At 43.3% G+C, this 569537-nt stretch overlaps 15 protein-coding genes and 7 long non-coding RNA genes across 44 annotated transcripts in view; 7 read left to right on the top strand and 15 right to left on the bottom strand.

Moving 5' to 3' along the window:
* LOC310831362 overlaps positions 1–886 on the bottom strand; it is a 1038-nt gene extending 152 nt beyond the window's left edge. Inside the window, exons 1-2 of the long non-coding RNA XR_014557807.1 lie at positions 761–886; positions 1–361 (exon numbers count right to left, since the gene is read on the bottom strand). The exon at positions 1–361 is cut by the window's left edge and continues 152 nt beyond it. This is a non-coding gene — a long non-coding RNA (uncharacterized lncRNA). The remainder of the gene's footprint in view (positions 362–760) is intronic.
* Positions 887–4981: 4095 nt separating this feature from the next.
* Positions 4982–70904, bottom strand: CYTH3 (cytohesin 3). The gene is made up of 13 exons (XM_083711705.1): positions 70110–70904; positions 32196–32278; positions 31068–31132; positions 29495–29561; positions 25125–25243; positions 18928–19008; positions 17636–17748; positions 16969–17117; positions 15661–15772; positions 6848–6924; positions 6685–6756; positions 5804–5958; positions 4982–5060 (listed from the first exon to the last, which is right to left on the bottom strand). Exons 1-13 carry the CDS (start codon positions 70138–70140, stop codon positions 4988–4990), a joined length of 1197 nt encoding a protein of 398 aa, XP_083567831.1. The 5' UTR covers positions 70141–70904; the 3' UTR covers positions 4982–4987.
* Positions 70905–77472: 6568 nt separating this feature from the next.
* LOC310831210 (small integral membrane protein 10-like protein 3) lies at positions 77473–106740 on the bottom strand. 5 transcript variants are annotated; one of them, XR_014557785.1, is made up of 6 exons: positions 106304–106725; positions 100043–100944; positions 93688–93788; positions 85147–85306; positions 80562–80742; positions 77473–77729 (listed from the first exon to the last, which is right to left on the bottom strand). XR_014557785.1 is itself a non-coding variant. In XM_083711642.1 (6 exons), the coding sequence occupies exons 2-6, from the start codon at positions 100865–100867 to the stop codon at positions 77560–77562; spliced, it is 1437 nt and encodes a 478-aa protein (XP_083567768.1). In that variant the 5' UTR covers positions 100868–100944; positions 102806–102926; the 3' UTR covers positions 77473–77559. The 5 variants fall into 5 exon arrangements, 3 of the variants coding, with proteins under 3 accessions (XP_083567768.1, XP_083567767.1, XP_083567769.1); XM_083711642.1 differs by lacking the exon at positions 106304–106725 and adding an exon at positions 102806–102926; XM_083711641.1 differs by lacking the exon at positions 106304–106725 and adding an exon at positions 102806–102926 and having other exon boundaries at positions 80562–80796.
* LOC310831405 lies at positions 93811–97231 on the bottom strand. The gene is made up of 2 exons (XR_014557858.1): positions 97150–97231; positions 93811–96860 (listed from the first exon to the last, which is right to left on the bottom strand). It is a non-coding gene; the product is annotated as an uncharacterized lncRNA (long non-coding RNA).
* A 3322-nt stretch (positions 106741–110062) lies between the features above and the next one.
* Positions 110063–112820, bottom strand: LOC310831368. Its single transcript, XR_014557816.1, has 2 exons — positions 112088–112820; positions 110063–110822 (listed from the first exon to the last, which is right to left on the bottom strand). It is a non-coding gene; the product is annotated as an uncharacterized lncRNA (long non-coding RNA).
* A 122-nt stretch (positions 112821–112942) lies between these two features.
* RAC1 (Rac family small GTPase 1) lies at positions 112943–131943 on the top strand. 2 transcript variants are annotated; one of them, XM_083711863.1, is made up of 7 exons: positions 113204–113489; positions 122102–122173; positions 123042–123159; positions 126696–126752; positions 128582–128644; positions 129971–130130; positions 130319–131943. In XM_083711863.1, exons 1-7 carry the CDS (start codon positions 113455–113457, stop codon positions 130447–130449), a joined length of 636 nt encoding a protein of 211 aa, XP_083567989.1. In that variant the 5' UTR covers positions 113204–113454; the 3' UTR covers positions 130450–131943. The 2 variants fall into 2 exon arrangements, with proteins under 2 accessions (XP_083567990.1, XP_083567989.1); XM_083711864.1 differs by lacking the exon at positions 126696–126752 and having other exon boundaries at positions 112943–113489.
* A 1374-nt stretch (positions 131944–133317) lies between these two features.
* Positions 133318–162376, bottom strand: DAGLB (diacylglycerol lipase beta). Of its 3 annotated transcripts, XM_083711541.1 has the most exons (18): positions 161972–162100; positions 159637–159761; positions 152317–152468; positions 149003–149177; positions 147162–147423; positions 146493–146618; positions 146174–146301; positions 144069–144195; positions 142624–142707; positions 140932–141009; positions 140648–140728; positions 140372–140499; positions 139201–139269; positions 139023–139095; positions 137371–137446; positions 137193–137286; positions 134405–134870; positions 133318–133903 (listed from the first exon to the last, which is right to left on the bottom strand). In XM_083711541.1, the coding sequence occupies exons 2-17, from the start codon at positions 159729–159731 to the stop codon at positions 134675–134677; spliced, it is 1944 nt and encodes a 647-aa protein (XP_083567667.1). In that variant the 5' UTR covers positions 159732–159761; positions 161972–162100; the 3' UTR covers positions 133318–133903; positions 134405–134674. The 3 variants fall into 3 exon arrangements, with proteins under 3 accessions (XP_083567667.1, XP_083567666.1, XP_083567665.1); XM_083711540.1 differs by having other exon boundaries at positions 137193–137446; positions 162024–162376; XM_083711539.1 differs by having other exon boundaries at positions 137193–137446; positions 161972–162119.
* A 2990-nt stretch (positions 162377–165366) lies between these two features.
* On the bottom strand, positions 165367–184298 carry KDELR2 (KDEL endoplasmic reticulum protein retention receptor 2). The gene is made up of 5 exons (XM_083711794.1): positions 184008–184298; positions 177733–177833; positions 170681–170839; positions 168288–168540; positions 165367–166506 (listed from the first exon to the last, which is right to left on the bottom strand). The coding sequence occupies exons 1-5, from the start codon at positions 184096–184098 to the stop codon at positions 166472–166474; spliced, it is 639 nt and encodes a 212-aa protein (XP_083567920.1). The 5' UTR covers positions 184099–184298; the 3' UTR covers positions 165367–166471.
* Positions 184299–192699: 8401 nt separating this feature from the next.
* OTOA (otoancorin) lies at positions 192700–234405 on the bottom strand. Its single transcript, XM_083711922.1, has 29 exons — positions 233351–234405; positions 231675–231703; positions 231552–231582; positions 231430–231457; positions 230848–230935; positions 228807–228938; positions 227195–227430; positions 226468–226571; positions 223957–224063; positions 223204–223343; positions 221330–221453; positions 220232–220447; positions 219817–219984; positions 219423–219563; positions 218320–218375; positions 217586–217703; positions 216764–216837; positions 215265–215400; positions 214482–214672; positions 213608–213701; positions 212644–212776; positions 209645–209832; positions 205489–205644; positions 203047–203189; positions 201104–201240; positions 199893–199990; positions 197370–197562; positions 193234–193329; positions 192700–192790 (listed from the first exon to the last, which is right to left on the bottom strand). The coding sequence occupies exons 1-28, from the start codon at positions 233532–233534 to the stop codon at positions 193262–193264; spliced, it is 3513 nt and encodes a 1170-aa protein (XP_083568048.1). The 5' UTR covers positions 233535–234405; the 3' UTR covers positions 192700–192790; positions 193234–193261.
* LOC310831404 lies at positions 194333–196531 on the top strand. Its single transcript, XR_014557857.1, has 2 exons — positions 194333–194575; positions 196455–196531. It is a non-coding gene; the product is annotated as an uncharacterized lncRNA (long non-coding RNA).
* Positions 223915–254682, top strand: IGSF6 (immunoglobulin superfamily member 6). 3 transcript variants are annotated; one of them, XM_083711846.1, is made up of 7 exons: positions 223915–223933; positions 247896–248022; positions 248413–248766; positions 250172–250278; positions 251634–251699; positions 253440–253520; positions 254221–254303. In XM_083711846.1, the coding sequence occupies exons 2-7, from the start codon at positions 247956–247958 to the stop codon at positions 254260–254262; spliced, it is 717 nt and encodes a 238-aa protein (XP_083567972.1). In that variant the 5' UTR covers positions 223915–223933; positions 247896–247955; the 3' UTR covers positions 254263–254303. The 3 variants fall into 3 exon arrangements, with proteins under 3 accessions (XP_083567972.1, XP_083567971.1, XP_083567973.1); XM_083711845.1 differs by lacking the exon at positions 223915–223933 and having other exon boundaries at positions 246606–248022; XM_083711847.1 differs by lacking the exon at positions 223915–223933 and having other exon boundaries at positions 247789–248022; positions 251634–251672; positions 254221–254682.
* METTL9 (methyltransferase 9, His-X-His N1(pi)-histidine) lies at positions 244151–270930 on the bottom strand. Its single transcript, XM_083711822.1, has 5 exons — positions 270378–270930; positions 265693–265883; positions 260757–260966; positions 257540–257724; positions 244151–244895 (listed from the first exon to the last, which is right to left on the bottom strand). Exons 1-5 carry the CDS (start codon positions 270741–270743, stop codon positions 244690–244692), a joined length of 1158 nt encoding a protein of 385 aa, XP_083567948.1. The 5' UTR covers positions 270744–270930; the 3' UTR covers positions 244151–244689.
* A 1773-nt stretch (positions 270931–272703) lies between these two features.
* Positions 272704–287315, bottom strand: LOC310831217 (transmembrane protein 180-like). The gene is made up of 7 exons (XM_083711652.1): positions 287094–287315; positions 282803–282982; positions 278598–279329; positions 277042–277196; positions 275947–276030; positions 275217–275360; positions 272704–273913 (listed from the first exon to the last, which is right to left on the bottom strand). Exons 2-7 carry the CDS (start codon positions 282953–282955, stop codon positions 273790–273792), a joined length of 1392 nt encoding a protein of 463 aa, XP_083567778.1. The 5' UTR covers positions 282956–282982; positions 287094–287315; the 3' UTR covers positions 272704–273789.
* Positions 287316–287421: 106 nt separating this feature from the next.
* CDR2 (cerebellar degeneration related protein 2) lies at positions 287422–302353 on the top strand. Its single transcript, XM_083711651.1, has 5 exons — positions 287422–287681; positions 293861–293973; positions 297580–297728; positions 298301–298465; positions 299326–302353. The coding sequence occupies exons 1-5, from the start codon at positions 287603–287605 to the stop codon at positions 300218–300220; spliced, it is 1401 nt and encodes a 466-aa protein (XP_083567777.1). The 5' UTR covers positions 287422–287602; the 3' UTR covers positions 300221–302353.
* An 867-nt stretch (positions 302354–303220) lies between these two features.
* Positions 303221–340296, bottom strand: POLR3E (RNA polymerase III subunit E). Of its 2 annotated transcripts, XM_083711532.1 has the most exons (21): positions 340133–340296; positions 337534–337616; positions 337200–337250; positions 336328–336405; positions 334871–334986; positions 333026–333108; positions 331355–331462; positions 329808–329857; positions 327042–327161; positions 325464–325549; positions 324796–324840; positions 324100–324191; positions 323167–323287; positions 322272–322353; positions 321396–321455; positions 319874–320031; positions 317841–317905; positions 315907–316397; positions 308839–308916; positions 307255–307380; positions 303221–303644 (listed from the first exon to the last, which is right to left on the bottom strand). In XM_083711532.1, the coding sequence occupies exons 2-21, from the start codon at positions 337567–337569 to the stop codon at positions 303579–303581; spliced, it is 2112 nt and encodes a 703-aa protein (XP_083567658.1). In that variant the 5' UTR covers positions 337570–337616; positions 340133–340296; the 3' UTR covers positions 303221–303578. The 2 variants fall into 2 exon arrangements, with proteins under 2 accessions (XP_083567658.1, XP_083567659.1); XM_083711533.1 differs by lacking the exons at positions 336328–336405; positions 337200–337250; positions 337534–337616; positions 340133–340296 and having other exon boundaries at positions 333026–333104; positions 334867–334988.
* Positions 340297–344232: 3936 nt separating this feature from the next.
* LOC310831355 lies at positions 344233–395394 on the bottom strand. The gene is made up of 3 exons (XR_014557798.1): positions 395218–395394; positions 345758–349132; positions 344233–344581 (listed from the first exon to the last, which is right to left on the bottom strand). It is a non-coding gene; the product is annotated as an uncharacterized lncRNA (long non-coding RNA).
* EEF2K (eukaryotic elongation factor 2 kinase) lies at positions 347080–394409 on the bottom strand. Of its 8 annotated transcripts, none has more exons than XR_014557774.1 (20): positions 394053–394409; positions 385540–385653; positions 378650–378959; positions 375650–375750; positions 370356–370416; positions 368800–368837; positions 368324–368495; positions 366993–367142; positions 365436–365568; positions 364927–365054; positions 363844–364045; positions 362309–362367; positions 360043–360120; positions 359198–359260; positions 356685–356819; positions 355106–355294; positions 353078–353202; positions 352343–352521; positions 348012–351300; positions 347080–347935 (listed from the first exon to the last, which is right to left on the bottom strand). XR_014557774.1 is itself a non-coding variant. In XM_083711513.1 (19 exons), the coding sequence occupies exons 3-19, from the start codon at positions 378893–378895 to the stop codon at positions 351191–351193; spliced, it is 2169 nt and encodes a 722-aa protein (XP_083567639.1). In that variant the 5' UTR covers positions 378896–378959; positions 385540–385653; positions 394053–394409; the 3' UTR covers positions 347080–351190. The 8 variants fall into 8 exon arrangements, 6 of the variants coding, with proteins under 6 accessions (XP_083567639.1, XP_083567641.1, XP_083567640.1 ...); XR_014557775.1 differs by lacking the exon at positions 394053–394409 and adding an exon at positions 393524–393732; XM_083711513.1 differs by having other exon boundaries at positions 347080–351300.
* Positions 395395–400303: 4909 nt separating the features above from the next.
* SDR42E2 (short chain dehydrogenase/reductase family 42E, member 2) lies at positions 400304–418040 on the bottom strand. Of its 3 annotated transcripts, none has more exons than XM_083711673.1 (12): positions 417915–418040; positions 414179–414519; positions 413229–413324; positions 411562–411619; positions 409852–409970; positions 407562–407637; positions 406943–407025; positions 405787–405924; positions 404348–404413; positions 403484–403547; positions 402409–402482; positions 400304–401054 (listed from the first exon to the last, which is right to left on the bottom strand). In XM_083711673.1, exons 2-12 carry the CDS (start codon positions 414428–414430, stop codon positions 400791–400793), a joined length of 1290 nt encoding a protein of 429 aa, XP_083567799.1. In that variant the 5' UTR covers positions 414431–414519; positions 417915–418040; the 3' UTR covers positions 400304–400790. The 3 variants fall into 3 exon arrangements, with proteins under 3 accessions (XP_083567799.1, XP_083567798.1, XP_083567800.1); XM_083711672.1 differs by having other exon boundaries at positions 417758–418007; XM_083711674.1 differs by lacking the exon at positions 417915–418040 and adding an exon at positions 416021–416112.
* A 17421-nt stretch (positions 418041–435461) lies between these two features.
* TNFRSF13B (TNF receptor superfamily member 13B) lies at positions 435462–443556 on the top strand. 2 transcript variants are annotated; one of them, XM_083710769.1, is made up of 5 exons: positions 435462–435520; positions 435890–436010; positions 438022–438138; positions 438822–439049; positions 442396–443556. In XM_083710769.1, exons 2-5 carry the CDS (start codon positions 435905–435907, stop codon positions 442665–442667), a joined length of 723 nt encoding a protein of 240 aa, XP_083566895.1. In that variant the 5' UTR covers positions 435462–435520; positions 435890–435904; the 3' UTR covers positions 442668–443556. The 2 variants fall into 2 exon arrangements, with proteins under 2 accessions (XP_083566895.1, XP_083566894.1); XM_083710768.1 differs by lacking the exon at positions 435462–435520 and having other exon boundaries at positions 435748–436010.
* A 6711-nt stretch (positions 443557–450267) lies between these two features.
* On the bottom strand, positions 450268–556288 carry USP22 (ubiquitin specific peptidase 22). 3 transcript variants are annotated; one of them, XM_083711613.1, is made up of 15 exons: positions 554992–556217; positions 527659–527791; positions 525760–525832; positions 515027–515140; positions 514487–514531; positions 510005–510106; positions 478003–478172; positions 472302–472449; positions 469430–469535; positions 468479–468637; positions 461346–461472; positions 457436–457527; positions 454527–454589; positions 452370–452519; positions 450268–450901 (listed from the first exon to the last, which is right to left on the bottom strand). In XM_083711613.1, exons 4-15 carry the CDS (start codon positions 515103–515105, stop codon positions 450859–450861), a joined length of 1284 nt encoding a protein of 427 aa, XP_083567739.1. In that variant the 5' UTR covers positions 515106–515140; positions 525760–525832; positions 527659–527791; positions 554992–556217; the 3' UTR covers positions 450268–450858. The 3 variants fall into 3 exon arrangements, with proteins under 3 accessions (XP_083567739.1, XP_083567737.1, XP_083567738.1); XM_083711611.1 differs by lacking the exon at positions 525760–525832 and having other exon boundaries at positions 554992–556288; XM_083711612.1 differs by lacking the exons at positions 514487–514531; positions 525760–525832.
* LOC310831411 lies at positions 496594–506430 on the top strand. The gene is made up of 3 exons (XR_014557863.1): positions 496594–499268; positions 499493–500439; positions 500802–506430. It is a non-coding gene; the product is annotated as an uncharacterized lncRNA (long non-coding RNA).
* On the top strand, positions 555868–557086 carry LOC310831398. The gene is made up of 2 exons (XR_014557851.1): positions 555868–555967; positions 556743–557086. It is a non-coding gene; the product is annotated as an uncharacterized lncRNA (long non-coding RNA).
* The last annotated feature ends 12451 nt before the right edge of the window (positions 557087–569537 follow it).

Raw genomic sequence — 569537 nt, forward strand, 5'->3', positions numbered from 1 at the left:
CGTACACACATCTGCAACCATTCTATAGCTGGAGAAAGGATGCTGCGCTGCACTTTAGCAGGATGCTTATAGAGCGTCATGGTTACTCGGTTTACATGTTCTTTGCTGACAGAGGACTCTTAATCAGACAAAAATAAACCAGAGAAGAATTACCAGCATTGCCAACCCATTTAAATTCAATTCCCTAAATGCACGGGCTAGAAAAAGCAGGGCTGTGGAAAGCCAAAAGGGATCGGAGCGCATGATTTTTAAAAGGTCAAAAATTTTACAATGATTTCTGCAGAACTTTTGGGGTGATCTAGTGAAATTTGACAATGAAATTCTGGGCAAATTGATCAGGCACTTCTAGCATCAGTCTCCACTAGATCTGCCCAGTTAAAACTGTGGATAGATTCAGAACTTACAGGGTTAAGAAGTTCTGAGTGACGTCTCACATTCCTGAGGCGTGGCCAGTTTACACAGAGGGGAGTGTTTTCTCTGTGTCTTTGTTCCTTTCGCTTTCTCGGTGAGGAAGCAAGATGTGTGCTCGCTCACCGGGTGTAACTTCTGTCTGATTTATGTTTGTTTTTCTACACGATTAATGAGAAGAGCTAAGCCAGAACGCCCGTCTGGAGTCTTGATTTATCACACACGCACCGCATCAGTTTCTACGCTGCGGAAACTCTGCTACAGGGAGTCCACGGAGAGCTGTTCCCTGGAGGTCCAGTGTGGAGCAGAGTGCCAGGGAAGCGTCTGGACTCCATCCAAAAGCCATAAAAACTAGGATCTAGAGGCAAGAGTATTTCCTCAGAAAAGGAAAGAACACCTGATAGGTCTGGTCAGAGGAACCCTACGTCCAGTCTGCTAAGAACAAAGAATTCCCTCGAGAAGGTAATATAGAGAAAAGACAGAAAAGACAAGCAAAAGAAGGTTCACCCAAGCAATAGGATGGCAAACCACACTGGCCCTCCTACAAATACTTTTTCAGGATTATAAAGAGATGGCAGACAACTGAAAGATATTAATTATCTGGGGCGGAAAAACCCTAGAATTTATTTACACCTATGTTTTACACCTATGGGACGGATGGTGCTGTGGGTTAAACCACAGAGCCTAGGGCTTGCCAATCAGAAGGTCGGCAGTTCGAATCCCCGCCACGGGGTGAGCTCCCGTTGCTCGGTTCCTGCTCCTGCCAACCTAGCAGTTCGAAAGCACGTCAAAGTGCAAGTAGATAAATAGGTACCGCTCCGGCGGGAAGGTAAATGGCGTTTCCGTGCGCTGCTCTGGCCACATGACCCGGAAGCTGTACGCTGGCTCCCTCGGCCAATAAAGCGAGATGAGTGCCGCAACCCCAGAGTCGGTCACGACTGGACCTAATGATCAGGGGTCCCTTTACCTTTACCTATGTTTAACTAAGAAGAAGAGGGATCTTCACAAGCAGATCTTTGCGAATATTACTAGGTTGTTTGTTACAGATGGTAAAGAGCAATCAAAATTTTCTTCGTTTGCTAGAACAAAACTTGCTAGGAGGCCAACTACTCTAATTAAGAAATTACATGATGGGAGTAGCTGCACCATTACAGTACTGCAAAAACAGCAGGATGCTTGAGATAAATAATCTCTACCCTCAGATATCTTTTGGTATCTGCATACTTAGACCTATGAATTAGTTCTCTCTCCCTCTCTAGTGTGTCGGGGCATCCTGGGGTACCTTGAATGATGGTCAGGGGTGCCACGGGCAACACTGGCCTGTCCTTTCCTTCCCTCCCTTCTCTGATGCCCTCTCACGTCTCTGCCTCCCAAAGGCTTGCACAGCTATTTGTTGCCACATCCCTAGCTATAAGCTCCCCAGGTGAACAGTGCCTCTGAGAGGCACCTCTCTTTGGGCTGGGGTGGGGGGAGCTCAGAGACCAGCGGTGGTAGCAGCGGCTGCCCAGAGGCCTCCCAAGTAGAGGAGACAGGAGAGGAGGCTGAGGGAACACTCCACAAGGGAGGGTGTTCAAAAAAGGGTGAGAGGCTGCCAGCTCTGCAGGTTAGGGGTGACATAACTGGGCTCCTGAGCCCCACGTATGTCACACAAAAAATGTAGTTGGTCAAGGGAGCCGTGGACTAAAAAGGTTGAAAAGCTTTGAAATAAGGCATCGTTTAAATATCTGGTAAAGAAACTCAAGCAGTTTGAGGAACAGAATTGAGGCAAGTTACACAATCTGAGAGATTAGCCTTGGAAGAACTCAAAAGACTTATCCAAAGTATGCTGGATAATAGCAGAAGTAAAGGCTCGGATATGTTCAGGAATGGGAAAGGGTCTTTGGAACAAATCCGCCTAAGGAGATTTGGAACAAAATTAGTATTTACAATCTCTCGGTAAAGGATAAAAAAATATTTGCGCAATCTCCCCAAAGAATTTCCCAAAGATAAAAAGGCCTTCCAGTAATCTGTCCAAAATACAGGCAGAAAAGAATTTTTTTCCATTGTTGCTTAAATCGCCATTCAGCAAATGTTTTTTGGCAAGGTAGGGTACCAATGACTATAACTATATTAAAATAAGACATTTTCATAACTTGCCCTGCCCCCAGCATTCTACTAACAAATTTGAGGGAATTAATAGATAAAAATAAAACTTCATTTTGAAAGTGATTCCAGTATTTGAAAAATACTGGAAAATTACACCTATATGGAAAGCTGTACCTGCAAATTAGGTAATTTCTTTCGCTGGCCTCATGGGCAAGCAAAAAGGTTTGGCCCAATTTCAATCCCTAATCATTCAGTTACATAAGAACATCTGGAGCCATGCAAACATTCTCTACCCCTAAGAAGTGTGTTATTTTCCACTTGGACAAAAAGCTCATGGAACACTGCAATTACTCCATTTACACAGTATTTGCAAACAGGGTTGCTAATTAGATGGGTTAGAAATGTCAGTAATTTCAACACATTCACTAAGGCATTACATGTGACAAACTGAAACCAGGGAAGCATAAAGCCAGACCAGACTATGGATCAGAGTTCTGTAAAATATTTAAAAAATAATAATTGCCCACAATCTTAGGGTGAAATGCTGCAAAGCTATGGGTCCTCCAGGTGGTGTTGAACTCCAACCTCCCATCAGTCCCAGCTAGCATGGCCGCTGGTCATGATTCTGCAAAGCCACATCTAATTTCAGAGTTCAGCAAACAGAAACATCTAAATAAATATGTCTTAATTCACCCTATACAAAGCTGCCTCCATTATCTTTCAGAGCCACTGTGCTATTTATATTCAGATTCTCCTCATGAGGCTGCAGTGCTGATCCTGTAACAATCCTTCCCCATCAAGTTTTTACACCTCCCATAATATCTACAGCTCTAACCATAAGCAATGCTGCCACCTGAGAGGACAGCAGTGACTGCTTGCACAGGCCAATGCTTTCCTCCTATGAATATTGCAGATATTAATTACATACATACAATAAAACAACAGTATCATACAGTATACAAACAGTATCTTAAGGCTTTTGCTTTATGCGTTCTAAAACACAAATATGCAATCCCTGACTGACAGGTGATTTCAAAGCTCCAAGGTATCACTGCAGACAAATTTCCTATTCCTGTTATTTATTGGTTGTACTTGGAAGTACAATGGAATCAAATCTGGGTCTTCTTATCCTAAGACCATAAAGAGCAGTCATTTTGGCATGTCATGGTTACCTGTGCTTTAGCACAAATCTTGAACATGCCTCAGGCTAGCAGGACCCACCATCCCCTGTTCTCCTGCACACCCAGCAGAGGAGCTGATCCTGGCTTATTGTCCTGGTTTGTTAACCAACGTTAAGCCAGAGTTCAGATGCAACAGGGGACTCTGGTTTAACAGAAACCAGAATCTTCACAGGAAGCTGGCACACAACAGGAGAATGTGAAAAGTGGGGAGGGCTTGGAGCCAGGTTCATAAACTATGGCTTATGAAAACTTGAATGATCATCCAAACTGTATCATTTTCAGTTGGCTATCCCAACCAGCTATATGCACACATCTTCATTAAGAAAGATGCAAAGCCCAGCAAGGATTCAGGCAATTCTGTACACTCTACTAACAATGAATAACCAATATTACGCATACACACATATACTCTCTCTTTTTTGGCTTGCTCCCATTTAAAAAACAAAACAAAAATCTTGCTCGATTTTCCTGTGTGGCAATAAATAAAGAGAACAATTAAAGCTGGTGTTTTTGAATAACGTTGGAGCCCTGCAAACCATTATTAGTACATCCTTACACAAATATAAGATGATGCTGAATGTTACCAGACGGAACTGAGACCTGGGAAAGGCTTTTCAGGCTAACACTTGGAGAGGCAATGTCACACATCTCCAAAGCATCCAAAAATCTAAGATGAGCTACACGGATACTGCCAGAACTCATGTTTGTAACCTTTTCATCTTCGAGAACTTCATGTTTTCAGTGCACGACCATCTGTTTATGAGAGGGAGGCCTCTTAATCATATAGCTGCCAGGCTTGTGGCGGTTGTTTCTTTTTCAGTGTAACCTTCCTATCTATCCATAAGCTGGAGGATGGGGGTTCTAAATGAAAGCACCAGAGACTGGATGTGAGCTGAATCAGGGCTCAAACTCCTCTGCATTGCGAAGGGAAGGGAAGGCTTAAACAAGGAGAGAAAAGTACTTTTGCATACCCAGAAAGAAGAGTAATCTGCTAGCTGTGAATACTAGATTCAGCAGCGGGTCACAATCCAGAACACAGGCTCCCCAAAACAGGAGAGGGACAGATTACATACCATCACCTCCTGGTTCAATGACACACATTGCCACACACAAAACGGCACATAAGGTTTCCAAATTTTCAGTTCACATAGATCGATGTGCTTGAAACGTCTTCCAGCATCTCATGGAAGGTAGATGCTGCAGGAAAGTGACTACATTTCCAATACAAGTCTTGTTTTCTTGGAACTTTACCTTGGCTTTATAATGTACTAGCAATTTGGCTAAGGCAGATCCACAAGAGTCCCCTGTTAGTGCTATTTTTTATTAGCAATTCTTCTTTTTCTCGTTGCCAGCATATCATAAAACGGATCCTTGCTGATACTTGCCCTAAGAGAACAGGAGATGTGAATTAGTTTTTAGATATGCACATTTGCTAGCCACACTGACAAATTTCCAAAGAGATTTGTTTTAGACATCATGGTTTGTGCTAACCATAGTTTAGAACCCAAATCATGTATACAGGCAAACCATGGTTTAGATTAAAGCTACTTACTTGTCTGCTTTCACATTCTATCTGCTCACCATATCTATGGTGCAGCAGCCTCCAGAAACAGCTGTAACTAGGATCTATCAAAGCAGGCCTCTCACCAAATCAAAGTGAGCACAAACCATCATCCACAAAACTATGTAAGGCAATGGTCTCTTATTCTGGCTTTCCAGTTAAACACAAGCCATTGCTGTTTCAGAGGCTAAGCTAAATCATATTTTATTTTATTTTTATTCTGCTTAATATAAAAAAAAATCCCTAAGCTGAGGAATCCCATTTTGAGAATATTGCAGTTCCTTGCAAAAGAGAAAAGAGGCTGAGAAAAATTAAAACATGCCTTTTGGGGGCATCGTGTTTTCGTGCAGGTCATGTGACTCGCACAGCAGCGTGGCCCAGTTTTGCTCTGGGACATCTTGGAGGGCACAGTGGCACTATTCATGTAACTACCCCAAAGATATCAACATTTGCAATAGTAGGGCTCCACGGCTTGGCTTTTGAGAAAGAGGTAGTTTGCAGTACTTAGCTAATTGGGAACCATTGCTTTAGGTGAAAGTTGCACTTCTGTATTAGAGAGAGAACTCACTTGATTGACTTGATCCATTCTTCTTTTTCTTCAGGGGTGGGGGCAGATATCCTGTAAACCACATGGTTGCCTTCTACCACTCTGCCATCTGCTTCCGTCTTACAAGCTTTAATGACTTGTCCTTTATGGCTGGGATTATACAACTCAAAGCAATTCTAGGGAAACAGAAACACATATGGGGTAGTCTTGCAGTAAGGTTAAAAGCTTACTGCGAAATGATATATAATGAATTGAAAAAGACGTAAGATCAGCCCCAGTCTTTGAAACTGAGTTTGAAAACAAACTGCAAAATGGGTATTAAAAGCAGTGTCTGGAAGTTTGGCACATCCCAAACACGGGAAAAGTATCACTAATTAAGAGTAAGGAAGAATCAGACTAGCCTAGGGATTTTTTTGTTGCTGTTGCTAATCTGGGGATACGGTTTCTTCACTTTACTGAGACACCAAATAAGGCTTTCCCCCAGCAAATATTCTATGCTTTATTTATATTAGACCAACCCTGGTTTTTTTGTTATCTTTATGTCATTTCTCTTGTCCTATGCAGCCTGTTCTGGTCAAGGGCTTCTTACGGCGTATGTGCAATTCTCTCTCTCTCTAATTTAGTGTTTTTCCAAATCTTTAAACAGAAAGGGAGAGTTGCACAGAATTATAAATTTGCTATAAGGTTGGATTATAGTACAAAATAATGAGTTTCATTTAAGAGGACATCATATTAGAGAAGCAGTCCGCCAAGGACGCCTCCAGTACTATCACTATTGAAACGAACAGGAGCTGATTAAGATCAAAGCTGTGCTCTTATGCAGCTCATCTGGATTTTTCCTGTGTTTACAAAGCAGAGGTTCCTGACAGAATGGCATCTCATGAAGAAGGAGAAGGCCTTACCGGTTTTCTCGGATCCTCAACTTCTCTTATGCTGAGATTTTCCAAAGGGATAATTCCTCTGGGTTCTTTGTCCTACAAGTCCAGGAAAGACACTGCTCAGTAAACAGCCCCGAGCTTGCGCTTGGAAGAAGTGACATTATGATTTGCAACCCAGCATACTCACTGTTGTGTATTCAAAATAATATAGGCAATTATCTGTCAGTATAAACCATCTCCTTTTCCATGTTTTCACTCTTCCGCCTGTAAAGACATAAAGCACCTTCAAGTTACACCAGATCATGCCAAGCTTCTGTGCGGCAGACAAACAGGAATTGGGTTAACTTGTTACTTCATTAAATGGTTAGGCTTGTCAAAAGACAGGCTTCGGTGAAAGCAAACATATGAGTCAAGGTTGAATGAATGTAAGGGGTTATTGGGAATATCCTTTTGATATTACAGGGTGATGGTGTTGGAATGCCATCTTCCCCACTGCATCTGAAATGGAAATTCTTGTCCCTTTCCCCCCTCCTCCCCCAATCAAAACCCTTTCTTACCAAAAGGGGGGGGGGACAAGTACAGTGGTACCTCTGGTTATGAACTTAATTCGTTCTGGAGGTCCGTTCTTATCCTGAAACTGTTCTTAACATGAGGCACCATTAGCAAAAGCGCATCTTCCGCTATGCGTGCGTGCCTCTGGTCCATGATTTCCGCTTGCATCCCGGGGCAAAGTTCACATCCGGGAGCAATTACTTCTGGGTTAGCACAGCTCGTAACCCAATGTGTGCGCAACCATAAGCGTTCGTATCCAGAGGTACCACTGTACACATTCTCTACATTTCTAATTCATTCTCAATGTAGAATCAGCAGAACAGAACAGATAACAGAATCATAGAACTGAAGAGCTGGAACAGACCCTAAGGGCCATCTAGTTCAATCCCTTACAGCTCAAGAATTCCTGACAGATAAGTCATCCAACCTATGTTTAAAAACCTCCAATGAAAGGAGACTCCACCCACTTCCAAAGTAGTCCATTCCATGATCAAACAGCTCTTATGTCAAAAAGTTCTTCCTAATATTTAGTCAGAATCTCCTGTCTTGTGATTTGTATCCACGGGTTCAGATTCTACTCTCTGGAGCAGCAGGAAAAAAGCTTCCTCCATCTTCCATGTGAATATATTTGAAGATGGCTATCCTATCACCTCTCAGGGATATGATCTTCAAACAGAACAGTTTCCACTTCAGCAAATGGTGCCAGCTCAGACATTCAGCCTGGCAGTAAAATATGCTGTTCTGTGAGTACACCTGATGGCCATGTGAATGATAATATGTGTGATCCAGGCACCTGTGCAAGGGTGGAGGGATGGGGAAGAGGAATTAGAGACAGTTTTTCATATTCCTCTTTAAGAAACAGAGGAATTCATCCCATTCAGATCAGCTTCTGAAGATATATGAAAGAGTAATTAGTTTAAAGTCCATATGAGGAATCACTGTATGCCCAAACATTTGAAGTGGCTCAAAAAAATTATGTATGTGTTCCTTTTCAGGATGTATAAGCTGCTTCACAAAATGCTCAAAACAATACACCCAATAGACAACTTTAAAAAACACCCCTTAAATTTATTTATTTATCAAATTTATATTTTTTCATCCAAAAAAAGCCCAGTACAGTGGTACCTTGGGTTAAGTACTTAATTCATTCCCGAGGTCCGTTCTTAACCTGAAACTTCTTAACCTGAAGCACCACTTTAGCTAATGGGTCCTCCTGCTGCCGCTGCGCTGCTGGAGCACGATTTCTGTTCTCATCCTGAAGCAAAGTTCTTAACCCGAGGTACTATTTCTGGGTTAGTGGAGTCTGTAACCTGAAGCGTATGTAACCCAAGCTACCACTGTATTTTTACTACAATATATTACAGCCTGATACTACAACAAAGCTACAACCCTACACATGCTTGTCTCTGAAGATGCCTCACTGAACGCTAAGACTTACTTTTTTGCAGGTGTGCCAACTCCTAGGGGCAGAGGGGTTTTCGGCCACCTCAGTATTTGCTGGCAGGAAGCTGAGCCTCCTTGATGTTGAGGGGGCAGAGGAGGCCGAGCGCGGCACAGTTCAATGGTTGGCTCCTCCTGAGCATGAGAGAGGAAGCCGCACTGTGTTGTGTTCCCTGATCAGCCGCCTGCTGACAATGCGTGTTGCGCTTGTGTGACATCATACTGTACATGCAACACTTGAATGACATTGCAGGAGGAGGCTGATAGGGGAGTCCAGTGTGGTGCAGCTTTCTCTCTTGCACTCAGGAGAAGCCAGCCATTGAACTACGCTGCCCTGTGCTCTGTGCTCGGCCTCCTCCTGATGATGCGACGTTGTGCATAATGACATCACAAGCACCGCCCCCCCAATCTTGGGCACAAGACGGCACCTCTTCTTCTTTGCAAACAAGAATACGATTCCACTGTTAGTCTCTTACAGCGAACAGACTATACAACATTACTTGGGTAAGACCTAGTGACCAAAGTACTTTCATGTAGGATCAGGCTGCACACACACACACACACACACACCCCCCCCAATAAGCAAGGGCAGTTCTTGCTTAATATGCAAAAGTCCTCTTGAATGGGCGCTGATCAGAGAGCACCACCTTTTCCATTTTTCTGCATACACACACATGTAACGTGCAATAATTTAGCCATGTCTTTGAAAAGGAACACAAGACATACTCAAACCGCAAAATATATCTTACTCAGCATGAAGTGGTGAACCACCAAGACCCCAACTTCCCTTTCCAGCTTATGTTAAAAGTAGTAGAGCTCTTCTCCGGAAGCTCATCGTCAGATAGGAGCTAACACTAAATCACAACATTGTCACAGCATCAAAACTAGTTTGCTCAGATAATCAAAGGAGCAGCTAAACTTGCTTTATCAGGCTAGTCCAGTTCACATACAAAGCCACCAATTTTCTTATTGTGCTTGACTATTTTAAAATAGGATGCACTACAAAACTGCCAGCTATATATCTGTTTGATGGATACAGTCTCTATGCTCTCACTGAAGGCAGAGGAAACCTGCTTGTACAAAATCTATATCAAAGCATGCCAACAGTTGTCTATATTACAGTATTGCTGGTTTTATTTCGAAACACTACCTTACAACTTAACAAGTGTGTCTGTGATATTTAAACTGTGAACATTTTAATATTTTTGAGGGTTATATGTGGGTAATACAAATGTATAAAATTTGGGTTGCCTAAAATGTGAGAAGTGGGCTCTCTAGACAGTAAGTCAATATGCACTTTTATTCTTAATGGCAAGCTATCAGACCAGACCCCATGAAAGCACCTTGCTTGGACAACAGTTTTGCACTCAAATATCAAAGAACAAAATTAATCTTTGCAGAGTGGCTTTTCCTCACCACTAATTAAACCCCAACCCAACTGGATTTTGGTGGACTGACAGTCAGCTTGAGGGTGGAGGTGGGATATGCATTTTCCCCTACATTGGACCACAAGCAGCCACTATACCTTGCTCATAATGTCAGTACTTTCTGCACTTAAGAACACACACATCAGAAAGAGATAGAGAGAAGGTGGCATTGTCTGATAGATTTCTTATTCATCTTGTGTGCCCCACTTTCCAAAAGCACAAGTTGCTCACTGGAGAGTGCCATGAAAGGAAGAGAGACTGACTGATTTTTGGATTTGCAAGTTACTTACACGAGTTTCTTAATCTGAAGGAAGTAAATTATTTTCCTCCTAAAAAGGGGAACATGTAATGGCTAGGAAAATTTGGCATTTTATATTTATGTTGTAGTTTGTTTGACTCAGAGTTAACTTCTATTGATGTTGCTTTCATTACTTTCATGCTGTTAAAACTTTTGTTTCATGAGGGTCGAGTGACTAGGTACAAATAAACTAACCTAATCAGTAAATCGATAGAATTAGGAGTAAATTCACAAGATTATATGCTTCTAATTAGAGATTGGTTCACTGATAATAGGACTGCAAACTCAAATCTGTTTTATCACTAACCAATTATCACAGAAACACCACTCAGCACACAAACATGGAGAGGAAGGCTGGGAAAACACTCTCTCTCTCTCTCTCTCTCTCACACACACACACACACCATTCACATTTTAGCACCCCTATTTTGTGGTCAACAGGTGATACAAATATAAGGAGAGAAAAACCTCAGAAATGTGTTATAACAAAGTCCATAATATTGGTACTTTTGTGTTCTAAACATCAACAGACCTCAGACAAGAAATCATATGCAGATATGAATTTGATGCTCTCACTCTGAAGGTTTCGTATCTCTGCAGTTAAGAGATTTTAGGAGTTGCATCACCTCCTGTGCCTCATCCATTTACCCGCTATTTAATCCCATTAGCCTTCACTCTCAGCACAGCTGATCTTATTACTGAACACCATGAACATCAGGCTCTCATTAAACAGTATAGTTCACCCAAGGATTAATCATTTTAAGTGACTCAGGCTGCTCAATCCACGGCACAGCTATAAAAGCATCTGCAGCTCTTCCTTGGTCAACAATGCTTTGTCTCTCTGAGCTTGTTGTTGCACAATACATTGTAAAAATAAACAAACAAGATCTTGAACTGCAGAACAATCACAGGAATATGCTGGATATCCTGCAGTTTTCTCAAACTGCTCTGCAATGTAAGCTCTTAAAGTTAGAGGTTATGTTATGTCCAATATGACTTTAAAAGCAAAAGCAATAATAATAATAATTTTATTATTTATACCCCACCCATCTGGCTGGGTTTCCCCAGCACTCTGGGTGGCTTATAGCACATAAAGAGATTACAGGGCTCTCAGACGTGGCCCAGTGCTGCTCTTACATTCCATTCATGTGTATTTCTAGTTTCCTACCACATGCAAGCCTATGTTTCATAGTCCTAACAAGTCAAAACAACATTTTTCTGTTGGGTGTGGTCAAGGAGCAGAAACAGAGGAAGGCTAAGATGCAGAACCTGATGAAGTCTAGTTGGTGGTGCGCTGCATGTTGACTCAACGTAAGAGCCTCTACAAGTTAAACCACATCTTGATCCTTATGTCTTAACTCTGTAAGTTTGATCAAACTCCTCTTCAAAATTAATGCCAAAGACTACTGACTTGAACTAGTGCCAAGAGGTGGTGGCATGCAGATAACAAACAGGAAAAAGCCAACATTCGCAAATGTTTATCTCGGTTTGGAATCAGAGAACAGTCAAGTCAATGGAATCCATGAACAGTCAAGTCAATGGATGCCAGGGCTGAATCAGCCAATATACAAAAATCAAAATGCTGGAGAAGAACTTGGCATTCTTGGGGTTCACCAGGACATGAAAAATGTAGCATTTCCTTATTGTGCTCTTGTTATCCGGCAGAAGGCACTCAAGTTGTGAGCCCAGTCTACTCCATTTGATCCACTGCCCGACACCTTAGCCAGTCTGTTTCAACGTTCATAATACTCTACTTAGATAAATCGCTCTGTTTCTCTAATGTCTCTCTACATAGAGAGTCCAGACTTCTTTTTCAGAAGAAGGAAACCTGAGCATAACTCACTGTACAGCCATTAATAAAAAATAACAGGGGAGGAGATGAAGCAGGTAAACGACAAAATGAAGCCAAATTTTGTGTTCATGTACAGAGCAGAGCAGACCTAAGCAGTTAAACTGGAGCCCAAGAGAAGTCCTGCTTTTCAGGGACTATTCTGGCGTAAGGTGTTGCTCTCCCTTCCTATCATCCTCACTCTGACAGCTGAAAAGAAGGAGCATCTCCCAAAGCAAAGAGGCAAACATTTAAAGCAAACCAAGTGACAGGTCATCTGGAAATCATATATAGTAGTAGTACCCCATTCATAGCATAAGGTCAGTTAATAATGGAAAGGGAAAGAAGAGTCAACAGGAAGGATAAAACATCACACACACAAACATACACACCTTGCAGATTAGAGAAGTCACATTACTGTATAAGAAAATCAATAAAAGCAGCTAAGTGAAACTTTAGAACACAGAAAAAAATGAACAATGTCCTTCATTCGTAGGTGTTAAATTAAAAAGAAAGGTATATTGTATCAAGGAGACCTAAAAGCTTCACAAAGAATTATGATGAAAGAAGATGGTAAATGAGGTAGGATTTAACAGCTACCATATCTGTGTAAAAGCATATCCTGAACAGTGGACCTTTCCACAAAATGTTGGTAAAAAGCTTGCTGGTAAAAAGGACACCCATTTGGACAAGTACAGTAGTTGACTCATTCCCTTACAAGAAAAATAAAAGGCTTTGGGAATCATTACTGACACATCACAACCATCGTCAACCTAGTGCCCTCCATCAGGTCCAGGCAAGCCAAGGCCCAAACATCTGGAAGGCACCAGTTTGTGCGGAAATTGGCACAGCAGAAAGAAGGCAGACGATGCCCCACCCTTCCACATTCTAATTCCCACTGCAAAATAGTTCATCTTCAGTAAAAGCCTCAGAGTGGCCAAAAATAAACCCAAGAAACTAACATATTTGCCTCTTGAGCACAAGAGGAAAATATTAAAGCCAGACCTCAGCTAAGTACAACAAATGCTTTAGTACTAGACAGTTTAGCTGAGCTATTGCCAGCAGACAGTGTTATTAGAAGAAAAAACAATTCTGGTACAGAAGAATTGCATCCCGGGATCTGTCGCCTGTGAGATCTTTGTCCAGCTGGAATGTCTACTAGAAAGGGCAGAAGGAGGGATTTTACTACAGCCACCGCCCCCTCATTTGGCCCACAATTAATCCTTATGCAATGCCTGCAAACTAACCCAAAATAAACTAGAGTCTGATGCTGCTAGGAAAATCTTTGGCTAGCTTTTCCAGTCTGCTGTCTCCTTCCAAACACACATACACACATACACACACACACACACACACACACACACACACACACTCTCCAATACAATCACAGTCATGCTTTATAGAAGGCGATTGATCTATGTAAAGAAAGATAAGAAGAAGTAGGATTAAACAATTATAAAGCGATTAAACTTCTTAAAATAAGCATGGTGTATTCTTTGACCAGGACCTATAACAGCTGGGGGCTGGGGGCCCCCAAAGTGGATGGGCACTGCATTTCAAATAGTGTGTGCACACTACATCTTGTGTTCAATTATGCAGGGCAGGGCTTACCCACCCCTCCCAATATTGTATTCAAGTTGGCCCCCCTGATTACAAGGCAACTTTACACTAAGAGAATACAAACATCAGACTTCTGGCCAGTCTTTATGGGAAAAGTGCCAAGGGGGTCTCAATGCACCTTATTTTCAACAACAACCCAAAGCTGCCTCTGAACCTGGTTGGGATTAGGCCTTTATATCAGCATTTTAAAACAAACAATGCAGAAGCAAGGTCTAAATTCACTGGTGACCAAACAAAACCTGATATTTGGCAAGACTGTCTCGTTAAGACCAAGTTTGTAACTAAGCTACCTCACATTTCAAAAGAGCCTGAATGGACTCCGCACACTTTGGCCCTCAAACACCAACCAGCTGCCAAAAGTTTCAGGTTCCTACTGACTCAGGAGGTCTCCAGCTTTGTTCAAATAAACTCTTTAACATACACATAAAAATGTGCACAGAACAAATAGGCTCCTGGACTTACGATACAGTTCAGATGGAAATACTTATTTAAAAAAAGAAGGAGTGCTGACATCTTAACATACTGTTTCCTTACAAGAACAATTCTATTTCTGAAGCACGTGAAGGTTGTGTGTGATACTGTCTAAAGAATCCTTCCTCTCATATTTATTTCCTGCAAAATGATTCTAGAGCTTCTCTTCAGAACCGACACTGCTTTTCCCATTCATGTAGACATCTCTGTGTCTGAACAAGCAGCCACAAACGTTTCAACTTACTAACCCAAAATCTCTAATTTAGAGTCTTGTAGTAAGTCCATGACACTTAATGTCTTTGCATGATTATTTTTAGGGTTACAGTAGCTCTCTGTAACTGTCCAAGCCTGTCACAGAGGCATCAAGGGTAGAGGGGAAAGTTACAATAAACTTTGTTGGGAAAACGGGTATGTTTGTTTGTTTATACATACATGAATAAATTGGGGGCACTTAGCTCACCAATCCCATATGGATCAAGCTGCACAGAACTGGTACTGAATATCGAGGTTGTCAACTGCTAAGTGTTGAGCATTTCAAACGTGAGCTAGCAGCTAACATTTGTGCTCTTAAGCATGAGCAGAATCCCATTGGCGTCGCCAGACTAAAGTTAGTGGTATTAAGTGACAAGCATGGTAACTCCACAAATGCTGTAATAATGGAAACTGAGCAACGAGGAAGACAAGGAGGAAGGCGGGGAGGGTAAAATCAAAGAGAGAATGAGCAACAGAACAAGAGAAAGGGGATAGAAAGCCATCAGTTACGTACCTCCTAATGCAGAATAAGCAGAGACAGCCAGTCACAGAACAGAAAGGTGATAGGTCATAGGCCATAAGGAAAACAAGAAGGCACATTTAAACCACTCATTAAAAAATCATAGCCAAAAATCAAACCAACAGAAATAAACAAGTACCAGGGTTTGCGGGGGGACTAAAGACATACAGGAATAACCTTTGGAAGAGAGAGGTGTGTTCTTTTGTGTGACCGCACAGAAAACCTAATTGTGAATCAACACAACAGCATTATTGGAAAAAGTTTAAAGTTTTTTTTAAAACAACAACAACCCTGTAATCTATCAGATTCTGCTACCTTTACAAAAGAAAGAGCCGGGACTCGGTTTCGGCTGAGGTTTTCAACCCCAAGAAGCTGGAAATCAAACTTCACTCAAAGTTGTGAAGTAGGAGGATAATAAAGTAGTAATAAGACAAAAGAATTATGTAAAGTGGTTGGCAATATTTGAGCAGAAACTAATACTGATTCCATTGCATTAAATTTTCAACGTAATAGTGGGGCGCGGGGGGGAATACAGAAGCAGCACATGCTAATACACAAAATAAAGTATCAGGGAAATTATCCACTTACTGACCTAATTTCAGCAGCCAACCTTCTCGGTCTGGGTTAAAAAACGTATGAGTTAAATCATTCCCATCATCTTCTGGGATTTTAAAGGGCTCATTTTTAATGCTTTCGTATAAATTCTGGAAGAAAACAGGAGAGGAAAAGTTTAACACCACTGCCAGGGCTGCAAGGTGCAGCCAGCAGGTTCTGTCAAAGCACCTCAAAGAAAAACTAAAACCAATTATTTTCAGAGAAACTATTTGCATGGTCATATTTGCAAATAATTTTGCACTTTTCATGGGCAAGGTAAGCATGTATTGTGCTAGTTATGTTAACTGTTCAACAGTAGGTCACAAAAAAGGCAAAAATGGAAGCACTGGAAATTAAATAATCTGTAAACATGTTCAACCATTCAAAACACAGCAGGAAACACCTGAATCAGGCAAAATGGGTTTGCATGAATCTCTCACTTTGAGAATCACCCACTTTAGAGAAAGCAAAAAGGCTACTGAGATTTTTCCTTGGAAAATAGTTCTACTTTGGAAATCTGCAGGAAGAAGCATCTACCTGCAAGATACACACTCTTATATATTATGATATATAAATCATAAACATCTTTCCCTATTCAGCAGGACATAGAGGTACTATGGTAGTTGAATGTGAGGGAAGAAGCAGAGGTCAGCTTGGTCAACACATAACAACCATGATAGGTGAATGTACAGTTAACCATTTGTGTTGGAAGCATTTGTTCATCTTCAGAGATGGAGCTCCTATCCAGGAAAGGTTCTGTAGTAGAGCACATCTTGCATGCAAAAAGGCCCCAGATTCAATCCCTGGCATTTCCACTTTAGGACTGCCAGAAACTCTGGAGAGCCACTTGCACACAGCACAGGCAGTTCTGAGCTAGATGGACTAGAGGTCTCACTCAGCTTCTTATGTACCGGTGTCAGTTATGTAGATGTGTGGAGGACATTACAGTTAATGGCCCCTTGCTCACACAAGAGAGTTAGTTCAAAATGCTGCATAAAGTATAAACACAACTGAACAAAAGCAAGTGTAAAGTAGTGGCTGGCGTGGTGGACCTGGAGACTGGGGAAACCCCAGTTCAGTTCCCAGCACAGTCCCTAAAGACTGATTGCTGTCCTTGGGGGCAAGCCAGCTATTCTCAAGCTAGCATTACTGAGAGAATTCTTTCTCCAGAGATCCAATGTTACATGATAATAAATCCTACTGTGTTGGTTCCCAAAGAGATCAGTGCCAAAATTGATGCACTTGTTTCTTGGCCCCACATCAAAAGCAGAAAGTCGGCACACTTGCCGTTGTAAAAGCAGCTTACCCGCAGCAGTTCCTCGGGGAGGTCCCCGCCCTCGTTAATACCTCGATTCATAGATATAAACCGCTCCACTGTTGGTTTGTCTCTGACATTGTGGTTGTGTAGACTAGTGTTTAACATAATGATTGCAAAGGATAGCACATAGCATGTATCTGAAATGCAACATCAAAGTGGAATGATTACTCTTCGTAAAACCAGCCCATGGCTAGTTATTAATAAGAAAGCAAGGGCATGAGAAGCCCCTTCTCTTCTCCCAAAACCCCAATGGTGACAAGTCACACTTTGCAACCAGAGCTTTGAACCCACCCAAAGTTCTTATGTATGCCAGAAAAGAGGTAGCTAAAGTGATGAAGATTTACTGCTTTTAGAAAAGAGCATGCCTGAACCACTCACAAATTAGTCTCAATTTCCCATAACTTAATTACCATTAAACAACATTCCAAAGCAGGCTAGACTAAAGAGATGAATAGTTCACCTCTCCCACTTGGGTCTCTTGAGAGGAACCATGGGTCTCAGTGGAGACACTGAGCCAGAGAAATGAGCTTGGACTCTTGTGCTCTCTCCAGTCAAGATTGTTACAGGTTTCTAGCTTACTTCTTGTCATCCAATTTTTACCCAATATTAGTGACACAATAAACACAATCAGGCTAGGAAAGCCATCACCACTAACCTGTAGACTGAAAGACTCCAGGGTTACAAAGGCAATAACGTGAAGCAAAAGCTTCCATCATGCGATCTATTTTTTGAGCCTCTCCCGGAAGCCTGAAACTCCACAGGAACTGCCTGCAAAGATATACATTAACTTGCATGTCAGATATCACCCACCACAGTATCTCTTGCTACAACACTATCAAACACTATGTCTCTGTAGATCAGTGCTGATTTCAAGTTTTTTCCAAAATAAAATTGGTAGCCTAGCAGCTTACGTTAATCAGATGCCCCAGTCATGTGTTACAATGAGCCACAGTTAATGGTTTACTACGACTGTGCCCAAGAGGGCTCTCCACTTGTGTATTGTGGGAGAAAACCGTGCTTCCTGGCTTAATATTACACCCAACCCAGCATCATGGTATGTGTTCCTCCCTTCCCTCTTGTCCGTGTGGCCACATGGACAGTTCTAGGACCTTTCACTTCTGTTTTAGACTAATCATATCTTGTCATGACTCATAACATCTGAATCAAACAAACCACAGTTAGTACTAACTAGGACTTACTAAACTAAACAATATCATACCATGCTTTTATGAAACTGGCTTGCATTAGTAAACTAAGATTGACCATGGTTTAGGATTTGGCTACAACACAAAAGTACAGTTAATTGGAAAAAGAAGCTTGCAATTTCCTCACTGCACAACCATTCCTGTAATGCTATGGGTTAACATTAAGTCCAAAGGCAACTAGAGTAATCACTCATCTCCACCTGGGTGAGTTCTGACAGAGTTCATTAACACTATTGCCAGCAATGCTGCTCTGCTTATAACACTCCTTTGACCCTTCAAAATACATTATTGAAATGCACCATGAAACAAATTATTTGATTTATTATTTGAACTATTTAGGCAACAAAACCTATATGCTTCATTTAACAGCATGCAAAACGTGAAAGAGGAGTTATTTACTGTTTTGGGTAACATTGTGTTATCAGTGGTGAAGGTTCAAACCATAATAGGTCAAGGTAGTCTCTAACACTGTTTGCTGTGACTTATCAACATGGCCTGGAATTCTTATTTTCTTTAGCTATATGATTCATAACCTTACATTTCAGTCTCTTTCTCTCTCTCTCTCTCTCTCTCTCTCTCTCTCACACACACACACACACACACACACACACACTGTTACTTGTGTTGCTCACCAAATTGAGGCATTGGGGGAGCAGATTCTGTTATTTTTGTGGCCTCTGCTTAAAAATTGCAAATATATTTAGGAAAAAGTTGTAAGAGAGGGTTTTTTTAGTGTGCTCACCTTAAGGCTTGTACAAGATTGAGATCAGCAAACTCATGGAGTTCAACAAAAGCCTGAAGTACTTTAATATTAAAGTCATCCCTGTGAAATAAAGCACACAGAGTAAAATGTCAGCAGCAATTCATTTTAATATTCTGACTTCTTTTTTACCCAGCCTGCCTATCCACAAGGTTTGGCTGCTCACATGACCAAAGGGAATCTGGGCTTCATCAATAACAGGTGTCCCAATGGTCCTTTGTCCCTTCTCTTGCTTAGCCTCTGCTACTTAGGTGGCATTGGTGTGCATAGATACATACATGTGTGACTTGAACTAGGGCTTCCCAGCACTCAGGTTCCACTGCCTTATCTCTTATGGCACCAGCACTCAAATGTCCACTGCAGAACTTAACTCTGGAACTGCCTTGTAGGTTGCTGCACCCACCTGTCCCAGGTCCTATAAAGCCCCAGCCTCAGAGCTGGCTACTTAAGCCTACAGCACTCATCTTTTGCACAGTGAGACTCCCTGCTGACCCAAGACACTTTGCTGCCTAAAGGGGAGCAGCAAATCCTCCCCTCCACAATCAGGCTGCATGATTTTCAAGGCCAGTTGAGTTATTTTTGCACCTGCGGCAGAAAATCTCACAAGTGCCTCTTGCTATCCCCTGGCAATAAAAACACAATAATAATAAATTAAATAACCAACTATTTGTTGCCCCCACATTCAACTGCCTAAAATGGTAGGGATGGCTGTCTACGCTCCTGCTCCCTTTGATCCTTTCACTGCTACCTGACCTCTGCCTGTTTCAGACCACACTCACTTTTAGCCCGTGAGGGCTGACTGACACCCAACTCCTGGTCTCAGGACCCCATTGCCTAGAACTTGAATCTTGACTGAGGCCCAACAATATTCCCACATCCAGTTCCCCAACCACAGTGAAATACTGGATGCACACCAAGCTGACCCAGTTAAGAGGCGTGGCACTGGTGTGTCATATACCAACATTGTTCTTCAGATGATCCTGCACAATAACCACATGTACACAAGAAGGGGAAGCAGGGATCCAGAATATGATGATACTTAAAGCAGGGCTAAAGTTGTGGAGTAACCACTCACTCAACAAGGACATCCATGCTTAGCATAGGCCAGACAACATCCAATTTGAGGTAGTCCAACGCAATGCCCTCCTTAACAAATAACCATGCTGTTAGCTGCCCTGAGAGAAGGATTTTTTGTTGAAAACTGCAGGATACATATTTAACAACGGCAATAAATGCATCAAGTATCCAGCCAGCGCAGAACTCAACTTCTTCTGGCTTGCTTTCAAACAAGGTGCAAATAAGTTCAATTTGCAAGTAGTCACCTGCAGGACCCAAGAACCCTCTGTATCTGAACTGGCAGTCAAGTTGAACCGAATATGAGCCATGTTTGTTCTCAGTTGCCTGTAGTGGGAGTAAAAAGCTATACAAGCAACTTGTTTGTACATGCAGTTTCCCATCTCAAAGGCAATGGAACAAACATGCAATTCCCAGAATTACAGGCTTCCCAGAATTCCCAGAAGTTAGGAAGAAAGAATGAGCTTGGGCTTCAGTTTGCCATTACATTTTCAAACTTGGCATTACAGTCATGAGGACTAGAAACCTTTTCCCCCTTTAAATCAAACCTGGAAATCTCAGGACTCTAATAAAATCAGTGCCATTATGAACTATTAAATTGACCGATGGGTCAATTTAATATTTTAATAAGCAACATAAATTTTATTTTCCTATACACTGTACAAAATGTAAAATCATATAAGGGCATGAATTATGAACTATGCATATTTTATTCTTTTTTTAAAAAAAGAGAAAAATGGTAATACAACTAAGGTAGTTATTCTTTGACTCAGCACCATTCTGAATTTCAATACTATTGGACTCAGATGCCCTGTAATCCTTAGGGTGTGTTTGAGTCACATCATTAAATGAAAATGTTGCAGATCAGCTTCTAACTCAACAACAAGTAGGCGGGTTTCTAAAGCAAACAGGTGCCTGAATCGCCTCCTTAAGTGTACATAACAAACCTTTTCAAGTATTTTAATTAATATGTTGAAAACTCCACTCATTAAATAGGATGTGAGCAAGTTGTTGCTGTTATAAATACAATAGAAGCTCTTGCCAAGGGGAAATTAGTAGATCAACGCATCAAAAGGAATGTTTTTATCCTCAATGGGAATGGAATAAAGAAAGTAATTAACGTTATTTAGAAAATACACTCAAGAAGAATCCTTTGGAGAAATACCTCTAGGTTTCCCTCTTGGTTATACAGCACACAACTTCAACCTTATCTGGACATGGTACAGCCATTTCTAGTCTGTATTTTCCAGCAGGGTGGAAGCTGGTAGAGGAGGGGTAGAAAATTCTGTCCCTTGTCCAGAGGTCCACTGCAATCCTATGCTGGGTTCAAAAGAGGGGATTTCCCTCTCCTGGCAGACTACGTGCTTTCTATGTTGGACACAGAGGGAGGTTGAACTGCTGTCCTGGTCTCCCTGCCCTTGCCAATGACAGTCCACTGACTCACTTCCACAGGGCCAGCTTGCTTCAGGCAAAACAGAAAATGCTGCTCCCACCCTGACCCCTCTCCCCCACCCTCCACTGCTGCTGCCTCCGAAGTGGCAGGTAGTGCAAAGGGGGTGGCTGGGCATGGAGGAGGAGGTAGGAGGCAGCAGAGGAGTCTGGATCTGCCACCTGAGACTACCACCTCACCTTGCTAATGGGTGGACCAGCTAGTGCCTGCATGCAATGCCTTGCCATCTATGGCAACCGGGCACTATTTGTTATCCATTTCTAAGCTCTTATTAAAGCTTTTTTCATGATACAATAAAAGAAACTATTCTAAAACGAAACACAAAAACAGAGAAAGAGAAAAGAAAACACAGTCCTCTCTCAAAGGTAGCCATTAAGCCCCGTCTCATACAAAGTGGTGGGCCCTCCCAGCTCTTGCCTGAGAGCTTTCCTTTCTTCTCCCAGCCTTTCAACCTGGGAAGTCTTCCCTTCTCTGACTTCTTACTCAGAGTCCTTCCATCCACCCACCCATGTGTTTGTAATCCTTGGACCCCAATAACGGCCCAGAGCAGAGGACACCAAAGGAAAACGAAAGAAAAAAGAGAGAAGAAAGAAGATAAAAAGAACGAAATTATAGAAGAAAAGACAGAGAGAAAAGAGAAGAGAGAAGAATAGAAAGGACTTCCGATTTTCCGTCTGTCAGTTACATAAAAAATTATTCAAAACTATTTGTTATCCTGCATGCAAATCTGGTTCACTATAAGAAGCAAGTGGTAAATGCAGAAGGTTTAAGACTAGTTCAGAGTAAAAAAAAAAATGCAGTATTTTCAGCTGAGTGCAAGAACTTTGCCTGTGCACACTAGTAGTAGTAGTAGTATTTCTATCCCACCTTTCTCCCAAGCACACACACAGACACTTAAAGACATTCACAAGATTTCAGACTTTCTTTTTGTTGTTTAATGATTTTTTAAAAGAAGGTAGTGGTGGTACCACTAGGGTAACCCATATTAGGTCCTGGTATCATCCTTTTGTGGGTCCTGACCCACCAATAAAGAACAGTGCTCTGGAACTGAAATTTAGATGTTGGTGTGAAGACCAATTGTAGCTTAGCCATAGGCTCTTTGGGTGGCTTTTGACAAGGAACTCTGCCTAAGGCTCAGTTCATGTATAAAACAGAAATAGTGACAACACAGTTGTCATCCATCTGTAAAATAGAAAAAATAATGACCACATGATTTTTGGGAGGATAAATGAAAGAAAAAAAGATAGTTTTGCCTGCCCAGAACCTTAAAGCTATAAAATTCCTCAGTTTGAACTTCCCATCTCAAACATTCAAATTATTGCATACATTGTACATTTCTGCACTGCAAGCTGATCCTCCCCAAAGACAGATGGGCACGTGAGGATGTCTTTTAAATATATTTTTAGTATACATATAGACATTTAACCATCGGAAGAAATGTCGAGAAAGTGTTTGGAAAATTCTCAGACACTAAATAACTTGCTAAAGATAATACGCACTTGGCTAAAACTTATCTCCCCTGAACTGACATGCCATTCACAAGTGGTACAGCACAATCCTAAGCTTGTTACTCAGACATAAATCTTACCAAATTCAGTGAGACTTACTTTCAAGTAAACATGGCTAGGACTGCAGTTCTAAACACTTCCTAGTTCCACCGTGCCTCTAAGTATTAAGCTACAAAACTTACATACAGTCCACACAACTGCCTCATTGGGGCAAGATCTACTGGGAAGAGTTGCTGTGTTCACTAGGCCTGGCCTCCTGAGCTATTTGTCAGGTATAGGCCAGGGGGACGCAGCTTGGCCAGAATGGCCTCACAGGGCAAATACGATGGCCTAGCAGGTTTAATTAGACCCATAGTACAGAAGTTTCCCACTCCAGATGTACATAGTTAGCTACACTTTCTTTTAAAAAAAGGATATTTTATATTAGCTACAATTTAATGACATGAATTAGGAACAACACAAAAAAGCAGCTCTGTTGCAGAACAATGTTCTTTAACTTTCAACTGCCTACATTAGAAACACAAGAAAGCCTTACTCCTAAGAAACTCTGAAATACCATGTTAGATATTCACACCCAAAGAGACTGAGAGTATCTAGTCCTCCAGTATGAATTACTACTTTTGTTCATGCCATTTTGCGACTGCAACGGAGCTTGTGAACGATGCCCCATATTTTCGTCTCCAAGAAGCATTACATCACAATAAGGCATCTGGTATCTATTAAGATACTCTCTGCCAGAGTCTGTACTATTTTCAGTCACGTATAAGGGGGGGGGGGACACCTGAAGCTGTTTGCAGACCAGGAAATCCAGGTTAAATTGGATAAAGAAGCTCTCAAGATGATTTAAGTTTGCAGTCTTTGCTATACATTGATTGCAGTTTTGGTTCTACATTTTAAAGGTCAAATTTGCAGCCAGAATGGCCTTTATGTTTAATATTTGTTCACATTAAAAGCTAGGGGATGCTGCTATCCCTCTGAAGTGCCTGCTTAAACTATATATTACCACCAATAAGATGTTCACAGAAGACAACATTAAACAGACGAAAATAACTATTATTAGGACAGGCAGTAGCCTTGCTGATAGCTAATAATTATGTAGCCAGCTGTCTCCTAAGATTAGCAGGCTCTTCTTCTCTGGTCTCAACATTAAATGCCACACATGATTGTCAAAATCTAACTCTGAAACCTCCCGAGATTTGCATCACAAAAACCCAAGCATTTAATTATCATTAATCCTATACACTTATTTTTATAAGTGTTTCCTCTACTCAGGAAAGCATGTGTGAAGAAGATACACCTGTGCAATGTGTCATTTTGCTTCCAGTTAGAAGAAACAGTCCCTGCCCAACCACATGCATTCCTATCTAGATTTTTATTTTTAAGAACTCTGATTTCAGAAGAAAAGGAATGCAATGGAGAAAATGCCCCTTGGAATTCGCAAACCTATATGAGCTGCTTCGAACTGTGGTAGAGCACACACTTTGAACACAGAAGGTTCCACATTCAATCCATGGCTTTTCCAGTAAGAAGGATCAGGAAGCACATTATGAGAAAGGCTATGAGTCAATGTTGGAGATCCCTTACAAGGATAGGGAAGGGCCCACAGCTAAATCACAGAATATATACATCATATGCAGAAGGCCCCAGGTCTAATCCACAGCAATTAAAAGGATCAGGCAGCAGGTGAGGTGAACACCTGAGACCCTGGAGAACTACTGCCCAAACAAAGTTGACAATACTGGGATGGTTTGGACAAACATTTGGTGTCATGTATAGCCGCTTCCTATGTTCCTATCAAAGGAATAAATAATAAATGTGCTTATATAAGGAGGTAAGTTGAATACTGCAAATTACTTAGTAGGGAGGCCACAGGTGATAGGATAAAGTCTGTGCCTACAGACTCTCTGCTTTCTATAGCTGCCCATTAAGATGCACTGCTGGTTTGCTGGACTGTGGTCACCATATGCTTTCAACATAAATATTTAACCATTTTAAAACAAAAACAAAAACCTCAAAGTACATTTTCATATATATTCTTACAGATGCGCATGATATATAGCCATGGTCAAAGAGAACAAAAAGAATCAAAGAATGGCTCCCCATGTCAAGCTTAACATAAAAAGACACACAGGTTGTTCTCTACTTACCTTTCACCGAGATAATCTCCAATGACGGTTTTATTTAGCCCTTCCCCTTTATAAAGGAACTGTGCAATGTCCTCAGGAGTATTCTGCAAGAGGTCATTTTCTATGAGGAACTGGATTCCCTAAAAAGCAGCAGGAGGAAATGAATTCAGTTGCTTTCGTCTTCACAAGATTATATGTTCTGGAAATATTAAGCTGTGGAGTTATTATTTCAATTTCATTGATAAGTAGGAGTTTGCCTATGGTTGATAAATGCAGCCTCATCTGTGCACACCCTCCTCAAAGCTCACCTTTTCTGGCAAGCCTTTGGATCATCCCCCTTACCTTACTGAAACTAAATCAAAATACGTATAATCAAAATAATCAGCTATTATGAACATCCCTGCTGAATTACACAACGAAGTCCTGCATTCTGTTCTCACAGCGGCCTATCAGGTGCTTAGCGGAAGTCCACAAACAAGACATGAACACAATAGCACTCTTCCTTGCCTAATCATGTCTCCATAGCATCCCAATATAAATTCCTTGTATCACTAGTTAAAAGATTATAAGTATATAAGGTGGAAAATAACTCTGCCCAAGGCTTTGGACAGCTGCTTTGTATATTGATTAAGGACTTTTTAGCCCGACTAAAGGGCAGTTAAAGCAGTTTACAAGATATAAACATAAAATGTACAATCACAATTCACCTTAAACCCTCTGAAAAGATAGCAGTGGAAATAGGCAACAATATTGTTCACCCCAGGATAATATCATTAAAAACAAATAAAGCAATTCAGCACCAGATGAAGCATCAGCAGCAGACTAATATGCTTTTAAGGAAAATAAACTGGAAATAAATAGATCTTCAATACACATTTGAAGACTCATAAAGACATGCATGACCCTAAACTGAAACAGATAATACCAAGCTAGATGCACCAGTTGTCTGAGTCAATACAAGAGACTTACGTATGTTTATAAACAGATTAAGGAATTTTAATCTGCCGCATCTTTAATCCCTGCTTCTTTTCTCTATTTTTTCTTTTTCAATATTTATTAAATGCAGGTATATTGTTGACAAGCAACTGATGCTTGTTGTTTGCAAGTCTTTTATTATTACATTAAATCATTTTAGAAGATCTACTAAACAAATAGTAATGATATAAATTATTATCTATTCCATGTTAGCCCTCAGGATGCAAATTACAATCTTCTTATAACTGAATATTTGTCTGTTCATCATGCTAATGACTTGACACACAGCATGATCTGGGAAACTTCAATGTGAGTAGATAGAAAAATAGATAACACCATGTAATTACAACTGTATCATCAGATAAACTAGTTAGTTATAGTAATCTGAGCCATGGAGCTAACTGTGACATTAGCATTCAGTGCATTTGTATCTATAAAATTATATATAGCCTTATATATTATGCACCGTATTTTAATCTAAACTTGTGTCTTTATTTCAGCTAAGGCTGAAACCTGTAATCTGACCAGAATGGGGTTTACCTCTAAGTAAACATACATAGGATTGAAAAAGAGCTACATATAATGGTATGTCCCGAAGTCAATAAAATAATCTCCAATTCTGTCAAATGACTTTGAAATAGAGCACAGACATGTGAGCCGGTTCAGACATAACAGACAGTTATGATTTGGTAGTACATGAATTAAATCTTTTAAAAGATACATGGACTCACACAATGCTATTCCCTCCCTCACTGGCTTGTGGCACATCCTATTTTGCTATTTCATCAAAACTGTCAAACTGGGGGGGGGGGGTGTTTGCCCTGCAAACCAGGATTAGTAACCAGGATCAAACCATCATTTCCAATGGCGGTTTGCAGGGCAAACACAAACTCTGGTTTACCGGGTTGGAAAAAGGCAAATGGATACCGTATTTTTCGCCCTATAGGACGCACTGTCCCATAAGGCGCACCTAGTTTTTTTTTGGGGGGGGGGAATAAAGGGAAAAAAATTATTTCCCCCCAGGCGCGGAGCTGGGGAAGCCCGAGCTTCCCCCGACCCCAGCCCCCAGAACGCCCCCAGTGCGCACCGACCCCTCTTGCTCTCCAGGCTTCAGCGAATGCCTGCATTCGCCCCATAGGACGCACACACATTTCCCCTTCATTTTTGGAGGGGGAAAAGTGCGTCCTATGGGGCGAAAAATACGGTAGTTTGCCAAACACTAAGGAGGAAGGATGGGAGGAAATCATGATGCATGAGAAGAAGTCAGCAGATGAGCCCAATGGTCCTTAAAAGAAAGGCTTGTTAATATTGCACCAAATTATGGCTTGATGTTCTCTCTAATCATGACCGCATTAGGGTATGTCCTCCCCTATTTTATTTTCTGTTGGGAAGCAAGTTTGCACCTTTTTATTCAGGTTGGCGTGTGTGCATTTTAACAGGATTTAAATGAGTTTTTATTACTGGTTTTATTGCTATTATCTTAAGCAGCAATGGCACTTGCAACAATGCAACAGAAATGGCAATGGTTCATTTTTAAAATCAGCAAGCTCAAATGTAGTTTTTAAAAATAAACTGGAGATAATGAAAAACAAAATTTGTGAACAAATGGAACGAGCATTTGGATGCAAGCAGACAGGTTGCAGAAACAACAGCAGTAAAATATTTTGCGGCTGGACAATTCAGTCAACAACTGCAACCTACTTTATCAGGGCAAACCCAATGCCATTTTATCAGTCTGAGAAGCTATTTTTAGTATAGGAAACTGTATGCTCTCTCTTTCCCCTACCCCACCTTTCCTCTCCTCTACCCAGTCTCCCTCTGAATTGCTTTACTATCTAGAAAACTTCCCTGAACACCCAGCTGGAACATGAATACCAACAATCAACTTCATTTTTAAAAATCGCAAAGAAAGATGCACATTTCACAGCAAAGGGGAACATGTCTGCCAACCATGTTTCCACTCATGCTGGAAACCACTGAAAGCTAAGAAATTAGTCACAATTCAAAATCTCATCAATAGACTCCATTTTTAAAATCTGTATGCTTCTGAAATTACTTTGCTTTAATAAAGCCTGCTTTCTGGAAATTCAGATGCCCCAAGCAAGTATTTTGTCATCTTCCGAAACAAACCACTTAGGAAAACAAGACTCCAGACCTATTCAAGCTTTTAGAGCAGGAAAAAAAGAAAAAGAAAAAGGCAAAGAACTGAAAGAAGAGGCAAATATGTGCTGGTTAAGCTGTCTCTCAAAGATATGAGATAAGGAGAATAAAGTGCTTTATATTATTAAATATAGTAGATGTAAACATTGAGCATCAACATCTGCTGTGCTCTTTCAGAGGAACGATAACATGGAGAAATACAGAGCAGGAACTAGTCCTGGTTGCAGGGCTGTATCTGCTTTCTGTGCAGGATCAACCCCTTGCATCTCCAGGTAGGGATGAGAACATTCCCTGCTTGAGAATCTGGATAGCTAGGCTACTGGCCAGCAGCAACAATACTGAGCAATAGGTCAATGGTGTGACTCAGTATATGCCAAACACGCTAAGGCAGTTGCCTAGCGCAGCACTTTGCATGTGACACAGGGAAAGGTGAGCAGTCCTCCTAGAACAATGGCATCAGCTTTGAAGCTCCATCTTGGGATCATCCTTGTGGTCAGCCTTGATTCCCTGGCAGCGGCTGTCTGTTAGCGCTTATGCCAGCACAGGTCTCTATAAAATCCCAACCAAGGAAGAATACATGTGCCTTATGTGTGCTGATGAAGCAAACAGAACTAGGCTTTGGGTAGGAGACAGGAGGACTCTAGGACTCTGTCAGAGCTCTCAGGTCTCCTTCCCTGTGCTGCAGCTCCCTGCCTTGCCTGGGGCTGCCCCAAAAGGCCTGGCAAGCCATATGTTGGATCACCCTGCCTTAGGTGAATGGCTGAGACAGTCTTATTTTGCCAGTCTTTGGAGTCATTTTTTATTTGTACCGACTGCTACAAATGGTTTGATGTTGCTCTGGCTTTTTAACTCTCCATTCTTCTGTACAGTTGCACCTTGGATCCCAAACTCCTTGGTGCTCGGACGTTTTGGCTCCTGAACACCTCAAACCTGGAAGTGGGTGTTCCAGTTTGTGAACGTTCTTTGGAACCCAAATGTCCAATGGGGCTTCCGCAGCTTCCGATTGGCTGCAGGAAATTCCTGCAGCCAATCAGAAGCCGCACTTTGGTTTCCGAACATTTTGGAAGTCGGACAGACTTCCAGAACCGATTCTGTTTGACTTCCAAGGTACGACTGTACTTCATTGTGATTTTATTGTATATATGTTTTTAATCTACTTTGCAAGCTGCCTTGGGATCTCTCGTAACTGAAAAGTGGGATATAAAACTTCATAAATAAATAAGAAGCATACATTCTCAAGAACACAAAAGTCCTACCTTCTTGGGATCCATATTGAACTTTTTTCTTCCCATAGCTATTTGTTTATTTCTCTGTGTAGTTTTGCTGCATATTTGTAAGGGGGAAAATAAAAGGAAAAGAAGATTACACAGATGTATTTGGTTAAACATCTTTGATGTATACATTTTAAATGTTATTTACACGTTAATCTTATACAGCTAGTATGAATAGGATGGAATGGTTGAACTTTTACTCCCAAAGTGAAAGGGAAATATTTACCCTCAAAAATAATTCAAAGTAGCTTTGACTTCATTATAGATTTTTAATACATTGTGTTTAAACCCTCCTGACATACATTAGAGGAAGGGCATTAAAGAGGATAATGTGCATGGCTTAAACTCACAAACCAGTTAAACTGGATTATTTCAATCCAAGCCAATTGGCGGTGCAATCTTTGGAGTCTCTGTACTGGCAAATAAGCCTTTAGGTCTGCTGCAGCGCTAGCACAAAACAGCAGCCTATGATGTTGCAGTGGCTGAACATGCCAGCTGAGGACATTGTGCCAGAGAAACTATGGGAGTCTGCACTATGTTAGCTGCATCACACAAAGACAGAAAAAAGTGTTGCAGAAACGAGGACACACTGCATTCTAATGGCATTCCAGTCAACACAAACCCAAATGCACCCAGAGCGACACACTGAGTATTAACTTTAACAAAAGTACTGAAAGTGGCAGACAGCACAGCAGGCTAGATACACCCTATTTGCTAAGATCAGGATGCTACTTAATTACTTTGGTGTATAAGTAAATTGCACAGCCCTCTTGGTGGCTGCTTCCCAGACTTCAGAACTCCCTCCCTGGAGAAGCTAGACAGGCTGCCTATTTGCTGTCCTTCTCCCAGCAGGTGAAGACTGCTTTTAACTAAAGGGCGTGTGCCATTCCATTACAATTATTTTTATTACAATTATTTGTATGTTTTAAATATACAGTATTTTATAGATTTATATAGCTTTAATTCTATCAATGTTTTTAATCATGATTTTTCCTATATTTTTAGCAGTTTGAAGGGAGAAAGGTGGGGTATAAATAAATTAACAACAACATTTTGTGTCCTATAGGTTCCAGACACATGCTCCATTGATTTTAATGGACCAAATAGCAAGAATCATCTTAGCCAAGTTTAATACTAAATGTGCAGAACCTACACAGATGCACAGCCATCAAGGGGAAGCTTACAATGACGCAGGGACAGTGGTGTTATGTGCAAGGTAAAAGGGAGAGACACATCCCAAAACAGTGCACTCAGTTGCCATTTCTCAACTTTGTAGTGCCCGCGGTGCTGAATATCATAATCATGGGGCTAACTAGTTGCTGTACCCCATCCTACATTTGCTAAACTAGCTCTTTGTGGGAATAAGCAGTAAATTTCAATAATAGAACTACTACTAATTATATTTTTTTCCCCCCTTGAAGACAGGCAGTACATAGGGGCCAAGAAGATGATCAAGGTCTCTGCTGGAAGTTAGGCTATTTCTGCAAGGCCCTCAAAAAAGTTGAAGCAACAGAATGCTGCTTTTCCATAAAGCACATATGTGACAAAGTCAGCTTACCTTTCCTCTACACTTGTCAAGTTATCAATTTCAGTCATAACCTCTGCTATTTCAAATTTTAACCGCTGCAAAAATGAGAGAAGAATAAAAGCGAACATTAAACAGCTTTTCCAAAAATAGGTGGATTCCACTGGCTTCTTTTTGAATTTAGAAATGGAGCAACAATCCTATCACAAAAGTCTGCTCTGGTGTATTTACCTGCAATATCATACTATTCACACACCACTATGACATTTGGGTGTATGAGGTGTTAGGGGAGGGGTAGTACCTCTGGTGGGGGACACCTTGTGCTCCTTCTGGGGTAGTTTGTCCACCTTTGGTCCTCACCCTGCACTCAGTTCTCACATGTGGCTCCTAGAAGCTGTCAGCACGCAACAACAGCCACACCTGGCAAATGGTTTTCACTGGCTGGTAGCCAATGGGTCTCAAACCCTCAGTGAGTTAGGACTTCCCCTGCATGAGAAGACAGGCTCCGCCGGATTGAGCACATAAGACCAATTGTGGGTCCAATGCAATGGTCAAGAAGGCAGTTTCTGCACATGTAGAGGGAAGTAAGGGGCAGATGGGGCCTGTCAAGCTGGGAAGATAGCCCATGTAGGAGAAGGAAAACTCTGATCCTAAACCTCTGCTGTCTTGTGGGATATCTTCAAGAAAAGAAAAGAGCAAGGAGTAAACCCTACACAAATCTGGAGTGGAATCCCAAAAAAGTTGGATGGGGCCTTGTATGCCTCCTTCCAGCAACTACTGCAGCCAAACGCATCACTCTGCTTTCCTTTGGACCACATCAGTCAGACCAAAAGGGAGGTCTTATCGTGTGGGCAGCCCAGGACCCCCATGCACACTGCCCAGGCTTGCGCGCCGGGAAGGTCACTATGTGCTATAATGCATTGGTTTGACTTCACCCCCGGAGGTGCACTCCATTGTCTCTTGAGACAGATGGATGCCAACAACTATGACATCAATTTCTGCAGAGGTACAGCACTTGGGACATCTAATTCTAATAGGAATTATTGGAAATTAACCCCTTCAGACTGTGGTAAAAAGCTACCATAGTGTTTTACAACTCAATAACAGTTTGTATCATTAATTTCAGAGCAACCAACATTTTGATTTAAGGAAAATGTTTACCTCAATATCATCGATTAATTCTTTTTTTCTACGGCGAATATTGAAAAGCTCCTCTCTCTCTTCTACAGAAAGATCATCAGGCACTGGAGGGGAAAACACACACAATTATGTATAATTGCTTTATACTCTGGTACTTCATGTTTCACAAGTAAAAGCCTCATTCACATCAACAGAGTTTGTGCCAAGAAAGCACAGACAACATTCTTAATGACCAACTTTGGAGAAAATAGTGGTGCCAGTATACAGAACTTGGTATTACGGTAACTAACAAATGCAATTGTCTCAGGGTTTCAATATGAATGACAGATAGTTTTCACATTATGAAAAGTAAACTGCTTTCCATTCTATTGTGTATTACATTCATATTACAAGCATCATTCCAGTAATCAAAGGGCATTAAAGTCTTCCTTCATCTTGGTTCTCTTTTAAATCTGTTTTATCCTCAGTTGTGCCTCAAGTCAAGTACAGACAGCAAAGGGATTGCAATAGCACTTCATGAACCAGTAGGAACCAGCAAATTTGTTCAGCAATTACATTAAGCCATAGTTTTTTGTTGCATGCATAAGCCTGCTTCCCACTCCCCCCACCCCACTGTCTTCATATATATTAGGCGGTAAAGAGCATATGCTGTTGAGTTGCATCCAAGCATACCCACTGAAATTAATGGAGACAATAAAAATTGGTTAGATACAGCCCCCCTATTTTTAATTAATTGTTATTTGCCATTATGTCTGAACTGGAAACTGTAATTAGTTTTCACTATACAACCCAGGATTTTAAAATCTTAATGTGAAGATGGCTCGTCTGAACAAACCATCATTAAAGCTAACCACAGTTTGTGCTAGTTCTGACAAAACAAAGCATATTTATAATATGTTTTCTTGTGAAGAGAAGCTCTTGTCATTTAGGGGAAGTATTAGTCTAACAGTAAACACCTTCAGGCTGCCACATTTTCCCATACATAATTCAACACTGTCAGCTTAACAACTGGACTAACACATCTTTTCAATGAGGAGGTACAGCACAGGGTAATTTGGAAACTGTTTGCTTTAAAAAAAAGATAAAAGGAGTTCGTGCCTCAGACTTCATGATAGACAAATATTGAAATAATTAGCAACTTTACTTTTTCCACATTATCAGTAAAGTGTAATAAATGAAGTCATTTTAAACAGCAAATGCTTTTTGCTTATCTAAAAACACAAACATTTAGAAAACTGGATAAAAAGAAGCAGCAAATGTTACTTTAAAAAAATATATATTTTTGTCTCTTCTTCAATGTATTTGACCACTACTGAAGTTACTCTCAATGCCAAATAAGCACCAGTTGGAAGCATTCATGATACTTGGTATTCTGAATATAAATAACAAAAGAATTAGGAATATCAACCATAAAACATAATGAAGTATTGCCAACTAATCAAATTTACTCTTCCATATATATATTCTAAACTGCAAGGAAATACCATGACGGAACAATATGCAGTTTAGTTATCCACAACCTTTAAAAAAAAGTCAACTCACAGCAATGACTGGAAAATCTTGAGTACAAAAGTCCTCCATTTTAAATAGGTTTGCAAACATGGATGCTTCTTCCTTCTCATGTGATGATATTTAAATTGTTCATTCATTTATTCATTGAATCTATATACCACTCTATACCCAGAGGTGTCTCAGAGCGGTTCACAGATCAAACTATAAAAACACTATATATATATATATATAGTGAAGATGACGAGTGAGACCTCGTCGAAACGTCGCCTAGACACCCCAACTTTTACACGGGAAGACACCCGAGGACACCAAAACCTGCATATATATATATATATATATATATATATATATATATTCAAAACAACAACAACCCAATAAACCCCCCCCAAAAAAGAATGACAATTTAAAAGGGCATACAATGTCAATCAAATCAACCAAAGGCTTGGTTAAAAAGGAATGTTTTTGCCTGGTGCCTAAAGGTGTATAATGAAGGCGTCAGGCGAACTTCCCTGGGGAGAGCATTCCACAGATGAGACAGGGGAATTTAAAGCTACTATTTTCTGTTGGGGGAATTTAAAGCTACTATTTTCTGTTACGTTTCATTGAATTGGGGAACGTGTCTGTCACTGTCAGCTCCAATATAATTATGGGTAACATTTCCAGATCATGTAGGTACTTCTCAACCCATCACTGCACCACCATCAAGATCACTGACTCTGGTGTGGGGAAAACCCATACGAAGGAGAGCATTTACACGTCATAGGATTTGGAAACTATAGCCAAAGCAACAAAGAAACTAGGCCAAAGAGCTGAAATTATGAGAAGACATTATGGTATGAGGCCCAAATTAGGCAACTAAGCTGTAAGTGACAAAGCTTCCAGTGCAACACAAGGGTTTGCTGCTGAGTTTTGGTGCAGTGTAACAAGACAATCCTAAACAAAACCTTAACTCTATTGGTGGTCTGCTCTAGAATTCAGTGTTCTGTGGAACAGCACAGCTAAACACACACACACACACACACACACACACACACAATCAGGTGCAATGAGAAGAGGAAATAAAACATGCTAGTGTAGGCATATTTCCTCTGAAATCAGGAAGAGGAAAGGTAACCTCCACCCAAATGGGTCACTGTTTTATTTTGATTCACATTGCCACCCATTATTCTAAAAATACCGCTACCCAAAATGCCACTAAACCATGCAGTGGCGTCACAACAGGGGGCCCCGGTATGCCCTGGGTTCCATGTCTGTGGGGGTAACAAGAAGTCACCCATCCATCTCTGCTGTCATATGTCATTTCTACATACCTTAAATCATCCACAGACTTTTTGTGACATGGTACTGAGGATGTGTTCTAAAGAGAACTGCCTCAAGACACCAGAAGGCTACAGCACGGACAGCTTCTTAAAACAATACTGAAATATACACCAGTAAAGATTTCCATAGATGAACGAAGCCTCTGATATTAAGCATTTTTAATAATAATAATAATAATAATAATAAAGCTAAAAACTGTTTTATAACTATCAAATTCCTAACATTTTTGTAGTCCACTGCTTTGTGTAGGAAGTGCATGGATGGAAAGGTCACTTTTTTAAAGAAAAAAGAAAGAAAACAAAAGATTTCCTGCACAGGGCAACAGTTTCAGCACAACTGAGCAAGCAGCTGAAGCATACCTTGATGCCATCATGATACAATTACAAAAGAAGTTTCCATTTTTTTAGTGCCAGAGCATACAAAAAGTCACTTACCAGGGCACATGAAACAATTTGTTTCAACTTTGTTCTACGCAAGAAAATGCAAAATCTATTGGTTAATTCACATTTCGTAAATGATAACCAGAACCATCCACAGTAAGGGCTATTTTTAAGATGGGTTTCAAAGAGTAGTGAGGAAAGGCTAACCTCAATAAGATGGTTTTAGAAGAAAATTGCTTGAAGACTCTTTAAAAGCTCCCAATCAGCTCTTCCTGAAATGCTGACCTTTACTCCTCTTTCCTTAAGTGAATTTTTGCCAGCAGAACAAGCAAAACAGATAGCATGGCCCATGATGTATATGCAAATTATATGACTAACAGAACAATGCTTTCCTTTTTAAAAAACATAGTACGTTAGTTGGCAGTTTTATTTTCAACCCCTTTCCTAAGTATCCCTCATTAGTAATACACCTTTTTATAGCCACCACACACTGGGTCAACATCATCATTACAACCCCAAGTTATCATTCCTAGCCAGTCACTGTCAGACCTGCTTAGCATATAAGTGAAATTAGTGAAATTAGGATCTTTTGTCCCAAAGTGAACTACTTTACACTGAATTGCATTTGCCATTTTACTGTCTATTCACTCAGTCTGAAGATAACCTTTGGAGCACCTCGCAATCCCTTTCTAACAACCCTGAACAATTTGGTATCATCAGCAAATTTTGTCACCTCCCCCATTACCCCTAACTCTAAATCATTTATGAGCAAGATAAAACAACACAGGTTCCAATATTTGAGGGACTCTACTTTCTACATTGAGAGAACTGCCTTCTACTTTTTACTTCCTGTAAAGAATAGAGAGAGAGAGTACAGCTAGGCAGAAAAAACGTCAGATTATCAGTGTCCTCAACCTTCCGTCAGACTTTGGACCTCGCACTATCCTAGACAGAGGGCTGGCCACCACACTGCACAGATACCTGAATTGAACCAAGCCAACAGCCTCCCTATAGGTCACTTCAGGGTCTCTTCCTCCATGCAAAGTCTGGGTAATTTACTTGCAGGCCATGCCAGGGTTTTTTTAAAGTTAATGTGTAAAGCTAAACTGAGGATTGAAAGTTATGGAACTAAATTTCCATTAAGTCTTTATTAGCAGTCAGTGTACTTCTTTAGCAGACTAAGTTCCAGTCACAGAATTTTGTTTGGAACAGTTTCAAAGATGATACCCATTTGCAAGCCCCAAAGCCCAGCTTTGTGAAAAATTTAGACTAGTACTTTCACCTCAGAAGAGATGTAAAAAAGGGGTGCTGTCAACAAGTTTGCTTCCTGTCAAGAGACAGACCAGTAGCATTAACATGGTATCATGTGACAATTAAGCACACAATCCCAGTAATAAAGACACTTTAAAAGGTTTCAGAGTGTGGTCAGTCATTTTCAGTAAAATACAGAATGATATTCTGGTTTTTGTTAAGACACATGTTGTCATTACAAAAATGCCTGCTCTATATTCCAGTAAAGCTTGTATGATATTTGGGGGGCCAGTGGATTGAATTGCATGGTAATTTTCAAGTCAATACCTATTACAAACACAACTGCAAAAACTAAACTGACGAGCCTAGTCTATTATTCCGAACAGCTTTTCTTGTGTCCACTGTTCTACACACACACACACATACACACAACTTTTCTACTTAATCACTAGAATCTTTCCCAACTTCCATATAACATTTATAAATAAAGAGTTCATCACTTGTAAGCTACTTAGGATCTCACAAAATTTTCCTACAATGATAGATTCGTGGTCAGATTTCATTGTGGGACAAACAATCCCAGCAGAATATTTGTCAAGATTCACCCCTGTCCAGAACTGAAACCTGTGGACTCCTTGGAAGGAGAGCAGGCAGCAAGACCATCACCACCCCAACAGATCTCTGTATCTCCCACAATGTTGAGCAGTTATCAGATCTAGACATTTCCACCCTGGGACCTGAAGTCTCCACACCAATTGCCTTGCCTAGGTTCCTTTTCAGCTCTCAGACCTTATCCTTTACCTCCAGGCTCACAAGAGAAAAGCTAGTGAGTCAGGCATTCAGGAAGAGGAGTTAGCAGGTGTCTAGATCAATGACTAGCTGAGAGCAACCAACAGGTAAACCTTCAACTCCTATATGAGACTGAAGTCTGAGATGCTTCCCTGCTGAAGCAGCAGCTCCCTTGGAGCTTCAAGTTCAAGGTGTTCCTGATCAGGATTAATGAGACCTATTTAAGCAAATATTCAAGCCTTTTTACTCCCCCGACTCAAATATCCCATGGTGGAAGAAATACAGGATATAAATGTAATAAAATAAAGGTTATGCTGTTCTAAAAATCAGTGGCTCAGTTCCAGAAATCTTTCTCACACAAAGCCCGTCTACTGCAGTTTACAGCAGATCACAAGTTCATCTTCAGCCACCTACTTTTCTAACTACTACAGGGTTTTAAGCAAACTGTGTATTTATAATTCTTAGCAGAATCAGCAATCCTCTGCACAGTTTCCCTTCTCACAGAGGAGAGCAGGAAGTCATCTGTGTAAAAGGTCCACAGACCCTTTGGATGACTGCCATAGTATACAGATGCTGCTAGTTACAGAGGGCCTGACATACACAGTCTAATTTTGTAAAGTCCTCTGGAATCCCCTTCCAGCAGGCATTCTCGTATTTTATTTTCCATCTTTTAGAAGCACGGTTTTGGTCTGGGGATGTAAACACACCATGTTGCACTACCAGAAACTATTCAAGTTTTCTACCTTCCAATTTCTGTTTGTTTCAGTTGCCCACACATTCACATCCTTACAGGCTGAATCACAGTATTACATAAGATTGATGCAATTTCCTCCACGTTTTTCCCACACTCTTCATGTCCCATTCAGGGATAGTATGGTAATTATTAGATGGGAAGATCTTTAGCAGGTAAAACACACACACACACACACACACACACACACACACTATTCACTCACTATGTCTTAAGCCTTCTCTCAGATGTTTCTACAGTAAAGGCAGAGCAAATTTCACAGATAGGACATTCTTGGTGGTGACATTCTTTCTTATGTTACTGCCCTCCTAATCTCTGCTGTGGAAGGAACAAAGAGCAGGGTCTCCTTCATCATTAGCTACCCTTCCCAGTTTGGTGTCATCTGCAAACTTGATGAGCATCCCCTCAACTTCTTCATCCAGATTGTTTAGAAAGACGTTGAACAACAACAGGCTCAGGACAAAACCCTGCAGCAAGCACTCCACTTGTCACTTTTTTCCAGGATAATGAGGAACTGAGCACTCTTTGAGTTCGGTCAGTCAACCAACTACAAATCCACCTAACAGTTACCTTGTCTAGCCCACATTTTACCAGCTTCTCTGCAGGAAGATCATGGGGGCTTTGCCAAAGCCTTACTGAAATCAATATCCACAGCATCCCCCTGATCACCAAGTTTGTAACTATTGGGGGGAAATGAGATTCATCTGGCACGACTTGCTCACAGATTAACTGTTTATCCTAGTACCTTTCCAGGTATCGACATCAAAGTTGATGGGCTAGACACCCTGTCCCCAAGCAAACCCTGTCAAGCTGCTGCCAATATAACCAATTTAACCACAACGTTATTCAGAAGATCTACATGCCTGATTGCTACAGTTCTGCCTCAACTGCAAAAACTGTCCAACAGGTACATTCCTTTTAATATGTATTGGATAACTGCTCTCACAATGCAATATTGAATTCCTGTAAGCGAGTTTCGTGTATCTACAGACAGCAAGTGAATCCAATTTGAAATACACAATTGTATCCAAGAATGGTTTGGAAAAAGGATCAAAATGACAAGATAGCAACATGCACATTCATGGGATTATTTTATTTCCATTATTAATCAAATTTCTTTGCCACCCTGCATCCAAGGATCACAGGGCAGTTGATAACACAGTAACAAAATAAAAATAAAAATCTCTCCCCCTTCTAAGTTTCAGAATTGTGGGTACCTGGGCAACATTTTACACAGGGACAGTCTATGCAAATAATTCACTTCATGTCTCTGCAAATCTCCCTCACATTTTTCATTTAACATTCCAATTAATTCCCTTATTGGTTTCCTGTTTCTTAAGTATTTAAAGAAACTTTGTTTTAAATCTGAGCTTCTTAAGGGTGAGATATAAATGCAATAAATTTATTTATAAAAACATGTATATACTACTATATTATATAAAAATTCAGTGGTTTAAAACAGCAAAATCTATATACAATAAAAACCACAAAAAATAAAAGTAGAGATTTTACATTTATCTTTCTTCCTAAATCTAGCTTCCCACTCACTTTTTATTTCTCATTCCTTCATCATGGGGAGTCCCTTCTTACATGACATTACAAATTTCCATGCCAATTCCTAAAGCACAAAATATAGAGGTTTCATGGCAAATATGAAGAGTGCATTAAGGCCACTTTCCCGCTGAAAATACATCTGCCCCATGCTTCCATTCAAAGCTTCCCAAACCAGGGGCATTGTTAGGAGTGGCCCAATGGGCCAGATCTCCTGTCCTTTAACTCCTTTTTAAAAAAAAAACAAAAAAAAAACTTTTTAAAATGTTTAATTTGCTTACAGGGCAGCTGTGCATGCTGCAAGGTGCAGTGTTAGTGAGATTGCCTAAAAATGTATCTATACCCATGGAACAGTGCGCAATGGGCCCGTCTTTTATGTACTGTGGTACCTCGGGTTACAGATGCTTCAGGTTACAGACTCTGCTAACCCAGAAATAGTACCTCAGGTTAAGAACTTTGCTTCAGGATGAGAACAGTGATGGCAGTGCTGCGACAGTGGGAGGCCCCATTAGCTAAAGTGGTACCTCAGGTTAAGAACGGTTTCAGGTTAAGAACAGACCTCCGGAACGAATTAAGTACTTAACCTGAGGTACCACTGTACTTACCAACCCCCCTGTCCCAAACTCAGCCTGTAAAGTTGGCATGCAGGACCTTTTTCAGTCCAAGGGCCACATTCCATCATGGGGAACTTTCTGAGGGCCACATACCAGTGGATGGCAAGGTAAGGTGCAAAACTGGACAGACGAATGTATGGAACTGTTAAGTCTTGTATGTTAGGCTACATACCAGTCATGCAAAAGTCATGTTTCTGCGCACGCGCAGATCTTTTCATCCAAGCAGGTAAGCAAGAGACATTGCCACTGTTTAAGGAGACATTACAGCCATGTAAAATCACTAAGTGGGGAAGCTGAGTAGGGCTAGTGAAGGGTGTGTGACCTGTGATGGAGGCATGGTCCAGGGAGTGCCAGAGGACTAGACAGACAGGCCTGGAGGGTCACATTGGGCTGAGATTCCTCACCCCTACTCTGAAATGTGACACTGCAAGGGGCCACTGTATGAAATCTGGCTGAAAGGAGAAGTATAGGACCTCTTTCTCAGTCAGAGCGAGCACTTGTCCTACAAATAAAACAGACAAACCAGAAGATATCAAGCAAAGTATCATGCTGAAAAAGTAAATGCTTATAAGCACTTCATGCCATCATGTTGCTATACAGTGGTGTGCAGGGGCCAAAAAATATTCTGTAGCTTTTAGTGAGATTCTATTGCTATGGTAGTGACAAAATTAACCCAAATACGAAATATAGGTAGATTTTTAAAATCATAGTTCAGATATTATTTCTCTTGAGACCTTATTAGGCATGTATAATATTTATAATTGGATTCAAGGGATTAGCTGAATGAGGGCATGCTAAGGGCTTTCTAATAAAATGAGTTTTGTGGTGGAAAGTTTTCAAATAATCATTTAAGCTAGAACAACCATTAATCCTGCATATGGCAGGATTACTTCCACCAATGAGGCATGAGTGTGCAGGCACCAAAAGCGGTATTACATTAAATTAAAATCTACTTGTTTGTGAAGATTTTTTGCTTATCTGGCACAGTAACTCATTATGCTGCCTCTGTAAACTTACTCAAAAGCAATTTTAAGAGTAATGCCTTCCATGCTGCTTTCCAGAGCAATTGTCATAACTAGATAGAAGCAAAACATACTGAATAGATAGACAGATAATTTATTACGGTCAAAGACCAGCTCACACTGTGCACTGCAAACCGATCTACAATTATTCCATCAGCTGAAAGACAGATTTTGGAATATTAGAGAACTTACTCTAGAATGGTGTGATTTGGCATAAGGCAACTTCATATGTACCACATCTGTGTCTCCACACCCCCTCCACTGACATGCACCGGCAACACCAATGCACTATGTTTCTACACCTGCCCAACAAGACTGCAGGTGGTAGCAAGAGCACAGTCAACATGTCAGGCAATCCAGTGGTGGCTGGTGCCCATTGGGTAAGACTGGTACAGCCAAAGGATATAAAAGATGAGCTACTACAACTGCTACCCACCTCATTTATGTATTTAGATAATCCACAGATTATTATTTCCCTGACAAATATGAAATCCATTTATTTAGCACCAAGCAGAGGTGTAGGGAGGTTTTATTCCTATTTCACAGCCAGCTCCTCCCTGGCCCAGATGCATCCATTCAAACATCTATTGAGGTATTCACGTTTATAAGTGCATGCACAGAGAGCTACGCTATTAAGTCAGGACAGAGTTTGCCCCCACCTTCTTGTTTTGTATCCATAAATACTGATTGCTTCATACTTTGGGACGCATTGCCTGTTTCAGGCAATCTGTAGGTGTACAGTTGCTAACATGATCAACCCAGATTTATCATTCAACCCAGTTTGTGCATGTCTTCCAGCTCCTTTATTTGTAAACTTTAAGCGAAAGATACATTAGTTCAAACACAGCCCTGTTTCATCAGTGCTACTCTTTTGCATTTTAACTTTGCCTTTCCTTTCCTATCCTTGAAGAAGCTTAAACATTATAGTTCTAAGCCAGTGTTAGAAGCCGAGATATGAAAGCTTGGAGTTAAATGGCACCTTAAACCTAGGTTGCGGGTGCAACAACAGAATGTCTAGGCAAACTTTTTAATAATAAGAATACAAAACTGAAAATGAATGAACTGCAGCTAAAATCTTATGTTGATTTTGCACATGTTCTAGTCCTCATCTGAAGACTAAAAAAAACCCAAAAAAAACCCCAAAGCCATGCTTCCCCTGCCCACTCCCATAATATTCTTATAAGGGTCCCTTCTCCAGCCTTCAGAGAGTGGCTAGAAGTGGGGAGGCGGAAAAGGGTCCTCCTTTCCTTCCAGCAGTGGCAGTTTTATCTGAAATCTTAGGCGCAGTACTGCACCCAGAGCTCAGAAATTGCTCACATTAATGAAATTTCCTGCCACAAAATGCACCTAGAACAATGGGAGTTTTGAATGCTGCGCTAAGCTCAGGACGAACAGTCCAGACGAAGCTCCTCTTTAGTGTTAAGTCTTTCTAATCAGATTCAAACCAATAACCACACGCAAAGTCTTGCACTATCCATCCATCCATACATGTATGTGTGTGTGTGTGTGTGTGTGTGTGCGCGCGCACACACACACACACACTCTTGTACATTAAAACTCACACTTCTGCTTTTAGGCAAAGCTGGAGAAATCCAGGCCCCATCAAGGTCTACAGAAAAGTAATGAACATTGTTCATTCAAGACATATTTTTCCTCAGCCAACTTTTCATCTCTTTCATTTTCAAACACAAAAGCAGCACTTCTCATAGTCTTCTGATGAAACATAAAAAGAAAATATGCCTTTATCTGCATCTGAGGGTTTGTAGCATTAAGGCAACATTCCAGAATTTTTAAAAATGCCCTTTAGCTACTCATGAATTATCAGATCACCAAGGTATTATATGTAAAAATAAAGTTATGAGGATTTTGATTTGCAAACTGTGTGACTAGAGCATCCAGAAGTCAACAAATTTGGGAAATATAATGGGTTGTGTATCCAACTTTAGTCATACTGAGAGCAGAGCCAGTGAAATGAAAGGATATAGTTAGCATCATTCAATTCACTGGATCTATTCCTAGAATTTAGTTGGATACAACGGGGGGGGGGGCGTGGGTCCTTGAAAAAGTGGGTGCTGTATCGGGGAAAATTACTGAGAAGTTTATAATGCACACAACCTTTTCCTTTCCCAAAATGAACTTATGATTTCCTGGGTTGCTTTTCTTAAGCTGCATTAAACATTGCTTGTCAAGTTTGTTGTGTCATGGGTATAACAGGGATGTAAAAGAAAAGAAAATTTTGGATTTGCCAGAAATTGGAAGAAAGAATTTGTGAATGACAGGATAAATTATTAGATTATACTGAACTGGCCAGATTAACAGAGACAATTAGAGGATAACCCAGAAAGAATTACAAAAATAATGGGGAAAATGCAGAGAATACTTTACCAAACAGTGCCCCAAAATATATACCTGGACTTGTTTCGATTAATTTCTGCAGGAGACTTTGCATTTTTTTAAGTCATAATTGTAATAATCACATATAAACGAAACAGTATACAATAAGGAGGCCATTTACAGGATAAAGGAAGTCTTTTATTTTTATGTTTTCTTTATGTAAGGGGATAGGAGTTTAATTTTGATAATTAAATTGTCAATGGTTGTGGATTTGTTTGCACGTATAAGTTGTTGTGGACTATGTTATAAATATTATTTTTTTAAAAAGAAAAAAGATAGAAAGGAAATTTTGGCTTTATTGAACTACCAAACTAAGAACAAAAACTACAGAGAACAGAAGCAAACAATGAACTTTGCCCTGCAAAGCAATACAACTCATTTCAAGAAGGCATTTGACAGTATGCTGTGTAATACAGAGTGCTAGAAAGTTTCATTCAATATAAGATGATTTTTTAAGTAAGAAGAAGGAATATGGCTTCCATGCTGTACTGCAAAGGTAATAATGGGTATAGTCATGCTTCTGTTTGCAGAAGATGCAATATAAGGCAGCTTCCCATGTTTCTACTTCAGATATACTACATGAAGAGTAAAAGACACTAAAGCCATTAGTTGCAATTCTGAGCAAAGTCCATTAGTTAAATTGTCATCTGCTGACTTCAGCATGTTAGGCTGCCTGAGATAAAGGCATCACATTGTAAATGATCTTACAAAGCATCTAATTCAGAGCCATAACAACCCAAATCTTCCAAAATGAAACATTAATTATATTGCTACAACAATACAAACTCTATATGGAAAAGAAAATGAAAAATGAAAATAGTCTGGTCCTCTGCCAAGCTTCTCCTCCTGAGGACAAATAAAATTCAAATGTATTTGAGCATATAAGATATGATCACCCCAACTGAATTTTACAGTCTGAATAAGGAATGGGAAGATAAGCAATAAAACCTTTTTCATCCAGTTCCAACATAAAGCACCTTTGAGAGATTCCTAGCTGAGCTTCTTTTCTTCAGAAAAGCAAAGAATAAAATAAAAGTAATGTTTCAGCCATGAAAAAGGGGAAATGCCTTGCAATAATATAAACAGAGGCCAATAAGATATTAGTACCACATGTTACAAAAGTGGGTGGGACGTGCCTCATACCAAAAAATATATATTTCAAAACAAAAATTGACACACAAGGGGGGAAATCTTCTGGTATGTTAAACAAAACAAAAAAAAAATTAAGCTCAGTCAAAAACAGAGACTGGCTATAGGAAATCCAGTCCTGCTTAAGATAGTGATTGATATTTATAATGCATCTCAGAGGGAGAAAGGAATGTAAATTTTTGTAGCAAAATTAAAAGGACTGTGTGTTGCCATTGGCACATGTTATTTTTCATCTCCCTAAGATGCCTGTAATCTGCTTCCCCCAGGACTTCGCTGTTTTTCCATGACATCGTGTTTCATTCTTGTTCTGTATACTCTAATCCCCAGATGGTTTTCCCCCTCAGCAGCACAGAACTTTCACAATAGTCACACATACCACTGGAATATCCCTGTTACCAAATGGAAGCTCCATTTTCTTTATACAGGAAAACACTCTTCACTGTTAAAAAAAACCACACCTGGCACTAAAAAAGGAAGCATAATCACTATCACTAACAACCTCTGTATTGCCCGATAGATGAGAGGTATTTCTCTTAAAATTAATTATCACGTTATAATAACACTTCCTTGATGCTTTTTGGGGGGGGGGGGCATCAAGGCATTTGTTGACACCTCTCTTTCTAATAATATAAACTTCCCAGAGTGAAGCCATTCCAAAGAAAGACCTCTTAAGATCAGAGTTGTCAAATTCACACAAACAAAAACGTTACTTCCAAATGAATTTGACACCAAATCGCCTATTTCTTCTCCCAGCACTGTGGAATGTCTCACTCGTGGAATAGCTGGGAGGGAGTACCATTTTAATCAAGAAGGCACCAACAGACCTGAGACTCAAAGCTAATATATCAATGCTGGAGTGTGCAGCAACATCTAATTGCTATTTAGATGTGTTAATGGATGTGCTAGCACAGCCTAAAACAAACATGACATTATATAACAACATAATTACGCTTGAACTTCAAAAGCAGATATAATGGTGCAATGGCTTAGTATCAGGGTGTTGGACTGTGATCTTAAGCATATTCTGATGCCGACTTGGGGCGGAGTGCTCAGTCCAGCCAACACAACACTTTCAGTAGTTGGGGGATGGGAGGACACAGATCAGTGGCATTCCGACACTTTTTAGCACAAATCAAAGCTGCAGGTGGTGGTAGCGGCCAGGAAGAATATTGATGACAGAAATTTCAACACATAATCCACAGCTGCAACAGCCTCTGGCCATGATGCTACTTATAAAGGAACCTTTGTTATATCTAGAAAGTTAAAAAAAAATCTTAACAATTTAAAATTAATATGAACTCCTAAAAGATCAGATTTAGACTCCAGGGGCTTTTTGGGGGGGTAACATAAGGGAACCCAATAACATAGCTATTAGAACATGATCTAAAGAAAATTGAAGCTAATTTATGTTTTTGGTGGGTAGTGTAAACAAGAAGTGTACTTTTAAAAATAAAATAACATTATTCTGAGTTTGAATAAATTTTCTAGCACAACACTTTAAAGAGTTAGTGTTTGTACCAAATGCTCTGGCAGGGTGTTGTAGCAGTTCCATATAATTTCCCATGCTACAGTGAATGGGTTCATATAAAACAGCTCGCACTGTTTCCATAGCAATTAATGGAAATTCAAAGTGACAATTTACAGAGACCCACACAAAACAATCACTTCACTCCCATTAATGCATGCTATCCCTATTATTTCTATAAGCCAGAAGATCTCAGCAGCCAGCAATGGCAAAAGAGCCCAATGATCTGTTGACTGAGAAGAGTGAAGAGCTTCAGTAGTCAAGTAGACATCGCATCCATTACTTACTTCAAGCTATAAAACTGCAGTTTCCTATATGGGGGTCCAGGAAGTTTCTCCCAAGGGCAGCGTTTGAAACTCCCATTGTTCTAGGCATGTTTCGTAACAGGGAATTTCATAAACGTGAGCAGTTTCTGAGCTCTGGGCGCAGTACTGCGCCTAATATTTCATATTAAAATTGCCGCTGTTGCTCGGAAGTAAATCTTAACCAAGTTCAATGGGGCTTCCTCCCAAGTAAAATGTGCATGGATTGGGGACCTGAAAACTCTTTTCTCTTCTCTTCTCCTCTCTTCTCTTTTAAACCTAATATGTTTTGCTTAGGTCTTAGTTGCCTTGTTTAATGTACTTTTAATGTATGATGTGCTTTTAATTTGAAATATACTAGCCAGTTAGTTATGATGATTTAATAAAAAAATTCCTTCCAGCAGCACCTTAGAGGCCAACTAAGTTTGTTATTGGTATGAGCTTTCGAGCTTTCATGGAAGGAATTTTTTTATTTTGTTTTGACTATGACAGACCAACACGGCTACTTACCTGTATGATGATTTAAGTTGTGCATGTTAAGGCGTTATCTACCTCAGACTCTTTGTTGGTAAGGTCCGTATAGTTAAAGCCATGGTTTTCCCAGTAGTGATGTATGGAAGTGAGAGCTGGACCATAAAGAAGGCTGATCGCCGAAGAATTGATGCTTTTGAAGATCAAACGTATCAATTCTTAAGGAAATCAGCCCTGAGTGCTCACTGGAAGAACAGATCGTGAAGCTGAAGCTCCAATACTTTGGCCACCTCATGAGAAGAGAAGACTCCCTGGGAAAGACCCTGATGCTGGGAAAGATGGAGGGCACAAGGAGAAGGGGACGACAGAGAATGAGATAGTTGGACAATGTTCTCGAAACATGAGTCTGACCAAACTGCAGGAGGCAGTGGAAGACAGGAGTGCCTGGAGTGCTCTGGTCCATGGGGTCACGAAGAGTCAGACACGACTAAACGACTAAACAACAACACCTCAGACTTTCACAGTGATGCTTAAAATCGAAACAAATTTTGGAGTGGAATCACTGAAGGACCCTTAAGTCTTAGGTTTGCAAACTGGACTCTCAAGGTAGGTATCTCTGCCATCAGTTGTGGGCCTTTAATATGTGTTGATTGTGGTGCCAAAAAGATATATTTATATGAAGGAAAGGGGGTGTAGGGAGAATCCAGGGCTTGTCTGCAAAGAGGAAGGAAAGGAGGACCTTTTTCTACCTCCCCACTTCCAGCCACTCTCTGAAGACTGAAGAAGGGACCCTCTTAAAAAAATTAGGGGGGTGGACAGGGGAAGCATTGCTTAGGGGTTTTTTTTTTAAGTCTTCAGATGAGGACTATCCCATGTGAAAAATGAACATAAGATTTTAGCTGCAGTCCATTCATTTTCAGCTTTGTATTCTTGTTATTAAAAAGTTTGCCTAGACATTCTGTTGTTGCACTCATAAGCTAGGTTTAAGATGCCATTTAGCTCCTACCTTTCATATCTCAGTTTCTAACACTGTCCAAGGACTGAGAAAGACAACCCCATTTATTTGTTCTGTTAAAACTTCCTAGAGAAATGGAGAGCAGAGGCATATCCCCATGGCTACATAAAGGGCACCTTTAAGTCTGGAGAAAGAAGATACCTTTTCCCAATCAATGGGGAATGTATTATTACAGTAAAAGACAGTAAACCCCTTTGAGGGGTTTTTGTTTTTTGTTTTTACTATCAAGCAGTGTATAAATTTTATGAAATACAGTGGTACCTCAGGTTACATACGCTTCAGGTTACAGACTCCACTAACCCAGAAATAGTGCTTCAGGTTAAGAACTTTGCTTCAGGATGAGAACAGAAATCGTGCTCCGGCGGCGCAGCAGCAGCAGGAGGCCCCATTACCTAAAGTGGTGCTTCAGGTTAAGAACAGTTTCAGGTTAAGAATGGACCTCCGGAACGAATTAAGTACTTAACCCGAGGTACCACTGTAACTAGATAAAATATTTATCACCTTTCCCTGAGAATCAGTGTAGTGTGGTAAGTCTGGACCCAGGAAGCTCAGACTGGAATACTTCTGGGATAAAGGAAATAAATTCCAATCAGAGCTAGAAAGGGATTGTGGCTAGGTGGAAGAGAGGAAGCTGTTCCTGCTCCCTGAACAGCCTACTCAGGGCCCTGGAGCAACTCTTCCTCACTTACTGGTACACAGAAGCTGGTATTCTGTATCTCACCTATCTGGGGGTATGGGCTCCAAGGATCCTGGGGAACCCAGAACTTTTTCACCTCCAAATATGAGAGATAAAGAAAATTCCTTACAAGTGTAAGGAAGGGGCTGCCTTACCATGTTATGTTACCTTATAACATGAATAAGGTAACATAACGTGGTAAGGCAGCCCCTTCCTTACACTTGTAAGGAATTTTCTTTATCTCTCATATTTGGAGGCGAATTTATCTCTCATATTTGGAGGGAATTCGGGACTTCTTGCACATTATTCCTATGATTACCCTAATCTGGTATAGGTAGAGATAATCCCTTACACCAGTGATTTTCAACCAGTACGCCATGGCACCCTGGGGTGCCTTGAATAATGGTCAGGATGCCGTGGGTAACACTGGCCTCTGTCCCTCTTTCCTTCCTTCCCTCCTCTGATGACCTCTTGCATCTCTGTCTCTCAAAGGCTTGTGTGGCTGTGACTCCCAAGGAGAGGGGAGAGGAGAGGAGGCTGAGGGAACACTCCATAAGGGAGGGTGTTTGAAAAAGAGTGAGAGGCTGCCAACTCTCCAGGCAAGGGCTGACACAACTGGGCTCCTGAGCCCCACAGGGGTGCTGAAGAATGTAGTTGGTCAAGGGATCCATGGACTCAAAAAGGTTGAAAACCTCTGCTTTATATCATCAAGGATAGATTGAGTTCTTTCATGCTCATTGACAGAAGGAGGGCTGCTTTCACGGCACATAGCAAAAGGAAAGCCTCACATTCTGTTTCCCACAGTTTTCAAGAGGTGTAGGAATAATTTTCTTCTTCTTCCCTAGCTGGCAAAGCAGCAAGTTATCACAATTTGCAAAACTGCAAAAGGCAGACACTCAACACATTTTCAAATCTATTTAAAATAATTATATCTACTGTCATGTTAACAGTTGTTCAGAAGTTAAATTCCAACAGGTGCAGAGTAACAAACTTGAGACTTAACATAATAATAATTATTGCTGGGAACAAGCCCCCACTTCTAAACTGTATAAATGTCTCCTCAAACTATCATGAGCACAAGTATCCACAAAGAAGATACACAAAATATAATTGCAGTTATCATCATCACCACCATTTTCTGTCCACTCTAAACCTCATTAAGCTTCCCACATTTTTTCTTCTTCCTTCTCCCTTTGTTCAAAAAAGTAAAATGTTCATGCATCTTGGAGACTGGGAAACATTTCCATCAAAACACTCAACTTTTAAAAACCCTGCTATTTACTGGTATCTGATGGCAAAGAAAGCAATGGATCACATGGACTTCAGAATGAGAAAGGCTGGGACAGGAAATGTATCAATTTTTTATTATCTAAACATGATTTCATTTTGAAGGAAAACATGAAAATTCACAGTCGCCTATTCTTAATCTCATCTAAACTTGAAAGCTTTGGCATCTAATTATTTCAACATGGGGTTTGAAGAACAAGCCTGAAATGGAGGCACCAACTTCCTGTTGCTATTCCTTGAATATTTTTACACAGCGTCATTTTTTTCCCACCCTGCCTTTTTCCTGTAGTGAATTTTTACACCATGACTTAGACTTGACCACCACTGAACCATACACATACACACACACAACCACCCATACAGCTGGATCCTGCATTATTCCCAGATGCACAGTGATCTTGAGCTACATTTATAATGCAAAGAGCCAAGAAAAGCGTGAGAGAAATTTCCCTACATTTTAATCAATTTATTTCTCCATCATGTAATCCAACATTTTCCTGTTTTGTCACATATAAAGGCATGTGCATATTTTCTGAATTTGAGCTTTAAAATACTAGAAGAGCCTTATTTAAAATAAAAGCAAAATAATTACTACAGAAAGCTGAGGAAATAATCAGCTCCATATGGACTTTTAAATATAACACCATGAATGAATGCATGTGCCAAGTCCACCCACCCACCAAATTAGAGTTCTGAGAATTATGCATAATTCATTTAGATAACTAGTTTCATCCAGCCTCCAACAACAGTAAAAAGCAATTTAGTGTATCAAGCAATTTAACACAGATTTTTTTTAAAGGTTAGTTATCCCCCCAAACTAGATAAACCTGGTCACAAATTACAATGATATGTGGCAAGCTGTTTTTCCATGGGGATAGGGCTTCTGTGTCAGGCAGGAGAAAAGTTCTGTAGTTGTTGCCATATGCCAGTTGCTGAGCTGGGGTTGCTTTCCAGCATTAAGTGTGAGAGGTTGTATCATTCCCATTGAGTCAGTACCGTATGTTTCAACTTATGAACTACTGTCTCAGCATGCTAGTTTCCATGATCGGGCTGTAAATCCTTTGTGACTTTATTTGACCTACACTTGGGGATGTTCAGGTCCCAAGGCTTGGCGTAAGAGAGAGGTATGGTAAGTCAGAATGGGACATCTCTGCACCACTTGCAACAACTGGAATGCCGCTTGATCTGTCACAATGCAACCTACAGACCAGAGATTATCACATGCCATCATGCAATTCCTTGCAAAGTACAGTGGTACCTCAGGTTAAGAACTTACTGTAATACGTTCTGGAGGTCTGTTCTTAAATTGAAACTGTTCTTAACCTGTTCTTAACTGTTCTTAACTTTAGCTAATGGGGCCTCCCGCTGCCGCCGCTGCACAATTTCTGTTCTCATCCTATGCCCCACAAATAACCCAGAGATGCATTTTAAATAAAAGGACACATTCTACTCTTGTAAAAGCTTGCTGATTCCTGGACCATCCGCAGGCCGAATTTAGAAGGCGATTGGGCCGGATCTGGCCCCCGGGCCTTAGTTTGCCTACCCATGAACTAGCACATCCCAAACACAAGCTTTATTGATCTGCTTCACCAATAAAGGGGTGGACACTGCAACATAATGTTGCTGTGTAATCCCACCTGCTAGGAGCACCCTATTCCAAGCAGCCTGGAACAGTAACCTTTTAGGCCTGTCAAGATTTAGGAGACTGAGAAGAAGGAATTAGAAAAAGACCAATTTTTCCTCCCCTTCAAAGGCCTTCCCCTCTTGTACTAAAGTAATACTAGGATGCTTGGGTTCAGACGTGGTTGCTATAAAGTGGGTGGATAGCTCTGGGAAGTGGGAAAGGATGTTCCTTTTCCTTTTTTCCTGAAACATTCCCATTTGGTACAGGGTTGGGAGGAGTTTGTTTTTGTTTTGCTTTGCTTCAAGGCATTCATCCCTCCAACCTAATCCTCCTTCTACTCACAATATGTAGGGGCTTGAGCAGAACTATTTCCTCTTTGGGCTTCCCCTTCATTTCCCTTATTTTTTCCTTCTCTGGCCACCACCATAGCAATGCTCTCACCCATATACTAAACTGATAAGCTTCTCAGAGTTTGCCAAACTTCTAGAGTCTTTAGGTCAGGTGTCAGCAATCTCTTTCAGCCATGGGCCGGTCCACTGTCCCTCAGACCATGTGGTAAAGGTAAAGGTACCCCTGCCCGTACGGGCCAGTCGTGACCGACTCTGGGGTTGCGCGCCCATCTCGCTTAAGAGGCCGGGGCCAGCGCTGTATCCGACGACACTTCCAGGTCACGTGGCCAGCGTGATGAAGCTTCTCTGGCGAGCCTGCACCAGCGCAGCACACAGAAACGCCGCTTACCTTCACACTATAAAGCGGTACCTATTTATCTACTTGCACTTAAGGGTGCTTTCAAACTGCTAGGTGGGCAGGAGCTGGGACCGAACGACGGGAGCTCACCCCGCCGCGGGGATTCAAACCGCCGACCATACGATTGGCAAGTCCTAGGCGCTGAGGTTTTACCCACAGCGCCACCCGCGTCCCATAGACCATGTGGTAGACTGGACTATATTTTGAAGGGGGGGAGAATAAATTCCTATGCCCCACAAATAACCCAGAGATGCATTTTAAATAAAAGGACACATTCTACTCATGTAAAAACACGCTGATGTCAGCGGGCCAGATTGACAAGACGATCGGGTCACATCTGGTCCCCAGGCCTTAGGTTGCCTACCCCTGCTTTAGGTCCTTTTTCACCTCCATAGGTAGATGTGTAAGCAGAAGGTAGCCATAGAAAACCAACAATGGGAAGATCTGAGATTTTAGCATGGCTGTTACCTTCCATTTGGGCAGGGACAGACTTTGGTAACCTTTTGTAATATGGCACCCTGTGTAGGGCCAAAATTTGGTAGCCCTCAGTGGATCTTCTCAATTTTGCACCTCTTCAACTCAGCACTCTCTGCACAGGAACCACCCACACCACCCTAAATCTGGTGCTGATTTTGGGGAGCAAAGCCAGGAATTGAATGTGAACCCAGATGTTAACTCTTCACTCATTTTCTTATCCCTATGTCCTCACCATGAAAACTCTCAGGTCCTTGTCAGACCTTTTATGGTGATGGTGGGTTTTGTTTGAATCTCTTCTCCAATCTACAATCTTCTGTAATGCTAAGGGAGGGAGGGCCCCCGTGTATCATTTTTGGGTGGCCCAGTTTCCCTTCCAAACTGACTGGCACCCAATCACCTGAATTGGCAATTAGAGGGAAAGATGATAATAAGGTGCTCAAAGTTTTAAAAATATCTAGATTTTCTTTTCCCTCCAATACATGCACAAACATTTCTGCTGGAAGAATGAAAACATACTATTCAAACTGTTCAACATACTCTATTTTCTCATCGCCAGCATCTGCTAGTGTCTCAACCTCCATGTATGTTGCTATGGAACAGTCAAGCAGCAGCAAGAACTTCCTCTGAGGCAAAGCTATATCACATGCAACTTATTATACACATAGAGACACAAATCTTTTCCCAGCTACTATCCCACAATAAGATTATTGCTTTAACCCTGAAATCGCGCTTCACTTTAGGAAACTTTAACTAAATAGCTTTACCCCAAAGCAAGGACAAGCTCATGAAAATGATGTGACAGCTACAATGTCTACAATGACTACAGTGAATAATTATAAACTTGTGAAATTTAAGAAGATGCTCCCTGGCCCTGCCTGCTTCGGCCTAGCCAATTCTTTCCCTGTACCTCTTTGACCCACCAAACCACTGAGATCCTTACTCCATCTGAAATGCATCCTGATTCTGTTAGCAGATCCTTCCTTCACTCCTAGGATAATTGCCACAGCTATAATGTAAACTGTCAGGCTTCTTTCAATGGGCTTATATCCTGTGCTTTCATCAAAGATTCTCAGTGTTGGCACAATGTGTTTTTCAATAAACACCAAAAAAAACCACCAGAAAAAAGCAGTAATAGTTTAGGGTCCAACACTCCTTTCCATGACGAGAAAGAGCTAATGTATTGTCCTTTTGTTAGCATAAATTGAGGTGACTGCAAGAGCCCTCTGAGTGCCAGAATAACAACTGAAAGACCTTCCAGCAAACATAATGGACAAATAAATTTTTAAGTAGATACATACTCCATCATAATAGGAAATCTACCTGCATGATTTAGTAGGCTGTTTAGGGCTAGGCATATTAAAGCTTTCAACCGTCATATACTTCATTTCTTCTCTAGCCATGGTTAGACAAAACAAAGAACCTTCAAAAAGTCACAGCTAGGGCTGGGAAGACTTAGGCTGCATACATACTATATCTTTAGAGTACATTCCCTCCCCCTCCTCACACAAAAAGAACCTTGGGCATTGTAGTTTGTTAAGGGTGCTAGGAATTCATAGAACCATAATTGTAAAGTTGGAAGGGATTGCAAGGCTCATCTAGTCCAACCGCCTGCAATGCAGGAATCTCAACTAAAGCATCCATGACAGATGGCCATCCAACCACTGCTTAAAAGTCTCCAATGAAGAAGAGCCCACCTCCTGAGGGAGCCCATTCCACTGTCAAATAGCTCTTGCTCTCAGAAAGTTATTCCTGATGTTTAGTTAGAATCTCCTTTCTTGTAACTTGAATCCACCGGTTCGAGTCCTGCCCTCTGGAGCCAGAGAAAAAGAAGAAGAAGAAGAAGAAGAAGAAGAAGAAGAAGAAGAAGAAGAAGAAGAAGAAGAAAAGAAGAAGAGTTTGGATTTGATATCCCACTTTATCACTACCCAAAGGAGTCTCAAAGCGGCTAACATTCTCCTTTCCCTTCCTCCCCCACAACAAACACTCTGTGAGGTGAGTGGGACTGAGAGACTTCAAAGAAGCGTGACTAGCCCAAAGTCACCCAGCAGCTGCATGTGGAGGAGCGGAGACGCAAACCCGGTTCACCAGATTACGAGTGTACCACTCTTAACCACTACACCACACTGGCTCTCCATCTTCACAAGCTTGCTCCATCTTCCATTTGACAGCCTTTTCGACATATCTCCTCTGAGTGTCCTCTTTTTCAGGCTAAACATTCCCAGCTTCCTCAACTGTTCTTCATAAGGTTAGGTTTCCAGACCCTTGATCATCTTGGTTGTCCTCCTCCTTAAAGTGTGACGCCCAGAACTGGACACTGTATTCCAGGTGTGGTCTGACCAAGGCAGAATAGTGTGGTACTATTACTTCCCTTGAACTGGACACTATATATCTTGTTGCTCTGTTTAGGGTAAGCTACAGTTTTCAGGAATATTTGCGGGGGGAGGGGGGATGTGCTTAAAAGGTATGGTGCAGACACAGCCTTAAATGGTCAGGCAGAACAAGGTCTCTTCTCCATGGAGCCAACTCCCTTCCAAATGTCTCATGCACATTTCTGTTCCACAGCTGTAGCCTAGATCTCATTCTCTTCCAGGTGCCTTGGCTTCTTTTTCTGTAAGAGGATATTACAAAACAATTTGCGCAAGTACATCATTAGTGCTTTCAAGACAGGACAAAATACACAATCCTGCTAGGAAAGTTTCATTTCAAGGGTCTGTTGGAGTCAGGAAGCAGACTGGTGGGTCTTATGAGAAAAGTATTCAAAGACTGGCTGAAGAACACACAAGACTTAATACCTCCAATACTTTGTAATTCCCACAATACTTTGTAATTCCCCCATACTCAATCTGTTCTGCAATGTTAATTCCACAAACAATCCTTCTGGAGCTATTTCAAGACATACCATTGCTCTAAATGCAGAGGTCATATTTAGGTCGCCTGGTGGTATGCAGTGTCCAAAATTTTAAAAGTTTTAAAACAGGGATGATTAATTGTGTTGGCCTATGAAGTCTTATTTTTTAACCAAACTAACTCTTACAGGGGTCATTCACCAACTGCGGTCCATCCAACACCCCAATTTTAGGTTTACCTCAGAAACACTAAGACCACAATACAGATTCATCTGCTGGCAGGCCATGTCCTAAGAAATTAGTTGACCTAATTCAGTGCATGGTGGTAAAACTGTCCAATTCCAACCTAGCTAGCTAGAGTCCCAAATACATATGTTCATATGTGGTCACACATTCAACAAATAACAATTTGTTGATCGAAAGGTATTTCAACAGCCACTTGGCTGACTAACATTCTATTGCCTTTTTAATGTGTCTGAGGGGGCATTATTGTTTTTTATTTTGCTTTTGTTTTATTATATATATTTTGCTTTCATTTTGTATTTGTATGTTGTGAGCCACCCTGTGATCTTCAGATGAAGGCCAATACAAAATTTCATTAATTAATAACTGTATCAGGTTGTACAATGCTACTTCATATGTTTGTTTCTGATATCACACCCACACTGTTAGGTGGGAATATATTTTTCAAAAGGAGAATTGAGATTGAGGATCCTTCCACATGGCAATGGACTTGATGCTTCTCATGTGTGCAAGTTTTTGGTTGTTGTTTTTCAGCATCCACGCAGTTGCCCTTATCAAAATCCCATCCCATGTTCCACTACCACCTTTCCCCCCGGATATACCATTTCTGCAGGGTTTTCTACAGAAACAGTAAATCTGGAGTAAATAGGGAATGTAGTATAGCTTGGTATTTTGATAAGGGGCGATGCTGTGTGGATGCTGTACAAAGCTTTCCTGCATAAGTAGTGCTGAGTCCACAATAAACTGCAATGTGGAAGCGCCATGAGAAAGACTGTGTTTGTGGCAGTCGCTGCCTGGCTCTAAGCTGGATTCCTAGAGCAGACAGGGATGTGGCAGGTCCAAAGAGTCTTGGAGAAGGCTGTGATTCAGTGGTAGAGCATCTGCTTTGCAAGCAGAAGGTCCCAGGTTCAATCCCTGATATCTCCAGGTAGAGCTGGAAATGTTCCCTACCTGAAATCCTGGAGAGCTGCTACCAGTCAACATGGGCAATACTGAACAAAATAGAACAATAGAATGACACAGTATAAGGGAGCTTTCTACATTCCCAAGTATCACATATATGATACCAGATGCAGCAGTGGCCAGCAGGGTGGCACAGGTAGGCCTGTGTTGCTTTCCTAGCTTCCCAACACCATGTGTCACTCTCGCTTACCAGGACAGGAGGAATGAGGCTGGGGAGCTCGATATGGTGCAGTGCATCAAATCCAACATTATTGCATCCACACACAGCACCAGGCCACATGCACCACACACCTCGCACGCTTAGTAAGTGGCAGCAACACACAGTGTTTGGAAGGCAAGAGAGCAATGCAGCTCTACTGTACTGCCACACCGGCTACTACTAACCAGACTGAAAACCAGCTTGACATTGTTTCCTATACAGCTTTTTAAACCTCCAAGATTCTTTTTGCAGAACTGGCATACTAGGAATTTTTAAAAAGCAAACCCGTAAAAAATACTGTCCTTGTTTCCTAGACTTATGATCCATTACCAAGTAACAAAAATCTTTGAAAGAAAGTACCTGGAGGGTACAACAGGTCATGAATAAATTAGCAGGAAATACTCGGCTTCATGCTAAAACGTATTCAGAGAATTAATGATGTGCTGTGTAATGAATCAACTCTATAAATTACAGGTGCTCTCATACAGGGCACAGGAGAGATTTATCTTTACAACTGTGCATTCCAAATGTTTTCAAAGCCCCCACATTTCCATCACACATTAAAATTAATAAAGACTAATTTTACATTCAGGGTTCAGGATTACAAAACTTATCCTACCCTGCTACACTTTTCAGCCTACACTCCTAAAACTGCCCAAGTAAGTTTCTGATTCATAGTTAAACAACATCAAAAGGTGCTGATGTAATTAGTTATGGAAAAAGTTCACAACATATAGCCTGCAGGAGACTACTGAGGCATCCATGTTAAAAACATACAATCATTAGTTTTCATTGAGAAAGTAGTCCTGGCTTTCATTAAGAATTAAGTCTCTAGTCCTGAGAGCTAAGGATAGGAAAGGGAGTAAGAAGAAAACACTAAACAATAAGAGGTTGCATCCAACTCAGAGAAGATCCACTGAAATCAATGGGCATGACTAACTTAGGTCTATTAATTGCAAAGGGTCTATCCTGGGCAAAGCATAATTGGATATATAACCCAAGGAAACGAACACAGAAGAAAAAGCTTTGATGGTGATTTAAATCTCCAAAGTCTTTCAACTGCTTAGATGGCAGGATGCTTTAGGAACCACCTTCAAATGGTGCAAGACCTGCTCAGGGATGGATAAAGTGTCATAAAAATATGATGCTGGCACCAAAACAACCAGCAGTGATTGCACACAGTTTGACTGTGGAATCAGTGCTGCTCATACCCACAAGTTTGTTAACATCATCCACATGATGATGTCGCCATCAAAATGCGAGTATGTATTTTTTTTAAAAATTAATCCGTTTTCCTGTTACTAAGGAAAATCCATTCTGTAAAAATAATCTGCAATGCATAACATGTTACAATGAAGAACATCTGCTTTGTGTACAGAAGGTGCCAATACTCAGCAGCTCCAGGTTGGGCTGGGAATGCCCCCTGACTGAACCTCTGGAGAACTACTGCCAGTCAGTGTAGACCAGGGTGGTCCAACTTTTCGCACCACGTGGGCCGCAAGAGTACTTCAACAAAGAACCCGCGGGCCTCACACTGCTTTGTTGCATGGTGGGGAGAGGCCAAAATTTGATGCCCCCCCCAACCCTCACATGGTCTTCCCTAAGTGAGGCACCAGACTTTTGAAAGGAGGTACAAGGCTCTGGCAGGGCCCTAGAGCCCTCCCACTTCCTTCTCAAAGCTGGGAAAGTGCTGGGGGGCACACCTTAGTAGTCTTGTTTCCACACACACACTTTGAACAGTACACCCTCTCTACTTGGCCTGCCTGTGTAATAATACAGTCACATCCTGCAGGTTTTTTTTTTTTATGAAGGCATGTATCATCAGGGCTACACCCCTGCCCTATCATCTTCCCCTTTTATGAGTATTGTATACCCCTTTGGGGACATGGCTGGGACAGGCAGTTTCAACATCTGGTTAAGCACCACTTAAGACCTGTCTACAAGTAGACATTAGAACTGACTATAGCTGCACCAATGTATTTTTAATGAAACCTTATAACATCATGCTACAGGGTTTTAAGAATCTCTGAAAGGGAATTAAATAAATGCAACACAGATGTTCACAAAAATACAAACAAGAGTGTTTTTACTTCATAGCAACCAAACAGGTCAAACCATTTCCTTCTTCAGACAAATCTCAGGGGCCCACAAAAACACATGGCTTTCTAGCAGATTGTGTGTGTCTGTGCCAAGAAAAAGGAAATGCTGCTGTCCAAAGCAACAGTTTGCAGGGCCAGTATTTTATGAAGCATCTGCTGGATTTAAGCTTACAGTCAAAATCCGAATGAGGTAACAATCATGCAAAATATCCAAGTAACTTTATAGAGATTAAACCACTGCAGCAGAAAATAAATAAAAAAAAAAGCATGTCCAAACTGCAAGGTGAATCACTCAGACACGGGACATGCCAAAATTGAAGCAGCAGGCACAAACTTTTTCTTGATCCAAGGTACGTGTGTGTGTGTTTTACATTAGACTCCAGTTACACAATCAGACTATTCCTACAAAGTCCATAGTTGGGCAATACCTTTATTAAGAGCAACAAAAAAGGGGCAAAAAGGTGGCAAGCTTTTGAGTTCTCCAGAACTCTTTGTTGGGCAAGTTGTTGCACAGAGCAGGAGGTGGCTGGACAAGGGATGAGGGAGTACAAAATTAAGTTCAATGTTGTAGCCATGAGATCATCTGGTAGACTCAATTCCACAATGGAGATTGCAGACTGCACAAGTTCCTCCCAGGTGCTACAGATATCAGGTTACACACCTAGGATTCTGGAATGAAGCAGCAATGACCGTTTTCCCCATAGTTTTGAGAAAATAAAGCCTAGTTTGTAATCCAGATCTGTCCAATACCTTAAGCATAGCGTACAGGTTGCTGGGTACACAGAGAGAAGAACTAAAGAGAAACATGGCAGTTTTTACCTTGGCAAAGCCAGGGCTTAATTTTGGATCTTGTATAACGTAAAAGAGTCAATGGAAGCCAAACAGTGCAGCATTACCTAACATTTAGAGGATATGAAAAAGCAGAGTCCATCTTCAGATGGTAGAGAATTATCCACCTCTGGTTGCAGATTCTGCCCTGAATGGATAGATTATGTATACTGTACTGTACTTCAGGCATATAAAAAGCAAAGGTAGTCTTGTGGGCCCATAGGGTAAAATTCCAAGTCTACAGTTGGTAATAGTATTATTAGGACTGTCATGAAGTCATAACAAAATCCATTTGTTAACATTACACATGGTTTTTCTCTGAGTGAATGGCAGCTATTTGCATTTTTGTAAAAGACACAAAACTGTGGGTGGGGGCTAAATTATGCCACTTGCCATTTGCCTCAATTTTTCTCCAGCATTCATTCATCTTTCCTGATGAGAACAAAGATAAGCCACAGCTGTAAGACATTCAAATTATTTTAAAATGTTTAATTTTATTTTCTTCAAAAGCAACCTTGGTTTATAACCTAAACATAAGTAATTTGCACATAGTACTAAATACAGTATGCATTCTCTCCCCACTCCTCACATTCTCAGTGGAATAGCTTCAGTCCAGTTCTGGAGGAACAGGTGCCTTGTGCCAAAAAAATAAAATACCAGACTAGGAACTCTTAGAAAGACATTTGCCACAGAGAGACCAAGAACAGGACGAGCAAGCAACTATTTCTCCCACTCCAAGAAGGCACTCGCAAAATTCAGGGTTAATGTGTAGACATATCGCAGGCAAATGTTTCTGCCATTTTCAGCTTTCCATCACTGCATTTAAATGTTTTCTTTTTTAAACAAAAAAGCATGTCATCATTCACAACAGTGCAAAAAACCAGCAACAAACTTATACATAAGTGGAATTCTTATTTTAAAAAAGAAAATTTATAAAGCAGCTGCAGCTTAGACTTTATTTCAAAGGGATGGGAAGCAATAAATCAAGTATGAGCAGTACACAAGATACAGTAACTGAAGCCATACTGTACTATGAATTTGTATTCAAGAAGAGTCCTTACTTAATTTCAGGATAGTATTCTATCCTCAAAACAAACACTCACAATTTTAACAGAACATAAAGCTTGCTATCAAATGCCATACTGGATGCCAGGATTTCAATTACTCAAAGACACCAACACGAAAGAGCTATGATTAATGGGAAGCCTCTTCCATTTGAAGCTACATAAAAAGATGAGAATTCAAGCAATCAATGGAGAAGGCAGTATCATCTCAAAAATTCAGTTAAATACAGAGATCTTTGTAATTAGAACATAATAGGTGATTAGCACCAATTGTCATATCAACCCTAAGACCACAATGGGAAAGGAAGTTCCAGTGAAACTAGTAGGATATATTTCCAAATATTTTACTTTAGGACCTCAATAGAAATAATTGTCTGTCATAACCTAGCATTATTTAATCTCTACTTAAGTAAAAGGATATTTTAGGTCAAATGATAAATTGTATAAAACGGGATCATATTGTCTTGCAAATTAGCTGACATACAACTAACTATGAGGGACGTTCATGAAAGATTTTCCCTGACGTACTTCCCGTGGACTGAGACAAATGAAACTGGGCACAGTTATTAGTTCTTCTCTACATAGCTACCAGCAAGAGTCAAACACTTCGCCCATCGCTTTATGCAGCTGTGGAGACCTCGTCTTTAGATGTCAGCAGGTTGCGTCGGAAGCCACAACTCAGAAATCAGTATTTCATTGTCTGGAGAAAGCTTGCCCTTCAAAAATAACTTCATGGTTGGAAAGAGGTGAAAGTCCGATGGTGCGAGGTCAGGAGAATAAGGGGGGTGAGGAAGGATTTCATAGCCACAGGACCATGCTTCCATCTGAGCAACATGCGATTTGTGAACTGGGGTGTTATCCTGCAGGAGGTGGATACCTTTGGTCAGCATACCATGCCTCTCAATTTTGATGACCTTTCGCAATTTCTGTAGCAGTGAAGCATAGTATGTCCCAGTAATTACGGTACCCTTTGCCAGGAAATCCATCGCTACTCCGCACTGGTCCCAAAAGACTGTGAGCATGACCTTGCCCACTGGCAGTTAGACACGTGCCTACTTTGAAGGTGGTAAGGCAGAGTGCGTCCATTGTTTGGATGGACCCATGTTTCTTCCTGAGTAATAAGTCTGGCGAAGAAGTCATCAAGGTTTTGTGACACATGACCAAAAGAGCCCGTGAGCATGTGACTCATTCCTGCTTTTGGAAAGGCATCAGCAGCCAGGGAACCCACTGTGCAGACACCTTTCCCATGTGCAAATGGCCGTGGATGTTTTTTTTCTACAGAGCCCACACTGCTTTTGACATATGCAGCTAGTTGGCGAACGGTTATGCAGCAATCCTCCAAAATTGTGGCCTTCATTTGCCGGATGGTGTCTTCATCAATGGGAGCCGTTCCACCAAAGTCTGACCACACTTGAACTGACGATGCCAGTGCTTGACTACGTCATACGATGGGACATCCTCCCCATAAGTCCCTTTTATCTCATTGAACGTCTCCCATGATATGCTCCCTTTCAAGTATAGGAACCCGATGACCGCTCTGCATTCAATTGGTTCCATTATCAGACATTACTCCACGTTAGCACCCATAACAGAGAAACTGTTAGGAGTTCAGAGCTACAAATTACCACATTGCCTATTGAGAGATGTATTATTATACATGTTCAATTTCATCCTCCTACAATAAATGGAAATGGCTCAGGGGAAATCTTTAATGAGCAACCCTCATATATTAGTAATTGTGGCCTAGAAGGAGAAAGAACTAGCTTTTGTAAAGTTCTGCATACCAAGGAAACCAAAGAAATCAGTTTACAAGATGAGACCCTTATATTTTGCCAATACTGTACAGAGAATTACCACAAGTACAAGTGATGCAATTTTCTTGTGTAAGGACTCCCATCTACTTTTACTGCATGTGTTTGTGTGTGCACACCAATATCAAAGACTCACATTCATCTTGAATAGCTTAGACCAGAGCCATTAAACTCCAACTAGAGTCAGATCTTCTTAAGGAGAAAGAAGATATTGCCAGAAAAACTGATTTTGCTCTGCACTGTAGAGATGAGACACAAATATCTCCACGATGTCACAAAGAATTTTGAAGAAAATAAATCTGTTAGTATTGAGATAAAGCTAACAGATACTGATTCAGAGGGACAAGCACAAGGCACAACTAAAATTCAGCTTTGTCAATAGTCTTCAGCATCTTCAGCCACTGCTAACTCCAGTATGCAACAGGAGACCCCCAGTAAGTGGCTTCACATGGCACAACACTATTATAGGCTAAATATGTAAAAGTTAATACAGTTTTAGGTGTTCTAGCTACACATTCCCAAACAGCATAGTGAGTCCTAGTTCAGGACACAAACTGGAAACAACCCTCCACGTTCTCTAAAATGAGATCATCACCAACTGTAATGCATTGACCAATCAGAATTACCTAAAAGCAGGGAGAATCATTTGGGATATGCCCCGTTACACAAAAAATAACTGCTAATGTGAGCATGCAGCTGTAAATACTTTCAACCAATAGCAATGTATTCCAACAGCACCAAATGTTCAATTAAAATCCAGTGAGTTGTATAGAAAGCAGCACTAGAATCCTTCTCTAGGATTAGCATCTCTGAAGATATTAGTTTTTCATGTCAAGAGGACTGCAAAAACCAAGAAATATACATTCCACCTGCTGAGTTAACAAGAAAGAGGACATGAACAAAATTAACCCTAGGTTAGCAGTGCTGACAGTCCAATGGCAACCATCAATAAGAGTAATGCTTAAAATTTCATATCCTCTATTTTCATACTGTAAATAAATACATTAAAAATAAGTATCTGGATTTCCATTTCTTCTGAACACAGGAAAAGTGATAGAAAATCTCCTTCCCATCTGCCGGCTCAGATTACCTACAGTTCAAATAATCTCTCTGCATGAAAAAGATCACTGCAAGGAAGCTTGACGCAGCCACTACTCTACCCAATGAAAACACAATACACTTAAAAATACAAAGATGGAAACATGGTGTCAACACAGGAGAGGTTTTTTAAAAAGCCAAAATAAATTTGGACTAAAAAAGAGAGAACAGATTTCCTGCTATGCATGCACAGTCTCAGAAAGTCTAATTTGAACAAGCTGTGAATATTAAAAGGAAACCACATTAAAATGTTGATACTTGCTACTTTAGAGGTGTAATGAGACAAAACATCCTTGGGTTTCGTTTTAAATGTTACTTGGCATTTTTAGTTCCATAAACCAACAAGAAGAATGTTGTCCAACAAACATCTTTGGACATTACAAGCGCTGCTGCCAACCAGAGCCAAATGAGTGACTGTGTGAATATTCAGCTGGCAGGGCATGTTTTTAATATGTGAAGGAAAAGGTGTCTGGGGCCATTCACAAGCTGTGCCTGTATTTGGAGTATGTGCTTGTTGTTATTTCCTTACAGATTTGCATATGTTACTGGATATGCAACTTTAGAGTTCAAATGTTGTAGAAGTCAAGCCAACTAATTCCCCATCCAAATCGCTCCAGATAAATTTAATTCATTTGCAATCCACCATTTGCAATCCTTCCATTTGGGGTAATTGCCCAACACATTAATTGCCCAATAGATCCTGCTCCAAATCAATTCAACTCCTCTTCAGTTAACCCCTTACCTCCAAATCTCTATATTGTTTTCAGTTAATTTATTTCCCCAAATTAATTTTACAGCACAATGCTAGCCTGCTTGGAAAAATAATACGGGGCTCAAACTCACTGTATGCAATGCCCATCCTTTCAGACATTACAAGGAAGCACCACCAGCTGGATTGCCAGTTTTGGACCCATCATCAGGGCCTGATGAACTACATAAAAAGGTAAAGGTAAAGGTACCCCTGCCCGTACGGGCCAGTCGTGTCCGACTCTAGGGTTGTGTGCCCATCTCACTTAAGAGGCCGGGGGCCAGCGCTGTCCGGAGACACTTCCGGGTCACGTGGCCAGCATGACAAAGCTGCATCTGGCGAGCCAACACAGCACACGGAAACGCCGTTTACCTTCCCGCCAGTAAGCGGTCCCTATTTATCTACTTGCACCCGGGGGTGCTTTCGAACTGCTAGGTTGGCAGGCGCTGGGACCGAGCAACGGGAGCACACCCCTCCGCGGGGATTCGAACTGCCGACCTTTCGATCTGCAAGTCCTAGGCACTGAGGCTTTTACCCACAGCACCACCCGCGTCCCAATGAACTACATATCCTTGATTAAATTTGCAAGAGATCTTCCAGCAACAGTATAGTTATGAGCAGTAAATATAAAAGAACCAATAAAGTGCAAAACCTTAGTAAAGTTCAACACAATAATTAATGTTATTTTGAAGAGTTTCCACTATATTTGTTCAATATATTGTTGTTGTAGCTTTAACACTTTTGTGATTGTTTTTATGCATTCATATCAAACTGGAACACATTAAGGTTCAAGTTTTGGAGAACCTCCAAAGGGAAGTGCTTTAAAGATGGGCGACAATTACCAACAGGGTTCTTCTAAGTCCCCTTATCATTCAAAACTGACACAAAAAGGCAATTTTCATCTGAGGCTGAGATAAAGGAGGAGACAGTCTCAAAAGTTTTTTGTTTAGATACCTGCATGTGGAGCCCATTATTCTTTATAAACACATACTACAACCTACACAAAAGTGTCTTAAATATGGAAAGTCTAACTTTGCTCATTTTGGCAGCTTATTTAACATTTTACCCCCTACCTAGTTTGTAGAAAACAGGACTGCCCAAAACACATCTTTGCTTTTGAAGGAACAGTCTCAAATACCTACTAAACAGCTCAGGAAACAACTGCTGAGAAATGTTAATGGCAGCATTGCTTGTTTATAGGATGCCTTCCTGCAACATGTCACTGATTAATCCTAGCATTTTTTCCTTACGTCAAGATAAACACACCACACCCACTTGGTTTCAGAATTCTAGCTTCTTAGTCTTAGTGCAAGAGATCATAATGCAACTATTACTCATGCCACATAACTAGCTCTTCATATATTTGCACAACAAATATAAATAAAGGAACACAGAACAAATTCAGCTTCCTTATTCTAAAGCAGGGATGAGAACCTGTGACCCTCCAGATTTTGTTGGGCGCCAATTAACATCAGCCCTGGTCAGCATACCCAAAAGTCAAAGATGATCAGAGCTGCAGTCTAGCATATACCTGGAGGGAAACAGGGTCCCATGGTTGTTCTAAGGACTTCTTGATAAAATGCCTTGGTCATGAAATTACATAAATTACTTTTACAATTTTATTACCACTGTCCTTTGTGTGCTGTTTGATTAGGCAAAGCTTAACTCAAATGGCTTAACCCAATCCCTTTTGTTGAAAATCCTATATGATGTTCAAACTATGGGCGCATCCATTATAATTCAACAGCCTGAAGGAGTACCCAAGGACACTATGAAATGCACGTCCTAGATTTTAAAGGTATGTGTTTACAAACATTTGAGTAAATGTCTATGGAAACTGTATGCCTGTTCAAACTGGATAAACCGCTTAGCAATTACTGCTGCACCTAGAGTGAGGCAGCAACAGTCCCCATGTCAAACTATAAGAAACAATTAACCTTTCTATCACACATTGTTTTCAGCAAAGTGTATACACAATTTCAGGCAGGCTAAAGAACACACAAGGATTTCACTGTGAAAGAACGAACAATTTGTCATCGACCTTAACACTACTGGTGGCACAAATCAACCATTTGAAACTGTTCATTGCATCTCCATGTGGCTTCTAATGTCCCTTAGTCTTCTCCCCTTTCTATAGGATCTTTTATACCCAGGCCTCATCTTGCATCACTAACTTGCCTTTTGCAACCATTGACACAACCCCTAAACACTATGCATTCATTTTTCCTCCTCCAGAAACAGATGACCTTTCAAGGGGGAAAATGGGAAGGGGACATTAATAAGTTAGGGTATGCCATGACACAGAGTTCGCTATTGTCCTCCATGCTGAATGGAACAGTCCCAGTCAGAACAGCATCCCTACATTAGAATTAGTAAAACAGGCAGTGCTTGCTTTGCCTTGCCAGAAAGATTAACCCAGCTCCTCCTTCAACAACACTCCTCTTTATATAGCAGGCAGCAGCCTGAGAACTACTCACTACTCCTTATTATATTCATGTCTCTCAATCCTCTACCCCATCCCGAGAGGCACTGATAAATATGTGAAAAAGCAATCCGTGGGCGACAGTGTGGGGGCAGAGAAAAATATACATGAATGGGAGTTGTGTGCAGTTAGGAGATAGGAACAAACCATGTCAAGAGGTACGCATGAGGAGGGCTTTTTTATTTTATTTTATTAGAGTGGAAGTGGTTATAGAGAATGGGAGACATGAGCATGGTGGACCAGAGAGTGCTTAAGAAAGATAGAACTTTTTTTATGTACGCCACTACAGCAGCAAGGATCCTGATTGCAAAGCATTGGAAGACACAAGATCTACCCACACTGGAGGAATGGCACACGCAGTTGATGGACTATATGGAACTGGCCGAAATGACTGGCAGAATCCGAGACTTGGGAGAAGAAACAATTGAGGAGGACTGGAAAAAATTTAAGGACTATTTGAAAAAACATTAAGTTGTATGAATGTTAAAAAATGCACCTTTTAGGAAATTCTAGCTTCAGCAATGTTAAACTAAAGAAATGGAAATTAAGGTACAAGAAGTCAGAGATAGAATAATGAAACAACTTTATTGTGTTTAAATGAAAATGTACATGATTTGGGTTATAACACATTTGAAATTGGGTAACATGATAAAATGAAGGATACAACAAGTATTGAAACAAGTTAACAAATTGCTGATGTTCTGTATTACAGAGAATGCAGGGTTGGGAGGATGCGGGGAAGTCCAGTAGATTTGGAAAAAAGAACATGAAAATTTGTAACCTTTCTATTTTATTCTTATAATCTGTTCTCTATTCTTTTTTCTGCACTTTATAAACTTAATAAAAAATATTATAAAAAAAAGAGAATGGGAGACATGATATGAGTAGCTATTGGGAGGGGGTCAAACTGCAACAGGATGAAAAAATAGGAGAAGAGGTTATGTTGCCAAAATAAAACTGCAAAGGACAGAAACACTGTGAAACTATGTATAGCTTCACAAATGTAAAAAAGGGATGTCCCATTTTGTCTGTGAATCAATGGAATTTAGAACAAGGGACTAAGCATACATAGGAACACATGGGGATTGGAACTGTAGGGGAAATAGTAATATTTGCGATGGTAAAATGAAAGGAAAAATTGCTGTATAGTGGTACCTCAGGTTACATACACTTCAGGTTACATACGCTTCAGGTTACACACCCAGAAATAGTGCTCCAGGTTAAGAACTTTGCTTCAGGATGAGAACAGAAATTGGGCTCCGGCGGCGCAGCAGCAGCAGGAGGCCCCATTACCTAAAGTGGTGCTTCAGGTTAAGAACAGTTTCAGGTTAAGTACGGACCTCCAGAACGAATTAAGTACTTAACCCGAGGTACCACTGTATAGGGATCAGAGTCACCACAGAGGACAGCCACTGCAAGAGGTTGCTAGCTAGCCCCACAAACTGACAGCAGCTGCCAGCTCACAGAGTTCCTCCCTGCCCTGCAAAAAAGTAGAAAGCAACACAGTTTTGAGCTGTCAGGATCAAACTACCCAACTCAATCTCTGACATATCGCAAAACTAAATTTGGAAACTGAGAAGTGGGGCAACAAAAGAAGCAAGGGACATGGTGACTGGCGTCATTCAGGAGAACAAGGATCACTCATCACTCAAATCATTTAAATGGTTAGCTTAATGCCAATCAGCCTGTCCCTCAAAACTGTGATTACAATTGGGCTGGTCAAAAGCATAGTAAAAGGAGTCAGCTGTTTCCAAAATTCAGTGCATGCTTACAGGTGTTGCAAGGAGGACTTTAATCTTCATTGGTGATTACAAGTACTGTATAGAAACAGGCCAGTACATGGAAGGCAAGGGTGTGATCTTTGTGCTTGGGGTACGTGTCAGGAACAGGAGCAGAAGTCCACCGGAGACCAAAAAAATCCTCAAGCTGTGTGGAGACTATTCTGAGAGGGTGGAATATATCTGCATACTTGACCCTGTCAATTCAATTCTTCTCTGAATCAAAATGCACTTCACTGACATGACAATGTAATCATGTGTTGTTGGAAAGGATTTTAAACTCCCTCAAGTGCAGAACTGGGAGAGCGAGAAATTGGTACTTGGTTTCATTCCCCACACAAGAATTACAAACAAAACAGAGTACAACAAGAAGTACAACAAAACACAGAGAGAGAGACTCTTCTTTTTTTTAAAGTATCAAACTGCACTTCAGGCAAGTTTGCTCTGGATCTCGACAGGAAGGATGCAGCTGATCGCCCAAATCATATATGTTCACTATGGGAACTAACCAAACAAGAAGCATTAAAATTCGCAGAGCCAAAAACATAAACAAAAAAGTGCTGGTATACGAAGCTCTCCAGTTTGTCAGACTCTTGGGACCGACACCGCCCAACTTGCAAACCGACCTCACAGGGTTGTTGCAAGGATGAAATAGGGCGACCCAAACCACACACACACACACACACACACACACACACACACACACATCTCTCCCCTGATCCTCCTTGGATGAAGCTGACAGACTGTTCCTGAAATTGTCTGAGAATCCCTGCGTTAAAGGGGGAAACTCTGCACACGCTCAGAGGCACTCTGGTCTCTCTGCGTGTGAGGGCGATGCTGGAGTCCCCCTTATCCATCGCCGTCGCCGCCGCCGCCTCATAAAGCTCCCAAACCAAACTCCTCTGCCGCCACTACTCACCGTTTCCTCCTCCTCCTCCGTCTTCGTCCATGTTGGGGCTGCTGGCCGAGCACTGGGCGATGTTAGAGGCGTCGCGAGGAGCCCGCGAGGACTCCTGAGGGGGGCGCTTGGCGGCCGGCGGCTCCGGCTCCCCTCAGCTCCGAGGCGGCTGCCGATGTCCTCGTTCGCCTCGTTTCTCCTCAGCGGAGCTTCCCCGACTGTCGCTGCCGCCCGTCGCTGCTGCTGCTGCTGCTGCTAAGCGAGGCTCGCCCGCCCCTTCTCATGTGACCCACGCAGGGGAAGGGAGAAAGAAATATTATGTGGGAGGGAGGAGGAGGAGAGGCCGCCTCAAGCTCAGGCCCTCCTTCGACGCCGCGCTCCGCCACAAGGCAGCAGCGCCGCCGCCGCTCCGAAAGGCCGGGTTTCCGTGAGGGGAAATGAGGGGCTGTTGCAGCTTCCCTCAGGCGACCCTCGAGGAAGGGACGTCGCCGCTGCAGAGGCGAGCGCTGCCCTTTTCCCAAGGCTGCCCAGTCGCTCGGGAAACCGCCGTTAAAAATAAAGCGCATCGTTTCTCTGGGAAGAAGCGAAGCAACCCAAAAACCTTTCCCCTCAACTGCCCGAGGAACTCAAAAGAGCGCCCACCTCCGCGAGCGGGTCGTTTGAACAACGGCAGCTATTCAGGGCGGGTCAGAGGAGCCAGCTCCTTGGGGCTAAGGAGGGGGCTTCGGCCCTCCAATAAAATATTTGAGGCTGCAGGGTTCCCCCAAAGTCGGTCGGCATCGCCATTCAAATAGTGCACCGCGTCATGTGATCGATTATGCATATTTTATTCAAGTTGGCACCCCTGGGTCGCCTCACGGCAGTTTTAAATTCAAGGTTAAAAACACTTTTCGCCCCGCCTGGGTGTTAACTGGCCAAACTAGACGCGAGGTTACTTGCATGGATGTATATGCAAACATTCAGGTGAATAGGAGCAGTCTGGAAGCTGTGGGGATCCAGTTGCCTGGCACCCCAATCTCGGAGCAGTGCGAGATTGTAGGGGATCCCGGAGCTTACTCTGGGTTTATGTTTCCTTTTGGAACGAGACACAGCAGAGACTGGTGTCTTTAGTTTAGGGGCTATATCGTTTGTGAACACATATATACTCACCCTGAGCCTGCAGTGGAGGGGTTCACAGCATTAGCACCCCAAAAGAGTCTTGGTTTACCCTATAACTGCAGCCAGTGCCAAACTCGGGGCGGTGGAGGCAGTTCCACTGCATAGGGTGCCAAGACAAAGGGGGCACTAAATTAATAAATTAATAATAATGAAAAGAATAAAAAGAATAACAACAACAATACAGGTACCTACAGAGAAGAAAGCAACTGTATGGAAATGAATTACTGTGATAATAAGAAATATTATGGGATTGTGCCAAAAAAATTCCTCACTCAGGGTGCAGGGCAGCCAGTACATACTACTGTAGACCTCTAAAGAACACTCAACACACACTCTTTCTGTGAGTTTACCCCTCACGGATACAAATCGCAGCAACCCTTAACAAAGGACAGAGTCTACAATTTATTTTTTTAGGGGGGAGGTGTCCTTAAAATGTGCTTTAAAGGTATTGTGTGTACACAGTAGGGCTGACAAGCCAATCCTATAATTATTATTTTCCCTATATTGAGCTCCTTACATTGAGAGATTAGCAAATGATGGCTGGAAATGGGATGGGGACTGTTAGTAACCAAGGTAGGATTGTTGCTGTAGCATTAATCTGAAGTGTTTTAGAATATTTCCACATTTTGTGCTATGTCCAGGATTTCTTTTGTGCCATAGAAGGATGATATGAAAGGTGGGAAAAAATCTCTCTCTCTCTCCCTCCCTCTCTCTCTCTCTCTCTCTCTCTCTCTCGCTCTCTCTCTCTCCCTTTCTCTGTCTATATATATTTCCTTGTTCATAGTTCAGAAACTGCTGGGTCTGACCTTCCTCAGAATACCTTTCAAGTTCTCTACTGTCATTTTATTAATCCCTAGAGAGAACTATTCTTTGGTTTTTTTATATTGCTCCTTCACAAATATTAGTGCTGTGTTGACACTCTTGTTTAAGTTCAAAGTGTTCCTCAAATATCACAGTTCAGATTTCGTCTCTGAGGGGCTCAAATATTTCCTATCCTTTCTGTTAGGCCCTAGCTTATTTTTTCCCCCAAACAGATCATATTCCCTACATTCACTATGTTGCTTTAATTGCAGTTTGGGAATATTTGTTCCAGTTAATTTTTTGTTCAGGGGAAAGCTAATAAAGGTTGAGTAAATGGTTTATTACACATGTGAGGAAATTTAACATGCCATTCAGATTATATTGAGGAATTTCACATGCAATAAGATTACTACTGTACTCTAATTTTGTGTTGCTTACCTAATAGCTGGTGGCTAAAAACTTGTCATTTAAGAGTGGACAGAATCAGAGGCTGAAACTGAAGCAGGAGAGTAGGAAGAGGGAGGCCAAGAGGCAAAGATGAGTCAGGCTGGTGAAGAGTCCTCCCCTCCCCACTTGTCTCCCAGAACCAGAAGAGGCATGCAAAGGGTGGAGGAGAGGTTGGCTGCATGCAGGTACAGTCTCCGATTACTTGGAAAAAAACCCTGAGAAGGAGGGCACTTAGACGGCTGTGAGGAGGCAGGGACTTTCAGCCTCAGCAACTGATTTTCATAGAATACCATATTTTTCGCGCTATAAGACGCACCTAGTTTTTGGAGGAAAACAAGAAAAATAATAATCTGAATCTCAGAAGCCAGAAGGATCGCTGCGCAGTGAAAGCAGCAATCCCTCTTGCTGTTTTGGCTTCTGGGATAGCTGTGCAGCCTGCATTCGCTCCATAAGACGCACACACATTTCCCCTTACTTTTTAGGAGGGAAAAATGAGTCTTATAGAGCAAAAAATACGGTAAATCCACCAGGAATGAGCTGCTCTGCTCTTTAGGCCTGACACTCAACCAAGATTGTAGAGATTGTGCTTTGGCTAATAATAAGTTAAATCCAATTTTGAATTGTGTGACTACTGAATTGCACACTCCTGTGACACAAATAAACTTATATCCGCTGATGGCTACAAGCCACTTTCATACTGGATCATATCAGATACTCAGAATTTCCACAGAGTAAATGTGGGGGGTTACCTGGCTGCGAGACTGCAGTCACAGTGCATCATCAGGCTCTAATAATAATAATGATGATGACGATGATGAAAAAAGTAGTTGAGGTGTGCGGGAGTACTTGAGGGAAAGGAGAGGAAAGGACTTGGGGTTGAGTGAGCTCCAACCACTGGTATGGTTGGCAAGTGGCTGCACACCAGTGAGTATTATGACTGAAAAATGCAAATGTGTAGGTGCTAACCTACCAGATGTGCACAAAGAAAAATCAGAGCTGAATGACCAGTTTGTGATATAAGGTAACTGTTAAGTTGTGGGTGAACATATCAGACGACACAGCAATTCTTCAAACAGCTCTTGTTTATTCACAGGCCAGAACAGAACTAAACTGAAGGATTCAGTCAGCCTGCTTATATAGAACTCCAGTACAACGTAACTGTAACAATTTTCTAAAACTATCCAGTCACTGAAGGTCACTTTTGATCCCTTATTTGCATAACTATCTACATTATCCCCCTGCTGGCCCAGGGTGAGAACTTCAGTACATAACACCAAACTTCTGGGAGTACCCTGAGAGGTTGTTACACTTGGCAAGTCAAACCATCACAAATCCAGCTTTTCCTTTATGGATCCTACAGGTAGGACCGGCCTTACCATTAGGTAGAATGAGGCTGCTTCAGATTCTACAAAGCAACAAACCAATCTGCTCCGAGGCTAGCTGACTTGAGCTACACATTTTATATAGCTGTCTTTTCCCAAATCCAAACTTGTTTCTAACTTTCTGTTCTGCACCCCCCACCCCACCCCAAACTCTTTCAGGTGTGTCAAAACCCATAGCCTGGATAGACATTACAATCCAGGCAACATTAAGGATCACTGAAGCCCCTTTCTCTTATCCCCAAATCACCCATCAAGTTTGTCAGGCAAAACCCCAGCAAATTGTCTCATTACTGCTAACTGAGTCAGTCAAACGCATAACACCATAAAAGAACTAGATTTCATTAATTAGCCAGATGTCTCACAGTTGGAGGAAGGTTATTGACAATTTAACAAGCCTTCCTTCCTACATTGTTATAAAGAGTAAATACAACTTTTTAGGGTGGATTTTCCAAACGAATATTAAAATATATATATATATTATGCTTATATGTTTATATGTTATTGAGCAGCTGCTTTGTAATGGCTGAGCTTCCAGGAAAACATTTAAAATAATCTTGAAAGATCATTAAGCATTCATAGAGAGAATAATGAAACATTAATTCGCAGCATAGAATAACTGCACAACAAAGATTTGTGTAGAAGCAAGGATTGGTTACCATTTTTAAAATCTGTATTTTACGGTAATTAAGAAAATGGGACGCAGTCTATATTTTCTGTTAATTTTGCATAAGGAGGAGAAAATCAGCCCAGCATTTCAGAAGGCAAAGAAGGAATTTTGGAGTGGAAAAAACCACTAAATAGAGGAATTTTTCCAAGGAAGCTGCAAGTATACAGGAGTCAAATAAATACCTGATGAAATCCCACTGTGGTTTATGGTGCTGGAACTGAGATAGATTTGGCACTTTACATTCCCTTTGTGGCCAGAATAGGATTTACACCATCATCGGTGTAGGAAAACAATTCACTATGTAGCCCAGAATCTGATATATTTAGCATGTGGGTTTCTAACTGCTCCATGGATGTTACCCTAAGAAGACAAGAGTCCCAACCAAGATTTAAAAACTAGGTTGACCATCTCATTTTGTACCTGGTATTCTGCAAACATCACTGAGAAATTTATGCTAGCATATTTCTCAGTGATGTTTATTGCTTTTGTTATGATTAAGTTTATTACATTTATATACCATATTTTCCTCCAAAGAGATCAAGGTAGTGTACGTGGTTCTCCCTACCCATTTTATCCTCCCAACAACCCTGTGAGGTAGGATAGAGACTGAGGGACGGTGACTGGCCCAAGGTCACCCAGTGAACTTCGTGGCTGAGTGGGGATTTGAACCCTGGTTACTCAGGTCACAGTCCAACCATCTATTACAGCACACTGGTTCTCTTTGCAAAATTGAAACAAGAATGCACTATTCCAGATCATTAATTTTATGTATGCCCTAACCTATTGGCTGCTGATTATTTTTTAATTGTAATTTTAATATTTTATTTCACTGTATACCACCTTGTGATTTCAAATGAAAGATTGCTATGCTATGAACAATCTTTGTAGTCAAGAAGGCTACAGATCAGGGCTGCAGTGATTAGTAATCAGCTTCTGTGGTGCAGTACAGAGGGATTGCAGCTCAAATACTTTTTTCCAGAGCAGGAGCAATTAAGTCATCTGCCAGAGCACCAGGGGAATTGACAGATCCTTCTTTCTCTGGCAAGTGAATGAGGTTTCATTATAACCCATTCCAGTTTGTTTGTGGCAGATTAGCATAGAGGAAGGCAGAGAATGAGTTAAACAATAAAGCAAAGGCTGGATACATCTTAACTTTTCATGGATGGGGTTCCTACTTCATGCCAGCAGTTTAAATGGTCAAGGATGTCTGTGTTTCTAGCTAAAAGCTAAAAGCTGTACTTTGGCTGGCTGAAAATATTTCGCTAAAGCTGAACCTGTTTCACAAACTGAACCTATGCAATCGGAAGTAAGTACCGCTGAGTTCAATGGAGCTTACTTCCAGATTACTATGCCCAGGATTTTACATAGTTATCATACGTTACAGCAAGTGGTTCAAAAAGCTGGAGACAGGAGACAAGCAGTCTTTTACTTCCCTTGGCTCTTAAGCCCATTGCATGATTCTTTAATGGCTGACTCATCAGCTGTTGGGGTTAATAACTGGCGTTTCATAGGACAATATTAGTACATTATCGGCATAATGTGATTTCACGGCCTCTCTATTCCTGTAAATGTTACTCAGCTTATGTCAACTGCATCTTGAAGGAAAGCTGTTTTATTCTGGGGCTCATTCTGACATACCTTGGATCCCAAATGCCTTGTGAGTCAAACGTTTTGGCTCCCAAATGCCGCAAACTTGGAAGTAAGTGTTCCAGTTTGCAAATGTTCTTTGGAACCCGGATGTCAGACGCGGCTTCTGATTGGCTGCAGGACCTTCCTGCAGCCAAACAGAAGCCATTCCCTGGTTTCCAAATGGTTTAGAAGTCAAACAGACTTCCGGAACGGATTCCATTCAACTTCCAAGGTACAACTGTATTCAGCCCCTCAATCCCACTGCAAAAGGAGTCTGGTATGTGAATATCCCAAAACTATCTAAATGTCCATTAAATTTGATAAATACTGGGAATGTCTCCTCCCATCTTCTCTTTTCCACCACAACTATCCTAGCATCTTTTCCCACTCCCCCCCCTAACATTCCAGGTACTTTGCCCTCCCTACAAATCTCACCTCTTTCCTACTCTTCCACCTTGGTTCGTGGTGGGTCCAGGTCTCCTATGAGGAAAGGTTGAAGCATTTGGGACTTTTTAGTTAAGATAATGGAGAAAGTGGGAAAGTGGAGAAAATCTGCCCCCGTGGTCTCATGATACTAGAACTCATGCCATGATGGCTATTGCTCGGCCTCCAACCATGCTTCTGAAGAACATTTGCTGGAAAATGCAGAAGGCAAACATGCTCTTGCACTCAGGTCCTGCTTGCAGGCCTTCCACAGGCATCTGATTGGCCACTGTCAGAACAGGAAGCTGGACTAGATGGGTCATTGGCCTGATCCAGCAAGCTCTTCTTATGTTCTCATTTAATTGCTCCAGGCAGGGCAGGACTAGCTGTCATATGACCACTTTCTCCCTTCCCTGTTCTCAGGTTCTCCATGAATCAATTTGCTCTTGCCCTCAAAGCAACATACAGTGGTACCTCTAGATATGAACAGGATCTGTTCCGGAGCCCCGTTCACATCTAGAGGTAAACATAACTAGCGACGGCATGTCTGCGCATGCGCGTGTCGCTTTTCGCTGCTTCTGCGCATGCGCGTGAAGTCATGTTATAATCTGCACTCCGTTACTTCTGGGTTTCCAAGGAGCGCAACTCGAATGCGCTCAACTCGAAGCATATTTAACCCGAGGTATGACTGTACTGTTCTCCCACCAGCAGTTTGTCCCTTCTGTCACAGCTGAGAACCCAGAAATATAAGAAAACCAGGAAGCAGCCTCAGATTGAGATAAATAAAGCATTCAAAACAGAATTGAACATAACTGAAGGAGCACCATTGGTAAAGAATGCCAGACTTCTAACAAAGAAAACACACTCACCTCCCAAGTTTGTGCAGGGGAAAAAGCTTTAATAGAAAAATTAAAATAGGTGGTATATTTTCAAAAAATCTACAGGATGTTGTTCAACAAGATGATCAGGCAAACATTTTATTTTCAAGTTTAAATTTCTTTACGTGCATTTTGATAAGGGCGATTATAGTTTCATTCCCAAACATCTCGGCAAGTTGCAAAGGTGTCAACCCTCCCATGGGACTTTCTACATCAGCGGTGGCATTCAGCAGCAAATAGCAAATTCCCAGGTGCCCTAAATAGATTTTAAAAGAGAGAAAGAATGAGGTAAATGTGTTTTGGCATAGAATATATTTTCTACAACCACCCAAAGCTGCCTCACACAGAGCAATATCAACAGTTTTATCTATCTAGCATGCTCTGCAATAGTTTGACTTCACCCTCAAAGGTGCACGCCTCCCTTGTCTCCGGAGAGAAAGGGTTACCAACAAATTCCAACAATTTAGGACAGGGATGGGGAACTAGTGACCCTTCAGGTGTTGGTAACTTCCACTATCCCTGTTTGCTGGCTGAGTCTGATGGGAGTTGGAAGTCTCACAATGTTTTGAGGTTCTCCACTATTACTCGGTCTTCTCCATCACCTGCTACCTGGTGTTCATTTTTAAATTGGAGAGACTAGAGAACGGACTTGGAACATTCTGCTTCAAATGTGTACACTCTGCAACTAAGCCCTCCCCAGCTATAAAATCAACTTTTATAGTTTGTGAAAATAAACCATTAACACTGGGCTTTCAACTTGATGATTTGTTGTATTGCTCAGATCTCAAGAACTTAATCCAGGTCTTCCATGACTTTTGATTTTATCTATCTGGTTTAGCAAAGTTTCTTAACAACCTCCTACCTAGCTTAGCAACAGATGTGTGGATTAGAATTTACCAAGTGAAATATTTCAAATTTACCTTTCAGACTTAAAACATGAAAACAGGAAGCATCTTATTTATGATGTCTATGTTAACACAACCATTAGGAATATTAATGCACGTTTTAGAATACTTGTGATTTTTTTTTCCTTTAAATTTTGTTGTGGTTTGAAACTGTTGGGACTTTAAGATCAGGGCAGGGACAAGACTAGATATTCTGGATTTAAAAAACAAACACACAACCTGACAGGTATGTATGGTATATAGTATGTGGCATGCACAACAATTTTCTGTGTCAAACAGGGCAGATAACAAGTATTTTGAGATCTACTTAACATGGTCAATGTAGTCTGCTTCTCCCTCCCCTACACCTGAATGATAAAGGAACCCAGCACTGGGAGCAGATAGAAACTTTTCTAAGACAGCTCCTCTAAGATGGCAGTGCTGGAGTAGAGTTCCCAGTGTCCCTATTCTGTAGCATATTTAGCACTGTGGTTTATGAAACTGACCTCTCCACACACACCCTGATGCCAGGCATGCAGTCACTGTGTATTAATGTGTATTACATCACTTATAACACAATCCGATGCTTACGGAAAAGAAACGCCCACTGAGTCAAGTGGGACTCACTCCCAGGTAAACAGGTATATAGGATTGCAGTCTCACCCCCAGAGGTGCACTCCATTGTCTCTCGAGACAGACAGATGCTAACAACAAGAACTTAACTTTTAAAATGTGGTAAGCCGGCACGGCTGCATTTGGGGATCTTCCTGTCAATTTTATTCAGTGGGGCCCTAGACATTTGCCCAGAGCCCTGCCAGGATGGCACCACTGCCCAAAGCTGTTATTTGCCCCATTAAGACCTATGGATAATGGCACGCATATGCTTTCCTTTAGGGAGCAAATGGGTGGGAATGATTTTCTCATCAGGAAAATGTCACAGGGCAGGAACCTTTTGCAACATGAGGGCCACATTCCCTTCTGGGCAACCTTCCAAGGGCCACATGCCAGTGGTGGGTGGTGCCAGATGCAAAAGTAGGTGGAGCAACAAATGTAAAGTTTACCTTTGTGCAGTTGGCTAGTTTCTACCAACACCCTCTCTCTTAATCTCCATCCAGACATGCAAGATGCATTGTCAGAGTTCAGGAGCACATTCCAGCTAGGCCATGGGTAGGCAAACTAAGGCCCGGGGGCTGGATCCAGCCCAATCGCCTTCTAAATCCAGCCTGCGGATGGTCCAGGAATCAGCACGTTTTTACTTGAGTAGAATGTGTCCTTTTATTTGAAATGCATCTCTGGGTTATTTGTGGGGCCTGCCTGGTGTTTTTACATGAGTAGAATGTGCGCTTTTATTTAAAATGCATCTCTGGGTTATTTGTGGGGCAGAAGATTGCTGGAAAAGTTTGCTGACCCCTGAGCTAGGCAATCTCAGGGCATGAAGCAGGGCCAGGGAGGGGGTGTGGTCTGGGATGAGGGGGAGGTGGAGTTGGGTACTATGACACGCTGTGCAAAGCCAAACCCACCCCCAACCCCGCCTTCCCAAAGCCAGGTAAGGGGCGTGAGGGCTCTGGTGGGGTCCTAAAGGTAAAGGTAAAGGTACCCCTGCCCGTACGGGCCAGTCTTGACAGACTCTGGGGTTGTGCGCCCATCTCACTTAAGAGGCCAGGGGCCAGCGCTGTCCGGAGACACTTCCGGGTCACGTGGCCAGCGTGACATCGCTGCTCTGGCGAGCCAGAGCCGCACACGGAAACGCCGTTTACCTTCCCGCTGGTAAGCGGTCCCTATTTATCTACTTGCACCCGGAGGTGCTTTCGAACTGCTAGGTTGGCAGGCGCTGGGACCGAGCAGCGGGAGCGCACCCCGCCGCAGGGATTCGAACCGCCGACCTTTCGATCGGCAAGTCCTAGGCGCTGAGGCTTTAACCGAAGCGCTAACTAGGCTTTCCACCCAGAGAGACATGGTCCCCAATCCTGAGATTTCCTTACCCCGTGCATAGGGAGAAAGGGTTGTAAAAACCTCCTCCAACTCCCAATTTCCCCCCCCCCCCCGACACTGGACTGCTTCTTTCTGACCACAATCTCCACTGTTTCCTCTAATTTGGCCGCAAGAAAGAGGGGCAAAACACCTGTATTACCTCCTTGCACTTGTAAAATGACAGAACTACCTTAAAATCAAAACTTATTTTTAAAAAAGGTTTGAAGCCTTACCGTAAGCAATAGCAAGATGTAACGCAGTAGCCCCATCGCACTGTGGATTTGGGACGTTCACATTAATTCCAGGGTAATGCAAGAGCGAAGACACGAGATGCATTTTTCCAGTGTTTACTGCGGCATGAAGTGCTGTGTTTCCATTTTCTGCTACTTGGTTTATGTTGGGCACAGGAAGAGCCTGGAAAATTAGCAGGAAATACTGCTCACCCACCGAAGCAGAGCTAAGGGCCAGCTAGAATAAAATCAGAAAGCCGGCATTTTGTGCACTTTCCTACATAATCTACTATATATTTGGGGGGAAATGTTGCAAGTTATGCATTTGCACGCCTCCTCTTAAGATAACATAAGCGTATTTTGCACAATGGTTCACGAGATCAAGGAGCAGGTTTTCACCTATGTTTGGATACAGTTGGACACCATTTAGAATAAAGATGGCAAACTGAACCTTTCAAAATTGCACTGATTTTTTGGTTTCTTAGAATTCCTGAGCAACACTGCTAGTAAATTGTACAGTGGTACCTTGGTACTCAAACAACTTGGAACCCAAACACTGCAAACCCGGAAGTTTGCAAACTTTTTTTGGAAGCTGAATATGCTCCGTTTTGAGTGTTATGCTTCTGATTTGAGTGCCACACTAACGTTTTGAGTGTTACGCTGAGGTCTGTCTGTTTTTGCTATTTATTTTGCGTTTTTGCAGCTCTTTTATTTTTGTGACTGTGTGGAACCCAGTTCGGCTACTGATGGATCGATTGTGTGACTTCAGTACATTGTTTATTGCTTTCATTTTATGGATCAATGGTCTCGTTAGATAGTAAAATTCATGTTAAATTGCTGTTTTAAGGGTTGTTTTTAAAAGTCTGGAACGGATTAATCCATTTTGCATTACTTTCTATGGGAAAGTGCGGCTTAGGTTTTGGAATGCTTTGGTTTTGGAATAGACTTCCAGAATGAATTAAGTTTGAGAAGCAAGGTATACTAATAGCAAATTCATTCTGTGAATGTAGAGTCTTATGTAGCCAAAATTGCACACATCCACACCAAAGGAAGTATCAGCAAGCTTTTGAGAACTCTAAGATTTCCAGATGTATAAATCTTATTTGCGGGGGGGGGGGGGAGAACCCTAAAAACAGCTCAATAAGGACTGAGAATGCTCAATGGACCCAGAATGCTGGACTGGACAAAACCCAGGGAAGGCGAATAAAAGAGCTCTCCCGGTAAATAATATGGTTGGTTGTAACCCTAAACAGAAACACTCCATGCTGCAAAATTTTGTTGCTGGACCCATTTTGTCAATGTATTAAATTTTTTGATTTCTAGGTCACTTTCATCTCTAATTCTCATTTGCCTTGAAATTTTAAAACTAAAGTAATTTCCATTTCTAAACCACCTCAAAAACTCATGGAGAAATAAGTTTTGTTATTCGGTTAGGTCTTAATGTAAAAATACCCCCCCCCCAAAAAAAACCCTCCCACCTCACCTCTCTTCAGATAGGCTAGAACCAATGTTGAAATAAATTTAACTACGTAAGTACAGCAGCATCAGAAATCTCATTGACGGTTTTGGAGTTTTACAAAACGCTTGGGGATTTGGGGCGTACAAAAACATGCATTTTAAAAGGCTTACAGTGACATAAATCAAGCCCTTGTGGATCAGTCCAAAGGTCCAACTGGTACTGTGTCTCATTTCCTACAGTGCAGAGTCAGTACCTTCTGGGAAGTCCACGCTAAAGGCATGAAGGCAATTGCACACATTTCTTGCTGCCCCTCAGGAACTCTTATTTAGCACTAAACTGCCTCTGAACCTGGAGGTTTCACTTCACTATCGCAATGCATCAACAGAGCGCAGAATGGGGTACAGCTCTGGCAGATCTGAAGCTTCCCACTCATGAAGTCTCAGGTTCAATTCCTGCAATCTCTAGCTAAAGAGCCCGAGATAGGAAAGATCCCTGTTGAAATCGTGGAAAGACAGCAATACGCAAAGGAAGCGATACTACTCCAGACTGTCATGACTCAGGGTACGGCAGTTTAAAATAGAACTGTGCATCAGCACAGGAGTTGCAGAATTCCTGCTAATCCAGGCACTGGGAAGCAATGCCTGCTTAGGAGGCAGCAGCAACCTTTTTACCCTTTACCCAAGTGACCTCACCACAAAAGGAAGTTCATTCCCTTCCCTGTGGAGCACATAGCTTTCTGGACTATCAGGAGTTTAGAAAGAGAAGCCTTGTCTGCCTTTGCAATGACAGGACAGGTTTATCAAATGAAATGGAAAAACCAATGCCATATAACAGTGGCTCCCAATTGGTGGCCTGAGGACCCCTGGGAGTAACCCACCCAGGGGGTCTGTGGCACAATTCACATAACAAAAACTACCATAGAGATATCCATTATTTCAAAAGAAGGGCTTCCATGGCTTGGCTTTTGAAAAACACGGGGTACACAGTACTTAGCTAATGGGGAACCACTGCCATATAACAAAGATCTGGCCCAGAAGGCCAAAACGGTTTCCCATCTCTATCTCCCACCACCACTGGCAACCTCATGGGCCAACTATGACAGGCGGTGGGCCCGCTTGTCAATCACCAGACACCTTAGTTACATCAGATGATTGACGGGTGGGTGATGGTGCCCACCTGTAGAGGTAGGGGGAGGAGGGTTGACTTCTCCATGCACCAGCTGAGAGATCAATCCTGCTTAACGCTGGCTTGTGGTACATGAGAGAAGTCCCAGCCTTGCTTTAATTTCCACTTTGATTCAGTTCTCATTTTGTATGTGAAAAAATGTATTTTCTCCAAGAAGCAACAGAGATCCAGTAATGGAGGGGGGAGGGGTGTTCGCTCCTTTGCTGCTTTCTAGGATAGAACCTCCAAGTTCAGAGGCAATATACCACTGAGTAGCAAGGGAGGGCTATTGCCTTCATTCCCTGTGCTTTTTGGCTTCCTGGAGGTATCTTGCTGATCACTGTGGGAAGTAAGATGCTGGATTAAGAAGTTAGGTCTTCAGTCTGATCCAGCAGAATTCTTTTCATGTTCTTTAACTGCTCAGCTTTGCACAGCTTTTGTAAGCCGCTTATTCAAGCAGTATCTAAATTTTGTGATAGATGAACGTAGTTGCAGAAAAGAATTGGTGTTGAAATGGAGTGAGCTGGAGGAGGGACCCAAATGCGAGATGCAGGACCCAGAGGCAGAGTGGCTTGGATTTTTCATTCTCCCTGTCACTCCATCACCCCGCTCTTGCCCCCACCCCAGGTCAGCATTCCATGCCAACTGAGCATGCTCAACTTGTATAACCTCCTCAGTAATTGTTGTCATCATCACCAACGCCACCATTTATGAAGATAATGATGGCTCTTGATCAAGATAATGACCTCTTGGGTGTTAAGAAGAAACAGTACCTCTGCAGAGCCTCTCAATACTCATGGCATCCACTGTAAGTCTGGTGTCTTATAAACTCTTTTATAAGAATTCCGATTGCAACACTGGCCTTTTTCTGTTCTGTGCTAATCTTGCCTAGAAATAAGTCCCACTGAACTCCGTGGAACTTACTTCTGAGTGGATAAGCCGAGGAATTCACTGTAAATGACTTCTGAGCTTATTGAGGAGCTCATCTCCCTGTAATTCACGCTTCCAAGGAAAACAATTTCAGAGAGATGCTACTGAGTTTGGGAGGCAGAATTTTCCCTGAACTAATAAAGTTGACACCAGCTTGCTTCTGCAAAAAGACAATTGCAACACCATGTGGAATTTGAACAATCACCACTCCATAAGCCTGCACATTACCCTTGGGGGATAATGGATCAACAGCTGTGCAGTTTTCAGAAGCAGTCATTTAACTCAGCCTCACACCACTGAAGGTTGCTTCACACATTGTAGTTTCAGATGTGTACCAAAGACATTTTAGGTTGGATATGGGGATTCTTTGGTCCTCCAGATGTTGCTGAAGAACAACCCCAGCAAACATGGCCAGTGGCCTGGGATGCTAGGAGATGTCACTCAGCAACATCTGGAGGGCCAAATGTTCCCCACGCCTGCTTTAAGTACCGTATTTTTTGCTCTATAAGACACACCAGACCACAAGACGCACCTAGTTTTTGGAAGAGGAAAACAAGAAAAAAATATTCTGAATCTCAGAAGCCAGAACAGCAAGAGGAATCGCTACGCAGTGAAAGCAGCAATCCCTCTTGCTGTTCTGGCTTCTGGGATAGCTGTGCAGCCTGCATTTGCTCCGTAAGACGCACACACATTTCCCCTTACTTTTTAGGAGGGAAAAAGTGAGTCTTATAGAGCAAAAAATACGGTAGATGGCAAAACATCTAAAGTGTAAATGTGACATGTTTGCAAATTCACGTTATCATAAAAAATGAATCCGATTTTTTTAAAATCTAAAGGAATGAGAGTGCAGATCAGAATCAAAGTTACACCTAAATAGCAATTTACAGTGCAATCCTAGACAAGCTTACTCAGAAGTAAATGTAATTCTGTCCCATATGGCTTACTCCCATGTAAATGTGCATAGGTTTGCAGGTGTAACATATTCCACAAAAACCTAAAAAATAAATGTAAATGTGAATCTTCTGAGTGACTGACCATTTCAAGGAAATAATCCAAGATCTTTGACTGATCATATATAGTGGCTAAAAATATTAGATTTCTGTTCTTTTCATCAGCAACACTGAGATCAAGCTTCTGGCTTCTAACAAGGTAATCCAAGACATCTGCATATCCCAACTGAACTGTCTGTAAAGCTCTGAGGAGGGGAAAAAGCAAATATGTTAACAGTTAACACTGCTTGGAATAGAAGACAGAAAAGCAAAACTATTTCAATCATTTACATTCCATGCAAACTGATTGGCCACTGCTATGTCCAATCAACAGCCAGACTCCAAAGAACTATGCATTTAATTTGGTACTTTTCCTCCTAAGCCACCCTCCCTATGGAGAGTTTCAACAGCAGTTTGCAATAGGAGACGGGAGTTAAATGTCCCAAGTAGAAGTGGTGAACCAACAGGGTAAATATATATATATGAGCCCTTTGGGTAAACACGAAGTTGCTTTCTGCATCTTGCCCAAAGGTTTTAACATATATCTGAAGACATGATCAAAGAAGATCAGGAAATAACCTCTTGAGGGGGAGTGTTCCAAAGCTCTGGGTTCACAACTAAAAAGGCCCTGCTCCTGGCAGAAACCAATTTCATTCATAAAGCCCTAGGGAGAGTCAGGCTTCAGACCCAGTCATCTCACCCACATCACCTAGATCAGGGATGGGGAACCTGTGGTTGCTCATACATCATTGAGTTCCAGCTCCCATCACTTCAGCCAGCATGGCCAATGGTAAGGGATGATGGGAGCCAAATCCAAGGGCATCTTGTGGGTCACAGGCTAGCCACCCCTAACTTGTGAAGCAAGTCTCCCACTGACTTCAGTGGACCTTGCTTCCATGTAAATATGCTTACAATTCACACTAAGAGATGTATTGCCATGTAAGTTTATACCAGTGTTGGCTTGCTCAATGAGTAAACCAACCTTACCTAAAAAGATTTTTTTGAAGTACTTAACTGATTTGAGAAAGTCAGCATGTTTTCTTTAATAATAGCAAACGATAAGGAATGTATTGTGTCTTCATATTATTATTATTATTCCAAAAGGTATTAGGAAATAATTTACAGTTACACTGTATTGTCTCTTTCAATTTGATGGTGTATATACGATGGCTAAGTTCTATGTCCACTGTCAGAGCAATTTTGTCTCTGAATTCCAGTTGCCAGGAATGACAGGAATCACAGTTGTGCTCAGGTCCAGCTTTCAAGTTTCCAATAAGCATCTGGTTGGCCACTGGGATGCCGGACTAGTTGGGCCATTGGCCTGATCCAGCAGGATCTTCTCAAGCTCTTCATCAATATACAGAGTGAATTCAATTCAAAAGCCTGTTTCAGGACAGCAGGATTCATACTGCTGCTGGAAAATAGGTGGAACCAAGGCAAAGAAAGCAGGAAGACCCAACGTCCTCCTTCATTTGAATGAAACTATAAGCAAGTACTGTATACTGTTTCCAAATCAATGACTAGCTATTTATAGACAAGACTTGAAAAAGCAATTTGTCTAGTTCAAGGAAAGGGAACCTGTGTCCCTTGAGATGCTGTTAGATTAAAACTCCCATATATATAATTTTTTTAGTTACACAGCAATCTCAGCATGTGTGTCTGCATGTTCTCACACAGCACCCACAGTATTATCGTTCTCTCATATAGTTTTCCGTCTACAGGAGAAACTCCTCCTGCATACTTGTGTCCAGGGCAGCTGTCTACCAGTTCCACCTGGTACACCGGCTGAGACCCTACCTACCTGCGCACTGTCCCACCAGAGTAGTACATGCGCTGGTTATCTCCAGCTTGGACTACTGCAATTCGCGCTTACATGGGACTACCTTTGAAGGTGACTCGGAAACTACAACTAATCCAGAATGCGCCAGCTAGACTGGTGACTAGGAGTGGCCGCCGGGACCATAGACCACTGGTCCTGAAAGACCTACATTGGCTCCCAGTACATTTCCGAGCACAATTCAAAGTGTTGGTGCTCACCTTTAAAGCCCTAAACGGCCTCGGCCCTGTATACCTGAAAGAGCATCTCCACCCCCATCGTTCAGCCCAGACAATGAGATCCAGCACCAAGGACCTTCTGGCAGTTCCCGCACTGCGAGAAGTGAGGTTACAGGGAACCAAGCAGAGGGCATTTTCGGTAGTGGCGCCGACCCTGTGGAATGCCCTCCCATCAGAAGTCAAGGAGATGAATAATTATATATATATTAGGAGACATCTGAAAGCAGTCCTGTATAGTGAAGCTTTTTAAGGTTTTAATATGTTTTTATATATACTGGAAGCTGCCCAGAGTGGCTGGGGCAACCCAGTCAGATGGGCAGGGTACAAATTAATAATGATAGGGATAATGATACATGGAACATCCCTATGCATACATGGAACATTCTCATCACAAAAGAGAAGAGGAAGCTTCTGCATGAGTAGGAGTCCCTTTCCCTAAGGTCAGGAAGGCTAGAGCTTGAAGGAGAGCAAATGCTTCAGTAATGAAACCACTAAGACCAAGGCTCCATCCTGCCCCTTTCTCTCAGGGCCTGGTCAAATCCTGACTTGCAGCTATTCAAACCAGCAGCAGTGAAGCTGCATGGCTGGTTTGCTGCCACCTCTGCTCCAAGGGAAGATGGGGTGTGTGTCTAAGATCCAGCCAGGATTCCAGGCAAATGGTATGGGGACCTCCAAAGCTGTGGCAGGGATGTTCCAATTGGATGGCTCCTCCACACTGCTAAGTGTGATATCTGCTAGAAGGTCCTGCCCCTGAGGAGACCTGAGGTTCAAGGTCTGGGCACCGGTGAAGGCTGACAGAACTCCTGTCTACCAGGCTCTGCACTCTTCTTCAGCAATACATCTGCTCCTTCACACAGGGACAGGATGCAAACTCATTTGAGGATTGAGCAACATCTAGGAATGCCTGTGTATGTCTGCAAACCGTGCTGGACAGAAATCGCTAGGGCCGCTCTAATTATGGTCATTTCTGAGCATCGTAGTATAAAGGCTATGCACGTTATATCAAGTGACCTGAAGGGGCACACAAGTACGCTAGCTTGGTAATAGCCTAGAATTAAATAAAATCAGTAGGTGGATAGAAGTACTTCGAAAAACACTGAGATCACAGTGAATTGCTCCAGGCTAAACAGCCTGATCTCCATCAGATCAAAAGAAGCTGAAAACTTCTCTGACAAGGACAGGCCATCTTCAGAGCTTTTCTTTAACCCATGGGCGAGCCTAAATCAAAGAAGCCTGGGACGGCATAATTTCTAGTGACTGATATTAAAATAAGGCCCACAAGGATGCTCTCCCAGTTTTCAATGGTATAATTTTAAACATAGTATGGCAATCTTATATGCATAGGTGTATTTATACACATTGGCACTTTCTAAGCAAATTGCAATGGTTGGTGGCTGATGCAAATATCTGCCTATGAACCATGGATGAAAATAAATCAACGAACCCGTGGATTCTTTTAACTTGCAGATGAGAATCCGTACATCAAAGGAAACCAAAGCTGCTGCTGACAGCAATTCCACTCCAATGCAACCTCACTGTCAGCATGTCACAAGGTGGGAGCGATTCAATACATCTGTTGCAGCAATGCTGAGAAATCTGGGGCACTAAAGAGACAAACTGATTTATTGCAGCATGAGGTGCCACAGGCAACAACCTGTTTCATAGAAATGGGGGGGGGGGGGATGATCCACGCCTTCCTGGCTTCTCAGCTGGGCCCTGATCAGAGGAGGTGTTTCCATTTGCTTCTCTCTCTCTTTTTCTCTCAGTAGTCTTACACACAGCTAGATTCTTCAGCAGCAGCAGTAAAGCTTCTGTCTGGCATAAAAACATATGCTTCCTAGGGACAGCCAGCTGAAAACTACTTTGATTTTTAGAGCCTAACTTCCTGTGATGCTATTGGGCTGGCAAGAACTCAACCGTATCAAACTCCTAAAACGAACACCATCAGCTGTACTGCTGGATAAATGCTTAATGGTTATTGCATTTGTATTTGTTTAAAAATCAATTTAAAAATTGTTTTAAAAACACACACACAACAATACCAAACTCCAAACTCCAGCTGTACCTGCATCCTTTCTGCTGCACAGATTTATATGGTGGATTTATTACCTGCCTTATTCAACAAGACATTCCAGGAGAATATTATAGTGCAGCTGACCAAGTCCCAAAGTCAGGAATAATGGGTGCCAGAGGCATTGTGCTACATTACGGGTAGCCAATGTGATGCCCAATGGATGTCGTGGGACTCCAACTCCCATCAGTCCCAATCAACATAATCCCACATCAAATACAGATTAAAATGTGGGGTTTCCGGAAGTTTATTTATGCATTTCTTAACTATGGTTCAATTGACAGGCCAATCTTTTCTCTTTTGAAGTGCACAGTTAACCATTTGTGCATGATTGTAACTGGGGGCGAGTACGTTTGGCTAACAGGATATAAGATTTTCATATAAATATGCAAGGGAGCACAATACATATGGAAGCATGAGATGTATGGGGACAGTGACCTCTGCCAATGCATAATGTGTGAATGTGTGAGGAGAGGCTTGCAACACAACAGAAAACAGTTGACCAGATATGTTCCAGTGCCACATACATGAGCTCCCTCTAGTGCATTTTGCTAGAACTGGCCTCCAGCACAAAGGAAAAGCAACTAATGTAGTGTTGTTCGTAGCGCTTTCAATACCATGACCTTGCACCTACTTTAAATATTTATTCTGTATTAATGCAAAAGCACATGCTCTATATCACTCTATGGACTTCTGAAATCTTCAGTGAGCAAGGCAACCTAAAAGCAAATCATACCAAGACTAGATTTGTTACCGCCCCCCCCCCCGTGAAATTTTGCTGCATTTCAAGCAAATTCATAATCACTTTGTAGGGGAGGGCATTCTCAATCTACCACAAGTGGCTCACTGGGTTGGGTGCAGCATCTCTGCCAGCTTTCCAGCAGGTGGGCAGCTGTTGCTTACTGACAGGAAGAGGGGAAGGGAGTGGGGAGGTCTGTGCCATACAAACACACTGGCAGTACCAATCAGGTGTTCCTCCCAGTGTGTTTGCACTGCACTGACCTCTGAGTCGCTTCTGCAATCTACACAGACATATTTCCCCCTTGGTCCACCACATTCAATATTTTATAACTATTATTAGATTTCATTTATCACCCTTTGCTATACAGTCCCAGGGCAGGTTACAACAACTTAAAATTTAATATGAAAAACAGTTATTCTGGGGTGGAGGGGAGATCAAAAAAATATTTAAAACAGTTTCAAAAACCAGAATAGTCACAGGAACAGGGTGGATCCTGAAAATATACATCTCAGGTGTCGCAGGCCAGGGTACATCTTCAGCATACGACAGAAGCTATATGATAAAGGTTCCAGATGCACCTCCGCGGAAAGAGAATTCCACAACACGGAATGTTTTCTCCCAAGCCACCGCCCTGAGCTTCTGAGGGTGGTGAAGCTACCAAGAGCCAGCAGAGCCTGAGGATTACGCTTTTATTTGGTAGGCCTTTATGATGGACCTTAATGATCATCCCATCTCAATGTAGTCTCCTCGCAAGGTATGAATTCATCTGGAAGCAGCTTTAATTAGTGTTCACCCCTATTTGTTTGCATCATCCATGTTGCCTCATGTGTCTATTTCCCTCCCCACTCATTTTTTCCCCCTTACAATAAATAAATAAATAAATAAATAAATAAATAAATAATTTATACCCCACCCATCTGGCAGGGGTTCCCCAGCCACTCTGGGCGGCTTCCAGCAAAATATTAAAATACAATTTATATTAAAATACATATTACAATTAGTTAATGCTCTTTTGTTGGCCTTTTAAAAATAAATATGCATTATTTACCTATTTACTTATTTCAGTATATTAAAATCTACACTTATGCTATTTTTTTCTTCTCTTGTATACCTGCCACGTCCACAATGTGCCTTGTTAGTTTTTTAGTCTGTTCATTCCTTTCCAAAGATGCATGGCCACTGGACTAAAAATATACAGTTTATTTATGTTTTAAAAAGGAAATACTATGATTGACTGGTAAGATTCCAGTTCAATCCTTGGCATATCCAGTGAAAAGGATCAGGTACCAGGCGGTTCTGAGGACTGGAGAGCTGCCAGTCAGAGTAGACAATACTTGGCTGGCAACTCCCTATGAAACACACACAGTGGTATTTGATTTTTTTGCTCCAGACTTCTGACTACCATCACTGCAGCCACCACCTATTGCAAACTGATTTTGAAACTCCCCTCGCCAAGAGGTAAACTTGTTCCATCGTTTATCTACTTATTTATTTCATACAATTTATACACTGCTTGATTGTAAAAAGCCTCAAAGCAGTTCTTTGGAACCTGGACAGTGTCAGTATATCTGCCCTTTCAACTTTATGTGACAGCAGAAATACAGATTGAAAAGGATAGCTGACAGCAGTGTTGTTTCCTGCCAGAAGAACGACAAGACTGGGAAAAGACAGGAAAAGCAAATTGGTTCTGGGTTTTCGACCACAACTTTTTATTTCTCTTTTTCCACGCAGCTCAGTAAAAACCATCCAGCAGCATTTCGTGTTCAGACTTTAAAACCATCACAATGCATATATATGGTTTTCAGCTTTGATATATTATGCTAATTGCTATGACAACAGTGAGAGAAAAGTTTAAAATTCAGCAGATTCGCAGGTGATATATAGATACTTTAAAATGCTGCAACATTTTTAATAACATTGAATTTGACCTCTATCTCCCTCCTGTGGTGCAAGGATGCAATCCCACCATCAGCTTCTTGAAATTTGTGTATTTGTACAGATACCAATGCACTCCTGGGTTGCAACTCTCTTTTAAACATAGATTGAACGTGGTACATGAGCCCCCTTTCATTAAGCAATTTTTAAATAAAATGAGAAAATCTAGAAAGTTGCTGCATCTCTTCAACAGTGGTCCATGCCAAATCAAAATCTAGAACTATTACTAGAGAAACCTGTGAGCAGAAGTTATAAATGTTTTCTTGATAGGAAATCCAGTGGCGCACAGGCACAGCATGTGCAGAGGAATCCCATAACACTCAATGGAGCTCTGTTTCCCCTGTTTCGCCATCCCAGTGCAAAGGGATGGGGAAAACACTTCACACAAAGCACAGCAATTAAATTTCAGTGTATCTGAAGAAGTGTGCATGCACACGAAAGCTCATACCAATAACAAACTTAGTTGGTCTCTAAGGTGCTGCTGGAAGGGATTTTTTTTTATTTTGTAGCAATTAAATGACTTGCTGCCACAAGGCATTTTGGAAATGGGCCTTAGGGTAGGTTTAGAGGTTTTCAAAAGGGAATTGGACAAAACTAAAGAAAAGAGACTAGTCCATAAAAACTTCCATGCTCCCAGACAGCGTTTCACTAAACGCCAGTGGCTGGGGCGTAACCGTGGGAGAGCGCTGCCATCGTCATGCCTGGGAAGCACCAGGCTGGCCACAGAAAGACTCAGGATGCAGGAATGGGTGAACCTTTGATGCAACCCTTCAAGGTTCTTATGTTGTTATGCATGCAGACAATGCCAGGAGGCAGTGGAGAAAATGAGTGGTCTAAGTGCACCTCTTGTGCTCCCATTTAACTGATGTGCACTGATGGGGCTTGAACAGATATACTGGAGGTACAAATCTATTTTGTCTTTCATGCTGCTTAGATCTGCAGTTCTGTCGAGGGATTGGGGGGACAGAGGCCTGGCAGAACTCTCCCGCATTTGGGTACTGTGCCCATGTCTGACTGATTTGAAACCCTGACGTTTTAGCATCCCACCCAAAGCCCCATTGTGCATAGAGGGGGAAACCCAGAAATGCAATTGACTAAGCTGTGCTGAAGAAGGAAGAACATCAATCCATTTCAACAGAGTCCTTGCACAAATTCCATTGATATTAATTAATGTTGCAGATAGGATGCTGATTTGAGAAATTGCACCCTTGAGGAGGAAGAAAAAGGAACACACGGTTTTGCTCTACAGAACATACAGTGCTATGTTAGTTTCTTCTATGAAGCAAGTGAGTATTGGTCAGTCACGTACAGCAAATATTTCAGTCATGCAAGGCTTCACTGTGAATTAGATATGTAGCCTCTATAAGCATTACCAACTTATATACTACATTCTAAAAAGCCTTTCTACATACTTGTGTGGTTATTAAAAAAAAACGACTAATAAGCAAGACTATTGACAAACATCAACAAATCATTATTGTGCTATGATTTTTGGCGTTGCATACAAAATTTATTACAGGCACATATTCAGTTCAAGCGCATATATATATATATATATATATATATATATATATATATATATCACAACCTAACTTTAAGACAATGGCCACAATCCACCAGCAACCATCTCGGCTGGGCAAGTGGAAAATTATACATCATGGTGGGTGGTGCCCAATGACTTCACAAAGCAGTGCAGCTTTTGCATCAGTTCTACTTTAAACACAATATGAAGTCAGGAAATATGCTATCAAAAAGTTTCACTTTCTAAATGCAAGTAATCTTACCTTTCTTTAACCACTTCGCTGGATTGCTTTCTAGTAGCAGAAACAGAACTCTTGATAGGTTGTTCAGAAGAGAGCTGGGTTTTGACCAATGCCTTATAGAACTGAATTTTAAAAAGCACGACATTTAGCAGATAATCTTATAATTTAATTCCAATTCTGTCACTACTCAGGAAATATAAACTCGTCTAGAGAATATATGTCACATGAATAAGGCATGAGAGTCTGCAGAGTGGGCATTAGTCCTCCCCGTCCCCCAGACTTCTAATGATATTTTGCTATTTCACAGTAAACCTTCAAGGACATTTAGAAAGCAATTCAGGGACCATTCACATTGCTACAACCCCTGTTTTCAAAAGGGCAAAACTCACTTAGGTGCAAGTATGCAGTTGTTGTTTTAACTCGTAGCTTTAAAAGGGCATTTAGAGAGAATAACTCCAAAATCTGCCTCCGCTTTCTAGGAGATCAAACTCTATCTTCAGTTTTAAAGTCTCTTTTTCCACAAACGTGGACCAAGAAGCCACATGCAGTAAAAGTGATGAACACCCTAATTAGATATTAAACAAGCCCTTCTTTGATTTATACCCACCCCTTACTCCTCACCCCCCATCAAGAACAAAACATTTTATTTTTATATATGCCTTCATTGTCAGCTAAATACATTGTCAGTTAAATAATTCTAGTAGTGCAAGAAACTTTTTTAAAAATAGATTCCTCCCCACCCCACCCTAGTATAAAGTGCAGACTCTACAAGTATGTTGTTACAATACAATCCACAGCCTAATTAAGGAGATGTATTCAAATCTTTGCCAATGTAGGCTTCACTTCTAAATGTATGTACTTGAAAAGTAAGCCTCTTCAGACTGCATGGGACACCTGAATAACAAATGTGGTTAGGACTAAGCTGCTAGTCCCTCTGAAATAAAAGGTAAAGTCATATTCCCATGTCTGTGCTTAGCTGAGAGTAAGCCTGAGTACACACAAGGGGATATACAGCCTATCAGGCTGAACATTCTCTTAGCTTAACAGAGCTGTGGATCATACTGTTAGTAACTTCACTAAACCCACTTTCCTTTTAGTTCTGCTGGAATGTTTTAACTACCATCCAGGTTTTTAAAAGTAAAAATTCAAGGCAGGTACACAATTTTCATTAAAAGTACAAGTGCGCTAAATTCACTCGAAACATTTAAAGAGAGATGCTAGAAAGCTAACATACACACAGATACACACATTTTAGGCAGAATCCTATGGCCAGCAGGCTCTTGGAAACTTTCATTTCAAAAAGAACTTTGTCATGATGCATTGCTATTCAAGAAACACAAACCCAAAGTCTTCTTGGGCTCGCAGAACTTGTTGCATCGTCCCCCCAGATATCAGTCTGTATCATTAATGCCATAATGATTACTGCAGCTTGGATGAGATGTTTTACAGCAAAATACTGAGAGCCACCTGTGGCTTTTAAACACACAGAGATTTAAGGTGCAACTGTGTCTATCTATTCCGAAAGGTTTCTGATATTTTGCCAAAATGCAACTTGGTAGGGTGAATGCATGCAGCCTCTTTTAAGCAGAAATGTCATTCAGAGAGGGCAAGGGTGCTTCAATTACTACCTCAGTTTTCAAATATTTTGGACCACTTGTGATAATTTTTCAGAAGCACCCATGTCTCTGGTTATTATGAGGTATGTGGGGAGAGGCGCTCTTGAAAGTCACTGCTTTTCGGGGGACACCTTTTGAACTGTATAAGAGGGCTCTGAAATCTCTTTCCCCCAAAGCTCTACCAAATCCCTGTAATTCTGCCTCTGTTACCAAATGACACCTAAATGAACCATTTACGCCTCTAGATGAGAGTATCAAAAGGAGTGCTGTCAAGCAATTGCTATGGGTAGAAGTAAAACCAACCAACATTTTACACAGAAAAGACAATGGGATCAACACACTATAGAAAGCATACAGGGACACAGTGGTACCTTGGTTTAAGAACAGCTTAGTTTATGAACAACTTGGATTAAGAATGCTGCAAACCCATTTGTTTGTGAACTTTGTCTTGGAAGCAGTGCATGTTGAATGTGTTCCATTTGTAAATTGAGTCCTCTGCTGCAATGGGAAAGCACAACTTGGTTTAAGAACGCTTTGGTTTAAGAACAGACTTCCGGAACGGATTAAGTTCGCAAACCAAGGTACCACTGTATTTCACAGTAACTAAATGACAGTTAAAATATCCATCAGCATCTAAATGAGGAAACTGGTTGGATTCCAGTTCCCATCAGCCTCAGGCAGAATGGCCAATGATCAGGGATGATGGGAGCTGTAGTCCTGTAACACTCAGAGCACCAAATGTCCCCCAGCTATGATCTAAACAAGAAGCATAGTTAATTAAGATTTCCAGTTAAGATTTATGCTTTCTGCCCTCATAAATTCCTTAAAACGTAAGTGCTCCACTGGCTTATTCTGATGCCTCAACATGACAAATGCACAGAAAACCAATGCACACCTGAGTTATGTTAATGTTCCAGTGGAAGATGCAAGACTGCAGAAAGAAGCCAGCCAAACGCAAAGAAAGTAAAGCTGCCAAAACTTCTGTTAAAGATAAGTAATCTCCAGACAATGAGTCAATATACATTACTTTCATCCCTTAAACATGGCTTGATGTTGTTACCCATTGTACATGGATGTTAGCCAGGGTTAACACAAACTAGGATTTGGTCCTAATCCAGGAACTGAAACCAGATTCTAGCTATGACTTCAAATCCAAAGTGTCAGGAGCAAATCTTCATTATTGTTGAATGTTGGCAAAACAATGAAGTATGGCAAAAGGGTTGGGGAGAAACGAAGCTAATAAACCTATGGTGCATTTTCAATCCTTTAAGCATAGTTCAGGGATGGGAAACATTATGTCTGCTCTAGCTCAAGGAGATTTAAAAAGGTTTAAAACACAGGTGTCAAACACAAGGCCCACGGGCCGAATCTGGCCTGCCAGACCTCGTCATGTGGCCCGTGTAGCCGCCGCCGGCCGCCAGCCTTCACCTTTTATTCTCGCTCTTTTTTTTTAACACAAGAAAGCTGCCACTTCAGCGCATGCGCGGCAGCCTACAAGCCAGAGAACGTCTGCCCTCTAGCGGCGCCGGCCGTTCTACACAGGAAGCCTCCACTTTACATGCATTCAGGAAACCTCCACTTGTTTTTATATTGAGCGCATGCCATCCTGTGATGCGACAGATCCAACGGCTGCCTGAACCCTTCCCTCCTGTACTGTAAGTACATATGATGTATGTGGGGGGGGGGGGAGGGGGGGTCTGCTTATTATTCTGCTTAAAAGTCTGAGCGGTAAACTTTGGATATACTGACCACTTCCGTGTCACTTTACAGTGGTATAGGGACCATAAACTACAAATAAATAACCCAAAAATGTCACAGTAATAATTGAATGCAGTGACAATAATTTTTGATAATAAAGAGTGGACACATAGTCCTACAGATACAACCGGCCCTTTGAGGGTGACCAAACTGCTGATGCGGCCCCCGATGAATTTGAGTTTGACACCCCTGGTTTAAAACAAAAGATGATTGCTGAAAGCAGAGCATAACCAACACCGGTGAATACTCCTGTCTTTTGTGGGTGGATGTTCTCTATCTTTCAAGGGTTTGATTAGCTCTTGTCACACACTGGCGACATGAAGGGCTAACAAACGAATACAGGGGAACATGGTGCCCTGACACCATGCCTGGCTGCTCCTCCAACATCCTACACATTGGGAAAAGGCCTGAAGTGAGAGCCAGCTATTCCACTAGTACAATAAGTGTTAGCTGCACAATGAAACTTCCCCACCCTCTCCTCTCCCGATGCACCCTATAGATCTGCTCTGATAGGTTAGGGGAGCTGATAGTGCCAGCAAAACAGTTTAAGTGGATACCACCATTGACTCCTCCATCCAATCAGATGCTTCAATCATATAGTGGCCCACAAAGAGCCTAACACCTAAAGGGGGAAGCTATATTCTGCTCACTGGATAAGAGTTTTTTTATTGCAACACATTTAGTTCTCATTTGGATATGGATTTCTTTTTTTTAAAAAATCAAGTTTATGTCATCCAATCTTTTAAACTCACATATAGTCAGACAAAGCAGTAGTTTTGGCATTTGTTTGGAATAACTACTTTATGGGTAAGGAAAAAAAGAAGTCTTATTGGCGGTGCTTATATATACACAATATCCTCTATATTTGGTATAAGGATAAAAATTCTGCAATGAACCGTTAGGGACAGAACTATAAATTGAATGCTGTTAAAAGACATAAGGGCTATACATCTGTAATATATATTGCCTCACAGATCTAGCTGAAAATTACCAAGTCACCTAACCAACATGTTTTCTTAATACCTTAAAGTGTCATTTTTAAAATGGAAGACTTTCCTCACAGTCCACAATTTCATATTAAGGCTTTTATTACAAGCATTCTGATTTGGGGTTGTGTGTGTACACGCAAAAATCAGTAAAAAGCTGCAAGGAGACAGAAGTCTTCGTGACTTTGGTAGCAAAGCACACACACAAAAGGATCTTGCAGTACCTTAAAGACTGCCAGATTTAATATGGTAAAAGTTTTCATGGACCAGAGTCCACTTCATCAAATGCACAAAAAAAGGGAGAATACGGATACGAAATCGCTGATCCCCAAGAAATTATGCCACAATGTATGTCAGTATTTAGGGTGCCCCATGACACTTGGTTATTGTTCTTCCTGTAAGAAACTAAGCACAGCTATTCCTCTTAGGAAAAATAAAACAAATAAGAAGAGTGTGACACAAGATTCCTACAGCATTCCAACTCTTGTTTATTTTATTAAAGAGGATGAAGGCTTGCATCCATAGCAATTTTTTACCCAATATTGAACACCATTCTTCCCCCTGCACCTTGTTTTGAACTACCATCTTCCATGCCCATTCCCCATGATGGCTATGGTCAATGGGAGTTGTAGCCCAAACCGTCTAAAAGGTACCAGGTTGGGGAAGGCTGGTGTACAATCACCTTTAAACACAGTTAAACAGAATGCTTAGCCCATGTTCAGCTAAAGACCTTTGCCTTGGAACAAGTTAAACCACTGTCATGAGTAGCAATGGAACCAGCCCTAAGGATCCCTGACAGCATCACCCATTCTTTTTCCCCCAGTGCCAAGGCAAGATGCTTATCAGCATTGCCAAAGTTCAATTTTTTAAGTGGCTGCTGGCAGGCACCATGGCCAACACTCCACCCCAGACGAATATAGCTGAGATTAATAATGAGACATTTGTGCTGACTTCTAGACACATTCACTACTTACGGATAAATTTCACAGCTCTAGAGTAACCAGCTCTTTTAAAAGAAGCACATAAGTGTGTTCAGTATCAGAGATATGCTTAGAATAAAAAGACCTTACTAACGTTGCTACAGTAGGGAGACTTCTCATAGGATTTGTTCAACTGAAATGCCAAACAGGGGCTTTGCAGCTTCCCCCGCCACTGTCTTTTCAGAGAATTATCAAACAACGGATTCCAAGAGCAGACGCAATGGTGATTTTTGTTGGGGTGGAATGCCAAACCAGCTTGACCAAACTGCTGTTTGCAAAACAGTTCAAGCCACAGTTTCAGATCCTGGCTCAGTGGCCACTCGCAAATCATGCATCTGTCAGATGGTGGCAATTTTGGCATTACAGTTGAACTATCTCAAAGCGTGAACAAGGGCAAGTGGATTTAGGAAGGCCCAACAGAGATGCTTAACAGATTATGTTTAAAAAAGTAATGTACACTCATAATACTTGCATTCAACTATCATGCACAAGGCAGAATGTTGGGGTTGTTCATGATGAGTGTAGATGCAATGAAAAATATATGTTTGTCACCATAATACATTTGAAACAGCCCAAAGGGGTGCAAAGTTCAGACACAGCAGGTTGTATCCAACTAGGTTATATTCCAAGTAGATACAGTGAAATTAATAAACCTAAATTATGCATGTCCAATAATTTCAATAGGTCTAATTGCAATAGGACTAGTATTGGATACAACCCTGTCCTAGTAATATTTATATACTAATTCAGAAGAAATAACAGGATGGGGTCCTTAATGCCTGTTATCAGCCAGTTCTACACATTTTACTCAACAGGCCTGAAAATATTGAAATCTTCTCCATCAACATACACCATAATAAAAGGTATAACAGCTCACTAACTCACTAAAGCTTTTTTTATATATCTGTTGCCTAAAAGTTATTACTACAACACTTCCCGTTATTATCTCTCTTGGCCACTGACAGATCTTAAAAGTACTTTACAAGGAACATTGCAACAAACTGGCACTAGCATTTCAAAACTATTGCATTTTTACCTTCACTATTGCATGCCAGAGATTTGCAAGTGCAAATGCTCGTATAGCTAGCAACCACTGAGCTATCTGAGGGTTCTTGGTTGTGCACTGTATAGCTGAAAGCATTTCCTTATATTCAGATGTGTCCGCTGAAGACATAAGGTTTAAATAGTCAAGAAAAACATATGGGTTCTGGTCGTTCACAAGTCCGATGGGATATTCACTCAGCGCAGCTGCAAGAATGGAATTCAAATCCGATGGCTGGAACTCCTTGGAGCCTGACCCCTCAAAAGCAAGGCGTACTTCATCCTCAATAACTCCCATTTCCAGTTCTAACAGTTGCTCTTTGTGGTTGTACTGGAGTTCAGACAGCCAGAAATGTGCAAAGCGTACAAAGTTATCTCCACAACAACTCCACGTGCCCATGTCACTAATGAAGTTGCGTGCCTTCTCCAGCCAGCCTGTCACTGCAGTGCTATCAAAGTGTTTAAAGAGCTTTTCAAATATATCTTTTTCAGGAGAAAAAAGTGGACCTAGCGATTCCTTGGAAGACGCAGCTCCATTCGCCGCATCACTCAAGCGTGGTGGCCTTTTTTTGCCAATATGGGGCAATGGGACAGCTTTAAACAGAGTGCAGTTCCTGATCTTAAGAGAGAAGAACTCCTTTTGCAAATGATTATTATCCACGTGAGAGTTGTTCACTAACGACTGGATGTTTGGAAGACGAAGAATTTCATTCTGCTCATTCAGGGCATTTTTACGTAGGTGTTGGTGTCCTACATTATCTTCCTGTTCCATATTAATATAAGAGAAATGCATCACCCGTCTGTCCTCCAAACTCTGCATTGTACTGAACTGCAGTAAATAATGGAATGCCTTTTAGTTGTAGCATAAGTCGTAATTTAGTGAATCTCAATATGTACCTGAAACAACACAAAAAACAGAAGTAGTTACTTGTTGTCACTAGGGCTATAAAGCACAACAAAGATTACTTCTAATGTACTAATCTGCCTTTAGGCAGATTAAAATGAACTGAAAGATTAATTGATTAAATCACTGCACATTACCAAAACCTCACTGCAGGTATTTTTCTAAGATACTGAAGAAATGGCCCATTTACTGTTATGTACACAAGTGGTCTTTGGCTTGTATGCTGTCTATTTCCCTCTCCAGTGTTCAAAATTAGCCAGGTGCCAAGCACATTTTGTACCCTGGCTATTGGCCACTTGCAACCAGTGAAGATGCCTGGGCTCCAGGATGGCGCCTGCCATTTCCACCATCTGGAGGTGCATGCCTGGAGATCCTTGGATCTTGACTGTTTTCACACACTAAGACCACATCCTGTATAATTCTATCAGTCACATTTTATCTGCATCATCAGAATGAATTTCAGAAACCAAGATGCTTTTTTTCTGCGCTGCCTGAGCAGAAGCAGTGAACAACGTTATAGTTAATTGTTGTCGCTTGTCTTCACTTACTCCACCCCACTGCCCTGTTCACAGCTGTGAAGAATATTCTTATATTAAGGTCTGTGCCACCATTAAGAAAAAGGTAGAAATAGGCCAATATATGTGTGGCTTGTCCCTGGATCAAATGACTTTCCCCCTTCATTTTGGAAGGGAAAAGCAGTCCATCATCATCATTATTATTAACAGAAATCAGTTTGCTACAGTGTTTGAAACTCTCATTGTTCTAGGTGCATTTTGCGACAGGGAATTTCATTAGCACAAGCAGTTTTTGAGCTCTGGGTGCAGCACTGTGCCTGAGATTTCAGATTAAAACTGCAAAGTAGAAGGAAATGAGGACTTTTTTCTGCCTCCCCACTTCCAGCTACTCTCTGGAGACTGGAGAAGAGACCCTCTTAAGAATATTAGGGAGGAAAGGACTAGATCATGTGGGAAATGAACATAATATTTTAGCTGCAGTTCATTCATTTTCAGCTTTGTATTCTTGTTATTAAAAAATTTTGCCTAGACATTCCGTTGTTGTGCCCATAACCTCAGATTAAGGTGCCATTTAGCTCCTAGCTTCCATATCTCAGTTTCTAACACTGGTTTGCTAATCTACTGAGTAAACAGATTTAAAGTTGAAACTCTAACCACCATCTCATATCCAAGTATTTGTTTTAAGCAAACAGAAATCCCATTCTAAAGTAAGAGTATCTATCTATACCATATTTTCAGATCTTCTGAACCCACTTTACTTTTTACTCCTTATCCTCATAAACCACCTTATGGAGTACTCAAATATTATACAAGCGACCCCCCCACTTATGCAGGGGTTATGTTCCAGCATCCTGCGCACATAAGTGAAAATCACATAAGTGGAGAGAACCCTTTAAACACCCTTTAAATGCCCTCTCTACCACTCTCTCTCCAATCCAGATCAAAAATACTGTACCAAAAAACAACTTCAACTGGAATTGAAGCTTTGGGGCTGGCAGGAGGCTGGAGGATGAGCAGAAAAGCAGCTGCTGGTGCTGCGCTACCCCGCACACCAGCTGTTAGGCAGAGAGGCTGTGCAGTCTAAACAAGGCCCAGTTGCGCCTTCAGTCTCTTCTCTGCCCTCATTGAAGTCCTCTTCAGGCTCCAAGGACTCTCCAGCTGTCTCCCTCCATTTCCCGGTATGAATTATATGATTTAATTATTTCCCACCACCAGGCATATAGGCGGTCGTGCGCAAGTCAATTGCAAGTTGGGTGTGTGTGTGTGCCTGTACTCATTTTGGAGATCATAACGAAAGGCAGTTCAAAACAAAACATTCCTCTATTCTAGTACACATTACCTTCTGTTTCGCTTTACAACTAGAATACTGTAATTTAGTTTTGCCCTTTTGTGAGCTGATGCAACGCAACTGTCATAACAATTGCTAACTTCAACCAATAAGATTCCAGGAGGTAAATTATGATGTCATAATCCAGAATCATTCTAGAGCACAATTTCTTTAAAAATATTAAGCAAAATGTTGGAGAAGTCTCATCTTATAAAAAAATTGATTTCTGCTGAGACAAGTGGCTTGATTTCTCTACTGAACAAGGAATAATTTCCTCTAAGCAGAAGAGAGACCAGGAGACTGTAGGAATTTCCATCTTAACGTGGCAACAATAGAGCATGTATCAAAATGCAGAGCATCACATTTTCTGTACAACAGTCATTGATCTACATACAGTTTTAAACTCAGGAGATGAAGAGATCATGCTATAACAAAACTATTTAACACATCAAGACCACCTTGATATAAACAGACCCTTATGTAAGTTTGGTGGTCACACAGAACATTTGTTCTTATTGCAACTTGACAAGCCAATTTGCAGGTAGCTATATCAATATTGCTACCAGTGATGTTGGTTTTCTGGAAAAAATTGCAAACTGCAAATTAGTCTGTTTTGTGGTCTGCATTGGAACATTATCAACCTGCATCAGAACAAAATTCTGATGCCCTAGAGAGTGTTTTTAAGCATGTTTCTTTTATTAAGCATGTTTCTTTTATTTCTATATAATACAAATTTAAATTTTTGCAACTTCCAAGATTGCCTAATAATACATTTCCTATAGGCACCCACTCATTGTTACTAATCAAGTTATGAAACAGAGGGTTTTCTACAAAAAAATAAAAGCCATGGAAAATTCTCCACCCTCCCACCCAGCTTGTTCCTATCACAGCACTCCAGACAAATCTGTGAAACCACACCCATGTCAAGGAACTAAGAACAGTAAGGGTGAAAATAGATTTGAAGAGAGATACAGAATACAATGCACTACCTCCCACATTACACCTAGGACAGATTGCGATCAGTGAAGCCATCAATTACCCCAAAAATGTATGTAACCTAGTTACAAGGGACATGATTTATTGAATTACATTTGTATCCTACCTTTCTTCCATAGAACTAAAGGGAGGGTTCCTTGTGGTTTCCCATACAGGGAGGGTTTCCTTGTGGTCTCCCATACAGGCAATGACTATCTTGGAGTCAGGTAAGGTTGCTGTATCATGCAACTTCAGACCATAATCTTAGATAGTTGTCAAAAGTGAGGATGCCTGCCAAATCTTTGCTGGAAGAGTCTTCCATAGCATGGGGTCAGTCATTCTAAATGTGCAGCTTTTGGCTGAAGCCAGCTGGGTCTCTCTATCATGGGGGACAACTCTCAATACTTTTCCAGATGATACAGTGGTACCTCGGGTTACAGATGCTTCAGGTTACAGACTCCGCTAACCTAGAAACAGTACCTCGGTTTAAGAATCTGAGTAATCTTTGACTTTGCTTCAGGATGAGAACAGAAATCGTGCTCCAGTGGCACGGCAGTAGCGGGAGGCCCCATTAGCTAAAGTGGTGCTTCAGGTTAAGAACAGTTTTAGGTTAAGAACAGACCTCCAGAACGATTAAGTTCTTAACCCGAGTTACGACTGTATTAGTGATCAGGCTGAAATATAAGGTTCCAAGTGGTCCTTAAGATTACTTGGACCCAAGTTGCTCAGGGTTTTGTATAGTAACACAAGAGCCCTTTTTATGAAACTAACTGCTGGGAAGGTGCCAATATGCTTTGTGCCCTCCTTGATAATGTCCCAGATTCTTTCTGAGACCTCTGGGGGAAAAAACAAGTGTATAATTTGTGAGGGGAGGGGGCAATACACATTTCTACTAAGAAATCCAAACTCTTAAATTTGATTATTATTTTTAAGTTACAGATCCATCTACAGCGCTAGAAAAAGAGATCAAGAGAATGGTCAGAATCTGAGTAATCTTTGACTTTCTTAGCCCAATGGCCATGGTGCCCATTTGCAACAAATGCAAACAAAAACAAAAAAACAGAAAGAGCAAAACACGCAGACACACTGCCCAAAGTTTGGCAAATTAAGTAAAATTTAGCAGTGAGCACACCACTTTCCACAGGTTTCAATATCAAAGCCTACCACATAACTGAGGAAATATCAACTTCAAAATATACATTTTTCTATCATCCAGAAAGCAACATTATTATATACTGCTTCTGATTATGCCAATAATATATGCCAGTGAGTTTCATAACTGGGCAGATATTTGAACCTTGGCCTCCAAGGTCCTAGCCTCACACTCTAACCACTACACCACTGGCTTCACAAGAATAAAATGAAGGACTGAGGTGGGAAGTGGGAATACTGGAGGAAAGCAGGATTACAAAATGCAGTAATTTAAAAAACTATTTCGTAAATCTTCAACCATTTTCATTTCCTGTTGTGACTGTGAGCCACTTTGGGCAGGCGTTTGCCCAGGAAACATCTTAACGAAACAAATACACAATATGTGCAAGATGGGTTCGTTTGTGTTTACTCCCACAATCTGAAGCCCTACGTCTCAAGCCGGGAGCTAAGGACAGTCCAAGGATCGCCTCCTTCCTTCTCAACTCCACTCCCCACCCCAGTAGCTCAACCCTAGACTACCTCACAGGGTTGCTGTGAGGATGAAGTAGGAAGAGCAGGGGTGACAAATAGGGAACAGCCATCCACCTTGGGGGAAAAGTGCGATATGGGCCAGATTTACTTTTGATGAGGCCCTAATCTACTGAAGGTAATTGGGCCCTTTATATGTCCAGCCGTCCTTTGTCAACAACAAATTGTTGCTGTTTTTTGTGTTGAATATATGCTATATGGTAATTTATGAACCTAATACGTACCTAAAGCCTTTTGCCCATAACAAATAGCAGCCTACATAACACAAAACACTGTTGCTGTATGTAGGTTTTATTTGTTTTTTATCTTATATTTTGGAAATGCACATCCAGTTTTTTTCCTTTAATTTTTTTTGGTGGGCCCCCAAGAGAGTGGGGCCGTAAGCTATAGCTTGTTTAGTTTATACGTAAATCCGGCACTGATATACAGGGTGAGTCTTTTAAAAGAGGCCCCGTGGAACATGTGTACTCTGTATCCACGGGACCTCTTTCAAAGGACTCACCTTGTATAGCCCCTAAAGGAGGAAGATACATAAAAACACATGCGTGGTTTGTTTTTAATTTTAATAATAATAATTATAATAAATTTTTATTTATACCCCGCCCTTCCCGGTTCAGAAAACCAGCCTCAGGGCGTCTAACAACAAATTTAAAACACTTAATTGTAGAAGCAGCATAAAATACAGTATAAAAAAATTCAAAGTTCAGAAATGTGCTTTTACTTTATAGGGAAGCACCCTCACCCAACCCAAGAGAGACCGGCACCCTCACCCATGAGGGAAGTGTGGGGTGGGGAGAGCACCTTTCCCTCCCCCCTCAAACGCCCCCTCCCCGTCCCTCACAAGGCGAGGGTCACCTGTAGCCTGACGTTGAGCATCATGGAGGCCACGATGTAGAGATAGGGGAAGTTGATGCGGAGCTTCCAAGCCAAGTCGAAGAAGATGAGGAGGGTCCGAGTCAGCCCTTTGCAGAAGACCCCGTACGACCTGGCGGCCGCCGACTGAGAGAACCTGGCAACCAGGGCGGACAGCAGCGTCGTCGCCGCCACCGCCATATACACTCACCGGCAGAGCCAGGCCTCATAGGCTCCGCCCTCTCCTCTCTCCCCCCCCCAAACAGCTTGCGCCTAACCGCCCTCCCCCCCCCCCCCGCCGGGCTCGCGCTGACCCCTCGCAAAACCCCGGATGTCGGAGGAGCGACGGAAAAGGCAGCCCCGGCCGAGCAAGGTGTGTTTACGTTCGGGCAACAGGGTTTGCCGCCGCGGCCGGCGTCGTCGCGGCGCCTCTACGTCACGACGCACGGCTCGCTTCCTGACCAATCACCTCTTCCCAGAGAGGCGGGCGGGGGAAGAGAGAGATTAAAAAACAGCTGGAAGGAATTCGTGGTCCTCCAGATGCGGACGGATTTCAGCTCCCATCAGCCCCAGCCTGCAAGGTCAGCGGTTCTGGATGCTGGGAGCTGTAGTTTAGCGGTATCTGAAGGGCCAAAACGGACCATGGTTTATGGGCAAGGGTTTATGGCTAACCTGTGGAGTTGATAACTTGTTGCTAGATGGCAGCTTCTGTTCTTGGCCACAGAGGTTGTCTGGGGCTGATGGGAGTTGTGGTGCAGCATCCGGAGGGGGCCACATTTTAGCAGCTCTTGCTCTAGGGGCAGGCATAGGCAAACTCAGCCCTCCAGATGTTTTGTGACTACAATTCCCAACATCCCTGGCCACTGGTCCTGTTAGCTAGGGATGATGGGAGTTGTAGTCCCAAAAAATCTGGAGGGCCAGTTTGCCTATGCCTACTCTAGGGTGTGAGCCACTGTATGTGCGTGTCCAGTGCCGGATTTATGTATAAGCTAAATAAGCTGTAGCTTAGGGCGACACTCTCTTGGGGGCCCCAAAAAAAATTAAAGGGAAAAAACCCCTTTCCAAAATATAAAATAATATATTTCCAAAATATATTTCCAAAATATAAAATAAAAAACAAATAAAATAAAACCTACATAAAGCTATGTTTTTCCCAGTAGTGATGTACGGAAGTGAGAGCTGGACCATAAAGAAGGCTGATCGCCGAAGAATTGATGCTTTTGAATTATGGTGCTGGAGGAGACTCTTGAGAGTCCCATGGACTACAAGAAGATCAAACCTATCCATTCTGAGTGCTCACTGGAAGTACAGATCCTGAAGCTGAGGCTCCAATACTTTGGCCACCTCATGAGAAGACTCCCTGGAAAAGACCCTGATGTTGGGAAAGATGGAGGGCACAAGGAGAAGGGGACGACAGAGGACGAGATGGTTGGACAGTGTTATCGAAGCTACCAGCATGAGTTTGACCAAACTGCAGGAGGCAGTGGAAGACAGGAGTGCCTGGCATGCTCTGGTCCATGGAGTCACAAAGAGTCGGACACAACTAAACAACTAAACAACAACAAGCTCTAGGGTATGAGCCACTGTATGTGCATGTCCAGTGCCAGATTTACGTATAAGCTAAACAAGCTATAGCTTAGGGCCCCACTCCCTTGGGGACCCCAAAAAAATGTAGAGGAAAAGACCCTTGGATGTACATTTCCAAAATATAAGATAAAAAACAAAATAAAACCTACATACAGCAAACAGTGTTTTGTGTTGTTTAGGCTCCTATGATGTAAGTAATGGGCCCCGCTTGCTAGCCTGCTGCCTAAAATATCACTGGTTTGCTCATTTCTATATATAGGGTGCCTACATTCTGCATGTACAAATGGCTTTAGATACCTATTGGGTCCATAAATTACCATGTAGCATATATTCAGCACAAAAAGCAGCAACGATTTGTTGTTGACAAAGGACAGCTGGACATATAAAGGGCCCCATTACCTTCAGTAGCTTAGGGCCTCATCAAACCTAAATCCAGCCCTGTGCGTGTCATGTGTGCCTTGTTCTCTGGCTGCTTTGCCCAAAGGGCATTAGGTGAAGGTAAAGGGACCCCTGATCATTAGGTCCAGTCGTGACCAACTCTGGGGTTGCGGCGCTCATCTCGCTTTATTGGCCAAGGGAGCCGGCGTACAGCTTCCATGTGGCCAACATGACTAAGCCGCTTCTGGTGAACCAGAGCAGCGCACGGAAACGCCGTTTACCTTCCCGCCAGAGCGGTACCTATTTATCTACTTGCACTTTGACGTGCTTTCGAACTGCTAGGTTGGCAGGAGCTGGGACCGAGCAATGGGAGCTCACCCCGTCACGGGGATTTGAATCGCCGACCTTCTGATCAGCAAGTCCTAGGCTCTGTGGTTTAACCCACAGCGCCACCCACGTAGCTTAAATAGTTTTGAGCAGATACTCAACTCAACCAACCTACTGGGAAAGAAAATAATCTCTCAGCTATATAAAATCCTCACACAATTGGCTGCCCTTCCTCTCATTTCATTAAGACTACAATTGGAAAAAGGTTTTGGAGAATTAGAGGAACAGCTCCGGGAACAAATTTGGAATAAACTACCATGTGCATCCATCTCATTTGGAACTCGAGAAAATGTGTTAAGGATAGTGCATCACTGGTACATGTGCCCAGACAGATTATACACATCTAACCCTTGCTGTCAGGAATATAATTTACCTGGCTCTCTAGTGCAGATGTGGTGGTTTTGCCCCAAAATTATTCCCTTTTGGGGAAAAGCTTTTCAAACAGTCAAATGGTGAGACAAATAACTACAACCAGCCCCAAATTAGCTATACTATATTATGTTACTCCTCAGATTCGGAACATAACCAATAAAGACCTCACCCTCCATTTATTAACTGCAGCTAGATTAGGGACTGCAAAAAAGGGGGAAACTTTAAATGCAAATCTTTTTGAAGCCTGGATTTCACAAGTTTGGGACATTGTGCTTGTGGACAAATTAACAATTTAAGAAAGGGAATATTGATATGGGAGGGGGTAATCACGCCTTCTACACAACATGGTATCCTTTTATGCACTTTGTTAAGACATAGTTTTCACCCTCCATCAACTCATGGAACCTTTATGAAGCAACACTTTCATTTTAGTGCCTTTCTTAGAACATCTAAAACTGCAACTATCAGCTGCTATTTTTTCTTTCTTTTCTGCACAACTAAGCTGTTTTATAGCCTCAGTACTACAACAGATAAAAATCTATAGAAAATTAACCACAATCCTATAAACACTGATTTTAATACTGTATTTTTTATTGCTGTAACCTACTCTAGGACCTTATGGTAAGGGGCAGGATATCCACTAAAAATAACATTTACTCAGGATTAAGTCCCTTTGAATTCAATGGGACTCATTCCCGTGTAAGTATTATAATACTGCAGCCTTAACGAATTTAACAAATTATTCTACTATCAAAACATTCAGCTAACATTTCTTTAGTCAGGCAACAACTTTTGCCTGATTTGTATTTTTATTTTTATTATTATATTATTATTATTATTCAGATGTGTGGCAAGAAAGTACAGGTTGGAGCTTATAGAAGATGTTAAAAGAACAGGGCATGGTAACCCGGTCAGGACGGTGAATATTACTCAACTTATGGGCTACAACCCTCTGCCTACTTATCTGGTAGTAAACCTCACTGAAGTCAGTGGAGCATACTTGTAAGTAGAAATGTATAGCACAGTGCTGCAAGTAGGTTTTAATATTTTAATATTTAATTCTCTTTTTTGCAGTGAAGATGACAATTCCAAACAATACTGAACATATTTCAATATAAGCCGCCGTTAAAAATAAAAAAGGCAGGGTTCCTTGAAAAACTCAGCATGAACATGATTCTCCTAGACTTTATAGTCTGTGTCAAATTTTCCAGGATTACATCAGCACGATTATTCTAGCAATCCACACCCACGTACAGGAATCATGCTGTTCTTCTGCCAACACACACATATAAAGTCACATTACACAACTTCTCAAAACTTTTAAATAAAGACTTCCTCTTTGCATCAAGTAGTTAAAGAACTGTTTGTCCACATTTTTAGAGTATTCAGTATCATTTATGCAGGTACTGTACTGGTTTCGGTTTAGTAACTAACTTAACATCTAAAGTAAAAAATTAACAGGAAGCAGATTTCCTAAATTTTGTGAGTTGTTTTCCGTGTTTAACAATGGGGCAAAAAGTTAAACAAAAGAAATACAGTCCACTGAGCTATGGGCGAATGGTGAAGCATTTGCTTTGCATGCAGAGAACCCTGGATTCAATCCCTGGCATTTCTTGGGACTCAGGGAGAAGCCCCTGCCTCAAAACCTAGAGAGCTGCTCTTATACTGAGCTAGATGAACCGATGGATAAGTATGAAGTAGCTTCCTATGTTCTTAGATGTACTCATCATTAATGAGTCTTCACAACAGAATGACATAAAAATGCACAGGTGTATAGTAATGATTTTGGAGTGTTGCTCTGGGAAAGAAATAACAAAAATAGTTATTACTGGAAACGCAAATCTTGCAGATCACAGCTGGAGTACAGCCCCATGCACATCTACTCAGAAGTAACTTCCACTGAGTTCAATGGAACTAGCTTCCAGATAAGGGATTGCAGCCAGGAGAGCAATCTTAACCAGACAGATATGACAGGAGGCAGATACACTGACATATTTCCTGTGCAAATTAAGCTGTATCACACCTGTTCCTGGTGGTAGGTTGCTGGGGAGGCAGTGTAAACTTTCAGTTTATACCCTTCCATTGACTACTGTGGAGTGAATTTTAATCGAAATTGTATTTTTGTTGATGTAAGGGGTGTAAGAGCTTCAGGGATGGGACGAGTGGATGAAAGAAATTATGATGCAGCACAACTGTTTATTCATTTGCCCAACACTCCCATCCCCTTTACAGACTTTTTTTGGTCCTTTACACTAGGGTAACTTCTGCCAACTTAACTTCTTCCAGCAGGGCTTTCCCTCAGCTGGTGCACATCGATACATCAGGACAAGGAATTTACACCAGCTTTAAGACCAATTTAGCTGTGGGGTGACTAGATCAGGCATAGGCAAACTCAGGCCTCCAGATGTTTTGGGATGACAACTCCCATCATCCTTAGCTAACAGGACCAGTGGTCAGGGATGATGGGAATTGTCGTCCCAAAACATCTGGAGGGCCGAGTTTGCCTGTGCCTGGACTAGATTAATAACTTTGCATTTTTTATTAACAAATTTGCATTGACATTAACGCACAACCTTATGTGCTAGAATATTTTTAATGTACAGGAGGAGTACAGAATGCCTCTCTTCCTCAACTCTGATGCCATTTGTCCAGTCTGTTGCTTACAGCATTTATTATTATTTTTTAAAGCACGGATATGCGGGTGGCACTGTGGGTTAAACTACAGAGCCTAGGACTTGCTGATCAGAAGGTTGGCGGTTCGAATCCCTGTGATGGGGTGAGCTCCCGTTGCTTGGTCCCTGCTCCTGCCAACCTAGCAGTTCGAAAGCATGTCAAAGTCCAAGTAGATAAATAGGTATTGCTCCAGCGGGAAGGTAAACGGCGTTTCCATGCACTGCTCTGGTTCACCAGAAGCGGCTTAGTCATGCTGGCCACATGACCCGGAAAAACTGTCTGCAGAAGCGGACAAACGCCAGCTCCCTCGGCCTTTGAAGTAAGATGAGCGCCACAACCCCAGAGTTGGCCACGACTGGATCTAATGGTCAGGGGTCCTGGTCATCCTACCTTTCAGCTTGCAAGGTCCTCAGAACAGTTTAGCATCCAGAATAAGAGAAATTACAGTAAAATCCCTGCTGGCTTTTCCTACAGGCTTACATGGGTTTCTGCCATACTCTGCAATTTAGAGCCCTCCAGATATTGAACTGTAGTCTGAAGCAACTAGAAAGCTGCAGCCCTCAAGTAGCATAACTGAATTGTAAGACTTATCACTGCCTCTCCCTGTCCCCCGCACTACACCTGTTGAATTTTGACCTGCTAGGATGTTGCGAGGATATGGTGGGGAGAGCTATGTACACCTTGAGCTCCTTGGTGGGACATAAACATAAAAATAAGTATGTAGTGGTGAAGACAATATTGTTATGGCGAGTCGTTTTTAATCATTTTAATGTACTTTTATGAAAACTGCATAACTAAAACCACTTTTTCCCGAGATGGTAAGAGATTTAGATGGGGCGCTTTGCTTAAGAAAATTATCAATATTTTTATATTAAATATATAATGAGTAGAAAATACATACACTTAAGCATGCATATATAATATATATTAAAGAAAAATGGCTACGACGGAGATTGATAGGATGATAGGAAACCGTCCCCGTCCCTGACCCACAGCTTCCCTCGCGCCTTCTGAGTACTGTAGGTTAGTAGCACAAAGATGGCGACCCCTCCTCAACCGACGCCAATGTCCGAATTGGCCGGCAGCGGAAATGTCCGAACAGGAGGCGAGCGGGGCAGGGAGGGGAAAATACTGTCCCGAGGGCGAGGCGCGAGGAGGCACACGAAGAGCCGAACGCCGTCGCCCCCTCAACGCCTTCCCCCCGAGTCCTTCCGAATATTCCCGAAAGACCGGCAAAACCGAGCGTTTCCGAATGCTGCCGGGAGGGGCGCTCTCCGAATACTGTCTTTTAAAGAAGAACGCGGCGGCCAACCGTGTCCTACTGACCCGAGTTTCCCCGAAGTCGTTCCGAGCGCGCCCGAAACGTGACGCTATTCCCTACCCCGCCCCCCCCTCTCCGTCCAACTTCCGTCGGGGCTTGAGTGAGGCCAGGCCCAGCGAGACATTCCCGAAGGCGGTCCCGCCGATGAGGAGGGAAGAGGGCGAGGCCGCGAGGCCGGATGTGAGCGGAGCGGCCGCTTCCTGTTTCCTCACAGGCTCCGCTCGCCCGCCCCGCGCTTTGGGTGGTGGCCGTTGCTCCGGCGGCGCCGTGACCGTTTTCCCTCAGTCAACTTCCTCGCCTCCCACGGGATAGAGCCGAGGCCCTTTGGGGATTTCCTCCTCGCTCTCCTCCCCGCCACGACGCCTCGCGGGCTCCTCGGCGAGCAACAGGAACCGGCGGCGACGACGACGACGAAGAAGCAGCAGCAGCCGCCCCGATGCAGGCCATTAAGTGTGTGGTGGTGGGAGACGGGTAAGTCGCCGCGGACCCTGCCCCCGGGATAAGAGCCGCCTCCTCTCCCGTCCGGGCCTCCCGCATATTTGGGTTGCCAGGGCCCTCGCCTCCAGCCCCCCGCCTCGGCAGCGGGAGGAAGAAGGGGAAATTCTGACTCAGGCGGGCCTGGATAGCGCAGGCTGAGGGGGCGACTTTTTCCTGCCGAGTGTAGGAGTCGCAGGAGGGGGAAGGTTTGCAGCGGAATCCAATGCTGGATCTCTGGGATTATGAGAAGGGGATATACTTTTAATATGCCCCCCAAAGAACCCCACGGAAATTGGGTTTTTTTCCTGTGCGCCTCCAAATACATGCGTAAGCACAGCCCCCCCAACATAGAAGTCATTTCTGTGCCCCTACCCCCAATACATACACATACACACTCCAGGAAGAATGGGCGTCTTGTGCCAAACCCTAATCCCCACGTTTTGTGCCTTTTGGCTATGTGGGGTGGGGGTGGGGCGCTCTCTTCCCTGGACCCGAGCATGTGGAGTTTGGCTCTCCTCCCCACCCCCTGCCAGTCTCATAATTCTTCAATATAGTTCTGAGTAAACACAACTAGAATCCAGATGTTGCCACAGTGCTCAGTAGGACCTTACTTCCTTGTAAGAACTGTGAGGGTTGTAGCCCTAGTCGCCACGGTTTGTCCATGCAAGCTGGGCAGGACTTTGCGCCTGCGGTGATTTTGTCCAGCAAGGCTATCTTTACTTCAGGGCAACCCCCCTTAGAACTTAGTTTCATAAATGAGCGTGCGTAACATGTGTAAGTCTTTTGCTACTCCCAAGGAAGTGCATAGGATCGCCTCCCAGACCTGGACTGCTGCTTTCCCCTTCTCCTTTCTCCCCTTTATTAGCTGCTCCTAATATTAGGTATTCTTTCAACATGTAGTATGTGGTTAAAAAAAGGTAAAGGTACCCCTGCCCATACGGGCAAGTCGTGTCCGACTCTAGGATTGTGTGCCCATCTCACTTAAGAGGCCAGGGGCCAGCGCTGTCCGGACACACTTCCGGGTCACGTGGCCAACGTGACAAAGCTGCTCTGGCGAACCAGCACCAGAGCAGCACACGGAAACGCCGTTTACCTTCCCACTATAAAGTGGTACCTATTTATCTACTTGCACTTAGGGGTGCTTTCGAACTGCTAGGTGGGCAGGAGCTGGGACCGAAAGACAGGAGCTCACCCTGCCGCGGGGATTCGAACCGCCGACCATACGATCGGCAAGTCCTAGGCACTGAGGTTTTACTCAGTGGTTAGTCCTGAGGAATTTCAGCACCCACCCTCTGATAACGCTGCTTCTACTGGGATGAAACTTAGGGTGCTTCCTGATGTTGGGGTGACTGCTGCTAAGAGCAGCCACTAGCCATTTGCTGTTGAGCACAGAACTTTAAAGTATTCACTAACTCCAGCAGTAAGGAGAGGGCTGGGCATAGAGGGGAAATGACTACATTGCATCCAGCAGTTCTAGAGGTACCTATACAAAGGGAGGGGTTTCCTTCCATGGGAGGTGTGTTGGCAGCAACTGTGCTCCAAGACTTAAGGGGTCAGCATTTGCTTTTGTAGTAGAGGAAGGTAATCTCTGAAGAAATGCTTATGTACAATGAGACTTTAACATCTGGCTTTGCAAGTTTTGAACTGAGGCAATAATGTTATCTGTGTAGATTCCAGTGAGGTGTAGATTTATTGCAATCATTAGATACGATTATGCTTCCAAAATACAGTGACTAGTCTTGTAGGCTTTGTATGAATTGCTTTTTGCCAGCTGTAGTATTGGTGTCAAACCTCTGCTTTGTTTTGAGGTTAACAAAGGAAACCCACTTCCTAAAATCATTCAGAAGTTTTTCAAGGCTGTGCTACCATGTATATTTTCTAGGTAGTAAATCTCATTGAATGAATTGGCTTGTTCCTAATGTTTGCTCAGAAGTAAGACATGTTGCTTGCTTGGAGCACTTGGGATGAATTTGGTGTAAAGTAAAAAAAAATAAGCATTTATATAACAATGACTTAAGCTAGTAACTTTCTGTCTCTGAAGTCTTCACTTTTCCCAAAACCTTCATACATACATATGGAGGGGTAAGTGATCAACACATTTTTTGAATTTTTCACTAAGTTTAACTTGATACAAATTAACTTGTAGAAAAAGGGTTATTTGGTTGTTGTGTTTTTATATTGTGTTTTTATATTGTAATTTTGCATTGTGAACTGCCCTGAGTCCGGGTATAGGGCAGTATATAAATTTAATAATAATAAAAACAAACAGACAAACAAACAAACAAACAAACAAACAAACAAACAAACAAACAAACAGATAAACCTATTCTTCCCTCTAAGAGCAGAAGAGCCCTGCTGGATCAGCCCAAAGGCTTATCTAGGCCAGTATTCTGTTTCCTATGGTGATGAACCAGATGCCTTTTGGAAAGCCCATAAACAGGACATGCAGACAGAAACCCTCTCTGCTGCTGCTGTTCCTCAGCAACTTGGCATACAGATAATATGCTTCTTCTGATCATAGACTTAGAAGACAGCCATTGTGACTAGTAGCCATTGATAGTCTTATTCTCCTCTTTTCTGCTTTGCCACCAACATAAGATGGCTTCAAATTACCAGATGGTTTTAACTTTCCACAACTTGTGGTAGTGAATTTAATAGTTTTAACAATGTGCTGTGTGAAGAAGTACTTTATTTCCTGAGTCTTGAGTCTCCCACCATTCAGCTTCTCTGCAATTGAAGTTATGCCTACTTTAGTTTGTGTGTTTATATATTACTTATATAATTCCCTAACAGCCCTTTGAGTAGAATATATATAGAGAGAGAGCTTCTTGGATCAATAGGGATTTAACTCCAGTTTCTACAGTCCTAGTCAAACATAAAGCTTCTCTTGGTTATTGTAGATTACAAAAAACTTGGGTACAAGTGTATATATTTAGGTGATCCTACTAGTATTGGATTACACAGTGGTAATGTTTGCTTATTCCATCACATAACAGGTATGAAAATATGTTTATGCACTGATAGTGCTCCATAAAGGTGTCACACACAAAGGAACCCCTTTTTGTTCTCCAAACTGATGTGACACATGGCTTCTGTTATAAAGATTATGCTAAAATGTATGTGTGTTTCAACTCTCTGGTGTTTTTCAATTATCAAGACAAGGCAGTTTCCATCATTTGTGTGTCTCTTCCCCCCCCCCCCCTTCTAGATGTCAGCTCAGAGGAGCATTGGAGGCTAGCTGGAAAACAAGACTAGTCTTATCCCGTTAGATTTTTTTTTTCAAATAGAAACAAAAATCCTGTGTTGTCTATAACTGAGCATTACAACAAATCTGTGTAGCTTCTCTGAGAAATACAGATAACAGCTCTGTGTATCACCATTGCTATCTCCATGTAATATGATGTGTAGTTTAGTCTTCAGATTACAAATAAATCTGAATGTTCTTGTAAAATAACGGATGAAATATAATTCAAAGTATATGTATGAGGGCTGAAAGTCTAAAGATTGATGATAGCTCAGTAATTAGTTGAGCTTGATAGTAAGCCAGTCATTTTACCTGTCCGAGGAGATTACTTGGAACCCGTGTTAGAAACTGAGATAGAAAAGCTAGGAGCCAAATGGCTTCTGGGACCTGGGTTGTGGGTGCCAAAACAGAATGTCTAGTTGCTATTGGGGAGGGGGGCGTTGTCAGCAACACTTTTTATTTATTATTTTGATAAGCATGAAGTAATATGCAATTCACATAAGTGACACATTGTTAATATCACATTTTTATTAAAATTTGTTGATAAATGTTTAATTTGGTGTTTACAATAAAAATACTGGTACCATACTCCAGTTTTCAAAACACTACTCTTTATTGTTAAACTCCTTAACATACTGTCTATGCTTAACATATACTTTGAGGCTTCAAAGCCCATACATTTCAGTAATCCTTGGAGAATGTGGATTATCTAGGCCCATTCTAGGTTGGATTTTGGCGCTGAAACAGCCTTGATTGCCCTGATTGATAATCTGTATTGGGGGAATATGACCCTGTTGATTCACCTTGATCTCATGTTGACTTTTGGTACCATCAACAATGCGTATCGTCCAGGAGCCGTGTGGTGAGGTGGGAGTTGGAGGCATAGTGTTATGGTGGTTATGCTCATACCTACAATTCCACTACCACCCAACAGCATTTCTCTGACTTCTGCATGCATAGGATCTCCTACTTGCTTGTTCTGCCTCTTCCTTTGAACATAGACAGAGAAACCTTTAGTATTATTTTTAACCTCTCTTGCAAGCCTGAGCACATTCTGAACTTTGGCCACCTGACCTCCCCCAACTGTTGGTTACTCACGTATACTCCTCCTTAATGATATTTCCCTTTTCTTTCATTTCTTATGCATGCCCTTCTGAAATCTCAGCTCATCTGTATGCTCCTTATGTAGCCACACCAGTTTTTTTAGATACCTCCGGCTTTTCTTTCTTGTTGGAATTGTCTGCATTCAGTATTGCATCTTTAAGAAACTCACATCTTGGACTCCTCTTTAAGTATTTCTGACCGTGATATATCAACCAGTAGTTTCTTAAGCTTTTTGAAATTGGCCTTCTTAAATTCCAGAATATATGTCCAACTATACTCTGCTTTCCCTTTCCTCTGTATCATGAAACCCAAGAGGACATAATCACTTCCTCCAGTGTTCCTAGTACTTCCACTTTATCAATCAGTTCCTCCCTGTTGGTGAGGAATAGGTCCAAGATAGACGACCCCCTTGTTGCTTCTTCCATCTTCTGGGAAATGAAATGGTCATTGAGGAAATGGAGTAATTTGGTGGACTTAACATTCTTGGCCGAGTTTTAATCCCAACAGATGTCAGGGTAGTTGAAGTCTCCCATGACTACTGTATCTTTCATTTTTGAATGTTTGGTAATCTGCTAAAGTAAAGCATCATCCAAGTCTTCAGTCTGGCTTGAAGGCCTAAAGCAGACACAGTGAGGCCACTGTTGTTTCCCTCTCCTACGATTTTTACCCATATACTCTCAATTTGCCTTCCATGTTACAAGTCATGGATCTCTTCACAAGTGTACATTTCCTTTACCTATAATGCTGCTACTCCTCCCTTCCTGTTTCGTCTATTCCTTTTGAATAGGTTATTCATTCTGAATGTAGGCATAGGCATGTAACAGTTTCTTGGTGAGAATTGGGATGGTGTGGAAAGATGGGTGGATTTGGATAGTACCGTAGTTAGGAGAGTATGCAGAAATCCTGATTACTGACACCAAAGTTCCATTTCTGTTTTTTTTAGTTCTGAGGCTCTATTCTCCAGCAATAAGAGCTTACAAGTTAAATATGAAAGTGACATTTTCAGGAAGCTGTATATTCCCACCAATTTTCCATACTGTGCCACAGTCACAAAACTTTTTCATACCATCCGTTGGCTCATTGGGAAAAAAAATGACTTAATGTATGTAACCCATGCAGAAACGTCTTGTTATAATAATATTACTATCAAGAGGCTAATATTTTATAGTGAAATATTTTGTTTTAGGTCTAACTTGTGACACACAACACAGAGCACTTAAGGGTATTTGAATAAACCATAATATGGTAATTTTAAAAAGTGCATGTAAAAGTTTTGTTTTGTTTTTTAATCTGGGGAATATTTTTTAAAATAAAATTAGAAAGTTACTGCAGAGTAGGAAGGAAATGCTATCTTTATTTAAAGCTTTCTAATCATGTCATCAAATTATTAATTTGGTTAGTGCAAATAGGTCAGGCAGAGCATAGCTGAAACAATGCTCACCTAACTTACAACTTTCTGACTTAATTCTGTGCTTTAAAAAGTTGCACATCTAGCACATACATTTTTCCATAGAGAGGAGTTGGGTTTACTGAGACTATTCAAAGCTTTACATGTACAGTACTTGAATTGAGTGAATCATTACGAAGTCTAAGGAGATGAAACCTTCATTTTGGAGCGGAATATCTGTGCAGAACTGATTCATAGGGCAAAGAGCCAGCAAACTGAGAAGGCAGGAAGCCTAGAATTGAAGAACTGTAGAGCTGAGGCCGGTGGGACCTGTTTGTTCTTGTTGGCATCTCCTTATTAGTTTTAGTGGAATTACCTGATGTGCTTATAGAACCACGGCAGAGGCAACTCTTGATCCTTCTGTGCTAGACTTGAAATCTTTCACCACTTCTTTCCAAAATGTGTTTGAGTGGTTTTGTTCTGCTTCTTCAAATTAAGCCATGGTTTAAAATAAACTGGTTTAATATGACATGCAGATCAACAATTATGCGTTCAGATTCCTGTGTTTTCTTGATAATAAAATTCAGGCTTTTCTGCCATACTCCCTGACCCTGAAATATATCTGTGCTGTGTGGTACTGTCTTAGCTAAAATCAAATTTGTGCACATTTGTGTGTGAATATATGCTACCTTACTGGCATTGGTCTCAAGGTGCTGGACCAGCTCAGGTACTACTTCACTCTTAGTGTTGCATGCGTGCTCTTTCCCGGCTGTCCCTTCCTGATTCTTGGCTGTTGTGGGGAGAAATTAATAAATAAACCAGAGACTACTTTAATGTGGCATCTCTCTGATCTCAGAGGATGATACCTGAGATTCTGCATTCACATAAATGAAATGGTGAGATCCCGCCATTGATATACTTTGCCCTGTGGCAAGGGATCTTTCTTGGATACAGCTCTGAGGTGAACTATTGTCTGGATAGGTCTGCTGTATTCCAAGCTTTGAAATGTGTGCAACAGGCTGTTCAAGGAGTGCTAAGATACATAACCACACCTGGCAATGCCTGATTTCTCCACAAATGTCAATTATGCTTTGTGCTTACACAGTGACTTTCATCTTCAGAGCACTTTGCAAACACTAGTAATTGCAATGCAATTACCTCACCACTCAAGTTAAGAAAGCTGAAGAGACTGTGACCTGGAGCTGGCATTGCAAGTTGAAAAGTTCTTCTAGTATTGAATTTAAGTGGTTAAAATGTCTTCTGAAAGTTTAACAGTTGTTCAAACTGGGCTAGCATGTCACTGAATACCAGTTGCAGGTGGGAGAGAGATAATAGTGCAGGAGAGTTAATGCTTTCATGTTCTACCTGTGGGCTTTCTAGAGGCCTCCTGTTGAGGGGAACGCTGCTGAACTAGAAGGACCTTTAGCCTGATCTAGCAGGATGTGTATGTTCCCTCTTTCTTACAAATCTGCAGTTTTTAAAGAAACAAAGCTAGAAGAAACAGGAGGAAGGAGTAATAGCCAGTGGATTTCAGAAGGCAGTTTAACAATTTAAATTCACCACTAAATATCACCATTGCCAAATTGGGAGCCAAAACATTAGAGAACTAAGCTGTTCGAAAACCAAGGTACAACTGTATTGGTTTAATAAGACTCAAAATTAATCCCGGAAGTCTTAAATTACAATTAAACCTAGAACATAGAGGCTTAGAACAAGCAACAATCCTAAACTAACTTTAAATTGTGGATTAACATCTTGGCTTTTTCCATACCTGGTAACCATAGTTTCCTGGTCTAGATGTTACCTGAAGATTACCTGGCCTTGTGAAGTATGAAGAAGTGATAATGTTTGGGAAAGTACATGGATGAAGCACACACATCTGCTTCCCCAACATGAGGCTTGTTAACTATTATTTGATGACCAAAATTCAGATATACCATATGGAGAGATATTTACAATGCCATTAAGCTGCAGCTGCACAGGTTATAGCAAGAAATTGGAAAGTTGAAGATCAGGGGTAGGCAACCTAAGGCCCATGGGCCACAAGTGACCCACGGGAGTCATTCAACTGGCCCCCGAGCCGCCCACTCAGTGAGTCCCTGTGCGCTATGCTAAACTGGCGCAGCGCGGGGACTTTCTTCCGTAGTGCCGGAAATTGCCGGCGCGCACACGCAATCCAGCCCACAGATGAATCTGCACCGGTGAACTGGCCCAGGCGAGGTAAACCTTGCCGACCCCTGCTGAAGATGGAGGAACATGTCAATAATGGAAAATTTGAATAGGGGAATAAACTGTAATGGGAAGATTAACAGAGCAAAGATTGAATGAGACAAACAAACGTGGAAGATAATTTCGTATGGTGGTGGTACAGATTCATTCTCTAATCAAGAACTAGTGAAATTGGGATCTCAACATCAACTTCACAAAAACGGTTCTGGAGAAACTTGATAGGTTGAGATGATGATGATGATGATGATGATTTTATTATTTGTACCCCACCCATCTGGCTGGGTTGCCCCAGCCACTGTGGGTGGATTCCAACAAATATAAAAGCAAAATAAAACATCAAACATGAAAAACTTCCCTGAACCTTCAGATGTCTTCTAAAAGTCAGATATTTATTTCCTTGACATCTGATGGGAGGGTGTTCCACAGGGCAGGCGCCACTACTGAGAAGGCCCTCTGCCTAGTTCCTTGTAACCTCACTTCTCGCAGCGAGGGAACCGCCAGAAGGCCCTCAGAGCTGGACCTCAGTGTCTAAACCAGAGATGAAACAATGCACTTCTCTTCACATTTCCCCTATATATTATGAAAATAAAGATTATCATGTGAATGGGCTCTTATCAGGACTTTTTCTTTCTCTCTTAACAGTGCTGTAGGTAAAACATGCCTACTCATCAGTTATACAACCAATGCATTTCCTGGAGAATATATACCCACTGTGTAAGTATTTCCTTTTGTATCTTTAGCACTTTTTCATGTCCAAAGGGCTGTAGAGCACTTGACTTGCGTCTTTTTACAATAGTGAAGTGAGGTAGGTTGAGCTGAAGGAAATTGTATCCAAGGACACCCAATGAGCTTGGTAGCTGATCATGAGTTGGACTTGCATCTCTGACCACTGGTTCACAGCCATAAACACACAGCTAATTGTTCAAACCTTGTAAGCAGCAGTCTGTGACACCCGTGTGCTTTGAATTAGTTGGCTCCTAGCTGTGCATGTTACATGTCTAAAAGTCATGTATATGTCAGAAGAAAAGGTGTGTTTACCTCAGTCATATTATATGTCTGAAAGGGTGTATTTGCCAGAGGCTGAGGATATGCATAGGTGATGGGAAATGTGTCTGGCCCTTTGTAACCAGAGAAACAACCCTTTAAATAGTATTTCAGTCTTACTGTCTACAAACAAGGGAGTAGTGTTATGCTTGCCTGCCTGTGAAAAGCTAGCATATCTGGAAAAAAGTTATTTTCACGCAATATTAAAAAGCATGCAAGGTATAGGATTTGGGGGAAGCTACATTGACTGAAACAAATAAGGACTGTAGAAGAGCAAAGTCATGGACTTACATAAATCCCATTTGCTGTAATGAGACTTGCTCAGGAGTCGTTCCTAGTGGATTAAGCCTCATGTGACAAAACATTTTAAAGTGTTTTATATATGTGAAATACACATACGTGGCACCTAAAACTAAGTGGAGAAGGTGCCATGCAAATCCCTTTAGGTGATAATCCTGCTTTAAAGTGACAGCAGCGTGATGCACAGAGGGATAGGGTTTAAATAAAATACACTAACTTTCCCCCCCTCACTCCGTAGCTTCGACAATTATTCTGCCAATGTGATGGTTGATGGAAAGCCAGTCAATCTGGGCTTGTGGGATACAGCTGGACAAGAGGACTATGACAGACTACGCCCGTTATCTTACCCGCAGACAGTAAGCTTTTATAGTGGATGATTTGACGTGTGTGTGTGTGTGTCTCTGTCTAATTGCAGGCTTGCAGAAGATTAAGGATGCTTTCACTTTGAGTGTAAAATGTGCTGAACCAACATGCCAAGACACTTAACAAACTGCACAGGGACTATGGTGAAGCCTGCATTAATCCTTGCTAGTCTAATCAGGGGCTAGTAGCAGCTATGTGAGAAGCAGAGTTCAAAAGAACAATTGTTGAGCAAACTTCCCATTAATTGGTGTCTGTCTCTTGGTAACTTTCCGACCAGTTCTAATTTACCGCTGCAATCCCAAGCCAGCTGTGTTAGACACTGGCAGCTGAAGAAATCTGACTGAGCTCCTGGGAACGCCTCTTGTGTAAGTTCACGTCAAGAGCATTTTCAGGTGTAATGTCTTGCACAGCCAGTTGAGCAGGTGGTACCGGATCATCATGTCTGAACAACAACATGCCTGCACAAATTTCTTTCACAGGTTCTTTTCAGACATGATCTCGTGCTGCCAGCCAAACATGAAAGTAACTTCATCTTTACTTGGCTGTGCAGCATTACCATGTCTGAAGCCATCCTGATGTAACTCTTGTGCATAAGCTTTTACTTCTGCATGATGACTCATTTGTTTCTATGGGGCTCGTGAAGGTGAGCTTCCGGTGGGTGTCAAAATCTCTAATCCTTAATAAGCAGGTTCTGTAATTGCAAACTCCTTAATACAAAAGCTTTCTGCCTCCTTACTGCTATTTAACCACTGTTGCTAACGTTACATTTTTCACATGCTCTAAAATGTTTAGCTTGCTTGTCCTGTGGAGTTGTTGCTCTGCTGCTCCCATTTTTTTTAGAATGGAATTTGAGACTGCATTAGTAGTTTCCCCTCCAGAACAATCCATTCCTTCCTTTGGCTGAGCTCGTTGTTCAAGTTTCTGATTTAGCACAGTGTCCATTGGATCTCAAGGCTGAAGGGCATTGCCGAAATAGTTACAGTGAATCTGTGCTGTGCTTAGAATATTCCAGAACAACGCCACTGTTAAATAATCTAGGGTACAAAATAGTTTCATCAGCAAGGCCCTTGATGGGAGGTCAGCAACCCGGCTAAAAAGCAGCCTTTGTTCATTCTTGCTGTTCAGGCACAGTCTGACACTATCATTGCTAAGCACTGATGTTCAGCTTTTCACTGGGGGGCAAGAGATGAATTGTGACACAGCGGCTCATTTAAATGAAAATGTGAGCAAGGCTGTAGCTCTGAAATGAGGATATCTGGATGGCTGTAGTAGGGGCAAAATGTATTGGCAGCACTGGGCATGAAATATATTGGCAGCCTCCTTGCATGTTGCCTTCTGAATTGCTCTTGTGCTGCCATTTGTCCGTTCCTGCTGTTGGGGGCAGGGAGTACAGAATGAATGATGAGCGACTACTGTATCTCAGCTCTTCCAAAATCCACTTCCCCAAAGATACTAATTACTCAGATTAATTCCTTGTTCTTAGCTAGCATTTACAGATAGGTAGCCATGTTGGTCTGCCATAGTCAAAACAAAAACAATTTCCCTTCCAGTAGCACCTTAAAGACCAACTAAGACCTTAGTTGGTCTTTAAGGTGCTACTGGAAGGAATTTTTTTTTGTTTTAGCTAGCATTTGTTTTTCTCCTATATGATAGGTTAAGATTGGTTTGATTTCAAGTGAAGAATTTATTGTTTAATGAATTGGGTTATAACAAAACTTCATTGCACATAGATAAAATCAAAAATTAAATAAAACCACACCCATAATAAAAGCAAACAAGCAACAGAACAGGGTGTATATAAGTAATCTGTTTGTAAGAACATCCCAATACATAGGGACATTTTGATGGGTAACCGCATTTGCTGCATTAAATTTTGAACTTGCGTTCTCTGCAGCTCTGAATGGAACATATTGCTCTCTGTTAGACAAGAAGCAAATAATTTCCCCTAAATCTTCAGTAATGGCCAAACCTACAGTGGTTCACTGAATTTCTTCCTGATTTTTTTTGGTTTACAGTTTTGCCCTGTGCATAGACTGAGAGTGAAAGTCTCTTTTCATCATCTCATTCATGCTGTGGAATTGTCACTGATTGTGGAAAAAAGTTGAGCAAGAGCACCCTCTGCTCCTTATGGCTCAGCAGAAATTCAAACAGAGACTTCTCAAGTCATAATAACAGCTTTTAAAATGAATAGACAATGGTTCACGGACTTCAGAGAAAGGGAGCAGCGCTTTTCCCTAGTGCTTTCAATTAATGCAAAAATTAACTCTTGCCATCCAAGAAAGTAAAAATAAAAAAATAAAAATGCCAAGCTCTTAGTACTGTGACCTTTCCCAGCTTGGTTCATGAACTACTTTACATTTCTGAAAAAATCAGATTTTGTTCCTTGTATCTGCTCATGTGCTCTGTGAAACAGCAAAATAGGGCCTTTTCTTTTCAGGGCTTGAGACTAAGGGGCTGGCAATACATTCTCATTGGCTATATTGCTGCTTCCAAGAGAGCTGCCGGAAAAGCCAGAAGGAAAACAAAAAGGGGTTCTTTGTTCCAAGAGAGACTCCAGAGTGCAGAGTGACTCATCTGGGGCAACCACAAAATCATGAGGAAGAAGCACACCTCAAACGTGCAGCTGAGTTGCTGTGTTAAGCCTTGATGAAAAGAGATCAGTGACTGTAGTGTCCAAGTGTCTGTCCTACTTGGATTTGCTGGCTTGTCCTCTGTTAATAGGCCAGATGCAAATTAAAGATGAATGAAGTGCTATAGCACCTAGAGAACAAATCATCTTTCCAAGGATAAAGTTGCCAAAAGACTTGGATATTGCAAACCTAAATCACCTTTCTGTGCTTTGAAACCAAAATATTTAGCTACTTTCCAGACATGCTCATGCAAATACACACTTGGAAGTTCAAGGAAGGGCATTGCAATGCTTTGGGCCAAATGTGATGACGCCTATAACATCCTGTGCCTCTAGCAATTGGCAGAGCTTTCCTATTGCAATTAAGACAGATTTCTTAGAAAGTTCTGCAAATGCACCATTTTATAATAAATTCTCAATATCCTTATTGGGGTCCCATGATTTCAGTAGAACTTAACTTCCAAGTAAAGCATGCTTAATGCTGTTGCGCTTGGAGTTACATGTTCAGTTGACCTGCAAAGGCGATCATTCCTGGCAGTGCCCCAGCTCAGAAAACATGTATCTGTGGTGGGCATGCCCAAAGGCTTCTCTGCATCAAAAAATTAACTCCCCTGAAAATCAATAAAAACATTTTTTAAAAAAACTCAACCTCTTCACATATAGAAAAGAACTCAGCTTAGAACACTTCAGAAAAACCAGCTTCCTTCAGGTAAAGGAGAGATTATTGATTTTTCTATAGAGGAAGATTTCATTTGCGGTTCGCTCACTTCCAATTCTGACATAGTACATCCCCATGAGGACTGTATTATGTTGACATTACAGGAGTGAAAAATGATGAGCAAAGGGCTTATTTTTCTTTTAAGTCTCTCCTAATCTTAAATTGTTTCATGCTATTATTAGGTTGAAGGAACGAATGGTAAGGAATTAACTCCCAGGGTGAAACGTCAACCGTTCTGCGTATGTAAAACTTTCAACCATTATGCTCCAAGCTCTTTCATCTTCTTTTGCTGCTTCTCCTGCTGCCATAATACTGGCTCCCCATATTTTGGTGTCCCTATCCACCTTACGGTCCCAAACATCCTTTGAATTTCTGCTTCTCTTAAAAGTAAACGTGTTATTTAACAAACCACAGCTGTCGCATCAGACCAGACTCTTATTGTACCAAGGACATTTACTTCAAAAGGCTTCAGCTAGTCCTTTTTCCTGAATGGGAAAACCACGGAGTGTCTGGGATTGGTGGAAGGCGAAAAGGACAAGAGGCACTTCGGTATCTGGCAAGCTGGAGGAGCTGCAGAGGGGCTATGGGAGCACATGAGTTTACAGCACTGCTCTTCACCAGGTGTCCTGCTGCATGGATAATTATTGTTGCAAGCGCTAAACTATGGAGGTGTCAAGGTGCTGACCTAACAGCCTGGAGCTGCAACCCAATCAACTAACACTCCAAAGGGCCTCTGATTCTTTGGTGGCCAAGTTGTTACCTGTACGTGGGGTAAACTGGAAGGGTGTGTGAAGGAGGCTAGAGCAGAAAATAGGACTTTCCCAATGTGAAGAGTTAAGCAGGCGCTCGCAAATGGAACTTGGGTGCGCAAGACTTGTTGAGAATGAATGACAGCTGACCACCACTTTAGCTTGTGTAAAACTGTCCCCATTAGCTTCTAAGACTAGCAGTCTTATATCAGCAGAGACCTACTTAAGGGCGAGGTATACTAACTGCGGACGCAGGTGGCGCTGTGGGTTAAAGCCTCAGCACCTAGGACTTGCCGATCGAAAGGTCGGCGGTTCGAATCCCTGCGGCGGGGTGCGCTCCTGCTGCTCGGTCCCAGCGCCTGCCAACCTAGCAGTTCGAAAGCACCTCCGGGTGCAAGTAGATAAATAGGGACCGCTTACCAGCGGGAAGGTAAACGGCGTTTCCGTGTGCAGCTCTGGCTCGCCAGAGCAGCGATGTCACGCTGGCCACGTGACCCGGAAGTGTCTCCGGACAGCGCTGGCCCCTGGCCTCTTGAGTGAGATGGGCGCACAACCCCAGAGTCTGTCAAGACTGGCCCATACGGGCAGGGGTACCTTTACCTTTACCTTTTATACTAACTGCTGCATCCTAAGATGTTATGTTATCCTGAATTTGAGTGCCAGGAATTTCAGAGCACTTGGAGCAATGAGGCAGGGTTGGTCTATTACACAAATGGCTGCTCTTGTCCGTTTCTTGAAATAGGCAGTGCCTCTGTTCTAGGTAAGTCACCAGCCCCCAACTTCCCCTGGTCTGTAAGAGAAGAACTGGGTTAGTAATAGTAAAATTGAAGATGCAGCCTCAAATATACTTGCTAGGAAGTAAGTCCTCATGAACTCTGGGGTGTGCTTCTCGGAAAGCATATTTAAATATTATGCTCCTAAGCAGCATAAAAGAGGCATATTATATTTTCAGTTTGTGGCCAGATTAGCAACCTTATTGGGATTAGAGGAAACAGCAACAATTTCCCCAGGAGATTCCTAAAGTAATGAGCCAAATGATGTGAGTGCATAAATTAATAGGTTAGAAGGTAACTGAGATACAGGGTTAGGATTCAGGCTGCTAAGTTCTTCCAGGATTTTCTCGTGTTTTAATATTGCATTGCAGCTTTAACTGGAAAGAAAAAAGAGGTTCTGGGGCTCCTGTGCTGCTGGTTCAGCTTGCTGTCCATTAGCAACTGGAAATGTCCACAAGTGGAACTAGAAGTCTGATTATACGGCAAAGTCATTATATCTGGAAAGTAACCACCAGAGACTAAGATTCTTAAAATACTGTTTTTCAGGATGTGTTCTTAATTTGCTTTTCGCTTGTGAGTCCTGCATCCTTTGAAAATGTCCGTGCAAAGGTGAGTGAAAAACATTTGTCTTTTCTTCCCTTGGGAGATTTCCCACAAATTTTTAACCTTCATTATTTGACAGCAGTAAAATAAATTAGTGGTTTGGTTTGTTTGTTTCTGTTTTGTTTTTAATAAAGTCTTCAAATTAAAACTGCAAGAGTGTTCATTTCTAAAAGGAATATTTCAGGTTGAATATACATAACTGCTATTTTAAACATAAGTGGTTGGATTTTGTTTGTTATTAGTTCTGCAGCATTTGAGAACTATTTTTTTAAAAAATAAAATATGAATGCCCAAAGTGTCAGAATGCCAAATTTTGATACTTTGGGCTGCTGTCATTTGAAAGGCAACTGGAATGCAAGAGTCACTTTTTCACCTGCAAAAATCATGTTGGTAGTTCCATTTTTAAAATTATTATTATTCATAATTATTATTATTATTAATTTATTTATAAAACAAAATTGGTATCAACCCCCCTGCCATTTTGTGTTAGCATCAAATGTGAAAGTTTATGGCAAACCTCATTTTGGGTAAGATGTCATAAAGCTATTAGTCAAGATTGTTGGACGATGCAACTACTTCCTCAGAGTGTTTCTGGCTTTTGGAACGAAAACCCTTTGAGAGAATTGCTGGATAGCCATTCTACCTGGATGCAGCAGGATGAGAGAGAGACCTACACAGCTCTCACCCATCAGCTTGGCTGGAACCAACTGTCATTTGGCTTCTCTCCCTGAACTGGGTCCTTATTTTGTTAGCCCCCTGGGGGACATCGATTGTGCTGTAAAATTAATTTTGTAAAAATAAAATAAATAATAGTGCCAGTCCTCTTTGTTTTTCCAGTCCCCCCACCATTCCTTTTGTATCATGTCTGCCTGGTTGTAAGTTACAGGCAGGATCTATGCTTCATCCTAGTGCATTATAAATAAATCTAGCTGTTCCTGACTGGTGGATTGGGTCTCAGAGCTGTTCTAGCTGACGAAAAGGAAAGGCTGGGTCCTGGGAACTGATCTGCTGTGTTTTGGGGGCTTCCGCTTAGAAGTAGAGGGGGTGGCTCTTAAGCTTGTTTAATGCATCATTTGGTATCCTCTATTTCTAGGATGAAGCATAGATCCTGCCTGTAGCTTACAACCAGACAGACATGATACAAAAGGAATGGGGGGGGGGACTGGAAAAACAAAGAGGACTTATCATTTCGTATTTTGGTCATGCCTAATACTTGCAGACAAATGATGTGAATTTCAACACAACGAATACCTGTATTTTTGTTTCATATTCTTAATATGCATGCTCTGTCTGCATATACAGAGAAGCTAATCGCCCCCTTTTTCCTTCCAGTGGTATCCAGAAGTGCGACACCATTGCCCTAACACTCCCATCATCCTAGTGGGAACCAAACTTGACCTCCGAGATGACAAAGACACCATTGAAAAGCTGAAGGAGAAGAAGCTGACTCCCATCACCTACCCACAAGGCCTTGCTATGGCAAAAGAGATTGGTAGGGCTTTGATCTATCTGTGTGAGCGCTAATAGTTCTTGTAGAACCTAAATTCAGCTGAAGGGCTGTGGAATTTGGGTCTCAGTGGGTGGAGGACGGACTTCAGCCTCCGTTTTGACTTGCTATTCCTTGGGGTTGGAGTGTTTGGATTTCTAAGTAGCTCAGATTTGTTCCGTTTTTTTCTGCAGGTGCGGTAAAATACCTAGAATGCTCAGCACTTACACAGCGAGGCCTCAAGACAGTCTTTGACGAAGCTATTCGAGCAGTTCTCTGCCCCCCTCCTGTAAAGAAGAGGAAGAGAAAATGTCTGCTACTCTAATGCAGCCCCCAGTCCCAGCCCCTTCCTCAGAACCTTCTGTGCTTTGCTTGGAACAATGGAGCATTCACAACAATGCCAAGTTCTTCTGTTAAAAAAGATTAGTTCTCTTACATCAAGAATTTTGAACCAATCATCACTATCTCTTTCCCCTTTGTTTAAAAAGTTAGATTTTGTTTTTCTTCTACTAAAGATATCCTTTTTTTAAAAAAAAAGACAAACCTATATAAAGCCTTATTTCCCCAAGTCCCTTTGCTCAGATTAATCGAGTGTTGCCAAATTACCTGCTCATCTATGTTGTATTGTTGTGCTTTGTAGATGGAGCACGAAACCTGTTGTTTTTTTTTAAAGACAAACAGGTGTCTTTAAAGATACTAATGTTTTATTAGGAATTGCAAAACTTTATAGGTTTCCCTTCCAATATCCTATTGGTAGGAAAATGCTGCTGTTTAATACACTCATCCAACTGACGGTCTTAGTATCTTTCTTTCATGCCTGAACTACCGCAATAATTGACAGCATACAGATTCCCTCTTTTTTAAATTAAAAAAAAAAGTTTTCCTGTTTGTTAAGGACTGTGATTTAAACTTTTCCTTGAAATGTATTGTCTTCCTTGAAAGCAGTATATTGCTTTGATTGGTGAAAGATGCCTGGATTGGTCAAGGGAAACTGCCCAACAGTATTTTGACACTGTAAAGATCAATTTACACTACATTGTCCACAAGTTGGTTAAACTCAGTGGATTTCTCTCTTGTCTAATAAAACCAGTAAACTGAAACCCTCTGTTGCAACTAAGCAGTAACTGAAGGGGGAAGGTTGGTATTTTTTTATGGATCACTTGTTTGCATTTTCCAGTGCTGCATTCATTTTGCTACAATTTTGAACTGGTCATTCCCTCACATGTTCTTGCTAGATGCTTTATTGTAGAATCTTCTTCCTGAGCAATATAACTTGTATTTTAAAACCTTTCTGATATATTTGCATTTTTTTTGTAGTTTAGATATATTCAAGCATAGCCTTGTTTCTGTCCCCCCACCCTTCTCCTGTCATAATAGTATACATGCTTTTTTGAAAGGCTTCCTTTAGTCTTCAGGGGACTTGATGTAAAAATCATGTTCAGCAGATTTACCACTTCTAGTACTTTTTTTTATATTCCACACCACCTTAATCACCTTCCTTTAATGTCACCATTTGCCAGGTAACCTGATGCTGTAATTTTACTAATGCTGACATCGCCCTTTCGACCTCGCCTCCTGTTGATTGATCTAGTAATGGCAGTTGGTATGTGAGGTTCTGTAACCTAGTGCTAACCATGTTCCATACATCCCAGATGCTGGCAAGAACACAACATTGAGCTACAACCTTTCAACTACTAGAACAAAAATAAATAAAAATAAATGGAGTTTGCAAGATTGTGAAGTTTTTACATTGATCTTTTTGGTAATGCAATTTAGCAGTATGTTTTGCATGTATGACTTAATAAATTTCTTGAATCACGCTGGTGGTCGAGCTTGAATTTGTGAACTCAATTCATATATTGCAGAGGTTTTCAACTTTTTTGAGTCCACGGCTCCCTTGACTACCTTCTTTCTGCAGCACCCGTGGGGCTCAGGAGCCCAGTTATGTCAGCCCTTGCCTGCAGAGCTGGCAGCCTCTCACCCTTTTTCAAACACCCTCCCTTGTGGTGTTCCCTCAGCCTCCTCTCTTTGGGAGTCCTCTGGGCAGCCAATGCTGCTGCCCCTGATCTGAGCTGCCCCCCGCCCCCGCCCCCAAAAGAGGTGCCTCCTCTCACTGCCCCACAGGGGCCTGGGACTTGTCTGTCCATTCGCTACAGAGTAAGGGCTGGCAGACTGGCTTGCTTACTCCGAGGCCACATCAGCTCCTGGCAGCCAGCACCTCCTGGCCAGCCCCGGAGACACCATTTGTCTGCCAAGGTTGTAGTCAAGGCAGCTGCAACAAACAGCTGTGCAAGCCTTTGGGAGGAAGAGACACAAGAAGGCATCAGAGAATGGAGGGAAGAAAAGGGACAGAGGTAAAGGTTTCCCACAGCACCCCTAACCATCATTCAAGGCACTCCAGGGTGCCACAGCACACTGGTTGAAAACCACTGAGAGATTGAATCTATTGACACAGATGGATTAAGTTGACCCAGACTGGGCAAAAGCCCTGCAGCGTGAAGGGTTATACAACTGCCATTTTCCGGTCTGGCTGTTGTGTGCATGCACCTGGGTTGGCTTCTGGGTGAATTGTGACTTTGCTACCTATTGCTACCATATGGAAAGTTTGGTTTTAGTCATGCTTGCGTTGGAGTGTTTAGAAAGCCCACAATTTTAACCTTTGTGGTTTGTGAACTGGGGCAGTATTTGTGATCACAGGATTCCTCAGTGAAGTGTTTGGTGTTTTTTAAAAGTCTTTTGTTTTCATGTGAATGCATAACCCACCGTGGAGTGGGTTACCTTCGCTTGGAAGCATCTGCATGTGGGGAAAAACACATAACATTTTCTGATTTTGACAAAGATTGCCCTTCTACAAACAAGTACCAGAGGGCTTGCTGTGCAGATGTCACTTGCACCAGCTTTCACTAATTTCAACTTGTTCTCCACTTCAGTCATCAATCTCAAATGTAAAAAACCAAGGTAAAGTGATAACGTTTTTAACCACTACCTTACAGAAATCCCTTTGGCGAAGCAGAAAGAGAAGCCCAGCTAAGGAATACCTCCCATCTGTTGTGATCCAGACTGGGATAGGCTTCTTAGTATTTTCCACTGAAAACTAGCAAGCCAAAGTATAGCGTAATGCAACAAGATTATCTCCTATTTCCATTTTCAGTTGGAACCTAAATCTATGAACAAATACCATCACAAAACTATGTTTCTGCTTGGCAAGCAGTTTCTGAAGGACTTGCATTTAGTAAAACATTTTAGTGACATCATTTGCTGCACAATCGTTTTAACTGTACAAGATTGCGGGTAGGAATATTTTAAAATTGAAACTTTTTCTACATAGCTAGTCCAAATGATCTTTCACAATTCTCCTAGAATGGGGCAATGTGGAATAATACCATAAGTAAGGATTTAACCCTTCTATATAATTAAATGAACATTCAGCAGCACTGAACGGTAAGCAAAAGTAGACAAATATTGCACATGAACCCAAGTAGCATTTAAGCCTACAAAAGTTATAAAATGCAGGCTTCCTTCAACAGCAAAGAAAACAAGATTTCTGCCATGAAGGGAAGTGCCAATAATAGGCTGAAGTTCAGCTCACCTCTTGGGGGGTGGGGGGGTCACCTTTGTATATCCGGAACGGTGGTAGAGTTGTCTTCAATTTAATAGTTTCATTTTCCCATGTCTCCTTTTTACAAGTGCTTTATCAACCTGGTGGGGTGGCCAGCTCTGCTACGTGAAACAGATGTAAGGCAGAGGTAGACCGTAAAGTATGAACCTATATGGTCACTCTAGCTCAGGGATCTGCAACCTTTAAGACAAAAAGAGCCACTTGGACCCGTTTCTGAAGAAAAAAAAACTGGGAGCCGCAAAACTCGTCATTATAAAAATAACTTTTTTGTCACTTTTTTAATTATTTCTTTGTTTGACCCCTCAGATTTACTCCTCATCATAGAAATAAACATTAAATTAACAAGTTACCTTTTTGTGTGTGTGTGTTCTTCACTCCCCTTCAAAACAGTGACCAGCGTACATGCCCCCTTTCAATGCAGTGACCAGCGTACATGCCCCTTACCATGTAGCGGGCGGGCGGGAAGGTGACATCGGGGCGGTGCGTGACTAATGCACGCACTGCCCCCATGCGACGTCACAGCCAGTACAGCGCCCGCCACAGTGGGGAGTGTCAGGGCGCACAATGTGCCTCCTCCCCTCGCTAGTATCTGCCCCGGAGCCGTGCCAAATGCATAAAAGAGCCACATGCGGCTCCAGAGCCGCGGGTTGCAGACCCCTGCTCTAGCTAGTCTTGCCTTCCTTCCCATCAGCCTCGCAGTTCTCTGTACCAGCTGCCACTGATCAATGGTTAGAAATCATGACGGGCTCACTTGCTTCTGTTAAAGTGAAACAGCTCGCCTTGAAAAGGACCCCAGAAGTGTGTCCTCTGTTTCGTCCTGAAAATGTTGAAGACCTGCCCCGCTCAGCTCCTACTTTTGGGGCATGAGTGAAGTCCGAAAGGCCTGCCTGTCCAAACACACTTGATAGGCTGCTGTCCTCTTTGTCTTCAGTTATACAATGTTTGTAGAAAAGTCTCCTTGCGCTCGACAAGAAATGCAAGGTGCGTTTTCCTGAGCCAAGCTATTTAGAGCTTTGAGGACGATGTCTGGCATATGATCAGTTATCATCTTGGGGCTTATTAAAATATTACCAAAGGCGGTTTCTTTTGACCAGCTTGCAGTGTACTTGACGTCAGAAGAACACCACCTGGAAAAAGGACAACGTGTCAGTGGAATACTTGCACCCCTGATTTCAGCAGCTATTTCAAACACTGATTGATCTTTGTAAATACATAACGTAGCTCCAAGCACTCAAGCAGGACTTTGAACTCGGCCGTTGGAAGCCTTTCCCTGCCTTGTGGATGGCCGCATTCTGAAAGGGGCAATCTTATCAGGAGCTGCCTGCCAGCAGTGGACCAGGCTGGGCTGCAACTCCCCAAACCTCACCACCGCATAGGCTGCCCTCTGTGCCCCGCTATGAGTTGAGAAGCAGGCACCATCTGGAGAGGCCCACAGGCTCCTCATCCCTGGTGCATGTGATTTTGGAAGGCTGCATCCTCTTTCCTAGGGTAGACAGGAAAAGGAAGTTGATTTTTAGAAATAGCTGCAGCCAAGCCAACACGTTCTGCCTGAACTTCCTGAAAGACAACTTGCCTCCTGTGACTGTGATTTCCACTTGCAATGCACTGCCAGCAGCTGTAGGAGTAATCTCAACGACAACAGTGAAACGACTCCCTTTCTCCCATGCCACTCCATCCAGGGGCTGAGACAGGAATGTGAGCTTCTCTCAAGATATTCTATAAGGAGCAGCTGGTATGGCACCCCACTTGTGAAACACCCTCTGTACCTATGACTCCCCCCTCTGAAATTCTTCATACTGTCACACTTTTTTTGGACATTACTCTGTTTCACAGATTTCTTTTCTTTTTGCAATCCCCCTGCTTTTTACAAACTTCCCCTTACTTGCTTTTTTTAAAAAAGAAACATACCACCATCTAAACCGATTCAGAAGAGGTGAGGTGAGGCACAATGCAAAAAATATGACACACAGTAAGAATAGCTACTCAACGAGCCTCGATGCCTGAGCGCATATTACTTTTTTTTTTACCTGTGGAAGGAAACTACAGTACCGTAAGAAAATCACTTCTATATTGTTCAATTGCAAAATACAGCAAAAGGGGGGGTTGGGGGGGAAGGCAGCGGCAGGGTTTTAATAATGTTCTTATCAAAAGTTTTCCAAACCTTGCAGTAATAAATAGTTTTCTGAAACTATTCAGTGCTGAAAATGTCTTAACGCTGCCCTGCTCGAGAAAGCTATTAAAATAGATTCTGTTTTTGTGAGGTCAACAAAAATCTGAGGCAGGGAAGTTGTGCAAAAATGGAGCAGGCTGTCTAGGGCAAGAAACCAGTGGACGCAAGTCCTCAAGCTCTTCCCTCAACCCGATCAGCGATTTTAGGTGGTGGTTAAAAATAAAAGTTCCTTTTCTGCTTTGAGGAAAACAGATGGCAAGTTGAAACACTGTGCCCCTGGAAAAAGTGCATAATGAAGGCATAAGAAAACTATAGTTAGATAGCCCTCTGCTTCTCACTGAGACAACTGGCTAGTATGAAGTACAGTGAGCACAGTGCTAGCCTGATAGGCAATCAACACCATATTTGCAAAAAAAACAACATGTGAGGTGTTAGTACACACCTATGATGCCCTTCAAAGCCCGGAACCAGTGTTAAGAGAGGTGTCTCTCTGAATTTAATTTCCATAACTCAGTGTGAAAATCTTTGGGTCAAGCCAGGCTTCCTCAACCTCGACCCTCCAGATGTTTTTGGCCTACAACTCGCATGATCATTAGCTAGCAGGACCAGTGGTCAGGGAAGATGGGAATTGTAGTCTCCAAACATCTGGAGAGCTGAGGCTGAGGAAGCCTGGGTCAAGCCATGCGCCTTTTATGTCAAGTAGTCCAATGACCTTGAGCAGAACCTTCAATGCAAGGGCCCTAAGGCTTTGGGGATGATTTCCTTTATCAGAAACAACTCCTCTCTCAAGGACTTCCGAAAGAGCTGCAAACCCAATCTGGGGTGAATTTTGAAGAGGCTGGCTTGATGGGTGAGAGGGTGCTCTGCATTCCTGCATTTTGCCTGCTAAAATGCTTTTGTTGTGATGCTTTATTTTTATGTAAGTTGCCTAGAGTTTGAGAAAAGTGGTATACACCTATGTTCAATAAACAAAATGCTAGATTTCTGAAAGACTGTTCCATATAGCTTAGGATAATAAATAATTGCAACAACTGAGCTTCTTGGGACACCTGTTCAGATCGAGGGAAATGTTCTGCGAGCCACACAATACCATTATTATCATCATCATCATTATTCAAACCTTTCATTCACCACATTTCCACATCTTTCCTTTCCTCACCGCACCTTTCCTCACTCAATCCTTGCCAAAAGAGTTTTCTGAATGTAAATGCAGATTCAGGACAGAGAGAGAGAAAGGGCTGGGGAGCACGGGGTCACTGATAACAGGTTAGTCATTTACCTCTTTGTGCTGCTTTCTTCTACAATGTGGATGATTCTCCCAGGGAGAAAGAGGCGCGGATACTGAGCCGGAGAGCTTAAAGGCGAGTCGTCACCTAGAGTAGTGTAAGAAGGAGACTGATGAACCATTAAGTTTTCTTCAGCTAGAAGAGGCTGAGTCAAAGCATCTTGGTTTCTACCATCCAGTTCCGTTGGAAAGTTATCAGGCTCTCCTCCAAATACTTCATACCAACAGCCATGTAGCAGGATCTGGTACTGTGCGAGGAGAAATTGAAAGACAAAAGGAGAGCATATGAGAAACCGCGAAGCCATTTGGCTAAGTGGCATCATTTCAGTTTGTGCAGAGAAGTTTTTAAGAACATCTACACCCACAATAATTCTGTGCTGTTATTCCAAAAGTATGACGCCTGGGCAATTACTTCCCTGCTCCCACAATGCAAATCAGAGCAAAAAAGTGAAATCTCATGACATCTTTGACAGACAGCTCCATCATGAAACTAAAGGACTGGAGTCAAACAGACTACTAGCCTCATGGAATAGGTCTATAATATCCTAGTGAGTATGACTCTGTCTTTCGATGCCATGTCAAAAACTGCTTTTGAAACTTCCTGGGTAGCACAGGTGGCTACTGACTGAGGAAAAATGAAACTTCATTTATTTCTGGCTGTCCTGACTGACAACAGCAACAACTCCCGAATATCTTTCCCGGCCCTGCCACCAAAGAGCTTTTGAAGTGGGAAGATGCCAGAGTCAACCAAGAATGGAATTTTCTGCATCTAATGCACATGATCTCTAGAATCCCAAATCCTTTCACCGCTATATACAACTAACTGCGTATGAAAATCCCTACAAGTACACCTGCATCAGCAATTATTGGACTTGGTCTAGGGAGGAAGTGAGGACTGGACGACTGCAGCACATTATATCTGGGACTTCCCTTGCACTTGGTCCAGAAACTGCAACACGGTTGCCGACAGGAGTGAAAGACCCTGTCAGCATAATACCTGTGCTCAGAGTTCTGCACTGGCTGAACGTGATACTGAGTCAAAGCTCTTAACAGCTTGGGACCAGTTTACCTGAGGGACCACCTTTCCCAATACATGGCCACCCAATCAATCTGTGGAACTAATACTTTTACAAGGGCCATGCAGTGTCTCTTTCGCACTTGTAATGAGTATCTTTTTCAGTGTGACAGGAGCTGCACCCTGAAACTCCTTGCATTGGTTTGCATTGGTTTTCAGTGCTTGCTAAAAAAAAAGGTTTTTCGTTTGCCTGCCCAGCTATACATGGCTGACATGTATCTTAACGGGCAGCTTTATTTTACAAAAATAATGCATATATTTAAACGACAGGTTATACGTATAAAGGGTAAAGGGACCCCTGACCATTAGGTCCAGTCGTGACCGACTCTGGGGTTGCGGCGCTCATCTTGCTTTATTGGCTGAGGGAACCGGCGTACAGCTTCCGGGTCATGTGGCCAGCATGACTAAGCGGCTTCTGGCGAATCAGAGCAGCGCACGGAAACGCCGTTTACCTTCCCGCCAGAGCGGTACCTATTTATCTACTTGCACTTTCAGGTGCTTTCAAACTGCTAGGTTGGCAGGAGCAAGGACTGGGTAGCAACGGGAGCTCACCCCGTTGCGGGGATTTGAACTGCCGACCTTCTGATTGGCAAGTCCTAGGCTCTGTGGTTTAACCCGCAGCGCCACCCGCATCCCATTTTATGTATACTTGTTGAGAATTTTAACATATACCTTGTGTTCGCAGATGTTGTGACCATTAAAACAGCATTCAGATTTTTAGAAGAAATAAGAACGGTTTGTATTTTTACCTTGGGTCTGTTACAGTTGGCAACTATCCTAATGATCCTTCTTTTTAGGTCTTCCATGTTGGGCATGCTTAGCCTGTTTGGTACACAAAAATGAGGGGGAAGGAGATAAGCACTCGTTAAGCCATCTGACCAAGGATATCACTTTCAAACTGAATCAGCAAGTAAGCTGCATCCTTACCTTGGAACAACGTCTTTCCCGACAATGACAGATATGATAAACTGCTTAGTATAGTCCGCAAGTGATTTGCTTAAAAAGAAAGGGAGGGTGTTAAAGAAAAGAAACGCCAACTGAAACCTACTGTCAGTTTCCTTATACAGACACGCATTACAAGAGTTTTAAAAGTGCTCCAAATTACTTCATTCAGAAAAGGCCCTTAAACAAGAGAGAATTACACTGAGCATCTTCTATCACTGGTAAATAAAGTATGACCAAATATTACCGCTGTTTGCACCACAATCATGTCTCCCCCACTTTAAAAAAAAAGTCAGAACAAGTGGAATGCTTTCCAGAGTGCAAACCCTTCCCTTTGGACCAGCATTTGGTAGAATTATCTTCCAAGACAACGTTTCCCCTTTTCATGCGCATAATGCGCACATGCAGACATGCATGCAAAGACACAGCATTTGCCCATCGATAGATCTCTGCACATTACTTGTCTGTGCGCCATGCAGGGCTTCCATTTGTGGGGAAGCTGTTCCACTTGCACAGTCCCAGTGCCAACCTTGTTGAGCTCAAGGGGGGGAAAGGAACCGTGTGTCAGTTACTAAACCATTCCCACATGTACAGGTCTGTGTACATGTGGAAGCAGATGGGCAGGAGGGATCGCATAGGGTGGAAAGCCGTTCTGTTCTTTTATACAGATGATCCTATCTGATCTTAGATGCAGAAACCTCTCTGCGGATGACCAAGTCTGGAGCAATAATGGTCTCCTTGTGCTTTTAATTTATTTGCTTTTTAAAAAGAGCCATATCATTATCAGAGCCAATTTATTTTTCATTGCTTACCAGTTATTCAAGAACACAATGTTCTTACCCACTCAGATCGTTGTGGATAGAGGGGGATGAACAAGCTACACTTATTAAAAGGAGTCCGAAATAAACTAGAGGAATCGTGGTTCATTCTTTAAACCTATCCATCTCTTACAGGGGAGAAATCTATATGCAGAACCAAACCAGTTCAATTCACATAAGTTCTTCCTAAGCTGACCCAAGTTATCTTTACATCATTTCATGTCCAAGTACCCCCTGGTTTCTCAAAGCTCACCGTGCTAAGCTAGGCTGGGCTCCCTTGCTCTATTTGCCAACAGATTTCTGTCCTGAAATGGAGATAGAAAATTAATATAATTTACCTTAATAAACCCCCTGGTGGAGAAAAGGCGTAGCATCGCACACTGGGGAATGCGTTTTTGAGCATGATTGCCAAAATGGAGGCCGTTCCCCCTCCTAAGCTGTGGCCGACGACAACTAGTTTATATTCCTAGAGATAAAAAACACAGAAAAGGCTAGGACACAAACAGAAATACTGATGAACTGATCAGCTCAGCTAAATGCCTGCAACAGAACATGTTGGAGAGTAGGTTGAGGCAAGGGGGATGCACGCCCAGAGATTGGAAGCAACAACTTACAGGAGCAATTGTGAAGGCTTGGTTCAGAATCCCGTCATTTATTAGCCTTCTGTAAATATAGTTGGCAGCCTGGGTTATCCCCTAGGAGACAAAAAAACAGTGTCTCAGTTTGAAAGCTTGTTTGTGTTTGCAATATGTGCTTAAATCCATAGCTCAGTCGGTAGAGCGTGAGACCCTTTATCTGGATCTCATAGGAGTCTGCCCAGCATCTCAATGTACACACAGGAACAAAGAGTTTTGGATCTCCAGGGCTTTGCAAAGTTGTCACAGAACTACCTGCTGACCTTATGCACAAAACCGTTTTCCAGAACGTCTTCCAATGTCAAGTGTTCACAATCTGCTGAGAGATCCGTGAGGACGTCCTGCGTGCAAAATAAGGGAAATGCAGTTTCAGCATTTTGGCTGCCTGCCAAACATACACAAAGCACACCACCCACTGCCAGGATCAGGGATACCTTCTTGCGGAGTTGACATCACTGGACATCGGATGGCAGAGGTTTTATACTCAAGATATTCTGGAAGGCACGTTAACATCTAGAGCGTGGGCTGCCAGCATTGTGACCGCCAGATGCTGCGGACTACAATTCCCATCATCCCTGACTATTGACCGTGCTTGGTTGGGGCTGATGAGAATTGTAGTCCAACGGCATCTGGAGGGCACCACGTTGGCCACCCCTGATCATCACTCATTTTGGCTTCACAGAAACTGACCAAGACAGTGGAGGAATCAAATATGCTTGGCTTGGCTTAGCAGAACAAAAGAATATGGAAAATGAAATACCTAAGAAGTGTTAGCTTCTTAGGAAAACAGACGATATGTAAGAGGTAACTGTTTAAAGTGTATGTATTTGGTTTGCAAAGTCTTACTTTAATAATGAATGAATTAACGCTGTTCTATCTATGATTTTTTCTTATCTTCATTAAGATTTAATTGTATTAGTTTATGTAATTTATTTAGATTTCTGCTTTTCTTCTTACTTTTCTTCTTTTTTTGTTCTTTGTAACCTTTTAAAATCTTTTTTCTTCTTTTCACGTTTCAGTTTTGAACTCAAAAATTATTTAACTCAAAAATTATTTAAAAAAAAAACAAAACAAATATGCTTGGCTGAAAGAGACAAAGCACATGCTTTTGTAACAATTTTTTTTTAAAAAAATAAAACTATATTTAAAAAATGCTTGGCTGATTATATGGGCTATGGAGGGCACTGTTTATAATAATATAGCAAGCAAAGGAAAGAGATAGCCCAAATAAGGTATCATAGCTAAAATCAGTCTGTGATTTTTTTTTATTTTTTATTTTTTTGGAATACACTTCTCAGCAAAAGAAGTAATGAGATTAGACTTCTGAGATATATGAAGTGGAAAGACATAGCAGTATTGCTGCATATAACTGATACATTTGATTTGTTGTGTAGTATTTCTTAAGATATTTAATTTTTAAAATTTGTTTTTTTAAAATAAATAAATAAATAAGAAGAGGATCCTCGTGCCAAGTACTACATCTGGCACTACAGGGTTTTGCATATATGCTGCCAGTTCATCATGTACACAAAGGTGTCCAAATTATTTTGAAGTCCACTGAAAATGCAACTGGTGGTGATTACAATAGAAGTGTGATATACAGGGATGCACCACACATTTAGATGATGTACAGGCAAGTTATTCCTATATAAGCTTCCCATTCATGCTAGAGCAGCAGCTTTGCCCCTCCAGATGTTTCTGGATGACAACTGTCATAATTCCTGCCTGGGACTGATGGGAGGCTGAAATCCCATTAACACCAGGAGGGAACAACATTGCTCACCTCTGCCCTAGATGTTAAAAGTCCCAGCTAGAATCCCCAAATGATGTTTGTTGACCCCAAGAACTAATATTTCTGTAACAACTCGCCAGTGATAATCCATGCCAAGCCATAGAAAACAAAAAGTAATGTAAGCCGTGCTGCCAATTTTTCAATTTTATGAAATAGACATTACCTCAAATGACAGGGTTCCTCTCACAGCGACGACGACGGCCTCTTTTTTGTGATCCAGTGCAATGTAAAACGGGATCTCATAAATCTAAAAAACACAAGGGCGGGCATGGGAGCATGAGAGCATGAGATCTTCCACACTGGGTCATGCCAGTGGTCTGCTTAGTTCAGTCACCGCGTCATCCAAATGCCTCTGGAAGGCTTGTCAAGCAGGGAGAGGTCCGTCCCTTTGTGAAGATCTCTCTGAGTGACAGATGATGAGGCCTACCTGCGGGATGAGGAACCAGCGAGGTGGGAATTGCATGGAAACCAGTCACACCAGTCTGACCCCCTGCTTGCTCAATGAAGAATGCAGCTACACCATCCTTGAGAGATGGTTTCCATGCAATTCCTGCTTCATTGGCTCCTCCTGGTAACTGCTGATGGATCCAGCCTCTACAGAGTTATGTATCTTTTTTAAAAAGTCTGTTATGGCAGTGGCCATTGAAATGTCATGTGGTAGCGGGTCCCACAGGCCAAGCATATTTTTTATGCAGTGCTTTTTTTCTTTAAAAATGTTTAGGGGTACTCTCATTTTTACTCAAGAAAACCACCATTTTATAGTTCAAATACAGTCGTACCTTGGAAGTCGAACAGAATCCGTTCCAGAAGTCCATTCGACTTCCAAAATGTTCAAAAACCAAAGCGCAGCTTCCAATTGGCTGCTGGAAGCTCCTGCGGCCAATCGGAAGCCCCGTCGGACATTCGGCTTCCAAAAATAGTTTGCAAACCGGAACACTCACTTCCGGGTTTGCGGCATTGGGGAGCCAAAATGTTCGAGAATTAAGCTGTTTGAAAACCAAGGTATGGCTGTACAGTAAATGGACAAAAGTACAAAGATTCACAAAATGTTTAGGGGTATGCGTCCCCCTGCGTCCCCCCAGAAAAAAGCACTGTTTTTATGTACAGTGATACCTGTTAAACCTGCCGCTCATTCAACAAACTCGTCCCGTCAGTGCAAGGACTTTGGGCTGTGCAACGGAACTTCCCCATCCCATCCTCTCCCCCAGGTGTCCCCTAAATATTTTCTGGGGGTTCCCTCAGAGAAGTTTTGGGGAAGGCACAGGGTACGGGGGGGGGGAGGAGAGAGAGTTCTGTTCACAAGTGGAAATCCTTGTGCTAGTGGAACAAGTGCACTGGATGCCACCCTTTGTGTTTTGAAAGAACTCCTTTCCTTCGTCACCATGTTAAAGCAGAGAGCATTCTTGCCGCAACTGCCCCAACCTTGTCAAATAGGCTTGCTGTCTATTAAAGACTGTTTTCTGTTTCAAACTATGTTTCAGCCATCCTGGTTGGGTCTCTAACCACTGACATCAACAGCCTGAGTGGAAAGCCCCTTTTCATTTCCAGACTTTAAAAATAATCAAGAAATTACTAAGAACCAACTTGGTTTATTTTCCAATGGCTTACTTTATTGTGGAAGCTGATGTGAATGAAATCTCTGTACTGAAGTCCTGTGATTTTTAAGATCGCTCCAAAATTCATGTTAAGACGATCGCTGCCGATTATATCGGTCTCTGTTGGGCTGCTTCTACAACTTCATAAATTGAAGACAGAAGAAGAAGAAACGAGACATGCAAAATTCAAATCGGCTACACTTCCCAAGTAAAAGAAGCCTCTCACAAGGCTTCTTTTGAAGATTGCTAGCACGTCAGTTTTGTTTATTTAATGAATTTATATCCCACTATTTCCTCCAAGGGACACGGGTGGCGCTGTGGGTTAAACCACAGAGCCTAGGACTTGCCAATCAGAAGGCTGGTGGTTCGAATCCCCATGACGGGGTGAGCTCCCATTGCTCGGTCCTTGTTCCTGCCAACCTAGCCGTTTGAAAGCACGCCAGTGCAAGTAGATAAATATGTACCACTCTGGCAGGAAGGTAAACGGTGTTTCCGTGCACTGCTCTGGTTTGCCAGAAGCAGCTTAGTCATGCTGACCATGTGACCCAGAAGCTGTACGCCAGCTCCCTCGCAACCCCAGTTGGCCATGACTGGACCTAATGGTCAGGGGTCCCTTTACCTTTTTACCTATTTCCTCCAAGGAGTTCAAGGTGGCATTGCATACTGTACATCTCCTCCTCATTTATTCCCACCCTCACAACAACCCTGTGAGGTAGGTTTGGCTGAGAGACAGTGACTGGCCCAAGGTCACCCAGTGTGCATCATGGCTGAGTGAGGATTTGAACCCTGGTCCGAGTCCAGCACTCTAACCACTACACCATACTGGCTCTTCTTGCGTTGCGAGTCATAAAGGGTAATGGGGAGTAAGTGCTACAGAACTCAGTGGGACTTGCTATTGAGTAAAACCTGCATAGGTTGCATTACAAATTCTTAAACTGCATAACAGAAGCATAGGAAATCAAGTTAAAATATCATTTCCCCCTGACCCAGTTGTAAGAGGGACTGTCCTCGCCTATCAATCAATCTCTGGGTTCTCATCCCTAATGCAGAATGAGGAGCCTACATCCCTCCAGATGTTGGTGGACTTTGACTCCCATCATATAAGGCTACCGGACAAGCTGGCTGGGGTTTATGGGATTTAGAATCGAATGAGGATGCCACACTGACAAGCCCAGGTTGGAGCAACCCACAAGGACCTGGGAGAGCAGGGTTCAAATCCCCCACTCAGGCACAAAGCCACCTAGGCTACCTTGCGCCAGTTGCTCAGTCTCTCCAACTGACCTACAGCACAGGGATGGTGCAAGGATAACAGAGGGCAGGGAGGATAAAAGGGAATGCAGAAAAACTCCGCAACCAGGGGCAATGTGTCTCTGAATACCAGTTTCTGGGAATCACAAGTGCGAAGAGTGCTGTCGCACGCACGTCCAAATTGTGGCCAATGTGGGGACAAAATGCTGGGGTAGCTCCACTGCTTAGAGCGTGGTACTGATAACGCCAAGGTTGTAGGTTCGATCCCCGTAAGGGACAGCTGCATGTTCCTGCACTGCAGCGGGTTGGACTAGATGACCCTCAGGGTCCCTTCCAACTCTATGATTCTATCTATGACTAGATGGGATTTTCATCTGATCTACTGGGGATTTTCTTTAGTCCACTCCTGTGACTCAGTCCCCCACCCAGGCAAGCAAGAGGCATTGTCAGAGTTCAAGCACACATTCCCAGACAGCTAAAAACATCGGAGTTGCCAAGGAGAGCCAGTGAGGGTTGTGGCCTGGAGAAAGACGTAAGGGCCACACAGAGAGGCCTGAGAGCCACATGTGGCCCCTGAGCATCAGGTTTCCCGCCCCTACATTATGAAGAGTAATTTTATATTTTAAACGGCCCAGTTATACAGCTCAGTTTACACCACCCATTCTCTGTTTCCAAGCTTTTTGAACCTATATAAAAAGCTAGCAATTCTTTGAAAAACAACAATCATATTTTGACAGTGTAGCATTTGAGGAGGCTCCACTCTGGAGCAACTTTCTTATACGATGAGCCACCACATTTAATACTCGCGCTTAATATGCCATATTAAAGAATTAAATTTGCCAACCTGTTTTAGACACTGCATCAACCTACCAGTCTCCTTTAAGCTTACAGAGGCCTGTAAAAGGGTTTGCCATTATGTAGTAGGCCCAACCGTAAGTAGCCACGGCAAACTTCATGTAGTGAGCGGCATTTTCTAATTCTGCATCCAAATCGTCGGCCTGGGGAAGGAACAGAGAGTGAAGGTGGCTATGGTGATGAACATGGCTATGGTGATATCAATTGTGGGAAATTTTAAGAGGTGCCACACCAGACAGGGCTCTCAGAGGTGAGTTTCCCTCCCACAGAAGATCCAAGCATATATGCAGCATCTGAACCCGGACGACGAGTTCAAAACATCCAGCAGTCTTACCACAGGAGTTAATGGTGACTGAGTAATAATTTCTTCAGGCTCCTTAGGACAATTTTCCACTTTATCTTGCTCTTGGTGGAGAAGAGTCAGCCCTGCTGCAACGTCACTTGGCACCAAGTCGGTGTCCTGCAGAGAGAAAGTGACAGATACGTTCAGAAGAAAACAAAAACATTTACAAGCAGCGACTGTATTTGGCACATCCAATATGAGCAGAATCACATATGCGCTGAGCCCAGAAGTGACCCAAAAACCTCACAAAAAGGGGCAGAATGGGGTGTTTGCAGGCTTTTCCAAAGGCGTTTCAAATATATCTGATTTCACTTAAACATGCGGTCCCTTGGAACGAAACCCCCACAGAAATTAGGAGTTGCCCATACAGAGAACCTCAGTATCACATCCAAAAGGTACTGAGGAGCAAAAGAAAGACATGTGATTGGTCCCTTTTCAACATGCTTGACGTCACACACAGCAAATTATTTTTAAAAGCACATATATGAGAGACACATCACCATTATGAACAAAGAGCAAACTCTTTACCCTCTTCCCCAGATATTATTAGGGCTGCTCATGTGGCTTGGCCTAGAATCAGAGATGACCCCTATGTCCACCTTGGGCCCATTTCTCTGGAAAAAAAATATATATGAGGAAAAGCAAGCATTTCCTTCTTACTGAGAAGTAGGTCCGGAAAAGCTCAGCAATGGTTGTAAAAGCGACTCGGTGGTCGTCATCTTGTACGATGCAACAGCACATCAATCGGATTCTTTTCTCCCAGACGCGAGTGGCAGACTTCTTAACATTGTAAAACAGCTGGCCTGACTGGCTGCTCTCCAGGTCGCGATTGGCGCAATCGGGAAGGTACACCGTCTTCCTTCCGCCAAGCGGGTCAAAGACGATGACGATGGCCGCCACGGTAAAAACAATGATAATCCAGCTGCCGGGCAGAAGGGAAGGATTGCATGGACTCTGGCTGGCGAGGGCTGTTCACAACACGCCAGCTCAGTTCACACATTCTAGGAACCTGCGCCAAGAAATTCCAAGTTCCAACAAACAGGGGGGAAATCCCACCGCAATGTTTGCACTGGGAGAGGTTAGTGGTGGATAGAAGCATCCACAGTAGATACCTTTTGAGAAATGAGCCCTGGGGAACTCCTGCTTGCAACTGCCTCAAGTTTTGCCCAGACCAGTGGCAATGGAAGAGGCCCCAAGATAATCCACATCCAAGAACTGTATGTAATTGAACAGAAATATCCAATTACTGTATTTTTCTGTGTATAAGACTAGGTTTTCCCCCAAAAAAATAATGTCAAAAATTAGGGAGCATCTTAATTTTCTTAAATCTGAGTCTCCAAAAATAGGGGGCGTCTTATGCATGGGGAAGTCTTATAGACGGAAAAATACAGTACACCAGCTTTTCCTATTCTGGGGTTCTTCAGATGTTGTAGAACTATATGGGCCACCTCTCCCCAATGAACCAACCCAGACCCTGTGATTGTAATCTGGGGCTCTTCTCTGTGTGCCTCATCCACAGGAGTGTGGCAACACAAGAACGCCCCCCCCTCCAAATGGTGGCTCTTCTGCTTGTAGTGTGCTCTCTGCCAGGCACCATCTCTATTTTTAGGCGTCAAGCAAAAACTTTCTTCTCCCCCAGGATTTTAGCCCTTAAGTACTTTCAAGTACAGTGGTACCTCGGGTTAAGAACAGTCCAGTTTAAGAACAATTTGGTTTACAAACTCTGCAAAACCAGAAATAGTGTCTTGATTTGAGAACTTTACCTTGGTCTAAGAATGGAATCCGAACAGTGGAAGGGCACGGGCAGCAGGAGGCCTAATTAGGGAAAGCGCACCTTGGTTTAAGAACAGTTTCGGTTTAAGAACGGACTTCCGGAACGGATTAAGTTCGTAAACTAAGTTACCACTGTACTTGAAGCCTCTTTTAGGGGGGCAGGATCTGTAAGACCAGTCTGCTATTTGTAGATATACATTTTTTTAGGTATTCATAGCTATGGTTTGTTGTAATTGGTTTTTGTGTTAATAATAATAATAATTATCATTACACACACACACACACACACACACACACACACACTCCATCTGGCTGGGTTTCCCCAGCCACTCTGGGCGGCTCTCAACATTAGATTAAAAACACGATAAAACATCAAACATTTAAAAACTTCCCTAAACAGGGCTGCCTTCAGATAGCTGTTTATTTCTTTGACATCTGACGGAAGGACGTTCCACAGGGCGGGCACCACTACCAAGAAGGCCCTCTGCCTGGTTCCCTGTAACCTTATACTGTATACGTTGTCTTGGGTCACTTTAGTAAGGAAAGCATCTAATAAATATAAGCGACAATATAACTCTCAATATCCCTGACCACTGGTCATGCTAGCTGGGGTGCATGAGAGATGGGAGCCCAACAATATGTGGAAGCTGCCAGATTGGGCAAGGATTCTTAGGTATGCTAACACCCAACCCAGACATACCTAGGTGGAGGCAGCTGAACATCCTTACCTGGCAATGACTGTTCCAAATATGGCACTTATCATAGCCCCTTCGCAATTCACTCTGCGGTCTGATACCCATATTGCTCCGACAACAGCCCAGACCAGCTCTGGCAAGAAGAGGGCCAAGCGCAGATATAGCAATTTAGGAAGAGATTTTCTTGGCCCAGGGTTGGAAATGGTTCCTGAAAGGTACAGTTGAAGTAAGTAGCATAAAATAATAATAATAATAATAATAATAATAATAATAATAATAATAATAATAATTTATTATTTATACCCCGCCCATCTGGCTGGGCCTCCCCAGCCACTCTGGGCGGCTTCCATAAAAACCAAAAATACAGTAAAATGGTTTCTCTGGTTTCAAAAGGGGCTTTGCAAGCACAATCATGGCCTAAATGTTCATGTTGCCTGTTAAGTTGTGGGTGAACATATCAGACGACACAGCGATTCTTCAAACAGCTCTTGTTTATTCACAGGCCAGGACAGAACTGAACTGAAGGGCTCAGTCAGCCTGCTTATATAGAGCTCCAGTACCACATTACTGTAACAACTTTCTAAACTATCCAATCACTGAACGTCACTTTCGATCCTTCGTTTGCATAACTATCTACAGTATCCCCCTGCTGGCCCAGGGTGAGAACTTCAGTACATAACATTGCTCATACCTCTGAAAAAGGGGAAAAAACAGGAAGACAAACTTTGCAGATAATGACTACGTCACAAGCAATAAAGCAATGTGTTAATATGGATGAAGGGAAGATATTCACAGATGGGCATGTCAAACAGATAGCATAAGCTAGTCCTAATAAATACTTCAGAGCAGCATAGTGGAACACTCCTAAATATGTCTACTCAGACATAGCCTCCACAGAATTCAATGGGAGCTTGCTCCCAGGTTAAGTGGACATGGGGCTGCAGGCTAAGCCTTGCAGCAGCCTTTGAACATTCATCTAAGAGAGAGAGAGAGAAGAGTGTGCATGAAACGAAACTAAGGATCTCGATCTCTCTCCAGTTAGAAGGTATTGTTTATAGTATTCACAATACATAAAGTGCAGGATCTGATTTCTTTCCGCAGGGCCTGTAAGACAGAGTTGTTCCGCCTGGCCTTTGGCTTGGAATCAATTTGATTCCTTCCCCCTCTTTCTTTTTTCCTTTCTCCTCCTGTGATGAGGCTGCATGTTTTAATGTTGTATTTTAATCCTGTTTTTTAAGTTGTATTTCAATCAACTTGTTTTTATTATTGGTTGTTAGCCGCCCTGAGCCCGGCCTTGGCTGGGGAGGGCGGGGTATGTATGTATGTATGTATGTATGTATGTATGAATAAATAAATAAATAAATAAATATGAATAATTAATAATGTTGTTGTTGTTGTTGTTAAGTGGTGAACTATGTCTGTACAAATTCCAAGAAAGAAAGCCCATTCATTTGTATCACCAAAGTCACAAAGGCTGTGCCCACACGTAATGCCAAACCAAGGTTTAGTGTTAACAAGGATGAGCTGCAGCTGCTCTCGCCTCACCCAGGCAGAACCTAGGTGTCCACTGTCCTAGTTAACAAACTAAACACAACATTATTCTAGATTTAGGGCTTCATCAGTAGATAAAGGAATAAATCCTGCAATGCAAGATGCAAAGATGCGTCCAATTCCAGAAGGTGATGCATGAACATAAGCAGCCATGGACCAAGCCAATGGCCCATTTAGTCCAGCATCCCGTTTTCACAGCGGCCAACCAGATCATGGAATCATAGAACTGTAGAGTTGAAAGGGACCCCTAAGGCTCATCTAGTCCAACCCCATGCAAGGCAAGAATCTCAGCTAATCCATCCATGACAGATGGCTATCTGAACTCTGCTTGAAAACCCCCAAAGAAAGAGAGTCCGCCACCTCCCTCTGGGACACCCACAAGCAGGACTGAAGCACAACAGCGCTCTCTGCATTCGTGATTCCCAGCAACCTCCAAAAATTGCGGTGGAACAAAGTAATTGTGGCGAGAAGCCATTGATCGGCTTATAACAACACACGGCACTGAACCTGACTGTTTCGGATGGGAAACACATATAACAGAGTCGATATGCAATAATTAATTAACTTAATAAATACCTTTACCGCCTGTCGATAATAAAATTATTCCTGATGAAAATGAGTACAATACAGAACACACACACTCCTATAGATTTTATATGGACTGATTCCAATGGGACTGCTCTGTCCTCTCCCTGTGAACCCTCAACCCTCTAGAGCAGATTCTGAGGATATATGGAGGGCTGAGGGGAGAAGTGAGGAGGGCAAAATTCGGCTGCACAAATGGATACAACACACACAAATATATGGGATACACACACACACACACCCCTCTAATGGGACATACACACATGTATACATAATGAATAGCACACTTTTAATACATAGTAAAATTTATGACCTTTTATTACCAATAAAAAAATAATTGACACAAACTTCAAAGGTTATTATTTATTACATTTATATCCCACCCTTCAGCCCGAAAGCTCTTTGGGTAGCACACAAAGAATTCATTAAAATGTAATATGGCAATATCCCCATAAACCATAAAACCAACGTGCATTGTAAAACAGCAATCCAGGAGCGGGGGGGGGGGGAGGGGGAGGAATGCCATTCTTAACTGGGCCATTTCCAAAGGCCTGAAGCACAAAATAAGTCTTAACCTGACATCTAGTGCTGCCATGTCTCCCATGGGAGGAAGGGAAAATGCACCATCCCTGAACTGCTTTAAAAATGAAGTATTTTTCCTCTGGCTGAGTTTTAATAATCGGGGGGGGGGGGGAAGAATTATTACTAACCAATCTCCAAACATTGCTGCCGTTATTTCAACTGAACACCGAGAATTATCATTTGCTGGATGCTGCATGATGCGCTCACAACAAAATAGTTGCCTGCTGTGAGCTCACCACCTAAGAGACTTACAGATGTACCTTGGAAGTTGAATGGAATCCGTTCTGGAAGTCCGTCCAACTTCCAAAACATTCGGAAACCAAGGCAGCCAATCAGAAGCAGCGGAGGCCCCATCGGACGTTCGGCTTCCGAAAATCGTTTGAAAACCGGAACACTCACTTCTGGGTTTCGATTGTTCGGGAGCCGATTTTTTTTGGGAGCCAAGGCATTCAGGATAATAATAATAATACTAACAACAACAACAACAACTTGGCCTCCCCAGCCACTTTTGCTGGATTAATGCTGGATGCCAAGCCTCTTTATTGGCAGTCTAAGAGCAGTTTGGACGGGCGTCACTTTGCTTTTCATACAGGCTAAACAATTGTAATGCAATGCAGAATGCCACTCACCTTGCATGCTGATGTACAAAATAGAACACAGAGCACATATTATGGCTGCCAGGAGAATGAGGAGGACCAGCAGGTAACTGTGCAGCAACGCTCCACCGGCGCAGTTAAACTGCCCTTTGTGGATGGAGTACAAAACCAGAATTCCAATCCACCTGCGAGAACAAACAAAAAAAAAGGCACAAGACGTCAGCTACGAAGGAAGCCTGGGCCAAGATGCAGATCCTCAGTGAAATCCTATATTAATGCACTTAGAAGAAATATACAGGGTGTGGAACCTCAGACCTGGGGGCAAATGTGGCCCTCCAGGCCTTTCCATCTGGCCCTTGGGACTTTTCCCTAGGATATACCCCTCCCCAGGCCATTCCTCTCACTGGCACTACTCTGCACCCACATCAGGGGTTTTTCCTTGTTGGAAAGTGTCCTTGAACTTTGATAATGCCTCCTGCTGGCTGGCTGGCAGATGGAAAAGTACATGTGTGTGTTTACGCACGAAAACCTCTGGCTTCCGCATGCCTGGAATGTAGCCTATTGCATAAAGAAGCCTGTTCCTTGAGATACCTGATTTGGCGACGGTGACACACGCCTTAGTTACACCCCATTTGGATTACTGAAACATGCTCTGTGTGGGGCTGCATTCGAAAAGTGCTCATAAACTTCAACTGGCTCACAGAGCTGCAGCCAAATGGTTGACCTGGGGCTGGTTATGGCTTGCTACAACAGCTCCACGGGTTAGCAGTCTGTTTCCAGGCACAATTCAAAGTGATGGTTATCACCTATAAATCCCTATGCAGTTTAGGTCCAGGCTATCTGAAAGACCATATTTCCTCATATGAACATGCCTGGGCTTGAAGATCTTCAGGCAATGGCCTTCTCACAATCTCTCCACCCTCAAAGGTGCGCTTGGTAGGGATGTAGGAGAGGGCCTTCTCGGTGGCTGCTCTCAAACTTTGGAAATCCCTTCCTAGAGAAATTAGACTGGCTCCCTCCTTGTCGTCCTTCCACTGGCAGGTTCATAGTAGAGTTGGAAGGGACAGTTCTTTAGGAAACTGTCTGTACAGAAAGGGCTGGTGCTGTCTGTTTTTATTGTAATAACCTGTACACACACACATTTTAATTCCATTGAAGTTTAATTGTTTTTAATGACTGAGTCCCCCCTCCCCCATATTTTTTGCTGCTTCTATTTTAGCTGAAAGCCACCTTGAGTCCCTTTCAGGCAGAAAAGTAGCATGTAAACATATTAATAATTGTTCAACCCACTTTTGCTTCAGGGTCCACCGACCACTTGCAAGTGGCCCCCAAAAGGCTTCCCATGATGGAATGTGGCCCTTGGACTGAAAAACGTTCTCCGCCCCTGTTGGACTGCAACCTCATTTCATCCAAGAGTTGCATTTTCACTAAACTAATGTGCAAGGGTACAGAGAAAAATAAATTTACTACAATTAGCCTAATCTGATAGGTTGTTGCATCTCCCAGTACAACACAGCGTGGGGGGAAAATAAGACATTAGACCATAGTGCTATTGTTCAAAACAACTATAGCAATTTAAATCAATTAAGAAACCTCATTCAGGGATAGCAAAGCCGAAACCTTCTGTTGTGCTGCAACAAGTAATTAACATTACACAACCACTTAACTCTGCTTGAGTGACAGCATTTTTGTATACTAGAGATTGTCACACAAGATCTGCCTTGCACAGCCCTATTTCTATGGGATAAACTGAACACAAATGCAAGCAGTGTGCATTTGGTAAAATAGTCATCTTTCTACCTATCTTTTAAAAATATGCTTTTCCAGTCACAAGCATTCTCGAGGAAAGCTTCCCTCTCGTTAAACCCTAGACATCTTATAAAATCACTCATGGATTCAATTTTCCAAATGCCCTTTGCTTCACATCAACAAGCTCTGAAGGAAACTGAAAACTGCGCTAGTTGGGCATGCTGTAAAATCAGAACGGTGCATTCAACCCAAAATATGCATTTGTTCCACAGTGCAAGCCTTAACCATTCCTGCTCAGATGGAAATCCAACTGAATTCAATGGAGCTTACTTCCAGATAAGAAGAATTAGGATTGAGGCTAGATTCTTGAGAGTTCGTTAGCTAAAATGTAAGCAGCTTTTGCTCTCAAGCTTGAAGTTGACGGGAAAAGTTGATCATCGGCTGTACCTTCAGCCAAGCTGTCAGTGGGGTGGCAGTGCTCACCCGACCTCCCTATTGCCCCCATTGCTGCTAGTTACTGAGGGGTAGAAGGGGAGCAGGAAGGTGGCGCTCACCCAAACTTCACCCCACCCAGGCACCCCCATTTCCCAGTAACCAGCTGCAACACAGGCGATGGATGATCAGGTGAGGGTGCCCTCACTTCACCGATTGCTGCTGTGTGATTTGCCTCGGAAGACTTATGGAAATGACCTCAGAAGTGCCTGGATATAGGTCCATCTGCATCCCACTGCTGATCTAGTAACCTGCTTTCAACTGCGAGTGACGGCTACAGAGAAATTCACTGCTCTGCTCTCAACATGGCTACAGCCCTCAAAATGCTCAGGATGCACTAGAGCTGCCTGCCACTAAATGCAGTCGTGGTTAGACAGGGATCTGAGCTAACTTACGGAATTCGATGCCACAAAGAGGAGTCTGTGGCCGCTAATTTACACGGCTTCAAATGGAGACTGGACCAATTCATGGTGGGGGAAAACTATCAATGGATTATTCTTTCTTCCGTTTTTATCAATGGCTTTCCATTTATGAGGTGCTTCCTATAGAATACCTGGAAGAAATAATACTTTTTCTTTCGTCTCAAGAAGCCAGCAGAAAATTTCTCCTGATCTGCACTGAAGCCAGGAAAAAATCAGCAGCACTTTCAGTAATATAGAAGGAAACATTATTTAAGTAAAACAATACTGAATCTCCAGGGATTTTCCTGTAAGAGCTCTTAGTAGAGGGAGAATCAATTTCTCACTACACTCACCATATAAATCACAGTGCAGGAGAGCATGTTCAACAGATTTTGTTGCTCCAGCTCCACACAAAAACGGTCGTTCATTTCCTGGGATTTTTGCTGAATTGTCTTTCTATCAGTGCCAAAGGCAGCAAATTACAATGAGGAAAGTTAAATGCTCTCCTATACTTTGAGACAGTTAATGCTCAAAGTACAAAGCTGCCTTGATTCTACACAGTTTAATGAGTTATTAAGAAGTAGAGAACAATTATTTGTTAGCTGCAGTTATCAGATGCTCTTGATCTAAGTCTACTGATCTTTGAATAACAACTTTGGCCTTCTTTAGCCCATAAATGCGCAAAATGTCAGGAGAGAAGCCCAGCTTATAAACATTCTTCTTATTAACCTCTCTCATCCAATGATGAACAAAAGAGCCCAAGAACAAAAAGGAGAGATAGCCAGCAGGAGCTGCTGAAAAAGTGTAAATTTCAGGGCATCAATGAAAACGAAAGCTAAATGAATTCAGAACAGGTTGTTGCCTCTTCCACATTTTGAAGACACACTCAGATCACAGCTATCACAGCCAGAAAGGAGAGTGTAGAAGGGAGGGCATCCTTGCTTCCACTTGAGCAGATCACAGATCTTATTCACAGATTGTTATATGCTCAGTCTTTCCCTGGTGAGCAACCTGGCTGCTGAATTCTACACCAGCTGAAGTTTCTGAACCATCATCAGAGGTAAAGGTACCCCTGCTCGTACGGGCCAGTCGTGTCCGACTCTAGGGTTGTGCGCCCATCTCACTTAAGAGGCCGGGGGCCAGCGCTGTCTGGAGACGCTTTCGGGTCACGTGGCCAGCGTGACGAAGCTGCTCTGGCGAGCCAGCACCAGCGCAGCACATGGAAACGCCATTTACCTTCCCGCTATAAAGCGGTACCTATTTATCTACTTGCACTTAGGGGTGCTTTCGAACTGCTAGGTGGGCAGGAGCTGGGACCGAAAGATGGGAGCTCACCCCCGCCGCGGGGATTCGAACTGCCGACCATGCGATCGGCAAGCCCTAGGCACTGAGGTTTTGCCCACAGCGCCACCCGCGTCCCACAACTTCATCAGAGGTAGCCCCATGTAAAATGCCCTGCAGTAATCTAACCTAGATAAGGGACATAGGTGGCACTGTGATCTAAACCACTGAGCCTCTTGGGCTTGCCAATCAGAAGGTCAGCAGTTCGAATCCCTGTGATGGGGTGAGCTCCCGTTGCTCGGTCCCAGCTCCTGCCAACCTAGCAGTTCGAAAGCACGTCAAAGTGCAAGTAGATAAATAGGTACCGCTCCGGCGGGAAGGTATATGGCGTTTCCGTGCGCTGCTCTGGTTCACCAGAAGCAGCTTAGTAATGCTGACCACATGACCCGGAAAAACTGCAGACAAACGCCGGCTCCCTCGGCCTGTAAAGCGAGATGGGCGTCACAACCCCAGAGTCATCTGCGACTGGACTTAACTGTCAGGGGTCCTTTACCTTTACCTTTTAATCTAACCTAGAGGTTACCAGAGCACAGATGACAGAAGGTAGCCTATCCCTCTCCAGATAGGGGCACAGCTGGGCCACCAGCCAAAGCTGATGGAAGATACTCTGCACCACTGATGCCACCTGAGCCTCAAGAGACAGCAGTGGATCCGAAAGAACCCCCAAGCTGTGAACACACTCCTTCAAAGGAAGTGTAACCCCATCACCAGCAGGCCACCTCCCATCTATACAGTCTAGGGAACCACCCACTAATAGTGCCTCAATCTTATCTGGATTGAATTTCAGTTTATTTATCCACTCCATTACTGAGGCGAGACATTGGTCCTGTACATCTGTTGTCACACTTGCAGAAGTAAAGGAGAAGTAGAGCTGTATCCAAAACTCCAGATGACTCCACTCAGTGGTCTCATGTAGATGTGAAACAGCTTGAGGGACAAGACTGAACCACAAGGAACCCTGCATTGAACGCTCCCTGGAACTGAACAGCACTCCCCAAGCATCACATTCTGGAAACAACCATCCAAGTAGGATCGGAACCAGCACAAAGCAGTGCTATTCACCCCCAACTCAGATAGCCACTCCAGAAGGATACCATGGTTGATGGTACTGAAGGTCACTGTGAGGTCAAGGAGAATTAACAGGGTCAGATTTCTCCTGTCTTTCTCCCAACTAAGGTCATCATCATACAGGGCAACTCAAGCAGTTTCTGCGCCAAAACCGGGCCTAAATCCCAACTGAAATGCATCTAGAAAAATCAGTTTCCTCCAAGAGTGCCTGGATCCGATCTGTGACAACTATATTAAGGCCTAAGAACAGACACCCCCCAACTCAGCCCTCCAGATGTTTTGGAACTACAACTCCCATCATCCCCAGCTAACAGGACCAGTGGTCAGGGATGATGGGAATTGTAGTCCCAAAACATCTGGAGGGCCGAGTTTGGGGATGCCTGCTTTAGAACCTTTATATCCTGCTGCACTCCTTACTGCAGGAGATTTCAATGCATGCAAAGGAGCAATGATTTAAGTTTATAAGTCCATTACCACCCGATATGGGAATCAGATACTTGCAGTCATTGGGACGGTTTCCAAAGGTACACAATGTTAATTATGTAGGACTCTGTTTAGTTTCATTTACAAGGCAGGGGGATTTGAGAATACTAAATGGTACAGCTGATAGAGATCAGCATGGGGAACATACACATTTTTCAAAATATGGCGGCAACACAGTTGATTATGCAGCATTTTCACAATTAGCATATAGGTATGGGGCCCTTGTTGAGGCCAGCTCCAAAGTTTACTGCTAACTGTGACACTGGCATGCTTAGTTGGCAGTAATGATAGTTTAGAATCTTCCTCTAATAAAGATCTAGGTGAGAACTAGTTTTGTGAGGATGCCAAAAAGGTGGTGTGGTGGTTGTTATTAATTTCTACTCCACCCATGTGGTTGGGTTTCCCCAGCCATTGGGTGGCTTCCAACAAAAGGTTAAAAATACATTAAGACATCAGTCATTAAAAACTTCCCTAAACTGAGCTGCCTTCAGATGTCTTCTAAATGTCATATAGTTGTTTATCTCTTTGACATCTGGTGGGAGGGCATTCCACAGGGTGGGCGCAACTACCGAGAAGGCCCTCTGCCTGGTTCCCTGTAACCTCACTTTTTGCAGTGAGGGAACTGCCAGAAGGCCCTTGGTGCCCAGGCAGAATGATGAGGGTGGAGGCGCTCCTTCAGGTATACTGGGCCAAGGCCGTTTAGGACTTTAAAGGTCAGCACCAACACTTTGAATTGTGCTCGGAAACATACTGGGAGCCAATTTAGGTCTTTCAGGACCAGTGTTATGTGGTCTCGGCGGCCACTCCCAGTCACCAGTCTAGATGCCGCATTCTGGATTAGTTGTAGTTTCTGGGTCACCTTCAAAGGTAGCCCCACGTAGAGCGCATTGCAGTAGTCTAAGCGGGAGATAACCAGAGCATGCACCACTCTGGCGAGACAGTCCACGGGCAGGTGGGGTCTCAGCCTGCATACCAGATGGAGCTGGTAGACAGCTGCCCTGGACACAGAATTGACCTGCACCTCCATGGACAGCTGAGTCCAAAATGACTCCCATGCTGTGCACCTGGTCCTTCAGAGGCACAGTTGCCCCTCTCAGGATCAGGAAGTCCTCCATACCCACCAACCCCCTGTTCCCCAAAAACAGTACAGTGGTACCTTTGTTTACAACCATAATCCGGTTGTAAACCAAAACAGGTTGTAACCCAAGGTGCACTTTCGGCAATGGGGCCTCCCCAAAAAAGGGTTGTAATCCAAAAAAATTGGTTGTTACTACATCAGCAGTGGGTTGTAATTCCAAAAAAAGGGACACGCACTTCTGGGTTTGACGTGGTTGTAATCCAAAACGGTTGCAAACCAAGGTACCAACCACTGGACTTCTGTCTTGTCGGGATTCAACCTAGATCTGTTAGCCATCATCGATCCTCCAACCGCCTCCCTAGTTTCCTAGCTACCTTACTGAATTATAGTATTCAGCCCACTGGTTGGGAGTTAACCACAGTTAGAACAGGAGTGAAACCTCTTGACAGACACACCCTTATTTACAGTCCTTGACTCAAATGGCAGCTCATTACTGCTTTGCCCCAGAACTTGCTTTAAAATCCAGACAGGTATACACAGAAAGGTTTCCTCTTACTTTTAAACCATTACATCAGTGCAACACAAGAAAGACCAGAATTCCCAGGGGAATAAGTACAACTTCTACATGAGCTCAATTACTAAAACCCATTTTTAAAAATTTAAGTAGTGCTTATTTTCCCCAGGTACTGTAGTGCCTAGTTTATTACTGACAACGTTAATATGTTAAGCAGCAAATCTTACCAGATCAACCTGATGAAAAGTTCAAAGGCTCCTGGGAAAACAAAGTCGTCACTTCCAATGGCCCAGCGCCTTCCAAACATCACCATCCCAGGCATTGTGGATGCACTGGTGTGGATCCTCAGCTTCTAAAGGAGAACATACAAACACTATAGAATCTTGCGAGTATACCTTTCCTGCCCAAATATAAACATCTGTCTTTGTTCCAGATACACTGAAACCAATTAGAGGCCACTTTATCAGGTTTTGAACCAACTCTCCTCCTTTCCCCCAATCAATGGTACTGGTCAATTTTTAGAACTAATGGCATATGGCAGTGTTTTTCAAGCAGTGTGTTGTGGCACCCTGGGGTGCCTTGAATGATGGTCATGGGTGTTGCAGGTAACACTGGCCTCTGTCCTTCTTTCCTTCCCTCCCTCCTCTTATGTCCCCTTGCGTCTCTGCCTCCCAAAGACTTGCATAGCTGATCCTTGCAGCAGCCCTGGCTACAAGCTCCCCAGGCGAATGATGCCTCTGGGGCAGGTCAGGGGTGCTTCCCAGGTCTCTGAGGGGCAGTGAGGCACCTCTCTTTGGGTGGGGGAGGCAGCTCAGAGACCGGGGCAGCAGCTGCAGCTGCCCAGAGGACTCCCAAGGAGAGGGAAGAGGAGAGGAGGCTGAGGGAACACTCCACAAGGGTGGGTGTTTGAAAAAGGGTGAGAGGCTGCCAACTCTGCAGGCAAGGGCTGACATAACTGGGCCCCTGAGCCCCACAGGGGTCAAGGGAACCATGGACTCAAAACGGTTGAAAACCTCTGGTATTTGGCATTCTGTACCTGTTCTTTTTTCCTATCCAATATGCCCCTGTAAAATCACCCAGGCTACTTTCACAGTCTAAAAGCCTTCCTTCCCTTTCATACATTTTGCACTGTCAGGATCACCTTCCCAGGATCACAGCATCTTGAATTACCTCTCGCTTGCTCTCCTCATCACCATCAACCAAAATCTCCATCCAGTCTACTGCCTTAACATTACTACACATTTGATTGAAAAAGCTCCAGTGAAGCCCCACAGCTTAATAATAATAATAATAATAATAATAATAATAATAATAATAAATAACAATAATAATTTATTATTTATATCCCACCCATCTGGCTGGGTTTCCCCAGCCACTCTGGGCGGCTTCCAACAAAATATTAAAATACAATAGTTCGTCAAACATTAAAAGTTTCCCTAAAGGGGAGACTTTCTCCAAAACATGCATACACCCTGTTTAAGAGTCTTGTGACACCTTAAACACCAAGGCCTTATTGTGGCATATGCTTTTCTGGACCAAAGCAGCCTTTCGTCTATGAAAGGTTATAGCAACTCTGTTAGCCTTTAAGGTGCCACAAGACTCTTAGTCTGTTACAGCAAACTCATCAAAGAGCCTCATAGCATAAGCTTTCAGGGACCAGAGTCCACGTTAAGCCTGTTAATCTTTCAAGTCCCACAAGCCTCTTTGTTGCATTTACTGCAACCGACTTACAGCTGCGATCTTGTATACACTTGCTTGGCAGAAAGCCCCAGGAAGTGCAATGGGGCGTCCTTTCCTCTCGCAGACTCAGGCTTGTAGCACAAACTTTCACAGGCAAGAACAACCTTTCATAAGCCCACAAGTGCTTCTTCTACCACAATTGCACCACTCATTCTCATGCTGCCACAACACACACTTTTTTTTTAATGTGCAGGTGTGTGTTTCAAATGTTATTATACGTTAAGTGTTGTGGTACTGCTTATAGATGCTCTCTCCCTTTCCCCAACCCGTCTGCCACACAAACACCCCTCTGGGGAAACTAAGAAACCACATTTTCACCAGGCAAACAAGGGCCCCTGCTTAATAATAATAATAATTTATTATTTATACCCCACCCATCTGGCTGGGTTTCCCCAGCCACTCTGAGCAGCTTCCAACAGAAGATTAAAATACAATAGTCTATTAAACATGAAAAGCTTCCCTAAACAGGGCTTTACTCATGTGATGTGCAGAGATGCCCCTAACCTATTCCCACCTAGAGAGCCCCCTAATCTATTCCCACCTAGAGAGCCTGTTAACCCATTCCTGCCTGGAAAGCCCCCTAACCTATTTTCGCCTAGAGAGCCCCTTAACCCATTCCCACCTAAACAGTCCCCTACCCTATTCCCGCCTAAAGAGCCCCCTAACCTATTCCTGCCTAGAAAGCCCCCATACCTATTCCAGTTACATCCGGGGACTGCACCCCCCTCCCACCAAAAAGCCCCCTCTCATGTCTCCCTCGCCCAAAAAGCTGCCCTCGCCACAGCGCCCCCTACTGCGGCTCCAGAACTGCCCGCCTCTTACCTGCTCCCCACCGGCTCTCTCTACGCCTCTCGCTCAAAAGCAGGTCACTGACTGACAACACGGCGTCATGACGCACTGACGTCCGCACCGCGATTCCGGCTCCTACCTCTTACCACCACTGGCCACTTTCATCTACGCACGCGCCCTCCTCGGCACGTGGGGGTGTGTATTTGCTGCCGCTCTTGTCGGAAGGCGAGCGTGCGCAGAGAAGAGGAGGCGGAGCTGCCGGGGCTTCATACCAAAGAGGTACGCATTAAGCGGAGAGGGTTCCATCCGAGCACACCGGTTCTGATTAGATGCCTCCATGCGCCGGATAAATATTTGCCCAGGAATTTGGGCCGACTTTTAAGGACAGCTTTCTTCAACCTGCTGTTTTGGACGACTCTTGAGCGGATGCCCCCCCCAAACATCTGGAGGGCGCAAGGTTGGAAAAGGCTGATTAAAAAGAGGCAGGTTAGAGAAAGATGTTAAATTGTTTTTGCATGCCACAACTGCAACAAGAATTTTGTTAGCAAAGAATAGGAAAACACAAGAAGTACCAACAGTGGAAGATTGGCAGATGAAGATGATGGATTTTTCGGAGCTAGCGGACCTGACTGGCAGAGTCCCCGACCAGAAGGAGGAGGAGTACCAGGAAGAATGGATGAAATTTAAAGACTGCTTAGCTAAATATGTTAAGATAACTTAATTGGAAAAGCATGCAAATACCAGATAAGCTTAGGATTTAAATACGTAAGGATAGGATTTAAGATGTTTAAAGCTAAATTAGAAAGAATGAAAGATGTTAAGTGTTTAAGTTAATTTTGTTTGAAAAAAATGATTTTGGAAAACTGTTAAAATGATATACAATGAAATTCAACCAGGGGATTTGAGGAAGACACTTAACAATGCTATTAAGATTGGTTTAATTACAATTAGGATGGATGTTTGTTTGTCTTAATTTATTTGGAAAATTAATTTTAAAAATTGGAAAAAGAGGCAGGTTAGGGTTAGACTGAGGCCCCCTTAGGACGCGTTGCTTCGCAAAAAAATGCAATCGCACCCCACCCCCAAAAATGTAGCAAAAAAGTTTGAGAGGGGATGGCTTTTTTCTGGGACTCCACCTCCCTGACCCCTCTCATGCTGCAGTCCTAGTCACGCTTTCCTGGGAGTAAGTCTCATTAAAATCAGTAAGATTCACTTTGGAGTAGGCATGCCTTTCAACGTAAATTAACGACTGCAAAGCCTTGTCCTGAAAAAGAACCGATTGCCTGCTTATGGTCTTTGAATGAATTATTTTGCATTTCTGCTGTTTGTGCCCCGCCCATGGAGAGGACTGCCTGCTGCAAATGGGAACCAGATGTTTTACCAGAGAACCGTGGAGAGCGCAACTCTTTGTCTGTACGCCCTGCTTTACTTAGTCTTAGACGCTTGCATAGTACCGGGGACGTCGCTGCAAGGAGAAGCGCCTGGTAAGGAATGGGGGGAAAGACCCGTTGGGCTGTTTTGCTGCGGCTCCTGGCGGAAACTTCGATCCAATACTGCCTCTCAGATATTGCTTTGAGAACTCCACGAGGACTAGCGCCTTGGTTCATCCGCGTGGAGAACAACATTGCACACTTGACCACTTATATAACTCAAGCCCCATGTATGTTAACTCAAGTCAGTTCAATGGGACTTGCACTCAACTGTCAACAGGCTGAAAATTTAACACACCTTTAGGTGACAGGCAAAAAGGTTCCTTTTCAGCCTGGCTTGATCTACATCCTATACCCTTTTTAAAAATGCTGGCCCTTTGGGTGTTTTTTTAATTGGGATGTTGGTTTGGTTTTGAGTTTATGTATTTGATATTTTATGTGAACCATCCTGAGACCTTCGGGTATAGGGCAGTATAGAAAATAAAGATACAGTGGTACCTCGGATTAAGTACTTAATTCGTTCCAGAGGTCCGTTCTTAACCTGAAACTGTTCTTAACCTGAAGCACCAGTTTAGCTAATGGGGCCTCCTGCTGCCGCTGCGCCACCAAAGCACAATTTCTGTTCTCATCCTGAAGCAAAGTTCTTAACCTGAAGCACTATTTCTGGGTTAGCGGAGTCTGTAACCTGAAGCGTATGTAACCCGAGGTACTACTGTAGATAGATAGATAGACAGACAGACAGACCTTCCTGTTAACAGATCATAGTTATTTCGAAATAATCACACTGGGTGGCGACCTAGCATGATTTCATTACAGGAAGCAGAGTTGTTTTGCTGTGGGAAAGTCAGGGTGTGGAACGTGGGCATTTACCTCCCCCCCCCCCATATTTCAGTCACTAACTTGGTTATGTCCAAATAGCCTCAAAATTCAGCCCTCTAACAGGTGTTTTGCTATTGGCATGCTTGACAGCTGTTTAACCATGTCCTGTAAATGCAGAAAGGAGTGCACTTAAATACAAATAAGTTTTGTTCAGCAGCCAGCCCTCAAGGCAGAGTGTGCTTGTGAAAATACAGTACATAAAGAACCCACAACATATAGACATATAATCTGTCACTTTCAATGGAGCAGGCTTTTGAGACACTTTGTGCTGTCATAAGTTACTCAGTGTATCTGCAAGGCTGCAATTTCATTTTGCTGCTTCTTCACTCTGTCAGCACTCCAGTCTTTTGACAGACGTTTCTACCCAAACCATACATTTAATAAATGCAACACAACAGTGTAGTGAGAAAATATATTTGTAACAGAAATTAGACATATACATGAGTAAGGTTTGAGACTTGGGGACTGCATTTTTCCAGATTAGTTTCCAGGTATGATTGAAGCTTTCATGTTTCTGGATTGATCCGTCTTTGCAGCATTTGCCCCCATTCTTTAACTACTTCCAATAATTGCCTTCCCCATTTTGGAGAAGTATTGGGGAAAGAATTAATAAGCAAAGTTGGGGAGGGAAGAGAGAAATAAGTCTCAACGGTTTGTTCAGACTTCTCCAGCACCTGAGTAGGAAACCCCATTTGGCTAACTACGCCCAAATCCAAATGTCTCATTTATTAGGGAATTCTGTGCTTTAAAAACTGGTGATTACAGGTAATCATGTACATATTTAAATAGGCTGGTAATTAACAATGTAGATGAAATTGCTTGTATGATATATTTCTCAGGAGTTATTTTTTCAGTCTTCAAAGTGCCAGTTAAATGTGTTATGTTCACACCTTTGTTACACTAATTTCTGTTTTGTGGCTCTTACTAATGCAATGAAATACTCATAACTGTCAAGATTTGAGGGAATTTGTGTATTTAGAAGCCATGCCTAATCTGCAGATAAAGCTCTTTTGTTTTTATAAGTCAGCACAATCAAATTATTTTTAAAGAATTACATTGCTACAACCAATCTTAAAGAAAAGTTGTAGAGACTTAGTTCCAGAACACCACCACAATGTATACCACTTCATAAAATGTTTATTTAGGATGGTAACACAGGATAAGTCATGCAACAGCTCAGTAAAAAAGGGAATCATGTAAAGTTGATGAAGTATAGTACTTGGTGCTGCTGATTCAGGAATAAGTTTATAAAAAATCACACTCATTGTCCAAAACTGGTACATCTAGAACTGCTTGAAAGCTGAACATGGACATTACTTGTAAAAGTATTTGTATTAAAAAAAGTTGTAGACAGTTAAAAATTGCCACCTAAAGATTACTTCAATTGGACAACTATCACAGGTTCATCCTTGCAGCTGCAACACTAAGGCTGCTGTGAATGAAAGTAGAACTTTATGCACTCAAAAAATGAGGAACCGTTTTATCCTGAATGAAAAAATGAAATAAAAATTGTCTGCTGCTAAACCACAAAAGCAAAGAAATCTATATTAAAAAACCTGCGTTGGCACCAAATACTCTCAAGCTGATGTATTCAGAAGGTTAAGAGAGGTATCAGACAATATGCACTGGCAGACACTATAGGAGAATGATTATTTTAAAATGGAGTCATTATAACTAAGGACATTCATGAAATGGTGACATCCTACCGTGAGAATTTTGTCATTTGTAGTTTGATTTCAGTTGACACACTATGTCCAACTTTTTAGAGGGTAAATAAATACAGTGGGATGAAATTTGAAATCAAGAGAGAAGAACGGTTACCATCCATCAGTCAGCACACACCTGTGCGCACCGAAACAAGTCAGTAATTCAAAAAGAATCATTTGAAAATAAGAAGTGTTTGCACTTATTCCTGGTCATAAACAACCCCACAAAAATCTCACTTTTGGAACTATTCCAATTGAAACTACACACTGAATTAAATTCACACAGTATTAAGTTTCTTTATGTAAAAAATCTTTATACATAGTAATAAAAAAAGATAAAGGCAAGATGCATCAAACAGAAGTCAGCTGGTTGTTCTCTGGTCCTATACAGCCCACCAAGGATTCTTGCAAGAGACGTGGGAGACTGTCTGTTTCAAGCATCTTCACCTTTCGCTTGTGGTAAGGATTGTTCTGTCTAAGCATCCAGGATGGCAGATGCTGGCGATTAGTTTTGGCACTTACGCTGGCAAACTGAGCTTCTTTCCCTTGAGTACTAAAAAAAAAGACAAAACAAGGCACTGTTAAATGTATGCATGCATCCAATTATCAACCACCAAAAAACTAATGTTATTCTGTCATGCATCACCAAGATACACTGGGTTGCACCCAAGTAAGTCATATTCAGAGAAGACCCACTGAAGTAAAGAGGTCTATTCAAAGTATGATGCACTTGGATACAAACTCAGAGTGTTTTATGGAATAATATGAACAAAGCATATACAGTGGTACCTTGGTTTACGAACTTAATCCATTCTGAAAGCCCGTTCTTAAACCAAAACCATTCTTAAACCGAGATGCACTTTCCCATAAGGCCTCCCGCCACCGGTGCCCTTCCACTGTTCGGATTCCATTCTTAGACCGAGGTAAAGTTCTCAAACCAAGACACTCTTTCTAGTTTTGCGGAGTTTGTAAACCAAATTGTTCTTAAACTGGACTGTTCTTAAACTGAGGTCCCACTGTACCGTCTTGTTTGACGTATTCCACCTTGCCTTTTTTTGAAAGTGCAATTTGTAAATATTTAACGAAATAAACAAAAAAGGAAGCTTGCTACCCCGAGGAGACAAAAAGGTAAAGGGGGAGTTATGGTGAGAAACAGTGACATTTAATATTAGTAGAATTTGTGAAAATTAATCTCTAGCCTTTTATTATTTTATAGGCATTTGTAGCCTGCATTTCACCATGCAATCCCAAAGCTGGTTATATACAGCTCAATACAAGTAAACCATGTCACATTTTGCAACCCAGAGACATATGCAAAAAGGTGACAAGGCGAAACAGACCTCGGAGGGCATGTCTGGGGCCACCACTGAAAAGTCTTTCTCATGCACTGCTGCCCAACAAACTACATATGGCAGCAGATCCACAAAGAGGACCTTCCCTGCAAATCTCAACACTGCGACAGGCCTATATGGGAAAAGGTGCTACCTCTGATATTTTATAATGTTTAAACTCTGATATTCAATACAGTACAGTAGAACCCCGTGTTACCTACTGTCCTCCTTGCGAATACTTTGGGTTACGAGCTCCGCTAACCCAGAAGTAGATGCTCCCAGTTGCAAACTTTGCCCTGGGATGCAAGCGGAAGTCGCACAGCAGTGGGAGGCGCAATTAGTGAAAGCACGCCTCATATTACAAGCGGTTTCGGCTTAAGAATGGACCTCTGGAACAAATTAAGTTTGTAACTGGAGATACCACTGTAGAGGAATTCCAAAGCAAACTTAAAATACATTTGCTTTGCTTATATTGGGCTGGTAATGCAGACTGCTGAGCCAGGGGCAAGATAAGGAAGAGGTGACAATACTGGGTGAACTGCGCCACATTCATACAGGACTGAGCTTTGAAGGACCACTGGGTTCACTTATTCTCCCCTTGTGTGTAACAATTCCACCCTTTTCTGGTTTGCTGCAAAGCTCAGCATGCCACTCAGCCACTGTTTTTGCACAACACTTGTGCCTAACTATGGCTTTTGCTTGCCCTGCAAACCAGGACCAAAAACCACATTTCAATCCATTCTCATGTTGTTTTGCAGATAATGCTTTGTTATAAATATACTCAGATCTTGGCTGCATTTGACTCTAGCGTTACGCAACAGTGGGAAACCCCAGAGCACACCCACAACCTCCAAAGTACTGAACAGCTGTGCTTATTTGGAAGAGTGATAGAGCTACAATATTATACACAGCATTAATATACTGCAGAAAGCATGTGCAAGGGATCTAGAATACATAAAATCTTTAGGCCTACAGAACAGGAAGGCCGTGGCCCACTCCTTACCTTTTGTAACATACAAATAGAAGAAGTCACAGTACAGAATAGTCTGGACCACACCAGCAACGACAGCTATAAGGTCAAAGAATCCCTCAAAGTAGTAGCGCCAAATCCAGTTGATAAGGTACAAGGCACGGTACAAGCCCAAGAAGAAAAGATAGTGAGTAGTGATGGTTTCTGCCTCCCCAGTTTTACTGATCATAAAAAGTTGGGGGAGAATAGCAACAGACTCCAAGTAGATGGAGAAGGTCCACAAGATCTGAAAGAGCAAGACAAAAATGTAAAAGTGATACCATCACTTCGCAGCTTCCACGTCTAGTATGGGTCAATCCATATCAAGTGTTCCAATTCTTTGCCCTCATGCCATCCAATTATCTTAATATTCTGTGCACTTGTTGAATGATCAAAACTAGGTTTAAATCTAAAATTTTAATTTTTTTATCTCATCCCATTTCTGAGTTATGAGGGGTTGAAATTTCAATAAATTGACAATTTTGCCCTACACAAAAACCTTAAAAGCTCAACCCAGAATTGAGATACCTCAAAACTAAAAACAAAAATCTCTTCAGAACTTCATGGGCTTTAGATGGACTTACTTTAAATTTAAGAATTTTGAGAGAGATGATGGGAATAACTTTGGTAATAACAAGTTCTCACCTGCAAACCCTACACATGTAATTTTTAAACATCTTTGAGAAAAGACTGAATCATATTGTCCTGGAGAGTAGCTTCTTAGCAAAATAATGGATATTCATAGGTAAACAAGAAGAATCTAAAACCTCTATAAACTGATGGCAGGTGCAGGAAAGTCTGGTATGTAATATGATAGTGCAGTGACTTATATACAGGGGGCAAATTAGTAGTGGCTTGAAATAGTAAAAACCAAAGCAATACCTCTATGGATTTTTGTCCATTTTTTAAGTGTACTATCCTGAAATAGTATGTAGGGATACTTTTCTTAGAAGTATATTATTTCACCTTGCTGTTAAAATAAATGCTCAACACATCCTACAATTTGATGGACATATTCAAAAGCAATCAACTACGAAATAATGCTTTGTAATTATCTTTACACTGTGCTTTTTTGTTTAGCAACAATATGCCCATTTGGTGTGTTTGTTTTCTTCTTTTGAAAACAAATAAATAAAAAGAATATGGGGCTGGGGCTCTCTGAACTCTAAAGGAAAGCAGAATAAAAATGTAGTAGGGTAAAAGGTAGGCAGTACTGATATATGAAAATTTTCCTGTGATTTCATGGATCAGCTAAATATAAGATGTATATTGTTGCCTATCTTTTCCATTTCCCCTACTTTTTAACACACCCTTTAAATAATTGTAGTTCTCCTTAAATTACCCAGATGGCACCAAAGACTTCTCAACTTCTATTTGAGGAACTTAAATTACATGAAGTGAAGGTCATAAGAGCCAGACCAATTTTTCAATGTTTTTGTTTAGTGCACTGAACACACCACAAATATCTGAGTAACTAATTACGTTGAAATAGGATTATGGTCACTGCGTTGTTCCTCAGATATAAAGAAAGTCCATCAACACACAATGGTATGAACGGGCACCACTGGATGTATTTCTAACTCCAATCCCTGTATTGCTTCGGTTCAGATTGCATGAAGCAACGGTGGAGCCACCTTCTCCTGGATTAACTCAGGATTAACACCCATTTGTGCCTGAAGATCAAACTGGGGTTGAATTTTAGCATGCACCTATACATCTTCTCTCCACTACGGTTGGCTGAAATCAATCAGGCTCTCCTGAGTTGGAAGGAACTATGACGGTCATTCTAGTCTACCCCCTGCAATGAAAGAATCTTTTTGCCCAACATGGGACTCAAACCTTCAGTTCTGAAATTAAGATTTTGTGCTGCACCGACTGAACTATCACAGATTCTTCGTGTACCTGCCCACTGAGCTCTCTGTGGTGTACTAAACCTAATTCTACAAGCACAGAGGTGCCAGTGAGCTTACACGTGAATAATTTTGGAGCCCACGGACTCATTAAACAAAAATCCTTGCCTAAATACAGATAAGCAATTTGCACCAAATCACACACAGATTTTGATAATGACATTTTACAAGCAAGGTTATAGGAGAAGTTGATTTCAAAATTCCTAAAGAATTTTGTTTTTAACCCTGGTTGGGATTTTTCAGCACTATATGGGAGCAGCCCACCAAAGCAAAATCTAAGACAGCCAAACAACTAGCGCCAGGTCTTTTAAAGCCACTGGACCACACACAAATACTATATCAAACAAACTGTGCAGCTTTGAGTGAAACATCAAGCTTATGATGCAGCATAAAGAACAAAGTGTTCTGTTTTATTTCATAGTTACCCAAGTCCTCTTTACATTGTTTCAGAAGCCAACGCTTTATGAATAAACTAACCTCCAGGGGAGAGAAGTCATGATTGACAAGAAAAGACAGCCCACCAACTGGAACCACAAGGAACTCCACTCTGAATGTATCATGGTTTCCATCATAGGTAGCCTTAAATTTCATGTAGATCAGGTAGACTGTGGCATACGAGCAGGCAACGTAGATAAGCTGAAAGGAAAAGACCCAGATGAGTTATCAGGCTTTTAGTCTGTTTCCTCCATAAAAAGCATTTTATACATACAACAAGGAACAAGTTGACCATTGAAGCATGTTCCCCCTTCCTGCTCCCATTTGCTCAGTTACATTCATCAACATATTGCACCGTCTACAACAGGAAAGCTATTATTCATTTTCTGGGGACTGGCTCTTTTTTAACATAGACAACGGTTACCCGGAACATAGGTAAAGGTAAAGGTACCCCTGCCCGTACGGGCCAGTCTTGCCAGACTCTGGGGTTGTGCGCCCATCTCACTCAAGAGGCCAGGGGCCAGCGCTGTCCGGAGACACTTCCGGGTCACGTGGCCAGCGTGACATCGCTGCTCTGGCGAGCCAGAGCCGCACACGGAAACGCCGTTTACCTTCCCGCTGGTAAGCGGTCCCTATTTATCTACTTGCACCCGGAGGTGCTTTCGAACTGCTAGGTTGGCAGGCGCTGGGACCGAGCAGCGGGAGCGCACCCCGCCGCAGGGATTCGAACCGCCGACCTTTCGATCGGCAAGTCCTAGGCGCTGAGGCTTTAACCCACAGCGCCACCTGCGTCCCAGAACATAAGGAAGTACAATTCCCACCCCCTCCCATACCTACCAACTGATTGATTTGAGTTCCTTCAGAAGTTTAAGGAAAGTGGGATCTTTGCCTCAGGTTTTAATGGCTTGAAAGCAACATACCGGTAAATCTTGTCAATTCTAATGCTGCAGCTTCAACTATAGATGCTTAGTTGTAAAATCTCCTTGATTCTGTATCCCTACTTACTGCAGCTGGAGCATTTGTGTGAGAAAAGGTGCAACTACAGTAAACCTGCAACATGTGCTTGCTTTTCTCATGGGATCACAACTTTAAATAGTCATTAAAACAATCAATCAATGGAGAGTGAGGGAAACCCAGTTCCCCACTCTCCATTTATTTATTTTTCCTCCACTCACAAACACAGTGGGCTTTCCTTGCTTACTGAGCTTTGGGAAGGCAGCGTGAGGGCTCTGGCAGTGTCCCAAAAGCAGCCCTCTGCCTCACTGGGGGTAGGGGCAATTTTGGGGGTACCTGACTGTGCGCATGGACCCCCGGAACCAAACCCTTTTGTAAGTGGTGGGGCCACTGCACTCATATGAACAGTTCTGCACTTTGCAGTGGCTTTTCCCATACAATTTTTCTGCAATTTTCTATGGGTTCCAAAATCAGTCATTGATAAAGAAACAATAATATTTAATACAGGGCATTCCAAACTGTGCTTCGCGATATGTTGGTGTGTCGGCTGCAGTATGTAGGTGTGTTGTGCGAACGATCTCCTGGGGCTGGAAAGGGGTTCGTTTACTAAATAAAACTGAATGACTATGTCATGAAATGATGCACATCTAAAAAGTGTGTCACCAACATGGAAAGTCTGGAAAGTTAAAACGTTATGGCCATCTCCTGAGGAAATCAATCATTTATTAAATCTGTATATGGGTAAAAGTGACAGTTCTGAAGCAAGGACCACTTCTTAGAAAGATTTTACCCTAAAATAGTGATTGCCACATGCAACTTATAAATGCCTGTTACTTTCAAATTTAAAGCTGTGGTCTGTGGGCCACCAGTGATTCATTCAGATTGATCTGTGATATATCTGTGGAGTTGTTGTGGATGTACAGTGGCACATCTATTGTATTAAATATTCATATTGATTTTTATTGCAACTTTTATTTCTTATATCACATTTTATTGTATTGCAGTTTGTAACCTTTCTACTTACTGGGAGCAATAGGAAGCAGTGCTTATTCCAGGCATCCCCAAACTCGGACCTCCAAATGTTTTGGGACTACAACTCCCATCATCCCTGACCACTGGTCCTGTTAGCTAGGGATCATGGGAGTTGCAGTCCAAAACATCTGGAGGGCCACGTTTGCCTATGCCTGGATTCCATCCCCTGCCTCCTGCTCCTGAGCTGTTTTTGTGTTAGCTGGTCATTGGAAGAACTACCATTTAAGAATTGGTGCTTGAGTTTGTGCTTTTCCTCTTCACCCCCTGTCCCTTTCCACTTGTTCTTTAGATTGTAAGCTGACAGGGCAGGAAATGCCTTGTTTTAATTGATTGTATGTCAAGCACTCCGAGAGTCTTTTCGGCTAAAGCCTGGGGTACAAATACTCTAAATAAATGGATTAAAAATAAATTTAAAACCATACAACATCTGCACAGCACATTACAATAGCTACAGCAGCCCCACCCCAAAAAAGCATTGTGGTCTGCCAAGTCAGACCCTTGGGATTTTCAAGTGGTCCATGGGAGGGGAAATTTTAGGAACCATTGGTATAAAGCATGGGTAGGCAAACTGAGACCCGGGGGCCAGATCCAGCCTAATCGCCTTCTAAATCTGGCCTGCGGACGGTCTGGGAATCAGCGTGTTTTTATATGAGTAGAATGTGTGCTTTTATTTAAAATGTATCTCTGAGTTATTTGTGGGGCATAGGAATTCGTTCCATCCCCCCCCCCAAATAAATATAGTCCGCCCCCCCACAAGATCTGAGGAACAGTGGACCGGCCCCCTGCTGAAAAAGTTTGCTGACCCCTGGTATAAAGTGTCCACTCTCAGGAGTTTCATTACACCACTGTAGTGAATATTTTAACTGATGCTGCTCTCTTTATGACTACCGAGGAAAATAGCAACCAACTTGAAATAATGGCCTGGCAACCAGGGCCAGGTAGCAGCAGATGTCATGGTCTCTCAGGGACAGGCACCACTTCAGCTAGGCAGCCTGCAGCTCCTGGTTCTTCCAGGTGACATGCATAGATTAGATTGGAAGTGGGTTCAGATCACTATCTGAATTATACACATATTCTGCTTTAGTATATTTGAAAAGTACCGTATTTTTCGCCCTATAGGGTGCACCGGCCCATAGGGCGCACTTATTTTTTTTGGGGGGGGGGAATAAAGAAAAAAAATTATTCCCCCCCCCGAGCCCCAAAGAGCAAAGAAGCCATGACAGCAAGCGGGATGGATTCCTGCCGGGCTCCGCAGGCTTGCGGATAGCTTCCTGAAGCCTGGAGAGCTAGAGGGGTCGGTGTGCACTGACCCCTCTCGCTCTCCAGGCTTCAGCGAAAGCCTGCATTCGTCCCATAGAACGCACACACATTTCCCCTTCATTTTTGGAGGGGGAAAAGTGTGTCCTATAGGGCGAAAAATACGGTACTTCATTGGTAGTGGGTTTGTTAACACAAGAGGCATCCAACGTAGTTAATGAGCCTACAGTTAAAGAGGCAGCTGCCAGCTTCTGTTTTCAGGGCTTCATCCAGAAGAGGTTACCTTGAGGAAACTGGGCTTCATTACGTTCATGATAAAAATACTGTACACAGACTTAATTATCAAGTGGAGAAGGCCGAGGCTAAGAAAAATTAAATGACTTGCTGAAGGTCACACAAATTGTGTCAGATGTGGAATCCAGGTCACTGCCTAACTAACTAGGCCACAGCAACCCCAGGCGAAATGTTCAAGGTTCTCCGCTCACCATCTGTAAGCATATTCTCAGGGAACTAATACTTAGAACACTTTAACTAGCAGAACCTAGTTTCCATGCACTGCAGCACACAGAAAGGACAGCATGAGTCACCCTCCCAGAGGTGGTATTCAAGTAGCCAATGAGTCACAGAAAAATCCCTAGAAAGCAGTGGCCAAGATGCCAACAACAACAATAACATCTGGAAAGTGCAAAAGCCAGGGCTCGCCTGGACAAAACTCACCAATAATAACTGGTTATGATTATTAAGACAAAAAAGAAACACGGTTTGGATAAAGTTACCCTTGGGGGGGAAAGACATAAATTCAAAGCAGTCCTACTAGCAGAGAAAATTAAGAGATGCTGGTTAATTTTACAGGTGAGGGGCCTGATCGGGCAATGGGGTTCTGTAGTCAATTTGACGTTTAGTAGGCCTGATGGGAGTGGGAGTCCACAACATTTAGAGGGCCACAAGATCCCACCCTTAGGCTAAACCAATTTCTTCATTGGGTTTGCTAGCTGCCTTTCATTGAAATGATTGTAGGGAGGCACACAATAGCTTCATACAAAAATACAATGAATTATAGTAATGAAGGTAAGCAATATTAAAATTGCTACTACAGAACATATAGCAGAATTTCAAGCAACAGTAACAGTGCATCAGGGCCTGATCAATTTGGTTACTTGCAAACACTTGCACAAAAGAGGCTTCAGACTACAGCAAAAGCTACAAACAAGGAAGCAAACTGAATCTCCTGGGGTTGCCAAGGTTGTTCCTTGCCAATTCTCTTGTGCCTCCTTTTGGCATTTGAACATACACTTGCATAAGCAAGCAAAGCACACACAGATATCTGGGTGTCACTCCCCCTGTCCCTGGGTCCACACAGATGAGAAAAGGGCAGGCTATATAAAAGATGGCACTGCCAATTCCATAGCCTCCCAAGATTTCAAGCTGCATCCCCATCATAAGTAGGGTAGACATTGGATCTTCCTTACCTTCTCCTGTCATTATGGTGGTTCTACTCCGCCAAAGAATCACAAGAGGATAATTATTTGGGGTTGCATCCAGACTTAGTCATGCTTGGAGTAGACACATGGGAATCAATGGAGCTTATGTTAGTCATGACAAGCTTGTCCCATTGATGGGTCTACTCTAAACAATTCTAAGTTTGAAGCCAACCTTTCATCAGTAAAATGGCAGGTTCATATTTTTGTCTTTACAGACTACACAACTGGCTAATAGCAAGAGATTTGAACGAACATTCGAAAATAGTCTGGTTGTGACTAAGCACGGCTCCATAAACATTTCAGTATCATTTACTTCAAAGTAATTAAAGTTGAAGGATTTGTGGATTCTTTGCACATCATGAATAGAAAAAAAGCTGGGCAAACAGTTTTCTGGTAGACCAAATTAAAACTAGAATCAGATAGAGGATCAGCCCTTATTCTAGGGCTCACAGACATGAAGAAAGCTGTGTGAACAAGATGCAATTATGACCATTGTGTTTCCCTGACTAGACAGGGAATTTTTGACAGTTCTAAGGAAAACGAATTAAGTACAGATAAGCACTCATTAGTAGCAACAAGCATTCAATGACAGTTTGAGACAAGCTTCTAATCACTTTTTTATTCTATCATCCTTTCATATGGGGTGATCCCCAAACCAGGGGACAAATCAGATCTACACATCGGTTTAGCACCAGTGGTTCTGCAGCACCAAGTGCTTCCATACCCCTCATTGGACCTGCTTTTTTATCTTTTTATATTACAGGTGTAACTCTTTACACCAAGTCATTTTACACAGCTCACAATTCATATAAATATTTCATAACACAACCAGCATACATTGGAATCCAATAAAAATTCAGCTGCTTGAGAGAGCATATATATCAGCACAAGTACGCCAGACTCATCCTCGAGCCCAAGCAATACTCATCCCCTTCATGTATTTGTAGTCAGAATTTCATAAGCAAACATTCACATTAATATCAAAATGGAAGTCCACCAGAAACCCAGCCTTGAAAGTGGGTTTGGCTCAAGGTTGGCTTTCTCCGCCACACTCTCCCACCAAAGCTTACAAGTCAGGATTGCTGAATGCCTGCTTGTGGAGCAGCTGGTGTATTGAACTTATGGAAGTTGACTAAGAGAGCTGTAACAAGGTCATGTGCATCCAATGAAGGCAGGTCCGTTTGAGCACGTTGCCATACATTCAAGGCATCCCTGCTACAACACAGATTTTACCATCTTAAGAATTTCAGTTTCCATTTTAAAAGTATAACCGGGGGGGGGGGGGGGAATAAGGAGTGCTTCCAGGAGACACAAGGCAGAGTTCTACTGCTGTTCCGAACACCGTTCCCACTCCCCTCTAACTTGACTGTCATCCCCATCACCTTTAGTCTTCTTTCATTTCTTGAAAAGAAACCTAAAGCCAGTTTTGCAAAGCAAATAGATACTAATTAGTAAGGCACTCTGTCTGTGGACCATATTCATTTCATGAACCTTTTCTTTTTCTACACCAAAGGCACTGGGATGATCACATATATACACACCTGGTTCTTCTGCTCCAAAACTAAGAAATCCCTCAAGTAAGGCACAGAGTCCTCAGAAGGTGAAGATTCAGACGGGGTGGCACATCCCATTTTGACACTTAAGGCAAAATGTGAAGTGCCACTCTGCCCTGTCGCTGCCACCTTGCACTGCCTGCCTCACCATCTCCACGCCAATATTGGGTGAGATCTTGCATGCTCTGCTTGCCCAAAACCAGCACCAGTGCTGGTTGTGATGGGGCAGGTGAGGCACCTGTAGGGGCACCGTCTTGGGGGCTCCCACTGCCTGAGGCAGTAGCCTCACCCCACCTAAGGACTGCATCAGCCCTAGAATCAGGCATACTCCAGGGACACAAAATAGTCCCCGGCTTTGTTGCTGGTCAGATACTTTGTAGGGATTTTAAAGAACATAGTCATAGTGATAATAAAACTGGAGGAACCTGATCGAGCTATTGGAGGACAAACTAAGTTGCGACCATCAGGCAATGCGGCAAACTGCCTCAAGAGCTGACTTCAACCCTTTCAGGCAAAACAGTTTATCCATGTGTAAAACAGAGAAAGCTGTCATCTAGGAGTGAAACTCGTATGACTCAAGACACTGCAGATGACTGGGAATACAAAGGTAATTTATTGTGGCATTTGCAAACCTGCTTCTTCCCTACGGGTGCAACACAGTGGTGGTTGTTTTTTTAATCAGCAACTTTAACATGAATAGGGAGAAGCACATTTGAATTTCTTTCAGCCTTTACTCGAAATTACCATGGAGGTGAATTCATTAAGAGGTATGTGGAAAAAATTCAGTAGCCCCTCTTGCATATTGAATGTATCATACCTTCATAGAAGTGTTATAAAAAGAAATGAATGAAGTGAAGAGATCCAGGTAACGAGTGGTGAACACCAGTGCAAAGAGAAGCTGGCTTTTCCCAGATATACCTAAAGGAATAAAAAGAAGTCATGTGAGAAAGGGTATTTAAAAACCCAAGCCATGTGAATTATCTTGGTTCAAACACCAAGATTCACTGCACACCCACCGCCGCATTGCAACAGAACCTTATGGTAATCTGAGCTCCAGATTCAAAACCCAGAAGTTTCATATATTACCATCTATTGCTAGCAATTTTCTGCTACTTACATCTTTTGCTACTATTCAGCTTTTTATTCATAACCAACAATGTACCAGGCACCATACTGAACAGGTCAAATCATAAACCCTCTGCATAAGAGCAAAAGGAAGATTTATCAGAAAAGAAGCTAGGTTCACTGAATACTAGTCACTGGGGAGCAACAACAACAAAAAGCAACAACAAAGAGAACTAGGGATAGTCCTATGGACCACTGTCACGCACAGAATGTCTTCCTATGCTCTGCCCTAGATATGGTTCAGTAGCACTGATCAGGAATCACTGTGTTGAGCTTTTTTTTTTTTTTTACACAAACCACAATATTACAATATTATTGGACTTTTCAATGTCAATTCTGCATTTGAAATCCCAGTAATGTCTGGGAAAATCCAGATGTATGGCACATGTATGCCATTTCAGTTTATTATTTTTATGTCAGCCAGAGAGAAGGTATCCCAGTGTTGTGTCCTTAGCAGCCTTGGAAACCTAAACTATGGCTAGAAAGATGTGAGATCCTCTCTTCCAGCTGAGTGACTAAAGAAAGCAGTTGGGTCTGTATCAGCCTCTATGTTCCTAAGACTCAATTCCACTCCCAAACTAATGGAAGATGCCATATCATCACTTGGACCCCCACCTTTCACTCAAACCCTTCTGATATTAAATAAGTATACAGTCAATTACCAGCCCAGCCCAGTTCCTAGGGTCTTCCTTCCTTCTACCTATGGTCTTCTACTTCCTTCTATCATGGTCACAATGAGGCTATCTAACCTTGGCAGGGCCCACTATCAGATCTGATCCCAAACTGTGAGAAATTCCCACTGAAACATCCTCCATGCCCTATACCTGAAGAACCATCTGCATTGAGAGTCGCTCAGGCAGGACACAGTGGGTGATAACACAACACTAGACATCAATCTAGAGCACATTTACATGCTTCCTATCTCCCATTGAAGTGTGTTTACAACTGAAACTCTGATGGGCAAGTCATTTAAAAAAACTCACTACAGTAAGTTCAGAGATCACATTTTTGTAAAGATTGTCTCACTTCATGTAAAATAGGTGTTGATTACAATACATGCCTCATTACGTTGTCATAATGTGGCAGCACATGCCTATTTATTAGCTCTACTCCATTCAGCTCAATGTGAACAAAGCAAGCAACAGAGGTTGCATTTTTCAGCAACATAAAACAAAAGCATGGATGCACTCTATGACTCAGCCTGTTTTGTCATGCTATTTTGTCAAGACAACTGCTTAGATACCACCTTTCTGCCAATGCATTCATAAAACGGTATACAATCCAATATACTTGTTACAAATGGAAAAGGGAATGAAAACCAGGCACAGAGTGTCATGTAATTGTTGTAATGACCAGACTCAATGGCCACCTCGGGAGAAAGTTCTGAGGTGGAAGGAGTCAAACAGCAATTGGTGCTGGCTGAGCTAACTGACCTTGCAGTCTCTTGTTTTTCCCTCTGATGAGAAAGGGTGCTGATGGAAGCATGAGAATTAGATGTCCAATACTAAGGAAGAAGTGTTCAACAACCAAAAACTTACCACAGGTCCCAATTTTTAAGTTACAGTGGTACCTCTGGTTGCAAACGGTATCTGTTCCAGAGGTCCAGCTGCACCCCGAGGAATTTGCAACCAGAAGACCACTTCTGCACATGCGGCGAAACCCAGAAAAATACTTCTGGGTTTGCCGCGTTCACATCCCGAAGATTACGTATCCAGAGGGATACGTAAGCAGAGGTACAACTGTACTCTTAGAGCCCTCTTGTTGCTTATAAGTACTCTTAGTGCCAGATACATTACCTTTTATTTCAGTAGCCCCATGACAGTTCATATTTGTATCATTTTAATTCATTACAATATCTGATGTCTTTTATTCAAAAGGGAAGTAGATGTTAATAATATTCCCTGTTATAATTGTTTTTCTTAAGCACTTTCCTGTGAAATGTCAGAATGTCATCTACTCTCCCTCTCTCATCTTGATGCAATTGTTTTCTGTCAATCGACAGTGCTTATTCAAAAAGAAATTGTGTTAAAGAATAAGCAAGTATCTTTGTTTTGAACATTAGCTTTTAAAGGCTTAAATTTGGGAGGCTGCGTATCTCTGCTGGTTGCCAGCATTCTCTAGAAGTAACACACTTAGACTCAATGTAACTATTTCACATTACACTAACAATGCTGGTGCTAAACAATTTTTTCTTGTCAGTCTTAGGAAGTGATAACAGTAAGCCCCTAGAAGAATAAACTATTCTGGTTATGAAAGTTTTTGCATTACTTGATTTGCAAAGGAGCCCTACCCAAACATGACCTCACTACATATACTCTGCTAGCTTCTTCCAACCTTCCCCCTTTGCAAGGACACCTTGAGGCAGGGGTAGTCAACATGGTGCCCTTCAGATGTTCCTGGATTTCCAACTCCCATCATTTCTGACCATTGCCTATGCTGCCTGAGGCTGATGTGAGTTGTGGTCCAAACAACTTCTGGATGACACCACACTGGTTATCCCTGCTCTGGGGCAAAATAGTAGTCAGAAAGGGTACAACCAAGTGTCCCAATGATGCTTTGCTCAAAGGCATAATAAGCTGTCTCCCAACTACCCAGATCTCACTTGCTCCTTATGGGCTTGCTAGTGTTGAATGCACTATGAATACGTAGTGTTATAGGCATTCAAAATAAATATACAATAAGCTGTATGCAGGCTAGGATAGTACATGGAACAAAGTTTAACAGTGAATGGGTCATACTCTAATAGCTATTTAATTTAATAGCTATTAACATGCTATTAAAACAGGTGCCTTTGCATATATAACTGCTCAATCCTTATAAAAAAGTGAAGTTTCAGTTCATTGAGGTTTACTCCCAAGCACACATGTATACATGATTGCAGCCAGTTTACAATATTTATATAAGCTTACTAAGGACTAAGCTGCCCTGTGGTCAACTAGCCTTACTTTTACGTAAGAATGCCATATCATCAAGCTGTAGGGATAATAAGACTGCTTGGTTACAAAACAGAAATATATATATAAAGTTAATGAATTCTAACTCTAAATAGTTCTGCATATGAGGGGACTCATGGTTTATTCAAACTCTGGCTACTTCTCTACAATAACTCCAGTCTGTAGCTTTAAAAAGAGCTCTATTAAATTCCCTGGAATTAGTCAACTGTGAGTGATGCATTTTGCCATCAGATAGCATTTCCTCTGCCTTACAAAGTTCACAGTTCAAAATCTACTTGGCTTGATCATAAAGACTACAAACAAAATTACCAACACAGAATCAGACTAGAATAGCATTTAGACATAAGAACACAGTTCAAAGTCAAACCATCAATGCAGGATAAACAAGGACTGTGCGTCTAAGTGAAATGTACTGAATAGCTTCAGCGGCTTAAAAAACTTGTGACTGAGCTTGCTTTCCTTTCCTCCCTTCCTTTTCCCTCACCTGTCATGTCTTGTCTTTTTAGACTGTGAGCCTAAGGGCGTGCCATCTTAAAGCAACTTACAAAAATCTATTCTGAGACTAAAATCAGGGTGTAAATGCTGTAAACAAACAGGCACACAGAAGCATCAGAGTGAGTAAATTCTCATTTCTAGGTTAAAATAACAAAAATCTATCTTCAAAATAAGAGATTAAAACAGCCCTTTTGGGAACAAGTTTTGTTTTGCAACATAACCAGGGATTTCTATTGAGGAAATGACATGGGGTGCAGCAAGAATACAACTGATCTCTCTCTTCCAGGCCGCTCTGTTCACCACACCTTCTGTTAGCTGCCACGTCAGACTAGGCCAGGAATCCCAATTGAGAGCCTATTCTCCCAAGCCTTGATTCAGTCATTTGCTTCCAATTTTCAAATGCAGCTGGCAATGCAAGTAAAAGAGCTTGCCAAGCTCTCAGATCAAGTCGGATCACAGGTTAACCCCTTCAGTTACAAATAAATAAAGGGTCTAGCATGAAAGTCTATAAACAGAGGTTCCAAGATTCAGAAGAACAACCTTGAAACTTGCAAATTATGCATAAAAACCTGCTGTTTCTGCAAAGCACTCAGAAAAAGCACAATTTAGGCTATGTCATATGTCTTCGATTTCAGAACTACTGCAAAAAGACAATGCATCTTGATTAGGATGGTAAAACTCATTTTTTCCTGCAAGTCTAGAATCTGAAAGGGAAGTTCTAGCCCCAGGAAAGCGAACTTCCATCCCCTTTGCTTTAAGTCCATTCATTCTATTTGTGCACAACTGCCTCAAAATGAATACAATGTCTGAATGGTAGGAAAGGGAGAGAGAGAGAGAGAAAGTCATATTTCCTGCAGCTCCCTTCACACTGTACCATGATTTTGCTTGGGCTTGAATGCTGCTGCAGGAATTTTCTTTCACCTACTACATCACTGTGTGCTAAGAAGGCACTTAATCTGTTCATTCATCTCATTTATATTACTGTGCTCTTCTTGAAGCAAGAAAGAGATGACAAAGTTATTTGCCCTGAATATTCATCATTATGGAGGAGTTAGCAAAAAAGGTTGCCTAGATTTTGACTCATTGCAAGTCTCTACTGACTTAGCTTCAATTTCACTAGCACTATGAAATCTCTCTACCTACAACACTATTAAAAGAAAAAGAAAACCCCAAACCATTTCTGCACTTAGTTCACTCTGATAGGATCTTCATCAACAAATATATCCCATACAGAATACATATAATGAACATAAAGCCCTGTTTTCAGGATACCCTTTCAAAAATATTCATAGAGTTGCCCTACCCTCCCCTTTTTGAAAGACAGTGACTGTAACCTCTACTCTCTAGAATTCACATCTTCCAGTGCAGTATAGGCTTACCAACTCTTTATTTGATGCAACTGCAGAAGTGGCCCCCCAATCAATATATTTTATCACATATTACGTTCTTCCTCCGAGGAACTCAGGAGCAAAACACACAATCTCCCACATCCTTGCCCTAGCAACAACCCTGTGAAGGCAGTTACGGTTCAGAGAGGTCTAAGGTCACCTGACAAGCTCCACCGGGAATTTGAACCTGGGTGTACCTGGCCCTAGTTCAACACTCTAGCACTGAACTACACTGGCCCCACTCTGCAGTACCCCACAAGTTTTCTCTAGCAGACAACTCCACTTAATGCAACATCCCATAACCTTTAAAAGAAGTCACTTCTCAGATCTCCCCCTTTAGAAGTAGGAGGCATGGCAGGAATACGATCCCCAAATCAGCATTCCATGAGCTTCCACAATTACACCAAACCCTCACCAAATACAAGAGTAAGGGGGGGAACCCATCACTCCCCCCCAAATGAGTACCCCCAAATCCCTAACCTGATCCAGCCTCCCATAAGCTCCTCACTTACAAGAAATCTCCACCCCATCACCACCCACCCAACTCCACACCCCCAAAATTGCCCCTCATCTGACGTTCTTGCCCAACTCGACACACAGGAGACAGCATTTTTTTGTGGCGGGTGTGTGTGTGTGTGTGTGTGTGTGTGTGTAAATCGCTCCACTTCAACATCCCATAATCAGCCACGCTTGCTCCGCCAACACACACAGAGGAGAATATGGGGGCACCCCCCCCCCAAAGTAGGCACTCCCTCCTCAGTCAGGCTCCACCACAACTGAAGGAGGCGAACTACCCCCATAAAACAGGAGGGCATGGGGAGCACCCCATCCAAATCCTCCCTTTACTGAAGGCAAGCATAAAAAGGGGGGTGGCAAGAGGGACGCACCCTCCCCACTCCCTGAAAGGAAACCCCATAGGGAGAGAATCACACACCCCAAAAAATATGCACCCCCAAATTTCCCCGCTCGTTTCGCAGTGTGACGAGGGGGCAGGACCACCACTCCACCCCCACTCCACCCCCCCCCGAGGCGAGGAACCGAGGCGGGTCCTCCCTCCCCCCTCCATGGCCGGGGGTCGAAGTCCCTCGCGCCGCCTCAGCCTCGCCAACCGCCCGCCGAGCCCGACGCACCGGCGCACGAGCGGGTCTTCCAGATCTTGAGGAGGAGGATGATGATGGCCGCCAGGTGGGAAAGGTCCCCGGTGAGGCGGAAGACGTTCATGGCGCCGGCGGCCGCGCTGGAGGAAGAGGAGGAGGTGGAGGAGGAGGAGGAGAAGCGGGGAGAGGAGCCGGCGACCGGACCGAAGATGGCGAGAGCGCAGCGGACACCGAGCGACGTGGCCCGGGGACGTGGCCAGAGACAGCCAGCGCGGGCGCGGTGCACGCCGGGTAAAGTGGGGGGGTGAGGGAAGGAAAGCGGAGAAGGCGGGGGAAAAGAGAGGAAGAGCCACGCCCCCTTCTTTCCCTCACAGCCGATGGGCGGGGTTGGTGAGGGATCCTTTCCTACGCACGCGCACATTCTCCCTCCCCCATCCAAGGAAAGGGCGCACGACGGGTTTTTTATTCTTCTTCTGCGCACGCGCGCACATCTCCCACGCCCCAACACAAGACTCGCCCTCTGCCGTTCCGTCCTTAGAAGGTGGAGCTGCGCTTGCGCCGTGTGGAGGAGCAAGAATTCTGGAAGGCTTGTAGCCGGAGCGCGAGTGCGCCTGCGCCGTTCCGCCCGTTGGCCACAATAGCGGGTTTTAAAAAGTCGGTTCCGGACGTGCTGCCGCGTTTGATATCGGTTGCTAAACTCACAAATGTTTTTGATCGACTGGCATTGCTCTGGCCTGGCGTTCTATTGCGTTATGAGTGCTCGGGCATTGTTTTAGGCTGAAGTCGAAATTTCGTTGGGTGTGCTTTTTATATAAAACAAGTGTGCTTTTCTGGGCAACAGCATCCGAAGCGGCTCAGGCCTGCTGTTATTTTTACTATAATTATTCAGTTACATTGTAACTGTTAACAATATGAATGCATAACAAAATCGACTTTAGAGTACCAAAGTTTTTCTGCAGTTTGAAAAACAAAACAAAAAAGAATTGCCCAGGGTCAAGTTATTATGGTGCACATATTAGCTCAACTATAAAGTACTCATTCAATGATGAATATATATTTGTCACTTTCTACACAAAGCACAGTATAAATTATGTAAGTAGATCATTCGTGTAATTTATTATTAGACCATACACAACTTATCACAAGGTGGTTGTTGTTTAGTCGTTTAGTCGTGTCCGACTCTTCGTGACCCCATGGACCAGAGCACGCCAGGCACTTCTGTCTTCCACTGCCTCCCGCAGTTTGGTCAGACAAGGTGGTACACAAGGTGGCAACTTATATTAACTAGAATCATAGAACTGTAGAGTTGGAAGGAACCCCAAGGGTCATCTAGTGCAAACCCTTGAAATGCAGGAATCTCAACTAAAGCATCCATGACTGATGGCCATCCAACCTCTGCTTAAAAACCTCCAAGGAAGGAGAGTCCACCACCTTCTGAGGAAGTCCAATCCCTTGTCAAACAGTTCTTACCATCAGAAAGTGTTTAGTTGGAATATCTTTTCTTGTAACTTGAATCTATTGGTTCAGGTCCCACCCTCCAGAGCAGGAGAAAACAATCTTGCTCCATCTTCCATGTGACAGCCCTATAGATATTTGAAGATGGCTACCATATCTCCTCTCAGTCTCCTCTTTTCCAGGATAAACGTACCCAACTCCCTCAACTGTTCCTCATAAGGCTTTGTTTCCAGACCCTTGATCATATTGGTTGCCATCCTTTCCACACTTCAAACTGATAATCTACTACTGTTGCATTTGCCCCAAAGTTCTGCCTTGACATCATTAGATGTTTAGAAAGTTGAGGTAATTTTGATCTGTTTTAGTATTAATAAGTTTTGTTTGTTTTAAAGTAGGGTTGTTAATTTTTATTTCTCTTATTGTGAGCAGGCAGCAACTGTTTTAGGAGTGTGTGAGCGCGTAATGCTGACCCCAGAAGTGGCTGCAACAGGGCTTTGGGACGGGGCAAGGAGAGAACAGAGTGGAGCAAACTTAACATGCGCTCCACTGATGCGCACAGGGGTCAGGAATGCACCCCCCGTGCTAAACTGTTGTTGCCTGTTGTATGAATTTAAATAAATTGGGCATGTCTGGCCCAATCTCTTCATACTTCCAGGTAACTGATTAAGACACAGGTTTTTCAGCAAGTGTTTGGAGGAGAGGCCTGATTAGACAATAAAATTTACTTTGTCTGCTGCTATTAGTAATTGCTATGTTGCATGGGAGTAGCCAGAATTTACCGGTATTTGGGGGGGGGGGTGCAGAACCAAGGTATCTGTGATGCAGTTGGTCAGTTAGTTAAGTATTGTTATTTATTTATTTACTTGATTTGGGGAGGGCAGCTGTTCCCCCTGCACCTCCCAGGCTATGCCCATGCTATGTAGTGCTTTTGTTATGAGTTGCTGTGTTTTTATTTAAGGCTCCATCTGCACAATGCAGTTAAAACGGTATTATACTACATTAAACAGTCATGGCTTTCCCCAAGGAATCCTGAGAACTGTAGTTTATAACAGGTGTTGCATGTGGTTAGAAGCACCTATCCCTGTTCATAGAGCTACGCTCAACCAGAATTTCCTGGGAAGAGGAATTTACTTTGCAGTCTATCAGTAGTAATGGGACAAATTCATTTGTTAAGTGTCCGTGCTCCAGGGAGGGCTTTCAGCAGCTGGAGTCTCAGTGCAAGGAGGGAAAAGCCTTTTACCAAAACAGCCAAGAGAGCAGGGTTCAAGGAGCAATGAACCCTCAAGGTAGGTTTGCCATGTGTCCTCTTTTTCCAGGACACATCCTCGTTTTCAGGTGCAAAATGTATTTCTAGGTGGATTTTTAAAAAAATTGCCAAGAACTCACTGGCTATACTTTCTGGATGAGACATAGACATAACTGGTGATTAAAGACTTGCTTTCCTCTTCTCTTCTCCCCCCCCCCCAGCAATATATCACAACTTCTGTTGCCTTCATATAGTAGGGGTATTTAAAATGAGAGTCGTCATAGTGTCCTCTTCTTTGCTCTTCAAAATATGGCAACCTGAAATTGGTTATCACGTGGGGGGGCAGTTTATAGTCTCATGTTCTTTTGGAAAAACCAGGACAAGAGAACATTAGCCTTTTCCTCCGGATGTTCCCCAATGAATGGTATTCACAGAGAGGTATACAGACAGATGGATGCCAACAACAACACAATCTCTGAACCTGGAGGAAGCATGTCACCATCCAGGATTATTAACCATTCTCCACTCCCTCCTCATTCTGTCTCTCTGCAACATGCGCTGCATCTCCTAGCAACAAGCCTTGAGTGGTGGTGGATGGTAAATGACAGGAATGCAAGGAGATTAGCAACGGGCTGGAAAAAAGCAGCACCTGTCCAATTTTTATTTTCCGATTCCAACAGTGTCTCCACAACAGATGTGGAACATAAATCCATATAATGTTTTTTAAAAAAACAAACAAACAAACACCAAGCAATCCATAGTTCTAAACTAGGCATTCTAGTTTAGTGGAAGGAGCAAATACAAAGGGCATTAAGCAGGGATTGCCAACCAGGGCCGTCTTTACCCGGGGGTGCAAGGGATGCGGGGCACCCGGGTGCCGAATTCTGGGGGGCGCCAAACGTATACCTACTGTATACCGGTCCCTCTTGATCAGTGGCAGTGAAAAGCAATAGAGCGAAAGTCCCTGCCCCCTCCTCTGTTACTCTGTAGCGTAACAATAAAAGTTAATTTGGGGGCTGCTAAACTAAATTTGGGGGCGCTGGGCGGATCTTTGCACCCCGGCGGCACATTTGCTAAAGACAGCCCTGTTGCCAACCCAGTGCCCACAAGCACCATAGTGCGTGCAGGGCTTTCACCGGAGGTGTCTTATCCCCTCTAGAAAGTAAATTATAAGGCAAAATGTGCAAGAACCTTCTAAGCAATTTCTGTGAAATGAGAGTGGGTATGATGTGGTCGGCTTGTGTATTCCCCCCCTCACCCGGGTTTGAGGATTGCGCCCTGCTACTATTAGACAGCAAGGCCGGCTCACCCATGAGGCAAGGTGAGACAACTGCCTCAGACAACAGGATCCACAGGTGCAGCAGATCCTGATGCAGATCTTTATTCCCCCTTTGCTCCTGGTGTCAATCTCCACTCCCCCACTCCTTCCCTGGCAGGGAGCGGGGCGTGATTTTATAGTTCGCCTCAGGTATCAAAATGTCTTGGGCCGGCCTATTCAACAGTAATGTACGTGTGTGTGTGTGTGATCAATATTGTGTGACCTCCACAATAAGAACCATCAGGACATAGCTGATTTCCCTTGGCAGGCATAAGGTTGTTTGGGATGGATGTCTGTCTTGTGTTATGCCATACTCCCTACTACAGCCATTTTGTGTTATGCCCTTCTCCCATAGCAGCTATTCTGAGACTGGTGCCTGCCATAGCTGTCAACCTTCCCTTTTTTTGTGGGAAATTCCTTTACTCCAGTGCCGTTTTCCACTGCTATCCCGAATTGTTAGATATCCCGTAGACTGTCCCCGGGACAGGTGAGGCTGCTGATCCCTTATTTTCGAGGCTGCTAATCCCTTACTTTCAAATCTGAAAGTTGACAGTTATGGTGCCTGCAGTGCTCTCTCAAAATTTGAAATGAGCAAAGGCAGAATCATCCTCGGTTTAATCAACTCTTTATGAATCCTCAATCTTGAATTCAAAAGAACAGCATCCAGGATGAAAGGGAACATGTTCAGAAGTAAATAAAGGGGCTTGCATCAGCAAATGAATTAAAACAACAACAACATCCTATACCATTTAATCTTCTGGAACAGAAACAACAAATGTATTATCTACCATACCAGAAAAGCTGGAAGGTTTTCCAGCAATTTTGATTCTTTTAATTCTTCTTTTCAGCTCAGTCAGTACAGCATGAGACTCTTAATCTCAGGGTCATGGGTTTGAGCCCCAAATTGGGCAAAGAAATCCTGCACTGCAGGGGGTTAGACTAGATGACCCTCGGGGTCCCTTCCAACTCTACATTCTATGATAAACTAATCCAAATAAGCTTGTAAGGTTGTTATAAGTAATCACCCCTCACCAGCCTATATTTGCAGAATACAGTTCAATACAAAATTATGGGAAAAGGTAATTCTGGAGGATTTTTTAATTTTAGAATAGCACACAAATAATTAAAAACACTTTGTAGACCACACAAAGTTTCATCCCTGACAACCAAATTGCAGTTGAAACATTTACTTTGTAAAGCATGGTAATTCATTTTGGTTCCACAATAACTTTTGCCATAACAAATGGAATTTTCACAGCATTTCTAACATTAGGTTTCAACTTCTCTTCCAAAAAAGAGAGGGTGAACAAAGATATTTTTTTTAAAAAAAACCACAATCTTGCAACGTGTTAATTGATCCCTTAGCATAATGAACATACTGTAATCCATATTTCAATGAGGCATTTTGGCTTCTTGGAGAAAGTATTGTGCCACCTGTTTGCTTCCTTTCAAAATATCATATAGATAGGATATATGTTATCAAATGCTGATCATATTTAATAATAATAATAATAATAATATTTTTTTATTTATACCCCGCCCTCCCCAGCCAAGGCCGGGCTCAGAGCGGCTTACAAGCAATAATAAAAACAAGATGAATGATTACAACTTAAAAACAAAAATAAAATACAACATTAAAATAATGGAACATTAAAATATTAAAATGTAGCCTCATCGCAGGAGAAGGAAAAGAAAGAAAGAGGAGGGGGGAAAAAGAGAGAGAGAGAGAGGGAGGGAATCAAATTGGCTCCAAGCCAAAGGCCAGGCGGAACAACTCTGTCTTACAGGCCCTGCGGAAAGAAATCAGATCCTGCAGGGCCCTGGTCTCATGAGGGCCTAATTATTTTAAGCATAACCTCCATTTTTTGCAATTAAAGTAATTGACACAGAGATTAAATGATTATATCTAACCACAGGTCACCTTTAAAATAGTGTGCCCTGACTCTTAATAAAGAAGGGGGGAACAATTAAAACACAGAAAAACCACATGGTTGTCTTTTCTGGACTATGGTGCTGGACTATAGGCTGTTAAAGGTAAAGGACCCCTGGACAGTTAAGCCCAGTCAAAGGCAACTATGGGGTCATGTGGCCAGCTGACTAAACCACTTCTGGCACAACAGGACACTGTGACGGAAACCAGAGTTCACGGAAACACTGTTTATCTTCCCGCCACAGCGGTGCCTATTTATCTACTTGCACCGGTGTGCTTTCGAACTGCTAGGTTGGCAGGAGCTGGGACAGAGCAACGGGAGCTCACCCCATCGCGGGGATTCGTACCGCCGACCTTCTGATCGGGTGGCGCTGTGGTCTAAACCACCGAGTCTCTTGGGCTTGCCGATCAGAAGGCCAGAACTTGGTGTTATCTACTGAACCTGAATGGTGGGAGATGCAGAACCAACAAGAGGAAGCATTTCTTTACACTATGGAGTTCTCCACTACCCGCTGTAGCAATAACCACCAATTAGATTGACTTTAAAAGAGGATTGACAAATTTGTGGAGGATAAGGCTACCCGTGGCTACTAGTCACCATGATGGCCATGGGATTCTAGGGTCAGAGGCATTATGTTTCTGAATGCCAGTCACTGGGCAACAGCAGCAAGATTGTCTGTTGTCCGTAGATCCTGTTTGTGGGATTCCCAGGAGCATCTGTTTGGCTACTGTGGGGAACAGGATTGGCCCCAGCTATTTTGTTGCCTCGGGCACAGAATAAGATGCTGCTCCCACCAACCCAAATTCCACATACAGAAGCTGAATCTTACTTCCACACTGGTAATGGGATAGCATCCTACAGGTAGGGATGGGGGCAGAATTTCAATTAAGTTCACATTTAAAGGCAAACCCACCAAATTTGCACTTCCTGTACCAATGCAGGAACTGAAACCTAGCTGTCCTTCGAAATTCACAGTTCTCCAAATTTTGCAATGCCAAAAAATGCCTACAAATACACATACTAGTGTAAAGTGTGCATAAAATGCATATAATAGTGAAAAATGACATACCAAAATGCATGATATTAGGGGAAATCGCTTTGCAAATATTTTCACATTGGGGAAAATTGCATATAAAAATGTGTCTTAATAGGAGAAAATCTCACTAAAACACTGGCCATTTTTTCATCGGACTTTAAAACTAAATCACAAACAGCTGTGGAAATGTGGAGAACAGAATTTAAGATTGGAACCATGAGAAATCAAGACAACTGAAATTGACAGATCCATCCATCCTTACCTCCAGTGCCTCTGGCAGCCTATGCTATTTTAGGGATTAGATGAACAGGCCTGTGGTGTGCACAGCTCTGATCTCCAACAGAAGGGCCCTCAAGAGAAATGGATGCTGGGTTCTGCCTACTTTTGCCCCTGTACTGCCCACCACTGGCATATGGCCCTTAGAAGGTTACCCTGAAGTGAGAGTGGCCCCAAGCTGAAAGGACCACTTACCTTCCAGGGACGCAGCGATTGTGGTCCCTCACAGCCCCTTGGAGGCTGGGGGACACACCTATGTCCCTTGTGGCTGGCTATTTGCTTTGGCCTCAGCCGGCCGCGAGGGGCAATGGGATAACCCAATTCAAACTGGCCTATGGTGACCAGGGTTTGGGGCAGGGCTTCAGCGGTGGACCTGGGAAACAAATGCCTCATTCTGGTCTGCCACTGAGTATTTAAGCCAGCTGTGCCAGGTGCCAGCGGCACAGTCGGGGAAGCTGAACAACCCACCTACTCGCCCTGTAAATTGGCAGGAATGTGGGCAGTGCGTATGAAGAACCTTACTGTGGAGATAATTGGTCACCTTATTCATGGCCAGGGAGGGTTTGCCTTCAGACATACTAGGCCAGTGAGGGGTTATTGGTTTTTTTGCCTTTGTTGTTCATCCCAATATTTCGCAGAAAAGGCATTGGGTTGAATCCTTAGTCTGTTTCCGGTGGGTGAGATGCTACCTCACCTCCTTGAGCAGGTGTGGTATCTCAGAGTCACCTGGTAAAGGGGTCTGGGTCGGAGAATCTGTCTGGAAGTTCATGCAGGGTTGGGGGTCAACGGATGAGCCATAGAACTTCCCATATGGCAGCCCAGGGGGTCACCTTGGTTGACCTGCGTCTTGAGGTGACCCTTAACTTAGGCACAGCCCTGTTCGATGTCAGCCATCCGTCAGGCAGCTGACCAAGGACGGATACCCAACGTCAAAGCCTACAGATGTCTGTAATCAATAAAGTTGTGGAGATTTTCAACTCCACAACACTGTTGTATCAGTTTATTCTTATGTTTTACCAAACCTTCCTGGCTCCTGGGAGCTCACTGCACATGGGCCCACGAAAGATTTCCCACTTCTGTTCCACATAATACACCATGGATTTTTTGTAAATTAAGAGCATTCGCACCTGGGTGATGGAGCCAGCGGTCTAGATAGTGAACATCTTGTTTCCAGCGGCCGATATCTGTACATTTGAATCATCATTCAGCAACACGTGACACTAAATGGGTGTTCTGTCTCCCATTGGCTCATGTCCCAACACCTAGCAACTGAAGGATTTCAACATGAGTGTGTTCTCCTGGTGATTCATTCTAAAAGCTATGGCTATTATTCTACAAACATTACATCTGGTTTTGTAGTGTCTCAATGGCAATCAATGGCCATTGCTACTTCTTATGGCCATGGTTAAAGGAAGATGAAAAACATCACTTGAATGGATTCCTAAGACTCACAGCTACCATACTTCTTAAAGAGCTGCAATGTTTTTATTTTCTCTGCATCAGTAGGCTTTCCAAAAGACCATTTCTGTATCCACCCAGGTGAGCTGTAGCCGTCTGAAAATTGCATCAAGGTAGAGTGATATTGGGAGGGAAGAAATAATATAAGGAAAAATTAGTGCCTGGCATAGCAATTTTACAGCACAATCCTTTAGTTGGCTGTTCAAACCTAATCCCCATTGAGTTCAATGCTACTTGCTCCTAGGGAGCCTTAGATTTAAATCATATACACACTTCTCTGGGAGCAAGTTCCATTGAACTTAATGGGACTTACTTCTGAGTAAACATGCATAGAGTTGCACTGCACATTTCTAAGCAGTCAAAGTGGCAATTAAGGGCATATTTTTATTATTTTATAGATCTTATTTTTTCAACAGTTAATAAGCTGCTATCATGGTATCAAGCGGCCTTAGTCTGCAAGGTTTTGTTGAAAGAAAGAAAGAAAGAAAGAAAGAAAGAAAGAAAGAAAGAAAGAAAGAAATTGAAAAGAGCATGCTTACCATAAACTCTTAACAGTGATAACTTGATTCAGGAAATAGGATGCAGGATGAATGCAGTAAACACCCAAAGACTTAAACTGCAGGAAATTGGAGCACCTGCAAAGAGAATATTGTATTATGAATTAACAGCATCTCTAACTTGCATATATACCTTAGTGAATTCAGCTATCTGAGAAAACATGGGGGAAGGATTCAGAGAGGTCATTCTCTCGACTGAAATTGGCCTATTGGTAATGCATGCTGCTAGCTATAGCAGTCATCTCTTTGCTCCAGGGGACTCTCCCAGCAGTAAGCACTTTGCTCCAGTTGACTTGCTTCCTGATCATAAGGTAAAGGTAAAGGTACCCCTGCCCGTACGGGCCAGTCTTGACAGACTCTGGGGTTGTGCGCCCATCTCACTTAAGAGGCCAGGGGCCAGCGCTGTCCGGAGACACTTCCGGGTCACGTGGCCAGCGTGACAAAGCTGCATCTGGCGAGCCAGAGCCGCACACGGAAACGCCGTTTACCTTCCCGCTGGTAAGCGGTCCCTATTTATCTACTTGCACCCGGAAGTGCTTTCGAACTGCTAGGTTGGCAGGCGCTGGGACCGAGCAGCGGGAGTGCACCCCGCCGCAGGGATTCGAACCGCCGACCTTTCGATCGGCAAGTCCTAGGTGCTGAGGCTTTAACCCACAGCGCCACCTGCGTCCCAGTTTCCTGATCATAGTTTGCTATTATATTGGAACAAAATAAACAATGGTTTGTGATTACCTTCCAAATCAGAAATGGAAACCACGTTCAAGCCACATTGAAAGTTGTTTTGCAAATGCAACCAGAGTTTCCTGGTTTGGGTGGAATAACAAACTATAATTTACACTATACAGGAAGTAAATGAATTGCAGTGCTGCTGAGAGTATGAAGTACCAAGAAAAATAGTATGGAGTATAGGCAAAGCATTAAAGCATTACATCCACATCTCTTACTGGAGTTTGGGGGACATGTATAATCTAATAGGAATTCTGAGGGGACGGGACGTAGTGTTTTAGACTACTGAGCTTTGTGATGTCACGAGTGATATGTGCCTTATCTACATTACATAGGTAGATAAGGACAAACCAGCTGCAGTGTGTGGTTAAAAGAGCAGGAAATGACTAGGATCCTTGAGAAGATACAGCAGACATAAAAGGAACATTGCCAGATCATTTGGGAAATGGGAACTTCTTCAGTGCCTCCATGAAGAAGAGATAATGAAGTTCCACTGTCAGCTGACAGCTGTTTTTGCTCCACCAAAACCCAGAGGGAGAATACTGGTAGCAGCATCTGTGCTCTCTTGAGAGATTATCCCTGAAGAATCAACGAGCCAGTGAGTACAAGGAAATTTGATTTACTCTGTTTGTACCAAGCTAGGGGAATAGTAGTCACCTGTCGCAACGCATGATGTCACAGACAGGGATGATGTTGCCAAAGTTGTCATTGAAAAATAAAGAAATCTTGGGATGAACCACTGAGGTCCTACGGATCCCATAACTGGGAAGCTGCTTTATACCGAGTTAACATAGGAACATAGTGTTGTGAGGTTGGGGGGCCCGAGACATCAGAAATTAATAAATGGTAGGATTTTGATTTTTTGGAGTATTAAAGGGCAAATTGCTGGCCAGTGGAAAAATACAGGCTAAGCTTCCTTTCCAAGCCAGGATAGAGGTGTTAAATGGACAAAAGGTGTTGGTGGCCCATCTAAGAGGAATCTTGGGTCTGGGAAGACAGAGGTTGCCAAAGTGAGTATGTGTGTGTGTGTGTGTGTGAGAGAGAGAGACAGACAGACAGACAGACAGACAGAGGTGACCATGTATTTTGCAAGGTGTGCTGGGAAGAAGGAGGGAGAGAACAAAGACAGAGATTCATCTTGGGCATGCTGGCTAAAGGCAGGCTGGGAGAGATGCCTTTGACTCCAGTGTTGCACTGTTGTTGGGAACATGAGATGACCATGCTGTAAGAGCTGGGACTCCCTCCATCCAAACCCATGTGTAAATATCTGAAGAAATCATAAAACTACAACAGTCTCTGCCCTGGTCTTCAATTCTCCAAAGAAGCACAGGCCTTGGGTGAGCACCTGGAACAACCTGGAATTTTGCTACCACTCAGCAGAGAGTGGAGGTGGCACCCAACTTTTGTAGCAATAGGAAAGTGGCTTATAATGAGTCAGACCATTGGTCAATATAGCTCATTGCTGTCTACTCTGGCGAGCAGAGACTCTCCACGGTTTCAGACAGAAGCTTCTCCCAACCCTATCTGGAAATGCTAGGGATTTCTGCATGCACGGCAGATCTTCTACCAGTGAGCCAGGGCCCTTCCAATGAGGACCATGGTTGCATCCAGACCACTACTGTCTTCTCTGACTGGCAGTGGATCTCCAGGGTTTCACAAAGGAGTGCCAGGGATTTAATCTGTGACCTTCTGCATGCAAAGTAGGTGTTCAGCCACTGAGCTATGGCCCTTCCCCAAAATGTAGCCTGGCCAGAAGTGGGATTCAAACCTCTTCCTCCAGGGGAGACTGTGACCTGTATGCAGTGCTTTAAACTGCTCAGCCATCCTGGCTGCAGAGCTCCTCCATCCTTGATTGCTTGTGCCATGGTGGTGATGATAATTTTATTATTTGTACCCCATCCATCTGAGTGGGTTGCCCCAGGCACTCTGGGCAGCTTCCAATAAAACACCAAACATTAAAAACTTCTCTATGCAGGGCTGCCTTCAGATGTCTTCTAAAAGTTGTAAAGTTATTTAAATCCTTGACATCTGATGGGAGGGCATTCCACAGCGTGGGTGCCACTACTGAGAAGGCCCTCTGCCTGGTTCCCTTAACTTTTATAATCAAAAGAAACATCATTTATTAAACTGCAGTCTGTTTCATGCCATTATGTTTTACACTTTTTGTGGAGGGGGCAATATTTTAAAATAGAAGAAGAAGAAATTGGTATGCTAAGTTACGTAGGGCTAAGAAACCATGGTCTCCACCAAAGGAATTATCATCCAGCAATTGTTCTTACTGGAATGTTGCTTTCTGATGGTAAGCTACAGCTGCCATTGTGTTAATTAAAGGGCGTTGCTACCATATGGGTCCTACATAATGAGATGCATGCAACAAGGAAAGGATAGCACTCTGGTACTGTATACAGCAGGCAGCATGATACTACAGAAAGGAAAGCATCCTTTTGTGTTTATGTGGAGCTTTGTGTTTTTTCCAGATACCTTGAGCAGAACTCTGTGCTATGGATGTCAGAGAATTCAGACAAAAACAGAAAAGAAAAAAGAAAATGCTGCAGTTTGCCCAGTGGCGTAGCGTGGGGGGTGCAGGGGGGGCCGGCCGCACCGGGCGCAACATCTGAGGGTTAGGGTTAGGGGGTCAAATCCACGGGTTAGGGGGCGCAAATTACTTGCCTTGCCCCGGGTGCTGACAACCCACGCTATGCCACTGAGTTTGCCTATTCTTCTGTGGTCTGGTACTGGTTGGAAACAGAATACTAGACTAGATGGGCCTTTGGCCTACTCCTTTTCTTAGTGTCAAAGAAAGCAGATGAAACAGGACCAAGGATGTAACTTAATGTTATAGGGCTTTTTGTGGGGCGTCAGTCTGGGTGACACCTGTGTGTCCCTTCCAGGCCTGTGATTCTGCATCCAGTGAGCTGGAAGCCATAGCCTTAGCTGTCCAGTTAAGCACTGCCATTTACATGTCCAAAGAGGTTGTCCTGTTGCCATAAAGACGAGTGGGTGGGCCTTTTCCCACCTCACTTGGCTGGATGACATGTCATTCTAGGATGAAGAACAAGAGAGCAAGCAGGAATTTTTGCGTGTAAGTTTTGGCTACTGCTGGAAGCTGGAGACACAGAGGTTTGTCTTGCTCTGTGCTAGACCTTAAGCTATGGCTTGATGATCTTGCTGGGAACCTAAAGGGGATGTGAAGCCTGCTGGAGTGCTAATGCTGTGAGCCCCTCCATCCTATGCTCAGGTTGCATATTTGTGTAAAGAAATCCATATATCCTAAAGACAACACTGACCTTCATTCCAAGGAAACCAAACACAGTGCTGGAACCCCTCTCAGTGACTGGGATACATGCAACAATATGAATATGGCCTGAGAGTTGTTATTATTTTTAACTCACTGTTCTGAACTGATGTGTATGTCGGTCTGACCGTGCTCTCATGGAGCGGAAGCTCCTGGATGCTTGTTCTGGCTCCATCCATCGCCAGCTGAAGACTCTGAAGCTGCAATCCACTGAGATGCTGACGCTGCAACTCTGTCACCACGGCAGCATTTTCCGGACCAAGGTTTGCTATTTGATCCGGGGACAGCTCCTGGACAAAGCAAAACCAGATTTTCATGTTGTTTATTTATTGTGTTTGTATCTCAACCTTGTTCTCCAAGGAGCTAGTGTGCATGGTTCTCCCCCTTCTCCTTTAATACCCCACAACAACCCTGTGAGAGAGGTTAGGCTGAGAGGCAATGACTGGCCTGAGGTCACACAGTGAGCTTCATGACTGAGTGGGGATTTGAACCCTGGTTTCCCAGGTCCTAGTCCAGCACTCTGACCACTACGCCACATCAGCACTCTTGAAGGATTTTCCTGTACAGGAGCACTAGGTGATTGAAAAGTGAGCAGGCACACAGGGCATTGCAGAGTAAATGCATTCAGTATACAGTACAGCACATAGGAGCCAGTGTGGGGTAGCGATTGATGTGCTGAACTAGATAAAATGGAAGCTGATATGCTACCTTCAACAACTTGGAGGAAGAGTTGCAACCAGTATTAGCCCTACTCAGAGTAGACCCATTGAAATAAATGGACATGACTAACATTGGGGGGATTTAGTTTGTTTCATTTAGTTAATTTGTTAGTGGTTCTATGTATGTTTGTTTGCTGAGTGAGGGAAATATAACAGTGTAATGCAGTTATATCAACATACTTTATTGAACAGATAACATCCTCTGCTTATGTATTTAATTATTCCTGAAAATCCTTCCTATCATCTATCTATCTATCTATCTATCTATCTATCTATCTATCTATCTATCTATCTTCTATTATCTATCTATCTATCTATCTATCTATCTATCTATCTATCGTGTGTATGATCACAAGAATCCAGGAGTATCTGTATTTTCATCTATACAACATAGAAGGTTGTGTATCTTGCTGTTGTGTGATGGTAAACCAGATGCAGGAGCTGGAGAAGACAATACACCTGCACCAAGCAATCTCCCATATATGACAATTTATCCTCCTAGCGGTTTCTGCTCCATTGTTTCACATCAGCAGCTTCAGAGTCAACCGTCTGTCTTCATTTGTGCTTGCAAAATGTTACACTGGAAAAACAATGATGCAATCAATGTGATCCACAAAACCGAAGAGATGTCATCGACTGCCTCGGCTGTCGGATCTTTTCTTCAGGTGCAAAATAATCTGTCGAGTGAGGCCATATTATTAAGCCTTCTTTGAAAACTGGCTACTGTTATAATTGCACAGTAATTATCTTTCCACGTAGAACAAAGATGGCAATTTGTGCGACTGACACCTATAATAGCACCTCTGAGTTCTCCTTGATTTTGTAGAACGTTCTTCATCTTAAAAAAAAAAAAATCTCTTTCCCCATTTAGAGTTTACAAAAATAAAGAGGATAAGAGAGCCCAGATATTGACTTTCATCAAGAGGAAAGGAGTTTTTTTTGGACTTTCTCAAACAGCAACCCTTGCAGTAGAGGTTGCATCACAAAGCTATTTCTCTTCGGTTAAAAAATCAACAAGCAACATGGTGGAGAGGGGGTGACACCAAAGTTTAGTGAAATAGCTCTGCTACATACATGGAACCCCAATGGCGGGATTAATGGACTATCAGTGGTCTGATGAGCCTTAGCTAGAGACCAATATGGTGGCAACAGCCCACCTGGGATGGCCTTGCGACTTGCCTGTGGATCCTGCTTAACCGTGTTCTGACCTGTGTATAAGTCCAGGAATTTCAAATTACATTGGGTTCGCTTTTATAACGCAGAGTAAATGAAAATCTCCTCAATCTCTACTTCATGTTATGTGCATAACAGATTGCTATCATTCACTGGACTTAAAAAATCCAGCATGCACAAGCTACCGGTATATGCTGCAAACCCCAGGGGAACTCTTTTATGCCCTTAGCTTCACCATGGAGTAAATGCAACTATATAGAGAGATATCAGCTTTGCTGGAACATGGCCATTGTTACCTATTATTGACTATTTGTTTACGCTGCCCTTTTACTGTCAGAACAACCCTGTCAGGTAGGTTGGGCTAAGAGGTAATAATTGGCCCGAGGTCGCAAAGTAAGCTTCGTGGCAAAATGGGGATTTGGACCCTAGCCGTCTGAAACTCTAACCAGGTGTATGGGACCTTTGGTCCCCCCAGATGCTGTTGGACTACAACTCCCATCAGCCCCAGCAAGCATGGCCAATACCCAGGGGTGATGGGAGTTGTAGTGCAGCAGCATCTGGAGGGCCAAAGCTTCCCCACCCCTGCCACTACACCCTACTTTACTGTTTCTAGCGACTTAAGAAGAAGCCCTGCAAAGTGTTCTCCGAATGAAGATACGCATTCACGTCACTGTTTATAACAAAGCAGAAGTAATGGGGGAAAGAATCAAAACATCCACAACACTTACTTTGAAGATTTCATCAGGGATATATTTTATTGCTGTTGGATGGAAATAGGGCATCAATTCTTTATCAAGAGCTTTTAATTCTTCCCCATTTAAGCCAGCTAGAGAGAGAGGAAAAGATTGAGAGAGTGAGAAAAAGAGATCAGAATGCAGCTTACTTAGTTCACACCATGGTGGATTAGGCAGAATTTGGGGCAAACGTACATTTCAGAGCCTCTGTGTGCTTTAGCTGATCAATATTTGATTCTAAAATGTTTTCAGACACCTCTGGGAAATCAGGCCTTTAAGAAAACAAGGCGCTTCTCTGCAGTTAAATGAAAAGTTTGATGTGCAGCCCTTGTAAAAGTGCACCTTATTAATCCAATTTTCTTTTTCCTTTTGTTTCTGTTTTAAGGGCAAAAGTTGCCATTGCTGCTTGTGTTCTTTCCCATCTCCCAAAACATCCATATAAGGAACATATAAATAAGCTGTGCCACACATATTATAAGCCAACGTCGCACAATCCGCCATAGCATAGTTGCCAATGTTAGCCATGCTCAGAGTAGGCCCACTGAAGTTAATGAACACGATTGAGTCCTGTCCATTCATTTCAATGGGTCTATTCGGAAGGAATGACACAACCCATAGGGTTGTATCCAACAGCAGTCACACTCAGAGCAGACACACTGAAATTAATATATGTGACTAAGTTAGGTTCATTCATTTTGGTGGGTCTACTCAGAATAATAGAAGCTGTAGAGTTCGAAGGGACAACGGGGGTCATCTAGTCCAACCCCCTGCAATGCAGGAATATTTTGCCCAACGTTGGGCTCAAACCCATGACCTTGAGATTGAGAGTCTCATGCTCTACCGACTGAGCTATCCCAGCTGAGTAAACTTAGTTGTATACATCCCATACTCACCCTGACACATGTCCCATTGAACACAATGGAACATATTTCAAGCAGACATTCATAGGATTGCACTTTTAAAACTTTTTTATTTCAATGGGGTTAATTGCTCCTAACTTGGTTACATTGTAGGCCATCACAACATCCCACCACTATTGGATCTAAGGTTAATGGTGGCCAGATACAGGCGAGCAGTTGTTATGCTCCAGGAATCTCAATTCATCTTTTCCCTATTTCCCCTAAAGTCTTCTGATTCAGAGATATAGGGCACAAGGTGGACCACATCTCTTAGAACATCCTTGATATGGATGTGAGCCTCCTTACCTGCAATGTTGCCAATCTCCTGCAGGACGGATCTGTCCCACCCTGTAGCAACTCCAAACACAGACTCTGCCTTCTTCTTAAACTCTTTCAGAACGTTTGTGCTGCATGGCAGAGAGCCAATTCTTGAAACAACAGCACTGCAGAAAGGGCAAAAGGGGGACTGTAATTTTACACAGTTGGAAAAGCCTGAATATTAAAGTAGACTTAGTGGCGCTTCACGCATGAGATTCTTCCTAGACAGCTGTAAGGAATCATAATAATATCACGTTCGTTTGCACGATGAGTATCTATTTTGCTGCTTCCCACGGCTTCCATATATACATGTGCAATTATCACCTGAAAATTTTGACACTCGTGGGGCGGCGGAAGAAGCCATGTGTGAAGCTGCTCTGTGCATGAGCTGCATATCAAATGAAAAAAGATGAGATAGCAAATAATATTTAATATGTTGATCAAGGCAATAATTTGCACTTTCTTTCTTTTTGAGTGGGCTTGCACCTGGCATTAGTTAATGATTCATAGCTTAACATAAGAAAAGCCCTGGTTAGGGTTCTCAGGTCAGGAGCATCACAGACCCTGAGATTGCAGGGCCCAAACCTGGGACTTTGGGGTGGTCCCTGGTGATGATGTCATGGAGGCATTCCTCGGTGACATCATAGGGCAACCCCATGAGATGAAGGTTAATTAAGAAAAAGGAGCAGAGGAAGGCAGACACCCCAAAGTGTACCTACGCTATCATTTGCAGCCAGCCCCTGCTGGGCTGAAGCTTCGAAGGGAATCTTGCCCACCTGTAGATTCAGGCTCCCCATCCGTCACTTGGAGGGGACCAGCCAAACTTGGAGACTTCAGGCGAGACTGGAGGTCTGGCAACCCTAGCCCTGTTGGGTCAGGCCAATGAATGGCCCATCTAGTCCTGCATTCTGCTCTCTCAGTGGTCAGTCAGATGCCTCAATGGGAAGCTCATAAGCAAGACTTGAGTGCCACAGTCCTCTCCCTCACTTGTGATTTGCAGAAACTGGCAATGGGAGGCAGACTGCCTGCCACAACAGCGGTAGAACAATACACATCATGGCTATTAGCCTTGTCCTCCATGGATTTGTCCAATCCTCTTTTAATGCTATCCAAGTTGGTGGCCATCACTGCTTGTTGTTGGAGCGAATTCCATAATTCAGTTCTCTGTTGCGTGAAGAGGTCCTCTCCTGAACTTCAGGGTGCACATAACATACGTATTTCCACTAGTCCCAAGACCTTTTAATGTTTAACTGTCAGGGTTTCTTAATGATAGATATTTATTCATTCATTCATACATTCATTCATACATACATACATACATACATACATACATACCCCAGCCACTCTGGACAGCTCCCAACAGAATATTAAAAACACGATCAAACATTAAAAAATTCGCTAAACAGGGCTGCCTTCAGATGTTTTCTAAAAGTCAGATAGTTGTTTATTTCCTTGACATCTGATGGGAGGGTGTTCCATAGGGCGGGTGCCACTACCAAGAAGGCGGCCCTCTGCCTGGTTCCCTGTAACCTCACTTCTCGCAGTGAGGGAACCGCCAGAAGGCCCTCTGAGCTGCTAGATTTCGAGCTAATATGCTTTTACTACTGTTGCTAATACTATTAGTATTTCACACATTGGTTTTAACTGTATTCTGTTTTAGTACTCTTTGTTGTAAGCCTGGGGATTATTATTATTTTTTTGGTAAGGAACATTTCTCAAAAAAGTTTATGATTTTTACTTTTAATATTATTATTTATTTATTCAGTTTATTAGTTGCTTGCTACATGAAGAGTCTCTAAGCAACTTTTTTAAAAAATTAGCTCAACATGCAAAATAAAATCAGAGATCACAATAAAAGCCATACAACTTTAACTTTTTTCTAATTTATCTTTCATAAGTGCATTGTTAATGGAAGAAATGTGGCGCTGTACCTGAACTCAACTGCATTTATAGATTCGATCTCTGTGGAGTTCAGAGCACAAAGATTATGGCCTAGTCCAGCCAAATCAAAGCTTTTCAGGGTGTCCATTCCTTGACCTGAGTCTTCCAGAAAGCCCTGTAAAATCGACCTGGCCTGAAAAACAAACACAACAAAGATCTAACTCAGTTAAAAGTGGTTAAATTAGAAGGTCTCAACAAGACTCTGCACCCCAGGAAGTTATGATGCAACTGATTATCATGGAATCAGGATGCTTGCACACAAAATAATGATAAAAGTGGCTTTTGCATTGAAAGTGAAAAAGAACTTCTTTGAACTGACAATGCATGTTCTAGTCAAATATTGTCCATGAATCAAATTATAGGATGTCACGATGGCAAAGAAGCAGTTTACTTAAAGGATCTTTTTAAGCTAGTCCCAGAGGTCTGGGACCACTTTACTTGAAGGATTGCCTTACCAAATATATAGTTTCTTGACCCCTTTGATCTGTGGAGCTGGCACTTTTACAAGTGCCACATAATGGTCATTCCGAACTTGCAAGGAATCAATCCTTCGATGCAGCAGAATCTACACACTGGAACTTCTTGCCCATTTATATGCCTAAGGCGCCTTCATTGTATCATTTTCGGTGCCCATTTAAATGCCTACCTAGGCACGAAATTTTAACATGCATTCTATTATGTTGTTTTATTATGTGCTACTATTTCTAAAATGGCTGGTTTTATTTAAATTTTGATAGTTTTCAAATGTAAACTTGTTTTTTCAATTTCAAATAAACATTTTACATACTTAAGATATCAATGACTTCCCTTCTTCTCTTTCCATGGCTCACTTTACATATCTTATATCCCTGCATATTTTACAAAAACTATACCAATCAGTTTTCCATTATTACATCCATCAAAACATATTCACACTGTTGAATTTATCTTAACGCTGCCAGCGTTTTCAGCTGTACACAACTATTTTCCATATATTCAATAAACATTTTGCAACCCTCTCTAAACGTATGTTCTTCTCGTTCTCTTATTCTATATGTGAAGCCTGCAAGTTGTGCATATTCTGTCAACTTAAGTTGCCATTCTTCTTTGGTTGGGACCTCGCTCGTTTTCCATTTTGGGGCTAGCAAAACACGGGCCGCAGTTGTTTCACACGTAAATAACCTTTTCTGACACTTGGGGGAATTCCCAATTTTTGCTTTTGTACACTGTTCTTTATAAACTGCTTGGGGAGTTTCTGTCATTTTAAGTGGTATATTGTTGTTGTTTAGTCGTTTAGTCGTGTCCGACTCTTCGTGACCCCATGGACCAGAGCACGCCAGGCACTCCTGTCTTCCACTGCCTCCCGCAGTTTGGTATATACACTTTCTAAAATCAAAGCAATAAAATGAAACAAGTGATCTAGAAGCTGGAACATTTGGGATGCGGTGGGGTTTTTTGCAATGTCGCCCTTCCCAGCCCTTTCTGCCACATGGAGCTGCTGTAGAGCGGGAAGAGCCACTAGCTAGGAATGTGCTAACATCTCTGGCTCAGCAAAGGGGAAGCCAACCGCCCCCCTGCCCGTTCCCAATCAGCTGCCAGTTTTTCTACATGGCAACCAGGGCCAGATTTAGGTTTGATGAGGCCCTATGCCGCTGAAGGTAATGGGGCCCGTTATATGTCCAGCTTTGTCAAAAACAAATCATCACTGTTTTTTGTGTTGAATATTTGCCCTATGGTAATTTATGGACCTAATAGATATCTAAAGCCATTTGCACATGTTGCCATGCAAGCAGTCCATGCAGAATGTAGGCACCCTATATACATAAATGAGCAAACCAGTGATATTTTAGGGAACAGGCTAGCAGGCGGGGCCCATGACTTACATCATAGGAGCCTACACAACACAAAACACTGTTGCTGTAGGTAGGTTTTATTTTATTTGTTTTTTTTTCTTTTATTTTGGAAATGTGCATCCATGGTTTTTTCCTTTAATTTTCTGGGGGCCCCCAAGAGAGTGGGGCCCTAAGCTATAGCTCATGGATAGGCAAACTAAGGCCTGGAGGCCAGATCCAGCCCAATCACCTTCTAAATCCGGCCCGCAAGATGGTCTGGGAATCAGCGTGTTTTTACAAGAATAGAATGTGTCCTTTTATTTAAAATGCATCTCTGGGTTATTTGTGGGGCCTGTCAGGTGTTTTTACAAGAGTAGAATGAGAGTAGAATGTGTGCTTTTATTTAAAATGCATCTCTGGGTTATTTGTGGGGCATAGGAATTCGTTCACACTTTTTTCCCTTCAAAATATAGTCCGGCCCCCCAGAAGGTCTGAGGGACAGTGGACTGGCCCCCTGCTGAAAAAGTTTGCTGACCTCTGCTATAGCTTGTTTAGCTTACATGTAAATCCAGCACTGATGACAACCACCCTACAGTGGATTCACCAATTGGACGCACTCACCTGCATAGGGCTCCATTCTGTTTGCTGGCTGAGTGCCACAACGGTATCAATAGAACCCAAATCCAGCATTCCAATTTCAGTCTCATTTAGCACTGCAGCAATGTGCCCAAGCGAAACTATGTGGTAGCTCTTCCAGCTTGTCAGGGGCCCCCAAGACTTTAAAACAACAACAACAATATATTGGGGTTAGCCAGAAATTCTCCCAGGGCAGAAGGAGTGACACCTCACTTTTTAAAAGATATCTTTTTAAAAACAAATTATCATTTAAAATTAATAATGTGGCATAAAGTAAACAAAGATCACAGCCACACATAAGGGGTAAAACAAGTAACATTAGTTTATATTAAAAAATAAATAAATCAAAACAACGGTTACTCCTATCTGCTGGTTTGACATATGGAACATTGTTGTTTAGTCGTTTCGTCGTGTCCGACTCTTCGTGACCCCATGGACCAGAGCACGCCAGGCATTCCTGTCTTCCACTGCCTCCCGCAGTTTGGTCAGACTCATGTTTGTAGCTTCGAGGACACTGTCCAACCATCTCGTCCTCTGTTGTCCCTTTCTCCTTGTGCCCTCAATCTTTCCCAACATCAGGGTCTTTTCCAGGGAGTCTTCTCTTCTCATGAGGTGGCCAAAGTATTGGAGCCTCAGCTTCACGATCTGTCCTTCCAGTGAGCACTCAGGGCTAATTTCCTTAAGAATGGATGCGTGTGATCTTCTTGCAGTCCATGGGACTCTCAAGAGTCTCCTCCAGCACCATAATTCAAAAGCATCAATTCTTTGGCGATCAGCCTTCTTTATGGTCCAGCTCTCACTTCAATGCATCACTACCTGGAAAACCATGGCTTTAACTAAATGGACCTTTGTTGGCAAGGTGATGTCTCTGCTTTTTAAGATGCTGTCTAGGTTTGCCATTGCCTTTCTCCCAAGGAGCAGGTGTCTTTTAATTTCGTGACTGCTGTCACCATCTGCAGTGATCATGGAGCTCAAGAAAGTAAAATCTCTCACTGCCTCCATTTCTTCCCCTTCTATTTGCCAGGAGGTGATGGGCCCAGTGGCCATGACCTTCGTTTTTTTGATGTTGAGCTTCAGACCATATTTTGGAACATTAATGGAATTTATTCTAAGAATATAACAAGAAATCTACACCTTTTGAAATATCTGATGAAAACTGCTAAGAATTTAACATGTCAAGTATGCACATATGCCCCTCACTTTTATTTGATATTTGGGGAGGTCTGCGTGTATAATTGTTTTTGTATTATATTTTTTTTAAAAAAACTATAATAATAATATCAAAAACACAAAACAAAATAAGTTCTCCTGCAAAAATTATTTCAGAGCTATGGCTGTCTTTTGGTTTGAGCTTAACAATGTAGTTTTGCTAAAAATACCTGCTGCCTGAAGGATTATGCATGGTTTAGTACATTACAGAAGTAAGCACGTATCTTCCAGCTGAGCACAGCTGGCGCATGCTAATCTTGATGGTAATTTCTATGGGCTGGAGAGATCTCCCTCTAAGGAATTTTTTTCAAAAAAAAAAACCTCAGCAAGCAGCTTTTGACTCATGACGGCAAATCATCGGATCAATCTTGCTATTAAGATTGAAGTGGCTTTGGCTTGTTCTATGGTTGCAGCGTTCCTCCCCGCATGTAAATAGTGGCAGCCACTGGCTTTTTTCTTTTCTTTCATTGGGGTGGGAGCAGAAACTGTCAGATTGTAAGCACTGTGCAGCCCTGGGAATCTGTGGTTTCCTCGGAGGAGGAAGATTAGGACACCCCATCTAGGACCTTCACACTGCCAGTTAAAAAGGTAAAGGTAAAGGTACCCCTGCCCGTACGGGCCAGTCTTGACAGACTCTGGGGTTGTGCGCCCATCTCACTCAAGAGGCCAGGGGCCAGCGCTGTCCGGAGACACTTCCGGGTCACGTGGCCAGCGTGACAAAGCTGCATCTGGCGAGCCAGAGCTGCACACGGAAACGCCGTTTACCTTCCCGCTGGTAAGCGGTCCCTATTTATCTACTTGCACCCGGAGGTGCTTTCGAACTGCTAGGTTGGCAGGCGCTGGGACCGAGCAGCGGGAGCGCACCCCACCGCAGGGATTCGAACCGCCGACCTTTCAATCGGCAAGTCCTAGGCGCTGAGGCTTTAACCCACAGCACCACCTGCGTCTCGTCACACTGCCAGTTAGAGATGGGGAAATATGTCAGTGTTGGTTTCTCTCTGTTTCTCATCTTTCTAATCTTAAATCCAGCTCTCCACATTTTCGTGTTAATTTGTGATTTTTTAAAATCCTCATGAAAAGTCACCAGCATTTTAGTGCAAATTTCTCTTATACATGCAACTCCAAATTCACATGGGAGTGTAATCTGTTCTGAGACAAATCACAAATATTTTAAAAACTGTCGGAGATGCCGGGGATTGAACTTGTAACCTTCTGCATGCAAGGCAGATGTTCTACCACGGAGCTACAGCCCTTCCCCATCTAGGACTCAGCTACATTATTCATGTTACACTATAACTGTGTTGTCTACATTATTCATGTTACACTATAACTGTGTTGTAAACATGCAACACCAGATGGTGCTGTAGAGCACAAAACTTTGTTTATGCGATTTTACATAGAGTTTTTCTTTTTCTTTTGTTATAACGATTTAATTTATGACTTATTTATAGTGTGCTTTTCCCCCTGGGTGTAGATCCAGCCCTCGTTTGGCCTTAAGCCGACATTCAACCTATTGTCATAGATCTAGGATACCAGAGTCTGTTAGGAAATGGCAGAAATGAATAAACGGTAGCATTCAGATAATATTTGGGATATGAAGGGACAATACAAGCAGCAGAACTGGGACAGACAAGAAATTCCAGGCCAGGCTAGCTAACTTCAAAACAATTAAGGATCAACGGGAAGCCATTAAGGGCATAGCTATCATTCCCCGCCTGTTGCGAGGAGTTGACAGAGACAGGAGGTTTGGGAGGCAGTGGCGTAACGTGGGTTGTCAGCACCCGGGGCAAGGCAAGTAATTTGCGCCTCCTAACCCATGGATTTGCGCCCCCTAACCCCGAGATGTTGCGCCCGGTGCGGCCGGCCCCCCCTGCACCCCCCACGCTACGCCACTGTTGGGAGGCTGCCAAGGTGATGGAGTGATGTGATGTCACAGGAAAAATTGTCCTTTTTAAAATTTAAAGGTGTTTTGGGAACAAGGAGGAGGAAGGAGGCAGAACCATCTTGGCACTGGCTGGAGGAGGCTGTACTGAGAGACTGGGAGCAATGGCTGGCTGCTGCTATGGACCCCATGAATCTTGGAGGGGAGTGAGAGACTGTGGGAGAGATTCATGGGGTCTGTGAGGGGGATTCTGACAGGAGGGTTTGTTCTGACAGGTGGTAGAGCTGAGGAGAGCCGAGAACTCTCAGTTTATGCTCTAAGGTTCTGAATCTCCAGAACACTGTTAAAAATAGACAAGACACAGTCCTACACCATGTTCACAGGAAAAAGGATCCTCAGAGGGAATACTCTGACAGGAAAGGGCAGTAGTGATTCCGAGGCCAAGGAGGATTTGGGGGTCTGTAAGGGAAACAGCCCAGTTAAAAACCTAAGTTCCTGAAGTGTGTGTGGAGAAGTCTGATCTATGGAAGAAAGTAACCTTAAGCCTGAACAGCTTACAGCCTATAACCTGAGACAGTATACGTTTTAATAAAAAGCAACTGCACTGCTTGTTCCATTTCTGTGGAAGAAGAAGAACCAAAACTCCTTGATTACATCTGTTATAATAAAGTTTGTTTGCAACCTGTTTTCCCAAAAGAAAAACCCACTGCCGCTCGTGATTCATTCTCCACCGGGGATTTCACCTAAGAGAAAGGGAAACAGAGGCCTGGCGCAGCAGTGCTAGGGAGAGAGAGGGCCGATGCGCCATTGCACCCTCCCTCCATTGAAAGCTTTAGGAGTAAATATGTGTCCAATAAATCATATTTCCCAAAGACGCTAGATTCTGGTGTGCCTCGATTTTCCCATTGAAACACAACCCTGGTTTAGCACCAGGAACCCCATGGAATCTTGCTCAAAGCGGGAATGACTTGACCCCACTAACTACCCTTTACTTGAGGTAAATGCACATCTAAGGAAGTTTGGTAAAAAAAAACAACTCTTCATAGCTACCTCCTTAGCTTTCTCTTTCAGCGCAGCAAGCTGAGAGGTATCGAAACGGACCACAGAGCCAAGGAATTCCACAGTCTTGGCGAAAGTGCCCGGATCCATGCAGGCCAGCTCTTGAGCTGACCAGAACATGTTGGCTCCTGATAATTTCATAATCTCCTCTGAGGAAGGTGCCATGACGTCTGCGCAATCTGGTACCGAAGAAGATATATTTGCAGAGAGGTTAATCACCGACACAAACTCATTGACTGTAATTCTAAGCGGTAATTAGATCGTAATGCTAATCTTTTGCAAGATTACTGCCATGTTGGGCAGGCGGTGGGGGGCAGCAGCAACAACTTCCATTACAAGGCAAGTTACTACCACAGGGCAGATGTTTCATTTGACACTTCTATTTCTCTGGGGGGAGAGAGGGGCTCATCACCTTAAACTTCCTGTTACAGGGCTCCATGTGCGAGGGTTTTTGCCTTGGATATCCCAAGCGCATTTGGATTTCAGCTATCGCCTACATTGAATAAGTTAGGCTGAGACAGCTTGGGCCAGGAATGGGAGTCCTCTGGTCTAGGGGGAAATTTGGCCCTCCAGGCTTCCCTACCTGGCCCTTGGGACTCTCCCCAGGCCACACCATTAAGTATAATTGTACATTGAAATGGAAAATAACTTTGTATGTGTATTGCACAAGGTGTAACATTGTAAAAGTCCATTGAAGCCAGGCGTGCCAAGTAGGAGGGGAGCTAGGGGGCCACCCCCCTGAAAAATTTCAATAAGGGGCTGGGCCCCCTCAAAGTTCTGCGGTGGTTGTGCACAAGTGACACTGTGTCATGTGCAAGGGACATCAGCACGCCATGGGGTATGTGAGCGCACTGCAGGGCATGCTGATGTCATGCGTGCATGCTTGGGGGGGTGCACACATGGCATGCTGATGCGGCTCAACTCCGGCCCCCTCAACCACAGGGGCAAGGCAGCACGAGTGATTGAAGCTCAGCAAGGGCAGCAGAGACCCTTACAACTGATAATTACCAGTAACTAAGAATGTACCTATCTCTGCTCCTCTGTCATGAGGTGTTCAACTCACACAAAATGGTGATTTGCAACTGAATATCTTTCGCATCTGATCTAAAGTCAGTCTTTGTTCTCCCTGTGAATGCAACCGAGGAGGATGGTGTGCTACTTACTCCCTCTCCAGGAACACAGCCTCAGGCTGGAATGCCGGCTGTGTGCAGAGGGACAGAGCTTTGGTTTTGCAGTTCTGGATGAAGTAATTTCATATTTCTAAGACGCTGTACTTGTGCTTGGACAAGCACATGATATGATGCAACTATTTGGATGTAACGTCATTTTGAGTGTCTGTTTTGGAAGAAGTTCCGTTAGTAAAGCTTTTGAACCATATTTTTTAGACTGGACAATTTTTATTTCAAGGAGAATCGGTTTTCATTTATCCTAATGCTTCCAAAAGTGCAATATTAATAACTGCAATACACCCTCTCTCCAAGCCACACCCTTCAGTGGTCCAGCTTTGTAATGTACTTCAACATTTTTGCCTGGCTGGAAACGTGTCCTTACACTCTGATAATGCTTGCATGCATGGAAGATAAAGAAGTGTGTGTGTGTGTGTGTGTGTGTGTGTGTGTGTGTGTAAAAACTGGGCTACTGTAAAAAGGTAAAATTTACATTCCTTGCTCCACTCACTTTTGCCTCTGGTCTCACCTACCACTTGCATATGGCCCCCAGAAGCTTGCCCTAAAGGGAATGTGGCCCTTGAGCTTAAAAAGCTTCCAAGCACTAGCACTTACTGGGATGCATCAGCCAACATCTTTTTTTAAAAGAAAAAAATCAATTAACATCTGTCCGAGCCCTTAGAAAAGTGTGGCTTTGCAATTTTAACTAAAAAAGAAAGCAACTTTGCATTGGGCTATCTCCTGTAATAAAGTAGAACATCACAGATGCTGATTAGGAGCCGAGTTTTCCCTCACTAAGCAAATTACAGCGAGGATGTACCAAAGAGATTTGTACTTGGAACGGAAGCGAAAGGAAGGATTTGCTTCAATCAAACAGAACTACAGAAGCCAGCAAAACATTCTAACAAGATTGTGTCTGCTGGGCCAATGGACGGAGGGTCAATAATAAACAAACAGTAAATCTGATGTCGTACTAGCAAAAATCCATTCATCATCTGTCAAACTGGAATTGCTTCACATTTTTAGAAGTAAAAGGGGGGTTACTTCGCATCCTCTCTCTTTGATGTAAACAATACGCATCAAGAGGCAAGGATGGACAAATTTGTCAGTGTTGGTTTCTCACTGACCTGCCTGCTGTCTCACCCCTCTCAGTAAGCAACAGCGCCCCACCTGCTGGGAGGCCAATACTGCAGCTTCACCCCACCTGGTGAGCCACTTCTCCTTGCTTTGTTTTTCTTTATGAAACCTAGTACAGTGGTACCTTGGTTCTCAAACGCCTTGGTACTCAAACAACTTGGAACCCAAACACTGCAAACCTGGAAGTAAGTGTTCCAGTTTGTGAACTTTTTTTGGAAGCCGAACGTGCTCCATTTTGAGTGTTATGCTTCTGTTCTGTGTGCCACACTTCTGTTTTGAATGTTACGCTGAGGTCTGTCTGTTTTTGCTATTTATTTTGTGTTTTTGTTTGTGCGGCTCTTTTTTGTTGTTTTTGTGGCTGTGTGGTACCCAGTTCAGCTACTGATTGGTTGATTGTGTGACTGCAGTACATTGCTTATTGCTTTCATTTTATGGATCGATGGCCTTATTAGATAGTAAAATCCATGTTAAATTGCTGTTTTAGGGGTTGTTTTTTGCATTACTTTCTATGGGAAAGTGTGCCTTGGTTTTGGAACACTTTGGTTTTGGAACGGACTTCCGAAATGGATTAAGTTTGAGAACCAAGGTACCACTGTATAAATATTCATTTGAGACAATAGACAAACAAAGCCAAACTCAGCAGCATTTTTTTCCTGCTATACAAAGCCAGCAGTGCATTCTACCTACCAGAAGTCAAATCAGGTGTTGTCCCTGGGATGCTGGAGTTGTGGATAGATTCAAATTGAGCCAAGAGCAGCTCCTCAGTTGGCAGAACTGGCCCAGTCATCTTTGATGCTATTTCCGAGATGATATCAGGAAACTTTAAGGAGAAGGAAGGACAAACTAAAGATGGTTATTATTATCATGCAAGGTGCACTGGCTGAAACGACATACTCTGCCAACTATGAAAGGTGAAGGAGCCCTGTCTTCTTTTGCATTGGGCCACCCTAGATAGCAATACACTGCAACATTTTGTTGCAGGTCCAGCTTGTCATGATTAATAGCCATGAACTTGTCTGACCCCCTTTTAAAACCATCTAAGTCAGCCGCCATCGCTACATCCAAATTCAGTGAATTCCACAAATAAATGATGTGCTATGGGAAGCAGGAACTCCTTACTGTCAATCCCAAATCTATTGCCCACTCATTTTGTTAGTTAATCCCCCACAAGTTCTAATGCGGTGTGAGAGAGAGAGAGAGAGAGAGAGAGAGAGAGAGAGAGCTACCTCTATCCACTCTCTCTGCACTATGTATCATTTTATTACAATAAAAAGGCAAGTATTTATTATTTTCAAGGCAAATGTTGCATCTTGCAAGGACTCTATATATACTATTAAGTGAACTCAGCTGAGTGTGGGTCCTTCAGAAGCCAAAATGGCACAATTGAGACACAAGTGTGTGGCAAAGTGTTGTCAAAGGAAGTAGCAGCCTTGGGTGAAACCCCAAGGTTTTCAGAAGTACAGGGGGTGGGACTCAAACAGCCCAGTGAGGACAGAACTTGCTCAGTGGCTATAGAACACTGTCTGTTGGGGAAGGGGATGAAACGTAGAGGGGAGGGGGAATGGAATGGCATATCCCGGAAAAGGTCATCACAGGCCAGCTGGAATTGAGAAGCACTCCACACATACCGCAGCAAGAATTCTGACAGTACCTTTTCCACGAGGATGTTTAATTCAGCTTTTGGCAAAAGGGCTATGAATGATCCAATGTCCCGCGTGGTTTCAGCTGTCCAGTTTCTTGGGGAACTTGGAAATACATTTTGGAATATGATGTGAACAAAGAAATCTCAGAGCATGCCACAATGCCGAAATAAATGATGTAGCAAATGTACCAATAAAATCCATATGCTGGAACACAGCCAATAGCTATGCAAAAATGCCCTTTTGTTGCTTTCTTTACATAAGATGTTTAAAAATTATTATTTAGACATGTGTTCTATGGACACCACTTCCCCGCATGCCTCTACTGTAAATTGTGAGATTCTCCTGAGTCCTGATTGAAGAAAGTGATCAACTTTAAGGTGAAAGTCCTTTGTCATTAGTGGTTATATACTGTGTGTTGTTAAATGAATACAACAGAATTAATTTTTTTTAAGTGTCAGACTGATTTATATGTTGCTACACAAAGATTCGGGACGTGGGTGGCACTGTGAGTTAAACCACTGAGCCTAGGACTTGCCGATCAGAAGGTTGGCAGTTCGAATCCCCGCAATGGGGTGAGCTCCCATTGCTCGGTCCCAGCTCCTGCCAACCTCGCAGTTCAAAAGCACCCCTAAGTGCAGGTAGATAAATAGGTACTGCTCCAGCGGGAAGGTAAACGGTGTTTCCGTGCACTGCTCTGGTTCGCCAGAAGCGGCTTAGTCATGCTGGCCATATGACCTGGAAGCTGTACGCCAGCTCCCTCGGCCAATAAAGCGAGATGAGTGCCGCAACCCCAGAGTCGGTCACGACTGGACCTAATGGTAAGGGATCCCTTTACCTTTACACGAAGATTCAGAGCAAAACCCTCGCAGATTATTCTCTTACCCATGCAATTCAATAAGTCTGCGCTTGATTTCTGTCTTCTGATCATCGCTGAGATGATGGCATAGTCCAAACTGGTGAAGGGCTGTTGGCATTGCTTCCTGCGAGATTCCCTCACAAATAAACTCTGGGGGTAGATGGCAAATGAGATTTCCAAGCAAGTCGATGTCATATTCATCGATGGCCGAGCCGTTCTGAAATAAAGAAGCCAGTGCTGGGGTTTGTGTGTGCGATTTTGATCAAGCAAAAGATGGAATGAGTTCTGAAGAACCGCTAAAAACATAGAGAAAACAACCATTAAAAGCAGTTAAAAAAACCTAAGGGTTTATTTCCTCTGGGTATTATGTTGAGTTCCTTTCCCCCAGTTTCATCCCTGTTTTCTTTGTTCTTTGGCTTGCTGCTGCTTCAATGAGCTAGTTTGGGTTGTTTTGTATACAGTGGTACCTTGGGTTAAGTACTTAATTTGTTCCGGAGGTCCGTACTTAACCTGAAACTGTTCTTAACCTGAAGCACCACTTTAGGTAATGGGGCCTCCTGCTGCTGCCGTGCCGCCGGAGCCCAATTTCTGTTCTCAACCTGAAGCAAAGTTCTTAACCTGAAGCACTATTTCTGGGTTAGCGGAGTCTGTTACCTGAAGCATATGTAACCTGAAGTATATGTAACCTGAGGTACCACTGTATTATGTTTTTTAAATTGTTATTTTGTATGGGGTTGCCCATAAAAGACTTGGAGAGCCAAAGTGGGACATACACATTTTAATGAAACAAAATAGTGTCATATTCTTACCAGGCAGTCTTGCACTTTTTGCAGAATTGCTTGTTTCTTCTGCCTATTTGAAACAAGACGGTCAAGTTCAAGCTTCCCCAGGCTGGTCACAAAAGGGGCACAGAGAGGTCCTGAAATGGATTCCAGATACTCAGCACTAAAGGAAAGATTTAAAATATCGGTTTTGGGGAAGAGGAAACTAGGATCTTTAGAGCACTACATACTAAAATTCATTTAGCAGTGTATCCCACTTTTCCCTTGAAGGGCACTGTATGACATACATTGGGTTCTTATAGCCCAGAGATGAAGAACGTCTGGTTCCGCCAGATGATGTTGGACTGCATCTCCCATCAATCCTAGCCATTGGTGATGCTGACTGGGCATGATGGGAGATGGAGTCTAGCAACACATGGAGGAAAACAGGTTCCCCCTACCCTGGTGTTAACATAGATATATAGGATTGTAGCTTCATAGCAGAGAGCAGAAATCTTTACTTCTGTTCTCTGTCTATCCAGGAGCCTTTGTGTTTCTTTAATGTGTGGGACAGATCTGAGTGACAAGCAAAGCTTACACTCTCTTATAGATGTGGAGCAGCCATTTATTCTTTATCTCAAAATCCTATGAGTGTAACCTGAAATCTATAGCATCTGAGAGGTATTTTTTTCAGTCTGCCATTGCCATCTTGGAACTATTTATCATTCATTCATTTATTGCATTTCATAGAATCATAGAACTGTAGAGTTGGAAGGGACCCCAAAGGTCATTTAGTCCAATGTAGGAATGTCAGCTAAAGTATCCATGGCAGATGACCATCCACCTCTGCTTAAAACCCCCCCAGGAAGGAGAGCCCACCACCTCTCATGGAAGTCTGTTCCACTGCCAAAGAGCTCTTACTGTCAGAAAGTTTTTTTGAATGCTTAGTCGGAATATCTTTTCTTGTAACTTGAAGCAGTTGCCTCGAGTACTACCCTCAAGAGCAGGAGAAAACAAGCACACTTCCTCTTCCATATGACAGCCCTTAAGATATTTGAAGATGGCTATCATATCTCCTCTTTTCCAGGCTAAACATACCCAGCTCCTTCAAGTGTTCCTCGTAAGGCTTAGTTTCCAGACCCCCGATCATCTTGCTTGCCCTCCTCTGCACACCTTCCAGCTTGTCAACAACCTTCTTAAATTGTGGCAACCAGAACTGGACACAGGACTCCAGGTGTGGTCTGACCAAGGCAGAATATAGTGTGGTACTATCACTTTCCTTGATCTGGACACTATACTTCTGTTGATGCAGCCTAGAATAGTGTTGGCTTTTTTTTTTTTTTGCTGCTGCATCACACTGTTAACTCATGTTAAGCTTGTGGTCCATTTATATCCCAACTTTCCCCCCTACAATCTCAAGGTGGCATACATAGCTCTCCTGCACCTCATTCAATCCCCTACAACAACCCTGTGTTTTTGCTTTTTAATGGACCAACAAGGGTACCTTTGCTTTTTATTAAAATAGGTGTGTGAGAGAGAGAACTTACGGAAGCACTGATAAGAGATAGGGAGGCACAGATGCATTGGAGAGTATCCAAAATTTCCAAGCCAAACAATTGATCTGCAAAAAAAGACATCCTTAAATCATTTTTAGCTATATGTGATTGTCGAGGAGCAATGGAAAAAGCAGCAGTAGCAACAGCAGCAGCAGCTATAATCCTCAATAAGTTAGTTGCTCATAACTTCCAGACAATATCCAGATGTACCTATCCACACCACACCTTCATGCAACGTAGCATAACAGCACTTAATGACATCCACATAACATAGCAGCACATAACATCCACAAATGTGTAGACGTGCTGCTATGAAGATGTGGGTCATAAGACCAGACCCCCATAATATAACATGACATCACATCCACATAATATACCAGCCAAAGTCACACATCCATATACAAACTGTGGCCAATGACCGGTCTGCAATTTCTCAACGACTCACTTGCAAATTCAGTCCCACCTGGAAGCACAATTAGACTAGTGTGCAAAACCCAAATATGGCTATCCACCAGATTTTTGCATTCCTTCCATTGTTGCAACACGATTCTTGTCCGTTTAAGCACACCAAATTGCATACTTCTTTCAAAATCTATTTGAATTGCATAGTCAAATATATTTTGAAAGAAGGCAAACATATAAATGTTATTTTGAGGGCATTAAAAAAATAAATAAATCTCAGAGTAATTCAGAAACGTAACAAAATTATGGTAAAAGCTTCAGAAGGTTGTGTTAGCCTGAAATAGACCCACCCACCCTGGTGCTAGCTTCTGTTGAACACAGAATAATCATTACAGTGCTTTCACATTTTACCTGATAAGGCGACAGAAGGTGAAGATTCTTTTCAAAAACTTTGAATGTGTTTAAAAAAGAGACTGTGCTCATACTCTCAAGCTGACCGCATGGTACTCCTTTGACCAACTGGCTGATGCTGATTTGAAGAAAGCATAGATAGTTAAGTAATTATATGACACAACATGACTTGGCACCTTTTACAGTGCAGTTCTATGTATGTCTACTCATATGTAAGTCCCATAACGTTCAGGAAGTGTGCTGAGAAGTGTATCCAGACCATCTTTATTTTGTAGGTGGGACTGAAGTGCATAGCGTAAATTTAGGTTGGGTAATTAAAATTAGTGCTTTTTTCTGAAAAAAATGTTTAGGGGTACTCTCATTTTCCTAATCATATTGCAATACTGCCCCTCAATGAGGCCAAACTTAGATTCACAAAATATTTAGAGGTATACATACCCCTGCGTACCCCCAGAAAAAAAGCAGTGGTTAAAATACATTAAAGTGCTCAGTTGCCCAGCTCAACAAATCTACTTTTAAAAAATTGGACTTTTTGTAGTTTGGAAATTAACAGTTAAATGCACTTGAACAGTGTGGGACGAACAAAGGGAAAATTGCTTCCTGCGTGCTGTTACATCCATGGTGTTGCTCTGCTTATAGAAACTTCAGGCATCTGAACCTCAAAAGAGCAAGAAAATACTTGCAATTGTGGCACCACAAGGATGGAAGGGTCAGTGTGAAATTTGCACTCATACCTTAAGAGGTCGGGAGGAGGGGTTTTCTTTGACAACAATTCATACAGAAACAAGGCCTGAAATGAAATTATAAATTGAAATGAAAGTACTGAAATCAAATTAGCTGCACACACACATGGGATCTACAACAAAATGGTGCAGGGCCTCCCCAGTCCCTAAAGGCATTCCCCTTTTCATCACTTCAGTCTCCTCTCCCAACTTCAGTTTTCTTCCCTTGCTACACTTAGCTGACATTGTGACATTCAGTACCTCCCAGAAGTTTGCAGGTTTTTTGCCAGGCTGCTTTGGGATTTTTCTGCATACCTGGTCTGCACTTAGGAATACCCAGTGCCGGATTTATGTATAAGCTAAACAAGCTATAGCTTAGGGCCCCCCAAAAAATTAAAGGGAAAAAACCTGGATGTACATTTCCAAAAAAATAAGATAAAAAACAAGTAAAATAAAACCTACATACAGCAACAGTGTTTTGTGTTGTGTAGGCTCCTATGATGTAAGTAATGGACCCTGCCTGCTAGCCTGCTCCCTAAAATATCACTGGTTTGCTCATTTCTATATATAGGGTACCTACATTCTGCATGGACTGGTTGCATGACAACATGTACAAATGGCTTTAGATACCTATTAGGCCCATAGATTACCATATAGCAGGCATAGGCAAACTCTGACCCTCCAGATGTTTGGGACTACAATTCCCATCATCCCTAGCTAACAGGACCAATGGTCAGGGATGGTGGGAATTGTAGTCCCAAACATCTGAAGGGCCGGAGTTTGCCCATGCCTGCCATATAGCATATATTCAACACAAAGAACAGCGACAATTTGTTGTTGACAAAGGACAGCGGGACATATAAAGGGCTACCTTCAGTGTTTCCCAACCTTGTGCCTCCAGCTGTTTTTGGACTACAATTCCCATCATCCCTTGCCACTGGTCTTGCTAGTCAGGGATGATGGGAGTTGTAGTTCAAAAACAGCTGGAGGCACAAGGTTGGGAAACACTGGCTTAGAGCCTCATCAAACCTCATCAAACCTAGAGCCTCATCAAACCTTATCAAACCTAAATCCAGCCCTGGGAATACCTGAGAGATATTTGTGTTGTTAGTTACCTGACTTGGCCTTAATTCTTTGTCTTTCACCAGTGAAGAGTTCAGTCCTTCCTCCATCCACAAAGTAAAAAGTGACACCTCTTTAAAAAAGGCCCCTTGCATATCGGCAATCACTGATATCAGCTCCGTGGATTCGATCATCTACAGAAGAAGCACAAGAGGCAATGCTAAGAAGAGTCCTGATGAATCAGGCCAATCGGCTGTTCCAGTCCACGGATTCCTGGACCGTCCGAGGGCTGGATTTAGAAGGCGATTGGGCCGCATCCGGCCTCCGGGCCTTAGTTTGCCTACCCATAGTGTATCGTTTTGGAAAGTGCAAACCCACATGCGAAATGTCAAGTGAACTGGATTTCTCCCCCAACTCTACTGCTCCCACACAAAGATCTGCAAATACCTTCCGGAGGATCCCTTGGTGCTGTGCTGGTGACAAATCTGATGCACGTTGCACCAGTGCGCCTCTGACAACCTGAGAGAGCTCTTTGGGACTCATGTTGTGGAATGCCTGGGTGCTGATCCCAGTCGCCAAAGCACCCATTTGACTTATATTATGAAACGACAAAGCCTGCATGAAGAGCAAAAGAATTGAACAGCAGCTGATTAACAGAGTTAAGACCGCATTTGGACAGTATGCATAGGTTATATGTAAAATCTCCAAGCTTGTTTTTTCACACCATGGGCAGAAGGCTTTTGAGCCACTTGCACTTTATATTGTACTAGCAGTCTTTTACCTGGCATTGCCTGGGTACAATGCAGAGCAGTTCTGAATAGTTCATTTTAGATTCATTTTACAATAACATCCCACAAAGTACCTTTTCATACATCAGGTATTTGCTGGATAAAATCATGATCTGGCTTTTGGCCCATCCAGAGACTTGGTTTAAGGTTGGAATAGCGTTGTGCACAGCTTCAGGTGAGAGAGACTCCAACTGGCTGATAGTTAGTCCCACGACTGCGTCCGAGAGTGACCCAAGAGTGTCGTTCAACGTCTGGTTTTGCATGGCAATGTCAAGAAGTTGGGATTTGAGCTGAAACAGTTTTTTTTAAAAGTGTGTTAAAGAACTGATGAGAAACTGATCAGAAGCTAAAACATGTATGCTTTCTGAGGCTAACTTTCCTTTGTTTCTCTGATCAATAGCAACATTTTCTAAACAGACATTATCAACAGGTGTAAACACATAAAGGCTTGGGTTGCACACCACATTGAACCACAGCAGCTGTAGTTAGCAAAAAAGAATGTTTGCCATGTGGAAGAGGGCGAGGCTTTCTTGTAGGCAAACTACACAAGTGAGAATAGATCTACCTAGTTGTCCTGCTAGTAATTAATAGAGCAGCAGAGATATTGTTCCAGAGTAGCGTTGATTGGTCTGGCCATTGGTTTGTTGGTGATATGCTATGGAGAGCAGAAGATCTAAATCCAGCAGAATGGAAGCAATTGTGCCAGAACCATGTAGTAAACTGGGAACCTCAATCAGACACAATTCTTTCTGACAGCCCATGCAGGGGGAAGACAGGCTTGATAAACATGTGAGCTATTTACAGGGTGGACAGGATGCAAGATATGAAATGGGCCATTTTTGCAAACAAGTCCACCACTACCACCTGGTAGGGGAAGATCTGTGACAATATCCAAGGATATACTATTCTAAATCCCAGAGGGAGTTGGAAAGAGATGTAACAACCTAGGCAGTTTGTTGGGTGGATTATTGGCTTGCTGGCAACTATCACGTCTGGGCATAGTACTCCATGTTCTTTGGAACCCAGTGCCACCAAAATTATCAGGTGCCCGAATGGATAGTCTTTTACAGAACCAAATGACCAGCAGGCTGGCCATCATGACATGACACTAAACTCAAATTTCTGTCACTTCCAAAGTCCTTCATTCTAGCAAGAATAAAGTCTATACCCACCTTCTGAACATCAGCCTGGAAACCCCTCAGCTGGTTACATTTAATCATTTGATGAAGCAGTACCCGGGCCACATTGGCATCCATCTGTTCCAGGCTATTGTAAAAACAAACCAGCAAGCCTAACCTGCATGAAAGAATGTGGAAGTGAGTTGGCAGCCTTCCCCTACTGCATGCCCATTACTACAGTGCAGCTGGGTAGCATAGTGTAGTGGTTAAGAGACTGAGTTATAAACCAGAACGTCCCTGGTTTGACTTCTGTAAAAGGGGGTTAATAATGCTGCCCTCTCTTTTAGAGATGTTGTAAGGCTCATACAACAGCAGGTGACACTGTGATCTAAACCACTGAGCCTCGGGTTTGCCAATCTGAAGGTCGGCGATTCGAATCCCCACAATGGGATGAGCTCCCATTGCTCAGTCCCTGCTCCTGCCAACCTAGCAGTTCGAAAGCACATCAACGTGCAAGTAGATAAATAGGTACCACTCCAGCGGGAAGGTAAATGGCGTTTCCGTGCACTACTCTGGTTCACCAGAAGCGGCTTAGTCATGCTGGCCACATGACCTGGAAACTGTCTGGAAACCATCTCCCTTGGCCTATAAAGGGAGATGAGCACCACAACCCCAGAGTTGTCTACAACTGGACCTAATGGTCAGGGGTACCTTTACCTTTAAGGCTCATAAGACAGTATAATACACACAACGTGCCTTCCATACTCTAAACGCACTGTATATAAGTGGTACTGTTATATTGGGCAACCAATCAAAGCAAATTATTGTAATTTGATTCAAAGTAATTTGCTTTGATTGGTTGCCCAATATAACAGTACCAGAAACATGTCCAGAAAAATCACATGACACAGCCCTTCTGGGACTGTACCACTTCAGAACATATAACAGGGGAGAACTGGCTGGCTGAATGCTCTCCCACATTAGTATACAAAGCCCTTGACAACTTAGGACCAGTTTACCTATGAAATGACCTTACCCCACATGCGGCCACTTGATCTCTTTGAGCAGCAGAATCGGCACCACTACAGATACCACATAATACCCATTCCACATTTGTAAGAACTCAGTCATTTAGTGTGGCAGCACCTACACTTGAAAATCCCTATTGATATCAACCAAGTGCCTTCACTGTACTCTTTTTGGCACTTGCGAAAAACAAATTCTTCTTTAGACAAGCCTACCCAGGTGCTTGGGACGCGGGTGGTGCTGCGGGTTAAACCACAGAGCCTAGGACTTACTGATCAGAAGGTCGGTGGTTCGAATCCCCGCGACAGGGTGAGCTCCTGTTGCTCAGTCCCTGCTCCTGCCAACCCAGCAGTTCAAAAGCACGTCAAAGTGCAAGTAGATAAATAGGTACCGCTCCGGCGGAAAGGTAAACAGCGTTTCCGTGCGCTGCTCTGGTTCGCCAGAAGCGGCTTAGTCATGCTGGCCACAAGACCCGGAAGCTGTACGCTGGCTCCCTCGGCCAGTAAAGCGAGATGAGTGCCGCAACCCCAGAGTCGGCCACAACTGGATCTAGTGGTCAGGGGTCCCTTTACCTTTACCTTTACCCAGGTACTTAAAAAGTTGAGGTAATTATATTCTTAGTATTTTAACTTTTCTATGTTTGAAAGCACTGTTGCATTTTTTCCTTTGATTTTCTTGTTGTATCTTTTTGTAAAATAAATTGAGGTTGCTGCTGTTGTCAAGCAGTGTATAGATTTTATGAAATAAAATAAAAATAATAGGACCCATCATATAACACTGTGGAGTCCAGAACAGTTTTTCCATGACTTGATAACAATCCTTGAAACACTTAGCCTCATCTCTCCCCTCCTCACCACCATGCTCAACTTGCAAAAAATACAACCTTGAGAAATATGACTTGCCTATAGAGAGTTGAGGTGTTTCTCATATCAAATCCTGATGCATTTATTCTTTCCAAGAAAGCCAGCGAAAGATCCGGTGTGATATCATACACGGTATCAAGCTGTTTCGTTGCATTGTCATAATTGATGAACAATCTCATCTAATTAGAAGAGAGATTTAAGGTGTGTTATCAGGACTGAACTCAGCAGTATACACTAAATGTTCATATCCCATATGATACCTATCTACATCCCCTCCACTGCTCCCATTTCCCTCAATCTCTGCCCAGCAAAGAAGAGTCTTGCATTTTAGAATGCTCTTGATAAGACCTGTTGCCTTGGGCTAATTGGATTTAACAACTTATGTGTTCTAAACAGAACACTGTTTTTAATAATAAAAGTAAGATATCTACATTTATATTTTGTTTTCCTAAGGAGATCTTACTTTTGTTCAATGTTTGTTTTATTAAACAATAAAAGCGTGTGAGAGCCAGTTTTGACCTATTATAGCTTCAGGAACTGTTTTTTAAAAAGTAGAGATCATTACAGTACTGTGGGGATTTGATTACTGCTAGAATCTTGATTTCTTTCATGAGTGATATATCTATATTTCTCTCTCTCTTTCTCTCTCTGTGTGTGTGTACTCAGAACTCAAACTGGTACTGTGATTGAAATCCAGAGCAGTACCCTGTACTTGGAGCCATAAGAATGACACAAACCCGGCCTTATATATTCCAAAACCAATATTCAGGTGAGTACTTCATCATTACTTACTTCATTAGGGTTAATTCTTGTGATTTCTTCCAGTGGGAGGTGAACCATATATCTTCCTAGGATCCATAGGTTGTCTGCACTGACCCACGAAGTAGAATTCTCCGGTTCTGGGACACCACAAAAGAAAAATGCTCATAGACAAGTGAGCATGATTACTATTATAAACGAACAGGTTGGCCTTGCAACAAAATGTTACAGTGAAAAGTGCTTCTATTCAGGGCTCTAGCCAGCCAGCCATGCCATTTCAGTGCCCTTTCCTCCCAGTTTTCTGGCCAGCTGTCAGTAAACATTCTGCAACTGCTGTGCATGACCTATTCAGTTCCCCTCTGATTTTTTAGGGGGAGATAATTAATTGTACTTCTGCAAACCTTGGGGTCCCCACTCCCAAAACAAGCCTGCTGATACCTGCCATACATTCTTGTGCATGGGGATCAGAGCCAGATTTAGGTTTGATGAGGCCCTAAGCTACTGACGGTAGCCCTTTATATGTCCAGCTGTCCTTTGTCAACAACCAATTGCCGCTGTTTTTTGTGTGTTGAATATATGCTATATGGTAATTTATGGACCTAATAGGTATCTACAGCCATTTGCACATAACAAAATATGCGTTTTATCAAAGTAATTGTTGAACTGAAATACAATTAAGAAGAAGTATATTAATAGTGAAATACAATTAAGAAGAAGTATATTAATAGTGAAATAATTATTAAGCTCTAATTTAAAATGATTGGGGGCCCATTACTTACATTATAGGAGCCTACACAACATAAAACACTGCTGCTGTATGTAGGTTTTATTTTATTTGTTTTTTATTTTATATTTTGGAAATGTACATCCAGGTTTTTTTCCTTTAAATTTTCTTGGGGGGGCCCCAAGAGAGTGGGGCCCTAAACTATAGCTTGTTTAGCTTATACGTAAACCTAGCATTGATGGGGATAGTATCATTTTGGCAATGTAAGACACAACCCTTAGATAATTAGTTCACTATTAATATACAGAATACGCAACCTAAAGTCAAAACGTGGGTAGCTGCATTTTGAACTTCCTTCAAAGGCAGTCCCACAGGATTACTGTAATCCAACTGAGCATATCTACTCATTTCTTTGGAGACAGGGTGATTGATTCCAAGGGCAGATTTCAACCAGCAGTGATCTATAGCTTTTGCTCTGGAGCCCTCTGCTGGATTCATGTGCAGTTCTTCCTGCCATAGCCCCTAGCATTGATCTAGATATGCTGTGTAGACTGCTGTATCGATCCGTCCCAGGAAACAGTGTCCAGAATCCATATGTCCATTGGGAAACATATTTCCCAATAACAGATTATCTTCTACCTCATTGCTATCTTGTAATTCTTAGACAATTGCCTACAATAAACCATGGCGTGAAATACACGGTTATTCCCCCAGAAAGATAAACAAGAGGATTTGTCTCTGAGTAGCCGAAATCTCAGGGTTTGGGGTGCTCCTGACCCAGCAACCCTATTGATGGCTGAATGGGAGACAGCTAAACCCTAGAGACTGAGAGGCTAGGGTGAAATCTTCAGGTTCAGGGGACAAAATGGCTGCTGTATCTAAAAGAGCAGAGAGAGAGAGAAACAAAATGCCCTCTAGTCAATCCCCATTGATGGTGTTATGTACTAAGCTTGGATCCTAGAATAATAGGCAGGTAGGATCCTAGAATGCAACAACTGATTGGCTTGCAAGAGAAGTCCAATCAGGCTCCAGGAGGAAGTTAATCAGCCTATTAGGCTGGTAGGATCGTAGAATGCAACAACTGATTGGCCTGCAGGAGAAGACCAATCAGGCTCCAGGAGGAAGTTAATCAGCCAATCAGACGGGACTCATTGTGTAAATAATGTACTGTATATAAAAGCCTGAGGTTTGGGGGAAAATTCAGTCACCATTTTACAAGCTGCAGTAAAGACCATGAAATCACTGCAGGACTCTGAGTATATTTCAGATGGGGAAAAGGCACCTACATCAGTTCCAATATACCACATTCACTCATGGCAAGAAGCTCTTTTCATCCTTCCTTTGCTCAGAGAGAGAGAGAGTGGGAGGGTGGCCAAACTTGGCATCCAATGAAATCTGAGCATGTTTAAGCAGGGTGGGGGGGGTCAATGCAGAAGAGGCAGGGCCAATGCAATCAGAAACTCAGCAGCAGTCACCTGTGTATTATAAATTTTTGAAGGGGTATTTCCTGTGATTTTTGTAAGCACCATATGAGGAACAGGTGAGTAGATTGGGGCATATGGGCGCCTCATTGGTAAGTCCTTAAAGCAGTAGTTCCCAATTAGTTAAGTACTGTGGAACCCCTGTTTTTCAAGAGTCAAGCCATGGACCCCCTACTTTTGAAAATGTTTATATCTCTCTGGTAGTTTTTGTTGTGTGAACGGTGCCACGGACTGCCTGGGCGGGTTACACAAAACCCCTGGGGTCCTCCGACCACCACTTGGGAACCACTGCCTTAAGGGATGTATATGGCACCTGTTGGTTGCTGGTATTCAACCTACCACTGGTATTGTAGGATTTTTGTAGGATTTGTGTCATCCAGTCGTATAGAGCCTTTTGCGCATTTGCTCCTGTTCTGTCATACAGGTCTCTGAACACAGTTGATCTGAAAGAGAAAAGCAGCACACGATGGATGGATTTGACTGACTTTCCTTTCATTAGCCTGTCAGCCAAAATTCTCCCTCCATCCCCACCCTGCTCTCACCCTTAGTCAAAAGATTCTATATTTGTGAATTAAATCACCCAGCACATTTTTTATAGGATTGAGGGTTTGCTTTGGTTGACTTGCTATTCATGTAGGTTATTTCTATACTGATGTTATAAATGTGAGATTTTGACCAGCTTCGGCCCATCTGAAGCTGATACAGGCTCGTCTTATCTTGAGCCCAAACAGAGTAGTCCACACAGCAGAAGGATAAGCAGTATGTGCCACATTCTTAACTTTATTTACACTTCTATGCTGAGAGAATACAAACATGCATCTTGCCTCTGTGAGAGCAGAGAAGCAACCCCTCTCGGAAACAAAGAACACCGAGAGAACAGAGAAAAACAGGAAACCAGTGAACGTCACATCCAGTCTCCCATTCCCGTGGGAACCCAACAGTAACTCTGACTATGGAATGCAATGTCCCGTGACTGCAGTTGCTGCTCAGTGAGGGAAATAGAAACCAACAATAAAATAAAACCACTTGTTGCCTTGAATTATTTACAGCCAGAAAAGTAACTTACAGGTTTCGGAAAGCATCTTCTTGCAGATCGTTTGGGAGCCTTGCTATGGTGTGGCGTTGCAGGTAGGTCATGGATGATGCCTGAAGGACCTGGCTTAATATGTCCACACATTCCACAGCGTTCAGCATCAGGAAGCACCTTTCCAGTGTAACGAGGAACAATGTCCTGTTTCCTCCTGGACTTTGGAAAATCCTCTCTCTTATGCCGGCCAGATCAATAACAATATTTCCCAACTCCTGAAATCAAAGAGTGCAGCTGTATCAATGGCTATTAGTCATAGGACGTGGTCATGCAACAAACCATTGCAGGTGCTCCAGCTAGTCAAGATCTTTTGCCACACACACCTCTTTAGATGGGTAAAAAGGTAAAGGACCCCTGGACGGTTAAGCCCAGTCAAAGACGACTCTGGGGTTGTGGCACTCATCTCACTTTCAGGCCAGGGGAGCTGGCATTTGTCCACAGAAAGCTTTCCAGGTCATGTGGCTAGTATGACTAAACAGCTTCTGGCGTAATGGAACACTGTGACGGAAACCAGAGCGCCTGGAAATGCCGTTTACCTTCCTGCCACAGTGGTATTTATTTATCTACTTGCACTGGTGTGCTGGTAATGATGAGGTTGCCACCAAAAAACCACAATGACATCAACGATGACTTGCAAGTAAGGAAGAGGCTAATAATGGCACAGGTTCAACAGCAAGCACAAGGTCCAGAAGTCAAGATTCTGAGGTATATGAGCAAGCCAGGGGGTTCATAACTGAATGGAAGCTACAAAGATGTCCCAACAGTTGACACGCCCCCTCCAGCCAAGCTTTTAAAGGCCTGTGGAGTGAGCTCATTCACAGGACTCTCTCGCCCTATGAGTCTACTCCAGCTACACACCTGCACTCCCTCTGGGCAGATGAACCTGATCCCACAGCCAAAGGCTGTGCCTGCATCTCAGTCTCCCTGCCTTCAGCTCTGCTGCCACCTACACCTTTTCAGACCTCCATCTGGCTGGCCAAAGCCCTCTTCCTTCCATGATGAGGCTCTGCTCTCTGCTGGAGGGGCAGAGGAGGGAGCTGGGACCTCCATCTCTGACATGTAGGGTAATAATAATAATAATAATAATAATAATAATAATTTATTATTTGTACCCCGCCCATCTGGCTGGGTTTCCCCAGCCACTCTGGGCGGCTTCCATAAAAACCAAAAATACACTAAAATATCACAGATTAAAAACTTCCCTGAACAGGGCTGCCTTAAGATGTCTTCTGAATGTCAGGTAGTTATTTATCGGTTTGACATCTGATGGGAGGGCGTTCCACAGGGCGGGTGCCACTACCGAGAAGGCCCTCTGCCTGGTTCCCTGTAGCTTTGCTTCTCGCAATGAGGGAACCGCCAGAAGGCCCTCGGCGCTGGACCTCAGTGTCCGGGCAGAACAATGGGGGTGGAGACGCTCCTTCAGGTATACTGGGCCGAGGCCGTTTAGTGCTTTAAAGGTCGACACCAACACTTTGAATTGTGCTTGGGAGCACCTCTCTTCTGCACCCGGTGATAGCACCAGCATATGTAAAAGAGAATCTAGGCCAAGACTGCTCCTGTTTGCAGCATGCTTTAACCAAAACCGATTTACCAAATGCTCCTGCTTGCTGCCGAAGAGATACTTCATTGCTGTTTGAAAATGTGGATGATTCATCTGTTGAAACTCTGACAGCAGCACTTTGGGGTGGTATAAGAGGTTGCCCAGGTAATTTTTTACAGACACCTGAAAAACAGGGTAGAGGGGTGGAGAGGATGGATATAACTCATTCAAATACGATTCACCTTGGGGGTTTTTATGAACTTGCACACTGAAGAGAGACATGGTCATAGATCGGGGCGAGGATCAATTTTTTTCTGCCAAGGCCCAGGTCCACATCTGTCAAGGGCTACATACTAGAGCTAAAAGTGAACAGGGCACTCCTTCATTTTTTCTCTTTTTCTGCAGTCCTTTATTTCTCTCTATGTCTCTCTTTTTGCCACCCGCTTTCATCCAATTACCCTCTCCTTGCCATGAATTTGAAATTAGGCTGTGTATAACATTTTATTAATTTTCAACAATAATAAAAATAAAAACAATAACAATATAAAATCAAATCAAATCAAAGCAAAATAAATTGACTTCCCCCTAGTCCCTTCTTTGGTTCCATTGTTTATCATTGTATGTGTCTATTGAAAAGTTATAAATCATTTGAATTGCTTATGGTCCATTCATAATTAAATTACAAGTATTTTCAAAACCCTGCTAATGTATTAACCTGTGTACATTGCTTCTGTATATATGCAATAAAGTCCTTCCAATCTACCTTAAATCCATTGTCATCTCGTTGGCATTCGAAATTAGGCTGAGGACCACATCAACTGAGGCTCAAAACCCAATGAAACCCTTGGGTGCCCCCTCCAGCCTCGGGGTGGGGAACCTCAGTCCTGTGGGCCAAATGTGGCCCTCTAGGCATGTCTGGGTGGCCCTTGGGACCCATCACCAGCCCTGCTCTGTGCCCTCCTTTGATTGCTTTTGCCTGCCTGGTATCTATCCTTTAATTGTGATAATGCGTTTGGAAAGTGCAGATTCAATAGATCTGGCTTTTAACATGAAATAAATATAATTTCTTCTCCATGTCTATAGCTAACTCAACATTTTTTTATTCCTAAATGTACATCCAAAACAAAGGTACCGTATTTTTTGCACCATAACACTCACTTTTTTCCTCCTAAAAAGTAAGGGGAAATGTCTGTGCGTGTTATGGAGGGAATGCCTATGGGTGGCATGCCTACGGATTTTCCTCCTCTAAAAACTACGTGCGTGTTATGGTCGGGTGCGTGTTATAGAGCGAAAAATACGGTAGTTATGTTCCAATAGTCCAACCAATTGTCACAAAATCCTGACAAGCGTTCCAAATTTGCATGCAGAAGATCCCTGGCATCTCTAGGTAGGGCTGGGAGAGGTAAAGGTAAAGGGACCCCTGACCATTAGGTCCAGTCGCGGACAACTCTGGGGTTGCGGCGCTCATCTCGCTTTATTGGCCGAGGGAGCCAGTGTACAGCTTCCGGGTCATGTGGCCAGCATGACTAAGCCGCTTCTGGCGAACCAGAGCAGCGCACGGAAACGCCGTTTACCTTCCTGCCGGAGCAGTACCTATTTATCTACTTGCACTTTGACGTGCTTTCGAACTGCTAGGTTGGCAGGAGCTGGGACCGAGCAATGGGAACTCACCCCGTCACAGGGATTCGAACTGCCGACCTTCTGACCGGCAAGTTCTAGGCTCTGTGGTTTAGCCCACAGCGCCACCCACGTCCCAGGGCTGGGAGAGACCCCTCTCTAAAATCCTGAAGAACTACTGCCAGTCAGTTTGGATAGCCCTGGGTTAGATAGGTCAATGGTCTGTCTCAGTATAAAGTAGCTGGCTACCCTCCGTGCTATGCTATGAGTTCTTCCAATGAAGAGATCTGAAGAACTCAAAAGCTTCCCACAAATTTGTGACATTGTCATCCGTCGTCATATAGGTATTTGCCCAACTTCGAGGTTTGGAGTTTAGGAATTTTTATTTTATTTTATTCCACCACTCACCACCAGCAGCAGCCTACCCAACCTTACTGAAATATTCTAGTAGCAGAGATATTACAGTAATGCAAACCTGTAGGCTGCTAGCTGTAATTTCAATATCCTGATCATGAAGGCTTGCCATGATTTGGTCAAGCAGGTGAGTTGTCCACATGTTAGTGCTATAGAAGAAAACAGGGGCAAAAAAAGTATATTCAATCATTTGTTCTGAAATTGTAATGTTTCTATAACTAGTACATCCTCATACTAACATAGCTAAATAGTTTGCACTACTAGGTAATATTTACCTTTAACAGCATTGATGTTTGGGTGTCAAGTGCCATTTGGAATCCAGGTGGTGGGCCAAAACTTGTTTTTGGTGTGACTTTGCCCCATTTTAGGCCAAACTGGGCAAAACTCACAAACCTCACTATCCATTTACCGTATTTTTCCATGTATAAGACTACCCCTATTTTTTGAGCCCAAAATAAATAATTGCAACATTCCATGTATAAGACAACCCCCAATTTTAAACAATTTTTTTGGGGAAAATATAGTCTTATACACGGAAAAATACAGTAAATACCACATTTTTTTTGTTTCTACAAATTCCCAGGTAACCCAAGACACTCTCCACTATTCTACTATACAGTAAAGAACACTAATCAGATGTTACCTTTGAAAGTGAAGTATATCAAGGAGAGCTAAAAAGGGGGGAAATAATCCAAAAGGTTAATACTCTCTTTCATATTATAAAGTGGATTTTTAAAAATAAATGCAAATATAGTCCACAATTACCATTTAGATACTTTCCAGCTATGACTTCTTCCTTAAAAAAAGAGATAGAAGAGGACAAAATGCATGCAATAACAGGGATTGTGGAACGTAGCTAAAAATATCAAGTACCGTAAAAATACTGACCACGGTTCTTTGCAGCTGTGGAGGCAGATCTGAAGGAGGAAACAGTACAAAAAAATGTTACTAGAAACTGCTTTGACTGCAGTGCTGTACACATTCTGACATGGGAGCAAGTCCCATGAAACTCAATGGAGCTTACTTCTGAGTAGACAGGCATAGAACTGGGCTGCCAGAAACACAGAAACTAAGGCATCATGAACATTGTATATATTAGTGATATCTGCTAATACCATATTGGCCCAAATATAAGCCGTACCTTCCCCCCAAATTCCCCCCAAGCCGCCAAATTTTAAAGGTGAGGCTTATTTGCAGGTGCAGCTTATATTCGGGCCAATACAGTATAATGCAATTCAAGAAAAGGTTTGGGAAGGAGTCTAAAGTGGGTAAGAGAAATTAGATCATTTTGCAAAAGGTTCTGCAATTTTTTGTAATGATAGAAAAAGAACACCCAATATACTATATATATTTTGGAAAGTAGTTTGTCCTCTAGAACAGTGTTTCCCAACCTTGTGCCTCCAGATGTTTTTGGCCTACAACTCCCATCATCCCTGACCACTGGTCTTGCTAGCTAGGGATGATGGGAGTTGTAGGCCAAAAACATCTGGAGGCACAAGGTTGGGAAACACTGCTCTAGAAGTTTGTCTGCCTCTCAATATATAATCACCAAAGTTGCCACAATGACTCCTGATATGGGGAAGGTGGACTGTTACCATTTGGGCACCTGGTGCTATTTTGAAATGTGAATTTGGTATGCTTTCTCCCATTGACTGGCTCTCTGGATATCGTTGCCAAACTCAGCATGAGGATTCACAAGGCAGGGGTGGCAGTCTTCATTGTTGCTTGCATGCCAGGCGCCATTTTAAATCAAGATGGCTGTCAGGGTACTGCCATCAAAAGATTCCAGAGGTTACTGTGGAGCCCTAGCACCTCACCTAGTCAGGCTGGTTGGGAAACAGACCTGCCGCTTTCATCGCCTAGTTTTTGCAAGGGGGTCAAACGTAAAGAAAGGAGGTGGAGATTTGGGGCGTCTAAGTTCTTATGCTGGGGGGGGGGGGTAGGAAGGAGCCACTCCCGGAATCTGCAAGTGACTGAGACAGACATGAACTTTGGGTTCCTGCACTGTACATAGTTTGCACTAAATAAAACCTGTAAAAAGCAGGTCGGAGTCCTGGCTGTTTACTCGTGAGCAACCACCAACACCCCCTGACAATGGCAGACCAAAACGTGACTTTAGTGTGACTTTGCCTGATTTTTGGCATGATAGGTCCAAACTCACAAATTATATTGTTTTTAAAAAACCACAGTATTTTGGGGGTTCTACAAATTACTGTGCAGTGCCAGTAACTTCTAGCTAGCAGGAAATAATTCTTTTGAAAATTAGCTCTGCAAAAAAGACATATAATTTACACATTTAAATGTTCCTGCTCAAAAGAACATCTCATCTCTTAAACACTATCCAGCCTTTTAAATGAGGGCAGTTCAACCCTCGGTCTGTTCAGTGGAACTGCCACCATTTATTTGTTTGTTTGTCTCCTACTTCATGAATAGGATTGCACTGCCCTTATTTTAGTAGGAAACTTGCTTCATTTTCCTCAGTATTACTGGATTCCACTTTAATAGGCTGTAAATTTCTTAACAGACAGAATCTCTCTGTGACGCACAAAAGTATTTCATCTTACCTTGACTGATGTTCTGATGACTCGAAGCCTCTATAGGATTTGTTAACATCAAGAAGAAAAATATCCTCAGGGTTGGGGTCATTTTCCCTGTTGCCTTATGGTGTTGAGATAGCCAGATGACAAAAGAAAGAGGAAGAAAGAGGTTTCGCCCAGCTTTGTGATTTGAACAAAATAATATCTGCATTGCTTGTTGCCTTATAGTGTTGCCTGATTGTAAAATTTTGGTAGTTTTTTTTTTTTTTAATTGCAGCAAATTTAAGAGCTTGGACACACACAGTTTTTTCTTTCGATGCTTGATGTTAACATATGTTACTCAGGCTCCATCTGCACAATACATTTAAAGCGGTATCGTACCACTTTCAATAGTCATGGCTTCCCCATGGAATCCTGGGAACTGTAGTTTGTTAAAGGTGCCGGCCATTGTCTGGAGACCCCCTTTCCCCCCACAGAGCTCTAATTCCCAGAGTGGTTTAACAACCGGTTCCTCTTCTCGTCCTACTAGCCCTGGTGGGCACCAGCCACCACGACCCCTTTCTCTCTCAAACTAGAGGGAATGTCTCTCCTAAAATGGTCCTGGCCACCTGCAACAAGAACTTGTATTACTACGACCAGGGCCAGCCCAAAACATTTTGGCACCTGAGGTGAACCACAAAATGGCACGTCTCTCCCTGCCAGGGAAGGAGGAGTGAGTGAAAATATATGTCTGGAACAACTGGCGAAGGATGATCCACATCAGGATCTGCTTCCCCTGTGTATCATGCTGCCTGAGGCGGTTGCCTCACCTTGCCTCATGTGTGGGCTGGCCCAGTCTACAACTAAAAAAAAGAAAAAAGATATAAGGCTCAATTTCCAGCCCCGTTTTCTTTGTGAGTTAATTGTACTTCAAGGACCTGCCCCTGGCTTTGTATGTGTAAGATCCCAGCCTAAACCAAATTCACCTGGCTTGATCATTTTTTCCAAATGTGGGCTGACCCTATTATTTGTTTATTACATAAATTACTGCCACTACTCTTCAAACAAATTGCCCAGGAAAGTTTATCTGTCTGTCTGTCTGTCTGTCTGTCTGTCTGTCTGTCTATCTATCTATCTATCTATCTATCTATCTATCTATCTATCATAAAAACATCTATCTATCATAAAAAAAGCTGAATAAGACAGTTTTACCATTTCCTGCAAGCCAACCTGAACAGGATCAAAAATATCATGGAGCTTAAAGGTAAAGGTAAAGGACCCCTGGATGGGTACGTCCAGTCAAAGGCGACTATGGGGTTGTGGCACTCATCTTGCTTTCAGGCAGAGGGAGCCAGCGTTTGTCCACAGACAGCTTTCCGGGTCATGTGGCCAGCATGACTAAACCGCATCTGGAGCAATGGGACACCGTGACGGAAGCCAGAGCGCATGGAAACGCCGTTTACCTTCCCGCTGCAGCTGCACCTATTTAGCTACTTGCACTGGCGTGCTTTCAAACGGCTAGGTTGGCAGGAGCTGGGACAGAGCAATGGGAGCGGGGATTCGAACCACCGATCAGCAAGCCCAAGAGGCTCAGTGGTTTAGACCATAGCGCCACCCACGTCCCATGCATCATGGAGCATAAAATAACCTTAACAATAGTGTGATTGAAGATTATGAGCATCTGATCTTGGGAACCAGCTTGATTTATTAGACCCATCCATCTTCGCTGTGTGGAAAAGCTACCTGTACTCCCCTTTCCGCTAGCCCATGGGGAGTTCTCCAGTACATCTGTGTCATTCATAGGTATTCAGTTTCCCTTACAATGAACTCAGTTGTACTTGTTTCTGCCTTTGCCCTATTAATTTGCATGGCATGGCTTACAAATCCAGTCCTCCACTGACAAATTCAGTCCTCTGCCTTTCCTGCTTTTCTGCATTTAAATTTTTTATTTAACCAGATTTATATACCACTTAATAAAACAACAATAGCCCTCTTAAGTGGTTTACATGAAATAATATAAAATATTCAGAAGGAAATACCAATAGAATCACCAGACTTGCTTTTAGACATTATCGAAATATGGATCAAATCAACAGTTTTGGAAGCAAATGTGCTTCATAAAAGTGGCATGCCATGCCAGTGTAGGATTGCCTAAACCAAAAAGTTTTGAGCGGATGTTGAAAATGGTGCAATGAAGGCTAATATCAATAGACTGGGAGCTCCAGAGAATAATTACTGCCACATTAAATGACTGATACCTCTCAAGGGCAGAACAAACATACATGGTGCTCATAAAAGTGCCAATTCTGCAGATCAAAATGGTCAGAGTGGACTCATCTTTCAAAGCAATCCTGCAATCCTATGCATGATTACTTATGCATGTTTATAAGTTCCACTGAGTCCAAAGAGACTTACTTCCAAGTAAGCAAGCCTGGGATTGTAGCCCCCCTTGTTCACTCCTGTATCTACTGTTTTCCTTTATATTTCATTGTATAAAATTCCCAGCGACAATAAATAAATAATGGGCTTGAAATATAATTTTTAGGGTTGTAGATGTGACACAATTCCTTCAATTAGCATTTTAAAAAATTATTATAGTAAATAATATCTGAACTGGGTGAGGGAGCTTTAACCCTTTGCCTCTTGATGGGGTTTCAAACTTACTTTGACTCCTCTCAAGCCTGCTGTTTGCATTAGAATGAAAGCTTCTATTGGCACAACAGTGGGAGACAAATAGTTGTAAGCCATCCAGAAAACGTTATGTTATGGGGGGTGGCATTGGATGTCACAAACAAACAAACAATTCACACCCTCTAAGATTTCTGCGTGCATTGCCTCCATTCACACACTTATTCCTTTCACTTTTGCAACAGTGAGGACTAGAATCTTGTTTTGTTTTAAAATTGTGCATCAAAGAAGAAATCCCGAGGCTGTTCCAAATCACAGAATACACAGGGGAATTTCTTTTTTTACAAAAAAAGGAAGGGAAAAAAGCACCACACACAATCCAACTTGTACTCAGAAGACCTATCAGGTTTCTTCTCGGCGATTATTTTGATAGCAGATCCTGAAACAAAGAAGGTAAAACTACTGCAAGCTTTTATTTGCCTTTTGAGTTCAAAGCAGCATTGGGAATGAATTCCTAGCCTTATCGCTGGATTGTTTGAGTGAAACAGTGCCCCGGTGGAAGCCTTTGCACTGATCTCCAGTTGGCATTACAACCCAGAAGCAACGATAAAGGTGCACACAGAGAGATACCTGTCCTCAGCATCTCCCAGATGTGATTGCCAGTGAGAAGGAGCTCTCAAAATTCTGCAGGGCTGGGGTGGTGGAGGGAATGGAGGGTGGGGGGAGAGATCAGTTAGAATCATAGAATCATAGAGTTGGAAGAGACCACAAGGGCCATCGAGTCCAACCCCCTGCCAAGCAGGAAACACCATCAGAGCACTCCTGACATATGGATGTCAAGCCTCTGCTTAAAGACCTCCAAAGAAGGAGACTCCACCACACTCCTTGGCAGCAAATTCCACTGTCAAACAGCTCTTACTGTCAGGAAGTTCTTCCTGGTGGAATCTTCTTTCTTGTAGTTTGGATCCATTGCTCCGTGTCCGCTTCTCTGGAGCAGCAGAAAACAACCTTTCTCCCTCCTTCAGTTGAGAGGGCTACTTGCTATACTTACTAGTAGCAGTTACAGATAGGTAACCGTGTTGGTCTGCCATAGTCAAAACAAAAAAATTCCTTCCAGTAGCACCTTAAAGACCAACTAAGTTAGTTCTTGGTATGAGCTTTCGTGTGCATGCACACGTGTATCTGAAGAAGTGTGCATGCACACGAAAGCTCATACCAAGAACTAACTTAGTTGGTCTTTAAGGTGCTACTGGAAGGAATTTTTTTGTTTTGACTAGTAGCAGTTCTGCTTTGCAGCCATGGTTGTCCCACCTATATATCTGTGCCAGTGCAATGTTTCCCAAAATTCCCCATCCACCACAGACCACCTGAAAATTGCTGCAGGTCTTGCCCTAGCACATAGAACGATTTTCCTGCTTGTTGTAGCAATTGCGATGAACTGTGCTACCTTTATTTCTTACACATCATGTATTGTTGCATTAGAATCCAAACTGCAATGCAATTAAACGCAACCAAAACAAGCAATAAAAAATATAATGAAAATATAAATATGAATATTTAATGCCACTGACGTGCTGTCCAGCCTGTCACCAGCGACAAAACCACAGACATGCCATGGGGCGTCTGAATGATGCTTGCAGACCACCCATGGGTCAGCGTTTGGGAACTGCTGTGCTAGGGAATGCAAGAGAGAGAGAGAGCTGGGAAGGGAACCTGTGGCATCGCTGTCCTATGTGGTGATGATAAGGTGGCTTGACACCCAGGGATGAAAGAGAGGGCTTGTTTCACCCAAAAAATAGGGCATCAATTTGCATGAAATTTGTATATGCATATTGCAAACTGATAATTTCTATAATTTAAGTACAGTGCCATCTCATCTGAGTGGAAAAGGCACCAGGCGGCTTGCGTACTCAGTCTGCTGGCTGTAGATGGACAATTACGAGGGTTCCTTCTCCTCCTTTGTATGAGTCCTTAGTTTCAAGTCAGGCTTGTACTGGGCAAACCTCAAACAGAGGCAGTGTGGTGTAGTGGTTAGAGTGTTCAACCAGCCATGAAGCTCACTAGGTGGCCTTAGGCCAGCAACTGCCTCTAGGCCTACCCTACCTCACAGGGTTGTTGTGAGGATTAAATGAGGAGAGGGGAGTACCATGTACATTACCTTGAGCTCACTGGAGGAAAAGGTGGGCTAAAAATGCTACAAATAAATAATAAACAAACCGATAAATAAATGATACCTGCAAATAGAGGGCTGTCCTCCCTAAAGCAGGGCACAGGGCCACCCTACATACTGAGCCAGCTTGAAAGTTTGTTAGCTGAATTTCTGGCATTTTCATGGATTATAAGCATCCGCAGAAAATATATTGTATGTTCCTGATTTCTCTCCCCAACCACAGGTTTTGTTTCCATCATCTCTGACAAATGAATACCATTTGGAATTATATTCATTTATGTCACACAAACTTATGTCCTTGTATGTTAGAAAGCCCCTTATTTATTTGATGCCAAATGTCAAAATAAAAATTAAAAGAATGGGAAACGGAAGGATTTGATTCTGTTCCTTTTGAGCAGCTCAGCATCAGAGGGGGGAAAGCGACACCTTGTTTTACTTCAGAAACTTTGACTGGAAGAAACCAAAGCAGTAAAGACGACCAAACAACAAACCAAATATTATTTGCAAGCGTTTAAAAAAGAGGTATTACTCTATTTGCAATGGTAGTGGAATGAAAAGGCAAACTTCACGTTGTGACTTACCTTCTGCAAAATCTGTGAAGGTCAAGTTCTGAGAATTGCAAGTAGCTATTTTTCTCAGCTCCACCACGAATTCTAAGAGGTTTACTTTTTTAGGAAAAAGAGATTGCTACGAAACGCCAGTTCTGCCCCTTGGAAGGTGAAGACAGACAAGGAGACTGGGAAAGAGGCTCAGGTATACAGAAGAACAGAAGAGAAAGTCAAAAGGCAGCTGAGAGGCTATAAAAAGAGAGAAAAAGGGAAAGAACATGAGAGGGGTTGGATGTCAAAGAAAAAGTGACTTGAAACAGGAAAACTGACCTGACTCTGTTTGTCTACTGTTCCTTTGGGGTTTGCAGCTCAGTGTCCTGGTAGTTTCCAAGCAAGGCAGTCGGTCACCTGAGAGATGGAAAAGGACTGCCCTACAAACAGGGGCAAAATATTCTCAAGTACCACTCTCTGCATTTAAGAATCGAGAGATTTGGGGGCAATGTTAACCCAGAAAGCCCACTCACAATATCAAATTGCCAGGAAGTGCCCTAACAGTTTCCATCAACAACATATACTTTTATAAACTTATTTTGAAAAGGCACATTAAAAAGAGTTAATAGGTATTCTGTATTTACAAAGTTGTAATATCAAAGTTGGTTATGGTGTTTGGTTTTCAACAGCAAAGGGCAACATTTGGCACAAATGAGAAGACAAGCCGCCTTATTGCACAGGTGCAACAATACACACACACACACACACAAAGCTTTTTGAAATATGGCAACCCTAGTGTAAAGTTGAGAGTTCAGCATTATAATTCCATTTTACTACTTTTAAATGAGGTTTAGAAATAGTTTAACACCCTTAATGATTTTTAACTGAGTATTTTAGGCTGCAATTCTATATGATACTCATTTGCCTGGCAATATGCTCCATTGAACACAATGAGCCTTACCCAGATGGATATTTATCTGGGTGTAAGATCCACTCAGCTGAGCAATACACACAAATATAATCTCACATGGAGCTGTCCTGTATAAATGAATGTTTTCCTCTCCTCCTGCTTTCTGGTAGCATTTCCAAAATTTGGGGAATTGCCGATGTGCCTTTTCTCTCTCCACTCACAACTCCCATCTGTTTATTTCCTATGAGGTAAATATCCTGAGTTCCCTCAGTCTTTTTCTTCAAAATCTCGTCATTTTTGTAAGTTTTCTTTTCTCTTAACCCTTTCAAAGTTCAAATGGGAGACCCAGGCCTGAACAAAGTATCCAGATGAGGACTTAAAATTGCTGAGCAAAGTAGCATGAGTAATGGAATTGGTACTAGTAAGGAATGCCCCTCTGTAATTTATTTGTATGGACATATTTTTTACGATTTTTGTTCTTATTCTGAGAATCTGTTGGTTTGTCTGCGTGTGGGGATGTTGCAGACTTCAGGCGATCGCTTCCAAGCTATTAGCAATTGTGTGAGGGGAACATAGGAACGTAAGAATAACTTGATGGATCAGTCCAGTGGCCCATATAGCTCAGGATCCTGTTCTTGCTGTGGTGAACTAGATGCCCATGAGAACCCTTATACTACTTTTACAGATATTTTCCTCATATGTTATATAATAATTTATTATTTATACTCCGCTCATCTGACTGGGTTTCCCCAGCCACCCTGGGCGGTTCCCAACCAAATATTAAAAACACAATACAGCGTTAAACTTTAAAAACTTCTAAAAGTCTGGTAGTTGTTCTTCTCTTTGACATCTGATGGGAGGGCGTTCCACAGGGCAGGCGCCACCACCGAGAAGGCCCTCTGCCTTGTTCCCTGTAACTTTGCTTCTCGCAGTGAGGGAACCGCCAAAAGGCCCTCGGTGCTGGACTTCAGTGTCCGGGCTGAATGATGGGGGTGGAGACACTCCTTCAGGTATACTGGGCTGAGGCTGTTTAGGGCTTTAAAGGTCAGCACAACACTTTGAATTGTGCTCAGAAACGTACTGGGAGCCAATGCAGGTCTTGGATGACAATTGAAAATATAATGGGGAGGTCAATATTGTCTCTGAGGGTTCCTGGCTAGGGATGAATGAAAACCATTTTCTGTTCGATGTCAGCATCACAGACCTTCCAAGTGTCCCTATTTTCCAGGGACATCCCTAATTTAGAAAAGTTGCCCCAGTTTCTGATTTGATCCTGGAATGTCCTGCTTTTCCTTAGGATGTCCCTATTTTCATTGAATAAATGTTGGAGGGTACAGAGTTATCCAATCCCTCGAGCCGTCTGAAGGCAATCCTGTATAGGGAAGGTTTTTTTAAAAAAATGTTTAATGTTTTATTATGTTTTTATGTATGTTTGAAGCTGCCCAGAGTGCTGGGGCAACCCAATAAGATGTGTGTGGTATAAATAGTAAATTATCATTATGGAATGGGACATCCCTATTTTCATCGGAGAAATGTTGGAGGGTATGGCATCGCTTTTGGGTGTTTGCTGTCCTGCAAGCTGAGAATTTTGTAAACAAAAAAAGAAAACTAATTACAATTTCACAAGGTAGTTCAAAGGCTGCCTTTCAGATTTGACATTCTCATCCACCTGCCATCCAACAGTTCCTTGAAGTAACCTGTGGCAGCCATCTTTTTTGTTTGTTTGTTTGTTTCATCCAAGTTCCTGAGAGAATGAGCTGCCAGATTGTATTTGCTGTGCTTTCTTCCCACTTAGAGCAGCTGTTGCTACCTATGAAAACTTGAATGTCACCCCTGGGAAAACGTTTTAAAAACTGTAAGCAATGGAAACATTCAGCAGAAAAGTCCAGAGAACTGGAGACTGCGCCACAAAACCACACACAGAGATCCGTGAGGAGCAGATCAGATCAGTTTGCTCCAAAGTGCGTAGCAAATGACTTTCTCAAGCACCCATAGTCTGGATTCCTCCACCCTACCTGTAGCTACAACCCTGGAGTGTTTGTGTGTCTTATTACAAGACTGAAGTACAAATTCACAGGTTCTGGCAGCCAAAATAATATAAGTTTTCATTCTTTTCAAACTATTTTGTCGAAATGCGGAAAACGCAAAGTCTTTTACTCCTGTTCAGTTTAAGAATGCTTCCTCCTTTATTTATGACACCCTTCTTCAAATTCTCTCCTTAGAGATCATCGCATATATGAAAAAGAATTATTGATGTTTGAAATACAGGAAAACGTAACCTTCAGGGAACAAAGATCAGAAAGCATGAGCTGCACTGCCATCTAGGTAGAAGGAAGGGGAACAACAACAAGATTCCCTTCAACATTAGGGGTTTTTTTTGCTTCCCTGCTCCTGGTTAACTGATTCATAGAATAATAGGCTGCAGTCCAATGCACATCTGAGAGGAAACTCCATGGAGCACAGTGGAGCTTACTTCTGAGTGAAAATTCAAAGGATTATGCTGCCTTATGTTCTTTGGAGAGAAGCAACTGGAGAATTATATAAAAGGAATGTCCAATTCTGAAAGAATGGATCCCTAAATAGTTCCCAAAACAGACCTCTCACAGGTTGCAAGAGTTCAAAGGAGCCCGATTGTCTTATATCCTTAGCAGCTACTGAGTCATTTCAGGCCAAATAAATAACTAAATAAAAATAAAATAATAAAATAATTATTTATTTATACCCCACCCATCTGGCTGGGTTTCCCCAGCCACTCTGGGCGGCTCCCAATCGAATATTAAAAACACAATACAGCATTAAACATTAAAAACTTCCCTAAACAGGGCTGCCTTCAGATGCCTTTTAAAAAGTAGGATAGTTGCTTATTTCCATGACATCTGATGGGAGCTGGCCTCAACAAGATAGTAAACTTGTCCATGTTTTGTACCATTTCAGACTGCAAGGTAGTTTGGAGGCTCATAAGGGGGGAAATCTTCATAGAGATAACACTGGATGTTATGGAGAAAGTTCCCAGCCGCTTTCTCCCCTTGATATGCTCCCTCCCCTTACATGTGATCTGTCTGGGCGGACGCATCTGACTTCACCTATGAATTTGGTGCTGGGCTTTCAATGGCATGACTATGTCCTGCCCCTCTGCCACCTCCTATTGTTCAGCCTTTCCCTTTTGCTAGTGTAATCTATAAATAGACTTTAAATGATCCTTGCATAGTTTTGTCCCTAGCAACAGGTTTTCTCCCAGCAATAGGTCTTTATTTGACATGCTCAGAAAGAGAGAAAGGAATGGGTTGTTGCTCTGTCCAGAGGGGAGGAATGAGTCTCTGCACATAGTTTTACTTTATTTTCCTTAGACCAGCAGTTGTATAAATTGTAATCTTAATTCTTCAGTAAATACTTAAGCAGAACTGGAATGGGTGAGGTGTTTATTCCCACATGGGAATTCACCAACAGATGAGCTAAACTGAGAAAAATGATTCTGGAAGACTTCCTGGGAGTGTCTGCCGACTGAAAAAGGAACCCCAAACGATAGCAATTTGCACAGACACCTCTGCCTGGTTAGAGTCCTTCCCACTTCCTGATGAGGCTCTGCACTCTGGGTAGGAGGGGAAATAGAGAGAACCAACAGATCTGCTTCCCTCTCTTGGACATCATCTTTGGTTGCCAGCCCTCTAGCTCCTCACCATCTGCTCCTCCTCTGCCTGGAGCTGCCAAACCATGTCAAGCGGTCCATGACAATGAGAACACATGGCAACAGGCCTAATGAGAACGCTTAACAGGACAAATGTACTTCTAACGAATGAACAACGAAACCAACAAGGTCTTTTAATCGTAAACAGAAAACAGGGAAATTCCCAGCTTTGCATGCAGGGATGGATGAATCTCTGCAATGCCAGCTTCTCGTGTTTCCAAGCTTGCAATCAGTTCTCCACATCGGTTTGTGATGAATCAGCATCTTAGGTGTGCATTTCTCACTGCATAGCAACAAGAACCTTGGCCATAGCAGTACGTATGTTTTGTGGGCACAAACACCCTGGGTTTAATTCCTGGCAGCTCCAGGTGGACTGTGGCAACCCAACCAGATGGGCGCGGTACAAATAATAAAATTATTATTATTACTGGGCTGGAAAGCAAGCACCTACATGCTACCTTGGTTTGCTGTTGAATGTCAGAATAGATGCTACTGAGCCTACGATCTGATTCTGAATAAGGCAGTGTTGTTTGTTCATATGCCTTAACTCCGCAGGCAGAGCAGCCAAGCTTTGCAGACTGGTGAAGATTATGTCTCCAGCACTTCCTGCTAAGGAAAGAGGTGGGGAACCTGTGTTTCTGAACTACAATCCTCATAACCCTTGACCATTGGCCAAGCAGAGTGGGGCTGATGGGAGTTGGAGTCCAACAGCACCAGGAGGGCCACAGGTCCCCCACCTGTGTTAAAGGATTGTAGGCAGCTGGGAAAGACTCCATCCCAGGTTGTTGCAAGTTAAGGGTTTACAGTGCTGAATGATACGGACCACAAGGCACCTTCCTATGTTTACATGCACACACCCAAGTTATCTAAGGCTAAACAAGACTCCGTTTGCATAAATGAAGATTGGATACATGAGTCATCTCAAAAAAAGTTTTATTAGCATGATTAAAAACATGTGCTGAAGACCAACAGATAAAATAACTTCATCAACATGGAAGAAAATCCATCCCAACACTTGATAATCAATCCAGTTTTTATACTGGACGGACAGCTTTATTGCCAGTATTCTCGCATGTCCTTGAAAAACCAGCTGCACTGGATCAGTTTATGTAGCTTCCTGGCTATGGCTGGATCATGATCCTTATCCATAGTTAGGTATAAAAATATCTTCGATTTATTGTTGGATTGCAGGTGCATCGTGGGGGTTAAGAAATCATCAACAGAAGAGTTCTGTCTTTTTTTTTAAAAGAAAGAGTTCCTTTTTCCCCCCTTCCAAAACATACTACAAAGAAATTAGTATTTTGACCTTTAGACTTCATACATGATGTCGATTTAGAATGGATAACCACAACAGTTTTTCCTCCCATCCTGCAATTAATAAAAACCGAGAAAAAACCCCAAAATCAAAATGCTTCATTCACAGACTGCTTCTTGGGTTTGACTCAGAAGACACATTTACACTGGTTTGAGGACGAAGACAGCATCATCTAAGACGTAGTAGTCATTATACATGTCACCTTCACATAAGTATGGCAGTCTGGTGAATGCCTCTATGGCAAAGCCAGCTTTCCTGAAAACCTCTGGCAAGCTGTTCACCTGTTCCTCCCACGTCTGTCCTTTGATTTCCAAAACTTCAGAAGGTTTATCCCACTTGCCACCTACTGAAAAAGCACATGGGGTTCGCGTTAGTTATCTTTATTTAAATCTGTTTCACTTATCCTGCTCTTTGGCCTAATGACTCGAACAAGGCAGGCTGTGAATCCATTAGGAAAGGCAGAAATTACAACAACGAATCAAGGACAACAATGGACAAATCCTATGAGCAGCCAAGAGCCATAAAGCCCAGAGCAAGCTCTTCCCAAGCAGCTAGACAGCATCCAAAGGTGAAAGAGAATAATCTTAATCCATCTTCTAAAAACCGGGAACAAGGGAAAGAAACCTCCTTTCCCTATTAGGTCAAGAAATGCAAATTCCCCTCGCTGAAACATTGATGGGCATATGGTGAAAACTTGTGCACAAACTGAGACTACTTGATGGAATTTCCAAAACGGATAAATTTATTAAAACCTGGTTTGCCTTTCCAATTTACAAATTCCTTAAAGATAATGATATTAATTCCCCATTGCAATCTGCCTCAGTTTGAAACTCATGATGAGGTCCCCCCCCCCTTTTTACCATTTATGCACTTGTCTGTGTTTTTCTTTATCCCAATACTGCAAAACAGATTAATTAAACAGTATGTCTCCCTGAAATCTTATTATTACTATTCTCCATATTTCTTTAATGAATGTAACTGAGGGGTGGTGTTTGGTGTTTGGTGTGGTTTTGTTTGATGTCATGAGCACTTCATTTTGTCTATAATGAAAATCAATTAAAAAAATTAAAAGAAAAAAAATATATGCTGCTCCTTTATTTTAGTGGTTATTGTAATAAGTACCAGATAATTTTAACCATTTGGTTTCTTCCAAATTATTCTACTTTCTTGTAACAATAGGTAGGAGAGGTATTCCCCAATGCTTGGATCTATTTCCTTTTATGCATGTGCTTCTGCATTTAAATATATATGTAAATGAAAAACTCCAAAACGTTTATTTTCAAATTGTGGGACAAAATGAGTACATAAACCGTGGGAAGCGATACCTCTCTCAAACCACTTTCAAGGCTCTTGTAAACTATTGCCTGCCTCAGTCTAATTTGCTCCGGTATTGCCAATGTTCAAAGTGCTCTTTCATCACCACACAGTGTGGTTTCTGTGAGGGAAGTGGCAGAGCAGTTTAGGCGAGAGACACCTCATTCCCAATCTTCAAGAGAAAGGAAGTGCGGGGACCATATGAGCCGCCATGTGAAGACTTAAGGCAGAGGCAGTAAAACTTTTGCAGCCCGAAAAAACTCAGTGTTAGAAACTCAGAAAGATAAGCTAATTGCCAAATGACTCCTTAAACCTAGGTTATGGTTGCCACAATGGGATGTCTAGGTGCCTTTTTTAATATAGTGATGATGATGATTAATCTCATTTCTATACCGCTTTATATTTTAAAGAAAAAATCTCAAAGCAGTTTATAACACATTAAGACATCAAAGAAAATAATCCAGAATAAAACAAATTCAAGCTTTAAGTAGTAGTAGTAGTAGTAATAATAATAATAATAAATTTTATTTATATCCCGCCTTCCCCATCCACAACCAGGCTCAGGGCAGCTAACATAAAAATATATAATACATTAAAATATAAATTCAGCAATCGACTGAAATACAGCTTAAAATCAAAATAAACTCAGATGGCTACCCACAATTATAACTAATAGGTTGGGGGCCTTAAGTATTTCAGATCCTTCTCTAAGAGACATATTGCTTCCCACATATATTTTACCTGCTTAATTTATATAGCTGCCCCATAGCAGAAGAACTCTAGGAAGCCAGTGTGGTGTAGTGGTTAGAGTGTCAGACTAGAACCTAGGAGATCAAGGTTCAAATCCCCACTCCGTCATAGAGCTCACTGGATGACCTTGGGACAGTCACAGCCTCTTTACCTACCTCATAGGGTCGTCGCAGAGATTAACCGAGGAGCTGGTGTGAACCATGTACTCCTCTTTCCCAGCTCAAAATGAAAATCGGCTTTGGTCCTGATAAGAGTAGGATTGTCTAATCCGTTTTTTAAAAGCCATGCAGCTTGGCAACCACCACTGCAAATTCCATCTTAACCATGCACTTTCTTCCAACATTCAGCTTTGCTGGATGTTCTCAGATTCTAGTGCTATGAGAGACGGAGAGGAAAAACGGGGGGGGAGCCATGTGTTTTCGATGCCTGGTGTGGATGTGACCCTAAACTCTGTTGCTCACATGGCCCTCTCCATAGTACTGTACTGCCTTGCACCACTGGGGCCCTGGATGGGCTTCCTGTGAAGGCCAAGAGAAACCAAGCTGTAGTTGGAACTGTGCACACCCCTTGAAGGAAAGATGGGATAAGAAAGCATGATGATTATAATCTGTCAACTCTGTGAGTGTCTTTCCCATTTGCTTGAACCAATAGGAATCCGCTGTTTTCAAGAAAGGATAATTTGGGACGTGGGTGGCGCTATGGTCTAAAGCACTGAGCCTCTTGAGCTTGTCGATCGGAAGGTCAGCGGTTCGAATCCCCATGAAGGAGTGAGCTCCCATTGCTCTGTCCCAGTTCCTGCCAACCTAGCAATTCGAAAGCACGCCAGTGCAAGTAGATAAATAGGTACCACTGCGGTGGGAAAGTAAACTGCATTTCTGCGCACTCTGGTTTCCATCACGGTGTTTGTTCCGTTGTGCCAGAAGCGGTTTAGTCCTGCTGGCCACATGACCCGGAAAACTGTCTGCGGACAAATGCCGGCTCCCTTGGCCTGAAAGCAAGATGAGCACTGCAACCCCCTAGTCGCCTTTGACTGGACTTAACCGTCCAGGGGTCCTTTACTTTTACTTTTTACTTTAGTTAAATAATTCTTTCCCCTCCTTTTTTAAAGGTTCCTGAGGGGTAGCTACTAAACAGCACCCAGCAAATAAGCCGAAAACAGTTGCACAGAGAGACACCCTGTGCTTTATTTTACATCATGTAAATACAGAGCTAGGAACTTCCTCAGTTGTGCAATATGAAGAACTGTAACTGAAAAGGGCTTCCCATTCTGTTTCCACTTCAGGCTCCCCTCAGTTCCACTTTCTTGAGCTGAAACCCTTTCAGAGGAAACTTTGCAGGCAAAATGGCAACGTTCAAGCAATGGGTTCTGATTCTGGGGTTGCAATTTACCTGGGTGACATATTATGCAGGTAAGGAATTCTCTCTCTCTCTCTCTCTCTCTCTCTCCTTTCTGTTGTCATTAAGCTTTAAAAATAACAGCTCTTGCAGAAAGCATCAGGAGCAGATTTATTTGAGAAAAACTCGGGCAGCGGTGGGGTGAGGCAAATGGCCAAAAAACCAAAAAAAAACCCAGCGGGGGCAGGGGGAAGCTAATCCTCCTCTATCTCTGCAGAATCATGCACAGGATTGGGTTGTAAGTCACACCAGTGGAGGTGATGACTGGAGCCTTCAAACAGCTTGTGGAAACTGTGCAATTAACAGGTAACAGCAAGCTCCTAGACTGTAATATGCAGAGAACCGACTCCTCACCCTTTTCCGATTGACTTTCTCATCAGGGTATCTTTAATCCTCCTCAATAGGTGCCAACTTTTGCAAAGTGACAGTGTCTCAACCTCCACTCATGGAAAGCTACCCTGCATCAAAACATATTGCTATACCGTGTACTTTTTCTGCTCAGGGATGCCCCACATCCACTCCGACCATTCTGTGGTTTCGATATCTTGCGCATACCCACGAAGCCTTGTGCACTCCCAACTGCATAAACAGCACCAAGTTCAAAGTGTCTCACTTAACATCTAAGAACCAGGCTCAGCTTGGGATCAACGAAATCAATGAAGAAGACAGCGCAATCTATTTTTGTGGGGTAGCAATTTCAAGTTCAAATTCCTCCACCTCCAAGCAAACTGGAAGCGGAACAGTGTTAGTGATAAGAGGTTGGTTGCTGCTTTATTTTTTTGACGGTGAAGGGTTCTCTATTATTTTAAGGAGATTTATATCCAGCCCTCTTTTTTCCTCTCTAAAAAAAATGTTTAGGGGTACTCTCATTTTCCTACTCATATTGAAATACTGCCCCTCAATGAGGCCAGACTTAGATTCACAAAATGTTTAGGGGTATGTGTACCCCTGCGTCCCCCCCCCCCAGGAAAAAAAAGACTGTTTATATCTCACTTGCAGGTCAAAGGCTGCTCCCTACGAATATTATTTTAACTGTAAAGCAAAAGTGCTAAGGCAGGGTAGACAGGCAGGTTAGACACTCCCAAGGTTTGCTGGACTAATGCTCTGGCTCTGCATATGAATTTTCATATATTCAAACTAATCAGAACCAGAGAGATACAAAGCAAGCCTAACTCTCTCTAACTCAGTTGGTTGATTCACACGTGACAACCTTATCACACATGATAAACTATGTACAAAAATTGTCCAGTAGCTCCTTAGAGACCAACTAAGTTTGTTCTTAAACCATAGTTTAAGTGACAAACTACGGTTTACGAAGCTGGGAACGGGCTTTAGTACTGCGTGTTCCTCCCTTGTTTTGGTGCTTCAGCCCAATTTGAAGAGTGTCTTGCTATCTTAGAAACAGAAAACTATGTTTTAATGTTTGTTTGATAACCAGGTTTCTAAAACCATGGTTTGATCTTAGTTTAAGATCCTGGTTAGGAAACCAGCCCTAAGCAGCAAGGTTTGAGTGTAATGGGAAATGGTGATTTGCTTTGAACCTGACTGAAGTGCTGAAGCTGGTGTTTCAGGGAAGGAGTAAGGGGAGGAGCTTGGAGAACTGACGGCATATAAAGCGGCATATAAAGCTGGAACCGTTACATCTGAACTGGCTCTTCTTATGCTCTGATGGTCTAGACTCCTCAAGGTGGAATCAGAACAAGAAACTAGAAACATAGAACCTGGGGACTCTGCAGCTCTTTCGTGGACTTCTAGGACATATATGAATCGTTCCCATTTGAACATTGTACCTGCAAAATATAACTTTATATGGAACTCTTTGTGACATCTACATAGGTCTCTATATACAACTTGCACAACCTGTTGTGCCTTTGGGTCTTCAACTGGATTACATGGCGACCTCTTGCCACCCAGGTCTAGATGCTCCCTTTTCCTCCTCCACACCTACTTTTTCTCTCCTTCCTATCCCCTTCCTTACATAGAAGAGCTGGTGGTTTCCTTATTTTATGCTGCGTTATCACTGTTTTTAGTTCTCAGCTGATTGTTACGTGTTCTTTTGATTAATAAAATCATTAAAAAGCACAAGAAAATCATCATTCATACTATGTCAATAATGCAAACTGAAACTAAACTAAACTTTTTGTTGTTCTTATTTTAAAAAAGAGAGTGGAACATACAGCCGAGGAGTTGAGTACAGCATGCTGGCCATCTCAATTGTGCTGTTCCTCTACCTTGTTGCTTTGTTGGCAGTTTCTAAGTTATTCACTAAGGTATATTCGTCTCTCTCTGTGTCTCCTCTCTCTCAATCTCTCTCCCATACCAGGTCCTAGTAGCTTTACAGTGCTTTCAATGAACCCAACCAGCCTTGGGTTGCAAGTCTATCTGCATGCTGTGAAAATATTTTTTTATAAAAGAAAAAGAAAAAAGAGGGCATGTGATTATGACACCCTCGCCACTTCTGCAAATTCGGTTGGTGCCTAGCTAGATATGTCAGCCACATCCACTTCTTAAAAAACAAAACACCCCAAAACTGGGAATGTGCATAGGAAGCTGCCTTAAGCTGAATCATACAATTGGTGAATCTTCTGATTTGGACTATTTCAATAGTCCTTACGTAAGGCTGCCTTGCAAAGTTATGGAAACTGCAGCTGGCCTGAATTTTCGGTGGTTCTGCTGAGTGGAGCAGGTTATAGGGAGCATGTGACTCTCTTGTTACAACAACTTGTTGACTTACTGGTTCACTTCCAACCCCATATTCAAAGTGCTCGCCTCAGCCTTCAAAGTATTAAACAGCTGAGGACTAGGGTACCTCAAGGGATACCTGCTCCAATACGAACTTGTATCAGGTGAACCTCTTCTCTTTCTCCTGTCCAGTTTAGTAGCACTGGAATTTTCTCTCTTGGAAGGTCTGCATTGCCCCCTCTTTGATGGCATTCTGTCTAGATGACAAAACCCTCTTTTTTGGGGCCTGGCTTTTGGTCTAGCAGTTGGCCACTTTTAACTGGATGTTTTCTGCTGCTTGCATACATCATTTAGTGCTAGAATTTTTTTATGGTACTATGCTTATTTCATTTGTACAGTGGTACCTCTGGTTATGTACTTAATTTGTTCCAGAGGTCTGTTCTTAACCTGAAACTGTTCTTAACCTGAAGCACCACTTTAGCTAATGGGGCCTCCCACTGCTGCCGCACCGCTGCCGCACATTTTCTGTTCTCATCCTAAAGCAAAGTTCTTAACCCGAGGTACTATTTCTGGGTTAGCGGAGTCTGTAACCTGAAGCAAATGTAACCTGAAGCATATGTAACCTGAGGTACCACTGTAGATGATTTTTGGGGGGCAGTTTTAAAATGTGTTTGCACACTGATGTATTCAGTGTTTGTTTGCCACTTTTGAAAAGGCAGGATATACCGTAAATATTCTTAATAATCTAATCAATCAATAAATAAATTTTATGCAATACCCTTGTATCCACTAAGGTGGCTCCCATCATTATGGTTCCTTGAACGCAACAGCAAAAATACCCATTACCACATCATCCCTAATCTCTGTAATGTTTGCTTTAAAAAAAAAAAAAGAGCTACCAATCCCCTTTGCTAAAATACATTGTTCACCTTTGTTTCCACAGCCTAAACTCAAGAAAACAGAGAGGCATGTCAATGTTTGCGTAAGTGTTTGCAATCCTGTACACAAGGTAGCTAATGCATTCTCCAAAGGTGAATCTTTATATGAGCAGGGAAAGGAACTACCCACGCAAAGGAGGGAGGTATCAGCAAGCTTGGGGAAACCCTGAGGTTTACAGAGGGACAAAAAACTTTAGTTAAAACTCCAGTTCTTAAGAGATGAACCCTTCCAAGCTACTCAGTGAGGCCTAAGCATGCTCAGTAGCCACCCTTGAGAGAGAAACCCCCTTAGAAAACTGGGGGAAGAGGGATTATCCTGAAAGAAGACATGGCTGGCTGGAACCCTGAATAGGAGCCTTCCACATGGCAACACTTGGCTGCATGTCCAGCCTGTTGCATTTCAAATCTGCAGTGGGCTGGCATGTGGCAAGCCTAAAAACCCCCTGCGATCTTATACACACTTAGCAGCTGGAAGATCACAAAGTTTGTAGGCTACACAACAGTTTGGTTATCTATGGCGAGTTAATCCAAAGCCTGCAGGGAACCGCTGCTGCTGCATATGACGTTTGAAAACAGATGTGCACAGCCTCATCTCCTGACTGAATTTCTCCAGCTGGGGAAATGGAGCCAGACTATGACTGCTGCCAATCTGGAACAGAGGTGGGGAAACTGCGGTCGATTTGAATGCTGCTGGACTCCAACTCCTATCGGTCCTAGCAGGCGTGGTCAGTATTCAGGGAAGTTGGGAGTTGGAGTCCGACAACATCCAAGACCTGAAAGTTTTCCCCTAATCCATTTCTGCTTTAGAATGGAGGACCAGAAAAGTAAGTGCACCACAATGCACCACTTTATGCTGAGATGGAAACACAGAATTCTGCCGGGGTTGCTTCCTCCTCCTCCTCCTCCTTCCTCTTGTGGTGTTACAGGGAAGAGAAAGGGAGCACATGCTGAGTGGGCAGCTTGAGAGTTTGCATGGCTAGCAATAGGAACAGCAACACCCCTTCCTTGTTGTGTCTGCCTTTGTAACCAACTGGTGGCAGAGCTCCATGGGGAACAGGCAGGTGATGGGCAACAGGGGGGCACCTGACACTCAGGTGTGCTGCATTTGTGGAGATGGGCGCCTGGCTAGACCAAAACAAAAGCGAGAGAGGGACCAGCAGGGAACGAAGCAATGCAAGGAAGAGGCCTCTGCTTGTCTAAAGCTGCCCCTTCTCTTTCAGAGGCACCTTGACCCACGTTTCCTCTTTTAATTGCTGCCATGTTTAAATGGGATCATTTTCATTGCATGATATATTTACAGATGTTGGTATTCCAAATGGTACTTTTCATTGCGTATTTCAATTTTATTATTTAGTTATTTCGTGCCATTAACGTACACGGCTCTGTAGTTAATTATGAACGTTTGCATTTTAAGATTTGTGTAACTGGTTTTTATACTTGGAGATTGCTTGGAAGTTTATTTGGGCACTGAGCAAAATAATAATAATAATAATAATAATAATAATAATAATAATAATAATAATAATAGCCTTGCTGCTATTTGCTAGGGTACACTGACCAACTTGTGCTCCCTTCCAGCAAAGGAAGAGAGGGATGGTTGGGATGGTCTGATCTGGCTCTGTATAAGGCTACGGTCCTACAGCTGATAAATACCCCACCCCACAACTGTTAGCAACAGTCATGTTTCCTGTCGCATCGGCAGTGTCAGAAGGGGTCATTTTCTCAGTTTCTGTTTTAAAAACAACAGCACACCAATGTGTCCCACACTGCTAGCTGAGGACAAGTGTTCAAAGTCTCTTTTAAATCTCCAGGGTGGGGGAAGCAAAGTAGCCGTTTGTCGAGCGATCGCAAAGGAGTTTGGCAAAAAGAAGCACAACAGGCAGCGGAGGCATGTAAGTAGCCAGGAGCATTGAAAGGGGGCAGGGACTGTGCTCATACGGGCAACAGCAGCGCATCGGTGACAGAAGGGGAAAGGAACCAATTGGGCGGCAGCAAAGAGGCCGGGTTATAGGCTGTGCTGCTATGCCAATGTTCCTCCAGTATTCTAAGTTTAGCAATGAATGCAAAAAGAATTATTATTGTCTTGTCTGTGCTGTGACTTGGCACCCGTCCCTCCTTATCCATTTCAACCTGGAGAAGGTGGCATAGCTGTTCTGAGAATGGTGTGATTCTTCCTGCAGCTCGTACAAAAATGTATCTTGTATAAATGGGAATGTCGCAATGAAAAACAAGCTACAGAAAGTAGGCTTAAAAAACAAACAACCCAGTCTTACACATAAAGATTCCCGACAGAATAATATTTCATAGAAAGCTAATCTTTTTGAGCTTGCCAATGGATGCCAGTATGGTATAGAGATCCCTTCACTGAGTAAGCTCTCAGAGAATTTGCAGTTGTTTGGGAAGCTTATGATTCAGCCGTTTTCTTCTGCTGGTATATGGATAGCTATGTATATGTGGTATTTTTAAAAAACAACCAGAAACAGAGAAGTGCACCATTGCAGTGAACATAACTCTTTGAGATCAGGTATTTTTGGGTTTTGTTGCACACTAGCAAACTACTGAACATGCTTCTTTTCTTTTCTTTTCTTGCAGGGACATTTGGATAAAAGCCACAAAATGGATGAATTATCATAGCAGATGCACTTTCATGGGTTCGGTAGAACTGGAAACGTGATACGTCTGGATTTTCCCGGACATCACCGGGATCTCAAAGGCGGAACTGACGTCCAGGGGGGAATTTTTGAAAGGCAGTCAATTGAAAAATCACTTTTTCTTGGCGTTTTTGTAAAAAAAGAAAAGAAAAGCTCAACAACTTTCAGGGTGTCTTGGTTTTTTACTTTTTGAAATATAGTTAACCCAGAATGTTAAATGAAAATGTAGCATTTACACATTTGCCAGGAGCTGCCTAGAACTGGAATTAATTTCAGTGGCTTTACTTTGAGCAGGGGCTAACAGGGAATACAACCTATTTAATCAGAAATGTCCTTGGGTTTTTAGTGGTGTTCCTTCCTTTTCCCTTCATTGATTTCCATCTTCCCCACATTCTCTCTCCCACCCTCACCCTTCTTTGCTTAGTTTTAGAGCTGCCTGTGCCTCTTCAAAAGGCAAGCCCATCTTGTACTTCAGAGGCCCACATATCTAGCATCCGGATCTCAAAGTAAATACTGGTCTTTGAACCATGAGGAAACAAATGCCAGTATGTGCTTGGTTGCCTTGCCAGGAAGTTGCGTTAAGTTTTATTGTACAGTTACCAAACAGGATCCTGGACATAAAGGTGTGGGAGAGAAACAGCAACACCCTGGAAATCCTGAGAAGTTACAAGCCCAGAGAGAGAGAAACAGAACTGTAGAATTGCAAAGTAAGATATGGAAAATGCAAGGACGACAAACATTTCATAACTCAGGCCAGCTTAAGCACAGATTCTGGAGCCTAGGTCTTGCATGCTACATTATGGGGGCTCCCCCTAAATGGACCAGAAAAAGCAGCACTGGTCCATGGTGAAGAATGGTGTGACAACCAGTCCAGGGCACATACTGGGGCTGATGACAGTTGCTGAAGTATCCCCTTTAAATAGCTGAGTGGGTTTGCTATGCCGGAAAGGACCTGCTGAGGTTCAAGCTGCACCAAACATCTTAATTTCCCCAGTTCTGCTTTTTTCTTCTTCTCCCTTTAAGAGACCACTTCCTGCTGCTGCCTCTTAAGCCTACAGAGCAGGGAGCAGTGGATGAGAAAGCAGGAAGTGGCAGGGAAACCAGGGAAGGGCTTTGTGGGAAGGAAGTAGGGAAGCAGCCAGGGCAAGGCAGGAAAGGAGAAGAGCAACCAGGGCGGTGTTGTCTTCCCCCCGCAAGGGCACCTTGCCCAAGGTCCCCTCAAAACTGGCAACGCACCTGAGGTTAAGAAGCATCTCCAGGCATACAACTGTACTCCTGGGATTCTGCCCCAAACATGGGTGCTGCAGCGACCAGAAGGGCATTTACACAATTACAACTCAGGCACCAACTGCACCCATTCCTTATCGGATCTGGCCACTGTGATGCATGACTTCGATGCGCCCCAGTTGGACTACTGTAACGTGATCTATGTGTGGCTGTCTTTGAGAAGTACAGTGGTACCTCGGGTTACAGACACTTCAGGTTACAGATGCTTCAGGTTACAGACTCCGCTAACCCAGAAATAGTTCCTCAGGTTAAGAACTTTGCTTCAGGATGAGAACAGAAATCGTGCTTTGGCGGGAGGCCCCATTAGCTAAGGTGGTACCTCAGGTTAAGAACAGTTTCAGGTTAAGAACAGACCTCCAGAACGAATTAAGTTCTTAACCTGAGGTACCACTGTATTTGGAAGCTTTAGCTGGTTCAGAATTCTGGGCCAAACTGCAGACTGGTACCGGTTGCAGAGAGCATTATTATTATTATGTTACTCTGTCATTAAAACAACTTCACGAACTACCGGTTCGTTTCTGGGTACAGTTCAAAGTGCTGGCTGTATCCTATAAAGCCCTATATGCTTGAGTCCTGATTACAGGAAATATTGTAATTCCCTACACGAACCTGCCCGGGTGCTAACATCCTCAGGTGAGCACCTTCTCGCAGTCCCATCGACATCAGTGACACAGTTGGTGGTGACACAAGAGAGAGCCTTTTCTGTGGCTGCTCCCACATTGTGTAATTTCCTCCCAAGAGACGTTAAGACTGGCTCCCTATTTTTATCCTTCCACTGGCAGGCTAACGCCTTCATAGGCCTTTGAAAATGGAGGTTGCAGACATTGGGCTGCGGTCAGGGCAAAATGGGTTTTAATTTTTGGTTTTGAATGTGTTCTGCTGTATTTTAATTATTGTTTTTAACTAGTTTGTTTTTATCGCTTTGTATTTTATAATGCTGTTTTAAATGCTGTAAGCCACCCAGAATCCTAATTTGCGAGAAAGATGGGATATAAATACTAACAACAATAACAATTGTGTGCACTCCTCAGTAGTGCTCAAGCAAGACAAAAAAAAAAGTTCTTTGTCAACATGACATTTTATCAAAATTAATGGGAAGTCAAATGTTTCTACTTTTGTACATATGTAGTTCAAAACAGTACAAAAGCGAAGAGATCTGTTGCGGTGGTTCAAATGGAATCCCAAACGATGGTGTGCAGAAAGGAGTCTCTGGACTGTGCCCTGTCCCCTGCCATTCACCATCAGCTCCCAACCACAGATCCTGGTTTGTTGCAAACTATAGTTTGGCATTTTGTCCAAACCAGGAAACTTTGGTTTGTGTTTTTCTTGCAAACCAGTTTGGAACTACCTCTTCCTCACAATTGACACAAATGATGATTTATAAGCTTTTCCCACTCTTCATGAGTGGATGAACAAAGGGTGGGAATAGAAGTTAATGCAGAAACTGAACTTGTAAAGACGAATGACTGGATTTCAAAGCCAGAACAAGTCTTTTCTCATTACCTCATTTCCCTTTTTCTTGCATGTTAACTCCCCCCACCCACAGCAAAACATGACTGCCAAAATTTGAATGTATACAAAGTACTTTCTTGCAATTTGTCATGGGCATGATGCTGAGTTTTGGGTATCTATTTCCACAGAAGAACAGACTCCCTACAAATTAAGATTTGTCTCTGTAGCTTTTGTGCATGACAAACAGGCTGTAAGGTTAGTTTCTGGGAATGTGGTTTGGCTGCACTTGTTGGTGTACATGTTAAACATTTCAGAGCAGCGTGGAAGCAACCGTGGAAGCGAGGCCAGCCATGCCATTCCAAGCAAGACATAAAGCGCCCATGGATTCTAGGCAGGCTGTCTGCAATTGCAAACAGCTCTTGGGAAACCCCTGCAGAACAGATTCTCATGCAATTGCAGGAGTGAGGAAGTCCCCCTTTCCTTCCCTCCCAACCCCCACTAATCAGCTGTTAAACACTTACCATTCTCCACATATGGATGAAAGGGCAGAACCAATGCCAGGATGACTCTGCCTCTCGTAGGCTCCAGTACACTTCTAATATCTTTTAATACAGTCAATGGCTGATCACAGCGATCGAGCAGATTCAAGCAGCTGATGACATCGTACTGGAACCCTGTGCTCTGCCATTCGTTGATGCCGAGCACTCTGTATAGGTAGGAGGGGAAAGTGTTGAGGGTTACAACCAGACAAGGAGAGATTGTTCTCTTTCTGCCTACAATGATGTGAGGCAAAGTAGGCAAATAATGGATTAACCTCTGCTCATTAAGTCTAGGCCACTATGCAGATGATTCCGCAAAAGGAGTGTGGGTTTTATAGCGTTAGCATCTATTTTGCAGTGGGACATCTGCAAATCAACATTGTACGTCTTACTCCAATAAGATTTCATCACACGAACAGCAATTTGCTGGGTACATGCTGAAGAGGGAATAAACAGACAGGACCTTTATATTCTCCGCAGAGGAACTTGTCAGTTTGCAGAACGGTTGCAGCCTAGAGTGTCTGTCACGATCGCAGATGTAATACAGTCAATAATTCCATCAGAGCCAGTGTTAGCATTATTATCTGTTTGCAATAACTCTAAAATGACAATTTTATACAAAGGGCTTGTATTAGCTCTGTTAGCTGCAGCCTGTCTTGAAATCGCCAGACACTAGAAAACTTTAAGAGGTTATACCAGCCACAGCTGATACAGCAGAACTTGGCAAATAATGGGGCTGGAAAAGCTGACACATAACAGAAGCCTTTGTCAGGGGACAATCAAAACGAGATGAATTTCTCTCATTTGTAAAGAAAAGGGACTATGGCTTACAACTTCCTAGAGTCACAAGCATCTTTTTGCCAGAAACTCACCTATGCCAAACAGGTCTTTGCACTTGTTAATCAGCATTACCCAATCTGGAGTCCTTCAGATAATTTGGGTTATTTGTGGGGCATAGGAATTTGTTCACCCCCCCCAAAAAAAGAAATATAGTCCGGCCCCCCACAAGGTCTGAGGGATAGTGGACCGGCCCCCTGCTGCAAATGTTTGCTGACCCCTGGTCCAAAGTATCTGAAAGGAAACCTGCTTGATGCATTCTGATGGCCATACTTCTAATGTGCTCTAAACCACTGGTCTTCAACTGGTGGGTCAGAACCCCCTAGTGCAGGCATGGCCAAACTTGGCCTTCCAGATGTTTTGGGACTACAATTCCCATCATCCCTGACCACTGGTCCCGTTAGCTAGGGATGATGGGAGTTGTAGTCCCAAAACATCTGGAGGGCCAAGTTTGGCCATGCCTCCCCTGGTGGGTTTTGGCCTGATCCAAAGTGGGTCACAGCAGGAGCACTACTGCAATGCAAATATATGGTAAAGGTTTAAGAAATGGGCCTCCAAATGCTTGCTTGGGTTAAAAGTAGATCCTGGGTCTGAAACGGCTGATGATACCTGTTCTAAATGTTCACTGCTTTCGTTATATTCATTCAGAAAAATAAGAATGGGCTATTTTAAAAAAGAAAATAAATCATCATGGTACAGTCATCCTGCAAAACACAAGCTATAGCTTCTGTCCAACTGCAGGCACAGTATTTAATTCTGGGAGGGGGCAGGCGAGAGAAAGGAAGGCGGAACAAAACATTTCAAGAGTTATAAGTTAAGAGACCCACAAATGCAATTCAGGCTAAATTGGACGCTAGAGATCTCCTTTGCAGTAAGTCAGCAGCCTCTGTGTCTTCTTGTGGTTTGAAGCTGGATCTCAAAGCAGCAAGGCAGGTCAGGAGCTGCAGAACCACAGGTAGCTCCAGGTGAGCAACTTGCTCTGATGAAGGCTGAGAGCAGACAGAACATCTTTAAGCCTCTGCCACTAGACTACGTCTGAAGGCTCCAACCCTTGTGGATAACCTTAGGATTCTTAGAGGACCAACCGTCTGGCACTTCTCCATAGCCTCTTGCCTTGTTAGCTCCCTTTACCAATGGACTGGTGAAGTACTGTGGGAAGCCTTTGTTTTCTCAGGCTCTGATACCTGTGAAGGTCCTGGCTCTGGACCTACAAGCCCTGACACTTGTTCTGGGTGTTCCTGTCTGACAGCCTCAGGCCTAGTGGACTCCTGGTCACCAACAGGCTTAGGGCCCTAAAGCTGGCCCGCTTCCTTGTTTGGCTCCTTAGCTGGAGATTCTGCAGCCTGTGACTCAAGAGACTTGACTGCTGCTGGCCTCGTGGCACCAAGGTCCCAGCTGCTGCACTACTACAACTACAAAGGAAGCAGGGTGGTGTTGTGGTCTAAACCACCGAGCCTCTGGGCTTGCTGATTGAAAGGTCGGCAGTTCGAATCCCCGCGATGGGGTGAGCTCCCATTGCTCAGTCCCAGCTTCTGTCAACCTAGGAGTTCGAAAGCATACCAGTGCAAGCAGATAAAAAGGTACCACTGCGACGGGAGGGTAAATGGCATTTCTGGGTGCTCTGGTTTCTGTCACAGTGTTCCACTGCGCCAGAAGCAGTTTAGTCATGCTGACCACATGGCCCTGGAAACCTGTCTGTGGACAAACGCTGGCTCCCTCGGCCTGAAAAGTGAGATGAGTGCCGCACCTCATAGTCACCTTTGACGGGACTAACTGGGTCCTTTACTTACCTTACCATTTTTACTACAACTACAACACGGCTATTGCTCAGCTTTCCTCCTTTCAGCAAGTGCAAGGGAAACGCACACATTACCCCACTGCCCCATGTCTGAAAAACCACCTTGGATATTTTGCAGAAAGGTAGGATATACAGTTGTACCTTGGTTGCCAAACGCCTTAGAACTTGTATGTTTTGACTCCCGATCAAAAACCGGAAGTGAGTGTTCCAGTTTTCTAACAATTTTTGGAAGTCGAACATCTGACGCAGCTTCCGCTTGGCTATAGGAGCTTCCTGCAGCCAATCAGAAGCCGCGTTTTGGTTTCCGAACATTTTGGAAGTCAAACGGACTTCCAGAACGGATTCCGTTTGACTTCCAATGTACAACTGTAAATCCTAATGAGATTTTTTTTAAAAAAAAGCAAACAGATTGTATCTTCCCTAATTTGCAGAAATAATTATTGTTATCAGATAGAAATCTTGTAACAGCCTGTAAGCTTTGATAGACCATGGCAAGGGTGGGGGAGAAGATAGCTAACGCAGCATCACTGACGTAGCACACAGCCCACTTAGCAAGCAATATACCTGTATTTCTTCTTCTGAAGCTGCCAAATCATAGTTTCAGACAACTCGGTAGCATAGGTTTCTTCAAAGTGAGGACTCATGACTTTTGTGACTTCTCCATCTCCTGCTCCTAAATCGAGAAGCCGGCGGGATTTCCAGTCTGGATTTATTTTAAGCAGTCTCTGAAATTGTTCAGGTGAAAACACAAACATGGAACCTCTTCCCAGTAACCTGAAATGTTAAAAGACGACGAGGTTTTATTTGTTTATGAACAAAGTGGGCAAATTTAGGAAGTGGAGACAACATTTCTTTAATTTCAAACCAGTACAGACATAGCGATGGGAAACCTTTTAACCATTTCCAGAGTGGTTTAACATTCAGTCCCTATGGGTTTTCCTAACCACTGTTAGCACCGTTAACATCTACAGTTCCTAGGTTTCTTTAGGGGAGGCCATGACTGTTTAAAGTGGTATGACACTGCTTTAAATGAATAGTGCAGATAGGGCTTGACCTGGGTTGGCCCTTAACCAGCATTTAAAGTTGCCTAATGAAGAACTGCAGCATTTTACAACAAGCTCCCTGGCCCAATAAGAGAGTCAACATTCCACCTACTCAACATCCAACTTGCAATGCCATGAAGCCTTATCAGGGGTATCCAAACTTTTTTCAAAGAGGGACAGATTTGATGAAGTGAACATGCGTGTTCACTTCATTGCTGACCTTTTTTAAGGATTGAAACTGTTGAGCTTTTTTTACTATTTTACCCCAGGAAATAAACTGCCACAGGCACCCGATTAAACCAACCGGCGGACTTTGGACTTGCCTGCCTTACATGCTGACTTTAGATTCAAAGGCATTAGAGGAGAAGAGGACTCAAAAAAGGTTAGCTTTAAAAAGACAAGAGTGACAAGGAAGATGTAAAAGAACAGAAGAAGAAACAGACTGAAAGAGATGCTGAAGATGACATCGTTAGAGCAGTGGGAAAGGAGATTAATATTTTAAAACGGTATAAACTAGCAGCAAAGACCACAGTAGGTATCCGAAGCTTCCTTGTGCGATAGAAAAGAACGTGGAATGGCAAATGAGCCATTCATTAAGGAATCTGCAGCAGGGACAATTGGGGTCTCTGTGGATTGTATCAATGGCATCTCTGCTTGTCCCACTTTGAAGTCTATATTGTAAGATTACAGTAGTTGTGCCAGAGGTGCAAGTGAATGAAAGAATAAGGAGTGGGAGAATCCAGGGGGGAAAGAAAATAATTGGTTAGCAAGAGACACAAGAGGGAAGCAATGCATTAGTCAGGTCAACCACAGGAAGGAGCCCAAGCTGAAGGGTAAAAAGGTGATCTGTGCCAGCGAGTCCCAGCTGCAAAGAGCAGAATCATGATCAAGAGAGAGGACATGGGAAGGAGAGAGAACGGCTGGTGAAGACAATGAGAGCAGATAAAAAGTGGAAAAAGTAAAAACGTACCAATGTGCGTGGAATGGAATGGTCCAGAGGGAACTGCCATTTTTATAACGGGCGTTGGAAGAAAAACATGAAAGCAAGTGGCATTCACTTTTCAAAGACCAGCCCCCTGGCAGTACATCTGAGCATCCCTCACATAAATTGGCTCAAGGGCATTATTCCTAAAGACACCGCAAGAAGGCATTCAAAGCAACAGAAACCTTTTGGACTGGAGCAAAAACAGCGAGGATACAAGGGGATACAGCGAGGCACTGCAGTCGACTGTGCACCCCACAGGAAATGTCTAGCTGCGAAATATGATTGGCTCATGACATAATTCCTCTCTCTCTCTCATTGAAAACACAGCAGCTCAGATCAAACTGTATAGCAGGATAACGTGTAAAAGGGTGCGTTTAAAAAAAAAAGTCATGGTATTTCCTTCACTCAGCTAAAGAGGATGTAGAGTCAAGCATGCATCAAAGGAAAACATAAAGCCTTGGGTCCTTGGGAGGGCCTGGCACTAAAGGAAACTGAGCAGCTGGGTGCAAATGCATGGGAAGGACTGCCAGGGTTGCATCTATCACTGGGATGCAGGAGGCATAGCTCTCAAGCAACTGTCTGCCAGCATATTACGGAAGGTGGCGCTAGGCAAGGCACACCACCCTGGCAGGTGTAACGCCCATCTCCCCAAATATAAATCAGGTGGTTAGGAAGGCCCAACAGAGTCCACTTCCTCAGGGTCTTGCAAAAGAACAATGTTAAACAACAATTGATGACCTCCTTCTTGATGACCACAATAGAAAGTGTCCTCTCATATTGTATCACAGTGTGGTACGTTGACTTGAGAGCCATAGACAGAAAGTCTTTACAGAGGGTGGTGAACACAGCACATGATATCATGGGCTGTCCCCTGAGCCTGCTAGATGACATCGCAAGGGATCGTTGCCTTAGGAGAGCGAGAAAAATTCTCATGGACGATTCACACCCCAGCCAGCACCTCTTTGATCTTTAATCTTCTACCCTTGGGCAGGAGATGTAGAAGTATAATCAGTTGTAAAAGGTAAAGGTAAAGGGACCCCTGACCATTAGGTCCAGTTGTGGCCGACTCTAGGGTTGCGGCGCTCATCTTGCTTTATTGGCCAAGGGAACCGGCGTACAGCTTCCGGGTCATGTGGCCAGCATGACTAAGCCGCTTCTGGCGAACCAGAGCAGCACACGGAAACGCCGTTTACCTTCCCGCTGGAGCGGTACCTATTTATCTACTTGCACTTTGAGGTGCTTTCAAACTGCTAGGTTGGCAGCAGCAGGGACCGAGCAACGGGAGCTCACCCCATCATGGGGATTTGAACCACCAACCTTCTGATCGGCAAGTCCTAGGCTCTGTGGTTTAACCCACAGTGCCGTACCAACAGGCTAAAAAACAGTTTCTATCCTTGGGCTGTTAGGCTGCTGAACAGAAAATAATATAGTGCAACTGACTTTCGGGGTTGGTGTGTTGTGTGACCAGCACACAGAGTGCAATGGGATTGAGTGTTTGTGGGGGGGAGGCTTGGTTAATTTCATTGTACACAGGTTGTACATTGACAATAAAGGTATTATTATTGTGTACATGTAATTTCAAGAATATTGATTGGGTAGTGGTAGGTCTCTTCCTCAGCATCACTGTTCTGATTGGATTTGGAGACCCTCCCCCCAATAAAGCAGCTTTTAAGTCTTCACCCAGCTTGAACGCTTAGTTATAGGCTCATTTCTAAGGAAATTTGCTAGTGAAAAGTTTGGTTGAGGGCTCCAGTTGCATATTAGTTCAATCTGTCAGCTCAAGGCAAAGCTCAGGCAAAGCAGAGGAGGTGGCCTTAATGTGTAGAAATGAACTGGCGTTGTGTTTTTTCAAACGACACTAAAGGACAGCTCTCTCCATGCTGAGTATCTGCTCCAAGTTTCCTGTGAAAAACCAGTTTGAACAGACCCTTCCAAGACAAGCAACTCCATTATGTACTTGGCTATCTTCAGTCTTCCTAGGCTAAAGAGAATGGAGAACCATTTGATTATTGATCGAATACCACTCTCCCTGCTTCCATCTGTACACACTGAGACATAGAAGTTGAGAGCAAAAGCTTTACAGCATGCTCCTCTTGAGTTTGGAAGCAAAGAGAACTGCTCCGGTTGAAATGCTCCGGCTTGAATGGGATTTTTTATTTAATTTATTTCACAACTTTGATATACCACTCACAACTGCAACAACACCTCTAAGCTGTTTACAAAAAACAACAACAACAGGATTAAAATGATCAATTATTAAAAGTGCTGTTTAAAACAATCAAAATCAAACAGCAAGCAAAAAGAGATTAAAGTACATTTCAGCGTTCTACATCTCCAGGAAGGCTTGCCTGAACAAAAATGTTTTAAGCAGGCACTTAAATATTTCATGCAGAGATTCTACCTATGGGGGAATTCTAGAAATCAGAAGTGGCTCCCCTGGCACCAGTGTGGACAGAAAGATGGGGATGAGGGGGTGGGGTGGGGTGGGGGGAAGCACTGGCAGAGGCAATCCAACACTCACACTGGTACATCCACACAAAGCCTACCTTCCTGCCTCTTTGCTTCTCCCCCTCTAGGTAAGCTGCAGCAGCACTAGTGCTAGGAGGCCAGGTATATGACCAGTGGCATAGCGTGGGTTGTCAGCACCCGGGGCAAGGCAAGTAATTTGCGCCCCCTAACCCGTGGATTTGTGCCCCCTAACCCATGGATTTGCACCCCCTAACCCTAACCCCCAGATGTTGCGCTGGTGCGGCCGCCCCCCCCTGCACCCCCCACGCTACGCCACTGTATATGACAATGTCCCTCTTCGCCAGCCGCTCCTGCTGCAAATGTCATAATCATGCTATTTTTCCAGAAAAGAGGTGCAGGATCCCACCACGAACACCTCCATTGCTCTCTTAGAATGGCAATGGCGCCCAACTGAGAGGTTCCATAATTGTGTTCCTGAGAGTTCCGGCTGAAAAACAGCCTCGGTCGCGAGCAAGATACCAGGAGGCAATATTAACTGAGCTATCCCGAATGCTACAAGGTATGATGGCTGTTAGGACCAGCCGTCAATGGCAATTAGCCATGGTGACGGAATGCTCTCATAATATAAGTCTCTGAGGGTCTCATGTCCTCCTTGTGGGCTTCCCAAGAGGCATCTGAAAACAAGATACAGGAAGCAGGATACTGCATGAGATGGACACATCAGAAGATGCATGCTCATTCTTCATGGAAAAGTTGTCGCTGCACTGTCAAAGCGACAATTCCTGCTCCCCTCCAAAAACCAGGGCAATCATGTGGCATAGCTGCCCCCGAGTCATCTCATAAGACACCACTTAGGAAAGCACTTAGATAATTCATTTAACTAGGATCTGGAAGTAGACTTCCCTGGTGCAAAAGTCAAGCCGCACAAGAGAAGCTGGGACGTTTCTGTTTGAGCTTGAGACTTACACACCCTCCCCCTCGCCACTTTCCACTTGGCACTTACCCATTGATAGACGTCCTGGACATAAACAGGCTAAAAACAGAGGACACGAAGGAGTGATAGAGTTGAATGAACAGCCAGCCCGATTTCTCAATACTGTTATTTAAGAAGATCTGTGTTCCTTGGTCAAGGTAACTCTGGACAAAGATAGGCTGAAGAGATTCACACAGCTGCTCTGTATTGCACACGTACCACTGCAGGGGGAGGAAAAGGGACAAGAATCATTATTCACATGTCGGCACTAGGCCTGGGCGATATAGCGACCTATTGCCCAGGACCGGTATGAGGAGCAGACAGTGATGCTGGTTTCACTCAGCGGTATATCGCTGGTGAAACCGCTCCGCTCCTGAGTCCCTCTGCTAGCAGTGCAGCTTCATCCAGGAGATGCTGCTAGCAGAGGGATTTGGAAGCATGGTGGTTTCACCAGGAATATACCACTGAGTCTTTTATGTTGTGGCTGCCACTTTTAAGTCATGCCTTTTTTTGTAAAGATCCAGTTAAAGGTGGCAAACTGAACGAATGAAAACTGGTTTGTTGTTGTTTTAAACGGTAATTTTGTATTTTTATTGGGCATGAATATTAATTTATTAAAGTATTTGTATTTGTACCACTGAGTGAAACCAATGTTACGGTCTGCCCTCATATGGCGCAGAGGGAGGAACAAGCTGTATCGGCAAGGTGCTTGTTCCTCCCTTCCGCATCTTTAAACTGCTCAACTGATGGGCACCCGGTTGCTGCTCCCTTCAGCCAAGCATTTAACAGAGCCCCTAGTCTGCGCTAGCTTGCCCAAGCCGGCAGCAGGGTGGGGGCTCTGTGAAACTGCACCCCCGTCTGAGCAACCCCAAGGCCTCAGCAGCATCAGATTGCTCAGCTGGGGTGGGTGGGAGTCTTCTTCTACGCCCCAGCTGCGTAAAGCCCAATGCTGCTGTGGTGTCAGATCGCTCAGATTGGGGGCTGGAAGAAGTCTCCCCCCATCCCATCAGATGGGGTGGGGAAGACTTCTTCTACGCCACAACGGAGCGAAACCCGATGTTGCTGAGGTGTCAGGACTCGCTCAGCTGCATTGGCCTAGCCTGTGAAGCACTGGGGTGAAAGGGCCCCAGGTCCAGCGGTGAGAGCAGCAGCCGTTTCACCCTGTGTCTAGCTGGCTGGGGCCAAATGCAGTTTGTTTCAACATCGCCAAACCACGATATCTGGCTGGGGATAGATCATGATGTTCAAAATCTAACATCGCCCGGCCCTAGTCGGCACTGCCAAGCCAGGCTTAAGCAAAGGAGAACGATCTTTGGACAGTATTCGGAACTCCCATTGTTCTCGGCGCATTTTGCGATAGGGAATTTCACTAGTGTGAGCAGTTTTTGAGCTCTGGGTGCAGTACTGTGCCTAAGATTTCAGATTAAAACTGCAGAGTGGAAGGAAAGGGGGACCTTTTTCTGCCTCCCCACTTCTAGCCACTCTCTGGAGACTGGTGAAGAGTCCCTCATAAGAATATTAGGGGGATAGGCAGCAGAAGGACTAGACCATATGAAAAATGAACATAATATTTTAGATTCGGTTCATTCATTTTCAGCTTTGTATTCTTGTTATAAAAAGGCTCACCTAGACATTTCATTGTTACACCCATAACCTAGGTTTAAGGCGCCGTTTAGCTCCCAGCTTTCATATCTCAATTTCTAACACTGTCTTTGGATTGGGGAGGGGTGGCAGCTTAGTTGAAAAGCACATGTTTTGCAAACAGAAGAATCAGGTGATGAGGACCTCCAGCTGTGACCCTGAGTGTCAATGTCTTTCAGGTCATATTCACACCATATATATTACTTCCTCCAAAGAATCTGGAGAACTGTAGTTAGTTAGGGGTGCTGAAAATTGTACTCTGTAAGCAGTAAACTACAGCTCACAGGAACTGGCATCATGAGACTGGCCTTAGCTGGGGACGGTATTCTACATTTGGGGTGCCAATAACAGGTAGTGTCCCATCCTCACTCACCACTTGCCTTGCCTCAAGTTGGGAGTACACAAAGAAGGACCTCCCCAAGGGTCAGACAGGTTTGTACAGAAGCAGACAGCTCTTAAGACACTCTTGGCCCAATCAACTATTTGGCTTTTGACTGCAAAATTCACCTAAAATCAACTGTGTTCAGAATAATATCTAACCGGTGTGACAGTGGTATCTACAAAGCTCTCGCAGCTCAAACTCCAGCATTTGCCGTTCCCTGTTCAAGGCCTGAAAATACTTATGCATATAAATGCCTACTGGCACTATTAACACACAATTTATATTTATATCTCAAACAATTCAAATCTTGTGCTTTGAAATGAGCTCTATACAACTCTCAATCTTGCTACCCTACTCTACCAATAGAGCTAAAAGTAAGAATCTTAAATGGTTTGGGTATTTTAATACACAAATCCATTCTTTCCAGTTGGCTTTTAAGATATTAAGCACAGTGGTCTGTACGCAGTGTTCCAGGTTGAATGCCAGCATATCAAACTAGCATTCCTTCCCTGAAGTCATCAATTTATGCCAACAGACAGCCCAAAGCTACCTACAACCACATTACTGGAAAAATGTTGCAGATTTCGGAAGGTGGTGTTAAGTTTCCAGAAGCATGCCTGGGAGCTTTCCAGCCATGCATAATACATTACAAACATGTAGCTAACTTGTTGCACACGACCACTCCACAGCTCCTTTAATCTTGTTGCTTCACTGATTCCTGTTCTCTCTGCATACATTTCAGAGTATTTCAACCTCACTATGCAAGTTCACATTTTCTGTTTTGGAGGTCAAACTGCAACATTATTCAGTATCACTGCGCTGCACTTTGCTAGCAGCGGAAAGAGGTGGGTGAGGCCACATGCATCAATTCAAAGCAGAACATTTGTCCTTGGGGAAGGAAGGAAACGTGAGGGGCTTATTAGAGGTGGGAATGAGAGGTGGGTATAGGTGGGGAGATAACTTCGGTGGCTAGATCTGTGATTGTTCAGATGAAAAAACGCTGAGAGGAGAAAGACTGACAGGTGTTGTCATGGAGTGAGGCCTTCTCTGTGGTGGAACTCCATGGAATATCTCTCCCCTGCAAGCATGTCTAGTGCTGATCTTGTGGCATTTCAGTGCCATGCAAAGGCCAGTTTATTTACCCAGGTGTTATGGGAGGCTGGCTAATGCAATTTGTGACTAAACTCTTCATGGAATTTTAGCACTGTGTTTTTCTCTGCTCTTAACTGTTTCAAACTGATGTATTTTTTATCGGGTCGTAAAATGCCCTGGGGATCATGTGATGAATGTCAGGCTAAAAATATATTTATAAATAAATATATGGTCAGGATGGAAGGAAGCAATGACAGAAATATGGATAGGCAGGTGCCATGTTCAATAAACTGGATTGATGGGTTGGGTGCACACAGGTTTTGCAAACGAGTTTCCAGTCCGTCAGGTCACAAGGGTAAGGAAAAGAACACAAAGTGATGACAAATATATTGGAGTTGGGAGAAGAAAACAAACTTTGGGAGTCCTATTGTGAGCTCTAAATAAAGCATTTGCTAAATTATCCATCCCATACTGTCAATGGACATAAAGGAGAATCCTTATCACATATCAAAAGATGAGAGAGCGGAAGTTGCAACAGCACAGCAATCAGCACTGCTGGAATTTTCAGCTCTAAGTGTGTGCAGAAGTCTTGTCTATACAGGTACAAGCATACAAAAATTGGGTTGTGCCTTGTTTTCCCTAGCAACTCCCCATGCCTGCTTAGCTCATACTTACAAAAGCCACAAAGCTGCCTCATGGTCAGAACTATTGTTTTTGAACACAGATTGTGTTTCCTCCCCGCTGTTTTATATTTGCACATTCAGCACAAATTCACCCGATTGTACTTCAGAACATTTTGAGGCAGAGAAAGGAAGAGAACAATTATACTACGTTAAGTTTCCTGTTCCCAATCCCATCACCGTCCAAGTAAATCCTCATCTCCTCCTTGCAACTTTTCAGCTTCGCCTTCCCCCACCCCTGTATCCCCACCTTTCACCAGTAGCATGTGCTCTTCTGAAGTCTCCTGCCCTACACTCAAAGGGGGGCAAAGGAGCCAGTCTTGTTACCCACAGAAATAGCGGAAGCTCGCTGATCTCCCCGACAACCAAAGGATGTCCCATAAAAGATTTATTCCTCCCCTCCTTTATTTTGTGCACAGACTAAATGTACAAAGCACAACACACACAAATCTTTCGCCTGATCTCTCACCCGGATGTGTCCATATTCTCTCTCTGTCTCTTAGGCCAAGTATGGAGAGATTCTTCCAATCCTCTTTGTGTGTGTGTGTGTGTGTGTGTGTGTGTGTGTGTTGTGTGCGGGGAATGGAGTGTATTCAGTGGGGCAGAGGTTAACTCTCCTCAAGGAGCTTTTTATTCTTCTTCTCTCCCCCCCCAAACAACATCATATCTCACCTCAAATCACACGCTTCCAAAAGAAGTGAGAGATGAATATAAAAGAGAAGCTGCCCTACACCCCAAACCCTGAAATCCTTCCCTATTTGGGGGGTAAGAGGAGCGGGTTAGGCGATGGATGTGGGGCCCATTCAAAACACACCCCTCCCCCTTCTTCCTCCTGCCGCCCCTCCCCCCTCACAAAAAGGTTTTTGGGTGGGGGGGTGGGGGGCTTAGAAGTACTGCTCCTCCTGCTGGTGGGTCCATACCTGGTGGTTTTCCTTGATGCCCGGGGCTGGCTGGCTGTGGCTGCCCATCATATTCATGTAGAGAGACCTGGATAAAGGACTCCTCAGGTACCTGGCAGGCCCAGACCACATCCTCTTCCTCAGCACCCACAGAGACAAGGTGTAGCAGCCCAGCCAGACCAGGCAGAGTCTCATGAGGGTGGGGTGGGGTTGTGGGGGGTGGGTGGGAGAGGGAAGAAAGGGGCGCTCAATCACCCCCTCCCGCAACCACCGCCTCCTTTCTCCATGGCTGCAGCAACGGCGGCGGCGGCGGCAGCGGCAGCCAGCGCGGAGCTCCCCATTCAGTGCCCGCACATCCACGCACACACATACATTACAGACACACATGCATACATGCGAGGCCGGAACCCGAGAGCCCAGGGACGAGGGCCCAGGCCGGACGGGATGGCCGGAGACACCAACCAACCCAACCCACCCGCACGAGAGAACGCCTCGCTCGCGCGCGGGCCGGTGGGCGGGCGGGCGCCCAGCCTTTCTGTCCGCCCTCTCGGCCAATCAGGGCGCGGCGCAGGGCAGCGCCTCTGGGGGCGCTGCTTTCAAAACGAGAGGCGGCACAATGGCCGCCGCTGCGGGGCGCATGCGCAGAGGGAGGGGAAGGAGCGAGGCGAGGAGGAAGGCGCCTCCACTTCGCAAGGCGGCCTTTCCTCGACACGGAGGCGGGAGGGTGGGCGAGGACGCCCCCTGCGGCACGGCTGTGACAACCAATGCTGAACGGGAATGGCCGAATGTACAGGAATAAGCGGTGCAGAGGACTAAAGGGGGTCGTGGGGTGGCTAAATAAAAGCCCAGATTTCGCACCCAGGAAGGCAGGAACGTAGCGCCGCGGATGGGGACCAGCGCACCATTTCGTTAGGCATCCCGTTTCCCCCAGTGGCCAAGCACACGTCCCTGTGAATCCCACAAAACAGGCAAGGAAGGTGGCGGCCCGTCTGCTATTGTCTTCAGAGTCTAATAAGCAGGAGTGACAAGAATATATCAAGAATGCAAGAGGAGGCTGAAAAGATCGATCTAGTCCAGCATCCTTCCCCGCCCCCCCCCCCCAGTGGCCAAACTGGCCTCTTTGAGAAGGTGGTGGCTCTCCTCTGGCCTTTGCAGTTCTATTTAGGCATGGTGGGCAATTGAGAAACCTTCATCCTCCCATGAATTTTGCCTGTTCTACCCACTTTTTCCCCACTCACTGATTTCCAAACCCCGTTTGCTCAAATTCCAAATGTGCACGTTTCTAATCGGTATGAGTATGTGGTCTGTCCATGCTCAAGAGCATGTCCTCACCCATTATTTTTTCACCTAAGAGGACCCGGCCTTCGTACCAAGATCTTGGGAACCTTGGCTCAAATAAAACAACTGATCCAGAAGAGTAGCAAGAAGATGTGAGGGGAATTGCACTGCATTATGTTCAGTCACTTCATTATGGCTGGGGAAGGGTCATTGCTTAGCGCAGGGGTCAGCAACCTTTTTCAGCCATGGGCCGGTCCAGTCCCTCAGACCATGTGGTGGGCCGGACTATATTTGGGGGGGGGGGGATGAACCAATTCCTATGCCCCACAAATAGCCCAGGCCAGATTGAGAAGGCGATTGGGCTGCATCTGGCCCACGGGCCTTAGGTTGCCTGCCCCTGGCTTAGTGGTACAGCAACTACTTTGCATGCGGAAGGTCCGTTTCAATCCTTGGCATCGCCAGGTAGGGCTGGGGAAGATTCACAGCAACAAGGGCAGTATTCTTACCTTCTCACTTCCATCCTGCTGGCTCCAGCACTAGATTTGGCAGTTAAGCTGCCTTCAGATTCCCTCCTACCCACATCAGGATTGCAGCCTTAGAGGAGACTTTAAATGTACAGGGTGGGAGAGAGGAAGAATTAGAGATCCCTGCACTATCTGTCACTGTAGCTAATGAATGGGGTAAGAAATAGGCTAGAAAATGATAACAATTTTCTTTTTTCCCACAAGAAAACAAATCTGGGAAAGAGCCAAAAAACCCCCACCTTAAACAGGCTAAGAAGTCTGTTCCTCCAATGTTTAATTAAGAACTGAGCTATAAAGAATTGGCTTAATAAAATAAAAGACTGCTTTATGAGAAATAAAAGTGCTACTATATATAATCTACTGGATAAAGAACAAGATGGTAGGATTTATTATGGCATAATTCGGACTTTGTAACATATCAAGTAGCATTAGTTTCTCATTAATCACCATCTTTTCAAAAGATGAAAAATGGAAAAGGCTTTAACAGGGGCAAATCCAAAATGCTGCATTTAGCTACTTGACAATAAAGGAAATGTGACAGACAATTTCAAATAGTATATTTTTATGCAAGTTCCAAGGGCTATAGTACAGTTTTACATATGATTATCCCTCTTTGCATGGCATCAAGCAGCCAAGAAATCCAAAGCTTACGAGCCTACCACCCAGTAAAAATTATTTTCCCCACAGCCCCATAAACCCAGCAGTTTGATTTAATCACATTTATTATGCTTTGGAGACGCCCAAACACTTTTTCTTTCATTATCAAGTTTTCCCATCACAAGCCACAGGCTTCCGTGCAAGCTTCTCTGCCCTCCACTTCAAGCAGCCACCTGCATCTCCACCATGTGGATTAATTGGGTTTCCCACTATGCTGCATCAACTATACTGTTCCCCTTCTGTCTCCCCCTTTTCCGTTGCCAATGACAGTCTTCATCACTACTTGTGCAGTCATGAGTATGTAAACATAAACATCAGTTCACGTTCTCTCCACAGCGCAGATATGCATGCCTCCCCCTCTAAATATTGCCCAAGCTTTCTTTGCTGAACAGTCTGTACAATTTTATCCAATGTGCTCCAATGCTGTCATTGCCCTTCTTTCCAACCCCTGCAAAGCTAAGGTATCCCATGTAGAGAAACCATGCTGTGTTTTGCAGACCATATACCAGTTAGGGGGAGAGAAATCTAACATACATTTTCCAATATTCCATGGGGGGAAATGACCTTGTTTTGCTTGCAGCAAAGAAGAAGCATTTCACATTTTATGAGAGAGGGTGCTCAAATGCAGCTTCTTATGATTTATCATGGGCCCTTAGTTCTTCTAAAAAGAGTGTCACGTTTATTGTTCACAGAATCACACCACACCATTATGCATTTATCTCTTAGGCGTCCAGTGAGGTAGTGGCATTTTGGTGTACTCAGTAAGTCTATGTGGTATCTCTAACTTGCGTACAGTTGAACTAGAAAGAAATATGGCATGATGATAAGGCACACACAAGATTTACAGATATAACAGAAAAGAATTTACTGGCTCAGGCTGCAGATGATCCCCCCGAATCAAGGAAATCCAATATTCTTGTTCATCTGACCTGTAAAATAGAACGGTTCCCGATCCACACATTTGCAATTCAATGTCAAATGGTAAGGTGGCTATTCTGAATGGAAAAGGGTGTCCATGTCAGAATCTGTATAACTGCAATGCAAAGAGGAACCAGGCAGATCATGTAGAACATGGCATCGTGGAGACCTAGAAACAAACTGAAAGAGAAGTAAGGTGTGGTTTTTTAATGTTCAGTTTTTTTCAGCAATCACTACAAAACAAAACTCATTGCGGTATATATTTATCAGAGTTGCGTTCCAGCACTTCAACAAGATCATGCTTAATTCAAATTAGGAAATCATCTATCCCCATTTGTATACATAAATTTATTACCTTCAATAAATCTTGTCAACTTTTCAAGGAAAAGCACAGGCAGAAAATATTAATTCTTAAAGTTTTGGAAACGGAAAGGTTTGCATTTTAACACACTGAAATAAAAACATTTAGAACTGTGTTTATGGGAGTGTGAATGAAATGCTGTTTTGAAACAGAGCAGGTGTTGAGTGAGAGGGGTTTCAAAATGAACCTCTGTTCCTCACAGTGACTAGAACGCACAAATGAAAATATTTAAGTGTGCATTAGTAAAAGCAAGTTTTTCAAACCTCCTATGAGAGAGAGGGAAGTAGTAATAAGGTGGCTCCAACACAGGTTCTGATTACTAATCTAAAAGCATAAATGTACAGTAAAAAGTGGTTGTCAGTTGTAAATATAAAAACAGCAATTGCAAAATTGTTTTTTTACAAGCTGCAAAGGTATACAGGCATTTTTTTTTTTCTGGGGAAGGGAGGAAAGTGGTTCCTTGAGGGTTGCTGTAGAAAATCAGCACAAAGACATGGTGAGGAAATGCCAGCAGTTGTCACAAAGGCTTGAAGGGTGTCAGAAGGAGAGGCAGTTGTGGGTTGGAACTAGGCGGGATGGAGGATGACAACATAAACCAGTTACTTTGATAGTCTGCAGAATGTTCTTTAGTTTAAGGGTGGTTTGTTCAATAAACCATGGTTTAAGAACAATTTTGCGTGTCATGCGAACTGGACCTATGTGATCTGTCAGGTATATTCATCCCGTTGCTGCAAACACAGGAAATACTGTTGCTATACTCAAACGAAGATCTAACCAAGTACAGACTACAATTCCCATCATCCCTGACCACTGGTCCTGTTAGCTAGGGATCATGGGAGTTGTAGGCCAAAACATCTGGAGAGCCACAGGTTGGGGATGCCTGGACTACATTGATTGCATGGGAAAGGTCACTAGCTTTATCTGGACAAACTTGCAAACTTTCATGTTCAAGAAGCACAAGTGAAAACTACAACTTAAGAGAAATTCTTTGTGAATATAGTAAAACAAAAATTACCTTCAACCATTGCAACTTTCCAGATAACATGTTTCAGAACACAAATTCCTAACAAAGGGTTCATCAAATTAAAATATCACCATGGCAATTAATTGTCTCTTACTTACCTTGGGTCAAGATGAGCAACCTTCCCATTCAGATTTGCATAACCAAATTGATTTAGTATGGTAACCACAAGCATAGGGGCTAAAGACTGGGCTGGTTTTGTAAACAAGGCATTTGTTCCAAAAACCATGGAGGAAAGTGGTAATCTGAAATGTTAAGCAGTAATTTTAATAGACTGCAAGTGATTATTGAAATTGCAAATTGAATACTTCAGCAGAAAGTTATAGTCAAACACAGTCAAGCATCATATATGCTGGAATGTACCACTATTAGGATTATAATAAATTCTTCAATAGTAATACTAAGAATCTGTCAACTTCAGCTTTCCTCAGTTTCTCATTTTTCCAATCTTAAACTCCATTTTCTATACTTCAACTGCACCTTTTTTTTTGTTTAAAAGTTCTTATGAAAATCCATCAACGTTTTAGTGTGAATTTCTACTAATATATGTATTTTTGTATACAATTTATAGGGATAATTTAATAAATTGGGGGAAATCAGGCTCCAAACTGCTCAACTCAAGGTCACTGACAAATTGTTTAGGTATTTGGGGGGGGGGGAGGGGAGAGTGTAAAGCACTGAAAAGTGTTATAGAATGTATCAACAATAATTCTATGTAGTGTAATGAGCATGCTGAGTTGAGACATTTCAATAATAACTGAAAAACAATTTAACATTTATTATCAACAATGAAAGTTTGCATATCATAAAAAGTAAACAGACCATGCTTACCTCCGTTTATGTTTCTTTAAATCTGCATCAACAATATCAGCCAAAGGCAAATTAAACAGACTGAAAGAAGCTTGAACAATGACCCTAAATAAATAAATAAATAAATGGAGAAGTGACTTAGATTTGAATTGCCTTGGACAAAGAAAAGTTAAATTTGGATGTTTTTAGTACCATAAAATATTTGTGTAGTGAACTACTACATAAATACATCAATAAAACAGCAAAGTTGAAAATAGGATATGAGGACCCAGAAGAATAAGGATTCTAGAAATTAATGAATAAAGTCCACATCTGTTGAAAACTTAATCTTGGCTTTCCTCCCAAAGATCTCACTGTTAACTTGTTTCATTTTTCTAATAACACCTAAGAGATTTTGGGAGAATTAAGCAGCATATAAATCATTTAAATAAATATGTAAATAAAATAATACATTCCAGATTTGAGAAACTAGAATAAGTGGTTTCCAATAGTCTCCAATTTAGGACAATTGCCATTACTTATAAAAAATGTAATCAATTCCAAATCATCTGTGACCCCATCTGCCTTAAAGAATCCCCAAAGAACTACCAGTCATTTTCCTGATTAATGACATTACTGCTTGTACAGACAGTGACCATTTTTGGAGTTATGCACGCTCCCAACGCACATTGGGGCTAGGAATGAAACCCCCCGCATGCACCTAACGTAAGAGGACCTCTGCAACGAGACCTAGTGTTGGTGCCTCCATGACCCACACTACTTGAGGACTTTAATACGTTTTTACCTCCCCCAGTGCTCAGGCATGACCATTTTATAACTCCACAATGCTATGATAGAATAGTGGGGGAATTAAAACAGTGGTGCTAGGTCCTAGGGCTGACATGGTTGGTGTGTAGGGGAAGAAAGGGAGAATCAAAAGGCTTTTCCTGGGCCCAGAACAGCACAGATGTGAGCAAGCCACCGCTATTGATTCCATCCATAATACATGGAGATCCTACTGAGGGGCATCTTGCTTTCACCTCTTCTCCTCTACCCCCCACCCCTGGGCCATACATGAAGTAGATCTCTCTGAATCCTGGTCAAAATTGCCATGCTCTTAAAACTAAAGTTACTTACATGTTTGCCGTAAGATAAATAGCCAATATGTAGTAGTGTTCTGGACCTACAAAAAGCATGATAGCGGCAGCTATTGCTTCCAAGTAGAAGGAAAATAAGACCACCTTATAGTAACCAAATTTCTTCAACAAAGCTTGACTGATTAGCACAAGGCACTGAAATATAACAGAAATATTAAGCTACATTAATACAGTATTGAAACCCTGTCAAAGATATAATTATTTCTAACCAGAAAGAAAGCACCACAGGGTACCCTGACCATCCAATCCTTCAAAAAGGCAACATCAGCATTACATCACCAACATTTGAACATACGCCTTATAACAGCCAATCTCGTTTGGATATCTATTTGGACAAATGACTGTCCAAAGGACTGGTGGATTTTTAAATTGTTAATGGAAGCTGACGCTGCTCCTTTCTTGTTGTTCTATTTGCATTCTGAAAATAGCAATAAAAATAAAGTGGCATTTTAGATCGAGCCATATATATATATATATACTGTGTTGCATTGTCTGGATTTTAATAATTATAAACCCACATCAAAATGTCACTTGCAAATACACAGCTATTGTACTAGCTAAACAGCTTATTTGTATATCCAGTGTAACATGCTAAGGGCCCATCTATGCGCCTCAGCTTAATGTGGCTCATGAACCCCTTGTGTCTCTTAATTCCTCCTCATCCATGTGGTATTCTCCTCCAACTACTGCTGTCCCACACTTTATCCTCCCTTCCATATGAAATAGATGCAGCTCTCCTATTCACATTTTCAAAGTACAGTGGTACCTCTGGATGCGAACAGGATCCGTTCTGGAGCCCTGTTCACATCCTGAGCAGAACGCAACCCCCGTCTGCAGGTCGCGATTTGCCGCTTCTGCGCATGACATCATTTTGAGTGTCTGCGCATGCGCGAGCAGTGAAACCCGGAAGTAACCCGTTTCGTTACTTCCAGGTCACCATGGGACGCAACCTGAAGATTTAACCTGAAACTACTTTAACCCGAGGTATGACTGTATAGGGAATCTCCGAATTTAGTGAGGGGGAAATGTGGAAGAGAAGAACAGAGGAAAAAACAGTACTAATGAATAGGAAAAAATGAAAGGAAATCAGTAAGTAAAATATGTTGCCCTCTAACCTGAATAGTAAAGGGGCCATTTGTTATTAAATTCCCCTGCCCTCGAGAGGCCAGTCTTAGCATTTGAGAACTACTACTGCAGGTTCAACACCATAGATTTACCTGGCTTTGTGATCCCTCACAATTTTTAATCCCATACTTGTTCTTATAGGTTTTTACCAACTTTTTTGTTTTTTACAAAAGTACCATAAAGCATACAAACACACACTGAAGAGCCAGCTTCCCCTTTAGTCAAACCGTATGTGCATCAGTTGAATTCCTTTGGGAGAAAGCAGTAGCACCAAAGGTTAGTTTTGCAGTATAAAGGTTTTCTGCAAGGTAATGCATAATTATTCTTGGCAATCAGTGGAAGCAAATAAATCTGCTGAGAACCAGCATATTTTCGTCTTAAGAGAAAAGAACAAAAGGTTTCTCTGCCTACCTGAGGACAAATAAAACCTGCCCCATACATGATACTTCTGATAGATGATGATAGAACGTCCTTAGGGATGAGGTTATCTGCAAAGATCATCATGAAATTGTTGCAGAAGGCCAAGTGGAAGACTTGAAAGAAGTTCATGGTCACAAAAAGCAAAAAGTTTTTCTGAGTCATGATCTGTTTTGTCAACAAAATCACAGAGGACCAAGAGAGAGAGCTCTCAGCATTTTCCTCAAATTCCTCCATTAGAGTTTCTTTTTGTTCATACTGAGTGGTGCTATACATTCCAGTGTAGCACATGCAAGCAGTGGCAACTGCTCCTACCAGAACAGCAAATGCTTGAAAATAGGTGAAGTTCTCCATGTTATCTGAAATTAAGCCACAGAAAAGGATGCTGGTGGAGCCAACCAAGGTTGCCACTTGATTATACTTAATAAGCTGGAGCCTATTTTCATGTCTAGTTGAAATTTCCGCAAAGAGGGCACACTGTGCTAGCAAGACGAACGTAAGCAGGCCATCGAAAGCGCACAAAGCAACGATAAGATGAAGTCCGCTAAGCCAGTCACCTTCTTCATATTGTTTCCAAGGAAACCAAGGAAGAAGAAAGGCCAAAGCATACAAGGGAGCTCCATACAAAATGGAAAACCGACGCCTGGAGCAGCATGGCACTTTGGAGTTGTCTTGAATATAGCCAAAGAGAGGGTCGTTAATGGCATTCCAGATCATAAAAACAACCTGAGTAAAATAATAATAAAAAGTGCACCAGTTTATTTATTTGCACCACTTTTCATGGCTCAGCAGAAATCACATAGCAGCTTGTACAACTGAAAACATATCGTATCAATAAAAATATAACATGGATTAAAAAATGGAAAATGTTTAAAATCAGTAAATGAATGACAAATCGACACTAGTAACGTAAAGAAAAGAAAACGCGATTGGAACGGGGGCGATTTAAAACTCAGGAGAAAATGTTGCACTCATTCTATTTGTCTCTTAACCTTCATCCAAGAAGCTTGGATATCCCTCACTCCTTTTGCCTTTACTACAAGCCTAACTTAGGTTAAGAGATAACTGGCCAGTCCAAGATCACCCAATGAGCTTTATTCTTGAGTTGAGTAGAGATGGGAAACTGGGGCTTAGGGATGCCTAAGAAAATAATTTTCTAGTGTCTGTGCTGATGGCAGCTGCCAAGGAGAACTTCCACAAAAATCAAGCTGTGTGTGTGGGTGTGTACCATCCTGTTTGCTGCATTTGCAAATTAAAAACACTGATTCTAAATACTATTATTAATAATAATAATTTATTTATTTATTTATTTATTTATACCCCACCTTTTTCCTTGACATGGACTCAAGGTGGCTTATGGATAAAAATAAGAACTAAAAACATAGAAAAATAACTGTCAATACACCTATACACAGACAGTGTTAGAAACTAAGATATGAAAGCTAGGAGCTGAATGGCACCTTAAACCTAGATTATGGGCACTGCAATGGAGTGGCCAGGCAAACTTTTTTAGTAATAAGAATGCAAAGCTGAAAATGAATGAACTGCAGCTAAAATCTTAAATTCATTTTTCACATGGTCTAGTCCTCATCTTAATACTGGGGGGGGAGCAAGCCGCATTTCCCCTGCCCACCCCCCTTATAGTCTTATGAGAGAGTCCCTTCTGCAGTCTTCAGAGTGGCTGGAAGTTGGAAGGCAGAATAAAAGTCCTCCTTTCCTTCCAGCAGTGGCAGTTTTAATCTGAACTCTTGGGCACAGTACTGTGCCTAGAGCTCAGAAACTGCTCACATTAATGAAATTCCATTGCAAAACATGCCTGGAATAATGGGAGTTTCAAATGCTGCACAGAGAGACATCCCCACGCACCCACTGTACAATTAAGTACAATAAAAACAGCATAGCACCAGCCCTTTCATTAAAAGCAGTCAGTTCGCAAAAACATGCTGGAACAGGAAAGTCTTCACCTGTTAACAGAAGAACAAGGAGAGAGCCAGTCTAACTTCTCTAGGGAGGGAGTTTTAAAGTCTGGGAGAAGCCACCAAGAAGGCCCTCTCCCATGTCCCTAATTTACATTGAAATACATTATGAATAAAGTATTGGAAATAGGAAAAGTACCAGAAACTTGGAAAGGGGCCTATATCACCTTGATACCTAAACATGACAAAATTTCGCCCGATTTCATTGCTAAACTGTGATTATACAATGTTTGCAGCAACACTGGCCAACAGGCTTAAAAAAATTATGAGCAATCTAATACATGAGGACCAAGGAGTCTTTCTTCCTGGCAGACGGTTAAAAGACAATGTAAGAAATATAATTAACTTAATAGAATACTTAGAAGTACATAATGAAAAACAGGCATCATTGATATTCTTAGATATGGAGAAAGCATTTGACAACATGACTTGGCTATTTATGAAAAGCGTTTTGAGGGAAGTGGACCTGGGGGAAACCTTCCTAAAGGCCATAGAAGCAATATATACTGAACAATGTGCAAATATTATTGTAAATAATACAACACCTGATGGGTGTGTAGGGTTATTAAAGGAAGCATACAAGGATTCCTGTTGTCTCCATTATTGTTTATTTTGATTTTGAAGGTATTCACACAAAAGATAAGGAATAATGACAAAATAAGGGGCATAAGAGTGGGCCAACAAAATTACAAGTTAAAAGCATATGTTGATGGGTGTTTTCTTGACTCTGGAAAACCCACTGAAAAATGTACCAGTGGTACACGAGGAAATACAGTGGTACCTCGGGTTACATACGCTTCAGGTTACATACTCTGCTAACCCATAAATATTACCTCAGGTTAAGAACTTTGCTTCAGGATGAGAACAGAAATAGTGTTCTGGCAGTGTGACAGCAGCAGGAGGCCCCATTAGCTAAAGTGGTGCTTCAGGTTAAGAACAGTTTCAGGTTAAGAACAAACCTCCAGAACGAATTAAGTACTTAACCCGAGGTACCACTGTACAATGAAAATATTTGTATGTATCTTTCAAAGGTACATATATAACTATATAAAAATGCAATTACCGTATTTTTTGCTCTATAAGACACACCAGACCATAAGACGCACCTAGTTTTTGGAGGAAGAAAACAAGAAAAAAATATTCTGAATCCCAGAAGCCAGAACAGCAAGAGGGATCACTGTGCAGCGAAAGCAACGATCCCTCTTGCTGTTCTGGTTTCTGGGATAGCTGCACAGCCTGCATTCGCTCCATAAGACGCACACACATTTCCCCTTACTTTTTAGGAGGGAAAAAGTGAGTTTTATAGAGCAAAAAATACGGAACCTAAAACAGCAGCATTAAATAAAATTCCAACTAAAATTTATAATTTATTAACCACATTCCTCATATGTCGCACGACAATGTTGGTAATTGTTTATATATTTTTATATTTTTTTAATCATAAACATATGTACAAGTGTTATGTATTCAGTGATCTGTGTTTGTCTGAGCTGGAGTTTTGGACTAAGGATTATGAGCCCCTGTGTTCTGATTCAATACATGATATCCAATCACAGAACATATCAATACATGATATCCAATCACACTACCAATCCGCATGAAGGCTTGGCGTGTGCCATTCACCCTGAAGCCCAAGATGAATGCAGAGCTGGATCACCTCATCGAACAAGGGCTCCTCGAGCTAGTTCTGCACACTTGATGGGAGACCCCAATTGTCATTCCCCTTAAGTGCACCCTCAACAAGGCATATCAACCATTCTCGGCTGACGAGGCCACCTCTGAGGCCCACACCACTGAATACATAACACAAACTAACACATAAACCATACAAACAGTAATGAATTACAGTAGTGTCCTTGATTTCTTTTAGGAAAACCATAAAACTTTTATTTTCCAACCAGCTTTTTATTTAGTCGAATTAGGATAGCTAGTATCCTGAGCTGGCATTGAGGGAGCAGACAGTGCTGTTTTATATGGTTTAATCTGCTGCTGGTTTGTTTTTATTGATTAAAGTAACATATTCATTTCAATTGCGCTAGTAATTATTAATGGTTTCAATGTTTTGCTGTGACTTTTTTTACTTTATGCTGCCTTGGGAAGACTTGAAAAGCAGTATAGAAATTGCTTACACTAAATAAAAGACACTGCTAATTCTGAATTCAAAATAATGACCTGGGAAACACCCAAAAACAACAGAAAAACTAATGTTGACATTGACTGTACCTGTGCTTGATGGAATGCTGATTCAGATATCTTGTATTTGTTTAAAAAGAGTTTAACATAATAAAAATTAAAGATGCTGTTCATCATCCCAGCACCTAAAGTCGTCATTGAGTATGCCAGGGCATTTGGATGAATTCTTGAAAAAAACTTCATTTTTCCACGGTGGTTTTTTTTCTTCCCCTAGGAGGTAAATAATAATATGATAAAACAGTTACAGGCTGTTACAGTTCCAATGGAGAGTTTATGCCTTCAGATACTGTATAGATTTTTGTAGTTTCATTCCAATGAAAAGTTGGATAATTTTGTGGCATTTGCCTATCTGTGCAATGTTAGTAGGACTGTGAGGAGGAAAACAGCAAACAACGAAATCACAATACTGGAAGTAACAATACAGTACCAGTATATGGCACATGACTGGACACTTTATTATAGGAAACAGAAAGGCAAATTGCAGATTATCTAAAGCATTTACATAGAACAACAGAATTTTAGAGTTGGAAATCAGCTTGCAGATCATATACCTCAAGCCCGCTGCTCATCTTAAATGACTTGAAAAGGCAAATAGACAAATCCATAGCAGATAAGCCTATGGGTAACTACAGGCTATGTGCTACCTCCATTGTCTCTATGTAAATACTAGTGCTGAGAATCCCAAGTGGGGGGAGTGGTGCTGTATTCAAGTCCTCTTTGGAAGCTTCCCAGAGACATTTGGTTGGCCACTGTGAGAACAAGATGCTGGACTAAATGGGCCTTTGGTCAGATCCAGCAGGGCTCTTTTGTTCAGTTTAACTACAGCGTCACAGACAAATGGCTATGCTTCAGGGATAGAGGACCCAAAGACCTCCAGATGTTAGAGAGCAACTCTCATTATCCTTGACCATGGTCCTGCCAGCTAAAGCAATTGGGAGTAGTCAAACAACTTGTGGAGAGTCTATCCCTGTTCCGCTGCTGAATAGTTGTACCTAATAAACTGAAACACTTTTGTGTGATCTGCTGCTGTATGGAAGAGGGTTTTCAATTTTTATTTGCAAATTCAACTGTGAGCATTACCACATTTCCAATGCAGCTTTAAGAGGGAAGTCACTGTTAGATATGATTCATATTTTGAGTCTATTAACCACAATTTTGTAAAAAATAAGAAATGCCCTTTAGGAATAATTCTGTCATGAGATGGATATGTATATGCCTGCACACAAGGAGTGAGCAGAAGGAAGGTACAAGGCAAAATTAAAGTGATGGAATATATACGTAGTATTTTTTAAAACTTAAGCTTTACATTTATTTGGTTTTTTGCAGTTGCCAGAATTTGAACATTTTGAAAGTTACAAAGATGAACACTCCAAATCTAGTAAAAAACAACCCTATTTTCATTTTTGCTAGTTAATATCCATAAATGCAAAATGCCTTCCATGGATCAAGATGAATATTGTCGGAGTGACAATGAATACTGTACGATTAGTGGCTTCGCATGATCCACAAGAGGGCAACATTTTCTCATCTATTTATCCTTGTCTCACATTGTAATAAATATTTTGCCCTCACAGCTTCCACTTTACAATTGACAAGAACAGGATCAAACCCTTCTATCCCATATCTATGTAGTTAAATGCTTTCTGGTGGTAGTTTCTTCAGTAATGTCTCCCAGTAAAAAAAAAAAATCATGGAAGGTGAAACTAAAAGGGGAACACCTCTCCCTCTCTCTCACACCACCTATCTGGGTCAGTGGGTGGGGGAGAAGATGGAGTAAGAATATATCTTTTTTTAGGATACTGTAACAAAACCTGGGATACTGAATCCACCTGAACCATAAAGCAAACTGTTAGAAATGCTTGAACAGAATGGTGAAACAGCAATCTAAAAACTGTTAATCAGATGGAAAAGGTGACCTTTATCAATATTTAGCTCCAACAGATGAAGTAGACATATAATGACATTGATTAAAGTAAATCGATTCCTCCATTTAAACAGATGCCTGAGGTAAGCATGAATGGCATTATAATCAACACAAGGAACAGTGAGCACTAGTCAGGTTTTCTCTGTAACCTCCAATATACTCAAACTCTGTCTGTTGGTGATGCCACAGTATGTATTGTATAAAACAAGGGCTTGTATTAAAAGTATGAATGGCAGAAGCATCCAATGTCACTGGAAAGATGAAGGAACTCTACTTAAAGCTATTTACATACGGCAGAAAAGTCCTGGATAGTTCAAATAATTTCATCAGGAAAAAGCAATTTAAATATAAAAACAGAAGAATGGAATTATTTGAAGGTGACCTCTAATCCAGTAAAAGCTTATGATTCAAACACATTTCCCAGCTTTTGAAATGCCATTTTTTTTGTTGCTGTTTCTGCTGTAAGGAGGTGCGGCTGCCCCCTCTCAGAATGAAAAGGTTGCCATTAACCTTTAAATACAGGGGCGGCGGGAGCTGCGGCCCTTCAGAAACTGTTGGGACTCCAGCTCCTCCATCAACCCCAACCAGCACAGCCAATGGTCAGGAATTATGGGAACTGTAATCAAACAACACCTGAAGGTACAAAGGTTGCCCATTAATAGCTGCATACAAGAGGAAAGCTTGACAGGTGCAGCTTGTGCTGCTGTGATTCCCTGTTCTACTCAATTATCAAAGATACAGGAGGCCCCTCTCTCCTCCTCCTTTAATATGGCCTGATTCACAATATACCCTGATTCACAAGCTGTCTCTAACAAAAGGGACAGTTGTTTTATGACTCTCGCAGTACCTTAAAACTTAACATTTATTGTAGCAGCAGTGAACACAAGAACTAGTCCAGGATCCTGTTTCTCACAGTGGCCCACCAGACGCCTGTGAGAAGACCCCAAACACCCTATCAGCAAACGTAGTCGCTTCACTGCTCACTCCTAACTCTAGTTTTCCATTTTCTCCATTTGGAGAACTGTTCACTATGCCAACCCTTTACTTTCTGTAACTTAAAATCTATTTGTGATCTACAAGTGGGACCTGACAGTCCATTTCAAAAAGCAATTACAGTAATTGTATCGTTACACACCGCCCCAATCTCCAAGCTGTGCAAGATCCCAAGGGTTCCAGGGTCTGGAAATGAGGAAAAGCAGGGACTGTGGTGTCTTTACGATATATGGTTTATTTGTACATATATACAACCTGAGCCTGCAATGGAGGGCTCCCAGCATTACACTCCAAGAGATTATTGCCTCTCCCATAGCCACAACAGCCTAGGATTAAAAAAGACACCAGCCAAGGCTCGCCCTTCCTCCATCTTGCCACACTTTACAGACTGTAACTATTTTGTCTCAGCTAACTATCTCGGAGTTCTGGGTGGGGCTATGCCTGTTTGCTGGTTGGCCCAGAGTCTCATGTCTCTTACATTTCTAATGGCCGTTGCCTTTCCTTTGTCTTTAACTAATTTCCCAAGTGGTTTCCTGACCTGGAAGCTGGCTTGGCCTGTATTTTAATATTGCTAACTCCAGTGTCTGTCAGCCTTTTTTAACACTCCAAGCACTGATTAAGTTCTAACACCTATCAAACTCAGGAATTTAGGTGAACCAAGCACCCACAATTCAAAACAGCATTATCCGGCTACTTCAACGAAAGCAATCCATTTTGTAATTCTATCATAAGGCTGTTTGTTTCTGAAAATACAACACTCTTGTTTTTCTTCCATTTCTGAAGCTCCAGTGCCGAGTTGCTTTAAAACCTCTATGAACATTTTTAAACAGAGCTCCTCCGGCCTTGTTCTTAAGCTGCTGTTTTGTTAACAGGCTTTGAGAATTTTGTTGTGTGAGCCACCTTGTGACGACTAGGCCCTAAATGTATTTATTTAAATCTTAATTTACGAGGGAGTAAAGCCCTACTGGGACTTATTTCTGACTAAACAGGTACAGGAGGACACCATATATCATCCTCAAGATTTTATAATGCAATTTTAGTTAAGTCCTCTCCAAAGATATATGATGTGACGAGGTTGTTGGGGGTTTTGAGGTGGGGGTGGGGTTGCAAGGTATATTTCCTCCTCAGAGGTATTTGATAATAGAGCCCTACTCCGGAGCCCGACCAAAGGCGTCCATTTCCCCCACAGCTCTGAAAACCACGCGAAACTATTATCCGACGGTAAGCCCCACTGTGGTGCACGCGGTTTACTCGCAGGTAAGGGTGCACAACATGCCCCCCCCCCCCAAATCCACCGCGCGCGGACCCCGCCTGCCCGTCCTCCCTAGCAACCCGCTTCGCGCGCGCCTCGTAGCAACCACCCCAACCCGACCTTCCTCCCCCCTCCGACCCGCTTATACTAACCAAGCCTTCGCGCTTGGGCCGCTCAGAAATACTCGGAGGGCGGGTCTTCGCCTTCGAGCCTGGCCCCTCCCTTTCCACCCCATTGGCCAAACCGGGAGCGGCCCGCACGCGATAAGCCAGAGGAGCCGCGGACGCCGGCCCGCCATTGGCTCTTCTCAGGGTGGGCTCCGGCTGACTCCGTGTTTTGAATCGCTACCGCCCCAGCCTCTTGCCACGTTGCTCTGCTACAGCCGCCCGTCTCCTTGTTCGGCGTCCTTCCTCCACCCCCCCCCCCCGCTTTCCCCTTCGGCGGTGATGCCGGGCTTGGTCGGGAGGGGTGTTCGGCGCAGTCCGGAAGCGCTCGGGAAAGTTCGGAAGCGGGTTTAAACGGCGGCGAGCGGAGCGCTCTGCTGAGGCGAAGCGCGGGCGGGCAGGGGAATAAAGAGGCGCGGCGAGGAGCGGGCGTCGGTCCCGGGAGGCTCGCGGCGCTGCTTCTCGGGTTGGGAAGCGAGGGCGAGGGCGGCTCCGCGATGCTCACCGACAGTTTGGTGGAGGAGTTCGAGATACGCGAGGATGAGCCGTGGTACGACCAGCAGGACCTGCAGCAAGGTGAGGGCGGCGGAGGAGGAGGAGCGGGTCGGCCCAGGGTCCTGAGGGGCTGCGGGTGGGTCAGGGGGCTGGGAAAGAGGCGGCGAGGAGAAGCCGCCGGAGAGGGAAGAAGGTGGGACTGGGACAATGGAGGGGGGAGAGAGAGAGAGACAATGGCTGAGGGGAGCCGAGGTGGAAACTGCGGGAAAGAGAGGAGAGAGACCATGAAACGGTCGAGGAGAGGAAAGTGAGGGGGTTGGGGTTTTTTCTTTAATTTTTCGAATAAGTGAAGAGCCTTGCGGCGCCTCACTGAGGACTAGCGGGTTTCAGAAGCGCGGAGACCCATCCTCACGTGTCGCAGGTAGATGCGCGTGGGGCACGCCCGTGTGGAGAAGACGCCGAGTGCCCAGGCGAAAGAAGAGCCAAGGCTGCCGTTAAAGGGCAATGGGATGTAAAAAGCACAGCCTGTGTCCGCCCGTTTCTTTCTTCATACCGTACTATATCCCGCTTTTCCTTCAAAGAGTGGAAGGTGATACATTTTTTTAAATTTTTTCTTCTACGTTTCTATTTTAGCGGTAAGGCGCTTTGGTGGGATATGAATAAATATGAAATGGTAATGTACATAGTTTTCCACCTCCCCATTTCATTCTCACAACCAGTGCTTTTTTTAAAAAAATGTTGAGGGGTACGCTCATTTTCCGACTCCTATTGAAAGAATGCCCCTCAATGAGGCCAAACTTAGAAAAAATTCGCCCCAGAAAAAAGCACTGCTCACAACAATCCTGTGAGGTCGGTTAGGTTGAGAGCGAGTAACTGGCTCAAGGTCTCCCAGGAAGCTTCATGGCTAAGTGGGGATTACAAATCCCTTTCTCCCTGGTTCTGGTCCAACAGTCTAACCCAGCTTTTCTCAACCATGGGTCCCCAGATGTTCTTCACCCATCACCCCTGACCACTGGCCATGCTGGCTGGAAATGATGGGAGCTGTTGTCCAGCAATCTCTAAAGACCCAAGTTGGAGAAAGCTTGGACTTTAACCACACCAAGCTGCCTCTCAGTAGCAGAGACCAATTAATGGATATTGGCAGCAGTAGGTCCCTCCTTGTCTTTCCTTTATTTCACACAGTCATAGTTTAACTCTTCTTGTTTTCTTTTCTTTTGGTCTCAGATAAGTATTTCTATCATGCCTTTCATGCTCACCTGCTCATGGCTTTTTCTCCTGCCCAACTAGCTCATCTCTAGGGTGTATCCCTCATCATTCATCTCACACTTTTCACCTGCACCTTTTTGTGACTTAGGGAATAAGCCCCACTGAATTCTTTAGGACTTCTGAGTACACATGGTTAGGATCACAGGCTTAGTTCTTTGTCACCCCATCCCTCACCCATCAGCTTAATGGGTTTAGTTCCCCCGGCCGTCACATCTTTTATCATCATCAAAGCACATTTTATATTCAGCTTTAATTATTTATCTCCACCATAAGTGAGTATCCCTAGTCATTTAGACCCCAAAATGTGATTTGTGGCATAATAAAAGCACACCAAAGGGGCTAGAGAAGGAGAGAGGGGGAAGAAGTAATGAGAATTTATGGGGAGAAAGTAACAAAAACAGGGATGTAGGGGTAGAGGCTTGGGAGGTAGTATGCTATGGGGTATGAGTGGCTTGAGGGTGACCGAAGTTCAGTGGGAAGAACACTTAGGTAGAGAGAAGTTACTTGACGGTGGTCTGGGGAAGAGTAATGGGGATTTGGGGACACCAGTTATGATGCTATTTGTGGGGGGAGGAACTGGAATTGTGACAAGAGAATTTGTGGAAGACACATTGAGGATGCATGATGAGGGGAGAGGACCATGGAAGGTCAGGAAGGCATCGTTCTCAAAATTGTATTTTACTTGTACAGTTGTTGGTTTTATTTTGTTTGGGTCTGTGGTCACATAAAAAAGTATCTGTATCTTATGTGTGCTCAGGGGCATTTAAATCTGTTTCGATTCTGCTAAAGATATAGGTACAGGCCAATTCCTTACAAGTTTTATTTGGAAATTGAATCCTTCAGACTTCAGTGGGACTTTCTCAAGAGTGAAGGTGCCTAAAAGGCTCATAAGTAAGCCCTTTGAACATGGTGAAATTTAACTTCCAAATAAACATGTACAGTATGTAATTAGATTTCTGGAAAGCTCTTTACAGACCAGTGAAATTAAATATGCAGTTTTCCCACCATTTAATGCACATTTGCGAGAAGCACTGGTTCTAGTCTGAATTCATGATCAAATCGGGGTATGAGTTATTCTAGGTTAACGAATATAATTAAACTGGAGAAATTCAGTTGGTGGAAGACCTTCAAGATTTTACTCTAGCACTACTTACTTCAAAGAGACTAAGTAAGCCATAGAAAGATTCAGACCCTGAATATTAAAAACTGCAGGTGCCCGTGTATTTGTATTTAGAATAAATAGCTTTTCAAGGAATAAGGCAGGTTGTGCTATAAGATGTGCCATAAAGCTGGCAACAACATAATTGTGCTGCTGAGTAGGGCATGTATAGAAGAAAAATGAGTTTGGTATGCAGTCTGGAGGAGGCTTGTGGGGTACAGAGGTAGAAAGAGTGCCTTTCTTATGGTAAAAGCAGCCAGTATTTTACAGTACAGCTCTGCTTGGCTTTCTCAAGGACCAAGAATTAAGACTCTGACTTGTATCTAGGAAGCTGAGGGTGTCACATAATTCACCTTTGGATGCTAGAAGTGTAACTGTTGAAACTCTCCTATTTTTATTTTTATTTTTTGTTCTGTGTTATATTGGTTTGTGCAGAAGCTGATGTGATATATGTATTCTTGCTCACGTAACAGTATTTCTTGTACAGTTTCAGTAACTTCAACATGCATTACTTCTACATAAGCCAATAAACTGCAGTGTGTTTAAAAATAGAGCTCTTTCTTCAAATAGTATCTAGGACTTGTATTACCCAGTTTAAAAACCTTGAAATAGCCAGGAAATGGGGACAGTCAAAGGCACATCTGAGATGTGTTTATATAGTCAAAGCTCTCGCTCACTGCATTGTTATACAACTGTTTGAATATGTAGCTCCTTTAATAAGTCAGCATGATCTTTGTTATTCTTGCATTGACAGTCCAACTTTATTGCATTATTGCAGTCAACTAACCATTCTTCTGCCAACATTCAATTTTAAATTGGCATTTTCAAGTTGTGGAAAAGGGAAGGTGTGATTTAGAACCCCCCCAAGTGTTAAGTTTCTGAGACACTTAAATGATTTTCCGTGTTTGAAATTTCCAGTTCAAAGTATTACTGATTTTTTTTAAAGTTAAAATATATGCTTTTGTCTCTCCAATGGAAGATTTCAATAAACATGTATAACTTTGCCTTAAACTTTGTAATTTTTTGCCTTGCACCATGTGGACAAATGATTTATAATGTCTCATTATCTAAGCAGTTGTCTTGAGCAGCTTCAGTCTCGCCTCTATTATACTGCTAATACATTTCAATATTTGGAATGTGGCATTTATGATTCATTTTGCAGCCTCAGGCAGCATACTGTGCCTTGCTACTTCAAGACTGTTTAATCTAGTTGGAATGACAAATTGCAAAACTGGTAATTCTCCAGGCACTAAAGATGTTGGTGGAGAAATATAAACTTGCAAAGAGGCTTTAATTTCCAGAAGCATTCCTTGTTTAGTCTCAGTGATGGCTTCCTTACTATGATTGCAGAAGATGTAGATGCCTGAACTTAGTTTTGCAGGCGGAGCGTGTGGAGAATTTAAGTGAACAGTGGTGACAAGAGACGAAGCTCTTTGATGTCATGGACAAATTAAAAATTAACAGGTCTGTCTGTCTGGCATCTAGAGTTAAAGAACTCAAATATGAAATTGCTGACTGTATAGCAAAAATATGTAACGTGTCCCTAAGGTTGACCTCTGTACTAGAGGACTGGAAAGCAGCCAATAGAACACTGATTTTTAAAAAGAAATCAAGGGAACTGCAGGCCAGCTGGTATAACATCTGTTGTGATGGAATCATTATTAAAGATATCATTTTATCAAGCATTCAGAACGGGAGTGGGAAACCTTTTTCAGCCAGAGTACCACATTCCCCTGTGGGAGACCTGGGGGGGGGGGGGGCTGCTTGCCACTGTTGGGGCAGAGGGGAAAGTGAGGGAAGCAGTAGGTTACGCTTAACTTCACATTCCAGCTGTACACAAATCAGAGATTTCTACACACATACACCTACCTATCCAGGCAGGGATGAGACATTCAAGGGCATATTCCACCCAGGCAAAAGCATTTGAGGAAGGTGAGGGGGCAACGCCTAGGGAGAATCTTGAGAGTCATATAGAAAGGTATATGAATTTCATGAAATAAATGAACCTGAAGGGGCACAGATTCCTAGTCGCTGCTCCAAATCTAAACTTTTAACAGTTACATCCCCAGTGTCCATTTTAAAAATTACATTTCTGTTCCTTCTCTCTTCCAAAGCACTCAAGGTAGCATACTTGGTTGTTTCCCCCCACCCTCTCCATTTTATCCTCACAACAGTTCTGTGAGGTAGGATAGACTGAAAAAGAGTGACTCTCTCAAGGTCACCTGGTGAGCTTCATGGCTGAATGGGGTTTTAAACTCTGGACTCTCATATTCTAGTCCAGCACTCTAACCACTTCACGACACTGGCTCTGCATGAGTGTGACAGTGACTGTGCACTTGCTTACACTGTGCATGTGTGTGGCAGTGTTGTCATAGGTCTAGCAGTATGGTGGATGTAGAAAATTAGAGTTGAAATGGGATTATTGTCCTGTTGCTGTTTAAATTTTGAATGCAGCTTCGTAGGGAATCTTAATACCACGTTCAGGAAATTGTTAGTGATGGAGTAACTGAACTTTGAACTGTTAAGCATAGGCAAATGCATTTTATGGTTGAGTAATGGATTAGGAATGTTGCGTCTCAAGTATTAATCAAGTTTTCTTGTATTGCCACTCTTCTGGGTGGCATTTAAACAGAGGTTCTGCATTTTTCTTCATTTTCTCCTCCAAACCTGGTAACAGCTGTCTTCATGGCAGTTCCGGAGATTGTTAGAGGATTATGTTGAATTCTAGGTATATTTTGGTTTAACTTTGGCGTAGAGCAAAAAATGGTCACTTCTTACCATACTTAAAAAGCTAACTTGGCATAGGAGGAGGCAACTTGTTAAGTCTGTGAGTCCTTCCTGATATATTTTAAGATGCTGATCTATGTAGTTGTGAAGGAAAAGCATTAAATAAAATTGTGTATTCTAATCACTTGGTAACCAGAATAACTTGTTCAGTCAGTTGCAAATGATCTGCTTTTAAGTCTTGCAAATACTGCTAGAAGTCTCTTCTTAAAATGTGCATATTAGTTATTAAATGTTTTTCAAAACTGGAAATAAAAAAGGATAAAAATGTGTGTGAAATAGTACAAACTGTGGGCTTAGGTGATGCTGTTCAAGGGTGCACCGCTCCAAAAATGAATTGGAGAACTGTCATGTTGACAAATAGCATGATAACTAATCAAAACTCATCTTTAAGGGTTATACCAGGTTCTTGACACATCACAGACAGGCAGCATTAATATATGTAAGCTCTCACAGTTGGAAAAGGGGTACTGATGGCAGGGAGTGCTCTTAAGCTTGATAAATGGCTAAAATGACAGATTTTGATTTTACCGACTTCTCGTGATAGTATTTAGGTGTGCAGGTTTTAAGAATCTGTTGAATTTCAGCATTTTGGAACTTGTAAGCCTTTGGTATCAACAGAAGTTGACCTGTTTTTAAATAACATGCATTCTCTGATACCTAGTCATCACTTGAAAACTTAGTGGTCAGGTGGCACCTTAGTGCACTAGAACACGGGTAGGAAATTGGGTAGAGTACTTGAAGCACCTGCTTTTCAAACTGTATGACTTGAAATAGGCAAGTCCTAGAAGGGCATCACTAATTTCTCTCTACTTACATTGCAATGAGGATGTAATAGAGAGGGTCAAAAGAAGAGATGGACAGAACTCTAGCATCCATAAAGTACACAAAAACAAAACAAAACTGGAAAAATGTGAGCTTTGATTAGTTGTTCTTAGGAATTGTAGAGTTTTGTTTTTTAAAAAATGTGCTGTAACAATTGTTACCAAAGTTTGTCCTTGAAAAACACGATAGCCATTGCACCAGTTTAAATACACACAACTCATTTTAGATCTCCATCTTGCTGCTGAGCTTGGGAAGACGCTCTTGGATCGGAACACAGAGTTGGAGACATCCCTGCAGCAGATGTATTCCACCAATCAAGAGCAACTGCAGGAGATAGAGGTAACAACTGCACATTGGGTGCAAGTGAGCATTATTCTGGCCTAGAGCAGTGACTGTACTTCAAACCAGAAAGTCCTCTATTTGAATCTTCAGTCATGAACTCACAGATGGCCCAGGCAAGCTGTCTTTCACATGGCCCCACTGCCTACCTGCAATATTAGATTACTCCTTATGGGGTCATGTTAGAATTACTGCAAGATAATGGAAGTGAAGTGTTTGAACACATGAAAGCCAAATATTTAATATTGCTAATCTTGGGCTCGATGTGTACAAGGCACTGAGGATTTTCCTTTTCCTTCCTTTTTTCTAGATCTAGGGGGAAATAACATATAGGTGTGTGAATGCACTTTTAAAAACGCATAAATATAAAGGACACCAGCTACTGAAGTTAGGTGTAGTGTTCAGTGCCTATCAATTTGGTTTTTATGTTTTACTTTTGTATTACAAGTTGCCATGGGAATTTTAGAACTAATGGGTAGAATAGATTTGATTGACATCCTATGCTCTTTTAAAATGTGGGGTTTTGGGGGGGTATTGGGTGGTTGTTTTTATTTTGATTATGTATTTTGTGGTTTTATGTTTTGATTTTATTCTGTGAACTGCCCTGAGACCTCCAGTTATAGGGCGGTATATAAATTCTTTCTCGAAGCTACAAACATGAGTCTGACCAAACTGCGGGAGGCAGTGGAAGACAGGAGTGCCTGGCGTGCTCTGGTCCATGGGGTCACGAAGAGTCGGACACGACTAAACAACAACAACATATAAATTAAATTAATAATAATAATAATAATAGTTTAAAAATTAAAAATAGTTTAAAAATTAAAAATAGAATATGAATGTACCAAATAAACACAACAGTTTGCCTGTTCCCCCAGTAAAAGGCTTTGCAATTGAGGGTGGTGTTTTCTGTTCAATTATATGGATTCAGCTTTTTGTATCTACCAACCAAGGGTGCAAATCTGCTTCTGTTAAAGGAGTATGTGGCTCCTCTAGAGTATGGAAGTTTGCAGAATGAGAAGCGTAGGGAATAAAGTTCCAATCTGGTGCCTTCCAGATGTTGCTGGACTACAACTATCGTCTCTGACCACTGGTTAGAGCTGATGGGAATGTAAGTCCAAAACATGTGGAAGGCAAAAGGTTGAGGAAAGCTAGTGTGGAGCATCTATGTGTACTTCATTTGAAGTTGTACATAAAGCATGTTTTAAATGGTTTTGGTTGCAACCTTACCAGTTTACCTGGGAATAACTCGTATTGATTTCACTGGGGCTTTCTTCTAAGCAAAAATATACAAGACTGCATTGCTAGTTGCAGCGGCGTAGCGTGGGTTGTCAGCACCCGGGGCAAGGCAAGTAATTTGCGCCCCCCTAACCCGGGGCAAGGCAAGTAACTTGCGCCCCCTAACCATGGTCATTAATACTGGGGCAAACTCCGTGGTGACTACTGCCCTCCGTGGTGTTTTTGCAATTAAAGGACCCCTGCCTCAAATAAAGCATCTTGGGGATTGGGGACTGGGATTTGCCAAGGGAGCTGGGAATTGCAGTTCAGTGGCGGCTCAGGGGGAGAGGGTCCCTTCCGCGTCTGGGTGCCGCGGGCCCCTTTGCGCCAAGACGCGCGTCTTTGGGCGTCGCGGCGCAGCCTTCTCGGTCTCACTCCCCGCCCGGCTAGCCCCGACGCGGCTTCTTTCTGGCGCGGGGAGGGGCGGCTCTGGGGCCAGTGCGTCGGCCGGCCTCCGGCGCGGGTGGGTGGGCCCCGTCGGGGCGGGTGCGCGGTCTTGGCGCGCAGGCACTAGAGCGCAGGTGGCTCCGGCTGGGCGCTGCATTCGCCGCCGGTGGCGCGTTTGGTGGGCTGCGCGCATCCAGACAGCGAGCCGAGCCTGGGCGCCGTGGCGCTTGGTGCCGGAGCCTCCGCCCGCAGCGCCCCGTCGGGAGACCCGGCCGGAAGGAGCCTCGAGCCGGCTGTCGGACGCGGCTGAAGCAGCCAGGGCGGCAATGCAGGCAGCGGCTCCTCGGCGACTCCGGAGGCAGCAAGCGCGCCGCCCCCCCAGAAGTTGCGCCCGGTGCGGCCGGCCCCCCTTGCACCCCCCACGCTACGCCACTGGCTAGTTGCACTCTCAACAACAAGTTGGCTCTGATCAATTTGAAAGCTTCCTCTCCATGTTTCTGATAACATGACATTGTAGATGCCATTTTAGCTGGCAGTGCTTTATTATAACGAGATCTTCAGCTTGCTTTCAGAATAGCAGACAAAATTAATCTGGTTCATGTTTACACTGAGATTCAGGCTAATGCTAACCTTGGCTAAACCCTGTGTTGCTCACAGGCTGACTATAAATTGCAACAGGTAATATGTCTAATTGATTCTAATAGGGTAAAGGTTGCGGGTGGTACTAGATTAACTTGTAATCCTGCTTTAGACTTCTCAAAATGTAAGCCTATCAATCATTTTAATGAGGGAAATAAAAAGATTCCAGCACAGAAGATTTGATTATATAATCAATAGGCTACTTAGAGTAGTGGCTTTAAACTTCAGCTTCTCCGAAAGATTCATGTATTAGCAATGTGTACAAAATTCCAGCATTCAGTTATCATAATTCTTCCTGTGCAACTTCTTTGGCATATTGATTCACTTGAAATATGCTAAATGGAACTGTTCTCACCAGTGATCTCAAGTCATTTTACTGCATTTCTGTTTCTCATAGTTGGGAGCATGCGATTGAATAGTGTTTGAGGCGGAAATCCAGAGTTTGCCCCTCTTGCAAAGCAGCTTAAAGTTAATGGTTTAGTATTCTTAGGCCGGACACCTCTTAGCCAAGGCTTTCTGAAAGTAGTTTTCACAGCTTTAAAAATAAACCACCTGTTATATTTCTTGAATAAAGAGGCTTGCACTAAACATTTAATATAGATTTAAAACAGGAGCCCCTTGACAGGGATTGCAGGAGTAACTCAATTTATAAAGGGGAAAGTAGGAACTCACTATCAGCTGACAAGATACGCTATGCAGTATTGCCCTATTTACCCATTATGTCTTTTCAGCTTCTTGAAAGTGTCTGTAGTTTTAGAAATAAACCCTTGAGTCAAAATCTAAAGCTCTCCTTCAAGTGTGCCTAAGGGTTAAGCATGCCCAGTGGAGTGTTTCACTTTGAACAAGAGATTAGTCAGTCTCAAACTTTATGCTCCCATCAATTTCCAAAGTGATTTGCCATGGTGGAGAGGGGCGGGGGTCATGTTTGAGACAGAAAGCCTCTTGGGCCATGTACTTTAACTATGTTGAATCCTAGGCCTAATTTTATCTTCCTTGCTACATAGCTTTACCATGACTTGTGTGCTTGGAGAGTAAAATGGGAGAGCTCTGTGTTTACTTCTGCAGAGACCTTTAGCAGTCTGAGGGATTACTCTGGCCTGAGTTGTTTGAAAAAGGTTAGTTGTATAGTGCCTCTCATTTGGGGTAAGAAGAAGGCGTATGTACTTCAGTATCGTCCTGCTAATCTTCTTAACTATCATTGCTTGAGATTGCAAGGAAAGCAGCAAAAATAACGTAATTTCAACCACTGGTTAAGGAACCCCTCTTTAATTACATTTGCAACATTAACCGTACATTATTTTGTAGTATCTTACAAAGCAGGTGGAACTTCTGCGTCAAATGAATGATCAACATGCCAAAGTTTACGAACAGCTTGATGTCACTGCCAGAGAACTGGAAGATGCTAATCAAAAGCTAGTTTTTGACAGTAGAGCCTCGCAGCAAAAGATAATAAGGTAATATGCTCCTGTGGCACTTTGTTTCCCTTCCTTAACATGCACCATATATATAATGCATATTTTACTCCAACAATGTCTGTATAATTCAATTGTTGCTTGACCCTCCTGGATTCTGCCTGGGCTGAGGTTGGGAGTAGGGACTGACTTTTCTCCCTGTGTCCCCCTATATCCCTCCCGCCACCACTTTCATTAAGCTAACAGCTGAACTGAAAGATTCCGTCCTTGTTTGAATATAGCTTCTTTCTAATATTGCAAAATGGAATCCACTAGAAAAGCAGAGTCTTTATCTGGGTGAGGGAGATGTATGTTAAAGTGACATGGAGCCTTTGGAGATACTTGTTAGCTTTTCCTCCTCAGGATGGTGGTGGAAAAAGAATGAACCCTGATGCCTTCTCCCAATCATACTTTGGGGGTCAAGAAATAACCAAAAGACCGAGTTTCTGACTCCCAGAGTCAAGATCCTGGAACACAAACATCTCTCAAAACTGCAGTTTAAACCATTGTTGATGTGTCAAACTTGACTTATGCTGATAAATATGTGTACTTCTGTGCGTGCAATTTTCCCCCAGCCTTACTGAGACTATTGAAAGTCTTCAAGGACATATTGATGATCTCCAGAGACAAGTGGAAGAGTTAAAGAATTCTGGGCAAGGGTATGCGAATCGTGAACGGTGTGAGCATCCAAGATCTGTTCATAGTTTTGCATGTCTGAAGGAATTGTATGACCTTCGCAAGTAAGTTTCAAGTTCATTTTCTGTGGAAAAGTTATTTAATGTTGTTCAGTTTTGGTAGAGAAGTAAAAAAAAAAGTCAAGCATATTCTGATTAGGAAATGTGTCAAGTTTAGTGATGGCATATGATTAAACAAAGATTATTGAAGATCTGTCCTCATCAGCTCTAAAGTGAACCTGTCATATATAGCCACATGTGTATATTTTTCTGACGTTTTTGATGCTCTGGATAACTTTGGGCTGATTTCTGCACTTTAGTTGAAAACGATGTTGGGAATTTTTGTAAAGGAAGATCCTGGGAAATCTAGGCCTCTTTGATTAGCCCTTCAAAGGTCTCTAAATCAGCCTATTTCCAGTTCTCTTCAGGCCAACTAGTGACAGACCTTTTTCTTTAAGGTCAACCATTAAGGTGTTTGCCTTATGTCAGAACTGGTATTGTATCCTTATGAACAGTATGGCTTTCAGAAGGTTGGTAGAGAGTCATAGGGATGGAGACTTGATGGTGACTGTTACAAGTTGTTGATATGGATGTGTGTTCTCTGAATTTCAGGACAGTAGAAACCATAAAATGGTCCAATCCAGATCCTCTTTCTGAAGAAAATTATCTAAATTGTTGATTTAACTCTACAATGCTTACCTAGGTTTTTCTAGCCTTTTACAAAGGCAAGGTACAATCTCTAGTTTTTGTAGAGACCTAATACAGGCAGCTCTTTAACTTCACTTTAGGGTTCATGTCTAGAAACTGGCACACACTGCTGTGCTTTATTCATCCATGATAATAAAGTTACCCTTTGTATACAAAAAAGCGAGTTATTGGGAAGAGCGAACTAATGCTTTTCATTGGCTCTTGTTGTTTGTGTCTAGGTATTTTGTTTATGACCATGTTTTTGCGGAAAAAATTACTTCTGTGGATAGCCAACCGAATCCTCTGGAGGAAGAAAACCAGAGGTTAAAAAAGGCAATGACTCTTTTGCAAGCACAGCTCAGCATGGAAAAAGAGAAGAGGATGACGATGGAGGAAGAATACAGTCTCATGCTGAAAGAGAATTGTGATCTTGAGCAGAGGTTGGTGGATGTCGATCTATACCGAGCCAGAGCTGAAGAGCTCGAGTTTGAAGTGGCTGAAATGAAGCAGATATTTCAGTCTGAAAGCACCTTTGCTAATGGGGTGGAAAAGCTTGTTCCAGAGTCTTTTTTTATTTCCTTCAAAGATTCTTTAGAGAGAGATCTGAGTCAGAGCCCTTCAGATTGGAGCTCTTCTGATGGGGTTCTTTTAACTGTCCCAGAACCCGACAGAAGGGCACTCAAAAGAAGCACCAGCGAGACCTTCCTTGGCAGTGTTGCTGGTGGGGATCTTCTAATAAAGGGCCATGAAGAAACCTGTATCCGGCGGGCAGAAGCTGTAAAGCAAAGGGGCATCTCTCTGCTTAATGAGGTCGATGCACAGTATAACGCTTTGAAGGTCAAGTATGAAGAACTCCTGAAGAAGTGTCAACTAGACGAGGAGTCATTGAAACATAAAGCTGTACAAACTTCTAAACAGTATTCCAAAGATGTCAGAGGGGGGAATAAATCCTTGGACATGTGTGTTGGAGAAGCTGAACCCACAAATGCTGACCCAGCCCCAGCCAGCTTGCCTTCAAACCCTCCACCCGAATACAAGCTTCTCTTTAAGGAAATCTTTAGTTGTATCAAGAAAACCAAGCAGGAAATAGATGAACACCGAGCAAAGTATAAATCCTTTCCTTCTCAGCCTTAACAAACTTTCTGTACATCACTACTACCTTAGAAAACCGTTGTTCTTGAAGTAGCTGTCTGAATGTTTCATTTGAAACATTGCTGCATGTCTGTTCTGCTAGAGTATATGTAGGTTGACTTTTTGAACTTGTAGGATGGGTTGGGTCCACTTGTTTTGGGGTGTGTGTGTTTGAGACAGTTGTTGCCACTGATTTGCTCAGGACATTGCAGATTATGCTAAATTGGCAGATGAAATGGTTACGTGACTCTGCTAACTGCACCTAATGCCTGGTAATAAAAGTTGTATTTTGGAGAATTGGAAACCACGCAGTGGCTGCATGTAAAGAGTTGTCACTTATGGAGGTCTAGTTTTTGGATTCTTTCTGCAGTCCTGAGTTGGAAAGTTGAAATTCTTCTGTAGTGTTGTGTTTCTCTTCAACAATGGCAATTCGGCTATTAAACATGGTATGAAATTAAATTGCAAGTCTGGTCCATTTTTAAAAGGCAACCTCCTTGCATTTAATATTTGATTCCAAAGATTTTTTTGTTTTTGTCAGACTTGTGATTTAAATAAATTTAGCAAGAAACGTCCATGCAGAGATCAAACACTGGTTTAATTTGCTTGAGTAGATGGACATTGGTTCTTCTGGAAATAAAGTACAGCTGCTGTCTTGAGAAGAAATTGTTGCTATAGGAATGATTGAAACAGAGAAGTGGCCATTGCTGAGTGTGCTACTTTTGGGTAACAAGCGTTCTGTATGTATCCGTTCTATGTGTATGCTAGTTCAATTTGCTCCTGGAAGCAAGCGTCTAGTTGGGGGTTTTGGAAGCTTTCATCCCCTGAAAAGATGAGCAAAGATTGCTTCCACTGTTCCATAAAATATGGGCAGTCTTTTTCACTGAACATCTCAAATAGGTCCGGCTATTCCAGGCTTCCTGAACCTCGGCCCTCCAGATGTTTTTGGCCTACAACTCCCATTATCCCTAGCGTGGTCAGGGATGATGAGAATTGTAGTCTCAAAACATCTGGAGGGCTGAGGTTGAGGAAGCCTGGGCTATTCTATTGGCAGGATTTCTCACTTCATAAACATTAAGTACTTTGAACTAAACAAGGCTTGAGCTGAATGCTTACTTTACAGGAGTTACAGTGATTATAATGTCACATCAAAGGAAAAATGCCAGAGAATTCTTCAGGCATTTGATTTCACGTGAATTGGCAGCTTAAGCTTCTCTTCCTGGATCTTTCACCCCCTAGTACATATCTAGTTTAAGACAAAATTGGTAAGATTTTGAGCATTAATGCTTTGAGTTATCAGATGGGCCCCATCATAGCTGCCTGAACCAGTGACCATGCCTCTTATGCATGGAGTTGTCATTGGAGTAGCAAACGTTCTGTATGTAAAAGGGACTACGGTGTGATAGGGGGGTATTTTTGAGGTATATTTAATGTATAGAGTGTTGTCTTATGACAGAAGGTTATGGGTTCAACACACTGTTCTGCTGCTAATGGCATTTGTTGCCAAGACCACGTGCATGTAGTTGTTCACTTGTCTTAAGAATATTGTATTTAACATGGAGGATGGCTTCATGTAGCCTAGAAAACCTTGAACAAGCTGCAAAAGGAATGGGTAGGTGTTACTATGCATATTTTCTAGGCTGTACAAAACTATTCCCAAAAGAATCTTCTGCGATTACAAGTTGAACTTGAAAGCAAATCTTATTGCAGTGCTTTTATATTACTGAGCACATAGCTCTAAGAACAGACCTCTGTTCCCTAAAGTTGCTCTCAAATACACAAAGATGTTAAGTAACAGAGCTGAGGATTTAAAGGGTTTACCAGTACTGCATAAGATGGTATGTTTTTTCAAGAGTAAAAGGTACTGTACCTGTCAACAGTAGTGTTGTGATTACATTACTAGTTAAACTGAACATGTGTGGCTTAAGGGATATCGCAGCTTTAACTTGGTTGCTGCTATTGCAAACATCTCTGCCTTATGTACAGTGTAAAATGGGAATGGCTTCTTGTTCTTGAATTACATGTTTTTCCTGGATATGGACACACTCCACCAAACTGTATTTAAGCTTATTTAAAGCTATTCTGAATATTGTTTTGTTTTTTTAAATCCCATCACAAATAAATCCCTTCAACAAATAAGCTGCTGAAGTTTGTGTGTGCGTGTCTGTGTTTAAGTGAGATTTGCCAGTTGATTACTAACTAGGTGCTTGGAAGCATGTAGAAAAACCACTTAATGCTTTTTTCAATACCTTTAGAACTATGGGGGTGGGAAAGGAGAAGGATATTCTGGGCAGCCTCAGTCTATCACTGGTATACTTGGTATTGCTGCTGTATTAGGTACATGTCTGTTTAAAAGAATAAAGTCTCTCTACCTGCATTGACTTCAGAACACTGCAGTCCAGCTCATGTGCCTAAATGTTTTTTTGGAGGTTGATGAGCTATGTTATTCATTGATCATTAAAATCACAACTACAGGGTGCACCTATTGTATGAAAGATGACTAGCAATGACCCTATACATTTAAAATGAAATACATAGCTGCTAACAAGCTCACTTGTTCTGGAATAAATCTCGACAGATTTCACAACTAGCAGCAGAGAAAACCCTTATGTTTAACTACACTTGCAGTTTATTACAGCACTGCATTCTATGATTCATAGGAAAAACCCACCTTCAGGGCAAAGGTAGAAAGTGGTGGTTACTATTGTCAGCCTTCAAGGTAAAATTTTATCTGAAGCAATGGAGGATCTGTACTGGCACAAAGTATGGTGATTCAAACTGCACATAGCCGAGGCACCATTTGCTAGCTATGCAAAAAAGAACACACACCCCAACCATATCTTCCTATTTCCAGAAACAATTGGCAGCTTCATACTTGAGACAGTATTTATACAACAACTCTGCCCTAGAACCAGAGGTTAGGGTTGTTCCTTTCCAAAAAAGGAAGGGATGGGGATGAACTAGAAGTAAGAACATTTGGGATTTTAAAAATAATTTCCCACTATCTAAGTGTAAACTTTCAATTTATTGGCATTAGTTACAAAATAAAACATTAGATCATGATCTGTAACATCTGGGTCAGTAGGTGGGTTTTTTTCCTTTTTTGTGATGAGAAGTTAATATATTAGGAATCCCAAATTAACCTAACAATTCGCAAAGATCCATTTTTTCTCTTTGTGTTGAACGGTGGCATTTTGGATGCCATGCAGACATGTAAATGAGCAGCTCCGTGTCCATAACTTCATCCGTCCATAGGGCTGTGAGAACAGGCTCTGCCCCTCATCATTTTGCTTTCCTGCCTGTTCCACCTTTTCTGCTTCAGTCCTGGAGTTCATCCGATGCGATTAAAGCAAAACCCCTTTCGTCAAGATGTTGGTTGCTGTACTGTCCCTTTAAGATACCACATGCCACCCTGGCTTACACAGCAGTCCTGGAAGAAAGGGGAAAGCTGTTGAGAGGTATTGTTATAATCTTCTAAAGTAGACTTGCAACAGAAGATTTATGCCCCCAATTGCATACCACCAGAATTAAGGTCAGTGAGGTGGGGTGGAGGGGTGAGGGGTGAGGGAAGAGTGAACAGGCAGCCATTGTCCTCTCTAAGTTGAGAATACCAAGAATGTGGGGGAAGGAATACAGTAATTCTTACCATTTTCATTACAAACTAAACACTGCATAGCATTTTTTTAAATAAAGTATGTCAACTTATTTATAAAGCTTTACCATTTGACACTTCACAAGGATACAGAAATGCAAAATAGGTAAAGAGGCAGCAACTGCTGGATGTTGGGAGCCAACAAAAACTGTGGTCACCCTGTCATGCACAACATCAGGGGAACTTCTGAGCACCTTCAATCTGCCAGCTGCTTTTCCAGCTCTAAAACTCAAGTGGAGGGCTAGTCTGTGGGTTTGATACCTGCTTTCCCCCAGCTCTACATCCTTAGAGGAGAAATGGAGGTTGTCCCTTCTGTGCTTGACACAGAAGGAAGTTAGCCCCCCACCCACTGCAAGTGGATCTGTGGACCCCAGAAGGTTAGGAATGGCGGGGTTTAACTGGATTGTTAATGCTCACTCAAGGAACCCAGGAATTTGCCAAGCTCCTCTAAACTGCACAACTCCAAGGACTCTCCCTCATTGCTCCCCGTGAGGTGAACAGGGCGACAGCTTCAAGGGAGGCAACAACCCAGGGGAGCCACAGAGAAGAGCTGTTGGCTGAAAAAAGCAACTGCTTTGGTGCCTGCAGCCAACTTCTGTTGATACAATCTAGGCAACTGGAAGAATCCTCAGAGAACATAACCTGCCCTGGTAACACTTCCTATGGGAATCTTTTGGCACCCCTTTCCCACCTCCTACAGAAGCAATCACAACACAGCATTACAACTCGTTACCTGGCTGGAAGCGCCATTAGAGACCAGAAAGCATGAATCTGCTAATTGGTGCAATTAACTAATTAGCCATCTGAATGCAGATTAAAAGAGCGAGAGCGCATGCACTCCAAGAAATCACATCCAGCCATCTGGCCTGTCTCCTTTTCAGCTTCCCCACCAACCCATGCTATATACAGCTCCCAAATCTAGAGAACAAAACCGGTCACATTAAGACACTTGATTGGGATCTGAAACAAAACGTTGCAGTGTATAGCACACCCCAGTAAAGGAATTCCCCCAGCTAGCTGTACCCTTTTTTGGGAATATACCATTCCACCTCACCCCCAGCGTAGCGAGGCCATTCACTGAGCATGCCCGTTCAGCTGCTGCGACTGGGGGGGTGTGTGTCCTTATTTGTGCAAGCCTTAGGGGTTTCCCCCAAAGCCTGCTCATATATCCATGGAATATCCCATTCTGGTTATATGAGGACTGGTATTCACCTCTGAAGTTTCGAAGTGAGGGGAATATGGCTAGGCAACTTTGGACCTAAGGGCCAAATGTGGCCCTCCAGGTCTCTCTATCTGGCCCTCTGGCCTCTCCCTGTTTGCTCTGTTTTTGCCTGGCTGGAATGTGACCTTGAATTCCAATGCCTCTTGCTTGCCTGGAAAGAAGGTACAAAGGACAGCGAAGGTAATTTACATTCGTTGCTCCACCCACTTTTGCCCTTGGCGCTGCCCACCATCGGTATGTGGCCCCCAGAAGGTTGCAGAGCAGGGTATGCGGTCCTTGGGTTGAAAATGGTCCCTGAACTCCCAAGAATATTCTACAGGTGTGAGGGCATCAATGGGACCCCATCTCCCAGGGTTATTAAAAGCCTACCTAGGGATGGGGGCAGGAAGATTGCCCAGGATTCGTGAAACCAAGAACCATACAATCCGCAATATCGGAAGTTTCTGAGCACAATTCAGTGTTGGTATTGACCTTTAAAGCCCTAAACGGTCTTGGCCCAATATACCCGAAGGAGCATCTCCACCCCCATTGTTCTGCCAGGACACTGAGGTCCAGCACCAAGAGCCTTCTGGCGGGTCCCTCATTGTGAGAAGCAAAGCTACAGGGAACCAGGCAGAGGGCCTTCTCGGTAGTGGCACCCGCCCTGTGGAACGCCCTCCCATCAGATGTCAAAGAGATAAACAACTACCTGATATTTAGAAGACATCTGAAGGCAGCCCTGTTCAGGGAAGTTTTTAATGTGTGACACTTTAGTGTATTTTTGGTCTTTGTTGGAAGCTGCCCAGAGTGGTTGGGGAAATTATTATTATTATTATTATTATTATTATTATTATTATTATTATTATTTATTTCTTCCCACCCAACAGTAGCTATTTATAGTTTGTTATAAAACAGCAATTCACAACTGACTGCACCTCTCGCAGCCACTCTGCAAAGAGGGTCACAGCTCGAGAAAAAGGGGACTTCAAAGCTTTGCAGGGCTTCAAACACTACCTTCCAGCCTCAATACCACAGCTGGCCCTTGCTTGGCTGCTTAATTGGCCAATCTAATAAATAATCTTTAAAGGTGGTTTTAATTAAAGCTTAAGCAATATAGATGCCCCAGGTAGAGACCTGCTGTAAGTCAGTTATGCAATGCAATTAGGGCGATGGATTAAAAGTAAACTTAAAAGGCAGCGGCCTTTGGGAATCGCCTTGAGCAAAGCAATCCAGTAATAAAGCTAAGTGTGTTATCATCCAGACATCAATGCATCTGCAAGTATCTGGACACACACGTGTGTAAACACGTTCTAGCAAATCATTAGAAATTTGCATCGAAAGAGCAGGTAGTGGTCTGTTCTCTATAATCAGGAATGGACAGATTCTGAAGAGATACTTAGGGAGCGGCTGCATCTGATAAGTAGAGCACATGCGTTGTGCACGGGTTCAATCCCAGACACAAGTAGGACACTTGGGACGCCAGCTGCCCATCAGTCTAGATCAGGGGTCAGCAAACTTTTTCAGCAGGGGGCCGGTCCACTGTCCCTCGGACCTTGTGGGGGGCCGGACTATATTGTGAAAACAAGCCAAAAACAAATTCCTATGCCCCACTAATAACCCAGAGATGCATTTTAAATAAAAGCACACATTCTGCTCATGTAAAAACACCAGGCAGGCCCCACAAATAACCCAGAGATGCATTTTAAATAAAAGGACACATTCTACTCATGTAAAAACACACTGATTCCCGGACCATCCGCAGGCTGGATTTAGAAGGCGATTGGACCGGATCCGGCCCCTGGGGCCTTAGTTTGCCTACCCATGGCCTAGATAATACCAAGGTACTAGATGAGCCAATGGTTTGACTCTGCAGAAGTCAGCTTTCAAGTGTTAAGTTCAGAACCCTAATACCAATCACCTTTCTTCTTTCCCAGAGCCTGTCTACTCCCTCTCTAGCTCTATTTGCAAAATAAATTAAGAGCAAGGGTGGTGACCTCTAGATGCTGCGGGACTCTCAACTCCCATCAGCCCCATGCAAAGCCAATGGGCAGGGATCATGAGAATCGTAGTCCAGTTATGCCTGGAAGGTTACCATCCCTGGATTAGAGAGGGACTGATCTTATTAACAGGGGGCCCGTTGACTGTCTCCTTTTAAAACTGCTCGCACACATCCCATTCAATATATACCTTCAAGATTTTATCGATCTCCTGTTTATCTAGTTCCTCTCCGTATTCCCGGGCCAGCCGATTTTGGATGACATTTCTGCGCACTCTGTAGTTTTTGGAAAAGATTTCGAGCAAAATTTGCCGGTGCTTTGAGAAAGAGAGAGAATGAGTGAACTTCAAGTTAGTACAAGAGGGAAACAAGAAAAAGCTCATGTCAGCATAAAACAAAACCTAGAGGCATAAGTATAATTTGCACCACTCTTTGATGACTTAGGAATAGAAACAGCCCCTCTCAGCAGATTCCTTCTAATCAATCCCAGGCCAGCAGAGTGGTCTATCAGCATCGAGAAACCGATTGCTCTGTTCAGTGCATCATGCAAAACAACTGACTTAGCCAAGTCTCAGCCGGCTGCAAGGGATTCATCCCACTGCACTGATCAGAAGAGCAAGATCGAGAAAAAAAACTTAAGTGCACCAATTTTAGAGTGGTTCACTTCAGAAACCATAGCAAGGCTTGACTGGTGCCTAAATGGACAAACCATGATTTGAAACCAGCTGGAAAGTCAGAATTGGGAAGTCCGGCTCCAAGTAGATCCTGGTTTGTGTCAACGTGCAGCTGTCCCAGATGGGAATTGAACCTGCGACCTTGGTGTTACCAATGCCACACTCTAACCAACTGAGCTGTGTTATACGCTTGAACCCGAAACCTTCTGCATGCAAAGCAGATTACGATTTTGAATACGCTCTACCCGTGAGTCACAGCCCTTCCGCATGACTATCTGCTTGCAGGAGGCAAAGCGAATATTTTCTATGCAGGAGGAATGAATGAATTTATTATTTCGGTCAAAGGCCAGTTCCAGCCCACATACAATATCAAGGAAGTCATAAAACATGATAGGGATACATTTGAATTTGCAACTGGGTATAACAGGGACGTGGATGGCACTGTGGGTTAAACCACAGAGCCTAGGACTTGCCGATCAGAAGGTTGGCAGTTCAAATCCCCATGATGGGGTGAGCTCCCGTTGCTCGGTCCCTGCTCCTGCCAACCTAGCAGTTTGAAAGCACGTCAATGTGCAAGTAGATAAATAGGTACCGCTCCGGCGAGAAGGTAAACGGCGTTTCCGTGCGCTGCTCTGGTTCGCCAGAAGCGGCTTAGTCATGCTGGCCACATGACCCGGAAGCTGTACGCCGGCTCCCTCGGCCAATAAAGTGAGATGAGTGCTGCAACCCCAGAGTCGTCCATGACTGGACCTAATGGTCAGGGGTCCCTTTACCCTTTACCTTTATAACAGGGATAATACAGATATAGCAACAAGTAAAAAATATATAAATTAAAACTTAAGTCACTAAAATATAACCTAAAAATATCATTTAAGGCAGGAGGAATTATACGATCAAAGCAGCACATCATCAAGGCTGGATGGTACACTGAGCCCCAGAGGATAAAACCGCCTCTTGGACCAGCCTTTTTTCCTAATGAGCTGAAAGTGCGCTGCTGCTGACTGGACGAAGGATGAGCAAATGCGTAAACGCTGCCGGGTGCCAATGTCCCTTGCTCTAGGCAGGACTCTGCTGGAGCAACAGCTCCAATTACCAGCTTACCTGATCGTACATGTCGCCAGCTTCCCAAAGTGCAAAGACCTTTTGTTCATCCAGCAACGCAGTCGTCTGCGGGGGAAACTAAAATAAAGAAATAAATCAAACAGGTTGCGCTGGTTAGGATTATTGGCTTTAGGGTATTTAAAGACAGGATTGGAAAAAAGAATAATTCAATTAGGATTTTGCACCCGGGGGGACAGAACGCAGAGGCTACAATCTTAAGCTTCAACTTAATGCAGGAAGAACAACAACTCGGTATCCCCTGGCAAGAGAGTAGTTGAGCGGTAAGCCTGTAAGACTGTATCTTGAGGACATAAGGAGGACTTAAAACTTGTTTACATAGCAAACTTTGCTTCTGTGTGTTTAAAGCAAAGGGCGGTCAATGGCAGCCTGCCCAACAAACACCACAAAGCTTTAGCATCTAGTGCCTGATCATTTTCACAGGAACCCCCCCCCCCCAATTCTGATCGTATTACTGCCACCCCACTTGGATCCAAGCAAATAGGTTTGCCAGCACTTGGAGACGAAGAGGTCTAAGCTTTTCTACGTCACCTTCATTCATGCCTGGGCACATGCGCGTCAGACATGGGCTTAGATGGTGGCAGGTGACAAATACAGAACTTTTGAACCAGTCTCGTGGGGGCTCAACAGGACTCTTAGCGCCAAAGCTGGGGAGGTTTTCCTACACCCATTGAGACAAAACACCCTATTTATTTGCTTTAGATTGCCTACAGCTCTGCTTCAATCTGGGGCATGGTCTAAAAAGCCTAAAAAGCATAATGCTGCCATAATGCCTCCAGAGCACTGTAATTAGGGAAAGGAAAGAGCAGGCTGTCAGTCTTTTCGGAGTCAAATGTTACGCATGACACACAACAACACAGTTTTTTAAAAGCACCATCACACCATACTTCAGACAGGTTTGCTCTGGGTCCTGGAAGGATGTAATTAAGCACCAACAACACCATATACTTTATTACAGTGACTAATGAACAGGTATTCAAAATCTTGAAGCAAAACGTTTTGGCACCCACCTTCAGCTTCTCTAATGTGATGAGCACCAGAAGCCAAAACGTTTTGCTGTGAAGATTTTGAATACCTCTGTTCTTTCATAGCTAATGATTTCTATACACAGTCTGATGGAGAGATTATGGGTTGGATTCAACGCTGGTCCTACTCGGAGAAGACCTACTCAAACAAACGGGCATGACTAATTTAAGTCTGTTAATTTTAATGGATTTACTCTGAGCAGAACTTAAGCTGGCTGCCTGCAACCCTGTATGTTTACCTAGCTGTAATATTCCAGCAAGTCACATTAACCACATACGTTGACTCTAGAGGCCAAATATAAAATAACCCCAACCCTGTTGCAAGCACTGTGTCACCGCTGTCAGTAAGCGGGAGTCCCTTTCACAGTTGCTCAGACAGTTATTGCTGGCCCTCACTACTCCCATCTGCACTCTGCATTTAAATCCGTATCATACCACTTTATACAGCCATAGAATCATAGAATTGTAGAGTTGGAAGGGACCCTGCGGATCACCAAGTCTGATTCCTGCAATACAGGACTATGCAGCTGTCCCATGTGGGGACTGAACCTGCAACCTTGGTGTGTCACGCCTTCCCCCAAAGAATTTTGGGCGCTGTAGTTTCTTAAGGGTTCTTATGAGGTCTGTACAGTGGTGCCCCGCAAGACAAACGCCTCGCAAGACGGAAAACCCGCTAGACGAAAGGGTTTTCCGTTTTGGAGGCGCTTCGCAAAACGAATTTCCCTATGGGCTTGCTTCGCAAGACGAAATGTCTTGCGAGTTTTTCCGACTTTTTTTCCCTCCCCCCCTTTTTCTAAGCCGCTAAGCTGCTTATCAGCTGATCTGCTAAGACGATAAGCCGCTAAAAGCTGCTAATCCGCTAATCCGTCAATGGGCTTGCTTCGAAAGACGAAAAAACCGCTAGACGAAGAGAATCGCGGAACGGATTCTTTTCGTCTTGCGAGGCACCACTGTATTCCCCTTCACAGAACTACAATTCTTGGAGTTTTTGTGAAGAGGGATTAAACCATTCTGGGAATTGTCATAATAATAATAATAGCAATACAGTGGTACCTCAGGTTACATACGCTTCAGGTTACAGACTCCGCTAACCCAGAAATAGTGCTTCAGGTTAAGAACTTTGCTTCAGGATGAGAACAGAAATCGTGCTTCAGCAGCGCGGCAGCAGCAGAAGGCCCCATTAGCTAAAGTGGTCTTCAGGTTAAGAACAGTTTCAGGTTAAGTACGGACCTCCGGAACGAATTAAGTACTTAACCTGAGGTACCACTGTAATAACAATTATTGCTAATTATTACTATTATTATTATTTACTTATACCCCGCCCCTCTGGGTGGATTTCCCCAGCCATTCTGGGCAGCTTCCAGCAGGAGATTAAGAATACATTAAAACATCAGTCATTAAAAACTTCCCTAAACAGGGCTGCCTTCAGAATTGTAGTTCTGCGAAGGGAACAGGGGTCTCCTATCAACTCTCAGCACTCTAAAGAAGCTACAGCTCCCAGAATTACACCCATGCTCAGACACCCAGGAACTAGGAGCGGCAATTTGCGCACTTAAAATATTTAAAGCCGCTTTCATGGCAACGAGAAGAAGAATTCATTCCCTATTAACAGCGCACTGGCAAAAAGATGGGTTTCCAGGCCAAGCAGTGCCCAGAGCTGTTGTATGCTATGATGTGAATCAGTTTTATTGCCTTTCTGAAGGAGTCCACCCCTACTTGTTAAAAACAAACACCACTCATAGCAACAGTTTTGCAGACATGTGATAAATCTAATTCGCCAGTCTCCTAAAAGAAAGGACCACACTCTCGACTGCACCACTTCCTTTGTCTCTCACTTCCTGCATTTGAAACAAGCTCAGTTTGGGTTCAATTCAGACACTGCGCCAAAATATACTGGCATGCTTCAAGTAGGAAAGAATGCCGTTCCTCCAAAGTGCCATCTGCAGAAAGTGTCGGTGGAAGAAGATTGGAAGAAATTTAAAGTTTACTTACAGAAACATTGTAAAATTAAGGAATGTTAGAAGGATGCTGGAATGAAGTTATGTGGTTTTAGCAGAAATGTTATAAAGGACTAAGTAAAAATGGATTGTTAATTGGTGAAAGAAGAGAATGTAAAATTACAGTATATTAAGATAAATTATTAGGATAAAAACAAAGATGGAAAGGATTTGCTGAAATATCTAACTGAACTAGAATACAAAAAAGGGAGGTGTGAGGTGGTCAAGGAAACAAGCAAATGAAAGATAAGTTATGGGAAGGCTTGATTTGTTTTTTAATTGTTTGTATTTTTCTGTTTTTTTCTGTTTGTTTTTACTTATTGTGATGTATTGTCTTGGTTTTTTTTTTGCTTAATTTGGTGTTTTTTGTTTTTTCCTTTTGTAACCTTTAAAACTTGAATAAATATTATTTTTTTAAAAAAACACAAAGTGCCATCTGCAGAGATTTATTACAGCCCAATGCCTTTTGGAACCTGGGTTCCTTTCTTCAGGAGCCATCTCAAATGGTGCCAAGATGGGCAGCAATAACTGGGCAAGATGCTTCACTCTGTCCTACATAATTTGGAAGTTTTAGATTCCTCCTAAAGGAACACAGTGAGCTGTAGTTAATCCACCTAGTTGGTATTTTTCAGAACAAGTTTCTTCTTTTCATTTTAGGTTTCTGTGCCTCACTCCTAGATTTTTAACCTAGAACAGGTTAAACAAGCCACAGCAAGCTTTGGGCTTCCCCTTTCCCTTTAACATGCCAGCAAGAGGAGACTAGAATTCACTTCCAATTTTAAACAAGCCACAGTTCCAGGGGTTCAGATGACCCAGGGAACTTTGGTTTGCTTAAAAAGAAGCTTTCCAACTCGGGTGGGGAGAACAGACAGGCACAGAACCTGTGGCCTTCCAGATGTTATTGGGACAACAATTCAAATCACCCCCCCCCCAGGGGCTGATAGGAACAGAAACTGTGCATTATCTGGTTCCCCACCATTACAGATTTGCATGAGGCCTGAATCAGGCCTCCAAGACGATTCAGGTGCAACATCAAACTATGGCTTGCTGCAATGTATGAATCAAAACTGCATGACTAATTATGGCACGCAGGTGGCCACCAAGCTGGGAAGTGGAGCAAGCTCTTATAAACAAGAGCTTGGGTAAACTGTAATTGGGTGTTACATCTTAGCCAACAAGTCATGGTTTGGGTCATTGCTCCATCCGCCAAGCCCACTTGGGACAGTAAGTGGGGATTTTTTGAGGAAGGGGGAAAACCATGCAAACTGTTACTTGTTTGCACTTTTGGCCTGAACCTAAACTATGGTTAGCACAAATCAATCTTTGCTGTTATCTGTGGAGTGTTTGAGATATAACAATGATTTAGAATAGTTTGTGTCTTTCCATCTTCCCTTCACTCTCATCTCTAGGATGTGGGTACCTCTAGGAAGAGGGGTTGGAGCCATAACAGTGGCTCAGCAGTCACTCCAAACCGTGGTTAGCATTCATTGCTTGATGTTTAGTTGTGTTTTTATATTATGTTGGAAGCTGCCCAGAGTTATTGGGGCAACCCTGCCAGATGGATGGGGTATAAATAATATTAATACAAATAATAAAATACAAGCCAAGCGTCCTGATGCTGGTTTGCTATCTACAAAAAACCCTAGTTTGACGTGATGTCACAGTAAATCATAAATGACATTCTCTAAACACGGTTTAGTGGGATAACTGAAACCTTGTCCTCCCCAATTCATCCCTTACACATATGAGCTGTTTAACAAAGTGAAGCCCATCCTGCCCACTGCCCAGGCAGCTCACAATCCAAAGAGATGGAAAGAGATAAAGAACACAAGGAGCAAAGAGCATGCAGAGATATAAGGATTGAAAAGGGACAGTGTGGCAGATCAGAAACCTATGTTTTAAAAGGGATGTGCTAGTCCTTTATCCTGGTTTAAAATAGTCCAAGAAGGGCCCTGTGCAGACTTAACATTTTAAACCTTAGGGATAACCAGGGTTTGTTGGTTTCTTAGAACAATGGTTTGGCTTGCCAAAAGCCCTGTTCCTGGAGGTCATGGAAAAAGAGGCAACTTTCAATACTTGCAACTGTCAATACTTGCTTGCCGCTTTGCAAGCAGAGAAGAGAGTCTGGCTTTCTTCAAAGTTTACTCAGTGGGATTTTTTTTTAAATCACATTTGTGACTGCAGAAGTGCCTTGCGATCCAGAGGCAACAGCATTAATCTCATTCACAGGGAACATCATAAAACTCTCCCAGCTTAAAGTACATATGCCTCAAAGCTCTGACTAACAAAGACCGATGAAATAGTCACTCACTTCCAACATGCCAGCGCCTTTAAGCCATGATTGTTTTATTCCAGCTAGACAAGTAACTTCCTTAAATTACTGTTATAGATACAGTCAATTCAGCTACCCTTCCTTGTGACAAGATGGCATTTGTTCCACTCCAGTTAGATACCTTCCTTACAGATCAAACGAAACGAGTCCAGGAACTCTGCATATTTTTTAATTACAACATGCAAGTACAGGAGGGAGTACTGGGTATGCAACTAAAAAAGTGGAGAAACCTGCCTTTTTCAAAGGTGGATTTAAAAGTCTGTGGGGACCTCAGATACTGGAATACTCCTTAATAAATAAATTAAAATTCCCTGCACACAGAAAACTAGCATATCAGGGAGGCATTTTTTCTGTGTGGGGTGGTGGTATGGAGAAGCATTCCTTTGTATTAGAGCTCATCTGCAGCCTGAAAGGGTAAGCCCATGGAATTTGCCACCTCTGTAAAAACTAGGCCATTTAAAAAAGCTATTAAGCTAGTTTTTGATGGAGAGAATGTTTAAGTACAGAGGAGTGTCCTTTGACTTTGGAGGCCCTGCTTCTGTGCTCATCAGAAACATCACTTAGGGTGGCAGTCATGAGAGACAGGGTCTTCTCAGTGGTGGCCCCTCTGTTATGGCACTCCCTCCCAACTGAATTACATATGGCTGCTACAATATGGGTGTTAAGTGGGCCTTCAGAACTCACCTATTCTGAGCAGCCTTTGCCTCAAGCAGGGCTGGGGAACCGCTGGCCCTCCAGATATCACTGGACTACAACAACCATCATCCCCAAGTACTGACAATGCTGGATGGGGCCGAGGGGAATTGGAGTCCAACATTTGGTGGGCCAGAGGTTCCCTGCCCCTGGCCTAAAAGGACTTAATAGCTTGATGGATTCTGAGATTTCTGGGCCATTTTAAAAACTATTTTATTTTATGGAGTTTTTGTCTAACTAGGAGAAAAAAAACTCAGGTCCTCAGCCTCTGCTGCTTTGTGGTATACCTTCGGGAGAAGAAAGGGCTAAGGAGTAAACCTACACGAATCCAGAGTGGAGTCCCTGAGATAGTTGGATGACACCTTGTATGCCTCCTTCCGGAAACTCCTGCAGCCAAGCTGGTGCCAAATGTATTGTTCTGCTTTCCTTTGGACCACAACAGTGAGGCCAAAAGGGAGGGTTTGTTGCATGGGGAGCCCAGTACCTCCATACACACCTGCCTGGGACTACACCCCAGGAAGGCCACTTTGGTGTTGCCAACATAACGGTTTGACTTCACTCCCAGAGGTGCACTCCATTGTCTCTCAAGACTGATGCCAACAACAACTGATCCTTTTAAACAGGGAGATACCAGAGACTGTACGTGGGATCTTTTGCATGCAAAGCAGTTGCTCTAACACCAGGTCTTTCCCCTCCCATAGCTTGCATTAAAAGGCTCTAGAACTGCACAACAGATCTGCATCCAAAAGCCTGCAGATAATATTTCAGCAGCACATTAAAACAGAAGTAGAATTCCAGCTACCAGGTCTCATGAGGGCCCTTCCAAACCCTGGCTGCCTAGCACCTCCATGACATCACAGCAGCCAAGCCAATGGACAGAAATACCATGACCCCACCTCTTCCACCAGCCCCCTGCCACATCAATCGAACCTGCCACTCACAGCCTGCAAAGGCACTTATAAACAAAACAAAACAAAAAAACAGGAGCAGAAAAATCACTTACAGGCACCATAATTTGTTTGCAGCCCATGTCCAACACCATGTCCTGTAACATTTTGTCGGAAATGCCGCTGAACAGGAGATTCCCAGGAGGCAGACTAGCCACGTGGAGATTAAATAACCGTTTGAGCTCGTTCAGGGTTAGCACATACTGTTTCTTAAACGTCGCTGCCACAAAGGCTCTGAGTTCTTGCGTGACTCTCTCTTGGACCCGCAAGAGGCCGTTCACGGAGTCCACAGAGTTCTCTTCCGAATGGATGCCGTTGGCCAGTCCATTATTGAGGCCGTCGCAGACGGAGGTGTCCATAGGCTCCTCATCGCTCATGGGCTCCTCTTTTATACGGACGCCAAATATGTCCACCGGGCAAGTGCCCTGGCTGGCTTTGCCCTCCGCTTTCAGCTTCTGGAAGTCCTGCTCCAACTGCCCGTAGGTCTGTTTGACTCTTGCTTTCGCCAAACTGACCCGCTGCTCTCCAGAAACCAGCAAGGGGGCAGCTACAAAAAACAAGCAAAAGGGGTGTGAGGGTAAACCGTGGTTTGAGTAATCCTTGGCTCTCATCCACCATCCCTGACCATAGGCCATGTTGGCAGGGGCTGCTGGGAGATGGAACACAACAGAGCCACAGGTTTCCCATCCTTGTATTAAGCCCATGTAAGAAGGAGGCAGACCACACAGGGTTCCTGAGAAAGAAAAGCAAGGTAGGGTGTCTAGGGAGAAAGTTTGACTACACCAAGGAAAACACCTGGGAAGGGATTAGTAGAAGAAGAGTCAGTTTCTAGCGTACAATATACGTAGAGTCCTGCTGGTGCAAGCAGCTGGTTTGGGTGCATAAAGCCCTACAGAGCTTGGGAACATAATATGGTGGAACCTTGCTTCTCAAACTTAATCCGTTCCGGAAGTCTGTTCAACTCCCGAAACGTTCAAAAACCAAGGTGCGGCTTCTGACTGGTGCAGGCGCCCAGGAACCAATAACCGACAGCCGCATCGGACGTTGGGCTTCCGAAAAATGTTAGAAAACACTTACTTCCAGGTTTTCGGCATTTGGGAGCTGATTTGTTTGTCAACTAAGCTGTTCAAGAACCAAGGTACCACTGTATCTGAAAGACTGCCTCACCCCTTATATACCAAATCGAGCACATGTGAGGATCTCCTGCAGGTGCCACCTTATCAGGAGGTCTGTCTGCACAATGCAGGAGTTGGGCTTTTAGTGTGGTGGCACCTGCCCCTTAGAATGCACTCCCCTGTCCTCGCTATCTCTTTTGTGTCCCCGCTCTCTCAACAAGCCTTTAAAGCTGAAATCTTTCTCAGTCTCGATCTCTATAGGATTTTTTTCAGATGCTTTCTTTAGATTGCCCCCCCCCAAATATGTTTATTGTTTTATCACTTGTTTGGAAGGGTGGGTTATAAATTTGATTTAAAAAACAGAATTAATCATACACACACACACACACACACACACACACACACACAGTCCTTTGGAGAATTCAAGCCCATGTTCACCTCCTTATTTCAGACATGGTGATATATTGAATATCATAATGCTTGGGCTGGTGATATATTGTGAGGTTGAAAACCAGACATCACCTAGCCCTAATGTTAAGGAAAAAAGTGGGGGGGACGGGGACCAGAGCATATCACCATTAGATGTCCACAGAACTTATTGACCGACCTACAAAATCTGCATCAAACCCTCTGGTTCCCAGTGTGGCATTATGGTTGGACTGGGACCTAGGAGACCAGAGTTCGAATCCCCCCTCAGCCATGAAGTTCACTGGGTGACCATGGGCCAGTCCCTCACTCTCAGCCTATCCTACCTCACAGAACTGTTGTGAAGACTGCATGAGGGGGGTGGAGAAGCACAGACGCCACCCTGAGCTTCTTGGGAGAAAAAGTGGGGATATAAACGCAATAAAATAAAAACAATCAAGTTGGCTCACCTGCTTGCGCAGCTTGTTTCTTTGGTGCTACATGTTCCTTGGCCAAGCTGTAGACTTTCTCCAACCTGAAATTGGGTAGGAGGAGCATTTCAGTGCCTTGTGAATAGCTACACCCAGACCACGAACATTAACAACTTATCCCGCCGCCATACAGTTCAAGGAAAACCCCAGGAAATGTCAAGCACCCAACGTAATACTCCTTTATGGAGATGTGACAGCTAGCCAAGCCACACAGCAAGCTCCCTTCCTGCACAGAACCACATCAGCCTGCAAAAACGGGTCTAGGAAGAAAGGTTTCAGGCCCAGCACTGATGTGCTAGCTTTCTACATGTGGGGGAGAATACAAATGGAGGAATGCATTTAAAAACCGATCATACTTTTGCAGCCTGAAGGAGTTGCTTAGCAAAGAAAACCAAAGGGTTTGCCATGTAGATGTTGGTGGAGACTTGTTTTCTGTTGCTCCAGAGGGCAGGTCTGGAGTCAATGGGTGGAAATTGCCGGGAAGCAGATCGCAGCTCAAGATTAGGTGGGATTTCTTAACACAGTAAGATCCACCGGCCAGCAGAAGAGTCTGCCACAGGAGGTGGTCGGGTCCCTCCTGCTGGAGGTATTTAAGCATCTGTCAGCAATGTGGCAGATTCTTGCTCAAGCAGCACAGTGGACTGGGTGAATTTCAGGATTCCTCCCAACCCTAAAATTCTATGGTTCTCAGCAGTGGAGTCCAGAAAGAACCACACAGAATCACACCGTCAGAAGGGACTCCGAGGGCCATCTAGTCCAACCGCCTGTAATGTACCCACCCACCCCCAACAAAGGAAAAAAGGAAAAAAGAAATTAAAATGTAAATTGCCACCGGCTGCTTGAGGACATTTTAAAGCACATTAACCACCTGGAACAGGGAAGCAATGGCAGAACACTTCCCACACTTCCCGAAAAGTTTGTTCCAAATAAGGGCCTGGGCCACGCCCCCTGGGCCAGTTGGAAAAGGCCCTGGAAGGGAGCAGGCCCTGCAGTCCTCACCTAGCTGATGGTCATATTGCCACAAACAACATGAGAGAGCCTCAAACAACAAACACAGGTTCCAGGTTGGGGTTTTTTTTTGGGGGGGGGGGAGAAGAGATGGTCCTTGAGGTCTTGCAAGGCCCGACATCTCTGCCTGTCTTGCTTCTCCTAATACCACTGGTTTATTCTGCTCAGAATGTTCACCAATGGGATTTGGTAAGGTGAAAGTGCCATGGCTCTTGGAGTTGCCACTGGCTTAGCTGCTGTGATGTCACAGAAAGTCTGGCCAACCCAGCTGTGTTGCTCAGCAAACAAACAAACAAACAAACAAACAAACAAACAAACAAACAAAAATAATAATATATTTATACCCCGCCCATCTGGCTGGGTTTCCCCAGCCACTCAGGGTGGCTTCTAACAAAGGATTAAAATACACTGCTCTGTTAAACATTAAAAGCTTCCCTAAACAGGATTGCCTTCAGATGTCTTCTAAAAGTCTGGTAGTTGTTCTTCTCTTTGACATCTGGTGGGAGGGTGTTCCACAGGGCAGGTGCCACTACCAAGAAGGCCCTGTGCCTGGTTCCCTGTAACCTCGCTTCTCGCAGGGAGGGAACCGCCAGAAGGCCCTCGGTGCTGGACCTTAGTGTCTGGGCTGAACAACGGGGGTTCCTTCAGGTATACTGGACCGATCTTTCCAATTCAAAGATCGATGAGTATGCCATGTGCAATTTGGCCTATTCTCTTTTGGCATTAACACTATGAGTCTCTGAGTGTGACTTGAGGTGTGCGCAGATGGTTTTACAAGTTTCTGAGGTTTTTTGCTGGCACCATGTGCTGTGAATAAGATCGGGCCCAAGCAGGCGTATGTAATAGGATCCAGAAAATAAACCCTTAAATCCGTCTAAGCGACCGGCCTCCATTTACATAACTGTACTGCAACAGGTAGTATGAAGATGCAAGGGAGAAACCAACATTTTTTTCTTTCCCATCTCGGCTTTGTTCCCGCCCCCAAGGAAAAGCAAACCATTTACTTGGCCTGAATGCCCGTCCAGAGCATCTTCTGCCTCTGGACCACATCTGGGTGCTTCTGGACAAAATCCTCATCGTAACGGAGCTTGAATTCCCAGCCCCTGTTTATCCTCAGGAAAGACATGTGCTCCAAGAAATCTTTCACATCTTCTGGGCCGAGCTGCACAAACGAAGCAATAGATATATGTAACCAGCTGCTTAGGAGAAACCAAAACCCTTTTTAAACGAGATCGGCGGCCACACAAAGCGCCAGGGTGTGGCCCCGCAAGAAAAACATGGGAGGCTAAACTGCACCTCCAAGAAGCCGAAACTCAGAGAAGGCATTAAGTCCGATAGATAAACCAGCTCCAACTTGCCTGTGCAATCCCTATGCTTAGGGCGTAAAACTAGCATATCTACAAATGGAAAGGCAAAATTCCCCTACAAAGCAATTGCCGCTTCATTTAAGGAAAATGCAGGAGACTTTGTGGATATTTAAGTTATAATTAGAAAAGTCTTAATAAAGATTCATAAAGGAAACAGTTTATAAGAAGTAAATAAGGAGGCCAGGTTCAGAATAAAGGAAGTCTTTCATTTGGTTGTTTGTATTGTTGTATGTTATGTTCACTGTATGTTATGTTCACGTTTCATGAGGGTGGATCGGTGTATTGGGGGGTGGGGGGTTTGTGTTATGTTGTAAATAAAATTCTAGTAAAAATTAAATAAATAACAAAAATGCACCGGAAACTATTCAGAAGCGGAAACATGCTCCTCTAAGCCTCATGCATATTAATCCGATTCCTACCCCATGGCGTTGTGGTGTGTGCGTGCAAAATTAAGGGACCCTTCCTGCACACCTGCGGTAGGGACATGACAAGAATTCACTGCAAGGGGAAAACCCAACTGTTCCTTTTAAACCATCAACTGGATATTTACCGGTAGCAGCGAAGTTGTTGTTTTGGAAGGGTCAACCCTGATGACGCAGTACCAAAAGATGCAGCAGATTGTTTTGAATCAGGCATAGGCAAACCCGGCCCCTCCAGATGTTTTGGTACTACAAATCCCATGATCCCTAGCTAACAGGACCAGTGGGCAGGGATCATGGGAATTGTAGTCCCAAATCATCTGGAGGGCCGAGTTTGCCTAGGCCTGATGATTTAAAAATAATAACAACAATGCTGCGTATGTGAGAGTGCATGACAAAACGCTTTAGCAACAAGCGTGCGTGATCTGTGTGATTTGTCACGGTTGCAAATTTTCTGTGGATTTTTTTGTTCCCTTTTGGGGAAGACATCTTGGCAAGGAGGTTCAAGACCCAGAGAACAGCTTTCTCCTCAGACCATAGCAAGGGGGAGATCAGGAAGGCCCAATTCTTTATAGCTCTCCCCTATAAAACTGTAGGCCCCTTTCGCCACTCTATGGGGCAGGAGGCTCACCATATACTGAATGGTTTGAAAGAAGTTATCAAAGCCCTGGATTGAAAACAGAAAGTTGAACCAAGATGAGTGTCCCGAACAAAGCAAAAGAATTATAAAAGGAACTCACTTTTGTAACTGTCGCTACTTCCTTCCGAACTACCCAGCGGTCTTGTGTAAACTTCCACATCTGAGGAGGGAAAACACCATGGGAAGGGGAGAGAAGGACACCATCGTATTAAAAAGAGGCCGTTCTCCAGTGTGAATACAGCCGCAATCTTAAAAAAAGCACAACTGTTAACATGAGGGAACTGCTGTTGAACCCGATATACTGAATCTCCAGTCTGGAAGCAAGTAAAGGCCTCCCCTGGGCAAAAAACGGTTAAGGAAAAGGGCATTATTCTACTAACCAGTCCCACCAATTTAAGGATTTCCTCTTACGCAACAAGACACCTTCCTCCCACCCAATGCTGCTCCAGAGGGTTGGGGAAAATTTTTGGACAGAGAGATTGAAAGGGACACACCAACAAGAGGGGGGGGGGCAAATGTTCTGTTGAACAAGCAGAAATCCTTGTGCCGACAGAACAATGGTCTTGTTGTGTTGGGTTCCATCCTAAGCTCTTCCCCCCTCCACTTTTTAAACCTCAAATGATTAACACAAGCAGGAGCCCACAGGTGTGCTCGCCAGGGCAAACATACATTTCAATCTGGCGCACACCTGCCAAAGTGCTGAGTGAAAGTTGGACAAAGAGTGAGCCTTGTATGGAGGTCTGGGAGGTACCAACAACCCCTGCCCACTCCCCCCCAAAGCTTCTGAACACTTAAAAAACAAAACAAAACAAGCGCAGGGTTGGTAGAGTACACACATTTTGTGTTGGGTGGCTTCCAAGGGTTTCTGGACTTGAGAAAATAAATGTTCAAGTGGGCAAATGGATTTCCTAAACTTCTTTGCAATGCTGTTGCAGTGAAAGGAATATTTGACTTTCTTGTTTTTTTTAATACTCACAACAAAATCCCTTCCTCTGCAGAGCACTTCCGCCGGGACCCCACTGTGCGGGCTGGAGGTATCTTTTGGATAGAGGACATCGCTGTTGAAGACAAACCATTTATTAGCCGCAGGACACCACAGTGCGACCCAATAATAACACATGTACAGAAATTCCGGGCACCCATCCAATGGCACCTTGAAACGTTGCCTGGGATTACTAAAGGCATTCCAAGGAGAAACCAAAACGCTTTGTATATATTAAAGCCAGAAAGAATTTCACAATAATGAAAGCTACATAGAAGCACATGTGACACGACCGGTTTCTATTTGGCAGGGTTTTGAAAGAACCAGAAAGGTGTGTGCAATGCAGGTGTGTGCAATGACGGTGTAGTAAATAACTTTAAAACTAAATTTGAAAAGAAAAGAAGAGGAGGAGGAGGAGGAAGAAGTGGTTTTAAGGTCTACGTACAAGCGCTTCCCTCTGATCAGAAACTCCCAAGGAGAATTCTGATACAATTGCACAACTCTTGCATGAGGTTCCAAGATCCTTGCATTCACTTACAAGGCCATTAACAACTTTGGTCCAGGATACTTCAAAAGTCACCTGATTGCTTATATCCCTGCCTGATCCCTGAGATCTTTGGGTGCCGGGAGTCACTGTTCATGATCCCGCATGGCTCAGGTGCATGGTTTGTATCCAACAAGGAGCCAGCTTGAAAATATGCAATGGGTACACAAGCAATACACCCTTGTCTCGCATTAACAAACTGTCATGCTTTGCATTGTGTGCTATTGTGTTTATATCACTGTAAAAAAACACAGCAGCAACAAGAATAAGAGCTGCCGTAATTCGAACAACAGACTGGCGTTCTTTGCAAGGGGTGAGTCCCTGAAGAACAAAAGGCATTTTTACCTTTTCACAACCCAGTTTCCCTGCACCAACAGCGCCACCTGCTGTATGCACCGCAAGGCTGCCGTAGGATCCGTCCCAGAAGCCAAGAGGCTCATCAGGTTTGCAAAAGCGATGACCTTCACTGCAGGAGGGGGGAAAGCAGAAAATGCAAATAATCCTTAGAGATTCAAATACCTAAGTCAAGGACGGAGTCCCGGTGGCCTTCTAGACGTTGCTGGACTGCAAATCCCATTGTCCTTGGCCATGCCAGCTGGGGCTGATGGGAGCTGGAGTCTAGCAATTATCTGGATGTCTGCAGGCTTTCCAATCCCTGGTTGAAGTTAAAAGTTCATAGGATAAGAGAGCAAATAATTGCAAGCAGTGAAATATGGCCCATCTGCCCTAGTACACTTAAAAGCATCATCATGCCACTTTAAACTATCCTAGAATCATAGACCTGAACAGTTGAAAGAACCCCTGGTAATGCAGAAATCTTTTGCCCGACATGGGGCTGAACCCACAGCCCTGAGAAGAGTCTCATGCTCTTACTGCCCGAGCTATCCCCGCTTCCCCCAGTGAATCCTGGGAGCTGTAGTTTGTCAAGAATGCTGAGAGTTGTTGGGAGACCCTTATTCCCCTTCACAGAGCAACAATTCCTGGGAAGAGGAATGGAAATTCTAGCTCTGCCAGGAGAATAGGCGTCTCCTAGCAACTCTCAGCACCCTTAGCAAACTACAGTTCCCAAGATTCTTTGCTGTGGGAGGGGAGCCATGACTGCTTCTAGCGGCAAGATACTGCTTTAACTATGTATTTCAGGCGGGGCCTGGTGTCTCCCTGTTTTATATGGCAGGCTGCATCCATTAACCAGGAAGAGGGAGCAGGACGGGCTGGTAACACAGGAAGTCAAGAGAGTTCAGAGAGGCCGTGTGAGTTGCGCAATGTCGAACAGCATACCGTTTCTCATCAAGATCTTGATCTGGTCCGCAAGGGGCAGAGTCCTCAGTTGAGCCATGGAAAGCACATTACTTGGGGCTACAGGCTTGTCCCTACGTAAGGAAGGAAAGGTACGATTTGGGAAACCACCACAGATAACTGAGGTTTGGCGATTTATGGAAAGCTGCCCTCCTCATTTCAGCAAGAGTTTTATTTCATTTATAATCCAAGGACCTCAAGGCGACATACGTGGCTCTCCCCCTCCCCTTTCCACCCTCGCAACAACCCTGCAAAGTAGGTTACACCGAGCAATTGGTTACAGGTTACCCAGTTAGCTGCATGGCCAAGTGGGGACTTGAACCGTGGTCCCCCACTCTTAGCAACTACACCATATTGGCTTGGGAGAAACCAATCAGCCCAGATTTTTTTTTGGGGGGGGGATGGGATGTGGGAGCAGGAGATGCGACCATGGTTATTACAAATGGGAACAGGTCAGCTTCACAGAAACGCCCCCTTTGCTTGATTTGTTTTGCCTGCCTAGAAAGTGTCCCTGAAAACTCTAATGCCTCTTGCTCCCCTGGATGTGAAGAATGCCTGGGTAGAAAGCAAAATTTGCAATTTTCTGCCCCGCCCACTTTTGCCACAGGCCCCGCCCACTCCTGGCATGTGGCCCCTGGAAGATGGGTCAGAACAGAATGTGGCCCTTGGCTTACTTACTTTTCATCTTCCACACTCGGAGGCACCAGCATCATCAAGTACTCACTGCGGGAAAGAGAAAGAATAGGTCATATTGCTTGCCTAGAGAAGGGATAGCCAACATGGCGGCCTGGACAACAACTCCCATGATCCCTTGTTGGGGTGGCAGATGATGAGGGCTGATGGGAATTGTGGTCAGAAATATCTGAATATTCTGAATCTTCATTCAGAAACTCGTCTCCCGAGAGACATTGCACATACCTTTGTAAATCAAGAAAATCTTTAATAAAAATACATTTTTTTAAAAAAAGAAACTCATCTTCCATTTTGCCTTCCCACACACAAGGAACACGAAACCTGCCAGCACAGCTCATTGGAGGCCTAGGGGAACAGCTGTGAGAAAGCAACAGCAGCAAACATCATGTGGGGAGACGGTAGCAGTGGCAGAATGAGGCCCAAGGCATTGTGAATTGGCCATTTAACTTTGCAGAGGTGGAAAAGCCGGCAGAAAGTCTACGTATACAAGCTTTTTGTCAGGCCTGGAATTTCTTAAATGCAGGGGGGAGGGGGGCTGTAAGCATGCCACTTCCCATGCTAATAAAAAATGCATTAAAAGTGCGTTTGTGAGCCCCCGACTTCAGAACTGCCCCCAACGAAACAATTTGAGGAATTAAAAGAAATACCTTTACCTTGGAGATTTAATTAATTCTGTGTTCCCAGCCATGCCGTGACCTTGACTAAACAAATACTGGCGCTCGTGTTCGGAACGGCTGTCCTGGGAAAGAAGGGGTGAGAAGCCCAAGATTCACGATGGGGTACAGATTCCAAGCAATCTTTAGAGACTTAAGGGCTACTCTGAACAACTGCTCAGACCCCTGCTGTGCTTAATCTCCACATTTCTCCCGTATAATATGAAACAGAATAGCTGGCATTCCCCTCAAATTGCTGTAAGACGGACTTGTAAGGGTTTTGAAAGCAAAGTTGTCCCCCACAAATTTCAAGTCCTGTTGGATACGCTGAGGAAACCAGAAGTATATGGGCACTTCCTGTGTCACACAACTCTTACTCCAGTGCTGGTCCACGAGCCACCGGCTTTTGGTTGCAGTAACTCCACCACAGTCCAGGTTTGGTGGAATGTTTCAAAGATCATGGAAATCATAGAACTGTAGAGCTGGAAGGGACTGTGAGGTAATATAGTCCAAGCCCCTGCAATGCAGGAATGGTTTTGCCCAACGTGGCGCTCGAACCCGCAACCCAGAGATTAAGAGTCTCATGGTCTACCAAGTGAACTGGTCCCTTGGCACAATTAGGGGGGGAATGTCAGTCCATCACATAATATAGCATAGGAAGCACTGCCCTGGCCATCCAGTCTTCAGTCCCCTCTCCCCAAATCATCACCAAAAGGGACTATAAAAAGGGGGAGAGGAAAAACACACTGTACAAGTATTACTTAGGCTTACTTGGAACTAATCTCTAATGTATTCAAGAATACGCACTATATTCATATTTATTCCACTTATCTTCCCATCTTGAAGCAATCCATGTCACAACATAAAACAGTTACAGCATAACATTCTTCTTTATCTTTCTTTAGTTTTCTCTCTCTTTTTCTTTTCTCTCTCTTTCTCTTTCTTTAGCTTTAAACTTTCCTTGTCTTTTCCTCTTTCTGACTTTGTTCCCTTTTAGACTAAGTAGCTGTTTTATCTCAGCATATTATAAATAAATATATACTTTGCAACGGAGATGTATTTTTATACATCTTTGAATAAATAAATTTAGAACGGGGGGGGGGGGGAGAGAATAAATAAAAGCAGCTAAAACATTTGCATATGCAAAAACAATTCAAAACGACGACAGCACCTATGTAAAACCAGCTCATGTCTGAGACAGATACCAGCTGGGATAAAGACCTTAGGTGGTTTGTTGAAAGGAGGACAACTTTAGAAGGTGCCGAAAAGACAACATAATCATAGAGTTGGAAGGGAGCCTGAGAGTCATCTAGTCTAACCCTCTGCAATGCAGGAATATGCAGCTGCCCCAAACAGAGATGTAAACTTTCACAGGAACAGGTTGCCAGTATCACAGGGACCCTGAGAGTTAGTCTAGTCCAGTGGCCTTCAATCGATCGAGGCCTGAGACCCGGCTGCATGCAACTGCAGCTCTCTGTTTACTGCAAAGGGGGCAGCGTAAAATGTAAAACTCGCTGTGCATATTTAGCACATCCACTTTTGCAGCAGAAACACAAGTACATGTGCCTACACGCCTACCTTTAAACCGTAGTAATGCAAGTGAGCCCAGTGCTCTTCCGCCTGCCTCTTCTGCAGGAACTCGTAAGACTGAACCCGACGTTGCCGGGCCTGTTCCGACTCGGGGCGGGAAAACCTCACCTGGAAAAGGTGTCATTTCCCCACGATTAGCCACAGGATCCAAGCACCAAAAATGTCGGACAGAAGAAACCTAGTCAAACCCCCAATCCCATGTATGGAAATCCTCTCTGAGTCCACGGTGGTACGCAAGGAATTAAAAATGTACTGAAGCCAGAAAGCTTGTTTTTGAAAGGAATGTCTCTAAGACATCAAGCTGCTGGAGATGCGACTGGGATAATTCTTCCCTAAAACATTCATTTGTACAATGTCCTACAATGAGAGAATTCTGGCAGCAGGTGATAGAGACAATCAACATGACTTTAAACAATATTTGAAATTCATTTTTATAAATACCATGAGGTCTGGTGAACTACAATAGCAATTCCCCCCCCCCCTTTTTTTTGTAATGTACACAATATATTTTTTCTTTTTCATTCTGTTTTGTTTTCTACATGGGCACTATTTCTTGTTTCTTCTTCTTGTTGTTGTTGTTGTCGTCTTCTCTTACTCTGTCCACTTGTAATTCTGCAATTTTTATTCTTCAATGAAGAATATACAATTAAAAAAATAAGAACGCCAACCAAAATTACTGGCGATGCAGCTGCGGCCGGAGCCACTGCTTGTACTTTTTCACAGCTCCACCTGTTCTCACTCCCGTTTTCCGGAAGGAAAAGGGTTCCTAGTCCTTATGGCTGATATGGACGCGACTTCCCTCTGCTTTCCTACGCTGTTCTCACCTATGGATTACCATATTTTTTGCTCTATAGGACACACCCGACCATAGGACGCACCTTGTTTTAGAGGGGGAGAACAAGAAAAAAAAATTCTCCCCCTCTCTGCTCAGTGCCCCTTCAGCGAAGCGGCAGGAGAGATGGAGCCCCTTCCATTTCTCCTCCCGCTTGGGTGAAGGGGCGCTGCACGGCTCTCCCTCTCTGCTGAAGCCAGGAGAGCAAGACTCTCCTGGCTTCAGCAAAAGGGACCTGAAGCCTCCGGAGCGCAGCGGGAACTCGCGCTGCGCTCCAAGGCTTCAGGCGGCTATCCCAGTGCGCACCGATCCCTCTCGCTCTCTGGGCTTCAGCGAATGCAACGCGTAGCCTCCGAAGGAGGGAGGGAGTGCATAGGATGCACACACATTTCCCCTTAATTTTTGGAGGGGAAAAAGTGCGTCATATAGAGCGAAAAATACGGTATATGCTCGATTGTGAAGAGGATAAGGAAGCAGAGGGGATGGAGATGTGTCTCTGTGCATGTATGTGGGCATGCACATGTTAGGAAGCACACAGCTGGAGGGGAAGAGCCCAAGGAGGTTTCCTAGACCAGCGTTCTTCAACGCTGTGTCCCCAAGTGCTGTTGGGACGACAACTCCCATGATCCCTGGCTGTTGGCTACAACTGCTGTGAACGAAGGGAGTCATAGTCTAACAACATCTGGGGATGGTGCTGAAGGACATTGTCTAGAACAGTGGTTCTCAACCTGTGGGCACCCAGATGTTGTTGGACTATAACTCCCATCATCCCTGAGCTCTGGCCTTGCTAGCTAGGGGTGATGGGAGTTGTAGTTCAACAATATCTGGGGACCCACAGGTTGAGAAAGGCTGGTCTAGAAGGACACTGTCCTAGCATACTCAAGATGGCTCTCTGGCGAAGGGAGAAGCAGAAGAAGACTTGTGGGAGGCCAGGAAGTTAGAAAAAGAGATGTGACTGATAGTACAGTGGTACCTCGGGTTAAGTACTTAATTCATTCCGGAGGTCCATTCTTAACCTGAAACTGTTCTTAACCTGAAGCATTACTTTAGCTAATGGGGCCTCCTGCTGCTGCCGCGCTGCCGGAGGACGATTTCTGTTCTCATCCTGAAGCAAAGTTCTTAACCTGAAGCACTATTTCTGGGTTAGCGGAGTCTGTAACCTGAAGCGTATGTAACCCGAGGTACCACTGTAAAGGGTAGATGAGACTCAACTAATCAAGGAAATAGGTTTGAAAGGTTGGGTCTAATGCCCCCCGCCAACTGCATTCCTTAGCAGCGTTTCTCAAACTTGGGTCTCTTAGCTGTTGTTGGACTACAACTCTCATCATCCCTGACAACTGGTCCAGCTAGCTTGGGATGATGGGAGTTGTAGTCCAACAGCAGCTGAGGACCCAAGTTTGAGAAGCTGTAGCCTCCAGTCACTAGTGGACTCGGTCCCAGACAGCACGGCCCAAGGGGCAGGGATTATGAGAGTTGTAGTGCAAGAGCAAGGCGAAGGGCTTCAGCTCAGTGACAGAACATCTGTCTTGCATGCGGAAGGTCCTTGGTTCAATCCCCGACATCTCCAGGTAAGGCTAGGAATATCCCCTGCCCAAAACCCTGGAGAGCTGCTGCCAGCCAGTGTAGGCACTCCTGAGCTTGATGAACCAATGGTCTGACATGGCATAAGGCAGGTTCCTATGTTGTAGTTTTGCCACTCTTGGTTAAAGAAACACAGGGAGTTTAAAGAGACAGAGGCCTTAGCTCTGTGGCAGAATGTCACAGCTTCAGTCCCCAGCTTCTCCAGTTAAAGAAGCTGCCAGTCAGAGAAGGCATTACTGGGTTAGATAAACAAATAGTCCAAGCTGGTACAAAGCAGCTTCCTACATACATTTCTAGGCTACAAATTCTGAAGTGCTGCTAAATAGGGAGTTTGGGCCTACCGTGATCTGCTTGACGTCTTCTTCCGCTTCATCCTGAGAAGAATCGCCAGCTGTTAACAAGGGGGAGGGAAGCGTGAAAATCACTACTAAAATGCCTTGACAGCCAACATTTCTCCAGGCAGGGATGTGTGATCTCCAATATAGACGCCATGACATTTTCTGGAGTTGCCAGGGGAACCTCAGATGGTGGTGGGGGGACTTACGTTTCAGCCCGAGGGCCACTTTCCATTCTGAATGGGCTCCTGAGGGCCACATGCTGGTGGTGGGAAGGATCAGAGGCCAAGAAGGGGCAAAGCAGCAAATGTAAATGTTGACTTTGGTACACAGTAGGCAACACACATTCACACATCCCTCGTCACATCCTCCACCCCAACAAGCCAGAATATGCCCCAACCAGACAAATATGCTTGGGGGTTCAAAGCAGGGGCGTGTGAGGGCTGAGGCCTGAGGAGAATCCCGAGAGCCAGTATAGAGGCATACAGCGCCGCAATTGGCCCCCCGAGTCTGAGGATACCCACCCTTGATATAAGAGCCCTCTTGGATCAGACCACAGGCCTATCTAATCTAGCATATTTTGCTTCCCTATAGGGATCGAATTGCTGCTTCTGGGAGATCCAAAAGCAGTATACCTGAAGGAGCATCTCCACCCCCATCATTCTGCCCGGACGCGGAGGTCCAGTGCCGAGGGCCTTCTGGCGGTTCCCTCATTGCGAGAAGCAAAGCTACAGGGAACCAGGCAGAGGGCCTTCTCGGTAGTGGTGCCTGCCCTGTGGAACGCCCTTCCAGCAGATGTCAAAGAGATAAACAGCTACCTAACATTTAGAAGACATCTGAAGGCAGCCCTGTTCAGGGAGGTTTTTAATGTGTGACATTTTAATGTATTTTTAATATTTGTTGGAAGCCGCCCAGAGTGGCTGGGGAAACCCAGCCAGATGGGCAGGGTACAAATAATAAATAATAATAATAATTATTATTATTATTATTATTATTATTATTATTATTATTATTAACACAAAAGCAATAGCTACCCACCCTCCCTTGAGAGCAAGGACACAATATAAATGTTAGTAACAATGATAACGACAATTTGTTCTTTCGTATATAGCTTCCAGCTCTGTGTGCAATATATATTCATCACCGAGTTTTCCCTTGATGGGATGATCCTCCACAAACACACTTTTGGAGCCGTCCAAGACTGTAGCCATTTGCACCCTAAAAGAGGAGCCTGCTGGATCGGACCAATGGCCCAGTATCCTGTTCTCCCAGGGGTCAACTAGGCTCCTTGCGGGGAAACTTGCAAGCGGGATTCAAGCACAACAGCACCCTCTGCTCCTGCAGCTTCCAGCAACTGGAATTCAGAAGCACAGCTGCCTCCTGACTGAGGAGAAGGAGGAACAGCCATCATGGCTAGTAGCTGTCGCCAAGCACTTTCCCTCCACAAATTTTTCTGATTCTCCTTTTAAAGCCATCTGGGCTGGCAGCCACCGCTGAGAAAGGCCCATAGTCTGACTAGCCAGTCGACAGAGAAAGCCTAGCAAGCCACTCACGCTCATTAGCAGCTTCTCGCTCTCTGTATTTGGCATCTGCTTTGTCCAAGTAGGTGAAACTCGGCCTCATTTGCAGGATTCCATGGAGAGGCGTAAGGTGGAGCTCACCTGGAGGAAAAAGATGGGCATTTTCACAGCCATTTTCACTTTCCGGGGAAGAAAGAAGCAGGCAGAGCCACACCCTGGAGCATGCAGGCGGGATGATGAAAATACTGTCGCCAATCATCCCATTAACAGAATCCCGACATTTTAAAAATCCATATATATATATATATATATATATGCAGGTTTTGGTGTCCTCGGGTGTCTTCCCGTGTAAAAGTTGGGGTGTCTAGGCGACGTTTCGACGAGGTCTCACTCGTCATCTTCAGGCTGGTGCTTTCGGCTTCTTGTTACTGGAACAGAGCGGGATCTCAATGTTTGAGTTCCTATAAATACTGTAGAGGGGGTGTGGTGTCTAGCCTCCAATGTTCTGGGCAGAGAGGGAGTTCCCAGGCTAGTGTCCCTTTTCTTCTTTTGTTCCTTAATTAATTAATCCTTAATTAATTAAGGAACAAAAGAAGAAAAGGCACACTAGCCTGGGAACTTCCTCTCTGCCCAGAACATTGGAGGCTAGACACCACACCCCCTCTACAGTATTTATAGGAACTCAAACATTGAGATCCCGCTCTGTTCCAGTAACAAGAAGCCGAAAGCACCAGCCTGAAGATGACGAGTGAGACCTCGTCGAAACGTCGCCTAGACACCCCAACTTTTACACGGGAAGACACCCGAGGACACCAAAACCTGCATTCCTGTACCCGTGAAAATCTACGAAAGCATATATATATATATATATATATATATATATATATATATATGAGAATGAGTGCTTAAGTATTTGAATTGTTAAAGGAATGGTGAGGAATCTGTGGCCCTTCGAGGGCATTTGGACTAGTATTTATTTAGTGAATTTCTTCATTTCAATTATTTAGTAAATTTGTTTGTTCATATCACACCCTTCTTCCTAAAAGGAGCCAAGGGCAGATTCACAACTGAAAAACAAAAACCGTAAACATTCTAAGAACAGTTACAGTCTTAAAAGATTCTAAAAGCATATGCCAAACCAATAAAAATCTTTTAAAACTAAAATAAAAGCAGTCATAGTTAAAAACATCCGGTGATCTCGGATTTGCCAGTAACAATATACTTCAGCCTCCCAATGCCTGCATCAACAGGAAGATTTTCAAATGCCTACTGAAAGCTAATGTAGGCAAATGCACCTCACTAGGGAGGGCATTCCACGATTGGGGAGCCACCACTGAAAAAGCCCTGCCACAGTTCAATCAATGGTGCCACCACCAACAAGGCCTCACCTGCCAACTGTAGTATCAAGATGGTTGATACTGAGGAAAGCGCTCTTTTAAATACTTGGATCCCAAGGCATATAGGGCTTTCCATGCTAGTAGAAACACCTTGAGGCTGGAAGCTCACTGGCAAACTCCCATTACAGCCAGGCTGGGTGAAGCTAATAGAGACCAACAAACCACTTGGAAGGCCATAGGTTCCTCATCCCTTCTACCAAAATTGGTACAACTCTTGAAATTTCAAGCGTCACCTTTTATACTTTTCTTTTTTTGCTTGTTTGTTACACAAGAAAATACTTAATAAATGGTAAATTTAAAGAGTAACCTTTTCTGTAGATTGCAGCGGCATATCGCGATATGTTACTGGTCGTCTGTGAGGAGGAGAACGTTTGCTTGTCCATCATCTTCCTGAAAGGACAGGAAGTTGCCTCAATTATATCTACAGAGCAGTGGTATTCTACTAGCAGGTCACAGCCCCGGATCAGACCCCATTCACTGCTTTTTAAGGAGAAACAGGGGAAAGGTCCACAGTACAAATGTACACATTCTAGTTATGCACTGCATGTCTGCTCAGAAGGAAGGCCTGCAGAGTTTGCCCCCAAACATGCGCAGGATTGTAATCCAAGGCCCAGTTCAGATGTTAACAACCTGTAAATTACAGTGGTACCTCGGGTTAAGTACTTAATTCGTTCCGGAGGTCCGTACTTAACCTGAAACTGTTCTTAACCTGAAGCACCACTTTAGCTAATGGGGCCTCCAGCTGCCACTGCGCCGCCAGAGCCCGATTTCTGTTCTCATCCTGAAGCAAAGTTCTTAACCTGAAGCACTATTTCTGGGTTAGCGGAATCTGTAACCTGAAGTGTATGTAACCCAAGGTACCACTGTACATAACTCAGAGCTTTCCAAACTGTGTGTCGCCACACATTAGTGTGATGGCTGCAGTGTGTAGCTGTGTCACGTGAACGCTCCCCATTCTCCTCCTGGGGCTGGAAAGGGGTTAGTTTGCTAGTAAAACTGAATTACTGTGTCGCAAAATGATGCACACCTAAAATGTGTGTCACTGACATGAAAAGTTTGGAAAGTTCTGACATAACCGATAAGCCATGGTCTTTCAGATTGGGGATGAGCATTGGGCCCATGAACTTTCTCCATGAGTATCGCAATTCTAGGCTTTCTGAGTTTCTCAATCCATAGTTTAAATTGAAACTTGAACCAGGAAACTGTGGTTTAAATTCCCAACTTCAAACCGGAATATGAAGTCAAGTTCGGGGATAAGAGAGAGCAGACACAACCATGATCTTTCTAGCTAAACCTGGCTTCTCCACCCTGGAAAGCTGGGGGATTGTCAATGCCAGCTGCCGTTTTGAGATCTCTATCAAACATACACAAACAATAAAAAGAGTTCTTTAGGGAAGAGGGGTGGCCACTAAACCAGTATGTCTACTGTGGAAATGCACTCCAAGACAAAGGGAGAAAAGGGAAAAGAGGAGAGAGACCTACGTTTAAGTAATTAAGTTTGGATCCAAAGATTCAGATAGATGACGACGATTGAAAGCAACTCTACTAGAGAAAAAATGATGTGTAGAATGGGGGGAAGGGTGCTCTGTGTTCAGAAGAGGGAAAGAACCCAGACGTATCCTTTTACACATGATAAAAGAGCCACAGGTTGAGCAGCTGCAAAACAAACTGCTCCATTGCTTTCAGCTTTCAGGCTATATGCATATTTTGATTTTAACACGGAAATCAGCCTTAGTATGGGTCAGGCCATTGGTCCATACAGCTCAGTGTTGTCTACTCTGACTGGCAGCCACTCTCCAGGGTTTCAGACAGGAGCTCTCCACCGCCTTCTCTGGAGGCACCAGGGACTGCACCTGCAAAGCAGATCCTCTGCCGTCCCCCAGAACACTCAGGGTCTTATATTCAGGAAGCAGCTTTATGCCAAAAGCCAGACCCAGTGGTCCATCTACCTCAATATCACCAACACTGGCATGCAGCTGGTGCCCAGGTTTTGCAGACAAGGAGTCTCTCCTAGGAGATGGCAGCGATGGACGTTTTAGGGCTTTGGGGTCTCGGTTACAGGCCCAGCACATCTCCACTGCCTCACTCTGCTGGCCAAGCAATCGTGGAGTCAAAACCCAGCTCCTTGATCTATAGCAAAAATGGTACTTACGAGGAATACGTGCTGGTTTCATCTGTACACGTGCCATCGACGTTGAGCGCAATCTGCTCTCCTTTGCTGCGGCAGTAATTGGGGTTCAAAGTGTCAATGGCCATTTCCAGCTCAACCTAAGCACCAGCAGATCAACAGTACATTGACAATTAATAAGCAGAATAGAATAATCAGGGAAAGATGAACCAAAACACAAAGTGTCTGATTAAAATCTGTAACAGTAACTGTAAGCCTGTATTAAGAGGGAACCTTTTTTATAAAATAGGAAAAGAAAAAAAAGATGTATTTAAATCTTTTTTTAAAAAAAAATATGCATTAGGTTTTCAAGAGTGACAACATACAGAAGCTAAAGCTATTCTAGGCTGCATCAACTGAAGTATAGTGTCCATTTCAAGGGAAGTACCATATTTTTCCATTTATAAGACTAGGTTTTTTTTACCTTAAAAATGTCAAAAATTAGGGGGGTCTCTTATACACGGGGCCATCTCCCCCCCCCCATTTTCTTAAGTCTGAGTCCCCAAAAATAGGAGGCGTCTTATACATAGGGGCGTCTTATAGATGGAAAAATACATTAAGTGTGCCGCTCTATTCTGCCGTGGTCGGACCACACCTGGAATCCTGTGTCCAATTCTGGGCACCACAATTTAAGAAGGATGTTGTCAAGCTGGAATGTCTGCAGAGGAGGGCAGCCAAGATGATCAATGGTCTGGAAACCAAGCCTGATGGGAATGGTTGACGGCTTCGATCGGTGGAACTGGCACATTTACAGGTGCCAAATAATACTCTCGCTTAGTGGTGGAGCTTCACTCAAGGGTGTGGCGCCCAGCGCGGGCGCAGCCGCGATTGCACCCCACCAGGATCATGCTGCCGAGGGCGGTGCGCTCCCCCCGCACGCCTCTTCCTCTGCCAGTGCTCACTGCATCCGTAGCAACTCAGTTGTTTAGTGTGGCAGCACCGACACTTTGGAACTCCCTGCTTATTGATACCAGGCAGGCGCCGTCACTGTATTATTTCTGGCGCCTGCTGAACCCATTTCTATTTAGACAACTTTTCTCAGGTGCTTAGAAAGTTTGTATGAGTTTTAATTTGTTTTAAGTATTCTACTGTGGTTTATTGTGCTCTTATCGCTGTAAATATTTTAGTGATCATTTTATTGCTTTATCCTTTTCATAGATCACTCTGAGGTTTTTTCCTATGACCATACAAATTCTATGGAATATGAAATAAATAGCCAGACCACTTTGTACATCTAGCCCAACACAGTCTCCATTTTACTGGCAGCAGCCTTCCAGGGTTGAGGATGAAGAATGTCCCCAGCCCTACCTGGTGATGCCCCGCCCCGGCTGTCCTAGGTCTGGCACACTGACTGCAGTGGCTCTACTAAGCCATAACTTTTCAAAAATAACTCAATTTGGTTATTAAGCAACTATTTCCAAAAAAAGAGAATAGGCTCAAACCTTTTGCTGCTTTGGTTTTATCTTTGCCGAAAGATGAGTTACGTCATCATACGTCATCGAAGCTGGGCGAACGGGATACTATGAAAACACAAAGAAGTTGCTGCTGTTAAGGCTAAAACAAACCACCACTTTTGGTGCATTCACATATTGGGGGGGTGAGAAGATGCAGCCTCCTCCCAATGAACCATGATTTCCAGCTGAAATCCAATGCTTCATAAGAGGGCTTCCCCTCTCTCTCGCCAATTTCGTTTTGGGGGTTTCCCTCAACCTTCTGGAGCAAATTTTGCATGCAGGGGAGATGAGCAGAGGGAGAAGTCCTGTTGAGTGAGCACAATAGCCACAATGGGTACAACCCTAAATTTGTAGGATTTAAGATGCGCTGGCACCCTTCTCCTCAGTGTTAGAAACTAGCCTTTATATCTTTAGTTGCGCGTATTTGGCCTTGTTGCCCGGACCCCGCCTGTATCTCTCACTCTCCAGATGTTGAATGACAACTCGACTCCGATCACATGGCCATGCTTGGTTTGAAGTGACAAGGGTTGGAGTCAGGAGTTACTCGCGGGGTGGGGGTTGGTGGAGGTCAGGCAAAGTCACAGGAAGCTTGGAGAAGCTCCAGGTTGTCACAGGGGCTCCCACAAATGTCTGCACACCTGTGAGGCCACTGCCCTGAAGCTCCCCTGACTTTAACGCTGCTGCCTCACCTCTCTCCATCCCAGCAAATCCAGCACTGCTGTTGCTAGGAAGACACCACTGCCGCTGCCCCCCAATGAGGCAGCACTGGCTGAAGTCTAACATCTGAAGGAGAACAGATTCCTTGCCCCCTGCTTTAGTTCATTTCCCCTTTAAACAGGTTAATTCGACAATTAACATACCTGGAACAGATACAGCTTCTCTGACAGACTTTTGGCCAGGTACACATCAATCTAACAAAAGGAGGAGGGAGGTTAAAAAAAAGGCATGTTACATTTTATTTAGCACATAGAAGTTTACAAAATCATCCCCAAGAACTATACAACCCTCTTTGGCAGCCACTCAGGCTCAGCACCATATTTGGAGTGCTTCATCATGGAGCCCAACCCGAATCAATTACTCGCCACCAATTTCCATGGCCAAAAGCACACAAAGCTGAAAACCCCAAGAGGAAACATACAATGTTCTTTAATCTGTCCTGAAGCCAATGCAAATGGAAGACATGTATATATTTACCTCCTGTATAATTGGGTCATCTTCTTCATTTGCCATAGTAGCATGGAAAGAAAAGTGGTGTTGCTAGTATTGTTTCGAGAGAACTGGAAAAGAAGAAAGAGAAATCACCAAAATTCAGTTAAACCAGGACTCTCTTTTCTCATTTCTTAGCAAACTTGGCATAACAGCAGCTGGATGTGCAAACCTTCATGAGTGGTAAAGTTTGTCTCCATGCTGTAAACAAATAATGATAATATTTACCTGCTAATGAGCTGCCATAGAAGAGCTGAGAAGTCAGTTCAGAGATGCAAGAGGATAGGACAATGACTTGGGGAGAGAAGAAGAAGAAGAAGAGGAGGAGGAGGAGGAGGAGTTTGGATTTGATATCCCGCCTTTTACTCCCTTTAAGGAGTCTCAAAGCGGCTAACATTCTCCTTTCCCTTCCTCCCCCACAACAAACACTCTGTGAGGTGAGTGGAGCTGAGAGACTTCAAAGAAGTTTGACTGGCCCAAGGTCACCCAGCAGCTGCATGTGGAGGAGCGGGGAAGCGAACCTGATTCCCCAGATTACGAGACTACCGCTCCTAACCACTACACCACACTGGCTCCCAGATTGGTTTGTTGTTTTTTTTAACATATATGAACATGGCAGACTACCCAGCAACACCTCCTCCAACCCCTGGCAAAGTGGTGTAGTGGTTAGAGTGTTGGACCTGGGAGACCAGGGTTCAAATCCCTGCACAGCAATGAAACTCACAGGGTGACCTTGGACCAGTCACAGTCTCGCAGCCTAACCAACCTCACAGGGTTGTTGTGGGATAAATTAGGAAGGAAGAGAACCACGGATGCCACCTGGAGAAAAAGTGGGGTAAACGCGTAAAAAATAATAAATATTATTGGGTTGAGGTAAGACTTAATCCTCATGGAAGTGTAGCGTTGCTGTTGCATTGGTAGGGACAGGGCTGTTGTTTTTTATTCAGTCCTTGTATTTTTATGAAAATAATATGTATATATTTAATTACCTGCTAAGGTCAGCTGCTCAATCTGCAGAATTCAGAGCGGATTAATTTCTTGGCAGCAGCCTGTGAAAGCTTTGCCACAAAGCTTTGCTGAGCAAAGTGCTGCTATAGGCACAGAAGCAACCAGAGACTGTAAGGGGTGGGGAGAGTTGGCAACCCTAGCAGAGGAATCTATTTGGACAGCCATCATCCAATATTGTGTTAGGGCAGCGTAATAAATAGAAGCCAACTCAGGAGCCAAGGCAGGTCAGGTGGTCAGTGAGTCACCAAGAACTCCCTGGTAAAGCTCATTCATTGTCAGTGCAACTGCTATGCAAGGCTGGGCCCAAGTACAGAATGCCACTCCCTGCTCTAAAGTAATTTAGCATTGAACACTCAAAACCCACATTCAACTCCTAAAGGTAAAAGAGCAGCAGCCAAGGATAAGGTGAAAAACAGGCACCCCAATGTCATTGATCTAAGAACCCTTCCACATATATATACCGTATTTTTCGCTCTATAACACGCACCCGACCATAACACGCGCGTAGTTTTTAGAGGAGGAAAATTCATAGGCATGCCACCCGCAGGCATTCCCTCCATAACACGCACAGACATTTCCCCTTACTTTCTAGGAGGAAAAAAGTGAGTGTTATGGTGCAAAAAATACGGTAAATCACCTGCCATGACTGCAAAGCTCAAGCTGAACTGGACGACAATTATTTTCTCCCAGAGCTATCAGGAGATCTCAATAAGTTTGCAATGTAGGATAGAACTCATGGCTGAGGGAAACTGAGGTTATTCTACTTTACTAATAACTCCCCCCCCCCCCGCCGTCTGGGGAAAAGAGAGGCAAGGTGTCCATTGGCACCTGCTCATTTAAAAAAACCGAAACAAACTCCTTTTCTTGGCAGTGACTAAACCTCCCAAGTCAAGTCACCCTGATGTAACCATACAGCAGAGAAAGAGGAAATGGATTTTCGCCCCAGCAGAAACAACTCTCTCTCCCTGATCAGGAGAGAATATTCCCAGGGAAGACTTCGGGAGAGCCTGAAAAACTCACTCAAAGCATTCATTCATTATTTATTTTATTTTATATGTTCCTGAAGGCTCCTTGCCGGGAAGGAGCGCGGCTGATGTAACTATGCAGCAATGGGAAGGCTTTGCAGAGCTCACACATATTTAGGGAGGCTGCTTATTGGGGGGAGGTGCGGAGAGAGATGGGGAGCGCTGGATCTCGAACCCCTGGCCTTGTAACTTTTGCCGGAGAGGAGGAAAAAGGAGCGTGAAGGCTCCCTCGCCACATATGCAATTCACCGCCCCCCCCTTGAAATGCCCCCTTAGATTATAGGGCCCACCCACTTTGCTAGGCAAACATTGCAGGGTTGGCGCGTATCTCCCCCACTTTACTTTCCCCTCCTGCTCCCCCCACTCCCAAGATTTGCAACAGGGAGAGAGAGAGAGAGAGAGAGAGAGAGAGGGAGGGGTGGGGGGAGGAGGAAAGGAGAGGAGGATCCACACGACCCGGGCCTTGCAAAAAAGAGCAGCATGCAACCAACCCCAGAAGCTTGCAAAAGTCCGGCAATGGGGAGGCAATTCGCCGCCGCTGCTGCTTCTCCTACCTCGTGGCTCCAAGGGGTGGAGGGGAGAGGCTGCCTTTCCCGGCCCCCTCCTCCTCCTCCTCCTCCTCGCGGCAACGTGCCTGCAGGTCCGGCGGGGGGAAATCTCAGCCAGCAGCCATGTTGGTGTAACTCCGGCAGGCACGTGGGAGGGGGTGGGGAAACACACCTCGGCTCCTCCTCTTACCCATAATGCTCGCCGGGGAAGCGGCGCTGCTAGGACGCGGGCGCCAGGGGGCGCTATGTGCGCAGGCTTCTTCGCCGCCGCCGCCTCGTCACAGAGAGGCTCCCTTGAATAAAAGGAAGCGAGCAAAAGTGTACTGGCAGCGGTGGGATTCGAACCCACGCCCCCGAAGAGACTGGAGCCTTAATCCAGCGCCTTAGACCGCTCGGCCACGCTACCGAGATGGGAGAGATCGGCTTCCATATCTTCTTACTCATCCCTGTTTGAATAATACTAAAAGTTTATGGTTTTGTTTTCCCTCTTCATCAAAGGTGTACAGCTCGACTTTCCATATTTTATTCTTCCCTGTTTAAATGACAATAATTACCATAATACTAATGCTTTGATTTAATTTTTCTTCCCCATTAGAATCTGAGTCGGCCTTCCATATACTTGGCCCTGTTTTAATAATAATCATACTTTTATTTCTTCCATCAAGATCTGTCAACCTTCCATGCTTTAGACATCCCTGTTTAAATAATTGCCATCATAATTATCATACTGGTCAGGGTCCCTTTACCTTTACCTTAATACTGTAATTTAATTTTCCTTCTCCATCCAGATCCCAAGTTCACCTTCCATATCTTACCTGGCCCTGTTTAAATAATAATAGTAATAATAATAATCATTATTATTATTATTTTATTATCCTTCCCCATCAAGGTCTGAAACGAGGCAGAGCTGTATTTGTGCAGATAGCACAGTGCATGAAATAACAATAGGTGCATTGAAATTAACGGTTATGCTATGGAAATCTATTATTATTATTATTTTGTGTGGCTGGTCAGCTTGCAGGAGGGAAAACAACTCTATAATCAGAATTAGGCTACCAGCTAACTCTTGGGGGAAAGATTCCGTCAATTATTCATCATGAAGGCTAAATGAAGCGTCCGTATTCAGAGGCAGTATATCTCTGAATACCAGTTGATGGGGAGAGCAACAATTGCCTTCATTCCCCTGCTTGTGTGGACTTCCCAAAGGCATTTGTGAGAGGCAGGATCCTGACTCAGCTGTTCCTCGGCTCTGACCCAGCACCCAATGTTCTCATCAGCCCGGTCGCTAAATAGAACCTGCAGATTCAGAGGCAGCGTACCTTGGAATACCAGTTGACGGTGGGAGCAAATATCTTGGTCTTCATCCTCACCTTGAGGGTCTTCCTGGGAAACATCTTTTAAATGCACATTGGCTTTAAATGCACATTGAATCCCAGGATTCTTTGGAATACTGCAAAGAATTCTGGGAACTGTAGTTTGCTGAGGGTGCTGTGGAATGTAGCTCTGTGAGGGGGTAAACTATAATTCCCGGTATTCTCTAGGCATCTCCCTATGCCACTTTTTTTCTCACCACAGCCCAGTCCCGGGTTAAACCCTGTGGAGGCCCCATGGCAGTCAAAATCTGGGGGGGGGGGGGGGATGATGCTCTAGTGGGATAACAGTGAACTAAGAAAGCATGATTGCAATTTTCTTTCAAGATCAAATGAATATTATTTTTGTCTGTTGTTGCGGGGCCCCTAAAAGCCATGGGACCCATAGACTGGTGCCTACTCTGCCTATTTGGTAATCTGGCACTGCCGCAGCCCATCTCTTTGCAAGCTTTTTTTGCCCCATCAGCCAACATCACTCCTTGGTTTGCAGTTTGGCTCAGAAGAAAAGCACTAAGGAGAGTAATTTCAGGGAATTAAGGTGCAGAGGGGATCCTGCACTCCTCACTCCATGTCTAAAAAAAAACAAGCCCCCACAACTTTAGTTTCTACAGATGGGGAAGATCCTTTCCGCCACTGTTGTCATAGAGATGCAAGAAGACCGTAGCCTCCAGGTTGCGGTGAGGGCCATCTTAAAGGAGAAGGTGTGACTAAAGAAGAGCGAGTAGTTAAATAACAGTTAACCTAAAATGTTTAAAGGTCTTTAAAGGCTGCAATCCTATGCCCAGGTACCAGGGCGTAATCTCCATTGAAATGAATGGGACCTACAGGATTGCCCTGTAAACATTTTGCTTCTTAGTGGAGCCTGGGGGATTCTCAGGCCCAGGGACCAAATGCGGCCCTCCAGGCCCCTCTATTTGGCCCTCAGAATGTTCCCCAAGTCATCTCCTCCTCTGCCTCACTGGCTTTGCTTCTCCGCCCTGGGTGTTGAATGGAAGATAAAAAGGTCTGTGTGTAGAAATTTACATTTGTTGCTCCCCTGGCTACAGCCATATGGCCCTCAGCAGGTTGCCAAAAGGAAATGCGGCCCTTGGTTTGACAAAAACATTATCCACCCCTGTCTTAATGAGGGTTCACATAGAATACTGTGCACATGGTTTCTTTTATATCCCTCGGGTAAAAGGTCTAAAAACTTGCTATTTTAACACTGAAAGCTGAAAATTCTTCAAGGAGGCATAGAGAATCTCTGAGGGAGCCAGGACTCTGCCTTGTTTCTTTATGGCTACAGCCCTGTGAAACAGAGAGAGGCTGCAGATTGTGCAGAAAATTACACATAAGTGCAGAAAAAAATAAAACGGCAAGGTTAGCAGACTTTCAGAACATTGAGGAAAGATATTATGGCTTGGTGTTGTGCAAAAATACTGAGAAAACATGACTTCTGGGCCATGAGACAGCAGAAATGTATGAGTTCTGAACAAAGAATTAATTCCATTGGTTCAATGCCAGGTGAAAAAGGTTTTTTGAGCCATAATCTTACAGCAGTGTGTGCCTAGTGCCTTTGTTGACATATTTTCAGCACCAGGTAAAATACAACATTTCCCCCAGGCTTTCGATAGACTACAATTATGATGTTTTCTTACTAGGGTGCTGCCCAAACCTCCCATGGTTGTGTTATGAGAAAAAAACTGCTCCTTTTGCCTTATGGGGTACCCAAGAGCCCATATAGAGTCCTTTTGTAGGTTCTCTATCTGTAGGATAAAATAACAGAGACCCACCAGAGAATATTGAGAAGCAAAGCAGCTAGTAAGCCTGATCTTTATTAAACTGTTGCAACAGGGTCCTCACTCACCACAAACAGGAAAGAGGAGCAACCCAGAACAAAGGTGGGCCCCCCGCTTATATAGACTTTTAAAATTGCCCACCCTCAAACTCCAGACCACCCCAGAAACATGATACATACATCCCAGAAGGGGTGTATCCCAGGACCACCTCCTCCAATGCATCATACATCACAGGAGGCGGTCCTCTAAAACAGAATCCTGAGTATGTTGTTTATCTCCTGTCTGGCAGGTTACCTGATTGCATTATCTGGGTTTTGACCACTCTCTTGTTATTATAACTACTTAATTCCTGAATCCATCTATTATATATAATATATTATACACACACACACACACACACACAGTGGTACCTCGGGTTACATATGCTTCAGATTACATACACTTCAGGTTACAGACTCCGCTAACCCAGAAATAGTACCTCGGGTTAAGAACTTTGCTTCAGGATGAGAACAGAAATCGTGCTGTGGTGGAGCGGCAACAGCGGGAGGCCCCATTAGCTAAAGTGGTGCTTCAGGTTAAGAACAGTTTCAGGTTAAGAATGGACCTCCGGAACGAATTAAGTACTTAACCCGAGGTACCACTGTATAGGACCTTAAAATTCTTATAACAGCTGTTACAGGGTAATTTTTGTTTTGATAGTTTAGTGCATGGGTAGGCAAACTAAGGCCCAATTGCCTTCTCAATCCGGCCCACAGTCAGTCTGGGAATCAGTGTGTTTTTTACATGAGTAGAATGTGCCCTTTTATTTAAAATTCATCTCTGGGTTATTTGTGGGGCATAGGAATCTGTTCATTCCCACCCCTGCCAAAATATAGTCTGGCCCCCCACAAGGTCTGAGGGACAGTGGACCTGCTCCCTGCTGAAAAAGTTTGCTGACACCTAGTTTAGCATATTTATATTTTTAATGCATTGTTAGTTGCTTGAAGAACTTCAGGTAACTAGCGACTTTAAAAGTCTAATAAATAAATAATCTCCAGGGTTCTCACACAATTTTAAAATGTTAATTTCTATAACATTGTAAAAGATTCTGGGTGCATTTCATCTGGGTACATGCCATTTGTCATGATTGCTTTAGTTGAGATTTCTACATTGCTGGGGGTTGGTGGAGATGACCCTTAGGGTCCCTTCCAACGCTACAATTCTTTGATTCGAAGCATGAAGATCATGTTTTCTTCAGAAAGTGCTTTCAGCCCTATAGCAGCACAGTTCATTTGATTTGATGAAGGGTTGACAAATGAAAATGCATGCTACATAGAATCATAGAATCATAGAGTTGGAAGAGACCACAAGGGCCATCGAGTCCAACCCCCTGCCAAGCAGGAAACACCATCAGAGCACTCCTGACATATGGTTGTCAAGCCTCTGCTTAAAGACCTCCAAAGAAGGAGACTCCACCACACTCCTTGGCAGCAAATTCCACTGTCGAACAGCTCTTACTGTCAGGAAGTTCTTCCTAATGTTTAGGTGGAATCTTCTTTCTTGTAGTTTGGATCCATTGCTCCGTGTCCGCTTCACTGGAGCAGCAGAAAACAACCTTTCTCCCTCCTCTATGTGACATCCTTTTATATATTTGAACATGGCTATCATATCACCCCTTAACCTTCTCTTCTCCAGGCTAAATGGAGATGCCATTTCTCCAGATGCCATAAATGACTGGAATTCTGTGACTGTAAATGGGTTTGCGTTGTGGGTCATGTTGATCAGGTGTGCCAAAGCAAACAGACATATTCTTCAGTGCTCAGGCAAGGGAAATAGCTCAATAGACCTTGAAAAGCAGGACCTGAGAAATAAGCCAGGTGAGCCTTACAGTTCAGCTGCTCACCTTTCCTAAAGTCTATCATGTGATGAAAGGATCCTTCCCATTGTGCGAAGTCACAGCATGAGATTTTGTTCTTTCTGCCCCTTCCAGAACCTGGCTATCACACTGTCCACTTGGATCACTTACAGCAGCCCATGGTTAGACCTTGACATCCTTGGTGGATGGATGAGTTCTGGTCTAGATAAGTTATAGGATCTCTTTCCTCATTTGTTGTGCTGCAACAATGCGCTTCCCTTTCGTGATTAGGCCTTCCGGTTCACTCAGTCATCCACAGTCTGCAAAGTTCTTCCGACTCACCTCTGAAGAATTGCAAAAGTCTTTAGGCCATCCTGATCCAACATAGCACAAGACGTCTTGAAGTTCTGGATTTCCATGAATGGCATTTGGGGTTGGAGTTCTGCGAATCCTGGCCACCATTCCAAGAAGCTTCCTTGCTGCTTTCACTCATCTGATGGGGCGTGGCTTTGTACAGAGTTGCGTTATGGCATCTCCCAAGAGCTCTACGTTGTGTTGATGAAAAGTGCATTTCTCCTTGTTCAGCTTGTGGCTGGATTCATGGAAGCAGCAGTAGCAGCTGGGATCATACAGATCAACCTCCAGCCACCGACATAGTGGCTTGCATTTATTGCTCAAGCTTATGATAGGCGAGATGACAAACTAGGTTGGAACGGTCAGAACTGTTTGAATCCTGGAATTATGGGGCATTATACACATACAACAACAGGTGAGGCCAGTTGGCAGAGACCCATGACAGGGCCTTTTAGGGGACCTTAAGGATGGGTTAAACTGCCAGTTTTGTTCTCTCTCATTTTTACGGTTTTCAGTTCTCCACATTTCCATGTAAGTTTACAATTTTTAAAAGTCCACATGGAAATGCAAACGTTAGTGCTAATTTATTCTCATATATTCAATTTTTGGCAAAGAAATTCCCCCTAATACAATGCACTTTTGTACATTACTTATATGCATTTTTATGGACACTTTACTCCAGTATAAGCATTTTTGTACACATTATTTGGCTGGAGAACTGCATTGCAGAATTCAGTGAAGTGCAGACTTCAAAGGATGGCCGTTTTAGTTTGTGTTGTTTTGGAAAGCATGGATTTGGTGTGTTTGCCTTAATCTAACTTCTCCCCAACTCCTAGCCACCTCACAACAATGTCCTGTCCAAGCCCAGGTCACCAAGTGTGGTTTTTAACTGTATTGTATCCTGCCCAGAAACTGGCAGATTAGAAATATACTAACTTGAATGAATGAAATAGCATCCTGCTGGTGCAATTCAATGGACTGTTGAGTCCAGCATTCTCTTCTCACAAAAGCCAACCGGATTCCTGTGGGAAACCCACAGAGGGTATGAGCATCGCACTGCCATGCACTCTACATGGGGCTGCCCTTGGACCTGGTCCAGCAGCTCTAACTGGTGCAAAATGTGGAAGCCAGACTGCTGATGGAGGCACATGGCCAACACTTTGGTTGAAACATCTACAGTGGCTATCCATTTACCCCTGAGCAAGGTTCAAGGTTTACAAAACCCTCAACGACGTAAGTACGTTAGGCACCATCTGAACCCAAATATCCCAGCACAGCCATCAAGATCATTTGCAGGAGCATCACTGATTTTTATTTTGAGTTGATGAGGCTCATTTGGCAACATCAACCTTTCATTTCTTTGGCCCAGTCTTGTAGAATGCTCCTCCAGTTAAGTGATACAGCAGGCATCTTCCATATTCACCTTTAAATGTTTGCTGAAAACTTTTCCATACCATCATGCAGACAATAAAAATATATTCTGTAATAGTCAGCTGACGATCCGTAATTTCAAATCCTTATATGGTTTTTATTGTGTATATGCAATTAGACACCGGATCAATAATGAAGTCGACATTCCTGACACAAGAATCCCGAAATAAAGACACAAGCTTTGGATAAGATTCTTCTTCATAAATTTATTGAAAATGTACCTATCACAACATTTTTGTGCTTCTTCCTTTCCGTCAGGCAATGTAAACATGATACAGGAACTCAAGCCTCTTATCCTTTGCAACAAAGCTCAGCAAAATCTTTAACAAGTTCTGAGTACTTGTCCGTAACTATCAAGTACCCTCCAGCAATTCTTGCTGTGGAATATGCCCCAAAGATCAAATCCAGAAGGAGAATATCTCAAAAGTGAAGCGCTGGTGGCAGCTGGAAGGTGATTTCAGGATTTTTAGGTTAGTAAATCAGGAAACAAGTGAAATCTCCAAAGAGAGTGGACATGGCAAATTAAGGTGCGTAATGAAAATCTGAGATGAATGAACATTGTAGGGGTCTTACTAATGGGTCTTATATTTCTACAGTGAAGTAGCAGATGTTATTAGAAATTGCTTTCATCTCTTGAGTGGCTTGGTGCAAAGGTGACAAAGTTAATTAACTAATGATTAACAGCCTGCTACTTAATTGAAAGTCTGGCTGTCACATCAAAAATGTTTTCTTAAGGAATGGAGAGCCAGAGGCCCATAGTTACATGCAGTAGATGCAGTCAGGAGTCTACAACTTTGGATTGCAGGTGGGGGAATCACATGACTGAGTGCTCCTCTATACAAAATAAAAAATTACTCTGAATGTAGAAATCTAGATGCTAGGTCCTTATTCTAGCCTTCTCCCTGATATCTAGTTTTCTATATATAGGTGTTTTTTTAAAATAAATAAATAAATGCATGAACATTAAAGCATGTAGTTTGAAGTCTAGATAGAGATTCACCATCAAAATTCAGAATTAGGCTAGAGGCTTCTGAGAACTTCACTGGGAATGGAGATGTCACTAATGATAATAAAGCGGGCAGGAAAAAGTGATGCTACCATGGAAGAAAGCACAAAACCATTATTTGCATAGACAAACAAGCAAGGACTGTATTGCAGTGAGCTCAGAAAAGTTGTTGCAACCCAATCCTATCTATGCTTAAAGGTAAAGGTACCGCTGACCGTTAGGTCCAGTCACGGACGACTCTGGGGTTGCGCGCTCATCTTGCTCTATAGGCCGAGGGAGCCGGCATTCGTCCGCAGACAGCTTCTGGGCCATGTGGCCAACATGACTAAGCTGCTTCTGGCAAACCAGAGCAATGCATGGAAACACTGTTTACCTTCCTGCTGGAGCGGTACCTATTTATCTACTTGCACTTTGACGTGCTTTTGAACTGCTAGGTTGGCAGGAGCTGGGACCGAACAACGGGAGCTCACTCTGTCACGGGGATTCAAACTGCCAACCTTCTGATCGGCAAGCCCTAGGCTCTGTGGTTTAGACCACAGCGCCACCCGCTTACTGGGAAGTAAATCCCTCCTAGTTCAGTGGGGTTTACTTCCAAGAAAGCCCATATAAAATTGCAATCTTGGAGACATTAAGATCATTTTGGGTTGCTTCCAAACTTTTCTCTGAAATAGCCATCCCTTCTTCACTTACTTTTTCACGGGGAGTTCATTGTATTTACTGTTTTCGAGATATATAATACTAATAAAATAACCTGTCCAAGTGTGCACAAGCAATGCATTTTAAGGACAAATGTGCATTTAAGTGGAAGTTGCGCAGGCTCTGCCTGTTTTATTACATCCTGTTCAGCACAACTGGTGGATTAGTAACGAACTGTACCCCAATTGCTCCTCATTTAGCCAGGTGTGTTCTGTGAAGGGTGGCAGTGGTAGCTAACATAGCAAAGTGGTCTCATTGATATTAAAGTGCTATTATGCTATAAAAATCACACACAAAATAGGAGAAACTATTAATTGAAGCTCACTCCCAGAGAAGCTGATTAAAGGGGAAATTCATCACTAATTCCTGTTCACTGAACATGAAGCAGTAAGATGGGCTAAACCTGTGAGGAGCTTTTAATTAACACTGCAGAAGGCATTTTGCTGAAAAGAGACTCACTTGTGAGTACCCTAAACATTAGATGGCTCTTGACTATGGAGAAGGACATTGCTATACAATAATAGTGCTTATTAATTGCTATACTGGATCTCCTTTTCACTTCCGGCTAATTGCAGAAAAGCAATTCCTCTGAAAGGGCTCTAATGAGGAAGCCATGTCCGTACACTTTCATTTCCATCAGGATATGCAAAAATAGCACCTTATTTGCTACCGTTGCATTCATTTACACCCGGAGTGGGGAATCTTGGGGCTAGGGGCCAAATGTGACCATCTGGATTGCTTTGCCTGGTCCTCCGAATTCTCCCCATACTGTGTCCCCCCCCCCAAGGATACACCCACCTCATGTTCTTCTCCACATCATTTAGTGCTTTTGCCTTGTTGGAATGTGTCCTTTATCTGTGATAATATGTGCCTTGCTTGCCTGGATGGAGAAATGTGTTTGGGGTGTGTGTGTCTATGTATATAGCTGGATTTTGTGTGGCTGAAATGTAGTCTCCTGTACAACAGGTAAGTGTCACACCTGTTGCTACGCCCACTTTCACCTCTGGCCCTGCCCAGCACTGCCATGCAGACACCCAAAGGTTGCCCATGAGGAAATGGAAGCCGTTGGTCTGAAAAGGTTTCCCACCCTTGATTTATATCTACTTTATTTTGTTGTCCTTGTCATCTGTGCTGGAAAGCCAATTGAGGAATATAAGGAGGCATCAGTTCTTTTCTGCACTGTATACCTCCAAGGATTATTAGGCGACACCTGCCATCAAAGTTTGGTTTTTTGGACAGCTTGACTTGAACAGTATCCCAGTTTTAATGTAAAGGCTGAGAGTCAAGAAAGCCATCATGTTAAATTGCACTAAGACATGAAACCCCAGGATTCCATGTTTACCAGGTCCCTTTCTCAGGATAGATGAGTTATTACAATGAACAAAAACAACAACCTGGCAACAATATGTCATGAGCAGAATTTTGTTCCTCCTTCCTGTTCTTCGGTTTCTTTCCATTGTTCATTAAGAACTTATTCAAACATACAGAAAGGCATATGGTACAGGTTCTCTCTCACAAGGCTGCATTTCCTCAAAACAAAATGTGGAATATAATTTGCCTGATTGATCAGAACATCACATCATAATCTCCTTACTCTTCAAAGTCATGAAAGGATTATGAATCAGGCTGAAAGCTTCTAGCTCAGTTTGCAGGGAGACTTACACAGCACTTTCAAATGTAAACACTGAGGTGGAACATTTCTGTAAGAGGACTGTCCCTCACGGACCTCTTGAATATTTAAATTGGCTCCTAAACCACAGAACAGGATGAGATTGGAGAGAATCACTTCTCAGGGTTTTTGTTTTCAAAGAATTTAAAAAGCTTGAGCAGGGGGGGGGGGACAAAATCAGCAGACTGCAGGAAATTGGGAAAGGTTTGCTCCCTGTGGCAACAGAACAAGGAGTCTACCACCATCCTGGCTCCATGATTAATAGGTAACAGTGGTTGTACGATGAAGAAAGTATCACCCTTGGGTGTATTCCTAATTTACAGCTTCTTCCAAGTTCAAAGGAAGAAGGTTCCAGACTGCCTTCCTGCCCATCACCATAGAGTCAAGAACTGTGGGGATAGAAGGGCCACATTCCCCAGTTCCTCATATCTATTATGTCCTAGACTGGAAGACCAAATCTTGAACCAATAACAAGCATGCATTTCTAACAAAAGAGACCCAAATGCAAAAAATATCTGCATTTCCTAATAGAGGGAGGCAGAGATAGAAGAGGGAAGTAAAACATGAAGCAACTTTCTATTGTGCCTACCATAAAAGTGGATGTCTGCTTTATTTCTTCCAAATGAAGAGACAGGTTGGACCATTCTTACAAAATTATCAACAGCAACTGATATTGCATCTCTGAATGTCAGTAACAGTACATTTCACCGCTCCTGCTTTGTATTTCTGTTCCAACAGAGTTAGAAAAATCGTCATATGAAAAACACAATTATCAGTTAACACCACATTAAAAAACCTTTTTAAAAATTTCCTCCCACCCCCCATGCACCTTGCACAAAATAAGAGTCTTTTAAAAAAGCATCTATACTGATATGAGCGCGCGCACACACACATGCACACACACGGAAACAGCCTTGGTTCAAGTTTCATTCCTCCATCATGGCCCAGGCCTCTTCCGCTTTCTGGTAGTACTTGTTGGCCAGTCTTCCCTTCATGGCTTGCATAGCAGCTTCTGCAGCTTCAGTAAACAGCTCACCTAAGAAAAATGGATGGAGAATCACATGAAGGATGTATCCAGTTAAGAGATGGACGGATCTGTCAATAATGTGTTTCCTGGAAGGAGCCTAGGTGGAGATCCCACTCTTATGGAGAAGCCATCATTTGTTAACTATGCAAAACTGGTATGATAGGCTTTGGAAGGTTGCACTTGTAGGCAAACTAACACAATATTGCTGAGTAGTCAGAGAAAACTGTAGCAGAGATAAATTTTAAGATGAGTAGCTTCCATTTCTTTCATTAATTCCTCACCAGAAGAACCTCCTATTCACTTTTCTTTTTGGAGAGGTATGTTATCTCAATACTCTAGATTTTCTTTATTTAGATATCACGTCCCAGAATTTCTCCAAGGTTTAAAGAAGGTTGTTGTTAACTTCACTGTTGCAATTGATGCTACACATTTGGCATTTATAAATGTATACTTTTCAAAGTGTGTAATGAGGATGTGTGGTTCACCTGTGTATTCCTTTTCTCAATGTGATCTTTGGAATGTTTTGTGTGTTTATATCAGTTTGTTTGTTTTAATGTTCCTTCTGTACTATTATAAAATTATCATTTTTAAAGAAAACAGGATGAAGGATCACATGAAAGGCAACTCAAATAGGAATGCATGGATCTGTCCGTTGCGGGTTGTCTCTGTTTTCATTTTTTTCAATCCTAAGATTACTTCTCCCCGTTTCCACATCAGTTCATGATTTTAACAAAAATCCTCTTGAAATTTGAATGAATGCAAGTTTCTGCTAACGTTCACATGCATGCAATTTTGCCTAACACATACAAAACAAATACGAAAGCATTTTGTGTATATTATTTTCACTGAGATGTGCATTTCTATGCAAACGCTCCCCCGGTATATGCATTTTTGTACACATTCCCTCACTGGAGAACTGCACTGCAGAATGCAGAGAAGTGTAAGTCTCGAACAATTGAATTCAAGGCATCTTATAAAGATTAAGACACGCACAGATGAAACACAGAAAGTTAAAAAAAGGAAAAGGAAAAAAAAAAAGCCAGAACTGTACCTGATTTCTGTGGGTCCTTGTCTAGATGAAACCCTCCAGTCATCAACATCTCGGCTTCCCTTGCCAGGAGTAGATACCGGGGCTCATCCTGGGTCCCATCGTATTCCCCTCCTTCGTCATAATCTGACATGTTCAATGCCGAATTGTACCAATGTATGGCTTCCTTCCAGTCCCGGCATCTGAGTAATTAAACACCAAATCAATCATGGAAAACTCCAAGGATAATTGGGGGGGGGGTATACATTTGGAGCTGCTTAAAGATTTGATCTTGCATCCTGCTGAGTCTTGTTATTCGATCTGCCAAATTCTGCAACAGGGGTAGGCAATCTGTCCTCGGAAAAGTGCCCTAATTTCATGCAGGCTTCGGCCTATTTCATGTGGTTTAAAATGGAGATGGCACAGAGAGTAAGGGAGGAAGGTGGCAATAAGAGAGAGGGAAAAGAAGTGGTGGCCAAAAGGAGAAAAACGTGGCAGAATGAGAGAGTGAGAAAAGAAATGGCAGTATACATTTAAAGCACTATGGTACCACTTTAAACTGTCATGGCTTCCCGCAAAGAATGATGGGAGCTATAGTTTGTTAAGGGTGCTGAGTTGTTAGGAGACCACTATTCCCCCTTATAAATCTACAATTCCTAAAGTGATTTAAGAATCAACACACACACACAGACACAGACACACACACACACACACACACACACACACACCACTTGTCAGAGGCCCTTAACAAAATAGTACCTGTCAGGAGGAAGGTTCATGCCTGTATCAAATGCTCTAGCAACAAGAATCATGGAAGGACGGTCTCCTGCTTCTGATGCTCTGCATAAATAATCAAACCCTTTGCTTCTATTTTCCTTGATGTCCTGTCAAAGCAAAAAGAGGATAACCATCAATTATCATAGTTGCCATATCTGCTTGTAGAAAAAGCTGAACTATTGTCAAGAGATTTTTGTATGGGATCTTAATCTACTGGAACATTGTGTAAGGTAAAGGTAAAGGGACCCCTGACCATTAGGTCCAGTTGTGGCCGACTCTGGGGTTGCGGCGCTCATCTCGCTTTATTGGCCGAAGGAGCCGGCATACAGCTTCCGGGTCATGTGGCCAGCATGACTAAGCTGCTTCTGGCGAACCAGAGCAGTGCACAGAAATGCAGTTTACCTTCCCGCTGGGGCGGTACCTATTTATCTACCTGCACGCTGACGTGCTTTTGAACTACTAGGTTGGCAGGAGCAGGGACCGAGGAATAGGAGCTCACCCCATCGTGGGGATTCGAACAGCTGACCTTTTGATCGGCAAGTCCTAGGCTCTGTGGTTTAACCCAAAGCGCCACCCGCATTCCTTGGAACATTGTGTATTATCATCTTAATTAAAGATATGGAACGGATGGGTGGTGGAGGGACAGAGTGGGCAACTGCAGGACCTGTAAGGTCAGGAGCCCATAAAGTTTTCGCCACCCTGGAGTGGTAGGAACGTGCAGAAGGCTCAGGGAAAAGCTCAACCAGTTTCTTACTCCTAGCTCTTCCCCACAAGCTCTCTTCCCAGCTTAACCCCCACCCCACCTCACCAAATGTCTTCTGTGTGTACCACAGATAAATAAGAGATTTGGGGGGGGGGGTCTGTCTTACTGTACTGCAGCTGGCTATCGGGTTGCCAGGAAGAGACGCTGCATTTGTGGAATGCTGAATGTGACAGCTAACATGAGGAAAGATGTTGGCATCGTTCCCTTTCAAGGGGACAGGGAGCCTTCCACACACAATGCAGAGCAAACTGCCTCCTGGGCAGCAAATCAGGGCTCAGCAACAGTATTTGTAAGATGCATGGGCAGCAGCAATGCCAAGGTCAGGCTCTGGAACAATGTCCAGAGCCCAGCTCAACTGAACGAGCAAAAGGGTCCCCTCAACAATATTTTGAAATAAATGCAGTACGATACATTAGCATCTAAAGAGCCCCTCCCCTCTTTAGATCCTCTAAAATTACTCAAATGTACCACAGACGTTCATTTACCCTCTCTAGATTCAACGTGCTGCCATCTGCCTTATTGCAGGGCAGATTCGAGGGTAAACCATACGTGGAACGAGCCTGTCCCTGCGACTTGATGGAGGTAGAAACTGTCTCTCATGTCTTTTTACGCTGCTGTTTCTACGGGGATATACGCTTGGTATTTATCACTCCCTATTATACAAAAATCTCTAAATGGGTCCGAACTTCAATGTCTAAAATTCCTGGTAGAGGACAAGGATCTAGAGATCACGCTAAGGGTGGCCAAAATATGTGCGACTGCCATAAAACTTAGGGAACAAGCTGTACTACCAAAATGATTAAGATTTTAAATGATAATTTTAGGTTATATTTTAGTGATAAAGATTTAATACATATTTTTAACTGTCACTAGATCTGAATTGTCTCTGTTATACCCAGTTGCAATTCAATGTATTCCTGTTGTCTTTTATGATTTTCCTGATATTATAAGTGAGGCAGAACTGGTCTGCGACCGTAATAATAAAATTCATTCATTCACTCAAATGTACCGCAGTACGTGTGTTGGTCTCATTAACACTTCACATTTTAAGGTGTACAGACAAATGTGATTCACAAGAGTCAGAAGCGTCCCCAAAGGTGATCTGGTTCAATCCCCTGCTACAAAAATCCGCTGCTACAATCGCCAACATCCCCGACTTGTTTCTGTGTTCAAACACGAATCCAAAGGTGTGGGAATGGTCATGCAGGAGCCCCGTTTCCTCTCCAGGTTTTGGCAACTTTGCTTACCTCTAGTGTGACCTCAGAGAGAATGTGATGGGGCAGCTGGGAGTACATGAGCCCTAAGCCAACAATGGCTTCCAGCTCTCCACAGTCAGCTGCATGCTCCAGGTGAAAAATAGCCGATTCCTCATCCCACTCCTGGTCTTTCTCACAGAAACGGCCCGCTTCATGATAACGAACCATGGCCAAGTGCACCTGTGAGACAGAGAGACATCAAGAGAACGGAAGAAATCAGAAAGGAAGATGACCCAATGAAGAATAACCCGATGGCCTGTTCAGTTCGGCAAAACGTTTTCAAGGAATCGTTTTATGATTATCTATGTTATGTCTGCTCTTACATGGAACTGATAGTAGTCTCCCATCTAGGGGGCTGAGCACATCCACACCATGTTTAGTGTTAGCAATGCCGCCACACCTAGAACACTGGGCATTGTTCCGTGAAACCCTGAAGCAATTTCTTAACCTTAAAAGCCAGCAAGGTAAATTCCTGGAAGTGGATTCACAGGACTATCTTAGTACTGCCTGGGATACTATTTCCCCGCTCCCTCCTATCCAAGCTGGAGAAAAGAGTGATATGTGGAGCGGTCTCCAAATGCATGCTCTATCTCACCTAACGCCACCATGTATTTAGCTTGTCTCAGAGGAACACCCATGCTAACCAGAGGAAGGAACAGCACATTTTGAATGCTTTCAAAGTCACTTCTGCACTGCAACTGAGGCTGTACGGACAGACACGGCTTCATTGTTGGTGCCCTGCACAGATCCTCTTGCTCCCCCTGGATGCAGTCCTCAAAAGGCTGTAATATGGATGAACAGCTGCCCATGGGTGCCGGGTGCCAATACTAAGCCTCCTCAAAAATACCGTATTTTTCGCTCTATAAGACACACCAGACCACAACACGCACCTAGTTTTTGGAGGAGGAAAACAAGAAAAAATATTCTGAATCTCAGAAGCCAGAACAGCAAGAGGGATCACTGCACAGTGAAAGCAGCAATCCCTCTTGCTGTTCTGGCTTCTGGGATAGCTGCACAGCCTGCATTCGCTCCATAAGACGAATTTCCCCTTACTTTTTAGGAGGGAAAAAGTGAGTCTTATAGAGCAAAAATATACGGTACTATGAAGCACTCCCCAGGGGAAAAATAAATCTCCTAGCCATTTGCTGCCCCTGAGGAAATATCAGCGACTCATCCCTGAGTATTAAGGCCAAAATAAACTTTTTTTTGTTTTGCTTTACTAATCTTTAGTCTCACTGAGCAGTTTGGAAGACTGCAGCTCTAAGAGGGAGGTGTTTAACTCCTTTCTCTAATGCCCTTTCTCTAATCTAAATTGTCCTATCCCTGGCAACGCTGACAACTCCATAGTCACCCAGTAAGTTTAAATGCATTGTCAATGGAAAATTAAGTATTAGTTGATGCACAGATTACAAGTTTATTCCTTTTTCTGGCCCTAGAACCAGGCTGGTCCTCTTTACTTAAGGAGACAAGCAATTTATGTGAAAACCCTCGTTCTTTCTGCAGAGTGAGCCATCGGGCTCAGGTGATACTTGGTGCCTGCCAGATGCAAGAGACTGTGTGGTGATCAAACCTTCCCAAGGATGGACTTCCCAATTTTCTTCTCAAGCTCCAAGGCATTGAGTCTCTGCACTTCCACCGCCACACAGGAGGGTCTGTGAATGTGAACTCTGGAAGCGTTGTAGAGATTCCATTTCTCCACACTGACCTAGAACAGGGCGAATGCATCGTGACTTGAGTTTGAAACATAAAAAGAAAAAGATGGAAGAAAAAGAAAAGGAAAAAGAGAGGGCGCGTGCTGCCCTATCTAAACAAACAGCTCCAACCGATAGATCCCTCTTGTGCCATGAGTTTTGATCAGCAAACCTTTATAGTTGGGCTTTTCAAAACAGAAATGTGACGGCAGCAAAGGGGTGAAAACAACATCAACACCTAACTCTCTGCCCGCAACCAGAATTTCTAGCAACTTTGGAGAACAGGCAGGTCACACCCACAAACTCCTGGTTTAATGCTGCATTACGCAACCAGATGCCTGGAAAGTGTCCTTAGAAGCTTTCGCCACTGGTACTCCAGACATCTTTGTGGTCCTTCTTTTTTCTGAATCCATAACCCACACTTGCATAAAAGTATTGCAACGTTATGTACAAGGATAGTATCAACAAAAGAGCCATTAAGAATCACTAAAAAAAAAAATCAATAAATAATCATCTCTATTTTTATTGTTGTTGATTTGTCTACTGCCCTTCATCCATAGATCTCAGGGCGGTTCAACAGCATTAAAAATATACTGATTGGTTAAAAGAAAAAATGTTATAAATGCCTGTCTGCACACAAAAAAGTTTTCAAAAGATGTCTAAAGGATGGGAGGGATGGTTCCTGAAAAACTTCACTGGCAGGGAGTTCTAGAATGCAGGGTTTGCCTCATTAAAGGCTCGGTCCCTAGTGAAAACCGACTAGAACTCAGGTGGGTCAGGAATAGTGAGAAATAAATGATAATAATTGGAATAAACAATAGCCTTAAAACCACAGCAGCCTGAAAGGCAAGGAACCATTTCCAGGAAGAGATCCCAAGTGTCATCTAGTCCAGTGTTTCCCAACCTTGTACCTCCAGCTGTTTTTGAACTACAACTCCCATCATCGCTGACTAGCAAGACCAGTGGCAAGGGATGATGGGAATTGTAGTCCAAAAACAGCTGGAGGCACAAGGTTGGGAATTTCTAGTCCAAGACCCTGCAATGCAGGAAATGCATAATGTAGAAATTTGGGGGGGGGGGACACATCAAGGCACATGCTTAAGCCCTCAGATCAGCCTTCCCCCAACGTTCCCGCCCTCTGGATGTTTTGGAATACAACTGCCACCATTGAAGGCCATGCTGCCTAGGGCTGGTGGAAACTGCAGAACTGCAGTCATAAGCACCTGAAGGGAACCAGGTTGAGGAAAATAGGAACAGGACAGTAACAATTGAAACAATCTCTCTTGAAATGATGCAGATAGCAGGCACAGGCAGGCTAGATAACAGCATGCTGTTCTCTTTAAGTCTCAGACTGCGGCTTGGCAATAACGTGGTAATTTCAATGTGTCCATTTGTCCCCATCAGTACAGATGCCTGGAAACTTCCGCCAATGAATTGCAAATGCCTATTTTCAGCCATTTTAAGTTGTTCACAATTCTTCTGGCAGTTAAAAACAAATGAATCTGTATTTTAATTAAGACTTCTCTTTGGCTAGCATCCTCTAGTGCTTCTTACAACTAGAAACAATACCTTTGTTTCAGAGAGATTTGCAGCTTACGAGAACTCTTCAGCTAGGCTTGCCATACGTCAGGAAAATTCCTGACACGTCCTGGTTAGGGGGTGTATAAATGAATGGGAGAATTTCGCCAAATCAGCAAAATGTTGGGGAAAGCCCAGATGTATGGCAACGTGATGGAAAAAGCAGCAGAAACAGTTCCAGAAGCTTAAAATCACTATTTTGGGGGGAGGTTTCCCCCAAAAAGCTAAACAACTTTGCGGGTGTCAGGAAATGTACTTTTTGAAATATGGCAACCCTAAGCTTCAACTAGCTTATCTTTCTTTTATTTTAGAATGAGCTGGTAGGTTTTTTAAAAAATTGCTGTTGAAAATCATCAGTAAGGATGAATGAATGTACGCATCAGAAGAGGTTTCATTTGAATTAACAATAATAATAGAAGGAAATAGGGAATAAAAAGAGCAGCAGTAATGAGAGCTTTTTGCGTACTCCAAGATCTGGAGCCTTTTGTAGAGAAACATTCAAACAGTGTGGACAGAGCAGCAACAGCAGAACAGAATGAAAACAAAACCAAACAGCGGGGTAAAAGTTAAAGCAAATAACAGCATGTAACTGAAATATTCATGCAGAATCACCAGTTTGCTCTGGAGACTGGTTTTAGTGGTCACAGAGGATTTATTTACAACAGCATTTCTCTAATTAGGGAGGAAAAAGAATTAAAAAGTCAGGGTGAAATATTACTCTGAGAAAAGCTAAGTGCATTAATATGCATATGATATTTAAGGACCAAACCACAGCAATCAGCTATTACCTGAAGACATTTTATGCTTTACTTACCCGTGCAGAGCTGCCCAAACTGTCTTCGTCAGGTTCATGTCTCCGGTTGCAATTGGAATGCCCCTACGTTAATGTTAAAAGAAAAGAAAGGTACAGAATATGACTCACATTTTGCTAAGAACCTTTGCAAAATCAATCCCCTTTCCCAAGATTTTGGAGTGATGCATTCATTTCAATATGAGTAAAGTTAAATATTTCAAATAGTGAATCAGAAAATGAGTAAAAATGATGTTAGTTCTTATCAGTGCTTTTCTTCAGGGGTTACTCAAGGGTACAAAATGTACTGGCACCTCTTTTTTGCTGTTGTTAAAAAGTGGGGAACTTACTGTAAGAACTTCATGGTACCGACCTATTTTTCTAGAGGGGAAAGCACTGGTTCTTATAACAGAGACATGAAGTGTGTCCCTTCCTACCTCACCTGGGGTGACTAGCAGTTGCCTATAGGTGAGCAGAGAAGTGCCGGTGAATCTGCCCCCTTTTTGCCACACTCCTCCTGTCCTCTTTCCTCTGATGTTAAGGTCAGGAAAAAGAGAGGTGGATAGAGGAGACAGGCACCTGTCACAACATGGCGTTTCTTTCATGTAGGTTGCAATCATACTATGCATTTAAACACACTTGACTTCCCACAAAGTATCCTGGGAACTTCAGATTACCTTTTCCAGACCTACAAGTCACGGTGCCCTTAAACTACAGCTTGATACCCTCCCAGTTGCCTGCTGTGAGCTTCTGCTCACAATTCAAATTCATAGAATGAAAAACAAGCAGCAAATTATATATGGGTTACAGAATACAAAAATGAGGGGGCAAGGGGAAGGCTTATTCACTCTGGAGGGAAAAGGCGTTACTTTTTCTCGGTGATCCATGTCTTCTTGTTCACTCCTCTTTTCGCTGGGGTATCCACTGTCACCTCCATTTTCAGAGTCCTACGGAGAAAAAAACAGGATACAATGCCAGTACTTTCTCTGAACTCTCAATGTGCAAAGGCAGTACAAATACCCCTGCTTTATAAATTCAGCTACAGTGGTACCTCAGGTTACATACGCTTCAGGTTACAGACTCCGCTAACCCAGAAATAGTGCTTCAGGTTAAGAACTTTGCTTCAGGATGAGAACAGAAATTGTGCTCCGGCAGCACGGCAGCAGCAGGAGGCCCCATTAGCTAAAGTGATGCTTCAGGTTAAGAACAGATTCAGGTTAAGTACGGACCTCCGGAACGAATTAAGTACTTAACCCAAGGTACCACTGTATTTCCTTCCAGGACAGTCACATAGCAGCTTTGCACCTTGTTTTCTCAACACAACAAACTAGACATGAAAAGACTATTCCTAACTAGCTCAGGGAACTTGTGACACAATGATGGAAAATCAAGATGACTGGGAAAGTGTGTGTGTGTGTGTGTGTGTGTGTGTGTGTGTGTAGAAGCAGCAGCAGGTAATAAAGATCCCTGCTTGTCTATACTATAGATTGCTAAGTCTATACTGAAATGAATGCCCACCAGAGATACATCGTCTGCTCTAGAGCAGGGATGGAAGATGGCATTATTTGCCATTCCACACTGTATTCATTACATGCAACAGTTTCCGTTCCACCACAGGCCAGCCTCACTGTTTGTTGTGGCAAAATAACTTTCATAATTTATGTAATGATGTTATACCACCCCGCTCATTTCAGTGCAAAGGGAACCCAATGCAAGGGAGGCATAATCAATTAATATCATTTGCTGGCTGAAAGCAACGGCAGCAGCAAATACCGACCATATTCACCGTATTGATTTCCTTTCTGGACATGAGCTAAATATGCAAACACGAGCCATTTCCGCTCCTTTTTCTGAAATTCTTCAACATCCTTCTCCTTTCTGACTAGGAGAGTTTTGTGGCATTTTACAATGCATGGAACAAGAGTGAGGGTCTTACATTATATTTGTTTTTTTGGATTTATTACTTTTAGAAACTGAAATCAGCCACAGAAAACTAAACTAAACTAAACTAAACTAAACTAAACTAAACTAAACTAAACTAAATACATTAAAAAGTCTAAACACTGTATGGAGTACAGTGTCAAGCTCATATTTAAATTGAAACAGATAAAGCTTATACAGTCCCTCTGCATGGAATGTTGGGCTCAGACTGGACATGGCAACCAACACCCACGTTTAAATACATGAGAACTGATGAAATCACATTGAAAAGGGGTCACCACTGTGGGGTTTGTGAGTTCACATGTGTTCTCAGAGGTTGTCCCTAGGGCATGCAGGAACCTACATCACTCTACCTTGCTGAATTCAGGATTATAAAGATTATACAGTGGTACCTCGGGATGCAAACGGGATCCGTTCTGGAGCCCCGTTCGCATCCTGAACGGAACGCAAGGCGCGACGGTGTGTGCACAGGTCATGTTTCACCGCTACTGCGCATGCATCATTTTGAGCGTCTGCGCATGCTGCGAAACCCGGAAGTAACGCGCTCCGTTACTTCCGGGTTGCCGCGGAGCACAACTCGAACGCGCTCAACCCGAAGCGCATTCAACTCGAGGTATGACTGTATCCTGCCTCACCAGCTTCATTCTTCAGGAAGATATTTCTACCCACCCCCCACCCTCCGGCAGTAAATTAGGATTGGGGGAGAGTAGCAAAAACACTTTTTCCAAGCATAGATGGTGGTGGGAGATGAGTCTGCATGTGTGTGCATGGTTGCAGGGCATGAGTGTGTGTTGGAAGCATGCAAACGATGCACACAACAGTTTATCCAGTTTGCAGGTGTGACCACGGGCCCAAAAAAGGATAGCAATCCCTGCCACAGAAAGAGTAGCTCTGGTTGGAAGAAAAGCACTTGGGGAGAGGGGCTGGGGGGACAAAATGAAAGGTGAGATGAGGATACTGCACTCCTCAGGTGCACGCCTGTTTGCTTTTAAAATCAGATTCCTATCTCACTCTTTCTGTGTGGCTGGGGCAGCTCTTAAGAACATCAGAGCAGCCCTGCTGTATCAGGTCAAAAGCCTATCTAGACCAGTATCCTGGTCTCATAGAGGCCCACAAAGTGTCTATGTGACGTTCCACACTTAAACTTAAAAACACACACACAACTGCCACAATCACATCTACTTTGGCACTTACCCGCTGATTGTCAAGGCCATCATGAACCAAGTTATCCACTTCATTGAATACCGGCCAGTCTAGGGGGCAAAATGTTACGCATTAACTCAATGGCAATACAGTGGTACCTCGCAAGACAAATGCCTCGGAAGATGAAAAACTCGCAAAACGAAAGGGTTTTTCGTTTTTTTGAGTTGCTTCGCAAGACGGATTTCCCTATGGGCTTGCTTCGCAAGAGGAAAATGTCTTGCAAGTTTGTTTCCTTTATCTTGCAAGTTTGTTTCCTTTTTCTTAAAACCATGCATTCACTTCGAGGAGCAACTCATAGCACGCGGTGTGGTAGCCTTTTTTGAGGTTTTTGAAGACTTTGGTGATTTTTGAAGCTTTTCCAAAGTCCGTGCTTCGCAAGACGAAAAAATCGCAAGATGAAAAAACTCGCGGAACGAATTAATTTCGTCTTGCGAGGCACCACTGTAGTCACAAAACACCTCAGGGCCAGAACAACTAGACCTAAAAGAGGACCAAGGTACAACCGATTGGCAACCTGCGCTGTGCATCACCGATGGAAAAGGGGAAATGCACAAAGCCTGTTTAGGCTCAAATTAAACTCCCCACCAAAAGGAGGAGTCACTGGTGGTGTTGTTTTTTCATTCAGTGTTCCAATAAGGCTACCAGGGATCTGGTACGGGGGGGGAAATATGTCAGCCCCCAAAGGCACACAGAGGGCAGCCATCTTTTTCTTCATACAGTTCCCCTGCACTTTAAAAATAATTTTTAAAGAATTATATACTGCCATTTGTCAAAAGACCACAGAGCAGGGCCCATTCACACTTCTGCTTGTCCCATGCCTAGAAAGCACAGAGCTGGGCGGTTCTGCCTTTGCCCCGCTGCTCGCCCTCAGAAAACCAACTATTTTCTGTGGAAAACCTGCTTGCCGTTTATTCCGATTCAGCACTAAATTGTGTTTTTTTTCCGGGAAGCAGCAGGGCAAACTGAAGGGTGAAAGAGCCTGCAGTTTACAACACAAATGTCAATGCTATCTTCACAATGTAAAAACAAAAAAATTACATAAATACAATTAGAACAGTTGGAAATACATAATAAAATACAAATTAAAAAGTAAAGTGAGAGAAAATCATCAGCAAGGTGTCTAAAAAAAGAGATTCCTGCATTGCAGGTTTGGACTAGACGGCCCTTGTGGCACCTTCAAACTTTACAGTTCTATGATTCTATGAAATATAGAACCTTCCCTTTATTTAAGACATACACTGGCTTCCTGAGAGCGTTATAAAAGATTGTTTTACCATGTGAATAAACGGAAGCTACCAACTGCTCTAAGCAGCTGTAAAATGTTTTAAAAATAAAGGAGGCACAGCTTGTAAGTATATCAGTTGTGTTTTTGCAACGCATGCATGTATCAGTTCGCAGAATATAGGGGGGAAATCCACATGCATTTGTTCCAATCCGTGCATGGTCTGGGGGTGGCCAAAATGGGCAGGCTCATCCCTAAATGAAGAGTGAGCCAGAATCCTCCGACAACCCTATACGCCACTTACGCAGATGTTCAGTTTTGTGGCTGTGGGGTGTCGCTGAAGAAGGTGAAGAGGGCAACGAGTCGAAGGCCACATCGCTCATGCTCTCATCTCCAGAGTTTTCGGACAAACGGAAAAGCAGAGGAGGCCGGCTGCCAGAGACAGTTCTAACACGGCTGCTGCCACATTTTTCTTCTGTGCCTCGCAGAACGGTCTGAGCGTTTTCCTTGGCAAAACAAAACAAAACTCCACATGAAGTGCCTCAGATAATCAGGTTCCCATTTTCTCTTCACAACATTTGAAGAGACAAACCATGATCCAGTGACACGTTCCAGGCATGGCGGGCCCAACACAGCCTTTTCCAACTTGGTGCCCTTTGGGCATTGTGGACTACAACTCCCATCAGCCCCAGTCAGCATGGGAAATGCTACTGTTACGTAGTCATAAAGAGCTGCCCTGCCTTCACCAACTATTTCAAGGGAAGATGTAGACTGGGGACAATGAAGGAAAACATCTGAAACAGACCCAGGGCCCAAACTAGACTCGATGAGTCACATCCACACAATATACTTAAAACACATGGCTCCTCCTCCCCCAAGAATCCTGGGAACTGTAGTTCCTTCCCCACAGAGCTAGGATTCCCAGCACCTTTAACAAACCACAGTGTTTGGGATTATTTTGGGAAAGCCATGTACAATGTGGATGTGTCCTTATTTATGCAATTAGAAATTGTGAGAATGGGTTAGAAAATAGAAAGTTCTGTGCCTGGAGTAAGAGGAATTTTACCCCTTAAGGACAAAGGGGTAGAATTGTCCCAATCTCAGTTGGATGCTATATGCTTTGGGAAGAAAGACCCCACTTGTGGAAATGAAAGCTTTCCTTCCAATGCGAACAGCAGAGCCAGGACCATGGCGGGGGGGGGGGGGGGGACGGGGACAAAACTGCTTCTTGAATAACCAGAGGCATCATTTTAATTTATACGCTCCATTTCCAGCTCAAATGGAACAGCAGTGATTAGATGCTGCTTAGCTGTCTAGATGTAGAAGCAGACCTGGATATGATAGCAAAAATGGGTCACAGTTTAGTGATACAAGAGGGAGCACTTACAAGCAATTTATTACTTCGAAATAAGGCATCTTTCTCTTTGGTGGAGAGGTCAAAAGGTGTCAGTCCCATGCTTTTGCAAATCTTGTTGCAGGAATGAGAATGAAAGAACAAGGCCATCCCTCGCACACCTGAGGGTATCAAAAGAAGAATTTCAGCATGCAAAGCTCTAAATCTCCCCCTGAAATTGTGCAGAAACAGGCATCTCTCACTGTTGTCAAAACACCTTGGGACTTCAAAGTGTTGCACATGAATAATGGCATGTTTAAACAGGGTTACGGAATTTTATTTCAAGGGAAATAAGCCACTAGGAGCCACATTATTAGGGCTCCTTGACCAATGGCTGCAACGTAAGGGGCAGTTTGCCTCAGCATCGGCCCCAAAGCCCATCAGCATTTCGGGGTTGGACTAGATGACCCTCAGGGTCCCTTCCAAATCTACAATTCCATGATTCTATGAGTCGCTTCACTAACGAACTACCAAGGCTACAAAAACGACAGGCCAGGTTTTACCTAGGTTGCCATCGCCAAAGTCTGTGCCACTCTCTGTGTGGATCTGAGGGTCTGTGTAAAGATCTCCGACTCCTTGGATGTCAACGACAATCAGCTGGTGTCCCGAGCGTTCAAACGTGAAATGGCTAAAAGCCTGCAGGAAATTGTAAGCTTAGCAACATAGGAAGCTGCCTTATATCTAGTCAGACCAACTGGTCCATTTAGTTCAGCATTGTCTACCCCAGCCGTTCTCAAAGTTCCCACGTCCACACACGCACCCCCCCCCCCAACAAATTGAGAATGGCGGAGGTTCTTGACGGACCACTTACTGATTTTCTGCCTGCCTGCAGCAATTGCAATGCTCTGTGCCAGATGCCATGTGATTTGTAATTGCATTTTCATTGCTTCGTTTATTTCTCATGCATTGCGTTTTACTGTGTTTCAATTTGGATTCTGCAGAACGCAAATTGAAATACAGTAAGATACAATACAGGAAACAGAAGGAGCAATAAAAGTGCAATTGGAAGCTAAGAGGAATATTTCAAGGGATGGATGCGCTGTCTCCCGTCTTCAGCCACAAATTCACGGACACGCCGTGAACCACCTGAATGAAGCTTGTCTGTGGACCTCAGTTTGGGAACACCTAATCTATGCTGAATAGAGTGGCTCTGCAGGAATTCAGAAAAGCGTCTCTCCCAGTGCTATCAAGAGATGCTGGGGACTGAACTATGCAGAGCAGGTGCTCCACCACTGAGCTACAGCTCTTGCTCCACATAAATATGGAACTTCCACCCGAGAAGCTGTACACACAAGCCAGAAACCTACAGAGGCTCAACCACCCCAAAATTAGAGGCCACAGCACAATAGAAAAAACAGGATCATCCCTTGGATTAAGAACTTCTCTACACTTATTACTTCCCACACAAAGGCTTGGCCACACAGTTTCCAACTTTTCAGAAGCTACCAAGGTATGAGTATAACATCTGGACCAGCTCCAAGAAAACTTAAGGCAGAAGGCAGACTTGGAGCTCCTGCCTTCATTAGGCAGATATCAAGGTATTCCCATTTTCCTAACTAAAAAGTAACAGAACCTTGAAAGCTCGAGCCATAAAAGCTTAAGGGGTATTAGATTGGCAAGCTCAGCAAAAAAGCATTACAAGGGCAGCAATGTCACAGAGCCCCATGTAACAGGCATATCAAGCATCAGGGAGTGTTCATGTAGATAGTCTCCAGTTCAGAGACAGGACATCAAAGCAGGGATAGCCATAAAAGTGTGAGCGCCATCTACACTGCAGGAACAGCTTGCTGGGTCACTCAGTGAGGTGACCTCAGTGGGGCCAATCCCTGTCCTTTGGTCCCTGTAAAGCCCTTATCTCAGAGCAACATTGGTCTTCTTTTTTGAGGACAGAGCATAAGCTGCTGCTGTATTTTCCAATCACTGCCTCGAATCTTGACCCCCTGCCTGGACACTTGGGGCCGGGCATCTGCTTCTGGATTGCCTCTGATGACAGCCAGCTCAGGCTGAAAAGGCCCACAGCTAGCCCACTAAAACTAATCCAGTTACCAAGAAAGTCTCACCTGTGGAGTGAGGCGGATGTTGTCATCTCGCACAAATCCTGAGTTTGAGTTGTACTTGATGTATTTGCCCTCGATGTAATGTTCCAGGTGGAACAGAGGCTTGCCAGGTCTGTTCTTCATTTCAATGATACAGGTCTGGACTATGTCCACCTGAGGAAGGAAGCAAGGAAGTTTTGAAGAAACAGTTCACGTCAAGTGGTAAACTCTGGCCAAAAAAGGAGGCTATGAAGGAACACGGGCTGCAGCATAAACACCTTATTTCCAAAGTATATTCAAAGCACACTCCCCCCAAAGAATTGTAGGAACTGAAGTTTGTTGTGGGTGTTGGGAACTGTAGTTCTGTGAGGGGCAAACTTGCTATTATTATTGTAATATACCGGTATTTATTTATACCCTGCCTTTTCCCCTGACGGGACTTATAGTTCCCAGAATAAACGTATGCAGGTAAATGCTGAGGATCCGTTTCCTGAAATCAGAGTATAATTGCTGGCGCTCTTTTATGGCATTTGGGCAGAAAGGTGTGACAAACAGCTAAGTGCCTTCACTTGAAAACAATTCAAGTTTCTATTTAAAGAACAAGAGGAAATTGCAGCCAGTTATAAATTACTCCTTATGCCCAGTCCATCAGGAATGTTGCCCGTGTTACACACTCCATTGTGGAAGACAAATCACAGCAAGTTCCACTGAATGCTTTTTTTGGAATTTGTGGCATTTGCCTCCTCGGATGGGTCATAAGGAAAGGGTTAAAATAGGTGTGATGTGATTGGCCAGTGAGAATGCAAGGGGGGAATAAAAGTTAGAGTGGGAGGTTTTGAAAGTCAATTGAGTCAGTTGGGTTAGTTGAGTTGGGAGTTAATGTTTGGGTGTTGAAGAAGGAAGAGGGAGGAATAGGAAGTGGGTTGGTAGAGATGTATTGTGAGAGAGTGAGAGGAATTGTTAGGTGGAGTCAGATAGATAGATGGAATAATCAGTTTGGAGTCGTTAGGAACTAAGATGAAGAAACTGTCAAGAAAAACAAACATAAGCTTGTTCCTGCATCTTGATTATTTCTTTATGTTAACAACTGACTGGACTCCGTGTGTCCCCATGAGATACAGGGTGGTGGCAGCGGAAAAAGCAATCGCAGTGGCGGCACAGGGTCAATAGACCGTCAAACGTCCAGGGGCCCTGTGTGTGATCGCCACAGAATTCAACTTACATTAAGCTGCCAGTGAAATGGTCATGGATTTATTCGTCGTAATTAACCGGCATTAAGTCAGAAACTCAATGAACTGTTTGCCTCCCCTGCGTGGTGGGGGTGGTGTTTTGCTCACTGTCTTAGAACAAGATACCTGCTTAGGGGGCTTGTGACGGTTATACTCTTCTCCCCACAGCTTGGCCTCCATTTGGAGTCGCACGTCCTCAAAGTAGACATCCCTGTTCACGGTTTCTATGTATCTCTTGGCAACATAGTTGAAGGCACCTTTCCAGTTATGAGTGTGTAAAAAATTAGATAACTTTTTCCTGCAAGACCAAAGACCAAGAGAGAACAAGGAATAGGGGGAAAAATTGAACTTAATGCTCTTTGAAAACATGATAGCACAGGAGCCAGGATAATTTCTGCAATAAGGTGACATTCTTATATTTGTTGGGTTCTCACCCCATAGCCTATAGGGCAAGAATACGAAATCTCAGATCTAGGGCCAAATGTGGCCCCACATCTCTCTCTCTCTCTGGCCCTGATTGTTTTCTTTTCATGGCTTTTAGGCTCAATCTCCCATCCTACAAAACACAGCCCAAGAATATTTATAAGCAGAGATACACTTACGTTCTGAAGCATTCCCGCATTGCTCCACGGCCAAAAGGCTGAAAATCAGTATAAATATGATCAATCGTTACTCATCCAAAGGTTATTTGTATTTGAAAAAGTCTGCCTGTACTTGCAGTAACTGAAAGAAAATCCTATGAGCTGCAGGCATCCTTTTGAGAATGCAGAGAACTGTCACAACAGCTAAAGCATCCGCACTGGAAATACACTCTCCAAGTCTATGTTTTCCTTACATGTGTATTCAAATATTTATATCCTGATTCCTGCCCTTCTAATGCACTCATATTACTCAGAGCAGCCATTTGCAACAGTAAAGAACAGCCCAGCCCATAATCAAAGAGCAATATAAAAATCAAACGATGTGAAAACAGGCTCATCAAGCAAAAAAACCCAAAAAAACCCTGAAATAGGTTACTTTACTGTATTTTAAATTTACTGGGAGGGCAAGAAAAAGCTAAAGTGGGAGTTAATGACCTCTTTTCATAGCATTCTGTAATATGTAGACCGCGCCTTTTATCTTAAGTGTGAGTTAAGCCCTAGAAGGGGTACACTTATTTTTTATCATAGCTCACAAGCAGAAGGTTTGTAATTGCTTTGGAGGTTGAATTCTGCAGGCTGGAATTGGTGGGAAAGAAGCAGTGAGTGTCCCCCCATCCAATTCTTCCCAGCAAGCATCCCCTTCAAGATGCTATTAATTCCCAGATGCTATTAATTCATTTTCACCCTTAACTTGGCTCTGAGATGGGAAGGTGATCTGAAAGGAAAATTCATGGGAAGGAATTTATTTGCTTGAGAAAATTAGCCGGTGTGAGAAGGGTTAAGCATCCCAGTCAAAACAGGTAATGTGCAGATTCACTCCAAGCAATAAAGGTCCAGAGGGAATTTACAGGCCAAGTACTGAGACTTGGAAATAGACTCAGCAGGTGAGAGACAGGAGACTACTGCCCTCCCCGGCCAAAAAGGGGCAAACTCCCTGTTGAATATAAATGGGTGTATCAATACCCAGAGTTTCTGTGGGAAAGTATTTTCAGAATAGAGCAGTCTGAAGCATCAACACTTTCAGTACAAACTCCCATTTATTTATTTATTTATTGGATTTATTCCACACTTCTCCTCCAAGGCGCTCAAAGCGGTAGACACATTTGTCTTCCTTCCCATGTTATCCTCACAACCCTGTGAGGTAGGTTAGGCTAAGAGATAGTGACTGGCCCAAGCTCCATATGGCCAAGAGGGAATTTGAACCTGGGTCTCCCTGATCCTAGTCCATCACTCTAACCATTACACAACACTGTGGAGTAGGGGAGACTCAGGCGCATGTCTTCACTCAGTCATTATGCTCACCAGGTAACCTTGGGCCAATCATTAACTCTTCACCTAATCTAACCTTGCAGGGCTGTTTTGAGGATAAAGCAGGGGGGCTACTATGTATCCTTGAAGAAGAGCAGGACTTTTAAAATGCCATAAATAAATAAACTCGCCGACAATTCCCCGCAATCGTGGGGCTGCCTCCATTAAGGCAGGTGGGACCGGAAGCCAAGAATTTGCAAAGTTCTCACCTGTGAAGCCATTTTGATCAGAACCTCATCCTCGACCCACTCTCCAGTAACAGCATTGTATCTGCCAAGCAAGAAACAACATGGATCTGATAGTTAAAAATCACCAAGGAAGAAAAAGAAACTATTATTTGTTTTAACCACACTGCCAGGCTTAAATGGAGGGGGCCTGCTTTTCACTTTCGAATTTCCCACAGTGCCCCAGTGTGATGCTACACCAGGGGCATTGTGGGAAATTATTATTAATAATAATAATAATAATAATAATAATAATAATAATAATAATAATAAATTATTTATACCACGCCCTTCCCGTGGCTAACAACAAATTCAAAACACTTTAAAACACTTAATTATAAAAGCAGCATAAAATAGGGTATAAAAACATGAATAACAATAAAAATTCAAAAATAAAAAATCAATTAGATAATCCCCAGGGCTAGCTGGCTGAATTAGTCCTACTTTGGCCAGCCAGGAGGTCAGGGGAGAATTAGCTGTGGGGTCTCAGAGTGAGTGATCTTCATAAAAGAGGAGGGGGAGGGAAGAGAAGGGAAATAAAAGATCAGGCTGAATTCAAATTAAAGGCCAGGCGGAATAGCTCTGTCTTACAGGCCCAACAGAAGGAGGTTAAATCCTGAAGGGCCCTAGTCTCATGGGACAGAGCATTCCACCAGGTTGGAGTCATCACTGAAAAGGCCCTGGCCCTGGTGGAGGATAGTCTGACTTCCTTAGGACCCAGGACCTCTAAACTATGGTTATTCATGGAACTTAAGGTCCTCTGCGGGACATGCTAGGAGAGGCGGTCCTGTAGGTATGAGGGCCCTAAGCCACAAAGGGCTTTAAAGGTCAAGACCAGCACCTTGAACATGACCCTATACTCCACCGGGAGCCAGTGCAACTGGTAAAGCACTAGGTGAATATGCTCCCATGGCAGGGATCCCGTGAGGAGCCTCGCTGCAGCATTCTGCACCTGCTGGAGTTTGTGGGACAGTTTCAAGGGCAGCCCCACGTAGAGCGAATTACAGTAGTCAACAAAAATTAAGAACACAAGAAGAGCCCTCATGGGTCAGATTGATGGCTGACAGAATCCGGTATCCTCCTTTCTACAGTGTCCAACCAGATACTTCTTGGGAAACCCACAGATAGTGGAAGAGAAAGGTCCCTGCTCTTGTCTCACGTCTCCCAAACAAAGCTGGCTGGAAGGTCTGGGAGAGAGAGAAAAATGCTAAAGACATGAGTCAGTTGTGGGTTAACCTAGAGGCTGGAGTTCTCGCAATTCCCTGAGAGTGCTGTCTGCTGGCCTGCTAGTGTGAATAAGCAGAGAGCAGTACAGAAACAAAGAGGGACAAATGAAAATGGGATTAAGTATACAAGGGGCAAATAATTCAGACATGCCCTTAGGTACAGCCACACGCCACTGTTTTAAGGGCAGGAGCAGCAATTTTTCCTTGGCAGGCTGCCTAGCAAAACTGCTATTTCACTTTCTACCAAGTCATTTGGCCTATTGGGATATTATCTGTGTACCCCACCCAAGGGAGTTGTGTGTGTTTACATATTAAGACATGCATATATACTTTGGAAGATAACCTCCTGGAGGTAGGGGTCAAAGTAGAAGTAATAACGAATCATTCGCCGTTTGTTTGTTTATTACGATACACTTACGCTAAAACAAGCCCTTTCAAGGAGCCTCACAGAAACAACATTAAATAATTTAAACACACACATAACACAACATGAAAAATGAAAAACATTAGTTTTTTAAAAGTGACAGAGAAATATTTGTGATCATCATTTGAGGCCCTTCTCCATGTTCCCCCTTCAAAGGAGATTTATAGCAACACAATAAGGGGCTTTTCGGTGGTGGCTCCCTGCTTGTGGAATGCCAACCCCCCCCCCCCGGGCTTGCCTGGAACCTTCTTTAGCTAGTTTTAGGAATGGGGGGGGGGAGTTTTACTTGTTTGCAGCATTTGTAAATATTTGTGGCCTCTTTGGTTGGAACAGGATAAAACAAATAGACGTGTTTGTTAGATTTTTGTTGATTCTGTTTATCATAATTGGTTTTAGTATTCCTGTTGTGTTTGTAAATCACTCTGACTCATTTTTACGAGTAAATCAGCTAATAAATATATATAACAACAACTCTGAAGGGAAGAATGCAATTCTGTTTTCCTCTCAGTGAAATAAAATTCAACAGATGGAAGCTGAGAGGAAAAAACAATATTTGGCTATACAAACCACTGCCCACTTTCAACACCCTTAATCACTGTTTGGTTGAACAAGAAACAAAGATTTTAGGGGTACCCTCCCCCCCACCTCCCTCTGAAGGCAGAACAACATCCTTGCTTCAGTCGTGTGATTGTTTCACTGCAGGTTTTCTTTTATCATGAACTGGTCGCTTCACATTCAGCTGAAACAGCAATGTTGCCAGAGACAGATAGCCATCGTCTGCATATCTTTGGCATCAGCTAGGGAGAAATGCTGTCTCTTTCTGTCCTTAAAACTTCTGCAGAGCCACATGTGACTGTGCATAAGGGTTTGGGAACACGCACTGCACAATACTTGAAATAGTTTCTACTTTCCCTTGTAAGTACAAGAATGTGGATTATTTTTTCCTTTAAAGGATCAGCACAGCAAACACCAGCAGACGTGCTGAGACTAGGCCTCCGTGAGCACATTTAAAGCACATTCCCACCCCATTAAGAATCCTGGAAACTCTGGTTTGTTAAGGGAGCTGAGAATTGTAGCTCTGTGAAGGGTAAAAACTATAGTTTCAAGGATGTGTGCATGCACACACTTTAAATTAGCTTTTAAATGTATGGTGTGGAGGCAGCCACAAACTGGCTTATGTGCAATTCTGTACATGTGGATTCACATGTTGCTTATCACTACATGCTATGCAACACACATGAAGCACATGTGAAACTGGAGGAACTGGTCTGTGTTATTAACTTGTGAATTGCCTTTCATGGTAGTCTCATACCACAAATTTATTATTACTAACATTTATATACCACCCTAGGCCCACAGGTCTCATGGAGGTTCATAGGATAAAATCACAATATAAAAACACAAAATATATAATCAAAATAAAAGCAAGAACAACCCAATAACCCCCCCAAAAAAAATACCAGAGAGGGAAAATAGAATTTAAAACACACATGCACAATATTTGTAATGAAACATATAAAAATAAGCACCCATCAGGTATCGTCGATTAAAAGATCAATTTAACTGTCTTTCAAATAAAAACATTTAATCCATTCCCCCTCCCCAATTGCAACCATTCATAGAAGCTCCTTGATCCTGTAGAGACCCCCATGAAGGGGTACTACGGGGCAATTTTCTATTATTCCCCCTTCCTTCCACAGCCCTTGCCCCCATTCCCAAATCTGATCCAAGCTTTGGGGAAAGTCTTGGGACAGCATTTGGTGGCAGCAGGGGAGGTGGCATTGAGGGCTGCAAGATAAAGTGCCGTATTTTTTGCTCTATAACACGCACCCGACCATAACACGCACGTAGTTTTTAGAGGAGGAAAATCCGTAGGCATGCCACCCGTAGGCATTCCCTCCATAACACGCACAGACATTTCCCCTTACTTTTTAGGAGGAAAAAAGTGAGTGTTATGGTGCAAAAAATACGGTAGTTTAAAATACAGTATGAAACAATGGAAGTTTGAAAACCAATACAGAATAAACACCTAAGGTGGATACTTTTTCATCCAGCTGGAAACCCTTGTCGAAACAAAAGTGTTTTCATGTGGTTATAATATTTTATGGAGGAATTACAGATTTCCATATAGCTCCATGACTTGGTTTTCCTGAGGTTCATGCTTATAATGGAAAGGGGGTTTCAGATTAAGCAAAGGACTGACATGACTTGGGAAGAAGGGTGTGTCCAACACTTTCCTTAAAAGTCGCGCAGGAGACCATTTATCAGCCAATGTATTTCAAATATTATCTGTCTTTTTCTGCAGAGACTGCAATTCAAGATCTTTTTAATAGGAAAAGAGAGCTATAATAATTGAAATGTGTTGGGCAACAATCTATTTCTGACAGTTTTCTTCCACCTTTCCTCATGTAATCCTTCCATAACATGCTTAGTTGAACTCATTTCACACCCAGCGAATGCACACTTCAGATGTGCATTATGTACAGCATGTTCCGATGAGCTTGTCTGCCCAGCAGGAACGCACACAAGTCAGAGGTCAGTTGTGCTCTGAGCACGCCTACACTGGTCGTTTTTAAAAGGTTTACATTCTGGCTGTGCGTAGCAGAGGAGCACGCACACACGAGAGAAAGCAAACACTATTTTAAGAACGGCACAGCGCGTTTCTAAGAGGCCCAACTATTTATAGCTTTGCATAAAAGCCTGTTGGAAGCTTTCTTCCTTATGAAGATTTAATTCCTAAGACAACACCAACGAGCTCACAATTGTAGCTTGGGACAAAGAAGAAAAAGATAAGATTTGGAGAATCAAAAATCAGGATACGTGCAAGACATGTTTACAAGGGGTGAGGCAGGGGGCAGTAATGGACAAGCCACACGGACTCTGGATAACCAGCTTAACTCCGGTTCAGATAAAGGTTACCTAAACTGTTGGTTGGTATTTATTTTAAAAACCTGCGATGGAAGTTAATAATAAAATGTGAAATAGAACAGAACACCCGCAAGCAAGAATCTATCAGGGCATACAGGCAAGAGCCATAAATACGACAAACTAATTAAAAGGAGTAATGTGGTTATTGCCCATTTTGTTTAACCTATTTGCACATCAATCAGCAGCAAGCCTCTTAACGTCTTCCTGATCACACATTTTTCCTTCTAGGGTGCCACTAAAAAGTCCATACTCAGGGGGAGAGAGACATATTAATATTTGCCTCTGCTTCAAGATGGACTATTTTGAAAAAGAAACAAACCCCTTTGACACATAGCCCTGCCCTGCCAGTGTCAGCTCAGCCGTTGGGCAGGGTGAAATCACTGCCTCAGGCTGCCCACCTGCAGGTCTCCCGCCTGGCCTGCGACCTCTGCCAACAGCAGAGAAGTGATGCTGCAAATCGGCACCAATTTCGGGCAACATTGTGCCCATTTGGGGCGAGATCTTGCCCAAAATCGCACAAGATTTTGTAGAGCAAAAAAATAAAAATAAATCTCATGTGATTTGGGGCAAGATCTCACCCAAAATAGGCAAGATCTTGTATGAAATCTGTGCCACCATTGGTGGATGTGCCCCTATCCCCCACCCAAGCCCACAGGGGCACACATGCAACATCAGTACCAGAAGCAGAAGTGCCTACAAACCTGTAACGTGTTGCGTTTTCCGTTTCAATGTCCTCTAGATGAAATTCCGCCCATGGGTCAGGCATGTGCTTGGCTTTTTCAATGGCCTGCTTCCAGGCTTGCTGCAGAAGTTGGAAAGTGTTGAGTTATTCACAAAAGGCCGTCAAAGATAATGCACAATCACTGATCTCCCATCGTACTTTTGGACCTCAGTCTTGCAAAGGGAAGCACACAGAGAGAGCCCGAAAACGGAGCAGGATAAAGGATATTTGTCTGCGGACACAAGTCTCGTGGGCCTCTACATTTGGACCTGTTTTGGAAAAACCACACCTGCCTGCACTACTAGAGAAGCAGACACGGAGCAATGGATCCAAACTACAAGAAAGAAGATTCCACCTAAACATTAGGAAGAACTTCCTGACAGTAAGAGCTGTTCGACAGTGGAATTTGCTGCCAAGGAGTGTGGTGGAGTCTCCTTCTTTGGAGGTCTTTAAGCAGAGGCTTGACAACCATATGTCAGGAGCGCTCTGATGGTGTTTCCTGCTTGGCAGGGGGTTGGACTCGATGGCCCTTGTGGTCTCTTCCAACTCTATGATTCTATGATTCTATACTCTGACATCACATCATATATACATGACATCAAGGAGGGGGGAGGTAAATATGTGAAAGGATTTACTGGTTCAGGCCAACGGACCTCGGTTGGATGCATTTTGCTTTTAAAATTTTATTTTTAAAAAACATATTTATGATTTTCAATTTTATACATTTCAATAACTTTCCAGTCATTTCAACATTTCAAAACTTGACTTCCTTCCCCCTCTTTCTGCGGTTCCTTAAATGTATTTTTAAATTTTTCTGCCTATCCAAATTAACTAATTTGCTCAACAAATGATAATGAACACGAAAGCCAAGACTGAACTCGTGTTTTTCTTTTAATGCAAAGTTATTTTCTTTTACAACAAAATATTTTGGGAGTACGTCCCTGTCTCAGCTGGTAGGAGCCCCTTGACCGCTAATCTCAGCCAGACGCATCCTTTCTTTGGATCTGCTCATGCATTCCTATTCATATTTTTTTAATGTCCCAGTCAAACTCAAACATGCTCTTGAGGAATAAGTAAGAGGAGCGCGGGGAAGAACACAAAACAAGCTACATATAATCAAACTGAGAAGCAAAAGCCGCTTGAAAATGAACCAAAAATCCCAGCTCACCACATGAAGCAAAAGGCATGTTAGTATGTAAAGGATGCAGATGAACATTACAACTCCAGATAAATGGCTGTTTCATTCTCCAAGACACTCAGCCCAACCCTGTGCACAGAATGTGCGTATTAGTGAAAATGCTTAAGTGAGGGGAAACGGCATACAAAACTGTGTTTATTGAGAGAAGTGTGCATAAAACTGCATATGATTTTTCTGGAAATGGTGGGATTTGGGTTTTAAACTGCTCGCCCACCTCAAACAAGAAATTTATTTTAAAATGTTACCGCATTCGTTTTTGACCTACCCGGCTATGGTCAGCGGCAGAGCCATGCTTAGAATGCTGCTGAGTGTCATTCTAAAGGACATACATGAAAACAATTACAGTAAGCATGTAGAACAGAGCAAAATAGCATTTAAATGAAAGTCGCTTTTCAAGACAATCGACACATCCATTGTGCTTGGTGAAAGTTTCTGAAAGCCAGTTTTTCTATGCTACCTTTCATCTGATCCACCAATGCAGCCTGGGTCCAGTATGGTTTCAAATTGGATGGGGGATCGCATGCTGCACTACAGGGGATTGTGACCAGATGTCCTTTGGGATCCATTCCAACTCTACAATTCTATGATCATCTAGAATACAGTCCTGCTCACTTCTCTTTCAACTGGTGTTCCTCTCCTCTGCTTCCTAACAGCCTTTCACTGACAGACATCTAACTTAGGGCCCAGAGTGCTACTTCTTAAGAAACATCAGTGACAACATCCCATTGTGAAATTGTTATATGGAAAGCTAACGGCAAGGGCCAGAGTTTCCAAATGAGTCACAGGGCAATTATGTTTGCTGCACACAGAGTAGTGTTTTTTTCAGAGGCAAACACAGTAAACTTGTCCCATGTCCTTCTGACATCAGAAGGAAGAGAGATGGCGGTGGAAGGCAGGGCCTTTTCAGCTATGGCACCCTAGCTGGGAAAACACCTTCCCAGAGAGGTTTGCAAGGTGAAAACCCATTTTACCTGCCAATACCTTTTGGCTTTACCTCGTTTATGCTGCTTTTATGAAACAGCTTGCTGCAACTAGTTATGCTTTTATTTATTGTGACTTTTGTAGCTTTTTGTTGTCTCACAACCCACACAGAGAGCAATGGCTGAAGAGTACGGAATACATTGTTATCACAGAAAGTAATTATAATTGAAAATGGAGAGTCGCCAATAATTATTATAATAAAGGAGGCCTTAGGACCAAAGCCAGCTCAACAAGGGCTGCAGTTCAGGCGGCATGATGTTTTGCTGAGGTGGCACACAGCCTTGATAGGCTGTGTAGTTCTGAGGGAGTTTTCCTTTGTATGCTTGCTTGGATGCCTCCCTGCTATGTACAAGGCCCGGAGATAGAGAAAGACAGCACATGTCTGTTTCTTTCTCTTCAAATTATACATTGCCTTCCGTTCAGTTGCCTCAGCAAAGTATTACCAGGATTTATTTTCTCTTTGGACTCTGTCTGCGTTATTTAACAGACTTTGCCAACAATTGTGGCCATGATCAACTGCAGGTCCACAACCTGTGTCTTCTTGCGTATTTACAAACACACAAGCCAGCTCTGTGCCGAATGTTTACTGCTTCACACTTCGGTCTACGCACAGGATATGAGCAAACTGCAAACTGGTCTAAAGGGGTGGGCCATTGTCTTGAGAGCAGCTACAGGTCTGGGTAAATTGAGCGCAAGTTGGACATCACAGTAATTAGTTACAAGAAGCAAAGCAGGGGAAGAAAGTTTTGACCTCATGCCAGCCCAGGAAATGCCAGGAAAGAGAGACTGGTGCGGACTAACCTTGATGTCAAAAGAACTCCTAGGAGAAGCGCTGGATGAATACAGCTCATTTTTCATCAAGTTGGTGTAATAGTTGCTGACTTTGTCACCAGCTGCCTTGTTTGCAACAGGGTCATCTGTTATCGGGCAGATATAGTAATTATCTTCATCCTCGCTATCGGTGTCGTGGTAATTCCCAGAGACTGCTTTCGCTGGCTTGGTGTTATCGAAGCATTCCATGTGAAAGATAAGGTCTTCTTCCGCCATACTGGTGGGAGAGTGACTTTGCTCGGGTGGGGGCTGAAGTAGCCAGTATTACAAATGAAGGAACCTAAGGAAGGGAAAGGCGGGAGATCAATATCGGAATTAACGGAGGGAGGGGGGAAATGGGTCACTATGTAGGAATCTTTAGGCTTTAAATTTGTTCATTTAATAAAAGTTACATGCCACTTGGTTGTAAAAACAAAACAAACCCTGAATAAACCTGAAAGCGGTTTGCAAAAAAAGAATAAAACAAAATCATCAGTAAAAAGTTAGAAACAGTGGGATAGATATAAGATTTTGTTCAAAAATACAATAAAGGTTCACTATCTATGCAAGCATTTGATTGACGTTGGAGGCTGAGTTGAGAAACAAGACCAAGGATACATATTGATATAGGAATGTATTAGATAAAATGTAAAGAAATATACAATAATAAGAGTACATTCATTTGTAAAAAAAAAAAAGGAATATACAACGGGATAGACAGGAAGTCCAAAGTATTGGTATTTATATTTCGGAGTAAGTTTGGAATAGCTTTTTATTTTTGGTCCCCCCCCCCTTTCTCTCTCTCGCTCTCTCTATATATATATATATATACAGAGAGAGAGAGAGTGTGTGTGTGTGTGTATACATACAGGTTGAAAATTACAGGATAATAAGTTTTGTGATGTAATATGACAATGTCTGACGATGTAACGTAAGAACTTTAATAAATAAAAAAATAAATTAGAAACAGCTGTTTAAGACATTTAATTAAAATCAATTATAAACGAACAACCAATTAAAACACACAACGTTCTACGTATCTCCATTTTAGCAGTGGGAACATGCCTTCCTCCAGGAAATGAACCATCAGACGCTCACTTCAAGCTCCCCATTGCTCCTTTGAAGCTACAGCAGTAACTGCCCCATACCTCACCTTGCATATGGCACCAGGTGTGGGGGCGAGTGGCTGTGGTTTGGTGAAAATGGCCCTGAAGGCCAAACATGATGCTGAGAGTTCTTAGGAGACTCCTATTCTAAGGTTACCAGATTTTTTTTCAATGAATCCAGGGACACTTTGCAACTTCAATGGATTTTGTATGGGGACTAATTTGTAAATCAGGGGACTGTCTCTGGGAAACGGGGACGTCTGGTAACCATATCCTATTCCCCTCCCAAGGGACCAATTCCCAGAGTGATTTAAGAATCAATCCCTCTTCGCAGGGAACCCTGGGAACTGCAGCTCTGAAAGGGGATGACTCTCAGCACCCTGCTCCCAGGATTCTTTAGGGCAGGGGTGGCCAACTCCCAAGAAACTGGATCTACTCACAGAGTTAATATCTGGCAGTGATCTACCCCCATTTTTTAGGGGTTCAGGTCAAAGTTGTTGAGGCTTTTTTGGAAGGAAAGTCCTGTTTTGTGGGATTCAGGTCTACGTTTCTGAGCTTTTTTTTAGGGGAGCCAAAGTTCTTGAGCTTCTTTGGTAGTTCTTGATATACCTGCTGGACATGCCTGCTTTAGGGCATGGGTCGGCAAACTAAGGTCCACGGGCCAGATCAGGCCCAATTGCCTTCAGGATCTGGCCCGCAGATGGTTTGGGAATCGCCATATGGATCGCCAGCGTACGCGTTCTTTTCCTCTTCCTCACACGGCAGCGGCGCCTCCTCCCTCCCTCCTCCTGGCTTCTCCCTGCCTTGCCTAGAGGAGGAAGTGGGCTGGGCTTTGTTGGTGCCACCAGCAGCAGCGCTCAAGCGGCCGCCATTTTATGCAGCCCCTCTCCGGAACCCTTTTGTGCGCCGCTCATCGTCCCTCCACTGCTGCCAGCCCCTGTTGCTCGCAAGACACAGGTATGCAGCCACCGGGGCTCGTCCGGTGCTGTGGAGAAGGGAGGGGAGAGTCGGTCGGTTTGGGGGGGGTGTCTTATAGTCCGGCCCCCCACAAGGTCTGAGGGACAGTGGACTGGCCCCCTGCTGAAAAAGTTTGCTGACTCCTGGTAGAGTCTAGACCAGGGGTCGGCAACCTGCGGCTCCGGAGCCGCATGCGGCTCTTTAACGCCTTTGCCGCGGCTCCGGGGTGGAGGCGAGGGGAGGAGGCGCATTTTCCTTTGTTCCCGCCCCAAGCCTCGCGCGCCCGACGGGAGCTCCTGCCGGGCGCGCAAGGCTTGCAGACACTCGCCCGAAGCACGGGGAGCCCTCCGGAGGGCTCCCTGTGCTTCGGGCAACAGGCTGCCGCCCCAAGCCTTGCGCGCCCGACGGGAGCTCCTGCCGGGCGCGCAAGGCTTGCAGACACTCGCCTGAAGCACGGGGAGCCCTCCGGAGGGCTCCCTGTGCTTCGGGCAACAGGCTGCCGCCCCAAGCCTCGCGCGCCTGGCGGGAGCTCCCGCCAGGCGCGCAAGGCTTGCGGACACTCGCTGGGGCTGCAGGCTGCTGCCCGCAAGCCTTGTGAGCCTGTGGGAACTCCCGCCGGGCTTGCAAGGCTTGCGGATAGCTTCCTGAAGCCTGGAGAGCGAGAGGGGTCGGTGCGCACCGATGCCTCTCGCTCTCCAGGCTTCAGCGAAAGCCTGCATTCGCACCATAGGACGCACACAGATTTCCCCTTCATTTTTGGAGGGGAAAAGTGCGTCCTATGGAGCGAAAAATACGGTATATAGCATGTCTTTGTTGCTGGCTGATTTGCTGCTATTGCTTTGCAATTTGCAGCTACTGTTTTGAAGGGGAGTGAAGAACACACACTCAAAAAAAGGTAACTTGTTAATATAACGTTTATTTCTATGAGGAGGAGTAATTCTGAGGGGTCAAACAAAAAATAATTAAAAAGTGTCAAAAAAGTTATTTTTATAATGACGAGGATAACATTGGGCTAAGAAACAATGTATGCAGTGTTATATTTGTTTTAAATGTCGCAATGGTTTTGCGGCTCCCAGTTGTTGTTTTTTCTTCGGAAACGGGTCCAAGTGGCTCTTTTTGTCTTAAAGGTTGCAGACCCCTGGTCTAGACAATACTGAGCTGGATAGACCAATGGCCTGACTTTTTAGGAGGCAGCTTCCTATGTGTCTATCTGTAGCTCTGCGCGCACTCTGTACTAGCTGATGCTCTAGACCAGGGCAGTCCAACAAATAGCCTGAGGGCCACATATGGCCCTCAATATCTTTTTTGGGTGGACTTGGGCAACATTTGATTGCCCCCGTCTGCAGCCCTCGTGCTGCCTTCCCAAAGCCAGGTAAACAAGGTGGTGGGCTTAGGGAAGGAGACGGGAGGGCTCTAAATCCTGTCACAGCCTCCTGTCTCCTTCCCAAAGTCCGCTCCCTCACTTAACCAGCTCTGGGAAGGCAGCATGAGGACTAGGGGAGGGGGGAACACCTAATTTTGGCTTTGCTCACCCCCACAACAAGGCAGTGTGCGGCCCGTGGGTTCCATGTCAAAGTATTCCTGTGACCCATGTGGTATAGAAAGTTAGGCTGCCCTGTTCTAGGTATACCAGGTTAGCATTAATTGGAAGAAAAATGATGCCGTTTTTCACACCCCACTGAGTTGCATCCAGCTAAGTTCCTCTCCGAGTAGACCCATTGAAATTAATGAGGCGAGGCAGCCTTTGGGCCGGGAGAGGTTCGCACGCCAATATATCCCTTTTAAAAATTACGCTGAGGAAAGGAGTTTATGAAATCAGCCTAGTGTGTGAAAACAGCTGCATTCTGTTTGTGGCGTTCCTTTAAAGATTTGGGCGGTTCCTGTGGTGGTTAATGAAACGATGAGATGGTTTGAATGTTGCATTTATCACAGAGTGCAGTTCCTGAGCCAACGGAGATGTCTCATTTCTCTTTGCTGCCGTTTCTGCATTCATTATGTGGGAACAGGTGAAGTTACCTGCAAGCTCAGGCTTGTGGCGCTCCATCCTAAACTGGAGAAATATCCCAGATCCTGGATAAATATGAAGTGTCTTCTTGTTGAGGCTTGTATTCCCAGGTGGGGTAGCAGTTCACCTTCCTGGGAGGCAGAGAGGGCTGAAGCAGAGGTCTTCTCAGCAAAGGAGAAGACATGCCTTGCCTCATAGAATCATAGAGTTGGAAGAGACCACAAGGGCCATCGAGTCCAACCCCCTGCCAAGCAGGAAACAGCATCAGAGAACTCCTGACAAATGGTTGTCAAGCCTCTGCTTAAAGACCTCCAAAGAAGGAGACTCCACCACACTCCTTGGCAGCAAATTCCACTGTCGAACAGCTCTTACTGTCAGGAAGTTCTTCCTAATGTTTAGGTGGAATCTTCTTTCTTGTAGTTTGGATCCATTGCTCCATGTCCGCTTCTCTGGAGCAGCAGAAAACAACCTTTCTCCCTCCTCTATGTGACATCCTTTTATATATTTGAACATGGCTATCATATCACCCCTTAACCTCCTCTTCTCCAGGCTAAACATGCCTCACCCACTAACCAGAGACGATGCAGGCCGTATGCATGGAATTTGTCTCCTACCTCCTGGCCACATCCACATTATTAATTTAAAGCAGTGTTATACGACTTTAAACTGCCACAGCTTCCCCTAAAGCAGGGGTCAGCAAACTTTTCCAGCAGGGGGCTGATCCACTGTCCCTCAGACCTTTTGGGGGGGGACTATAAGCCACCCCCTCAACCGACTCTCCCCTCCCTTCTCCACAGCACCGGACGAGCCCCGGTGGCTGCTTACCTGTAAAAACACCAGGCAGGCCCCACAAATAACCCAGAGATGCATTTTAAATAAAAGCACACATTCTGCTCATGTAAAAACACCAGGCAGGCCCCACAAATAACCCAGAGCTGCATTTTAAATAAAAGGACACATTCTACTCATGTAAAAACACGCTGATTCCCGGACCGTCCGCAGGCCGGATTTAGAAGGCGATTGGGCCGGATCCAGCCGCTGGGCCTTAGGTTGCCTACCCATGCTCTCTACACACCATCTGGCAGTGGCTTTCCAGGGCATCAGGCAGGATTCTCTCCCAGCCCCTTAACTGGACATACCCACGGCTGAGCTACAGCCCTTCTCTATGGCTATAGTTGTGATGAATTCTTAGATGAATTCCACATATACCGTAGAGGCATGCTTCCATCATTTAAAAACACGAGACTTCCCTTAGCCTTTTTTCCAGCTAACTTCTGATCTGGTTTCCTCCCCCTCCGGTTCCATGCCTTTATTTCACTCTCCTTTTATGAGATTGCAAGCCTGAGAGCAGGGTGATGTAATTCTACCTTCTGTATGGCGCCTGGTAAATAATACATCTCATCATCATTGTTTCTGAGCAGGACTCGTTTTTTTAAAAGGTTGGGGAAGATTTGGGGTGGGTGGGTGGAGCTTAAACGCTTACTTGCAAAAGGCTAAATTGTGCAATGCATCCAGAAATTTCTCAATCCAACTCTCTTGGGAAGGGACCTCGCCGCAACTCTTTCCAGCTGAGCAACTGGTCCAATTAGTGCCAGCACTTTGGTGGGTGTTTATCCAAGACATTTCAAACTCATCAAACCTAGTCTGAGGGTAAATCGCTCCCGTTATTTCCCATGTCCAAGCTGCACATGCCAAAATTTGCACAGCCAAAATGCCACCACCTACAGACATAAAAGAACCCCTAGGTGGAAACCCCAAGATTTTCAGAAGTACAATAAATTATTAGCCGGGGGGAGGGAGGGGAGGAATCTAACAGGAGAGTGACTTCCCCAAACAGTCCGATGAGGGCTGAGCATGCTCAGTGGGTACAGAAAACTGTCTTGAGTGGTGAATGGAACACTAAGTGGAAAGGGAATGGAATCAATGGAGTATTGTGGAGGGGGTTATAGCTGGCTGGCTGGCTACAGAAGCACAATTTGTTGAAGACCATCAGTACTCTACACATGAAACATATCTGAACAAACAACAAAGACACATCCTCAAACTGATTCCATACTGTGTCTCTGATTAGCAACTGGTATTTCTTCTAGAAATGAAAGGCGGAATTATTGTTTTAATCTATCTATTTACTAACTTGCTTTGTAACATTTACACAGCACTCGGATGTAAAAAAACAACAACCTAAAAATGGTTTACAAAAAGATAAAGTGCTAACATGGAGAAAAATCTACAAACATAATTTATTTTATTTTTAAATGAATTTTTATTGAATTTTTACAGTTTTATATTCAATCAGACAACACAATGTAACATTTATCATACAAAAGAAAAAAGAAGCGCCCCTCCCCCCCCTTCTCGTGACTTCCCTCAACTTCCCCTTCTGGTTCTTTAAATATTTACTGCTTCTGCTTAATTATTATCTTATTTTTATGTTCTTATACCTTAATGCTCTTGCACACACAACCATTCTTTAAGGCATACAAAAGTTAAAATACTAAAACAGATTAGAATAACTGAGCTTTCTAAACATCTGGGTTGTCTTGTCAAAGCAAGAATTTTTTTAGGAGGCGCCAAAAAGAGCACAGTGAATGACCCTGCTTGATCTCAGGGAGTTCCAAAGTGCAGGTGCTGCCACACTAAATAACAAAAATCATCAATGACTCCCAGGTTGCTTGGTGCAAAAGGAAGGAACTGCCTTAAAGAGACCTTTCAGATCTCAGATGCGGAAACCCAGGCACAGAGGCTAGTTTGCTGAAGATCCACGCAGTGAATTCACCCTACAGTTAAAGTCAATAAGAAGGAAAGGCGCTTACCTATGGTGGATCAACTTCCGGCAGCAGAAGTTGAACGCACGCTTCCTCACGTGGCACGAATGGAGTGGGGCAGAAGGCCACACAGAAGTACCAGCAGTTGTAAAAACTATAACCCTGTAGGTAAAGGAGAAAAATGCCCCGTTAGCCACCACCACTACTAAGAGCTGGCCTGCCACAAATCTCACCATCAGGCACAGTGCAATGCTCCTCTGACCTCTTCTAAAGTAAGACACAAGCTAAAATTAGAGATGGTATTTTCCCAGTGAAAGGCAAGTGCGTATGTGATTCTCTGCGGAAAAGCAGAACAACTTTCAATGAGGCTGTTCAATCTGAGCAGAAAATATCAAGCTAAACAATCGATGGCACCCCCAAACTTCTGAAAAGCGGGGAGCCACCTAGACAACTGCCTCGTTTGCCGCCATGGCTGGACTGATCCTGCCCTGATCATGCCCCAATGAAGGACCCCAGCACTGAACACATAGAGAAGACAAATAGCAATTGCATGGATGGATTTATTTGTATTTATTCATTTCTGCCCCACCTTTCTGGCAAAGAGCTCAAGGTGGCATATCATTACAAACAACCCTGTGAAGGAGGTTAGGCTGAGAGACTGTGACTGGCCCAAGGTAACCCAGTGAGCTTCATGACGGAGGGAAGACTCGAACCCTGGTCTACCAGGTACTAATCCAACACGCTAACCGCTATACCATATTGGCTCTCACACCGCAACTACTTTATCATTTTACAAAATAAGTAGCAGGCACGGGGCCCAATACTAACCAGGAGGTTCCTGGCGGGGGGCAGGCCACAAAGGGGTTTTAATCCTTTCCTGCCACCTGATTCAAATCAGCCTCCCCTGCTTACTGTTAAAAAGTCACCAATGTAATTGCTAATTGTATAAATGGCACCTCCTTAAGCCTGGGCCAGAATTACCTAAACAATTGTCACTCTACAATAAAGCAGGGGTAGGCAAGCTAAGGCCTGTGGGCTGGATGCAGCCCAATCGCCTTCTCAATTGGGCCTGCGGACGGTCCAGGAATCAGCGTGTTTTTACATGAGTAGAATGTGTGCTTTTATTTAAAATGCATCTCTGGGTTATTTGTGGGGCATGGGAATTCGTTCATTCCCCCCCCCAAAAAAAAATAGTTCGGCCCACCACATGGTCTGAGGGACGGTGGACCGGCCCACGGCTGAAAAGGTTGCTGACCCCTGCAATAAAGTAATAAGTAACCTTCTGTGGCATTCCTTGTTTCCACAGGAACAAGTTTGTTTGGTTTGATTTCTGGCCTTAAACCAAGCCACACAACTACATGAATGATGAAAGATTATGAAAACCAGGAAGAGAAATATTCAGAGCATTGGTTTGGGGTGGGTGGGTTGCAGTCTGTTAGACCTCCATGCATATTCCCCAAGATTTGGAGAACACACACACAACAACAACAACCCCGGAGACCAATTTTTTAAATTAATTTTTATTATTAAAAACTGGAAATCTTGTGCAGAGAATATTCAAATGCACTTCTCTTGTGCTCTAAGCTTGAGTACTAACGCTGCACCATCAGCAGTACTGAACATGCTTCTGAAACAGATCCAATTCCAGGCCTTATCTTCCTGGCATGTAGGAGCAGAGAGCTGTTTGCTTCCAGGAGAACATCCTGTGCTTTCTCTGTTTTAAGGAGGCAGCCATGTACAGGTGCCAAATGAGCAGACTCTTTTCCTGCCACCCCCCAGTCATTCTGCTGCTCGAGACCTCAATGAGCCTGTGCAATGAGGCCAGTCTCACCACCTTGTGCCAAGAAGAGGACAGAGACCTTTTATTTTAAAGGTTCATCTAAAAGGAATGGCAACTTGCCCTGTGCTCAAGCTGGAGTTGTTTTGGCAACTCCAAGAAGGTTCTTATTGTTGATGGTCAACTTGATATTTCATCATGGTGCTATGTATATATTCTGTGCTTCCCTCGTCCCGCAAAATAAGATAATCCAAATTCTGCTTCCCGCAAATTCTGTGAATTCTCCAAGAGATACAGATAATGAGAGATGGAACTTAATTGAACATGCTTCTTTCTGCAACATTTTTGCCCCTTTCCTGAATTTCAAAAAGCGTAAGGACTAGAAACTTGAATAGTAAAAGGTGAAATTCTTAGAATGCTGACTTCTGCTCCCGTTATCAGTTTCTGTCTGTTGTGTACACACAGTCTATTTATTTATTTATTTATTTATTTATTAACTAACTAACTAACTAACTAACTAACTACATTTATATACCACTTTTTTGCCAAAGTTTAAAATTGCATCTCAGAACTGAGGAAGGTGTTCTGGGACAGGTCCCCTAGACTGTCAGCTGATAAGCCAGAATTAGGTCTTGAGGGCCATGACCAGCAACTAGGCTTCCTGCTGCGATATTTGGAAATTGCACACTACCTGCTTTTGCCATTCTGCAGGTGTCATTCTGGGCTCCATAGTTTACCCTTCAGAGTTACAATTGTGCCTGTAAATACGTGTAAGTGTGAACTGAATTCTACCCCATTCCTACTTCCAAATAAGCAAAGGTGAGACTATCTTTTTTTCCATCGCTTTACTCATGGAAGTGACTCAAAGCAACTTACAAAGACAGCATAAATCCTAAAACCAATTACAATACCTTAGCTGCGATTCCTGTATTGCATGGGGTACCTTTCCAAATCTATGATTTTTTATATATAAAAAAACAAACCCAGACACATCTAGAGATCAGGCTGAAAGCAAGTGGGATTCATGCAGCTTCTCCTCTAACTCAAAACCCACATTTCTTTAGAACCCTAACCCTAACCCTATGGCCTTCCAGATGTATGGTAGACTATCATACAACATGTAACATACACAACATGGCTCATCATCCATGACTGTTGGTCATGCTGGCTAGAACTGAAGGGATCTGGAGTCCAATGATGTCTGGATAGCCATGGCTTCACCATCACTGCATTAAAATAACACCTTTTGCCTACATATTAAAACCCCTACCCGGCCAGAAGCATTGGTTCCCAGAACCGTCTTGTCCAAAACTGTTTCTCAGCACTCTCTGGAAACACTGTGCAATCTCCAAATGTTGCCCAGGATCTTGAGAAAGTGTGCAAGTTGGGAATGGTACAAGACCCAGCGGCTCGAGACAACCCTAGGCATGTCTGCTCAGGAAAAAAAGTCGTATCGAGTCCACTAGGACTTACTCCAAGGTGCTTAGGGTTGCCGCCTAAACGGGTTACCGATTCAGTATGGAATTTAGAAAGTGCATTTTGTTACTTGCCAGGATCAGAGCTGCAAAGCTATAATTGTGCTAAGGAAATGGAAGGGACCCCCCCAAAAGCCATCTATTCCAACCCCCAGCAATGCAGGAATGCAACGCAGTAAAACACCCATATCTAACAGAGTACAAGACTGCTGTCCTCTACCTGTGGACTCAGGGGCTTGTGCCCAGGTTGTGTGTGTAGAAATCTGCACCCTGAACAGTGCAACAGGGCTCTAAATTCAGCATTACAATAGCCACAAAATAATAATTACTTGTAATAATAAAGATTGACTGATTGACTGAATTATTAGCAGGGAGGGAGGGAAACAGCATTACAGAATACTTTTAATGCTACTTTCAAAATTTATTCAGTAGTCAATCTGCAGAGACAACAACTACTTTCTCTCCCAAACCACAGAATCAATTATTATAATGATGATTATGGCCGTCATTTCCATTTCTTCCTGCCTGCGCTCACAGTGTAAGTCAGAGCGCTGTCTTTGTCCCGCGAGGTTTCCAGAGCCGGCTACCTTATGTTGAAAACAGCAGCAGTTATTTTACACAGCATTCCAACAAATACTGTTGGAAACAATTCCCCACCCATTTTGTATCTTGAAATTTATTTTTACTTCTTCTTTACGGCTTCTACCTAGTGTGCATTGAGCTTTAGGAAACACAACAATCTCTTGGGTTGTAACACCCAGAAAGTGAAGGAATTATGCAGCGTCTGAATGCAGACTCTGAACAAACCATGCAGAAAATTCAAATTCGTATTCATCTTTGTACGTGATGCAGGTCATAAGTTGTAAGCCCAAAGTATTGTTTTCTTTGAATTAAAACCCAGACAGGTATGTTCATTCAGTCCCCATGAAGCTATAATCTGGTCAAGTAATGTAGGACATGATGAGAGATCTACATATGGAGTTAAATGTTTATTTACTTATTTATTTTTGCAACACTTTGGTGCGTTGGCACGGCAACGATTGCATAACATTTAACCGTGCAGGAGGTTGGTACTGTGCAGCCATGTTTTTTTGGGGGGGGAAGTATCCCCCCCTTCCTCCATCTGTTCCATGTTCAGATCCCCATAAATATGTGAACATATCCAAGCTTGTCAATAAGCAGATCTCCTGACTGAGCGCCTTTGATTGCCATGACATTACATCAACAACCTGCAATCAAACAGTCCAGGAACATTCTCTGCTTAGAAAAGGAAGCAGGCTGCAACCTCATTGTCATTTATGCCGGTGAGCAGAAGCCTAATTTTGGAAAAACACAAATGGCTATTCCTGGGTATCAGAATCATCCCTGCCTTTGTTCCAACTAAAGAATGTTTAATTCCATTACGTAACCCACCAACATCCTACTGTAAATGCTCTTTTGCACTGTGAGCTTAAGCATGTTTACTCACAGGAGAAGTCCCAGTGTGTTCAGTGGGACACACTCACCAGGGAGAAAGCTCAGCCAGACTTATTTTCAAGTAAACATGTACAGCACTGTGGCGCTGCAGTTTCTAAAACGCTCTTCCACTACACAAACACCATACAAATGACACACTCTGGTGTCCTACAGTGATGCCCCTCAGACAAATACCCTGGTACAGTAAGCAGGGTTGCCAGACCTGCAGGTCAGACCTGATGTCTTCCAAGTTTGCCTGGCCCCCCTCCAGGTGGAAAGCTTAAATCTCCAGGTATTTAATTACCTATCTATCAGATTGTGTATGGGACCCGGGTGGCGCTGTGGGTTAAACCACAGAGCCTAGGACTTGCCGATCAGAAGGTCGGAGGTTCGAATCCCCGTGACGGAGTGAGCTCCCATTGCTCGGTCCCAGCTCCTGCCAACCTAGCAGTTCAAAAGCACGTCAAAGTGCAAGTAGATAAATAGGTACCACTCCAGCAGGAATGTAAAAGGCGTTTCCGTGCTCTGCTCTGGTTTACCAGAAGCAGCTTAGTCATGCTGGCCACATGACCCGGAAGCTGTACGCCGGCTCCCTCGGCCAATAAAGTGAGATGAGCGCTGCAACCCCAGAGTCGGTCACGACTGGACCTAATGGTCAGGGGTCCCTTTACCTTTACCTATCAGATTGTGCATGCAACTTGCAAGCTTCAACCCACCAAGAATCAGCTGCAAATTGCAGTGCAAGCACTTCCTCCACTCCTTTCTCCCAATTAACCTCTGTCTCCAGGCCCTACTCCTCTGACATCACCAGGGACCGGTGCCACCCTTAGGTCTCAGGTTTGAAATCTCAGGGTCTAGGGTGTTCCTGATTTGGCCATCCTAACAACAGGCTAGCTCCCCTATTCTCTCTCCAGACAAGCAAGGGGCATCACCAGAATCCACTGACACATGTTACATGGGGCTAAAAATGTGGAGTTTGTCCTAGGGAGAATTTCAAGGGGGGGAGGAAACCCTCATTTGGGTTTCCCAGCCATGTTCTGTGTTAATTTATGGTGCTGGCATTGTGGGGAAAACCAGCATTCACTCCCCTTATTTCCAGCACGACTCCAAAGCCTTCACCCATTCTCCTTCCTCAAGCAGTTATGAAGCCTTCTTGTTCTCCATTACAGTGGTACCTCGGGTTAAGTACTTAATTCGTTCCGGAGGTTTGTTCTTAACCTGAAACTGTTCTTAACCTGAAGCACCACTTTAGCTAATGGGGCCTCCTGCTGCTGCCACACTGCCGTAGCACGATTTCTGTTCTTATCCTGAAGCAAAGTTCTTAACCTGAAGCACTATTTCTGGGTTAGCGGAGTCTGTAACATGAAGCGTATGTAACTCGAGGTACCACTGTACTTTCAAATGTGCTCCCACAGAAACAAGTTTCCAAGCTGGTTAGTGTCTGTACTAGAAGACAAGGCTTCATAACATAGCACTTTTGGAAAATAGCAGCATGAAGGGAGCCGTTCCTTAAAAGATAATGGCTGCTTCCTTATTACAAAGCACCCTAGCAGAACGCTACCCATCATTTAGGCACTGAACGTCCTGTCTTTTGGGAGCATTTACACTGGGATAGCTGAATCTTGAACAAAATGGCTTTCTGCCTGCTCAGCCTTTTCCTAATCTGCTGCAGCTACAGCTTGTTGTTGTTGTTTAGTCATTTAGTCGTGTCCAACTCTTCGTGACCCCATGGACCAGAGCACGCCAGGCACTTCTGTCTTCCACTGCCTCCCGCAACTACAGCTAGGGTCTGTCAACATCACAGCAGTTTTAACACAGATGTTACAGAGTGAAGGGGAAACAGAGAGTCCATAGCCCTGTTCACATGAAGCAAAAACGCAACACGTGGTCAGGTGTGAACGAGGGATAATGCCCACGTATTTGGGGGGAATCCGGCCTGCTTCACTCCCCCGGTGATGCTGTTGCTGCATTACGTGGAGCTCAGCCATAGTTTGGCTTATGATTACATCCAAACCCAGGCTCATGGTTTGTCTCCCCCAAGAACAAATCTTGGTCAGAGTTTGTGGTTTGTTGGGAGCGAGACAGCCCACAAGCCCAGGTCTGGATACAACGCTATACCAAACCATGGCTTATCTACAGGTAGTGTAGCAGCGGCAGGAGAGGTGGAGGTTGAAAGCAGCCACAGTTTTTGCTTTGTGCATTCACACACTCACCGGTTCACGCTTAGCCATGGTTTGGTGATACGTGAGAATTGGGCTCATCCCTGAAGAAAAATATCAGCCTTCCTCACAGATCAGTCCAGGGTACCAAATCCGAACACTGGTGCATCTAACTCGGTGCTGTCTAAACCAATTGCCCACAACTGTCCAGGCTCACTCCCATTCCTACCTAGAAAGGCTGAGGGTAAAATCCTGGGACCTTCCATATGCAAAGCATATTCTCTGCCACAAGAGAAAATCCCTTCCTTTAAACAGAATAAATAGTCGAGGATCACCAGTCAACCATAGTTGAATAAAGCAGTATACAGTATATTAATTTCAAAACAAAGTAACTAAGGCTGCAATCCTGCTCACACTTACCTGGGACTAAGCCCTACTGAACACACCGGGACTTGTTTTTAAGTAGCCATGCCTAGGATTGTGCTGTAAAGCGGCAATCATATAACTAATTCCTAATTGGATGGGTCTTTCTTCTGAGTTGTTGTGCATAGGACTGTGGTCTAATGGGGGACAGAATTCCTTCCCCCACCCAATTATGGTGTTCTTTCAGATCCAAAGGGAAAGAGAGCCCAACAACTCTACAGAAGGACACACGCAACCAAAGGTGTTTCCAAACTCTTGCTATTTTCAGGTGCAATTCAATCACTTTGCAGCAAATTCGAATTGTGCAATTAAAATTGGAGATCTCGTACAAGAGAAATCAGCTTCCCCAAAATATCGGTTTCCTCCAATAAGGAGAGCTAGGGGTATCCCTTGCCTGTCAGTGGAGATAATACTGAACTAGATGGATCAATTTTCTGACTCAGCTTCTTAGGTTCACTGGAAAGCGTGGGATAAGGCTTGATGCATTGTCATCAGACCTCCCCGCAAACAGATGAGGACAAACGCTCAACAAACAGCCAACTTCGTCTAACCTCCCTGCAAGCAAATCAGGAAATCATATTTAACCAACAGATACTCTGGAGGAGCTGTCCTCCCCCCGCCCCAATCTGTTCTCATTAAATGACAATGCATTTGGAGATCGGTTCATAAAAACACTCACTAGCTGATCACGATCTTGGTTTTTAGAAAATTAAAAAACCCAACACACACATGCGCAAACTCACCCAAACCCTTCCTGGTCCCGATGATTGACAGAACGAATCACGAGAGGCAAATAAAACAAAATGCCCACTGTGCGGCCAGGAACACAATAGACGGTTGTTTCTGTCCACACGGCCGCTCGCAACTCCCACAGTCACAAACAGCACAGCTGTGTGTTGACGCAACCCTACCTACACCCCAGTCGCCAGCACTGAGGTCAGCAGCGCGGACGCTCCCAGGAAAGCTCTCGAATTCAGACGTGTCAGCGAAAGAAGGCGGGAGGGGAGGATATGACAGGAGGGTCAGCCCGGGCACTGCTTGCATCTACCCGCTCCTAAGGAGGGGCAAGAAGAAAAACCTCCCCGATTGCCGCTAGCCAGAGCTTTGGGCCGTCTGCAAAGGCAGCTAAGGCGGCCTTGCAAACACAACCGCCCCCTATGCACCCAAGCTGACCTAAACCCACACAAATACACACGAGGCCCATGCCAATGCTTTTCCTTGCTTTGCCCACCCCAAATAAACGACAGGAACAATTGCAAGCCACGGGCCTACCTTTCCACGCAGATCCACACCTTTGCAAAATTGCAAAGGTTCCTGCTTGCTTTCCACCTCGCCAACCCCTCTCGCTCTCTTTTCTGCGGAAGGACGGCCCAGCTAGTCGCCTCCAGAGAGGCGGGCCAGGCTTTTGCAAGCGTGCCAGGAGCAGAGGCGACGTGCAAGAGCCGCGCGCGCCGGCTGCTGCTGCTTTGCTGCTTCCCCCGGGGACGGGACTGGGGCGCACCGAGCACGTTCCGGAGCGCGGCGCCTGCAGCCTCCCTGCTGAACTCTCCCTACGCAGCGAGGGATCCGACGGCACGCCTCGTTTTCACCCCGGGCTGGAGCAGGAGGAGGAGCTGGAGCAGGAGGGAGGGAAGGAAGGAGGGAAAAGGCGGCTCTCCAAGCCCAGAAGCAGAGCCAGGCGGGGCTTCTGGGCGTCCGCATGCAGACCGGGTTTAAAGCGCATCGAGCGCGCGTTTAAAGCGTGAGACGAGGTGCCTTGAGCTGGGAGCTGGGTAGCAGGGCAGCACAGTCTAGGGTGGTTGCAGCCAGGGCCGGATTTAGGTTTGATGAGGCCCTAAGCTACTGAAGTTAATGGGGCCCTTTATATGTCCAGCTGTCCTTTGTGAACAACAAATGTTTTTCTTTGGGTTGAATATATGCTATATAGTAATTTATGGACCTAATTACATCATAGGAGCCTACACAACACAAAACACTGTTGCTGTATGTAGGTTTTATTTTATGTTTTTTATCTTATATTTTGGAAATGTACATCCAGTTTTTCCCCCTTTAAATTTTTTTGGGGCTCCCAAGAGAGTGTCAGGAGTTCAGCCTACACTCGAGTAGGACCCTGAAAGAGACACATGCCCGACTGGCATGTTCCCTCCCTCCTGGTCGATCAGGAGCTTCATAAGCTTTCTTCAGCCCGAACATCACAGTGATTGATGCCAACAGACACCGGCACACTTAGGGATCTTCAGAGTCTGCGCAGTTCACGTGACAGACCTCAGCAACTCAGCATTTTGGCTAATCTACTTTATTTACATATAAACACGCACAGAGCACTGCAACATGGTTCCCTCTCTCTCTAGCATCAGACAGCAAAGAGAAAAAGAACAAAGGACACAGTAACACAAACATCCTGTCTCCATCACTTCCCACTCTGTGGGGTCAAAACATATACAGTGGTACCTCGGGTTACATATGCTTCAGGTTACATACGCTTCAGGTTACAGACTCCGCTAACCCAGAAATAGTGCTTCAGGTTAAGAACTTTGCTTCAGGATGAGAACAGAAATTGTGTTCCGGTGGCGCGGCAGCAGCGGGAGGCCCCATTAGATAAAGTGGTGCTTCAGGTTAAGAACAATTTCAGGTTAAGAACAGACCTCCGGAACGAATTAAGTACTTAACCCAAGGTACCACTGTACCGTCATGTGAAAGACAACAATACCATGACTAAAATCATGGAGCAGGAATTCTAACAGAGAGTGGGCCCCTAAGCTATAGCTTTTTTAGTTTATACATAAATCCGGCATTGGTTGCGGCCCTGGTCACCACACCCTGTCAGTAGCAACCAAAAAACCGGGGATTCCACAGTGTGGCATAATGGTTAGAGTGCTGGACTTGGGCCTGGTTCAGATCCCTGCTGGGCTGTGATGTTTGCTTGGGAAACCTTGGGGCAGTCACTGTAGCTTAGCCTAGCCTACCACACAGCAGGGTTGTAGGCCAGGATTTTCCACAATGGTTGACTCATGTGGGTTCCCCCCACCACACACACTTCCATACTTCTTTTTTTTTTACTGTGCAGTTTTTGTGTGCTTTTGTTGTAAACCGCTTTGATGTTCTTCATGAGATAGCGGACTATAAATAGTTTCATGAATGCGTGGTGGTTTTCTGTCAGAAACACTGTTTCGGGTTTAAACAAGAGCATCACTTATAATTCCCCACAACTGAACGGCTGCTGTTAAATCTATTGCTTCCTGGCCGCTTTGAGTCCGTCAGGGAAAAATAGATGATTAATAATAATAATAATACTAATAATAATAGAATGGCTATCTGCTGTTAATTTGCCTCTAGCCCCTTTCTAGGTCATTTTCCTCAGGAAATTATAAACAGCTTTATTCTACCAGACAGACCCCTAAGCACATCTTGCTCTTTTGTTAGCCAGGCCCTATCTGCCAGTTAAACTGTCATATTATTCCTTTATCACCCTCACTCTTTTCTGATTAGCTAATGTCTGTTTCCTATCTGTCGTTGTGTATACACCACACCTTTAAAGCACATTCAGAGCATGTTCTTTCAAAGAATTCTGAGAACTGTAGTTTCCCCCCTCACCAACCCTTAACAAACAACAGCGCCCAGAATTATTTGAGGGAGCAAATTTGCTTCAGATGTGGAGCAATAGAGTCTGTTGACCATGTCCCTAAAACACATTCCTGCCCAAAGAATCCTAGGGAACTGTAGTTTACTTCTCCCCAGAGCTACAATTTCCAGCACCCAGAAAGTCTACAATTCCCAGAAGCATTTTATTGTGGGTGCAAGGGTTTCACTGGAGGTTTTTAAACAGAAGTTGAATGGCCATCATCTATCAGGAATTGTTTAGCTGCGATTCCAGCATTGCAGGGGTTTGGACTAGATGACCCTCAGGACCTTCCAACTCTACAGTTTTTTTGGTTATAAGTGCTTTTGGTGTATAATGTGCTGGTTCTCCCCCATTAAGAAATCTCCCAGGAATATATTATTCTTCTGTAGATCAGTGTTGTTTTGCTTTAGGTTTGCCATAAATAAATAAACAAATAAATAAGTTTCTGACTTCAGTGCAGATGAAGATAATTAAGAAAGAGCAAGTGAGCATATTTTCATATATCTGTTTTAAAATGTTTTAAGGAGATAGATGGTTTTGATTGTGCATTTAATCCTCTTGGTCAGTGACTGTAGCAAACCAACAATTTATTCATATATGCTAGTACAACTTATTATCTGGACATATAGCAGGGGTCAGGAAACCTTTTCAGAAGGGCCGGTCCACTGACCTTGTGGGCCGGACTATATTTTTTTGGGGGGGGGGGTAATGAACGAATTCCTGTGCCCCACAAATAACCCAGAGATGCATTTTAAATAAAAGCACACATTCTATCTACTCATGTAAAAACATGCTGATTTTGAAGGCGATTGGGCCGGATCTGGCCCCTGGGCTTTAGTTTGCCTACCCATGACATATAGCCTCAATTGTTCACCCTCATCCACCCCAGGAAAAATTTTATTTGGGGGGGGGGGGGAAGAATAAAGACCCACTCATTTGTATGGGAGCAAATGCAAACTGCAATATGCTTGCATGCATATTTGGAGAAGAGGGTGGGGGGAAATAAGAGCAGCACTGTCCTTTCCTTGGTTCCCACTTTATCTACACATGGCCAGCTTCCTTTAGAAATCAGCATGAAAGCTTCTGGGACTTGTGGCAAGTTAACTAACTAGGGCAAGAAAATAGGATGAAGCAAAGGATAGTCTCTAGTGGACGTTTTTCTCTTAACTCTGCCACCCGGGAGGAAAATGCTGGAGCACCAGCGCCACCCCGTGCCCACAATGTGCAACAACAGCAACCCTTGCAATAATCAGGTCCACGTTTGCAGTTCGGTGCGAGGGACGCCATTATTTACTGTATTTTGGGGCGTCTGGGATTGCCTTGTAGGGCGCAATTTAACGCAGAGCGATACTAATCTCCAGACCCTTTAAATATATATACACACACACACACACACACACACACACACTTTCGCAGCAAGGAGCAAACCGTGTCGGAGAGCTCGCATTTTATTTCCTTGCTCACTTATTTAAATAAATCCACAGCCTGGCAGTGCAATGGGTCTGCACGGTGGTTCCTTTTTTTGCTTTTCTGCTCGGAGCAACGGGGAAACCATCTTATCTGGCAGGAAGGGCGGCGGCGAGCAACAGAGAACTGCAGGGGAATATTTGCTGCGAAGCTCCTTCCCTTTTGCAATGAACGGGGAAGGGGGAAAAAAAGCAAGCAAGCCGGAAATAGCCCTGCAAGAATTTCCCGACGTCCTTTATATGCCGTTCAGAGCCTCTCTGCAATCGGATGGTAGCGTGGCCGAGTGGTCTAAGGCGCTGGATTTAGGCTCCAGTCATTTCGATGGCGTGGGTTCGAATCCCACCGCTGCCAAGATACATCTTTTTTATTTTTTTCCCCGTCCACCCGAAATCTCGGTAATTTGCTCCCCGTTGATTGGAAAGGTGATCTTGAAAGATTTTGCTGCTCTCCAAAATCCCGGGTTTCGGGATCGTGATGAGCTGCCGTTTGCAATGCAATTGCGATCTCTGCAATGCCCTTAAGGAATGCAGCATTCGCAAGGCTGCCGGGTGAAATTCCCTTTATACTTCGCTTTTTATTTCGTCGTTTCCCCCCGGGGACTGAAAATACTGTTCTGTCTCGCAGCTCTCGCTGTTCTAAAACAGGCCTGACATGCATATCAGCCCATTCATTGCCTAGACAAAAAACCACGTGTTTTCAATGGGGAGAAGAGCGAAAGACGGTGAACTAAACATAACACGAACTGCAAAACCATGTAGGAATGGAACGACATGCCCATTTCGGTTGTCACTTTCGATTCTCTCCGTTGCTCATTTCCCCAATCTTCAGTTCCCCTTATTTCTACAGCAATTTCTTATTTAATTAAAAAACCCCAAAACATTTAAGGGCTTTAGTGCAATTTCTCCTAAAAATACCGCTATTTGTTCCTATGTGGGTTTTTGACTAAGCCACACATTTTTGCAATCGGTTTCCCTGAATACAATGCATGAATTTTGTATTGCTTCGGAAAGGGCGATTTTGATAAATCCATCTTTGAATGTAAACCGAACCGAATTTCTCCCCCCTCCCTACTTGGAAGTAAGCCCCACTGAATTTGAGCTCGCCTAGGGACAGCAGGAGGCAAGATTTCTGCATTGAAGGGGGTGGGCTGGATGACCCTTAGGATCCCTTCAAACACTACAATTATATACCATAAGATTGTTAGTCTATGTATTTCAATGGAACACAATCCAGTTTATGGATTTGCCATATCCTACCCAATCACATCTACTGTATTTACGCAAATTGAATGCGCCGTTGAATTTTCAAAAACCTTGAAACAAGAAAAGGATTTGCTGGCTGGTGCCATCAAATCTAATGTGCACCCTAATTTTCACAACGTAATTTGGCCCCCAAAAGGGAGTGCATTACATTCAAGTAAATACGGTGTTTTAAAACAAAAAATACGCCCCCCCAAAAAAACATTAACTTGAAGATACTGCAGTACCAAGTTAATACCCTGAAGCAGGCAGGCAAGGCATATTATACTAATATTGTACCAGTTGCAGTGGTTACCGGTGCACTTCCAGGCCCATTTTTTAATACTGGCAGTGACCTTGAAATTAAAGGCTCACCTACATCCATAGACGCCTGCCCCTAACTTCAGACCTGTATCCAAAACCTTGTTCAGATGCCCACCAGCAAAGGGAGTGCAGCTGACATACACATCGGCCAGAGCCTTTTTGGCAGTGGCCCCACAACTGGGCAATGTTAACACACAGCATTAGGCAGGCCCCATCCCAATATATTTTGAAACCCTAATATTTTACCTGGACTTAACAGAAACAGACTATGGGTAAGGGATGAGATGGTGTGGCCTGGTCTCAGTTCATGCTGTATTTTTGATGATTAGACCAGTGTTCTTAAATCTAGCATTTAATGCTGTAAAGGACCTTGATTCTTGAAAAGTGGGGCTTATAAATTAATCCATTAAAACTGAGCAACCGGAGGAGCCAACACATAAAAAGAAACAAGAATAGATGGGTGAGGCCGATGCGCTCCTCTCTTTACACCAGAGGGCACTGTAATGCCTTCCAGGTGGTGTTGGAATGACAACCTCCAGGGATTGTCTTTGGTCTTTTAAATTTCACCTTGGGCAAGGCCAAAATTCGGCCTGCCCCCCCCCCCCCGCCTTCCCTTCTGCTCAATTCACTACATCACAGGGCCAATGGAAGTTGTAGTCCAATGGCATTTCGAAGGCCACAGGTCCCCCCCCCCATCCCTTTTCAAACAACACAGAGAAACCTTCCCCTGCCCTCAAGTGTGCTTATTCACATGTAAAGGACAGACCACCGCCTTCTCCAACCACATATTATATGTAAACATGGCGAGACCAGTGGACCTGCTTTTCCACAAGCCAGTTTTGTCCGCTTCGGCCCTTGGAGAAACACAGGCAGGTTTTCAGGCGTGCTTTTATTTTCAGCTCGCGCTCCAAAGTTGGCAAGAGACATCCGGTGCTGCGCAAAACGGTTCGCTGTTGGCACTGTTCTCCTGGATCTCTTTCTCACCTTCGTGGGCCCCTTTTTCTTGTCATGACCTGGAGAGGGAAGAGGCCGTCCTGGTGTGTCTGTGGAGGATTATTTGTACGCAGCCTTTGAAAGCCCCCCTCTCTTCTCCAGTTTGACAAAAGACGAGGAACCAACTGAACGCAGACGCCGCTGATATAAAAACAACACCCTCTCCCCTTGCGTGAGTCTCCTGAGTGTGATTTTCGGTGGCCATTTTGGCTTTCTGTTCGTTAGCCACCGCAGGATGATTTCCTTGTATGTTTCTTACTCCTCTTAATGTACCTGCCTGTCTACTACTTTAGAGCTAAGAAAAACAGACCATGCGATCCAAGGGCAATGTTCCCCCAGCCGACCCTGTGCCTGAGAACGGCTGGTTTATCTCACGACAAGATGCCAATACTTTCCCCAGTTCTTGTGAACAAATTCCCAAACTTCTTGACGGTAAACTGCCAGGATGATCAGGGCGATGAACAGGGCTATCACCATGAAGCTTTTCAGCATGAAATAATTCTTCTTGCGGGGCCTGGTTTTCAAAAAATGATCCACGCAGTCTGCAAACAAGTACTTTTTTGGGGCGTAGCCGAGCTGTTGCTGGGCTTTATCTATTTTGAACGTGTTCGTGTAAGCAATGTTGTACACCTGCGAAGCGAAAGCAAAGGAGTTGGGTTTCTTTTAAAATCCGTTTTGAAACAACATGAGAGCAAACGACAATGGAGGGTGCCTGGTCTGGGGTGGGCTTCCCAGATTCAGTGCCCTCCAGATGCCGCTGCACCACAATTCCCTTCATCCCATCATCGTTTCCATCGCACATTTAAAATGATGTTTTTCCTAAGAACCTAAGAAGGCACCAGCTGTATCAGGTCAAAGGCCAACCTAGTCTTGGCATCCCGTTCTCACCGTGGGCAACCCGAGGCCTATGGGAAGCCCAGAAGCAGGAGCTGAGAACAACAGCCCTCTCCCTACTTGCGACTCCCAGCAGGTGATATTAAGAGGCATCCAGTGGAGGTAGGACATAGCCATAGCTCTCAAGCGTCCCTTATTTGGCGGGGCAGTCCCTTATTCCAGCGCCATGTCCCGCTGCTGTCCCTTATTGACGATGTCTCTTAAATAAGCTACTGAAGGTAATGGGGCCCTTTCTATGTCCAGCTTGCTTTGTCAACAACAAATTGTTGCTGTTTTTTGTGTTGAATATATGCTATATGATAATTTATGGACCTAATAGGTATCTAAAGCCATTTGCACGCAACAAAATAGGTATTTTATAAAAGTAATTGTTGATCCCTTATTTTGGCTGCTGATCGCTTATTTTCGAGGCTGCTGGTCCCTTATTTTCAAATCTGTAAGTTGACAGCTATGGACATAGCTATTGTGAAATGTAGCCAGTGATAGCTTTCTCCCCCACGACTCTGCTGAACCCTCTTTTTGAAAAGCACAATAGTTTATTTTAGAATTTCTGCCAACATAAACAACAACAAAAATGTATATGGTAGCATGCCAATTCATAATACCATAAAGAACATCAGACGTATGTCATGCAAGCTAAGAGTAACAACAGAGTAAAGACGAAAGAAAAATTAGAAGGGGAAAGAAGTGTGGCGTAATGGTTAGAATGTTGGGACGTGACCTGGGAGATTTCTCCACCTGTAAAATGCGCTCTTTGTGCGGGACAAAAGCCAGCCAGCCAGATTGCAAAGCTCCCTCTGCACTACAAGGGCTTTTGGTATGTTTTTAAGTTTGTTTTCTTGTGCTTTTCTATTTTGTAATCCGCCCTTGTAATTTGCTTGAAGGGTAGAGTAGAAGTTACTACAACAAAGGGCTCAGTCAGTAGAGGATGGGACTCTTAATCTCAGTATTGTAGGTTTGAGCCCCACGTTGGGCAAAAGATTCCTGCATTGTAGGAGGTTGGACTAGATGACCCTCACAGTCCCTTTCAACTCTACACTCCTGATTCTATGAAACAAACTCAGTACGTAATAACGTAGGCATGCGTTACCTCATTTCTGGTGACCAAAGGTGTGATTTCAACAATGGGCATTAACAGGTTGTGGAAGTGTTCCATTGCCACAGCTGTACAAAGAGGGAAAAAAGCACTTGATAAATACAATGGTCACTTGAAATAGCAGCGCATGCACAAAGCTGTGAGTCAAATGCTTGGGTCTGTCTAGCACAGTACAGGCAGGCAGCAATGCTCCATTCAGACAGACATATTTCCAATACCTGCCTGCAGATACCAGGGATTGAACCCAGGGACCTTCCGCATGCAAATAACACACTCTGCCGCTGAGCCCTGACTGCATTTCTCGAGTCAAACTTTAGCAACTTATTTGTTTATATTGCTAAAAAAAGATGCAATTAAACTGTTCTCTGGCATTGGGGTTGTTATTTGTCTCCTTAATCAGATTCCCTGTGCCCGCAGCTCCAAAAAGGTTGGGTTAAATGATACATTAAATTAAATATGTAATGTAACATTTGGGTTTCAGACAGTTGTCACCATGGGCAGCCGCAATCTGGGCTGAGGCCGTGCTGTGAAAGGTTGATCCTTCTCTTCACTTGCTGTTGTCCTGATCAAAATTCCTCCCCTCCTCAACACCTGCATAGGAGTGAACTTCCCCACATAAACTTTTCCCCATCCTTCCCACAAGACAATGCAGTTGTGGCCAGCAGTGTGTGCGCACGGAGAATGCTATTTTTTATGGAACAACATCAGGGTTGAAAAACATTAACCTCTGCCCCCTCAGGTCTCAGTTGAGATGGGCGCCGATATAGTGCAATAGGCTCATCTGCACATAACACTAAAGAATGGCTGTCAAGCTTCAGAAACGCAGATCTTTTGTGATTGGGAGAAGGATTTCTGCAGAGTTTAGCTTCTGCTTCCAAACTTATCGGTTTAAGCATTATGGTTTACCACAATGGCCGGTTCCACAAGCCAGCTTCTCAAGCCATGGTTTATTGCAAAATAAAATTCCTGATTCACACCGAGTGCAAACCCAAGGTTTTGTCTGAACTACTGTAAAAACAAACAAACAAACCCCAAACAACTGTTGAGCAAACAACTGGAAATATTTTACCTGAAAAATAAGCAAAAAGAACAGGAACACGTATCCATGGCTTGCTGCAACCCAATCCTTTAAACTGAAAGAAACATTGAAATACTGAAACCAGACAGCTTTGAATACAGCTGTTCATTTAGCGATCTATCCATTCCATATGTACTGATTGTAGGAAAACCTCAAAGCAGTTTACAAAAAGGATAAAACAATAAAATTAAGTCCAAAATTAAAACCAAAACAAATTAAAACTCCTGTTACTGAATTTCTTACAGAAAACTTCTGTGTCTGGAAATTTTCACTGGTAAAATACTCAGCAAAGGTTTGCATTATACATAGTCATCTATGGTTTGTAAGGGGGTCCTCTCCCTATATTCACCTGACCCCCCCCACATTAATAATTTTTTTATTATTAATAGTAATTTATTAGTAATAAATTATTAATTATTGCATCACATCAGGTCATATGAGACTCGAGGCACATTTAAAACCCCCCCGGAGAAACTGAAGCCCAACAGATGATACTGGACTCGAACTCCCATCCATCACAACCATCACAGCCAATACAGTGGTTCCTCGCAAGACAAAATTAATCCGTTCCGCGAGTCTCTTCGTCTTGCGGTTTTTTCGTCTTGCGAAGCACGGCTATTAGCGGCTTAGCGGCTTTAAGAAAAAGGAAACAAACTCGCAAGAACTCGCAAGACGTTTCGTCTTGCGAAGCAAGCCCATAGGGAAATTCGTCTTGCGGAACAACTCAAAAAACGGAAAACTCTTTCGTCTTGCGCGTTTTTCGTCTTGCGAGGCATTCGTCTTGCAAGGTACGACTGTAGGCTTAAGAGGTTTTAGAGCACAATTGTGTCTATAACAAACAGCTCTTGCACTCACCAGTGGGCTTAACCACTCAATAAGGTTGACCTTCTCGCCATCGTTGATGAAATATGCCTGGCCAGCCTACAAAGAACACAGGGAAAAGAGATCAGAATACACATGGGGAACTTGTGGCCATGCAGACATTGTTGGACATTAAACTCTCCAGCATGGCCAATGATCATGCAAGGCACACATTGGCAATGAACTTGACATGTACGGTTTGCCTGCAGTCTTAGGAAGGAAAATAACTTACCTGGACACCTTTTGTGCTCAACTGAGAACTGTACGATTTCCTGGAAGGTTTAGGTGCATTAAATTTATTGCCCACCAAAACAAAGCAATAACAAAAACCCTGATGGTTTGATATATAGCCAAAGTATAAATACAACAATAAACTCAGGCGAAACATATCAAAAACTGATTTAACAGTGCAACGTCATGTCACTGGTGCTATCCAAATGCCTGTGCTTTGCCTGGCGCCAAAATGAGGACAAGGGTGGATCCAGGTGGGCCTCTCTTGGGAGAGCATTCCATAAATGGCGGGATGCTATAGAAAGGTCCTGCTCTCTTATCCCCACTCTTATCCCCAGACCTTCCTTGGAGGCAGGCTACAGAGGAGAATCTCAGATTATGACCTCAGGGTCAGGGAAAGTTCATGGGGGAAATTAGTTATAGCAGTGAGCCATACAGTAAACTTAATACAGTGGTACCTCAGGTTAAGTACTTAATTCGTTTTGGAGGTCCATTTTTAACCTGAAACTGTTCTTAACCTGAAGCACCACTTTAGCTAATGGGGCCTCCCGCTGCTGCCGCGCCGCTGGAGCACGATTTCTGTTCTCATCCTGAAGCAAAGTTCTTAACCCGAGGTACTATTTCTGGGTTAGCGGAGTCTGTAACCTGAAGCGTATGTAACCTGAAGTGTATGTAACCCGAGGTACCACTGTGTATGTATATATATATATATATCGGAACATTTGTTTTCTAGGGAGTTGGACACCTCCCAATTTACTATAGCCAAATTTTGCATGAGAGCAAGGAACAGGTTTTCATCTAGAGAAGCTTTTAATGTGTGACGGATTATTGTATTTTAATATTTTGTTGGAAGCCGCCCAGAGTGGCTGGGGAAACCCAGCCAGATGGGCGGGGTATAAATAAAACATCATCATCTTCATCATCATCTATGTCTGGATACACCTGGAAGCCATTTTGAATCAACATGGTGGACTTGAAACTTTTGACGCTGCACTGATGTTAACCACTGATTTCAAAACCACACTGGTGTTTTTGTGGGTTTCTTAGCATTACTGAGCAACGTCTGCCGAAAAGCTGCTTAGTAAATCAATTATCCTGAAAATGCCACAGCCCTCCAGGTGCCTCACGCCAAGGAAACGCTCTGCACATCCCCAGAATGTTCGGCACCTGAAAAACTGGAGCATGTGTAACGATATACTCACAGCTATATAGTTCTTCTCAGGAGTGAGAGCATCGATGGCGAGGATGTGAGCTTGCACGAGATTCTTGACGTGAACCCAGTTCATCCGGGTCTCTGGTCCCCCAAATGTGAAGACAAACATCCCTCTTTGAATATTCAACTGTTGGAAGGTATGATTGAAGCATAACGTTGCCAGTTACAACGAGGGGCAAACTAGATGTGATGCAGAATTGTCACTGGCTCTCCTGAGCTGAAGAACAGGAGACTTTTAAAGCAAACCCTATTCAGGTACAGTGGTACCTCAGGTTAAGTACTTAATTCGTTCCGGAGGTCCGTACTTAACCTGAAACTGTTCTCAACCTGAAGCACCACTTTAGCTAATGGGGCCTCCTGCTGCTGCCGCACTGCCGGAGCACAATTTCTGTTCTCATCCTGAAGCAAAGTTCTTAACCTGAAGCACTATTTCTGGGCTAGCGGAGTCTGTAACCTGAAGCGTATGTAACCTGAAGCATATGTAACCCAAGGTACCACTGTATTCCAAGCAGAGTAAACCCAGGGCATGTATTTGCTTTTCTCAATGTGCCAACCCTTCTTGTGTTCAAGGAACACTATTCATTGCCCCCACCCCACCCTCGGTCTTCTTGCCTCCAGGCCAAGCATATCCAGCTGTTTCAACCTTTCCTTGTGTGGCTTGTTTTCTCTGGTAACTAACTGTAACTGGTCTCATCCCATGGTGGTATTATTATTATTATTAATTGAATTTATATACCGCCCTGTACCCGGGGGCCTCAGGGCAGTTCACGGAATAAAATAAAAAAATACCTATTAAAAATAAAAGCAACAACCCAATAGCCCCTCCCCCCCAAAACCCCACATTTTAAAAGGGAATAGGATGTAAATCCAATCAACCAAAGGCCTGGTTAAAAAGGAATGTTTTTGCCTGGCGTCTAAAGGTGTACAATGAAGGCGCCAAGCAAACTTCCCTGGGGAGAGCATTCCACAGACGGGGAGCCACTGCAGAGAAGGCCCTTTTCCGTTTTGCCACCCTCCGGACCTCTCGAGGAGGAGGCACACGAAGGAGGGCCTCAGAAGATGACCTTGGGGTCCGGGTAGGTTCATATGGTAGTGTTTCCCCCCACATTCACAGAAGAGGGTTCTGAGCAAGTCACAATACGTACGGCCATCCGGGGGAAATGCCTTTGTTCTTCTGGCCCATAGATGCCGGGCGGTCGAAGAGCACAGGTGTGCAGCTTGCCACCTCCTAGGAAACAGGACAAGAAGCCGCTGGCTGATTCCGAACACGTCAATTGAAGAAACCGCCATGTTTAGGGCTGATGCTGGACCACATGGGACAAGAGAGGCCACAGGTTTCAGCATCTCCCGACCCCTCCTCCTACCTGCTTCTAGGCCCCTCTGATGGATAGCTTTGGAGTCTTAAAGGGGCAACCTTCTATCCTGAAGATGAGCAAATCTCCCTGTGCTACTGGACCAGTGAGGTGCAATGGGAGGCACTGGCTTCTTCAGGTTCAAGGGCAGGTGTCCATGGAGGTCCTAGCTCTGAGCCTACAGGCCTTGGTGGTATGGGAGTGTCCTCTACGGACTCCTGCCAGCCAACCCCAGGCTCTGCGGTCTCTCAGTCTCCAAGAGCAGGGCCAGAGCTGTGAACCTGGAATAACTTCATAGCTTGAGCCTGTTGAGTCTGAACCTTAATCACTGCTTGACCCTGGGGGTCACGAAAGATACAATAAAATCACACACACCCCAAGTTTGTCACAGGCTAAGATCACAGAAAAGTACCTGGTAAAGACACTCCGTCTGCTCCTAGAACCATCTGTTCTGCAATTGATTTGGTTCTGGAATACTCGTTCATTTGCTAAAAAGAAATCAAATTAATTAGTTTGGATTATTTAGCAAATACCAAAGCACGTAAGCCAACAGATCTGCTTGAACAAATAATACGTTTTTCACCCCCTCAGTCAGTCACCATCTACATCCCAGGCGCCAAAGAACAGCCTGTATAATGTGATTTTAATCACAGCAGCAAGTCTTACCACGGGGTTATGGGTAAATCCCCAGCAGAGGGTCTTCCACAATTGCAGGAGGACCACTATGTGCCAACTTAGAAGATGGATGGAAGGGGTTTATTTCTGCCTGAATCTGGGGAACACTTCCTCCCTTAGGATTTAACCAAGACTGTAATAACATTTATTTTTTAAAAAGAGTGAAAATAACTCAGGGAGGGGGTCAGTCTGCCCCACAAGAGTATGGGACACCAGTAGGGAAAGTGATGTCATGTGAAAAGAATTCCACGTGTCTTACTCCTAACAGACCTGTGAGAAGATGCGATTCAGTTTCCCCAAAGCATGGGGTGTAAGCCTACAGGGATCATACGGAGAGAAAAATAGGGTTGTTCTTAATCCCACCGTGCCCCAGGGTCTCTAGTGGTAACCTAAGTCCAGAGATGAAGTAGCAGGAGCAAGAGCTAGTGGCAGTGTTGTAGCACAGGGGTGGTTGCCCTGGGTGCAAAATTGCTTCCCTGGACACTTTCAACACCCAGCGCTGCCTCAGTCCAGCTGCACGCTCCTATCACTGGGCTCCGTTGAAAACAGCTGCTCCATGCAAACTGGGAAGCGACCTCTCCAGACAATGGAAGAGCTCTTTTCCCTTATATCTGTGGCTGCAATCTCTTGGGTGATTGCGGACGCTTTTAAGCAGCTGGATGCACAAGCATCCATTTCCCTCCCATCCAACCAACCCCTCCATGTGTCCCTGGGCACTGGCAACCCATCATACACCACTGGGAAAAGAGGCAAGTGCCCACTAGGACTGGTAGGACAGAAGGCAAGGAGACTAGCAGTAGCCAAACCCAACGACAGACAGGCAGGGGCACACCACGACTGGTTCTAAGACCTTCTGGATCCGGCCAAGGGCCCATCTAGTCCAGCATCCTGCTCTCACGGTGGCCAACCAGATGCTTGTGGGAAACCTACAAGCAGGACCCAAGAACAAGAGCCCTCTCCCCTCCTCTGGTTTCCAGCAAATGGTATTCAGAGGCATTGCTGGCTCTGACTGTGGAGGCAGAGCAGAGCTGTTATGGCTAGTAGTCCTTGATAGCCTGGTACTCTGGGAATTTGTCTATGTGCTGGGCCCGGGAGTAACCCGTGAAACACGGTCCAGGTCCAGTCCAGAATCCAAAGGTTCCACTGGGAGACAGTCTGACAGGGCCATGGCAGGACACGAGAAAACCAGGTAAGGACAGGTACAAGATCTCAGGCAGGATCTAGCATACAGCAATGTTGCTCCCACAACCTGGGGTGGGGTCCGACAGCCTTTTATCTTTGTTGGGGTAGTGGCCGGTCCTGATCCCCCGGCGACTCACCTCCCTGTTTCGCCTGAAGGTGAGCACTCCTCCTGCGAGTACTCAGGTCTCTCTTTCTCTCAGACCTCAGTCTCTGCAGCTCAGGAGATGTCGGTGGGTTACTAGACCCAGAGGCCGCCTCAGCCTCCCCTGACCCAACTGGTAGTGGAGCAGCTGTAAGTGATGGCCCAGCTGGAGGCAACGAGGTAATCCCCACGTCTAGAGCCAGGGCAGGCTCAGGCCCCTGACTTGAACCAGCTGGTGCTTGTTGCAGGGGAACCTGTGCAGTCTGGGGCTCTTCAGGATCAGGCCCCAGACTTGGTTCAGATGATGCCTGAGGCAAAGGATCCGGTGCAGACTGAGTCTCCTCTGGTTCTGAGTCCGAGCCCGAGTCCCAGGCCATCACAGTCTAATCCTCTTTTAAAACCACCCAAGTTAGTGGCCATCACTATCCCTAAAGTACCATAGTTTATCTATGAGCTTCTAAGCAAGAAGTCAGGGAGGTGGGGGTGGGGGTGGGGGCAGACCGAGGGCTAATAGACCAGCCTCCACCAGTTCTTTGGATCCACCCCTACACTTTGGATCCAGAGCAACAGGCTGGGGAAAAACAACACGTAATTTCCCTTGTGTTGTGGGGAGGTCATTTAAAAAAACTTAGCCCTCCTCTCTCTTGCAACCCACACCCCTCAGTTGCAGCCAAATGCTAAAAAAGGGGAGCAGCCCCAATACCTCTGCTAAAGGAAAATAAGGCACACTCTGCTCATCGGCGTCAATAAGGGTTTGCCCGCCAAACACCACGTTGATGCTGCTTGTGTAGACCAGCCTGGGGACGCTTCGTCGCTTGCAGACTGCAGAGACATAGGAAACACAAAGCACTTTGTTGAGGGAAGGAGGCAAATGGAAATCTGCTTTCCTGAGGGAAAGGGCTGGTATCTCAGGATGGCTGCGAGCAACAGCAGCCAACAAAAGATTCTGCCTTGGCTCACATTACAGCATCCTCCAGCCCTAGGTAAAGGTAAAGGGACCCCTGACCATTAGGTCCAGTCATGGCCGACTCTGGGGTTGCGACGCTCATCTCGCTTTATTGGCCGAGGGAACCGGCGTACAGCTTCTGGGTCATGTGGCCAGCATGACTAAGCCACTTCTGGCAAACCAGAGCAGCACACGGAAACGCCGTTTACCTTCCTGCCAGAGCGGTACCTATTTATCTACTTGCACTTTGACTTGCTTTCGAACTGCTAAGTTGGCAGGAGCAGGGACCGAGCAATGGGAGCTCACCCAGTTGTGGGGATTCGAACCGCCGACCTTCTGATCGGCAGGTCCTAGGCTCTGTGGTTTAACCCACAGTGCCACCTGTGTCCCTAGGAGCCTTCAAAAGGGAGCTCTTTCTAGAGAAAGAACCATGGTGGTGGGGAGACTCTGGGGTTGCTATCAGGGGTGATTGGTTTCGCTCCCCCCTCCAGCCCTAGGAGCCTGCAGAAGGGAATTGCTTAATGAATACTTTAGCCTGAACTATTAGTAAGCTGTATACTTACTTCTTAAATGTTTATCCTTGCTAAATTAATTATTAATTGTTGATCCTTGGGGTGTTTTTGCATTATGTTGCAGTGATGTTATTTGTCTTATTGTGTTCTTTGCCCAGGGCAGCTGTCTACCAGCTCCATCTGGTACGCAGGCTGAGACCCTACCTGCCCGCAGACTGTCTGGCCACAGTAGTACATGCTCTAGTTAGCTCCCACTTGGACTACTGCAATGCGCTCTACGTGGGGCTACCTTTGAAGGTGACTCAGAAACCACAACTAAGACAAAATGCAGCTGCCAGACTGATGACTGGGAGCAGCTGCTGGGACCCTATAACACCAGTCCTGAAAGATCTACATTAGTCCCAGTACTTTTCTCAGCACAATTCAAAGTGTCAGTGCTGACCTTTAAAACTTTAGACTGCTTTGGCCCTGTATACCTGAAGGAGTATCTCCACCACCATCATTCAACCCGGACACTGAGGTCCAGCTCCAAGGGCCTTCTGGCGGTTCCCTCATAGTGAGAAGTGAGGTAACAGGGAACCAAGCAGAGGGCCTTCTGGGTAGTGGCGCACGCCCTATGGAACGCCCTCCCATCAGATGTCAAGGAAATAAACAACTATCTGACTTTTAGAAGACATCTGAAGGCAGCCCTGTATAGGGAAGTTCTGAATGTCTTATGTCCTACTGTGTTTTAATGTGTTGGAAGCTGCCCAGAGTGGCTGGGGTGACCTAGTCAGATGGACAGCATATAAATAATAAATTACCATTATTATTCTTTATCGTATTTAGACTGGCTTTTGTGTGAACTGCTTTTGAGCACAGATTTATTTGTGGGAGATGTGGTATGTAAGCAAGCCGGCCATCGACGATCCTCAGCCCGGGCTCATCCAAAACAAAGCACTGAGGCTGTACGCACCTTCAATGACGACACTGGTTCCTCCGACATTGACAGACCGAATATGTCTCTTGTGCATCTAGGGAAAGCAGGAAGAGGTTTAATGTCGCACCAGCTGCTGCAATCAAAGCAAAATGAATTGCTTTAGCTTGTTTGGGTCTCTGGAGAATTGGCCCGGCTTGCTCCCTAGGCGGCAAGAAGGCCAGCTTGTAAAAGTTGAATTTCGGAAAAAGAAAAAAAAAACCTTCTGAAAAAAGCAGTCAAGAAGGGCTATTGCTCAGAGGCTGTGTACCTGCCGAAGGTCCCAGGTACGTTCCCTTGCATCTTCAGTTAGAAGGTTCAGACCACAAGTGATGGGAAAGTGTCTTTGCCCAAGACCCTGGAGAACCACTACTTAGATTCCACCTAAACATTAGGAAGAACTTCCTGACAGTAAGAGCTGTTCGGCAGTGGAATTTGCTGCCAAGGAGTGTGGTGGAGTCTCCTTCTTTGGAGGTCTTTAAGCAGAGGCTTGACAACCATATGTCAGGAGTGCTCTGATGGTGTTTCCTGCTTGGCAGGGGGTTGGACTCGATGGCCCTTGTGGTCTCTTTCAACTCTATGATTCTATGAGTCTATGATTCTAGTCTTGGGTTAAATCAAGCACAGGGAACCTTTTATAGTCCTCCAGAGGTCACATGTTTCTAGGTGGGGCCAAAAGTGGATGTGGAACAACAAATGATAATTTACTTATGCACCCCTCTCTGGACATTGTTTACTGAAAATAAAACATTTCTCTTCTTAAAAAATATACATATTCTTACTGTTGCCTTTGCTTAAGAGAATGTCTGTGATCTAATTCAGCATCCTCCAGGGAGGACACAGAAAATGACAACTTAGACCCAGGACAGTGGTGGTGGGACACAGGGGGCCAGTGTGTAGGAGTGTCAAGCTGGGAGATGCTAGATGCAGGAGGGCTGAGTGATCGGGGGGGGGGGGGGTGTGTGTCAGCAGAAGGCAGGTCTTCCAAGACAGCGCTAGGTGCTGAGAGTCTCAGCACGAGTGCAAACTCAGAGAGAGAGAAAAGAGTCCGAGGCTGCCTCTGCTGCCAAGAAACTGGCTCTCCTCCCCAGACTCCCCACTTGAGGAGAGTCCTGCAAGCTGCTCAGCAACGGGCCAGACAGGCCCAGAGAAGGAGCCCACCCCCTTGCCGTATTTTACATCTGCTTGGGAGAGATCTGGAGTGAGAGGGGGAAGGAGCTAGGTGAGACAAGCCAGAGGGACGCTGCTGTGTTGCTTCCTTTCTGTGAATTAAAAGCTTATTGCATTCTGTGTCTCAAGTTCTTACCTGACTTGTGGATGACCTGTGCTTGCCTGACAGCTCCTTGACAGAGGGTCTGCTAGTCCAACCCCCTGCAGTGCAGGATTCTTTTGCCAAATGTGGGGATTGGACCCACGACCCTGAGATGCTCTACAGACTGAGCTATACCAGACTGTCTGTATCCACTCAGGGCTTCTTTGCCTGAGAGTCTAGCGTATTTTATTTTCCTTTCTGAAAGGGGCAGGCCCTGGAAAAAGCTATCAACAGATCTCCGTTTGATTTAGGACAGTGGGAAATTTTCTGAAAATCTGTTCAACACAATCTGAAAAGGCCACATGAAAGGGGTTGATTCCTTGCAGAAACTCAAGACGAAGAGAAGCCAACTCACTTGTTCCAATCCTGTCATTCCGTACGCGGCTGCGTGAATTACACAGTCTGCCCCTTCGCAGGCTGCATAAAGTGGGTCATAGTGCCTCACGTCTGCCTAGAACACAGAGATCACATACTCCTGAGTGGTGGCTGGGGCGGGGGGGGGGGGTCAGCAATGTTTTTTTCCCCAGGCAACAGACAACAAAGGATGCTGAGAAGCCAAGATACACACTCTAAGACCACCAGCAACAGGGAAGAGAGGGCAAGGACCCAGTTCTTTGATCATGCAGGTCTTCTCTGTCATTGCAAAGGGTCAGGAGACATACTGTGCAAATCATGCCATTATAAAAGTTGGAGGAGGCCTCACACACCATCTATCCCTCTGATGGAAGAACTGCAAAGCAAATCCAATGGGTATCTGTGCAGAAAGAGAGAGTGTTTGTCCATACTGGAGAACTCTGGATTTGCACTTGCCTGTCTCATTCAGTGGCGTAGCATAGGGGGTGCAGAGGGGACCGGCCGCACCGGGCGCAACATCTGGGGGTTAGGGTTAGGGGGCGCAAATCCATGGGTTAGGGGGTGCAAATTACTTGCCTTGCCCCGGGTGCTGACAACCCACACTACGCCACTGGTCTCATTAATATAGGGATAGCCACAGGTTGTCCTTCCCATCCCATGGTGTTGTCCTGGAACTTCCCCCCTTTAAATGAGGGTTTTCCTGGTCCTTGGGAAGTTCAAAACAGGCAGGATTGGACCCCCCCCCAATCTTGCAGAGATCATAGTCACCTACCCCACCCACCCCCATTGCAGCGGGATGCCACTGATCACTGGTGCTTGCAAACCCTTTCCCCACAACCACACTTTACCTGCCTTACACCTGACAGCAGATAATAATCTCTCTCTACACAATGTGTTGCTTATGGAAAAGAAAAGTGGGGTGTTACGATCATAATAATAAATGATAAATACCTGTACAAGTACTACTCCTTTTGGAATTTCCCAGAGGGGTTGGTTAATGTCATAGAGAATCACACTGGTTCCTGATTTGGCAAGGGCACGGCCAAGGGTAAAGCCAAAATAGCCAGCACCTCCTGTTATCACTGTCTTGTTGCTCACTTTCTTCAGCCCTCGGTTACCGGTGTCAAGTTTCTGTTCAGCAGGCTGGGCATCTTGTTTAGAGGATTTGGGGTTTTTTCGGTCTTTCTGCTGAGATTTCTCCATTGCACACTAAGGGGGTGGCCAGGGATCCACCGGATCTGGTATTACAAAACTCCACCAAGGTGGGAGCAACAGTATCTCCTTCTCATAACCTGTTGAAAGAGCACAAAGACCAATTTTGTTGCTGCTGTTGCTACAGGAATAACAGCGCCATTGGCAGAGCATAAGATTCTTAATCAAAGCACCATGGGTTTAAGATTCCTGCACTGCAGGGGATTGGAATAGATGATCTTCGTGGTCCTTTGCAACTCTACAATTCTTTGATTCTAAGATTTCCATGTTTCTCAGTCTGGTTCTTATTTAAGGAACCACACACACACACACACACACACACACACACACACACACACACATATATATCTTCTGTACCTATGCAATAATCAATAAACACACAAGACGTAACTGGCTGTTCTTTTGAATAAATAAGGTATACTATTCATTGCATCAAATTGTAGATTTCAACAGAAGTCTCATAAAGTTCAACGAAAAAAGCAGAAGACCCAGTGGATCAGTTCATTCTCTAGTCAGTTCATGAATAAGGTCCATATATGTAGTTGTTTTGCCTCAGTATCTATGGCCTCGCCCCATGCCTTTTTATCACACATTCATGATCATTTGTGTTCACAGTGCTATTAACGGGGTGGGGTGGGGTGTCATACACACTTCTGTTTTTGATACAATCCACACTTGCAAAAAGTTTGGGGTGGCCATACTGTTTCATTTCCAACCAGAGACAAAGGTTTAAAGGTTTGAACATTTGCAAGAAGCAAAGGTTTAAAGCCCCTCTGTGCCCCCACCCCCCCTGCCCAGCAGCAGGGTCCCAATGCAGATCAGGGCTCCCTTGCCTGCAATTTACTTCAAAAAGTCACTATCTCAGTTGCTAATTGTGTAAACGCTGTGCCGTCCAGTTAGGTGTTTGGAATGAGTTCCTACATGGCACAGGTCTCTTTTTTAGATTGCGTTCAATCTGGCAAGATCTAGATAAAATGAAGCATTAAATTTTTGGTGTTTTCTTCAACATGTTCTTCACACAGTAAAATGAAGCACTGGTGATGGAATTATTCTGTTTACGTTCGCTCTGTGACACTTCCGCAATGCTAGTATGTTATCGCTGTATGGGTGGGGTCATATGTGACCATCCCAAAAGCATTAGGAACCCAAATAATCATGAATGAGCACTAAAAAGGATGCTTGAAAGGGCATAGAAGGAACCCATAGCCTAGTTCATTCGTTATGTAGCGGCTTCTCAGACACGCCACCCATTGCCACCCTGGCAAGGGAGTGAAGGAGCAACAATGATCTCTCAGCATCTCCAACCTCGCAGGGTTGTCGCAAGGATAAAAAGGAAGTAAGCATATATCCCCCTTGAGGTCTTGGGTGGAAATCATTGTATGAAATAAACAAAATATATCAGATGTGGGGCTGTATTTTGCTTTCGTTTTACTTAATGGGAAGAGAGTGGATTGGTGAACGGTAGTCATTACTAACCCCCAACGTGGCTGTTGTGTTTTTTTTTGAAAACCACACAGAGGTTTTCTTACAATCAAGTGATATGTAAATTTTGTTATAAATAAATAAATCTCTCTTAGTCACCCCAAGGTAATAACAACCGCTTCTTATATTCCTGGGACCATAGACCAAAGTGGTCACAAGCATCTTCCAATGAAGAATCTGGTGTAAAAGGTAGCCAATCGTATTACATATGCCAATAAGTCTCTTCTCCCCATAGGCTGCTGCAACAGAGAACTGCTTTTGCATCACGTCGCTTCAGAATGTTTCAGTTTAAAAGGAGGCAGTTGGTGCAGTTAAATAGAATTCTCCCTCACGCCTCTTGTGGGGATAATACAGCAATGGCCAGGTGTGCTTACATGGAAGTAAATTCCACTGAAATTCTGTGGGACTTACTTTGGAGTAACCAGGCCTTGGCTTGGAGTGCAAACAATAAAAACGCAAAGCTGCTCATTGGCACACAGGGATTGTTTGGACCCCAGTATTTGGGGAATTCATCTTTGAAGTTTGGCTGTGATTTTTGGATAAATCTGAATACTTCAGATACAAAGGGCACAGCCTTCCATCTGCATTTATTATTGCATTACAAGCACACTATTTTCAAACTTTGCTGCATGTTTCTTTTCGGCATTCATGACATAAGACACAGAGAAGCATAGAATTGTAGGGTTGGAAGGGACCAAGAGGGTCATCTAGTCCAACCCCCTGCAACGCAGGAATATTCTGCCGAACGTGGGGCTAAAACCCACGACCCTCATCTCATGGTCCACCAGCTGAGCTATATCCTATTTAAAATCTCTGAAGATATTGTTGCGGGAGAGCCACCTGCACTGCTAACTTTTGCTGCATCCCTGTTATACGCCAATTATTTACCTGAAGGAAAAACATCGTCTCTGCCTACCAGGCTGCTCGCCCCCCTGCTGAGTTTGGATGAAGCATGTTCTTGACAAAACCATTTCACCATTCTGCTATAAAAGCAAAGATCTTTGCCACAGCAAGTGAAAGAGGTCCACAGGATTTCCCCTCATTCAAAAAAGGAAAATACCTGTGGTTTCCTTGCACAAACCCCCAGATATTATCATATCTAGACAGGCAGATATGTGCGAGATACTTTTAATATCAGTTTATTACCCTGGTTGTACGCTAACTCATAGCTTTGCCAAAACGCCACTTCAAAAAGTAAAATAAAAACCTTCTAACAGTGCAGTGCTAAGCACAGTTACTCAGGTGTAGGACTCACCCAGTTCAATGACATCTACTCCCAGGTAAACTGTGCATTTATGCCCCAAAATTAAATTTTAATTTTGGAAGTGAGGGAATGACAGCGAGTGGTGACACTAATTTTACTTATTTCTATGCAGGAATAGTAAGAAATAATGAATAATCACAGGGTGTTCGGAAGACAGAATGGGGTTTGCTGGGATAATAAACCATCCACACAATTATTATAGGGTTCCCAAGCAGGGTAGTCCCTCCGTACACGTTTTATTTCCTTTTGCAAACGTTATTTCGTTTTCATTCAACCAAACCTCTCAGTTTTAGAAGGCCTGGAGATGTACACCTTTGGGTGAGATTCAGTACCCCTTTCTCCCCACCGCTCGCTTCCTGAGCGATGCAATGGGCGAGAAAAGGAGATCCGTGGGTTGTGCCTCCGTCTAAGCTTCTACTCAAGAGTAGACCCATTGAAAGCCCTGGCCCCTCACGCCCAGCTTCCGTCCATTGACTTCAGCGGGTCTCCTCCCGAGTATGGACTTAGTTGGGAAGCTCTAGCGCGTAAAGCCCTAGTAGCCATAAAAAGGTCTCCTGCAATAATATTATTACCCTGGGAAGGGGTCCTTGGCAGGAGAGATTTCCTGGGTGTGGGGCAAATCCTGGCTCTTTCCCCCCCAAACGGCAGGTGGCGGCTCCTTTTCCTCTCCCTCACGGTTGACCAGGAGACACCCCCAGCTAGGCATAGTCCCCAGTCGGGCAGGCTTACATCTTCAATTCATCCATCCTAAGAGGAAGAAAAGCCACTGCGGAGGAGCCCGGCTTGGTGTTGGCGGTACTGTACTTCCAGCGGGGAGGAGAACCGTAAATATTAAAGGCGCAGCGCACGCACAAGAGAGTTCTGTTATCTCCAGGTGAGGGTGGCGCTATCCGACGCCCCCGTGCGATCCTATATATCGGGGTGGCCAACTCCCAAGAGACTGCGATCTACTCACAGAGTTAAAAACTAGCAGTGATCTACCAACTTTTTGGGGGTTCAGGTCAAAGTTGTTGAGCTCTTTTTTAGGAAGGAAAGACCTGTTTTTTTTGGGGGGGGTTGAGCTTTTATTAGGAAGGAAAGCCCCGTTTTTTAGGAGTTCAGGTCAAAGGTTTTTTTTAGGGAGGAGGAAAGCCCCGTTTTTTGGGGGTGCAAGGCAATAATGTTGAGCTTTTCATAGGGCAAAACAAAATAAAAAATTCCTTCCAGTAGCACCTTAAAGACCAATAGGGCAGACAGAGTTGTTGAGCTTCTTTGGGGGGAGTCAGTGATCTACCGGTGATCTACCACAGATGTCCAGTGATCTACCAGTAGATAACGATCTACCTGTTGGACGTGCCTGCTACACACCCACACACCCACACACCAGGTGTGGGGAAGCTTTGGCCCTCCAGATATTGCTGAACTACAACTCCCACCACTCCTGGCTTGTTGGAGCAGGTGGGAGTTGTAGTTCAGCAACACCTGGTCTTTCAAATTCGGTACACACACCCTCCACACCTCTTGCCTTCCATTCTGCTCAGTTGTCATAGTTGCAACAACTTGACGTGCCCCCTAGGCTCAGCAACCAGTGCGGCGGAACAGGCCGTGCTACGCTTCTCAGAGGGACTGAGGGGATCCTCCCCCCACCTGCTGTACCTGTACTGTACATTTAAATCACATGACTTCCCCACCGAAGAGTACTGGGAATTGCAGGTTTTCCCTGTGCAGAACCACAGTTCCCAGCAGCCTATGCAAGCTAGGGTTCTCAGGATTCTTTGGGGAGAGTTATGCACATTTATTGTGCTTTAAATGTCTAACGATGACCTGCCCTTAAAGCACATGTTTCCCCCTCAACGAATCCTGGGAAACATAGTTCTCCAGCACCCTATGGTTCCCAAGATTCCTGTGGCACGGAACCATGCGCTGTAAATGGGTTGTATCCAGCTAATTTATTTCTCAGATGCATTGATGCACCTAATTTAGGCATGTTCATTGCCTTCAATGGGTCTGTGTAGGATCCATTATATCCAGTGGGAATGTTGAGCAGAAAATGTTCAGGATCTCACTGGTGGTCAGTCAACCATTTGTAGTTTGGCCCTGCAGATAATCAGTAGCATTGAAAAGTGGGGGGGGGGGGAGGCATGGAGCAGAGAGATCACAGTTATTAAAGCAGGCATATGACAGCATAAATGTCTCAATACACCTGCTGTCAGGAACTGGCTGGATGAAGTGGAGTGGTGGGAGGCACCAGCCAGGGAACCCCCAAGGGAAACCCTAGAGGAGGAAGGCTCAGAGCCCAGGGATTGGTGGTGGGACACTAAGGAGAGGTCAGGGGGAGAAGACTGGGAGGAGGAGCTGGATGCAGAAGGGGCAACAGGGCTTAGTGAGCAGGAAGAGCCTGTGACAGAGAGCAGTTCAGACTCTGAGGCTGAAGCAGAGGGGGGGTCAAGCGGCAGCTGGGGAATCCAGGGAGTCTCCCCCTCCTGCTGCGACAAGCTCCACTCCCGGTCTCCAAGAAAGTGCAGAGTAATGAGAGCAGACCAGGGTGTGCAGATGCAACGTGAGACTGCTTAGGAAACATCTGGGAGAGGAGCGTTAGGGAGGGTGGGAAGCAGAGAACCTCAGTCCATAGGGGCAGGAGCTGGTAGGAAGGGTTGCTGAGTTGTATTGAAATTGAAATACTTTATTGTCACTTGTACAACTTGTATACAGTGAGATTACACAAGCACCCCCCATTCAGCTCTCTTAGTCTTAATTCCCCTCATTTACTGACGCACACCCACCAAACCCAAAAGTCAGTTGCCCTGTTGTTATATTTTCATGCAACAGCCTAACAGCCCATGGATTGAAGCTGTTCTTTACCCTGTTGGCACAACTAATCATGCTTCTATATCTTCTGCCCAAGGGCAGGAGATCCAGAAAGTGCCGGCCAGGGTGTGAATCATCCCTGAGAATTTTCCTCACTCTCCTGAGGCAACGTTCTTCCGCTATTTCATCCAGTGGATTCATGGGACAGCCCATAATATCTTGTGTTGTATTCACCACCCTCTGTAGGCACTTCCTATCAGTTGATGTCAAACCAGCGTACCACACCGTGATGCAGTATGAAAGGACACCTTCTATTGTGGACCGGTAGAAGGAGATAATCAAATGTTGATTGACATAGTTCTTTCGCAATACTCTGAGGAGATGGAGTCTCTGTTGGCCTTTCCTAACCACCTGGGTTGTATTGATTTTCCAAGTAAGGCCTGTACAGTATGCCATTTCTTTGAATAAAGAGTTAACTTCACTGACAAGGGAGCCCTGCTTCTTTCGTGTGTCTGACTCTGGCCCTGACACCTGCTAGTTTTTAAAGTGCCACAAAGGAACTATCCTCTACGTGTGTTTGAGCCTAACTGTGCGATACCAAAACATGTCTACTCAGAAGTAAATCCCACCGGTTCCAATGAAGATTGCAGCCATTCACGCAATTCACTCCTTGAACATGTATTCTTGTGTGTAGTGTAGTTGGAACAAATTAACAGAACAGTTGGGCCAAAATGGAACAGTGACTGCAAATCTCACCTCTGGGCCAGTTTCTGTAGGCGCTACACACACCCCTCTCCGTCCTGCGTCTATGCAAGCGAGAGGCATGATCAGAGTGCAAGGACACACTCCCGCCAGAACTACAACCACAATAAAAACCACTCTGTGGAAGTGGGAAGCAGGCATGCTAAACAGGCACAGCTGGGGGAAATCCATAGGACCAAATAGAAAGGCCAGGAGGTTCACATTTGGCCCTCAGGTCTGAAATTCCCCCTTCCAGAGAAGACAGTAAGGGCAATAACAGTCATACCTCGGGTTACAGATGCTTCAGGTTGTGTTTTTTCAGGTTACGGACTGCTGAAACCCGGAAGTATCAGAACGGCGCTTTGCACATGCCCCAAAGCACCAAATCGCAACCTGTGCATACGCAGACGCTCCACTGCGGGTTGTGAACGCTGCGGGTTGTGAACTTGCATCCCGCACGGATCACGTTCACAACCTGAGCGTCCACTGTATGAGAGCCAAACTAAATTTGGCATATTGCACTGCTGGTGCGTAGGGAGAGGGTCAAGCCAGACTGGGACATGTCACGGAGGGGTGACTTAACCCTCCCCTCCTCGCCAACAAGGTCCTGCTTGGAGTCCTCTACAGCGCAGCATCTTTTTGTAAAATAACATTTAAAAAAGCGAGGGGGGAAATAGCGACACAAACAACATGACGAACATCGCAGCTAGTTTGTCCCCCTTGTTTTCCCAGAGAGGAAACGGGCTGCCCCACGCAGTTGGCACATATGATAACAAACAAGCAGTTCTTTGCAACACGGCTTTTTCTCTAGGTTTTCCCGCTCTGCCCTGTAAGCAGGAACGAGGCCCACTTCTTGTAAGTGACTTTGGAAGCCGGAATCACATCATATTTCTGTCTGGCTTTTTTCTTTGCTGCCTGCTTGACTGGGTGAATTTCAGCTGCAGGAGTTTCCATCCCCTCGGGGGAGGGGGGCTGCCTCAATGCTCTGGGGGTTTCAGTTGACCATTTATAGAGCACTGGCTTCCCTGACACGGTTGGTTGCCTTCCTCGGTTGAGTCAGAAAACTGCTAGGTCTTCTCTCTCCTGCGGAGGTCTCAGGCCTGCATGGCTGACAGAAGCGCTTTGGCGCCTGCGAACCAATTCCCATGATGCAGCGTTGCATCGTGGTTTTCTTCCTCCTTGGTGACTGCCAAAAGTGCTGAGTGAACAGGGCTTATTTGCAAGCTGAGGTGTCACACTGGCTGAAGGTGAGGCACCAGAACCCGGTTCCACGGCTGGAGCTCGGAACCTGAGAAGAAATGTGGAACCACCCCTGTGAGGAAAGCGAAAGGGGGGGGGGAGGATTATAGGTGAAGAAGTAATAAAGAAGTCGCCTCTGGGCATGCAGAGAGTGCTCCTTGAATGACCACAGCTCTCACCCCACACACTGGGAATGGTATTTATATACCGCACTTCATCAAAAGATCCCAGAGTGATCCACAACATTAAGAGCGCATTTTATGGAACATCTATTATAAAAAGCACAATAACAGCATACTAATAAAATGATCATAATAACAGCCTCCTGGTCCCCCTAGCTTTAGCAGGCCATAGATTTCTTAAATGGCTAAAGCCCTGGGTAAAGAGGAATGTTTTTGCCTGGCGCCTAAAGACATGTAGTGATGGTGCCAGGTGAGCCTCTCTGGGAAGAGCATTCCACAGTCGAGGAGCCACCACACAAAGGGCCTGTTTCTCGTGTTGCCAACCTCTCTGGGATGAGGCACAACTTTCCTCATGACTGTTGTTTTTATTCATATGCAAATAAATTTAATTAAAACGAAGCAAACGCCACACAATTAGTTGGCTAAGATTTCTTTAACTGGGTGACACACCATAGCACCCACATAATCCAAAGTGATTCGAAAACACTTCATAAACAAACAAAAACCAAGTATTTTGATGCGGTTAAAAATGTTATAGATTGAACATACACTATGTGAAGTTGTGTAACCTGCTCCCCCCACCCCCCAGTTAAACAAATTACTGGATACCTGAAGAGGCAGGAAGCCTTATACCTTACCTTTGCATGGGATTAGAAAATGGGAAGTTGCAGGTTGAACTGTGGGTGGTGGATGTACTAAGACTGGGGGAAAAAGGGATTTTGCAGTGCCAGAAACTCTCTCCTCTTACTCCCTGCTTAGGTGTAAGACCTGGTCTACACAGGTGAAAGAATGAGATAGGAATGACGTGGTAGAATGACTGTGGTGGACTTCAGTTGTACATGCTCCTGTGTAAAATAAAGTTAATAAATCCCCACAAGCAGAAAGCTAGCACATCAAGGAGAAAGGCTCCAGCCCCAGTTCTTTCCCCGCTGTGCTGGTTTTCTGTTTGCAAGGAGTTTTTTTGACAAAGGAGAACTTTCACAAAAGCCATCCCCTAACAACTGTTTGAAGTGGTACAGTCCATTCTGCATTTTGGCCTCTGCCCCACCATTGTGCTATGTAGGTAAACTAGGCTTCGAGTGGCTACGTGCAAAGCTAAAATGGAGAAAAGAAATCGGGGCACCCCCGCAGATGACAGTTTCGCAGCCTAAGAGGATGCATCTCCCTTCCCACCCTCGCCAAAAAAAAACACCACTGCGTAGTCAACAGCTGCCCAGCTGAATCGTAGAGCAAGGCTGCTGCTGCTTTGCACTGAAGTTCTCCCTCTCGCTTGTTGATGCTTGTCACATGAAATCAAAGATGCTAAGGGATATTTCCTATGAAACACCTTTCAGGGCAGGGCGGGCGGAAGAAGGCCTTAATTATTCATGTCACAACAAGCAGCAGTACAAGTCGGAACAGAAAGATGGGTGTTTGGTTTCATGTCTTCTGGACGCTCGGCCGCCCGACGCGTGTCATTGAGGTGACCTAAATCTCAGAAGCAGCTGAAGCAGAAAACCAGAATGTGCAAGGAAGAAGCACCCTCCCAGAAGTGAAAAACGGGTGTGCTTGCTGCAGAACCCCCGTGCTCATAGGAAAGACCAGTGCCTTTTTTATGGGGGTACGCAGGGGTACGCATACCCCTAAATATTTTGTGAATCTAAGTTTGGCCTCATTGAGGGGCAGTATTTCAATATGAGTAGGAAAATGAAAGTAGCCCTAAACATTTTTTTTTAAGGAAAAAAGGCACTGGGAAAGATAACTCGCAAGTGTCGCCCCTTCCACTGATACACATTGCTGAAGGCTCTTTGTATCCCTGTTTGAACCATAGTTATAAAACTACAGAATCCGCTTCCATGACTTGCGGAGATGGCCGCCAACAAAAGAGGATGAGGCTAAAAATGGCTACTAGTCTTGATGGCTATAAGCTGCCACTTCTGTGCTTGGAGGAAGCATGCTTCTGAAGAAAGTTGGTGGGGAATAAGAGACCAGAGAGAATTTCGGCACAGTTCGCATTTAAAGGCAAACTTATTTGCGCTTTCCAAAGCAACAGAAGAGAACCAAAGTGCAGCCATCCTTTGACATTTGCACTCCTCTGAATTTTGCAGTGCAATTCTCTGCTCAAGTAGCGTGTACAAAAATGCATGGACTGAAATAAATTGTGCATAAAAATGCATATATTAGTAGCGATGCAAAAATGCATGGCATTAGGGAAGATATAAATATTAGGAAAAAATGTGTCTCTTAGGGGAAATGTATTTTATTAGGATTATTAGGAGAAATTTTTGCTCAAATGTTGATGAATTTGCATGAGAATTTTAAAAAAACCCATCAGTTTTGACTAATATACACACTTCTGCAAGCAATTCTCCCCAATATAATGAATTTGTGTATGTACCCCCATAAATGCCTTTTATGTACATTTCTCCCATTCTATGTTTTTTTGTAAACTTTGTGGTGTTTTTTTTTTAAAAAATATTAACAGTTTTCACATAACAAATTATCCAAACAAATCATCTCCATTATTTCCCCCCCATTTCCCCCCTCCCCAGCAAACCCTCCCTCCCTCTCCCCTAAAACTTCCCTCATCTCCTCTCTCTGATTTCTCAACCAATTTTAACTTCTGCATATTATAAAATTATATACATCTTTATATTATCTATCTACTATGTTGACCCTCAATAAATTTGTGTCTGTTTATTCAAAACCTGCCAAGGAGTCCAGTTCATTTTGTTGTCTTTTTAAGTAATTTATGAAAGGTTCCCATTCTTCTTTAAAATCACAGTTGTCCTTGTCTCGTTGTTTGCATGTCAATTTCACCAATTCTGCATAGTTCATTAAACTTTGTTGAGTTGGAGAATGGCTTTGCAAAATTTGGAGGAGTGTGAACTGTGTTTCAGGTTGCCTAGTGCAAATTTGTAAAGTGTGAATGATGCAGTTTCTCATTAAAATGCAGACAAAATTAATTTCTCTCCCACCCTTAGTCCATCTCCCCAGCTTTAGGCCCAATGTGACGGTGAAAAAAACCTGAACCAACAGTTAGTATTGGAAAACAGTGATCAATCTCTTAGATTAAAAAAAAAACACTAAATTGGGAATAGTACGTGTATAGCAATTGGGGGCGGGGAGAGCCATATTTGGAAGAATCAGCCCCTTCTTATAGGTCCACGTCCCCTGGCAGGGTTCAAACTGGCAACTTACATCCCTGGGTATTTACAAACTAAGCTGTATCCTCTCTCTTCAGAAAAAAGGTGTGACAAGGAGTTTCTCTATCCCCTTGGGACAGCTGAGAAAAAGGGCCTCCTACCATTTCAAGAGATTCATTGTGGGGTTCATTTGCATCAAAAGAATGCGAGGGAAACCCCCCCGGAAACAAACAGCAGAGAGGCTAATCAAATCAAGTACTAATAATAAATCTCTCTGTCAAGGACCAGAGTGACTGGGCTCAGGGCTCAAAGGGGAGATGACCTACAGCTGGGAGGACCTCTGAGCAGACCAGTAAGGTAAGTAAACGCAAGTCCCTTTCTTTTCCTACATGGTCGTGAGGGTCTGGGAGGGAGGCATGGCCAAGACTGGATGATAAATAGGAATAGGAATACAGATGAGTGGGGCTGGCTGACATTTGCTGGTTAGTGACTCATTCGTCCTAATGGACCAGCTTGCCCTAGTTGCTAGGCCCAGGCCTGGACCCCTGATAGCTATCTAGGAATGAGAATTTCAACAAGCATGGCTTTTTCTATATCAGGGCTGGCGCCAAAGTTTTGCGAGGTTGGGCATTTGCTGAGGGGGCCCTACCACAGTTAGGGGGCCCACTGCCAAAAGACCCCTGGACCTGCTCCCCCGGTATACGCCGAAACCTGCTGGCTCGTTCACTGGCCTCTCACTCTGGCCCGGGAAAAAGCAGTGGTGAGAAAGAAGAGCGATGACAACTTATGTAGCGGCCATTTGCCTTGCTAGAAAGCAGGTTGTTGGAGTAATAAGGAAGAAGGAGGGGGTCCCGCAAAGGGTGCTTTGTCCAAGGGGTCTTACAATATCTGCAACCAGTGCTGAGACCTGTATCACAAATTCAGTTCAGGATCAGCAGGGGAACAGGCATAGCTCAGTGGTAGAGCAGCTGGGTTCAATCCCCAATGCGTATCGTCCCAATTTTGGGAACCCAAAACAGAGACACAAGTCTTCCAGGATGCGCTCCCGGGTGTGTCACGTGACCCACGCCATGCTCTCGTCCCCCCCCCAAGCACTTTTTTTGGGCAAGAGCAAAGCACAAGAAGAGTGTGTGAGGGCACAGCATCCAAAATGGCGCCCATTATCCCAGGCAAAAAAACAGATGTCCCATTTTTTCCAGGGCACTTGGTGGGTATGCCAGTGGTATCTCCAGGTAAGAGGCATCTCCTGGCAGGGCTGGGAGAGACTCCCTGCAAGAAACTCTGGAGAACTTTTGCCAGTCATTGTAGACAGTGTTAAGCTAGAGCGGTGTTTCCTAAACTTAGGTCTCCAGCTGTTTTTTTAACTACAATTCCCATCATCCCTGACCACTGGTCCTGCTAACTAGGGATGATGGGAATTGTAGTCCAAAAACAGCAGGAGACCCAAGTTTGGGAAACATTGAGATGGAGGTATCAATGCTGTGAGACCATAAGGCAGCTTTCCTGGGCCTTTGGTGATGGCAGAACATGTGCTACAAGCTTGGAGGACTTGGGCAAAAGGCCCTCAGTGGATCTGCCCCCTCTAGGAATGGGCCAGCCTCTTCCTGACCATTCGTTGTGGTCCATTTGCTTATCCTTTCCTCCTGGACAGGGGGAGAGATTTTATTCAGTTCACATTTATAGGCAAAGCTACTTAACTCACACCTACCAAAACAATATGCGAACAGAAGCACAACCACCCTTCGAAACCTGCTCTTCTCCAAGTTTTGCAGCGTAGTTCTCTAGCCAAATAATTTGTACAAAAATGCATTTGATAAGGTAAATTGTGCATTTAAAAATGCACATATTACTGAAAACAGCAAAGAAAAATGCATTCTATTAGAGAAAAGTATTTCCCAAAAATCTGCATAATTGCATACAGATGTGTATATTATAAGAAATTCACACTGAAACGCTGGTGAATTTTCATAAGCTTTTTTTGGGGAGGGGGAATCATGAAATGGTGTAGAAATGGGGAAAACTCAATTTAAAACTGGGAAAAATTGATAAAACTGGAACAGATGGGTCCATCCATCCCTACTCTGGACCCAATCCATATTGGTTGAGAAAACCCAGAGCACGCTGCAGGCATAGCTATCGCAAGCTGTGACGTAAGGAAATGAAAAGTGGCAGGGGAAATCCTTTTGGGTCTCCCGACTCTCAAATTCACATGAGCTGTGGAAATTCCAAGCTCTTAATAACCTCACTTTTTCAGTAGCCACAGAGAGTCAGGATAGTTAGCACGCCTTAAAATGCAGAATGCAAACAAGCCTGGCGAGTCAGAAAGAGCCCAGCTACACAGCTTTTGGTTTCAGTCAGACCTAATTCTGAGAGTGACTTGTTGAGAGCTTTCTGTCCCCAAAAAGAAAAAGAAAAAACAGCACAGGCAGCCAACCAACCATGTTGTATTCAAGATGACAGGAGCCTCGTGCAAACCTCAAAGAGTTGCTCTCTTGTGACAATTCCCCCCCCCCCTTTACAAACCTTACAAACCTGGGATTCCGCACATGCAATAGTTATGCAGTCTTAGCAAAGAAACAAGCAGAGCCGTGTTCTTTCCGCACGTATGACAAGGCCTGGTTGTGAAATGGCACTGAGACAGGGGTCCTCCTGAGAGTGTTGGACTCCAGCTCCCATCAACCTCAGCCACGATGGTCATGGCCAGTGTGATGATGGGAGTTGGAGTCCAGCAACATCCCATCCCTGCTTCAAATGGAGGCTATGTAAAATTATTATTACTATTGGAAGTTCTAAATGTTTGAAGTTTTATTGTGTTTTTACATGTGCTGGAAGCCGCCCAGAGTGGCTGCGGAAACACAGCCAGATTGGCAGGGTATAAATAATAAGATTATTCTTATTCAATATGCCTTCTGAATAAAGTATCAGCATTGCACAGACAATGTTTAGGTTTATTAAGGTTTAAAGGCCACATCTACGCTATACATTTAAAGTGGTATAATACCGCTTTCAACAGTCATGGCTTCAACCACATAATCTAGGGAACTGTGGTTTGTTGAGAGATGTTAGCAGAGCCCAATTTCCCCCACAGAGCTACAATTCCCAGAGAGATTTAAACACCAACTCCTCTTCCAAGGGGATTCTGAGAACTGTTAGCACTCTTAACAAGATACAGTTCCCATAATTCTTCAGGGGAAGCCATGATGTGGTCTGATACTGCTTTAAATGCATAGGGCAGGTGGAGCCTAAAATGCATAGGCCATCTCTTCCAATGTGCAACGTTGCTAGCAGTTAACAATAGATCCACATAATGGAGGAGCTGTGTGTTTGGCTCTCCAGATGTTCTGAATTACAGCTCCCATCATCCCTCGCCATTGCCCATGCTCGCTAGGACTGATAGGATTTGTAGTTCAGTAACTTCTGGAAGGCCAAAGGTTCCCCACTGTAATCCCATAGAGCCTTAGGGCACTTCTGCATTATGGACTCGGTGCTGTTCATGGATGCACACCATCCTTGCAATGCCCTGTAATACTAAGTAATAAACCAAACAACATGGAAACAGCAAACCCAGTTTACATGGAGGAAGAAGTATGGAGTGACACCAGCAGGGTGCAGACATTTCAAAAACCCTGCATGCATGAGCTGTACCAAGTCTGCCACAGCTTCTGTGTGGAAGCACGCTAAGGTCACATGCACGCCATTAACTTCTAAAGCAGTGTTTCCCAACCTTGTGCCTCCAGATGTTTTTGGCCTACAACTCCCATCATCCCTAGCTAGCAAGACCAGTGGTCAGGGATGATGGGAATTGTAGTTCAAAAACAGCTGGAGGCACAAGGTTGGGAAACACTGTTCTAAAGTATTCATATATTGCTTTAAAAGCTATGGCATCCCACACCGAAAGGATTATGGGAACTGTAGTTTATTTAGGGTTGAGAGAGAGTTGTTAGGAGACTCCTATTCCCTTCACAGAGCTACAAGTTCCCAGAGTGGTTTAGCAGTCGATCCTGCTTCCCAGGGAACTCTGGGAATCTGTGAGGGGAAGAGGGGTCCTAACAACTCTTGGCAGCCTTAGCAACAGTTCCCAGCATAGCTGTCAACCGTCCCTTATTTGGCGGGAAACTCCCTTATCCCAGCGGCGTGTCCCACTGCTGTCCCGGATTGATGATGTCCCTTAAATTTCCCGGGTTTCATGCTCGCCCGGTTCGGAAGGGAAGCAGCGGCTTGGGGTCCTCCGCCATGAGAGAGAGAGCGCATAAGCTGCTGCGTCTCCGTCTCTCCTTTTTTTCCCTCAGGGGCGTGTCGTGAGGAGACGGGTGGCGGTAGGCGGGCAGGCAGTCCCTCTCTTGCGAGACGTCCGCCGTGCTGCCAGGGGAAGCCGGAGGCGGCTGAGGAGGCGGCCTGAGGGAGGAGGAAGAGGAGGGGATGGGGAGAGATGCAGAAGGGCGCCGCAACCGCCTCATGCTGGGCTTGCGGGCGAGAGTCTCTCTTCCTCCCTCCCTCTCTCTCGGGTGGGGAAGGGCCGATGGAACTCCTCGCGTCAGGACGACGGCAGCCCCGACATGCATAAGCTAAGCAATATCCCTTATTTTGGCTGCTGATCCCTTATTTTCAAGGCTGCTGGTCCCTTATTTTCAAATCTGTAAGTTGGCAGCTATGGTTCCCAGGATTCTTTGGGGGGAAAGCTTTGACTGTTGAAATGGCATGATAGTGCTTTAAATGTACTGTGGGGATATGGCCCAGGTCACTAAACCAGTAGCTTTCAAAACTGCCACCTTATGGGAACTTTCTGGCTTTTTTGCTGGGGAATCCCAGGAACCCCTTGTGCAGTACAAAGGATCGTGGTCATAGCTGTCAACGTTTCCCTTTTTTAAAAGGGAAATTCCCTTATTCCGAATAGGATTCCTCGCAAGAAAAGGGAAAAGTTGACAGCTATAATCGTGGTGAGGGGTAGGGAGAGCATATTTTAAGGGTTCACTCTCCATTCCCTGACTAGGCCTGTTGGTCTAGTTGGAGTGTGGCCACGAACGCAGTCAATACCACTCTGTGGGGCTGCATTGCATGTGGAGATGGACAATGGCAGGCTGCCTGGCTTTGAGGGAAGACGGAGCACTGTTACCACGGTTTTCGTTGAGGAACCACAGAGTCCACCAGAACACAGCTTGAAAACAGCCACGCCATTGTGAAAGTCAGTACCAAAACCCAGAGACAGCCCAGCTGTCAGTACCCGAGGTGGAAAATTCAACTTGTGTACCACCCTGTCCGTCACCTCGGCCTGCTTAACTGTATGGGCTCTGTCAGCGCAAAACTTAAAAGAAAAAAGAGCCAGCATCTATAAAGCCTGGTGAAAAACAGGCAAGAGAACCGTTAGTGGGGAACCATTGGCCTTTCAAGATGTTGCTTGAACTACAACTCCCATCATCCCTGGCCATCGGCCATGCTTGCAGGGGCTGGTGGGAATTGTAGTCCAGCAATCCCTGGAGGGCCACACCTGAAAGGGAGGGTGAGGAGATTGAATCCTGAGGTAGATTGGCTCACTTTAGGCTGCTGTGGAGGCTGGTCCATTAGGATAAATAGGGCAACCTCAGTCTGGCCTCAGCCAAGACCCACCTCCCCCAGACCCTCCAAGGCTCCCTATTTTCCACGAACAGTCCTGGATTTACAGAAGCTGTCCTAATCTTTGATTTGGTCCCATGGCAGCCCGCTTTTCCTTAGGATGTCCCTATTTTCATCAGAGAAATGTTGGAGGGTATGGAGTTATCTGACCCCCGAGTCATCTGAAGGCAGCCCTGTATAGGGAAGTTTTTTCAATGTTTCATGTTTTATTATGTTTTTATATATGTTGGAAGCAGCGCAGAGTGTCTGGCGCAGCCCAGTCAGATGGCCAGGGTAAAAATAGTAAAATTATTATTGTTGTTATTACTTATTATTATTATGGAATAGGAAGTCCCTATTTTCATTGGAGGAGTGTTGGAGGGTGCTTTCTTAGGGTGTGTTTGTGCTGTCTATTAGTTTGTTCCTCCTCCTCAAACTCAGCGTTGCCCTTGCATAACTCAGCTGAGAGGTAGAGAGGGGATGAATATAGATTTACTTGGTCCTGCCTGTCATTGGCTCTGGCTGCCCCTCCTCTTGACCTCCCTGCCACCTGCCCTATCAGTTCCAATGGACGCCAACAGCCATTGGTGTTGGGAAATGCCGTTTTTGAAAGCCTCTCCATATTTATTCCTTCATGAGTTGCAATAATAATAATAATAATAATAATAATAATAATAATAATAATAATAATTTTCTAGGCAGCTTACCGAGTGAAATAGACAAATTTAAATAGCATGCCATCTAGTTTAGAAACCAAGCCAGCTATAGCAAATAATAAAATTCACTCATAAAAGCCAACATATATCTGCAGGCACAAATCAAACCTTTAAAAAAGCACACCAAGAACTCAGGCCAATGTAAGTTTCAATAGTGGGAGTGGTTCCTACTCGCAAATTAATAGTTGTAATAAAAACTAATCCATTCCAAAGTATGTATTCTGACAAGGATTACAAACTCAAATAGAGATTCCAAACTCTAACAGAGTTTTTAATAACAAGAACTCCAATTTATTTAACAAATCAAACCTCGGCAGCCAACCAGATAGATAGATAGATAGATAGATAGATAGATAGATAGATAGATATAGCATAACAAAACATATGCTAAAACCTAAAACTGGTAGAATTGTCGTAATTCTGTAATTCCTGGGGGGGGGAGGGATGACATCAATTGTGTTAAAAGATATTAGAGATGCTAAAAGATCTGAGAAGACAAAAACAAAGTCTTTGGTGCTGAAAAATCACTGACAGACACAGCAGCCCTCTTTCTCACAAGAGATTGGCGCACAGACGGTTCAAACTTCTGAAAAGTCACCGCTCCTTGCATGTTGCCCTTCCTGAAGGAGGCTGGATCCCACCCTGCTTCTGTGTTTGTTTTCTACCTGCAGGGTCGTTTCCACGAAAAGGAATGCCAGATATCTCCTGACTATTTAAACAGGACTGCCATACGTCCGGGCTTTCAAAGGTGGAATTGACGTCTGGGGAAGGTGACACACTGTCCTGGATCTTAGGCAAGTCAATTGAAAAATTGCAGGTTTTTTGGCGTTTTTGTTTAAAAGAGCTCAACAACTTTGGGGTGTTCCTAAATAAAGCTGAACAACTTTCGAGGTTGTAAGAGCCTGCATCATATGGCTTCCCACGATATACATTTATACCCTGCTTTAAGGTGATATGCTGCTGCTTTAAATGTATATCGTGGGGTGGGGGTGGGGAGGGAATGGCAGCAGAGAATGGAAATAGCCAGAGCCACACATCCTTAATCACATTCTGGCATTTGCCACAGAAGAAAGCGTTGCCCTGCCATGGCAACAACTAGATCCGACCACAGGAGGGCGTATTGAAGCTGAAGTTGTCACAGTTCAGAGACAGTTAACAGTGCCAGTTTTTCAATGAAAGCACCACAGGAGAATGAGCTTGGTGAGGCCATCTGAAGCAGGCTCTAACAACTGTTCGAAAGAGAGAAAATATAACCATTGCTGCGTCTTAAATTTTTGGTTTTCCAAAGGTACGTGTAGGGCAAACAACTAGTATAGAGTCCAAAGACTCTCCTTCGGAAATTAGGTTAAAAAAATGTATCACTTTCCTTTGCTACAATCCTTTTTCACTTGCCTCAATGTATTGTCCAGCATTCAGGGGTGCTTTGACCATTGGGGCAGATGGGGGGGGGCACTGCCCCACCAGCGTCAGTCTTACTTGCAACCACTCCAGAGGATCGTAGTATCAGCTAAGTCTCTCCCCCCCCCCATTTCTAATACGTTTTATTCCATTTTGAAAACTTAAAACACATTAACTTCAAATTCAGCATACATTTTTATTTTAAAATAAGCAGGGTGGCTTCCCACCCTTACCTTACTGTGGTGTTTTTGTTTCCACCCATAATCTGCTGCATTTTATGTCAAACTCTAATAACATATTTCCTCTGTTACACTTATTGCCCTTCTTAATCCGCTGCTCATAATTCAAACCCTTTCAAAATTCATTTGACTACAGTTCTTTCTCAGGTATTCCAAAAAGGGTTTCCATTCTTCATTATAAACTGTCAGCTAAGTCTCAACGTTGCCCCTTGTAGAAATAAGCAAGGATGATGATGGGGAATTCGTTGGTTCTGCCTGTCATAGGCTCTGGGCTCCACCTCCGGTTTGGAGCCTTGGACTGCGGGTGGCGCTGTGGTCTAAACCACTGAGCCTAGGGCTTGCCAGTAGGAAGGTCGGCGGTTCGAATCCCTGCAACGGGGTGAGCTCCCGTTGCTCAGTCCCAGCTCCTGCCAACCTAGCAGTTCGAAAGCACGTCAAAGTGCAAGTAGATAAATAGGTACCGCTCCGGCGGGAAGGTAAACAGCGTTTCTGTGCACTGCTCTGGTTTTGCCAGAAGCAGCTTAGTCATGCTGGCCACATGACCCAGAAAAACTGTCTGCAGACAAACGTCGGCTCCCTTGGCCAGTAAAGCAAGATGAGTGCCGCAACCCCAGAGTTGTTCATGACTGGACCTAATGATCAGGGATCCCTTTACCTTTACCGCCCCCAAAGGTTCAGAGAAGGGCAACCCAAATTATCAAGGGGGATGAAGCAACTCCCCTGTGAGGACAGATTATAGCATTTTGGGCATGATAGAAGTGCATAAAATTATACATAGCACAGAGAAGTAGTTCTTCTCCCTCGAAATGCTAGACCTTTGGGGACCCAATGAAGCAGAATGTTGGAAGACACAGGACAGACAACAGAAATTCCTGCATTGCATGGCGTTGGGCTGGATAACCCTCAGGCTCCCTTCCAACTCTTCAGTGATTCCTTCTTCACAAACCACAGAGTTAAACTACAGAATTTGCTCCCCAAAGAAGCAGTGATGGGTCACTAAGTTGGATGGATTTGAAACAGGCTTAGGCAAACCCATGAACAGTATCAAGAGCTGCTTGGGAGGATGTTTATGAATGCCAGTGACTGGAAACAGCTGGGAGGGGGGGGGAGAGAGGTTCAGGTCCTGCTTTTAGGCTGTCTATGGGCATGTGGCTGGCCAGTAGGGGTGCCAACTTGAACAAAACGTTGGGGGCCCCAGTTAAGCCCGTCACCACATGATCAACCACAAGACACGCACACACGTACACACACACAGCATTTGAATGCCAGTGCCCATCAACTTTGGGGGTCCAAGGCCCCCTCAGATAGTTCATGGCATAGCTGTCAACTTTTCCCTTTTTTAAAGGGAAATTCCCTTATTCCGAATAGGATTCCTCGCAAGAAAAGGGAAAAGTTGACAGCTATGGTTATGGGCAGGGAAGCAAAGGGACCTCAGCCCCTAGGAGTTAGCTCCTATGTTGGCCACTGTGAGAACAGGATGCTGGAGATTGAAATTTAAGATTGAAAAAAAGAAGAAGAGAGAACTAAAGCCACATTCATGACATGCCTTTATAGCAGTACCACGCCACTTTAAACAGCCATGGCTTCCCCCAAGGAATTCTGGGATCAGTATTGGAAGACACCAGATCTACCCACTCTGGAAGAATGGCAGATGAAGATGACAGACTACATGGGACTGGCAGAGATGACAGGCAGAATCCGAGACCAGGACAAAGAGACAGTGGAAGAAGATTGGAAGAAGTTTAAAGACTATCTTAATAAACATTACAAAATTAATGAAGGCTAGAAAGATATGGGTTTAAAAATCAGTGGTTTCCAGGGGTGCTGTTTAAGGAAAAAGAATAGAATTTGTAAAAACTATGGGAAATATGGGAATGGATTTGCTGACAAGATAAATGAGATTAGAATACAGAAGGGGGAGGTGTGAGGAGGTCGGAGAAATTAGGTATAGAAAAGAAGGTTTGAATTTATACTTGTTTTTGTTTTGTTGGTTTGTGTATGTTTTTATTGTTGTTTGTGTTTATATGTTTTTATTTGAAATCTCCATAAATATCATTTAAAAAAAAAAGGAATTCTGGGATCAGTAGTTCATTAAGGGTTCTGAGACATTTTAGGAGGCCCCTGTTCCCCTCCCTAGAGCTACAGTTCTCAGAGTTTCCTGTGAAGAGGGGTTGATTGTTAATCCACTTTGGCAATTGTAGCTCTGAGGAGGGAGAGAAGAGTTTCCTAATGACTCTTGGCACCCTTAACAAACCACAATCCCAGAATTATTTGGGGGGAAGCTATGACTGTTTAAAGTGATATGATACTGCTTTAAATGTACAGTGGTATCTCGAGTTACATATGCTTCAGGTTACAGACTCTGCTAATCCAGAAATATTACCTCGGGTTAAGAACTTTGCTTCAGGATGAGAACAGAAATCGTGCTCCAGCGGCACAGCAGCAGCAGGAGGCCCCATTAGCTAAAGTGGTGCTTCAGTTTAAGAACAGTTTCAGGTTAAGAACGGACCTCCGGAATGAATTAAGTACTTAACCCAAGATACTACTGTATGGTGAGATTGTGGGCTAAGAGAAACCCACCCCTGGTACCCTTCTTTGTGGTCCCCCAGTTCCCCTTTTGCAGAGAGTGAGCCTGGCGCCATTGCCCCTTCAGTGGGATTTTCACTCTACCCCTCTCTATTTCCACAGTCTTCCTGGGTTGCCATGCTGTGTGCAAAGGATGAGTTCTTGGACGAGCTCTTGCAAAAGTGCGTATCCTGCAATGTCACATGTCACCCGCGCCCATTTCAAGGATGTGCCGATGCCTGCAGTGAGTGTCCTGGGAACATGTGCTGTTTTATATATTTTTTAAGTTGCAATATTTGCGTGCCTCTTTTCAACCATGCTGCTCCCAGATCCTGGAATCAGATCCGCTGACATCAATTGCTGCATTCCCATTGCAATGGCAGCTCAGAAATAGCCCTTGATGGTCCAAGAGAAGGATAACCTCTCGCAGCTCCTGGCTTGCTTTCCTGGAAAAATGGTGGTATAAATTTTTTTGTAAAAAAAAGAGAGAGAGAAAAGAGGATGTTCATTTGCATAAAATTTGCACAAAAATTGAATATGTTAATTTGTAAGCTTAAATGAAAAAGGTGTGACTCTGATTTAATATTGCATTTCTCTGTCCTGGGGAAATGGGCAGCCAAGTGAGCTGTGTGTTTTGCACAGCTTGCTGTTCAGGTGCTACTAATCTTTGATGGGAAGCTGAAAGGGCCCTTGCCCTCCTTTCTAAAGGGTATTTATTGGTGTTGCCAGACCTCCAGTCTGACCTGAAGTCTCCAGGTGTGCTGGCCCCCTGTAGATGTCAGATGGAGGTGAATCTCCAGGTGGACAAAAGTCCCTTTAATAATAATACATATTATTAAGAAGACTTACATGCAGCTTTCAAGCTTACAAAGCCCAGCAGGAGCCAGCTACAAATTGTAGCATACTCGGAGGTGGGGAACTCCTACCCCCCCCCATTAACTTCCATCTCCAGGGCCCATCCTGTGACATCACCAGGGGCCACCCTAGCTCAGAGGTTTGGGATGTGAAACCTCATTGTTTGGGATACTCCTGATCTGACAACTCTAGTATTTATCTTTTGGCCAGACTTGGACAGGACAGCCCTTCAAATAGGGAACTCCACCAAGTAGGAAATAAACTCTAGGGTTGGAGAGGGGGTGTTTTCATCAGAGTCCTCTTCCAGAGTCCACCAGATGTTCCCAGTGGTGCTCAGCCTTGGTCAACATACTTTCCAAAGGGAGCTTGTCGCAGCAGGAGCGGGAGACACCCATAAATCTTCACCAGCCTGATTCATCTCTGACTCTTGGCCTACTCTCCTGAGTCAGCTTCTGCTTCTGGACTTTGCTCTGTCACAGGCTCCCCCAGCTCACTAAGCCCTGTTACCTCTTCAGTTTCCAATACCTCATCCTCCCAGTCTTCTCTCTCTTCTCCAGTGTGGTGTAGTGGTTGAGAGCGGTAGATTCGTAATCTGGGGAACACGGTTCGCTTCCCCGCTCCTCCACATGCAGCTGCTGGGTGACCTTGGGCCAGTCACACTTCTCTGAAGTCTCTCAGCCCCACTCACCTCACAGAGTGTTTGTTGAGGAAGGGAAAGGAGAATGTCTGCCAGAGGAAGAAGCATATTTTCTTTGTTTGAAAAGGTTTTAATCAATTGGTCTAATGGCTAATTGAATATAGCTGCAACCCTAATTGGAATTGGCATGGGTTACGGAGCTCATTTACGAAGAGGGATGTTGAATCTGCGACTCTCCGTGTATTTTGAACTACAACTATTATCATCCCTGACCACGAAGGCTGGGGTTGATAGCAGGTGGAGTCTAACCGCATTGGGAGTGCCACAGACTCCCCCATCCCCGTCACAACAAAATATTATAATGAGCTAATTTATGAAGCCCATAAAAATAATCACGATCCCTATTTATCACCACTTATTACTGACAACAAGCGCTTTGCAACATCTGAAGGGCGTGTCAGCCATGCTTGGTAGATGCAGGCTGATTTAACAGCTGGCAATAGGTGCAAAAAGCTTCACGGAATAAGGTGAACCGGCTGGCAAGCCAGATGCTCCAGCAGTTCAGTGGCGAGAGGAGAGCAATCCCTCTTCCAGCTTTCACCAACCTCAAGGATGCTGCTGTTCCCATGGCAACATGAGCCGGTAGCCAATGAACTGCAGGCGGGCCCAAGATTGGACCGGAGAAAATGCTGACTCGTGACTGGAGCATCTCGCTCTTTATTTATTTAATACAATGGATGCAAACCCTGTTTTGTCTCCTCAGGTTCCATGGACTGCAGCAAACATGAGGGCTTCTACTACGATTGGCTCCTGAGGCAGTGCTTCAGTTGTGTTGCTATCTGTGGGCAGCACCCCAGGGAATGCAACCCTTTTTGCAAAAGTAAGCGCCTGGGATGAATGGGCCACATTAGAGCTAGAAAGCAGGGTTTTCCTCACTGGATTCTCAGCCCCAGATGATATCTCCAGGCATATAGAGAGAGCGTTCCCTCTCAGAGTGTAAATAAAGCTCAACTCCCTCCCGCCCCGCCCAGACGCAACACTCCAGAATTAGATTACAGAGCTTCTGTGTCAGAGGATACCTGTATAAACCAAAACATTGGGGGATAAAGGACAGAATTCTATGCTGCTGCTAAGATCCGGTGTACGCTATGGCTTTAAAGCACATTTGAGGCACATCCTTCCCCTCAAAGAATTCTGGGCACTGTAGTTTGTTAAGGGTTGCTGGGAATTGTAACTCTGTGAGGGGGAAACTACAGTGCGCAGAATTCTTTAAAGGTATAGCGTGTACGGCGGATGTGCCAACACACCAGGCAGATTGGGGGTGGGGGTGGGGAATAGTGTAATGTGTGTGTACAAAGTAAGATTTAGCTTTTGCCTCTGGCCCTGTCCACCACTGGCCCGTGGCTCTCGGAAGGTTTCCCAGCACAGAATGTGGCCATTGGGCTGGTAAAGGTTCCTGATCCCTGCGTTAGGCACTGTACACAGGATGTTGACCAAAGCTCCATGGAGGATTCCTGCTAGATAAGCAGCTGTTGACCTCGTTGCCCCTCCATTGACTTTCAGAAGATGCTACACCTACCTTACCAGCAGTGGCTGCTCTCCAGGGTGTCCAGTGCAAGATGGACAGTGCGTGTGACCAGCGGATGGTCATCTACATGGTCTTGGGCATCTGCCTGTGTACTCTGCTCTTCTCCTTGCTGTTGACTTGGGTTCACTTTAGGAAATGGGTGGATGCGGCGATCTGCCAAGCCGGTACCATCGCTTGCCGGAAAGGAAATGACAGCCCCAAAGGTAAATGCTTTCTATCATTTGAGTTCAGATTTCTCAACCCACCCCAAACGCAGAATCTACATTGTCCAGCATAGAATCGGGTCAGATCTACAGATGCATCAGAATCAGGTGGTGGGAGGCAATAAAGGACTCGCTCACAAATTTATTGACAGCTGCACGAGTTATTATAGCTAGGAAGTGGAAGGGGCAGCAGAATATAAAATGGAATAATGGTATAGAGGTGTGGGATATAGCTATTAATGATAAATTAACATGTGCCATTAAGGTAAGACAGTGGAATATGCAGGAGGAATGATTTTGAGGAAATATGGAGGGCGTTTGTAGAATTTGTACTGTTAAAATGGAAAGGGGTTAAACCGTCGCAAGAGGTGTTGAAGTTTTGGGAGTTTGGATAGTTACAATGGAATGGTCTCAGTGGTGGGGTGCACATTTTTATTCTTATTTATTTACGATTATTACTTTGTCAAGATAAATAAAATAAAATAATAAAATAAAATGAATCAGGTAGTGGGGAGGACTGTACGCTTTAGATAAGTAGGTGTGGCAATCACATTGGTATATGCTCCTCCTATTTTATTTAAGCTTTCCCCACAAGAGGAAAAGCAGAGCGTAAAGTTGGCTGAGTTAGAACTCTTAACTGCAGTGAGGTTTGTCTGAAGAATGTTAAAAACTACAATTCCCCACTGAAGTCTAAAGGAGCACAGTCTACTTTCAGACCTCAGCATTCTGCTTTATCAAAGGTTGTGTTTATGCCACAGTAAACTCTTCTGGTCTAAAGATGTAACCCACAGTAAATTAATATATTAATTTAATTTTTTGAAACGTTAAATATTTGCCAAAAAAAGTGACATACACAGGACAGAGAATGCACTAACACCCTCCCCCCACCAAAAAAATAATAATTTGGCTCCCCCCCCCCTTTTATAATTGTTTACCCATATGTGGATTTCTGTATTTCACTAGTTTAAGTGATCAAGTGCCTATGAGAAATCAGACAAATCTCTTTCAATAGAGAACAGCCCTAAACACACACACACACTCCCTCTCTCCTGTGCCAAGAAAAACTGTATAAATTATTTAACCCACTTAAAAACATGCTCGCTTGTTTCCTGATTCTGTTAGGCCAGGGGGACTTCGCAGGAAACTATGAAGATAATGGAAGCCCCACACTCCCATCTCCAAAGCACACACTCATCACCAAAAATCTTCCCTAGCCCACACCCCATCTCCTCAGACCTCCCTGGTCTACAGTGTTCAAGTGTGTCTTTGCCACCAGGACTTGGAACCTTTCCCAAAGCAAAATTCAGGCTTCGTAGGCTGCTGGATTCCTCACTCAACGGTGGCTTGCCTTGTGTAGGGTTGCCAGGCCAGGACCATCCCAGACCCCGAGATTTCAGAGCACAAACCTGAGATCTGGAAGCAGCCTCTGGTGGTGTCACATCGGTGAACCTTGGAGATGGAGGTTAATTGGGAGGGGGAAATGGAAGAAGGCAGCCAACACACATCCAGACTCACATCCACAGTCGGTTCCCGCTGGGCAGAAGCTTGCAATATGCATACACATACACAGTCTTCTTAGTACTATTAAATGCACTCTGATGCCAGCGCTCCACTTGCCACCTGCAGGGAGCCAGAGTGAGGCCTGGAAGCTTGGCAAACCTAGCACCATGTCACTGCCTCTTCTCATTTACATTTTCAGCCTCATAGAGGCCTTTTCCCCCCTAATGCATTTGTCTTTTATCTATGGCATTGCTATTTACTGCATTCACAGCCTCTTTTCCCTCCAAGGAGCTCCAAGGGAGCGTTCATGGTTCTCTCTCCCCCTGCCCCTTGCCAATCATATTCCCGCAAGATTGTGGGATAGGTTAGTCTCGAGAGATAATGACTGGCCCAAGGTCAGCCCGTGAGCTTTGTGGCTGAGTGGGGACTTGAACCCTGGTCTCCCAGATCCCAGTCTGACACTCTCAAGGGCTATACCACACTGGTCTTCAACTGGAAGGAAAGATTCCACAAGTAGGCTATGCCACAGGTCGCTGCAACAACCACCCCTTTATCTCCCCTCCACTTTTATTTTCTTACTTTTAAAAATTACAGTGACGGGGAGAGAAAGGCTCAGGCTGGGGGTGCCATTGTTTATGTAGTCAAAACAGCATTGCTCATGCACAAGAGGGAGTTTGGGGACTGGTAGAACCCCCTGGTTTGCAGCAGCGCAAGAAAGGGAAGGTAACCCCCCTCAAAAAAGAGCCTTCACGCTACAACATTTTATTACAGGTCCCAGCTACGCAGCTAAAAAAAAATGACACTAGTATGTACTCTACAGGGTTAGGCTTTGACATTAATTCTTGCTTCTCTGTGAAGGGGCAAGGGCTCTCCCAAGCGGGAGAGAGATTGATGGGGGAAATAGGGGCATTTCAGGATCAAATCAGAAGCAGGGATGGATTTTGTAATTCCTGGCCTGTCCCTGGAAAATAGGGACACTTGGGAGGGCATGCGACCAACAGATGTACCCCAAGCAGTGAAAGGTATTGTTTAGCGCACACTGTTCTGCCTCCTAAGCTCAGGACAGTGTGCAAGATTCTATTCTGCCCCCCAAACCTCACAGCAACCCAATAATTCTCTCACGCCTTTCCCAGCCTCCTCAGATACCCTTTGTGCATTGTGCCATCCTTTCCACTCTCTTGTGCTTCTTTTGTTATGGAGGCCTCAGCAAATGCCCAGCTTTATTGCCTTCTGGATGCATTATAAATATAATGGATAAACATAACCCTCCAACATTTCTCCAATGAAAATGGGGATGTCCTATTTAATAACATTATTATTATTATTATTATTATTATTATTATTATTATTATTACCCCACCCATCTGACAGGGTTGCTCCAGCCACACTGGACATCTCCCAACATATATAAAAACATAATAAAACATGAAACATTAAAAAAAAAATCCTTCCCTCTACAGGGCTGCCTTCAAATGTCTTCTAAAGGTTGTATAGTTAGTTATCTCCTTGGCAGAACTACATACCCTCCAAAATTTCTCCAATGAAAATAGGGACCCATAACCTCCAATATTTCTCTGATGCAAAATAGGGACGTCCTAAGGAAAAGTGGAACATTCCGGGATAAAACCAGAAACCAGGATGGCTTCTGTAAATCTGGGACTGTCCCCCGGAAAGTAGGAACACTTGGCCTGGATAAATAAAGGCCCAAACCTCATGCAGTGATTTTCATGGCTGAGTTGAGATTTGAACTCGTGTCTTCATGCTCCTTACCTGATACTGCCTGCCACACCACACTGGCAGCTTCTGGTTAGACTCCCACTTTAATGCACATGGGCTTATTTTTCAGAGTGTCTAATGGAAGCAGGGAGTGCGGGGAGCGGATCCAGCGGCAGCCAGACACCAGAGCCCATTGAAACCTGCGGCTTCTGCTTCCCTGAAGCAAGTCCTGCTGTTCAAGAAACCAGGGCGTGTCACAGGACTTACCAAGCCGGGATGGAAGGGAGTCCCGTTGTGGCAGGGACTGCTGGCACAGGGAGTATGGGAACCATTCCTAGCCCTGAAGATGGTCACTTCCAAATTATCTGCTCTCCCTCGCAAGAAAAGATGCAGGTGAATTGAGATACCGGGCAACGAGATACTACAGGACCATAGCCGCCCCTCCACACTAGAGCAAAGCTGCGTGAATTTTCCAGGTTCTTCCTCCACACAATTCCCCTGGGAAGGCCTCCTTACACAAACTGCAGAATCCGGCAGGTAAAACAATTCCTGGACTCAGCCACTTCAGGACTGCAGGTGGCAGCGATTTGCATGTCTGAATTCTAACCCCCTTGGAAAGACCTCCCCGCATATAGAAAGCCAGGGCTTCAGAAATAAGAGTTTTGCAGCCTAGTCTTCTCTCTTGACATACCTGCTACTTACATTAACAGTTAGGAAGTCTTTCCCTGCTCTCCTCTCTGCACATGTTCTAGATCAGCAGTGGGCATGACATCCCAGGGAGAAAGCCCTTCATTGCCTTTCTTTCAAAACAAAAACAAAAACTAGTATCTAGTGAAGAAAGTCTAATTCTTTGTCTGTGCACAGGAATAGGAAAAGTGTTTAGAGCACTTGAATGAAAGATCATGTTTCTACTGACCCCAATTTCAAATAAACATGCCTTACTCTCTGCAATACGTGCCACAGCAATAATTCACAGGTATAAAAAAATCAGATATGCCTACAGTGTTTATTTTACACACCACTTTTTCCTCAAAGTAGTGAACATGGTTCCCCTCCTCATTTAATCATTTCCCTAAGCAATCTGAGACTCTGCAGGCATGCCTGCCTTTGCTCTTCCCACTTCATGTCTCCCTTGGTTCTGGGAGGCCAGGGAAGAGGGGAGCTTGTCGCAGCAGGAGGGGGAGGCAACCTGGCTTCCTCGCCAGCCAGACTGATCTCTGCCTCTTGTCTCCCTCTTTTCCTGCTTCCGCTTCCATTTCTGCATCTGGACTTCTCTCTGCCACAAATTCTCCCATCTGTTTAGCCTGGAGAAGAGGAGGTTAAGGGGTGATATGATAGCCATGTTCAAATATATAAAAGGATGTCACATAGAGGAGGGAGAAAGGTTGTTTTCTGCTGCTCCAGAGAAGCGGACACGGAGCAATGGATCCAAACTACAAGAAAGAAGATTCCAACTAAAGATTAGGAAGAACTTCCTGACAGTAAGAGCTGTTTGACAGTGGAATTTGCTGCCAAGGAGTGTGGTGGAGTCTCCTTCTTTGGAGGTCTTTAAGCAGAGGCTTGACAACCATATGTCAGGAGTGCTCTGATGGTGATTCCTGCTTGGCAGGGGGTTGGACTCAATGGCCCTTGTGGTCTCTTCCAACTCTATGATTCTATGATCTCACTAAACCCTGTTAGCTCTTCAGCTTCTGACACCACCTCCTCCCTGTCTTCTCACTCATTAACATCCTGCCACCAATCCCCAGACTCTGAGCCTTCTACCCTTGGGGGTTCCCCAGCTGGTTCCTCGGCGTCCAACCAGTCGATAACACCCTTGGGGTTCCTTCCACGATTCTATGATTTCAATGGCACTCACTTGCAAATTCTGCATGCTTAGCTCTGAAGCTGAAAGGCTTAAAAAAAAAAGTGGCATGAAATGAGCCAGCTTCAATAGGACTGCTAATAAATCCCATCACAGCTACATGGCAGGCTTTTCGCCATCCTGAAAAGTACATCAGCCCTGAGTCATTTTGCCATAGAAGGTTTTCCTGTACTCGGGCATCCCTTGGTCTACATCTCCCTAGATTTCGTGCAAAAGCCTAAGAAACCTACTGGATAGACGGATTCCCAGGGAAATGGTTGCACAACACTTTGCACCGGGGCCCAATTAGGCATGCCTATTTGAAATGTTTTGTGAGTGTAGAGAGCTACGATCACTGCAAAGGCTCAACAATCTCAAACGCTTTTTCGAGAGGCGGTGGAAAGCAGCTGTGGAGTTAGAGCAAAAACGTCATGTCAGAGGCAGATGAGTATAGCTTCACAAGCAAACACCTTTCCTTGCCCTCCAAAAAGCAGCTTATGAAGTACAGAGACGTAGGAACATTGAGAAGATCCCTGCTGAATCAGGCCAAAGGGCTATTTAGTCTGGCAGCCTGTTCTCAGTGGCCAGCCTGATGCCTCAATTGAAAGTCTGCAAGCAGGTCATGAGTACAACCCCACTCTATGGTGTTCCCAGCATCTGGTATTCCCAGCCACTGGCGAAGGAGCGGTTCCCCCCCCCCCAAAAAATGGGAAACTCGTAATCTTTCAGGTGTTTTAGCACAACTGCTCCCACCCTCCCTGTCCATATTGGCTGGGGCTGATGGGAGATTATTATTTTAATTGTCAGGAGCCAAAGTCAAAGAAAAACAATGGTCTCAGTGAAGTCAACTCTTTATTCAAGAAACCGAAAACAGCGTAGGCCTAGCGATCTCACCAACTCTTCCCAGTAGGTTTTGCTCCCACACGGCAGTCGAGAGGACCAAAGGCCCCTTGCTTTCTCAGCACCAACTAGGAATCCTCATCTCCAGGGTCTTTCCCACACAGTCTCAGGCTGCACCTGTGCCTTCTTCATTTCTCTGCAAGTTCTAGGAGAGGGGTGTGTGTGGAGAGCTGATTCCAGCCACGACAAGGAAAGATGTGGATCCCTGCATCACTCTGTCCCAACCCCGCACCCCAGGGAGGAGATTTAGAATGAACACACAGCTGGAAAGCAAAGCGTTAAATCCTTGCCCCCCCCCCAATCGATCCAGTCTTCTATGGCTTCCTTTCTTGACTGGGGTAGGAGCCCCAGCAAACACAAATCCTTCCACATATATTGAGACTGTCAACACATGTAAATCGCTTCCAATACTTGGAAGTTCATTATAGTAAACAGGAATGGATTTTATGGTCGAAAGCAAGCCACGCCCCAGTCACCACCAGCACACCACCAACCACGTACGGTTTCTTTGGACTGAAATGCTCGCCAGCAGAACAAAGACAACAAGTTGATCCATCAGTTGTAAATAAAGCCCATTCCCAGCCTGCCCCTGACAGCAAGCAGAAAGCAGCGTTGAGACCGACCGACCCGAGATGCTATTTAATTCAGCATCCGCTCGCCCTCGGGCAGGCCTCCTCCTGGTTACCAGGCAACCGGAGCAATAGCACTGCCCATGCATGTGAGCGGATGTTAGGATGGCAACTCTTTCTTCCAGTGCTCACTGTGCGGCGGGCTGGAAGGAGAAGCCCACGATGCTAAAAGATACAATGCAGCCTGTATTGTCCGAATTTCAAATGGGCATGGCTGATTGTCAAGGAGTGCTTTCAAAATAATGATTGGTTGGAAGAGACTGAGCTAAACCACATCTCTTCCCCACCACCTGCATTTGAAAACAGAAGAGTTGGAACATAAAAGGCCAAAAGGTAACCTCAAATTAATTAAAACATGCTTATAAAAAAAGGGATTGCACAATATATTTTAAGGGTGTTGTGGTTTTTTTGGTGATCTCACTAAAGTGACCCATTAAGATAAAGGTAAAGGTACCCCTGCCCGTACGGGCCAGTCTTGACAGACTCTGGGGTTGTGCGCCCATCTCACTCAAGAGGCCAGGGGCCAGCGCTGTCCGGAGACACTTCCGGGTCACGTGGCAAGCGTGACAAAGCTGCATCTGGCGAGCCAGAGCCGCACACGGAAACGCCGTTTACCTTCCCGCTGGTAAGTGGTCCCTATTTATCTACTTGCACCCGGGGGTGCTTTTGAACTGCTAGGTTGGCAGGCGCAGGGACCGAGCAGCGGGAGCGCACCCCGCCGCAGGGATTCGAACCGCCGACCTTTCGATCGGCAAGTCCTAGGCGCTGAGGCTTTAACCCACAGCACCACCTGTGTCCCCTCCCCAAAAAAGTGACCCATTAGAAGATGACAAATAGTTCTCCTTCTTCCATGTTATGTTTGACATTTGGGTCACATTCACACCACACATTTAAAGCAGCATCAAACCACTTTAAAGAGCTATGGCTTTTTAAAGGATTCCAGGAGGTAAGACTGCAGAGTTGTGAGGAGAGATTGCTATTCCCCTCCTAGAACTATGATTTCCAGAGTAGTTTGACAATCAATCCTTCTTTGCAGGGAATTCTAGAACTTGTAGCCCTGGGAAGTGGGATGTGGCATCCTAGAATCATGGAATTGTTGAGTTGGAAGGGATCTTGAGGGTCATCTAGTCCAATCCCCTGCAATGCAGGAATCTCAGCTGAAGCATACATGACAGGTGGCTACCCAATCTCTGTTTAAAAACCTCCAAGGAAGGAGAGTCCACAACCTCCAAAGGGAGTTCATTCCACTGTCAAACAGCTCGTACTGTCAGAAAGTTCTTCCTGATGTTTAGTCAGAATCTCCTTCCTTGCAACTTTTATCCACTGGATCAGGACCTATCCTCCAGGGGAGAAAACAAGCTTGCTCCATCTTCCATGTGACAGCCCATTAGTTATTTGAAGATGGCTACCGTATCTCCTCCCTCCAGGCCAAACATATCCAGCTCTCCTCTTCTCCAGGCCAAACATATCCAGCTCCCTCAACCATTCCTCATAAGGCTTGGTTTCCAGACCCTTGATCATCTTGCCTGCCCTCCTCTGCACTCATTCCAGCTTGTACATAACCTTAGTAAATTGTGGTGCCCAGAACTAGATTCAGTACTTCAGGTGTGCTCTAACCAAGACAGAATTGAGTAGCATTGTTACTTCCCTTGATCAGGAAACTACCATATTTACTTGAATAATGTGCACCTTTTTTTGGCCAAATTACTTCACGAAAATTAGGGTGCACATTAGATTTGATGATACAAGCAAATACTTTTTGGTTTCAAGGTTTTGGAAATTGAGGTGCACATCAGATTTGCGTAAAAACGGTATACTCCTGTTGATGCAGTCTAGAATAGCATTAGCTTTTTCTGCTGTTTTATCACACTGTTGACTCAGTTAAGCTTGTGGTCAACTAAGATTCCTAGATCCTTGTCACATGTACTGCTGGCAAGCCATCTTATGGGGTGGCGCTGTGGTCTAAACCACTGAGCCTCTTGGGCTTGCCAATCAGAAGGTTGGTGGTTCGAATCCCCGCCACAAGGTGAGCTCCCATTGCTCTGTCCCAGCTCCTGCCAACCCAGCAGTTCGAAAGCATGCCAGTGCAAGTACATAAATAGGTACTGCTGAAGCGGAAGGTATTTGCAGCTGGTTATTCCTGGTTATTACATTGCAAGCATCAAGGATGCATGCAGGGGTTAATGATCACATCCATTTCTGCCTAAGCAATGATTTAAAAAATCAATTGTTTTGACATCTGACAGTAAATATAGAGTTTGGAAGTGGAGGGAGATCTTATGTATGATTCAACCACAAGGGGGTGCCATACCTCTATTTCTTTTTTCACTTTAATGCAGCTTGAGCTCCAGTGTTGGGCAGGAAGCAGTAGGCCAACTCCTCTTCCACTGCAAGCTTGCTGCATTCTTGAAAAGGAATAAGGAGGGCAACATTACAATAATCAGCCAGCTCTCTAAGTCAGGGCATCTTTTGGGATTTCTACGTAATCTGTACACATCAAATGGTGATATGCACTTGAAAATAGCCCCAGAACTTCACATGAGGGGCTCCTAGTAATCTTTCTTAAATAGCACAGGGCTCCTCAGAACAGAGCTTTAAAAACAGTGGTGCCTCGCAAGACGAAATTAATTCGTTCCGCGAGTCTTTTCGTCTTGCAATGTTTTTCGTCTTGCGAAGCACGGTCCGTCGCAACTGCGCCTCTTCAAGCGGCTTTAAGAAAAAAGCGAACAAACTCGCAAGACGTTTTCGTCTTGCAAAGCAAACCCATAGGGAAAATCGTCTTGCGAAACAACGCAAAAACCGAAAAACCCTTTCGTCTTGCGCGTTTTTCGTCTTGCGAGGCACCACTGAACTTGGGCAAGGACATGATCTAACTTTGAATGGAAGTACCAATCTTACTTTATCTTCAGAACCGGAAATAAGAGAAGCAGCACAAGAAATCCCCTTGTTCTCTTTTTTAAGTCACCTTCCAAGAGCACGTTGACATCTAAAAACCCCACGAGACAAGCACAGGCCAGACGCTCATGAGAATGGAAGCAATTGTCTTGCCCATTGGTCTGAGACACCTGAGTTGTACTCACCTCTTCCTAGAGAAATCCTTGTGTACTTCCAGCTCATGCCAAAGATCTGCTCTCATCGCACAGGACTGCTCTGCTTCTCCGTGTGCCGCAGGATCCCATTTTGGATGGAACGTGCAAAAGCCGGATCAATGAATTTACTACCCTTTCTCCCCCACCAAATGTTATGGGATCCAGGATCCATCTTGACCAAGCTTCCAAACCCTTCATCTAGTTTTTGCACTACAACACCCATCAGCTTCAGTCAGCATTTGTGCTGGCAGGAGCTGATGGGAGTTGTAGTCTAAAAACTGCTGGAGGGCACCAGGGTGGGGAAGTTGGTCTTAATACACACAACGCTTGTTCTACATGTGCTAAAAGAATGCTGAATTTGGTAACAATCTCTGAATGCTGAATGGTTGGGTCCCCCCCCCCCCAAGGCTTTGTATAAATGATAGGCTTGTTGTTTTAAAAGTAGGAAGCAGCCTTCAAAATAAAAAGTTAGGAGATTTTTGCAGAAATTTAGCTGGCACCCCAGCACTATCAGTGGGCCCTTTAAAAGTGCTTCTTTACTCACAGAAATGCGAAAGTGGTTGTAAATGGAAAAGAGGTTACAAAACCATTCACTCTCGCTATTGTGTACAGATCTTTCTTTTTTTAAAAAAAACCACACCCACCCACACCAAAAGCAGGGCTTTTTTGTTTTTTACTAGGCAAGAAAGCCCCTTTCTCCATAAGCAGCAAATCAAAGGCAGCCCCACCTCTGGGTTATAAAATATACAGCCCATGTGGACTCCCAGCCAGTGTCTAGACAGCAAGTAGGGGGGAGAAGGAAGCAGAGGGTGGGGGAAGAACATAAACACATTTGTGACAAGGCAGAAGCAAGCAAGCTCCTGGGCTATGGGGAGGTAATAACAAAGCCAGGAGGCTTTGTATACAGAATGGGAGAGATGTATGAGAAAATTAATATATCTGAGAGATAAGGGACCAATAAAAGCAGAGCAAGTGGGGAAATCCTTTGTTTACTTAGTGTCTGGTGTTGAGGCAGAGGTGTCCAAGAGTTGAAAATTAATTGCAACAGTGGCACCCAGTTACCAGAGTTAGCAGATGGCAGGTTTTTCGATTCCAAGTGTCTCCCGAGTGCAGTATGTCTTTGAGAGGGTGGAAAAACACCCAACAACAACGCCGTCCAGAGAATTCCAACTTAATTCGCAGGTTCCCCGCCTCCTCCCACAAAAAAATAAACAATCAAGACCACTTTTACAGTATAAACACGCCAATTCATTCATTTTACTGATGGTTGCAAATATGAATTTCATTCTCGTGGGGAGGGTGAACAAAAGGGTGTGGAAATTAAGAAAATAGCTATTTATAGAAAACAAAAAAGGGGGGGGCTCAGACAGAAAAAGAATCAGTGCTGACACTTTTGATGAGCAGTCCCAAGGTGTCAGAAGGTTACCTGTGCAGTAGCAGCAGCAGGAGGAGGCATGCTGGGAAGCCTCGCATAGCATCGCGACTTCGGTTCCGCATATCCGGACTTCCTTTTAATGCTTGCCGAAAAACAAAGAGCCCGGTAATTTCATACTGTATTTATTTAATAACTAAAATTCACAAATAAAAAGGTACTTGCAAAGTCCATATCATTGCGTCGTCCCAATTCTCCTCCATTTTACTGCTTTCAGACCCATAGGCATAAAAAAAATGGGCTTGGACTTTTTTTTTTAATTATAACTGTTGTATGATTGGTCAGTTGGAGCTGAAGCACCAATGGAGAAGATGCTTTATGGAGATGAGAGTACACCCCCCGGCCTTCCCACACACATTTTGGAGGAACGGAGGGAGATGTGCCAGCGCCTGGATTCCTCTGCTCCTATTTTCCCCACCCAGAGCAATCTTTGCGTTATTATATTTCTTCTTTCAAAGTCACTGACTGTAGCCTCTTTTACATTCCCCCCCTCTTCTGTCCCTGCAGGACTGCGTACATGATGGACATTGTTCGTTTCTTACTCCTCTAGGCCACGAGCCAGCGGCAAGCAGGTCCTGTCGCAGCTCAGTGCTAGATGTCGAATGGGTGTCTTTTCATTTCAGGTAGGTTTGTGTGTCTTTTCAGAAGGCTGCCATTCATGTCACTTCCTTTCATTTCTCTCTTGAGCTGCTGAAGAAGGCTACTCGTACTCCAGGAACTGTTTGTGATAGAACAGCAAATATCTGCAGGAAGAGGACAAAAAGAGGAAGGACAAGGCACCATTTTAATGCTGTCTGCAGCTGACTCTCTCTCTCTCTCTCTCTCTCTCTCTCTCTCTCTCTCTGCCATGTTAAAAGCAGGACTACTTCTCACAAGGCAGGAATTATTCCAGGGAGGCAGCAATGCTAGCTCTCTTTCGTGGTCATACTGTGAATCTCTAAATAATTTAAAGCCAATGACTCATCATGGTATGTGCCCATTCTATTCTGGATCTGCACTAGACTGCTTAATGCAGAGACTGGTCTAGTTTGGTACCCAGAAAGGAGGCCTACAGGACGAGGTCAGAGCTACACAAATGATGATGCTAAGCCAGTAGGGGGCACCCAGATGATTAACATTGTGGCCATCAGGCTTCTGGTCTCTACAGTTAAGTTTCACTCTGGATAAATAACCAGCATTTCTCAAACCTCTAAAAGCCGTGGTACAACATTTCTGAATTAAAAACCAGCTCAAGGATTCACTTTGAGAGATACCGAGAGAGTAAAAAATGCCTGCCTTCGGAGGAGACCGTTCCGAAGATTTCAAATGAGTTCTTTTTTTCAAACTTGCAAGCTCACACATCTACCCTTTAAGCAAGCAGTGGGGAGAAAATGTCAGGTGTAATTAAGAAAACAAGAACAGGGTGATGGGATCAATCTTATCATAGCCAAGAGCGTGGAATGCCAGAAGTGGAGGCAACTCCAGATCTCAAAGTGTCATGCTTCTCCACACCCCCAATCCACCCCCCAAAATAGAATGCAGCTCTATAGTGATAAAGAACATCACTATATATTGCAGCCTTAACAACACCTAGCTATGGATAGCGGCAAGAATCATATGCCAAACCAGTTATAGGCCCTGGATGTGACATGAAGAGTGGCAGCCACTGGGTGTCTTGTACAGAGGGCTTTGTATGTCACAGGTCTGCAAAGTGCAGCTTTCAGCTTTAATTTTTTTAAAAGCCAAACACACACAAAAATACAATTTCTATTGACATCAGCTGCAAAGACAAGCTTGCAAACGCATGTGATGAATGTGAATCAGAATCTTATAAACAAAAGGGGGCAGTGTATGACTTTTGGCAGCTGGGGGCGTGGCTTCTGCATTCTTGACAAATTGCAGAGTTTATATATAGGGACCTTTATTAGGTTCCCCGAGCACAACCTTTTAAGTTCTGTCGAGTATGCAGTTTGGATTCTGCTGGACAAAACAAGCTCAACCCAAGACAACATATGTAAGGGAAAGGCGCTAGAATCCCCACTGCCTGTCCCCTGTGAGTGTATCCAAAAGGTCAGCCTGAAATCTGACTGCACATGTTCCTCTCCATTTCTCCTCATCTGGAGTCTGCTGCACTTTACACTTCATGAACGTACCGAAAAGGAAATGATCGAAACTGGCATTTTATGGCTTAAACAGGAGGCTGCCCTCCTCTGTGTTTTGCTCAAGACGTACCCTTCGCTGTCTAGTACATCCTTAATGCTAGCCTTGGTGATGATGGCGTCGTCACATTTGAACCACTGGTCCTTGTGTTGCCGGATGAAGCTGGTATAGTGCCCGCTCTCCAGGGTTCCTTGGTGATTAACTACTGCAAACAAGGAATACCTGGTGGCAAAACAAGTTGGGAGAAAGCAATTAGGTCAAGAGGAAATGCAGCAGCTATTTCAATCAGTGTTACTTGAGTCTTTATAAAATACTTGCAAAAGCGGGGCATATCCACCAGCTCTGCACCCAGAACTTTGGGAAATGCCAACAGTGTTTAAAACTATAAGAACAACTATTAATAAGGGATATGATATGGAATGTAACTCTCAAAAGTCTCCTTGTAAGTAGTACACATTAGAAGACTTCAGCACTGACTTGTTAATCCATGCAAAATTAGGTCAGCACACTGCACTCACTCTCCTACAGTGGCCAACCGAATGACTCTGGGAAACGCATAAAACAGGGCATGGTGGCACAAGGTTTCCATTGTGTAAGGGGTCTGGGTCTTCAACCAGGGGCTGAAGTAAATGGACTCAAGCATCTCCCCCTCTGCAGTTACCAGAAATGGGAGCTACTGCAGAGATTCTCTGATGACGCAAGAAGCTTTACTTGGGCCTAGAATTCCACCATAATATACCAAATTATCTCTAGAGAGAAGGTCAAGTTGTTGTCAGACTAACCTATGTGCTTGTCTGGTTTCATATCCCAGACTGCCTACCTGGCTGAAAATCAGCATTTTGCTCACCTGGCTGCACTAGACTCACCAACATTGATGCCTGGATTGCTCCCAACATATAGCAGTTAAGAGGAATATTGCCCTTAAAGAATGAGGTGCTATTTCTTGCTATGGCTTCTAACGAACATTAATAAACTGAGGCGGCACACATTTTAAGTTAATTATTTTTCACAGCCCCCCCCCCCACGCTATGAGAGGCAACCTGTGAGGTGAAATCTAAGCAACAATTATAAGCAATAAAGATAATGCTTATTTGTAATAAAGTTCTCCAAAGAGCACAATCTCACATCCTGTATCAAAAGCATTCACCTCTTTGCATTGTTGATAATGGGCTTAAAATGAGTTGGTTCCAAGTGGGATTAACATTGGCTACAATCCACAGCTAGGAAAGCACAGAGGCCAAGATTCATTTTACACAAAGAAGTATAATGATGCAGCCAGCTTAGCCTGTCACTTGCAGATACCAGTCTCTCCTGCTGCTATCTACCCATTTACACTGCTTCCCTTTCACCTTTTAAATCTGGGAATAGCAGCTGTAGTTGCATTGCTCTGGTGACTAACAGTGCAAACCCTTGCTTTAAAAGAGTAGGTCAGTCATTGGGCCAGCGCATGGGTAGGCAAACTAAGGCCCGAGAGCCAGATCAGGCCCAACTGCCTTCTGGATCTGACCCACGGACGGTCCAGGAACTGTCGCATGGACTGCCAGCGCATGCGTTCTTTCCCTCTCCCTCACACGATGGTGGCGCCTCCTCCCTCCCTCCCTCCCTCCTCCTGGCTTCTCCCCGCCCTGCCTAGAGGAGGAAGGGGGCTGGGCTTTGTTGGTGCCAGCAGAAGTAGTGCTCAAGCGGCCACCATTTTAAGCAGCCCCTCTCCGGAGCCCTTTTGCGTACCGCTCATTGTCCCTCTGCCGCCACCAGCCCCTGCCGCTCACAAGACACAGGTAAGCAGCCACCAGGGCTTGTGGTGCTCTTGCATCATTTTTTATCCCCCCCCCAAATATAGTCCGGCCCTCCACAAGGTCTGAGGACAGTGGACCGGCCCCCTGCTGAAAAAGTTTGCTGACCCATGGGCTAGTGGGTATGCAATGGTAGTAGAGGCAGATACAGTACAGATGCTAAAATTGGATAGCTGATAGAAGGATTTGGAGCCGACTGTGGGATTTGGTAGCTGGCAATGACAGAGGAGGCAAAAGGAAGAGGAACAGAAGCAAACTGAAGCTTAAGACCTAGCTCTTGGATTTTTATTATCAGGGCTGGTATATAACGTTACATGCTCAACACACCCACGCCTTTCTACACCTCTGCAGGACACAGAACAGATTTCTATTCCACTTCAACCAATTTAGTCCATCTCACCCAAGAGAGAGAGCCACAGAATTCAATACTACTTACTTATTATCATTGTTTAGACTATCTGCCGGCTGCTGGTACTGCCCATTCATTCTGCTCTCTTTACTACAGCAAAAAAACAAAAACACACACAAATATTCAGAATCATTTAAAAAGACAAAGGGTTGTAAATAATTCCTTGGTTTCTCTCAACAGAGTAGATTCCAAACGTTGATTTGTATTTATAAGGCGAACATCATATAAGAGGGTTAAAGAAATCTTCGTTCATACTTATGAAGATGCTTCTCAAAAGGAGGAGGCAGGGGGCTTAATATAAACAGCCATCTGGAACTGGCATCACCTACCCATGTAGCAACAGAACTTGGTGTTTGCAGTACTAAAAAAACACCTATTGTGACTGGTGGGCTGTGTGGGAGGGTTTGTGTGCTGCAAGGACCTGTACACCTCTCTTCACACCCCCCCCCTCTGTGTGTGTGTGTGTGACACCTTTCTGTATGATCTCTGCCATTGAGGGTTGCACAACTTAGGGTCGAGGGTGGAAGGCATTGTGCTACATATGGGCAATACTTTACTCCCCACCCCACCCCCCGGAATGAATGAGAAATCATTTCCCTATACAGGCAGCCGCCCCCTGTTTATGCGGGGGTTCCGTTCCAAGGTACTGCACACATTGGTGAAATCACATATAATTGAAACCCACTGAAAAAGCCTGCAAACACTCAGCTACGCCCCCACCCCGCCCCTGTTCTGCCCTTTTAGTGACGTTTCACAGAAATATTTATGACGTTTCTGGGTCACTTCCAGGTTCACTGCAATGTGCGTATACTTTGTGTATTGAACATGCATAAACGGGGGGGGTGCCTATACAGAGGAAACAAAGGAGCACTACCAGGGTGGGAATCAAGTCTACTCCTGGCCCACAGTGATCTCAGCCAATCAGAATAAAGCCGCCTCTTAATCGGCAGGGCAGGGGGAGAAATCATAATGTGCCCATATGCTTCCAACGCTTGCTCTGCTCACCAAAGCTTTTGCCTTACAAAACTGAGATGGATAGTGAAGGCTAAGACCCTAGAACAGCCTTTGGCTACCTGGTGACCTCTAGATTATACTTCCCATCCGCCCCAGCCTGTATGTTGACTTATAAACCACTTGCTGATGGAGAAGATGGGACACACTAAAAAGGCTAACACTGCTTCAAAAAAGAAAGAAAGAAAAAAAATCAAAAGTTTTATAGGTAGGGGATAGAAATTCATGCCACTGCCCCATGGTAGTTTTCAAAGGGACAATACCAGATTTCAGGCTGCCTATGTAAAACTAACCAACGTAATGATTATTTTTTTTTAAAAAAAGCAAGCACAGGTAAGTGAAATGCACCTGACACAAAGAACCGTCTGATGAGGATGTGTGTGTCTGGGGGTTAAAATGCTTGAAGTCAAAGTAGAGCCTTTTTTTATAGGTCATGTCCCCTTCTTATCTTTGAGGGAGGGGGGAGGACTGCTCCATATCCAGAATGTGGACTGGGGTCACATGGAAGCATCTTGAAGTTGAATTCTAAAAAGCACACAGGGGGTTTCCCCCAGGGCATTTGGGAAGATCTGTAGATTTTGGATTACAATTCCCATCAGGCCAAGCCAGCATGGCCAATGGTCATGGATGATGGGAGCTGAAGTCAAGCTGCATCTGAAGGTCCACACACTAGCCACCCTTGTGGTCCATATAGGCCTCAATAGGTTCCCAGGGTGCTCTGCTATTATCATAGAATCACAGAGTTCGACGTTGTTTGTACTGTCTGGAAACGACAGATGATGTAAGGGTGGAAAATACAGTTTTGACAAATTTACACTCATTTAGATTTCTTCTTTTATGATAGGTAAAAGCAGTGGAACAGGATTGACAATGGATGGCTCTATCCACTCCAAACATGCCTCTCATATTATCCAATCACTATGATGTCCTATATTTGATGCTTTGCTAAAGAAAGGAGCCCTGGGAAGCCTTTTGTGTTGAGATCATCTATGACAGATTTCATGACAATCTAAGACTAAGGATACTTCTGTGTAAATCCCAAAACTGAAAGGAAGAGAAAATTAATCCAATTCTTCACTGAAAAGAAAACCTTAATTGCATTAGCTCTCTTTACACTGCTGAACCGCACTTGCTCTTGTTCATTAGCATATTTTATGATTTCGACTATGGCAATTGGATTACTCTGTTTCACCAGTGAAAATGATTAACAAAGCTCCCTATGTAAGGGGTGGAGAAACCAATAATTTCGAACTTACGATAGGTATGTTAGCTAACATCTAAAATGTTATTTTAGTAAAATAGGAATAGGAACCCAAAGATTGATGTGAACTTAAGTATCAAAACACAGACTAGTTTTAAAATGCAAGGTTTCTACCCACTTCTGCAGGAAATGGCTCTGAAATTGTCAGTAGTAGACAACAAGTGTCGGCTGCCACTAAAAAGAGTTTAACTTTCACTTCCTATGGGCAAATATATTTTGACGTGTCTAACAACTTATTAGCCTGAGCTTGTATGGCAGGAGTAATTTGTGAACATGCCTCTCCCTAAAGTATTCCAGCAAACAGAAGCATCAAGGAAGAGAGAATATATCTTGGTTAATTAGGATTAAAGCTAAACCAGGTATTCTGATATTTTATTTAAATGACCTGAATGACATCTATGCCTTAAGGCAAGGGGGGCAGGGCTGAATCAGACTCCTTTCAGTTCAGGAGTACTTTCACTTAATCAAGTTTTGAAATACGTTTAAATTTCACCACCATAAAAACCCCAGCAACCAAATCATGCTGCAGCTAGTTTCCAACCGGGAAAGCGACATTTACTCATTTCTTTCTGCGTGCTGTTCCACAGAAGGGGTTCCAAAACTCTTTTTAAGCCGTCTCCCCACACAAGAATGCTTTCTCACAAGAATAGGCCCTGGAACATACCTGGAGGCCATGAAAGGCGTCATGTCCAGCTCCAGCGGAAAGGAGACATATGTAGTGATCTTTCGTCTCAGTTTGGCTGAGTGTTCAAACCGCTAGAATAAAGAAATTAAGCATGACTTATGTAAGCACATCTCACTGGATAGTATCATTTCTTTCTACCCAAGTCAAACCAGTGGACAGTAGGAGTAAACTACTGAAAAGGTGAGATCAAATGAAGAAGCCGCATTCTGTTTGCACAATGTTTTTGTAGCGTCTCTCTTTCCAGCAGGAATTGTGATGGACCATAACAAAACGCAACGGCCTATGTACAATTCAAGTCTGTGCAACAAAGCGTACAGACTTGCAATACACAACCTTTAGCGTGCAGGAAAGATGATACATCTTTAAGATCTCAATCATTAGGTCAATAACGACAACAATTTGAATTTATTGTTTATCAAGTGCAAGGGCCAGCAATCCAAGTTTCACCCATTCAACAAGCCGGTAAGAAGTCATTCACTGTAAGGAAGCATCTGTTTCATCTCAGATACACAGGTCAAGGAGACGAGAGCCAGTGGCGATGCTGCATGTCTGGCACCGGGGGCGGAGAGCAGGTGGGGGCATGGCTGGTGCGCATCCTGGGGGGGGGGGTCATGACGAGCGTCCCAGGAGGCATGACACGTGGCCCGTAGGGGCATGGCGGGCATCCTGGGGGTGTGGTGCCCGGCATGGGGGGGTACGTGCCGCGTGTCCGAGAGGGGTGTTCGCGATGGTACCCCCCTCCCCGATGGTGCCGGGGGTGATGTGCTCCCCCTGCCTCTCCGCCAGTGACTGGCTTCATAATACGAGTCTTGGGAATAGAACAGACGGTTAGTCTTCCATTCACACGTTTGTGTAGATGCCTTTCCCGTTATGAATATGAATGAGCAGGTTGGATTACTGCAATGATCTTTGCTTTTGAAAATTCTACAGAAACATCAGCTGGTCTGGAGTGAGGCAGCAGGAGTCTTGTTTCAGTGTATCTTTTATCTTTGTTGGAAGCCGCCCAGAGTGGCTGGGGAAACCCAACCAGATGGGCGGGGTACAAACAATAAATTATTATTATTATTATTGTTGAGTATCAGCCCTTGGGAACAAGCAACGCTCAACTGACCTGCAGCTGCATTGGCTTCCAATTTGTTTCTGGGTACAACTCAAAATCCTAGATTTTAAAGCCTTAAACTGGACACAGGATACTTAAAAGGATCAGCTACTCCCTTATGACTCTGCTCACCCTAAGATCTGCAGGGGAAGGTCTTCTCCACACCCCAACAATAGCAAAGGCATGTTTGGCTGGAACACACGGGAGGGTCTTCTGTGTGATTGTGCCCAAATTATGGAATTCTCTTCCCTGAAAAGTTCAGTTGGCTCCCTCTCTCTTGACTTTCTGCTGTCTGCTCAAGGTTATTTTATTCTGAAAGGCATTCAACCTATTGGGTTGAGTAGTTTTAATAAGCTGATCTGGTTCTTTAGGTTTTCATCAATTGCTCCCATCTTTTTAATTCTTGATATTTTACTATGTTTTTACATATGCTGTAAGCTGCTCAGAGTGTAGATGGACGGGATATAATAAATAAAATAAAATAATAGTGTTCCTGTGGATACTGCAATGGGATAAATAAATAAATAAAAGGTACCATTTGATTTTTGACAGGGGTTGAATTTTAATAGACAATAGCCCAGGTGCTACCCAGTGTGTCTGTATTGGTTTATAATTAAAGGCTTACTTCAGTATCAGTAAGGGGGGAAATGCAGCCAAAAAAGGGAAAGAAAAACAAAGAATACTCCGTATTGAAGTGCCACATGTTGACAAGAAATAAACAGAAAAGGAAGGTGGAAAGGAAGAGACAAGGAGAGATTAATTTCTGAGAAAATGGGAAGTGTGATAAGCGCCACACTTTCATCATCATTTAAGCAGAATGCCACAGAAGAATGAGAGCAGGGAGCAAAAAGATGAATGAACTGTTCTTTAAGAAGGTGGCACCTCTCTCCATTTCTCGGAACTCCTGTCCTATTTACACTCTTTGTTAATTATTCTCAGCTTACAGCACCATAACAATTCCCTAGCAACAGATCAGGCTGTTTAAAAAAGAAGAATCACATGGACTAGATATCCTTTTGCATTTCTCCTCATCTTTTTTCACAGCATTATTAACACTGTCAGAACATATCCCCCTCATAATGACTTTGTTATCATTAGTTAAGCTACAAATAACTTACAGTTTCATAATTAAACAGCTGGTGGAATTTAGCAAAATTACTTTCACCAGTGTCTGAATGCTCTTTTGATGCATGAAATATTAAATCTTAATTTTGGAAAGGACGGCACAATAGCTTGTGGCAAGAGATCCGCCTCTGCTATTCAGCACAGATCTACGAATACTGTTTCAGTTTGAAGCCATCCTTCTCTGTACTTTAGGTTAAGTGGGAACCAGGTGTCTGCACAACTATGAATACACCTGAAAGTGCAAAAAATACAAATACAAAGGCAGATTCCCTACTGTGGAATCTGCTAACTATCACAACCATTTCCTCTTAATCCTAAGACAAAAGCAGGACATTCTGATTACAGTATTGGGAAATGCTGGCAAATGCTGGGAGCTACTTGAGGCCCATCAAAGGTCTGTTAAGAATGTTTTAAAAGCATATACCTTGCAAGGTGTACATTAAATGCTTAATAGACCAACATCCTTGTGAACACCCAATTGTGCCTGCTTGTCATTTCCATAAATCACACAATGAAAGGCAGAGAGCATAGTTCCAGTAGCAAAAACCTCTGCCCAGTAGGGCCCTTTGGATCTGAGACTGGACCAGAAGTGGTAATAATAATAATAACAAATGTATACTCCGCCCATCTGGCTGGGCCTCCCCAGCCACTCTGGGCGGCTTCCATAGAAACCAAAAATACAGTAAAATATCACACGTTAAAAACTTCCCTTAACAGGGCTGCCTTAAGATGTCTTCTGAATGTCAGGTAGTTGTTTATTGCTTTGACATCTGATGGGAGGGCGTTCCACAGGGCGGGTGCCACTACCGAGAAGGCCCTCTGCCTGGTTCCCTGTAGCTTTGCTTCTCGCAATGAGGGAACCGCCAGAAGGCCCTCGGCGCTGGACCTCAGCGTCCGGGCAGAACGATGGGGGTGGAGATGCTCCTTCAGGTATACTGGACCGAGGCCGTTTAGGGCTTTAAAGGTCAGCACCAACACTTTGAATTTTGCTCGGAAACGTACTGGGAGCCAATGTAGGTTACTCCAATCCAGGGATTTTACAGCCAGCTGCTGGAAACGTTTGATTAAAGCAATCAAAAGATGCAGCTCTTTTGACCCAGCAACAACAGAAGGCCAGATTCCAAGTATTTATTTTAGGCCAAGTATTGGCCTAGCCAATGCAGAGGCATCCTGCTGCCCGACAGCAAAGGGAACAATGCTGCACATCCAATTTTCCACCTGTTCTTTTAGAGGGCTCTGAGACTTAAGCATGCAGAGTCTTGGATGGACTAGACTTTCATATCAGATCAGTGGTTCTCAAAACTTTTTTTAGAATAAAGATTTGCTTGCTCCAAATGGAATGTTGTATTAGAGATACATTGGAAAACACAACTCGGATTCTCCTCAGCTGCGCCCGCTCTCATTTTTAAAATATATCTATCCATACTCTGCAAATAATAATAAAAAAATTGATACTATATACTATGCTACACCGAAATGCTTAAATGTTTGATTGTCCTTGAATCTTCCCACACTTGCCATCCTCTCCTGCCACATCCACTGAGAACTACTGTCTTAGATCTTGAGGTTCTTAGATGTAGACTCAGATGTCTTTGGCGGCACCCCAAATCTATCAAGCCTATAAGGGCAGGATTCTCTACCTGAAATCATGATTTGGTAACTTACTTTGAGATGAAAACAGGCCACAATGGGTAATTTCTTCATAGTGAGTTGTTTGGTAGATTCCTGGTAGCTATGGCAACCACTACATTTGATTTTGGCACTGCTTCCTAGATGTTCTGGCCTCGTAAACCTAAACAAATATTTTAAGAAAAGAGTAAACGACCAGCACCAGTAAATCATTTCTATTGCACCTTGAGTTTCCACTTACATCTCCAGCACAATCGTTGGCATGTTTATTCAGAAGTACTTCCTATCAGATTAACTGGCTTACTCACAAGTAAGCATGCATAGGACTGTCAATATGGATGCTTACAGCAAATGAGCCACCGTGATCAAAGAAAGGCTAGCACTTGGTCATCCATAAAAGGAATAGGTAGCACTTTCAGCTCTTGGTTTCTCAGCAATTTTCCAAAAAGCCCTCAAATCCTGCTCCCCAATAAGTAACTGGCTCTTGGCATATGACCTGCTACTAAGATTAGTGTTTTAGAAAGTATTGGGGAAAATTATTGATATCAAAGACCTTTGTACAACCTTATGAAAAACTTAAGTTTCTTTATGGAGACATTTACCCACACTGCTAACACTCATGAAACCACAATTTTAAAACCACATGGATTCAATTTTGGTTCAGCCTCCAATTTGGATGTTTATCACCATGTGGATACCATGAGGAAGGGGAGACCAGCCATTGGTCATCCGCAAAAACTGACTATGATGCTTCTTGCATGGCTAAGTCAACTCTCTTCTCCTTGCCCATTACTGCAATAACTATAATGCAAAGCTAATGATGGGCAAGCTTGCATGATTTTACATGGCAAAACTACGGGATTCTATCCCAAGTCCCAGCCCTGCAAAAGAGACAAGTGTTTGAGAAGGGGTGCTCTGCAAGAAGAGATAATGCATATAAGCATGGAAAATTGTTTCAAAATTTCATCTTGAGTCCCAGCCCTGCAAAAGAGACAAGTGTTTGAGAAGGGGTGCTCTGCAAGAAGAGATAATGCATATAAGCATGGAAAATTGTTTCAAAATTTCATCTTGAGCTTCTTTTTCATGGTCTAATCTACAAACCCAAGACAACATGCTTGCAATTTTTTCCACTTACTCACACTGCAATAAACAGAGAACCAAACCACAATCTTGACAATTCCTACATGCGTGTTGATTACATCTGGGGTTTTTTCCTTTAGACTTTCAACTCAATGACCTTCTTCTTAAAACAGCCTAAACAGGGTTGCCTTCAGATGTCTTCTAAAAGTCTGGTAGTTGTTTTTCTCTTTGACATCTGGTGGAAGGGTGTTCCACAGGGTGGGTGCCACTACCGAGAAGGCCCTTTGCCTCGTTCCCTGTAACTTGGCTTCTTGCACAAGCCTTTATAATGTCCAAACAGTAAGACACCACTCAGATGCAGTCTCAATGAAACAGTGGGGAGGGAGGATTATTCTTTTGTTTTTATTATATATTTTGTGTTTTTTATCTTGTATTTTTATGTTGTGAACCACCCTGAGATCTATGGATGAAAGGCAGTATACAAATTTAATAAAAAGCCTGCATCTGCAATGTATCCTTTCAGACTAGAGAGGGGGCCTCTCACAATGAATGTTCCTCCTTCCCTTTATATGTCAAGATGACCAGGCTAGAGCCCCTTTCTATATGGAGGGATTTAAAAAAAAACTCTTCTGATTTTGCAACTGTGAAGCCTGAAGCACCTTCTCTAAACTGATCACTTGTATTTCTGTTCTGAAGTAACTGTTCCAAATAATGAAATGTGTTTGCCCAATCCACCGTGGAACTTGATAATGAGGTTAACCCATGAACCTGCAGAAAACGACTTGATGGATATAGTAAAATTACTATTTTTAGGCAACGTGCTAGTCCAGTTTTGAGGTAACACATGATTTAGTGCTATGTGAAGGAGTATCGAAAAGCCTGAGGAAAGCATTGGACTTGCATACTCCTCCCTCATTTCTCCTCTTCCTGCACAGCTGAGAGGACAACTTCTGATGAGCTTTCAAAGATGCTGGCTTAGTGTTCTGTGTGATTCAAGCCTCCTGGTTAATAACAAACAAGTCAGTATGATAACTTATGGTATGAACCTCTGTCTGTTTTAACCCATGATTCCTGGTTCATGGGTAACAATGAGATCTTTGAAATGGAAAGTGATCTCAGTAGTTGGCCTTCTGGCTGCGCAGCAGGAGGTGGCAGCAAGGTTTCCAAGTGCAAGCCTGGTACTTCCCTCGGACTTACTAAGGCATGTCTACATAGAGCTAGGCTGTGGTTTAATGTTATGCATGAACCAGTCTTATGGAACTTGCTTTGTCCAAAAGTTACCAGGTGTACTCATCTGAACATTAAGAAACACATTACTTTGAAGGTAGGCAGGTATAGAATGCCAAGGTTTTTAGATTTACCCAGCTAGAACTTGATATTCCTTGCATTCTCTAGCCCAGAGGTTTTCAACCTTTTTGAGTCCATGGTTCTCTTGACTAACTGCCTTCTTTCTGCAGCACCCCTTGGGGCTCAGGAGCCCAGTTATGTCACCCCTTTCCTGCAGAGCTGGCAGCCTCTCACCCTTTTTCGAACACCCTCCCTTCTGGAGTGTTCCCTCAGCCTCCTCTCCTCTCCTGGGAGTACTCTGGGCAGCCGCTGCTGCCATCCCTGGTCTCTGAGCTGCCCCCCTCCCAATAGAGAGGTGCCTCCTCATGCTGCCCCACAGAGGCCTGGGCAGAGGATGCCCCCAGCCTTAGTGGCCCAACAGAAACTGGCCAAAGGTGAATGTGAGGCCAGGACCTCACCTTGGGAGGCAGCAGCAGGGCTGCTGCAACAAACAGCTGTGCAAGCCTTTGAGAGGCAGAGATGTGAGTGGGCATTAGAGGAGAGAGGGAAGGAAAGAGGGACAGAGGCCAGTGTTGCCCACAGCACCCCTGACCATCATTCAAGTCACCCCAGGATGCCACGGGCCAGTGGTTGAAAACCACTGCTCTAGCCAATACTGAAGTGGCTTCATGTGAAGCCTAATGATGGTGTGGCCAGCATCACAATGCTGTTATAGAAGTATTTGGTGTGGGTGCATTTGGAATATTGTGTACAGCATCGGTCGCCCATTCTCAAAAGGATACTGTAGCACTGGAAAAGGGGGGGGAGAGTAACTAACATAACTAGGAGTTTGAGAACCTCCTTCTAAGTAATGACTAAAGCATTTGGGGAGGGGGGGTAAATTATTACGATAGGGGCATAATAGAATGTGTGCAATTATTTATTTAAAAAATTAAGGAAATGCTTCTCTGTATAACAATGTTCTGATGTCCACTGCCATAGGACGTGGTAATGACAGTGGCATAGATACCTGTTTAAAAGGGCAGATGATCTCTTAAAAGGTATAGATATGGTTTTAAGTCATGACAACTAAATAGGATCTCACATGTTCAGATGCAGTGTACCTCTGAATAGCAGATGCCAGTGGAATACAATGGGGAAAGCTGTTGCCTTCAAGCTTGCTTTCCAGAGGCATCCCAACAGCCATTGTTGGGCATTGGATACTGGACTAGATGGAGCCTAAATCTTATCCAGAAGGCCTGTTCTTATATTCTTAGCTACTATGAAGGAGGAGAACTGAAGACCAAGTATTTCATAGAACTGACTAAGCTGATGACTTGTTTTGGAATGTGCACTTGAGAATCCTGACAAGTGAGCAGGGACCTGGAGAAGGGGAAAGTATGGATATTTGTTTGCTAACACAAGTAGTGAATAAAGCAGAAAATCACCATCATACAGCAGTGGAGCATCTCTTTGGAGTGACTTTCCTGTAGCTACAGCAGAGAACTGCTTAGTGATGTCTTGATGCGGAAAGCCTAAACAGAAGGACTTCTGCAGCATTCAACCCGAGCTATGAATAATAATATGACGTCAGGACTAAGCCAAGGAGATATATGAAAACACCTCCTCACTCTCATTATTGAAATGGAAAGCTGCGGAACACAGTGGGGAGAATTTCCTGGATTGTAACCATGCAGAACTTTAGTAAGACATGTAAGGCTCCTCTGACACACCACCTTATTTGGAGGTCAAAAAACTCCATGCAGTATTGCCTACAAATTCATGTATGTTGCTGGACAAATTCTTTGGCAAGGACCTTTTGTATCTCCTTCAGCAATAGGTGGCTTCTCAAAAAGGGATGGAGATATAGCTGATTAACAAATTCTATAGTCTAGGCCTGGATTAATTTCTCAGCTCCATTGTTCAATCGTACAATCATCAGGATGGCTGGAATAGTGCCTACTCTGAAGCCAGAACAAAACTTGCTTCTTGTTGGACTCTGCTCATATGCTGGTCTTCATCACATTTACATGTACAGAGAAGCAGCTTATGTCAGGCAAGGTGAAGCAATGTTTTCTTTTTCCGTAACCAAGCAATCAATGGGCAGCATCCAAAAAGGTAGGTGAAGTTATGGGTCCTGCTGGTTTTATCCTCTTCATATATTTCATAGTTCTTTATGAAAGACTTGGCAATCCTAAAAGCAAGGATTAAACTAGGATGGTTCTTCCTCTTTTAACTGCTCTGGAAGCTGTCAGCTGCAACATGGGACTGCATTGTTGAGCTAAAATCTAAAGACTGTCTTGGTAGACAGATTTTGCTGCTCCCTTCTTCAATATGCGGGTGGGGACGTGGGTGGCGCTGTGGGTAAAACCTCAGTGCCTAGGACTTGCCGATCGTATAGTCGGCGGTTCGAATCCCCGCGGTGGGGTGAGCTCCCGTCTTTTGGTCCCAGCTCCTGCCCACCTAGCAGTTCGAAAGCACCCCTAAGTGCAAGTAGATAAATAGGTACCGCTTTATAGCGGGAAGGTAAACGGCATTTCCGTGTGCTGCGCTGGTGCTGGCTCGCCAGAGCAGCTTCGTCACGCTGGCCACCTGACCCGGAAGTGTCTCCGGACAACACTGGCCATCGGCCTCTCAAGTGAGATGGGCGCACAACCCTAGAGTCAGACACGACTGGCCCATACGGGCAGGGGTACCTTTACCTTTCTTCAATACATTTCTAGCTTTTCCCAATAACTGCAGTTGATCATTACTACTAGGCTTTACGGCTATCGGAATGACAGAAACATTGCTTGCAAGCAATATGGACTTATTTATTTTGATAGGCTTCTGGTTGTTCCAAAGATGGCTATGGAATATGGGCCCCTATGAAAGAGTCCTATCTTTTCTCTCCCGCGATCATCTACACTTTGAGCTTGTATTATCACATGATTGCAGAACTGGGACTATCGAAAGGCTTGTTTGCCTTAGTGATATTGATTGACTACCTTCTCTAATTTTGTTCACAGAATATTGATTTCTTTTATAAGTTGATTTATACAGCGTTACCTTGGGTTACATACACTTCAGGTTACAGACTCCGCTAACCCAGAAATAGTACTTCAGGTTAAGAACTTTGCTTCAGGATGAGAACAGAAATCGCACTGCGGCGGCGCGGTAAGCCCCATTAGCTAAAGTGGTGCTTAAGTTCATCTAGAATAGTGACAGGAATCCTATAGCCAATGGGCCTCATAGAGCTCACCTTCCCTAGTGGCCCAACTTTCTGGTGGTGGCTGTGTCATAATGAAATCCAGAATCAAGCAGGCACAACCCATGATTCATTCCTCTGTAGTGTTGGGTAGAGAGGTATAAATTTTCTGCTCAGTCCAGAGCTGCTATGGAATGAAAATTTCCTCCTCCTTGCTCATCACATGAAAGAGGGCGGTAAATAAGGTGAAGGTAAAAAAAAAGGTAATTAACACCTTACTTCACAGCTGATCTGCATGGATCAGCTGGGGGGTCGGGTGTTGGTATGTCCATGTGCAAGCACCCACTTTGGCCACTCTCAGCACTGATAGGTGCCCCCCACCCAAGGGTGGGCCATGGTTGAAAGATGCCCATGGACTGAAAAAGGTTCCCTACCCCAGCTTTAAGGGCAAGATGGCAGAAATATACACCCTATATCTGGCTGACTTTGCCCCCCCCCACCCCTTTTAGGGTTGATTCCTACCTAGGAATTGGAAAACCCACTTCCATTAAATCTTTATAATCAGAGGTGGGAAGGGAACCCTGCATTCACTATTTCACCACCCACCACACACACCCTGCTTTCCCTAGCTGACAGAATTAAAAATCCTGTTCCATTTATAGAAATGTGCTTTTTTTTGGTGGGGAAGAGGAGATTTTGTATATTTCCTCACATAGGATCTCTGTGAGGATCAAGTTCCTTCAGCCTGGCCAATTATCAAATGTAAGGCAATATAACATAAATAATTTTCTTTTGCCATGAAAATCTTAAAACTCAGTTTTCCCCACTGTGTACAGTATCGCAATGAACTCTGTCATTTGGACCTCTGCTCTTCAGTGCTGAATTAGCTGCCTGGAAACTTCTCTCACATCTAGCTGTTCCACACTACAAGAACTGAAGAAGAGGTACAGAAGAGAAAAGGAAGGAGACAGTGCTAGATTCTTTGCCCAAAGGGTACTGGGAAAACTGGCTGTTTGCCCACCTATTCCTCCTCCCCAGTATCATAAACCCCTCCCTGTCCCTTGAGAGACTCTGTTTCTGTCCCGACAACAAGAATGTAAAGGAGTGGTTGGAAGTCTTGTGGGGAGCAGGAGCAATATTCCTATGTCAAGGTGTGCCCCTGATTCTCAGATATAGTGTAGTCCATAATTCAACAGAATCTACATTAAAAATGTCTTGGAAGAGGAGAGATCAAGCTCTAAGACTCTTTTAGCCATCTGTTTCTCTGCCGATTATTCCAAGAGAGCATATTTTGTGCCAAATGAAGCCGTATTTTCCGCAGTTTATACTTACAACAATGTGTGATAAGCAGTGCTGAAGCCTATCCACGGGGAAACTAACCAGTGGTCATCAGGTGGGACCACTTGAGTCTTGGTTACCTACCAGTTTGTCAGTTTATGCTACATGCTTAGATTTGTCCTGGTTTCTTTTTCTGCAAGTGAACCGAACTGCTCTGCAAGATGATTCAGCAGTTAATAACTGCAGCTGAAGTGCTGTTTTGCTCCTTGGCCATTTGCCCGAAAACTGCTGGTCTGCAGACAGCAGGAGGGGGAGTTAAGATTGCTCCTTGCTAAAGGCCGTCTGCCACAGTTTGTACCTTCGCAAGCAGTCTGTGAGGGTCGTGGTTCCTGACACGTGGCTCTCCCCATTCACCACACTGCCATCGCTGCCTGGGCTCAGAGGCCAAAACGGGGTAGAAGAACCTGGCAAGTCCAAACTGATGTCCCAGAATGGGTCTATCGTCGTGGAAACACCACTAGGGAGGAAGAGGAGAGACTGCAATCAAATGGATAAACTAAGCAATCGTTTGGGCAAAAATGATACATAGGAATGGTTGGCACATCCATTTTCTAAGCAGTAAAGGACTTTGAATGATTCACATGACAAAAGTGAATGATAAAAAATATTAACAATCCTGTAAGTTAATGGATTCTGAAAAATTATTCCTTCTTAAAAGTATGTATCATTTGATATTGACATACAAAAATGTGTTCACAAGACAATTAAACCCCCTAAAAATTAGGAGGAGAGCTCCTTTTATAGCGCCTCTTATCTCAAAATTTAATGTGTGGAACAGCCCTTACTTCAAGGCTTTGTTTACTTGGGAGGGGGTAGGGGTAGGGAGAGGTAGTACTTCACCTCTAGAGGGTGCTCAGACTACAGAAAGCACCTCCATCAAAACAGCTTCTTTTATTGTCAACTTTCTTTAAACGGACCTTTAAGAACCTATTAAAGGGCATAGAATTTTGTGGAATTTACAGCAATAACCACCCCATGAGATATACTGGCAGTGGGAATATGATCACTTAGAACAAGTAGTCCATGGGGTTTAGTGGTACAGAATTCTGGCAGTTCCACTGTGGACCCAGGGCGGTAGGGGGTGAGGAAGAAGAGATCTACTTTCTTTAAACCAGGGGAGTGTGAAGCACACATTCTTTCATAAAAGAGCGTTGGCTATGTCATTTTGTGCATTCCATGTTCATCATTTCAACGTCAAGTGAGTTATTCTGTATTTTAAAATGAAATTAATTAACTCCATCATACTTACTGGCAGACTTGACAAGTGACATCGGACTGTAGTCCACCTGTGAAAATTTGGTCTATGATGCAGTTACAGTGGTTGGGGTTGTTGGCTTTCTTCCCATTATCGTCACCTGAACAAAATAAAATAAAATGGAACAGACTTTGAAACAAATCCCTATGTAATGTATATAGGCAGGTTTGCATAAAGGGCTCCACATACCAGCAATAGCATGTATAGAAAGTTCTTAGCCTCTTTGCTATTATAGAAAGGCCAGGTGAAAGGAAATGGGTGCATGAAGAATATGGAAAGAAAGAAAAAAACCCCACCAAGTGTGAAAGTTACCTCTATATTATTGTTCCTGTTGCACTGAGTTCAATCAATGCAGAGTGGAGAGTCAGTTAATCCAAAATGTACTCTGACAGAGCCCATAGTGGTGTGGGAGGGTAATCTATTATTATTAACCAGAAGAATGGCTTGACTTGGCCTAATTCAAGCACTGATTTCAGAATAGGCCGCACTGCCGAGGTGGTTAGTGAAAATGACTACTTAACCCCACTTAAGAAGACCAGTGAGCGACAAATGTACTTCTAGAAACAACAAGCATTTCCTGGCAAAATCTTAAGAAAACCACACATGCAATCATATATGCACTACCTAAGTGAAATTGCCAAAGTACGGTTAAGCAAGAAAAGAAGGCATCAGCAGCTTTAAACATAGTATAAATTCTGTAGAATAATCTGGTTACCCTACCGTGCCGTGTTCAATAAGCTAAAGGCAAGTTCTAATGTAAGAGCCGAGGCTAAGTTTCTTATTTCATGTTCTAGTCAAGTGGGATTCTCTCAACCACAGGTAAGAGCAAAGTATCATCTAATCACTGTTAAAGCCAGGAGGGGTAAGGGATATGTTTAAACTGACTTAAACTGCAGGTAAGCCTAGTCAGGTGCAATGCTTGACCAAGAGATGAACTTTGTTAACAACCCTAGATCATCAGGGAACCCACCTAGCCATAACTATTACCTGTGACACAGCATCTACAAACTGGCATTAAGGTAGGTGAGGGAAATCTGCTTTATTGGAGGGAGGAAAAAAGACAATCCCATGACCCACTTCCAATCTCTTATATAGTTTGAAAAAGCATATCTCCTCTGGCTGCAAGTGCGTTGCAATATATTAAACCAGAAATAACCAGTTGAAAGCACTAAGCAGGTAAACAGATTCTAAAAAAATAGACTTATCTTCAAATTCTATCAGAGTAACCCACTACCACCAAAGTCAACCACAGTGAATACTCCATTAGGCAACATTAACAATGCATCTACATAAGACATAATAGCAGGATGACAAAATCAAGTTTTGTAAGAAGATACTTTTGCATTGGGCTATTTGGGATGGACAGAGTTAAACTCTCTGCTGGACTATATTTTGCTTTTAACCTTTTTAAAAAGCATTGTTACCTGTCCCCATATCACTGGAACTGGGGAAGCTAGAAATCCCACTGATTTGTAAGAAGGGCCAAGACCAGCTTGGAATACATTATTTTTAGTGGTGAATTACTAAATTTGCACAGCATTTACAAGTGAACTATTTTACTATGGAACAACTGTCAATCAAAAGGGATTTAACTTTCAGCCATAAGACACAGTCCGCTGAATTCTTATTAACACACAATAGGTTCTCTGTTCATTTTTAAAAAGAAGTCATGCAAAGTTGCATTGCTGACTCAGTTGTGGAGTGGGATAGAAAGAAAAAAGCTGCACAGTATCACCTTGCTGCTTTGATTTCTCTTGTTTTGTAATGATTTTATATAATTTTAAAATTTAATTATTGCTTCTATTAATTATCTAAGAGGATCACTTTGATTCTGCTTCAGTGCAAAGAAACAAGACTTAATCCTTGCATCTGAAAAGCATTTCCTTCTCTTTAGGATTTCTGGTACTCAGACAGAAGCCAACAAATGGCCTCTTCACATTTTCACTGTCCATCAGGCAACATCCCTGCTGGATATGCTTAATAGACAGCCATTTCTGCCCACAGGAGGATAAGATTGCTCCCTTTTCAATTACCCAAGTCAATTAGGTTCAGCGAGGAGGGGGTCTCAAAAGACTATTTTGTAAGCTTGTTCACAGCAACACAGAAAGGTATTACCCACTCACTGGGCTTCCCATGGCATCTGGCAAGAAAGGGGGGGAAATGAAATTACCACCTACTTGCACCTGTCAATATGTAAAGCAGCAGCAACAGCAAAAAGGTGTATTATTCAACTGAAAGAAAATTATCACTTAAAGGAAAATGCTGTTCCATATGCCCTAATATAGGGGTCAGCAACCTTTTTCAGCCATGGGCCGGTCCACTGTCCCTCAGACCATGTGGTGGGCCGGACTATATTTTTTTTGGGGGGGGGGGGAATGAACAAATTCCTATGCCCCACAAAGAACCCAGAGATGCATTTTAAATAAAAGTACACATTCTACTCATGTAAAAACACCAGGCAGGCACCACAAATAACTCACGAGATGCATTTTAAATAAAAGGACACATTCTACTCAAGTAAAAACACGCTGATTCCCGGACCATCCGCGGGCCGGATTGAGAAGGCGATTGGGCCACATCTGGCCCACGGGCCCTAGGTTGCCTACCCCTGCCCTAATATATCTGCAAAGGTAAAAACTGAAGAGGTTCAACTATGTGAGGTAGACCGGTTTTTAAAGCTCTATGTGCCCCACATGATGTGGCCAGATGGATCCAACTGAAAATTGTATTATTACATCTGTAATTAAAGTGTAAAAAGGGAAATGCTTCTCCTATACTAGATGGAGAAGGAAACCTGGTTAGTGCTGGAACTGCTCTTGTTTGAGAAGAGGCCATAATGGGAAAAACTGCCAGGAAAAAGCCTTACCTTTGCAGTGTCGATGTAGCACATCTAACGCGGCAATGAGGAACTCGTGTGCATCCTGTTGCTCGTACCCTGCTAAATGCCGTGCATGCGTCCATACCAGGTGCAATAACCTATATGGAATGTGAGGAGATCGGTGCCCAGAGTAGAACTGCTCGGAAAAGAATATAACAAATGGTCAAATATTTTTCATTGGGATGGTTTGAATGCAATAATAAACCATTGTTTAGTGGTATGAGAATGTGCCTAGCCTCTGTCCAAGCCTTTTTGCAGCTGAAAAGGTAAGTTCAGAAGCTTTCACTTCCATCTTTGATTAACTATTGTATTCAATGGTAAGGTAAAGGTAAAGGTACCCCTGCCCGTACGGGCCAGTCTTGACAGACTCTGGGGTTGTGCGCCCATCTCACTCAAGAGGCCAGGGGCCAGCGCTGTCCGGAGACACTTCCGGGTCACGTGGCCAGCGTGACATCGCTGCTCTGGCGAGCCAGAGCCGCACACGGAAACGCCGTTTACCTTCCCGCTGGTAAGCGGTCCCTATTTATCTACTTGCACCCGGAGGTGCTTTCGAACTGCTAGGTTGGCAGGCGCTGGGACTGAGCAGCGGGAGCGCACCCCGCCGCAGGGATTCGAACCGCCGACCTTTCGATCGGCAAGTCCTAGGCGCTGAGGCTTTAACCCACAGCGCCACCTGCGTCCCATGTATTCAATGGTAAGCGAGTTCAAAATTTCAAACTCTGTGTCCGTATCTAACCCACCAACCCAAGCAATTTACCACCATATCAGAAATCTTTTAGGTTACCTAAACCATTTCTGATATAGTATCTTGGAATATTTCATCCCTGTAAGAAATACAATCTTGGGTTTCTTTATCACATGGATATGCAATGTCAAGTCAGAGTTAGCCTTTACTCTGCATTTTTTTATCTGGTACAGAATTCATGGCTGCCCTAGAACTTGGACTTTCAGTCCAGTTCATCAGCTGGTCTTGTCCTCAGCAGCCAACACGATTCAGGGTGTGCTAGGCTGTGGTTGGAGAGCAAAAAATAAATGAAATACTCTACTATGGGCCAGGAATACTTGAGTTTGTGCGGTAATGTTGAACAGGCCTGTGCAATCCACACAGACAAGATCTGGTAGATTGAGCAGACAAGACCAATAGTGGGTCTAATGGTCAAGGTGGTCTTAAACCTTCTGCTGATCTTAAACATCTGCTGTCTTGCGGGGTATCTTTGGGAGAAGAAAAGGCTAAGGAGTAAACTCTACACAAACCCAGAGTAGAGTCCCTATGACAGTTGGGTGGTGCTGTGGATGACTCCTTCTGGCAACTCCTGGCCCTCCAGACACACAGCCCAGGCTTTGCGCACTGGGGAGGTCACTTCACTGCTGCTAACACAGCACTTTGACTTCAGCCCCGGAGGTACACTCCATTATCTTTTGAGACAGATGGATGCCAACAACAGTGCGACTCTAAGGGCAAGGTTGAAGGAAGTACCCAAACAAATAAGCAATGAAGAGTACTGCAAGAGAGTTCTATCTTCATGGGGAAAGGCAGCTGGCAAGGCATTTCCCCCCCCCAAAAAAAAAACTGCAGACATCACTCCAATGGGTGGGTGATATCCGCTGATGGTTTGGGGGTGTGGGGTTCAAATCTATGTCGACTGTGTGCACCAATGCCCCATGACAGAATGCTGTGCACAGCCAATGCAGGAGCATCAAACCACCCCCATCTCAATCATCAGCTGATGAGTTGTGGTTAAACCCTGCTCAGTTTGGTTGTACAGGTCAGTTTTTTGATCAGAAAGTGTCTTGCACAGTAGCACTGCTAAAATGGAGCAAAACCCCTTCATTTTTAGCAGGGGTTTCAATGTAAACATCTACAAAGATGATGAAAGGGCTTGCACTGAATCACCAGGTAAAATGAAGTTATTGCCTTTTTAAACAACAACAACAACAACAACAACAACTCTGCTTTAGATGTGCCATGCTGCCTTCGGACTTTGAAAGTGTCAAATCACCTGGCATCACATCAGGTGACTGACATGTGGGCAATCCTGCCCACCTATCAAATTTAGCCTGCAGGGCCAATCCTGATAAGGGTCTGGCCCATGCAGTCAAAAAGGTTCCCCATCCATTTTACAGCCTTCAAGCCATAAAATTAATACATCTGCAACTGACACACAGCATGCACACCTTTCTACATTATTCAAGTTTTCTTGTGGTGAATGTGGTTCTATTCATTACTGGGACTGTAAACTATGTTCTTATTGTTGTGCACTGCCCTGGGATCTTTGGATAAAGGGTAACATATAAATTGAATTACTACTACTACTACTACTACTAATAAATTGAATTACTACTACATATAAATTGAATTACTACTACTACTACTACTACTACTACTACTACTACTAATAGCAGGCAGTAGACATCTTGCTCAGCCATCTTTGGAGAGGGATAGATGGGGAAGTAACAGCTTGTTGTATATAACCTTATATGCAATTCAGTTAAGAAGGAAAGTTTGTTTTCTTGCACAGCTACCCGTATTTTTGGCATGAAACTACACTGCAGCAATGCAACAATGCACAAGCACTTTTTTTTCATAAGAGGATCAATAGGCAACTCTGAGATGCCAACGAGAATGTCGCCAAGGGACTAGAGCCCGGGTGTGGTAACTGAAATCTGCTGACACTGCAGCTGTGACAACATAATTCAGGGAACTGCAGCAATAAAATTTGTCACTTCTTACAATTAGCCTTGGCACTATCCGGTCACTCTACCCAGTAGCACTTTCCATAATTACTTCACTGCAGCTACCCTTTTTATATTATTTAGTGCTTCATTAGGATGAAAAGGAATCTTAAGAAGCAGCCCATGATAACCACTGGCTATTACCATGCAGAGGATGAAAATGTACCTAACCTGTATATGAGCACAAGCCATGCTGTAGGTGCAGCAATAGTGCCTCTACATTCCTTTAGTCCCCCCTCCCCCCGGACTTCAGCTTGGATGTGGTTCTTCATGTACAATATTTTCAATGAATAACAGTAAGCAGACAAAGAGGCAAAAATAGATTCTACCCTTTGATGTGGAAATGCAGTTCAATACTAGAAAAGAGAGCCAAATGAAAGGTGAAAAGAGAGTGGGGATGGGTGCCAAAGAACTGTTCACACACACACATACAGCACACCAAGATTTTTATCCCAAGGTAATCAAACAATGGGGACGCAGGTGGCGCTGTGGGTTAAAGCCTCAGCGCCTAGGACTTGCCGATCGAAAGGTCGGCGGTTCGAATCCCTGCGGCGGGGTGCGCTCCCGCTGCTCGGTCCCAGCGCCTGCCAACCTAGCAGTTCGAAAGCACCTCCGGGTGCAAGTAGATAAATAGGGACCGCTTACCAGCGGGAAGGTAAACGGCGTTTCCGTGTGCGGCTCTGGCTCGCCAGAGCAGCGATGTCACGCTGGCCACGTGACCCGGAAGTGTCTCCGGACAGCGCTGGCCCCTGGCCTCTTAAGTGAGATGGGCGCACAACCCCAGAGTCTGTCAAGACTGGCCCGTACGGGCAGGGGTACCTTTACCTTTACCTTAATCAAACAATAACCTGGTAAGCTTGTGTGTAGCAAGAGCCCAACACTGTCTCACCATATAAACTACAGAGTACAGCGTGCCCAGCAGGATTAAGACCTTGGAAGATCCTATACTCCAATCTCAGGCTTAATTTCTCAAAGCTTCCTTTTAGGAATCACTGTTTGAATCTATCATCTTTATCCAGTCTCCATTTTCAGAATGGCAGCTGCCTAAAGAGGACATTTATCTCTCTTGTGTGTTGCTTGTCAGCATGGCTGCAGCATCAACTACAGTGGAGGGCTGTGGAAATGCCCTGCGCTTAGGAGAGTGGGTTTCACCTTCTCACCTTGGCCATGGTTTAGGGATATATCGGACTAAGAAACATGGTGAAGCAGGGAGCCTGATCAACCTTAACTGTGGTTAACACCAGTGCCAATTACCGTAATTCTTTTAATTACGGGCAAGAATGTCCTACAATCTTGCCCAGTACCCCCAAAGTGTCTTGGCATAACCACACAAATATGGATGGAAAATAAGCGAAAAAGTCTTCCACACTGCCATCAAATGCTTGTATTTATTCTAATTCCTCATACATCTTTATTTCAGAGATGAACTGTCAAAAAAAAAAGAACATTTTGAACTAACTAAAGCTTCCTTGGGAACAAGCCACTAAATTAATTTATTTGGTGACAAGAGGCTGCAGGAAAAGGGCACTACATGATTCCTGTTTCATTTGATTTGATGAACAAATTCTACATTATTATTATTTGTTTAGGCTGCCCTATGTTACAGATAGCCTTCTTTAAATGTTTCTGAAGGAGGCCTTGTTCGGTCACAGAAACCCATGCGTGTACCTGCACATTGAGGCCACAAAGAGCAGCCACGGTTAAGCAGTATGTCTGAATATGAAAGACATGGTTAAGGGCTGCAATCTGAGGTGCAAAAAGTCCATTTCTAACTGTACACCAAGATGTCCTATGAAAAGAAACACCACATTTCCAGAACTGCATTCTTGTATTAGAAGACTGAATCATCTATCATCTACACACATGCACACTCATAAATATATTCATATTTTTCTCCTATGGAAAGAAGCTAATGAAATAATACTTAGATCTTCTAAGTATTCATCGTGATGTAAACCCTATTCAGTTTTTATGCAATTCTAATCATATTAACATTCTACCACAATAGACAGACAACAGAATAGAACAGCTCCATTTGGCATTCACTCCCTTGATTGTCACCTGGCAGCAGCCATTCTATCAGGCTGCAGGCACAGCAAGAGATGAGAAGAAGGTTTACTTCATAGGCTCTGCTGAGAGACCAGCTATATTTGGCTCTTCAGCTCCCTGAAAAGCTTTCATTCCATCTTATCATTTGTAAGAACTACTCTTTAAGAACTATTGCCTTGCCCAAGATTTCTTTTTTCCTTTTCCCTCCTCATCCCCTTTTCTTTTTATGTCATGTCTTTTAGATTTCCAGCCTGCAGGCAAGGACTATCTTGCTTTTGTTAACTGTGTGTAAGCTGTTCTGGAAGTCTTTTCAGCTGAAGAGAGAAGTAGAAATGTTTTAAATAAATAATGGTAAAATATGGCTTAGCATGATTTCTGAACTGACAAACTCTGCTTTGTGATCAGCTAGTAAAACAAATTACAAATCATGTTTTCAAAGGTGTTTTGTAAATTAAGATTTGTGCTATTTGTTTTCCACATGGGTGCTATTTCTTTTTCTTCCTTTTCACATCTTATCTTACTCTGTGCACTTGTAATTATGTACTTTTTATCTTTCAATAAAATGTATATTTTAAAAAGAATTACAATTTGTGCTAACCAGTTGGTTAAATGAGTAGACAAACTATAGCAATGGCCACTGACTGCACTGTCTCAAGAGGTTCCCGCACCATAGAGAGGGGAGTGAACTTACAAAGCTAAGTGTGGAGGGGACAAAAAATGAAGCTCTAAACCTCAGTTTGCCTGTTATACATTACAAAGCTTAAACCACAGTTTAGGTTCTCAACTATAACTAAAGCAAACCGCAGTTTGTCTTAGAACCTAATCTGAACCCAAAATTTAAAAAGTAATGTTGCCGTGTGTTACAAATGTGTGAATGTACAAGTTATAAGTGGAAAGGATGACTCACCTCCTGAAAAAGTGTAGACATTTCACAGACCAGACATGAGCTGGGGCTTTGCATTTCACATTTGTGTCTGTCGGAGAGGAAGAAATCTCGCAGTAGTGGAGTGTGGGTAAGTGCTTGGACAATACAGTTCATAAAACATGTGTTCCCAAGATTGATTAGCCCTCTTAGACCTATTAAAATAAGCAAAAAGGGAAGATTTTGTTAATTGTTCTGGTTTACAAAATTGTAGTTTGCTTAAGTTAATTGATTTTTAAAATCGCCACATTCAACACACAGCTGCAAATCATGATTAAGAATCAAGGATGATGATGAATCCAGTGATATGGTCCATTCCACAAGAGAGAACTCGTTTCCTCCTCTTTGAAAGTGACTTTTAATGCTCTAATAATCAAGCCTTTGAGATACAGCAAGCAAGACATGTATATAAAACAAACATTTCACAAAATGTGTATGGCTCATGTATCACGGCTACACGCACAGTTATGCACATCAAAATACTTTCAAATATTATAAAGCCTGAAAAGCATTATTGCAGCTATATCTTGCACTGGGCTAATTAATCTAGAAACAGCCTCTCCTGCTAAAAATGGGCTGATAAAAAGCAGGTACAGGTTTGCTTTGCCCCTCACTGTTGTGCAAAAGAGCAGGTGCTACCTATTGTGAACAACAATAATGCTAAGTGAAGATTTGGTCCCTCTACAAACAGCTGAAGACAGTCTACGAAGAGGCAACAAGGCTACATGGTTCTACAGCAGGCTTACTGCTGTGCTCCCATCCTTAACCCCCACTGGCACCAGCACTATGAACTTGAGGCAGAACAAATTGCATTTTATATTGTAGTGATGGGTTTGTTTGCTTTTTGAAATTTTGTCAATGCTCTGCCTCCTGGCTCAAGAACCCTGTCCCCTTTCTTTCTTACACTTACACACACACACACCAGGAAGCAGTTGTGCCCCCTCCCACCATTAACACCCAAAAGAAACAAAAACAGTAAAACTACAAACTGCTTGATTTGCTAGAAGAATATGTATCAGTTTGCTGCCGTAAGAGGATCACCAAAAACATTCCGTGGCTGCAGGCATAAGGCTATATTATGTTATTGAACTGCATCCGTAGGTATCCACTGGCTTATTGTGGAGTAGGTGATATTGGGATTACACCCAATAGTATCTTGGAACTGCAGTCATATCTTGTAAATCCATCCATGCTTATAGAAATGGAGATCACCAAGTGGATGTCAAATCCTGGCATAAACATATCAAACATATATTCACTTGTTCTGCTTTTTTAAAAGGATTCTGAGAACCAAACACTGGAATAAGAATTGCTTAAGATTAGTGACGTTGAAAAGGACCATGGCAATAATTCAGTTGTGAACAGTTGTGGTTGAGAACTGGAACTTGCTATCTTCTCTAGTGTGGAAGTGCATTCCTTTACCTTGCAGTTGGGTTAAGAGACAGGGTATCAAAGAGCGATAAATTCAAATCCAGAACTTTGCCCTCCGACTGCCTCTCTCGTGTGATACCCAGAAAGTTTCAAGAAAGGGAAGCTGGTACCCATATAACAAAGGGAATGGTGTGTTTGGATTTCATCTATATCTGCAACTTGCTCTTTAAGAAGGAAGGAAGGAAGGAAGGAAGGAAGGAAGGAAGGAAGGAAGGAAGGAAGGAAAAACGAATGACGATGTCTCTCTCATACAACTTTATGTATTATTATATCTGTGTCAATTCTATGTATTTTGAACTATTGATCAAAGTACTGCAAGAACTCTGGCTAATGCCTCCGCCTTGAATTGACAATCATTGCTTACATAATGCAACAGCTCTAGTGAGCTTAGTTTTTGCTTTTAGAGTAGAGGTTATGATGCTGCAGGTTCACAAATGTCTACCAGCCCATGAGGATACAATGTGATAGCACTGCTGAGATTGTTCAAAATACTAAAGGCTCTTGCAATACACAATAATGCGTTTGAAGAGCCCTTTAGCTTTCTTCACAAGGAGGGTGTGTAGCTTGTTGCTAGGTTACTGCAGACTGAAGACAGCAAATCACTTGTGCTGGATTGTATACAGAGCATCAGTCGATGGATACTCAAATCTTCTCCAAATCATTGCCATTAGCAGAATATTGCCATCCTCTCCAACCTAACTGACAAGACACTAGTTCATCCCCAAAGACCAGCCATTACCTCTCTCTCTCTCCCCCTCCTTCCCGGCACTAGTATAACCTCTTGTACAATGGTTTATTCTTCACTGTGGTTTATGGTACAAACATTGCAAATGCAGGTATATTTTAGTTCATGTGTGTTGTGTGCCTTTGAAACAAGGAAGGTCCGAGGTATAGTATATAGCGAAGAAAAATCTCTGCACGCGTGCACAAACAAGTAAATTTATGAAGGGTGTGAAGAAGAGAACAAGTTTTATCTAATAAAAAGAGCTGGAGGAAGGCAATATTGCAGAATTCTATTTCTGTAACAAATCCAAATTCTTCAACCAGAAAATAAACAAGACAATTAAAAATGATTTCTCCAAATCTGGCGCATTTGCAGGAGTAGTAAAAAGGACATACAAACCAAATGATGGATGCAAAATGAGAAAGTCAGTGTAAACCCTATCCACATTCTCCCAGCCTTTGCTAGAGGTAGCTAGGCCTTTGTGCATATGTGGTATGTGGCAACAGCACAACAACCCAGGCTCCTATGACCCATCTACAAAGACAGTGAGGCTTCAGAGCCTGTCCTTTTCCCTCTCTGCCATACTGTATTAGATGGCTTAACCACTTCCTGTTTTTATAGCATCTTCTATCCTAATCTTGTTCTTCCAAAGGAGAAAAGGGCAAATTAGAAGCAGCAGTTTCAAGAAACAGGAAGTGATGGCATGATGTGCAAGAGGACTGTAGGTTAAAAGTCAAATAAGGCCAACCTTGAGGTGAGAGAGAGAGAAAGAACATGTTTATGCGTGTCTGAAAGCCCATGAAATCATCATATTTTCGGTACTCAGGAAACAGCACACATTTACATGTTTTCTCCGTAAGCGCTTAAAAATAAGACAAGACTAAAGTTGAGTTTCAAGAAACCACAAGCCCACTTTCATTTATCACCACCAAGATTTCTAAATCTCCCTTGACAAGAATTTCCAATGATTACACAAACAAACACAGTACTGTACAGAAGAATATTGGAGTAGAGCCTTAATATAAAATGTACTTCTTACGTATTTTGAAGTGTTGTAAAGTGCTCTTAAGTAAAGCTTGTACAGATAGTTTTTGGCACATATTTATTGAACATTGTTTTATTATACATGCTGGTGGCTACATCTGCTTTAGTACTGGTTGATCTCCTTGGTATCATTTCATTAAAATTTACACGTTTAATTTGCCCCACATCTAATGTAAGTACATAATATTCAGTTTTTTTAATTCTCATAATAACTTTGTGAGGGAAGGCACAAAAGGCGGCAACACTTTTGCCCCTGCCCCAACAAGCGACTGCCAATGTGCAGGTCCTTTCGGACCCAGAAGAGGGCGGAACAGGGACATTAACAGGGCGGGGAAGGCTTATTTGCGCCCCACCGATGCTCACGGGGCTAGGAACGGAACCCCTGCACAAAATGTTCGCCGCCTGCGTTATTATTCAGTTACAGCATAATAAGTTAACCCTAAGCAATACAGATGTACCCAAGATGCCACACAATGAATCCATGGCTTAGCTGCTATTTCAGTGAAGGCCACCTAGATCTAGGCTCTGCTGTTGCCCACTGAAATGCATTGCTTCAAACATGCTGTGATAGAAGATCCACAGTTACAATCTGATCGCCGTGGCAACAGTTGACCTGCTTTCAGAAGTTCTTCTGGTGTTCATTTTTGTTTGTTTGTGGGGTGGCAGAGAGGAACCTTGGGTTCTGATGGAGGTTCTTGTGGTCACATGGCAGTCCGATAGACTGGTCACAACGTAGCCTGTAACACACACAAAAACAGAAGCTTTAGACACCATCTTATCTCATCAGTTCATATTTAAAGAAGAATCTAGAATTAAAGGTTGTATCCAACTAAGCTGTTCTAAGTAAACCCACTGAAAGTAATGGAACTAAGTTGACAATTTCCATTCATTTCAATGAGTCTGCTCAGAGCATGACTAATGTTGGATACTACCCTAAATCTTGAACTTACTTGGGAAGGAGTTCAAACCTGGATTACAATAGGGAATCAATAAGTGGAGGAGGTACAGCACACACTTTGAGACCTCACCTGAGAAGAAAACATATATTCAGTTAAGTTTAATATTACACAGCAGAACAACTGACTTCTTAAAATGACTACCATCCTTACCTTGGGGAAGAAATAGTCAAAATTCATGCTGGCAATCAGTAGTGGGAATGGCAGAAACTCTCCTTACATAGAACTCCTGAAGCAGAAAGAAAGGAAGCCAAAGCAAAACTTGGTAATTAAATAAAATGCAAGTGTGTGTTGGTGCAGCACCGGTCTGTGCAATATACTTACGCCATTAAACTAACCACACTGTGCACCTATCACAGTAACCGTCAGAGGATTTTAAAGATGATGTTTGATGTCCCCTGCAGCCTGAGTAGACAAAACCATGTAAATATGCTTGCTGTACATCACCCATGAGAGTGCCACAACTGGAAACTGTAATTCCAGATGCAAGTTATGAGGAAGTCCATCTTTGCTTGCTGCCATTGTTCTCAGTCGCAGGTATCTCTAGTGATGCTAAGAGGGCTGAAAACATTCTGTGCAGGTACTGGAAGGCACTGAGTGGGTTACGCTCAGGGCTTAAACAATTTCTATGGGCTGGATTCAACTGAATAGTTGTGCTAAATGGAAGCCAGAAAAACCAGTTATGCTGGCACAACCGGGGCCTCCTCCCAAATTAGCTGGTGGGAATCAGACCCCCCCCCCCACCAGAACAGTGTACAGGGGGAAGAGAGGGGAGATAATTCTGTCTGGCAAGCAGAAATACTTGCATTGGAATAACAATTTACCGTATTTTTTGCTCTATAAGACTCACTTTTTCCCTCCTAAAAAGTAAGGGGAAATGTGTGTGCGTCTTATGGAGCGAATGCAGGCTGTGCAGCTATCCCAGAAGCCAGAACAGCAAGAGGGACTGCTGCTTTCACTCCTCCAAAAACTAGGTGTGTCTTGTGGTCTGGTGCATCTTATAGAGCGAAAAATACAGTAAATAGTGTGATGCTGAATTCTACCCAATTAGTTCACAAACTAATACATTTCTATGTTCCTAGGTTGTCCCCCAAGTATGCAAAAAGAGGAAGCCATCAATGTTAGAAAACACTTTTTCACAATACATAATCCTGGGAAGAGTATTCAATGCACCTTAAAACTGAAAGACTTCTGTTCTCAGATTTCAAAGCTAGTTCAGGAAAATCAGGTGTCAGAGCCACCCGAGGTCCCAGCTCACAAGAGACCAAAATCCAGTCCAAGTTATATACAAAAGGCTTTATTGAAGAACATTGTTGTCGTTACATCCAAGCTCCGTGCCTCAGCATCTGTTACCCTTAGATGTTTGCAGTCCCCTCTGAGTCAGTCCCGCCCCTGCACCAGCTTAAGAGGCTTGTACTGCTCCACCTTTTCCTCTCCTTCCTTTTCCGCAGGGTCTTCCTGCCCCCCTGTGCTCCCTCCCTCCGGGACTCCCCCGAGGCTGAGTCTTCTGACGCCTGCTCCCCCCTCCTTCGTGCTTTGGGACCAGGCTCCTCCTCAGGGCTCTCCTCATTTCCGCGCACCTCCACATTTGAACTTGGCGCGCGTACGTTGCTTCTGACCTTCCTTTCGACCGTTACGCTACTCTCGGTACTACACTCCTCCCCTTCCGGCAGGACGTTCTGCTCCGAACTCCTTCCCCTCTCTGCTTCCTGTTCTGCTCTTTCTGACACACTGGCCACTCCACCCCCTTCACTCCGTTCCGACGGAGAGGCCGGTCCCGATCTCCAACCCCCACTGGGGATTCCCTCTTCGTTCCCCTGCTTCTGACTGCTTCCTCTCTACTGCCCCTTGGCCTGACCAGGGGGGCTCCCTTTTGGGAATCCTCGGATTCACTTGACGGACTCACTGACAACCTCGGGTCGTCGTCGTCCTCTTCCTCGTCACCCTGGGACCCCTCCCCCTCGCTCTCTGTCCCTGAAACCCTGACATCAGGTTTCAAAATCTGGGCTATAGCCGACTATAATAAAGTCACATAACTGCCTGCTCATTCACCTTTGCTACCTTATTTTAGCTGGCAATAGATCACTTAACACACTGAAGACAGGTACGTGTTTTCTGGCAGTCTGGTTCATGTCCAATCATCATCACCACTTGTAGTCCATCCAATATGATTCCACAACAGAGTAACCACTGCTTACCATTTCCATTTCTTTATACACTATCAGGGCTGGTCGCCACAAAATGCTTGCTGGTGCTTGTGTGCATCTCTGCAGTTGTAAGTTAATTACCATGTATCTGTAAATGTTTTGATTTATGGAGTTATTCATGCAATAATATGGAAGAGCATCATTTTTAGTCATTTGAATACACCCTTCACTTGTTGGCAAGATGCAATTCTGTGCTTCTGTAAAGGATTCAAAAGTTTCGGCCATACACCAAATCAGACCACTAGTCTATCCAAGTCATTACTGTCTACTCTGACTCACAGTGATTCTCCAGGGTGTCAGGCAGTGGACTTTCCAAGCTCTGCTAGCTGGGGACTGGACCTAGGACCTTTTGTATACAATGGAGATACTCTAGCCCTTGAATTATGGCTACCTCTACAAATTCATTACCGTATTTTTCGCTCTATAACATGCACCTGACCATAACACGCACATCGTTTTTGGAGGAGGAAAACAAGGGGGGATTCTGAATGAAACAGTGGATGTATCATTTTTGTGCTTCATGCTGTGGCCACAGACATGTGATCTGATGGTGAATTTAGGGTGACCCAATGCAAAAATCCTGAGAATCCCTGTGGATCTGTGCTTTGTAACCACGTTTTTGCACCATTGTGGCCCCAGGCAACAGTGGGTGCGTGATTTGGGGGGGGGGGCAGGCTGTAGCCATGGACATGCTATGTGATCTGATGGTGAATTTGGGGTGACCCAATGCAAAGATCCTGAGGATCCATGTGGATCCGTGCTTTGTAACCACGTTTAAGTGGGAAGGGAAGGAAAAACACAGAAGGGACAAGGAGCACGAGAGGGATGTGCAGAGAAGCAGCTGGCTAAGAATGCAGGAGAGGGGTTTAACGTGAGGGAGGAAAGGAAGGCAAAAGTTCCCCCCCACACACACCCAAGCCAGCCCCCCCCCTCCCACCTGCATGTTTTCCGGCTGCCTGCGAGTTCCTAGAATGCTTCCCTGGACACAGCACCGGAGCATGGAGAGGAATTGGAAGGAAGGACGCGATCCTTTCCGTTCCCAACTGCTTGCCTGGAGGGCAGAAAGACCCTGAGGCAGAATGCAGGAAAGCAGCAGCTTCCTCTTTTCAGGCTTCCCTCCTCCCGTGACGGCGCGATCTAATTTTTGCCCCTGCACTCGAGCCAGTCGGCTCCAGGGAGCACACATTCGCTCAATAACACGCACAGACATTTCCCCTTACTATTTTGTAGAAAAAAATCTGTGTGTTATAGAGAGAAAAGTACGGTATTTGTTTAGTTTCACACAGGACCATCAGTCCAGAGACTTAAAAAGCTCAAGCTATTTCCTCCAGGGAATGCAAGGTGTATTTAGTGATGTATTAAAGGCTGTAATTAAAGGTCTGTTTACCTTATTAACAGCACCTTTTTGCTCCACTTGTGCAAGTATGCCCAGTTTCATAAATTTCCCATAGTTGAGATAAGCAGGGCAGTAAGTACAAAACATGACATCTCCCTGGCACAGTCCTGAGTACAACATAGCAAGGGGAGGGGAACGCGCCCATGGGTTTTAATTGAAATAAATTGAATTAAAAAAGGGTATGCTGTTTTATAAAAATTCCTCATGCAAATGATGCTATTTCTCAAAACCCAGTTTTTGTTTATAAATATTTTTTTTGAACTTGTGGGTCCACAAATTCACTTGTCATGCTGGTGAGCTCACACTGTGCTTTACAGCACCGTCAAAGATCATTATGCCAAAGACAAAACTTTGCCCTCGGGGTCATGGCAACCTGAATTTTGGCTGGATACCAAGGTCAGCCAAACTTTGTGCATCCCTGGTAAACAGTTTAGATTTTAAAATGTTGCCAAAAAACTACAGTCCATGTTAGAATAGTAATTAGCACATAAGTTTCTCATGGGTTTGTACAATTTAGGACTGTATTATGGACAATAAGGCCTATCGTAAAAAATAATTTCACAGCTGACTTTAGTGTATAAGGCCCTGACAAAACATAACATTACATTACTAATTCCCTTTGTGTTCAATCAATTTTATTCTTTCTCCTCTGCATTATTCTGTTTAAATAACACTCAGAATTGGCATGATACCCAAACATAAAGACATTACATGGCAACATGAATCAGAGGAGAGCAAGAACAGCTATATTCAGACTGGTAGGTATAAAGCATTTTGGACAGCTCCTTGTTCATGGATATCCACAATCACACAAGAAATCCACCAATGCATTGCCTCCATATTTCTCTCTTGTGGTCAGATATTTTCACCTTCTTCTTCCTTGGTTACAGTACAGACCTGATGTTCATGATGACTTAACCATGGTTAAACAACTGGAAGTGAGCTGTGGGGTCACAGGTTTTTCTTAATCACTACAACCACCACTGGCCTTAATCAACCTTTACCAATAAAGGACACAGTTGAATGAAGTAATGAACAACTCCACCATTCTTCACAACAACACAACAAGGCTAAAAAGATGGTCACACTTTGGCTGATAAAATATTAAAGGTCCTAAAATCTGTAGAACAATGGCTTGGAGATACAGCAGGCATTAAGTTCCCATATTCCAGCCCATACAAAGCCTTCTGCTAGAAACAGTGGAGACAGTTAAAGTTTGCAGCCCTCAGCAGCATTGTAAATCAATACTAGAGGAGCTCTGCAGTGACCTTGCATCTAACTGTGCGCCTTCATTTAAAATCAATCCCAAGGCAGTTTAACAGCACTGGACTAAAGGCACAGCAGGGTGAGCCTGCAAAAGCAGTCAGCTAGACAACACGGTTTCATAACATTGCTTAGGCTGTTCGCAACAAAAAAATGTGTAAAAGAATAAGCTTCTTCACCTTCCTCAGTAAATCTGAGAAATAAAAAGTATACCCCAAGTATTTAAGGCTCCATTCCATGCCTCCATGCTTCAGAAGCATTCCTGATGGCCACCAAGGGCACAGGATTTGCATTTTTGTCTCGGATAGCCAGGAGATGAGGATGCAGCATGCAATTCAAGAGACAGGACCCAGGATCCCTTGCAGTGCTGCCATTCCAGAACCATGCTGGCCTTTGCAAATCAAAGGTGCCCCCAAAATCCATGTAATATTGCAAGGAAGCCTGTGAGCACACTGGTTAGAGATGATTCAGTCTGAAACTGGGATCTTCAGCATACAAATTGTGTGCTCTGCCACTAAGCTACAGCCAGTGTTAGAAATCCCCCAGGTGCCAATGCGTTTTGCGACTGTCACAGTTCCAATTGCGACCATATGGCAATCTCTGGATGCCAGATTGGCAACTGACATCTCCCTCTGGCTGCTCCCTCCAGCTTTCTTAAGCGCGTAAACAGAACTGCTTATTTATTGCATTTATAGTGCACCTTTTTCTCCAAGAAGTACATGGTTCACCCCCTTCCTCAGTTACATCCCTACAACGACCCTGTGAGGTAGATTAGGAGGCTGTGACTGGCCCAAGGTCACTCAGGGGGTGTCATGACTAAGTGGGGATTTGAACCCTGATCTCCCAGGTCCAACTCTGACAGTCTAACCACTGCACCACACTGGCTTCCTAGAATACCTCTGCTATGGGGCAGCTCTATAAATTAAGCAGGTAAATAAGTAAGTGGAAAGCAAAATGTCACTTAGAAAAGGATGTGAAATAATTTCCAGGAGGCTTGAATTTGTTTTATTCAGGATTGTTTTATTTGATGTTTTCATTTGTTCTAAGTTGCTTTTGAATTCTTTTCTTTAAAATATAGAGCGGTATAGAAATGAAATTAATAATAATAATAAATCTCATTGCAAAAAATGAGACATTCCATTGTGGCAACCATAACCTAGGTTTAAAGTACAATTTGGTGCTTTGCTTTTTTATTGACGATTTTCTAACACTGGGACTGAGAGGGTTGATACTGGTTTTTAAAAACCCCGCGAAGATGAGTGGGGAGTCTGCAAGCTTTGACAGAGGGAACCATTTTGGTAGAAACACAAACAAATAATGACTTCCCCCTGGAAAAAAATCAGGTTAAAATATTAAATGTGCAATAATAGTTGAGGAATATGTTGTGCTTCTATTATTACACTGAAACTAGAGCAAAGAGAGTGAAGAGAGATTTGTGGCTAGTTCCTTTATCCTGATAGTGTGCAATTGGCAGTAGCAAGGTTAAGAATAATGGCAGGGTCAATGCAGACGTAATTAGGGTAATCCAGTCCTTTCTCTGACAACAAGCAGCAACAAGGCACTTATTTAGGGAGGGAATACTTAGGTGATTATTAAGAACTTCAAGTGCCACTGAAAACACTGATCACTGTAAAGTGCTTCACTAAGAACCCACAAGATGCTCAAGGAAATCTGAGCACAGGAGTCACTCTTCAAGGCAAAGGGTTAGTTCAGAATCACAACTGAAGTGCTAGAACATTTTGTTACCAAGAAAGCTAGATGGAGACAAACCCTTCCACAACAGTGCCAGAAGTAACCACCCCGAAAGCCAAAAAGGCATGTCAAAAGACACAAAGGTCTGAAAAAGTGCCTGTTGCTAGAAATCTGTTGCTAGTTGGCAGGTGGCCTCACCTACAAGGATTACATACATGTGCAAATAAGACGTAAATGGCTTCAGACAGATGAACACAACTGTGACACAAAATGAGCAAGCTCTATGCCAAAATATACTGGAACTGGGAGAAAGGGTTAACTAGAAGGCGGAGTCAACACAAGGACTCCCCCCCCCCCTTTGGCCCTGGGAAGAGGAACCCCTCCTCCAGACCCAAGTTGGCCATAGCTTTGAGGAGAAACCTCCCCAAAGCAATGACACTGATAACAACTTTTAAAAGAGAAAATAAAATCAGTAAAAGAAGGAAACTTAGAGGTACCAAACAGGAGTAATGGCCATGAATTCCTAAGTAAACAGAGGAGTCCTGCAAAGGCAAGCACATCCCCAAGCCATGTTTGACTCACAGTACAGGGTTGTATGCTCCATTCTCTGCTAACCAGAACGCTTCACAGTAAGTCCAACTTTTAATTCTCAGTTAGTGGAGTGGAGAAAGGGATGTTCGGAAACGGTATCCCCAGAAAAATGGGCAGGAAGAGGAACCCTGGCTAAACCATTTGCCAATGGTGTATCTGTCCACCTTCTTGTCTAAGTGGCCACTTTACGGGTGTCCTTCATGGAGGAACTGATGTAAAGTGATGCTGTTGTGGCTCTCTCACATAGTAAGCGTGCAGTGATGCCATGGGGAAGCATTCAAGATTTAGAACAAAAAGCCTGAGCAAAACACTCCAGGAACTACAGTACCTGCTAATGGGGACTGGGAAACATATTGCCTTGAGTCCCCAGTTTTAGGAAAAGAATGAGGAGCCTGTGTTACTCAAGGTAAGAGAGAGATAAGAGAGAGCCAGTTGGTCTTCTGGATGTCTAGCTTTATTTTATTTAATCCATTTCTATACTGCTTTATATTTAAATAATAATAATCTCAAAGTGGTTTACAATCTAGTTTAAAACATAAAATAGAACATTACAAATTATCAAAATAAAGTATTGCACATAAAGATCAAATACAAAATACACATTTAAAGCAGTATGATTAGCAGGAAAACTTAGAAATGTCACAGACAAAAATCAAAGACAAAAATACAGTGAAACTACACAAAACAGCATTATTAGCGACAAAGTAACTCAAATAAGAACTGCACCCATGCTTCCTTCACCTGAGAACCTCTCCCAAATACATCCTTAGCAATTTCCCACATACAAACCTCATTCTCAAGCGTTCCTGCCAACCATACAGATAACACAGCTAATCCCCAGCCAACCATTTGTTGCAAAGCGTATGTCTGGTCGACAAAAATCCCTAGCAGCATTAAACATAATTTACAACTATCTCTTTCACCCACCTCCATTTAGGGCTATATCATACAAACAGCAACTTAATCACTCCCTCCCAGACATGGCCTCACTCTATACCTCAGCTACCAGTCAAGTGAGGCCAATATGCATTGAAAAGTGTGGTGCAAAGTTGGGGAGAGGAAAGGGTCCCCACTACCCTTAGCAACAATGGGAATGGGGTTGGGCTGCAGGAAAATCCCAACTCCTCCTCCTCCCCTCCAGAAAGAGTGTGTTCTTCTAAGCTGCCATCTGAACAGGACTGATGAGCTAGTTCCTAATTATTGCTGCGTTCAGACTATGTACTAGCTTGCTTCTTTTACTGACAGGTCTATCTGATACTTCCATGGAACCATTTTGCTTGTTTCAACAATGCTACCTATATGCTCCAACCTGCTAGTATAGAGAATATTATATGATTCAAAATTCTTCCTGGTACAGAGCTCTTCTTTTTCTCTGAAGCTCCCTGGGTGTGGTGGCTGCTTTCTGTTTTTTCGCCTATTGTCACTTATTTGTATAAACACGTTGCTTTTCCTTCCACGGGGCCAGAATGGTTTGTCTTGTCTTCTCATATTGAATGAGGTTACAAGGAGTGACTGTTTTAGACAGCAACTTAATGTATCATCCAAAAGACCTGTGGTTTACAAAACCATATTATTCTGTTTTATAAAATACATCGATCTAAACTGGAAAAGGAGGCAGGGAATTCATCTACAGAATTCATATCTAGAGAAAAGCATATTTGAAGTAGAACCTGGAGCCATCCACTCTCAGACCTGACCCTTGGTTTCTCAAGATGGGTAGCTTAATCAGCTGTGCAGGTTATGAGTAGGTGTCCACACATTAAGCAGTCCTATTGCAGTAGCAAACAACAAGAATTTCTCCATCTGTTTAGGGCTGAACAAGACTAAGAGGAACTTGCTGAACTATGCAAACCTGGAAAGCAACCTAACACTAAATCCTAAACCACCAAACCTGGATTATGCTGCACAATTCACTCTAACCCAGGCATGGGGAATCTTTGGCCCTTCTTATGTTGCTGGACTGCAACACCCATTACCCCTGACCATTGGCCATGCTTGCTGGGGCTGATGGAAGTTGTAGTTCAGCAACATATGGAGGGCCAAAGATTCCCCACACCCGCTCTAACCTCAAACCTGTAAAGCACAAGAAGCAGATAAAGAAGCTTCCATAGAAATCCCTTGTGTACTGTACTGCCAAAAATCACTGGTTATCAAAATTCCTGGCACAGTGCAGATTGTCCTATGTGTGTGCCTACATAGAGCAAACCTACAAGTAGTATGTAAACCGTTTATCCTCTTCTTTAACATCCTGGCTCCCAGCCTCTTTACGCCATGCTGGAGCAACTCACAAGCTGCATGGAAAGGCCTCAAGGTGTCAGTGTAGCTGTCACTTAACTTGGCGTCCATGTGTAAATGCTGCAAAGAGCACCATAGCTCAGCTTAGGAATGGTTTGAGCGTTGCTCAAAGAGGGACACAAATCAAAACACTGCATGCCTTGGAGGTCTGCACCCTGCGTAACAAAAAATTCCAGTGTCAAAGACAGCTATACAACTGCATAAAGACCGTAATGGTAACTGCTACTATAAACTACTATCTATGTAACTGATCAGCCAGCACTTCTGAGCCTTTTGACCAAATGTGGTAAGGCTGGCCTAGCTAGTAACACCTTGTAGCTCATAAGCCTATGTAAGGGCCCAGTTGCAGGAACTGTGGGCAAGTTATCATACTGGAGTTGATGTTGCAACATGAACACTCGACTGTAGGGCTGGTCAATGTTAGATTTTCAACACTGCCATGTATCACCAGCCAAACATCGTGCTTTGACGATAAACCACAATGTTGAAGCAAGCTGCACTAGCCTCAGCTAGCGAGGCACAGGGTGAAACTGCCTCAGCTCTCATTGCGGGAGCTGAGGTGCTTTCACCCCAGCGCCTTGCAGGCTGGGGCCAATGCAGCCAGCCCCAGCCTGCTGCTCAGCTGGGGGGGAGGGGCGGAAAGGCTCCTGCCCCCAGCCGAGTGAGACCTGATGTCCTTGCCACTCACAGGCAAGCAATAGGGACCACGGGGCTCCTTTCTGAGGCTCGCTTGCCCCCCACTCCCCAAAGATAGACAAGGCAGTGATAGCTAAGTGCACAGAGCTCGCAAGGCTCCGCGTGTTTGACTGCCTTTGCCCATGCGGGGATGCTGCCTCTTTTCTCCTGGGGTGGTCATTTACCCAGGGAGGAAAGACGCAGCCCACCCTTCCAGGTGAAGTCCACAAGATGAGGCTGCTGGCAAGCACTGGGCCTAGAAGCACCATTGGAGAGCCCTTGCACTGCCTGGCTGAGCCCAAATGACCCTGAATGAAGGAAGCATGTGTCAGCCTTGGCAGGGCAGGGGGAGAGGTCTAACGGAGTCTGCACCTCCCCAGCTGAGCAGCTACAATCCTGCTCCTGCTTGCGGGCAAGCAGGATCTGGATGTGGGCTCTCTCAGCTGGGGTGAGGGAGCACTTTAACGGAGGGTCAGGGGTTTGGTAAAACTGCTTGGCTGAAGCTAGGGCAGTACGCGCTCCTCAGCCAAGCAGTTTAAAGAGGCAGAGGGAGGAACAAGTTGTAACGCGCCTCGCCAATATATCGCCCAGGAGAAGAGACCACTGAAGGGTTGCTTGCAATACACACAAAGGTTCTTGAAAGTCAGCCATGGAAAATCTGATGCATGCAACTTGGCAGGTGCTGTGTGGGCTGCATCAAATCACTCTGTATGGAGGCTGCCATTTAAGGCAAGTGGCCGGCATGTCCCCACTTACCACACAGAGCATAGTTTTCCCCCACCCAAAAAACACCACCACAAACCTTTCATTTGGCAGTTCACAGCGGCCCAAATGGCTGACTGCATGTAAAAAGGGAAAGGTAAAGGACCCCTGACAGCTAAGTCCAGTTGTGAACAATTCTGGGGTTGCAGTGCTCATCTCGCTTTACTGGCCGAGGGAGCCATAGACAGTTTTTCTGGGTCATGTGGCCATCGTGACTAAGCTGCTTCTGGCGAAACCACAGCAGTGCATGGAAATGCTGTTTATCTTCCCGCCAAAGTGGTACCTATTTATCTACTTGCACTTTGACATGCTTTCGAACTGCTAGTTTGGCAGGAGCTGGGACCGAGCAATGGGACCTCACCCTGTCGCGGGGATTCGAACCACCGACCTTCCAATCAGCAAGCCCTAGGCTCAGTGGTTTAGACCACAGCGCCACCCGCGTCCCTTAGGATGTGCATGTAGGACCTTCTTAAAAAGCAACTTACAACAATCTGCACATCATCACTTCTTCATACACATTAGCCACAGTTTGGGCATATTTGCACACAACTGATGAGTAGAAATACCTGTTACTGACTCAGCTAAGTACTGTGCTGGCAGGAGAAGCAGCGGTTTCAGAGGAGTGAGGCTACAGACTACATGCAAGCACACCCTAAGTCTTTTAATTCTCATCTAAACATATGAGAAGTGGGGGGAACAACAACAACGACCGAATAATATGAACTGTCCAGGAGATGAGATCCTTCAACTAGATTCTGAGGTACAGAGTAATCCTTTACTTGAGATATACCTTTCCTCCCACCCACATTGAACAAGTGACTCATTAAAAATCATAATAAAAAGCAGGTGTGGTACAGTTAGCATTGTCCTGGGTGCACAGATAATTGAAGACAATTCTGTGACTCACTGATTTATCACACAGTTGTTTCACCAGTTAAGTGAAAATATCTGCGTCAAAAAGTTGGCTTTATAACCGATGGCCATATGTAACTGCCAAGATTCTTTCAGTGAAGCCTTATCTCTGGCGGAGGGAGATCTTCAGAAAGCTTCCCAGCAGTTTCCAGAATGCATGAGTACCACCACCACCACCAGTGAGGCTTCCAAAATCCCACATAATATCTAGTAAGATCCATCCCTTTAGGAATATTTTAGTTAGGTTAACAGTCATGTATCAATATTTCATTTGTTTTAAAAGAAAGTAAGTACAGCTAAAGGCTTCAAGCATATGCCCCTAGGAAGAAAATAATTGGAACAGATTGCAGATTAAATTGTAGGCCATTGCAACATACAAAGACGCTCCTCCTCACTTTCAAATCCCCAAGTTAGCTGCTAGGGGTTATATGATTAAGTTGTTTTCTATGTGAAGTTTTCTTATAAAGGGTAAATGCTGTTGTGGCTGAATTAATCAGACTTTCTCACAAACAAATTTCATGAAGTTTAAATCTCACTCGGTCTTCAGGAGTCAGCCAAAGCAAAATTCCCTTCAGCAGGACATTTTTTACTTCAGTGAATCTGATGCTTGTAATCTTCAATTTCATGCTCGGCAAAATGTGTATGAGTAAATCAAGTTTGCTGGTCCTTTCTGAGTAGGATTTCTTCTACTTGGATTAGGCATCCAAAAGTGAAAGAAGCTAAAGAGATCTCATCAACCACTTGATTCCAACAATATGAGACATGCACTCCTGAAGAGAATTTAGTGTATTTTTAGAGAATTAAGATTGGCATAAATTGAGACATCCAACCATATTATACAGAGAGGGAAAACCTTCTTTCCCCCAAGGGCCAGAAGCTGTGGGGAGAAAGTTGCGGTTGGTATATGCCAACGGACTTTGAGGAATGTAAACCTTAACAGGGAGGAAGCAAATTCAACAGGAGAAATCGGCAAAGAGTGCAGCATGGGTACTTCCACAGGTTGAACTGGAGATTTCTGTGGGTCACTCATGGCCCATGGGTTGCCGAGATGTATATTTTAAAAAGCATTTTAAAAAGGATCATCAACTGAACCCTTCAAGCAGACCACTTACTGTGTAGTATTTCTGCCAGACAGCAATTGCTCTCAGCAGTAGAGGTGGAAGGTGGCATTAACTCTCTTTTTCAACATTGCAAGGCTATTCTGGACAGTTTGAAACATTAAAATCTCCCATATTCCACTGTTAGCGAACTGTCAACATTCAATAATGTTTGCCATTGCTTTGTGGGTTTGCTGGTGCTGGCCTTTAAAACCTTGAGTGGCTTAGAACCAAATTATATCAGAAACTGCTTAGTCCCATATGAACACTCTTACCTGTCTTGGAGGTCTTGCTCTATCCCATGTACTTGTGAGAACAGGTATGCAAGCACAAGAGATGGGGCCTTTTTGGTGGTTACAGAGAGGCTGTGGCATTCCTACTTCTTGGTGGGGTAGGAGACCTGTGGCCCTCCACTATACAACAGCACATGGCGCCGAGCCAAAAGGGCGCAAAATAATAAAAAATGAATTACTGTGAAAATAATAAATATATGGGGGGGCACTTAATTTTGTCTTTGCTCAGGGTACCATATTACCAAAGTCAGCCCCATTGGATGGGACCATAGCTCAGTGACAGAGCACATGCTTTCTGTGCATGTGGTTGCACATTGAATCTCCAATAACTTAAATTAATAGGCCTAGTATCAAGTGATGGGAAAGATCCCTGCCTTACGCCCTATAGAGTCGCCACCAGTCAAAGCAGACGGTACTGGGCTAGATGGTGAAAGAATGCGACGTCATAGGCTGTTTCCTACATTCTAAAAATGGTTCATACATGAGTCATCACAAAATAAAAATCTGTTGCAAGATCCAGAACTAAATTACATTGTATAAGCAAGTGGATGCTACACTATTTGTTTTCCTAGGGAGCAGCTTACTTCCCAGGAGTAAGGAAAACAAGATGCAACAAAAAGGAGAGCAGTTTTCATTCTGAGTACATTGCAACTACAGAATTAAGGTATGCATTGTGATTAGCAAACATATTTCAAAAAGCATTTTGAAATATGTACTTTTGGGCTAGATTTTGCAGACCAAACATTCATCCATGAGAAGGCACACCAGAATATCTTTATTCATTTAACTAGATTTCAAACAGAATCACAGATATATTTTGAGGGGTTTTAAATAGCTTTAGGGGATGTGATGAACAAATGAATGTGATGAACAAAAAAATTGCAGCAACAGAATTTATAAGTTCATTTATGTAAAAGAACTACAGATATTCTCAAGACCTGGATATAACATTATTTATGTATGCCCCCTTTCTATGCTCTCAAGAACTCAGCTTCCAAAAATTCCCAAATCCAAAACTGGAAGTGAGAAACAAAGCCACTGCTGCTCACATTCTGTATAAAGGAAAAACAAAGTCTAAAAATCAAACCGATCCAGCATGTGCTCAAATAAATAAATAATTCAAAACTTCCACAAAAGCCAATGGTTACGTAAGCGTAACTCTCTTGACTGAAATACAAACAAATGTTGTGAGTGTGTTTTGCATTCCTAAACAGTAAAATCCTGATAACAAGCATGCATTGGAGGCTAAATCAGATATAGGAAAACAGGTAGACAAGAGCAAAAAAAGAACCAGTAAAACTGTAAACCAACAAGCATTCTGTCTCTTTTTACCTTACACAGTTCTAAATGCCATAATATAAGGAATGCTGGAAGTTCTTCATAAAACAGGGGTGGGAGAGGAAGCGAACATTCAGAACAGCAACAGATCCATTATAACCTAGCATCTATGCCACAAACTTTTTGAAGAGTTAATTTCTGAACTTCTGATTTATCATCCAATCCCCTAAATGGAAATTTGTAAGTAGCGTCACTAAGGCGCATGATCACACCAGACATATGAACATCATTAGGTATTGAAAACCTAAGCGAACTGCATCCAAATCACCAGATTAGACACATCCCGTTAGGCAGCAAATCTGGGAGCTTTGATTTGACTAAAATTTAACATCAACCACAGATTTCTAGAAGCAACAAACCTCTTAGAACTCTGAAGCAGCTGTGTGATTCTTCTTTCACAGATGGCTGGTACAATTGAGCCTCCTGGAGCAGTCTGCTTTCAGAAAAGCTTTCTGGCCATTTATATACATGCCTTTTTCTTCTCTTTTTTGGAGGAAAAAAATACACATCAAGGTTTTAAATTCTCTCATTATTACTGTATTAGTCAAAGATGACAAGCAAAGGCCCAAGTATTAGAAAGACCGAAGAGATAGTGGTAACTGAAAGGACAAAACTACCTTTCTGCATTTTTTAAAAGTAAAATGTTATGGTGCTGTCAACTTCAAAAAGAGCAGTGTTTAGATCTTTGTATCTGCTGTAAAAAAAACCTGGTCTATTTTAAAACATATTCTTGGTGAATAAAAGAAAGGTTTTTTTTCTGTCAGATGATTCTACTGGAAAAACCTGAAGTATTTACTGGTCCAGGGCTTAAAATGTGAATTTTACATTTATTTTATAACCAAAAACCCCCTGTGAGAGGGTGATTTTGCTAGTACTGCTGTAAAACAGTTTATGCAAGGAACTCAAACTGTTTTCAGAAATATGGATAAGCCTGCAGTTTGGTCCGGAAAATATTGGTCTTAAATATCCTTACATCATTTGCGTAGATGTACAATATTAATTTCAGCAATCTGAAAGCAAATCACTTAATTAATTAATTAAAAAGGTTAATTAGGGAACAGCTCTAATTATTCATTTCCCAGTAAATTTAAGCTATACTACACAAATAAAAAATATTTAGGCAGTATTTTATGCCACTCTTGACTCAACATGTGCATTCTAAGTCAAAACTGGAGATAGCAAAAACCACTTTCAACCATGCTTGTTAAGACTGCCACTTCAGTACAAAAAAAATTACCAACACTTAGCCCACCCCTGTTAAAATTTGTAACCAAAGCTGATGGTTCCTTACTCTAGTTCACCTCTGAACTAGATACTGGAAAGCAAAATAAACAGGCAAAAAAGTAGCAAATTTTCTACTTTTAAAAGTAGGCAGTCTTCCACATCTTCCCAACATCTTTACTTAGGCCCTTGTGTACAGAAGCTCATGCATAGTTTATACACTACTGAAAGATGAAGCAGTGTTTCTGGTTGCTGCCTAGAGAAGCAGAAGTAATTTCCAGGCCACTGTTCTGCACACACTCCCTGCCTGGCCACCTTTATGCTGAAGAACTATTGCAATATTTATTCCACTCATGCTTCACTCTCAGGTCATGCGGCCCGAGTGTCACACAGCTGCAAAAGCCACCTGCCACTGTTGTGTTGCCATTGTCTGTGGCACCTCCCCCAGATCTCATCATTCTTCCTGAAAAGGATTTGAACTCCTTCCCTTTTCGTCCTCTCTCTTTCTTTTTGGCTAAGTAAAACAACAACAACAACAAAAAGTTTCTTCTCGCTGCCTTTTTAAAATTATTTTTTCTGGCAACAATGCAAATGGGAATCCCAGGTGGCTCTAGCTAATTACCCATGTGCTTTGGGAACCTAATGCCACCTATTGTTAATGCAGTACAGTCTTCAGCCACAAAGTCACTTCATATGCTAATCAGAGGCTGACTGATCCCTAGCTAATACCTCAGTCTGTTGAGGAGCACTGATCTTATGGAGGAGAGGGAGGGAGGGAGATGGTACAAAAATGTAAGTTGTGCGAGGAGTCCAACAGGAAACTGAATTTTCCTCTCTCCTTCCCCTGCTTCTATCACTACTGCTGCAAATTAGTTTGAACATTAAAAGAAAACAGGAAGAAAAATAATAATTCTGTTTCAATCAACTTTAGAAAACATTCAAGAGTGATCCAGTCAAAACATTTTCTGTCTTCCGATTCAGAGTATGCAGAGGCTGTCTGGTATGCCACAACAGAACAATTAAGCCTTAGACTGGAAGCCAGGGTTCATTCAGAGCCATGTCTATAAAGCTTGTTTTATACAAGCTAACCAGCTATGTTTTGTTGCTTTATGCTGTGCTCCTCACTTGCGCGATTTTTGCTTGTGTGTGCAGGGACCCGGAACATAACCCCTGCATAAGTGGGGGGGGGGGGGACACGCCTGTATTTCCTCTACGCAAGCAAAGATAAAAGTACACCATGTGTGGAAACAACCTGTCTATACTGTAAGCAAATGTTTATAGAAGCCACAGAATACTATGGCTTCCAATCATTAACATGCAGGGAAAAGATACCTTGTTAGTACTTCACAAGAATGTACATACAGTGGTACCTCGGGTTACATACGCTTTAGGTTACAGACTCCGCTAACCCAGAAATATTGCTTCAGGTTAAGAACTTTGCTTCAGGATGAGAACAGAAATTGTGTTCCGGCGGCGTGGCGGCAGTAGGAGGCTCCATTAGCTAAAGTGGTGCTTCAGGTTAAGAACAGTTTCAGGTTAAGTACGGACCTCTGGAACGAATTAAGTACTTAACCCAAGGTACCACTGTATTCGTTTCCTCCCCATACTTGGAATGCGGTCCCTGCCTTTTTAGAGGCTTATCTAGTCCAGCTTCCTTTCCCTACAGCAGGGGTTTTCAACCCTGGGGTGTCTTGAATGATGGTCGGGGTGCCACGGGCAAAACTGGCCTCTGTCCCTCTTTTCTTCCCTCTCTCCTCTTATGCCCTCTTGCATCTCTGCCTCCCAAAGGCTTGCACAGCTGTTTGTTGCAGCAGCCCTGGCTACAAGCGCCCCAGGCAAATGGTGCCTCTGGGGCTTGCCAGGGGGTGCTGGTTGCCAGGAGCTGAGGCAGCCTCAGAGTAAGCAAGTTAGCGGGTGAGGGAGCCCAGCCAGCCAGCCCACCAGCCCTTGCTGCTGGGAATGGAAAGACTAATGGGAGACCAGGCAGGCAGGAACTGTTCTCGCCTTTCTTGTGCTCACTCTGTGCAATGCCTGCCTGGGAGCTGAGTGCCCACCACTGCCATTGCTGCTTCCCAAAGTAAGGTGCTGGCCACACATTCAGCTTTCTCCAGTATCTGTCAGGCCACTAGGGCTGAGGGCATCCTCCTCCCAGGCCCCTGGGGGTCAGTGTGAAATGGCACCTCTCTTTGGGGTGGGTGAGGAAGCTCAGAGACCAGGGGTGGCGGCTGCGGCTGCCCAGAGGACTCCCAAGGAGAAGGGAGAGGAGGCTGAGGGAACACTCAACAAGGAAGGGTGTTCAAAAAAGGGTGCGGGGCTGCTGGCTCTGCAGGCAAGGGCTGACATAACTGGCTCCTGAGTCCCACAGGGGTGGCGCAGAAAGAATGTAGTTGGTCAAGAGAGCCATGGACTCAAAAAGGTTGAAAACCTCTGCCCTAGAAGAATTAACTAGAGACCTCTAATAAGTCCAGAAGCAAGGCATGCGGACAACAGCCCTCTCTCACAGCTCCCTAGAAACTGGTGCAGAGGTAAAGGTAAAGGGACCCCTGACCATTAGGTCCAGTGGTGACCAACTCTGGGGTTGCGGTGCTCATCTCGCTTTATTGGCCGAGGGAGCCGGCGTACAGCTTCCGGGTCATGTGGCCAGCATGACTAAGCAGCTTCTGGTGAACCAGAGCAGCGCACAGAAACGCCGTTTACATTCCCGCCAGAGCGGTACCTATTTATCTACTTGCACTTTGACATGCTTTCGAACTGCTAGGTTGGGAGGAGCAGGGACCGAGCAACTGGAGTTCACCCTGTCGCGGGGATTCGAACCGCCAACCTTCTGATTGGCAAATCCTAGGCTCTGTGGTTTTACCCACAGCGCCACCCACGTCCCCCGGTGCAGATTTATCTGAACCATAAAACAGCAAGCAGTCATGACCATAGCATTATCCTTCATGAATCTGTTCAAACCGCTTAAAAAGCCATCTAAGCTAGCTGTAGCCACCACATCATCTAAAATCAAATTCTGTAAGGTAACTACGGTTGGCATTAATCCGTCTCAGGAGACAATGGAAGAGTGCACCTTTGGGGGGTGAAGTCAAACTGTTGGAGAGTTACAGGGCCTGCTGTGGCTGTAGAGACTGATACAAGAGAGGCATGTTTTGTTGCAGCTAGGGCAAATGAAGGTATCCGGTTTTTGCTGGTCAAGTGTACCAACGTGTCTCTTCTTTCTGCACTCCTCCCAGCTGTCCTTCCTCCTCTGGTTACTGTTGCAGATACACAACCTGACTGATCATCTGCAGGCACTGCTGTCATCTGCAAGGGGATTCCCACATGGTGAAGTTAATGTTGCCAGACTTCATGTCACATTTGCGGACATCTTTGTAACACAGAGTTGGTCTGCCAACAGGCCTGGTGCCTGAAGCCAGCCTCCCAGAGAGCATGTCTTCCATTCTGTGTAAATGACCAAGCCAGCGTAGACGTCATCGAGACAGGAGTGCAAACATGCTAGGAATGTGAGCTTGGGAAAGCACATCTTTGTTTGATACTGTGTCCTGCCATGTGATGCCCCAAATCTTTCTGACACAGCGCATGTGGAAGGCTTAGAGGCGTCACTCCTGGCAGGTGTAAGCTGCCCACGTCTCAGTACCATAAAGCAATGTGCTCAACACACAAGCCTGGTAGACATTCATCTGGGTATTGATCATTAGCATCCCATTTTCCCATACCCTTTTGGAGAGGCAAGCTGTTGCTGTAGCCGCCTTGCCAATACGCTTATCCAACTCAGCATAGATAACTACGCATCAACCAACTGTCACACGGCTACGCATTATGTGAAATACATATTTTTGTCTCTACTGAAACTCCTCCCCTGCCCTTTAATTTCATTGGAGGACCCCACGTTCTAACGTTAAAAGAAAAAACCCTTCTCCTTACTCACTTTCCCCCACATCATGCATAATGCTATAATTCTTGATAATGCCCCCTCTTACTAGCCTTTCTTTCTAAACCAAACAACAACAACCTCCAAATCACAGGAGAGGTACTTCAGATTTGTGAACAGCGTGCCAGCCTTCTCTGAATATTCTCTCATTCTACAAATTCTAAGATTTTAACATCTTACAATGTGACAACCAGAACTGTATGCCAACCATGGTCACATCTGTATAAAGCCATAAATTAGAATTTTATTTCTGAACCTTTTTTCTAACTATCCCAAGCATATAATTTACCACCCACACCACTTGTCATGTATCAGTTCTCATTTTCATGCCATTCACCACAATCAATATATCTATCCAGTTAACTCATGAAAAATTTTGTTATCAGCAAGTTTGGCCATCTTACTGTACTCCCTGAACCCCAGATCATTTAAAAACAAATTAAAAGGCAATGGCCCCAATACAAATGTTTGGAAAACTTCATTTCTTACTACACATTGTGAGACTTGTCCATTTTTCCTACTCCTTACTCTCTGCTTTCTGTTCTTTAACAGTTACTAAACATTAAGAGGACCCATCCTCTTATCCATAACTGCTAAGTTTATTCAGAAGCCTTTGCATGAGAGACTTTGTCAAAAGCTTTTTGAAAGTTCAAGGACTGTACAGGCTTTGGCCTGGATCACTCCTATCCACATGCTTGTTGACACTTTCAAACAGTAAAAGGTTACTGAGAAGCTCTTACCTTTACTCATGTAAATAAGCATCAATCTGCAGGAAACAGGCATACAGAATTTTAAAGAAAGGTTAAAGGAAGTCAAGTCCAGTATTTTGAATTTTCTATTTCAAAGGTGTAAACCTTTGTGAGCCATTTTGACCAATAGGCAGTATAGAAATGAACTGTAACAATAACAGAATGCTCTGAAGAGGAAGGAGCGTGCGTGAAATAGGGCAGGTAGATTGCCAGAGGAGTGCTCCTGAGCTATTCTACCCACACCAACCAGTACATGCATAAAACTTGATGATGAGGCGTACTATCAATGTCAACAACACTAAACAACAAGCCACCCAGAGTACATTTATGGAACCTCATTCCTTATGACATTTAATATTTACAACTGCCTGATTTCTTTTAAGCATTTCCCAATAATATTTAAATTTTCTTGGATTGCAGTGATAGCAATCTCTGGTAAGATACTTTGCATTTTCATTGCAACAAAATATTGAGAAATGCAATTTCCTCTGGGGTTCTGCTGCTCTTGCGGACAATAACTGGATTACCTGCAATATATGAAAAATTACACTTCAAACCACCCTCTTCCAAAATAAAAGGATTGTGATCATTTCTTACATTGCCTCTTCAGTTTGTAACAATTACTATACTTTCAGCTCATTGGGGGGGGATCAGACTTGCAATACTGGGATATTCAAAAATTCAGATTTAAGAAACACTTATGCACAGCTAAGCAGGACATAGGAATTCAGCTCTTGGATAAAGAATAGGGAAAACCTGTTATACAAAATGGGCTTTGTTAACAGTTTCAAGTAATAAAAAGTTGATCATGTAATTTCCTGTTCGTAAGAACATGGCCTAAGTAGTATATACATCTAGAACAAAAATCCCCAAACAGAAGGGAAAGTAAATAAATAATAATGGGGAGGGGAGGGGAAGAGAGATGATGCCATAAGATTAGGTATGAAGATAAGAATCCCAGGCATCTCTTCAGATACAAGAGTGCATAAAATAAAATTATAAATGTTTAAATATCTGTGTAGCACAGTATTCTTAATCACTTTGACTAATATAATTCACAGGTAGTGTAATCAATCAAAATTTTAAGCTAATCAATGTATCACTGGACATTTCCAAATTGAACAACAGGGCATGTAGATATTTTTAAGAAGCTGATGGACCAAGCATGACAGACGTAAACAAAATGTCTATAGCTTGCCAGGGGTTTGGGTGGGGAGAAGACTGAGAGAACACCCTCTGCCACCATTGCCCACCCAGTCCCACTTCAACACCCCTTCTGCAGAACACAGCTGGCTCTAGGGAAAAGGGCCATCGAATACTCTCCCCACCCCCATCACTAAGGGAAAGAGCAAACAGCAGAATGTACAGCAGCACAGGAGAGAAAGGAGGATGGGTTAAGAAGGACTGTTTAGCCAAAGGAGAATGAAACTCTCCCCTTCAACCTACCATCTGCCCCCACCACTCCACCTGTGAAATTCCATGCGCCTTTGGGAAACCTATAATAGAGTCTATAGAAAAAAAAATACAAGCCTAGAATGTGACAGATAGAGAAATAATGAGGTAAAGGGGAGGAAAGCATTTCTTCTCAATTATTTCTTACCAAAAAGGATTAAAACAGATTCACTAAGGCCTACTGCAGACAAGCCATGTTGTCTGAATAGCCAACAATATATACAAACGAACACATGTGGAGGGGCTGTCCAGATAACAGCAAATTGTATCTGTATGCAATGCTGATGAATCAGTATGTAAGATAATACACTGAGAAATGGTTGGAAGCAGGTACTCAAGAAAAGTACTTTAGCAGAAGAAATCATTTTTTCCCTGTCAAATGTAGCCCTAAACCCCCAACTCTCTGGGCACATAGTTTTAGATACTTTTAAATCTTGACACAGACAAAATTTGAAGGCTCAGTAGAAGACATTATTAAAAAACATGCCTTCAGAAATAAAGATCAGTCATTTCCCCTTATGCTTTGAATTTCAGGAGCTCCCCCCCCCCTCCTTACTATGGCACAGAAGCTTTCATGGAGTCAAAAGACTTTTCAGAGGCACTGAGGGTAGAATTTAATGTTTTCCATCTAGGCGTACACTGCAGGTTGCCAGATGGAGCAATCCTCCTTTCCCTCCATGCACTGTTCTGGGGGTTCTCCTGACACACACACCTGAGGCAATTTGAGAAGGCACAGGACTAGGAGAGAAGGGAAGGTCCATGTGCACTGGAAGGCTAGTTAGGTGAATCTCTCCCTAAATATTTTTAAGGGCAGCAGAACAGTGTGGTAAACTGCAAATCTCAAAATAAATCTTTCAGCAATCAGTTAAACCATCTCCAAACAACTTGACCATTCTTGGGGTACAGGCATGGCTTCACACGCCATCCCTGCTATTCAGTATGGATGGAGCTTCTATTTTCTACTATATGTTAACTATTTCTTTGAACCTACATCGTGTATTTTATGCATTGTGACTTGCTTGTATTTCTGTTGATTATAGTTTGGTAATTATTTATTATACTTTCTAAATTTCTATTTAATTATTATTTGCTGATATTTTGAGAGTCAATTTTATTGTGTACAGTACTATTATATTCTAATGGATTGTTGAATGTTACTTTATTTTATATAAGTTGTTTATTTTAAAGCTATGTTTTATTATGGTGTTTTTTCTATTGGATTGGATTATTATGTGACCTTTGATGTATATTTTGTTGTTGTAAACCTCCTTGTGCATAGCAATATAGAAAAGCGGTATACAAATTGAAGGTGAATTGAAATGAAATACATTATAGCCACACAACCCCAAAGTTACACATGTGAAACTTTTTCATTATTTATGCAATAGGCTTCTAGAAACAGACATTTCAAAACATTAACACAGCATAGCAAAAGTAATTATGAAGCCGAGGGGAAACTTGTTTCCATATATGTAGGTTGAAAGTGTGCAGTATTATTTATAAAGAGCCAGCAACTAAGGACAATACAAAGAGAGGCAAGCCCTGCCCACAATTATACAGACAAATAAGAAGAACAGGAATCGGAACACCAGAAAGGAGCCAAAAGAGATACCGGGTTAGCAGGGAGGATTGATTTAAAATGACAAGATGTTTGATTTAAATCACATTTCCACCGATGCTTCCTGCCTTTTCATATATTTGTACAATGGTGCAAATCTGACCACTAAATCATGTTAATTAACACTGTTTCTCACAATCTTATATGAATACAGGAACCTGTACACTGGGAAATTTCATCTTTTCTTCTTTCTAGTGTTGTTCCTTGCTTTTCCACTCTGCCTTGGTCCACTCCCACCCTCAAAAACCAAAACAGCAAAACAAGAATGAAATATACACTTGATGGATAGGTAAAAATAAGATAGGGGCAAAGTAGAGTAGCTAATTTTCATCAGATCAGAATTAAATACCTATGGATTGTAAATATTCATATTTGAGAAACTATCTGGAAGAGGCATTGATTCAGTTTAGAAATTAACTGTAAGGCTAACAAGTTTAAATCAAGATTTAATATTAACCTAATTAGTATTTGAGAAGCTTTGTATTTGAAAAAAGCTTTGGGGGGAAATCCAAAACTATTTTTAAAAATCATTAAATTTTATTCACCCTGTTGGGTAGGTCTGAAGAAAAGGAGAATAACAACAAAGAAAGTGACATGGATATCTGAAAATGCTTATCTTTGCCCCTTTTTTCTTGGGAAATAGATGAATAAACCTTAGACTGTATCTTCATCAATGAACCACCAGAATGAAGCAGATGTGTAGGTGTCAGCAAAAGTTGAAGGGATGAAAAATAAACAAAGGTGATATACTGTAAAAAAAAAAAAGGTAGAGTAAGAGGAGAAAGGCTGAAGAAAAGGATGTTAGAAGAGAGAGAAGAATATGACTAAAGTGAGAAACAGAAGAGCAAAGATAGAAGTAGCTGAAGATAGAAAAAGACAACTACAACAGCTGGTCTTGTTCGCACATAACACTTAGCCAAATCATGGTTTAATGAGAACAAACCAGCATGTGAGTTTCAACTTTCTTCCTCCTCTGGTTCTGCTGCTGCTGCTGTGCTACCTACAACTAAGCCATAATTTGGCTTAGCGAGACATACAAGCCCAGGTTTGAGATTTGTCTCCCCAAAATAAACCACAACCCAGGTTCACATGTAATGCCAAGTGTTGAAACAGATAGTACTGTCTGAGGACTTTGATTCTTTTGAAAAATGCCAGTGAGACACTGTGCCCTAGAAGTGCTGAATGTAACCTTCGTCTTGACATGAACATAGAAAACTGGGCACCCAATGGTTCTCGACTCAGTCGCCATTAAGTCAGGCACTTGGCTGAGGTCAGCGTACATGCTGCTTACAAATGTTTACAGATACAACTGCAATGACAATAACCACAAACGCCAAATTACTAAGATTATTTTACAGGAGGTACTTTTGCTGAGTCACATGGAAGGTTCTAACTCAGGGATTTATTTATTTTTTAAATTAGGTCTATAAAGGACTTTTATAAACCTGTGAGGTACGGTTGAGCCTAATGCCATTTGTAGCAATGTTAAAAGACAGAGTAATCGGTCTATGACGAAAACAAACAAAAACCTCTTGTCACGCCCCATGCTCCTTTCCCATGAGACTAGGAAAAAACAGGTTAAACATCTGCAGACATGACAATAAACAAATAAATTCAAACAGCATTTTGCTACTTTGACCCTAGCAACTTGTGTGCATGTTGTTTCAGCTTTGTCGGTCATTCCACAATAGGAGTCAAATTGCCCCCAAAAGGCAAATGAATTAAAAGCACTGAATTGCCATAAAACAAAGGATGGGGCACTGAAATACTACATGGCATAGCTATGCACTATGTGGAGCATGAAGACTGGCACAAAAATTCTTGCGAATATTGTCAAGTGTTGTCTAGATGAATTTAATCCCACCTGACGGTAGAGGGTTAAATTCCCTCGGTGAAAGGCAGCTTGCAATGTGAGCTGCTTTGATGGGGCTATACAGCTCTCAAAGACTGTAGATTGTTAGACAGACTTTTCACAGGTAAATGCATAGCTATCTTTTGTGCAAGTTGTGCACAGAACTGCTTGCTGCTGCAATCTGTACCTCAGGGTAGTAATGCCACACTGGAATCAGAAGGAAAATAAAGCAGGGTATCTGTGTTTCCCTCTTAAAGCCACACACAGAGGAATATATAGGAAGTAGCAGCTCTTTTGGAACTCCTCTTTCCCAAAAAACACCAGGATGATGGGGCAAGCAAGTGTGCACTCAGCCCCACAAATCCAAACATGATTAGTGCTGCAGGTCCATTGCCATAGATGCTCAATCTAGACAGGTCTTGGCTGGTGATAAAGGTACTACTTGCTTTAAGACCTATCCGTCCTTGGGACTTTACCATAGAAACACATCCAGTCTCAAGAAGCCTGAGTCTATCCCATAGTTTAAGAAATACTGGGCTAACTTTTAAAGAGCTTGTAAAGAGAAATTAAAGGATAAGTGATTGAAAACAGAATAAGGACCAATAATTGAACACAGCTGCATCACCCACAATACTCATGAAAAATGAATGGGCATTTTTTCAAAATTGTGTATACTGAGTCTCTCTCTCTCTCTCTCTCTCTCTCTCTCTCTCTCTCTCTCTCTCTCCAAAATCACTTTTGCATTTTTGGCAGAAGCCCTGAGCTTTACCAGCATGTAACTTTGCAGTGTATGTGGAGTTCTAGCCAGATTGCCATAATGAAGCTTGGGATGCCTGTTGCTATTGCCACTGGACCTTTGCTCCACCACCCTGCCAACCCATAGCTTAGAGGCGGCACGGGGAAGTTATTGTCCATTAGCTCCTGCAACACTGATAGCAAGGACAGTTAAATATTCTCATACAACCCCAGTCATTCCAGACCACTGACCATGCTTGTAGGAACTGATGGAAACTGTAGTTCAGTAATATCTGGAGAGCCAAAGATTCTCCAAACATGCTCTATACAGTGTTATGTAGAATCTACATCATGGGTCAGCAAACTAAGGCCCGGGGCCTGGATAAGGCCCACCAGGGTTGTAAATCCAGCTCGCGGAGCTTGCCGCCCGCTCGGTCAGGTTTAGCTCTGCGGAGAGGCACTTTCCCGGGACTACAAATCCCAACATGCTCTGAGGTTGCTCAGACTTCCACGACGCTGGCCAATCCAAAGCCTTAGCAACCTTAGGCCTCCCCTCCATTGGCCGGTTTGACGCAAGCCGGCGGCAAATCGCGACCCTTCCCAAGGCTTGATGCTCCAATTGGGGTGAGGCACAGGGCACGGCACCTTGTTGACGGCTAGCTCCAAGAAGGGAGGAGGAGAACTGTGCTGCTCGGCAGTGGCACATTAGCAGTCGGAACAAGGTGAGTGGAGGTATCTCAGCCGCTCTGTCTCTGAGGGAAGGAAGGCATGTGCACGTGCAGACACACACTGGCCCGCCACAAGTTCTGAGGGACAGTGAACTGGCCCCCTACAGAAAAAGCTTGCTGACCCCTGATACATGCACTGAAGTGCACTATCCTGCTCTTAGATCGTCCAGCTGTTTCCATTCTGAACTCAATTAGTCCCAAATCCATGAGTTATGTTACCCTCTGAAAACTGGTGATATTTTTGTATTAATTGGGCTCCTGAAAAAATGTCAGGTGTGCCTTATTAGGTGGGGCATGTAATTGCAATCCCTTCCCCAACCACACAAAACCTTTAGACAGTAATAGTCAATTCTACACAGGGCACAAATGACTGACAGGCAGATCATCCATTATTTAAAAAGGGTCCAGAAGTAAAATTGTTTTATGCAAATCCTCTTTTCCTGGAAACTTCTAGTCATACCTGCCTTTCAAATTAGCCCTTCTTTAGGTCTAATGTGAACATACAAATGATTAAAGGATAGAAATATGAAATAACCAAATTATATAATCAGTGAAGAAATGCAGAAATCTGAAGAATTCCTTTTGAAGTCTGTCACAAGCTGAAGCAGAAAAAAAGAGCCACATGTTACACTTTGCTAATGGTCTACAGTCATAAAGTTAAGCAAACACTCTGATTTGGCTGTGTGATTTGTACCCGCACAACTCACTTGTAATGGAAACTGCAGGAGTTGAAACAGGATAAGCAAAACTCCAGACGCTTTTTAGATTTTCTCCTATTGAGTCATTACATTTTCACACATTTGCTCCTTAGGATTAGTGTAAATAGAACTCAAGTCTCCTGCTCTGAAGACTTCCAATGAAGATTCATTGTCTTAAGTATTTTAAGTGACAGGGGAGAGAAGGGCAGATCAGAAAACAATAGAAAATAGATATGCGTTTAAACCTTGAAAAGGAAAAATGTTATCCTGAAGCATGGATACTGACCATAGTACTGTAGAATGGCATGGAAACAGAAGACTCTTGCTTACCTATGGTGCAGTTTGTAGTTATTTTTCTCCGCTTGGGGTTGTGTCGAAGCAGCTCTAGCTCTCGTTTGGTTGGCTCCCACGTTGAATACTTCTCTCCAATACCTGAGCAATGAAGAGAAATAGATATGTACTTCAGAGGGTTGCTTGAAAAAGAGCTACAAGGGTACATTGCAACGTAAACTGTACCATCCATTAAGCTGGATTCCCCATACATATTACCCCAACAGTAGGCTTGCTTTTCTCTATAGTTCAGAAAGGCAGCAATTGACCTTCACACTATGTTCCCATAAACATGTACTAAAAGCACACAAAGGCAGCTACTTGTATAGAATTCCTACCCGTTTCCAAGTAACAGTTCTCTCTCTACTCTCCACCCGCAACAATGGGCAAAAAAACCTTCAATTAAAATCACAACAACATATTGCCCTTCATGTGGGAATTTGTTTCGAGCACCCACCATTCTCTTTGGGTTCACAGAGGTCATTCTGCCAGCACAACTACTCATTGAAGCTAAATACAAATGGGCTCAAAAACAGCCCCACTGTGTCCAGCTCTGTTCAATAAATAAAATATGGCAAATACAGCAAAAAAGCAACCCAACTACAAGCTACACACCTATGTTTAAAAGACATAACATAGAATCAGATATGTAAGAAGGGATACCAAATAGTGTATTTCCAAAGAAAGAAAGAAAGAAAGAAAGAAAGAAAGAAAGAAAGAAAACACATTTTGGGATGTATATATCAAAGAACACCTTGTATTTCCTTGAAACTGTCACTGCAGACTGGATCTCCAGAAATATATGTCAGGACCCAAAGAACCATAAATTAAGTTATATGACCTGAAGGCAGCTTTAGACTCATCCTTCTCAAAGAATAGTCCCCTATGGATGGTAAAGCAGCTTTGAAACAGAGACGTTTTAAAGGCCATTCTGGTGATCAGTATTCAAAGAGAAATCAAAAGATTTAATCTGGCTAGCATGAACCCCTTGGGTGAGTCTAAGCAGCTCTTTGGGTTCCAGGCGTCAGTTAATCTACATGCTCCTGAAAAATATTTAGATGCACTGATTTTAATGTCTTAGGGCAGTTATCACCTCTCAACAAGAATGAATGAATGAATGAATGAATGAATGAATGAATAAATAAATAAATAAATAAATAACACCCTTATCTCAAGCTGAAAATTTGTCATTCCAACAAAGGAATAATGCTTGTGAGGAAGAAAAGCCGCAATTTGAAGAGATTGTTCTTTAGAAAGGATGCTAGCAAAATGGACTAGATGCAGGAACCAAGTGCACAAGCTTTTTAGTTTGAGATACTAAGGGACCAATAATGATCTAAGAAGCAAACCAACAGAGAAATGTGCAAGACTGGCTACTGTTAATCATAAAAGAATTTGGGTACTATTATGAAATGCACTATTGTAAAAACGAGGTTTAAAGCCAATTAAAGTTCATCTTGTTCTGCATGGAATGCATATTGCTCATAGTGGTAGTACAGAAAGCAATCAAGCAAATGCATTGTGCAAGACCAGGGTAAAACGGGTGGTAAGCATGTATAGCAGGCTTTCTCAAACTCGGCCCTCCAGATGTTTTTGGCCTACAACTCCCATGATCCCTAGCTAGCAGGACAAGTGGTCACAGATGATGGGAATTGTAGTCTCAAAACATCTGGAGGGCCAAGTTTAAGGAAGCCTGATGTATCATGTGCTGTGAAGTGTAATAGTTATTTGATATTCCATTTTTAAAAAATGTTTTTAAAAATATTTTTATTCCAATATTTTTTCATGGTTGTTTTTTTAATTTAACTTGTCCACCACATTATGACAAAAAAAACTCCACATAAGTGATCTCCCAATAAATGGAATGTTCCTCATGTGAAATTCAACAAAGCATACATCCCATCAACATCTTTTTCTCCTAACAATTGAAGAGAATAAGAAAAATAAATATGACCCACAAAAATAAAGGGAAAACTAATTTCCATGAAATATTGGGCTAGGTGGCTACAGTGTTTCAGTACATTATACAGTCTGCATTTGCAATGATGAATGAGGTACCATTACAAATACGTACCTACAACACAACTACTTAGCCAGATGCTTCTTGCTGGCATCTTCACTACAGCATTTAAAATTGTCCATCAGCACATATATTACAGAAACTCATCTGCTCCCACAACCCAATGCTGTTTTAACTAATTGAAAACATTATAAATCTAATATTAAGTTATGCTACAGTTAGCATGAAGGAGTTAACCTGGTACAGCCTGTTAAAGAGGCTTCAGAACAAAAATTATAAACAAATATTCAGTATGTAAGGAAAGCATGTATTAGGGCAAATCAAACAGAAATAGGCATACACATTTGTGTGGATTAGTGCCCAATTACTTAACAGAAACAATTGGTCAGCTCAGTAACAGAAAAATAACCACACAGTTATTTACATGGACAAATATTTAGAGCAAAACAGCTTGGGTTTCTAGTTCTCTTTAGAAAATGAGTTTTGTTCTTTTTGTTTAGAAAATGAGTTTTGTGGTCTCCTATTTCTCTCGGGAAACACTTAAAACAAAGCAAGGTACCTCTCAAATAGGTAAGAATGCTGATGCCAATATTTTAGCAGATATACAACTGCTTTTTCAGCACATGGTCTGTTGTGACATAAAATTAGGTGCATTAATATAATGACAACAGTAGTGACTAACCTAAAACTAGAATCACAGAAACTGACAGACTAAAAATTATCAAAGAATACTCTCCAATTGCCAGTGGCTGCTCCAGACAGAGACTTTTAGTAGTGTTAACCACTGAAGCATTCGGGGTTTGGTTCTACAAATTTACAGAATTTAAAAGGAATATAGAGATAACTGTGTGTAGCTAAGGTTTTTCTTCTAAATGATAAAAACACCACACTTTGAATATAAAACTGTCATTTTGCAACGTAAAATCAGGGTTGGAAGCGACCTTGAAGGACATCCAATCCAAACCCCTGCTCAGTGCAGGGTCTGCAATGCAGGATGAGACTCTAGTATCCACTGAAGGACAGCCATCCTCAACGCAGCCTGCTGCACTGTTGAACAGCTCTTACTGCTTAATAGTAACAAAGCATTCACAGAGCTCTCTGTGAGCATTCCAAACAGTTCCAATGTATTAGGAGAGCCAGTTCAGCATAGTGGATAAAGGGGAAGAGTTGGATTGGAGAGACCTAGGTTCAAATCCCACCTAAGCATTGATGCTCACTGGGTCATCTTATGGGTTAGTTAGGCAAATAGTCTTAATGGGCTATAAAAAGCTTCCTCTATAATTTATCATTACAACCTTAAATTAGATGAGTATTATCCTTATACTGCAGGTAGGTGTTGAATATGAGAGACAGCAGCTTAATGGAAGCCCTAGTCTTATGCTTAGATGATTAGATCACACTCTTTACCACTACACCTACATTCTCATGTGCTTCACTTCTAATTCTTAAAATACTATTATACCATCGTGCAGCCAGTAATATAAAAATACAGTATTTACTTGAATGAAAAGTGCACTTTTATGGCCAAATTACATCACAAAATTTAGGGTGGGCATTAGATTTGATGGCACTAACAAATACTTTTTTGGCTTCAAGGTTTTGAAAACTGAGGTACGCATTAGATTCAATGGCGCATTAGATTCGCGTAAATATGGTACACTGGCCTGCTGTTCCCATACTAGGATAACAAACAATATACCTCAACATTTTTTCTTTCCTTTGCAATATGTTTTTAAACACACAGAACCCTGGGGACTTATGAAGGATATCAGCTGAACTCTAAGGAATATTTACAACTATAAGTATGCCACACAACCATTAATGAGACCTGGCTGCATGTTTTGTATTGGGCTATCAATGCCAGACTACAAGTCACCAATTTATATTTTTTGTCCAGTGCAGTTGTTTTGCTCTTTCAATTTAATTACTTCTTGGGCCAAAGACAAGCGCATATTAACACATTTAACAGGTTATTTGATTACCATACACAGAACACAAGGTTTCAAAATACCTTCACAAATATTTATTGTTGGGTATTCTTCAGCACTGTTAGTTACCTTAAAATGAATTTTGCATGAAACATTGTATGCTATGATTTTCTTGTTCTCAAATCCACCACTCTTTCCCCCCCCTTTCTCTGTCTGAACTACTTCAAAATATTAATAGTCATAATTTTGGAGATTGACAGAGGTTCTTTTAAAAATGCTTCAATTTGGTCAGAACAATGTTTAGTTTTGCTTTCCTCTCAAAAAAATGAAAGGCATATTTTGGAGTAGGTCAACCATAGAAAGTTCATGCAAAGGTTTACCACCCTTTACCTCCTGATACACATTCTCTATAATAAGAAAACAATCTATAAATGAAAAAGCGGCATTGTAAACCATGATTCTTGTCTTAAAATGGCAGATAATCAGCAAAGGGACGCTTGTTAGTGAAATGCGTCGCCAGGTCACACTTCTTACCTGTCATTGTACACTGGTAGTGAGAAACCATTGTTGGGGTGAAGGCTAAAAAAGAAAAAATTAGGGAAAGCAAACTGAATAACAAAACAAATGTGTGTACATATACTTGTGTGTAAATAGTTACAGATATACATACTATATGTGTAAACAGAGTGTGTGCTTATAAAGCTGGCACATTCTATGAGATAATCACACAGGGATAGAGGTGACACTTTGTAGGAAGGGAACAGATTTATTTTCTGCTATGCTTAAAAGTAGATTTATTCTATCTTATCCTTAACTTTGCACAATCACAAGAGAAGGGGATACTTCATTGAAAGTAAATTTTAAAAGTGTAGGTTGGCTGAAATTTTATGAGGTGTGCATGTTAAGCAGTCTAGCCTCTGAAGATAAATAATCTCTACATTTGTTGCTCCTACAACTTGCATTGGTACCCCATTTCCCTATTATTGATTTCTACCTTTTGATGGGTGGGAGGGCCAGGTATAACTAAGAATGAAAGCGAGCATTCTTTCAGCAGATACTTAAATAAAATCAAACCTTGTAGCTTCCAAGCCTTCCGTTGTTCTTCTTTGGCAATTTGTTCCATATCTTTGTCGTATATGTAATCTTGACACATAAAGCAGTATATACCCCCATACAAAAGGTCTATGGCTGCAGAAACATAAGGTGGTTGGGAAGGGGGTTGGAGTGAGAGAAACACACAAAAATTTAAAATTTAAAAATGTAGGCATTGGCTTCCATAATAGCATCTACACACATATCCCCTGACCTCAAAAGGGGGAAGGAAGAACAAAAATACCAAGTGTTACTATGTCACATGACACTTCTAACGCCAACAAGTATTCTCAGACAAATTAAGGAATGAACATTTAAAATATATTTTTCAGATTCTCCTGGTAGTTAAAAATATTCATTGCCATGGACTCTCAGATTTGAACTCAACATGGACATCATGATAAAAATTCCTTCTTTTCAAATATAAATACAGGCAAATCTCTAATAAGGATTAAGATGCAGAAAACAAACAGCTTGCAAATAAAAAAGGCAGTCCACTAGTGTTATAAAAAATGAAATATGTTCAGTTATAGAAAGCTGCATCAAAGCTAGGCTAGTGACAGAATTACTGTACTACTTCTGCCTGAGAGATTGAAGTGGGCAAAAATCTATATCCCAAAGCATTTTTTTTCTAATATGAACATCAGCACATTCCTCTCAACATTTTAAGGGTTCTCAATTTGGTAAATAAATCACAAATCACATCTATCTCCATTGACTCATGTGTAAAAAACACAGATTCATTATTTTCCAGAGTTGCCATGGTGCAAAAACATGGATCCAAGCCACTTATCCATTAAATCTTATGTCACTTGTGTCAACAGATGTATTCCACAATTTGCTGGTGGTTTTGCTGTTATCCTATGTAAAATTTAAGAGAATCCATGAGCACCCATGCCTTGGACCAATGTTTTTACGGTGCTGACAAGCACTACATCTGTGCTTTTTACTGTACAGTTCATCACTGTTCGGGGTGGTGGTTTGGGGTGGGAAACTCATGTAAAATCAAGCAAATGCAAGAAGATCCGTTTTAATTCTACTGGATACGACTTTCATCCAGACACTATGGAAAAGCAAATAATTTGTTCAAACGTGTGCTCTCTTTCTCTCTTCGTCTGGGGAGGGGTGTAGCAACCAGAGCAGTTGTTGCCCACAGTATTCTGTTCCAAATGTTCTAAATATTCTAAATGTGCCCACATGTCCACAGATGTCAATAAAATATTTACAGCTAACAATGTAGGTGTACATTTCTGGAACAATGCAGAATGAATAGCCCACCACCTAGAAAATGCTTCCCAAACTTTTTTGGCTACTACTCCCCTTGGTTCCAATAAACTCATCCCCAGTGCTTTCTACCCCACCCTATAAAAAGCTTTATTCAAAATAGTGGTTTGCATGACCTACTAAGGAAGATTAACAACACAATTAAATTCAAAACAGTAACAACTGCACATTTGTTCCAAGTCCAATTTAAAATCTTTAATTTAATTAAATCAACAAAATTAATGAACTTGATCCAGCGATACCAGCTTCTCAAAGTCTGGTAGTCATTTACACCTCCAGCACCCCTTGCCACACTATCTTAGCGACCCCAGTTAGAGTAACTGGACATGAAATGGGGTGATTAATGCATATCAGTTCAGCAGACTTAGTCTGTGACTCATCAATCTGTTGGTGTTCCTTGCTTGGTGTTACGTCTTGAATTGCTGAGTTTATTTGGAGCAAGGGAGATTTTTTTGTACTTGTATGTATCTGTATCTGCAAAAGCCTAAAAACTATGTCCAGAACTGTTTTACTGATCTTCTGCAACAGAGAACTATTTGGACCTTAAGCTCCTTCCTTGTGGTGAATGGTACTGGGAGCAACTTCCTCTGTGAATCATATCAGATTCTCAACAATATTTTGCTATCCCAATCTTCAAACAGCTCTTGAAGTCATACACTTCTTTAGTGTTCTTATATGAACTTCAAAACCTACAGGGCATTCTTATACAAAACAGGTTAAATCTAATTAATCAGCTGGTTTTTATCTGCTAATACTTACTTCTTGCTGAAAATGGAGGTTCCAAAGTTGCCCTCTAAAGATGCACTGAACTCCAAAAATAGAGCCAAATCAGTCTCTTCCCAATAATGACAACGCAAGCCATTTACATTTTTTACAGATATTATATACACAAATCCATTAAGAAATTTCAGTTCAGAATGATGTAAGACACATAAAAAATTTCTTGCATCAGTTCCACATCCTAATTTGGCTTAGATTGGTGCCACACTGACCCATAAAAGATGAGAACCAGGATTTCAAACCTCCCATGGGTTCAGGTGGCTGCCAGTGTGTTCTGTCTCATTTTACAGATAAATGCCCTATTTCTCAGCTGATAATTAAGTTGACATGGCTAAAAACAGATACAGTGGTACCTCGGTCTACAAACAGCCCTGTAAACAAACTATTTGGTATACGAATTCTGCAAAACCAGAAGTAGGTATTCCGGTTAGCAAACTTTACCTCGGTCTACAAACAGAAGCCGAACGGTGGAAGGGCACTGGCGGCGGGAGGCCTCATTAGGGAAAGCACGCCTCGCTTTAAGAACGGCTTTGGTTTAAGGGCAGACTTCCGGAACGGATTAAGTTCGTAAACCGAGGTACCACTGTATCTAATTCACACATGCCAGAGGTACAGTAAGCCTCCGCCATCAGAAGAAACCAGGTTGACTTGAATGCAATGCCTGCATGTAACAAGAGCTAAATGAACCTCAAGATACAAGTCCAAGCTATTATAACCTCCTTTTTTCTCATCTTGTTTTGAAATAGAATGTGAATCACAAATATCCAATTTCAAATCTTCAGGTATAGCAGCCCTGAATTCTGAAGGACTTAATGTATGCGAAGGTTCAGAGCAGTATCTGAAAATATCTTAAATTAGATTTCCCAAAGCACGTTTTGAGAGAAGCTGTTCTTCCAACAAAGCCAATACACTGTGTTTTAACGGTGGCCAGATACCTTTCATAAACTTTATCTTTAAAATAGACCATTGAAAGAAGTACCACTACAGGCATTCCAAGTGTGCATTGGAATGTTGCTTCTAAACATTAGTAATCATTATAAGCCTAACCAAAGTAAGTTAGGGATATTATGTATCTTAATCTTAAAAGATGACTATAGTAACTAACCTACAAACTAAGGTTCCTATTCCTACCATTTTTGCTTATTATCAGTGTAGATTTAAAAAATAAAATGCCAATTTTAACTGTTGCGTAGAATATGGTACTTGCTTATATAACAGTTACATACAAATTAACTGTTGCCATAGCAATAGGGTGGGTGGATGTTAGGAGCCTCATAAAGTGATATCTGAATGTTATATTTTAAAATAGTCAGATATTTTCAAGTGAATTATCATAGCCCTTTATATATATTATATACTACAACTTTATATTAAATCAAGGAAACCTCTGCAATTAGTTTAAATTTAAAAACAGAAGTCAATTATTACAAAGTCCTCCAGTATGTTATATGCAGTATGTGGAGATTTGAAAAAAATGGGATATTTATGGCTCTCATTTTATTATAATCCTGCCTCATGAAGAATTTTCAAAACAAGTTGGAACAAAACAAGATGGAAAGGTGGAACAAAGGCTGTTTTTTTAGCTTGCAATTACTTTAACTTCTTCCATTAAGACCTATTTAGTACTCAATATCTCTGAATTGACACCAATTTTGCAAGATGATTTTTCCCAAGTACATTTAGGGACTACGAGGCCAAAGCCTTCATCAAGCCTTAGAAACCTTTTTCATTAGCAGTACATGTTACAAGACAGCTTTGCTAACAGATTCCCTGGAAGCAATCAGTGAGATGGCATCTCAAAATACCCTTTCCCGTCTAACTTTGAGGCTCATGATACACATTGCCAAGTCAATCACTGCACCTGCACATTCCCTCTCATCCCTCTCATCTGCTCTCACACATCGCTGTACCTGCAGCTATTATCCCAGCCACTTATTGGCTAAGACTAGCAACATGAATTTCCTCATGCCTCAGCTCCTCTCTCAGAAATAACAGCCAATATTTTGGTTGGCTGCCCCACTTCTATGACAATGTGAACTGTAATGTCCAACTTTTTTTTTTTCAAATGAGGGGTAAAAGGTAAAGGGATCCCTGACCATTAGGTCCAGTTGTGGATGACTCTGGGGTTGTGGCGCTCATCTCGCTTTATTGGCTGAGGGAGCCGGTGTACAGCTTCCGGGTCATGTGGCCAGCATGACTAAGCCACTTCTGGCAAACCAGAGCAGCACATGGAAACGCTGTTTACCTTCCTGCTGGAGCGGTACCTATTTATCTGCTTGCACTGTGTGCTTTTGAACTGCTAGTTTGGCAGGAGCAGGGACCAAGCAACGGGAGCTCACCCCGTCGCGGGGATTCAAACCGCTGACCTTCTGGTCGGCAAGCCCTAGGCTCTGTAGTTTAACCCACAGCACCACCGTGTCCCCAAATAAGGGGTAGGGGTCCAGATTTTCAAAATGACTATAGTGCCTCCTGCAAGACAGATTTTTGCAAGGCTTAGGTGAGCACATTCTATAGACAATGTAATATAAGCTCCTGTAGTGGGATATATAGAAGCCAAGGACACAGCAGAAAAGACCCTGTACGTTATGGGTGTGATCCCCAATCAAGCACATATTGGTTCTTTTCTACTTTATGTTCTTCTGTATATTCTGTTCTACTCTCTTACAAAGAGGGCAAGCATTTGAACTTCATCATTCCCTCTAGGAACTGAGTTTTGTTTCCCCTTATTGTAAGTACTCCATTATAGGATGGCCCCCACAATTTTCTATATATGGGGTGTTTTTTACTAAAACAAAAGCTCAACAACTTTGGCTCCATCCCTCCAGCAAAAATTCTGGCTGTGCCCTTGCTAGGATGTTTCATAGTTGGACAGGGATTTGAACCTGGATTTGCCACATCCAGTCACTAAACCACATTGGCTTTTCAACAGAGCAAAGTGCTACTGTGGTAGGACATCTAACCATTTGGTGTCAAACACAGTCACAGATAGTGGATCTGAAATAGCAATGAAGTTTCCTCGGGATTCAAGATTCTGCTGTTGAAAACTGCCTTAACTGTCTTGCATTCTGGCAGAAGAGTTCATCTATCTATCTATCTATCTATCTATCTATCTATCTATCTATCATCTATCTATCAACTGTATACTGCCCTTCACAACATAAAAATACAAAATGAATACACAAAATGCATAATAAAACAAAAACAAAATGAACCATTAGCTCCCCTCTCTCACACACACATTTCAAAAGCCCTAGAATCTGCCACATGCCGGTTGAAGAGTAAGATTTTTGTCTGGTGCCTAAAGATATGTAATGAAGGTGCCATGCAGGCCTCCTAAAGGAAAGCATTTCACTGCACGTAAGGCCCGTTCCCACATTGCCACCCTCCAGACCTTACGTGGGGAAGGTGCCCAAGGAAGGGCCTCAGATGACCACAGGGTCATATTTGTGTCCATTTTCCTTTTCGGACAAAAAATCCAAAAGGGGTTCCATATTCAATGTCAGCAATAGTTTTTCTCTAATTAAAAGTATCAACTTTGCCTCCAACAATTTCAGAAACCATGCCTCCATATTAAATGGTAAATGTTTCCCTCTTGGCACATATAAGAGTCTCTCCACTGTGATCAAATGTTGAGATAATATTCCATAATTCTTTTGTATCCATTGGTTCACACCCAGTTCTGTATCTTCAATTCCCATCTCCTGTTATATCTGCCATGCTTTCCCCATGTTATCTATGAATGACTGTTCCATTTGTGGTCCTTCCATTCTTTTTCTGAAATTTCTCCCCCAGAGATTTAATAGCTTTATCCATTGGGATTACTCTAAATTGTACGTTGAACTCTTTCTCTCCTCTCTCAATTCCATCAATGCCAGATTATCCAGATCTTTCTCCATCCATAACTTCATAGTTATGCATAGTGGGTTCTTCAATTTCATCAGTTGTCCCTTCTAGTTTTGCCATAGTTTCAGATCTCAGTCCTGCCAGTTCCTTGTCATCTAAAGCCTCTATGTCATATCTGATTCCATTTTCCATTCATCTCTGGCTTAATTTCATTCCTCACTTCATTGACTGTTCTTTTAGTCTTGTCAATTTTTTATCTATTCCCCCCACCCCAAAGCCTATATTGTTTCATTGAGAGACATTGTTTGCTCTGTCATCATCTGCTTAAGAACATCCACAGTAAGCAAGGACCCTGAAGATCTCCTATTTTCTACCTCTTTTTTCCCCTTCTGCCTTTTTTTCTTACTTTTTTCTTATTCTGAATGGAGAGGCTATTTTCCTGCTTCACTAAAGTTATTAGGACTTCTGTCCCTTAATGGCTTCCATCACTTCAGCAGCATCACAAGGTTAATTCCATTTCCATGGATATAGTGTCAGTTGGCAAACTAACTTTCAATTTCTTAAACACACTTTCTTCATATAAAAAATGAAAATGAAAAATAATCCACTTAAAGCTTCACAGAGATTCCCCTTGTCCATTTAAAACTTTCTCATTTCACACCATAAATCCAGCTTTTTGTCACTTTTACTCAATGGCATAAGCAGTAGCTTTCTTTCCTTCTCCTTCTTTTATTATGGAAGGCAGTTAACTCACCAGGTGGCGATTCTCACTAACAGACGCAGAAACTCTTTTAGGTTGTAAGTTATCCTGTTCCAAAGATGATTAAGAAAGTGATGCATCTGCAGTCGCAGTGCCCATATTAGGGCTGCAGGGTGGGGTTTGGGTAAGATGGTGGCTTCCAGGCACTGAACCCACAGGGCAGGAAAACAACCCTCCAACAGTCTCTCTAAAGTGCGAAGAGCAAATTTTCAAGCAAACAAGAGGGGCAATCACTTCATTTCAACTTCTTTGTGGAAGTGAAAGCTGAGAGCAAAACTTGTATCTGGCTATCATCAAACACCATGCTGCTATCTCCATTGGGAGCCAACAAAAAACCTTCCGTCTGCCATGGTCCCTCCCCCAGAAAAATGTACCTAACCATTTATAACCACCCCAGCAGTCGCTCCACCAAGAAAGAATCAGAAACAGCAGCAACAATTCATCAGTCTGAACAGAAAGATTTAAAGCCATCCTGTGAAAGATGGCAAGTGACTAAGTCCTACCAGGCATGCAGAGGCAAAGAGGTACATAAGAAACGTATCTGTGACCGGTCTTCTGGGATCAGACAGGTAGCTACCAAGGGACCTGGAGAAAGGCATTCCTTTGTGATCAAGAGTCCACAGGTTAACAAATGGATGCCTAAAGTCCTTCAAATTCCTTGAAGTCAGTGCATTTCTTTGGGGGGAGGGTCACCTACATCAGAACCAACTCTTTCCAAGTGAGTAATACAAACCTGATTAAAAGGTATTTGAAAAAGAAGAGGTCTGCAGTGTCAATCTCCACAGAAAGAAACTGGAGGTGTTTAAAGATCACAATATTGCCTTGTCCATAATACTGATTGCTGCAGACTTTCAGTTCCTCTGGAAAATGTAACATAGTACCCTCCCCCCACCAAGAAAGTTGAACTAATTTACGATTTCTGCTTCTCTCAGCCATCTATGGTTCCAGATGCACCCAGAAACTCATTATTTGCTTATTTACAAATGTGTATGTTAACTACACTGGAATATCCACTTTCACCCTCCCATACAATAGAATTGATCTAACTATGGCTCAGAAATTAAGCACAGATGCACAAATCACTGTATTTACAAAAACAACATGCATCTTGGCAGCAGCTCTTATATAGGTCTTGCGGCACTTTGCAGTCTATGTAGAGAAAAAGGAAGAGAAAGAAAACATGAACCTCCTGCAGAATTTGATCTCAGTTGGTTATTTTTAATGACTAATTCAACTTGACTACATTCAAAGTAAAATACCCTGTTATTAGTTTTTGTTGTCTCTTATCCCATTTAGCCATTATGGGCAGTTCATAGGACAATTACTATGGAGCTGAAACTAACAGGAGCCAGTTCTATTGTTTCTAACTCTTGAGTCGAAAGCTATTCTATTCTGTTTTTCAACCTAGCCCAGCAGTTCTCCAGGGTCTTGGAGAGAAGCCTCTCACACCACTTACTATTCTGGAGATAGCAGGGACTGAATTAGAGAATTCTGCATACAAAGCATGAGAATTCCATACTCCCATTTTGATCCTAATTTACGATATTTTCTGCATAGCAAATCCGGTACACAGTAAACCCGGCTCAAGGAGCACTCCAGTTGTCCACCATCACTGAAGAAGTAGCAGGTGGCTGGAGTGGAGACAGTCTTTTCAGTCCTATCAAACATGCATTCCTTCTCAGAAAACAAAGATTTTGCCTCTTATCTGCTATGCCTTTGAAAATCCAAGGAATTAATATTGTAGTGTGGTCCAGCAGGCCAAGGGCTACAAAATGAGACTCACAAAGAAGAGGACTGCCACAGGCTGGGGTCTCACTGTAGAATACAGAAGCCTATAATTACCTTGTGAGCGACTTGCATTCTTTTTTCAATCAAGAGTCGTATTTTGAACTGATCAAGGGCTTGGGGGTGGACTAGCTCCACCCACCAACTCACCTCCTACAAAGCATATGCACCAGCAAACGGCACCAAGTTCTCTCTGCCCAGGAGGAACAGTAACAGATGCTTTGGCACAGTTCTTCCTATATGCACCTCCGTTCTGACTTATACACACAGGACAAATTTAGGTTGCTTTTAAAGGCCATAGAAATCAAGGTGTTAGAGAGTTCTAACTATATCTCCGTTTTGGAGAAAAGTAGTGAGATGCATAATACTGAATGGGAAGGGAAACTTGTCCTCAAGCTCAGGGGTTACACGCTGTGGGTGGATTTCACCCCTAGTACATGCAAATACATCATTCTGCAGCATATATGTAGCTACTTCTGCTAAAGCTTCACAATTTGTTATCTGGAGCTTCAGGTTCTGCTCGTCTCCATGGAGACTGATGTAAGCTCAGCAAAGTCACTAAGTGCTTCAAAAATAATTTCAGTTCATTTTGAGATGTGTATGCATGTAACATGTTTTTTGGGGGGTGATCAAATGGCAGTCCAACGGTGTTGTTTCAGGCACTGCTGTTAAGAATATTTTCATCTGACATTTCAGGGCTAGCACACATTAAAAGAGTTTCCCCACTCGTAACCTTGGCCAGAAGGAATTTTTAGAATAAGTTTTAAGACTTATATACACTCTAAATTTAAGCATAAAAAATGTAAACCATATTACTACCATATACAGTAGATCCCAGGCAATTAATTGTAGCAATTAATTAGACCACACACTTTATCTCTCATTCTCTCCCATTTTTCTTAAGCTAACGGCCAGTTCCCATTGGATAACTTCCTTTACCTCCAATAATCCTCTCCCCCCAAAAAGTTATAGGTATGTCACTCTTAATCCACTTGGTTGCAGATCTAAGCATCCCCACACTTTGCTGCTGTATGTTGGCACCACCAATTTGTCAAGCAACTAAATAATAATCATTACATTTGTAAAAAGTATTTCTTAAAAAAGAAAGGACCATCTTAAGAGGCACTCACCCCTCACTCTCACGCAAGAAGGAATGCCTTTGCCAAGATGTATGTCTGCTGTGATATACAATATCTTTTTTAAAAGTATGCTTCCTTTCTTCAAAACTTCTGTTAATGATATGTAAAATTATGCTAATTTAAAATGAATTTAAACTTATTCAAGTAAGATTTCTCTGATCATGCAACAGCCTCATTTTTCTCATACTGAAACCCACATGTTACCCTCAGAGTATAGGTCAAAGAGTTCAAGGAGCCACTGGCCAATGGGCCTGCAAGATCCCATTTAAGGTAATAGCAGCGCTGTAAAAAATAATAATCATGAAGCAACACTGGGAACCCCTTCCCCGAGCATTCCCAGAACAGGTAGGTGCACTCTGGTCTGCTTGCTCCTAATTTCTGCAACTGAAAAAACCCCTTAGCTGGTGAAAAGAAACACACACATAACTTTTAAGAATTCTGGCCCTCCTATTATGGTTTCATTGTGACAACTCCCATGCTATTTTCCAAGCCACTACAAGTTGACTGCATTTGATATATATGAAGCTCCCGTATACTGGATCTGATCATGCTCTTTCTAGACCAGTATGTAGAACATAAGAAGCTGCCTTATACCAAATCAGACCCTTAAGTCCATCTAGTTCTGGCTGGTAGCAGCTCTTCAGGGTTTCTGACAGGGCCTCTCCCAATCCTCCCTGGAGATGCCAGGAACTGAACCAAGGACCTTCTGCATGCAAAGCAAATGCTCTACTGCTGAGCTATGGTCCTTTCCCAATATTTTCCTGTATTCTCTAACTGGCAGTAGTTCTTAGGGGTCTCAAGACAGAGGACTGCAACCAAGCAATTGTTCCCAGCTAATTTGGATACTGTAATTTGTCCTTGAGAATATCTCAGCTGGTGCCTGGATCACTAGGAGTTCCTTCAGTATCAAAAGTTTGAAAACTAATGTACTTTAGAAAGGATACGGCATGCATGCAACCATGCACAAAATGTGGGCATTGATAATTAAGTGAACAGGTAATTCAAGCTTTGTGGTTTCAGTTAAGCCTTTTCAAGATGTATAGTAAGAGTATGAAGTACTATATGTAATAATTATTTAAATAATAGGGCATTTGCATAGACATTGATAAGATAATATGACATACTGTTTGCTGACTCCTACCAGGCTGAGCATCTGACAAGTCTGGGAAGGTGAGGCAGTAGATGGAAAGTTTTTAACTAACGAAGTAAATACATGACAATCAAAATTCATTTTTAAAAACACTCAAAAACACCTTCAAGGAGGTTGTCTATCCAAGTCACAAATACAGAGCTCATACATTAATGCAGGCCTAACTGGAAGTCCTGCTAGGTGAACTGAGAACATGTTTACTTCTTTATAAATAAAAGGGATTTAAGCATTTTAAAAATGAAGGTTTTCCAGGATAAACCACCAAAGACCATTTGATTTTAGGCAGGAAATTATAAAATTTAAAAGATATCAAGATCCAATGGAATTAAGTGTCTGACATTTTCTGTTAAAATCAAGAGATCAGCTTTGTAACTGTAACACTCAGGTACACCAACATATTTCATGATTACAAATGAGCTTTGCATCATAATAAAATGGAAAACATAAATACCACTCTCCTTTCCACTAACTAGAAACTAGAAAGCAGTTAGTTTTTTCTCTCTCTCTCTCTCTATATATATATATGTATGTTTGTGTGTTTGACTTATTTATTTTTAGCTAGTCTCAATTAATCAAGGCCATAATTATAGGGTATCTTCAGGCTGTAAATTACCAGAAAAAAATGAGTGGGTGGTTGTTGTTGTTGTTGTTAAGCATTCCCTAAGCAACACCCTTTGGAAATGACCATCCAAGTAGGATTGGAACCACTGCATTGGACAGTCACTTCAGCAGAATACCGTGGTCGAGGGTATCGAAAGCCGCTGAGAGGTCAAGAAGAATTAACAGGGACACATTTCCCTTGTCTCTCTCTAGGCAGGGGTCATCATACTGAGTGACCAAATAAGTTTCTGTGCCAAAACTGGGCCTAAACCCCAGCTGAAACAGATCCAGAAAATCTGTTTCGTCCAAAAGTGCCTGGATCTGGTCTGCAACCGCTCACTCCAGAACTTTGCTCAAGAAAGGGAGATTAGGAACAGGCTGGTAGTTAGTTAGGTTTTCCAAATCCAGGGAAGGTTTCTTAACGAGTGGTTTTACCACTGCCTCTTTTAAACAGGCAGGGATCACCCCCTCTTGAAAAGAGGCGTTGATCACCTCCCTGGTCCAGACAGCTGTTCCGTCCGGGCTGGTTTTTATCAGCCAAGAGTGGCAAGGATCTACAGCACAAGTGGTCGCCCTGGCTGATCCAAGCACCTTATCCACATCCTCGAGCCTTATCAACTGAAACTCATCCAACACAACAGGACTAGACTGTGCTCTGGGCACCCCATGAGATTCACCTGCTGTAACAGCACAGTCAAGTTCTTGGCGGGATGCAAGCGATTTTATCCTCAAAATGCTTTGCAAACAAGTCACAGCGAGATACAGTTGGTTCTACCACCTCCTTTGGGCCAGCCTATAAAAGGCTCCATACAAACCAGAAAAGCTCTGTCAGACGACATAATGAAGATGCAGTAGAGACAGCAAAGTATGCCTTCTTTGCGGCCTTCACTGCCACTAGGTAGGCTCGATAAAGAGCACTTACCAGAGTTCAGTTGCATTCATTCGGATCTTTCTTCCACTTGCATTCAATCTGTCTCCCAGCCCTAAGCTCTGGAGTATACCAGGGGGTCAAATGGGCTCCATGAAGTGGGAGCGGGTGCTCAGGGGCGATTGTGTCAATAGCCCAAGCCATTCGGGTGTTCCAGAGGTTGGCTAGGGCTTCGACAGAGGTGCCAGTCATATCAGCCAGAAAAATCTCTATATGAAATATCCTCTATAACCGGAAGAGTCAAGTTGTCTGGGTTTTGATCTAAATGTAGTATTTTCCACATTGTAAAAATCATGCATTAGTAAACAAGCAATGCTATTGCAGGAGTCTAAAAAGATTGCTTACCTAAGTTGTGTCGCTTTGCCTTTGCGTGCTCGTGGATGTGTTTCTTTGTAAAACAGCCAAAGAAAACACAGTACAGGCAAGAATGAAGTCTGTTCAGATGGGCACCACACATATGACAGATGCACGACTTTGCCTGAAATACAAAGATGATATTCATTACAAATAGCAAATACTTTATTGTGTAAGTTCATCCACTCTCTGATTAGGTTTGTAAGTACTAACATATGTGTGACATTTATTTCTACTTTCCAGTATTAAAATGAGCCAGACTGATAGCTAGAACTGAATTCTCCATCCAAAAGGGATATGCAGACAGCTATTATGCATGTTTTTCCACTAATGAAACACTTTTATAAACCCATATCTCTGTTGGTCCATCCCCATTTATTATGGCACAGATACAATCCAAAACAATACCTATCAGAACAGCTAGAGATTATTAGAAAGTGGTCAACATCCTGTTAACCTTCTGCTAGCCAATCAGATGTCTTTAGTCAATTAAGATTTGCAATCTGCTAAAATGGATAGCTAAGCAGATAAAACTCATCAGATGAATAACTTGCTTATTTGTTTATTTATTTATGCAGCTAAAGTTGCTGGAGAAATACTCTCTGATGCACTGAACTCTTATTATAAAGATGTGAGAAAAGACAGGAAAGACTTTTTTTGATAATATAAGGAGAGAGTTCCCACCACTGTGCAGTACCACAACATATTTTAGACTAGCAAAATGTCTCTTATATGTATGATGGGGACGAAGGATGTATTCACGTGCACAACAAACATATATTACACACATAGTTTGCCAGTGAAGGCCTGGCCACCTGCTGCCAGGGATGTTGATTTGTTTTAACCCCCACTGCAACTCCATCCCCAAGTATCCTTTTTATTTTAGTCCATTCATGGATGATGACCATTCATTCCTACAGAATACAGAAAAATCACTGCAGTGGAGGTTAGACATGCTTTCTGTTTCTTTTGATCCCAGCACTCAATTCAGGATTAGTCTCCTCAGCTGTGTCACAGTCAGTTTACTTTGCCCCAGAGAAGTGTGAGAGTTCCAATCTGCATCTCTTTCCCCCGAGTTTTACTTTCCGGATATGTTAAAATATTGGGAACTGGGTTTTGTTTTGTTTGTACTTATTATTCTATGTCTACCAAAACCCCTTTTGTCCCCATTCCATTTGCCAAGATTTGTACAGAAGTCAGAAGGTACCAATTTAAAATTGCATGCTGGTCTAGACACACAGACTTTAGGAAATGGTTAGGTATTAAATTCAGGTGGGAGGTTAACCATTTAAGCACTCCATTAAAAAACCAAAACCATTTAACCATTGCAGCCAACCAAGTTCTGTTCAATGCAGACTCATTTAAACTAATGGACCTAAGTTAGTAATGTCTGTTAATTCCAATGAGTCTACCCAGAGAAGAACTTAGCTGGATAAAACACTTTAAGTCCAACTTTGACTTAAGCATCGCATCCAAGCTGAGAGGTGAAAACAGATCCACTTACAACAGCTCCCAGGGTGGGAGGCTGGGAGAAGAAAGGGAGTGACTGGGTGAGCTGGGAGAGTTCACCCCTTTCTGTGTGAGACAAGGGTTAAGATCTACCTTTGAGAGAGCACTTTCCCTTTTCTTCCCTCCCCTTTCTTTTTCATTTAGATTAATTTCTTTTTTATTGTATTATGAAAAAGCGTCAATATTTTTAAAATGGAAACCCGATCCTCTTACAAACCCAAAACCACCCATCTATTTTATGGATTATTTTTAAACATAGATACAATTCCAACACTTATTTACATAAAAGTTGCAAATTTCATAATGCATCAATACAGAGCTGTAATTCTTGGGTACAAATGGCTAAAATATGAGCAATCTCTCTGATGAAAGGCACTATGTCAACAACTCTTGACAATTTTGTTTCTAATTTGATTGTACAGAACACAATGAGGTAACAGAAAAGAACCTACTTTGTTACAGGCACTCAAGAATGACTAGCAGAAAGTGACATCATTTTGTTCCTGGGAGTCTTCAAAAGTAAAAAAATAATAATGTGAGAAGTAAGAACAGGAAAAGGAATTCCCAAGGAGGGTGGGCTAAGTAGGTATAGGCAGGAAGACTTTGGGCTTATTCTAAACAAATGTTACTAACCTGACATTTCTCAATGAACAATAGACCATTTCCATATTGAGAATGCCCAAGAATTAGAATGCCCACTGACATTAGAATGTTTGGGAACATTCTATGACATCACAGCAGACTAGTCAATGGCAAGTAAGAAGCCAACGTATTAGTAGAGAGGCAATAACCATTCTGACCTCACATATATAAAAAAGCAAATTCTCTAACTTGCAGGCAAGTACTAAACAAATGTTTTTGTTCAAATTTCTATACTGCCCTTCATCCGAGGATCACAGGGTGGTTTGCAAAATAAAAACACAAAAATACATACCATTGTAACAAACAATAACAATACTCTCCCCCCCCCCCATTTTAAAAGGCCATAGCTAGTTTAATTAGGCACATGTTAGTTATGAGCCAATATGCACCAATGTGTCAGAAAGCAGCTTGAACGCTGGGTTAGAGAAACTGTCAGCTGCCTTGGATAACTATTTAAGTGCCAAAATTATTCCGGGGAAAAGAGAGGGAAGGAATAACACCCAGCGAAGCAAGAACTCCTGTTCAAATGAATGCTAGCCCCGCCGCATAAATGCCAATACATGTGTTGACTTTGTCCCTGACTGGTGTGAGGCCAGCATCCTTTCAAGAAGACCTAACACAGATGCAGAGATTGCATCCCCATGAAGGTAGTTCTTCAGTCAACCACTGACTGCAGCTAAGAGGCAAGTAGGCAGCATGTTCTCAGAAGCCCTTTCATGTGTGTTTTGTTACCAAACACCCGAAAGAGCCCTAACAAATCTGTTCCTATTCTAATCAAAGAAAAAGCTCTTCTGATACCAAATATAGTACTGCAAGAATTACAATGATTTATTACTAGACAGACACCACTGAACTCAACTGTATTCTGTAATCTTAAACACGTTTAAGCTAGGAGTCCTACTGATAATGGTTTCTGGGTAAACAGGCTTAACAACAAGGTGCAGTTCTAATGATGCAATTCTTTTTCAAATCACGACTTTTTCAAAAGCTCAAGGAAGTTTGGGAAAAGATAGAACATGGCAACATCAAGGTGGCTTATGAATCATTAGCCGGGAGTGTTAAAAATATAGACGGCTGCTATTTATGACATTCAGCATTGCAACTCACAAAACTAAAGTTTAAAGAAATTATGCAAGCCTGTAACACAGCACTTGGGACTGAGATCTTAATTTTTCCAGCTGTTGACAAATAGCAATGTTGTTTACTGGTTTAACCATCTAGAGTAGGGGTGGGGGACCTTTTCCAAAGAGACGGCCACATTCCCTCATGTGCAACTTTCCAAGGGCTACATGCCAGGGATGGACAGGCTCAGGTGCAAAAGTGGGTGGGTCAGATACATAAGTGGGCATAGCAACAAATGTGATTCTTACCTTTGTACAACAGAGATCATTTCAGACTTGTGGAAGTGAGAGGTTTCTATATACACCAACCCACATCTCTTCACCCTCCATCCAGGCAAGGAAGCAGCAGCATCTTAGCCTGGCAAAAGCAGTGGAGGAAAGTGCAGAACAGAAGGAGGTAGCGTAGCCTTGGAAGAGGGTGTAGCCTGGGGAAGTGTTTCAGGAGCTGAACAGTAGTTAGGAGGGCTGCATCTGGCCACTGGGCCTGAAGTTCCCCCACCATGATCTAAGAGGGTAGCGTATGATCAAAAACATTGTCTGGGAAATTTAAATACAGTGGTACCTCTGGATGCAAATGGGATCCGTTCCGGAGCCCTGTTCGCATCCTGAAGCGAACGCAATCCACGTCTGCACGTGCTATGATTCTCCGCTTCTGCGCATGATGTCATTTTGAGCGGAGCGTAACTTGAAAAAGCTCAACCTGAAGCATATTTAACCCGAGGTATGACTGTATGCCAACTAAATACCCTGGTACAATATTGCAGCCAATGCTTATCAGACCTCACTTCAAGTGTCATGTGAATTTCCCTGGTTAACCAAAGCTCCTTCAAGGAGTGGGAAATACAATGTATTAACTGAAATAAGGATGGGAAAGTAAATAGTTAGTAGATAAAACACCTAATAAGAAAGTCATGAGGGCTTCTGATAGCCCTGTCATTATGCTTATTTTTTTCTGCTGGGATTTAGGTTGTATGTGTTGCTACTACAGTATATAATCTCCACAAGTAGGATTCTTACATAAATATAAACACAAGAATATTTGGGAAATAATGGGGAGAAATAACAGAAAGACAATACTGGGCAATACACTTTGCCATACTAAGGTCTACCCAGATTCTCCAATTCTGTGATTGTATAGAAAAATTTACAGAATCTGAATGAAGAATTCACCAGCCTTCCTGAGAATACCACCTAATGGGAGGGCAAGGAACCAAGTTTGTTTTTCACAGCTTTATATTATGAAAAGCTCTCAGATTTCCAGCAATATGACTTTACTTTGATTGCTAATTTATACTAGAATTTGGTGTAGAAATTTCTATTTGTTTTTTTTAGAGTACAGAATACAAGAAGTACCACTAATGTGAATTAAAGGGTTAGAAAATGCTGGGCTCTTAAATAATAAAAAATATTCACATAAAACCTAAGGGTATTATCCTACAGTGAACAGCTAAGATTCCAGTGTATCCTACTAGAAGAACTCAACACTTTCCTTGACAGGAAAGAAGCTGACAAAGTCTTTGCTGCATGGAGAAGAAGTGAACGTAGACTGATAGACCTATGAGTTTATCTGAAGGTTTTCTACATTTGCCACGATTAGAAGCTCTCTTTCCCATTTCATGTTGAATTTCAGTTCTACAGCAATAAGCTATACTAAAAAAAAAGTACCAAAATACAGAAGACATATGAAGAAAATACATTTCATATCTAGGTTCTCAGTACTAAATGTAACCAAATTTCTAGCACAAAGTCACAGAACGAGGTAAAATAAAGAGAAACTTATGTTTACCAAAGCTTTATTGGACTCTACATTTAATTCTTAATTCTGTTTTGCTTAGTTTTGTTCGTTATAATATATTTTTGTTTTTGTTTAGTTTTTAGGAAATTACTGCCCATTATTGTTGTATGCTTACGGTTTTTAAATGATATTTCATTATAATTTTTCATAAATAAAGTTTCTTATATTGGTTTTCATCAACACAAATATAGCAAATTTACTTTAAAAGAGTAAATTTCAAAGGCTCAACAAATTTCCACAAAAATAGTTCTCTAGTGTAGTGGCTCAATAAACCAATTCCAAGTCTGATTATGGGGGGGGGGGAGATTTTTTGTAATGTTTTGTAGTAAGTTTAATAATAATGTTCAACCTTATGCTATTTTTAACCAGCTGTAAAATTATGAGTGTTTCTTAAGACTTTTTGGTTTCATTTTATTTACTAATAAAAACAATGAGAAAAATAATAAACCAACTCCTCTAGGATAAAGAACCCTTGGCAATGTGTGAGCATATGTCTAAATAATGGCTGAACAGCTGCATCTCTGTACGAGGAAACTTCTTTCTTTACAAGCTAGGAGAAGATGAGAAATTGCAAATCTCTCTCTTTTCAGGAATACATATATACAATCATACACATACACACACACACACACACACACACACACACAGAGCCCTACTTATATTTCAGAATGCTGATTTCCCCGTTTTCTGCAATGCACCACTGCAGTAGCCAATTTCACATGAGAACAAGATGATCGCCAATACCGCAGTAGTGTGTTCTAAGATAGAGTATAAAAATCTATTACTTTACCTCATTCATTCCCCTGTGTCAGCAAATCGTGAAAATGTTTTTAAACATTCTATTAGGTAATGCATTGATCTAATCTTCAGGGACACGTGACTTGAGAAGTAATGCAGCAGGCAAGCTAAGCAGCCTAGCTAAGCAACCCTGCCTACCTGATATTGTGCAGGGTGTCTTATTCAATGCTGCCCATGAAGCTAAGATGTTATTTGCAAGGTAGGAACACACAGTGAATGAAAATTTTATTCTTACCAGGGATTTGGGGAGGGGAGAGAGAGAGAAAGAAATGTATGTTTGGGGTAACCTGCCCTGATACTCTGATGAAAAACACTAGTTTCATTAACTACAAACCCCAAAATTTGGGATCCCCTCCAAACTGATGCCAAAGTTTTGCAATTGTTTTGCACTGTGAACCCCACATTTTCCAGTGTCCCGCAAACTTAGGAATTGATAACTATGACCCCTGGTTTGGGTATCACCCCAAAACCTGACATTGTCCGATTCACTCCAAACCAGTCCCAAAGTTTTGAATTGTTTTCCAGTGAAAGCACCATGTGTTGCAGTGCCCCCAAAAATGCAGAGGAAGAGATACAGGAATCCCCCCACTTATGTGGAGATTGCCTTCTGGGTCCCCATGCACATAAGTGAAATTGTGTAAAGTGGGAGGGAACGTGGGGAAGAATGAAAGAGACGCTCACCCTGGAAATTGCTCAGGACCACCGCCTGGCCTGTCTCGAGACTCCCTTCCTGCTGGGAGCCAGTGTGTGCAGGGGTGATGATGACTGGCCACAGAGGCCAAGGGCTGAGGAGGATACCCAGTGGAACTGGCACCAGGAAGGGGGCATGGATGTGCGGCAGAGGTGGAGCGACTGCACCTCCCCTCCTCTTCCACTGTAGAATCTCCACGAATAAACAACAACAAAGAGGCTGTGGGACTTTAAGAGGTGTTTTTATTATGACATAAAATTTTGTTGGCCAGAGCCTACCTTTTTTGTATGTGTATACATATATAATATTGAGTTTGAAAATAATAATAACAACAGATTTTAAGACAAACTACTATAAACAATCATTTTGGTGATATTCTTCTTAGGCCAACTGGAGTCCTGTGCCAGCCTGAGATTGTTCTGAATTTAAGATCTTGTGTTTCTGAGGTTTTATGATTTTAAGATCTGTGACTGAATGGCCAGGAATCTGAATTTGCTACGGCTGCATTCACTCAGGGGTTTTCTCCCGTTAGTTTCAATTATTATAAAGCTAGCATTTCGGTTGCATTTTCTAATGTTCTTTTTGTGCCTTTTCAAGTTGAATCCAACATCTTATCACACATGATAACACATTTCAAGACATTATTTTAAGAGGAGATGATGGGAATGTGCACGGGTGCCTAAAAAAAATTAGTTTTGCAGGCAATTGGGCAACATTGGATTTGAAAAGACCAGAATGGCCACAAAGAGAGTGAGTTACAGTTTTCGGGGTGCTGAAAAATCATTGCAAAACTTTGGTACCTGTTTGGAGTGAATCTGACATATGGGAATCTGAGTGTTGTTAACTACAGTGGCATTAACTAGAACCCCCAGTTTGATGTATTACTGGGCTTTTTTTGCGGGGTGCTGAAAAATGGGGGGTTCAAAATGCAAAATGATTGAAAAACATTGGCACCAGTTTGGAGTGAATGAGGTTTTTCAGTGATACCTATGCCCAGGTATCCCCAGCCTGCAGCCCTCCAGATGTTTTGGCCTACAACTTCCGTGATCCCTAGCTAACAGAACCAATGGTAAGAGATGATGGGAATTGTAGTCCAAAACATATGGAGGGCTGAAGGTTGGGGTTGCCTGCCTATGACTCTCTGAGTATCAGTTTGGGGGGGGCACTGAAAGACGATTGCAAAATTTTGCCAATGGTTTGGAGGGGGCCCCAAATTACGGGCTTTGCAGTTAATGAAGCTGAAAATACTCTTAAGCACAATCTTTTCAGAAAAAGAAACTTAATGGGAATGTAGATCAAAGCTTTAGCAACTCAATGGTTCTTATGTAAGCAACTGTAGACCTCGGTTCCCTTCTGTTTTGTTTTAAGCACAGTAAGCTGTCCACAGAAAATGTGAACTTAATTAGTCCACATCAAAGTCACTTCATTCCTGCTAGCAGCGAAGATAGCTGCAATATAGATCCTCTACAACATGATTTATTTATGCAACATGAGGGAAAGTCAGAAAAAGGGGGGAAATGTTAACTCCCTCAGAATCAGTTTCTTTAAAAAAAAAAAATGTCCTGTGCAATTTAGGTTAAACTCAAGTATAAGTCCACATCAGAATCACTGCAATTCTGCTAGCAGGAAAGATCACTGCAGTACAGATCCTCCACATGATTTATTTATGCAGCATATAGTTTAGACTGGTTTAGGAGTTAATTGTCTCCCAATTTTCCAGTCCTTAAAGTTGTCAAATTATGCACAATTCTTACCAGTGGTCTGGCTCTCACGTCATGCTAAATCAAAACATTTTGTGTACTCCTGGAGAGACTCTAGCCACTTTGCTCCACCTCAGTCATTCTGCTGCTGTGCTGCACTGAGCTAAGCCCTAATTTAGCTTAGCACAGGGGTTTGGAATCTCTAGCCAATCTTGGCTCACCAAGGGACTAATTGGACCTACAATACCATTTCCCTCAAATCACACCCACCCGTCAATCAGTTGATATCAGTTGATGAGCAGGGTCCAATTCTGCTACATGCTGCTTTGCCAGCATGTTCCCTGTGGGGAATGCCCTGGCAAAGCAGACTCCTCCAAAAAACAGGACTGAATCCTCCATTCATCAGCTGATCAGTTCATTAGAGAATGAGTGTTTCCAGGATGGACCTACAGTCATAAAGATACATGCTACTCATTGGTACCCTGGACAATGCAATACACTTGCAAGATGTGAAATCTATAAATGTATGAAGTGAAGGAGGTTTGGAGACCAAAAACACTATCAGCAGCTTCATTTAATGCATTTATTGTTAGAAGGCCTTCACTAAGTGGGATTCTCATGGAGTTTGCAAGAGAAAAATTAAAACTAGCCAAAACAACAAAAGGTTAAATATTTTATGTTTAGCATTACTTCATACCCTGCTGGTATTATCTCCACATTTTCCTATCTACTAGACAGTAATTACATAATGCCACCCCCAGAAATTAGTAAATTATAGTGTTTTCATTTATGGACACTTTGCATTAAATGCCAAAGCATTGCTTAGTTAACTGAAAACAAATATACAAACTCCAAAACTGCCTGCTGGGATTAATGGCTAAGAAAAATTCCTAGCAAATGTGTTTCTACAGCAATTAAGTTTTGACTTTTTAAAAAAATACTACACATATGTACAAAAACTCTTGCCCACATTCCTAATATACCGAACTATTTCAAAGATAGTACATTTAAAAAGCAACCACTACCATCACATGAACATTTAACACAATGCACAGACCTTCTAAAATTTGTTCAGCATCCAAGACCACAAAAGCCAGCATCTAATTTCAAACATCATGCAGCCTACTTACAAAACACTGCTTTTCATTGGTGAACAGTAGGATTAACGCTACTCACACTAGGGAAATGCAGTTCAATACTACATTGCACTGATGGAAGCCAAAGCCAAATCATCTTCAGAAATGAACATACAGCTTATTAGATGCAAAAGGGTAGGAGAGGAGAAAAGCGAGCAAGAAAATGCAGAGGGCACACTTAATGTTTTCCACCATTTGAACAGTAGTTTAAGGACTCTTTTGAAGCAGTTTCAGGGAGCACGACTGTCAATTCTCTGTGTCAAAACAAGCCAAATTTCAGTCAAAGTGGCTGATGAAAGCAATAGCACTTTTTTTTACATCAGAAAGTTGTGTGTCTCGTTTTGACCCTATGCAAATGAGATAGTAAGATTCTTCAGGTTTCTTTTTCAGAATATATTTAAATCCAGCAGGACCTAGTGAATGGTCCAAGGTCATCTGATTTTGCAGAAGTGCTGAAGCTAAGCAGATGTTGACCTGATAAGTCTTCTTGGAGGCAGACCCTCACCCTTCTGCATCGGAAACATGTAGGAAGCAATCAGGCTGTAGTGATATCACCCAATATTTCCTCTGAAAGAATTGTGAATTTTGAGAAGGTGATCGAAGAAAGAGATGCCATGTCCAGAAACTTTAATTCATGAACTATTTTCTCCTAGAAGTGAAAGGGTCTGACTGCCTCAGCTGGAGATTTCTCAATTGAAGCTAACTTATGAAGAGGCTTGGGCATCTCACTTTTGCAGTTTCTAATATTTTGCATATATGCTTGGTTCACTGATTCAGATAGTATTATATCTCACCTCTTCTCTAAGGAGCTCAGGGCAGATTACCTAGGGGTTCTTTCATGTTATTCTCAAAGCCACCCTATGTAGCAGTTAAAACTCAGACATGACAACTGCCTTGAGCTTATCCAGTAAGCTTTATGGGTTAGTAGATTCTGTATTCCAACTATTGTACACACAGTACACTTTCCCCCTAGGAATCAGCACCTGAAGGCCAGATTTGGCTACATTAATGCAATCACCCTAATCTGCCTGAGGCATGTAGAGGGGACAAAGACAAGGACCATGGCACGGCAACTTCCCCCTCAAAGTGAGCTAAGTATATTCTTACAATCAGGAATAGGGTAATCACTGTTCATAAGTGTGTCGTGTCAGTATAGGCTTCCAATATTATTTCACTTGCTTCTTGGATGCAAGTTATCATCAGAATAAATTGTTAACAGATCCCTAAAATAATATTCACTCACCTAGGAGTTAAAAGGGGAAGCTGATTAAAAGCTACATCCTGAAGTTCCAAAACCTAAACTCTCACCTTCATCATGGCTACCTGACCTAAGAAAGGCACCACTTACTAAATAAGCAGAATCTTTTCAAGGTGTTTGCTTTTAAAAAACAACTTTATCTTGGCAGCTGAAATAAAAACCTTAATGTTGACTCCTAACTGGAATCCAAGCCAGCCAACTTTTGCAACTACTGTATCTCAACAGAAATCCTTGGCAACCACATGCTTTTTATGGGCAATTCTGCAGTTAATGTTGGTTTGTTTTTTTTACTATATTCCTTACTGGATTGTTATTTTAACTTCATAATAAAGTCTTTTTTTAAACAAAAAACCAAAACAGTTGGTCAATAAATAAATCCTGGGATACATAAGAGCACAAATAGTAGTATACTATCATAAATAATTCTATACAATAGAAGAAACCTTTAAAATAGGTTTAATTCTCCCCGACCCCCGTTTCAAAACAGCATTCTGCAGAAAATAGCTGCCTACAGTCCTTCTGTAAAGGCACCTGCTATTTAGTCCACAAAGAACGTGAGAAATCTGCATTGCTGTCTGACATTTCCCCTTGAAAAATGTTTAGGAATGCACTGGGAAGGGTGGCATGTTTCTAGAAAATGAAGCACTAGTCTTTAAAGGGAGGAAGGGGGATGGGACCCAACAAAGCAGCTGTCAGAGCCAGTTCTTGTTCAACTAGGGTAGAACAAGGCCAAGTCATTGGGGGAATAAGATGAAGGAAGTCCATAGCCAGCAAGGAAGAATGAAAGCAGAGTCTGAGCAGTGACTTTATGCGTGTAGTAGAGCAGCATGCCCTCATGCACCATCCCATCCTGCATACAAATTAACATGCGACTCATTTTAACAATCCATCCTCAAAAAAGTAAGGTGGGGAAGAACTGCATGTGCCCCAAGATGTGTATGTGATTGTGGTGATGCAGGTCTCCCCTTCTACTATTCACTGGACATTCATTCATTCACATATATATATATATATCTCCCAAAAAAAGTGGTCAGTCAAGATACTCACAGAGGAGCACTAACTCATTTAACATATGTGTCATATTTATTCTGGAAATACTATTGTTACTTTACCTCAATAGCTTGTTACCACAGATAAACCATTTTGCTGTGGCTGCAAGTCAACATTTAAGGAGCTCAGAAAGAGGCAGGAATACATTGTTACAACTGGCTATGTTCACTATAAATCTAGTACAACTATCCCTCATATATTCTTTAGAATTAAATCTATTGTATTTGAGCAGGGGAATGTGATTTCTAATCTGGTCATGTCTGGGGTGCAGGAGAATATATTTGGATGCGGAAGCTGCAATCCAACAGTTCCAAGGCAAAACAGGAAATTTTTATGATAGAAGAAAAGAGGTGTGATAGAATAGTTGTTTAAATGGTCAGACCACCTTTTGAGAAAGGGTATACAAAATACAAAATAATTTATTATTTATACCCCACCCATCTGTAACTTAAATGACAAGGTTTCAAACGAAGCATAATCTTATTTTTGTGACTGCATTTTTTGTAACTGTAGTTTTTAAATCATTTTTCATGATGTATTTAAATTCTTGTAACCCGCCCTGGGACCTTAAGGAGAAGGATAGTTAATAAAAGCACCGGCATGCTTAAGGTATCTAAACTGAAGCATTCTGGAGTCTAGAACTAGTATTTAGACCATCTAAGGAAGCCAATTCTAAAACAGTCAGGAAAGAAACCATCCCATCAAAGAGTACCAACAGAGGGATTGATTCCTTTAAGTGAAAAGAGATTCCCTTTGCTTTTGGGAGCATAGCTGAAACAGTTAATCTTTGCCAAGTCTTAAGCAGGTCCTATTCATGCCACCAGTTGTGGTTTTTTAAATCTTACACATAGACATACAGATTCACCTTTCTTTGTTAGACAATAATGTTTATAACATTATGTTGTAGAAAGGACTACTAGACAGAAGAGTTCAATTTGGCACGCTTGTATGGCTGTGGAAGCACAAATCGACAAGACCAGCAGCATGAACAGTTACAGAAGGACTCTGCCATGTGGCACAGAATCAACTCTGCTGGCTGGTCTACACCTCACTGCCCTGAACAAGGCAGGGGATTAAAGGGTTGGTTACTGCCAGAGCATGGCTGTGCACCAGACTTTCCTTGCCTGGCAGACAGTCTACTTGGAGTCATTGCCAGCTTACAGAATGTCCAGCAGCCTTCAGGCTGTTCCTTTCTACAAGAGCAACACTGCTATGGCAAAGCAAATACATGCTAGCATAGTTTAAAAAGAAGACAAAAGAGGTTCCACTAGTATCATGAATAGTAATTATTTACATCCAGAATTGGGATGAGAACTAAGCAAGACAATAAAGTACACTTACTATTTTCCCTGTTAAATCTGAAGAGCAACAACAAGGTCCTAATGCATTCTAGAAGCTAGAAAACCTAAACCATGCTTAAGAGGGACTATCCTTGTTCAAAAGAGTTTCTCTGTAGCAATATGAGGAAAAAGTTGTCAAATGCATGATCAATGAATACTGAAGCTTCAACAGCAAATTACCAAGTGTAGTTTCTGTAGCCTATATCACTCCTCCAAATGACCCTTAGTCCCTCCTGCCATTTTTTTCCTGACATCCATTATCTTAGCCCTTGGCAGGAATTATGAAGTATAACAAATACAGTAATTTTCCAATTAGCAGATCTACACTAAGGGTTGTAGGCAAACTAATTTCTACTCAGAGTAGACCCACCGAAATTAGCGTACTTAAGTTGGTCACATCCATTAATTCCAATAGGTCTACTCAAATTCTAAGAAATGGTGAATACAGTTCTAAGCATGCAAGCAGCAAATATTTGTAACGAAGGAGCACCATGGCAGGAATGAACATGCAGGCGCCTAGGATTTGAAATATTTTTTCAAGCCTGTCTAATATAATTTCACTTTCGGGGTATCAAGCAATGGTTTACAGGTTCCCCTAGATATCTGAGAGCAACAGACTTCACTGGGTCTCCCCACCCCACCCCTTTCCAGTTGCCCTGAAGCATAAAAATAACAAACACAAAAGAGGCATTCTTTTTCTCCCTCTCTGCAAGCACACACATGTCTATATGTATATGTATATATACTTATATATACATACAGTGGTACCTTGGGTTAAGTACTTAATTCATTCCGGAGGTCCGTTCTTAACCTGAAACTGTTCTTAACCTGAAGCACCACTTTAGCTAATGGGGCCTCCCACTGCTGCCACGCCGCCAGAGCACGATTTCTGTTCTCATCCTGAAGCAAAGTTCTTAACCTGAGGTACTATTTCTGGGTTAGCGGCGTCTGTAACCTGAAGCGTAACCTGAGGCGCCTGTAACCCGAGGTACCACTGTACTGCATCTGCTTCCAGAGTGCACATTTCTACTAAAAGAATATTCCCAAGTTTGACATTCTCCTCTTCTATACAATACTGTATGCATAAAGCACATCTATGTAGCTTTGCATGTTCTTTGTTATAGTCTTAATATTCTGCACACAAAAGAGCAAAAAAATCTGAAGTAAACGCTACAAAAGGGCCAAGAAGGAATTTATGAGCACTGCATGGCAAGCCAACAATTTAGCTTGCTAGTCATTTTCATAATGGTACTACAGTCCACAAGCAATGAATCAGGTATTCTAGATGCAAGGTTCTGCTACAGTGACTGGACTAAACAGTGTAGCTCGCAACAAAGGAAGTAGTACTCTGAAAATGAAAAGAATTCACAGTATTTGATACCACATCAATAAAGAGATTGGAAGATTCAGAGGAGCAAAGAGGTTGATTAAAGAGTCTATAGAATGCTGGACAAATGATCTAAGTAGATGAAACCAAGTAGGTTTGGCACACAAAAGAAGCAGTTTGAGATGGCAGGGCGAGATGTGAAATCTGATCTTCAATTATTTAAAAGGCTGCCATGAAGATCAATGTTTGCTGGTACTACCAGCGGGCCCAGAGTGTGTACAGAAAAGTAGATTTAATATAAATTATTAGTAACTGCTTTCAGAACTGGGCAATGTAACAGGTTGCCTAGCAATCTCATCCACTGAAGATATTTTAAGTAGCAACTAGGTGAACAATGGGGATGAAACAGAAATGTTGCAATGCCAAGGACTGAATTTGGGAGACCTCGAGTTTCCTCAAAAGTCGTAAGGATAGTCTTTAATTCTCAACTTTTTATACCAGAAACTACATAGTATCTGGGACGCGGGTGGCGCTGTGGGTTAAACCACAGAGCCTAGGACTTGCTGATCAGAAGGTTGGCAGTTTGAATCCCCACGACGGGGTGAGCTCCCATTGCTTGGTCCCTGCTCCTGCCAACCTAGCAGTTCGTAAGCACATCAAAGTGCAAGTAGATAAATAGGTACTGCTCCGGCAGGAAGGTAAACGGCGTTTCCATGTGGTGCTCTGGTTCGCCAGAAGCGGCTTATTCATGCTGGCCACATGACCCGGAAGCTGTACGACGGCTCTCTCAGCCAATAAAGCAAGATGAGTGCCGCAACCCCAGTCAGCCACAACTGGACCTAATGGTCAGGGGTCACTTTACCTTACATAGTGTCTGGCTACTTTATTCCGGCCTGAAAGAGTACCAACTACTCTGGAGACTGATACCTTTGATATGCCACATCTCAAAATCTTCACATATTACTGTAACTTCTGGGAAATGTTTCTGAAAACTGAACTGACATCACTGATGATTCTCAAGATTCCTAGACAGAGGAATGTTAATTTCAAACACCATTAAACTACTGGCAAGGCAACCAGAGAACAAATGAGAGAAACTGAAATAGAATGTTGATTAATGTTAATTAATAAAGTTCACAAGTTCACATTTATCAACAAAATATTCTATGTGAACTCAAAGCAAAGCCTGATTATGGACTAATGTCTGTTATTTAATGGGAGCGAATATTTAATTATTTGTACAGGACATAGGTAAGGGGAACTGCCCTACGATTGGTAGTTACACATAACTCAAGTCACCTTTCAAATTGCCAGAAGCAAATCAATTCATCAGAATTACAGCATATTTACTTGTATATGGAAACAGATAGAAATATGCCTAGACCGAGGCATGAATGCGCTATTTGAATTAATGAATCATATGGCTTTAATTTTTTTTAGGTGTAGATCTGACTGCCCCAGGACCAATGCAGATGTGTTATTCCATATACATCTCCCAATTCTCTCATCTCCTTTTACCACTTTACAATTGCTGCAGATGTATACATTGAAGTGATTGTATCTCAGTAATATCACTGACCAACAGGGGTGAAATACAGATCACTAATCCCGACACTTACTAATTGCTATGCTTATCCTATGAATCAATTGTTTATATTCAGAACCCCCATGTCAAGGAATGCAGCTCCACCTAAGCTTGTGATCATTGCAACTATGCTCTCAGCCATGAAACTTAAAAAAGAAGTGCACTGCCATAAGTGTATTTCCTTTTACTTCTTTCACACTAGCCAGCAACCCCCTGCCAAAGTTGGTGATCAGGTGTACACCATCCTGAGCTCCTTGGAGGAAACTGGGATAAAACTCTTAGTTATAAAGTTAAAACAACTTCAGGCATGCCCAATGGTTCATGCACACTTAGCAGGAGTTTCTCATTTCTTGGAACCGTGAAACATTATGCTACATGTACAGCCAACTTCTGTGTTAACAAGAACCACTCTTACTTTCCAGATTGCAACCCAGTAACCAAGAGATATATGTGGCCATCCCCCCCCCCCTTGATGCATGCCACAGTGAAGGCAGTGATACACAAAGGCTATAACGGAGCACTTGGCTATCAGCTGTGACAAAGCCTCATGCATGCTAAATAAAGAGGGATGCCAACATTAATGTGTGGAACCAAACACACACAACCCTTTTGAAAGTTAAATTCTTTTCTTACCACATAATTGCTAAGAATGTGAAAGGCTGCCGGTGGGGTGTGTGGGTGTGGGTGGGTGTCAAATAAAGTCACTTCCTATTATATATTTGGCCTATAAGCTACCAGATCTGGTCATTCCTGTGACAACACAAACTGCTTTTGAAGCTGCTTCGGCTTCACTATATACCTCAGGTTAAGAACTTAATTTGTTCTGAAGGTCTGTTCTTAACCTGAAACTGTTCTTAACCTGAAGCACTACTTTAGCTAATGAGACCTCCCGCTGCCGCCACCACGCGATTTCCGTTCTCATCCTGAAGCAAAGTTCTTAACCCGAGGTACTATTTCTGGGTTAGCAAAGTCTGTAACCTGAAGCGTCTGTAACCCAAGGTACCACTGTATAGCATAGGAGCTGCTAAACAAATCAAAGAGCCACTTGGCCACATGAAACTAGTTACATAGTTATTTGGGTCCTGACTAGATCTTTCTTATCATTTATTCTTCTCAGTAACCATTGATTTTGCCTCTCTCCTCTCTTGACCCCTTCCACTAGGATCTCCATCCTTCCAATAGTACCTAAGTAGCGCATGTTGTACAGACACAGTTGCACTCTACAACTACCATGACTGCTGGACAATCAGTTTTCTCATTATAGTCATGACTCATGACACTGGACAAAATCTCATCAATAAATTTTAGTATGAAAATACTTACATGTCTGGCAGTCATATAATTGGTACATTTGCATATACAAGTCATTGAACAAGGAAGCTATCATTTATATACTTACATTTTAAAGCATACTTTTAAATAGGAAATGAAGCAGACAATCAAGGCTCAAAGCAGAAGGGTGTCTTCTAAAGTAATTTGTACGGCCTATGTTAGTGTACAAACATAGCTTATTTTTGTTTCTTGTGACATTCATTCTATTATTTATTTTATTTTAAAGTGAGACACCCTGGAAGGAAACCAGTCTCCAGGAAATGTTCACAGCCATAGCATCACAATGATTCTAGACTTTAATGTGGTTAATTATGGAACTCATTTTAGCATTTTAAGTGTTCCTCTCCAGGCCTCTCATAACAATTGACAGACAATTTCTCATACCTCTGGAGTGTTCTTCTTTGCTGCTTAAAAGAGGAATAAGTGGCAGCTAGCAGGACTGTACCCCATTGTCACAAATGAAAGGATCTAACAGAAACATTAGTAGAACAGGAAAGAAGCAGTCTCGGTTTGTTCCAATTCTTTCTCTCTTTCCAAAATGAAATATATATTGTTTAGCCCTACAGCATGTCACACACAAATACTAACAAGACAAAAAGTATATTTCAAGCCACATCTACGCGGAGCTAAACCTTCCACTATAGCCATCAAAATTCTAATTTCTCTTTAATTGTTCATATAACAATATCAAATATAAAGAAAAGCCTCAAGTAACTGCTGGAGAACTTCAACCAGAACTATTCCTATCATACTAAATTCAAGAAAATTCTTTTCTTTTAAACGAGTATAAAAATGCAATCCAAGTATATTCCCCTATTTAATAAAATAAAACCAAGGAATTAAATGATATACCTATCACTCATATCTATTTACTTATATAATTTTTCCTTCTACTAATTCATTTTGGGTGGCCTTGCTCTTCCAAGCAAAAGGAGATTAAAAGAAAGGCAAATTAATCCTAAATTAATTTAGAGAGTCCTCCTAAATTTTAAAAAGGGGCAGGTTGTACTTCTACAAACCTCACTACTGGAGGAAGTAACAGCTGAATATATCATGGATCTGAATTTATTATGACTAGATGTTTGTAAGTTTAACATTAAGGGTAGTAGCTTAGCTCTACTCAGAACAGACTCGTTGAAATTAATGCACCTAAGTTAGCCATATCCATTAATTTCAAGGGGCCTACTCTGAGTGAGAATAGCATTAGATTTCACCCTAAATTTAAGTAGACAGCAAAGAATAAGAGTGGGTGATACATAATCCTCAAGCTAGGTAATGTGCAGTGAGACTACCAATACAGTTGTACCTTGGTTGACGAACGCCTTGCGAATCGAACGTTTTGGCTCCCGAATGCCACAAACCCAGAAGTGAGTCGAACGGACTTCCGGAAGATTCCGTTTGACTTTTGAGGTATCACAGTGTATAGGTTCTATCCTTACATTTGAAAAGATTATAAGGCTAGGGATCCAGAAACAAAGCACAGTATATAGCCTACATCATGGGTAGGCAAACTAAGGCCTGGGGGCCAGATCCGGCCAATCACCTTCTAAATCCAGCCCGAAGACGGTCCGGGAATCAGTGTGTTTTTGCATGAGTAGAATGTGTCCTTTTATTTAAAATTCATCCCTGGGTTATTTGTGGGGCCTACCTGGTGTTTTTACATGAACAGAATGTGTGATTTATTTAAAATGCATCTCTGGGTTATGTGTGGGGCATAGGACAGTGGACCAGCCCCTGCTGAAAAAGTTTGCTGACCCCTGGCCTACATGATTTATGAAGCCACATTTTTCCCCAGGAGCCAACTACTGCTATGTTTAAAAACAAAGGTTTGTTCCAAGTTGCAAGGTATAATTCCATACAGAACACAAATGAAACACAAGAATTATCTATTGATATCCATTAACATTTCTAATATTTCCTGAAAAAAGTTGCTTGGACAGGCCCCATCTACAGCTGGTACAGAAAACAAGCCAATTTACTCCTTCAAATATTTGACAGGTAAAGTAACATAGCATCAGTTTCTTTCATGCAATTCTGTTCACTATTAAGTTTGTTAATGATGTTGAAACAATGCAACTAAATTTTAAGCTACTATTATCAAGAACTGGACAAACAAAGTGATGCAAACAGAATTGAATAATGCAAATACAGTGGTACCTCGGGTTACAAACTTAATTCGTTCCGGAGGTCCATTCTTAACCCGAAACCATTCTTAACCTGAGGCTCACGTTCATTATTGGGGCATCCCGCTGCCGCCGGCACACAATTTCTGTTCTCATCCTGGTGCAAACTTCTCAACTTCTGGATTAGCGGAGTTTGTAACCAGAAGCATTTGTAACCCAAGGTACCACTATACAGTTGAATGGCAACAATATTCAATAATCAAATAGTTCTTCTTGGCTTTCATTCAGAAGTCATGGGTTAGCCTAAACATGGAGTTGCCAAAGTAATACATATGTACACCACGGACCCTTGAGGACTTCGCCTACTGCCCATTAAGCCTCTAATTCTCTCTCCATTATGTTTACCTCCATAATGAGGTACAAAGGGTGGTTACTTCCCCATTTCCATCCCTGAAAAGCACATGGAGATGGAGGTGCAGAAGAATGATTCCCTTTCTCACTTCTTGAGTTCATTTCAAGGCTCAGATCAGTACCTGAGTAAATGAGAAAAAGTGAAAGAAGGAAGTAGGAATGAAGGGAGAAAAATGAAGCAAGGAGGCCAAAGGTGGAGTACAGTAGAAGTCAAGAGAGAGAAGTGCCAAAGAACAGAGAAAGATGGTGTGTGAGAGAGTATGCATCAAATCTAATAAAACTGATCCTATTGAAAATACATAATTTTCCACAAGTTCCCACCCCCACCCCCCACCTCCAATCACAGATCACGTCTATCTCCATTGAAAATTATGGATATTATGCTTTCCAGCACTACCATGGTGCAAAAACATAGATTAGAGACACAGATCCTTATGAATCCTCACAATTTTTACAAGGGCTCTTTTTAATATCATCACCAAAAATGTCACCTTTGTGGGCACAGGTGGGATCTGTAATTTGTTGGAGCTTCTATTGTCATCCTATGTAAAATTCATGAAAATCCATCCTGATCTTCTGTGTTTTTTATTTTTGACTATGCAGTGCAAATATGCAAGCTTTAATTTGATGGTAGTGTTTGGAGATTCTGTTTAAAACCTTGCAAATTCAAGAGGAAAGAGGAAAATTCTACTGGAACTAGTTTTTTACCCATACTCATGGAAAAGCAAAGAGTGTGTATGCATTCTCTTTTTCTCTGTTGGGAAGGGGCGCGAGAAACAACCAGACTGAGGAGTATCCAGGGCACTCTTAAAATCCAAGTGTGCCCATGGGTCCAAAAAGGTTTTCAATCTGTGGACAATCAAAAATGTTGTTTAAAATGAAAGCTAACCATGGAGAGACAGAACATTTGAGGAAGAAGTTAAGAGCTTTTAAAATACAATACCTGTTCCTGAATAAAACTTTCACTAAGGAGAAAGGAACACTTATTTATGCCTTTACTATCAGACAAGAGTATGTTGCAACTAAAAAAAGGTAGATTGCTACCTCCATACGGGTACAGTGGTACCTCGGGTTACAAACACCTTGGGTTACAAATTTCGCTAACCCGTAAGTACAGTAGTAACTCGGGTTACAAACTTTGCCCCAGGATGAGAACAGAAATTGCGCACTGGCGGCATGGTGGATGCAGGAGGCCCCATTAGCCAAAGTGGTACCTCAGGTTAAGAGCGGACCTCCGGAATGAATTACAGTAAGTCTGTAACCCGAGGTACCACTGTATTTGACAGTTGTCAGGCGCTCAGATGCTCCATCAAATAATAGGTAAACAATCAACTGGCATTTTAACCTTATTTTTCATTAGCTACAGAAATACAAGAAACCAAAACATCCTGCAGTGCTGAAAGTACAAAGCACACAATAAGCCTCCCCAGGAATTATTTCGTTACACTATCAAGGACAGTGTCACATCTGTCATAAGCAGATTACCAAAACTCACCACCCATTCCAGAATGAAAACAGACATGTCCTGCAAGTTATAGGCAGATTTGACAAATTAACTCAACTTGCTCATTTCCAGTCAGTTCTATTTACATCACTCTTCTGATAACAAAGCGATTCAGAAACAAGTCTTCAGAATCCTTAAGATATGAAGATGTACCAACAGCAACGTAAGCTTCAGAAATCTGCACTGGTAGAAAATAAATTCCCAATGTGATATTTGAGGATTCAAAATATATTAGCCATTTCTTATTAAACTTTGGTGCCAATTCATTCCCTTCCAGTAAACTCACAAACCATCAGATACCTATCATTTGGCCAAATATTTCCCTCACCCGCCCCTAAAATTACATTCCTACTGCACTTACCACAAAACTGAACCTGTTAGTTTCCTGTTCTTGACTTCAGCTAGTCAGATTTTTAGCCTTATTGTGAACTGTAAAGCCTAGCCAAATTCAATAATAAAACAAGAATTATATACAGGCAACTCCCCTTTTATGCAGGGCTTGCGTTCCAAGGCACCGTGCACATCCATGGGACATATATAAGCCCATCCCACCCCCTTCTGGTGTGAAAATGGCACACACGTCAGCAGTCACACAAGTGCCAAACGCGTGCAAATGTGGAGTTGCCTGTATATGTATCTCTCTCTGTGTGTGTGTGTGTGTGTGTGTGTGTGAGTGAGAGAGAGAGAGAGAGAGAGAGAGAGAGATCTAACAAGAAAGCATGTATAATACAGCTGCCTCACACATTTCAAGATGGAAGCACACGAGAGGAAGTGGGCCCACCTCTTGCACTCCAGTGAGGAAAAGGAACTGAAGTCCTAAAAAGCACAGAATACCATCACACCCACACCACAACCAGCTAAGCATGACTATACAGCTACTGTGAAAATCACTTGTCAAGTAAAGAGAAAGAAAGGCAAAATGGAAATAGCTGGAAGTTAGGCAAGAAGGTGGAGCACTGTGAGAGAAGAAGCAAGTATATGCATGTGTATCATGTACAGAATGAAGAAGTAGAAATGGTGGCAAAGGAGTGTTCTTGGACAGGTGTAGGTAAAAGAACACAGCCATTGTAACAATAGCTTCTACAGAATCAAATTCTGTTGAAAATAGCAAGGCTTGTTTCCATTTTAAATGAACGCTTTAAAATCATTCAGAATTGTGGTCTGCACTCAACCAGTTTTTGTCATTTTTAAGTAATTACAAAATAAACCATGTACACAACAGTACTCATACCAAAGTCTCATTTAAAACCATTTCAGGTTTGGCATAATTTAATATAAACTTTGTTTTACTGTTGTAAAGTCAAAATCATAGTCTACATATACAAAGCTGCTGATATTCATGTCATTTTGTAGTGCAGTTTAGCTATGCACATTTCCCTATAGTAAATACCAGCAACAGCCATGATTTATTCTGGCTTCTGCAAGTCCCCTCCACAACCTCTGCAACAGAACTACTACTCTTGTCTCATAAGGATATATCCATAACTAATCCAAAATAATATTTATAATATGCAGTTAAACTGTGCAATACCAATGTCAATAAAAATCTAAATTCTGCATAGAGCCAAGGTGATGCAGTGCCACAACAGGTCAGAGGAAGTGGTTGTTAAAAGAAACAGGCCTAGCTTCTAAACAAGCCTTGCAGATTTTCTAATGATAATCATAGTTCATCTAACATTCAGGCCACTGAATTACAGTAGCTGTTATGTGCTTTTAGTTAGGCAATCCTTTCACTTCTAAAACTTGTAGAATCATACCAATCTTACTATGTTAGATACACCAAATGTCCACTTAGCAATTCTTGTTAATTTCCAATTAAATATTACTGGTCCAAAACACATATGAAATAAAACTGTCTTGATTGAGATCTGAGCAGTTTCCAGATTCTCAAGCTACGAACAACTCTCAATTTACGTGCATTTAACCTGTGCACATCCAGTTTCACGCGCTTGGCAAAAATAATTTTAAAAATTAAAAAGGGGATGGATGTCAGACACTAAATACTATAGCAATCCCACCCATTATAGCACCTAATGTGTTTTGACGATTTTGGCTTTATACAATAATGTAACCCCTGCATAAGTTGAGTGTCACCTGCACTCAACTCTTGTCTTGCAAAGAAGATTGTTAAATATTCTACACGGTGCAGTATTTATGACATAGTAACTTGCAGTAGTACAAAAATTAATGTGGAAAACAGCCTTCTTTCTCTGTAATAAAAAAAAAGAGTTAAGAATTTAAGACCAAAGCTGCATTAACTGGTGGCAGCAGGGGAGAATAATAATAATAATAATAATAATAATAATAATAATAATAATAAATTTTATTTATATCCCGCCCTCCCCAGCCGAAGCCGGGCTCAGGGCGGCTAACAACAATAAAACAGTACAAAAGTACAACACAAACAACACTCTAAAATCATTCATTATAAAATTAATTAAATTCTTGGGCCAGAGCTCCGCAAAGATTGCCAAGGGAGGGAGTCAGTCTGTGCCCTGGCCAAAGGCCTGGCGGAACAGCTCTGTCTTGCAGGCCCTGCGGAAAGATGTCAAGTCCCGCAGGGCCCTAGTCTCTTGTGACAGAGTGTTCCACCAGGTCGGAGCCACAGCCGAAAAAGCCCTGGCTCTAGTTGAGGCCAGCCTAACTTCTCTGTGGCCTGGGACCTTCAAGATGTTTTCATTTGAAGACCGTAAGTTTCTCTGTGGGGCATACCAGGAGAGGTGGTCCCGTAGGTACGAGGGTCCTAGGCCGTATAGGGCTTTAAAGGTTAAAACCAGCACCTTAAACCTGATCCTGTACTCCACCAGGAGCCAGTGCAGCTGGTATAGCAGCGGGTGACTGTGATCTCGCAGCGAAGACCCCGTAAGGAGTCTCGCTGCAGCATTAATGGAATGGAAAGTAAAATGTAGTGCAAAGTGTAATGGAAAGTAAAAGTAGCAACATAGTAGAAAAACAGCCTTTCAAAATCAAGGCAATAAGCAATGTTGGCAGTCGAGTAGGGAAGCAAAAATTGACACTTTCTGCCCCCTGCAGTTTATATTGATATCTGGATTTTTAAGATGCAAAGACTAGGAAGAAATAAAACAGGGAAGCAGATATCAAAAAATCAAATGATACAATCTTTCAGTTATTTATTGGATAGTCCATAGAGTAAAATGTAATTTTGCAAGGCTGTGTTCCTTTGACAAGGACTGTTTTTAATTACTGAATCTTATACTATCAATACTGCTGGAGACAGATGTTGGCAATTGTGTGTTTCCTTTCCCATCACTGAATCTTCAGTGCCTGACTTCAACCATCTAAGCACCCATTTACACTATTTTTCCTTTCCATTTTTGCATACCAAGTAGAATAAAGCAGTAGAAATCTCTCCTACAAAGAATGGCTTCCAAAATAAACATCTACTGACTCCAACACTGCAGCATCCTTCTAGAGAACAGGTTAGCTATCAGGCTACTTGAGCAGAAAATGCTTCCTCTTCATCAAATGCATACGTATTTTATGCCTCCACCCCACATGATGAAATTTTGGGTGTAATCAACAAAAGACAACCTTCCTTGAAATTCCAAAAGTTTGGCTTTAGTGCCTAAGCTTACAAATGAAGAAAATTATTAAATTATGACAGTTTTAAAAAGAAAAAGGCTCAAATTAAATATTGTGCAAGATCTCTAAAACAGCCATTAACATTGTTCTCTGCCTCCAACATTATAGTAAGAACCATTATTGTATTACTTCCCTGAACAGTGTCAAAGTCCTTCAAATTATTAGTGTAAAGAAACGTAGTAAGATTTAGAAACTCATTCTTTTGAACCATTCCAAAAGGTACAAAGCATTGCCTGCCTGGCCCAATCCTAAATGCAATTATCTGAATCTGCAGCACAATGAGAGGTAGAAAAACTGGTAGAAGAACTGTAGCCCTTTGAAATGCAAGAAAATATTCATATTTATGAATTTTACCTATATGAATTATGAATTTTTCCTATATAAAAGAACTAGCAAAAAGAGGTGTGGGCTGATATATTTTCGCCTGTGATGCTAGTTTTCTATCAGCAGGAAAGGGTTGGGGGAGCATGTAAAACTACCCCCTCCCCACAAAAACCTGCAGTCTGAAGTGGTCCAGTCCACTCTATCATCCCATTCTGCTGCATATGCAGACCAAGTCTTGGTAATTTGCAGGCCGGTTTTAGGGCCTAATGGTACATAAAAACAACAAACTCCCAAAATGCAAAATCTACAAACAGCTAAGTAATCATTAGGTATGAAACACACACTTGTAGTAGCTGTTATTTTCATGAAAAAAAACAGGTACACTGATACTTCTTGCATCATCAAACCAAGAGAAATGCCTGCCTCACTGACACCAAATCAGCAACAGTAACCACCTAACCTTCCCATATATCCCTTTTCAAATAGTCCTCCATATAACACTACACAAATCTAACATATGTCAATCTCATGTAAGCCACTGGCATAAATCACTACATTCAGTTGACATAAAAAAATTTAACCCAAGCACATCAGAATCTGAAATTTGCTCATTCCTGACACATAGATGTTTGGCACTGACTTGACATCTAGAATTTATAAAAACATATTTTTCCAGTTGTATATGTTTTGTACCATTGATTCACTGATTGTGTTGTTTCTCAGTTTGCAAAACTTGATTTCATCAACCTCTACATGAGGTACTATGAGTAAGACCCACTCAGAAAGCTGTTGGAGACTAACAGGGAGGGAAAGAAGGAAGGGGGAACATAGGTAAGAGAGAAATGTTTACAGAACTGAATTATCAGGAAAGTAATATAGTTTTTCTTCACAGTGTATATTTAGTTTGAATTCCCTCTAGACTAACTATGCAGTGAAATTAAATGTGACCGAAGCACTTCCCATCTCTGTATATAAATTCCATTTTCCCTCACATATACCTTTGGTCCCCCCTAACACACTCAGATGCTGTCCCATGAGATTTTCAAGATTTAAAAAAAAAATCCACATGCATCAATGGTGTGCAGAATCATTTCCACCTATTGTGTCCTTGGAAACAGGACTTGCTTCCTCTGCCTGCCTAGAAACTCCAAGTCCAGTCACAGCTTCTACCCCAATAACTTGCTCAAACCGCAGGGCGACCTCTCCACGCCCATCCCACTCCCCCAAAACCAACCCTTCCTCTTCCCTTCTGCAGCCTACACCCACCCACCTTTCCTACCCCCTCCAAACCATCCTTCATAAGTAACTCGGCTCGATAGAGCCACCCGCTGGGGGCAAGGATTACAGAAAGCCACTTCCCCCTTTTTCGGTGTGCCTCCACTTAACTTTTTAAAAAGGCAGCTAATTCCGTGTCAAAAACAGCCCACGATTGAGAGAGGCAGTCTGAAGAAAATACTTCAGCAATGCCTCCCCTACCCGCACACACACACACACACGGGGGGGGGGAGCCCACAAGTGCACAAAAGCAGGCCGGACATGCTATTTTGCCCTGTCTGGGCAGCTCTCGCTTCTCCCTCCCTCCTGCTCTATCCCTCCCCTTCCCAGGCGTGCTCTGCAGTTGTCCGATTCCGGGAAACCCTCACGCCCTCCGACACCCACAACAGGAAAGGAGGCGGCGGCTGCTTCGGCCACCCCCATATTTCAAAGCCTCGACGTCTGGGGACTGGGAGCCCCATCAGCCTTCCTTCTCCTGCTCTCCCCACGGCCGAATAAAAGCGGGTTTAGGGGCAGGGAAGGCAGAGCAAATATTTTTGACAAGCGATGCGGGACTAGCTCCCTGATCCCGTGGGGGAAGAGCTAAAGGCATATTTTGGAAATTGGGAGGGGGGGTTAGAAGGAGGAATCCTGCCCCCCAGCGGGGAATCGCTGCAACCGAGAATTAAAAGGAGAATCTGCCTGGACCGCTCCGTCCCGAGCCTGCCCCGCTTTTGCTGCTGGGGGTTCGCATGGCCATTTGCGCGCCCGTCGCTCTTTCCACACACCCCCCTACCCCAAACCCGCTTACTCCCCCTTACCTTTCTCTTCCTGGTCTCGGCCGACCCGCTCCACACGAAGCACTGGTAGATCACCCTCAGGTTCTGCTTCCAGTTCTCCACCTTGAAGCCGGTCACATGGCAGCACCCGGCGGCCGGCGGACTCATGTCAGACCCCCCCACATCAATCCGCCCGCCCCGCCGGCACGGCTTCTGCTAGGCTGCGGGAGGAGCAGGAAGAAGCAGCAGCAAGCAGCAGACGAAGGGGGGGGGAGCTTGAGGCGGGGGAATCCCAAATCGGAGCTGGGTGGGAGCGAAGACCGGGAAGGGGAGCCGGGACGGGAGGGAGGGATATTGTCGGGGCGGTGGGGACGACAGGGAGGGGAAGGAGGAGTCTCCTCAGTCCGGCTCCTTCGTCGCTGAGGGGGGCGACTGCGGGCCGCCACCCCCCTCAGGGCTGCTGCGCGGCCTCCGCCGCCCCCGCCGACTGCAGTGGTGGCGGTGCGCGGAGGGGGAGGGGAGCGGGCGGCGTGAGGCGTAGGGGGGGGAGGGGAGCGGCTCCTCTTCTTCCTCCTCCTCCTCCTCGGATTCCTCCTCTTCCTCCTCCCTCTTCACTCTCCTCCTGCGCCTCTTCTTCTCCTCCTTCTCCTTCGCCGCCGCCTCCTCGCCGCCGCCGCTTTCGCCTCAACCCCGCCCCGCCCCCGGCTGCTCCGAACAAAGCGCCGACGCCGACGACGCCACTGAGGAGGCAGAGCGCCACAAAGATGAGGGCAAAGAGAGAGAGAGGCGGGCTGAGGAGAATCTTCGCTGCCCGCCGCCGCCGCGCGCTACCTCATGGAGGCCTCACGGGAGAAGGAGGAGCGGGGAAGAGGGAGAGAGAGAGAGAGAGATAGGGAAGCCCTGGCGGCGGCGGCGGCGGCGAGGGGCGCGGGTGCCGCTGCTGGGCGGCCGGCTCGGAGGGGTGTGTTCTTCGCCTCCGGTTCCCCCTCAAGTCAGTCAGCCTCGCGAGCTCGCCGGGGTTCGTGTCTCTTTAAATCTCTCTCTCTCATCTCATTCCCTTTCTCGCCCCCCACCCCTTTTCTGCGATGTGTAATGGTCCTCTCCTCAAAAGACGGAGCGAACTCAATCGAAGCCCCGCCAGGCCCGTAGCGGGACAAACCAACTGGGAAAGGAGCGGGGGTGCGGAGGGGGGGGAGAGAGGGAGAGAGAGAAAAACGAGAGAGAGGGAGAGAGAGAGAGAACAGCGCTTCGCCCATGAACCGCAAGGAGGCCCGGCGGGTGCGGCCCTATTGGTAGCCGTCGGCTTATGTCCCTCCCCTCTCCCGCTTCCCATTGGCCGCCGCCGCCTTCCCTTACAGCGGGAGGAGGCGAGGGAAAGAAAAGGCGGGTTCGCCTGGGCCCGTCCCACCCTCGGGCCCCGTTGATTGACAAAGGAAGTTGGGAAACCGAAAAGGAGGGGGGAGGGCAAGGGGGAGGAAAGGAGCACATGCTGCGGTGCGGGGTTGTGGATTGGAGGGGCCGCCCGCCGCTCTCACGTCACCGGGTTGCGGATTGGCTGGGGAAGCCATGTCAGGGCAAAGGGGCCGCCTTCCCCCAGGCAGCAAGCAGGATGTGCGGGATTGGGGGGGGGACATAGAGCGCCGCTGCTGTCATATCCGCTTAACTTTGCAGCTTCTCTGTTACCCCAGTGATTCCTTGCAAGGAGGGAGGAGCTGAGCTGGATGATGAGGATGATGCTTAATTAGCCCTTGTCAAATGCCCCGTTTTCTTCTTGCCCGGCTCCGGTTCTGCAGATTCAAACCTCAGCCCTGCTTGCCGACACACCAGTGCAGCCAGAGCAAGCCCTGCTGGGCAATTGCGTTTCCTCCACCCGGCTGACCTTGCTGCCGCCTCCCTTGTGGTTCTCCACGTGCTGTTTTTGCGTTCTCCTGGGCAACTCTTCCTTCACACGAGCAATAGAAGAGTAGAGGCTTCCCTCCCCGCCGAGAGGCTTCCCTCCCCGCCGCCGCCGCTGTGCCTTGCATTTGTAAAATCTAAAGGATTTTCTTCGGGTGGTGTGAACATATACAGTAGCGTGAAGAGCCGTTTCTCCGCCCTCTTGAACCATGCCCCCCATATAATAGTTTCTATATACTGTGTGTATATGTGTGTGTTTGCCTATAAAATACAGGAGTGCATTCGGAGTTAATAAGGAAGGCAGCAAGGTTCTTGTTCCGCAGGGGTAGGAGTGTTTAGTGCATTGCAGCAAACAGTAAAGAGTATTTTAGACATCTCAAAGACTTTAACACAATTTGATGATGGCATGCCTTCATGGAGTATCACAAAGTTAGTGCCATCTATCTCTCTTGTCTCCCCTGGCTAGACATGGCTGTCCAGAATCGCAGGTAAAGGAGAAGTGGGTTTTCCCCCTAGCCTGCCATGGGGGGGGGGGTCCTTTAAATGCCTGGGTGGTGAACATTTTCCCATTTGAGGGCCACATTCCAGTGGTGGGTTAAGAAGATTAGAGAACTGGGCCAAAACAAACAAGATGAATTTTAACAGGGAGAAATGTAAAGTATTGCACTTGGGCAAAAAAATGAGAGGCACAATACAAGATGGGTGACACCTGGCTTGAGAGCAGTACATGTGAAAAGGATCTAGGAGTCTTGGTTGACCACAAACTTGACATGAGCCAACAGTGTGACGCGGCAGCTATAAAAGCCAATGCAATTCTGGGCTGCCTCAATAGGAGTATAGCATCTAAATTAAGGGAAGTAATAGTGCCACTGTATTCTGCTCTGGTCAGACCTCACCTGGAGTACTGTGTCCAGTTCTGGGCACCACAGTTCAAGAAGGACACTAACAAACTGGAACATGTCCAGAGGAGGCAACCAAAATGGTCAAAGGCCTGGAAACGATGCCTTATGAGGAATGGCTAAGGGAGCTGGGCATCTTTAGCCTGGAGAAGAGGAGGTTAAGGGGTGATATGATAGCCATGTTCAAATATATAAAAGGATGTCACATAGAGGAAGGAGAAAGGTTGTTTTCTGCTGCTCCAGAGAAGCGGACACGGAGCAATGGATCCAAACTACAAGAAAGAAGATTCCACCTAAACATTAGGAAGAACTTCCTGACAGTAAGAGCTGTTCGACAGTGGAATTTGCTGCCAAGGAGTGTGGTGGAGTCTCCTTCTTTGGAGGTCTTTAAGCAGAGGCTTGACAACCATATGTCAGGAGTGCTCTGATGGTGTTTCCTGCTTGGCAGGGTGTTGGACTTGATGGCCCTTGTGGTCTGTTCCAATTCTATGATTCTAAGCAAAAGTGAGCAGAGCAACAGACATGACTACTTGTGTAGTAGACTAGATGACAGCCCTACAAAAGTCAGTGGTTCCAAACTTCCGATAAGCACACCATATCTCTTCATCCTGGCACAATTCAAGGACATCTTTCAGCCTTGCAAAAATCCTCAAGGAGTGTGAAGAGCAGGGCCAGTGAAGGATGTGGCTTGGGGAAAGTCCCAAGGTCTGGAAAGAGGCACGTGGGTAGGGGCTGAGGATCCCACCCCTGCCTTAACTGGAGATCATATTTTTCCTTGGACGTTCAGCATACAAAATCATGTGCTTTGGCACCTCCACACATTTCATGTACAACTTATTAGTATGCCAGGTACTCTCCAATAATGGCATATGCCACAGGTGGCGTAAATAGGGCTGTTTTATTTTCATAAAATAAAGTAGAGATATCACTTTGCCAACAAAGGTCTGTATAGTAAAAGCTATGGTTTTCCCAGTAGTGATGTATGGAAGTGAAAGCTGGACCACAAAGAAGGCTGATCGCTGAAGAATTGATGCTGTTGAATTATGGTGCTGGAGGAGACTCTTGAGAGTCCCATGGACTGCAAGAAGATCAAACGCATCCATTCTTAAGGAAATCAGTCCTGAGTGCTCACTGGAAGGACAGATCGTGAAGCTGAGGCTCCAAGACTTGGGAAAGATGAAGGGCACGAGGAGAAGGGGACAACAGAGGACGAGATGGTTGAATAGTGTTCACGAAGCTACCAGCAGGAGTTTGACCAAACTGCGGGAGGCAGTGGAAGACAGAAGTGCCTGGCATGCTCTGCTCCATGGGGTCACGAAGAGTCGGACACGACTAAACAACTGAACAACAACATTTTCATAACACTGAGAGGTGGGCTAGGATGAGAAGCGGAGTACAAGCAATACTTTTTAAACACTTCCAGAGCACTCAGGATTCTGGGCTCTGTAGTCTACCCTTCACAGAGTTACAGTTCCTAGCAAACCTTAACAAACTACTTTGGGACAAGCTCGCTCTGGAATTTAGGATAGCACCAACAATTCAATTTTTAATTTATTTTTAATCAACCAGACTTTTTCTGAGTAGCAATGTTGTACATTGTTCCTCTTGGCTGTACAGATGGATTTAGTGTATTGTTATGAGTTTGTGAGTGCCAGGCCCCTCTAATCCCTGGATCCAGCAAGTGCTAAAATCTAATCAAGCCAAGCTAGTTTCCTGGTGAGGTGATAGTCTGGGTGATGAACCATTAAGGGTCTCTGTGGGAGACAGCAAATAGGTGGAGATAAAGCCAGAGATTGCAGAGGTAGCAGAGATGTGACCTAGAAGTAAAGCAGAAAGTTTGAGAGAGGGTCAAAGAACAATATTTGATTTCTGTTTGAATCCAAAGCTGCAGCTACGGCAGAAACAGGAACCTTTGGGGTGTTGATGCTATGAAACCCTCCATCACAGACTCAGGTTGTCTATGCATGTAAATAAACCATATAGTATAAAGACACCACAGTCTTCTCTGTGCCTCATTGCCAAAAGGAAACACGAACCCGGGGTAAGCGCCTGGAACCCCTGGAGTCTTGCACTGCTCAGAGATTAAGGTGGCATGCAACAGTGTTTTTATGCTTTGGATTTTGTTTATTTCCTCTTTGTACACTACCACAATGTTTTAATGAAGCATGGTTTGTACATTCTTTAAATAAATATAAACAATCCGTTTCAGCTGTCCTTGGGTACGCTGAGATCACCAATCAAGTCCCTCACCTCACCTGCTAAATACCTTTATAACAGCTGGCTATTGAATGCAGGAGAGCAAGCTAATAAAAAATGCCAGCAGCAACCATTCCTGGAAAATACAGAATGATTGCAATGAACTGAATAGATTGCCACCATGCATTTAGTAAAGAGCAAGTGTGCTCAATTTTTATTTTTTTTACAGGGTAGAAGAGTACCAGCCAGGATAGAGCCACTCCCTATTTTGCATGCCAATAGCTGCCCTGTTCCATATTTGTTGTGGCTGAGGTTGTAAACTCAATACAAGTCTCTGGGAAGTACGTCTCACCAGGTTGTATTTCTGAGCAGGCAAGTATAAGCTTGCACCTTCAAAGTACGGTATTTCTTGTGAGCGCTGCAGAGGTCCATGCGACTTCTACTTTCAGAATTGTTCCAGGTCCTCACCCACAATCTTTCCATACACCGAGGTGTGTTTCTGCAAATACCTGCCTGTCATTCAAACCCGTACAATCAAGGCAAGTGTAATACTGCTGAACAGCCGTCAAAACAAAAAACAAGGGGGAAACAGTGGCATTAATTGTCACATCGTAGCCTCCTTCCTGATTATTCTGGAGTCTGCAGGTTTGTGCTTGTTGAAGTTACACCTGGGCTCAGAAAAAGATTCTACCTTGCTGAGGCAGGCCTAATGTTGGGGTGGCGGAGGGAATCTGGGGAGGCAGCAAATCGACACCACTAGGCCTTGGGGAACCTACTGAAGAAATCCTGAAACTACTGGAAAAATTAGCTGTGCGTTAGGAGACAACAAGGCAGATGGAAGCGGCTTTTATTAATTCTGCCTCCCTCTTGTATCACTTCTACAATTGACTGTTCCTTCCCAACACTCCTGCTAGGCTCCCAGATCAGGTGCAAGGCTTGCTGGAGTGGAGAGATGCAGAGGTACACTTAATCTTAGACTCTGGACTCAGCTCTTTTACTTGAGGGAAGAGCTCTTTAGATGGTAACGTGGCTTCGCTGCGTTTGGGGGACCTTGTGTTCATTCTGCTGAGTGGAGCCCTGGACACACGTTCCCCAAAAGCCTGTCCTGATGGTGCTACAGGGGGGAAATGGCCTGTGCAAGGATGTTGTGGGGTGGGAATGACAGCATCAACACCAGCTAATTTTTCCCTGAAAATGCAGCTTGTTCAGTGTGCTATTTGGCTATGAAATGACCTCACTTTGAGGAAGCAGGTCAGTAAAAGCACATGCAACGTTTGTGAAGTAACAAACAGCTCTGGAGGCTTCTTCGTGAATAACACTCCACCTTTTCTCCCATGAATGAAACACAGCATCAAATGATGCAAGACACCAGATTCTGGCTACAGAGCTAGATCTTCTTAACCCAATACTGATGGCAGCCTATCTGATCCAAAACACCTCGTCACCTGAGGAGAACGTTCCAAACCCTGTCCCACAGTGCAATAAAAATAGTATATTGTGATTATTTAATTGTGTTAATTAATCACTTTATGCAAAAGGAAAAGTCTCAAAGCTGCTCGACAATATGAAATACCACCGGTGAAACGATTTAAACCAGAGAAGTTTAAACAATAAATGCAAAAAGACACAAACTGCTCACGCAATAACATATTAATAAGGGAAATTCTTTGCAACCCTGTTAAAGAAACGAGTACTGTTGTGATGTGGGGTTTGTGATTTCAGCTCTCTTGACATAATATGCTGGAGACAGTTCTCTAGTAACACTTCTTTATTAAAGCAAACAAGACTGAGACTTGAGGAGGGGAGAGCTACATTTATAGGGACAGGGAACAAGCTAGAAAGGATACATTTTGGAGGGAACAATATCAGGCAATCACAGTCCTGCCTTTTGGAGGAAACCAATAAGACAGAGGATCCAAATACAGCAGCTTAAATTAACCAATAGTAGCTGTACCCTCTGGAACCAAAAGGCAGTTACTTTACCCTAATGCAATACAGACAATAATAATACAGATATAAAATCCTTTGACTCAGTACACAACACCCCTCCCCCCCTAGTGAGCACAGCAGACGTAATCTCTCAGGTACTGTGGGGTCCTACAACTTCTACTTGATCTCCTGACAACAGGTGTTGCCGGTTCTGGATTGGGTGTCACCTGTGGTAGGGGGGCTGCTATAGGGGTTTCGTCAGGAACAGATGGAGTCCCAGACATCTCAGGGTCCCCTACCTGTACCTCGTCATCCTGAGGACCAGCAGACCCTGGTTCATTTGCTGAGGCCCCTGGTGACTGCGCCTCTGGGCCATTTTCACCCTGGCCTTGTAGCTCTGCGTCGTTAGCCAGGGATGAATTATCAGACTCCTCTCTGCTGAGCGCCCGGCGCCTCAGCTGATCTATATGTCTCTTCCAAACTTGCCCATTTTCCAAGGTCACATAATAGGACACAGGTCCACTAGCCCGGGTGACCACACCAGCCACCCACCGCGAACCTCGTGAATAGTTCCTCACCCAGACCAGATCTTCAGGGGCGAGATACCTTGTTGTGTCAGTCTCAGCCTGGGGGGTTGCTCTTGCATTACGGTTTGGCATTTTATCCGGGTGGACATAATCCAGCACCGTTACCAGTCTTCTACCCAAGAGCAGCTCAGCTGGCGACTTGCCCGTTGCAGTACACGGCGTCGCATGCTGCAAAAATAACATTCGCGCGATGCGAGCTGACCAGTTACCCTCCATTAAGCGCGCAATGGATTATTTGGCTGTTCTTACCATGCGCTCTGCCTGCCCATTGGAGGATGGGTGAAAGGGCGCGGATGTGACCCCTCTTATGAAGTTATCAGCCAAGAATGCCCTGAATTCTTGGGATACAAAAGCTGCCCCATTATCTGATACAATGGTCTCAGGTAACCCGTGGGTTGCAAACAGCTGCCTCAACACCTTGATTACGGCAGCTGATGCCATGCTAGGGACCATCGCCACTTCTAACCATTTGGAATATGCATCGACGATAACCAAAAAGACCTTCCCCTGGAATGGCCCAGCAAAATCTAAGTGCAGCCGGCTCCAGGGAGATCTGGACTGCTCCCACCAGTGAACTGGTGCTCTGGCCACTTCTGGCCGCACCTCTTGGCATGCCTTGCATGTTCGTACCCATTGTTCTATGTTCTGGTCCATTCCAGGCCACCACACATAACATCGGGCTAACGACTTCATCCTGACCATTCCCGGGTGTCCCATGTGAAGCGTCTCAAGAACCCTGTTTCTCAGTGGTGCTGGGATGATCACCATATCTCCCCACAGGAGACAACCCTTATGCATGGACAACTGGTGCTGCCTTGTCGCATAAGGCCTGAATTTCTCTTCATGCGGACCACCTGGCCACCCCCTCCCCACCCAAGTGAGCACACGGGAGAGAACAGCATCTTTCCTCGTTTTCTCAGCTATATCAGTAGCCGTTACAGGAGCCCCCGGAAGTGTTTCCAGCATCATTATGTGCTCCGCTGGAGCAGGATCCTCATTGCTCCCGCCAGGAAGGGGCAATCGACTCAGCGCATCAGCGTGGCACAACCGCTTCCCCGGCACATGGGTCAAGGTGTACTGGAACCCGTTCAGGAATATAGACCAACGCAACATTCTGGGGGAGAGAATTTGTGGCGTTTGTTTGTTCAGGTTGAACAACCCTAACTGTGGTTTGTGGTCCGTTTCAATGGAGAAATGGCGACCGTACACATAATCATGGAACTTTTTGATTCCTGCCACAATTGCAAGTGCCTCTTTGTCAATTTGAGCATAGTTGTGCTCCGTGGCCGACAACGTACGGGAATAAAAAGAGATGGGCTTTTCCGACCCATCCGGTTCCCTATGACTCAGCACAGCCCCCAGACCGTATTGAGAGGCATCACATGCCAGGACCAGCGGCTTCGACTCATCATAATGAGCAAGGACGCTCTTGCTACTCAGCATTCCTCGCAAGGAGTCAAAAGCCTTCTGCTGCTCCTGCCCCCATCGCCACACATTCTTTTTCTGCAACAGTCTATGTAATGGTTCAGCTACCGAAGCTTTCTAGGGTAAGAACGAATGATAAAAGTTAATAAGTCCCAGGAATGACTGCAACTCCGTCTTGTTCTGTGGTTGTGGTGCCTCGATGATGGCCTTAACCTTAGCATCTGTGGGGTGGATGCCTGATGCATCAATTTTAAACCCCAAGAAATCCACAGTTGGCACCCCAAAACTGCATTTTTCCTTTTTTAGTTGCAATCCCACCTCCTTGAACTTGAGCAACACTGCATGGACACGCGCAACCAGTTCCTGTGGGTCTTTTCCAGCAATCAAAACGTCATCAAAAAATGGCAAGACCCCTGGCAGACCTCTTAACAGGCGTTCCATGAGCCCTTGAAAAATCCCTGGGGCCACACAAACTCCAAATTGTAATGTGTTAACTCTGAACGCCCCTTTATGTGTGACAATAGTCTGTGCTTCCGCTGATTGTGGGGTTACTGGCAGCTGTTGGTAAGCTTGTGCCAGGTCAATTTTGGCGAACACCTTGCCCCCAGCCAGTTTAGCCAACAGATGTGATACGACTGGAATGGGGTATGAGTTTCCCCTGAGTGCCTTATTGATAGTACATTTGTAATCAGCACAGATCCTGACTTCCCCATTTGCTTTAAGGGGCATGACGATTGGAGTCTCCCACTTAGCGGAGTCCACGGGTGAGAGAACTCCCTGCTTGACCAATTTATCCAGCTCTGCTTCGATCCTGGGTTGCAGTGCAAATGGCACTCGCCTTGGTTTGAGTCGGATTGGGGCCACCCCAGGGTCCAATTCGAAGTCAACTGGGGGCCCTTTATAACAACCCAGTTTTCCATTAAAGAAACCAGCAAATTCTTTGCATAATGCCTCACTCATCTCAGGGCAGGTTTGGATTGAATTAAGCCCTGATATACTCAGCCCCAGGGTGGGGAACCAGTCAGTGCCCAGGAGACTGGGGCAACTGCCTTTCGCAATCACCAGTTTGAGTACCGCCTGTTTGTCCCGGAACTGTACTCTCACGGCACACATTCCCATGACATGGATGCGGCCCACTGAGTATGACTGCAAAGTTGCCGGGAAGGGCTCCAGAGGGGGCAACTTACCCCTGGGGAAGAATGTCCTCGCGGTCTGGTCCGACACGATAGTGAATCCAGATCCGGAGTCCACCTCCATGTCGCACAGCTGACCCTCAATCTTCACCTTGACGTGTGCCTTGCCTTGCGCTGGAAACTGCACGACCCTCCCGTTGATCTCCGTTACGTAGTGGCAGTCCTTTAGAACATGGTTTGCTGTGGGCGGTCTGCGATGCTCCAGTCTAGGTGCTCCTGTCGCTCCCAACGGCGCCGATCTACAGACCCTGGCAATGTGACCTGTCTTCCCGCACGTCCTGCACATAGCATCCCGGAAACGACAACTCTTCCGCTCATGGTTTCCGCCACAACCAGGGCACCTGCCTCGGTGATCTTTGTGCACTGTGCAGGCCTGACGCACTGACTCGACCCCACGGACTGGGCTCTGGCTCAGAGTAGCCTCTAGCTTGTCCATGGCATGCGCAACTTCTATCTGTGGCTTAGGGGCCCTGCGACTGGCATCAAGCTCCTCTCTTTCATAATTCTCCATGGCGGTGGCCTCCTTCAAGGGTAACCTCTTCTTTAGCCACGATGCGTCTTCTGGCTTTCTTGCTGCTCAGACCACCGATAAAACGATCCAGGAGAGTCTCTTCCAGATCCTGGAAGTCGCAGTGCTGAGCGAGCCTCCGCAGTTCAGCTAGAAATGCAGATACAGACTCCCCAGCACGCTGCTGCCTCTTATGAAACTCCATCCGCCGGGCCATCTTGGTCTCAGTAGGCGCCAAATGGCTTGTTAGGCAGGCAAGAATATCTTTGAGAGATGTCTCACTTAGCTTCGCTGGAGCAAGCAATGCCTTGGCCAGCGTGAAGATCTCAGGCCCACAGTAGCTCAGGAATGTGGCCCTTCTTTTGCTGGCATCGGTGATCCCTTGAGCCACCGCGAAGAACTCGAAGCGTTCGACGTAGTCTTCCCACGTGTGGGGCTCTGATGGCTGGAAGGGCTCCAATACCCTTGGACTCTCCATTGTCCTGTGGGCAGGGTCGTCTTCTCAGCTGGCCAGTGAGTCTTGTTTTAGCTTCAATCCGGACTCTGAGGCAGGGCTGCGTTAACCGCTCCTCAGCATTCCGGATCCCACCTTCGTCACCAGTTGTTGTGATGTGGGGTTTGTGATTTCAGCTCTCTTGACATAATATGCTGGAGACAGTTCTCTAGTAACACTTCTTTATTAAAGCAAACAAGACTGAGACTTGAGGAGGGGAGAGCTACATTTATAGGGACAGGGAACAAGCTAGAAAGGATACATTTTGGAGGGAACAATATCAGGCAATCACAGTCCTGCCTTTTGGAGGAAACCAATAAGACAGAGGATCCAAATACAGCAGCTTAAATGAACCAATAGTAGCTGTACCCTCTGGAACCAAAAGGCAGTTATATAATACAGATATAAAATCCTTTGACTCAATACACAACAAGTACCATCATAAGGGCCCACTTAATTACCAAAGGCCAGAGAAAATGTAAATGTCTTAGCCTGGCGCTTGAAAACTTAAAATGGTGGTGCCAGCCGCGTTTCCCTGAGGAGAGTATCACAGGAAAGGCCTATTTTTGTGTAGCCACCCTTGGGTGGGGCACACAGAGAAGGGCTTCTGAGAGAGACGATGGCAGCAGCCATACCCACCAACATTTCTCCAATAAAAATAGGGATGTCCTATTCCATAACAACAACAGCAACAACAATTTAAAGCACATGACTCCTCCAAAAGAATCCTGGGAACTGTAGCTTCCCTCTCACACAGCTACAATTCCCAGGATTATTTGGGGGAAATCAATGTGCACTGAATGGACTTCAAATGTGTGGTGTGGATCTGAGGCCATGGAGCATTAACGCAGCCTGGAATTTCCCAGTGGTGTAGTCGAAACAGGATTTGGGGGCAAGAAAGCAGGCCCCATTCACTGGAGCAAGCAGTAAGACCACCAAACACAGCAGCACCAGCTTACCACATTTTGAAATAAGTATGAAAGAAGATACACATGACCACTGAAAGACGCAGCAGGGCCAGACCCTCCAAGTGTCCCTATTTTCCAGGGACATCCCTAATTTAGAGAAGCCATCCTGGTTTCTGATTTGATCCTGGAATGTCCCACTTTTCCTTAGGATGTCCCTATTTTCATTGGGGAAATGTTAGAAGGTATGGAGTTATTCAACCCCCGAGTGGTCTGAAGGCAATCCTGTATAGGGAAGTTTTTAAATGTTTAATGTTTTATTGTGTTTTTATATATGTTGGAAGCTGCCCAGAGTGCTGGGGCAACCCAGTAAGATGTGTGGGGTATAAATAGTAAAATTATCATTATGGGATGGGACATCCCTATTTTCATCGGAGAAATGTTCAGGGTCTCAAATTACCTAAGTGCAGCTCTGAAACTACCTGTGGAAATGTGTCAAAGACCTGGGAAATGCTAATATGTGAGTAAATATCAGGGGTTTCCCCCCCTTCCTTTTTTTTTAAGCCACACAGAGAAGAGAGCATACAAAACATGTGGTTAAAACAGCGACCTGAGGATCAGGGGTCCCTGCACTGAGCAGTCTCAGGCTATCATGTTGCACACCTGCACAAAAATTATTCCCCCCTCCCCATCTCCACAGGGAGGCAAACAACCGCCCCCCTCCCAGCTCCAGTAATCAGCAAGTCTTAATTCCCAGCATTTAAATCATTAGCTTTCAGGATTTTCCTGATTAATGAAGGGAGCTGGGTTTCACTGAGCAAACCCATTAAGGACTTGCTAATGCATGGTTTGATTTCACTGCCTGCAATTGAGCACATGGTTCCACAGTCCTTTGGGGACCACAGCAATTCATGCCGGGCTCAAGAGGAATCTCCAGACATCCAGGTCTCTCTCTCTGTGTGTGTGTGTGTGTGTTTAATTCAGAAAGTAAATTCAATTCAATCTCTCAAACACTGCAACTGTTCCTGTGTACCAAGAACAATCCCCCTGATTATGTGGTGCCAATCTCTGAATTGATGTCCCTATCAGGTCGTCTTCTTCTTCTTCTTCTTCTTCTTCTTCTTCTTCTTCTTCTTCTTATTATTATTATTATTATTATTATAAAAACCCATTGCTAGCATGCATCCATTTCCATTGGCTTCCTTTCTGGTTTATTTATCCAGATAGCAAATGCTGCCTTTAAAATCTGCAGGCACTTCTGTGCATGATTTTTGAAACTTTATAAAGCACTTGGTTGATTCTGTATATTTTTATATATCTACATTGCTATGTATTTCTATATCATATTAGATGGACTTGATTTTGCATAACTTACTTTATGGCCACTTTAAAATAAATGGGGTGTGTGCGCTTAGAATGAGGAGCCCTCCAGATGTTAGTGGACTCCATCAATCCCAACCGTGGCCAGTGGTGAGGGATGATGAGAATTGTAGTCCTCACCTTTGAGAGGACCACAGGTTCCCCACCATTATTTAAAGCTGTTGGGGTAACGTTGCTATGGTCAGATGTGCTGTGATTTCATTGCTGTTTTATTTGCCACTCAATACACAACACACAAACACTATAATGGTCTATGTGGGGTGTCCTGCTCAAATCGGGACCCTTTCAGGGGTGTGGTATAGGGCCTCACTGTAAAGTTAAATATAATATGTAATTGAAGTATGGAGTATGTAAAACTAATAATCTTTTTTTAAAAAAGCTATGGTTTTCCCAGTAGTGATGTATGGAAGTGAGAGTTGGACCACAAAGAAGGCTGATCGCCGGAGAATTGATGCTTTTGAATTGTGGTGCTGGAGGAGACTCTTGAGAGTCCCATGGACTGCAAAAAGATCAAACCTATAAATTCTGAAGGAAATCAACCCTGAGTGCTCACTGGAAGGACAGATCCTGAAGCTGAGGCTCCAAGACTTTGGCCACCTCATGAGAAGAGAAGACTCCCTGGAAAAGACCCTGATGCTGGGAAAGATTGAGGGCACAAGGAGAAGGGGACGACAGAGGACGAGATGGTTGGACAGTATTATAGAAGTGACCAACATGAATTTGATGAAACTCTGGGAGGCAGTGGAAGACAGGAGTGCCTGGCATGCTCTGGTCCATGGGGTCATGAAGAGTCGGACACAACTAATCGACTAAACAACAAAAAGCCCTTAGCAACTCTGAATCAGTTTACCTGCGAGTTTGCCTTACCCCATATAAACCCATTCGACCACTTCAATCTCCTGAACTGACATTGTGACAAGTGCCAGATAATACGTGTTCTGCATTTGTAATAAATCATGTATATTTTTTAGTACAGCAGGACCAACACATTAGAACTCCCTGCCTATTGACACCAGGCAGGCACCTTCTCTATACTCTGTACAACAACTGCTTAAAACATTTTTGTTTAGGCAAGTCTACCTAGATACGTAGAATCTTTACGGTTTTAGATTATTGCTGGTTTTTATTTTTTCACAAAGGTTTGAAATAGTTGCTTTAAACTGGTTTTGCTGATAAT

This window comes from Podarcis gaigeae (assembly GCF_964106915.1).
Source record: "Podarcis gaigeae genome assembly, chromosome: 14".
Classification (NCBI taxonomy): domain Eukaryota; kingdom Metazoa; phylum Chordata; class Lepidosauria; order Squamata; family Lacertidae; genus Podarcis; species Podarcis gaigeae.

Coding starts and splice junctions, on each gene's coding strand:
- CYTH3 (XM_083711705.1), bottom strand. CDS start 70,140: ATGGACGAAGACGGAGGAGGAGGAGGAAACG. Junction 32,279..70,109: donor CGGAGGAGGAGGAGGAAACG/GTGAGTAGTGGC, acceptor TTTCCCCTCCAG/TGCCTGATGATCTTTCTGTA. Junction 6,925..15,660: donor AGGTTGGCTGCTGAAATTAG/GTCAGTAAGTGG, acceptor ATGTCTTTACAG/GCGGAAGAGTGAAAACATGG.
- LOC310831210 (XM_083711641.1), bottom strand. CDS start 100,867: ATGCAGAGTTTGGAGGACAGACGGGTGATGCATTTCTCTTATATTAAT. Junction 85,307..93,687: donor AGCGAAGTGGTTAAAGAAAG/GTAAGATTACTT, acceptor TCCCCTCCTCAG/AGCTTTACAGACAGTTCAGT. Junction 77,730..80,561: donor ACATCTTGCTATTGCTTACG/GTAAGGCTTCAA, acceptor AAATCTATTTAG/GGCACCTGGGAATTTGCTAT.
- RAC1 (XM_083711863.1), top strand. CDS start 113,455: ATGCAGGCCATTAAGTGTGTGGTGGTGGGAGACGG. Junction 113,490..122,101: donor TGTGTGGTGGTGGGAGACGG/GTAAGTCGCCGC, acceptor CTCTCTTAACAG/TGCTGTAGGTAAAACATGCC. Junction 122,174..123,041: donor GGAGAATATATACCCACTGT/GTAAGTATTTCC, acceptor CTCACTCCGTAG/CTTCGACAATTATTCTGCCA.
- DAGLB (XM_083711540.1), bottom strand. CDS start 159,731: ATGCCTGGGATGGTGATGTTTGGAAGGCGCTGGGCCATTGGAAGTGAC. Junction 147,424..149,002: donor TTTGGAACAGTCATTGCCAG/GTAAGGATGTTC, acceptor TCTGCCCGGCAG/CTGGATTATCATTGTTTTTA. Junction 139,270..140,371: donor CCACCAGGGGGTTTATTAAG/GTAAATTATATT, acceptor TTTCTTTTTAAG/CAAATCACTTGCGGACTATA.
- KDELR2 (XM_083711794.1), bottom strand. CDS start 184,098: ATGAACGTCTTCCGCCTCACCGGGGACCTTTCCCACCTGGCGGCCATC. Junction 177,834..184,007: donor GAAGACCCGCTCGTGCGCCG/GTGCGTCGGGCT, acceptor TTATTCCTTTAG/GTATATCTGGGAAAAGCCAG. Junction 170,840..177,732: donor TTTATAACACTTCTATGAAG/GTATGATACATT, acceptor TTTTCCTTTCAG/CTTATCTACGTTGCCTGCTC.
- OTOA (XM_083711922.1), bottom strand. CDS start 233,534: ATGCAGATATTATTTTGTTCAAATCACAAAGCTGGGCGAAACCTCTTT. Junction 199,991..201,103: donor GGAGATTGGCAACATTGCAG/GTAAGGAGGCTC, acceptor CTCTCTCTCTAG/CTGGCTTAAATGGGGAAGAA. Junction 197,563..199,892: donor TCCCTGATGAAATCTTCAAA/GTAAGTGTTGTG, acceptor TGCTTTGTCCAG/GAGCTGTCCCCGGATCAAAT.
- IGSF6 (XM_083711846.1), top strand. CDS start 247,956: ATGGCAACGTTCAAGCAATGGGTTCTGATTCTGGGGTTGCAATTTACC. Junction 248,023..248,412: donor CTGGGTGACATATTATGCAG/GTAAGGAATTCT, acceptor CCTCCTCAATAG/GTGCCAACTTTTGCAAAGTG. Junction 251,700..253,439: donor TTTGCAATCCTGTACACAAG/GTAGCTAATGCA, acceptor TTAAATCTCCAG/GGTGGGGGAAGCAAAGTAGC.
- METTL9 (XM_083711822.1), bottom strand. CDS start 270,743: ATGTGTGTCTGTAATGTATGTGTGTGCGTGGATGTGCGGGCACTGAAT. Junction 260,967..265,692: donor TCCAGGACGTCTATCAATGG/GTAAGTGCCAAG, acceptor TTAACATTTCAG/GTTACTGGGAAGAGGTTCCA. Junction 257,725..260,756: donor CTTCAGAAGAAGAAATACAG/GTATATTGCTTG, acceptor CTACCTATACAG/AGTGCTCGGCATCAACGAAT.
- LOC310831217 (XM_083711652.1), bottom strand. CDS start 282,955: ATGAAGTTTTTTTCAAGAATTCATCCAAATGCCCTGGCATACTCAATG. Junction 276,031..277,041: donor ATTTATCTTACGGCAAACAT/GTAAGTAACTTT, acceptor TTATTTATTTAG/GGTCATTGTTCAAGCTTCTT. Junction 273,914..275,216: donor GTTGCTCATCTTGACCCAAG/GTAAGTAAGAGA, acceptor CTTCTCTTTCAG/TTTGTTTCTAGGTCTCCACG.
- CDR2 (XM_083711651.1), top strand. CDS start 287,603: ATGCTCACCGACAGTTTGGTGGAGGAGTTCGAGATACGCGAGGATGAG. Junction 293,974..297,579: donor AGCAACTGCAGGAGATAGAG/GTAACAACTGCA, acceptor ATTATTTTGTAG/TATCTTACAAAGCAGGTGGA. Junction 297,729..298,300: donor TCGCAGCAAAAGATAATAAG/GTAATATGCTCC, acceptor ATTTTCCCCCAG/CCTTACTGAGACTATTGAAA.
- POLR3E (XM_083711532.1), bottom strand. CDS start 337,569: ATGGCAAATGAAGAAGATGACCCAATTATACAGGAG. Junction 308,917..315,906: donor GCAAACAAATTATGGTGCCT/GTAAGTGATTTT, acceptor TCTTTATTTTAG/TTTCCCCCGCAGACGACTGC. Junction 303,645..307,254: donor AGATCGATAAAATCTTGAAG/GTATATATTGAA, acceptor CCTTTCTTCCAG/GACTGCTGTGTAAGCCAGGG.
- EEF2K (XM_083711513.1), bottom strand. CDS start 378,895: ATGGCGGAAGAAGACCTTATCTTTCACATGGAATGCTTCGATAACACC. Junction 359,261..360,042: donor ACATGGATCACCGAGAAAAA/GTAACGCCTTTT, acceptor ACATTAACGTAG/GGGCATTCCAATTGCAACCG. Junction 352,522..353,077: donor ATGAACCTTCCTCCTGACAG/GTACTATTTTGT, acceptor TTAATTACTCAG/ATGCCGGGACTGGAAGGAAG.
- SDR42E2 (XM_083711673.1), bottom strand. CDS start 414,430: ATGGAGAAATCTCAGCAGAAAGACCGAAAAAACCCCAAATCCTCTAAA. Junction 411,620..413,228: donor GAATGACAGGATTGGAACAA/GTGAGTTGGCTT, acceptor TGCTTTCCCTAG/ATGCACAAGAGACATATTCG. Junction 407,638..409,851: donor CTTATTTTCCTTTAGCAGAG/GTATTGGGGCTG, acceptor ATTTCTTTTTAG/CAAATGAACGAGTATTCCAG.
- TNFRSF13B (XM_083710769.1), top strand. CDS start 435,905: ATGCTGTGTGCAAAGGATGAGTTCTTGGACGAGCTCTTGCAAAAGTGC. Junction 436,011..438,021: donor AGGATGTGCCGATGCCTGCA/GTGAGTGTCCTG, acceptor TTGTCTCCTCAG/GTTCCATGGACTGCAGCAAA. Junction 438,139..438,821: donor ATGCAACCCTTTTTGCAAAA/GTAAGCGCCTGG, acceptor ATTGACTTTCAG/AAGATGCTACACCTACCTTA.
- USP22 (XM_083711611.1), bottom strand. CDS start 555,117: ATGAGTCCGCCGGCCGCCGGGTGCTGCCATGTGACCGGCTTCAAGGTG. Junction 468,638..469,429: donor GTCACTTGTCAAGTCTGCCA/GTAAGTATGATG, acceptor CTTCCTCCCTAG/TGGTGTTTCCACGACGATAG. Junction 454,590..457,435: donor ACGCCTTTCATGGCCTCCAG/GTATGTTCCAGG, acceptor TTTTTGCTGTAG/TAAAGAGAGCAGAATGAATG.